Source organism: Mobula birostris, chromosome 31 (genome assembly GCF_030028105.1).
Source record: "Mobula birostris isolate sMobBir1 chromosome 31, sMobBir1.hap1, whole genome shotgun sequence".
NCBI classification, from domain to species: domain Eukaryota; kingdom Metazoa; phylum Chordata; class Chondrichthyes; order Myliobatiformes; family Myliobatidae; genus Mobula; species Mobula birostris.
Genome location: NC_092400.1, coordinates 19,013,149 through 19,501,616, shown reverse-complemented (window position 1 = coordinate 19,501,616; position 488,468 = coordinate 19,013,149). Strand labels below are relative to the sequence as shown.

Genomic DNA, 488,468 nt, shown 5'->3' with positions numbered 1-488,468 from the left:
TATTGTTTGCTGCAAGGGAAGATGAGCACCACATAAGAGCCGGTGATAGCTTCAAAATAAAATACAGTATAGCCACTCCCTTTATATGCATGTACAGCTGCTCTACTTCAGCTCAAGGATGGAATGTATTCTGTTTGTCTACTTGATCAGTGTCCTTGGCATTCTTACGACAACGGAATCCACTGGTCTGCAGTTAAGGACTGTGGTTTCATCAGCATAATATTGCATTAATGCTAGTAGCAAAGCGCTCTGGAAGAATACGGGTTCCATTTTGTTGCAGACAAAAAATGTAATTTTGTTACTACAAGTAAAGAACATTTCCACAAGGAAGATGGGTCTCCTCAGAGATTAAAAAGGAAATGTATTCATGGAGATAGAAGATGTAGCCATGGTAACAAATGAACACTGCAGCATTAGTTACCTCTTTGATGATGATTAATGTAGTCTCAGGAAAAAGTCATTGAGATTCTGAAAGGGTACTTGAGACAAGATAACAGGAAAGCTATCTGCGTCTCATTGATCAGATGGGATGCATTCCATTTTGACAAGAGAGCTGTTGGGTTAAGGGTGGATCTAATACGGTAGATGAGGGACGACCATGCATGTGGTTAATTAGATTCTCAGAAGACCTTTTAAAGCCCCTTACAGGAGGATGGAGAGCAAGGTTAGCTTGTATGGAATTGAAGACAATCTAACAATGGGTGAACAGATGGAAGATGTAGAATGGTAATAAAAGGGTTCTGGTTGACAGGCTGTGATTTGTGAAGTACTGCAGGGATTAGTGTGTGTGTGCCACAACCTTTGACAATCTGTATCAATTTTATGCTAAAGGGGACCAAGTCTGCTGAGGACATGAAGCTATGTGAGTAATGCTGAAGAAGTCGGGTGAGGATATTGTAGCGAGTGAGTTGTATGTCTAATGCAAAGTAAACACCGGAATGCAGCATATTCCTTAACTGAAGAAACTGGGATATGCAGATGCTCAAAGGGATTGGGGATCTCTACGCCAACGTGTAGACAATGAGGAAGGTAAATTGGTTGTTAGACTTTATTATTGATGGTCAGCTTAGTGGTGCACTTAGTATCGCTGCCTCACAACTCCAAGGATCTGGGTTCAGTCATGATGGTTGGATGCTGTCTGTGAAATTTGTACATTCTCCCTGTGACAACATGGCTTCCACTGGGTGTTCTCGTTTTCTCCCACATCTCAATGACAGGCCAGTGCAGAACTGGGTAAGGAAACAAAAGGGGAAACTGAGAATGAGTAGCAGTGTTATAAGGAGGGAAGTGTGTGTGAATGGGGTTCCCTTTCCTCAAAGGCTGTAGAGCTGGGGACAGAATTGGACAATGTTGAATAGATGATAAGCCGTGATCTTTTGTAACTGTGAAGTGTGTCCATGAGGACCGAGCAGCTTACTCTTTCTCCTTGTGTTGTGGGTGGTGCCTGAGTTTTGGTAAAACCCTGCAACTAAAGACCATTCAGTTTATTCTCAGTGATGGGGAAAGTTTTAGAAGCATTACAGTGCCAAATTAGAAATCAAGAGTGAGAAAGTATAGATTAGTTGAAGTCAAATAATCACTTAATTTTGAATTCGTGATGAAGTAACAGAAGGCAGCTGAAGGAATTGCATCTCGTTCATCTGCACTTCCAGAAGGCATTTGATAAGATACCACTTAATAAGCTTATCAAGTTTGAAGGCTATAGAATGAAAGGGACTGTAAGGATAGAAGACTTGGATAAGTACCAGTCGAGTTTCCTATGGGCAGTGTAGGAAAGTGAACAGCTGAGTTCCCCAGGAATTGGTAACAGTATTGGTCTGACAAGATACAATTTCCAAGTTTTCACATGATGTAAAAAATTTTGAGGTGTAGTGAATTGACAGGAGGATAGTAATATTCAAGAAAATATAAACAGGCTGGTAGAAAGGATATAGAAGGAGACAAAACTTTCATTGCTGGAAAAAGTTAAATGTTGCAAGAAGAAATGAAGAGGATGCAATTCTAAAGGGGTATAAGAAGAGATGGGGGTATTTGCACATTGTTGAAGCTGGCAAGGCAGATTTAGAATGAACCTAAGATCCTGCCATTTATCAAGTGCAACAATCGAGAAACCATAGTTTCTTGGGCAAGTCTCCAATGAAAAGCCCTTTGAGATAATACAGAAGAAACTTACTTGCCTTCTGTTACTCCATCATGAATTCAAAATTAGGTGGTTATTTGGCTTCAACTTTCTCACTCTTATTTGGCACTGTAATTGTTTCTAAGACTTTCCCCATCGCTGAGAATCATCCAAACGAGGATCCATGATTGTGTGGAGAAAATGAGATGGTTTTCCTTGGAACTGAGGAGATTGCATGTGAATCAGATAGAGATATTCAATGTAGATGAACCCAAACTGATGAACTTCCTACCTGCAGTAGGATTTCAAAGGAGAATTGTTCTTGCACAGAGCTAGTCCAGCTTTACAGGCCAAATAGTCTTCCTACAGCCTCCAACCATTGTGATTCTGGTGGTTTTGTTAATGACACACTTCATCAGCAGGGATGGCAGAGCAAAGAGAAGAATGATGTAAGAGTAAAGCATTTTGCTTCCTGTTTAAAATATCCAAAATGACCAAACAAAGCACAACAGATGCTGGAAATGTAAAAGGAAACAAAATAATTGGGAACATTCAGATTCTAAAACTTTTTTTAAAAAAGGAAGTCAGTTGACCATTGGGAGAGATCATTGCCCCTCATGCCTGTGCCTTTACCACAACTTAACTATGCTTCCCTCCTGAGGTCTTTCATTGCCACGTGCTTGCCTCAGCCTACCTTCCAAGCTGCTATGGGTTTCCATACACACCTAGTCCAGCAACGTGTACTAACAATTCACAGCTCCAATTCCATTGAGATCAGGGAAAAAGGGTAGCAGTGAAATAGTAAGTAGAACTTCGTAATTTAACTTCAATTCATTACTTTATATTTAATTTTTTGATATGTGAATTTATTTTTGTTTTTTGTTATTTAATATTTTGTAGTGTTTTTGAATGTGGTAGATATTCATAAAGTTTCAAGTTCATTGACCACTTTTACAGTTGATGTGTGTTGGGTGTTGAAGTTGATCATCTAGTCAAGACCATTTTATGAGTGCTGTTGGCTTTTGCTGGGAGAAGCGCTATTCTCACTGTATTGTGCTGATCCACACTGATGCACTGGCATTGAGCATCCAAGCAGAAGGCCACCGTATGAGGAAAAAACACACTTTTCTATGAACATAAAACCAGAGAACTTGCCAAAATTGGTCTGTCCCATAGATTTTGTTTCTCAAGTATACTGCCTTGATTTGAGTATTCCCAACTTTTACTGGAATGTTAACTTGAATTATGGTTCTAACATGATACAATTTTAGCAAAGGGTGAGACAGCAGAGTAGCAGTAACACTGGCTGTAAGATCGGGGAAAAGTTCCCACTGCTGTCTGTAAGGGGTTTGTACATCCTCCCCATGATTGCATGGGTTTCCTCCAGGCGCTCCAGTTTCTTCCAGGGTTAGTGAGTTATGGGCATGCTATGTTGGCGCCGGAATCGTGGCCACATTTTTGGGCTGCCCAGTGTAATACTCGCTGATTTGATCTGATGCACACAATGCCTTTCACTGTTTGTTTCAATATACATGTGACAGAGCTAACCTTATATTTACAGCAAATAAGGGGTACTTTTAAAATTACCCAATCGTTAATGTTCAGATTAAAACACTATAACATAGGTTATCGATATGCTCATTCTTTTATAGTTGTGATGTCCACAGCTCCTTTATGTAATTTGCCAGGTATATAGAGTATATGTAAGCTTAGTATCACACTGTGGTTTGAAACACTCTGCTCCATAGGTCAAGTCCTGTGATCCAGTGTGCTTTGGATCCTGTAGTACAGATCTGTACTAATTAATATTCTAAGGTCTGCTTAAGATCTAAAATTTAATCAAGATTTGTACTAACCTGTAACTATTTAACATTTGCAATCACAGCTGACAGCGTTCCTGATGAGACCTTGCATAATCGGGGGAGTATCTGCACTTAGAACAGTTCCTCTCAGAAGATGATGATTAGGAGCAATTTCCGTGGCCCGGATGTTCTATTGTCTGGTAACAGCTGTATCCCAAGGAGAGTTTTAATCTGTAGTATTTTATCAGATCTGAACGATACTGAGTGCTGCCTCTTGTAAAGGCCCAAGGATCTCTGTGACAAATGAGTCCAATACATTAAGCATGGGGCCCCAGATCCTTGTGGCTTAGTAATGTCAAGGACGTCCGGTGGAACTCCTAAGTATGACACACATAGATTATCAAACTATTCCTTGAGGGAACCCACTCTCTCCTTAATTACCCTTTTGCTCTTAATATAGTTACAGAATCTTTTACGATTGTCCTTTACTGTATTTGCCAGGGATATCTTGTGTTCTCTGTTTGACCTCCTAATTTCCTTTTTAAGTGTACTCTTACATCAAAGGACTTGCTTGATCACTGCTGCCTATACCTGACATGTCTTTTTATCCCTTGCTGATTAGGGTTTCTTCATCTTGGAGGCTTGCTACTCACTCCAGTCTAACGGGGACATGCTGGATCTGAACTCTTCCTATTTTGCTTTAATAAACTTCCCACTTGCCAGACGTACCTCTCCAATGCCATCAGAATTAGCCTTGCCCCAATTTAGGAATTCAACGTGAGAGTCAGTTCAACCTTCTTCATGACTTCATTGAAAAAAAAATATGGTTACCGGTCCCAAAATGTTACCCCACTGACACATCAGCCAGTCACCCAGCCTCCTTTCCTAAGGAGAGGTCAGAAGTAGCTCCTTAACAGGTCTATCTAGAACTAAAATCCTACATCTAATTATCCAAAAATGTTCTGGACACACCTAACAAATTCTGCCCCAACCAATCCCTTAGTATAAAGGGAAAGTAGCTAACACCTTGAAAGATAACAGCCCTAATGTGAAATACAGTGCTTTCTTTTCCAGTCAACCTTCCAATCAAGATGGCAGCTAGCTGTGGTCTCCGTCAAGGTCATGACTCAGACTTGATTGATTTTTTTTAGGTTTGTAGTGCTGATTTTGGGGACAGAGAGGAGAGTTAAGGGTCAGCTTAATGTTTAGGGATGGGGATGTAGGGCAGTTAGACGTCAGGCCTAAGTCTAGGCTTTTCACTCTGTATTTGAAAGCCAGCGACATGGATGTGTGACAAAGGATGTCTGTGCTTCGATGTCGGGCTGGCAGACCAGTGAGGATGAGGCACCCCCTCCCCTCTCCCCAGGTTAGTGAGCTCCAGGGTCAGATAGAAGGTAGGAGGCACAAGGACTGGTCCCCTCGCCCCCCACCCCGGAACGCGAGTCAGTGAGACTGGAGCTCCAGTCCTGGTGTTTGAGGTCCTGTCATCAGTAAGTCCAGAGATCGAGGAATGGAGCTTGGGACCTCATCGACAAAATCTGAAGTTTGAAGCCCAGGCCCAATGTCTCTGAGTATACGAATCTGCTGCAGGCCCAGAGACTGCCCATCCTGGGGCTAGAAGACTGTCCGTATATGTGTGTGCATGGGTGGGTCAGTGTGAGGAGGGAAAGCGGCTTGTTTTGCTGTTGCTGCTTGTGTATTTCAGCAAACATGTTATGTTGGCGTCAGAGTACGTGGTGCACCCAGCACATCCTTGGATTGTGTTGGGTAACAGAAACGAGGCATTCATTTTACTGTTATGTTTGGATATACACGTGATGAACAATAAACACATCTGAATCTGCTATAGCTTGCCATACTGTGTAAAATGTTGAGCTCTGCTTTGCCGTAAAGAGCTTCAGCAGACAAAGAGAGCTACCCCAATGCCCTTCCTTAAAGCTTATTCATCAACCACCCAGGAACAGTCACAGGAAGAATGCCCACCTTTGTGCCAGCACCATTAAGTTCACCAGGATCATCTTCACCTGTGATAAGCCCGCTCCTCCTCTCCCCCCTCCACCTTCTATACGTAAAGCCAACATATGAGGCACAAGAATAGACCACAAGCTTCGAGCTTTCTCCACTATCTAATAAGATCACGGCTGATATTGCTATCTCAATTCTGTATTCCTTCCCACTTGAAATAACCTTGCTGTTAAAGAATGTGCCCCAATAACGATTATGTTTCCACTAGCCTTTTGAGAAATTTTATGACTCACTCGAAAAAAATGTCTCACTTCTGTCTTGGATGTTCTTGATTCTCCAAAAATGGAGAATGTTTATGCTGTCAAGATCCCACTGGATCTTGTATATCATTTGCTGAGTCCCTCAAAAGGATTAAATTGGTATATTTTATCTTCAGATATAATTTATTTCAGATACTTTTGTTAATGTATTCTGCTTTGCTTTAATTTTTGGACCTCTGGAATGCAACCAAATTTTTATATTGAGATTAATTGTAAATGTCTTTTCAGCTTTGAATTTTCATTTAGCAAAACACTTTTCTAAGAATGCAAGCTATTTATAACGAAGGGCTCTATATCAGAAGCCATTCTGCATCAAACAATCCTATGACAAGAAAAGGGAAACCTGCCCTGGATATTAATGCAAAAGCACTAGATACCTCAAAAGTTAATATGTAGCATAATTTGAGACTGTGTGCAAATCAAATCTTTCCCTTATCAATATGCATGTTGCAAACTATGAGAATATTTGACAATATTAAATTCAGTGAATAATTAAGATTATAATTTACAAAGGTAGGATTAATGTTTGGGGAAAATTTTCTTTAAAATTGCTGAATATGATTAGATACCAGATTGACTATATTCTTAGTATTTTTCTACCTTCTAATTCAGTACCTTTTGGGGGAGTGGAACTACACAATAGCTTGTACATTTCATAGTACAGTGGATTCCGGTTAACTGGGCCATTGGTCATCAGGGCAGCTACTTATTTGGGGCAACTCTTGAAGAAAAAAATTAATTGAGCAAATAGCTGGGATTCCCTTTGTTTATTTGGAACATGATGCTGCTTAATTGGGTCAGGAGACTTGCCCGACAGGTTCTAACTGGCGTCGGGCACGTGCACTTGTGTGGCCATTAGACATAACACCATGCCTAGAGCGAGCAATTTTTAAATAGTATCAGTTGGTGTGTTTGTGTTCAAAATGCAGGAATTTTTATCCCTGACAGTTGGCAAGAACTAAGCAGTAAGCCAATTCGGAACTGTTTCGCCCACTGTGGTTTTAAGCATTCAAACTTGGAAATGCCAAAAACAGCTGGGAGGGAAAGTAAAACTATTTCACTACTTCAACAAGTTAGGACCTACAGAGGATTTGAAGGTACTGTATTGGCAATCATCTTGAATGTTACCTTTAGTCCCCAATGGACACTCGGCTCTCAACCTATGACTGCAGGTAGCTGTTTTGCATGCCTCACCACATACACCGTTTCAACAGGCAGGCTGAACCAGGCGAGGTGAGCCGGTGGGTCACATACCCCAGCGAGACGGGGACGTGCTGGTCCTAGTATGCCGAGTCAGCTCTGGTGTACTTACCAGACGAGATCTACAGTGAGATGCAATGGTCAGGAATGTTGTTCTGCAACACTACTTGGAAAGCGAAGGGCATGACGAAGCACAGAAAATGTCAAAAGTCATCCACAACTAAGGAAGACCCCAGTTGTGACGGCTACTTGTACCACTGGACCTAGACCTCTGAGGTCGAGAGAATGGAATTATCCCAGTACAACAGCTTTTCCACTTTAAAAAAATTATCCGGCACGTTTTCTGTTACTGTTGGATACGACGGACAGCCACCAGTAGTATTGATATCATTTTAATTTGTTCTCTATTTCATTTAAATACATAATTTGTTGCTTAGCAGTTTGCATTTTTATACCTTTTTAACTATTTACGTGAAATTTCAGCTAAATGGGACAGGCACTTAATTAGGCCAGAATGGACTAGTCCTGATGTGTTCCAATTAACCGGAATCCACTAATTAATTTGGCATTGACTGATATCAGTGAGTTTTAAACTTTTATACTGGACAAGAAAAGTTTTACTTAAAAAATTGGAACTTTTAAAGTATAGTTAGGATTTATATTACCTTATGTTTTGGCTATAGTTTGCATTTACTTGTCTGACCCTGCAATTCCAATGATACATCCAGTAGTCATTTGTGGGCCTTTGCGATGTGCTTTCTGGACTTGCCCTTTGCACAGATTTTGAGATTCTTAAAAGTAATTCATACTTTCTACAAGTCTGTGGAATTCCACTTGACCAGTCACTGATTTATACCCATTGTCTAATTATAGAGAGCATACACTGGCAAGATAGGCCCCTGCTGGTTCACCCTTCAGACCTATAATTTACTCTGCATCAGTTGTTTTTAAACAGATTCTACCATGCAAGCATAATCTATGCTTCAGAGAGATGGCATCCTTGATGTTTAACAATTCATGCAAGATGGTTTATTTTGCATGGATGTCATGTCCCATGCTGTTTGCAAGTCCAATGAGTTCAACTGCCTTAGTTACTTCGCTTTTTAACTTTCTCAAATGATTATGGCTTTGGCTCTCCTAAGCAAACCATTCTGTTTTATATTTCCGGCAAAATGGTTGGTATCTTGTTTTTTAAACGTCGGCTAGGAGTAGCTAAAAAAAAAATTCCCCCTTCTTTAGCTAACTCCCATCTATATCACCTCAATTGTTATCTATACAAAGCTTTTTGTCCAATGCAGGCAAAAATACAAAATGGGAAAGTCTAAGCTATCTCTAAAACAATTCAACACACAATCAATCAGAAATTGAATAATTTAATATACCAGAATTCAAGTTTATGAAAATAGAAATGGGTTTACAGCAAGACAATCTTCAGTTTACACCTTAAATATCTAAGCTTGGATACATTTTATAACACAAGTACCACAGTGCAGTTTGCATTTGTACTTGTTGAAAGTAACCTATTATTCTTCTCATATTAATAATTAAAAATGAATGTACTCAATTTTTACAGTGCAATTCCATGAAAATGTCTGATCATTAGAATTTGGATTTCCGCCTGTATTTTCAGTTGACGTCTGTTGGCAGAACTCATAAATTTTCCAATTTATATATGCTCTTGATATTTAAAATCTTGTTTTTCGGAAAAAGTCCTGCCTGATGTTCATCATGTGAATTTCGTTTGAGACGCAATGATAATGACTTAGACAAGGGAATTAAATGCAGCATCTCCAAGTTTGCGGATGACACAAAGCTAGGCGGCTGTGTTAGCTGTGAGGGGGATGCTAAGAGAATGCAGGGTGACTTGGATAGGTTAGGTGAGTGGGCAAATTCATGGCAGATGCAAGTTAATGTGGATAAATGTGAGGTTATCCACTTTGGTGGCAAGAACAGGAAAATGGATTATTATCTGAATGGTGGCTGATTAGGAATAGGGGAGGTGCAACGAGACCTGGGTGTCATTGTACACTAGTCATTGAAAGTGGGCATGCAGGTACAGCAGGCGGTGAAAAAGGTGAATGGTATGCTGGCATTTATAGCGAGAGGATTTGAGTACAGGAGCAGGGAGGTACTACTGCAGTTGTACAAGGCCTTGGTGAGACCACATTTGGAGTATTGTGTGCGGTTTTGGTCCCCTAATCTGAGGAAAGACATTCTTGGCATAGAGGGAGTACAAAGAAGGTTCACCAGATTGATTCCTGGGATGGCAGGACTTTCATATGATGAAAGACTGGATCGACTAGGCTTATACTCTCTGAAATTTAGAAGATTGAGGGAGGATCTTATTGAAATGTATAAACTTCTAAAGGGATTGGACAGGCTAGATGTAGGAAGATTGTTCCCGATGTTGGGGAAGTCCAGAACGAGGGGTCACAGTTTGAGGATAAAGGGGAAGCCTTTTAGGACCAAGATGAGGAAAAACTTCTTCACACAGAGAGTGGTGGATCTGTGGAATTCTCTGCCACAAGAAACAGTTGAGGCCAGTTCATTGGCTATATTCAAGAGGGAGTTAGATGAGGCCCTTGTGGCTATGGGGATCAGGGGGTATGGAGAGAAGGCAGGTACAGGGTTCTGAGTTGGATGATCAGCCATAATCGTATTGAATGGCAGTGCAGGCTCGAAGGGCCAAATGGCCTACTCCTGCACCTATTTTCTATGTTTCTATTATAAGCATACATTATGAAGAATGTAAATAAAAACAAAATCTGCAGAACCTGGAAACCTTAAATAGGCACAAAATGCTGAAAACACGGCAGCAACTGCAGGAAGAGAAACAGTGTACATGTTTGAGGTCAAGGTCAAAGTCCCTGACAGGCTTCAGCCACAAATGCTAACTGACCCCAGTATTTCTGACATGCTCTGTAATTTGTGGAGAACACTGCCTTAAATGCTGAAGCTTTATAAGGCACCGGTGAGGCTTCACTTGGAGTATTGTGAGCAGTTTTGGGCCCCTTATCTTAGAAGGATGTGCTGACATTGGAGCGGGTTCAGAGGAGGTTCACGAAAATGATCCCGGGATTGAAAGGCTTATCATATGAGGAGTGTTTAATGGCTCTGGGCCTCGACTCACTGGAGTTCAGAAGAATGAGGGGGAATCTAAGACTGGGGGGACAGCCTCAAGATAGAGGGATGTCCATTTAGAAAAGAGATGAGGAGGAATTTTTTTAGCCAGAGAGTGGTGAATCTCGGGAATTCTTTGCCACATGTAGCTGTGGAGGCAGATGTTGATAGATTCTTGATTAGTCGGGGCATGAAGGGATACGGGGAGAAGGCAGGAGATTGGGGCTGAGAGGAAAAAAGGATCAGCCATGATGAAATAGTGGAGCAGACTTGATGGGCCAAATGGCCCAATTCTGCTCCTGTATCTTATGGTCTTAAATATGGAATGACTCCAAGGAACACTTGTATCTCTATAGCATACATTAACTCAGCTTTAAAATGTGCAGTTTAGCAAATGCTTCAATATAAATAAACAATTAATTCTCAAATCATATTTGTGTTTTGTATAGTGAACTGCCAATAATCCAGCACCTTTGACTCTTTTTGGTGCTGAACTAGTAGATGTTCCAAATCACTGCTTTCAATATGCCAATACATAATTAATTAGTCTAAAGAAAACACTTTCCAAGTATATTAGGTAAGTTTAAACAACATGGAAATAGGGCCCAGTGAGCAAATGCCAAACCATTAAGATTTCCAAACGATGGATTATAGGTTTATCAGAATTTTAAATGGCCTCAATTTTTCTAAAGAATCTTTGATAAAATGTTCGATATTTGTCGTATTTCTGAGGCACTTGTTTGCTTTTTCTAATCAACACTGAGATGTAACTGAATGCAAATGTGCAGTGCAATACAATTGTGAATGACTTTTTTTTCCCTGTGCTGGTCATATCTTTAATCCCAATTATAAACTGGCAAAAATCAGAAAACCTGAAACGCACCTAAAATAATCTTGTAGGTAAATTGTAGGTGCAATAGGTAATGTTAAACACAAGGAAGTCTGCGGATGATGGAAATCCAAAGCAACACACACAAAATGCTGGAGGAACGCAGCAGGTCAGGCAGTATCTATGGAAATAAAATAACAATTGATGTTTCAGGCCGAGATCCTCCTTCAGGACTGGAAAGGAAGGGGAAGATGCCAGAGTAAAAAGGTGACGGTTGGGGGTGGGGAGGGGAAGGAGGATGCATAGAATGTGATAGGTGAGGCCAGGTGGGTACGGAAGATAAAGGGCTGGAGAGGAAGGAATCTGTTGCCTCAAAGGTCTAGCGTCCCAGCTTCAATCCTAACTTCTGAAGTTGTGTGTAAGTTGTTTGCCTGGGTTTTCCTGGGATACTGTGATTTCCTCGCACATCTCAAAGGCATACACAAACACGAGGAAATCTACAGATGCTGGAATTTCAAACAACACACATAAAAAAATGCTGGTGAACACAGCAGGCCAGGCAGCATTTATAGGAAGAGGTACAGTCAACGTTTCGGGCCGGGACCCTTCGTCAGGACTAACTGAAAGAAGAGATAGTAAGAAATTTGAAAGTGGGAGCGGGAAGGGGATATCCAAAATGATAGGAGAAGACAGGAGGGGGAAGGGATGGAGTTAAGAGCTGGAAAGTTGATTGGCAAAAGGGATATAATTGGATCATGGGACGGACAGGAGGAATAGGGCGAAAGAAAGGGGGAGTGGGGAAGCCCAGAGGATGGGCGAGGAGTATAGTGAGAGGGACAAAGGGAGAAAAAGGAGAGGAAAAAAATATTAATAATAAAAGACAAATAAATAATGGATGGGGTACGAGGGGGAGGTGGGGCGTTAGCAGAAGTTTGAGAAGTCAATGTTCATGCCATCAGGTTGGAGGCTACCCAGATGGAATATAAGGTATTGTTCCTCCAACCTGAATGTGGCTTCATCTTTACAGTAGAGGAGGCCGTGGATAGACATATCAGAATGGGAATGGGATGTGGAATTAAAATGTGTGGCTACTGGGAGATCCTGCTTTCTCTGGCGGACAGAGCGTAGGTGTTCAGCGAAACGGCCTCCCAGTCTGCGTCGGGTCTTGCCAATATATAGAAGGCTGCATTGGGAGCACCGGACACAGTATATCACCCCAGCCGACTCACAGGTGAAGTGTTACCTCACCTGGAAGGACTGTCTGGGGCCCTGAATGGTAGTGAGGGAGGAAGTGTAAGGGCATGTGCAGCACTTGTTCCACTTACAAGGATAAGTGCCGGGAGGAACCAAAAGACTAGTGACTCTTGGCAGGCGGCCCCCAGCACCATCTTCAGGCTATGTTGGTCGATGCATTTTGCTCTGTGTTTTGATGTACTGTACATGTGACAAATAAAGCTAATCATCTCCATCTGTATGTTTTTGGTTGTGCTGTTTGAACAGTGGGGTTAAATTCTGTTCTTGAAAGCATTTGCCAGTTATTCTTCTACAGACATTTACTGCTAATTTTATTTCCCCTCGAAACATTTTCTGGATCCTGAAGACTGTTTAAAATTTGTGTATTTGCCTGTGTCCATTTTAATCTACTTAAAGTATTCAGCTGGCCTGAGGTTAATGTTTCTTTTCGTATTGTATCAGTGTTTATCTTCCTCTATACAGTCACACCTGATCCTGCTAATCCTGGCTCACTCAATAGCATCATCCTTCAAAGATTTCTCGACACATGGCCATCATTGTGTCAAGTAACATAACATTTCTCCACAGGTGCCTTCACAAACACCAACTGGATATTGAGGACACACAATGGATCTTTTGTTTCTGTCCCACCCTTCCCTCCGCCCCCCCCAAATTTGCATTTAGCAATTCAAACATAGTTTCCTCTAATGTTGAACTATTAAACTTGCATTTAGCAATTTAAACATAGCTTTCAATACTTAATTAGGTTCTAATTTAGTACTGAAAGCTGTTAAGAATCTATTTGTCGGAATGATGTGCTAAAATACTTTTTAAAAATTGTACACTAGCAAAGCCAAAAAAGAAATTAGAAGAAATCATGAAATCTACCATCTTATTGTCCTAAAGAAATGTTAGTCACATGAATAGCTGATGGACTTTGGTGAAGGTGTTAGAGTAAATAAGGCAAGTAAAATGGAAACGCATAAACAAAAATCTTGCTTTGCAAATAAACTTGTTGAGACTTGGTTATCAATTATGTTCACCAGCCACAATGCAAACCAACCCACCAACACGATGTCAATCCTCAGCACAGCAATAGTGCTTAACCATTAGGTGTTAAAATTTTAGATTATCCCATGTTGCAAAATTAATGCTACAGCAATATTCTGCTAGCATTATTTCAGAAGCTTTTCACAAATTGCAAATGCGCTATTTGTGATTATTTAAAGACTGATTAGACAGAATGTCATTCTTCAACGGCTGGATATATGCCAGGAACATTCCAAAGCTTGACTTGTATGGTCTTTAAGTTGTAGAAGAGATGAAATGTTGATTGGAGGTCTTATTATTTTCATCCAGAAAGTGTGATCTGGCTTCCTTTAATATAGCAGCAGGGTTTCTTAGCTTTACCTGAAGAAATGAAATAAGACTCTTATTGCCATATTATCACATGTGTACTAAAAGAATAATCATTCATGGTTAATCTAAATAGGGAGTGGCTATTAAACTGTATTCATTTAGTTTGAAAATCTTGTATTAGTTGTTGAAAAAGCTGAGTTGCTACATCTTTTGTTCAATGGCTTTAAGAGTATCAAGTATCTGGGAAGTAACCTAACAGTATTTTACAACTAGTCTTTTTTAGATGAGTCAGTACAAGTAGATAAATAGTACAATTAGACGAGTTGGTACAAGAAGAGAAAAAGCTTCGGTTACGGATTTATCCAGTCTAGTGTGAACGTAGCCTCAGACTAATGGAATGCCATATGAAACCCTCCCAATAAGGTCTGATGCACGGCCTTGACATTGCCCATCCCCTCTGCCTCCCCAGATGCTGCCTGTCCCACCAAGTTTCTCCAGCAGTTTGCTTTTTGCTTTATATTACAGTATCTGCAGTATCTTGTCTCTTTACAAAAAAGTTATGAGGTCACCTCACTAGCCAGGATTCTGTTCTGGTGGGGCTAGGGATTTCCCCTGGGGAGCATAGCCAGAGGCAAGCCCTCAGCACCATGGGAGACTTGCCTCTATAGGATGACAACAGAACTTGGTGATGAGTGAGTAAATTAGCAAAAAAAATGTATACAGGAATTACCTGTAGACAGAAAGAATAACATAAGTATAGGTAAACTTTAAACCCTTGGGTGGTAGAGATAGGAATAAATATACTGCAAAAAGAAAATCTAAGCAAGAGACTAAGCACCTTGCACTGCTCTTCATACCAGTAGAGAATAAGAATGCAACAAAAAATGTAAGGACCTAATTGTGGGATCCAATGACAATGTGAATAAAAATCACAAATTTATAGCACAGGAAGCAGCTATTTAACTGACCCAAAGTTATCAACACAAATTCAACATAATGCAGAAACTAAAAACCAACCAAACATCATGAAGTCCTACAGAATGTTGCCTGGAAAGAGACGATATCCTCAATAATAACCTTCTAAAGTTCCTGGATTTTGAAACTTCTCTGGTGCATTAAAGTACAGCAAAAATATACTGAGTACAAAAGTCTGATGATATTAACACTTTGACCGGAATCATGAGCTATGAGGAATAGGTGAAAAAGTGTATGTACGTCAGATAGAAGATCTTGATCAAGATCTGCAAGGTCTTGTTGAAGGGTGAAGCATTGTGTCTCCTGTTCCAGCTCCAATGTTCCTGAATTGAAAAGGAATCCAGTATATTGCATGATAAACCAATATATTGGTGGTATACAATGGTACAAGGAAAAGTTATTTACTACATAATCAGATGATGATGGAGTATTCTCAGGAAGTTTCTCTGGATTCTTTCAGTGGATTTTAAGGTGGCTGATGAAGCCAATATCGGACCTGTAGACTACTTCTGGTGGGCCTGGAGATATACAGTAGGGCAGGCTGGTAGAGGATCTGTGTTTTACAGGCATTAAATGTAAGATCCATTCTCTTTTATATTTCAAGAAGTCACATCTATCTTGGAACTTAGCCTATGAACATCCACAACCACAGGGAATATCTGCATAGAGTACAAATAAACACTTCTCAGACTTCCAGCTGGGTACAAGTACCGATTACGGACGATGTTTTGATGCAAATGCCATTTTCACGAAGATGATGCCCGAGAAAAGTTTATTCATCATATATGCCAGGAAGGCACTAGATGCTTTTTCTCTGCATATTGTAATTTGATTAAACTGGGGTGACCCTTGGCCTGGACATGTACAACAAACAGCAAAAGATTAAAATGTTAAAGTTCTAATTTAGCACTAATGGAACTGGAATGAAGTGTCATAATGGTCTGGTAATAGAATCCATTTAACTGACTCAATTATGAAGATGTTTATGGACTAATTATTTAAACAACATTAAAGATTCTGAAACGTTACTTGCAGCAGCGAAGAACTAGAAGAATGCATGGTAAACATAGCTGTGCCACACATCGTCTGTAAAAGTCAACCAAAAGCACAGGTCAAGTAAGCGAGGAGAGGTCAAGTAAGCTAACTAAAAGATACCTGTGGTATTGGATAGCGAGTAGGATTACTAGCATCTTCTCGGCCAAAATCAATCATTTTACCACACTTTGGGATGTCGTCTACCCACACACCGTCATATAGTTGACCTTTCTCGAAGAAGAAAAACTTTCCTGATCCATGTTTTTTTCCATTTTTCCAGAAACCTTCATAGCGATTTTCATTAGCTAAATAAATACAGGACTTAAGTGGTACATATAAATAAAATACACTTGTAGCATTGCTTGTCATAGGATTATATAACCACTACATATATTGTACCCCACTGTTATTCATTAGGGTATCACATTCTATTAAGTCAATATAAGCAAATTACAGATTTGATTTTGAAGCCTGATTATCCACAATAGGTACATGGAAGTGCTTGGCCAAAAGGAAAAGTAAATCTTACACATCTAATGATACAAACATTTATGCTAGGCATTACAGCAGGAGTTCTGTTTAATCAGGGTGCATCATCACAGCACAAGTATACTGTCATCACATTTAGAGACTATTAATGGCCTGCAAACTCAAAACTAGAATTTTAATTAGTAAATGGCAAATAAGCAAAATTGGCAGATGTTGTCTAGTATTAATTGGGTAATTTGAATTTTTGGGGAATAGTTCTTTAATGTTTATCGTTAGTCTCCTGTAACACACCACATCTACTCAATAAATACATTGCCTATCAGAAATGAGATATGGAGGTGTTTGTAGCAACAAAGAATCTCCAGGAGGGACTAGGCAGGTCGGAATATGTGTGAATAAACGAACTGTCAATGTTTCAGGTTGAAAAGTCGCTACGTCAGGATAGAATGGAGAGATGAGAAATATAAAGAGGAGACTGGTGGTGAGACAGGAGACCCAAGGTCATCGGTTGACCCCAACAGATATATCTAATTCTTTATCCTTAGTTAAATCACCTCGATCGAGAACCATTGATGGTAATGTCACGATCACCTGGTAACGTTTCTGAAATTTGCTTGATGGACAACGGTTGACCAAGTCTTGGGTGAGAGCGCCTTTCATCTACTTTCAACAGTGCTTTGGTGTCTTTTCCACCCTAATGCTACAAAAGGACTTTCTTGCCCTATTTAAAAGATAATTCAGGCAACTGTGCAGCATTCCATCAGTAAGAAATTAGGGTGATGCCAGTGTGTTTTCTCAAAACATTGGTGTTGAACTATGTACCCATAATTTTCAGACTTGGAGGCACAAGTGTAATCATGAATTCCTTACCACCAAGACTACCTTGACCTTGAGTTCTAACTATAAAAACTGCTTGCAATATTTACACTCATTCGTTTAGAAAATTCTGAATTTTAATAGGGCATATCTTTCAATAGAAATATTCCTGACAGAAATAGAGACAGTTGATGATCAGCATTTGCAGTCAATGATGTTTGGCAAAGAATAGATAACCCAGCTGGGATCCTTTTAACAAGGTAATTAAGTCAAAGTGCATAATTAAATAAAGTTGGTTTATCTATTTTTTTCAAAGACACAACAAATTTCCCTTATACAATACAAAAATAAGTGGTATTTGGAATGAAAGGCACTGTCTATATTAAATGAACGGAGAATTTGCTGAACAATAAAAGACAGATTTTAGCATCAGGTTGAATGTGCTTATTGAAGAAAAGTGATCAGCAATCTTCCAAGAAAGAAGCTTTATGAAAACATTCATTCATAGTGTGAAAGGAAAACCCAATCAGTGATAGCATTACTAAATATGTTAATAAAGTTATTTGTGTCAATTATCTAGATAGACTAATATAAGACAAATGGATTTTCTACATTTATTTATATTAATGGTACACGCAGGTATAATTTACAATAAACATTCTCATAAATTGCCAAGGTCTATTTTAAAGCACTGTTGGCAGATGCTACAACCAAATCAGATATAATGTGTGTTTGGGGCTGATCCAAAGAAGGCTATTGAGGTCATTCCTACTCTTGGCTATTAGCCTCTACAATGAATCAGACTATAGCTGGGGAAGTGATGACCCCCCCCTCCTGTTAGACTGTTTGAGGTAACTTTCCTCATTCTTTCTTTCTTACTTCTCTTCTAATATTTGTATATCTGTGCACTTACAATGCTACTGTACCATTGTAATTTCCTTTGGGATCAATACAGTACCTATCTGTCTGATCCAAAGCCTTAGATTTAATCCAAATGATGGCTCTCAACCCAAAACATTGACTGCCCCCATTCCCCTCCACATATGCTGCCTGACCTGCTGAGTTCCTCCAGTACTTTGTTCGTTGCTTTAGTTTATTATTATATACACCAGGGTGCAATGAAATCCCTTGTCTGCAGGAAGCCCACAAAGCAAATGGTATCAAGGTTTATAATAAATACAGCAACGAGCACAAAACAGCAGAATAGCGTGAAGATTGTAGTGCAATCCAAAGTAATGATAAACAAAATAATAAACTGACAATAGCAGAATAGCTGACAGAGATAGGGTGAAGACCTGGCAACATCAGCAAGGATCAGTGAAAGGGTCCTTGCAGTTTGTTATATATGTGCATGATTTGGATGTAGACACAGAAGGCAAAATACATAAGTTCACAAAATGACACAAAATTTGCAGCGTTGTAGATAGTGTGATAGGTATTAGGTTGCAGATATTAGTGAAATGGGAGTTTAATCCAAACATTATGTGAAGTGACCGGTCATGACATTAGGGCATACAACTTGAATGGCAGGGTCTTGGAGCACAAGTCCATGTGTTACCTCCTTGAAGGTAGCAAAACAGATAGATAAAATGGTTAAAAAGGCATGTGGGATACTGGCCTCCTTTGGTCTGCACACTGAATACAAAAGTAGAGAAGTTATACTACAACTTTATAAAACCTTGATCGGATCTCAGCTGGAGTAGTTTGGTTCACCAAAGTATCAAAGTATAGATGTAATAGTGATGGAGGGAATAGTGCCAAATTTGGTTGCATGTTACCCCGGGATGAAACAGTTCAATTATTAGGAGTTTGCAGAAGCTAAGTCTGTTCTCCCTGGAGTTGTTGCTCCCTTCTGTGCCTTGTAACCTTGCCTTTTCATTAGCACTTGTCTGTCTTTTTGTTTTACGAGGCCAAGTCGCCTGCACAACGTTCAACCCAGCACGAATGGAAAGCGTGCAAGGAGCTGGCCGGATTTGAACCTGAGACCATTCACCTCGAAGTCCGGTGCCGATGACACTACTATACAATGGGCCAGCATCTCCCTGGAGTGGAGGAGGTTAAAAGGGGATACGATTGAGATATTATAATTTAGGAGGGGGCAAGAATGGAGTCAATTTCCTCATATCCAAAGTGAATAGAACTAAATGACATAGGTCTAGGGTAAGGCAGTAGAGGAGATTTTCTTCACTCAATTGCAATTCCTGAGATGCATTGCCCAAGAGCATGGTTGTAGCTGGGTCACTGACAGCATTTAAGAGATGTCTAGGTAAGCACTTGAATTGGAGAGAGTTTGCAAGTGAGTGAAGTACAGAGGGATATCAGTGTTTGTGTGCATTAAATGCAAAAAGCGGGTAATTAAAAAGGGAAATATCACTGTCTTTTATTGGTGATGTATTGTTATAATTGTACAGGAAAGGAATGGAGAGTTATGGGCTGAGTGCAGGTCGGTGGGACTAGGTGAGAGTAAGAGTTCGGCACGGACAAGAAGGGTCGAGATGGCCTGTTTCTGTGCTGTAATTGTTATATGGTTAATTGCCGAGGCATAGAAAGCTATGGATCAAGTGCCTGGTGACAGAATTAATGCAGAAGGGTACCCACTGGTTGGCATTGATGAATTGGGCCAAATGGCCTGGTTTTTGTGCTGTACGATTCTAATTTGAGAAAATCTAAATCAAAAAAGATGTTGTAACGTGGAACCAAGGAGTATAAAAATATTAATGTTGTAATGGTTTTATTTTTGGAGGAAGGTTTTAGTAAAAAAACACCTGTTGATTTTGAGGAATACTGTATAAGTGACTAAAAGATAAAGGAGAAGGTAAAAGACATTCACTATGAAACAAACATAGATGAGCTCTAGAAATGAATTTGATTCATTTAATTGTTTTTTTCTTAATGCAAACTTTTTTTTCAAAACTGTATTCAAGTTACCATTGTGCAGTTTAGAAAATTAGTGATCATCTGAAATAATCCTAGTAAGTACCTTGTAAGACACTACTCACCAAGACGGAGCATTCCCTGACCACTGGGCAAGTCATTAGACCATTCACCTTCATAAGTAGAGCAATCTGCATAGTACATTCTACCCCAGCCGTCCCTCTTGTCATAATACCAATGGCCCTCGTAAATATCGTCATCTGAATAAAAGTTGGTTCCCAGGCCCTGCCGATATACAAAAATAATTCAGAGCAAAGTCAAAATGATAATCAACCCTTCATGGCTGACATCCAGGAAAATCATGGCTAATCTTTTTTTATTAATGTCTCCACCCTGCAATAGCCTTTGACTCTTTAACTATACAAAACTATTGGTCTCACTCAGTGACTAAGTCTGCTCAGTTCTTGGGCAGGTAATTCCAAAACTTCACTGTTAATTAGGTGAAAAAAATTATCATCTCCGTCATTAATTGACAACAGCTCATCTTGAGACTGACTCTTGGTTCCAGACTTCAATCCAGGAGAGACATTGTCCCTACAGATCTTCTATTTTTACTAAACTATTGGGAGGCCATTAGGCCCATCAAGACTATGACAGTACATAGAATAATCCCATTCTATATGACATCCTTTCATAAATCCATGTCAATTCTGCTAGATCTTTTATTTTCCAGTGCCTCCCCTTCCTTAATAGATTCTAGCATTTAGATTACCACTGATGTCAGACTAAATTATCCATTATTGTCCATTTTCTCTCTCTCTCTCCTTACTTAAAAAGTGGGGTTATATTTGCCTACTTCTAACCTTTGAGCACAGTTCTAAAATCTATAAAATTTGTAAGGATAACTATTGCATCCACTGCCTTCAAAGTTATTTTAGTTAAAACTAAGGACAATGGTGTCAGATAAGACCATAAGGCATAGCAGCAGAATCAGGCCACTCGGCCCATTGAGTCTGCTCTGCCATTCCATCATGGCTGATTTATCATCCCCCGCCCCCGTAACTCCAGTCTCCTGTCTTTTCCCATAACCAGTGACACCCTGACTAACCAAGAACTTATCAAACTCCATTTTAAATATACTCAATGACTTGGCCTCCACAGCTGTCAATGAATGAATTCCACAGATTCACCAACCCTGCCTAAAGGAATTTCTCCTCATCTCTAAATGGCTGTCCTTCTGTTCTGAGGCTGTGCTCTCTGGTCCTAGACTCAACCACCATAGGAAACAGCCCAGGCCCCATTAAACAGTCTTCATACTTTAACCCTTTCGTTCCTGGAATCATTCTCGTGAACCACCTCTGGACTCTCTCCAATGCCACCACATCTTTTCTTAGATAAGGGCCCAAAACTGCTCATAATACTTTGTGTGGTCTGACCAATGCCTTATAAAGCCTCAGCATCAGCCCTTGCTCCTATATTCTAGACCTGTCTAAATTAATGCATTTGCCTTCCTTACCACGAACTCAATTTGCAAGTTGACCTTTAGGGAATCCTGCACACAATTATAGGATTTATTGGTTTCCGGTCCTACTAATACAAAGCTAATTTCTTTCAGCTCCTTATTTTCTCTACTCCTATTTGAGAGGTTTTCTGTATATTCTCCTGCTGGGATAGCAGCAAAATGCTTGTTTGATTTCTCTATCATTTCCTTATTTCCCAATATAATTTTTCCTGACTATCTCACTGTGAAATGGTCCTATTTTATCTTTTGCTGATATTTTTACTTATCTATAGAAGCTTTTACTGGCTGTTTTTAAATTTCTTGCTTTGATTACTCTACATTCAACTTTCCTTTTCCTTATCAGATATGATGCTACAAACCCCATTTCCAGAAAAGTTGGGATATTTTCCAAAATGCAATAAAAACAAAAATCTGTGATATGTTAATTAACGTGAACCTTTATTTAACTGACAAAAGTACAAAGAAAAGATTTTCAATAGTTTTACTGACCAACTTAATTATATTTTGTAAACATACACAAATTTAGAATTTGATGGCTGCAACACACTCAACAAAAGTTGGGACAGAGGCATGTTTACCATTGTGTTACACCACCTTTCCTTTTAATAACACTTTTTAATCATTTTGGAACTGAGGATACTAATTGTAGTAGATTTGCAATTGGAAGCTGTGTCCATTCTTGCTTGATATAAGACTTCAGCTGCTCAACAGTCCGTGGTCTCCGTTGTCTGATTCTCCTCTTCATGATGCGCCATACATTTTCAATAGGAGATAGATCTGGACTGGCAGCAGGCCAGTCAAGCACACGCACTCTGTGTCTACAAAGCCATGCTGTTGTAGCCCGTGCAGAATGTGGCCTGGCATTGTCCTGCTGAAATAAGCATGGACGTCCCGGGAAGAGACGTCACCCTGATGGCAACATATGTCTCTCTAAAATCCTAATATATGCCTCTGAGTCAATGGTACCTTCATATACCTGCAACTCACCCATGCCGTGGGCACTGATGCACCCCCATACCATCACAGATGCTGGCTTTTGGTCCTTTCGCTGATAGCAATCTGGATGGTCGTTTTCATCTTTGGCACGGAGAATTCGACGCCCGTTTTTTCCGAAAACTAGCTGAAATGTAGACTCATCTGACCACACCACACAGTTCCACAGTCTTTCGGTCCATCTCAGATGAGCTCGGGCTCAGAGAACTTGCCGGCATTTCGCTTAGAATTGATGTATGGCTTCCTCCTTGCGTAATACAGTTTCAAGTTGCATTTCTGGATGCAGTGACGGATTGTGTTGAGTGACAATGGTTTTCCAAAGTACTCCCAAGCCCAGGTGGCTATAATTGTCACAGTAGCATGACTTTTCTGTGCACTTTTCAATCTTATTTTAACTCTGTCCCAACTTTTGTTGAGTGTGTTGCAGCCATCAAATTCTAAATTTGTGTATATTTACAAAATACAATTAAGTTGGTCAGTAAAACTATTGAAAATCTTTTCTTTGTACTTTTGTCAGTTAAATAAAGGTTCACGTGAATTAACATATCACAGATTTTTGTTTTTATTGCATTTTGGGAAATATCCCAACTTTTCAGGAAATGGGGTTTGTATTTTGAACAAATAACTATAGCTTAAATCTGAAAACACTGCTCACATGTCTTTTGTCATTCTTCCATTCGCCTGAATATACTTTTTTATATTCTCCACTGACTGGATCAGGTAAGCTGTAGGTTCCAAAGCCACTTCTTTTTCCATTCTGCCAGTCACCATCGTAAATGGCGCCATTAGATTTCCACTTTTGTGTTCCCTTTCCTGTTTGCATTAAAATATAAATAATGGGAAATGATTTAAAATTTGGGAATTAATGCTATCTTCTTTTATAGCTTTAATATGATTCTTTTAAAATATTCAGCATTTGAGCATTCACCACAATTCTCCACTGAGGCATTATCAGGTGACCCATTGACTCTTAACTCTAAATTTAAAATGATAGTATTAAATACGTAATCATTTGAAAATGCAGAAGTGGTTAAAGTGATCGAAAGATAGAAACAGCAAAAAAAACGTTATTTACTTGGTTGATAATTCCCCCGCCCAAAAAAATTAACAAATTAACATATATATTTACTGGCCAGAGGGCCAACCTCTAAAGTAGGAGTTCCCGAGCTTTTTTATGCCATAGACCCTTAGCAATTAGCCATGGACACCAGGTTGGTTCTGATGATAAAATGATCATCATTAGCTAGGCTTACCCCTCTGCTCTGCTCTCTCCACATTCATGACAGTGTAGCGAAACAAAAAGTTCAAACATCATCTGTGAATTTGCCAATCACACCACTGTTGTTGGTATAATCTCAGATGACGACGAGGAGGAGGAAAATCCTACAAAAGAAAAATAGTGGACATGGCCCAGCCCTTCACAGGTAAAGCCCTCTCCATCACTGAGCAACGTGGTCACAAGAAAGCAACATCCATCATCGGGGAGGACACGCTCTCATCTCACTGCTGCCACCTTCAGGAAGGAGGTACAGGAGCCTTAGGACCCGCACCACCAGGTTCAGGAACAGATATTACCCCGCAACCATCAGGCTCTTACATAGAAACATAGAAAATAGGTGCAGGAGTAGGCCATTCGGCCCTTCGAGCCTGCATCGCCATTCAGTATGATCATGGCTGATCATCCAACTCAGAACCCTGTACCAGCCTTCCCTCCATATGCCCTGATCCCTTTAGCCACAAGGGTCATATCTAACTCCCTCTTAAATATAGCCAATGAACTGGCCTCAACTGTTTCCTGTAGCAGAGAATTCCACAGATTCACCACTCTCTGTGTGAAGAAGTTTTTCCTCATCTCGGTCCTAAAAGGCTTCCCCTTTATCCTCAAACTGTGGCCCCTCGTTCTGGACTTCCCCAACATCGGGAACAATCTTCCTGCATCTAGCCTGTCCAATCCCAATCCAATCTCTTGAACCAGAAAGGATAACTTCACTCAATCCATCACTGGACATCACTATGGACTCACTTTCAAGGACTCTTCATCTCGTGTTCTTGATGTCTATTATTAATCTCTTTCGAATCTGTTGTCATTTGAACATCGGTTGTTTATCCGACCTGCTGGGCACGGTCTCTCAGTGATTCTGTCGTGTTTCTTGGATTTACTGTGTATGTCCGCAAGAAAACTAATCAAACGAAGGGTTGGTACATGGAGACTTGCAAGTACTTTGATAATACATTTACTTTGAACTTTGAACGCTACTAATATAATCCTGTCATGGCTCAACCCTAGTTCAGTGAGGAATACCGAAGAACGTGTCTAATGCAGCACACCATATGCTTAAAAAAGAGGTGCCAACCTTGTGAAATCGCAACACGGAACTACCTCCGTGCCAAACAGTGTGACTAGACAGAACTAACCCAGTCTTACAGCCTTCGGATCGAGTCAAAGTTCTATAGTGTAGTTCCAACACTTCTATTTGTGAATGGTAGGGAACAATTAAACATCTAATAAGGCAATCCAAATACATCCTCGTCCATTGAAGTTGCAGGACCCAGCACACGATCGTTGAAGATGAATCTTAAATCATTAGCGATGATCCATCCACTTTAGAGTCTAACAGCATGAGCCAATTTTAACCCAATATGCTTCAGTCCACTTAATATCAAAAGCAGCTGAGTGCACTGGAGGCTATAGGCTCACCACATCTGAAAACAAAAAAGTATCTGCTTTCCTTTCCAGACCAGTATCTGATCCCAGAGCCACACCGGTGTCGTAAACTGCCCTCTGAAACAGCCTGGCAGTTCACTCATTTTTTTATGGGTACAATATCCTTTCTAATGACACAAGGCTATCTGCAAATGCTGGAAATCTGGGTCAATGTGTGCAGAGCGCCGGAAGAACTCAGCGGGTCGGACAGCATTTCGGCCGAGGCCTTTCATCGGGTTTTCCTCTTGACCCACTGAATTCCTCCTGCATTTTGTGTGTGTTCATGTCCTTTCCAGTATCGCCCAAGTCCCAAGAAATGATAACAAAGAAGTGGAAGATAACATTGCACGGACTCGCTGCAAATTATTTTCATTCTACTTTTAACACCATGCTTATAAGCAAATGCATAGGATGATTATAACTCATACCATGCTTCTTATTGTCCCGCCACTCTCCCGTGTATTCATCCCCGTTCACCGTGTAAACAGTGCTTCTCAATCCGTTTTTCTGCGCGTTTCGATCCCATTCTTTCCAGAGGCTTTCTTTTGGCTTTCGAGGTCTCAGAAACGGCATTTTGTGTGTTGATGGGGCTTTCGGTAAGAATACAGTCTGCACACTCCCGAGGAAGTATGTACGAAACGATTAGTATGTTGCCAAGCGACAAGCTTGGCTAAATAACTTTCAATAATGCTTCCTCGGAAATGGGATTTGAAAGACCTAGCGAACAGTACCAACAATTCATTTCAGCAACGACATAACCTGAAGGATCAAAATAGCAGGATATTTGACAACAATCCCAGTTGTTACTGACGCTCCCGTGGGACTATAATGTGCGCTTCGTTGCTACGGCAACGGAAATAGGCCCCGTAGCCGGTGCTTTACCATTGTTAGTGTCTTTACAATTTGTAAGTAAGAATAAGAGATAAACATAAAACATTGTGAAATCAATGTTGGTTTCATTTTAAAAGGAAATTTTTTAAAAATTAAAAGTGTCGGATGGGCTTCATCGATTTGTCACAATGTTTTATCCTGGGAAGGTAATCTGAAAAAATACCGAGTTAGTCCTGACGAAGGGTCTCGGCCTGAAACGTCGACTGCACCTCTTCCTAGAGATGCTGCCTGGCCTGCTGCGTTCACCAGCAACTTTGATGTGTGTTGCTTGAATTTCCAGCATCTGCAGAATTCCTGTTGTTTGAGTTCACAATATGTAGGGTTTCGAATATTTAACTTCATATTTCATTTTGTTTTACGGTAAAAAAACATTCCAAATAGTGCATTATTTGGACGAGTAGATTAAGAGTTTTTGACAATCAGGTTTACAGAATTGCCTTCTTATTTAATGCTGAGCTTTTTTTGTGGGCAAGAGAATCATGTTACACTTTATCATTCTTAATTAATTTTACTATCATCGAGTCGATGGTCTCTTAACAGGTGGTATAGCATCAGTTTTAAGAAGTCTTTAGGTCTCCCACTGCCAAAGGGAAAAATATGTTCATAATAACATAGTACGTTAATTGTAATATCTCGGCAAAATACATAGATGTGTTTTAGCCGGGTAAATTTCTGCTGTGGATACTTGATAACTCATTAGTGGTATCCATGAATCAATATGTTGTATTTAAACATAATCCATAAACAAATTCTTTTTTTAAAAAAAAGGAAAATGATTCTGTTTCTTATATTCATTACAAGCCTAGATTATAAATGCATGAAGAAAGATCTATAAACAACAACTCCAATTATAAAACACATTTAACGTGGCAAAAGTTTTCTCATACATTTATATAGAAGAGTTTCAAACAAGAAAAGCAACGAGTTTCAGAAGATTATATTAAGATATTTGATGAAATGACTGGTCAAAGAGTTTGGTTTTAGTGAGTTTTTTTCCCCCCAAGGAGTGAAAAAGTGACAGAGAAATGCATAGCTTAAGACCTTGACAATACTTGCCTAGATGAAAGGGGACAAGCTAAACTGAGGTGAGCAAATGGAAGAATTTGAAAAAATATAGGAATTTTCAAAACATTGCTCAGCAAATATGGAGATAATGAGTTAACAGAAATAAACAGATAATAATAATAATATATAACAACACATTCCATTGTGTGTTTCAATGTACATAAAGCTAATTGTTACAATCTTTATCTTTAAATGGGAAGTGTGAGCAGAAGGGCTTGCATAAACTTTAAGATTATGGAGAAGGGACTAAACAGATGCAGTTGGGACATTAATGAAGGTTCTAGCAGCAGATGAGTAAAGATAAGGTGAGATGTCAAAAGTTGCTGTTAGAAATGGTACAAATTTAAAGTTCAAATGACAAAAATGTGGCAGTTTGTTTTCATTTTAGATGGAATGGAATCTGTGACAGGGACCGTTGACTTTGGCTTTGTATTGGAGGAAACCCCTGTTTATACTGTATTGGATGTGGACAATATCATCTAACAGCATAGAGAACAGATAAGGTGGTAAACCTGGACGGCACTGGTGTAACTGTGTAAAGTTGTCTTTTCAGATAATGTTGCTGAGTGTCAGCAGGTAGAATGGGCAACAGAAATGAGGCAAAGATTGACTCTTGGGGACATCAGAAACAAAGTTACAGCCACGGGAAAGGAAGCCATTTTGTATCTCGGATTAGAACCAGGCAAGGGTGAGACCAGATACGTGTGAAGTCCCATTCAGCTGGATAACAATAAAGAGGCTTCAGAAGACTATGGTGCATCTACCTGTTCAAAGGCACTCTATGGACTCAGAAGTATATGGAGAAAAATATACTGCAATCTCAGAACAGTCCAGTACTGTGGCAGGAGTACACCACTGATAAGAGGGATTCACGAAAAAGTCTGATTAAGATAAACATGTCAAGGATTTATTAGAGGTAAACCACCGGGTATTGCCACTGAATATGGGGGAGTGTCGACATTTTGCTGAGGGTGGTGAATATCAGAAGTTCTCTGTCCCAAGGGGTGGTGAAACCAAGATCATTAGAAGTATTTAAAGTGCAAATAGATACATTTTCAAAAGATTGGGGAATTGACACTTCTGGGGAACGAATACAGAACAAGAGTTGTGAACAGTACTGTAAACAAGCATTGAACATATTAAGTGGCAGGGTAGGATTGAGGGGCCAGGTGAATTACTTCTATTTCCTTGCGATATTGCAAAGGGGAGATAGTTCGTAATGTTTTTAAAGCATAGGTTTTTAAAAAAAAATTTGACTTGAAGGAGAGTGAAGCGGTTATTCGAAAACAAACTAAAACCGATGAGAGACTGAGGTAATCTACACTGTCTGATGCGCTTCCGAATAACTAAGTTCCAAATCAACAAAGGTATGTTGAATCCTTTATGATAAAACCAGCAACTCTATAGCGTTAAAAAAAACTAACGAAACTAAATTAATGATGTAGTGATTTTAGGGTTCAAATTAGCGATTATTAAGTGTTCCAACTGGCGATCAAAGAGCGTAATTGGCGGTCGGATTAAATTAATATTCAATTAACGAAGTTGGCATATTTAAGTGTTATCAGAATTAGCGTTCTCTGCGTATTTAAGTGGTCAACAAAAAATACCATTCCCTTGCTTCAGCCTCTCTCCACCAGACTAAATTAAACAACGAAAACAAAGCGAGAATATGTATCTATGCTAATTTGCTTCTACCACGCACCGACCCACGTTATGGATTATCATAATAAACGAGCCACAAGTTGGTTTGTTACCAAAAAACACTCAAAAACTTATACAGATGTAGCGTGGAGAGCATCCTGACTGGCTGCATCATCGTCTGGGGTGGTGGGGGTCATGCCCTCTTCTCGTTGTTACCATCAGGGAGGAGGTACAGAAGCCTGAAGGCACACACACGCCGATTCAGGAACAGCTTGTTCCCCTCTGCCATCCAATTTCTAAATGCACATTAAACCTCACTGCGTTGTACCTCACTATTTTTTTTATTTCTGTGTTTTTGCACTACTTATTTTAATATGTATGTTTAATATACATGTATAGTTACTGTAATTCATTTTTTTCTATATTATGTATTACATTGTACGTACTGCTGCTACAAAGTTAACAACTTACTGTATGCTAGTGATTTAAATCTGATTCAAAGTACAATGCAGACAGAAAGAAAATAGATACATGGCTCCTATATTCCAGTCCCTTCATTATTACACTATAAATACGAAAATACTAAATTACTAAAATAGGATGCATGAAATCTTCAACGACAAACATCTTAACATTTATACAAATGTCCTTTTTTTTCTTCTTCTGGTCAAGTCATGTGTAACAGTCATCTAGGCCAGAGACTGCCAGCACTTAGCCCAGTACTGAGCAATCTTTACCACCACTCTCTGTCAAGTCAAATTCAGGAAGCTTCTGGAGCTGAAGCTACTCAAACCTCCGCCTCCCGTAGTAGACAGATCTTGGTTATAGGCCTGTCTACAACTCGTCTTGGTCTTGACATGCGCCTGTCGCATAAATCCTCTTCTGTCTGGAAATCCATGGTCCTGGAGGAACATTGTTTCATTTTTACTGTGTACTGTACCAGCAGTTTATGGTCGAAATGACAATAAAAAGTGACTTCGCAAACACGACGAAATCTGCAGATGCTGGAAATTCAGGCAACACACATAAAAATTGCTGGTGAGTGCAGCAGGCCAGGCAGCATCTATAGGAAGAGGTAATTCAAGCAACACACATAAAAATTGCTGGTGAATGCAGCAGGCTAGGCAGCATCTATAGGAAGAGGTACAGTCGACGTTTCAGGCGGAGACCCTTCGTCAGGACTAGATGAAGGGTCTCGGCCCGAAACGTTGACTGTACCTCTTCCTGTAGATGCTGCCTGGCCTGTTGCGTTCACCAGCAATTTTTATGTGTGTTGCATAAAAAGTGACTTGACTTGACTTGAATACTTAAATGACTCTTCCCGTGATCCGTAAGTATCAAGGTGTTGTGACATCAACTATAAGTACAATGTCTCCTGGGAAGATATTGCATTAAATACCTAACCATTTCTGATGCTCCTGTATCTGTGGTAAATACTCCTTGACCCACCATTTCCAAAACAAGTTTGACATGTATTGGATCTGCTTCCATCTACAATGAGCATAAATATCTTCCTTTTGGAACTTTCCTGGTGGTAAGGACAGTGAGGTCTTCCAAAGCAACAGATGGTTGGGTATTAGTTCTTCCAAATCATTGATATTGGAGGAGGCACCCGTAATTGGATGACCATTGATAGTGGCTTCTACTTCACAAAGTACTATGTGGAAATGCTCTTCGTCAAGATTCTGTACCTTCATGGTGGAATTGAGGACCTTTTTCACAGACCTGTTGAATCTTTTCCATGTTTCTCCATGATGTGAGCCAGCTGGAGGGTTAAAAATCCACATAATTTCTTGTTGAAGAAGGACATCACTACTTTGTGAATAATTCCACTTCTCAATGGCTTCTTGCAACTCGTGCTCAGCTCCAACAAAGTTTGTCATATTATCAGAGCACAGGTCACAAACGTGTCCTCATCTTGTTGTAAAGCGTCAAAGTGAAAACAAAGGAATTTGTGCCCGAAGAAAATGCCACTTCAATATGAACTGCTCATATAGCTAGACAACCAATTATGACCCTGTACCTCTTCACCGTAGTCCTTCTGCTTGTCACTTCAAAAGTAGTCCACTCCTACACATTTAAGCAGAGGTTCATCTGGAAAGGCCCTATCCAGAGGTAGACCTGCCATGTGCTGGCAACCTGGATCTGTGAGCAAACATCAACAAACAACACACATAGATAGGATCCTTCTTATAGCTGAACAAGCACCGGGAATCCATTATTTTTGGCATAACCTGGATAACGTGGTTACAGCCACCATGTCCCACCTCTTGATGTACATGGCTCAAAATAATGTCTGAGATATGAAAATCCTTTGCCAGTATAACAAGATATTTAGATTCTTCAGGCATAGCTGCCCTACTAAGTCATCCACCTACTCTCAAAACACCATCTTCAAGTACTGGATTACGCTTGAAAATATGGATGTTCCTTTTCACACTCTCTCCCCTTTGCAAACTTGAGAATTCATTTGGAGATCTCTTTCTTTGACAAAACCCAATTATCTCCATTTCAGCCTTTCTGAGTTCCTCCAGTGAGAGACAATCTTGATTGATCTGACTTTTGGCCTTCTCAATCTCTTTCTCTCCAAAGAATACACTTGTTGTTCTTTATCCAAGTCAGATTGAGCAAGAGCAATGCTCACTTGCTTCCTCTTCTGACTAAGAAACAAGAGCGGGTTCTTAAATCTAAGAATCCAGACCACTGTCTTCTTCAACTAGTTTCAAGATGAGAAATAATGGATTATATGTGTTACTGTGTCCACCTCCTCTTCATCCTGCGTGGGATTCATTGTAACACTCCTCTTGACTTCTGGATCATCTAGCAGAAGTTCTCCAGAACAATTGGAATTCACAGATCATTCCCTATTAGGCTGAAGAAGATACTGACGCCCAGACACCGAGATCTCATTCTTCAGGAATGCCTTCACATTCAACCTTCTAAAAGCCACATCTGCTGGGTTGCTTGAGGTGTTTATATGCCTCCATTGAGATGCTTGTGAGACCTTGGGAATTTCTGAAACTCTGCAACAAAGGTTCAGAACCTGAACGTTTCATTCTTGGTATACTACAGCACAGAAGTACTATCAGTCCAAGACACTGAGTCCTGAAGCTGTGTGTACAACTCTTCCTTCACAATATGTCCAATCAGTTTGCCATTGTAGCAGTGGTGAGTTCCATACGAGGGATGGAAACTGACTTCAGTAGGGCTACCCTAGATTTCTCATGATAAAATCACTGTGAACCTGTGAGTGCGTGTTGTGCAACATTAGGTAGATCACTGCTCCATAGCCATTTTCGCTTGCATCTAACTATCTTCGCTTGCGTCTATTGGTTGGAGTAACTGTGCAGCAGTAACTTCTCCAAAATTCAGTGGTTTCAAACATCTAACAATCTTGAAGTCTTCCAACTGGCAGAGTTCTTCCAGCCAGCTTGTCCACTCATTAGCAACTGATATTGGTATAGTGTCATCTCAGCAAAGCTCTTTCTTACACAGGTCTTGTAGGATCTCCTTAGCAGGTAGCACCACTGGACTCAAGATTCCTAAAGGATCATAGATGAAACTAACTGTGGAGAGGATCCCCCTTCAACTGAGTGGTCTATCTTAGATCGTGATCTTAAACTTGAAAGTATCAGACTGAATGTACCATTGCGCACCCAATACTCTCTCTAATGAAGCTATATCATAATCCAAATTCAAATCCTTCATGTCCTTCAGTCTTTGCTCTTCTGGTATCACAGCTAGCACGCTATGCCTGTGGCTTATCCACTTTGAAAAAACAAATGCCACCTTTAGCACAAATAGGTTGAGACAAAGTGACACCATTTCTTCCTCAGTCATTAACATAGAAGCAATGCAAAACCTTATCCACCGTCTCACAGCTGAGCTGTTCTTCATTGTTTTCTGTGCATTTTCTAAGAGCAAAGTCGGCACAGCTTGGTGATAAAGACGCTCCAAAGAGATGTACCACCATTCTGAAGTCCACCATATCTTAGCTGATGTCACTATCGGGCCATCAGAGAAACCTCAGCGAATCTGCATCTTCCACTGGTACTTTAACTTGATGAAACATTGATTCAGTTCTGCCATGGTCACCATTGGTTCTTTTCTGAATCTGGTTATGACTCCGATCACTGAGCTAGTAAGATCTTGTCCCTGTAAAAGCTAAGCATTGTGCGATATTCTCTGAAAAGTCGCTCCATAGTCAAACACAACACAACGTTTCCCTTTTCTGGGGTGATAGTCAATGTGACGTCGAATATACCAGACGTTCCCTTCACTGTGTTTCAGATCCTCTACTGGCACTCTTTCAGCATAATCTTTGGAGATGACATCCTTCATGAAAGCTGTGTAGTCAGTGTGAAATAACAAACTCTTCTCAAACCCCTTCCTTAGATTTAGAGCATACTGTTCAGCAATTTTCATATTATCTTGCATGTTAACCTCTTTCTTTCTCAAAGGTAAACTAATCTGGCAGTGGCCATCCACCAGTTGCGCAAAATTCATAACCAGCTCCACGAACTTGTGATCTTCTCTTGACAAACCAGGTTGTTCATCCTGACTGTACTCAGGGAATTCTACCTTGAACTGCCTCTGCCAAAACTCATCCAAGTTCAAAACTGATATCCTGTTAACTGTCAGCTCTGGCTGTGTACAGTCTCTTCCATCACCAGCATCTCCTTTCAGTAGCCCATTCACAGTCCAACCCAGCATTGTTCTATTTGCATTGGGTCCATCATAAACTGTGAATCACTTGCAATGGCTCTAATGTTTTAGTCACGTTTGTCCCTATCAGTAGCTCAATTTCTAAATCAATCTCTGGCAAATAAACTTGTGCTTTCTTGTTGCCAATTGTCAGGATGTGAGGGTTGGGGTTTGAGGTTCTTCTTGTTGTTTCCCCATGTGGGTGCGAGGGAGGGGTTGGGGAAGTTCGGGGTTTGCAAATTTTTGTTTCTTTTTCTTTTTGAGTTGGGGGGTGCGATTAATATCTTTCTTTCAACTTACTTCTATTCTGCACACATACTTTGATAATATAACGAACTTTGGAACCTTTTATTTCAGGTGAGACAATCCCTGGAAATTCCTCTGTTATGAAATGTTTCATTTGTGGACGGGCAGACTATGTAGTTACTCATGATCTTCCCTTGATGCATGTAAGAAAATGCTTTTCTTTTTTTCTCAAAAAAAAGATTTACAGTCGAGGATTTCAAGTTCCCTGGCCCCCATCATCTTATTTTACTATGGATGTCCGGTTCCTATACACCTCCATCCCCCACCAGGAAGGCCTCAAAGCTCTCCGTTTTTTCTGGACACCAGACCTAATCAGTTCCCCTCCACCACCACTCACCTCTGCCTGGCAGAACTTGTCCTCACTTTAAATAATTCCTCATTTGGCTCCTCCCACTTCCTTCAAACCCAAGGGATAGCCATGGGTACTCACATGGGTCCCAGCTATGCCTGCCTGTTTGTTGGCTATGTGGGAGAGTCTATGTTTCAAGCCTACGCTGGTGACCGTCCTGCACTACATCGATGACTGCATTGGTGCTGATTCCTGCACCCGTGCTGAACTCATCAACTTCATCCACTTTGTCTCCAACTTCCAGCTTTCCCTCAAATTCGCCTGGTCCATTTCTACCACTTCCCTTCCCTTTCTCAATCTCACTGTCTCTGTCTCCTGAGACAGCATATCCACTGATGTCTATTACAAACACACGGACTCTCACAGCTACCTAGACTACACCTTGTCCCACCCTACTACTTGTAAAAATGCCATCCCCTTTTCTCAATTCCTCTGTCTCCACCACATCTGCTCTCAGGATGAGGCTTTTCATTCTAGGATGAAGGAGATGTCCTTATTTTTCAAAGAAAGGGACTTCCCTTCTTCCACCATCAACACTGCCTTCAACCACATCTCTTCCATTTCATGCATGTCTGTTCTTACCCCATCCTCCCACCACCCTACCAGGGATAGGGTTCCTCCTGGCCTCACTGACCATCCCACCAGCCTCCCTGTCCAGCACATAATTCTCCAAAACTTCCACCACCTCCAACAGGATCCCACCACCTAGCACATCTCCCCGCACCCCGCCACTTTCTACTTTCTGCAGGGATCACTCCTTACGTAACTCCTTTAAACCATTTGTCCCTCCCCAATGATCTCCCTCCTGGCATTTATCCTTTCAAGCAGAACAAGTAATACACCTGCCCCTACACCTCCTCCCTCACTACCATCCAGGGCCCTAAACAGTCCTTCCAGGTGAGGCAACAATTCCTCCAGAGAGTCTGTTGGGGTCACTTACTGTGTTCGGTGCTCTCAGTATGGCCTCCTGTATATCAGTGAGACCCAACATAGATTGAAGGACCGCTTCACTGAGCATCAGTGCTCCATCCACCAGAACAAGCAGGATCTCCCTATGGCCACTGATTTTAATTCCACTTCCCATTCCATTCTGATATGTCCATCCATGGTCTCCTCCACTGTTGTGATGAAGCCACACTTAGGTTGGAGGAGCAACACCTTGTATTCTGTTTGGGTAGCCTCCAACCTGATGGCATGAACATCAATTTCTCAAACTTCCAATAATGCCCCCCCAACACCCCACCTCCATTTCCCATCTCCTTTTCCCTCTCTCACCTCATCTCCTTGCCCGCCCATTGCCTCCCTCTGGTGCTCCTACTCCTTTTTCCTTTCTTCCATGGCTTTCTGTCTCTTTCACCAATCAACTTCCCAGCTCTTTTCTTCATCCTTCCCTCTCCAAGTTTCACCTATCATCTTGTGGTTCTCTCTCCCCTCCCCCCACCTCTTAAATCTATTCCTCAGCTTTTTTTTCTCCAGTCCTGCCGAAGGGTTTCAGTTCGATACGTCGACTGTACTTTTTTTCCATATATGCTGCCTGGCCTTCTGAGTTCCTCCAGCATCTTGTGTGTGTGTTGCTCGGATTTCCAGCATCTGCAGATTTTCTCTCGTTTGTCCTTTCTTCTGTCAAGTTGAGCTTGTTCATGAGGCCCATTGTGCAGAAACTGCTGCACTTACTTGATCTAGGAAAGCTTAAGGAACCACTGTCTTGTTACCCTTCTTAAACTTCACTTGTACTGGAACTATGGGAAGTTTAGAATAATGATCACCAGCCCCTATAAGCCCATTAGATACCAAGGCATTACTCACTCCTGTGTCTGATTCTTTCACAGCTTGTTTTGGTTATGCACCCGTTTCATTCAAGTGAATATGAGGGATGCTGGGGTGCTTGCTACTGCATACCTTGCATGAAAGACGTTTCCTGCAATCTTTGCTGATGTGTCCTGTACACAAACAGCCAAAGCAGGTACCAATTTTTTTTTAGGAAGACAATCTTCTCACCATGAGCCCTTGTCTCTAGCTGAGGGCACAAATCCAATGTGTGTTCACCCTCACAGTACAGACAAGTCCTTTTGGCTGATGAGACCATTTCCCTTGCATTAGTTTCAGGTTGAGTTTTAGCTTTACCTCTCAGAGTGGCCACAATAGTGGCAAAGCTCCTTCCTTTAGCCTTATAATGAAATCGTGATTTGTGTTCAGACTTATGCTTATTGCTGGTGATGTATATTCCCAAACATCGGGTGTGCAGCAATCTTTACTTGCCCTTCTATAAATTCAGCAATGTCAGTGAAAATAATCTTATATTTGTGCCTTTCTTGCAGCTTCCCGACCACTGTTCTCCATTTATTCCTAAACATATAGAGCAATTCTTTATGATAATCAACATTTTAGCAAGCACATGCACTGCACTTCTTCCAAGACATTACAACAGCCATGAAGAGAAAGACTGTAGTCTTGAAGAGCTTTCATAATTTCAGATTTGATAGGTACCCAAGAAATAGCCCTTTGGATGTAGGCGGATGCAATTTTCTGTTCATTACCAGAATGTTCTTGTAGTAAAGCCTTAGGTTTTAGATATTCTTTCTTTGGGTCAACATGCTAACAACTTCTGACAAGTTCTATAGGACAACCTCTAGTGGAAATAAAGGCAGTCACTATAACTCTCATTCTTGCCTTCAAAATCCCTCATGAATGCATGATACTGCAATGGATCTCCATAGAAGATTTGAATCTCTCTTTTAGGCAAAGATGAAAGGTGTTGTCAGTGTACCAATAAGGTTGTTATTTCATTTTGCTTCCTCATAATATCAATGGTACTATTTTGACCGCTAACATCTAAAGCGAGAGTGTTTCCATGCTGTGTTAATGTCTACATGAGCACCCTGAGCTGTTGGACAAGACATAAGTTCAGAGTGCCTCATTAGCTCAGGCTGAGAGTAAACATCCTGAATTACCTCTTGGCATGTTATGCATGTTTCACAGACACCTGAGGAATGAATAAATCAGCATATACATTGGATGTTTTTGTTTTTCTTTGTGCCTTTTCAATATAGGATCTCAGACCATAGGACTGTCCTGCTGGAGCACTTTTAGCACTTGCCACGCTTGAAACCCTTAGCACATTAACTTTAGCCATATGTGAAGCAATTTCTTCCTCCAATTTAAGTTGTTCTTTCCTTTTCCATAGCAGCTCCTTCCTTTTCCTTAGATGCTCCCCTTGATCTTCAAACACATTTGTCCTTCAATAATTTGATGTGCAATTAATGCAGCTAAATCAGCCTGTTTTGTTGTGTGCAGAGGAGGTAGTAGATACTTAAAATTTCCTTCTTGCAACAGAACTTTGAGCACTGACATTAAACACACTTTCGTTCAGTTTCACATAATCCTGTGGATCACCTGCTCTATGCATAGTCAAAACATGTCCTGGAATTTAAGAAACATTGTCTGATGGAAGGTAAGACACATATTCACTTGTTGCAGCAACATAAACTTCAATATAACATGTTTGGGTCAACCATTATCTTGTATCCTCTGTGAATACACTGCAATAGCAATGGATGTTTGAAGAACATTGGTGGCATGAACATTGACTTCTCAAACTTTCGCTAATGCCCCACCTCCCCCTCATACCCCATCTGTTCTTTATTTATATACACACACTCTTTTTCTTTCTCTCCTTTTTCTCCCTCTGTCCCTCTGACTATACTCCTTGCCCATCCTCTGTTTCCCCCCTCCCCCTTTTCTTTCTCCCTAGGCCTCCTGTCCCATGATCTTCTCATATCCCTTTTGCCAATCAACTGTCCTGCTCTTGGCTCCATCCCTCGCCCTCCCGTCTTCTCCTATCATTTCGGATCTCCCCCTCCCCCTCCCACTTTCAAATCTCTTACTAGCTCTTCTTTCAGTTAGTCCTGACGAAGGGTCTCGGCCTGAAACATTGACTGTACCTCTTCCTAGAGATGCTGCCTGGCCTGCCGCGTTCATCTATAACTTTTATGTGTGTTGTTTGAAATTCCAGCATCTGCAGATTTCCTTGTGTTTCTGTTTTTCTTGTTTGGACTTGGAAAGTAATGAGATTAGCATGCAATGTTGCTTAGCAACAGCTTCACAGAGATTAGTCAAGTCCTCAAGATGAGATTGCACTTAATTTTCATAAGATCATTAATTGATGGTATTAAACCTTTAATTTTGTTCACATTTGTTTTATACTCCTTTTAAAGACTTTCAATTAGATTAGCCTTGGCCTCAGCTTTAATTTCTGTTTTCCAAGCTCCAACTGCAGGTTCGTTGGTGCCACTTCCATGCTCATGTTACTTTCCCTAGTTTTGTGACCTCTTTGTTCACCCACAGCTCTGGAGATACTCAATTCAATAAATGTAGCAAATAAACAAACTATCTGTGCACCCACAGTACTTAAACCAGACCAAACAAGCAAACTTTAATTCAAACATCGGCAACTGGAATATTTCACCACTTCAATAAAACAAAGTGACGAACCCTCAGGCAAACACCACACAATCAAACAACAGTCCCCAATGGATGAGCAGTGCTGACCATTTAAAAGCGTGTTCAAACCACAAAGACACAACATGAATCAATGAAAGGTCGCAGATAATCTGAGCACAAGCTGCTTCTGTTTCCAACATGTTGTTCTCGGTGTTATAATTCCAATTTCTCCAATGAGTCTCAGGCAATCCTTTGTGGTAGACTGGTGTTCGTTTGGTATAACTTTTTTTTTTGTTGACAAAATGTAGTGGTTACTCAGAAATAAACCAAAACCACTGAGAGACTAAGTCAAGGTAATCGACACTGTACAACACACTTCCAAATAATGAATTTCAAGAATTAACAAAGATATGTTTGATCATTTATTATGAAACCAGCAAAGATGAACAATCCTTATAGTGAAAAAAACTAATGAAACTTAAGTTAGCAATATTACAATCTTAGCATTCAAATAAGTGATATTACTAAGCGTTCTAATTGGCGATCAAATAGCATAGTTTGCAGTTGAACTAAGTTAGCGTTCCAATTAGCGAAGTTAGTGTTTTTAAGCAATATCAGCATTAGCATTTTGTATGTACTTAAGCAGTAAACAATACAAAAAAAATCTTTCCCCTTGGCCCAACCCCTCTCCACTAAACTAAACAACTAACTAAGACAAAGTGTGAATATGTAACTATACTCATTTGCTTCTACCACACCTCTATTCACGTGACAGATTACCATAATAAATGCAACACAGAGTACAATACAAACAGAAAATAGATACATGGCTCCTACAGACAGAAAATAGGTACATGGCTCCTACAGAGAGGAAGACAACACTTCAGAGAAGAATATTGTTAACAATATTAAATAACATAGGGATCAGGTAGGGAAATTGGGTGGTGAATGGTTGAGTAGAAATCGAATCAAAGGAGAAGATGGTAGCTGTCATTGAATGAGATGAATTTGCAGAGAATATGAGGAGAAAAAAGGGGAAAATAGAGAAGGTTGTGAGCTTGGGACTGGGCAACAGGGAACATCAGAAGTTAAGAACAGTTGGCTAAGAATGAATGGAAATGGCAGAGACAGAAAACCAGTTATCTTCAGTCTTGGTGACAATAGAATTCCATGAGCTCCTGCCATGAGTTAGAGGTAAAAGAATTTAAGGAGACAATTTACAGTAAAATAACCAGAGGATACAGAGTCATAGAGCACTTCTTCGGTTATCCATCAAAGTCCGATGACGACATCCATTCCTTTAATGGTGAGATCTTTGATGACTATACAGTCCTATCCTGGACCCACAAGCTCTATTGCTGGTGGGACATGTATATATGGTAGTGGTGGCAACCATGGCTGCATTTCTCCTGGATCTCTTCTGCTGTCTTCTGGTTGTTCTTTCCATCTCCAGAATACGAACCCCGTCCCTACACAGCTGTCGCCAAGTGGTACGGTCAGCAGCAACATCCTCCAGGTCCTCGGGTGTAATCTTGCGCTTCCTTAAAGCATTCTTCATCTGATCCTTATAGCGCTTCTTCGGCCCTCCAGCTGAGCGTCTACAGCACTGAAGAAGGCCCTTAAGTCTAGCTAGTCCATGCCAAACTGTTGTTCTCCCTCGTCCCATAAACTCATACCTGGGACATAGCTCTCCCTCCCCCTCCTACCCATTAACTCATCCAAACTTCTTATAATTGAACCTGCATCCATTACTTCCTCTGGCAGCTCATTCCACACTCGCACCACCCTCTGAATGAAGAAGACCCTCCCTCCCCCGGTTTACTTAAATATATTTCACTTTTCACCCTTAACCTATAACCTCTAGTTCTAGTCTTACCCAACCTCAGAGGAAAAATCCTGCTTGTATTTACCCTATCTATACCCCTCATTATTTTGTATACCTCCTACACTCCAGGGGAAAAAGATCTGACCTATTCAACATTTCCCCAAAATTCAAGTCCAGCAATATTCTTGAAACTTTTTTTCTGTACTATTTCAATCTTATTGATCTCTTTCTTGTAGGTATATGGTCAGAATTGCCCACAATACTCCAAATTTGGCCTCACCAACATCATATACAACTTAAACATAAAATCCCAAATCTTCTACACAATACTCTTACTTATGGAAGCTAATGTACTAAAAGCTCTCTTTTCAAGGAATTACAGATATGTATTCCCAGATCCATCTGTTCTACCACACTCTTCAGTGCCCTACCGTTCACTGTGTATGTTCTACTGTGGTTTGTCCTCCCAAAGTGCAACATCTCACACTTGTCTGCATTAAATTCCATTTGCCATTTGTCAGCTTAGTTTTTCAGCTTGTCCAGATCTCTCTGCAAGCTTCGACAGACTTTCTCACTGTCCACTCTGCCCCAAATCTTAGTGTCATCTGCAAATTTGCAAATCCATTTTACTACATTATCATCAAGATTATTGATGATGAAAAATAACAACGAACCCAGCATCAATCCCTGCGGCACATCACTAGTCAGAAGTCTACAGTCAGAGAGGCAACCATTTACTACCACTCTCAGACTTCTCCCACGAAGGCAATGTTGAATTCAATTTACTACCTCATCTTGAGTGCCAAATTTCTTTACCAGCCTCCCATTCAGGATTTGTCAAAGCCCTTGCTGAAGGATCTTTGCAATTGAAGATGATCCTGCAATGGTGACCAAATTTTGGTAGATAAGAGCAAGAACCAATGCTGCTTAATATGTTCTAGCCAGATCTTAAGGTAAATGGCTAAAATAATTGTTTGTTGTATCGGGGAAAACAGAGATAAGAGCTGTACAGAAAGAATGGTCAGAGTTAGAGATATTAATTGTTTTAATGGATAGTAACACATTAAAATTGGTTGGAAGGATTGAGTTGAACAGATCAGTGGTTGCAGGAGTATCACGATGAACAGCAAGGCAAAGCTGTGAACTTGAATATGCAGATGTAAGTAATTGGGAAAGATGATAGGGAAAATTTCTAGGAAGCATAAAGAAAAAAAAAGTGGAAGTGTAAATTGAAGTGATGGGCTTCAGCCCAGAGTGGCACCAAAACATAAGAAAAAGTTGCATGGGCTAAATTATTTAGGACTTTAGTATAAATAAATTCTAGAAATACAAACGTTGTACATGAAGAATAGATAGGAGAAAACAGTTGATGTGCTGAGTTAGAATCAGAATTCCCATATGGTAATAAAACTGTTGTAGATAGAATTGATTCCACATGGAGCTCTAAGAGCTGGTTATATTCTACAGAGTAATGCAACAGTCAGATGAAGACTAGAAACAGTCTGAACCATAAAGCGTCAAAGAGCACTGTAGTTATTTATTGTAGAATAATAATTAGAGGGCTGGAAGGTAGGAGCCATGCATTTCTGTGTGCTGGGTGTTTATTATGGTAACTAGTCACATTAGTGGGGACATGGTAAAAGCAAAGGGAATAAGTTAACCATAATAAATGCACAGCACAGAATACATGGCTCCTACAAGTGCAATGTTAGATGTCTGTAGATTGTATAAATTGCATAGCAGGAAATAGAAGGTGGGTGAAATGCTATAAAATCTGGAAGTATCAATTACCTTGGCCTTAATAATGAAACTAAAATGGGAACTTGGACTGCGACTGAAGCTGAACAACCATTCCAGTCACAAATATAGCTGTAGAACACAGCAGACAAAATAGAGACTTATTACAAAATAGCATATAACATTGCAAATGTTTTTCCTTTAAGTATTTATGCAATTTCTTTTTGAAAGCCCAAAGTTCAAGGTAGAATTTATTATCAGGGTACATAGATGTCACCACATACAACCCTGAGATTCTTTTTCTGCAGGGATACTTACCAAATCTATAGAACAGTAACTGCAAATAGGATCAATATTCAACCAACTGTGCAAATTCAAATATAAATAAATAGCAATAAATAACGAGCATGAAAAAACAAGATAGAGTCCTTAGAGTGAGACCATCAGTGGTGGGAACACCAGAAGTAGAATGAGTGTAGTTATCCTCTTTTGTTCAAGAGCCTGATGGTTGAGGGGTAGTAACTGTTCTTGAACCTGGTGGTGCGAGTCCTGAGGCACTTGTACCTTCTACTTGATGGCAGCAGCAAGAAAAGAGCATGGTCTGGATGGTGAAAATCTTTGATGATGGATGCTGCTTTTCTACGGCAATGTTTCATGTAGATGTGCTCAATGGTTGGGAGTGTTTTACCCATGATGTACTGGGCCAAATCCACTAACTTTTGTAGGATTTTCTGCTCAAAGTCATTGGTGTTCCCAGGCTGTAATGCAGCCAGTAAGCACACTTTCCATCATTATCCATAGAAGTTTGCCAAAGTCTTTCCGAGATAGGTGTTTATCCCTGTTTCAGAGCAGAAGATACAGGTCATAAAGTAAGCTTTTTATCTATGAAACCTCTGGTTCCTTAGATAATTATCTCAATCTTGCTTGTTTCTGCATCGCCTAATATATTCACTTTGAACCACCGAGTGGGAGGTCATCCCTGTCATTGTGAATAGGATAGATTTTTTGCAAAAGTTCCCATTAGCTCCACTTCCTGTGACTAATGGAAAACGCCTTCCAAGGATATATTTTGTCAGGACTCCACAAACTGAAGATTCAAGATTCAGATTTAATTATCAAAACATACAGTGAAATGCGTTGCTTGCATTAACAGCTGACACACCCAAGGGTATAGAACATAGAACATAGAATAGTACAGCACTGTACAGGCCCTTCAGCCCACAATGTTGTGCCGACCCTCAAACCCTGCCTCCCATATAAGCCCCCACCTTAGATTTTTCCATATACCTAGTAGTCTCTTAAACTTCACTAGTGTATCTGCCTCCACCACTGACTCAGGCAGTGCATTCCACGCACCAACCACTCTCTGAGTAAAAAAACCTTCCTCTAATATCCCCCTTGAACTACCCACCCCTTACCTTAAAGCCATGTCCTCTTGTATTGAGCAGTGGTGCCCTGGGGAAGAGGCGCTGGCTATCCTCTCTATCTATCCCTCTTATTATCTTGTACACCTCTATCATGTCTCCTCTCATCCTCCTTCTCTCCAAGAGTAAAGCCCTAGCTCCCTTAACCTCTGATCATAATGCATACTTTCTAAACCAGGCAGCATCCTGGTAAATCTCCTCTGTACCCTTTCCAATGCTTCCACATCCTTCCTATAGTGAGGTGACCAGAACTGGACACAATACTCCCAAGTGTGGCCTAACCAGAGTTTTATAGAGCTGCATCATTACATCACGACTCTTAATATGCCGGGATATGCCGAATAGTGTCACCACACATCCTGGTGCCAACATAGCTTGCCCACAATGCTCAGTAGAACAATACAGAATACAACAAATGACAAAGCAACAACAGAAAAACAAGGCGTTGGGAACAGAGGTATTCAAACGCATGAAGTGAATGAGACCAACTGCATAATAGTTTCAAAGATACAGCAGAGCAAGATGAGCTGAATAGCTAACATCTACAGTATATTGCAATAATGCTTCTCTGGTTTAAGTTACAGTTGCTAAGTGTCTGCTAATTTGAACAATCAATCCATGTTCTTCTGAAGTCTGCTACAATCCTTTTCATTGTCTACTGGAGTTTTGTGTTTCATGTTTGTATATTTTAAGTCCGGTCATCAAAAAGATTATTGTCCTAAGAGATACTCCCGAGGTATTGTTCATTTTCCTCCAATGTGATAAACAATCAGTTTCCACCACTCTGTGCTTCTCGTTTTTTAGCTACTACTTACTGATCCTTTAATGCCATTGAATGTAATTTTACGAATAATATTACTTTAATAATTCTGTTCTGGTTTCTGATAATTAACCAATACTTCTATTCCAGATTATTTTCCTATTTTAGGCTGATTGGCCTGCATTTGTCAGGTTTATTATTCTCTCGTTTCTTTAATCAGGTCTGCATTATTTGCAACCTTTATGGGCTTTACCACCCAATCACATCTAACAAAGACTGGAAGTCAGAATCTCTTCAATCTTTATCTGTAGTTCCTTCAGAAACCTCAGAAAAGGGAAAGAGAAAATAAGGAACAGTAGTAGGCATTCTGTTGTGCCATTTAACATGATCCTCCATCTTCTCACTTCTCTCCTCATACCTCTTGCTGCTCACTGGATTCAGGAACCTGACTATTTTCTTATAAGTATGTTCATCAACTTGGCCCCTACAGTTCGTTATGAAACCAACTTCAGTTTCACTGCTCTCCGAGTAAACAATTTTCTCTTCCTCTCTGCCCTAAGTCTCTTGTCCTGTAACCTGAAAGAATGATCCCTGATTCCAGGCAGTCCAGCAAGGAGAAACACCCTCACACCCACTCTGTCAGAAGTTTGTAAGTTACATTTCCATCTCATTTTTCTGAACTCTGGTGAACATAAACCTGGGCAACTTAAATCTCTTCTCATACAGCAATCCCGCCAGTGCAGAAGCCTTTGCCACATTCTTCATAAGTGCATCCCTTCTTATGTAAGACCAAAACTTTGTACAGTTCCACGAGTGGTTGAATTTTGAATGAGGATAAATAATTACACTTTAGGAGAGATATTTTTAAAACACTATCAGGAGTTTTGAATCTGGACATACAACCTCACTTGCTTACAGCAATTTTTGGGATTATTTCATCGGAAGCAGGAAATATTCTTGTTTCTGCTCAACGTATGATAGCCTTTTCGACCTTACTGGCTAGAAGAGCCATTTTATGGAAGTGAAAGGATCCTAATCCACCTACAGTCTTTTACTGGCTCTCCTCCATTATATCCTGTTTAAGTTTAGAGAAAATAAGAAGTCGGACATTTGATACATCCTTTAAATTTGAGCAAATATGGCGACCTTTTATCCAACATTTTCATTTAATTTGATTTATTACTCTTTCAATCTTTTTTTCGAAGTTTTAGATTTGATCAGAAAGTCTTTCTTTCTTTTTTTAGTCGTATCCTCAAAATGGACTGCCTAGTCCCTTTTTTTGTTTTATTATAGTGTAGTGGGTTTTTTTCCCCTTTCTTTACATTCAAAACCCAATGTTTTTTCCTTTCTCTTCAGAAACTGGTAAGACTTGTTATTTTCATGTTTATTATAATATATTTTATACTAGTTTAACAATATGATTTTGACATTTGTCTTAATCTTGGTTTATATTGTTACTGAGATATATATATATATTTGAACTAATTCTCCTCTTGACTGTATTTATGCTTTTTAATAAATTAATTAAAAAATTAATAAAGAGAAATAATCACGATTAGAGGGCAGTTATTTTAAAGGTGAGGTGAGCAGGGACTTCTCAGACAGTAGTGAATCTCTGGAATCCTTCACCCAGCAAGGTTGTGACGATTAGATTATTGTTTGTTTTTTTTAAAAAAAAATAGATCAGGACATTGAGAATTATAAGGAACTGGCACAGAAGAGATGAGAGCTGGGGCAGGACAACTATTATCATATTGAATGCCAAGGAAGGCTGGGGCTGGTGGGGTTAGTGGCCCAGTCATGCTCAGGTTGTATGTACCTAAGAATCCAAGTGTGATCTCAATAAGGCTCATTATAATTGCAGTAAGGCATCCTTTTTTTTTGTATTCCTCTCGCTTTTCACAAGTTACAGCCTGCTAAGTATTTCCTGCATGTTCTGTTTTAACCACCTGATTAATTCTGTTGTATGCTGCAATTTCTGTTCAGCTAATTTCGGGGTTTTTTTTGTATGTATGTCTTAATCCACAACCACAAAAAAGCGCAAGGCAAAGATCCTTTTAAACATTAAAGCCCGATTGCAATATGAACGCATTCCCGTGTCTATTGGCATTTAACTACCGGAGTAGAGCAGGAGTAGGCCTTACAGCCATTGGAGTTTGATTTGTTCCTTTCACATGACTAATTTTTGATTGTGGGGATGACTGTTCACCAACGCAGTGGTGGCCAGGGCCCTGCAGGCCGGTTTTGTGGCGGGCGGGCGGCCGGGACGAGGCGGACGGCCCTCCAGCTCGAGCCCGAGGCCGCTCCCCGCGCGGCGGCAGCTGCTGCAGTGGTCTGACTGACGTCATCGCGATTTCCCGGCAGCCCCCGGTTGCTAGCGGACTGGACAATGTCACTGCAGCGCTTCCATGCTGAATGGCAGGATTTGGACAAAGAATTCAAACAACTCCAGGTAAATGTTACTCCCTGCATCAGCTGGAAGGAGGTGGGGGAAAGCGAAAAGTAAAAGTTGGCATCTTGTCCGGTGACATTGTTTCGCCGGAGCAACTGAACGCGACTTGCGATGCTGCTTAGTCTGAAATCACGTTGGCTCTTGGTGCTCCCTATGGCTTTTGTCTCTGTTGGTAGCAAAATTTCAGGAAGCTCGGAGCTGGAAGCCTCTTGTTGACCAGGTACAGTAATCGTGTGGGTTTGAAACAGTGCTTTAATTCATAGATCTGCGTCAGCTTCATTTAGCGCGGCCAGTGAGAACTATATTGTAATTGATTTCTTCCCGGGGTCATTGTATCGCAGATTCATTTATTAGCCAGAATTTCACTAATGCCAAAGTTGCCCGGTGTGAGTGTGAAGCGATAGAATGGTGCTGTCAGTAGCGTTAACTGAATTTTTAAAGCCTTCGTTTTGACTAAGTGCGCTTTTAATCGCTTGCCAGTCGAAAATAGTTAATCTGGTTTGTTAATTCTGAACCACCCATAAAATAATTCAAGTTAAGGTATTAAAAATAGGATATGTTCATAATTAGGGGAAGTTTACTAAAATTGTGACTGTATAAGGTCATACGAAATAGGAATAGGAGTTGATCATTGGAAGTACAGGTTTTAAGATTTGTTACAGAACCTCCGCTCAAGTCCAAAATTGATTTTGAAAATTTGTTCCAGTGTGTTTTTACAAATAATAACTAGAATCATGATGTATGGGACAATGTTTTCTTAATAGAACAATGGTGATGCTGTTATTACCTAGTATAAAACATTCTTCAGTGACTATCAGTAGATCTGGAGAGTGGTAGGGTAAAGAGGGAAGACTAACTGAAACCAGAAAATACATAGTGCTGAACATAGCATGCAGCCTTTGCAAATGGGACTGCAGGAAGGATAAGCAAGCTGACTGTAAAACCATGGTACAGGGGTCATTCAAGTTGCAAGGGAAAGGGGATAGTATAGTCAGGTGAGGAAAGTGCTGTAATGGGAAGAAGAAGCCTGTTCAGCCCAATATCACATGACATTTTATATGCTAAAGATCAAAGGACAATTCTAAATTTACAACCTGTCTACAATGCTTTCTTTGAATTACAAATAACTTTCACACCCCCTTCTTGGAACCCACACTTCAGACACCCAAACCGAATGTTAATCAGCATTGTCTTTTTTTTTACAATTAATGTTGTCCAAGGAATCTATCATCCAGAGCTGCACTTTAAATTTAATCTGCGGTCCACATTCAGGCCTAAAGATTAGTTGCTGAAGTTAATACTTTGCTGTACTGCCAAGTCCAGAATATGCCATGAAGGAAGAATGGATACTGTTCTCTGCAGGCCTGAGCATGAGGTCCAAAGGCTATTTTGTCTGCTGTGAGAGCCATAATTAAGAATGTATTCTTGGATATGAGGAGAAATATGGAGTGGAACTTTCTAGGAGCGGAGCACATTACTTCCAGTGGCATGGGTAGAATTAAGAATGGATTAAAAATGTTGAACCATGAAGGCAGTAATCTCGCTGTCACTGAACTGTATGGAAATTAGCATTGTGTCACCAAGATCAGAGGGCAGAAAGTACGGGTCACAGACTGTGTGGGAGAAATGGGTAACACACACAGAATGCTGGAGGAACTCAGCAGGCCAGGCAACATCTATGGAAACAGTCGATGTTTTGGGCTGAAACCCTTCTTCAGGAGTCTAGCATCTGCAGATTTTCTCTTGTTTGTAGGAGAAATGGGTTTCAATTCATATGTACGGACCTGAGGAAAGAGGGACCTGTTCTATCAGGGCAGACTTCAATTGATTTGGGAATGTTTGTTTATTTAGAGATGAAGTGTGGAATATGCCCTTCTGGTCCTTCAAGCCACGCCGCCCTGTAAGCCTAATTTAACCCTAGCCTAATGGGAAAACTTAGAATGACCTATTAACCTACTAACCAGTATGTCTTTGGACTGTGGGAGGAAATCGGTGGACCTGGAGAAAACCAATGCATTCCACAGAGAAGATGTACAAACTCCTCACAGACGACGTCGGAATTGAGCCCTGAACTCCCAACATCCTGAGCTGTAATAACATCATGCTAACAACTACACATCAAATAGCCAGTGTTGTAGATGGGACTTTTCAATTGGAAGTACCTAAGGTAAGGGTTTGAGTGGGGGAAATATTTTAGTAAGTTAGAGAAAGAACAAGATGATACAGGAGAATAACATAAAATATTATATATAGAAAATAGAAATATTAGGTATAAATATACATTTGCGGGGGGGGTCTTGAGTTAGGAAGTGCACTATATGAGAAGGATTTGGGTGCCCTCGCAGGCTCATCACGATCAACATCTAGACAATGCACAGAAGCAGTTAGGAAGGCTAATAGAATGTTGGGCTATATAATGCGCACAGTGGAGTTCAAGTCTAGAGATGTTCTCCTTAAGCTATATAATGTGCTGTGAGGCCATCCCTTGAGTACTGTGTATGATTTTGGTCTCCGTATTTTGTGAGGGATGTGAAGGCACTGGATAGAGTTCAGAGAAGGGTGATGAGACTCATGCCAGGTCTGTAGGGTGTGAGCTATGAAGAAAGATTGAAAGAATTAAATAATTTTAGCCAAAGTAGATGTAGAATGAGAGGGGGTGTGTGAGAAGTGTTCAAAATCATTAAGGGTATAAGTAAGGTGGATGCCAGCTGCTACTTCAAAATTAATCCATCAGCAAGGACACAGGGCCATTGGTGGAGACTGGTTAAAGGGAGATTGCAGACTAACATCAGGAAGCATTTCTTTACACAGCGCGTGTAGACACATAGAACAAACTACATAGTTGTGTAGTTGAGAGTAGTACCTTAGAGACTTTCAAATCTAAACTTGATAGTCATTTCGACACTCTAAGTGAAGAACTTGGCAAGCTTTGTTGGGCCAGATGGTCTGTTCTTGTCAAAAACTTTCTAATGTTCTGAAGTGCGATAGAAAGAGGCGGAGATACCCCTGAAAACTAGAGCAGAGAAAAAGAATGTAAGAAGACAAAATTCAAGACTCCTCTTTACATTTCTGCACTATTTGCAACAGGACAGATAAATTGATAGCACAATGATTTAAAAAAACACAATAAATATAGATACATAAGATGGCTTATACATTGTACATCGAGTGATGGTGGGTACAGGAGAGTCTGCATGTAAGCTGAATGATAGGAAATGACAGTAGCGGAAGATAGTGGGGGCAAGGAAGGAAAATTCTGAATAATCATTAGTGGTGATAATAATTTTAAATTTGATAAATCAGATTGTCAGAGGTAGCCTTGGGAATGAGAATATTTGAATCTGTTTCTTAGAATAGTGTACTGTGGAACAAACCAGGAAACAAATTGCTTTGGATCTGGCATTGTGCAATGAGGCAGGGGTCAATTATTTATCTTGCAGTCAAAGATTCTCCAGGGAAGAGAGATCATAAACAAAATCTTGCATGTGGTTTAAGAATGTGGACTTTGGGTCTGAAACAAGTGTTTTAAATTAAAATAAAGTGGTCCGTAGGGTCATAACTGTTCCTAAACCTGGTGGTGTGGGACCTAAAGCTTCCTGTACCTCCTGCCCAATGCTGATAGCAAGAAGAGAGCATGGCCTTAAAGGTATGGGGGTCTTTGATGGATGCTGTTCCATGTGCAGCATTTCAAGTAAAAGTACTCAGTGGTGGGGAGGTCTATGTTGGACTGGTGTCTTTTCTATTCTGGGGCATTGGTGTTTCCATACCAAGCATGATCCAGGCAGTTAGGATACTCTCCACTGTGTATCTATAGAAATTGGTTAGAGTTTTGGGTGACATCCTGAATCTCTGCAAACTTCTAAGAAAGTAGAGGTGCTGTTATGTCTTCTTTGTGATGGTACTTACGTGCTGGTCCCAGGACAGATCTTCTAATAGGGTAACACCAAAGAATATAAAGCTATTGACCCTCTCTACCTCCGATCCCTAAAATCCCTAATGATAGTCGGCTCATGGACCTTTAGCTTCTTTCTCCTGTAGTCGACAATCAGCTCTTTGGTTTTGCTAATGTTTTTCGAGAGATTTTAAATCTCTCTCCTGTATGCTGATTCATCACCACTTTGATTCAGCCAACAACAGTGGCGTTGTCAGCGAACTTAAATACGGCATTGGGCATGTACTTAGCCGCACAATCATAGGTATAAAGTGATTAAAGCAGAGGCTCAAATACATAGCCTTGTAATTGCACCTCTGCTGATGGCGAGTATGTCGCCAATCCGTACTGACCATGGTCTGCCAGCTAGGAAATTGAGGATCCAGTTGCACAGGGAGGTAGTGATGCCCAAGTCTTGGAAATGAGTGATGAGTGTTGAATGCTGAGCTGTAGTTAAGATGACAGACAGATATCAACCAAGTAAAATTTCTCTGAATTGCATCTACTACTACATTTAAATATGAAGACAAATACAGTATACAGTAACACACAAGATGCTGGAGGAACTCTGCAGGCCAGGCAGCACCTATGGGGGGAAAAAGTACATTTGACGTTTCGGGCTGAGACCCTTTGGCAGGACTGCAGATGTAGTTTAACCAATGTCTGACAGAACTGAAACAAAACTCACTTTTTTTTGTAATCAATCCCCCTTGCAATAAATGATAACTCTGTTAGCATTTATAATTGTTTACTGTATCTGTAAACTAGTCATTTGTGAATCATATTTAATAAATTATTTAACGATACAGCACGATAAGGGTCCCTCTGCCCCATCGAGCCCATGCCGCCCCATTGCACCCACGTGACCAATTAACCTACTCTGCTGTACGTCTTTTGCAACATGGGAAGAAACTGAAGCAGCCAGAGGCAGCCCTCACCGTCACAGCGAGAACATACAAACTCCTTTTAGAATTGAACCCGGGTTGCCGGCACTGTAATAGTGTTAGGCTAACCTCTATGAGTACAGATCCCTCTGCATGTGAGCTCTGCAATTCCTGAGATAACACGTCTAATCTGAAAGAAAAAGAATAGAAAAACATTTTCACATTTTCCTAATTGTACTTCACTTTTTAGATCTCTGTCCTCCCAATAAACCTGTTTCCCTTTTGTGGTCTATTTGTGTCCTCTTTTCAACCTTTCCTATCTTTCTTCGAGTAAATTTCACTCCCACCTTATATAAGTTACAAAATGCTGTGGCACAAACACTAATCACCGAGGCACATGATTGGTTACATTTTTCCAAAGAGAAAGAGAACCAGTTATGTTTAATCTTTTCCCTGTTAGAGAACTGGCTGGCTCTCTTTCTGATATGTTACTTCCCAAAATATAACCTTTACTGTAGTATCCTCTTGATGAAGCACCTTGTCAAATGCCTTCTTGAAAACTAGGTATAAACATCCACCTTTCAGGACATGCATTATTCCTTCAAAGAGCTCCAAAAAATTACTTAAATGTGGTTTCCTTTCTACAGTTCTCTCTTCCCCCCCCCCCTTTCCCATCAGGTGATACAAGTCTGAAAGCATGTACTACTAGGCTCAAGGACAGCTTCTATAGATAAGATGGACTCTTGACTTCTTAATCTACCTCATTATGATTTTGCACCCAATTGCCTATCTGTGCTGCACTTTCTGTGCAGCAGTTGCACTTTATTCTGCACTCTGTTATTGTTTTACCTTGTACTGCCTCTAAGTACTGTTGTAATGAATTGATCTGTATGAACAATATGCAAGACAAGCTTTTCATTTACCTCGGTACACATGATAATAAACCAATTCCAATTCTAATTCCAAATCAATCTGATTCATTGTTTCCAATTCAGGAGAAGAAATCATCTATGGCCAATCTGAGGTAATAGCAACTTCAGATCTGCAACCATGTTGTTGATTCTAAACTGGCCTCTGAACTGGTCTAGCAAAAATTTAAGTTGCATTAAAATGCTGTAATATAATATAATAGAAAATTGAAAGTGGATAAAAAGTGCTGAAGGGAGTGCGAGGAATAGTGCATATTAATGATGGGTCAGTCTGGTGACTTTCCATGGAACCACATACGTGCTAAATAGCATACAATATATTACCTCAGGCAGCTGTGGAGGCCAAATCGTTGGGTAGATTTAAGGTGAAATTGATATGTTCTTGATTAGTAAGTGCATCAAAGGTCATGGGGAATGGGGTTGAGAAGATAGAATGGTGAAGCAGAATCGATGGGCCAAATGGCTTAATTCAGCTCCTCTGTCTTAAGGTCTTAGTATACAGAACTAAGCAACCTAACAAGTAATAGCTCTGCTGTCTCACTCAATCATGTAAATGATGGATAATTGAGCTACAAAAAAAGGGAAGTTGTTGAACAGAGCATGATCAATGGTTCCCAGTTTCAGTTTTGCTATGTCATATGATTCAAGATCTCATCATGGCCTTGGCCCAAACAAAGATCAAAGGGGTGAGGTGAAAAAGACTGCACTTGACTGCACAATAACAATTGATGGAGTTTGACATCAAACAATCATGGTAAAAGTAAAGACAAGGGGCATTGAAAGGGGTGATGCTGGAGCAGTTAGGATTGTACCTGTACCATGAAGGGTAGCTATGACTATGAACCGTAGTCCTAGCAAATCAATGCAGATGTTCTTCAGATAATGTACAATAAAACTCCCAGCAGTTAGGTATCTAACGTTTGTTGTCTGGTACACTGAGTTCTGTTTTTATCCTCTAAACTCATCACCTTAAGAAGGGTCACAGTCTGAAATGTCGGCTGTTTATTCATTTCCATAGATGTTGCCTGACCTGCTGAATTCTTCCAACATTTTCTGTGTGTTGTCCTGGTCTGTTTTCCCCATTCCTTTTAAACTCACTGGATTCATTGAAAAAGTTATATAGGACTATTAAAATTTTCTTTAAAAATGTATTAATAGAAGACAAATTTAGTGGTTTGGGAAATCTACTAGTCCAGCATTAGCAAAGTCCTGAGGGTGCCATATAATAATTGGACTCTTTCAGTTTTATGTTTTTTTTTAATATTCTGTGGTTTCACACATTCTTGTTGCCGTTTGGCAAGATTTGTTCATTTTTTGGCAGGGGTTGGGGTTTGATGTTCTTGCCCTTTGCACAATTTGTTTTTCTGCATGGGGGGAGTTGATGTTCTTGGTGCTGTTTACATAATTTTTGTTTCACGTGGGGGGTGCTATGATGGTATTGCCATTTGCAAGATTTGTTTCTTTTTGTGCGGGGTGGTGGGGGTGGATGCTTTTCTGTGAATGACTTCCATGGTTTTCTTTGTTTCATGACTATCTGGAGAAGATGAATCTTGAAGTTGTATACTGCATAAATACTTTGATAATAAATGAACTTTTAATAGGCCCAACCATCTTCAGCTGCTTCATTAATTACTTTGCTCCAACTCTGAGGTCCAAATGAGGAATGTTGACTGATTCCCTTTGCAATTCTTCAGAAAATGAAGTGTGCAACAGGACCTGGACAACATTCCTGCATGGGCTGATGAATAACACAAATGCCTCAAAAATACCAGGCAATAAGAGAGAAACTGATCTCTTTTTGACATCCCATAGCATATTCGTTGCTGAGTGTCCTATTAATGTCCTGGGTGTCACTGTTGAGCAGAAGTTCGGCTGGCAGAGCTTCTTTCCTTTAAGAGTTGCTACAAGTTGGAGTCTTGGTATTCTGCAGCAAGTGGCTGCCACCTGAGAGCCTTAATCTTTCCATATTCAATTCAATTCAAGTTTAATTGTCATTCATCCATGCATGAATACAGCCAAAGGAGACAGCGCTACTATAGGGTCAAAGTGCAAAAACTTTACCAACAGTTTCACACAGTATAGCACACACGAGCTCACAATTGCGGAAGAAAAGAGTCCCGGCGCCCCCCTCCCCCATCCCCACAACAACTCAGCTTGATGCCCAGTCCTTGAACATACAAGACAGACTCCTGTAGATTATCAGTAAAATACAGCAAATCAGAACATGCACATATATAGTCCAGAACCCCTCCCCAGCCCACCGAGATCATCTGTCGGACCGACTCCAATGCCTGCTAGGCAACACCATGGCTTGAGGCCCAGTCTTTGCATATGCAAACACGTATAGGATATTAGTAAAAATACCAGGATGCAGAATATGCGTGTATGTAGTCCACATCTATGGTCCACATGATAGAATACTTTCCATTTGGCCAGAGGAGTGTATCTCTGACAGAGAACTCAACACCATTCACCAAGGATGAAACTGTGCTTTGATACCCTAATGCAGCCTTTCTCAATCTTTTTGTCCTGGAAGAACCCTTGAAATAATTTTCATGTCTAGGGGAACCCCAGTGTAAAAAACAAAAAAAATTATATCTACAGCTCACAGTACATTAACGCGATCAGTAAATTGTAGATATAATAATCCAATAATAATTGTCAGTGATCTTTTGAGTAGAGATTAAAATTTTTAGCCAACCTTTCTTGGGGGGGAAAAACAGCTGGTTAAACTTAGCTTAACTATTTTGAAATTAATCTCTTTCTTTCCCTTTCATAAATTTTAAAAACTCATAAGGCAAATATAATAAATTTCTGTTAAATAACTAGCAACATTTACAACAACAACAGCAAAATGGCAGGCCAGCAGCTGAGTCACGGCCCATCAAAATTCTTCTTTAGAATGAAAATTTCCTCCAATTTTCTACTATACTGGTAGTTTGTTTGGTCCCATAAGTCAGTGGACAGTGCGTAAAGAGAAGTTGGGGGAGGTAATTCGGGAGGGAGAGGCTGACGTCACAGCCCAAGTTGGGTGAGTCCATTCAATGCTTGAAAAACGCATTTCACGCTCTTCGTCAGCCTACCGACCTCCCCTCTGTGCAATACCGTGCTCACCAATTATCAATGGCTTCACCTATCTCGCGTCAAAAACCAAGAATGAACTCAACCAAGTAAACACAGTCCTACTGTGCACTGCCATACTGGGCTGAGAGACCTCTAATGAGATTGCCAATGAGGCTGCTCGGTCGCTGCCCACCACTGCCAGTGCTTACATCACGCGTTGGGTGAATTTCAAAAAACGATGCTTATTTTTAAATTCACGACCTCTCGCGGAACCCTAGGGTTCTGCAGAACCCTGGTTGAGAAATCCTGCCCTAATGCAATGCGGACTTCCCTTCCCTCCAACACAGGTGCATGGTGGCCATGGTGTTTACTGTCAACAAAATGCGGTATTTACATAACGACTTCCAAACTTATGATTTTGACCACCAGTTAAAATGGCAGCTTGCAATGATGGCACCACCTGAAGCTACTACTCCAACTTGCCTGTCAATCCAACTGTGTATTGCATCACTCTTCCTTAACCTTTGTTGGATATAAATTGTGTAACTTTGTATCTAAAAGCCTAGTTGGAATATCTGTACCTGTAACACTGCAGCAGTTCTTGAAGGGGTTCAGCAGCACCTCAATTCAATTGCAAGATGGACAATAAATATAGTTTTTGCCAATGATACTTGAAGTGCCAAATATATCATTGCAACAAATTACCCTTTCTCTGGACAATGCTCAAAAGGATCGAAATGATCAAAAGGATCTAGGGCAAGGGCTCCTAACCTTTTTTTAATGCCATGAACCAATACCATTAATCGAGGGGTCTGTGGATCCCACATTGGGAACCCCTGATGTAGCTAATTTAAAACTGTCCTTAATAGTTAATAATTTTTATCCATGTTTTAACTGTGTCTATTACCCTGGCATGCATAAGTTATTAACTAGAAAAGTTTCTTCAGTCAATTGATGCTTTACCGTTTAGATAATGACTTTGTAAATTGTCAGTGGAGTTAAATTTTTGTTTTATTTAATTTTGCTTTATTTTATTGATCCGCATCCACGATTATTAGCATTCGCCTACGTCAGAAAGTCTACATGAGTTAGAAGTATCTACTTTCATTTGAACAGATTGCAGAGTTCATAAGGGCCTCTGTTTTCAGTCACCTCTTTTACCATGAGAGTGTGCCAGTGCAGAGCCTGTTGCAAAATAAAATCAGCTGTCTTTCATTGTTGTAGGAAAGAAAATGAATTTAAAACCATGTGAAATTAGCCTGTCAGTTGATCTATGTTCTTGATAGTTTGTTACAATACTTCTTTTACATTAGTTAAACATTTCTGCAAACTGCAGAATGTTTTTTTATTGCAGCAATATTTCTTCAGAAGTAAAGAATAACCTTCATTGTTATGTATAATAACCGACCTTGAAAAGTGTATAATTTGTTCATATGAATAAGGGTTTTTTCTTAACCTTGAAGAAATCAGAAGGCTCATTTTTGGTGAAATAATTATAAATGAGGAAGGAGGTTGGTTTTGAAGAGGGGGAAAGAGCAGCAAATCTAATGGTTCTGCTAGTCAATTTACATTTAAAAATTTTTAAATTATGTATAGGTGATGGGCTATACCCTAGAGTTGACCAAACAAGCTAAGGATGGTAAAGAGTAGTCAAAATTATTTTGTTCCGTCCAACTTACAAAAACAAGAATCTTTGGCTTACTTGTGTTATTTTCAATGAATACTTGAGTTAGAGATTAGGTAAGGTATATGACTCCTCAAACAGTGGACCATAGACAAAAAGAAGTCAATTTGCCCTCTTCTGTGTTCAAATGATAGCATATTTTAGATGTTATAATCAGCTGGTATGATAGGTTTTCCCCAGATGTGTTTGTTTTTGTTACTATTTTATTATTGCCGTATGCATCCTTATCTTTTGCTTTCTAGATCAATTTGTACAGTGTTTTTTCCCCCCGCCCATATAGGAAACTCACAAAGTGTATCGACACAAACTTGATGAACTTACTAACCTTCAGACTGTTTGTAGCAACTCTATAAGTAAACAAAAACGAAGATTAAAAGACCTTGCCTGCGGTCTCCGAAGGTAAGAAAATTAATGATGAGTGTTTGAACTTCTGTTTCTCGATTAAATACAGATACCAGGATTGAAAACTTCCCTAAATTTTCCTGTTGTCATTTGCTTTACAAGATGATATTTCATCCTGAGACTCCTGTTGTGATTTTTTATTGAACTATACTGGCTTTGCACATTAATGTGGCCATATCAAGTTCAGTTTGGCAATTAAGAGCATAAATATATTTTTAATAGTAGAATGCTGATCAACTTGTACAATGAGTGGTGAAAGATTTTTTAAAGTTCCTTTTGTTTTTTGATTCAATCTTTTTTAAGTTTTTTAATAGATTTGACGTCACGATTCTTCCATCCTTTTAATCTTGTGGTTTCTCCTTGTTCGGAGGCCCAAAATACTGTTTCCCTTGTTCGCTGCTATAGCTCACAATACAAGCATTTTATAACACTTTTTGCACTGCATGTTGAAGGGTTCTGGGGGGTGGGGGGAGGTTTAAATCATATAATTTGCAAAAGCTATCCAGTTATGTAGTATTACTTTGTTTAAATGAAAATCTGAATAAAACTTAACATTTGTGACAACCTGAAAACTAATAATCTTATGATGTTCCCCCCCCCACACAGATGTAAACTTTCAGCCACTGCAGAAGAAGTTGAAGTCATTCAAAGAATTAATAATGACATCAAAGAGCGGCGCAATGTTTTCTTTGATATGGAAGCATTTTTACCTAAGAAAAATGGGTATGTTTTTTTCCTGATCAACAAAAATAACTTGAGGAATATGACTGTAAATGCAGATGACAAAGCAGGTTCAATTCTGGTGCTGTCTCTGAGGCATTTGCACATACAGGTTTCTATCAACATCCTAAATATATACCAGTTGGTGGGTTAATTGGCTACTGTAGATGACCTGATGGATAGGTAGGTGGTAGGAGAATCAAGTATTTTAATGGGGATTTGTGTGAGAATAGCTTGCAGTGAAGTAAATGGGGGAATAACATTGGCCTGAGAGCCACCATAATCATAATGAGCTGAATGGCCTCCAATGTCATAAGGAAGTGTCAAGAATTAGCAGTGTCGATTAGATCAGGGGTTGCCAATTAACACTGAACTCTTTAGTATCTATTGAAGACATCAAAAATACTAGGTAAAACAAGTTCTTTCTTTTAATCATATTGGTGGTAGAAAATGGGATAGTAATGGGGGGGGGGGGAATTGATGGATGGAAAGTTGCTTTTTGACATGATCAAGTGTTATCGGGACTGATGCCCAAGGAAAGGTATCTCTTAATTCCAAGCCAACATTTGATCAAATGTGGCATCTAAGAACCCTTGTGAAACTCACCTCATGACAGCCCATAATCTATAAGTGGTAATTAGGAATATGACAGAATACAAATTTTTCTGAGTGAAGCTCCAACAAGTCTCTTAAAAACTCAGCCTTAAAAGGACAAAGCAGTCTGTTTGATTGATACTCGATTTATCATCAAAGCATTGTGGCTGCCATGTGTGGTGTACTCATAACATAATTAAAAACCCATCCCATCCCATCCCAAACTCTGTCTGTTCAATCTCCTGCCATCTGGTAGGAGATACAGAAACATCATAGCCGAGACAGTAAGACAGAAAAACAGCTTCTTCCCAAGAGCTGTTGTGCAGCTGAATAATGTTACACCCCAGCTTGCCAGTGGCCTTTGAGAGTTATGGACTATCGAAGATTCTTGTTGCATGTAAATATGGGATTTTTTATTATTATTAAGCTGTACCACATGCTTGTAATTATCTGTTTTGTGCGGACTGGAGTAGAAATGCATTGACAATAAAGTTCTATTCTATTCATTGTCACTGGTGCTATCTCCTGGAACTCCCTGCCCAGCAGCTCTGTATAGGTACCTTCGCCAGGACTGCAGTAGTTCAGGAAAGTGGCTCGCCATCACTTCTTCAAGGAAGTTGGGCATGGACATTAAGTACTGTCCTTCCCAGCAATGCTCAGATCCAGAGAAATGTTCCCATTTTTAAAAATAGTAAATGTTATGTATGTTATTTAGCCAGGTACCCTGCAAAGTAGTTTAGTGGGGAGTAATAGAGCTTGAATTATCTTGCAGATAATTTGATGTCTTTCACTTAGTATATTCTATGTCTCTTCTAGTCTGTGCACCTGGATAATGTTGCCAGAGGGAGAACTGTGAGCAATGTTAACTAATGAAACCAATGTAGAAACATCTACTTGGATCACTTTTTTAAAAAAAAGTTGTGTGTAGCTTTACTGCTCTAGTGATACTATGACCAGTTGGAATACTCCATCATCACTGAGAAACACTCACATAGCACTTGAAATTAAATTCTCCCCTTACACAGGGGTTTCCAACCTTTTTTATGCCATGGAGCCTTACCATTAACCGGGACATCCATGGACCCCAGGTTGGGAAACCCTGCCTTAGGATTTTATTAATGTTTTTTGACCATTAGACTGATATGGAATAGTTTTAATACCTGGCTGTCAAATTCACTCTTCAAAAAGTCAAACAGGAAAAAAATTTGAGGCATAATCTTTAATTTGAGCTATATGCGATTACTTGCACTGGTGATCTTGTTTAAAAAAATCTTGAGTATAAATTTCATAAAATCCCTGTTAATTATTGTAATAAAGACTTTTGTTTTTGCTCAAGGTTTTAGCCCAAGATGCATTTTACTTTAAATATTAGTAATGTACCATTTCATTGATTCTTTATCACGTGTAAATTAATCATTATTAATTATGCAGTTGATTTGAGATAACCAAATGTTTTTATTTGTGGAAATACTAACATTCAAAGGCCAGTAAAATCCAACACACTTCACTGTGATTTCTTTTGCTCTTTCAGGCTGTACTTAAACCTGGTGCTTGGAAATGTGAATGTAACTCTTTTCAGCAAGCAGGCTAAGTAATACCAATTTGCAATTTGATCTCAGTTTGGCAACTGCTAGCATGTTTTCCAAAGCTTTTGATTCCTTGCCCCTCTGCCTAGCAAAATATAGCTTGTTTACCTTTAATGTTCTTGTTGCTTTAAGCTTCGTTTCCCAAAATCAAATTCTTATGGGTGCAAAATAGTCAACTTGCATGTATCTTGTGCAAGAAACCAGTTTTTAGTTAGAAGTATGTAAGTGAAATGTTTAAGTTAATTAGAGAGTCCAATCCTACTCCTGAATTTTCTAATTGTTAAGCCGCAGATCCAGATGTCGGGATCCTCCAGCAAGTTATTTCTTGAGCCTAGGGCTATGAAAACTGAAGTTTCCTGCTGACATTCCCAATTACAGTTATGCATGTTTGTAAGGATGAAGTATTTCACAGATATGGGAGGGTTTGAATCTGTGAAGGTATTTGGGTTAAAAGAAGCAGACAAGAGGATGAAGTTTTCCGAGAGGCTAGGCCAAGGGGATATCTTGAGGAATTCTGAGCAAAGGAGAGCAGCTAATTGGGTGGATTCCTTCTGACTTTCAAAGAAGCCCTTGAACTCTTCAGTTGTTTGAGAGTCTTTCATTTACTGTACCAGTGAGATTGGATCACGGCACAGACTGGAAATCAAACCTGGAGCTTTTCGGTGTGTTTTCCACAAATTCTATTATAGATGAAGAATTCCTTTTGTACCAAAACAATATTTAGTTAGTTCTGCACAGGTTACAATGTGCACTTATTAATTTCCCTGTTTTCTGCTGGTCAATATATGATATTGGGGTCCAATGCTATGAATGATACTGGGTCTCATAATTTACAGAATCATTCAACGTAGTTTAATATTTGCTGTTCTTTTACTTCAAATTTCTCTCAGCAAATACTGGCACTGTAGAGAGACAGGAAATGCATCTATTTCTTGACACTTTCCACTTGGTTCCTGTTCTGCAGAAGCCACAAACTAAATTGGCCACAAGAAATTTCGACTTGGTCATAAGTACGCTATTAATAATGTCTGCTGTCTGGACCTGTATGTGAACTACTCCAAATGTGAAGCTTTTATTCCTTCAGGTTTTGATTATTGTAGCTTTCAAATATTTAATTAAAAGGATGTATATTGCAGGGTGCATTGGCAATGCACTCACTGATTCCAGTTTTTATTTCCCATATGTCCTTGTTATTAAAATTCACAACCTTTCAATCTGCTATATTCACGTGGGTTGCAGTTGCTTTGCTTCTGTTACTGCCATGTATTCATTTCCAGAAGCTTGCTTGCAAAAAAAAATTGAGAACCAGAAATTCAAGAGCAAACCTAATTGTCTTATATTGTTTATTTATAATTGATTTATAATTTTTTGCAACTCCTAAAGCATAAAAGCATTGGCATTATCACAGCATTAATATGAGTTTATTTTCAATGATAAATTTATCTCTTTCACATAAGTACGTTTTCTCACAACATAATCAAGTCAATACTGACTCTCAAAGCAAACCCATTAATCACATGTACTCATTTATTTAAACTCACTTCTTAAACTCCGGACCGCACCTGGACCCGACCAACAAGCCGCGGTCTGCTACTGTGCTGGAGCGCTTGGAGACACGGCCCATTCCGACCAGCACCTCTCTGGAGCAGACGACCACACAGAAGTGACGGCGGAGACCTCAAGGTGCCCCGGACGCTTCCCCGGAGCAACCACCATAAAGCCCTGTTGGTGGCCATCCACAGTTGCCGGAAGTGAGGCCTCCGCCGCTGACCTCTGAAATGGAGCCCAAGGCTCGGCTGGAGCGGAGGCCTCCGCAACCGTGACTTGGCTTAAGGCCATCCGGGATTAAGTGTCGGCTTCGGGGCCCGACCCAATCGACAGCCCAGGCCCCCGGCAGCTGGAAGTGGCAGCAGAGCCTCCCCGTTACTCGGCCTGTCCTGGAGCGCACGATGACGCGACCCGCCGATCGATTCCCATGGAATACGTCCACCAACATCAAAGAGTTGATAACAACACACTGCATTGATGGAGACCTGGAAAGATGCACTACTTACTGAGGAAGCGTGGGAAAAGAGCTGGGCTGCTGGTCAGATTGAAGCTGAGGGGCTTCAGGGTCCCTATGCCCACCATTCTAGTAGCTAATGTGCAAGCCATAGAGAACAAGGTGGATGATCTTAAAGGGAGACTCGCCTACTGCAGGGAGATGCAGAACTGCTGTGTATTCTGTTTCACCGAGACCTGGCTCTCCCCTGCCATCCCTGACTGTGCCATCCAACCGGAGGGATTTTCGATCCATCGGATGGACCACACGGCGTCTTCGGGCAAGATGAGGGGAGGTGGTGTCTGCCTACTGATCAACACTGGGTGGTGCTTGGATGCAGTGGCACTGAAAAGCTCCTGCAGCCCAGACCTGGAACACCTGTCGGTGAAGTGTCGTCCCTACTAGCTGCCATGGGAATTCATCTCAGTCATACTGACAGCGGTCTAAGTTCTCCACCCCCCCCCCCCCCCCCCCAGGCGGACATGGAGTGTGCTCTGAACATACTGTATGCCAACATCGGTGAACTTGAGACCAGGTATCCAGAGGTTTTGCTCATTACAGCCGGGGACTTTGACCAGGCTAACCTCAGAAAGGCGCTGCCAAAGTTATACCAACATGTCTCCTGCCCCACTAGAAGCCCGAACATACTTGACCACTGCTACACAGCAGTCAAGGATGGCTACCGTTCCATCCCACGACCTCACTTCGGAAAATCGGACCATCAGGCCTTACTCCTCCTCCCGGCTTACAAACAGAATCTGAAGCTGGAGGTCACGGTGTCATAAGTAGTGTCGCGTTGGACGGAGGAAACGGATGAGGTCCTCCATGGCTGCTTTGAATCGGTGGACTGGTTAGTATTCGAGGACTCGGCAGCTAACCTTGATGAGTATGCCTCAGCTGTCATGGACTTTATTTGGAAATGCACGGAGGACTGTGTGTCTCGCAAGATGATCCAGGCATTCCCTAACCAGAAACCTAAGATGAATTATGAGGTCAAGTCCCTTTTAAAGGCTAAAGCTGCGGCTTTTAGGTCCGGGGATACCAGTCGCTACACGGAATCCAGGCGTGAACTCTGGAAAGCCATTAAGGGCGCCAAGAGGCAATATCGAGCCAAGTTGGAAGCTCAGGCTAACCAAAGGGATGCCAGTAGACTATGGCAGGGTCTAATTGAGATCACTGGGCGCAAAGGCTGGGAATATCAATAACTGTGACGCTTCTCTTCCTGATGAACTTAACGTATTCTACACAAGATTTGAACAGAAGAGGAGTGTCCCACTCCCTCCGGATGAACTGGACCTGGTGGCATCGAGATTCATCGTCACCGAGGAGGACGTTAGAAGGGCCTTCCTGAAGATAAATCCAAGGAAGGTGAAGGGCCCAGATGGCGTCTCTGGACGGGTTCTCCGGCCCTGTGCATGCGAGCTAGCTGGAGTGTTTGCTGATATCTTCAGCTGCCCCTTGCTTCAGTCTAAGATCCCCTCATGTTTTAAGAAGGCAACGATAATCCCAGTGCCGAAGAAGAGCAAGGTGGCATGCCTGAATGACTATCGACCTGTGGCTCTGACATCAATTGCTATGAAGTGCTTCGAGAGATTGGTTATGACACACATCAACCACAACCTACCAGTCAACCTCGATGCTTTGCAATTCGCCTACCAGAGCAACAGGTCGATGGCAGATGCCATCTCTCTGGCCCTACATTCCTCCTTAGAACACCTGGAGAATAAAGACGCATACGTAAGGCTCCTTTTCATTGACTACAGCTCTGCCTTTAATACCATCATTCCAAATAAACTGATTCCTAAGCTCCGGAACCTGGGCCTTAGCATTCAGATCAGCAGCTGGATCTTCAGCTTCCTCACAGACAGGACCCAGGCTGTAAAAATAGGGGACAAGCTCTCTTCTACAGTTACTCTGAGCGCTGGTGCCCCACAAGGCTGTGTACTCAGCCCCCTGCTGTACACCCATGATTGTGTAGCCAAGTTTCCTTCAAACTCAATATATAAGTTTGCTGATGACACAACAATTGTAGGTCGTATCTCGGGTAATGATGAGTTTGAGTACAGAGAGGAAATTAAGAACCTGGTGGCATGGTGCAAAGACAATAACCTATCCCTCAACATCAGCAAGATGAAGGAATTGGTTGTTGACTTCAGAAGGAGTAGTGGACCGCATGACCCAATTTACATCAGTGGTGCGCAAGTTGAACAGGTCAAAAGCTTTAAGTTCCTCGGGGTCAATATTACAAATGACCTGTCTTGGTCCAACCAAGCAGAGTTCACTGCCAAGAAGGCCCACCAGTGCCTTTACTTCCTGAGAAAACTAAAGAAATTTGGCCTGTCCCCTAAAACCCTCACTAATTTTTATAGATGCACCGTAGAAAGCATTCTTCTAGGGTGCATCACAACCTGGTAATGGAAGTTGTCCTGTCCAAGACCGAAAGAAGCTGCAGAAGATTATGAACACGGCGCAGCACATCACACAAACCAATCTTCCGTCCTTGGACTCACTTTACACCGCATGCTGTTGGAGCAGTGCTGCCAGGACAATCAAGGACACGACCCACCCAGCCAACAGATTTTTCGTCCCTCTTCCCTCCGGGAGAAGGTTCAGGAGCTTGAAGACTCGTATGGCCAGGTTTGGGATCTGCTTCTTTCCAACTGTGATAAGACTGCTGAACAGATCCTGACCCGGATGTCAGCCGTACCCTACAAATATCCGGACTTGGCTCGGTTTTTTTGCACTACCTTACTTCCAATTTTCTATTTTCTATTTATGATTTATAATTTAAATTTTTAATATTTTACTAATTTTAACTATTTTTAATATTTTTAATATTTGTAATCCAGGGAGTGTGGTGCAGAATCAAATATTGCTGTGATGATTGTACGTTCTAGTACCAATTGTTTGGCGACAATAAAGTATAAAGTATTTCCCTGTAACCCTTTCTGTCACTTATGACCATTAAGAGATACCCACCCCTCCCCCAACAATTCTCCTGCCATTCACATACACCTGCATCGGGCGCTTCACCTAATAACCAGCATGACTGTCAGATGAGGGAGGAAACTTGAAATCCATGCAGTCATAAAGAGAACATGTGAACTCCCCACAGACCACCAGAGGTCAGAATTGAATGTGGATCATGAAACAATTTATGTGTGATAAATAATTCTTATGTTAGTTTATGCTGCTTCAAGTTAATAGCATGGTTGTTTAGTTTACCCTAGACATCCAAAGTGCAACCAAAACCCTTTCTTACACCCCTCCTCTGTAGGAGGATGGTACAATTTTAATTTCTGATTTTGTCGTACTTACTGAAATACTAAAAATTGGCTGGAAATATATTGTTTTATTATGCAGTTTGAAGAGTGTCCAGTAAAGATTTAAACATAAGATAGGCCTTGCTTTTGTTTGGTAAATTTAGGTGAAAAACAACTTGTCAAAATGTAAAGATATTGGCTTTAAAGATCACCTTAATAACATCATACTGCATCACCCACTCCAAAGATTTTAAATATTACTGACTGGATTCCTATGGTTGAATGAATGCTTATTTTTATTGATGAAAATTTTTCAATTTAATGCAAAACATATATCTAAGACCGTAAATTTGTAACAATGAGTTTGTATCAAAAACTAGATTTGGCTAAGAATATTATTTTTAAACTAGGTACTTTTTAAAATCCATTTGCATCAATGTTTTTGTTTTCATAGATTTGCTTACAAAGATGAATATGAAAAATTCAAACTATATCTGACGATCATCTTATTGCTTGGCGCAATATCTTGCATGTTTCTGTTGAATAGGTAAGGTTTTAGTTTAATCTATCCTTGAATTGGAGAGCAACCACAAAGTTACCTTGTTTAATTTGGATTTGCCCCACCTTTATGCATTGGCCAGATGTGTTCAGAGTTCCTTAGTTTTGAATGCTTTATTTCCAACTGGAAAAATAGAATTCCATATTGATGCAATTAATTTTTCTCAGCCTTTTGAGGTCCCTGGCCATGGAACTGTTTGGTTGCAACTTCCTACACATACAAACCTGAATTATGCCAACTCAAACCTATCTCTGACCTTAGAAACACTAAATGATTCCTTTGCAGCAGTTTGGGTAAAACTCAGTTAAGGATCTTGTATTTAAACGGTTAAGTTTCCAATCTAGTGCATAGAAAAAGACTTTAAACATAACTTTTTTTTGTGTTTGATAGGATTACCAATACAAATAATGTAATTGAATAGTTTTCATTTAGTCAAAATTCCTCTTTGTATAAAAGAAAAGGTCAATGTTCATGTAGAAAAGCAAAATGGACAATATACAATTGGCTCATCTGAACTGATTTCTTCAAAGTAATTTATGAGTTTTTACCCTCAGTCATCCAAGTTGTTTTAGAGTACACTTCCTACTCTTCTGGTAATATTTTCGTATTTTTCTCCAAGGGTAATTGATGAAATATTTAACTTCCTGTTAGTCTGGTATTACTGCACCTTAACAATAAGGGAGAGTGTTCTTATCAGCAATGGATCAAGGTAAGAGGACACTTTTGTTTTTGGTGCTTTATAATTAAAACTAGAACCCTACAGAATGCTACATGTTTCTAAAGGAATATTTGCATTTATTTTAATAGTCATGCTGCATTGGCTAAAAACTATAAATTAAACATTTTCTTATGAGAACCTGCATTTTATACAGTATTTAGAATGTTTATTGACAGCAATGTTACTTCTTTAGCTGCATGTTGCATCAAAAGGTTATTTAATATCTTGTATAGAATTATTGTAGTGCAACATACTTTCCTCTCAATCTATGCTAATACTGTTTTTTTTTCTCCGAATTAATCCTTTCTCACTACCTTGTCACAATATTAATTTAGTTTACTATCCTATATATCTATATTGGCAGATGTGGCGTATCTTCAACCTTTAGCCTCCTATTCACCAATCTGCATCTCCAGTACCAATCCTTGATGTAACTGTGTTAATGAAGTCTAGATATGATTGTATTAATACAACAACCAATTTCCAATGAAAAGATGGATAAACAAAGTTTTGGCGTACAAATTCAAGGATTTGCAAAACCAGGATTCATCAAAGTGCTTTGCACGGGACATTGAAAAGTTCCTTTTGCATCCCAACAAAGCACAGAGTTGACACTTGAGGGGATTTGCCAGCTGCAGTAATTTGGTATAAGATTGTGAAAACACCCAATAACTGGCAACCATTCTCAGAAATTTCTTTTTTTGAAACACTAACACTTTTTCAGCTTTCATTCCAGGAGTTACCATGATCTTGTTTTACTTAGGAAAAGGCAAGATCAGCCTCCATATCTTGTTTACAGCAATCGGCTACATGGAAAACATGCATGACATTGTTTATACCCACTCCTTGTTTTGCAGTGAACTGCCAGGATTTTTGAAATGCTGGAGACATGAGAGACTGCAGAAGGTGGAACCTGGAGCAGCTGGAGGAACTCACTGGGTCAAGCAGCAATCATTTCTCCTCGATCCACTGAGTTCCTCCAACAGATTGTTTGCTATTCTGAAATGCTGACTTGATTTTTGTTTACTTGTTTTTTTTTACTCTGCAGTTTGCTACAAGATGCTGTCTAGTCTTCAGCAAGCTTCTGAAGCATTATTGATTCTACTGCTTCTGCAGTCCACAATGCTCCAAGTTTCCTCTCCTGTTGGTAGTACAATCCTGGTTTAGATTGGCAGACAGCATGGGACCATACTTCATTGCCAACCTGCGCGGAAAATCATCTTCCCACCTACAATTTTCCACCAACAATTTGCCATTTAGTGAAAGAACTACTTGCCCTCAGTTGTCTTGTCCCCATAGACTATGAAGCCATTTCCTTTAATAGTTTTCACTTGTATAAGTTTACCAAGTATGAAATACTTTTAGAAAGTTTTGATGAGATTCTTGAAGATTTGATTCACCATATAGTAAACTACAGAAGCATGGATGAAGAACATTTTGAGATTATTACCTGCTGATCTCAGTTGGAGGTGTTAAAAGCTGGCGCTGTGAATTCACCATCATCATCATCATCATGTGCCATGTTGTATGACGTGGGTGATCATGGCCCTTCCATCACCATGATTGTTCTTGGCAAATTATTTTAGATTATGAAGACACGCAGTGCTCTTTTATTGTCATTTAGTAATGCATGCATTAAGAAATGATACAATATTTCTTCCGGTGTGCTATCACAAAACACAGGATAGACCAAGACTGAAAAAACTAACAAAGCCACATAATTATAACAGTGCAACAATACCATAACTTGATGAAGAAGTCCATGAGCACAGTAAAAAGTTCAAAGTCTCTCAAATGTCCCACATCTCACGCAGACGGGAGAAGGAAAAAGAACTCTCCCTGCCATTCCCAACCACAGTCCGACTCTGAGTCATCTGAAAACTTCGAGCCTCCGATCAGCTCTCCGACACCGCGTACTGAGAGCCATTTCTGTCCGAACGATTCAACCTCAATCTTGGTCGCCAACAGCAGGCAAAGCTGGCAATTTTGAGGCCTTCGCTCCGGAAGATTCCTGACCGCGCAGTAACAACAGCAGCCAACAGGCGTTTCAGAAATTTCTCCAGATGTTCCTTTGTGCTTTCATGTCCGTCTCCATCAAATCAGAATTGTCCACGGCCTCTATTTAACGGATATGATATCATTTTTCACTGGAGGGCTGCGCACGCGCGGCGCGCTGCTCTCTCTCCTCCCTCCTTTACAGAAGTGGTTTGCCATTGATATCTTCTGGCAGTGTCTTTACAAGATGGGTGACCCTCAGCCATCATCAATACTCTTCAGAGACTGTCTGCCTGGCGTCAGTGGTCGCGTAACCAGGTCTTGTGATGTGCACCACCTGCTCGTATGACCATCCACCACCAGCTCCCATGGATTGGAGACTAGCGGGTGCTACACCTTACCCAAGGGTGACCTGCAGGCTAGCAGAGGGAAGGAGCACCTTACACCTCCTTTGGTAGAGAGGTATCACTGTGAATTGAAGTTGGACTAAGCTGTAAACTACTAAACTGATAACCCTGCTCTGTGCTCTCTGCTCAGAGTACTGATTTGTTATGGTGTTCCAAGCCTTGCAGCATTCATACACAGGTACAAACTACCAGTACTGTTGTCTTTTTTTAAAAGACATCTCTTCAGGCTATGGTCTACTATGCTGGAGACCTGGCATGATTTGTCTCTATGACTCATTATGCCGCTGGTGTTTAGGGCAGCAATGAAGGTCCTCCATCTCTGGTGGTATTCAGGGCTTCCTTTGTCATGTCATTACTATCCCTCGGTTTTCACAACTGTCAGTCATACAAGTCCTAGGTGGAGACTCAGGAATACCGTCACACTCAGATGTAGAAGGATTCTCCATTGCTCTTTCCATAACAATTTTGTTTGACCAGTGAGGAATGTTGGCCCTGAGCTGAATCCCTGAACCTGGAGGCCTGGTAGTCTGTCCTCTACCCTTTGACCTGTTTGGCATGCTTGATGCTACCAAGAGCCAAAGCATAAAGTCCTGATTCCAGCCAACATAACTCTCTGGGTTACTGAGGCACGCAAGCCTTCAAACCACAACAAGGTTGTGTTCTAGCCCTCCCCCAAGTGGTTGCCCCATGGATAGCCTCTATCAAATACTGTTAAGTGAGCTGAAACAAGTGATGTGACTGCTTGGTGCTGAGAGGCTAAGCACTGAGGCATCTTGGCTGTCCCTGTGAGTGTAAGCTACTACTGGAGACTGTCAGCACCTTCTCCTCCAGCTGTTGACAGATCACCAGATCCTGGGGCCTCTCATCAAATCCCACTGACTGCGATGGAAACTACTGTCCCTGTCTTTGGCTGCACAGCTCCTTCCCGGTCCAGTGATCTCTTCCTGGTATTAAGCTGAACAAGCAGCTTCCCAGCATCAAGTTGTCGGCTGATTCGAGCTGGATTTTGCCAGGTTCTCAGCAGAGCAAAGTTTAGTAGTGGGAAAGATAGGAATTTGTACTAGGTTGGTGATTACACCAGTGCTGTCAGTAATTTAATGTTCTACTGAGCTGAAAAGCCTAATAAATTTTTCTGTCAAAATGTTCACAAATAATTGCTGTTTGACTCCTATACGATGGTAAAAGGTGCTAAGCAGCTGTGAAATTTTTATTCTTGGCAACGAATCTATGCCTTCACGAGAAGTATCTTCTTTGAGAACATTGTATATTCTGACTTGTTTCTTGTGAGTCTGCTGAATCAAACTGTACGCGTTGAACACGCATTGCCCAGTGCTCAGAGGACCGGGCCTCTAAGCCGTGGTATCGCCTAGCAGGTGTCGGGTGTTGGAACAGGTGGAGGGATGGTCTCAGTGGGCTGTGGGGGGCGGGGTGCGGTCTGGACTATACACATGCATATTCTGCATCGTTGTATTGCACTGATATTCAACATGGGCTTGTTGACTTGTATGTGCGAGGACTAGGCATCAAGCCGCAGTGTTTGATTGGGGGGCTGTGGGTGCGCAGATCCTATTATTCTGTGAATGTGTTCTTATGTGTGTCTGTTGGTAATGTGTTTTAGCACCTTGACCCCATAGTAACACTGTCTCGTTTGGCTGTCTCACAGGAGTATTCATGTATGGTTGAATGATAATTAAACTTGAATTTAAATTGGATTTGTTTTGAGGTCTCCAGATGGCTGCTATAGAAAGCTCAATAATGAGAATGCAAATACTTGTACAGTAGAGGGTGCTGTACTGAAGCTTAACGCACTAAATCATGCTGGGAAGTATTCATTATGCATACAACCTATCTAATGCTTTTTAAATGCTTAATACTAATGGAGAGTGCAGAAAATAAGTTATATTCCTTCTGCACTAATGCCTTTGATCATACTGAGCCCAGTAATTCTCCCACAAGGTTTTCATTTTAGTTTGCAGTTAGTTGTTTTTGTGAAGAGTGTTTAAAAGGCTTTGCTGATGTTTATTAAGTTGGACAGCAATAAGCAGTTGGTCTGTTCTTGATTCAGGAGAAAAATATTTTCTTTGCTTTTTATATTGCATTGTGTTCTACATCTAGATTTTCTATTGTGTTCATTGTTTGTTGCTTTCTACATCCATCTTGACTATTTTCATCTTTTTGACAATTTTTGCATGGCTCATTGTCTTCATAAAAACTCTCATTTTCCTTGCTATGTACATTGAGTTTATCTTGCCTTTTTCCAAATAAAAAGCATAATTCCAAGGTATAATTTGCATCAGCCCTGGACTAATTTTTCTGTATTGGAGCACCACACACAAAATGCTGAAGGAACTTGGCAGGTCAGGCAACATCTATGGAAATGAATTAACAGTCGCCGTTGTGTCCTGTGACCCTTCATCAGGACTGGAAAGGAAGGGGAAAAGTGTCAGTATAAAAAAGTTGGGGAGGGGGTAGGAGGACCAGCTTGACGGTGATGAGTGTAGTTAGGTGGGTGGGAAAGGTAAAGGCTGGAGAAGAAGGAATCTGATAGAAGAGGACAGTGGACCATGGGAGAAAGGGAAGGAGGGGCACAAAGGAGAAGTGATAGGCAGGTGAAGAGGAGAGGTATAAAGTTAAAGTAGGGAATAGAAGGAGAGAAGGGGAAGGGAAACAATTTTTTTTTACCAGAAGGAGAACTCAATGTTCGTACCATCAGGTTAGAGGTTACCGAGGTGGAATATGAAATGTTGCTCCTTCACCCTGAGAGTAGCCTCGCTGTGGCAAAAGAGGAGGCCATGGACCGACATGCTGGATCATGAATGGGGATAGGAATTAACACGTTTGGCCACCAGGAAATTCCGCTTTTGGCAGATGGCGCGGAGTTTCTCGACCGAATGGTCCTCAAAATTGTATTGGAGTCCAAAGTACGAGGTACTTGTCATCCTGTAGGAAAAAATGTCAAAGGAGCAACTGTGAGCTGGAAAATTCAGAATTAAGTGTATGTTACATTTGTTAATGTTTGCCCATATGTCATAATACAGTTCGCCTTGCTTTCATTTTTGTAATGTGTTCGGTGGTTATTTTGCAATGTTAGGTTGAATTGACTGTCTAGTAAGGATATCACCTCTGCTATCTCTGACTGTGAACAGCATATATTGCAGTTTAGATTGTCCACATTTTACGAGCAATACATTTCCAATACATTACAATGATGCAGTGTCCCCACTACTGCTGGCTTTCCCAATCCTGTCAGTTTTTAAGTATTAAGATGGCGATTAAAATGTTTTAAAAAGTTTACAATATAACATTACTGAAGTTATTAATTTTTATAGCACATTAACAATAGGAATATTAAACTAATTAGATTGCTCCATCACGGGTGACTCCTCAATTTGAATCTTGAAGACACTTAGTTCTGTAATGCAAAGAAACTCATCAACATCGTTACTAAGTTGCAAAATATTTTGTAACTTCATTTTAAAGTACAAAGTTGCTGTGTTCCGGTGTTTCATAATTTTCCTTATCACGCTGTTTCATCTGGAAAAATGCATCTGGTTTGATGGCTCTGCAAATCCAGGAGGTCACCTGGCTGATGGAGAATTGGATACAGTATACAGTCGATTCCAGTTAATTGGGGAGGCTGCTTATTTGGGACAGCTCTTAAAGAGCAAAAACTAATTGACAAAATATCTAGGATTCCCTTTGTTTATTTGTGGCACCATGCTACTGAATTGGTGTGGGAGACTGTTGGCCGAACAGTTTCTAACTAGCGTCGGACGTGCACAATTGCGCCGTTGTTAGACACTATACCGCGCTTTGAGCAAGTAGTTTTTAAATGGTGTCTGTTACATGGGCTAGTGTACAAAGAGCAGTTTTTTTATGTTACTGATAGTTGCTGAGAAATAAGCAGAAAGACAATTCAGAGCTGTTTTGCTCACTGTGGTTTCAGACATTCAGGCTTAGAGAAATGACTGAGAGTGAAAATAATATTTTACTACTTCAACAAGTTAGGAACTACAAAGAATTTGAAGGTATTAACAATCATCTTGAATGTTATAATGAAAATCAAGGTCTGTAGGCTGTAATTGTCAATAGCTTTATATGAAGGCAGTTCATTATCTACATTAGGTGTCTGCACTGATATTGTTCATTTACAGCCAGTCAAATGAACACTGTAGTGTATGCTGAGTTCTTCTGTTGATAACTTAGGAACAGAAACAGTTTTATAGTGCTGCAATAATATTGATAGTGTCCTAATTTTATTCTGTATTTCATTTAAATACATAATTCGTTACTCAGTTAAATGGTAGTTTGTCTTTTTTATACCTTTAACTATTTCCATGAAACTTCGGCTAATTGGGGTAGCCGCTTAATTGGACTAATATGTACTGGTCCTGATGTGTCCCAATTAACCAAATCCATTGTATCTGAACAGATTTTAATCTAATTGCCCATGGCTCACCTCAAATATTTTAAAACATTACTAAAGCATCACAGGAACCACTGAACAATGAACAGTGTTCATTGATAATTAGCATTTGCACTGTTCCTTTTGCTTTTTCAAAATGCAATTTGTCCAGTGAACAATGTTGATGCATATACAGTCTTTTAACTTAGCCTGCCATACCCCTAATTTTACCAGTTTTGGTGTATGGGCAGTGAGCATGTCACTTACTCATTACAGGTTTCCCCCGCCATCCGAAGGTAGAGCGTTCCTATGAAACGGTTCGTAAGCGGGAATGTCGTAAAGCGAAGAAGCAATTACCATTTATTTATATGGGAAAATTTTGTGAGCGTTCGCAGACCCAAAAATAACCTACTAAATCATGCCAAATAACACATAAAACCTAAAATAGCAGTAACATATAGTAAAAGCAGGAATGATATGATAAATACATAGCTTATATAAAGTAGAAATACTTTTCCACAATCGTTGCCTGAACTGTTCTCCGTAGCGAAAATCTCACGCAAGCGCCATTGGCAAAAACACGGCGCAAGCGCTCTCCAGTAACCTTTAAGCTATGAAGCTGCCAAATCATACCAAATAACACGTAAAAATACACAGCCGATATAAAGTAGAAATAATGTATGTACAGTGTAGTATCACTTACTGGAATTGGGACAGCGTCGAACACACTGATGATGGTGTGTTAGGCTGAGTCGGAGGTTGGGGTGGTGCAGTGGCCCCCACCCTCTGGGCAGCAACCCGATACATTGCCGCGAAGCATGCAGGGGTCCAGCGGTAGCTGGGAGGCACACAGCACATCTTTAAGAAAAAAGCCGAAGTAAACATGCTAATTAATTACGTGCTGGGCGGCACCTAATTAATTAGCTTGTTTATTTCAGCTTTTCTCTTAAAGATGTGCTGTGTGCCTCCCGGCTACTGCTGCATTCTCCGCGAATTGGTATCTGTCCACGGCCTGGGTGTTGGGGTGGTGGGACACTGGGGTGTCATCTCATTGTCGATCAGGGCAGGCAGGTCATCTTCTCCTATGACTGCCTGCCTCGATGTTGAAGGTCGAGGTTTGTCGTCTGCTGTGGCTGATGTGGAAGGCTTGCTTAACTGCTGAGCCTCGCGTGTTTTTCTGTCATACAGTTCTTTGTAAGCACACAAACCATACTGCAAAAATCCCCTAAACCGACGTACCCTTTCAAAATTAAAGTCGTACTTTATCATTACTCATTTGGTTTCGATTGTTATCGTTTCCTCTTCCAATTGCATCAGCTCTTCATCTATAAGTTCTTGGTCATGGGATGCCAAAACCTCTTCAACATCATCTTCGTCAGCTTCCACAAGCCTTAGGCCTTACTTCGTTCATCACGATCAAAACGCTTAATTATGTCTAGTTTTATGCTAAGTGTAACACCCTTATGGGCTCTTTCAGGCTTTTCTCATCTTGCAAACAGCTGCTCACAGGCACGTATTTGAGCAATGCTGGCGAGAATGCAGTTCCGAATCCGAGGAAGAGTGGCTGCTCGGGGGGCGCGCTGCCTTTTATCACGTGCTGATTTTTTTCGCGCGCTGCTTTTATTGTAACAGTGAAAACACCTTCTGTTAGCGAAAACAAGGCACTAATGTAGGTCTTTCGTATCAGTGAGGTTTTGTAAAGTGAATGTTCGAAAGGCAGGGGACACCTGTATTTCTGTTCAGTATCAGTTCTAGCTGTGTGGTCAGTGCCAGCCAAAGACCTATTGGGAAAATAACAAAGCAGTGAACCTGATTTTCCTTTTCATGAATGTTATAGTCTACCAAATTACTGAATCTTGCTTAATTTTGAAGTCATAGTTGTGAAAGGTAACTGACCTACACATCTGTTCTGAATTTAAGTCCAGGATTTCAAATTGGATGTGCATGTATTACTGTTGTTTAGATTGATTGTTTCAAAAGTGTAATAACATTTAATTAAGAAATAACAAATGTTGTAGTCATGAACAGTTTTAAAAAGAAACTTTTATATTAGATAAAGTGAAATTAAGTTTTCTTTCCTTAATTATAGAATTAATTAAATTGTTGAAACTTTTATCAAGCAGTACCAGAGGACTTCTATCTGTTATGATGCTTTTGTTTTGGAATTGTGCATACTGCATTGTAAAGTAATTTGTTAATTTAAGCATTAATATTTTACCTGTACTTTGTTTTATAATTTGTGATAGAATCAAGGGCTGGTGGGTATCTCATCACTATGTGTCTACATTTCTTTCTGGCGTGATGCTAACGTGGTAAGTGTCAAACTTTTATGGAGCAATGTTGGGGGGCCTGTGTGAAGAGTACATTTAAAATATTTAAATATTTTGGGAGTAAATGGCCATTGATGTGGTCAATTTGCTCCCTTCCCCAGTTATTCTGTGGATTACTACTCATGGTAATTGTTCATAGCATCAGGAGTGGGTTAGTATTCTCTCCTCGGGTCTGCGCAATGTTAACTAGATTTGACTCAAATTATTGGACAATATAATTGGTAGCAGTGCACCTAACTGCCAGATGCAACAGATGCAAAGTAAACCTCTATCACTGATTGTGGAATTGTGCACATGAAAACACAAGGTGAAATTTTAGCACTAATTTCAAGGAGATTAGGATACAAAAGGTTGGTAGTTATAATCACAGTTGTGTAAAGATCTAGCAAAACGACAAATGGAGAACTATATTCTGTTCTGGGACCCCAAAGGATTTTGTCACTGAGGCTGCAGTACAACTTTACTAGTACGATACCAAAATTAAGTAGTTTAGTCCTGAAATTAAAGCTGAATTGTTCAGTAATAACATCAGGGAGAACTTCTCATGTTAAAAAGCCATGGAAATGTAGAGCATAAACACATGAGATTCTGCAGATGCAGGAAATCCAGAGCAACACACACAAAATGCTGGAGGAACTCAGCAGCTCAGGCAGCATCTATGGAAATAAATTAACAGTTCAGGCAGAGTCCTGAAGCAGACAATATGCACAGCAGCTGTGATCAGCCAGTCTATCTGACTTGCAAAGCAGGATTGTGGGACTGAATAGCCTACTCCAGTTTTAATGCCAGAATTACATTGATCGTTGTACCTCTGCAACCTATAGTTATTCATTCACTATAAAAACTCGCGTTCAAGAATGTCTAAAGGGTAATTGTCGTACAAGGCTTCATTACCCAGTCAGAGTATCAAAAATTGAAGAGTAGGTAAATGTGCTGAGGGAAAAGGTGATGTTACCTTCTCCAAAGACCTGATTAGAAGCTATTTGTTAATTTTGTTTGTAGTGTATTCTTTTACTTAAGTATTAAATTGCATATTTATCTGCATACCATTGTAAATAACATTGTTGTTTGATAACAAAATATACATGCTTTCTTCTGAACTATTTACTTTTTTTTTTGTTTTTAAGGCCTAATGGATTAATGTATCAAATGTTTCGGAGTCAATTTCTAGCATTTTCTATTTATCAGAGTAAGTATGACTTTTATCTTTCCATTTGACGTTTCTCTTTGAGCTTTGAAATTTATTACAATGAAATATGTGCCACGTTTTGGAAAGAAGGAAACCAGAGCAGTGAGATGTATCCATGAAGAAACAGGTGCTCATTGACTTTGCATCAAAGTAGGAATTTTATGAATCATCTTGAATTTAATATGAATGGATGGATGAAACTATAAAAATTAAGCTGACTTAAATGATCAGAAAATATTGGAAACTATTATGGGTGGAATCTGTGGATTCTGGAACAGAATTGACCTTTCCATCAGTTGGAAGTGTTTGTCTGCAAATCTTAATTGCAAAGGGGCAAAGAGAACAAATGAGATCCATTGGGTGGCAGCAGAAAGACATAGGAGCAGAAATAGGCTTCATGGCTGATTTATTATCCCTCTCAATCCCATTCTCCTGCCTTCTCCCAGTAACTTTTTGATACCCTGACTAGTCATCAACCTATCATCCTCTGCTTTAGATATACTCAATGACTTTGCCTCTACAGCCATCTATAGCAATGAATTCCAAAGATTCACTGCCCTCTTGCTAAAGGGATTTCTGCTTATCTCTATTCTAAATGGATGTTCCCCTATTCTGAGGCTGTGCCCTCTGGTCCAAGACTCGCCCACTATGTCGAAAAATCCTCTCCACATCCACTGTCTAGGCCTTTCAATATTCAATAGGTTTCAATGAGATTCCGCCCCCCCCCCCATTCTTCTAAGCTTCAGTGAGTACAGGCCCAAAGCCATCAAACACTCTTCACATGTTAACCCTTTCATTCCTGGAATCATTCTTCTGACGCTGTCCAATATCAGCACATCTTTTCTTAGAGAAGGAGCCCAAAATTGCTCACAATATTCCAAGTGCGGTCTGATCAATGCCTTATAAACATTCAACATTACATCCTTGCTCTTGTATTCTGGTCCTCTCAAAATGAATATTAATATTGGAATTGCCTTCCTTACCACCAACTCAACCTGCAAGTTATTTTTTAGGGAATACTGCACAAGAATCTCAAGTCCCTATGCACCTCTGATTTTTGAATTTTCTCCCCATTTAGAAAACAGTCTATGCCTTTATTCTTTCTACCAAAGTGCATGACCATACACTTCCCTACACTATATTCCATCTGCCACTTCTTTGCCCATTCTCCACAAACTAGGCTGCCAAGCCATTAATAGCATCATCCAAATCTTTGACATATACATAAAAGAACCGGTCTCAACACCAACTGCTGCAGAACACCACTAGTCACTGGCAGCCAACCAGAAAAGGCCCCTTTAAAACCCACTCTTTGCCTCCTACCAGCAGTCAATCTTCTATCCATGCTAGTATCTTTCTTGTAATACCATGGGTTCTTATCTTGTTTAGCAGCCTTACTTGCGGCACCTTGTCAAAAGCCTTCTGAAAACGCAAGTAAGCGACATCCACTGACTCTCTTTGTCTATCATACCTGTTATTTCCTCAAAGAATTCCAACACATTTTTCAGGCAAGATTTCCCCTCAAGGAGACTATGCTGACTTTGGCCAATTTATCATGTGCCTCTAAGTACCCTGAAACCTCATCCTTACTAATGGACCCCAACATCTTCTCAACCACTGAAATCAGGCTAACTGGCCTATAATTTCCTTTCTTCTGCCTCTCTCCCTTCTTAAAAAGGTGGAGTGACATTTGCAATTTTCCAGTCCTCCGGAGACACTCAGGACATGCCCTCTTCTGATTGCTACCATCAAGGAGGAAATGCAGGAGCCTGAAGACACACTTTCAGTGTTTCAGGAGCAGCTTCCCTCTGCCATCAGATTTCGAATAGACTATGAACCCATGAACACAACCTCAGTATTTTTTCCCTCTCTTTTTGCACTAATTTAATTTAACTTTCTTTTTTTATTATATACTTATTGTAATTTATGATTTTTAGTATGTATTGCAATGTATTGCCACAAAACAACAAATTTCACAACATATACCAGTGATATTAAACCTGATTTTGATTCCGATTCCATCACCAGGCATTGTTACCCTATCTTTCCCTTTTTAGCATCGAAAGGGACTGTTCTCCTCTGGATGTTTGGTCTGCACTTGCATATTTACCAGCATTCCAGCTGGTAATATGCCAGTTTACCAACTCCCTCCTCTATCCAGAGCCAAACCTTTTCAGGGGAAGTATCAAGTCCCATACTACTTCCAAATTATTGTACTAATTGTTAATTCTGTAGTGCTTATCTTGTAGTCCCCTCTGCAAGAGACATGATTTGTATATTCTGCGCACAGTGAACTTGATAGTTAGCTCTGTACACTTGAGAACAATTCTCATTTTTTTTCAATGTCAGAAGTTCCATATGTGCAGGCAAAGTCTGTGACTTGCCTTGGCTGGAAGTAAAGGATGTAAGGGAAGATGCCTTACTTTCCATTTTGGGTTAGTCATTTTTCATTTCATGTTTAAGTATTACTCAAGCTTTGGAGAATATGCAATCATAGAGTTTTCCACCATCTTAGCCTGTTTGGAAACTGATCAAACTTTTTAATGTATCTTCACTTGATTAGTTTCAGCCAATAACTTAGACATGTGATAATATAAATGATAAGCAGACAGGATTATTGCTTTTGTTTTACTTATTACTAGAATCTTTCATCTAAATTTCACTTGTAGAAATGTTTGAAGTGGAATGTTTGATTGAAAAACTAAGCTTGTTCATAAGTTAGGCTATTTTTAAAAAAATTAAACATCTTAGTTTCTGCTAGAATTATAAATCCCCTCCTTACTGATGGGGTTGACCATTGGTCACAGTTAACACATCATCGCATTATATTCAAAATGCCAGAGTTGCTTAATATAACAACCAAGTAAGTTTATTCTTTAGTGAATTAAGGTCTTTCAACATAACACACAAGTAGAGATTACTGTCAGGTAAAGACAGTTTCCTTAGAAAAAATAAAATTTAAAAATTGTGATGGTAATCTGGAAGCAGTTGTGTGTTTTGGGGTGGCACTGTAGTTTGGATGTTGAAACAGAAGCTTGGGTCAATCGTTATTAACTGGAGAAAGCAGGAAATACAGAACAGAGACTAAAGAAGATTTGTACAAAAACTTAAGTAATATGATATTTTGTTTTTTGTGTGCCATACTCTGCCAGAACTTCGGCGACCACTTTTCAAGTGGTTGTCTTGGAGGAAAGATTCTGTGAGTGGTCCCCCATGTCCTTCTCACAGCGCAGTTTTTTTTTCACGAGGCCGAGTTGCAAGCTCGACACTCAACCCGGCACGGATGGAAAGTGTGCCCGGGAGCAGCCGACTTGATTCAAACTCGGGAACCTTCGCTCCAGAGTCCAGCACTGATGTCACAGCGCCACCAGCTGGCCAATATGGTATATTGTTGGCAAAATAGTAGGAAAAAGTATTAAGACCTGGTAAAAGTAATATAAATATGAGACTATATTAATTTAGGTTTTGCTTCATCTTAAATACATTTTCTTTTAGGCTGTGTGCAGTTCTTACAGTATTATTATCAAAGTGGCTGCCTTTATAGATTGCGGGCATTGGGAGAAAGGGATCACATGGATCTCACAGTAGGTATGTAATGTGACATTAATTTGGTTACCTACAAACTTAAAATGTTTACAATATAACTACACTGTCTTCAGTTGTGAAAAAAATAAATGTTCTCTTTTCACGTTCCTTTGAGAGAAGGGAATATGGACACCATTTGTTTTATACTCCTGTCCATCGCCTAGGTACTAATTTGTTATGGTGTATGATTTGCTTTTTGCATTGAGTTGATTCCAGATACTTTCCTTGGTAAGAGTAATGCGGTCAATGTTTTTAAATTATTATTTATTCTCAAGATGTGGGCCTGGTCTGTACTGCTGATATTTGCTGTCTACTCATAGCTGCCTTAGAATAGTTTAGGTACTACTTTAGTCAGTGTGGTGAGCTGATCCCACAACAATGTTAGGTGTGGAAACTGAGGATTCAGATTTGGTAAGTGCATATGCAGTGTTCTGTATACTGAATTTGTCAGTTATGTAGATTTGATGTATGCACTGAATTTGATTTTATTTATAGTGCTACACCTAATGTAAGTTTCCCTCAGCTCTTATCTTGAATTTGTATGGTGCAGATTGTTATTTGCATTAATCTGATTCTACTGATCACGGTGGCACAAAAAATACACTGAACATCTGCATCCATTATGGCAAGGTCTGTACTAATAAGTTATGATTTCCTAATTTTTAAAAATTGATATATAATGAACAAAATTTGATCTCCAGATTCTGAAGGTTAATTAAAGCATCAATATCTAAATGGTGTACTTAGAAATTTTAGGTTTTACATTTTGTTTTAATTTTTAATTTTGAATCAGTAAATTAGGAAGTGGGAAGCTTTCTTCCCTCTTCACCCCCCCCCCAAAAAAATTGACCACAGATATGTACTTCATTTTGTAACTGTGTATATACTTCCCTAGAATTCAGTGACGCTCATCTTGACTGTTTGGTTTGTCCTAATTTTAAAGTGATTTATAACCATTTAATGCTGAGCAGCTTGCTCCTTTTCTGAAGTTTGTGAGGAAAGGAAAGTTTACCAGGAATGAAAAAGCAAACATAATTCTTAATTTCTGTAAGGAGGAAGGGCAAAGGGAGAAGGGTATCTGATTTTTGAGGTTAAAATGTTGTATTTCTACAGGCAATCCTGGTAAGAGTCACACAAGTAACTTAATTATTACTTATTCTCAAATTGATGGGCATTATCTGTAAAATGATAGTTTATTGTTTATTCATAGCTGTTCTTGAGAATTCTTAGAGAATGTTGACTCGGAAAGCAAATATGCAATGGTTTTATTGGCTTTGTAGATTTGCTGTATGTACTGGATTTGATTTTATCAAGCGTGAACCCTGCCTTCATGAAAGTTTCTCTTGACTCCTGACTTGGATCTGACTTCATTGTGGTTTATTTTTATTCATTGCAGAAGGATTTCAGTCATGGATGTGGAGAGGATTAACTTTTCTCCTTCCATTTCTTTTCTTTGGCCATGTAAGTGAAACTAAATTAATGGTGCCTAATAAATAAATAAATAAATAAATAAATAAAAAAAAATGCTTTTAAATGTTTTAACTGAAAACAAGGTTACTTCCCCCCCCCCCCACACACCAGACAAAACCAAGTTCAGTTTATTGTCATTCAACCATACACACGTATACTGTCAAATGAAACAATGTTCCTCTGGACCAAGATGCGCAACACAGTATATACAACTCACATACACACACAGCGCATAAAGTAATATTATGACAAATAAATTAACAAATAATAAGGTGCATTCAGGGCACAAATTTAAAAATTAAACAGCATAACACTACTGGCGCATCATATATGATGAGACCGGGTGGTGGCAGGGAGTTCAGTAGTCTTACAGTCTGGGGGATGAAGCTATTTGACCTTTTAACCCTGTACCTGCTCTATACAAACGTAATCCAGCTAATTCTTTCACCATATCCCTACAAGTACTATCCTTTTGAATACTTACGTAATGCCCTTTTTAAATGTTAAGATTCAGCTCTGCATTTTATCATTTGCTGTGGAAATTTTTTAGAAACTAAATTTCTTCACATAACTCTTGCAGATAACCATTTTATGTCTCCTAGCTTTTGATGCAATGTCTTTCCTGTCTCTGCCTGATGCCAAACTGCTTGATTCTTCACACCACATATTCCATTCCACAGAGAAACACTATACCTTTAACAGTCTCCCCATGTCATTAGAGTCTCCATGAACTATTTTGGTAAATCTCTTCAACCCAAACTTCCTCCTATACTGACGTATGGTGCCCAGCACTTCTCAAAATGCTCCATTCGGGCAGTACCAATGTTTTACGAAGGTTCATGATGACTGTTTATCCTTTACCTTGCGCTTCTGTTAACAAAGCCAAGATCTGTCTTGTTTGTAACCGCATTCCTAACGCTTTACATTTCGTAGCATTAAATTTCACCTTCTGCAGTTTTGGATGGCAGGAAGAAGCCAAGATGTATAATCTGTTTCTGTCTGAATGTGGTTATGAATACTTCAATCCTGAGCATTGATACTGGTTTTCCCCTGCCCCAGTAAAGGGTGGTGATGTTAGTTGTTCCACCACCATTCAGACCAGAGCACTTGCCTCCTTTTTAATTTTTTGTTATTGACTTGCATCTATCAATCAAATGAAACTGCAACTCCTCATTATTTTTGGTATGCTTTGTGCTCTTCCTAGCATGCCCTTTTCTGCACCACTCAATGAATGAGTGTTGATCCCCTTACCTCATTGGTGATAGTATAATTGGGGTTGTTCTGGGCCACAAGGTTACCAATCTGGATAGTTTCAAGTTTTATGCTGCAACTGATGATCCACTGAGATGCCAAGTGACGCATTTGGACTCTGTCTCCAAAGAATCATGCAGTGGTTACTTCTGTCAGAACTATCCTCGTCGGAAATATCTGCCAAGGACAAGGCTGAGTAGGTTTATCACTCCTGTTGGTTAAATCACTCCCTGCTGCTGACTCAGTCTGACAGCCATCTTTTCAGGACTAGGCCAACTTATTAGTGATAGTACAGCCAGAACCTCAATATACAAATGTAATTACCTTCAGAGAGACTCCAGTAGCAGCACCTTGCTGTTTTTAAAACTTTAAAGTCAGCTTCATGGAAGGTTAATTTCTCCACCTGTCTGCCTCATGGGGATGTACTTGCATTTATGTGGACCCACCTCCACTTTGAAGCAATCCCATTGTTCAATTTCAGTTTTGCCTGCCACGCTTCAATTCCAATTTACTGTTCTCATCCATTCTGTAATTAAATTCTTCATTGGAATGTGATTTTTGTACGAGATGAAGCACTACAGGAGAGCTGGCTGGAATTGGTACCATCTGCTTAAACTTGCCAACATTATTACTGCTGTACTACAGTAAGTTCACATTAAAAGCTGCCTTAAGGTGATTGCAATCTCATGATGGCTTAGAATCTTATCCAACCAATAAATCAGCTTTACACTCTAGCTGGGCTCTGGTTTCTGCAGATCTAGCAGCTAAAACAATGGCCTTACAATTGGATTGAAGGGAAAAGTGATTATCCTTGGTTCCCACTGGTCTCAGCTGGGCTGTCACATGGGTATACACTGGGGGGAGGGCAGCATTGGCTTGGGGAAGAGGTTCCCTGTCACTCAGCTGTTGAAAGCTGCAGGAGACACATGGAGCTGTGCCAGAAGAAAGAGCAAGTATCTTTAGAAGGAATGAGGGTGTTGCAGAAAGAAAAAAGCAGAAAACTCTAGTGTATCTATGTGTAATACATTTTTATCTTGTGTTACTTTTTGCAGTTTTGGCAGTTGTACAATTCGCTCACACTTTTTGGCCTTTCACAACATGAGCGATGCAACGAATGGCAAGTGAGTACATGACAATGAATTTGTCTTTGTGAAATTGTTTCAGGACTGGCCCCCAATAGATTACAGTGACAGTCCATACCTTGCTGTGAATTTTGATACCTTGCTTGTTGCCTTATCGTACATCATCACAAAGTGAACTCTCCCTCATATGAACAGATAAATTGGGAGCAGGATTAGGCCATCCAGTCCCTCAAGCCTGATCCTACTTTAAAATATTAAAAGACTTTGCTTCTACAAGCCCTCAAGGAAAAATAACAAACTCTCAGCAAGTCTCAACTCATCCACTTTAAATTGCTGATCCCTTATTTATAAACAATAACTCCTAGTTCTAGGTCCTCCCAAAATAGAATATCCTTTAAAAAGCAACATTGTCAAGACCCTTCAGCACTTTGTTTCAATCAAATCCCTTGGTTGTTCTTCAAAACAGCAGTAGATACAAGCCTATATATCCAACTTTTCCTCATAGGTTCTCAGTATGACCTGGACATTTCTTTCTTCTAAAGGACATTAATGAACTAATTGGGTTTTTGTTGCAATCCGATATTATTGATTATTAGAGGTTCAAAGGTTCATTTATTATCAAAGTGTACAACTCTGAAATTCTTCTTCTCCAGATAGCTATGAAACCAAGAAAGAAAAGAAAGGCAGCACAATCATGAATCCCCAAATCCCTCCTCCCTGCACTAAAAAAAGTGAACAGGCACATGTTCCCAACCTAACCCAACCCAAATCCCCCTCCCCTTCACACCAACAAAAAAAAATGAGAAGGATCAGGCGAAAAACACAGAATAAAAAATAACCCATAAGACCGAGGCGGAGATTGGGGGGAATTCCACAGTTCAAGTCCACATCCAGAACACAGAAAACATTTAGTTCTATAATTACAGCATTGTTCTGGTTAACTGCGATTAACTTTCCCATCCAGACAGGAGGATTGATCTTGTCCCTAGATAACAAGAAGAGGCTTCCAGATTGTTATACATCTTGCAGCTTCATCACCATGCCTCTGGACCCATGAGCCTATATTATCTCTGCTGCAGATATTCTTCTGGTTTTTGCAACTGAAATATTGGACTATAAGAAAATAAACAAGGAAAATAGGCTCAAAGTCTGCACCATTATCACTAAGATCGCTGGCTTCTAACCATGCCTCTTTCCTGTTCGATCCCTTAGTTCATTGATTCACCTGCAGTCCAAAATCTATCTACTTCTGTGTTAAATATACATAATAATGCAGCAACCCCAGTTCCCAGGGCAGAGATTTCTCTGTGTACCTTTTATCCTGGGATTCTTCCCCCTAATTCTAGACTTTGTCACCCCAGACAGGACACCCTCACAGCTTCGTTTCAGTAACATAATTTCTCATTCTCCTAAACTTAGGAGAGTTGCAGATATGCAGAGCAAAGCATCTTAAAGCAGTTGTTTAACACAAATCTGCCTGAATGTCTTTGGATGTGCTACCAGAGCATTTTTATGGTCAGTTAATCAAAAATCATGCTTCCTTGAAAATGTGCCAATCCTCTGTCTTATTGGAGTGTAGTAAGTTCTGATTTATGGGTTTTGCTTGCCCTTGCCTGCAGCTTTGCATAATCCCAAGTGAGCAATGAAAACTTTACCAAGTTCATTTAATAAACTGTTTCAAAGTGATTTTATTATTTTTCTCAATGGAAAATCTCACCTTCTTATATTTAGAAATTGGTGCTGGGAATCACAGTTGTGAATAATCTTATCTTGAGTTTTCTTGTCACAATCCATAGTTAAAAGTAAATTTATTATCAAAGTACATAAATGTCACCATATACAACCCTGAGATTTATTTTCTTGAGGGCATATTCAGTAAATCCATAATAGAATCAATGAAAGACTGCACCAACAGGGGAGACAGCCAGTTTGAAAAAGATAACACTGTGCAAATACAAAAAGAAAGAATAAAGAAATAACAATAATAAATAAGCAATAAATATTGAGAACATGAGATGAAGAGTCCTTGAAAGTAAGTCCATAGGTTGTGGGAACAGTTCATTGATGGGATAAGTGAAGCTGAGCGAAGTTATCCCCTCTGGTTCATGTGGCTGATGGTTGAGGGCTAATAACTGTTCCTGAACCTGGTGGTGTGAGTCCTTGGGTTCCTGCGGCAGCAGCAAGAAGAGAGGAAGATTGGGGTACCTGATGATGGATGCTGCTTTTCTGCAACAACGCTCCGTGTTACTGTGCTCAGTGGTGGGGCGGGCTTTGCCTATGATGGACTGGTTGTTCTCAGTTGGTTTGACCTATTTACTCTTGTGTCTCAGGTTTTTGTCTTGGCTCTCACATTCCTGGTGCTATTTCTTGGGAACTTCCTTACCACTCTTAAAGTTGTTCATCAAAAGTTTCAGAAGAACAAAGATAAATTGAAAAAGCTGTGAATGTCTGAATCCTACTAATTAAACAACATTGCTGGGGAAGATGGCAATATGTTCCAATACCCTTGCATTTGCTGCTGGATTTGAGTCTGAACACTTGCACATCAGTGAGGCAGGATTTACAACTGTCACACAACTATTTACAAGAATCCTGATGGTAGCTGCATTCTCTATTCATTCTGACAGAAATTGACTAAGTGAAATTATTATACTTTTAAGGTCCATATACCATATTAGCATGGATCATTGTCCCAAACTTGTTATATTTCATTTCGATGTTATAGTTTTTCACTACCATGGGATGTTACTGTTTAAATGTGATTTATATTGCCAGGGAGCACTTGATGGGGCAAAATGTGGTATTGATGTGAAATGAATATCATCTCTGAGATGTTTGGATAAACCTTTATCATGATTTAACTTGGTAGGCAGTTTATTGGCTGTCAGCAACCATTAAAATTTTGATTGAAGTATAACATTAGTCTTAATTGGCCAATATAAATGATTATACCAACGTAAACTTTTGATTCTTCACTGTTTCAATTACTACGTATAATATTCAGATTATTTATGCATGCGTATTCTGTGTTTCACTCTTGTAGATGTGATGTGAACATTAAATGTATATTGCAATTTGTATTACATACCAAATTAATTAATTGTCCTGCTACATAGGTAATATTACTTTTAACAACCATTCCTTCATTTGTTCCTTTTTAGTTTGTCTTTCCCTTGGATTCTGTTTTAAGGATGTTATTTTCCAAACAAACAGGACCACTTCCAAACAAACTACCTCCTCTTTCAGATGTCTTCTAGTGCCACTCTTAATCTAGTTGGAGGTATTTAGAGTGACTCAAGGTAACTCATCTTTTACTTTAAGGAAACTTTCCTCTCCACAATTGGCAAAGTGCCAGCTATTGATGAAGGAACTCTGAATGAATTAATATTTGGAATTGTGGAAGAGCCGAGAGCCCAAATGAATGTTATCACAATCCAAGGGATTTTTTTCCCTTCTTTGCAGAATGAACTATCTGAAATAAGCTCATTTGTTAATGAAAACGAACACAACAGGCACTAAAATAGTGAGGTTTTCTTGAATTAGTTTAAATATTTGATTGCAAGTGATATGACACCAATAATGAATGATCAAGAGAAATCACCTAAATGAGCACAAATGTGGATCATGTAGTAAACAAAAATTAGGGCACACAGGGGAAAATGCTACAAAGACTCAGTAGGTCAAGAACACGAGAAGTAAGTACAGGTCCACCCAGATTTACCCTTCCTGAGAAGTGGTATGTTATTCCTTCAAAATGGAGGCATAGTTAATCTTGCATTGATTTGAGTGTCATACACTGCACTTATGCTGAATTCTAACCATGGTCCAAGGAATTTAGGTTTTGTTTAAAATGTATTGTTTTGGAATCGATACCTTCAGTTGACATCAGAATCTGTAGGTTTTGTGGCCCAACATTTTAGCTGCAGTTTCTGAAACAGGGAACATGTGCATGTCTGTACACTCCATTATTCATCCAAATTGAGAGTAAAATCAGTGCAGGTAATAGTCAAAGCATAAACACTATTTATGAGCAAAAGGGATTTATAATCATGAAGGAAAACCTGTGGCATTGTGAGCAACATGTCCTCTTTAAGACTAGAGGGAGGATCCTTGCTTTGATCTTCCCAGAGCTAAATATAAACTCTGTAATGATTGATTTATGCAGAAGACTTCAGTAAGCCAGTGTCAAACAATGTCATGTCCTGTGGTCACTCTGATATCTACAGACTGAAACCAACCTCCAACTAGTCTTTTTTTTTGCAGATTAATCAGGGTTATTTCTGTTTTTCAATATAATATTAGAAAAATACATTTGCTCATGAGTGAAATTTTGTATTTAACATTTTGTTTTTGCTGAATAGAATAGAATCTTCTCACACAAAATGGGAACAACTGAAGGTCTGCCTTTTATTTGACACCATCAAATGTGATTTAAATTATTTTGTTACCAAAGTGTTATACAGCAGTGATCTACAATATTCAATAGTGTATTTCAGTTGGATTCCAGGAGAATATTTTAAAAACTAAGAGGTACTCACATATAACACGGTGCAAAGCAAATACTAGTAAGAATTATTAGAGAGTGTGATTGCCTCATTATTCAAGAAAAAATGCAAGTAAGTGGTGAATTAACTTTGCTTTGCAGTGAAAATTATACTTTTGGAGGACCTGTGATGGACATTTTATGGAAACGGTATCATGTATTAGTAATGTCAAGAAGTTTAAGCAAGCAATACAATTGCAAAAATGCACAGACATGTTTAATACTCAATCTTGTGTTTACCTGCTAAAAATGTTTTTTTTATACTAAATGCTGATTGTGAATGTGTTAACTGGGTTATTTTATTTGAAGCATTTTCAGTTGCACTTCCCTATAAGGTTTACTGTGAAAAAGAATTGAAAGAAACAATCTAGACTTGTATGATTGTGATCTGTCCATTTCTGTGAGAAAGTTTGAGCTTCCACGCAGGGTGTTAACTTCTGCTACACCATCATTTGTGTAGAAAGACCATTTACAATAAACCACTTCAGAAAACATTTTCTGGCTATGTAGTGATGAATATTAGCATAGGTCTGCTGCTGTGGCTTGAGGGATTCTGCCTCTAAAAGTAGCCATTTGGTATCTTTGTCAGAAATCAAAATTAAAAAGTCATTAATACTTTTTTTAAAAAGCATGCAGATTCATTGACATGCAAAGGAGATAGATGGTGTATTTCACCTTTTTATTAACATGTAAGCTTGGACTGTAAGTAACCAAAAAAAGTCAAAACTCTTTATTTAAAAAAAGCATCATAATTATTTTAATCTTCTGGCAAAATGTGAATTTGCAGCTCAATATCAGCATTAACACTTTAGTGATTTATTTCCATATCTTTTCAACAAGTTTAATTTTATCTCGTGTTTCAGTAATGTAGAGTGGTAATAGAGCCTTTATTTTGATCTATAATTCCAGGTAGTCTCATGTGTTTATAGAAGTATTAACCCTCAGGAGGACCACAGCCTTGTCGTAGGGTTTGGAGGCTTGCGTGCCTCAATGACTCAGAGAGCTATGTTAGTTGGAGTCAGGGCTTTATGCTTTGGCTCTTGGTAGGGTCACCCATGCCAATCAGGTCAAAGGGTAGAGGCCAGAGTCGCACCAGTCCTCCAGGTTGGGAGAGGGGGTTCAGCTCAGGGTTAACAACCCTGACTGGTCAAACAAAATTGTTACAGAAAGTGCAACAAAAAATCCTTCTACATCTGAGTGTGCAGTATTCTTGAGTCTCCACCTGGGACTTGCGTGACTGACAGTAGTGAAAACCAAGAAGAAAGCCCTGAACGTCACCAGAGAGGGAGAACCTTTATTGCTGCCCTAACTGCCAGTGGCATATTCGTCAGTAAGTAAGTGAACTTTCAACATCTATATCCCTTTTTTCCAAACTTAAATAATTTACTACAGGTGGTATTTGAACATGCAAGATAATTTTGTTTCCTCTTCCTGCTTCCAATTTAATGTTAGTTGAAGTACAGTAGAAAAATTTAACATCAACAGATTTCCAGCCTGAATAATTGCTGTTTATGTACTCTATTTCTCACTAAGGAATTCAGCTTGGCTTGTCCTTTTTCAGAATGACATTATGTAAGCAATGATGCATACGGAAATCTTTTAGAAAACAAGGAAACTATCTGTTAGGGTCAGGTACTAATGTAACACAAATTCTTGTCCAAGAATTGATGTTCTATCGTTTTGTTATGCTAGAGGGACCGAAGTATCTTCAGTCTTTTTACCATGTATTTAACAAGAAAATAGAGCATTGATTTTGTATTTGGGCCAAAAAAGCAATAAGGCCTATTTTGGTTTTAAACTGTAATTTTCTCAATAGCCATCATATCAATCTATTTCCCCATTTAATTTGGATGTTAATTTGACACCTGACAAAGTGTTTCCATCATTTAGTAATATCCATGTGGGATGATTTTTGCATGATAGTTTTGTAGGATTTATGATCTTAAAATCTGGTTTGTAGAAAAATTGATCTTTTCATGAATGGATGCGATGTAACCAAATGTTAGTAAGTGGGTCTTGTATTTGACTCTCCACTCAAAAATGATGCTTATAACCACCAGGTGCTTCTCTTTTCTGGAAGCCTACTTTGAATAAGCTAAATAATAGCTCCTTCAAGGGTGATGTCCCACATGGGTGGCAAACGCGGAAGACCCTGAAATGGCATACACTCACTGTTAAATTGCTTTAGTTGATTTCTGGAATTCACCACTAAATTTTCCCATCACTTGCTTTCCCTCCACCCCCTCTCCCCAATTCCAGTACCTTTGGTTGATTTACGAAGTTCACCACTGAATTTTCCCATCACTTGCTTTCCCCCACACCCTCCCCCCAATTCTGGTACCTGTCAGAGTCGTAATGTTGGAACTTACTCCAATTTTCCTCCATCTTTCTTCAAGATGTCTCCCAAGTTCACTTTGCCCATGAGGTCCACCTTCTGCTCTTTTAGCCATGCTATTTAGCCATGAATAGCCACTTAACTATTGTCTGCACAACATCTTTATGTAGTTCCCTAACGCAGCAGAAAAATTGTTTAAAAAAAAATTGCCTTATCCCCTTTTACAAATCAAAATGCCATTTCCATTTTATTGCTTGAGCTTTCGATAAGTGGTTAAACATTAAATAAGTGGTTTAGCAGGAACAGAAATTTCACTGACATTGGAAGGATTAATCCACTGTCCTTAAACTCTCCCCCCACCCCCAGTATTATCCTATCTACAAGCCTGATATATTTGCCCCATGGTGAGATTTTACTGTTCACATCTATGCCTTCATTGGGATGCTTAATTTCCCACCTCTTTGCCACGTTGCTTCTGTCTCTGTATCAACTATTGCTCAAAATTTCACACATATTTTTGTTTCCTCTCAACTTAATTATTTCAAAGGTTTAATCCAGCCCATACTTTAATTCTACACTCATAAAGTTGCACAGACATTAAGTTAGCATTAAATTACTACAATTAGCATTAAAACTGTGCATTAATTAGCATCAGGACCTGTTCACCTATCACCCCATTCTTGCTGACCCACCCTAACTCCTTGGTTCACAGGCTTGATTCTAAAACGCGCACTTTGTTTACAGATCTCTCCATACCCTTTCTTGTTTTATAGTTCTTGCTTTTTCCTGATTCATTGTTTAACATTTTTACTGACTCCTTGAAACAAGTTCTGCCCTGGATGGAAAATGTTGCTTCAGGTGCCAATGCTTAGTGAATCATTAACCCTGTCATCTAATGACATTTGAATTAAAGTCAAAGTTATAAAAAACTTCTCAGAATTTGAAATTTAAAGTCAGTGGGCATTTCATAGTAAGTTCCTCCAAACGTAGCTGCCCCAAGACACCAAATGTCTCTTTCCGCACAAATTAAATGCTTTCCACACTTGCAGGCAAATTTCCTTTATTATTAGGTGTATATTGTTTTGCTGTAAGGAAGTATCTACACTAGCCATCCTTGCCACCATTTGAGTTTACTTATGGGGTGGCCTTGATCAAAAAATGGAAGCAATACAGTATCTCCATCTTTCCTTCCCTCGCCTAGAATTTGATTGTAGAGGTGCTCCTCCTACCACACCAGATAAGATCAGAGAGCTCAGCACAAAGGAATCAAGCCTGACCTTCTGAATGGAAATATGAACTGTATAATTTATGACATTATATCCCTGAAGCATTCTTCACATGGGCACGCCTATTTAAACATTCAACACATGTAAGGCTACATCTCTTTTGTTCTTGCTTTACATTGAGATAAAGTAATGCTGAGGCACAACCCGTTTGAAAGTGAAAGTATGCAAACAATAGAAAAGTTGCAGGTGCCTGAATGTAGTTGAATGCTGGTTTGATATTTCATCCATGTAAATATTACTTATTCACTCAATTATAATTCTTCAATTCAAACTTGTTCATTTTTCATTAAGTTTGATGTTAATGTAATTCTTCATTAAATTTGCTTTTAATATCTCTTCTGAGAGAGAAAACTGAGAGAACAAGACATCATAAAACATTTTCTAGAAGTGCCCACAGATTTTTTGAGTTACATTTTTGAATAAGATTTTGGTGGAGCAGACTCGATGGGCCAAATGGCCTAATTCTGCTCTTATGTCTTATGTCTTAAGATTTTGGAAAACCTTGTGGTTAACTAGCAGAATAGAACTTCACAAAGAATTATCATTAACATCTGCTAACAGAAGATAACTTAACAACTTCCAGGTCAGCCACTGCACTATTTTATGAAAATTGGATCTCTAAATGACTAACTGATACTCCAGGAAAGGAGATAAGACTTTTTTTTACCCCAGCCTTCAGCAACCTTGCCTATTGATTGTGCAAGTAGTCAGTGTTTTAGTTTCTGTGAGTATTTGCTTACCCTGCTGATCTGGTTTTTCTTTCTTTCCCACTTCAGAAACTCGTGTTAATGTGCAGTGTTCTGCTCATTGCTGCATTCCTAAAGTATGTGATTAGATTATGGAATGACTCAGAATGTAATCTGCCTAGTCCAAACCGGGAAGGTGGGGAACACATTGAACCACACTACTCACTGAGCAACATCCAAGTCACTGCTGAATGGGGTGATCATTACCTATAAAAGTTGCTTGCATATTTGCATTTCAGCTATGAGCAGTGACGGAATGGCTCGCTATTCCAATGGGAAAGGATTGTCACAAATTCCTGCAGAGCAAGCAATAACTTTAAATGCCTGGTGTTCGTAATAATTATTGCCAATCATTGTCAAACCTTCTCCTATAACGCCCAATCTTTTTTATGCCATGGACATCTACTGTTAACCAAGGTGTCCATGGACCCCAGGTTGGGAACCCCAGCAGTAGAGAGTTTATTTTGTTACAGACGGCATCTATGGAGAGAGAAGAGCAGAGGAGAAGTTCCAAGTCAAGGACCTTTCATCAGAACTGGAAGAGTTATAGGTAAATAGATTTTAGATATTGAAAGGGGGAGGGTGGGGGAGGGGGAGAGAACAAAAGGAAAGGCCTGTATTTGAGTGATACATCACTCTAATAAAGACCTGTACTACGTCAACAGAGCTGTAGTGGAGCATGTATCAAGCTTCAAATTCCTTAGTGTCCACATTTCCAAGGATCTCACCTGGTCCCTGAACTCTAACATCCTGATCAAAAAGGTGCAACAGCGTCTTTATTTCCTGCGGAGCATCAAGAGAGCTCACCTCTGTCCCAGGATACTGACGGACTTTTACCGCTGTACCATTGAGAACGTACTCACCAACTGCATCTCAGTGTGGTATGGCAATTGTCCCGTATTGGACCGCAAAACTGCCCAGCGGATGTTCGGCACCCAGTTGCACACCATTGAGAACATCTACCATAAACGCTGCCTGGGCAGGGCGAAAAGCATTATCAAGGATGCATCTCACCCTAACCGTGGACTTTTTACTCTCCTCCCATCCGGTAGGCGCTACAGGAGCCTCCGCTCCTGCACCAGCAAGCACAGGAAGAGCTTCTTCCCTGAGGCTGTGACCCTGCTGAACCTCACATCACAGCTTTAAGCAGTATTGCACCCATATTGTACTGTCTTAGTACCTTTATATTTGTGTGCTGTAGCACTTTTTATTCACAGGTATTTTGTAAATACTGTAACCCTATTCTTTGCATTTCTGGTTAGATGCTAACTGCATTTCATTGGCTTTGTATCTGTACTTGGCAAAATGACAATAAAATTGAATCTAATCTAATCTAATCTAAGAGTAGCAGGGATTGAATTACAAAGGACAATGATAGAGCAAGGAGGTAGACAGTGGGAACAAGTCAAAAGATTGGAGTAGAGAAGAGATCAGTAGTAGAGGCAGAAAAAAGGTCCACAGTGTCCTAGTTTTGACTGAGGGTCTTAGACCTGAAACTCTGCTCCACTCTCCAGTGCTGACCTGCGGAATAGTTCCAACATTTTCCTTCTGTCCGTGTTCCCCAGAAGTAACGTCTTCAGATTTAGAAGACTGAGTTCACTGACAGAAGAGATCAAAGAGCAGCTGATGAAGCTTTGAGTGCCTCCGATGATATAACCTCGTCACCTGGACAGACCGAAGTTAGATCGCAAGAGTTAGGCACAGAATTAAGCCATTCTCTTTTTTTTTAATGGATCAGTTATCCATCACTTACATGATTTTGACGAGGCAGCACAGCTATTACTTGTTAGGTTGCTTAGTTCTGTATATTAAGACCGTAAGACATAGGAGCTGAAATAGGCCATTTGGCCCATCAAGTCTTTTCCACCATTCAATCATGGTTGATTTATTATCCCTCTCAACCCTGTTCTCCTGCTTTCTCCCAATAACCTTCGACACCTTGACTAATCAAGAACCTATCAACCACTTTAAATATAGTCAATAACTTGGTCTCCACAGCTGTCCATGGCAATAAATTCCACAGATTCATTACCTTCTGGCTAAAGAAATTCCCCATCTTTGTTCTAAATGGATGACTCTATTCTGAGGCGATAATACCATGGGCTCTTTCCTTGTTAAGCAGCCTCATGTGCGGCATCTTGTCAAAGGCCATCTGAAAATCCAAGTAAGAAAGATCCATTGACTCTGCTTCGTCTATCCTGCCTGTCACTTTCTCAAGGAATCCCAACAGATACGTCAGGCAAGATTTCCCCTTAAGGAAATCATGCTGACATTGGCCTTCTTTCATCAAGTATCCCAAAGCCTCATCCTTCATAATGGACTCCCACGTCTTCCCAACCACTGAGTTCAGGATAACTGGCCTATAATTTCCTTGCTTTTGCCTCCTTCCCTCCTTAATCTGGAATAATATTTGCAATTTTCAGTCCTCCGGAAACATTTCAGAATCTACTGATTCTTTAAAGATCTTTACTTGTGTCTCCACAATCTTTTCAGCTACCTCTTTCAGGACCCTCTAGATGATTTGTCCACCTTTTTAGCTGCCCAGGCACCTTCCCCTTAGTAGTAGCAACAACACTCACTTCTGCCCCCTGACATTCTCAAGTTTCTAACACACTGCTATTGTCTTCCACAGTGAAAACTGATGCAAATACTTACTAGTTCTTCCACCTTTTCTTTGTGCCCCATTACTATCTCTGCATCATTAGCTTAATATTTCATTATCTTAATATTATAAGACCATAAGACAAAGGAGCAGAAGTCGGCCATTCAGTCCATCGAGTCTGCTCCGCCATTTTATCATGAGCTGATCCATTCTCCCATTTAGTCCCACTCCCCCGCCTTCTCGCCATAACCTTTGATGCCCTGGCTACTCAGATACCTATCAATCTCTGCCTTAAATACACCCAATGACTTGGCCTCCACTGCTGCCCGTGGCAACAAATTCCATAGATTCACCACCCTCTGGCCAAAAAAATTTCTTTGCATTTCTGTACTGAATGGGCGGCCTTCAATCCTTAAGTCGTGCCCTCTCATACTAGACTCCCCTATGATGGGAAATAACTTTGCCACATCCACTCTGTCCATGCCTTTCAACATTCGAAATGTTTCTATGAGGTCTCCCCTCATTCTTCTAAACTCCAAGGAATACAGTCCAAGAGCGGACAAATGTTCCTTATATGTTAACCCTCTCATTCCTGGAATCATTCTAGTGAATCTTTTCTGTACCCTGTCCAACGTCAGCACATCCTTTCTTAAATAAGGAGACCAAAACTGCCCAACAGTACTCCAAGTGAGGTCTCACCAGCGCCTTATAGAGCCTCAACATCACATCCCTGCTCCTATACTCTATTCCCCTAGAAATGAATGCCAACGCTGCATTCGCCTTCTTCACCACCAACTCAACCTGGAGGTTAACGTTAAGGGTATCCTGTAGGAGGACTCCCAAGTCCCACTGCATCTCAGAACTTTGAATTCTTTCCCCATTTAAATAATAATCTGCCCGTTTATTTCTTCTGCCGAAGTGCATAACCATACACTTTCCAACATTGTATTTCATTCGCCACTTCTTTGCCCATTCTCCCAATCTATCCAAGTCTCTCTGCAGACTCTCTGTTTCCTCAGCACTACCGGCCCCTCCACCTATCTTTGTATCGTCAACAAACTTAACCACAAAGCCATCTATTCCATAATCCAAATCGTTGATGTACAATGTAAAAAGAAGTGGCCCCAACATGGACCCCTGTGGAACACCACTGGTAACCGGCAGCCAACCAGAATAGGATCCCTTTATTCCCACTCTCTGTTTCCTGCCAATCAGACAACGCTCTATCCACGTATGTAACTTTCCTGTAATTCCATTGGCTCTTATCCTGTTAAGTAGCCTCATGTGTGGCACCTTGTCAGAGGCCTTCTGAAAATCCAGGTATTATCTTAATATTTCATCTTTTCTTACAACTTTTTAATTGCCTTCCTTTGGTTTTTAAAAGCTTCCCAATCCCCTAACTTCCCACTAATTTTTGCTGTATTATTTGCCTTCTCTTTTGCTTTGATGCTGTCTTTAACTTACCTTGTCAGCCACAGTTGCCTCATCCTCCCTTTAGAACACTTCTTCATCTTTGGAATGTATCTACCCTGCACCTTCAGAATTGCCCCCAGAATCTCTAGCCATTTTTGTTTTGCCTTCATACCTGCTAGTGTCTCCTTCCAAACAACTTATGGAAGCTTACCCTCCCCCTTAAGAATGCCGTAGGTCCGATCTGAGACATCCCTGACCCTGGCACCTGGAAGGCAAAATACCATCCAGTGTTATTATTTAAGTTATTGCTTCACACCTCCATGAGGGCCACAACCTTGCCATAGGGTTTGGAGGGTTGCAAGCCTCAATGGCCCAGAGAGTTTTGTTGGCTGGATTCAGGGCTTTGTGCTTTGACCCTCACTAGGGTCACCCATGCCAAACAGGTCAAAGGGTAGAGACCAGCCTAAGAGTGGCCCACCGGTCCTCCAGGTCCGAGGATTCAGCTCAGGGCTAACTACCCAGACCGGTCAAAAAAAATTGTTATGGAATCCTTCTCAATCAGTGTACGACAGTGTGGACAGACACAGATGGTGAACCTCCATTGCTGCCTAAATGCCAATAGCAGAAACGGGCAGTAAGTAAGTATCATTTAACAGGAGGCAAGCCTCTGCTTCCAGCTGGCGTCCAGAAATATTTTTTAAAAACCGCTAAAATGCAATATCTTTCAAAGTTATTATTACATCCATTGTTAAGGACAACATTTTGTGACTTACATCATTATTATTATATCATCGATAATACTATATTCGTGCATTTCTGCCCTGAAGACACGCAATTCCCATTTAAGTGAATAAGTTTATACATTCAATGCCTTGTCTAGCCTGACTTCAAGCATGAGGTCTTGTCCGGTGCATAAAAACTGGAGGCTTCCAGCAATCTTTCCTTTTTTCACTGCATTCAGACCACATACATGAAGTGGACTCTTGAAGCATCCCCTGGAGAGTCACCAGAAGGTTTAGGATTTGCCCCAAAGTACCCAAACATACTGGGCCAATTAAATACAACACCTCAAACAAAGTTGTGAAAAATTCACTGCATTATCTGAAATTACCAAAACAAAAAGCTGCAAATAAATGCCTTCAGCAGCAGTTTTCTTCCAGAAGGTTGTTGAGTCTGGTGTTAAAGGATGCAAGCTCACATGGAAGTGCAGTTTCATTACCAAGGACCAAGTGGCTGAAAATTAAAATGAAAGGCAAATTAAAGTTTGGGGTCAAATTCCACAATGTGGTCTTCAAGCATTTGAAGGATGCAAAACTGGTGGTAGCATATTGTTAATAACTGCTTCACCATGAAACTGTGCCTGAACACCGGGTGATGGGAAGGGGAAAGTTGGTCATCTCTTGTTCTTCTGTGAGAGGTACTGTGGGAATAGTTTTTGGGAGTGTGTCCTGGAGTGACCACAAAGGAGCTTGACTAGATATTTCTATTGCATGGGTATAGTCTCCAACCCCACTCCCTTTCATGTAACACATTCTAAATTTCTAACTAGTAGTACACATAGCACACATATAACACACAATAACTTCGGAAAGTAAGGATAAAATCTACAGATGAATTCCTCTCAGCTATTCTCATAGTCCTTTGTAGGGACTTCTGGTCCAATACTTGGCTGCTCCCATACCAGATGGAGATGCAGCTTGTCAGGACACTCAAATGGTATTCCTATAAAATTCCATTAAGATGGGGAGAGGCAGGAAGCCTCACTTACCTCAATCTCCTTAGGAAGTGGTGACTCTGCTGTGCCTTCTAGTTCAGGGAAATGATATTAAGGGACCAGGCAGGTCACCTGTGATATGAACTCCCAGGAACTTGCCACACTTAACTCTCTCTACAGAGGGGCCTTGTATTCTCAGAGGAAGATGGTTCATCTGCACCTTCCTGAAGTCCACAATGATTTCCTTGGCTTTCTTCATGTTCGGATTTCCATTGTTCTTCTCACACCAATCCACCAGCTGTTCCTCTCCCTCTCTCTACTATGAGTCATCATCACTGCTACACATCGTTAGACTTCTTTGCTAATAGTTTCCTACTATCTATCCTATCTAAGCCCCTCATAACTTTATTTTTCATTATTAAGTTCTTCCTCCGCATCCTCAGCTCCAAACAAAAATAACCCCTATCCTTCCTGGGAACATGTCTTCACCACCATCTTGTGACCCTCGCTCTGACTTCTCATCTTTTTTTTTCCAATCCTGATGAAGCGTCTCAGCCCAAAGTGTTGACTGTTTACTCTTTTCTACAGATGCCCGACTGAGTTCCTCCAGCATTTTGTTTGCGTTGCTTGGATTTCCAGTATCTGCAGTATTCGTCGTCTTTGTGCTTAAAAAAAAACAGGTAGATTCCTCACTATAGTTGAAATGCACCATTCAATGCAACATCTTGGTGAATCTCCTCTGCATCCTCTCCAGTGCAATTAAGATCTTTCTACAGTGTAGTGAAAGGAATTGTATACAGTAATCCAGCCTAGCCAATGTTAAAATAATAGCACAGACTCACTGCTCTTACATTCTATGCCCTGGCTAAGGCTCTGGATAAAGTGAGAATGCATTACTAAATGACAATAAAAGAAGACTGCGTGTCCTCATAATCTAATCTAAAAATCTAATCTAAAATGGCAGGAAGTGAAATGGACATGGTTGAAGACAATGTCAACAGTGGTGGAGAGGAATTGAAAGATGAAGTAAAGAGAGGCAATATCAGAAGCTTTGGGATGAAAGGTGGTATCATCAGAAAGAACATGACAGAGGGAGAAACTAGAGAATTAATTAAAGTCTTTACACAAAACCAGATAGGAGGAGGTAATAGCAAAACCTTTTCTCTGAACGTAGTAGTTAAGAAAAGAAAATTGTCAGGGATGAACCACATGAAGGTGGACATTGGCAACAAGAAAAAATCTAGTACACTTGATTCAATTAATGAGATTGCACACTTTGGACTTGCCTATCAGTTACAATCCTCTGGGGTGATTCATCCACTGATAACTATTCACAAGAATGCACAGTGATATTTAAATATTATCCATGTGCTGACGCTTTGTTAATATAGCAAATGTCAGTGGGTTCTGCCTGAACAATCCTGGGATATAACATTTTAGTGACGTAACAACCTTTACAGACATGAATTGCATGGTGCAGGGTGGGTCAATACTTCTGGTGCAACTGGGGGGGGGGTCGACGCTTCAGCTGCAGCTTGTGCGTGGGAGGGGGGATTTGGGGTTCTGGTGTTTCTATCATTTTTTGGGGTTTGTTATTTTGTGGATGTCTCTGTGAAGAGTAAGAATTTCATGCGTATGCTGTATACGTTCTCTGATATTAAATTGTACCATTTGATTTGAACCATCAATGTGCTGCAATTGCTGGAAGTTTCAGGTCTGGTCCTGATGAGGAACTGTTTCTCTTTCCACAAATGTCCCCTCACCTGCTGAGTACTTCCAACATTTTCTGTTCTTAATTTATATAAAACATCCCAGATGCTAGAAACCTGAAATTGCTGTATCTTCATCTGTGGAAGAAGTAATATTTCTGATCAATGGCTTTCTACCACAAGACTAGCAGAGTGTTTCTGTGTTGGAGAAAACATGACCGAGACACGGCCAGGATAAGTATTATTCAATCTGAGTTCATGAAGCAACTGCACTATGCTCGCAGTTTGATTACATTTACCTGAAAATATGCACTTATGCCTCTATTGTTCAAGATCTTTTAAGCATAAACTCACCATAGCAGCAGGGTTTCAATGACAGTAAAGAAAAATTCTCACATCATTTGCCACTTAATCCTAACCAAACCTCAAGTTTTGTCCTAAAAATGGGATCTGCCTGCTGTATTATAGATCCAGTGACCCAGCTTCAATCCTGACTTTGAGCACTGCCTGCACAGAGTTTGCACGTGCCACTTGTCACTGCATGGCTTCTCATTGCTGCTCTGATTTGCTCCCACATGCCAAAGGCTGGTTGGCTAATCCACCTCTGTAAATTACCCCTAGTGCAAATTGGTGGCAGAAGAGTCAGGAAGAGATGATGGTTTATGAAAAATATATTGCAAGGAAAGTGAGGTTTCACCATTTGACACTTCCAACTCCACTGATTTCAAATAGATGTGAATACTGGGAAAAGCCCATTATTCTGGAGTCATCTCTGCAAACCTTGTTTAAAGTGATGGATTTGCATTACTCTACATGTTCTACCTATAATTAATCACAATGAAGGGTCTCTGCCCTAAATGTCAACCTCTTACTCCCCTCCATGGGTGCTGACTGACCCGCTGTGTATTTTGTGTGCGTCGCTCTACCTATAATTATTTATTTACAAGTTTGTGAAAAGGATCCCATGGAGGATAAATCGACATGATTTAATTGATACACAGTTTCCTGAGATGCAACTTCAAAAGGATGCCTTTAGTTACAGGAGTGATGTACGTAACTCAAATTTAAAAAATCAGAAAATAAAAGGAATACATCTAATAGGTTTAAGTCTTTCATTAAATATATTTTCTTTCTTGTATGAAAATGATCACAAGTTCAAGCTAATATGAGAAACTCCCCTAGATCAAAAGTTATAAAGGGAATTCGGTAAAATAGAGCTGAGGTGATAGATCTGCCATGACGTCGCTGAACGGGTACGAACAACTGAATGTTCCAGTCCTGATAAAAAGTCTAGACCCGAAACATTGATTGTTTATTCATTTCCATAGACGCTGTCTGACCTGCTGAGTTCCTCCAGCATTTTGTGTGTGTGCGTGTTCTTGTTCTTTTGTTCGGATGAACATGGTATACGAGGTAGTTCATGCATGGAACCGGTCTGTGCAGGAACTAAAGCAGCTGTGGATTTTTCCACCGCAGTCAATTTTTAAAATTAACATTATTATTGTTTTTTTACAGATGTGCCTCATTCTGAGTAATAAAGTTTCTCATCAGAGACAAATCAGTTTTTGAGCATTTACTTATTATCAATCAATAAAAAAAACATTGATTCTAGATGACATTGGCGAGCGTTGTCAAATGCAGGATTCAGATGATCAAGCTAAGACTTTCTAAACTATACAGATTTGGATCACAATAAGATCTTAAATAGCAAATGTGTGAGTAGATAAATTTGAACTATTTCTTACAAATATTAGAATCAAATTATAACTTATTTTACGAACAATTCTATAGCAATTGTCAGTTTATTGAATAAACCACATTCCATTCATTGCATTTCCCACATTCCGTATGAAGTAATGAGTTCAGAGTCAGATCTCTAACATTTTATCTTAAAGAATTAATTGATAGTCACCATTCCCTCTATGTGAGAGCACACACCTTTTGCTACAAGTGCACAGAGGAATTTAAACTGCGCATAAAAGGTTGTCACGCTCTACCTCGTTGGCATGGTAAGTATATCTCATGATCGTACACAATCACATCTCCTCTTCCGGTTTCGGGATGCGGACAGTGTTGACAACGTGGAGATTGCAATGAATTGTCTGCAGATTTTAGAACTGACTTTATTTATACAGTTTTTATTGAAGAAATTATTCAGTGTGCACATGTTGTTGTCACTGGGTGAAAAATTGCACAGCACAAGATTTTTGGCACACTGGTCATTACAAATTAGAGGGAACATTGCAGATAGTGCAGTGGAAGTAAGAATGTGTCGAGGTCCACAGCCTGACTGTAATCATAGTAAAATACAAGCTTATCAATTGAGTACGGTTGTGGAAGACATCACAAAAATTTTCTGATGTACCACTTATGATTTTGAGCAAGATTACTTCATCCTGCTGAACATGTAATGACAGAAAATTGCAGTGAATGGTTCCATTTTCCAGATTTCTGGTGTACTGAGGAAGCCAGTAATAACTAACTGCTAATGGAACAGATAGACTGTTGGGTCTCTACACTCCCTGCCAATGCTTCCTTAAATTTCAGATTTTGTAGGGCAATGAGCAGACCCTTTTTATCGTTCATTAATCTGACTTCTTTTGCATTATTGTGTTATTAAAATTTTCCTATAATTTGCATAAATTAATTGTAACATTTTAATGAAAAGCTAAAAACTTAGTCTATTCAAAAGAATGCTATGACTATAAATATTGAACTAATTTTCCCTAAAGATGCTGTATCTGAGATTAGAAAAGCTGCAGTGTAGTTTTCCAACAGAAAGCGGTTTAATCCTGCTTCTGTTTTCTGGAAACAAAAACTGTACATAATCTGTCTCAGTTTGGCTCTCACTGTATTCTTGAATGTGTTATTTCTATTTTACAGGCATCACAGTTAGTTTAAAAAAAATCTCATTGGTCAACAAAATGCACTTAAACCTTTAAATCTTATTCTTTTGCATGTGATGTTTTTGTGGTGTTGTTGAAAAGTTCTTGGGGACCTGGGTCAGTTTTAAAGGCAATGTATATGTAAGCGCACAGCTCAGAAATCCCTGTTGAATTAACTGGCCTCATTAGTGGGCCACCATTGGCATCCACTTCCAAGAGCCTGCAGAGGGAAAAAAAAATACAGATACAGTATTTCCTTCCATGATTGTTCCTGGACAGGAAATATTAAATAATGCATGGATAGTGACTAAGAGTACCCAATCGCTGTATAACTAGCTGTTACTTAAGCCCCAGACTCAATCATAGGATAGCTAACATGAGACAAGTACCAGGGAGGAATTGTTGACTGGTGCTTCTTGGGGGGGGGGGGGTTGGTTTGGGACAAAGCTGAAAAAAATTCTCTTCAAAGTGCTTTTGTGCTGATAAGCAAATGCTCATAATAGCAGGTGTCATTGTTAATCTGAAATCTTTAAGCATGACTGAAATGAAAACTGATTTTGTTACCTTTACATTGAATAATTTTGGAATAAATTTGCATTAATGAGATGGATAAGGCAAATCGGTATTAAATCCAACACTATTAGCAGCAGTGTTTGGTTGAAGTGAAGCTGAGTGACCTCATCAAAAAGACTGTTTCCTTGCATGAAATTAATAATTTCTGGAACAGCACAAGATGTTGGTCAGCACCATTCAACATTTCACTTCACCTTCAAAGCAATGCCCTTTCAAGGTATTTAGTTGTTTTCATTCTCTTTGGATGCTGGTTGACTTCTTATTCTTTCCATTTAACGTTTTTCAACACTTGCAGTTACTTCTGTTTTACTTGCTGTGGTAATTTTTATTTTCTATGTAGAAAACAATGTCTGTTTCTGGACACTGGAGAAGATGATCACGAACTATTTTCCAATGTCTTTCTGATATCGTATGTGACCAAGTTGCAGCTGCAGCCTGCAACCATTGCCACTCCCCTCAGCCCTGAATTGGCTCCATAGCTACAGCCTGCAGCCATAGGCTCCTGAACCAGCCTCATTCACCTCAGCACTGAAGATGCTTTGTGGCTGAGGACTCACTTTCGTGGGCTCCGTGGTTAATGTTCCTGTGTTATTTGTCTACATTTTTTTAAATGATTACATGTCCTGTTCCTTTTTTTGCACATTGGGTGTTAGCTGACATTGTTGTGTGGCATTTTTAATGGGTTCCATTGTGTTTGTTTTGTGACTGCCTGCAAGAAGATGAATCACAAGTTTGTACATAATATACATACTTTGTCAATAAATGTAATTTGTTTGAAATTGTCTTCTTAATGGGGGAAAAATAAATCCCCGATTATAACAACAAAAATGTTTTTAAAAAATATGCATAATTATTGACATCCTCAACAAATTTACAGTGAACTACATGGCCTGTAGTCCTGAGCAATAATGTTACAGGCACAGACTGTCAAAGGAGCAGACATTGCTTCTGCTTTCTCTTCCTTTTGCTCTTCTTCTTCTTCAAGGCACTTAGAGCTGCAGTCGAAGCTTCCTTAAAGATGTCCTCTATATTCTCACGGAATTTGGCCGAGCATTCCAAGTACATCACAGCTTTAATCTGCTGAGCAGTTTCTTCACCCTGGAACAAAAACAAAATGTTGAAAACTTCCACTTTGGTCTTATGTCTCACTAAGGCATAGAACGTAGAACAGTGCAGCAGAAGGGCAGGCCATTCAGCCTGCGATGTAGTGCTGAACCATTCTATCCCACTCTTAGTTTGTGCTTCTGCCTGGTTTGTGGACTTCGGTAGTTTCATTTCATATTGTTCTCCATTTGGAGGTCCTTGCCAACTTCTGCACTGGTACCTGTGTTTTATTTTAATGCAGGTAACTTGCAATCCAGTGTGTGCATTGTTGTTATTCCCCTGTGTGCTTTGTGGCACATTGGGTGGCAACCTTGCCATTTCTTTTGGCACTTTTGTCGTTTTTTTTTCCACACAAGGCCGAGTCGCTAGTTCAACGGATGGGTTTGAACCTGGGACCACTCACCTCAAAGTCCAGTGCTGATACCACTACACCACCGGTTCGCCAGGTGATTATTTGTGGCTTTAAAAGGCTTTCAAAAGAATAAGATTGGGTTCTGCTGAAGGGTCTTGACCTGAAACAATAGACAATAGGTGCAGGAGTAGGCCATTCAGCCCTTCGAGCCAGCACCGCCATTCGCTGTGATCATGGCTGATCGTCCACAACCAGCACCCTTTTCCTGCCTTCTCCCCATATCCCTTCACTCCGCTATCTTTAAGAGCTCTATCTAACTCTCTCTTGAAAGAATCCAGAGAATTGAGCTCCACTGCCCTCTGAGGCAGAGCATTCCACAGATCCACAACTCTCTGTGTGAAAAACTTGTTCCTCAACTCCGTTCTAAATGGTCTACCCCTTATTCTTAAACTGTGGCCTCTGGTTCTGGACTCCCCCAACATCGGGAACATGTTCCCTGCCTCTAGCGTGTGCCATCCCTTAATAACTTTGTATGTTTCAATCAGATCCCCTCTCATCCTTCTAAATTCCAGTGTATACAAGCTCAGTTGCTTCAATCTTTCCACACATGACAGTCCCGCCATCCTGGAAATTAACCTCGTTAACCTACGCTGCACTCCCTCAATAGCAAGAATGTCCTTCCTCAAATTTGGAGACCAAAATTGCAGACAGTACTCCAGGTGTGGTCTCACCAGGGTCCTGTACAGCTACAGAAGGACCTCTTTGCTCTTATACTCAATTCCCCTTGTTATGAAGGCCAACATGGCATTAGCTTTCTTCACTGCCTGCTGTATCTGCATGCTTACTTTCAGTGACTGATGAACAAGGACACTAAGATCTCATTGTACTTCCCCTTTTCCTAACTTCATACCATTCAAATAGTAATCTGCCTTCCTGTTCTTGCCACCAAAGTGGATAACCTCACATTTATCCACATTAAACTGCATCTGCCCACTCACCTAACCTGTCCAAGTCACCCTGCATTCCATAACATCCTCCTCACATTTCACACTGCCACCCAGCTTTGTGCCATCTGCAAATTTGCTAATGTCGACTGTACTTTTTTTCCCCTCAGAGGCTGCTGGGTTCCTCCAGCATTTTGTGCATGTGTTTCAAGATAACTACTTGAATCTATTTCATTATTTAGAGATACTACATGGAACAGGACCTTCTTGCCCAGCGACCCACCTACTTAAGCCTAGTCCAATCGCAGGACAATTTACAATGGCCAATTAATTAACCTACGAACCAGTAAGTCTTTGGTATGTGAGGGGGAAACCCGTGCATTCACTCCTCCCAGACAGCACCGGAACTGAACTCCGAATTCCAGCACGCTGAGCTGCAACAGCGTTGCGCTACCCCACCATGAATTTTGTGCACGCTTGCATGTCTGTCTAAAGGGAGAGACGGTGAAGAGAAGTGGTGATAGCATTCGGTAGCAGTTAGTGCAGTGCTTTACAGCGCCAGCGGTTCAACTGTTGCCTCCGTCTGTAAGGTCTTTGTGTGTTCTCCCCACGACCCTGTGAGTTTCCCCCGGGTGCTCCGGTGTTCTCCTACACTGGGCATGGTGATGGTGTAGCTGTTAGGGCGACAGCCGTGATATCTCGGGGCGTCAGAGTTCAAGGTACAATTTCGGTGCTGCCTGGAAGGAATCTCTGAATGTCCCCCACCGTTGGAATGCGCGGGCTTCAACCCGCAGTCCAAAAACGTACCGGGTCGGTTAACTGGTCATTGTAAATCGTCCTGTGATTAGGTTAGGGTTGATTGGGGTTGTTGGACTGGCTCATGGGGGCGGAAGGGCCGACTCCGCACTGTATCGCTAAATAAATGAATAACTTCCAAAGACACAAGGATTAGGGTTATTAAGTTGTGGACACTTGCAGACTGCCCGTAAGCACACCCTCGGACTGTGTTGGCCATTGATGCAAACGAGGCATTTCACTGTGTGTTTCGATGCACACGGGAGAGATAAAACTACTCTTTAATCCTTTACTCTGTACCACCTGCTGAGCTGGTGCAGGTTAATTAGGATCAAAACTGAATGTCAAGCTCCCTGGTTCAGAGTCCAATGCCCCACCACAATTGGACAGCCACTTTGTTTACTCTAACAGAAATTTTTGATGTTGATATGACTAAAGTTAAACAACTAAGATTATATTTGAGTAAGGAATGATGGGAACAATCTTATTGGCAAATGGACATAATGACGTTTTGCCTTGTATTCTATTATTGTGGTAAATTTTTAAGGAGGTCTGTTGATGTTTTGAGCAATTTTAAGGAATATGAGAAACCAGAACATCAGAAATAGCTTACAATGAAAATACCATCGTAGTAAACATGTATTCTGAGTAATGTGCTCGTCAGGTGTCAGCCTTGGCTCTGTGACAATGCTATAGCTTCTGTGTGAGAAAGACAAGGGTTTTTGTCCCACGCCGTAGACCTGAGTGCATAAAGAGGCAATGTCGGAAGGTGCAGTCTTTTGGGTCTGATCACAATATGACCGAATCAATGCCATTATTTAACCAGGAACAGGGGAGTTCTCCTTGTGCTCAGGATATATCACTCAATCAGCATCACTAAGCTAGACTATATAACTGGCCAAGCGTCTCATGTGTATATTGATTACCAGTACCCACACTTCAAAACCACTCAACTCAGGCACATCCTAAAGCTATGAAAGATGAAGAAATGAATATTCAATTTTTGAAACACTCATCTTTACAAATATTTTAATTAAAAGCCACAAATTAATTTTTAAATTTGGCTTGCTTTTAATGTTTACATGACTTTTAAGGAATCAATTAATTTCTCAATTAATGAAATGATATGGTAACTAATCAAATAATGCAGTATCTACAGAGAAGTGATCAGTTGATGGCTTGGATCAATACCTTTCTGTTAGAACGTAGAAATGTTAGAGAAAAGCATTTGAAAGATGATCACCCCACTCGATGAGGCTTCGAAGAGGATGCTGCCTGGTTTTCAGGACATGTGCTATTTAGAGGCTGGATAAACTCGGGCTGTTTTCTCTGGAGTGTCGGAGGGGAGGGGAGATCTGATGGAGGTTTATAAGATTATGAGAGGCAGAGATAGGGTGGACAGGGAGTATCTGTTTCCCAGGCCCAGGGTTGAAATGTCCAATACCAGAGGGCATGCATTGAAGGTGAGGGGGCTTGGGGTAGGTCATTCAAGGGGGATGTGAGGAGTAAGTATTTTTACTCAGAGTGGTGGATGCCTGGAATGCACTGCCTGGTATGGTGGTAGAGGCAAAAATATCAGAGGCTTTTCAGAGATGTTTGGATAGGCACATTGATGTGAGGAAGATGGAGGAATATGGACATAGTTTAGGTAGGAGGGATTAGTGTTTGGGTGTTTTCGATTTGCTTTTTAGCTGGGACAGCACAGCACCATGGGCCGAAAGGCCTGTTCCTGTGCTGCACTCTTCTATGTTACAGATGCAGAAAAAGGGATAAATGGAAGTGGTCAAAAGGGAAGGAAGGATGACAGAGTGACAAGAGAGATGATAGTAATGAGTCACAAAGATTGATCTATAGAGTTGCTAAAGAAAGAAACTGCAAAAAGGGCTACAATGAGAACGTTGGAAACATGAAATGAAAGCAGTCGATGCTCTGGGTGGTGACGACATGACACTGTTCAACTGATTATCAGGTCCAAAAGGCTGGAAAGTGCCCGGCTGGAAGGTGAGATAACCCTTCAGCTATTTTGGAACAATGTCAGATGTGACAGCCAGACTACTCGGGGGGGGGGGGGGGGGGAGTGGAACACAGAATTAGTGAAGACAACGCTGACTCGTGCAGTGAAAGCCAAGGCAGTCACCCGATAGGTGTCACATCTTTTTGAAGCAGAGGAGATCACACCGTGGGCGACAAACACCAACACACCAGAACCCTGGTTTACACCTGGGCTGCATTCCCAGTCATGAAAGCAGACGTGGAATCACCACGATAAGGGGTTGTTTTGACATCTTATTGAAAGAGATGTGGTCCCGACAGCACTGCACTGCAAACTTCTCTCTTCCCACTTCTGTGCTAGAGTGTGGGTGACAGCGTAACCCTCGGCTGGCTCCCTTCCATAGTTACAGTGATCTCATCGCTTGGCCGGGAGTGAGCCACAGAGGCTAGGCCAATGCAATGTTAGCATTCGTTGGGAATGGACTAGAGTATGAATGCAGCGATGTAGTACTGAGGCTTCATAAGGCATTTGTCAGACCACATTCTGTGTTTGGTGAGCAGTTTTGCATCCCTTATCTATGAAAGGGTATGCTGGCATTGAAGAGGGTCCGGGGGGGTTTATAAGAATGACCCCTGGAACGAAAGGGTTAATGGGCGAGGAGTGTTTGATGAACACGTCCCTTTAGACAGAGATGAGGAATTTCCTTAGCCACTGGGGACTGAATACGTGGAATTCATTGCCACAGACGGCTCTGGAGGCACATGTCATTGAGCATATTTAAACCGGAGGTGTCCGACAGAGTGATCAGCAGCACTGGGGCTCCACAGGGGACTGCCTTGTCTCCCTTTCTCTTCACCATTTACACCTCGGACTTCAACTACTGCACAGAGTCTTGTCATCTTCAGAACTTTTCGGATGACTCTGCCATAGTTGGATGCATCAGCAAGGGAGATGAGGCTGAGTACAGGGCTACGGTAGGAAACTTTGTCACATGGTGTGAGCAAAATTATCTGCAGCTTAATGTGAAAAAGACTAAGGAGCTGGTGGTAGACCTGAGGAGAGCTAAGGTACCGGTGACCCCTGTTTCCATCCAGGGGGTCAGTGTGGACATGGTGGAGGATTACAAATACCTGGGGATACGAACTGACAATAAACTGGACTGGTCAAAGAACACTGAGGCTGTCTACAAGAAGGGTCAGAGCCGTCTCTATTTCCTGAGGAGACTGAGGTCCTTTAACATCTGTCGGACGATGCTGAGGATATTCTACGAGTCTGTGGTGGCCAGTGCTATCATGTTTGCTGTTGTGTGCTGGGGCAGCAGGCTGAGGGGAGCAGACACCAACAGAATCAACAAACTCATTCGTAAGGCCAGTGATGTTGTGGGGATGGAACTGGACTCTCTGACGGTGGTGTCTGAAAAGAGGATGCTGTCCAAGTTGCATGCCATCTTGGTCAATGTCTCCCATCCACTACATAATGTACTGGGTGGGCACAGGAGTACATTCAACCAGAGACTCATTCCACCGAGATGCAACACAGAGTGTCATAGGAAGTCATTCCTGCCTGTGGCCATCAAACTTTACAACTTCTCCCTTGGAGGGTCAGACACCCCGAACCAATAGGCTGGTCCTGGACTTATTTCATGGCATAATTTACATATTACTGTTTAATTATTTATGGTTCTATTACTATTTATTATGTATGGTGCAACTGTAATGAAAACCAATTTCCCCCGGGATCAATAAAGTATGACTATGATAGGTTCTTGATTAGAAAGGGTGTCAAAGGTTGCAGGGAGAAGGCAGGAGAGTATGTTTAAGAGGGAAAATAGATCATCCATAACTGAATATGGAGTGGACTCAATGGGCTAAATGGTCTAATTCTGCTCCTATGTCTTATGGTCTCTTGGACAGTGTTGGGTGGGTGGGAGAGATGGTGAAATCACTCAGTGTTGAGATGGGCTCAGGGATGTATTCCTGGCTAGCACAGTGAGTGTGGGCATTACTGTAGACTTGCAGTAACAATAGCCCAGTGGTCCATCGTGTCCATGATGTATCACCACTGGGTCCAGAATTTTGACCTGACCTGTCAAGGTTAGTATGGGGTGTGATCTGTAGATGGAGATACATGTACCCAACATGCATGAGAAAGTCTCACTGTGTCCATTGTTATTATCAACGCATGCAACACATCCAGAGCTAAAAATCTGTAACACCTTGAGCCAACAGGAAAAAGCTGGCAAAATGGCAACCTGGCAAACTCATATTTCTCCCTTTATTGACTTTAGCTGGAGGGAGTCCGAGGTCCATGAGCCAGTCCTCATCAGAGGATCAGAGTTGGTGAGTGTCAGCAGCTTTAAATTCTTCGGTGTTATTATATTTGAGGACCTGTCCTGGACCCAACACATAATTGCAATTGTGAAGAAAGCACAGTAGTGCCTCTACTTCCTTAGGAGTTTCTGAAGATTTGGCATGGCATCCAAAACTTTGACAAACTTCTAGAGGTGTGTGGTGGAGAGTATGTTGACTGTCTGCATCATAGCCTGGTATGGGAACACCAATGCCGTTGAAGAGAAAATCCTCTGAAATGCAGTGGATACAGCCCAGTCCGTCAGGGGTAAAGCCCTCCCCACCACTGACAACATCTACAGGAAAGCAACATCCATCATCGGGGACCCTCAGGACTCACACAACCAGGTTCAGGAACAGTTATTACCCCATAACCATCAGGCTCTTGAATCTAAGGGGGAAGACTTCACTCAACTTCACTTGCCCCATTGCTGAAATGTTCCCACAAGCTATGGACTCACTTTCAACGATGCTTTATCTTACGTTCTCTATATTTATTTATTATTGCTATTGTTTCTTTATTTTTGTACTTGCACGTGTTGTCTTTTGCACACTTACTGGACGCCCAAGTTGGTGAAGACTTTCATTGATTCTATTATGGACTTACTGAGTACGTCTGCAAAAAAATGAATCTCAGGATTGTACATGGTGACAATTGATAATAAATCTACTTTGAACCTTGAAAGGTTATTTAGGAAGGAAGCTGTATTTTGTTCTGATATTGCATAATCCAGTCATGCGGTCACTATACCTGGTTGTATGTGATTGGTTCCTGCTGGGCAGCTCTCAGTCTTCTCAGGCGCTCTTTGTCCATCCGAAGGTCCGTTTTGCAGCCAATCAGCAGGATGGGAACTTCCTGGCAGAAGTGATTAACTTCTGGAACCCACTACCACAGTTGAGGAAACAAAAGTAAATCTCCAACTTTACATCACTTGCAATTATTGTCAACATTTCATACTTGTCACTCCTCCACAAAATTCTCTGCCAAAGCTTGCCATATTGTCCTATCAGTCTGTTGAGAATGAATGAGATGTGAGTGCACCTGTTATTAGCCTCAGAGAGAAGAGAACTCAAATTTCAGGAAACTGTTACAACTGTGAATCAGCAAATCACTGGACTATGTCGCAGGTATGGAGTCAGGACACACAGCATAGGAACAGGCCCTTCAGCCCATAATGTTCATGCTGACTCTTTTCCCATCTTCACCGATCGTTTTTGCCCATATTAGGATGTGCATTGATAAGCTGTAGAAAATTGATACTTCCCAACAAAATAGCGAACTAAGAGTGGAGACTATATAATTAAACTAACTTTTAAAGTTCTGGAGTTCATTGGGCTGCGGATCTTCTGCAATAACAGAGTTTAAACACGTTTAAACAAGATATCTGCTATTGAGTTCCAAACCCACCTTCATCACCGATAGGAAATGTAGAGCACCTCCCCGTAATGGTTTCCTCTGATACTTGGATAAAAGATGACATGAACAGATGCATTTCTATTTGTTAAAAAATGTGCTGAGCTGGGCTACCAAGAAACAGGAATAAACTAATAGAAGTTTCATTGAAATTAGTGGCAGTTTGAATCCCTGAATAATTTCAGCAAAATTCTAAAACTATGGTTGGAAACGGAGCATGATTCGTGGTCTCACCTTGATGCGGACGTTCTCGAAGCTTGTAGGATTTGTAACGTCATAACAGATTAAGATAACATTTGTGTCTTGATAGGAGAGAGGGCGGAGTCTATCATAGTCCTCTTGACCTAAATCAGACAGAATAGGAAAACAAGCAGAAGGTGATGTTCCTTTTCTTTTAGTGTTTTTTTCATGTTCCTTTTTAGTCCTCTATTTTTAAACCATTAATCAGATACATCACACCATGCAACACAATGTATGATATTCTGCAGCCACACATAACACGGTATTGAACAGGATACAATACAGATCAAGTTAGTCACGCAGTCCTTTTAATATACAAAATAGTTCCTGAAATGTACAAGTTTACAAGAATTCTAGCCAATGTGTCAAAGAGTTATCTGTCTATAATTTTTCTTTAACGTGCACCTTTTTAAAAAAAAAGAACAGCATTTATGTAGCACCTGTAGGAAAGAAAATGGCATTATAAAGATACTGAAAACTAGTACGAAAGGCAGGAAGTGAAGGCTTTTGCGTTTTAAATTGAGATAGAACCTTATTTCAGGAAGTACACTAGCTTGATTGGTATTGTAAGCAATAGACCATTGCAGAGTTATGGACATATTTGATGCATGGCTCACAAAACATGATGCAGCTATTAAAGATGATTATAATATTCGGGTAAGCACAGTGAGTACAGTACTGTGCAAAGTATTAGGCACACGTGTGTGTGTATGTGTATGTATGTATGTGCCTAAGATTTTTGCCCAGTACTGTATTTGTCAACGTGGTGTGGAGAGCAAGTATGTAAGTCTGGCACAAGGCGGAAGCAGATGCTGTTGGGAATGGTGAGGGTGGAGCGCCGTGGAACAGGTGGTACAGAAGGAGTGCCAGAGGGCAGGAAGGGGGTGGGGTGGTAAGTGTGCAGCCCTAAGACAACATGGAGGGTCATTTGATTCCAAACAATTGGTTTGTTGATCATTACTGAATGCCTCTCTGGTGCTTCCCACTCCTTCCCCTTTTCCCAACCATGATTCTCCTCTCCCTGCCCTTTTCCTACTCTCAGTCCACAACAGAGACACATATCACCACTCACATATGTCATGAAATTTGTTTTTTTTGTGTAGTACTACAGTACTTTGCAAAATGTTTAGGCATCCTAGCTCTTTATCTATAATAATAAATGTATTATACTGTATACATAAAATATTTATTAGTATCATTTTAAGACTTGGAGCATGTAATCCACCTCAATTTTTTTCAAAGCTGAGCCTTCCAGAGAGACTGACTACTTTTGTGGAGGAAGCCACCGTAAGAAATTTAGCACTTGACTGGTTAGAAGTAAATTCTACCCTCCAGTAACTTACAGAGGGGTGGAGGAGGGCGAAATGTCAGGATATGTTGCCAGGAATGCTGACTGACGAAGCATGAACGTTGGCTGCCTTGCCCGAAACAAAATACTAAGTGCCAAGCGTGGCCCTTCCCAGCTGAGGAAACAGCTAGGTGTGTGCCAAGAAGCAATGAACTGTCTGATTCATTTGGAAGAATACACAATCAAAAATGAGGGCATGTGCAAAGAGTTCAAAGTAACTTTTATTATCAGTCTATATACATACAACCCTGAGATTCATTTTCCTGCGGGCATACTCGGCAAATCTATAGAAAAGTAACTGTAACAGGACAAATGAAAGATCAACCAGAGTGCAGAAGACAACAAACTGTGCAAATGCAAAATAAAGAGCGATAAATTACAAGAATATAAACTAACTAGATAAATAGTCCTTAAAGTGAGATCATTGGCTATGGAACATCTCAATGGATGGGCAAGTGAGTGTAGTTGTCTCCTTTTGTTCAAGAGTCTGATGGTTGTGGGGGTAGTCACTTGATCTCCAAGCAAGTAACGTATTTACAGAAGATAAAGCCCACACTCCATACCATTGATTCCCAATGGGGGCAGTTATGTGTCTTAATGGGGCATTGAGGGAAATAAAGGTCATCGGGGGGGGAGGGGGCATTCAAGATTGTTGGCGGTAAGCGGACCTGACCGATCGTGTCAACTTGCTGCAGTCGTCAACATCCGATAGATATTCCCAGTTTGTGTTAATTTTTAAAATTTTAAATTTAGTCCCACTGATGATGGATAAGTACATACAGCCGGATCTCTACGAGTCTGAAGGCAATGAAACCTTGGATTCTAATCCCGCTAAGAAACAAACTACAGACAGTGTGTCAAAACAATGCTATATACCTGGAGTACAGTTTTATTCTGTTCCCATTGGATCCACGATGCCCTACATGTCTTATTTATCATACTGTATTGTCTAATGAAGCCACTAAACCATTAAGATTGCAGGAACACTTCCACAAAAGACGCACTGAAAAGGCTACCTATGGGATTAATCAGTTCCAGAAGATGAAAGAAGAATTTGAAAAGTGTTGCGTATTTGAGTCATTTGCCAAGAAAGCTAAAAATTACCTTGATAGTAGTCTCATTGCTTCTTACAACATTTACAAAATGATAGCAAATTGTGGGGTTTCATACAATTGGTGAAAGATTACTCTGTAGCTCATTGTATTGACAAAATGAGTGAATACACTGAGTATCAACTATGCACAGAGCTATAGAAAACAGAATTTGGGGTACAACTGGATGAGTCAACTGTGTGAGAGAATGCAGCATTGCTAATGGCATGTGTATGGTTTAGCAAAAATGGAAAAGTTTATTAACAAAATTCTTTTCTGTAAACAGTTAAAATCATATCAATGGAGAATCAATCTACGACTAGCTCAAAATGTATTTGAGGATAAAAGTATTCTGATTAGGAACATGATTTATTGTGATTTATTATTCACTATGCTGATCTAGTGGCATTTATGAAAAAAAGAAACTCCAAGTCTGTTTGCAATCCGTTGTGTAATTCATCATCAACATCTCACAGCCAAAAATCTCAGCCAGTTACTTTTTTGAAGATTGACTCTTGTAATATCTGTTACCAAAAAACTTAAAGCTCATCCATTAACTAGAATATTTCACCAGTTATGCCAAGATAATGATGAAGAGTTTAAATGCTTGCTTCTTCACACTGAAGAGCACTGGCTGTCAAAAGGCTGCTGTTGAAAATGTTTATTTGACGTTTTTGACACTGTGGTTAAATTTTTGCTCAAAGTTGACAAGAGCTTGGGAAACAAGATTGAACTTCTATGTGGAGATATGGCATAACTAGCTGATCTGTATGACAAAATGAACATTCTAAATATGAAACTGCGGGGTGAGGATTTCAACTTAATCCAGGCAAAAAGTGCAGTGTCCACTTTTATTGGAAAATTGGAAATATACATTGGGTGGGAGAAGAACGTTCTCACAGTTTTCCTGCATGGAAAGTATGGCACTCTCTTTCACAGACAATGATTTACAAGAGTACTGCTTACACCTGCAGTCACTGTAGAAGAATTTTCAGAATTGATTCAAGGTTTTGAATGATCTGGAAATTCTGGACTGGGTAATGGACCCATTTCTTTGCAAGGTGGAAGAACAGGAAGAGAGCTTGCAAGAAGAAATTATTGAAATTCAGAATGATAAAGAAGCAAAAATGCTTAACAAACATTTCGGCTTTTGTGGTATGTGGGTACACTGTCATACGAAGTTTCCTGGTCTTTGGAATAAAGCCAAACTGCTCTTCATTGCATTTGTTGAAAGAGGCTTCAGTGCAGTGAACCACATACTCTCAAAAAACAGAAACTGCTTGGACATTGTTACACATGGTGACTTAAGGCTTTTGCTGTCACAACTTTAACCAGACGTTTCAACTCTTGCTAAAACCATAAAGCTCAAGGATCACGTTAATATCAAAGGTACTGTATAAGCTAGGTTTAAAGACAAATAAAAATTTAAAGCAGAATCATTTTTCTCATGTTAGCATATGGTAGACATTTTTTTGCACTATGGGGGGGGGGTGCCAGAAAGTATATTGTGCCTAAGACAGACGTTAGCAAGTATGAAAATGCTGTGGGGGGCTTTGGGCTAGAAAAAGGTTGAGAAACACTGCTTTATATTGAACTGATGGTGAAACCGAAAGGGTGAAAGAGTTGAAGTATTCTTGCATCTCAGTGGACATGAGAGGAAGGAATTGCACCATACCATTAAGATTACAATAGGTCACCGAGAATACATTGGAACCCCGCCCAGAACTGGAAACTGTCTTCACTCGTCTGGAAGGGCAGGGACATTCGTTAACTAGGTTTAAAGACAAATAGAAATTTAAAGCAGAATCAGAAGCAGTGGTTCAAGCATCAGGTTATCTGTGGAATCCAGGAACTCAGCCCAAGGGAACGGCTGTCATGTGGGACAACACTGCATATTGTCCATGCAGAACCCTGGAGCTTTCCAGAACAAGGCTGGAAAATTGCACCAGGAACAGGGAGCCCCTCTACGTGAGAGTGAAAGTGTAGCCACAGTTGTCCAAGTGTGGGTAATAGTAGGTACAGCTGTGGGAGTGGCTGTGAAAATGCCCAGGATATGGTAATTTTATTTATTTTGATACCGTGCGGAATAAGCCCTACCAGCTCTTTGAGCCCCCCCTCCCATTTAATCTTAGCCTAATCACGGGTCAGTTTACAATGACCAATTAACCTGCGCCTTGAGGCGACTAGAACGGTCTGCAATTTGTTGGTTCAAGGGCATCAAGTGACATTTCAACTTGACTCTGGAGTAACTTGTAACGTCCAGCCGGAAAAAAGTCTTTAGTCTCAAGGCTGTCCAGTTGAAACTGGAGTGATTGGCTATCAATGTACAACACACCTACAGTGAGGACAAAGGAGATTGCAGGTGCTGGTCAGACAGCAACCGGGGAGGCAAACGGTGCAAGTTGACGTCTCGGTTACTGACCCTGCACCAGGACTGAGAGGGAAGAGGAAAGGTTTCCAGTTCCATCCAGCACTGACCAGAGTACTGGTCCCACTAGTCTCTTACACTGTTCTACACCAGAAACCTTCTTCCTCCCTCCCTGTCCTAATGCAGGCTCTCACCCTAAAGCATTGGCAATCACCTTTTGCGTCCACAGATACTGATTGACCCACCGAGTTCTGACGCTGGTTGGCAGATTCTCTCGACATGGTGAATCCAAAAAAAAACTCGTGGGGGATCTAGTCAGAAACAAGAGAAAATCTGCAGACACTGGAAATCCAAGCAACACGCACAAAATGCTGGAGGAACTCAGCAGGCCAGGCAGCATCTATGGAAAAGAGTAAACGGTTGATGTTTCGGGCCGAGATCCTTCATCAGGACCAGAGAAAAAGAGATGAGGAGATGAAGTGTCAAGAGTTGGAGGGTGGGGGGAGGTTAGGGCAAAACACAAGGTGATACGGTGGAACCCGGAGAGGGGGAGGGGTGAAGTAAAGGGTTGGGAAGTCGATTAGTGAAAGAGATATAGGGCTGGAGAAGATGGAATCTAATAAGAGAAGATAAAAGGCCATGGAAGAAAGAAAATGGGGAGGGTCACCAAAGGGAGGTGATGGGCAGGCAAGGAGATAAGGTGAGAGATGGAAAAGGGGATAGGGAATGGTGAAGGGGGGGAGGGTGCCATTAGAAGTCTGAGTAATCAATGAGGCCACACTCAGGTTGGAGGAAAAACACCCTATATTCTGTCTGGGTAGCCTCCAACCAGATGACATGAATATCGATTTCTTGAACTGCTGGTGATGCCCCCTGCCCCCTTTACCATTCCCCATTCTCATTTCCCTCTCTCACCTTATCTCCTTGCCTGCCCGTCACCTCCCTCTGGTGCTCCTTCCTCTTTTTCTCTCCTCCATGGACTTCTGTCCTCTCCTATTAGATACCCCCTTCTCCAGCCCTGTATCTCTTTCACTGATCAACTTCCCAGCTCTTTACTCCATCCCTCCCCACCTCTGGGTTTCACCTATCACCTCGTCTTTCTTCCTCCCGTCCTCCAACCTTCTAACTCTGACTCTTCATCTTTTTTTCCTCGAGTCCTGATGAAGGGTCTCGGCCTGAAATGTTGACAGCACTCTTTTCCATAGATGCTAGCCTGCTGAGTTCCTCCAGCATTTTGCGTGTGTTGTGAGAAATCTGATGTAGATTTAATCTCAGTTGACCAGAAAGATACCACATGCATAGAACAGTACGGCCGATGACCCTGAGTAGTGTAGTTGACAGGCAATTATTTTAGCTGTGTGTATATAGATGTTGCTCGTGGAACAGGAAAATAAGTACGAGTAACAGGAAAAAGTATGGAGACAGATAACAGGTACGCTACCATCCGAAGACTTGCCACTGCTAATGGCTGGAGACCTAGTCTTCATCACTGACACAAGGGTGGACAGAAAGTTGTGGCAACTTAATACACACCACACCCTGGATCATAAGAGGTCGCGGTACAGGATAGCACAAGACAGGGTCCACACAGTCCATTGCGCAAGTTTCTGGTTTCATTAAAAGTGTTTGATCTTTCATTTCTTAAGGAAGGATATTATAGCTGTTGCATTATATAACAGCTGGTGTAACTTTAAGACCTGTGACCATCTGTTGATACAAAGGTTCTGGTGAAGAGCCTTCGAAGAGTCTCTGAGGAAAAGCTGTCTGCTTTCACAAAGGAAAGGTATTGCAAAAGCTGCTGCTCATCACCCTGTCAAAGTAACAGAGACACGCAAACTTCGGAGAAAAAAAGTTATGTTGTCTGACAAAGTCAAGACAGGAAGAGAAGTAAAGCTCCCTATCTCTATCTTCACAGTAACCCCTAACCACATCCCTTTCCTTTTTATCATTTCAGCATTTTAGGTGAACAACATATTGAGAACACAATGTTTTCTCAGATTTTAAATAAGTAGATCTAAATTCCCAATCTTCTCGTCCAAGCATATTTATCTGCACACCTGAACCTGACGAGTAATTGACTTTGAACAGCAATCCATCAGAAAGAACTCCTTTATTATCCCATCCTCATGTTGCCTTAACCGAGTCATATCAAACCCTTTAGAACTGTAGATGAATACAATGCCATACTTATTTGTAACCAGGGCCATAAACAGGAAAAATTAGTAGTTTTTAATGGTGTTGCTTGAAGAAGCATCGTCAATGATTCAAAGGCACAAAGTGCAGCTGCTCTGGGCTTTGTATCTGCGAGCTTTCTGGCGATTTGGCCCGTTGTGTGATGAACTGAGGCTGAGGCTACGGGCCTGCTCCAACTGCTCTGCACTTTGAGGCTATGGACTCACATTCGTTCTGAAAGCTTGTTACTTCATTTTATGGTTTGCATGATTTTGATGAAAACATGATTTTCATCGTTTCCCCCCCCTCCCCCCCCCCCCGTGCATTAGGTGCTGGTCTTTTCTTAAAAACTGGGTTCTTTTCGAGTTTCTTGCTTTGTGGCTGTCTGTCAGCAGATGAATCTCAAGGTTGTACAATTTGTACATACTTTGATAATAAAATGTACTTTGAGTTTCGAACAGAACCATCAGTTTGACGTTAGTTCTCTTACATATAACTCTCTGGCCAAATTGCACTTCAGTTTATCCGCCCCTTCCTCCCCCAAATATCTCCTGCTTGTAATCCCATACCATCACGATCAACTGAAAGATAATGTCTCTAAAAAAAAAGCAGCACCCTTTCAGTGCTAGACTCTCAATCTTTTGATGTGGACAAGACAACAGCAGATTACCAGATTCAAATATCATAAAGATGGTTCGGTGGGGTAGTCACACTAAATGAAACACGCATTTCAAACTCTGACCAACTTTTTACTTATTAAGTAATAAAGGCATAAATGAGTTGTTCACACTGGGAGAAGGCAGGAGAAAGGGGTTGATAGGGACAATAAATTGACCATGATGGAATGGTGGAGCAGACTCGATCAGTTGAATGGCCTAATACTACTCCTACATCTTATGGTCATATGGTCGTTTAAGTCTGAACGTTCTATATTGGATGAAAATCTTACTCATTCTACTAGTAAGTATATATAATCTATGGAAGGCATAAAAAGTCTCCGAAATATTTTTAAAAATACCAAGAGGCAAATTCGGCTGTTTCCTTAAGATTAGGGATTGAATCCATCATTTCCGGAAATCTAAATGATTCTTATTAAATCCAGTTACTAAGTTTAGGAGAGCGCATGCACATTTGTTTTCCAGTAGACCTGAGTAACAGTTGCTATGTTGAATTAACTAAACACAATAGACAGGTTGGAATGTGTTCAGAAAAAAGAATTAAGATGTCTCATTGCACCAATGTGTCATTTGAGAAACTTAGCCAGAAATCCAATTACAATTCTCCATCAGTAAAACAAACATGCCGAAATTTTCTTACCAGCATTTTTTTTCTGATTAAGTTCACCTACTTGCATTGTGTGACTAAAGTTCTACATCCTTCTAAGATTTGCCATAGAGGGAGTACAAAGAAGGTTCACCAGATTGATTCCTGGGATGGCAGGACTTTCATATGAAGAAAGACTGGATGAACTGGGCTTGTATTCGTTGGAATTTAGAAGATTGAGAGGGGATCTGATTGAAACGTATAAAATCCTAAAGGGATTGGACAGGCTAGATGCAGAAAGATTGTTCCCGATGTTGGGGAAGTCCAGAACAAGGGGTCACAGTTTGAGGATAAAGGGGAAGCCTTTTAGGACCGAGATTAGGAAAAACTTCTTCACACAGAGAGTGGTGAATCTGTGGAATTCTCTGCCACAGGAAACAGTTGAGGCCAGTTCATTGGCTATATTTAAGAGGGAGTTAGATATGGCCCTTGTGGCTACAGGGATCAGGGGGTATGGAGGGAAGGCTGGGGCGGGGTTCTGAGTTGGATGATCAGCCATGATCATAATAAATGGCGGTGCAGGCTCGAAGGGCCGAATGGCCTACTCCTGCACCTATTTTCTATGTTTCTATGTTTAAAACAATGCCACAATGTTGGGGAATTTGCCAGAACTAAATTGCAGCACACCATTTTTTGTGGTGGACTTTCTACCAGACATCACTGTCACATACAACCCAGCCCAAAGGAAATCTCACGCGACTGCTGTTAACAAACCTCCATGCAAAAGGAAATAACGCTTTAAAATAAAGAGGCACCACCTATAAAGAAAAAAAAGTGAAATCCTGTTGAGTCCAGAAGCCTATCAATCTATTTTGAAAGAACGTAACTACTGAGTCTGTATAACCACTCAGGATAGACAAGTTCAAAGCTACTCCACCCTCTGAGGGAAGAAATTTCTTCTCATTTCAGTCATAGAGTCATAAAGTGCTACAGCATAGAAACAGGCCCTTCTGCCCATCTATTCTGTACCAAACTGTTATTGTCTAGCCCCATCGACTCCACACCTGGACCATAGTTCTCTATACCCCTTCCACTTGACTTAAATGTTGAAATTGAACATGCATCTAACACTTCTGCTGGCATCTCATTTCATACTCTCACTTCTCTCGTCGTGAAGTTCCTCCTCAGGTTCTCCTCAAATAATTCATCTTTCACCCTTAACTTATGACCTCTAGTTCTAGTCTCAGTGGAAAAAGCCTGCTTACATTTACCCTATCGATACCCCTCAAAATGTTCTATACTTCTATCAAATCTCCCCTCATTCTCCTATGTTTTAGGACAACTTGGATCACCAGTCCATGTAAAACCCATTGATAAGTAGCTTTCGTTGTAAAGACAGACATTTTTTTTTTTGTGTCTGTCACAGCCCAAGTTGAGCTAGTCCAATCAATGCTCGGAAATTGCAGTTCATGGTTCTCAACATCCTACCGTCCTCCCCTCCATGCAATACAGTGCTCACTAGTTATCGAAGGCCTCCCCTATCTCACATCCAAAACCGAGAATGGACTCAACCAAATAAACACTGTCCTATTGCACATGGTCATTCTGGACTGAGATCTCTAACGAGATTGCTAACGAGGCCACTTAGTCACTGCACACCACTGCGAGTGCTAGCATCACGCGACACGCCAAGTTAAAAAACAATGTTTTTTTTTTAACCACAATCTCTCACGGAACCCCGATTGAAAAACCCTGCTTAGGGAATTAGTCGTAATATATTCAGCCTTCCCCTATAGCCAGGCCTAAACAGACTGCCCCTTATTCTGATACTGTGCCTCTGAGTAAGCTGCAGATTTGTAACATTAGTCAGCTCCATCATGGGTACTGGCCTCCACAGTATCCAAGACATCTTCAAGGAGCAGTGCCTCAGAAAAGTGGCATCCATCGTTAAGGACCCCCATCACCCAGGACATGCCCTCTTCTCATTGTTTATCTGATTTCTGAATGGATATTAAACCCATGAACACTACCTCACTACTTTTTAAAAACTTAACTACTTAATATACATATATACACTTACAGTAAATCATTTTTTCTCTACATTTATCAAGTTTTGCATTGTACTGCTGCCACGAAATTAACAAATTTCACAACATATGCTGGGGATATTAAATCTGATTCGGGCTCCTAGATGTCTCAGCCAGAAGAAGCATTTACCCAGGCTAACAAGCTGTTTAATTATTGGTTTGATAACATCTCCTCTCAATTTCTAGACTCTAGAGATTACAATTGCAGTTCACTCACAGGGCAAATCTGACACCGCTTCATTCCCAAATAAAACCAAAACTGTACACTACATTCAAGGTGCAATCTCACCAACAAGTACAACTGGAGTCCAGAGCTCTTGGGAATTAGCACCTATTATTGTGTAGCACGTTAAACTGTGTGCGTTCCGTAGATGTGATTAATGAGGTGTGAGTTGTCTATTTTTGCGAATGACCATTCTGGTTTAAGGTTCTAGATGAAGTACTTACTAAGGGATTATCAGGCTATGTCCAAACTAGACCGGATAAATCCGTAACCGAAGCCTTTTCTCTTCGTTTTGACCCTCCATCCACATTGAGACGGCGTTTTCCACCCCGAAAACGGAGCTTTTCAGAAACGCTCTCCAGAGTGAATAAATCTGGAAACACCTAATATCCAGCGTAGTGTGTACGGGGTAACCGGCTATTTTTAAAACCACTGACATGACGTGCTGGAGCAAATGGTGGTGGCAGCCCGGCATTTGTTTTCTTGAACGCAACCTCCAACACCACAATATCTGACAATTGTATGGAAATACAAGATAACACTGATGCAGACACGAGGAAATCTGCAGATGCTAGAATTGCAAGCAACTGAAATTCCTGACGAAGGGTCTCGGCCCGAAACATTGACTGTACCTCTTCTTATAGATGCTGCCTGGCCTGCTGTGTTCACCAGCAATTTTTATGTGTGTAACACTGATGCAGACATGTTTTATACGTTTTACAAGGAGCTTTATTAATCTGTTGCTTGTGCAAACATTCAATAGTTGCAATTGTCACTTTTGCCAAGTAACTTGTTTTATTGCACATGTTAAATACAGCAAAATAATACAGAAAGACATGGCAAAAGTAAAGGCAAACAAATGAGGTAACAGCAAATTTCACTTTTGGCCAGTAACAAGCCTTATTGCATTTAGTTGTAGCTGTCATCCCTTTCATCGGTGAGGAGGCTATGGCTGTAGGAAATGTTTCCAGGGTGACCCTCTGTGGGAGTGGCGAAGATGTTGGTGGGGCCACCCAGGGGTCTGTGTGCCCGTATGTGTAGCTATTGTAGTGGCTGTGAGGCTGGTATTGTGGCGGTGAAAAGTACTGGGGGGGGAGCCATCATATTCCTCATCATTGCAAATCCCTCTGCAACAGAGTTAGTCAGTTTTTCAATGTTCATTGTCAGCTGGGTCATACTGTCTGTGAACTCCCTGTCGGTTGCCTCCATACGCTCCAGTATTTGTTTTTTAGTTTTAAGTCCTCCTGTCCGTCATTTGGCAATTGCCACCTCCAATGGGATCCCACCACTAAGCACTTCTTTCCCTCCCTCCCTCTCTCTGCTTTCCGCAGGGATCTCTTCCTACGCGACTCCCTTGTCCATTCGTCCCCCCCATCCCTCCCCACTGATCTCCCTCCTGGCACTTATGTGCTACACAAGTGCTACACATGCCCTTACACTTCCTCCCTTACCACTATTCAGGGCCCCAGACAGTCCTTCCAGGTGAGGCGACACTTCACCTGTGAGTCGGCTGGTGTGATATACTGCGTCCGGTGCTCCCGATGTGGCCTTCTATATATTGACGAGACCCGACGCAGACTGAGAGACCGTTTTGCTGAACACCTACGCTCTGTCCACCAGAGAAAGCATGATCTCCTAGTGGCCACACATTTTAATTCCACATCCCATTTCCATTCTGATATGTCTATCCACGGCCTCCTCTACTGTAAAGATATGAAGCCACACTCAGGTTGGAGGAACAACACCTTATATTCCGTCTGGGTAGCCTCCAACCTGATGGCATGAACACTGACTTCTCTAACTTCCGCTAATGCCCCACCTCCCCCTCGTACCCCATCCATTATTTATTTATATACACACATTCTTTCTCTCTCTCTCCTTTTTCTCCCTCTGTCCCTCTGACTATACCCTTTGCCCATCCTCTGGGTTTCCCCCCTCCCCCTTTTCCTTCTCCCTAGGCCTCCTGTCCCATGATCCTCTCATATCTCCTTTGCCAATCACCTGTCCAGCTCTTGGCTCCATCCCTCCCCCTCCTGTCTTCTCCTATCATTTTGGATCTCCCCCTCCCCCTCTCAAATCTCTTACTAGCTCTTCCTTTAGTTAGTACTGACGAAGGGTCTCGGCCCAAAATGTCGACTGTACCTCTTCCTAGAGATGCTGCCTGGCCTGCTGCGTTCACCAGCAACTTTGATGTGTGTTGGCAATTTCCTTTAAGTTTTTCTAGTCTGTAACTGGACAAACACGCACCAAGAATACCGTTTCCTCTTCGCTTGTTTTCTGTAGATGTGTCCTGCGCATGCCCAGTAGGAGGAGATTCGCCCAAATACCCATTTTAATGTGGACAGAGGTATTTTCAAAAACGCTTGGTGTGGACGCCTGTCGTTTTTATGTGAAACCGGCGTTTTCAAAATTATCCGGTCTAGTGTGGACGTAGCCTTAGTGTTAAGTTATCAGTTCCTAAACCACCATTTAAATCGTAATTCTTCTGAAGCTTTGTTTTAACAAAAGATGAAAATAGTTATGTGTTTATCTCACTGTGACATCAGCAGCACTTTATTTTCCATTAACACTGTGACAAGCACTTAATACACCTTAAAAAACAATTTCCCATTGCTGCTGCTGCAAGTACCTAGTTATTGAAAGCCAATTGAGTCATGAAGTACAGGCACAAAAGGTGAATGGTGAATTTATGTACAGCAATAATTAGTCAACACTTGAGACTCATTTCAATTCCATGTCCCATTCCCATTCCAATAAGTCAGTCCATGGCCTCCTCTACTGCCGCGATGAGGCCACGCGCAGGATGGAGGAGCAGCACCTTAAGCCTCCAACCTGTTGCTGTGAATATTGATTACTCAAACTTCTAGTAATGTGCCCCCCCCCCACCATTCCCCATTCCTGTTTCCTTCTTTCTCACCTTTTCTCCTTACCTGACCATCACCTTCTCCACACCCTTCCCTTTCTTCCATGGTCTTCTACCCTCGCCGATCAGATTCCCCCTTCTCCAGCCCTGTATCTCTTTCATCAATCAACTTCCCGGCTCTTTACTTCACCCCCTCCACCACTCCCAGTTTCACCCATCACCTACCACCTTGTACCTCTTCCTCCCCTCCCCCCACCTTCTTGCTCTGACTTCTCATCTTTTTTTTCCCAGTCCTGAGGAAGGGCACTGGGCCCGAAACGTCGACTGTTAACTCCTTCCCATATATCCTGCCTGGCTTGCTCAGTCCTTCCAGCATTTTGTGTGTGTTAGTTGAGACTATTAGTGGATTCGGTGCCTCATTGTAAAAAGACATAGAAGAAGAGCATGATACTTGAGGGTTTCAAGCCACGTAGGGAGACCGGAGATGCTGATGATCCAAATTTCAACATTGCAAAGGTGTACATGTTAAGGTTTGTGCCAGGGGTTGATGCACCTGTTATATTTTTGTTCAATTTTTGTGTAGGGAGGAGTGGGGGGGGGTGATAATCGTGCTACTTTCCTTTTCTTTCTTGGCTTCAAGGCTACCCAGAGAAGAAGAATTTCAAGGTGTATACTTTGATACTAAGTGAATCTTTGAAGGGTAGCAAATTGTGGGCGTGCTATGTTCACACCAGAAGCAATGACATGCTGATGGGCTGCCATAACACAGCACATGTTCAGACTCTGTTGGTTATTGACGCAAATGATGCATTTCCCTGTATGTCTCAACATACATGTGACAAGTAAAAGCTCACCTTTAATTTCCACAACCCAGATAAAACCAAGATAATTATGTCTGACAGAATGTATATCGTCCTGGTGGAAGAGTTTGTCACAGAGGCATCGATTTAAAAGTGTTATTTTGCTGTGAGGAATCCCTGCACTGAAGAATATTGTTGAAGTATCTGTTTCCAGAACAAGGACCAACAAGGAAAACAACCGTCAACCACCCGAGCTACACATTTTCCAAATTATTTAGAGAACAAGGAATCCTTGGGTGATGCCAGGTTGGACAGGAAAGGTGGGTTTGGGTTTGAATTGTTTGTAGCAGAGAGCTGATAGAGTGACAATGGGCCAAAGGATGCCCTTCAGGCTGCAACTGCAATGAGCACAGAAGAAATCATGGTTAATAAGGAAGAGGGGCCCGATAGCTGAAATGAACTGTAGGTCCCAAACATTACAGAAGCTGAGGTTAATTATCTTAAGATGGAAAGAAACTCGGTACTCACAAAGTCATAGAGTCAAAATGTACAGAAACATCGAACGACTATCTATACTGTTCCCAGTTCTTGATCCATTGCTTTGGTGATCCAAGTGCTCATCTAGATGTTTCTCAGATACTGCAAGTGTACCTGTCTTGGAACACCAGTGTGTTCTAGACCCTCCAGGTGGAAAAGGTTACTCTTCGATTTCCAATAAACCTAGGCCTCCAGAGTTAAATGCCTCTGCTACAGGGGAACCTTTTCACTATCGATCCCATCTATGTCATTTATGTATATCTCTTTTCAGTATCTTTCAACTTACTCCACTCCAAGGAAAACAAACCCAGCCTTTTCAGTCTCTCCTAGTAACAGAAATGTTTCCTCCCAAGCAGCATCCTGCTGAATCTCCAGCACCCTCTCTAGTGCAATTACGTCCTTCGCATGGTATGGCAACTAGAACATTGCATGGCCTAACTAATGTTTTATAGAGTTCTACTCAATGCTTTTATTTTCTATGCCCTGGTCACAAGAAAACAGCATCCATCGTCAGGCCACCCCACCACCCAGGACGTACTCTCTTCTCGCCACTGCCATCAGGTACAAGAGCCTCAAAACTCGCACCACCAGGTTCAGGAACAGTTACTACCCCTCAACCATCAGACTCTGGAACCAAAGGGGATAACCTCACTCAACTTCACTTGCCCCATCAATGAAACGGTCCCACAACCTATGGACGCACTTTCAAGGACTCTTAGTCTCATGTTCTTGATATTTATTGCTTATTTATTTATTTTTTATTATTTCTTCTTTTTGTATTGGCACACTGGTTAAACACACAAGTTGGTGTGGTCTTTCATTGATTCTATTCTGGTTATTATTCTATTATAGATTTATTGAGTATGACCAGAAATATATGTACTTTTGATAATAAATTTACTTTGAACTTTGAATAATCAAGTTAATCCTGTCCCTCGGGAACTTTTCAAATAATTATTTCCATAGACCTGTAATTACCTGTTTTAGTTCTTTTGCCTTTCCTGACTAAGAATACCATATTTGCTGTCCTCCAGTCACCTGGCGCCTCAACTGTGGCCGGAGAAAATTTGAGAATCTTGCTTAAGGCCCCAATGGTTTGCTCCCTTGCCTCCAACAGTGGCATGGGAGACATTTCATCAGGCCCTGGGATTTACCTAATTTTGTTCTCACCAAGATATTGAATACTTCCACCTTTTCTTAAAAAATGACACACTCTACAATTTCACTTTCTCTTTGCCTGAATTTTCCAATTAAAATGTCCTTCTAGTAAATTCAGAAGTATTTATTTAAGACACCACCTACATCCTCTGGCTTTATCATTAATCTCTATTTTGGTCCATAAAGAGACCTACAGGTTACCCTCATGTGTTAATAAACATAAAAGACTTTGCAATCTTCCTTAATCCCATCTCCCCATCTTGCCTCTTAATTTCACAAATACACTCAGTGATCACTTTATTAGGTACACCTGTACACCTGCTCATTAATGCAAATATCTAATCAGCTAATTATTCGGCAGCAACTCAGTGCATAAAAGCATACAGCATGGTCATAAAAGCATAAAAGCATGGTCAAGAGGTTCAGTTGTTGTTCAGACCAAATCAGAATGGGGAAGAAATGTGATCAAAGTGACTTTGACAATGGAATGATTGTTGGTGCCAGACAGGGTGGTTTGAGTACCTCAGAAACTGCTGACCTCCTGGGATTTTACAGAGAATGGTGCGAAAAACAGAAAATATCTAATGAGTTGGATTTCTGTGGGCAAAGGTGCTTCCTTCATGAGAGAGGACAGAGGAGAATGACCAGACTGGTTCAAGCTGACAGGGACACGAGAGTAACTCAAATAACCACATGTTACAATGGTGGTGTACAGAAGAGCATCTTTGAATGCACAAAATGTCTAACCTTAAAGTGGATGGGCTACAGCAGCAGAAGACCACAAACATACACTCAGTAGCCTTCATAAATGCTTCTATGTTGTGAAATTGTGAAAAACTTCATATAGGTGAAGATCATCCACCATCGAGGTATTTCTTAAGATATGTGCAATATGTTACAGAATCTATTACTTTTTCCATTAACCACTGACTAGATTCTTCCTTTGAAGAGGAATTACTCTCAGCTGTCAGCAGTACCCTTGTCCTATGCATTCCCATGCATTTCTACTGTAGGCATCTACAGTACAATTCATTACCAGAGGAAATATACTAAATCTCTTCCAGCTAAAATGTTCAGCTAACACATGTTACAGTTAGATAGATTTTTACATAGTAGGGGAATTAAGGGTTATGGAGAAAAGGCAGGTAGATGGAGCTGAGTTTACAGACAAATCAGCCATGATCTTATTGAATAGCAGGACAGGCTCGATGGGCCGGATAGCCTACTCCTGCTCCTATTTTTTATGTTCTTATGAAGCAGCTCTCTCCAGATCCAGTCAGAGGAATCAAGAATTCACAGTGATTCTGTTTGAGGCTGGCATTTCAATTGATCAGTCAAAGTTGTGTTGAAAATGGTGTGATCTCAAACTGACTTCCTGCCTCTATCCAAATTTAGTCCAGTAGGCAGGAAATGGTTTTCTACTGTTATCAAACACACCTAAGTAACAACATCCAACTTGCCCACTTAAGACAATCGGGTAGAAATTTTTCTTCAATCATATATGCAACCTTGTTGAGAATTGGAGGCTTGTGTGCCCCAATGACCCGGAGAGCTATGTTGGCTGGAGTCAGGGCTTTTTGCTTTGTCTCTTGGTAGGGTCACCCAAGCCAAATAGGTCAAAAGGTAGAGGCTTGGCTAAGAGTGGTCCACCGGTCCTCCAGGTTTGGGGGTTCCGCTCAGGGATAACAACCCTGCCCGGTAAAACAAAATTGCTATGGAAACAGCAATGAGAATTCCTTCTACATCTGAGTGTGATGGTTTTCCCGAGTCTGTACCTGGAACTTGCATGACTGTCAGTAGCGAAAACCAGGCTACTGACACGATGAATGAAGCCCTGAACACTGCCAAAGATGAAGGACCTTCAGTGCTGCCCTAAACACCAGCGGCATAACGGGCAGTAGGTAAGTATATATACACAAAACAGTTGAAAGTGAACAGAAACTAAATTCAGAATCATGATGTCTATTGTGTGTCCATCGTACATGATTATGGGTACACGCTTACTCTGACTGTTAGCTTTGTACAATTATAATCTAAGTGCAACATACAACACAGATCCAAATCCGTATCTGTTCTCTCCTATTTCATGATGCTGTTTCTAAAACAGAACAGGGGATGTATCATTGATACTTTGGCCAAAAATAATACTTTGACCAACCATACTTATCACACCTCATAAAACATACTTCATTGGCTGTAAAGTAATTGAAGACATTCTGAAGAGGAAGTGAAATACGCCATTTAATGCCACATCACTTTTTGTAATAACTAAGGTTTAGCTGCGACTTCTCACATCTAGATTCTGAGATAATGAAGCAAGTTTAGATTTCTGCAAGTAGGCTCAGTGCTGGGACCCCAGTTGTTTACAATATATATTAATGACTTGGATGAGGGAATTAAATGCAGCATCTCCAAGTTTGCGGATGACACGAAGCTGGGTGGCAGTGTTAGTTGTGAGGAGGATGCTAAGAGGATGCAGAGTGACTTGGATAGGTTGGGTGAGTGGGCAAATTCATGGCAGATGCAATTTAATGTAGATAAATGTGAAGTTATCCACTTTGGTAGCAAAAATAGGAAAACCGATTATTATCTGAATGGTGGCCGATTAGGAAAAGGGGAGGTGCAACGAGACCTGGGTGTCATTATACACCAGTCATTGAAAGTGGGCATGCAGGTACAGCAGGCGGTGAAAAAGGCGAATGGTATGCTGGCATTCACAGCGAGAGGATTTGAGTACAGGAGCAGGGAGGTACTACTGCAGTTGTACAAGGCCTTGGTGAGACCACACCTGGAGTATTGTGTGCAGTTTTGGTCCCCTAATCTGAGGAAAGACATCCTTGCCATAGAGGGAGTACAAAGAAGGTTCACCAGATTGATTCCTGGGATGGCAGGACTTTCATATGAAGAAAGACTGGATGAACTGGGCTTGTACTCGTTGGAATTTAGAAGATTGAGGGGGGTTCTGATTGAAACGTATAAAATCCTAAAGGGATTGGACAGGCTAGATGCAGGAAGATTGTTCCCGATGTTGGGGAAGTCCAGAACAAGGGGTCACAGCTTGAGGATAAAGGGGAAGCCTTTTAGGACCGAGATTAGGAAAAACTTCTTCACTCAGAGAGTGGTGAATCTGTGGAATTCTCTGCCACAGGAAGCAGTTGAGGCCAGTTCATTGGCTATATTTAAGAGGGAGTTAGATATGGCCCTTGTGGTTACGGGGATCAGGGGGTATGGAGGGAAGGCTGGGGCGGGGTTCTGAGTTGGACGATCAGCCATGATCATAATAAATGGCGGTGCAGGCTCGAAGGGCCGAATGGCCTACTCCTGCACCTATTTTCTATGTTTCTATACACGTGAATTAGCAAAATAGGCACACTAAACCTTTTTTTAATTAAGTTTTCAATATTTAAATGGCTAATTATCCAGAAGAAGCAAACTAAGTTATAGTCATTAAATTAAGGCAAGATTTATAACCAATTCCTCCATCTTTGCCCTTCAGCTACCTCGCTGCAACTGTGTTACACAACTGAAGTAACAGGCGTGCTGTAGGACTCAATGGGAAATGTACCACCAGTGTTTTTACTCCCCAAGTAAAATTATGCAGGTAGAAAATTTGCTTAAATATTATAAATCAGAAATGGAGATCTGGCATCAGGTAGAAGGTACAAGGGTCTCAGGAATCGAACCACCAGATTACTAACCCACAACCATCTGGCTCTTGAACAAAAGAGGATAACTACAGTCACTTGCCCATCCATTGAGATGTTGTCACAACCAATGGTCTCACTTTAAGGACTCTCTAGCTCATTATCTCAGGCTCTCGTTATTTATCGCTATTTATTTATAGTTGCTGTTACACAGTTTGTTGTTTTTTGCACTCTGGTTGATCATTCATTGATCTTGTTATAGTTACTATTTTATAGATTTGCCGAGTATGCCTGCAGGAAAATGAATCTCAGGGTTGTGTATGGTGACATCTCTGTACTTTAATAATAAATTAACTTTGCACTTTGAACTTTGAGAAAGTGTTATGAGCTAAAATAATCAAATGTCCTATGACAACAAAAAATCAGGAGCTGACCAGAAAATGATAAGCAGACAAGGTTACAAAGTTTCAAATAAAATATACTATGTTTTTCAGACACTATAAACATTATACCCATCACTTCATGTACTGGTCAAAGTCAAAGTAATTATCATAGTACGTATGGTGGTTTGAAACATCCTGAGAGTTAACATCTTCAGATTTTCTACCCTGCTTCACCCTTCTCCAGCTAAGAATAACATGCCCAGTTGGGTTGAAGTCAGCTTCTACTTCCTGAATGTTTTAATGAGGAAAGGTGACAAGAGGAAGTCATTGTTTTGTACAAATAGACTTGCAGGTTATTTATTGAGAGACAGCACAGAATATGCTCTTCCGGCCCTTCGAGCCCAGCAATCCCTCGATTTAATCCGAGCATAATCACGGGACAATTTACAATTAATCTACCAACCAGTAGTAGGTCTTTGGGCTGTGGGAGGAAACTGGAGCACCCGGAGGAAACCCACACGGTCACAGGGAAAGCGTACAAACTCCTTACAGGCAGTGGCAGGAATTGAACCCAGGTTGCTGTGCTAACCACTACGCGCTGTGCCATCTTACAGGTCGTGAGCTTGTTTTAAAAAGGATAATTTTTTGTTAGGAAAAGGCACATGCCTTGTTTTCAAGTGTTCTGTCCGGTGCAGGTTCAGGATATCAGCCCACTGTTAAGTCATCTCCCTATTGGCTATGATGGAGTCTAATATAAATGGTTACAGCTTTCTTTCCTGAATGTCCACCCTACATTTCTAGATCATGTCTGATTTTGACTGGTTGTCTACATTATTGACTGGTTGATGTTGGGAATATGTCCTGGATGTTAGAGAAATTTGGAACAATCTCTTTCTCAGCCAATAATAAAACATAAAGAATGAATGACTGTATTTTGGAATTGTAAATGAAGTTGGTTCTTTATGCACCATTTTGTACGATGTGGGCGATCATAGTCTTTCCATTGCCATGATAGTTCTTGGCAAATTTTTCCACAGAAGTGATTTGCCATTGTCTTCTCCTGGGCAGTGCCTTTACAAGACAAGTGATCCCAACCATTATCAATACTCTACAGAGATTGTCTGCCTGGCGTCAGTGGTTACATAATCAGGACTTGTGATATGCACCAGCTGCTCGTACGACTTGCTCCCATTGCTTCATGTGACCCCAAGGTGACTTGCAGGCTAGCGGACAGAAGGAGCGCCTTGCACCTCCTTTGATAGAGACATATCTCCACCCCACCACCCAGTAAATGGAGTAAATAGATTGGTGAAAGCATTACTGCAATCCGCAATCCTCAAATAATTAATAGTCTAATTTCCAAATGAAGCTGTCTACACAGATTTTCTCCTGTTAATTTCAGTGAGGAAACAGATTGTATGATTTCATTTTCAGTTGAATTTTTTGAAAAAATTCACATAAAAAGTCTTAACAGAAAGATATGGTTCATCATGGTTCAGTGAGATTGTACACTGGGCAAATGAATAATGCAGAAAACACAGGAACCAGGTTTTCTTTAGTTTGACGTGTCAGGACTGGACTAACCTTTGTCCAGGCTTTACAAAGAAATTTCATAACCGCTGTGTATGGAATGAAGGGTGGACACCAGCAAGCCTTTGCCTGAGATTAATATGCCTACAATCTTAGAATTTGACCTATAAGTAACAAATTCTAAGATTTAATTTATTTTCCCTTGACTGCACAGCATAAAGCTTTCAAAATTGTGACAAAAATCAGAGGTACCACAAGGCGTGAGGACAGATTCCACCTTGCTGTTTTAGACTATTGAATGTTTGCCTCGTTTGATAAGATGGTCTCTTGACCTGTCAATTTTTTGTGACCTTGCACCTTATCTGTGTTCCAGTGCCTCACTTGGTCAGTACTGTGACACTTTATTCTGCATTCTGTTATTGTTTTCCCTCGATGCACTGTTGTAATGAACTGATCTGTTAGGACAGGAGGCAAGACAAGTTTTTCCACTGTGCCTCAGCACATGTGAAAAAAATAAATTAACTGAGCAGATAAAGGATGAACAAAACTTTGGAACATTGCTGCCATTTCCACTCAAATAATTATGCTGTTCCTTTCTGTGCCTTGTGGCACATCGGGCGGCAACCCTTGCTGTTTCTTCAGCACTTGTCTGGTTTTTTACGAGGCTGAGTTGCCAGCTCGATCCCGGGACCACTCACCTCAAAGTATGGTGTGATTGCCACTATACCACTGGTGGCTGCCCAAATAATCAATGCCATTTGAATCATCAAACAGCACCTTTACTGAACATAATTTTTTTCTCTGCATGTTGTACCAATATAATTTAAAACTATACAGGCAATAAGGAGGGCTGGCTCAACGATGACAATGCTCACTGTAGTCTTGTCAGAGGGATCAGTTAATTTCGCACTTTATAGCACCCACAGTTTCCTCTCCAAAGACTGAAGTCAATGATTGAAATAGTTCTGGCACATCAGCACAGACACTAATCTACTAATGAATGTGAAAGCTTACTTAGCAAAATTATTATTAATCTTATAAACTAATGATACATGTAGTGTTGCATTGTGAAGAAACACTTCATTCTTGCTTATCAAAACCAAATGCCATTGATGGCAAGATTGGGTGAAGAGAAAGAGATAGCAATACTACACTGCTAGATATGGTTGTGTTGTCTCAGCTGGACAAGTTGAGGGTCAAAGATCTCATCTGTGTCATGATCTTACTTAAGATGTTCAACAATTAGAGAGAAAGAATGGGAACTTGGAGAGACTTGGAAAATAAGAGTCCAGACAGACTTAATGGGTAGACTGGACTTGGTATGAACTAGGGTGAGGCAACAGTGTTTTTGGATACAAAGTAGTTTACTGAGAGTAAACCGTAAATGTACTGAAATGATCAAGTCTGGAGACAGTAAAGCCTCAATGAAGGTTTCAGCCTACATGAGCAGAAGTGAGGGGTGGTGTTGATAATGTAATAGAGCTAGAAACAGACAATGTTGAACGAAGTACAGGTATGGGATCTGAAACTAGCCTTGACATCAGATGTGGATCTGAGGACACGGTGGCTCTGAGCATTCTATTTCAGTGTTAGACAACTGACAGTGAGAGAGGTGATGTTAGTGTTCACAGGACACGGGATGTGTGAGTTACCAAACTGATGGCAAGAGTCTTCCCAAACTTTAGGTGGAGGCAATATCTGCTCATTCATTGCACAAGCAATATAACCCATATTTTTAGATACTGTAGAGAGGAGACGGCTGGGGGCTATTAACAGGTACCTGGAAAGTAATACTTTGATTTTGGATGATGTTGACATTCGACAGCATGTCCACAACAAATTGGAGGGGGAGGGAGTGGAGGGAGGGGCAAGGACAGAACGTTGAGAGACACCATAAGTTCATGGTGCAAGAGTGGGAAGGAAGACCCTTGTTAGTGATTGTTTTGGCTATGTTTCAATTGTTGAGAATAGAACAGTTAAGTCCTGTCTCATGATCAACACACACTGAACGCTGCAGGAACTCAGCAGGTCGGGCAGCATCTATGGAGAAGAGTAAACGGTCGATGTTTTGGGTCAAGACCTTCATCGGGACTGAGAAGGAAGGGGCAAGATGCCAGAATAAAAAAGGTGAGGGAGGGGAAGGGGGCTAGCTGGAAGGTGATAGGTGAAGCCAGGTAGGTGGGAAAGGTCAAGGGCTGGAGAAGAAAGAACCTGATAGGAGGGGAGAGTGGACAATCGGAGAAAGGGAAGGAGGAGGGGATCCAGGTGGAAGTAAAGGGTAGGTGAGAAGAAATGGAAGGTCGGGGAGGAGGGGTTGATTTGTTCACCAGAAGGAGAAATTGGTGTTCATGCCATCAGGCTGGAGGGTACCCAGATGGAATATAAGGTGTTGCTCCTCCACCCTGAGGGTGGCCCCATCTTGGTACAAAAGGATGCCATGGACTGACACGCTGGAATGGTAGTGGGAATCAGGATTAATTGTTTGGCAACGGGGAAGTACCACTTGTGGCGATGTCACAGACGGGCTCAAAGAAGTGGTCCCCCAATTTATGACGGGTCTCACCAATGTACAGCAGGACGCATCAGGAGCGCTGGACACAACAGATGACCCCAGCAGACTCGCAGGTGGAGTGTTGCCTCGCCTGGAAGGACTGTTTAGGGCTTTGAATGGGCAGGTGTAGCACGTAGGCCACTTGCAAGAATAAGTGCTGAGAGAGAGATGAGTGGGCAGGGTGAATGGACAAGGGAATTGCAGAAGGAGCAATCCCTGTGGAAAGCGGGGTGGGGGTGGGAGGGAGTTAAAGAAATGTTTAAAGGTAGGATTATTCACTTGATGGTGGAGTTGCCGAAAAGAGATGGTGTGATCAAAATGTCACTGGTTGTACACATATCAAACCGGAAGACGATGGACAGGTAACTTAATTATATCATTTGAAACTTCGATCAGTGCCATTTCACAGAGAAGGTGTTCTAGTTACCAATAACCTTAGCAAGGATGGACAGAGGGGAACGATAACATGTTCAAATACCCTGAAGAGGAAAGCAAGAATGGAAGTTGGCCAGTAGTTTACAAGAATGTCTCTTGAAGAAAATGTTGATGACAATAGCTTTACAAAAAAAAAAAAAAGAGATGGAGCAGTAGATGAGGAGAGAAAATGATCAACAACGTTAACTATCGTGGAGAGTTGGGTATTATCAGTTAGGACAGATTATGATCAAAGCCGCTGGAATTGAACATGCAGTCAAGTTCAAAGAGGGACATGAGGAAATAAAAATGACTAAGATGTGAGCTTGAGCTTATGGCAAGAAACAACCATTGATGTTTGTCCCAGTGGTCTGCTGGGAAGACTTCAGTGACAATAGGCCACATGGTGACAACCTTAGTGACAAAGAAGTCCCTAATCTCCTGGAAGGCACAGGGGGCTGAAGGTGCTGGAATTAGGAGTCACAAACAATCTGCTGGAGGAAATCTGCACAACATATAGCATCGGTCTTCATTTCCAAAGATACTCCAGCAAGACTGTTACCCTGCCAGTCCTTGCTCTTTATAGAGGCAATGGTAGCAAAGAACAGAAGAGAACTGTTTGCAATAGAGAACAGAACCCAACAATAGGAAGCAATTCTGCTGACAAGAATGGAACCTAGTTGCACTCTGGTCTAAAGCGTTCTTACGGTGAGTGGGTGAGGCAGTCATCTACCATGTTCTTTGGACTGGAGGGGAAGTGGAGTTGAGGTTTATACCAATGACCATTATGTATTGGTTTTAGTGTAGATTAGGGGATTAAAACTGCAGTCCAGAATGTGGTTAAACTGTAGGAGTCGGAAGTCTCAGGATAAATTCGTACAAGTATAAGGTAACGAATTGCCAAAGATCCTCTCAGACTATGCCAAAGAGGAAGGGCTAGGATTTAGGAGGAGGATATGGGTGGAGTCTGATACCAAGAAATGATCAGAGGAGGCCCTATACCTGAGAACTGGTTGAAAATATTATCGAACAACAAACACTAACTTATGAATGCTGATATCTTTTTTAATGCTGGAGAAATATTTGAAGATGGCTTCTGTTTCATACCCTCAATAGGCTGTCTTGATACTCCCAAATATGAAGTTCTCTGAGCAGAAAAATAAGAAGTAGCACTTCCCAGTAATGATGTTATGTTTTGTTATTTTAAGCAAACCACTCAGAGTGATGGTGAAATAATTTCTACACAAATGACTAATTGCACAAACTCAAAAACAGATCAGATATTTGATGTTTCTAATGGGCAGGAAGGTTTATGGAAAAATTTACTATATATCTTTAGACAAACTATTAAATCTTACACCTGTACCCAATATACTGGGATTTTTCTAACTTTTAAATTAATATTATATGTCTTACATTAAGCAAATTATGCATATGTCATAACAAAGGTGGATCCTGACTGCAAATTGAAAATTCACAACAATATTTGCTAAAACACTTCCCTTGTAATCCAGTTCAACCATAATTCCTACTTATGTGAATGAGGCATGAGAATGAAGTGGTTGGTGACCTTCTGCTAAATACATTGGTATAGAAAGATGATAAGAAAAACCAGCCTTCTGATGTAAAAGTGCCCCACGGGGCGGGGGGGGCGCGGGAATTACATGTGAAAATATTTTCATGAAAATGGGAAATGTTGAACATGTTCAGAAGATAATGTTACTTTATATAATAACTTTAAATTTAAACTTGGAAGGTTCAAGTTAAATATTTCACTTTTGTTGATTGTCCGTCAACAGTGCTAAATTTGTTTTAAATGCAAATAAAGTGCAAAATCTAAAACTCATCTTTTTATCCTTGAGTAATAAATTGAAGACTTAAAATGAGATTCAGACTTAATATTCAGTTTGTAATCAAATTCAATTTTGATTTAAAATTAGCAATCAGTTATCAAATACTCATTTTCTTTTTTGAACTTGTGTTGGCAATGTGGTCTGGCTGAGCTTTGATTTTCAGAAGTTCATGGAGAATATGCAACTTTCTCTAGTTTCCTTGCCCACTTCCTAAGTTGCAAATTTAATGCATGGCTGGAATTTCGTGACTCAAATGACAAATGGTGAAAGCTGGATGACACCCAGTTGGATGATGGGTGCATTTGTTTGATGGCACCTAATTCTAATCCTTGTTATTGCCAACATATTTTTCAAAATATTTCTTAATAAACAGGTTAATTTTCCACTTTTTCTATCATCCAGATTGATCCATTCCCACCATATCCTACCACTTCCCTTAAAATTTAATCCGGGCCATTGTTATAAAGCCACTTGAGGTTAGATTGGCAGAATCAGCAGAGAGCAGGTCTTAACCTGGAACCTTCATGGACTATCTGGCTTACAACACCTGACATTGCATGTATCCATGGGTTTTACAGTGGAATATGTTATGCTTATTACTTAATGGTGTAAAATTATAAATGGAATATTTTATACTTTATACAGAATTTATATATTTATAAAATTCTGGCATTATACATATTTTAGCTCTGGATGTTCATAAAAATAAATTTTCTAATAACTAAATTTGATCTTAAATCTGATTTGCTGTGTACTTTATTCTAAATATTCATATAATGATTACAAAATCATTACCTGCAGTAATAATTTTAAAAGTAAATTGAAAGAATGTTGTAACATGAGATTGTAATAATACAATCATATATACAGTATTTTTATGAAGCAGTGGTAAGCATTGGGGCACTTTGTTGATGCCCCATAGAACAGGTTGCAATTGAAGAGCACGATTTTGAGAATGAAAGTTGATCATCAGTTTTAATGTGCAATGTGCCTGGTATTATTAAGTCTCTAGTAGATAAATAATAAGTACATTTTATTTGGTTATTTTACACTCAAAAATGTTACTTACAATAATGTAGCTTCTCAATGTTTGTCTGCATGCTTAATTTATTATTGCTGGCTTGAAGCAATTACAGATCAACAACTTATGTTGCAAGTATCCCTGTTGTGATTGCTTTGAGTGTAGTGTATGATGAATATTAAAATAATTTCTGTCATTTTGCATGAAGATCTGTTCTCCATATGCTATCTCTTTACTCTGTCTGCCTTGAAATTAAATGTAGACATGGGCTGCTAGGAGAATTAGAAAAGTATATGATAACTTCATTAATTAACATCCTTGATTTAATGAAGTTAGTGGGAGTGTATTCCCAGTATCCATTATACACTGTTCTCGTGAATTCAATGCAAGTTGTTTGTTCCTGTGGCTTTGGACTAATTGTTGCCAAGTTTTAAACTAGGGAACCTACAAATGGTTATTGAGAAGCTATGTAAGTATTTGTAACATTTGCAATTAGGAAACTTTAATGATGGGAAACTTGCATTCACATGTTGGCTTGTAGAGCACATTGTCCTGATTGTTTATATCTTGCTATAATCTGGAATAGGATAGCAATAGGACTACTACAGTTTTTGTCGAGGATGAAAAAGTTTTGTGTTTTTATTGAGCACTTTCAGGGGATTACTGATGGGGTAAGTGGTGTGATGAGACTTGATCCACAGTCCTGAAGGGTGAGTGAGTTACGTTGCATTGTGGTCCTGAATTGCATTTGTTTTCAGAGATCTCAGCTTTCAATTGGTAAATCTCTATGACCCCAGTAATTATTTTGTAGAGCAGAATAACACTGAGGATAGCCTTTGCTTTGTTTTATAGTTTCACTAACGAATAGTGATCAATACATAGGCATTAGATCGCAGAATCAATGTCAAATCTATGTAGGTATTAGTTGATTTCAAGAAGGGGTTATTTATTAGCATCAGCACTTTATTTAGAAAGGGGAAATTTTATATTGTTCCTGATTACTGCCAAGATTTGATCAATAATGGTGTATCCCAACACCAGATACAGTGATCATGGGGGTTGCAGAAGATTTTGTCTAATAAAACCAACATTACATTGTCACAGAGGAAAAATAGTGTTCTCGGCCTGAAACGTCAACTGTACCTCTTCCTAGAGATGGTGCCTGGCCTGCTGCGTTCACCAGCAACTTTGACGTGTGTTGCTAGAAATTTGACTTGCATTTTCATATGGAATAGTCAAGATTGCCAGTTATATGAAATGATTGTTACTAAGCATCTTTGATGCCAGTGGAACTGAATAGTAAGGAGGTTGAGTACCTTGGGTAAAATATCATTAGCGACGAGTATGTTTAATATTTATCACATTTTAATTGCAGCAAAAGTTTCACATGAGTACTATTCAGCAAAAGTTGACATAAAAATCAAATATTAGACAGCTGATCAAAAGATTTTTTGAAAACGGTAATTTTTAAAGAGTGCTTTGGTGGAAGGAGATAGTAAATGAAGGGGGGGGACTAGGGAGCTAAGGGTCTAGGTATGTGATAATACAGGAAAAGTCGTTGAATGAGCTTGGAAGATGTTGTAATTGGTGCAGTGTTATGCTTACACTGGGATCCGGTATAGGTAGTAAGGTCAAAAACAATAGAGAAAAAAAAGGATAGTGTGCTAATTGGAAAGGAGTTTTTCTTGACCTTGATCTTGTGGACAGCAGAAAACAGGAGATTACTACTGAGTGCGTTGGAATTCTTATCCTAGAGAAGCAAGACAATACAGTAGATGATGGTTTCAACAAGAGATGTGTTGGACAGGGGTGGGGTGAGGTAGTGTTACAAAAGTGATGTTAGTTTCAGTGGAAGTGTTGATACATGATCAAAAGCTCTGAGAATTCCAATCAAATTAGGATCTGCAATTTTGACATTCGTTTATAATCAGTGACTGGAGCTGGAATTTTAACGAGTTAATTTTCCAACGTCAAGTTGGACATTGACACCAAGTGCAGATTTCTCTTGGTGATGCTGTAATTGAAACGAGTAGAAATGAAATCCAATGCTCTCCTTTATGAAGGATGTCAATCCCTCAGCTTTCGGGGTAGCATTTTGAATTAACGTTCACCCAAACGGGAATAATTTGAAGACTCTTACCTGCTGTGTCATATAGAGTCAAGGTGACTTTCTTGTTCCTAATTATGATGTCTGTCACATACTTCTCGAACACTGATGGGGCATATTGCTAATAGCAAGGCATGGAATGAAAAAACAGAAAATAGGTAAGATTTTAACATTACCTAATGAGCTTACTATTGTTGTATTCTATTGTCCTACCTGAATTTCTGAATATAATTTCCTTTTAATGTTTTAAAGAGTGTATATATATATATAAATTCCAATTTAAAATAAGATTCTACAGCTGTGTACTTAATATTTCAATAATATGAGTAATCTTGTATATATTGTCTGATATATTGTTTATTTAAATAATTTATTATGGGTTATATGTAAAAATGTTAATTGCATACATCATGCTATCATGTGTGCGCCTCATGTAAAATAAAATCGTAATTACACCTGCATTCCTGAACTCTCGTGTTTCCTTTGGATTAGTTTAATGTTTTGAAGTTACAGAACATAACAACAGTGCAGCACTTGTTTTTTTTAAAGTTGGACTTGTGCGACACCTGTAAATCAAACTGGGAGGGTCCGTTTGTATTACGTACACAAATTAACGCAGCAACTATCTTGCCCAGGAATGCTGAACTTAAGCTGCACTTAAAAAGTCCATAACACGATGCAGAATGCAACTTTTCAGGCCATCGACTCTGTGTCACAATCCAATCAAGGCTGATTTTCACTACCAGCTCCATTCTCCTGCCTTCTCCCCGTAACCCCTTTACCAATCAAGAGCATATCATTCTCTGCCTTAAATATCCTCATAGTTATACGGCACAGGAACAGACCCTTAGGCCCATTGAGTCTATGCTAAACGTTAAGCAGTGATTTGTACTAATCCTACATGAAGTATTTTATTCCCTCTGTATTCTCATCAGCTTCATCGATTAATCTTCATGTTTATTCCTTTTAAGCATGGAGTTGGCCCTTCCAGCCCTATGAGCTGTACCACACAGCAACCCTAGCCTAATCACGGGACAATTCACAGTTAACCTGCCAACTGGTACGTCTTTGGACTGTGGGAGGAAACAGGAGCACTTGGAGGAAGCCCACTCGGAAATGTGCGAACTCTTTACAGGCAGCGTCGGGAAGTGAGCCCGGACTGCCCGTACTGTAAAGTGTTGCACTATCCACTACAATACTGTGCCCCTTTATGCAGGAACTCACCTGGATAGTGCAGAGAATCATGTTTAGGACGTGGGTGCAAATTGAAACCCATGCAGTAACAATGAGGATGGGCAAACTCCACACAGGAGTGTGAGTCCCCAACAGGATTGAGTCCGGGACATTGTAAGTGTGAGGCAGTGCTTCAAACTGCTGCATAAACCTGTACTTATTAAACTGAAGACACAGAGCTCTCTTAACTTATTAGGTGACAACACCTAATCCAAAAATAAGGTGATGTGAGGGAAGATCAGTTGAGAATATCATTTGAAGCAGAATTTGATTTCTCTAATTTGGATTTGGGAAGGGATATCCTCAGATTCCCACCCATCAGTCCTCTCCATGGTCAGTGGTGGGCACCACTTGGCTCCTAAGCTCTAGAGTAGATAGAGGATCTGGTGTTTTCCCGGTGTATATAAAGAATAAGCTTTTCTCGGGCTTCCAGCCGGGCACAAGTGTCAATTATATTCGACATTTTGATGACAAACTCTGCCATCTTCTTCAGGGATGATACCTGGGCATGTCTAGTCCAATGGTATTTATACCCCCGTCATCTGTCCCTCCTGATTGGTTAGTCCTCATCCAATCTGGTTTCCACTCTCCCACCTTGTGTACAATTGAATTCCAGTTCTTACTTAGAGCAAGACCTTTGTCTTTGTTAAATTTCTTTTCCTCTGGTTTTATTTCAGTGGCTTTCTTCAGTGGCAGTCCCAAAAGCCATTAGTGTGGCACAGTAGTTTTGTGCCATTGAAGTCAATCCTATGGCCATTGCGAAAGCAATGTTCTGCTACCGTTGGTTTTTCCGGGTAACCCCAATGCATACACCTCCTTTCAGCCCTTTTAAGGACCTGGTTGATCTCCACCTTGTAGCCATTCTGTAGGAACATTGGGCGTAATCGTCTTATTTCCTCAGGGTGACTCTCCGGGTTCAAAATAGTCTTTGCCCGGTTATTTAAAGTAGAAAGAACTGCTGAACTTTGGGAGACATAATGGTGGCTGCTATTGTTGAGGTACAAGTCAATGTGAATAAGTTTTCCATAGACGCCATGTCCGGGGCTACCATCCGGTTTGCGTCATATTAGAATGTCCAAGAATGAAGGGCAACTATTTTTCTTCATCTCCATCACAAATTGAATGTTTGGATGTATACTGTTAAGATGGTTGTGGAACTGTTGGAGTGCCTGGAGTCCATGAGGCCACAATACAAAGGCATCATCGATGTATCTGAGGAAGCATTCTAGGGGTAAGGGCGATGAACTCAGAGCCCTCTCCTCAAAGTCCTGCACGTAGAAATTAGCAATAGCCAGCATCGAGGGTGATCCCATGGTCAAAACTACAGTGCCAAGTCAAGTTTTGTTACAATGAGAATGGGAGAAGTGCAAGAGCCTCTGACCTCCGGCTGATCTCTTGGGCATTGAATGAGATTTATAGAATGGGAAGTTTTTAAATAGGAACAATTAACATTGATGCTTATTTGTTTTCGATGTATTTCTGCCAAAACACGTCAGCATTGAACGGGAATAAAAAGTTCAGTTTTAATCGCACCTTTCACTATCGTGAGTTGTAACAGTACTACACTGACTGTGAATGAAGTACTTTTGGAAGTGCTTCTGCATGGAATATAGGAAGTACCTGGTACAGAACATAGAACATAAAACAGTACGGCACAGGAACATACCATTCGGCCCACAATGTTGCGCTGAACCAGCTAAAAAGCAAATGAAAAACACCCAAACACTAATCCCTCCTACCTGCACCATGTCCCTATCCCTCTATCTTCCTTACATCCATGCGCCTATCCAAATGTCTCTTAAGAGTCTTTAATTTATTTCCCACTATCACCTTACCGGGCATCCATGTCTCGGAGTAACTTACCCCTCACGTCCCCCTTGAACCTACCCCTCTCACCTTCAGTGCATGCCCCCTGGTATTGGTCATCTCAGCCCTGTCTGCCCACTCTATCTGTGCCTCTCATAATCTTGTAAACTTATCAGATCTCCCCTTGGCCTCCGACACTCCATAGAAAACAAACCAAGTTTATCCAGCCTCATTATCTGTAATAATTATGATAAATAATTTTGAGGATCACACCTTGATGTAATACTTTTGAGCAATCCACTTTACCAGTGAATTGACTGGTTGGATTTCCAATGTAGCTTTTAAACATGCATGATTAATATATGATATTATTACCAATATATTAGTTTTAAAATATACTCAAACTTGAACCCAATTGAATTACTGTAAAGACTGCACTCTGTCAAAAGTAGGATTGATAAATCAATCAACATTTTGAAGGTTACTATGGTTAATCTTCCTGCAATTATCGTTGCAAGATTACTCCTTTCTAATTTAGATTTCAGAGAATTTCTCTAGAATTTAGTTCTATTGGTCCCAAACACTCTTAGATCACATGTGAGTATTCAGTCCTCCCATGTGGACATTGGCATTAAGCATTGGTAAGTTGTCATAAAATTGACGGGCCAATGGCCAAATCTTCTAAGAGGTTCACAATCTTGTCATTGGGTTTAGAGGCTTGCGTGCCTCAATGACCCAGAGAGCTATGTTGGTTGGAGTCAGGGCTTTATGCTTTGGCTCTTGGTAGGATCACCCATGCCAAATAGGTCAAAAGGGTTGAGTATCCACTACACACTTCCTAGCAAGGTTGGGGTGGTTAGAGTATACGCAATCATCACTCCAGCTCAGCTAACTTGCTACAGATTAGAAACTAAAGTTGTAGTTAGTCCGACTTCTCCAGGTTTCACGATGATTTACCCCACTATGTGAACTGAGACTGAGGTTATGGTCCTGCTCTGGCTGCTTCTGTGGGATCAATTTCATTCGGAATGCTGTTGCTTGCTTTTATTGTTTGCACAATTTGTGTTTTTTTTCCCCCCTCTTTTTCTGCACATTGGGTTCTTTTGGGTTTCTTGCTTTGTAAGCAGATGAATCTCAAGGTTGTATAATTTATACATTCTTTGATACTCAATGTACTTTCGAATCCTTTTGGTGGCAAAAGTTGCTTTATTTTAAGCATTAAGAGAAACTGTTTGCCAATGGTGCTGGTTCACTGTACACTTTCCCTGTTCAAACAGTTTGATGATAATCTTCTGCTGGTACTTTCTAAGACACCATTTTCAAAATAAGCTACTTCATCTTCCAATTGGCATCAAAAGGGAGTTTAAAAACATAACATAGGCAAAATTAAAACACCGAATTAAAAGTACTGAAATTTGCCATCCAGGATTTAGACAAAAAAAAGTACCAACATCAACTCGTGTTTTGAGGAAAACCCAAAATAATTTGCAGCAAGTTTATTGAAAGATTTGTCATCAGCCACAAAACAAAAAGAGGATCTTCCAGTCAATAAAAAAGTGAATGGGAAGAAATTGTTGGATTTCTGCTCCACCTAGGAAAAGAACTTACCAGACAGTTAAAACTCTCTTTCACAATGGGTTTAACCTTATTTTACCGCTCAACTATAGCAAAATAACAATGGGGATTGTGAAGAGGTTTAAAATATAAACCTTGCAGTTTACCCCCTTCCTTCTTTTTCTCACCATTCAGTTCATTGTTTTTATTTTTACTCTTTGGTTCCCTTTCTTTGCCCAAAATGAGTCACGAAGTCCTGCAGCAATTCAGCATGAAAACAGATCTTTCAGTGCAAATTGTCTGTGTTGATGGCGCCGTCCATTTAAACTAATCCCATTTGCCTGAATCTGCCTGACCTTTCCTTACTACGTACCTGTCCAAGTGGCATTTAACTGCTGTTATCGTGCCTGTTACCTCTTCCTCTGGCAGTTTGTTCCATATATGCACCAGCATGAAGAAATTGTCCCTTGCGTCTCTTTTCCCCTCTCACATTAAACCTTTTCCCTCTAGCTTTGGGAAAGACACTGTCTATGCTTTCGTCATTTTATACACTTCCATTAGGTCAACCCTATGCTCCAATGAATCAAGTCCCCAGCTTGCCCAGCCGCTTCCTTTAACACAGGTCCTCGAGTCCTGGCAACATTCTCATAAATCATCTTGTAGCTTAACGCTCACTCTCCCGTAACAGGGTCACTAGCACTGCACACAGAGGTCTAGGTGGAGCTCCACTGCAGCGGTCTTGTACAACATCCTCACCCATTCACTTCGTTCTTCAGCTGCTTCTGATTTCATTAGATAAAGAGGTGGTCTGTTGGTCCTGACCTATACCAAGCCCTGGCTGCCTGAGGAACTACATTCAGGATGATCAACTAGCATTTCCATTACAGACTATGTAACAGTTTCTTCCCCCAAGCCATCAGACTCCTCAATACCCAGAGCCTGGACTGACACCAACCTACTGCCCTCTACTGTGCCTATTGTCTTGTTTATTATTTATTGTAATGCCTGCACTGTTTTGTGCACTTTATGTGGTCCTGGGTAGGTCTGTAGTCTAGTGTAGTTTTTGTGTTGTTTTACGTAGTTCAGTGTAGTTTTTGTATTGTTCATGTATCACCATGGTCCTGAAAAATGCTCTCATTTTTACTGTGTACTGTGCCAGCAGTTATGGTCAAAATGTTAATAAAAAGTGACTTGACTTAACAAGGTCACAAAAACAACTGTGGCTGAAAGGTGAGGAGGGAACATAAAACAAACTATAGGCATGTCCCTCAAGGTGATTTGCTCTGAAAAGTCCTGGGCCTTTATGCTGTCTAGCTAGTAGCACCCGTACCCCCCAGTGAGAATTTCTGAGTTCCCTATCAGGGTTATAAGCACAAGAATTTAGCTTAATGATGCAGTGTGGCATCAGATACATCAACTTACAAGTGTGTTATTACATAGAGGCTTTGTCTCTTTAGTGAGCACAAATCCTATAGCACTATTTTGGACATGAGCTGCAAGATTTCCTGAGCAATATTTATTTCTTACCTATTTTTTAAAAAAAGGATGGTACTGACATTGTCCTATTACTGCTTGCGGCAGCATTCTGTAATACACTACACTACTTGTATCAAACCAATCATTCATGCTTTATTCAAAAGCTATACTTCAAAACTACTTATTGACTGTGATCTCCCAGTGGCCATCCATTTTAATTCCACTATCCATGGCCTCATCTACTGTCGTGATGAGGCCACACAGGGTTGGTGGAGCAATGCCTTATATTCCCTCTGGGTAGCCTCCAACATGATAGCATGAACGTCGATTTCTTGAACTTCCAGTAATGGCCCCATCCCTCTCCTTCATCAGTCTCCATCCTCTTTTCCCTCTCTCACCTTATCTCTGGTGCTCCTCCCCCTCCTTTTCTTTCTTCCTGGGCCTTCTGTCCTCTCCTATTAGATTCCCCTTTCTCCAGCCCTGTATTTCTCTCACCGATCAACTTCCCAGCTCTTCACCTGTCCTCCTCCCGGTTCCGCTATCACCTTGTGTTTCTCCCTCCCCTCCCACGCACCTCTTGACTCTACTCCTCATTATTTTTGTTTTCTCCAGTCATGCTCAAGGGTCTCGACCCGAAAGGTCAACTGTACTCTTTTCCACAGAAGCTGCCTGGCCTGCTGAGTTCCTCCAGCATTCTGAGCGTTAACTGACCATGAAATGCTATGAGGCACCTGGAAAGGGGCCAGTGAAATACCTTAAAACAGGGGTTCCCAGACCATTCAGTAAATGGTAGGTATCCAAGGCATAAAAAAAGTTGGGACCCCCACATTGAAGTATGCCGGAGTAAACACCCTCTACAGCTATTTTATTGTGTACATTCGTTAACAAATGATAATAGACTGGGAATCAAAATAGGAAGAAGAATTAATAATGAGGAATCTAATGAAAAAAATCCTTCCTAGGGAAAACAAAATTATCACTCTAGTCTGTTCCGTGTTCCTGGAACACCTAATTAATTGCACTTTAATGAACACAGGAGATTCTGCAGATGCTGGAAATCCAGAGTAACACACACAAAATGCTGGAGGAACTCGACAGGTCAGGCAGCATCTAGAGAGAGGAATAATCAGTATAACCATGAGCTGTTTATTCCTCTCCATGGAGGTTGCCTGACCTGCTTTGGGTTACTCCAGCATTTTGTGTGTGTTGCTCTAGTTTGACCTATTCAAGCTCTTAAACTAAATCTCCAATCAGGAAAAGATCATTAAAGAGATTGCAACTTGAGAAGGTTACAACTCAACCCGCTACCACACTGACCTCTGAGCGCACGTAACCAGTTTCAATTAATTTGCAACTGGGGCATGACATTTTGATTTCCAGTCCTTCCCAGGAACAAATGTTTCTTTCTTAAAAGAAACGCTTTAGAACTCTTCTGTCCGTTGGCATTTCTTTGTATAAGGGGATAAACTCTTGCAATTAATCCTAATGCTACTTGTTTAGTAAGCAGGTTTAGCAAGAAATAACTGGGCATTGATGGTACTAACATGAACAATAAATATCATAGTGTGTGACGAATGCTCTGCGCGGCTTAGCAATATGAAGCGGTGGGACATGTATCGTAAAACTGGAAAAGACCTGATCGTTTTGTTGCCCACTTCATCCCACTTTTCATTCTCTCCCTCACTCGTCAAATTAGATTCTGCTTTTGGCGCCGCCGCCTTTCCACAGTCCCACCCCTTCAAGACGAGTTGACTCATCTGCAAAATTTCTGTGAAATTCGTCATACCTGACTGACACGAATTCTACAGCTTCAGCCACTTGACTGTGAGATGGTGCGGATTGTGAGCTAAATGTTCTCTGTCCCTTTAGAATGCGGTTTGGCGGAGGAGTGCCCGATATCACAACTAAAATGTTAGAAAGAAATCTGCAACGATGACTTCTACTATATTAATTCCAATACAAAAGTCCAAATCTCTCAAGTTACTTTGTTGTATATGAACAGCATTGTCGCTACTAATATCAAAACCAACCATTCAGCTTCACAGAAATATAACAGGATGCTTGAAATTTCACCGGCATCATAGTACAGTTCTTAACTGGTTATAACCCAACTTACCTCTGGGAAGTCCCCCTTGGCAAATACCATAAGTAAAGATGTTTTCCCGCAGCCACCGTCCCCAACTATCACTATTTTCAGTTCTTTTCCACCGGCGTCTGTAGTGCTCTGATGGCCATTTGCCATGGCCATTTTGGGTATTGTTTTTTGCAAAAGAAAATAATTGGCTTCCCTCCACTAAAAAGCGATCAATTCCTGGAAATTCGGCCGAACTTCAGAGGTGTTCATCCAGGTTATAAATGTGACAACTTTCGGCGCAATCCGCTGAAGATCGGCGCATAACAGTGGCCGCCTTCCCCCAGTGAGTTCAACGAGACGCTGAAGACTTGCCGCGCTAGCCTGATCACCGTTTTCGCATTTTCACCGCTCTGGGGCTGCCTTGTCCCTGGTTATCCGAAACGACTGTGCCGCTGCACGGTGTGTGGGGTAGGTATTCTCATCTCAAGGACACTCCCGCTCCGTGACCCCGCCTCCCGTTAACCGGCCTCGGGCTGAACAGTTCAGTTTCTCGGTCAGGGAGGGACTGTTGCGTTGTTTAATTGATTTCCGCGGTATGCGCTAGTTAACCCTTTCCGTTCCACATGGGCCCCGGAAAGAATAAAAGCTCACCGAAATCACTCGAAAATGTAATTGCAATTTACGAACAACTATAACTCGGTTGGTAGGTAAAAATTATTAGTACCCAACTATGGATAAACAAGATTCTATAAAAGCCAATTTGCTGTTGAGTTTAGACTTCTCCGATTTTACACTTTATAACGGATACTCAGCGATAACTCGTTATTTCAAGTCGCACTGATTGACAGCATTTACATGGTTAGTCCGATTTTATTTATAAAACTCGTACGGAGCACTTCATCGCCATTTAGCATAAGGTCTGAAGACAATGTCGGTATCTGATACAAATACCTACTGACTAGAAACCTGCCATTGAACACACAGAAAACATTATCCCACTTCGAGCCGGCTGGATTCTAACTGGGAAATGCAGGACGCCGATTGTAGTGAGCCCGTGTTCCGCACATGATACAGATAATGCTAGAAATACTTCGCAAGTCAAGCCACATTTGAGCAGAGAAAAGCGGTTTTATTTTTCAGTTCACAATGAACTAAATAGATAAAGCAACACACACAAAATGCTGGCGGAACTCAGCAGGTCAGGCAGCATCTCTGGAAAAGAGCAACCCAGTCGACGCTTTGAGCAAAGACCCTTCGTCCAGCGGATTGAGAGAGAAACGAATCACACGTGTAACTTTTGACAAAGCGCTGTCCAGTGCTACAGGTGACATGAATGCTTTTAATCGCCGTGACCAAGCGAGGCGCCTAACTCTCTTTATGTCCCAGGAAGGAATTTGTGAATGCACCTTAATATGCTGAATATTTCCTGTTTTTTTAAAAAAAGGAATTCAGATTGTCCACGTCTGCATTATTTTTCTTCGGAAAGATTGAAATTTTCATTGTATTGTTGGAGTGAAGAGTCTCATGAGAACAGGGGAACGGCGCCACATCAGGGCGAAGACACGTGATCCACTGCTCCGATGTCCTCCGCGTTTCCTCTGGTATACCTTGTGGGGCAATTGTTGAAACACAAGTTTAATATGGAAATAGGTAGTTTTTTTTGGCGGGGGGGGGGAGAACGAGGCTCTTGTGACTGTTGAGATACCGTCTCCGCCGGTCCTGTATTAGATTTAACTATAAAAACCAGCTTGTGTTTAAAATTTAAATCCCGCATTAAAGCCCTGTGTAGAAACACGCCACCTCCTGTAACAATCAGGCTCCAGCGATATCCATCGTGAACCGTTCCGCTGGATCTTCTCACTGGACACATAATGAAGGTTATGTATAAATGATGTGCCCGCCTCTACATCGGGAAGATCAAGCGCAGAGTCATCCTCATCTCTCAGTTACAAATCATTTTCATTCTAATTTCCCTTCCCCTTTCAACTTGTAGTTCTTTTTTTGCTCTAGATTGCAAGCAACTGCAGTTTTTGGTCTCGATGGGTGGGTTGCCACCGCGTCTTAAAGGGTGTACAAGAGGAATGGCGGAAGAGCATGAAATTGGACATTTATCATAAAGGAAAGCAAGCCATTCGGCCCAACCATTGGCTGCTGGCCTTTGTTGACAGCCCGAATCTCAAGCACTCCCTGCCTCGACAGATTTATCCTACAACGAAGTAGTAAGGAAGACCATTGCTGGAGTGGCGATGTGATAAATCTTAAAAAAAATCAATTCAATTGTTCCACTCCTGCCCCATTGCCTTTCATTTCCTTCTTCACCATGAAGCTGTCCCTAGAGGCGCCATCTCCTACACGCTTGATCCTGCCCTCTGCTGTCGTCCAGATGAAGTTCTCTTCGTGACCCTCGGTTTTATCTGAGTGTTCTAGTTCGCCCCCGCATTCCCAAAATGAGTAGGGTTGGTTGGCTAAATGGCTCCTGGCCATTTCCGCTGTGGTGGAATGTGGGTAGGACAAAATGGTTTAGGGTAAGGTAAATTGATGCTCTGCACTGACTTATTGGGCCAAATATCCTGTTTCCCTACTGTTTATGAGTAATTACTTTTACTTTGGATGTTTGGGAAGTCAAACCAAGGTAGGACTTATACAGTGAAGAATCATTAAGTTGTAGAACATTACAGCACAGAAGTAGACCCTTCAGCCAAACTTTGATGTGTGTTGCTATTAATCTGTCAATTCCTATTGACCTGCATCCAGACCATAGCCCTATCTACCCCTCCCATCGAAATACCTATTCAAGTTTTTCTTAAATTTTGAAATCAAACTTGAATCCACCACTTCTGTGGGCAGCTCATTTCACACTCTCACTGCCCTCTGAGTGAAGTACCTTCATATTCCTCTTAAATATTTCATCTTTCACCCTTTACCCATGATCTCTAGTTCTAGTCTCACCCAACCTCAGTGGAAAAAGCATACATTTACCCTATCTATACCCCTCATAATTTTGTATATCTCTATCAAATCCCCTCATTCTCCTGCGCTCGAGGGAATGAAGTCCAACCTTGTTCAACTTTTCCCCATAACTCAGGTCTTCAAGTCCTGGCAACATCCTTGTAAAGTTTCTTTGCACTCTTTCAATCTTATTGATATCTTTCCTGTAGGTAGATGACCAGAACTGCACACAATACTTCCAATCAGTCCTTTACAACTTCAACATAACATCCCAACTCCTGTAATTTGTCTTTTGGTGTATGAAGGTGAATGAACCAAAAGCTGTCTTTATGATCCCATCTACCTGTGATGTCACTTTCAGGAATTATTGATCTGTATTCCCAGGTCCTTCTGTTCTATCACACTCCTTAGTGCCCTACCACCCATTGTGAAAGTCAAACCTTGGCTTGTCTCTGCGAAGTGCAACACCTCACACTTATCTGCCTTAAATTCCATCTGCATTTTTCAGTCCATTTTTCCAGCTGGTCCAGATCCAAGTGCAAGCTTTGAAAGCATTCCTCACTGTCCACTATGCTCCCAGTTCTACAGTCATCTGCGAATTTGTTAATCCAGTTTACTACACTATCATCTAGAATAGATCATTGATTATAGATGTCAAAAAATTAGGGACCCAGCACCAATCTCTGCAGCACACCATTAGTCACGGACCTCCAGTCATAGAGGCAACCATCTACTACCACTCTCTGGCTTCTTCTGCGAAGCCGATGTCTAGTCCAATTTACTACCTCATCCTGAATGCCAAGCGACTGAACCTTCTTGATCAACCTCCCTTGTGGGACCTTGTCAAAGGCTTTGCTAAAATGGTAGGGCCCTGGGAATTCTGAAAACTATGAGTACAAACGAGTACACAGTTCTCTGAGAGTGGCATCAGAGTTATACAGGGTAAAGGCAGCCTTTGGTATGCTGCCCTCCATCAGTCAGGGCTTTGAGTATAGGAGCTGAGGCGTTATGTTGCAGTTGTACATCACATTGGTGAGGCAACACACATCTAGACTATTGTATTAATGGTAGGGATCTGGTTAACCTAGGATAGGAGTGATGTTATTACGCTGGAAAGAGTGCAAAGATTTACAAGGATGTTGCCAGGACTCTATGGCTTGAGCTATAGGGAGAGGTTGGACAGGCTCGGGCTTGGGGCAGAGGAGTGAACTTATAGAGGCTATTAAATCACAAGGAGCAGAGAAAGGGTGCTAAGGAAAATAAATCAAAAATTCGAAGTTATAGTTCAGTGGAGAAAGATTTAATAGGTGTCTTTGGAACAACTACATCATGCAGAATGTATATGGAATGAGTTGCCAAAGGAAGTGCTTGAGACAGATGCAACAACAGTATTTGGACAGGTACTGCACGGACAAGATTTACACTTTAAGAGGGATATGGACCAAAAGTAGGCAAATGAGACTATTGTCACTATGATTGTGAAACCTGAAGAGCTTTAAGATATGAAATGGGGGCAGTATGAAAATGAGAAACAGGAGAAGCAGAAGTAGCAGTACTATAGTACAAATGAAAAGCTGTTGCACCTGATTGCAACACACAAAATGCCAGAGGAACTGAGTGGGTTAGGCAGCAACTATGGAGAGAACTGGGAAGTCAATGTTTTGGGGTTGAGACCCCTTCATTTGGACAAGTTCGGATGAAGGGTCTCAATCCAAAATATTGACCAGGTAGGAGTGGATACAGATGAGGACCAAACTACTCAGCTAATTGATGAAGGGAAATAGCTGAAAGAGCTGCAATTCTGTTAAAGGCTGCAGATAATCAAAAGAGGAGAAAAATGATTTGCCCATCATCGTACTAGCTTTCATAAGGGCTTTCACAGGATGAATGGGAATGGAAACCTATTTCTGGGAAATTAAAATATACAGAGAAAGGCAATGATTTATTTGGAGACAAAAATACAAAGACTTTGGGAAACAAATTCAATTTGGGCTTAGGTGGTGTTTGGCAAGACCAGATGGATCAGGGAGGGAGGGAGACAGGCTAACCCCTATTGACATCAATGGATCTGGGGTTGAGAGGGTAAACAGCTTTAAGTTCCTCGGCATAAACATCACTGAGGATCCCACGTGGTCTGTACATACTGGCTGTGTGGTGAAAAAAGCACAACAGCGCCTCTTTCACCTCAGAAGGTTGAAGTTTAGTGTGGGTCCCCAAATCCTAAGGACTTTCTACAGGGGCACAACTGAGAGCATCCTGACTGGCTGCATCACTGCCTGGTATGGGAACTGTACTTCCCTCAATCGCAGGGCTCTGCAGAGGGTGGTGTGGACAGCCCAGCGCATCTGTAGATGTGAACTTCCTACTATTCGGGACATTTACAAAGGCAGGTGTGTGAAAAAAGCCCGAAGGATCATTGGGGTCCTGAGCCACGCCAACCACAAACTGTTCCAGCTGCTACCATACGGGAAGTGGTACCGCAGCATATCAGCCAGGGCCAGCAGGCTCCGGAACAGCTTCTTTCACCAGGCCATCAGACTGACTATTTCATGCTGAGACAACTGTATTTCTATGTTACATTGTTGTACATACTATTTAATATAAATTACTCCAAATTGTACATTTAGAGACATAATGTAAAAATTTTTACTCATGTATATGAAGGATGTAAGTAATAAAGTCAATACAATTCAATTCTTTTGAAGAGATGTGTGAGATTGAAGGATAGAGCAAAATTCTTGTGAGCCCATAATGTATGTGTCTTGCATTATCTGCAGTAAATGTTTCAACTCTGTTTTCTGGGTTCAACATTATATCTCACCTTCTATCCTTCTCCCTTACTCTTTGAAAGCTCCAATGTAAAGGAACACAAGGGGCTGCAGAGAATGGTGGACTCAGATTCAGATTCATTTATTTATTGCATGTACATCAAAACATACAGTGTAATACAAGAGAAAACCTGCAGATGCTGGGAATCCAAACCACACACACAAATGCTGGAGGAACTCAGCAAGCCAGGCAGCATCAATGGAAAAGAGTATAGTCTATGTTTTGGGCTGAGACCCTTCAGCAGAACTCACATATTTGCATTAATAATCAACACAACATAAGGACATCCTGGGGTTAGCCTGCAAGTACCACCATTCATTCTGCTGCCAACATGCCCACCATGTCCACAAAACACACCAGCAATAACAGCCAAACAAGCCTCTTACCTCCCTCCCTCCCACCCATCCATATGCAGAGAGAGTCCTCCAATCCCAGGCCATCTCCAAGCCTCCAGTGGACATCATGGGTACAGCTTTCCCCACCATTGAGGGCATCTACAAGAGTGATATCTAAGGAAGGAAGCATCCATCATCAGGGACCCCCAACATCTGGACCATGCCATTTTCACAATGCTGCATGAGTTACAGGAGCCTGAAGACTCACCTAAAGGTTCAAAACCAGCTTCTTCCCCAGTACCATCAGGTTCTTGAACTGACCTGAAGAATACTTCCTTGGGCTACTGTATATATATTTTTTCCTCTGTTTTAAGCTTGCACTAGTGTTATGTTAATTTTGTTGTTTATGTTTACACATGTTGTATGTTTTGTATAATCTATATTAGTTTACATTTGCATTAACTTGTTTGTCCTCATTGTGTAATGTACTATGCTGCTGCAGCAAAAGTCTAACCTTCATACCATTTATATCCTGTGTATGCATGCCCGTGACAATAAACTTGAACTAAACCCTGTTCTCCCCCGAATGCCTTATCAAATCAAATGATACCGTGAAGGACACTTGCCCTATTCCAACTGCTCTGAGAAATTCCAACTCCCCAGACTTGCTCAAAGTGAACAGTGCACCACTTGAGATCCTCCTTTCTGCAATGCACTTTGGCAGTTTTCAGTAACTTTCTTATTCTTAATTAAAGTTTCAAAATAATCCATGATGGATCGGTTTCACTTTTTGAATCTCTTAAGAGTCCAAAATAGTCCTTTGAAGTGCTTATCTTATTCCCTCACAATCCTTGGCTATATCCCTTTTATAGTTCCAATATTTGGTTCCTCATTTGTATAAGGAAATTTTCTTTTTATTTATTATCTCTTATTGGACTACTGACCAATTAAACATTTATTGCCTCTCTTAACATCCTTCCAGTTAATCCATGTACGTAAATTTCATGTTTGTTTATAACCACAGGCATAAACACTCAGTGGCCACTTTATTAGGTACACCTGCTTGTTAATTATCTAATCATCTAATCATGTGGCATCGGAATGAGGAAGAAATGTGATCAAAGTGATTTTGACCATGGAATGGTTGTTGGTGCCAGATGGGGTGGTTTGAGTATCTCAGAAGCTGTTGATCTGTCGGGGTTTTCACACACAAGTCTCTAGAGTTTACAGAGAGTGGTGCAAAAACAAAAAAAAAAATCCAATGAGCAGCAGCCTTGTTAATGAGAGAGGTCAGAGGAGAATGGCCAAACTGGTTCAAGCTGACAGGAAGGTGACAGTAACTCAAGTAACCAAGTGTTACGACAGTGATGCGCAGATGAGCATTTCTGAGAGCACAACACATTGAGTTACAGCAGAACACCACACTGGGTTCCACTCCTGTACCTAATAAACTGACCACTGAGTGTACAAACACAAGGTACAAATGCAACAAAAGCTTGCTCTTTGCAGCAGTAGTACATTACAAACATAAGCTTAACATTATACATAATTTAAATGCCAAAAAATCTAAAATAAACAATGACATTAGCACAAGTTGAGCGAGCAAAGGAATATAGTCTGAAGTAAGAGATAATACTTTATTGATCCCAATGGAAAATACAGTCATAGTAGCATTACAAGTGCATAGATGCATAAATATTAGAAGTAGAAAGAATAAAAAATGTTACCTCAAACAGTCTAACAGCTGGGTTGACTCATTATACAACAAAGTGGCGAGGGTAAGAATGACCTCATATAACACTCTCCAGAGCAGCGCAGTTGTCTTAGTCTATTACTAAAAGTGATCCTCTGTTCAGTCAAGGTGGTATGAACCCGGCCAATTGCTATTTGTTCTGTAACTCACTGCCTCCCCTCTTTATGAAAACTCTTCCTATATGTGTTCCTCCCCGTGCCTACTGGCACATTGGGTGGCAACCTTGCTGTTTCTTTAGCATTTGTTTTACGAGTCCGAGTTGCCAGCTCGACGCTCAACCCAGCACAGATGGAAAACGTGCAAGGAGCCGACCGGATTCGAACTCGGGACCACTTGTCTCATTCTGGTGCGGATGCCACTACACCACCGGCTGACGATTCTAATACATGTAGAATACGTTTTTTGAGAGATTTTCCTCAGTGTCTCCATGTTTCATTACTTTCCTCACAACTATTTGCCCTATGCCCTCAATTTTAATCCATATATTAAATCACATTGTTCTACAATCCAATTTGGCAGTTTCTCTTGTTATTGCACTTCAATCACCTCATTACTTTCCTTTTTGTCTGAGTCCTAAAGTCATTGACTCAGTGCAATACAACACAGAAACAGGCCCTTCAGCCCATCAGATCCATGCTAATTATCAAACATCCATCTATATTAATCTCAATTACAGGCACTTGATCTATGGTATTCTAAGCCTTGGCAATTCAAGTGCTCATCTAGTAACCTAATTGTTTTGGGAGTATCTCCCTTCAACATCCACTGCATATTCCAACCACCCCCTGATTTGGGGGGGGGGGGGGCGGGAGACCCCAGGTTCCCTCAAACTATTTTACTCCATACTCATATCTATCCCCTGTAATTTTATATATCTCTGCTGTGAGGAACAGCTTCCCGCTATCAATCCGATCTGCACCATCACAATATGAATACCTGTATTAAGTTCCCCTCAGCCACCTTCGTTCCAAAGAAAACATCTCACCTTCCCACAATACTCCACCCAAGGCAAAGTCCTGATGAATCTCCTCTGCACCCTGGCCTGTGCAATCCCATACTGTGGTGATTGGAACTGTAGCACGCCAGCAGTGGTCAAAAATTGTATAACACTGCGGTGTCACCTTCTTGCTCTGGGACTGAGTAATGAAGCCAAATATCCCGGATGCCTTCATCATCAGCTCATCCATCTGTGCTGCCACCTTCAGGGATCTTTGGATTTATACACCAAAGTCATACTGTGCCTTAATACTTCACAAGACCCTAAGATTCATTGTGCAAGTACTACAATCGTTAGTCGTTCCCTACAATAGGATGAATTCCTATCTGTCATTGACCTGCCATTTTCCATCTGATCGACCTGTAGATTAAGACAAGCCTCCTCACAATCAACAGCAGTAACAACTTTGTGACATCTGGAAACTTATTAATTTTACCTCCTACATTTGCATCCAAAATTATTAATTACATAACAAACAACAATATTCCCTGCACTCTTCTCTGTAGTCCACCATTGGTCAGAGGCTTCCAATCACAAAAGCAGCCCTCCCCCTATCCCCTTTGCCTTGGGTTTCACAGCACTATAAAATTTGTCAACAGTCATGCTGACTATCTTTGAATTAATGAAACTCCAGCAGTGTAGGTTAGCCCTGCCACTCATAAATTTTCTCAATTAACCTTCCATACCATTGACATTAGATCGCAGGTCTGAAATTACAATTTATCCCTGCTGTCTTTCTTGAACAGGTACATTTTTAAAACTGCTGCTGGTCAGCAAAGAGTAAAGACAAAGTCAGAGCCTCAACAATCTCCTACCTTGCCTCCCATAGAATTCTGAGACATATGCCATCTGGTTCTGTTTTTTTTTAATGCCTCTTTAAGGCATGTAATAATTCTTTTTTAATGACATCTCGAATTTCACTGACTACTTGGTGAATTCTCTAACTGCAATGTCCTTTTCTTTAATGAATGCCAATGAGGAGTATTAATTACACACCTCATCTACATCCTCTGGCCCCCATACCTTGGCACCTTGGTCTCTAATAGCCCTACTCTCTCTCTGGTACCCCCCACCATCCAGGCCATCAGAGGAGGTACAGAAGCTTTAGGCCCCTCACCACTAAGGTCAGGAACATATTAACCTACAACCAGCAGCCTCCTGAAATGACATTGATAACTTCAGTTATCATTACTCTGATCTGACCCTATGGCCTACAGACTCTCTTTCAAGGACTTGTTACAACTTTTATAAGCAAATTGTTTTCTCTTGCAGACTAATTGCTTGTCAGTCTTTGTTTATGTATAGATTTTTGCAAAATTCTATTGTATTTCTTTATTCCTGTGAATGCCTGTAGGAAAATAAATTTCTAAGTAGTATATGGTAACATATATATATATATACTTTGACAATAAATTTACTTTGAATTTTCCTCATGATCCTCATGTACATCTCTTGACATCCAGACTTACTATTCTCATTTTCCACCTTTGTGGGAGTACTCCCACTTGTTGGGTATATATAATTGCTTTCCAGTCTACTTTTGTCAGCTCCCGTCCTGTGACATTGAAATTAGCCTTCCTTCAATTCAGGACCTTAATTTCCACACATTCCTTATCCTATGCTACCTTAAAACCTACAGAGCTATAGTCTGTCTCCAAAATCCCTCCCACTGAAACTTCATTCACTTGCCCAGCTACATTCCCTGAGATTACGCCCAGTGTCGCCCTTTCTCTTGTATGATGAGCTCAATGAGCTCTCCTGAATGAACTTTAAAAATTCAAGCCCCTTTAAGATTTTCACAGTAAAATAATCCCAGTTAATATCAGGTAAATTGAATCAGAATCAGGTTTATCATCACCGGCATGTGACGTCAAATTTGTTAACTTAGCAGCAGCAGTTCAATGCAATACATAATCCATCAGAGAGAAAAAAATAATAAAATAAAAATAATAATAAACAAGTAAAGCAATTATGCATATTGAATAGATTTAAAAAGTGCAAAAACCAGAAATACTGTATATTAAATAAAAGTGAGGTAGTGTCTAAAGATTCAATGTCTATTTAGAAATCTGATGGCAGAGGGGAAGAAGCTGTTCCTGAATCACTGAATATGTGCCTTCAGGCTTCTGCACCTCCTACCTGATGATAATAGTGAGAAAAGGGCATGTACTGGGTGCTGGAGGTCCTTAATAATGGACACTGCCTTTCTGAAACCCCACTCCCTAAAGATGTCCTGGGTGCTTTGTAGGCTAGTACCCAAGATGGAGCTGACTAGATTTACAACCTTCTGCAGCTTCTTCTGGTCCTGTGCAGTAGCCCCTCCATACCAGACAGTGATGCAGCCTGTCAGAATGCTCTCCACAGTACAACTATAGAAGTTTTGAGTGTATTTGTCGACATGCCAAATCTCTTCAAACTCCTAATGAAGTATAGCTGCTGTCTTGCCTTCTTTAAAACTACATCGATATATTGGGACCAGGTTTGATCCTCAGAGATCTTGACACCCAGGAACTTGAAGTGCCCTATAACTATAATGCTATTACACTTACACCTCTCTGATTTGTCTGTATATCTGCCCCTGGAGTATTGTGTGCAGTTTTGGTCTCCAAATTTGAGGAAGAACATTCTTGCTATGGAGAGAGTGCAGCGTAGGTTCACTGGGTTAATTCTAAGGATGGCAGGAATGTCATATGTTGAAAGATCAGAGCGACTGGGCTTGTATACACTGGAATTCAGAAGGATGGGAGGGGATCTGATTGAAACATATAAGATTACAGTATTAAGGGATGGGACACGCTAGAGGCAGGGAACATATTCCCAATGCTGGGGGAGTCCAGAACCAGAAGCCACAGTTTAAGAATAAGGGGTAGACCATTTGGAGCGGACTTGAGGAAAAACTTTTTCCACAGAGGGTTGTGGATATGTGGAATGCTCTGCCTAAGGCGGCAGTGGAGGCCAATTCTCTGGATTCTTTCAAGAAAGGGTAGAGCTCTTAAAGATAGCAGAGTCAAGGGATATAGGGAGAAGGCAGGAACAGGGTACTGATTGTGGATGATCAGCCATGATCACAGTGAATGGCGGTGCTGGCTCAAAGGGCAGAATGGCCTACCCCTGAACCTATTGTCTATTATCTCTTATTAACTGTTAGAGATCTTGTACTCTCAGCAAAGCAAGTGCCTCCTTTTCGTTCCTGTGTTCTACCCATCTGCTCTCTCCTATGAAGTCTTCTAGGCAATTAGTACTGCAACACCACCTCTTATACCCTGCTGTGATGCCCGAACATTCTTTATCCTGCTATGTCGAGTTGCCAGCCCTACCTTCTTTCAACCATGCCCCTGTAATAGCAACAGTATCTGTTGATCAGAGATTGATGTTCTGTCTTACTAGTCAAGATTCCATGCATTAAAATAGATGCAATTTAGCCTTCCATTCTTCCTATATGCCTTGCATCTGCTCTAACTCCTGGACTGATCTAACTTCCAGATTTAACTAATGCAAGGCCTTCATCACTGTTTGATGGCTCTTGGCCTGTACTCACAGGAGTTTAGAATGAGTGGGAGGATCTCATTGAAACCTATTGAATATTGAAAGGCTTGGATAGAGCAGACATGGGGAGGAGAAGACACAAGGATGGTATTGAAAGAAAAAAATCAGCCATGAACAAATAACGAAGCAGACTTGATGGGGTGAATGGTCTAACTCTGCTCCTATATTATCTGGAATACACCCTCTCTTATTACTACCATTGGAGAAGGTACAAGAGTCTGAAGACCCACCTTCAATGATTCAGAAACAGCTTCTTCCTCTCTGCCATCAGATTTCTGATCAGTATTTTATAATTTACAGTAATTTTCTGTCTTTGCACTGTACTGTCATAAATTTCATGTCATTAGTTAGAGACAATAAATCTCATTCTGAACTGTACTTCTCTTCCATCAATCCATCTACTCTGTATCAGGTTCCCCTCCCAAATTAGTTGAAACTCTCCCTATCAGCACAAGCAAACCTCCCTGCAAGGATTTAATTGAGAGAGTTTAAATTCTCAATCTGAAACAGTGGATCTTGAGATTGCATCTTTGGATCAATCTGGTAACTTTACAAACCATTCCGCAAGACCATTCATAATTTTAGTTGTTCCATCACTGACAGAGTGCCTTCAGCTACCAAGGCCTTGTATACTGGAATTCCTTCTCTAAAACCTACACTTCAGCCTTCTTTATTTAAGAGCATTTAATCCTCTCGCCCATTATTTCTTTAAATACCAGTTTAAAAATACTGTCGAACAATACTCCAATGAAATGCTTCTAATTTTACAGAATTTAAGGGTATCACATGTATACATTGTTAGTTACACAGAAATAACATTTTCTGAAATACATTAATTTCATTGTTTTCTGCGCATTAAAGTCAATAAAGCCATCACAATATAAATGAAAAAAGTTGCTGAAATTCTTAAGTGTATAAATATGTAAAGGACATTATTACTGTATATTTCAATTACAGAAAACAATTTAATACTTAATTGACATAAGAAAATGCAGATATTGGAAATCCAATGCCACACGCACAAAATGCTGGAGGAACTCAGCAGGTCAGGCAGCATTTATAGATCTGCTGAGTTCCTCCAGCATTGTGTGTGCGTTGCTTAATACTTCACTGGAAGCTTTAAAAATGTGAAAAGTTGCAAATGCTGTGTTTTACGGCTTATTTTCACTTTTGACTACGGTATTGCCACCTTTAAAGCAAATATGAGGCACTCCCTGCGAAGGGAGTGTAGAGGCTTGGTGCATGACTAATTCAAATGGAAATATTTACCTTTTTATTGTAATATGGGGTTCCAAACAGCCATTTCTGATTACTCAACGAATGGCTGCGCTACTGAGGCCAGGATATTCTCATGCTTAGTCACCAGCTTGACATTGACTTGCTGCCTTTCACTGGGATGGTATTAGGGATACTAAAGTCATCCTCAGAAATCCAGCCATAGTCTCCAATATCAACTATTCAGTTGGAACAAAGCCAAGCTGCCTATTGAATAAAAGGAGCACAAGACTCACATTTCAGCAAACCATCATTGTTGTTTAGTCTACTAATAATTATAGCTTACTCTTGAACGTGTAGCTTATTACAGAAAGTACCAGAAACTCACATAGAGGTATTTTATTATCCAATCTTCAGGACTATCTTTTGACAGGATGTCAGACAACTCCATCATTTAGTTATACATTTAGTCATACTTTATTGATCCTGGGGGAAATTGGTTTTCATTACAGTTGCACTATAAATAGTAATAAAACCATTAATAGTTAAATAGTAATATGTAAATTATGCCAGGAAATACGTCCAGGACCAGCCTATTGGCTCAGGGTGTCTGATCCTCCAAGAGAGGAGTTGATAAATACAATTTGTTATTGTATTTATTCCCCACATACTGCAAATGGCAACAGTGAAAGGCATCTATATAGATTTACAGTAAAAAAAACATGCAATGTTTCTTTTATGACTGCCATATGTTAGTTAATAAATAGTTAACTTTTCACGTGCTTGAGCATGTGAGCGTGAATAATACTGGCCCTCATTTTTCAGAGGCATCGTCCTACCAGAAACTTACTCAAAGTCAAGATTAGCGTTTAACTGATAATATCTAATATTTACAGATGCCCCCTCACTGTTTTCCGTTGCATTCTTAATACATTTCTTCAAAACAAAAAGTCTTTGTATCTCTCAAACACATGCATGTCCCTCTCTTCTCATGCTCGTCTGCGTTTTTTCACTTTCCCATTTTTTTCCAGTTCCGCACCTTTTTTTCCGCTTTCTTCATCACTTACCCGGTGTAGCACTTTGTAAAGAAAGATCTTGAACCATTTCCGAAAAACACCAAATGAGAGAAAGTGGCCATCTGGCTTCAGCTAAATATAGCTTTATCCGAACCATGATGGGGTGGGGGGCGGGAGGGTTGGAGAGATATTTTGGCGAACAACTGGGTGATCATACCACCAACATTCATTCCTTGATCTCTCGCATGAAGGGACTGACTGAAAGAATGCTGGCAGGGTCTGGACTGTCCTCCTCGGATGGATCATTGCATTGTGGTAGAAATTTGGGGTGGGGGAGTGTTGAAAGAGAGCCATCCAACGCTCACCCCTACCTAAAATAAACGTTGCTTTCAACAGATACAAACAAGTGGTAAGAGTGCCAGAGCCTTCGAAAGCAAATTCACCCCTCGTTCAACGATTCAGACCATATCCATCCTAAATCTCCTCAGGAATTGTCTCAAGGAAGTGAGAGTCACTTGACGACTGCACAATACTCAACGTGATATATTTGAGCTTCAGGGCCACATTCAGTAATGACCTTTGGCTGATATTTGCTTGAGTTCAGGCAATGAAATTACTGCAAGATTTAGCGGCTCTAACGATCAAAAGTCGGATTTCCTCAGTCAGATGTACGCCACTGCCGCCAGAACAAATGGCCTCCATTTTCTTCTCCTCACCCGTTGAAGCTCGTCAGCATAATTTAAGAAAGGCTTGTTGAGAGGGCGGGTGAAAAGGGGGGGAAAAAAAGGGCATTTCTAAATTTCTAACCGTGCTGCGTTTAGAATTACTGATGGGAAATATTCTGAGGCCAGTCTAAGACGTGCTTTTACTTTCACAATTTCCACGGTTTGTTTTTTTTAATCGAAACAAACGCATTGCGCAGCTCACACGGAGACCGCGGGCCTACACTTCCTCGCAGCTAATCTAAAGCAGTCGCTACCAAATTAATCAGCAAATCTGTTTACAATTTCTCAGATCGACCGCACCAGACGCCGGCTCCATTTTGTTTCGGCAGCTCCATTTCTCTGCTCGACACCCTGTCTGCACAACAAAAATAGACAATGCCTAAAGGCCGCCTGTAATCCGAAACCGTTTCTGGAAACCACAGGCGCCCACACCCCAAACAATACAAGCACGAAACCTACACCAGCCTAAAAAGGGTTCTTTTTTCTCTATCAGCAGCCTGTGATCTAACAAAATAACATACATTCCACCAGAATGAGTGGTATCTTTTAAATGCATTTAGAACCATAATTAACCCCAGAAATCAATTTTTCTTGTGCGTCGATTTTTAAATCTTTACAAATTTGCTACAGAAAAAGGCCACGCTGGCAGTACTGCATAATCATCCTTTGAAGTCTGGATTCTCGAAATGCTCCAGTAAGGCGTAAAGATCAAGTGGAATGCTGGGCAAAGGCCTGCGACTGAAATTGAAATGCCTCACACCAAAGCAGTCGCAATTTAAACATTGCTGTTTGTATGCGATATAGAACATTAGAAACATTAAAAACTTGTAGCTGAATCATACATTAAAAATGTGTACTACCCATACTAATGGAATTGTTCCAAGCACAGTCAGTACTTTGCTGAATTCAGATTATATAACAAAAGTGGTACAGACCTTAGTTTTAATCCAGGTTTAAAATAATGTCTCACACACACACACACGGCAGTTACGGAGACGCCACCTGCCATAAATATATTTTGAGACAAACATCATGTTTGCTAAAAATATCTTCATACAGAAATAGCTTGCCATATAAGAAAGCATGGAGAGGCCAACGGCAGTCCTGGGTAAAGATCCCACTTTAATTTAAGAACAAAAAGGACGTCGGAAGTCAAACGTTGTATATTTGTTTTCCTTTCAGATGCTGTCTCAGAATCGCACGTCTTTCAAAGCTATATTTACCTGGAGTAAAACGTAAGGAATTAGAATTACAATTTCGAAAATAATTGTTTTAGTCGAAACAAAAAAAAGGATGTTGCTTTCTAATAGGTTGTCTGATATGTGTTCTAAGATACTGTATTGAAACGACCATGTTACAGGCCACAAATACACCAATTAAAAATAAAATTGAGCAGCGAAGTACTAACGTTGTCAAATAAAGAACAACGCCAACCTGCCTCAATAAAAAGATATTAAAGCGGGTCATCCATTGTGTAAAAGTTGAAAATAACAAATAATGTCTATATTGAAAAATAAATACAATCTGAGAAATATGAACATTTAATCTTTTAAAATGAAGACTTACATTACATTTACAAATAAAAATGTACTGCTAAACGACTCCTCTGCCTTTAAAAAACATCCTTTTATAAGAATTATCAAAAAAACACATTTTGCTTCATTTTTCTTTACAAAGGCTTCATTTCAATGTAACTGCAGACGGGTATGCCGTGACCTAGTTTCGACCCCAAGATGAATTCCAAAAAGTTTTTTTTTAAAAAAAGAAATAATAATCTTCAATACTTCGAAAGAGTGCATCCGACTCGTCACCAGCTCTTCAAAGTGTGGCGGAAGATTGAAGAATCTAGATTAGATTCCTTGTTTGGGAAAAAGAGGAGGCAGCCACTGCACTGTGTTGGGGAGTGTGGAGAGAGCCCTAGTCCAGTGTCACTGCTCCAACAGCGCTCCCATTCGCATACAAAGCCTAAAGTGAACCTCTCTGTTCAGGGAGCTGCTTCAAAAGCCACAAGCCCCATGCAAGCCCCCGTCTGATTGGCTGCCTCTGCCAACCACCTTTTAACAAGCAAAATCGGCCAACCATTCAAACCACTCGGAAGTTAACCATTGTGTGACGGACTGGCCGAACCCCCCCGGCCTTTGCAACGGTGCCGGCGTCAAAGCAACGGCCGGGGAGAGCTCGGCCGCGCCAACGGGCGATGGCGAAATGGAAGTTAATGCTCAATTCGAGAGCTCAAACTTGAACCACCTATGCCCATCTTGTTTGGGGACCCAATTTTACGCTACGTAAATATGGTTGGATTCCCAGCCCTGATTCAAAATTACTGTGAGTGGGTCTGAAGCCGGGTAATCACGGGGGTGGCGAAATCTAAGGCGCCTTGAGCCCAGCCGCGTTGTAAAAAAATACACGTTTAAATTGTTGTTTCGACCAGCCGAGTGGGTCAATATTTTTTTTTGAACGGACTGAAGCGTTGAATGTGCGGAGGGAATGGAAAGCTAGTTAATCTCCCCGGAGCAGGCGGGTGGATTGTGGGATACGTAGACTGAGCAGAAGCACACAATATGTGTTGGCTCGCAAAAAGGAGGCAGGGGTTCTACAATGTAATCTAATCAGCGAAATGTAATTGTTTTGCAGATCACGCCGTTCGGTCCCAAACCTTAGAAATCGACGACAATGTCTTTCAAAGAGCTGAGACCTGGCGAGAAACCGAGGCACCACGAAGATCATGGCAAGAAACAGAGTTCAAGTGAGATTGTTTTTCTCCGTCTCTTTTTCTCTAATGGTCCAACGGGCTTAGATTCCCCATTTAATGTGCAACGTATTCGTGGAAGGCAGAGGAAAATATGCAGAACTGAGGCATTAATCAGCTTTGTTTGAAATCTTCTTGTGGTTTTGCCGTTTGCAGGTTTGATCAATGGGATGGAGCACAGCCACGCAGGAGGGAGTTCAGCAGAGAGAAAAAGTCACCATTGGCGAAGTTATAAGTTGATTATTGACCCAGCGTTGAAGAAGGGACAGCACAAACTCTACCGCTATGATGGCCAAAATTTCAGTCTCCCCGTGAGTATTGCTGTGGCAGTGTTTGCCTCGGTGTTTGCTCTGTTTTGCCGAGGATGCTGCCATTGTTAAAATGTTATAAGCGGATAAAGTTACATTATGGTTTGTCCTGTCAGGTGCTGTTAAACTTGTATATTTACTCTGTTAGCACTTTCTGTTTGCTATACATTCTTAACTTCCCCCCCCTCCAAAGCGGTGTTAAACATTCTCGTTACAGAATCCCGGTGTTCCACCGGTTGATACCGTTAGAGACCCTCGACTTGGACGCATGTGGACCAAAAGCAAAGAGATGGTTTTGCCTGTTCCAAAATTTAAGGTAAGTTGAGGAAGTCGGGATGTTTTCTCCACTATTTGAACATTCATTTCTGTCGGTAGCATATCACTCCAACATTTTTACCTTGCAACTCCAGAACGGGAATAAACAAATATAAAACTTCTCTTTTTGATTAGAGATAGAGGGTAAATTTGATTGAATGTACTCCTGGTGCCAACAGATCGACGAGCATTACGTGGGACCCGTACCTCCTAAGCAGGTTACGTTTGCAAAGCTGAACGACAACGTTAGAGAGGCGTTTCTGCTGGACATGTGCAAGAAATACGGCGAGGTGGAAGAAGTGGAGATACTTTACAATCCCAAGAATAAAAAGCACCTGGGAATCGCGAAAGTGGTGTTTGCGACGGTGAAGGGAGCGAAAGATACAGTCCAGCACCTCCACAGCACTTCCGTAATGGGAAACATCATTCATGTGGAACTCGACACCAAAGGTGGATAGAAGTTACTTCAATTTACGTGTGTTCTACCGGACTGGCTGTCGCTAAGGTCATGTTCGTTTTATTATCGGGGTTGTCATTTAAATATGCAATATTGACTCATTTTCACGGCGTTTGCTAGTCACGTGGACATACAAATGCAAGTTGTTTAATGTTGCTAGGAAACAGAGGGACTGCTGCAATTTGTAAAATCTTCCCATCCTATGCATTTCAAGAAACTTGTTAGTTGTTGGTACACGAATGAATGACTGTTGACTATGCAGCCACACTCCTTTGATTTGATAGCATTCGCGACCAGTTTTTGCAAAGTAGAGTCAGTTTTTTAAAAAATACACCAGTCACGTGGAATTGGGATCAATATGTTGATTCCGGTCATGAAGGGTGTCGTTTGTTTCAGCTTTGAGGGGTGCCCGTCTGTTTTCCGTCGGCGACTGGCTCCCGGTTGTGTGTAGATTTAGCCTGGTTTTCTGCCTGAACGCTCCGTAGTGATCACGCTCCTGCTGTCCTCCAGGTGAACATCGGATGAGGTACTACGAGTTGCTGGTCGGTGGCCACTTCACCCCCCAGACGCTTCCTGTCGGTACCGATGCCTTTTTTGACTCCTCTCCCGTAATAAACAATGAGTTTGGACAGGTATGGACGGTTTTATTATACTTGATTATACTGTAACAGCCGCTTGATAACTCGTGCGTTGGAATAATGTGTTTCACTGACCCCCACTATGCAACTTAACGGTTATATTAGTGCAGTCAGTTTAGGGCAGAGAGTCAAATTTTTGAAATGAAACTGGCTTATCAATGATTCTCACCGACGCCAATGTGAATATTTAGAGCCAAGTCCCCCATGTGAATCTCAGTACAGTGAGAGTAGCGACGCAGTCAAAGCTCCTTAGGGGAGGTTTCGCGGTGTTAAAGCTCCTTATCGTGGAGGCAGTAGATTAACAACTAGCAACAGAGCTTGCCGATTCCATCCTGCGTTTTCAGCAGCAATAGAGTGGGTCTGAAAGATTTGAAATATCTGTAACTGAGCAATTAGTTCAATAAATTTCTATTTCTTTTAACATGGGAAAGCTGTCAGGTCCTGATTGAGCACCTGATTTCAAGTTGTTGATGCGTTGATACATAAGAAAAAGAGGATTGCTATTCAAAAACGTTGAGTGATTTCCACTTTAAAAGTCAAGCTCTGTTTCCTTGTTTTGTTGATACGGGAGATCAATTATTGATAGAATTCTACGGACAGTGGGAGGCCGGTTGGTTAGTTATGTTTACGGGGGGGGGGGAAGGGGTGTTAGTTTGAGGGAATTAATCCAACTTTCTAAATCAACAGCCTTGTACATTAAAGCACAAATGCTCATTCGGGTGTTTTTAAGCATGATTGGGGAGGGGATCTTCTGTCCTAAACAACTTTCTTAGACAGTGGGTCTAAAAATGTGTATAATACCATAACTGTACACTGATGGAGACCCTTCATCCACCCCTCCTCTAAACCTCAGACCTCTGCTATCTAATTATGACCTTCATGTTTACTCAGTATAGGATTCTCTTAATTTTATTTTACACTGTGGTGCAAAGTTGTTGCTGATCGTAATGTATCTGGTTATGCATATCTTGCGTATGGTTCAAAGTACATTTATTATCAAAGTATGTGTATATATTATTTGATAACACAAATGCAGTGAGCCCAGACTGTTCCAGTCTTTTAAAAATGGCAATGGGATGACTCATTACTGTTTTTCTGCCGAAATACTGTTTTATAGAAAAAAATCTAAATTAAAACATTTTTCCCAGCTGGTCATAAATAACTAGTTAATTTGGTTAAATCTGATTTGACTTCATAAAGCTGTTAAGTAGTGTTTGCTTGAGGCAATTGCTAAAAAGATATATAGTTAAATGCTTAAATAACCTTAAATTTTCTTACGTTTCATCAATACTTTTGAAATTTTGCCCATACTTAATGAGAAAATATCTTAATTTATTTAAAAAGTAGTTGTGACAAGACTCCTTTCTTCAAATTGATGGTTAAAATGTTTTTTTCAACCTTTGGCTCTAAAATATGGAATACATTAATCACTGACCCAAGTTTAGTTTCCAAATTAGTTCCTTGTTGTGCTTCAGAGCCAATGTATATCTATAATGTCAACCTCGGAAGTGTGGTCAGTGGTAATTTGTTATCTGGTGTTTTCTTTCAACTTTGTGAGGAAGTGTCTGTGTCCAGGGTCCAGGTTTGGAACCTCCTGTCGCTTTTTCTTCCATTGTGGCCAATACATGGGAGCTTACGGTGGGAGAATCCTTTGTGATACCCTGTCAGCTAATAGTGGTGATAATATAGTAATGCATTGGAGCACAAATCCGGCCTTTATTTCATTAAAAGTGAAGGACTGTTTACTGGAGAAATTAACATTATCATTAACTCCATAAGCTCCAATAATCCAGAGTTATTTAATGGGTGTTACTCAACCTAATAATAATCTATCTAACATCTGTAGCGCATCTTGTGCTGATATTTTCCAGCTTAATGCCTAATGGTTAACTAAGGTAGACTATATCTTAGTAGCTGGACTCCTATAACTTGCCCATCAGGATGCCACAATATGCACTTAATGAAGACCTTCAGCATAGGTGCTGGGATTCTTCCGTATTACGTCACAGGCTTTCTGTGTGGGAAGTAAAATAATGCTCAACGCTGGGAAAACATACCTTAGAGTAACACACACAAAATGCTGGAGGAACACTGCAGGTCAGTCAGCATCAATGGAAATGAATAAACAGTCGATGTTTTGGGCTTGGACCCTTCCTCAGGACTCATTTATAGTCATTTAACATTAATTATAACATTAACAGTTTAAGTCTTGATGTTGAACTTTGAATAAAGCTTCAAAGCCATCTTGTCTTGCCATTTTTATTTCTCATTTCTGTATAGACCACACACCTTAATAACTGCACGGATTATTTGAGAGTGTATTTATACTTTCAGAAGCTGCAATCTCCTGAGTTTAAATTTGTATTTTGTTTTATCTATCACAGACAAGTTGACTTTAAGAATGTTATGTTTGGCTTTTATGAGGCTAGAAAGGACAATTGGTCACTGCTCATTCATCATCCTAGAGCATTCACAACAAAATAACTGTGGCTGAGTAGAAACTGCTTCAAAACACATTCTGGCAATTGTTTCAGGATAAACATGGGGACAAAACTTTAGCTGCCCATCAACTCCCCATGCAAACACGAGGAAATCTGCAGATGCTGGAATTTTTTAAAAATTTGTATTTTTTTTCAAATCTCTTACTAGCTCTTCTTTCAGTTAGTCCTGACGAAGGGTCTCGGCCCGAAACGTTGACTGTACCTCTTCCTAGAGATGCTGCCTGGCCTGCTGCGTTCACCAGCAACTTTTACGTGTGTAACTCCCCATGCAATGCAACTAAGCTTAGAGACAGAACTAATGTTTTGTTGCATCATTAAAGTTGAGTTAAGAGCTGTCATGGAGAATTTTACATATATCACAGACAGTGAGCATGTCACACATTTTCCCTTGTATAGATATGTAGTCTGCTAGTTGTCCAGTGATTTCATTTGGCAAAATTAGCATGAGGATGCAGGGTGACCGAAGGGTAGGTTTTTTGTGTGTTCTTCCTTTTGTGTTGCTGGGCTCCTGATAACATTGGTGGTGTATTTATTGTTAATAATTATTGTAATTATGATGCTTCACTGTGGTTTGAGTGTGTTAGCTTTGGGAAACACTAATAGAAAGGAAGAAATTTTAAGGCAAAAGACAAGTTTTTTTGTAATATAGAAACTTAGGCTGTGTAGCTATGAAGTTTTACTGTCTTACGTTATGTATATTGTACTTATATTTGGTTTTATTTCATCAAGGACTGATTTTACATTTAAAAAGAATTGCGGATATATGTGTGCATAGTTTGCATGCTTTACAGTTGAAAGTTGCCTTGAAAGTCTGAGGTGGACACTTTTTTTATGCATACAGCTTGCATTTTCAGGGAGCGCTGTCAAAACTCTTATCAAATTCTAGCTTTTCTTAATAGAAACCTAATGATCAGTACATAATTGTTCGTCACGTGCCCTCTCCACCCTAGTCTAAAGACCACTTATTAGCATGTAGTTTTATATTGTTGCTGACAAAAGATTTACTTTTAAAATATAAATGAGATTATGATTTAATGGGGAAATATTTAAAAATGCATTAATGTTTTATTTTTAAATAAATAAGGTGAAACTAAGATGTAAATAGACAAAATGGTCTACGATATAACTAGAACTCCTATAAATTCATCTTATTAATTTTTGTTTATTCTGATTACCTTCTGTGTTGCTGTTTTTTGTCTGTCACCCATTGATTCTATGCAGACAGTTAACACTTAGCCAGTCAATTCTTTTTACTATGTGTTATGAAGTCTCTGAAAATGATGTGGGTACAAATTAACGTTTCCACTTTGTGTTGAAACATGGCCCTTTTGGTGAAGTCTGTGGTCCCTGTTACAGTAGCATAAATTGACAGTATATAGAGAATCATGGGACAAAATTGTGGTCCTTTTTCTATCTGCAATTATTCTCACTGAGCTGTTGTGCTCTGGTTTCATATTACAGGGTCTGTCCATGTCAAACTTAAATTCTTGCACGTCTCTGCTAATGTGGAAGAGTGCCATTAATGAAGTAATTAATGGAATGGCATTTAAATAGCCTTTTTTGTTAAGGGAAATGTAATCAGAAAGAAATTGTTGTGGAAATTCAACCCACTTGTAGGTTTGTTTGCCTTGGTAAAATGTAGTGTTTGAAAGGTAGCCTTGAACAAAGATCTCTTCATCTTCCCACATGTGAATTAAATTGTGTCACTGCAAATAGCACTCCATAAATAACCTCCCCCCACCCTCCATACTACCAGTCATGTAGCTTTGGATTCTATTTAATTTCTGTATTAATGACCATAATTTGGCATTTACAGTCAGTATAAGTTCTGGTTTTGTGGTTATTCCTGCATTAATCAAGTAGTTAAAACGTTCCCAATGGCCTAATTGCTGTATGTGGAGCCTGGTGTGAAACTAAGTGGTGTAAGATGAATGGATTTATTCTGGGGAAGCAGCAGACTACCTATCATTGCCCACTGGATTAGAGAGGCAAACCATTCCTGTTCTGGAATTGGCAAAGACTTGAACTGTAAAGTATTTGGTTATGGGCTTTGGATGCTCTCAGGATCAAAATTAGACAGAATGCTTCTCAGTATCAAATAGCTTATCAATACTTGCTAACAGAAGATGTGATTTGGACGTGATGGTGGAACTGTATTGTTGCCAAATAGAGAAAGTTAGAAGGTTGGGCAGGGAAGCAAGAGAGGGAAATGACTGATTTAAAAACCTGAAATGAGTCAATAAACTTATACAGTTTCACTGCTGCTAAGTGAATGGGTTGTTCTTTTTGGGAATTTCCAGTTAAAAATGTTCATTTCTGGCTGAATTGTTAATTGCAAAGAGTAGTTCTCAGATATTAATGGTTGTCATAATTTCATAATTAAGTAGTTAAAACTCATCCCATAGAGTTGGTACAGTGGGACAAAGATTAGTATTGTGCCAGATCCAGTGACCTGATCTCATTCGTGACCTTGGGTGCTGAGTGTGGATTTTGCTTGCTACCGCTGTGACTGCATGGGTTCCAGTTTTCTCTCACTTTTGGTTGGTAAATTGACCACTGCAAATGGCAGGAAAGTTAGCTAGAATTGGGAGCTGATGAGTATGCTAGAGGGAGAAAAATATGATTAGCATTGATTGGTGCTGGATGGTTAGTGGGCCAAGAGTTCCTTTTCCTAAAATTCAACATTTTGGAAAAGGTGTTCTACATTATTTAGGTATGTGTCCAAAAACATCAGCTGTTAGAATGAATTTTGCAATGAATAATAAGTTGTGTAGGCAAGCTTTGGATCATTGATAGTAATAAATATGGTCATTAATAGATGATGGAATTGTTAAAATGGAACAGAAGAGATAGATTTGAAGAACAAATTTTTTTTAAAAATGCAGTAAACACTTGACAGCAGTGTCCAGTGATATAATTTCTTTAGTTTCTGAATGGGTTTAGTTTCATTTTTGTGGATCGTGAACATGAAAAAGCTGTTTAAAATGCACCTGTACTTAAGCCAAATACTTCAAAATACAGTCTTTTTCCAGTTGATTTATACTTACAGAAAAAAAACAAGTTCAGGATTTTGGGTTTCTGCAATTCCTATCACACCTCTGAATTAATTTCCCCTTGAAACCATGTAATGCAACTAATTTAAGGATTATTTCATTCGGAAACTGGCTTAGCAAAATAGCAGACTTAATTGTTGATTTTTTTTAATATGGACATTATTTGAGAAGCAATACTTGGAGGTACTCTGTAAAACTGGTTGTAGTTCAATGTAGGTTCATATTGCTGATTCTGCAATACCTGTTTATCTTAGCCAGGCTAGCTGATGGGCTTTAGGGAGGTTCTAAAACCATAGAATATTAAGATTCAGCCCATATGTCCCTACCAGGTATTGGTGAGTTGATCAATTTGTTACCATGTCTGACTTAATGACTGGCTGTGAAGCTGTATCACACTAATGGCATGGCATTCCAACACTCAAATCTATCAGCATTTGTAAGAAGCTGGGGAAAATTAAATAAAGTGGATTCCAGGTAATTGGGACACATCGGGACCAATACATTTTGGCCCAATTAGCCAAAGTTCCATGAAAATAGTTAAAAATGTACAAATGACCAACTATTTATATAATAAATTATGTATTTAAATAAAATACAGAACAAATTTGAACACTATCAATAAAGTACTATAAAACTGTGTTTAGTTCCTAGCAGTTATTGATGGAGGAATTCATCTAGTGTACGCTGCCATGTTCTTTTGATTAACTGTAAACAAACAAAATCGGCGCAGACACCTAGTGCAGATGATGGACAGTCTTCATTCAATTTTCGGCAGTTGCTTCCTCCAAATCTTCATTTTTATTGTGACATTCAAGATGATTGTTGATACCTTCAAAATCTTCGTGTTTCTAACTTGTTGAAGTAGTGAAATTGTTTCATTTACACCCCCTCTTTCCCCTCCCTCCCCCACAGTTTCTGGCATCTACAAGTCAGTTCTGAATAGTCTTGCTGCTTATTTGAACTATTGCTTCTTTTTGAACATAGACAATCACATGCAACTGACGCTATTTAAGAACTGTTCACTCTGAAGCACGGTGTAGCATCTAATGTCCATACAAGTGCACGTGTCTGACACTAACTAGAAACTGTTCAGCAACAGTCTCTTGCCGCAATTAAACGGCATAGTGTCCCAAGTAAACTAAGGGAATCCCAGCTATTTTCTGGATTAGTTTTTGTTCTTTAAGAGGCGTCCCAAGTCAGCGGATGCCCCTGTTAACAGATAGCCCAATTAACTGGAATGCATTGTAATTCAGTCCACTCATAGTAGTACACAGATGTGCCTTCTGCAATATTTCTGCTTGGAAGGATTGTTTTTTGATTCTGCACAATGATTTTAGCCCTGTTCTTTGAAGGTGCATTATAAAAGGCAAAATAGGGTACTCACTTGCCAGAAAGAGGGGATCGGAAGTTGTGTATCTTTAAAGCCAACTGTGGAGTGGCTATAGTTATGGTCCTTGATCTAGTCATCTTTGGAGTAATAAGAATTCAGCTAATTTCACAATAGCTGAATTTCCAATTTAAATCTTTTTCCCCTTTGCTATTTTATTCCACCATAATATGTGTGCAATTGTTAGAATAGCGTTCTCAAATTGTTGAGAGCACTAAGCTGTCAGTGTCAAAACAAGATATTTAAATTTGTTAAGGCTCAAGCAATAATTCTTTTTCTTCTCATTGCTACAGGTCAACGATCTCCAGAAACCTCGAAGCGGTGAAAATTACCTTCCCGTGGGACCGTCTGTAACCCCAAATAGTAGCACCCCTTTCTCCCATGATACTGCTTATTCCAGTTGCCGCCAGGATACTCCAAATTCGTACAGCCAGTATACGCCGCAGTCATCCCAAGGCACACCACATACTCCACGATTGGGAACCCCCTACTCGCAGGATTCCAGCTACTCTAGTCGGCAGAGTACACCAGCTTATTCTTACTCACAGGAGTCTGGGTACAAGTCCAGAAGACCGGAATCTAATTATCAAGATTCCTTCAGGAGATTGGGACACCATTACTCACATAACACAGGAACCTATAGAGGTTCTGAGCTTCCAATTAACACTTACAAGTCAGCTCGCTCCGAGAGTGGATCCTTTTCACATAACCCTGCGGTGAGCCAATCTGGGACAAACTACCAGTCAGCTTTTTCTCCTTACCAAAATGTGCACTCTACTCAACCATTTTACCCCCGTACCTTGGATCAGCAACATGGTCAGTCATCCAGAGATCATGATTACAGAAGACCTGTGCTACCATCTGATGCCTTTGGGCAAAATAATGCCAATTTGGATGTTGGGCCTGCAAAGGAAAAAGTGGAAGATTCAGTTTCTTTGGAGACTAACATCTCAAATGATCAGACACCTGCTTCCTTTACCAAATCTCCTGAAAGGTCTGTGACTCCTGAAGCCCTAATACCTGAAACAGCTAGTAGCTCAACTCAACCAAACAGTTTAGATTCTCGTATTGAAATGCTTTTGAAGGAGCAACGAACGAAGCTTCCCTTCTTTGACCAAGAATCTGATATTGACATCAAAATGGAGCACAGTCCCATATCTTCCTCTTCCTCCCAACTATCGCCATTGCCACTTCCTGGGTCAAACACTCACTTGCTTCATCGAGGTCCTACTCCGTCCTCTCGCCCTTCTAGCACGGGCCTGGAGGATGTAAGTCCAACTCCCCTTCCGGATTCGGATGACGAGGATCCTATTTTTGAAACTGTCCAACAGAACCAAAGCTCAAGGTCTGCGTCAGAGGCCGGTATGACACCTGTTGATCAGTCCAGTCAGATGAGTAGGTTCTCCACATCTTCTGATAGTAGGGCACCTGCGGTTAAAGCAGAGACCTGCGAGGCAAATAACGAAGCTGTAGAACCAACGCCTGCTCCAGATACATTGGAAGAAGTGAGTAAACCAATTTTCTGCCTAAGTTTTGCATTGTACTTTAAACAATATATAGCTTAACACACAGTGTGCTATTCTGTATAAGATTCCTGATCTTTTTGTGAGGTGTTCTTGAACTTGATTCTAATTTGAGAATCAGAATCAAGGTTTAATATCACTGGCATATGAAGTAGTGTTCATGGGTTCAGTGTCCATTCAGAAAATGGACAGCAGAGGGGAAGAAGCTGCTCCTGAATCATTGAGTGTGTGTCTTCACACTTCTGCACCTCCTCTCTGATGGTAGCAACGAGAACAAGGCGTGCCTTGGGTGATGGGGGTCCTTAATGATGGATGTCACCTTTTTGAGGCATCGCTCCTTGAAGATGTCCTGGATACTATGGAGGCTAGTGCTCATGATGTAGCAGACTAAGTTTACAACTCTCTGCAGCTTGTTCTTTATGTTGATTTATGTGCTGAATTGAACCTGTTACCGTAACATTATCATGGATTTGTCTTGTTTTCTAAATATATTTTAGAATTACCTTAACCAAAAAGAAATGGATTTGTTAATCCTTGAAATCCTGGTTGAATGTCATACAGTAGCCATTGGCATTGTTTTTCAATGAGTTTGGTCTGTAGTATAATTTGCCTGGAGTTCCACTAACTTGTTGCCGTTCAGCTTGAAAGTAAGGGACAAAAAGAAATGAACAGTGCCAATGATCAGATCTGTATTTTTGAAAGTTGTTGATGTGAGTACAACTATCATAGTGGCTTAGTACATCTAATTCCATTTTGTAACTAATTGGAATATAGTTCTTTGGAGAGCCTTATACAATTATCGTACCACCTCAGTATAGACGAAGCAATTACGACTATTTTGTCTTGCTGACTTTTTGAAAGAATTAGTCCATTAGTTCCACTCTCTTGCACACTTCTCAGTCACAATGTGCCAAGTTTTCTGTTCCAAAGTTTTCCAAAATTCCTTTTCTGACGATTACTATTACTGTTTTTCATGCCACGTATTCCAAATTATAATTTATTACATAAAATATCCTGTTTCCCCTCTGGTTTCTATGAGTTGCCTCTATTTCCAAATGTAAAATTCCTTCTAGCTTAGGAATGCAAGTCCAAGTTTCAGTTTAATTTCCATCTATTTACCGCTCTGCTATCAATCCTCTCTATGCATTCTTTAGGATAACTACATGTTCCTCTGCATTAAACTCTCCTTTTTAAAAAAATCTCCCAAATTATCCAGATTCCTCGGCAACTGGGCACAATCTTTCGACTCTTTATAATCCATTCCTATTTGTGAATTGACACACTTGAAAAATTGTGTTATTCTGTCTTTCTTCATGTCGTCAATCAAATTAACAAAAGGCCACGGGTAGCAATTTATCCTTGTTCAACTACTCTAAAGGCATCATCTGGTAATAGCTGTCTCTTGTATTGCTTTTGAAATTTTATTGCATCAAAGCCATTGGCTAAAGTTAAAGATTTATAGGTCACTGGGCTATTGTCATCAGATGTATCATGCGCCAGCCCATGACAAAGTTCTTACATTTTGTGACTCTAAGATGCAGCCAATCTTGTATCTCTCCTTTGCTGAGATGTTTGGAAGTCCATCAAGCCTGGAATGGTACTTCCTTGCAAAGTCTTAACATGACACACTTTTGTGGGTAATGTTATCCTTCTCCTTCCTTTCCCTTTTCCGTAATGCAAGGCCATGTCATTTGTGCATGGATCAAGAATCAGCAGATTGAAAAATAAAGTAAAATTCCATGGGAATGAATTTTATTCTCTATCTCAAATTTCTAGGGAGTGATTTATCAATTCTGTAAAGGCAAACAGCCATAACACAATGGTCACTTGTACTCTTGATTTATCAATCATATTATTTGGTGGATACTTCAAAGGCCCCAGAATTTTCTTTCTGTTTTTGATTTCATTATCATGGTTTGAGAAACCAACTTGTCAAAGCAGCACAACTCAATGAAGTGGATGGGTTGTTATTAAATTAAGCCTGCATTTCATTATCTACCTGCTTTGTTTGTGTTTGAATGAGCTGAGTGAGTGGAAATTGGCACTGGTTATCTTCAAAAGGTTTTGTTTAGTGGTTATCTCTGATGACATACTAGGGCTTCTTGACTGCCAGGTAACTTCAGTAGACACAGAGTTGTTTTCCCAGAATACTTCAGCGGAACCCGCACTGTAACTTGCACGTTGTCGCTCTCAAAGTCTTCCCTCATACAAGTCAGGTTTTAAAATATTTATTTCTTCAATTGTGTGAATCAAGAAAAGTACAGATGTTGGAAACTGCAACAAATACATTGAAAATTTGAATCTTAATTTATGTGTTCAATTTAGGGAAGCTGATGTTAAAACTCTTGTAGATTATTTTTATTTGCCTAAAACACCGCATCTAAGTCGTCTTAAGACTCCTGTATTGCTACCCTTTCTGTGACACTTCAGTGATACAATATAGCCAGGGTTTTTTGGACTCTTAAATTCAATGTTTTTAATGAAAAACTGAAAATCTTATCAGATTTTAATATTTCAATCCAGGTTACACATTTAAAAAAATATATATATTTGCTCAGGGATGGATTGCAAATGCAGTTTGTGCACCTGTGTAAACTCACTAGTGTCTTCATCACATGCATGTTAATTTTTAAGGAGCAAGCTAAAATGTTGTCTGTTGTTCAGCACTGTGCATGTGTTCAGTTCTAGAGTTCATGATCTGATCAGTTTTTTGATACTGGAGAGGCACTGGTGAATACAACATGCCTTCCCAGACACAGCATGAGTTTGTTAGCTTGTACCAGTTTATATTTTTCATATCAACTTGATGCAAATCATCTGCTTTTCTTATTAGTTGGATAATTGTCTGAAGGGAGGGTGAGGGCTTTGGACAGTGTGTAGTGTATTATTCAGGCTATGAAATACATCTAAAAATGTGAGGCCTTGTGACCTTGAATGCTGAAGCTAATTGCATAAGGAGTATGGGTGCGAAGGCCAGTTAAGACATTACCTTGAAGTTGCCAGAAATTGTAGAGCTTCTGTTTGAGACAGGATTTGCTTTCTAGGGAGTCTAAGTGAGGAGCAGCTGGTGAAATTTCACTTTGGTGATCGTTTCCTCCTCTGGTGTTGAAGGTGAAAGTAACTGTGAAAGTGGTGGTTTCCACCCCCCCCGCCCACCTTATTTCAATTGGAGATTTTCAAATTGACGTAATAGGGGTAGAGGTCTGAAAGAACTTAATTTTGCTACAAAGTGGGCCCTGTGCCCAGTTTATTTTCTGTTGTCCACCAATGTTGGCATTGGAATGTGTAGTGATACTGTGGGTAGCCCATGGCACATCCTTGTGTTGGTTGTTAACTCAAATGAAGCATTTCACTGTATGTTTCGATAAACATAGAAAACCTACAGCACAATACAGGCCCTTCGGTCCACAACGCTGTGCTGAACATGTACTTACTTTAGAAATTCCTGAGGGTTACCCATAGCCCTCTGTTTTTCTAAGCTCCATGTACCTATCCAAGAGTTTCTTAAGAGACCCCATTGTATCTGCCTCCACCACCATTGCCGGCAGCCCACTCCATGCACTCACCACTCTGTGTATAAAAAAAAAACAAACAAACTTTCCCCTGACATCCCCTCTGTACCTTCTTCCAAGCGCCTTAAAACTGTGCCCTCTCATGATAGCCATTTCAGCCTTGGTGGGGTGGGGGGGAAGCCTCTCACTATCCACACGATCAATGCCTCTCATCGTCTTATACACCTCTATCAGGTCACCTCTCCATCGCTCCAAGGAGAAAAGGCCAAGTTCACTCAACCTATTCTCATAAGGCATGCTCCCCAATCCAGGCAACATCCTAGTAAATCTCCTCTGCACCCTTTCTATAGTTTCGACATCCATCCTGTAGTGAGGTGACCAGAACTGAGCACAGTACTCCAAGTGGGGTCTGACCAGGGTCTTATCCATGTGATAAGTAAATTAATCTGAATCTCAGCTTGGCCTATCAGAACATTTTACAAACTATTTTGGGAGAAGGTTTAAATAAAATGAATGACCAAGTAAACTAGGTCTGTGCATACCTTTAACTTTTTTGTAAAATGTGCACAATTGTCTCCTTCCATTATATTTAACCAGGTAAAAGTATAGTTTGTGTGCTTGAATCCTTGATGGTGCTGATGATTGACCTCAGCTAAGACACTGGATGAATACACCATACAATATTAAAGTCTGTCCCACATTTTTTTAATATATCAACTTTTGGGAGGAGCTCTGTGGAAATTTTGTGGCTGCTTTGTTTGCTGAATAATTATATGAAACAAGAGTATAAAGTTGCTGAGGATGTAGTGCATCATTGGGCTGGGAAATGCACAAAGCACATTAAGTGTGAACAAGTGATTTACATAGGTGTGAAGGAATGAGGCCTCTGATCTGCCCAGAGCCTGAGTTCATTTGCATGAGGGGAATGGCAGACTTTACAGAGCTTGAAGGAAGTGGTACTTTGACCTTGATATTAAAAGGAGAAAAAGAAGACTGTGAGCGGGCCTAAGAACAGGTGCAAATCTCAGCAAGTTGGGACTTGGGAGTACTGTAAATTTTAAGATCCTTTGCAACGCACATAAAATGCTGGTGGAACTCAGCATCTATGGAAATGAGCAAACAGTCGCCGTTGGGGATGAGAACCTTCTTAACAACCGAGAAGGAAGGGAGGAGATACCAGAATAAAAAGATGGGGAGGGGAAGGAGGCTAGCTAGAAGGTAATAGGTGAAGTCAGGTGGGTGGGAAAGGTCAAGGTTAAGAAGGAATCTCATAGGAGAGGAGAGTGAACTGTAGGAGAAAGAGCCTTTAAGTAAATCTTTCCAGATTTCTCCTGATCCCTGCCTAAATTGACTGCCAGGCTGGTGGCAGAGTAGGAATTTAATGGCAGGACAGTCATTTGCTGATGAAACCAGTCTATGGACTGAATGAAATTGACAATTGAGAGTTTCAGTTAATGGAGCAAAAGGGTGCCAGTAAAATGGGCTGGGTGCAATGAAAAATTCCCTTAGGAGCCTGGGGTAAACATTTTGGCTTCCCTGCTCTTCAAGAATTAAAGTATTTAGATTCAACATCACAAGATTCCTTACATTTTTTTAAAAAAAATGCAATTAATGATATATTTGAGTGTTGCTGGAATGTGTGCACTGTGATTGATGGGAAAAGGCAGAATTATTTGTGAGGTCTTCATTGGAAGAAGACTTTTTCTTTAGGACTTGTGGAGATAAAAGTGGAAAGAGAGCAAATATAGGATTAAAGACTTACCAAAGAAATGTCGCTGTTGGAACAGATTGGCTTCCACAGTGGAAGTATTTACTTGGATATTGAATGGAAAGATTCAATTATCACTGATGCACATGATCTGCTCTATCCTATCTCTAATATTTCTAGTTATCATATTGAGGTTGAATATTCATGGCTTAGCTGGCCAAGATTTGTCATGGAAAATGTAATAACAAGCATAATGAACAGAAAATGGTCTTTCGGACACTGGGCTTGCAACCAGTAATATAAACTATGTAGAGAAATTAGGTGTTTTTCTAAGCTGGTTGGGGATTATTGTTGATACTGCATAAGCATATGTCAAGATGTTGAGCCCATATGCACACTTGAACATTAATAGGTAACGTATAAAAGCTCCTTTGCACATCGGATGGTGATAGCAATAATTTCTGAATTGATTTATGTTAATGTGGTCGGGGCATTTTCAAGCAAGATGCATATCTGAATCTTTTTTAAACACACACCAGGTGTACAGTTGACTATGTCATCTGGTGTGCAGTTCCTAGTTTTGCATTTCAATGCCCAATACCTGTCCTTGAAGAAATAACCTATGGTCTGTGATTATACCTTAGAAAAAGAAGCCAAGGAGGGATCTTCGTAACGGGTTGGCAATTGATCCCCAATGCTCTGTGGGTCAATAGTTCTGCGTTTGTCAGCATCAGTTTTGAATGAATGCCATATCACTCACATTGTTGCACAATTGACTGCAGAGATACACGGAGCAATCTCTGCCAGCATGACAAGTCCATAGCTGGCAGTGGCCCAGGGCCAGTAGTATCGGGTTGTTTGATTATGGGGTGGGTCGGAGAGGGGTAGAGTGTATTTTGACCAAGTACCCTGAAGATGCATGTTTTTCCTCACCTCCAGAGCAGCCTTTCCTTTGGTTGATTCACAGTTGCCATGAAGAGAGGTTGTTTAGGCTGTCTCCTTCCCATACCCCATCCCCTCTTGCTGGCATCAGCCAGGCTCAGAAGCCTTTACTCAGAAATCTGGTAAACCATCCCTTTAATTTCTTTTATCTTGCTGATTTCCTAATATTTTTTGTATGCTGCGCAATTGAGTATGTTGTCTCTGTACAGCACCTGTTTGTGCACCAGGGGAATGTGAACTTCACTCCCTAGGCAAAATGTTTGTTCTCAATTATATAGCAAGGCTTGTTAATTTGAAGGTCAATGGGGAAGGTAATAATGTATACTTTTTTTTAGCATGATTCTTTTTTTATATAGTACACCTATGCACTGTTTGCTGTTGAAATATAACGTGAGAAATCTATTGTTTTTTTTTTAATTGGCTATATCTTCCTATGAGTCCCCATTGAATTCATCTGGAGAGGTCCATTGCTTGAGAGCCTTGTACACACAGCAGTCATATGTTTGCAGAATTAATGTTTGATTAATTCTGGTCTTCTGCGAAGTGTCTCCTACCGGTACCCGGACCACATCCAACAAACAACTCTCATCCATGTATCTATCCAAACTTCTTTTAAATGTTACAGTTGAACTGGCATCTTCTGCTTCTGCTGGCAACTTGTTCCACACTTGCACCACCCTCTGAAGAAGTTTCCCTGTTAAATATTTCCCCTTTCTCCCAAAACCTATGACATCTAATTCTGAGGGGAAGAAGCTTGCACTGCAGATTCACCATATCTATACCCCTATAAGATCGCCCTTCATTCTCCTGCACTCCCTCTAACTCAGGGCGTCAAGTCCTCGCAACCACCTTGATTTATGAAGGCCAATCTACCAAAAGCTCTCTTTACAACCCTGTCTACCTGCGATCGACCTTGTCTACCTGCGATGCCTCTTTTCCTGTGTCCTGTTGTCGTACTGCTCACCTCAGAGCTCTGCCGTCCACTGTGTAAGTCTTAGCCTGGTTTGTCCTCGCACCTCAAACTTGTCTGCATTAAGTTCCGTCTGCTATATTTCAGCCCATTTTACTAGCTGGTCAAGATCATACTTTCAAGCTTTGATAACCTTCCTCACTGTCCACTACGCCATCAATCTTGGTGTTGTCTGCAAATTTGCTGATTCAGCTTGTCACATTAATCATGAATATAGATGATAAACAGTAATGGATCCCCATGGTATGCAACTAATCACAAGCCTCCGATCAGAGAGACAACCATCTACTACCACTCTCTGGCTTCTCTTACTAAGCCAATGTTGAATCCAAGTAATACACACGAAATGCTGGAGGAACTCAGCAGGCCAGGCAGCATCTATGGAAAAGAGTAAACAGTTGACGTTTCGGGCTGAGACGCTTCATCAGGATCTCTGCCTGATATTGAATATTGAATCCAATTTGAATGTCGAGTGCCTTAACTTTCAGGACCAGCCTCCGATGTGGATGTACTTTTCACGTTACACTTTATCGTGTTCACCTTGTTCTGAATAACTCTCAATTGTTAAAGTATCTGTACTGTCCATTACTGCAAATATTAAAACTCTGTAAGGCTTTCTGTTTACTGCTTTGACAAGACCAGCACTCTGTAGTGTCACCAATTCTTGCCATTCATTTGTGTCAGAGGTGTACAGAGTTAGCTTTCACTCAAAATTGTTGTGGTTCTGTTTTACAATAGTGCTGGGGATTTCCAGAATTTAACCCAGCTCTGAAGGAGGCTTGGTTGTGTATTTCTAAGTAAGGATTATTATTTGATGTTAATCATGCAAAACTTGCTGTTGTACTTCTTGGGTATAAAAAGCAGATGGGTGTTGTTGAAATAACCTTAGGAAAATGCTGCTCTGCACCATGCAATTTGAAACTGCCACAGTCACCATAATCTGCATTGCTCTGTGAGATGCAGCACAGAAACAGGCCCCTTGGATAGTGTCAAATAGCTGCTACTCTCTATTTGAGAATTTGAGCTCAGAGATTTTGGGTATTAGTAACTGGAAGGTCTAGAGGAGTTGGAGATTAATGACTCATCTCATCTCACTCCACGAAGAACAATTATAAAAAAGATTTAGATCATTTGTTTGGTTGAATTTAGCTGAGGAGTTAACTTTAGCTAAGGCACTGGGAGAATTTCTGGCTCTTCATTGAGTAATTTAGTTTTACGTCTCAATCAATAACTGGCATCTCCAGCATTGTATCAATCACTTGTGACTTGATTGATGCCAGTCTAGATTATGGATCCAATTTACTGAATCAGCTGAGCATGGTATATAGTTAGCATTTACCCTAGGCCTCTGGTTACACCCATGTATCAAGTAATGATTGCTTCCAATGGAAAGGGAAAATATTGTTCCTTAACCTTCACCACCATTTCTATCATCAAGCACTTGGGTCAGCATAATTAACATCTTGCTCTTTCTCATTTTGTGCTTGGTGCATTTACTATTAGCCAAAGATATGATGGTGTTGAATCAGAATCAGATTTAATATCACTGGCTTATGTTGTGAAATTAACTAATATATATATAATAAGTAGTGCAAAAAAGCAGAAATAGAGTAGTGAGGTAGTGTTCATAGGTTCAATGTCCATTTAGAAATCTGATGGCAGAGGGGAAGAAGCTGTTCCTGAATTGCTGAGTGTGTGCCTTCAGGCTTCTGTACCTCTTTCCTGATGGGTAACAGTGAGAAGAGGGTATGTCCTGGGTGAAGGGGATCCTTGATGATGTCTTGGATACTACGGAGGCGAGTACCCATGATGGAGCTGACCAATTTTCTGCAACTGATTTCGATCTTGTGTAGTTGCCTCCCCCTCCCCCCATCCCATACCAGACAGTGATGCAGCCAGCCAGAGTGAACCTCCACTGTACATCTGTTGAAGTTTTTGAGTATTTTTGTTGACAAACCAAATCCCCTCAAGCTCCTAACGAAATAGAGCTGCTGTCTTGCCTTCTTTACAGCTGCATCATATGTTATGTTCAGGTTAGGTTCTCAAAGATAATGACACCCAGGAACTTGAAATTGCTCACTCTCTCCACTTCTAATTGTGGGGGACTTGATGTGAGTGGTGTTGAAATTCAACGGAATAGCTGAGCCTTCTTCAAAGTGGTGATTGGATATTCGTGGGCATATACTCACTGTAAACTGAAAAGTTGTGATTCGAAGTTCATCAGAAATACCTTGCAGAATTACAGAATGGTAACAATGCAGGAGGAGGCCAGTCTATATTCAAGAACAATCGACCTACTCCCCACTGTCCTGCTCTCCGCATAATGATCTGGGCTGGTACTGGCTGGTAGTGTAGTGGCATCAGCACTGGTCTTTGAGGTGAGTGGTCCCGGTTCGAACCCACTGCCTCCTTGCACGCTTTCCATCAGTTCTTGGTTGAACGTCAAGCTCGCAGCTCGGCCTGGTAAAAGCAGGCAAAAAGCTAAAGAAGCAGCATGATTGCTGCCCGATGCGCTACAAGGCGCGGAGAGGAATGACAACAATCTGGGATGGCAGTGATGTAATCAGATGTTGGTTGATTAATCACAGCAGTTTGCTGCTGATTGTGAGAAGGTTGATGAGGCAGTAATTAACTGAATTTGATTTTTCTTGCTGCTTATGAAGAAAGATGCTTGGACACTTAAGTGTTAGAGTTGGTCTGGGACAGTTGAACTGGAGAAGTCCAATGGTTGAGAGCCCTGTTTTGTGTGCACTGCAATCTTATATTCACAGAATTAATTTTAGATTCAGTTTCAAAACAATGACTAAATTGAAATTTATGTTAAATTAATTTACCCTCGTTTGTCCCAAGATGGATGGGTAGGAGTAATATTGGTAAACATCTCCAGGCTAGACTGCTAGCCAAGAGCGTAAGTATGTTTTAAAGACCAAAAAGGTAGTAAGAGTGGGAAGAGCAGGTTTAAAGACACTTTAGCACTTTTTTTCACAATGTTTGTAGAAAAGCTGCTGTGATATTTCATGAATTGGCATTTATTTACAATTGATTATCTCTAAGTAATAGATTTTCTCTTTGGGAACAGGGAGTTAACATTTCTTCTGTAGTAGTGGGATGTGTCCCTTGACACTGGTGACAAATAGGCGTGAATTTCAAATATACATTGTTAGATATAAAAAATAGTAAGTCTCACATCTTCCAAGAAACAACCCATTTGACCCAACATGTCCACACTGGCTATCAGGCACTCAGTTATATTAATCCTGTTGGTCCTTTCAAATTTGTCAATTGCCAATGAATTCTATTTTTGCGAGATTTCTGTTGTAAATCCTTGAAAGATCAGCACATAAACTAATGAAGTACACATTGAAATAACCTTGAAATAAGTGAATTGCTGGCAGCATGTGTAGACTGTATAATCAGCCCATTTGCCTTAGTGAAAGCTTATTTTGTCTACTTCTGCACTGCAGGTTTTGTGTGTCTACCCTTTCCTCCCTTTTTATTCGCTCAAATCTTTGCTCTTGGTTTGATGTATTTTCTAATGGTAACTTTAGCTCACCTAAAATGGCACAATTTCCACTCCTGTCACCATTGTTTTCCAGATCTTTATATGAACTCCACAAAATTGTTTTTTGTTAATTTTCTTATAAGGTAGCAAGTATTTTAATGTAAGGTTGACTTTTTTCAAGATTCATCATTGATGTTTGTTTAACTACTACACTTGTATTTTCCCTCTCTCTTGAATCTTTCCCTTGCCTCTTGTGCTTTTAATATCTTAGGTTGTCTGCTTTGCCCATGGATTTGCTTGCTGGCTTTTATTCTGACTCCCTATTTCCATTCTTGGTTTTCTCTTACCATATACAATTCTCCCTGAATTGTGGAACATATTTGAAAGTCTTTCTTCATGTGTGGAATTCTATGTAAATGCAAAATTGTTTTCCTTATGAGTAAACTTTTCAGTGTTTTGGGTGTATGTTCAGAGAGCATCCTAGTATAGAATTTGTTTTGCAAATCTTGGTGCCAGAAGGCTTTGGGATGAATATTAAAATACTCTTGTATATAAGGCTCTGAATAATCAAGCTGCTCTGTATATTTTAGAGTGTTTATCCCTTTACATCCCTAATTGTGATCTTAGATCCACAAGTAGTGGTTTGCTTAGCGCTTTTGGAGACAAGTGTATAAGGACTGGTGATGCGGCCTTTTGCTTTTATGCACCAACAATCTGGAATACTCTACTGACTGAGATATGCCAGGCTAATAATGTGGAACACCTACTTTTTAAATTTGGCCTACTTATACAATTACTTAATGCCTGTTGATGTGATTATGTTTATATAATTTGGTATATTCTACGCGCTGGTGTGCTGCAGCAATGGTATCAACACAGGTGATGCCAACAGGCTCAATTACACTGGAGGCTGTAGTGGAACAAAGGACCCTACGGAAAATCCTAGCAATTCTGAACAATGTTTCTCACCCTCTGTGTGCCACCTTGGCCAAACAGAGGAGCACTTTTAGTTACAGACGTAGACAACTGCGCTGATCCAAAGGGTGCAATATGACGTCAATTTTATCCTCGGCAATTAGGCTGTATAATGAGTTGACTTGTAGCCGGGGAGGTGATGACCCCTCCTGTTGGACTGAGGTTTTCTCTATTCTTTCTATTTCTCTTCTAATATTTGTATACCTGTGCACTTATGATACTACTGTGACACTGTAATTTCCTTTGGAATCAATAAAGTATCTATATTCGATTACATATTCTATATAATGTTTGCATTATGAATTTTAATTCCGTCTAATTTTTATGACTATATTACTTCATCTTTACAACCTATGCAAAGCATGTTGAGCCTTTATCTTAATGTATGAAAGGAGCTGTATGAATAAAATTATTATTATTATTAGAATTTAACCATCACATTTGCTCACTTTCTTGCAGCTATTTCTGGAATCTGTTGTTGTTACCTTTATTCAAATTAAGTTGGTAGTGTTCTAACTGTAAAAGTGAAAATGCGGTTTCAAGAAGATTTTTTTGTACACTTGCCTCCTTACTTCTCAAAGTTTTCAAAACTCCAAAGTGTGCATGCTGTCCTGCTATGCAGCCCAGAATGATTTGTAAAAAAAAAATCTGTGAAAACATTTATCTCTTCATTCATTAAATCCAAACATACAACTCAGTTGGCCAAGGTCAAACTTTATTTCATGTTAATTAAAAGATGCTCTCTAACCTGACTATTCTGTTGAGGACTGAATTTCTTTCTTTCCATCATGATGGAAGTACTTTAGTTGTAGATAGTCTGTCTACTCTATGTGCACGTTTGGAATCCTAAAGTTTGAGTATAATTTATCATTGTAGTTATTCTTGGGCTCTTAGCTCGAAGTGGAGCATAGGCCATTGATGACCTTCCAACTCCAATACCCAAAGTCGATGGTTTAGTTGGCGTTCATCAATGTTTTTGTACTCTATTGTATCCACTGTACAAGGGGTTAGCCAATACAGCTTCACCGGCCCTTTTGACCGGCCTTGCCCATTTCCACCTCTCACAACGAGGACGTAGGGTTGGACTTTGCGAGTCTGTTGTAGTTATAAAAGCCTTCAAATTAAAAGAGGGTATGTTGCAGTGAGATTGATATCCCAGTTCCTTCATTATAAACATTTTATTCATAGTTTGTATTCGTTGTTCTTTTTCAGTGCAATTTCTGCACATATTCTACCCTAATCACTAATTTTACACTCTACTTTTTCTATGCTAAGCACCTAATTCAAAGATTAAGTCACACACTTAGTCTTTATTGCAGTCTATTTTCAGAGACTGACAAGAATGTGGAATGTGTGTGTAGTTATTTATGTAGTATAGTAAATGTGATGTCTATTTCTGTGTTATTTCAGGAAATTAACACAGAAAGAATACACCAGACCTCTGCAATAAATGACCATATATTAAATATTTTTTAAAGAATCAGTTGCTTAAGCTGTAATTTCTCACTCTTTTTTATCCCCCCTCACAATGATTCACCTGAAAACCTTTATTTGTGAACCTCACTATCTGCCCTATCACCATTTCCATCTCACTGCTGAGCATTGTTTAACATTTGTTTTAAGATAACTATGGAATGGAATCTTGATAGTTTTTCGGAAGCTTTAAGTTCACATACAGTTTTGCTTTTAATTCATAAGATGCTTTCAATTCATAAGATCCTTTTAAAATTGCCTCAATTGTGTTACTTCATTGGCTCAGAAGGAAAGCTTTCAGGTATGTCATTTTTTTTAGTAAGAGGTTCTGACCTTGGATATAAATCAAAATTGATTTCACTGTCATATATATTTTTGAAAGACTTTATTTTCTCAAACCAGCTAATGGAACATTCCTTTCAACTATAGCAGTAAATTAATTTGCCTGGTCAATTTATTAGTTTATAATAGTAAAATTAATATATGTGTGTGTGTGTATGTGCAATATAAAAATTATAGCTGAAAAATGACTCTAATTCCCTGATGTTATGGCCTCAGAATAATTGACTACTACTGATCAGCATTCACAGGCAAATGATGGGGGCTTTTTGTGCAAAAGGCCCCCATTTGACATACATTTGTACAGAGCTTCTCACCACTGAGGGAAACCTAATGACTGCTGTTTTGAATAGGCTCAAGCAGGTGTTTATTTTCTCTCTATCTTTTGAACCTTCCAGCAAAATCTTTCTTGGCCAATTATTTTCTACTGACCTGTAACATCTGCTCTTGCATCTGTTTCCAAACATAGTTTGATATTTACCTTGCTTTGGTAATACCAAAGGTCCGACATATGGACTTGTCAGGGGTGTTTAATATCCTGTAAAATGGAGCTGACCTGATGATCAAGTAATAATCTGCTTTTTAAATTTCTCCAAGCAGCAGTAACTTTCTTCTGTTGGCAGATTTGTGGATTAATTCTGTTTGTTGGAGTTATTAATGTAACTTAAGATTTAAATGACTGGATTTGAAAGATGTGAAAACTAACCGTGAAAGACAAAGCTTTCCTAATTTCTGCAATTTTTAAACTGTCTATAAAAGTTAATGTCTGCAGGAACATTAACTGTGTTAATATCAATGTATTATATTTCTAGCATTAAAACATTTGTGATATTTGGATTCTGATAATTTAAATTCTGTTACGTATTGTTTATATAGATTGTTAAAGACCGAGCAAATACAATAGTAAGATCTTGAAATATACAAACATTTGTACGGTTTAATACTTTTTTTTTGCTGTTAGACACCTTGCTGCAATAAGCTAATGGAACATTTTTCTGTTTTGATTCACTGAGGCTGAGTCATTAGGGTGAAACCATGCTTATAGGTTGCATTTTCATTTAAGATGGAAATTGATGAAATTGTGAGCAACAGTATAAACCTGTGCAACTTGTAACTAAGCATGTAATTAACAAGTCATCTTGGGAATAGATAGCTTGAAATACATTTTTTGTAAACAACATGAGATATCATCAAAAATCAAGGAGGACTGGCTGCTCATTTGGAAATAAGTAATCTATTCTCTACCTTAATATCAGAGAATGTTTACAGTATACAACCTGAAATTCTTGCTCTTCACAAATACCTACGAAACAGAAGAGGAAAAAAAACCCAAAGAATGAATGACAGAAAATGTTATGGATGGAATAAGCTAGTTTGCTGGTTTTAATTATGACTAGCCTTACCAAAGTACCTTGTATCCATCTTAAGCTAAGAGAATATGTGTGGGCTTGTGGCAAAAGTCACTATTCTTGGTACACAATCTTGATGCAATTCATGCCAAATAAATGTTGAGCAGTGAAGTTTACTATTGAATTAATGAGCTACGACAACTAATGAGCAACACGCATCAAAGTTGCTGATGAACGCAGCAGGCCAGGCAGCATCTGTAGGAAGAGGTGCAGTCAGTGTTTCAGGCCGAGACCCTTCGTCAGGACTAACTGAAGGAAGAGTGAGTAAGGGATTTGAAAGTTGGAGGGGGAGGGGGAGATCCAAAATGATAGGAGAAGACAGGAGGGGGAGGGATGGAGCCAAGAGCTGGACAGGTGATTGGCAAAAGGGAATACGAGAGGATCATGGGACAGGAGGTCCGGGAAGAAAAACAAGGGGGGGGACCCAGAGGATGGGCAAGCGGTATATTCAGAGGGATAGAGGGAGAAAAAGGAGAGTGAGAGAAAGAATGTGTGCATAAAAATGAGTAACAGATGGGATACGAAGGGGAGGTGGGGCCTTAGCGGAAGTTAGAGAAGTCGATGTTCATGCCATCAGGTTGGAGGCTACCCAGACGGAATATAAGGTGTTGTTCCTCCAACCTGAGGGTGGCTTCATCTTTACAGTAGAGGAGGCCGTGGATGGACATGTCAGAATGGGAATGGGATGTGGAATTAAAATGTGTGGCCACTGGGAGATCCTGCTTTCTCTGGCGGACAGAGCGTAGATGTTCAGCAAAGCGGTCTCCCAGTCTGCGTCGGGTCTCGCCAATATATAAAAGGCCACATCGGGAGCACCGGACGCAGTATATCACCCCAGTCGACTCACAGGTGAAGTGTTGCCTCACCTGGAAGGACTGCTTGGGGCCCTGAATGGTGGTAAGGGAGGAAGTGTAAGGGCATGTGTAGTACTTGTTCCGCTTACACGGATAAGTGCCAGGAGGGAGATCAGTGGGGAGGGATGGGGGGGACGAATGGACAAGGGAGTCGTGTAGGGAGCGATCCCTGCGGAATGGGGGGGGGGGAGGGAAAGATGTGCTTAGTGGTGGGATCCCGTTGGAGGTGGCGGAAGTTACGGAGAATAATATGTTGGACCCGGAGGCCGGTGGGGTGGTAGGTGAGGACCAGGGGAACCCTATTCCTAGTGGGGTGGTGAGAGGATAGAGTGAGAGCAGATGTATGTGAAATGGGGGAGATGTGTTTAAGAGCAGAGTTGATAGTGGAGGAAGGGAAGCCCCTTTCTTTAAAAAAGGAAGACATCTCCCTCGTCCTAGAATGAAAAGCCTCATCCTGAGAGCAGATGCGGCAGAGACGGAGGAATTGTGAGAAGGGGATGGCGTTTTTGCAAGAGACAGGGTGAGAAGAAGAATAGTCCAGATAGCTGTGAGAGTCAGTAGGCTTATAGTAGACATCAGTGGATAAGCTGTCTCCAGAGACAGAGACAGAAAGATCTAGAAAGGGGAGGGAGGTGTCGGAAATGGACCAGGTAAACTTGAGGGCAGGGTGAAAGTTGGAGGCAAAGTTAATAAAGTCAACGAGTTCTGCATGCGTGCAGGAAGCAGCGCCAATGCAGTCATCGATGTAGCGAAGGAAAAGTGGGGGACAGATACCAGAATAGGCACGGAACATAGATTGTTCCACAAAGCCAACAAAAAGGCAGGCATAGCTAGGACCCATACAGGTGCCCATAGCTACACCTTTAGTTTGGAGGAGCCAAAGGAGAAATTATTAAGAGTAAGGACTAATTCCGCTAGATGGAGCAGAGTGGTGGTAGAGGGGAACTGATTAGGTCTGGAATCCGAAAAGAAGCGTAGAGCTTTAAGACCTTCCTGATGAGGGATGGAAGTATATAAGGACTGGACATCCATGGTGAAAATAAAGCAGTGGGGGCCAGGGAACTTAAAATCATCGAAAAGTTTAAGAGCGTGAGAAGTGTCACGAACATAGGTCGGAAGGGATTGAACAAGGGGTGTAAAACAGTGTCGAGGTATGCAGAGATGAGTTCGGTGGGGCAGGAGCAAGCGGAGACAATAGGTCGGCCAGGACAGGCAGGTTTGTGGATCTTGGGTAGGAGGTAGAAACGGGAAGTGCGGGGTGTGGGAACTATAAGGTTGGTAGCAGTGGATGGGAGATCCCCTGAGCGGATAAAGTCGGTGATGGTGTGGGAGACAATGGCCTGGTGCTCCTGATCGCTCCCTACACAACTTCCTTGTCCATTCGTCCCCCCCCTCCCTCCCCACTGATCTCCCTCCTGGCACTTATCCGTGTAAGCGGAACAAGTGCTACACATGCCCTTACACTTCCTGCCTTACCACCATTCAGGGCCCCAAACAGTCCTTCCAGGTGAGGCAACACTTCACCTGTGAGTCGACTGGGGTGATATACTGCATCCGGTGCTCCTGATGTGGCCTTTTATATATTGGCGAGACCCGACGCAGACTGGGAGACCGCTTTGCTGAACATCTACGCTCTGTCCGCCAGAGAAAGCAGGATCTCCCAGTGGCCACACATTTTAATTCCACATCCCATTCCCATTCTGACATGTCCATCCACGGCCTCCTCTACTGTAAAGATGAAGCCACTCTCAGGTTGGAGGAACAACACCTCATATTCCGTCTGGGTAGCCTCCAACCTGATGGCATGAACATCGACTTCTCTAACTTCCGCTAAGGCCCCACCTCCCCTTCGTATCCCATCTGTTACTCATTTTTATACACACATTCTCTCTCTCACTCTCCTTTTTCTCCCTCTATCCCTCTGAATATACCTCTTGCCCATCCTCTGGGTCCCCCCCCCCTTGTCTTTCTTCCCAGACCTCCTGTCCCATGATCCTCTCGTATCCCCTTTTGCCTATCACCTGTCCAGCTCTTGGCTCCATCCCTCCCCCTCCTGTCTTCTCCTATCATTTTGGATCTCCCCCTCCCCCTCCCACTTTCAAATCCCTTACTCACTCTTCCTTCAGTTAGTCCTGACGAAGGGTCTCGGCCTGAAACGTCGACTGCACCTCTCCCTACAGATGCTGCCTGGCCTGCTGCGTTCACCAGCAACTTTGATGTGTGTTGCTTGAATTTCCAGCATCTGCAGAATTCCTGTTGTTTGACAACTAATGAGGATATCTAGTGGCCCATCCCGCACAGACATGAAATTAGTAACAGTAAACATAATCATAATGTGGAGAAATCCCGGAGTGCTTTTTTTATTGGTCAAGATAATTGGGGATAGTAATTTCTATAAGAATTAAATGTATAATCTTAATTATCCAACTAATTTAGTTTTCCTACATTGATTGTTACTAATGTATCAAACATATTATTCTTTTGAGAATGATACTTAATGTGCTTTGGTCACTGAAAATTTCAAAACTATGTTTAGATTGTGTTTTCAGTTCTATGAAGTCCACAAAAGCAAATTGCTGGATGTTTTGGAAGACTGTAGGATGGCAGTTAAAAATAAAATGCAGATTAGAAGCAAAATTTTAAAAAAAACACTTATCTCCTGGTACTGTAGAAATAAGTAAGAAACCAGAACAGGATTTTATTGCTCTGGGCTGTGCTGATTTTTGCTGTTGTTGAAACTGAGAAGTTCCCAGACTCGCGAGGACGTTGTCCATCCGAGGTCCAAGAATTATGGACAGATGGCTAAAGATGTCAGTTTGTACTGGTGCTGGACTCCACGTAACTCTAATCCCGTGGAGTCTAGCAGTGAACCCCAACTTTGCTGGGATTCTCCAAGGGAATTGCCTTGGGAACTTTGTCCCAAGTTTGACCCAGTGCGGGATCTGAAAGGACATTAATTTCAATGGGGATTGTAGGGCAAAGCGGATATTAAATTATAAGCACGAGAAATTTTGCAAATTTTGGAAATCCAGAGCAACACACACATGATGCTGGAGGAACTCAGCAGGTCGGGGCAGCGTTTATGGAAATGAATAAACAGTCGACATTTCAGGCCGAAACCCTTCTTCAGGATTGAAAAGGAAGGGGGAAGATGCCCAGTATAAAAAGTTGGGGAAGGGGAAGGAGGATAGCTAGAAGGTGATTGGTGAAGCCAGGTGGGTGAGAAAGGTAAAGGGATGGAGAGGAAGGAATCTGATAGGAGAGGAGTGGACCATAAGAGAAAGGGAAGGAGGAGAGAGCCTAGAGGGAGGAAAGGGAAGAAGAGGACCCAGGGGAGATGATGGACTGGTGAGAAGAGGTAAAGGGCCAGAGTGTGAAAATTACTTTTATTTTGCTTAATTGTAATATGCAAATTTTAAAATCTCTGTGATTGCCTGGATCATTTTTTTAGATGAAGTGGAATGACAGCTTATACATAGGACATAGATCAGTACAGCACAGAAACAGGCCATTCGGCCCACAATGTTGTGCCAAAGCAGCTAAGAAGCAAATCAAAAACATGCAAACACTAAGCCCTCCTACCTGCACCATGTCTGTATCCCTCCATTTTCCTCACATTTATGTACGTATCTAAACATGTCTTAAAAGTTTCTAATGTATTTGCCTCCACCACCATTCCAGGTAACACATTCCAGGTATCCACGACTTGAGTAAAAAGAACTTGCCCCTCACAGCCCCCTTGAACCTTTAACGCATGACCTCTGGTATTAGACATTTAAACCCTGGGAAACATACTCTCTGTCTACTCTATCTCTGCCCCTCAGAATCTTATAAACCTCAGTCAGCTCTCCCCTCAGCCTCTGCCGCTCCAGAGAAAACAACCCAAGTTTATTCAGCCTCTCATGATAGCACATGCCCTCTAAACTGGGAGCATCCTGGTTGTCAAGTGTGTTCAGTGCCATTTATGGGGGTTGTTGGGGGACGGGGGGTTCTTGTCAATGCTGTCAGGGCCATGTTGCCTTTGAGATTATGTTGCTGGACTGTAGCCCGGTCAGATGTACCCAACTAAGTGCAGCCTACAGGTGATAGTACCAGGCTGGCATGGTCCAGCCCATTATCTTTTCAAGTTAGTTACAGCCCTCATGCCTGTGATAAGATTACAACTATGATTTTGACCTCATTGCCTTTTGCATGTAGCATAGTGAATAAATGCTTTGTAGTTAAATAGCTGAACTGACTGTTTAAAGATTACAACCTTCAGTCAGTGAGTAAAATCCAGAGTGAACACCATTTCCTCTTTCTGGAAAAGTAGCTGATCACTAGTTTGGATTTTCCACTGAGAAAAATGTTTGGGACCAGGCTTATGCATGCCCCTCCCCAGGTTAATGTAGGGTTCAGTTCCTGCTGTAATCCAGATGGTTTGCTGATCAGAAATGTGGCTGCAGAACAGGTTGCTGCAAGGCAGAAGATGCATCCCACCCATCCCTAAATGCTCGTCTGAATATACGGGCCATAAACTAGTCAGGTTTTCTTCGCCAAGCTGGGAAGGACTTGTCATTATTTAGGAAAACTTCAGATTGCCTTTGTGCATTAAATGAAGGTGAAACTCAGGCACCAGATAGTCCAGATTACCTCAGAAGTTTTGAATCAGTTCATACAATAAACCATCTTGGAGTATGGTGACTGGTTACAAAAGGAAATGTTATGTAAGCTACACACATAAAAGTTGCTGGTGAACGCAGCAGGCCAGGCAGCATCTCTAGTCGACTGCACCTCTTCCTAGAGATGCTGCCTGGCCTGCTGCGTTCACCAGCAACTTTTATGTGTGTTGCTTGAATTTCCAGCATCTGCAGAATTCCTGTTGTTTGTGTTATGTAAGCTTATTAGTTGGGGAAGAAATGAGACTTGCATTTACTTAATGCAGGGGTTTCTAACCTTTTTTTTAATGCCATGGGCTCCTACTATTAACCGACGGTTCCGTGGATTCCTGGTTGGAAACCCCTGAAATGACTTTCATAGCCATGAAACCTTTTACAGGAGCTTAGTTAATGGAATACTCCTGAAATATCGTATTGTGGGTTAAAGGGCAAAAAGTGCCTAGCGAGCCCCAAGAAGCAGCAGTGGCGTCTCTGATGGTTTGATATAGTCAGTGGTGTACCAGCCCAGACTTTGTACATTAATGTACAGCATGCTGTTAGAAAAGCCATAGTATGTTGGCCTTTGCTTTGATAGGATTTGAGAACAATAGTAAAGGTGTCTCCCTACAGTTACATAGTGCCTTGGAGAGACTGCAGCCTGAAAACTGTGCACAATTTTGGTTTGCTTAACTAAAGAGGAGACTGGACGTAAGATTCATCAACCTAGTTCCTGGGATTCACTGTCTGTCATAAGTGTGATTAGTGGATCAAGCCTCTGTTCTCTAGAGTTTTGAAGAATTGAAAGACGACTTTATTGAAATGTGTAAAACTTTTACAGGCCTGGATAGAATATATGTGGGAATAATGTTAAAATAAAGTTTTAAAATTAGGGGTAATTCACTTTGGACTGAAGTGAGGAGAATTGCTCAATAGGTTGTGGATCTTTAGAAATCCATACCAGGGAAGGCTATGGAAGCTGATTGCAATAAATTGCTGGATTTTTAAAGCAGTTTAGGATAGTGTGGTAAAATAGTGTCTGAGGTATCAGCTATTACATTGTTTGTTGGTGAAGCTGCGTCAAAGGACCAAATAGCCAGTTCCCATTCCCATTTCTTGTTGTGGTGGTAAATTGGCTTATAGTTCTCCGATTCAGATAAAAGAATGTGGGCACTTTCTGTAATCTCTCGGCAAAAAGGCGATTTTTATTTCTGGAACTTTATATTCTTAGTGATGTCTGTAACCATTTAGAAACTCTGCTTTCTTCAAATTTCAGCCCCTAACGCCCTTTGCTCCATTACACTCCTTCAAAATGCCTTGACAAGTTTGATTATGTTACAACATGTTATACATCATTGTGTTTGTATGAAAAGGATGGTGGCAGCCTTTTGAGTCCCATTAGCTGTGATGAAAATCAAAGTACTCTTGAAAAGTTGGAAAGCATAGAATAAATTCCTTGTTGGTTCTTTATGTAACTTCACTTGGGGAAGTTGGTTATTAGGGCAAAAATGTAACCATTTGATTCAACAAATTATGATGTCTCCTTACAGAACAATTCAGTCAGTCCCACTGACCCCAGTTCCTTAACATAACTCTTGAATTTATTTTTGCTGTTTCAACATCTTTCTAACTCCTTTTTGAAAGTCCCACCTAGTGTTTCCACTGCTCTTAGAGCATATTTTGCTTTGCGTTATGCTTGAATCTTTTGCTCATCGCTTCAAGCGTGGTTTCATCTGTTCCTTGAGCCACTGCAAATGAAAACAGCCTCTCTCCATGTAGTGTATTATACCTCTAATGCTTCCAGATTTGAATAATCACCTCTGCTTCAAGGAGAACAACCTCCACCTCATCCAGTTTAATCGTGAGGTTTAAAATTCCTCATCCCTGGGAGGATTCCAGTATAATCTTTCCTGCACCCTTTCCAGGATGTTTATTTCCTTCTTTAAATGGTGGTGACCAGAATTAGATGCATGACTCCAGCGAGAGAGCAAGAAATTGGATTGACTAGCAAATTGCACGCAGAAGCAGGTTAGATGGTCATTTCTAGGTGCCGTTTTGATTGACTTCATTTGGTGTTAATGATAGAGCGTCTAACATCTTTAAGAACTGACACCGTCTCAGATTCTTGTGCAGCACATTCAGTCAGAATTGGAATAAGGTTTATTAGCACTGTGTTATATGACGTGAACTTTGTTCTTTTATGGCAGCAGTACAAAGCAAAATATAAAATAACTATACATTACAAAATAAACAAATAGAACAAAAAATGGAACGATGACATGGTGTTCATGAACCATTTAGGAATCTGATGGTGGAGGGGAAGAAGCTGTTTCTGAATTGTCGAGTGTGGGTCTTCAGGCTCCTGTACCTCCTTGCTGACCATAGTATTAAGGGGAAAAAGGCATGTCCCGAATGGTGAAGCTCTTTAAAAATGAATGCTACCTTCCTGAGGCACCACCTCTTGGTGTGCTTGTCGGTGAGGGGCGTTGTATGTTTTGATGGAACTGGCTGAATCTACAACTCTCTGCAGCAGAGTCTTCACACCAGGTTGTGATGCATGTACCATACATCTATCAATACTTGCAAGAGTCTGTAACATATCAAATCTCCTCAAACGTCTAACAAGGTAGAGTGGCCGGCATTTCTTCTTGATTGCATCAATGTGTTGGCCCAGGACAGATCCTCTAAGATAGGGGTTCCCAACCTGGGGTCTGTGGACCCCTCAGTTAATAGTGGGGGTCCATGGCACAAAAAAGCTTGGGAAAACTTGCTCTAAGATGTTGACACCCAGGAACTTGTAGCTGCTCATCCTTACCACTGCTGATCCTTTCAATGAGGAGTGGTGCATGATCTCCTGACTTCCCCTTCTTTAAATTCACAATCATTTCTTTGGTCTTGCTGATGTTAATTGCGAGGTTGTTATGCCATCACCCAACCAGCTGATATATCCACTTGTGTACGTCTCCTCTTCGCCATCTGAGATTTCACCAACAACTTCAATTGTAAACAGTATGTTAAAATGAGTCTGAACCTGCTTTGGCATATTTCTGGTTATAAGGTGCTGAAGCACTGTTTCAGACATCTTTTAGGTTAATTTCATATTTATTTCTACCAGGATTGTGCATTGGTACTTTGCATAGTTCAGCAGATGAAAAAAAGAAGTGAAATCCATTTCTTGGCACAGGAATGGGAATTTTGGCCAAGTTTTCTTTCTGCTTCAGATAATAGGCAATTGCTTTTCTACAGGCACTGACCAAGCTATTCTGGAGCAGGAAATGCCTGACTGAAACCACAATGATTTTTAGTTAATTATAGAGTTAGTTACATATATTCTATAGAAGTAAAAATGCAGAAAATAATTAGGGTAGTCATTAAGTTGTTTAAAAAAAATAACATGTGCAGTCTGATTCTTGGGGTGGCACATTCCTGTGTTACAATTACTTTTGTTTTCAACGCAATTTGGAATTGCTTTTATTTCCGGTGTACCTCTCGTCTGCACAAACTCCAAAATAACTCTATTACCTAGAGAAGATCTGCTGGAGTTGCTAAAATAAACTGTAGACATAATTCCCAGTGTATCATGCTGTTTCCTTTTGCTATTTGCTGACTCCTCTTGTCATCAGATTTAGCTTTTGTGTTCCTATTTTATTACTAAATTGCGCTCAGACCTGGCAGTTGCCATAATTATCTCAGCTCACAGAGCAGTATGTTGTCTGTTTTGCAAAATGTATTTGGTACCTGTTTTTTTAAAAAAATATATAGCTATTGTTTGGTGAGTGCTTGGGTGGCAGGCTGGAGTGTAGTATTTGCTTTTGATGTTTCACTTGCCTGTATCATTGGTATTAATTGAGCTTTAAGAGACTACCATTCAACAATTCCATTTATTGCTAACTACTTGATTATTAAGCATCTCATCAGTTTGCTACTTTTGAGTGGGGGTTGTATTGTTATGACTTTTATTGCTGGTGTTAGTTTTAACTTAAAGTGTGTGGATAATATTGTAGTGGACAGGTTGGCAGATTTGGAGTTATAAGATTCAGTGAATGGGATGAGGATGTTTCACTGATGCTACCTTTTCATTGAGTTCAAGTATTTTAGTAAGTTTGTGACTGTTTTGACTGTCGTGTGGTGGGACTCAAATTTGTCACTTGATTCATTTCACGTTTGATGAAATTATTCAAAAATGATTTGATTAGCAAGAGTTGGAGGCTGCATATAACACTCCCATGGTAAGATGGTTTGAAAAGGCCAGGTGTCAGGACTAGAGGCAAAGGTCAGGCTGGTTCTACTTCATGCTCTGCGACGTTTACTCGGCTCTGCACTGAACTGAGGCTGAGACTGTGGTCTGCTCCCGCTTCTCCGGGCTTCGTGTTTGTGGAATCTGCGACATTCACTCAGCTATGTGCTGAACTGAGGTTGCGGCTATAGCCTGTTCTGGGCTTTGTGTCTATGGATGCATTTTAGTTCTAAACGCTATTTGCTTACTTTGATTATTTATACAATTTGGCTTTTTTAGCTCTCTCTGCACATTGGGTGTTTGACAGTCTTTCCTTGTTTTGTGGCTGCTTGTAAAGAGACAAATCTCAAGGTTATGTAATGTATACATACATTGATTGTAAATGTACTTTGGAGAAATGGGACACTTCCCTGTAATTCCTAAAATTCAATTGATTATCTGATACAAGCCAGTTTAATGGTGATTGATGAGGGAGTTTAAGATGGGGGGGTGTGGTCCAGATTCTCCTTTGATCTGTTATAGATATTGTATTAGTCCCAGGTGCTTTAGTTATCAGTCATCATATTTATGCATCTGATCCTTAATTTACGAGCTGGCAAGAAGTTAATGGCTTTGAGTGTTGCATTAGTAGAGCTGTCTGTGCTGTCCAGCTAAGCAGCTAAAGTCCTTTCTGCCCATTGCCTCACCAAAGGCTGCATGCTAGCAAAATGCTTTACAATACAATTGGGGTACCATTTTCACTGCTATCTTGGAAGACGGTTGTATGTTCTCCCTTTAATGGTGTGGGTTTCCTTCATGTGCTCCAGTTTCCATTCATATTCCAAAGATGTATGGGTTAGTAAGGGTTCATGAGTTGTGGGTATGTTATTTTGGCATCAAAAGCATGGCGACCCTTGCAGGCTGCCCAGCACATATTTGGGATTATGTTGTTTCTTGATATAAATGATGCATTTCATTGCAACACATGCACTGCTGAGGAACACAGCAGGTCAGGCAGCATCTATGGAAAAGAGTCCAGTCCTGTACTCATCAGTCCTGATGAAGGGTCTCAGCCTGAAACATCAACTGTATTCTTTTCCATAGATGCTGCCTGACCTGCTGAGTTCCTTCAGCATTTTGTGTGTGTGTGTGTGCGTGTGTGTCTTCGATTTCCAGCATCTGCAGATTTTCTCGTTTGTGATACATTTCATTGTATGTTTTGATGTACAGTATTTGTGACAAATAAAGCTGATCTTTAATTTATTTTCCTAAATCCTTTCTCTTCCTTTGAAATTGAACTTCAGGTTACTTGTTTTAACAGTAGTCTGGAGATGTTGCTTCCTTCCTCTCCTGCCTTGTGAGCTTACGTGGTAATTTTCTGTCTGTGGATGCAAGTAAAGCATAGGGTGTCCTCAGAATGTTTTGGTCGTTGATGCAAACAACATGTTTCACTGAATGTTTTGATGTAAATGTGACAAATGAAGATAATCTTCAAAACCTTTTTCAGCAATTCTGGATCTTCTATCATCCAAAGCAAGCTTCAATGGCCCTAAAGTTCATCTTCAATCAACCAACATGACAAGGGGACGATTGAAAATACAGAAGCAGATACTTTGTTCTTTCCTTGTTCTACAAGTGAGGATACCTGAGAAATTTTCGCTTTCGTGTTATAGCCATACTGGTACAGCTTGACCGTTGGTAGTTCTGGAACATATCTCAAGTGGTAGTATACTGGTGAACGTTGTGGGTGGGAACCAACTCCACTATAGTCATGACCATTATAGTTGAGAAAGATCATGAGAACTGGTAACTTATAATAACCATGTTCTTTACCATCTGTCAGCTTATAACCTTTATTTCTTTTTGTGTCCTCATTGCATGTATGGTGATTTGAGAATATATGTATTCGTGCCTTAATTTTGTATGTGTACCATTTTTCCATATGCTGATTGGTTATACATATTTGAATGCTTTTTTTTCCTTTGCCATTGTACTCTTGTTACTTGCTATTGTTCCTTGTTTTACTACTTTCCTATGGTGCTTTGTGCTTTCTCTATCTTGCTACAATTCCGTTCATCTGAACTAGTGCCAGAGTAATAATCACTTTCCCCTATACTGCTGCCAGAACCCCATGTATTGACATCCATTTCTTCTACCTTGGTATCAAATCTGCAATCTCATTGACCTCCAGGCAGTGTGCCGGTAGCTTGGGTATTTATTCAGAAACTTTTGCTATTGTGACTCTGTTTAAGTTGGAGCCGCTGCTGCTCTTGCTCCTTCAGTGGGAACACTTTCCTATTCCTGTCTTGTTGGCACTGATGGGATCAAGGTAACTGAGTTTTGTCATTCTATTCAAAGTTTCTGAGATGTGCTTAACCTTGGTACTGGGTAGGCAATGCCATACCCTGGCAGCTGCAGGAAGCAATATCTGTTCTTTCAGCTATACTGTCCACTGTCATCATTGTATTCCTTTTCATTCCCTCAGTTAGAATAGTCTTTGTGCCAGTGCTGTGCTCGGGTTTTACCTTCTCTCTACAGTTTCTGCTCTTGTCCACAGAAGTTGTAAGAACCTCATGCATGTGGGATACGTGAAAGGACTGAAGCTCTTCTAGTGAGGTTCTTTGGATCCCCAAGCCGATACTGTTCTCTTGTTCCTGTCCGCTAAAATTTCTTTCTTCACCCAAATCCTTCACACACCAGGTCCCATGTATAGTACTCCACAGAAGCTGTCTCTAGTGGTGGAACATTTTTGTGGTAATAGTAGTAATTCAGTTCAATTTAGCATACTCAGTGATAAAATTAGACTAAAGATACTAACAAAGTAAACTGGAGATACAAAGTAGGTTCAGCTGTATCAGTGGATCTTTTATCTAATATTGCCCGACTTCTGAGTAATACCAGCACCTTTTACTCAGATTTACATGCTTTTCATGTAAAGAAAATCTAATAGGTGAAGAAGTGATTGGAAACTAGATTAGAGTAAGGCCAATGGGACATATTCAGTGGGGTTCAGGGTAAGCATTTTCTCACAAAACGTGTGGGAGCGGCTAAAGGTCCCTGAATGCTGAGCGCAGATGGTAGGATAGGGCAAAAGAGAGAAGGCTTGAATGGTTCTTCTTATTGTTTATTTACTGACATACAGTGCAGAATAGACCTTTCCAGCCCTTCAAACCACACCGCCCAGTAACCCCTGATTTAATCCAAGTCTATTCACAGGACAATTTTACAGTGGCCATTTAACCTACCAATCAGTACGTCTTTGGACTGTGGGAGGAAACTAGAGCAACCGGAGGAATCCCACTTGGTCATGGTGAAAATGTACAAACTCCTTACAGGCAGCTGCGAGAATTGAACCTGGGTCGCTGGGACTGCAAAGTGTTGTGCTAACCACTATGCTACCGTGCCGCCTCCATTAGTATAGAAGGTGAAATTGTACTTAGGAAAGCAAAGGGAGGCATGAGAAATATTAGCATGAAACACCAAATAAAATCCAAAGTATGTAATTAATTAAGAAGGGTAAAAAATACAGGCTATTAGGGGCCAAAAGAAAACTTTCTGTGGAGGTTGAGGATTAGGGAATCGATCTTAAATGAGCATTTTCTGGGTGTCTTCACAATTTGGGTGATGTTGAAACTGGAATTAAGGAGAAAGAGAGTGAAATTTTGGATGGAATAAGTGTAGTTAGGAAAGTGCTTGCCAGCTTGTATGTAAATGAAGCAAGGGAGTGGATTACAGAGGTTGTGACCATCATTTTTTTCAATCCTTCCTGCCTACAGGACTGATTCCTGTGAGTGAATTGCTGACTGCCAACATTTGTTTAAAAAGGAAGAGATAACATGAATAATGTAGAGGCAGAGCTGAATTGAGTAAACAACCACATTTGCTATATATTAACTTTTGAGAAAATTAGGATTACAAAAACATGGTACACAAATCCTAGAACACTTTTTTTCTGGCTTTGATTTCCCAGAGTTCAATGAATCATCATTCAGTAGTGGAAAATATTAATAGTATTTTGTCTTGGGTAAGACAGGTTTTACTTTTTTAAAGAACTATTCACATATAGATATCTGCAGGATACCCCAACATGAGATAATAAACGGAAGCCTTTCACAACTGGAATGAATGCAATAAATCCAGTATTGGTGCCTTAGCTGCTAGAACACTGGATCGCTTGCTTGCTAAATAGAAGCAGCATGATGCAGTCTGAATCAAGCAGTCCCACCATAGATGAAAGCAATGTAGTGCTGCCATGTTCAGTTGTGATGGTGGTGACAATCAAACACCTAGCAGGTAGGGACAGCTTCAAATTCCTCAGCAGAAGTGGCAAAGAAAAATATGAAACATTTGCAACCATCTTAAGTCAGAAGTGCCAAATAACTCAATCTGTTTTAGCTACCACCATAGAAGCCAGTGTTCAGCCAATTCGATTTACTTCAAGAGATATAATCAAGAAGTGACTAAGAGGACTGGGTAGAGCAAAGAATAGGTGGCTACCAATCTCATAAAACCATAAAATCATACAAAATTTGTGACACTGGAGGCCAGTCAGCTCCTCATGTCAGTGATATTTGAAAAGGAGCCCCAAAGGCTAATCCCATCTTTTAGCAGTAGGCCCCACAGTCTTGCAGGGCACAGACCTTCAAATCACATCCTGATGAAGATTTATTCCCATTTAGGCGATGAGTAAAAGATCTCTACCAATCCCTAGATCAAAAAAATCCCCTCATCTAGTCTTTCTACTAATTACTATGCCCCTGGCTGTTACTATATCTCTGTCTGACAAGAGAAAGAATATACATTATTCAAGCCATAGTCTAGCTTGTGTTGCAAACAGTTCTAACATTATCTCCCTATTATAAAGGAAAGTGTATGCCTTTTTAACCATCCTAACCAGTCCTGCAATCTGGTAGGATCTTGGAATATATATGCTTTGAATGTGGTGGCCAGATGTGCCCTGCAAGACAAGTATATTTACCACTGTCTGCAACCTCTCTTAATTCTAAACCACAATGTTGACATATCTAATCCTAGTTTCTATCTCCATTAACGATCTGAATTTTGAAACTGGTATGTTTCAAATCTCATGCTAGGTGGGGGATAATGTGCAATGAGGTTTAAAGAGAAATGCTGTTATCTTTGCCATTGGGCAGACAAATGCCAAAATAACAAATTGCACATTAGTTTTAAAAATGCAGCTTGTGTATCCGGTGACTGTACAAATGATTTTGTAGAGAAGAATATACCCTAAAGCAACTCGGGCTAGTTCATCTCCAGTAGTTGTATCCCATTGTATAGAGCTGATCTTTTCTAGGAAAGGTCTGACAAACGAATGCATTTGATTAAAACTTGTGCTGTTCATGCATAGGACTTTTTCCCACCTTGCTGCTTCACAACATGATAATCAGAAGAGCTGCCCAAGCAAGTCATGTCCTGGAAGTAGAGAAAAGTAAATGTGTTGGTGAGAATTGACCTTGTGGTAATGTGAGACTCATTATTTTCAAGCCTTGGGTAACTGAGGGCTAGCAAGTGTATTGTTCATATCACCCAAGGAATAATGTGTTTCCTTTCCTACAATATCCAGATTTTTGAAGATTTGGGTCATGAGCACAAATTTTGAGAAATATCTTGGAGGTAGAATGCTCAAGGTGTTTTTGAACCATTTCAAAACCTACTTTTGCACTAAACTATTATCCAACATTTCAATTTGGATTAAGTCTTTGCAATCACACCTGAAAGCTTAGAACATAGGCCCTTCAGTCCACTATGTCTGTACTGACTATGTGGCCAATATAAACTACTCCCATCTGCTTGCACAACATCCATATCTTTCTATTCTCTACCTGATCATGTACCTGTCTATTTTCTTCTTAAATGTTGCAGTCATTTGCTTCAACCACTTCCTTTGGGTGCATGCCCTAGGCACTTACTATCCTCTGTGTAAAGGAAACCTCTTGGACTTTCTCCTCGCAAACACGAGGAAATCTGCAGGTGCTGGAAATTCAAGCAACATACATCAAAGTTCACTGCTGCATTCACCAGGCCAGGCAGGACTGACGAAGGGTCTTGGCCCGAAACGTCGACTGTACCTCTTCCTAGAGATGCTGCCTGGCCTGCTGCGTTCACCAGCAACTTTGATATGTGTTGCTGGACTTTCTCCTCTCGCCTATAATCTATGCCCTCAAATCCTTGACATTTCTATCTTGAAGGGGGCTGCAGGGTGGGGAAATCTGACCATATAGCCTATTTATGCCTCTCATAATTTGATATACTACCAGGTTCCTCCTCCACCTCCATTCCGGAGAAAACAGTTCAAGTTTGTCCCTTCTCTCCTTGTAGCTAATACTAATAACGATAGTTCAGGCAACATCATGGTGAACCTCTCCAAAGCCTCCACGTCTTTCCTGGAAATGACAGAACTGGATTTATTCAGCACCAAACATGACTTGCCGGCCTTTACTCAATGTGCCCCTATTGATGAAAGCAAGCATGCTGGACAATGTCTTTATCTTATCCACTTGTAATTACTACTTTCAGGGAACTATGGACTTGCACAGGAACATCCCTTTGTACTCAGCGCTCCTAAGAGTTTTGCCATTGACAGTGTACTTTCTTCTTGTATTTCACCTCCCAAGATGATCTGTCTCCTATGAATAAGCCAGTTTTGACTCCAACTTGCAACTAACTCACTGTGGATTCCATGTGTCTTGGTCTTCTGGATCTGCCTACCATAAGGGGCTTTGTCAACTGCTTTACTAAATTACTGAATTTTAACCGTCTGATTTTTAAAAGGCTCCCACATGTCACACTTGGATTTGCTCAAAATCAGATGTTCCCAATCTACTCTCCCCAGTTCCTACCTAATATAGTTACATAAAGTTAAATTAGAAGAAAATTTGAATGAAATGGTTTTGATTTAAGAGACAAAATCTGTAAAAATGCAGCTGGTCAAGTGGCATCCATGGAGAGAGAAACATGGTTAATGTTTGAGATCATTGAGTAGCTGTATGCGGGGAAAAATGAAAATCAAGATTCTTTGGGATTCAGAAGATGGGGAATGGTAGAGGGAGCATAGAGAACTATGTGATAAGATGGAGAGCAAGAAAGATGGTATGAAATGAGTGGTGATGTTGAGAGAGAGTGTTGAAGTCACTGCAGTGATGCTGAGGGTGTTACTGCTGCCCAACAGGTCCATCCACTTAGGGGTTCAATCCTGCAGGATCCATGTGTTCTCCATGTCACCATGTGGGGCTTTCCTCTGGGGGTTCCATTGCTTCATCTCACATCTCAAAAGATGCATTGGTAGGTGAAATGGCTACTGCAAGCTGAATTCGTGCAGCAAGTGGTTTGTTGCTCCATATTCCAGCATCTGCAATCAGTCCTGTCTCCTGGGGAAGTTCAGCGGTGAGCAAGAGTAACTAGATTGTACTGGAACAAGAGGGAGAAGGAGATTGTTCTGATAACCAGCATATATGGGTTTTTTTAAGGAAATATGAATATGAAAGGTTTGTAAGTTGCAGCATCTTCAAAGGTTTCAAATCTACATTTAATGTCAGAGAAATGTATACAATATGTCCTGAAATGCTTTTTTTCTTTGCAACCATCCACAAAAACAGAGGAGTGCCCTGAAAGAATGAATGACAGTTAAATGTTAGAACCCCAAATTTCCCCCCCTACCACCCAGCTCCCCTCCCTCACGCAAGCGACAGCAAGCAACGATCCTCCCTCCCCCTCCCTGGCAAAAAAAGCATTGGCACCCACCACTGAGCACTCAAGCGTGAGCAAGGCAACAGCACAGACACAGACTTGCAGAACTCCAAAGACTACATTGTTCACCCGGCATTCAACTTACCACAGGCTCTCTCTCTCCCTAATAAGTGAGAAAGTGGTGTCTCTGTTTGCACAGCGAGAAGGGAGACATAACAAACAACTCGCTAGTTCACAATGTTAAAAGTCCATTGCGTCGCTTTTTCTGAGCTGTGTGCCCAAAGATCTCGGGTCTCTGGGCACACAGCCCTAGATCTTCCATCTCCCACGACAAACGGTCTTCTGCTTGGACACCGACCTCTGATCCCCCCCCCCCCCCCCCCCCATCTCCAGAGCCACAAAAACTCGGTCCTCTGAAGGTGTGCGGAGGTCTTTAGCTGAGCCCTTGGTGTACCGAACAACGGCCAGTTGTGAAACCCTGAGGGCAGGTCCCATTCCCACAAAGAACCGTAGTCAGCATGTAACGCAAACACGAGGAAATCTGCAGATGCTGGAATTTCAAGCAACACACATAAAAGTTGGTGCTGAACGCAGCAGGCCAGGCAGCATCTATTGGGAGAGGTACAGTTGACGTTTCGGGCCAAGACCCTTTGTCAGGACTAACTGAAAGAAGACCTAGTAAGAGATTTGAAAGTGGGAGGGGGAGGGGGAGATCCGAAATGATAGGAGAAGACAGGAGGGGGAGGGATGGAGCCAAGAGCTGGACAGTTGATTGGCAAAGGGGACATGAGAGGATCATGGGACAGAGAGCCTAGGGAGAAAGAAAAGGGGGAGGGGGGAAGCCCAGAGGATAGGCAAGGGGTATAGTGAGAGGGACAGAGGGAGAAAAAAAGAATGAGTGTATATGAATAAATAACGGATGGGGTACAAGGGGGAAGTGGGGCATTAGCAGAAGTTTGAGAAGTCAATGTTCATGCCATCAGGTTGGAGGCTACCCAGACGGAATATAAGGTGTTGTTCCTCCAACCGGAGTGTGGCTTCATCTTTACAGTAGAGGAGGCCATGGATAGACATGTCAGAATGGGAATGGGACGTGGAATTAAAATGTGTGGCCACTAGGAGATCCTGCTTTCTCTGGCGGACAGAGTGTAGGTATTCAGCGAAACAATCTCTCAGTCTGCGTCGGGTCTCGCCAATATACAGAAGGCCACATCGGGAGTACAGGACGCAGTATATCACCCCAGCCGACTCACAGGTGAAGTGTTGTGTAACTCCAGGTTAGGGTCTTGAAAAGATGGAAAGAGAGCTGTTTCCGAAGATGCAAGCAGAGGAGTCACCGTTAGGTGCCTTTAACCCTCCTAAGCTTCACCTTCACCATTCTCTGAATATTGAAAACAGTCAAACTATAATTGGGGCTGGCCAGTTCTCATACTAACAAGAAAGGCTAGTTCCGTGACAATGTTGAATTCACTGTAACCTGTAACATAGACCTGTAACATACCTATTCAGAAGATAAGATGCCTTGCCTTGAAGTTGTGGTAGACAACACTGGAACCAGGTAAGAGTTCTGACTGTGAATGGAATGGAAAACTAAAGTGACTGGAACTCAGCCACCCTTGGTGACTGAATGGAAGAACTCTGAAAAGCATTCATCCAAAATGTAAAACACAAATAAGAGATGCTGGAAGTCAAAGTAGTACAATATGCTGGAGGAACTCAGCAGATCAGGAGACAGCTATGGAAAAGAGTAAACAGTCCTAGTGAAAGGCTTGGGACCAATACATTGACTGTTCACCTTTCTCCATAGATGCTGAGTTTCTCCAGCATTTTATGTGTATTACCCAAAATGTTTCTGGTTTGTGCACTGTTGATTGAGACCATGTGAGTGCCGATGCAGTAGGTCAATTTGATAGAAATATAAGTGAATTGTTGTGTCACCTGGAGTTTGGGAAGGGGAAAAAGAGATGTTGTATCTCCTTTGGTTGCTTATTTTTTAAAAAGTGCTATTAAAGAGGGTGGAAATGCAAGAATGATTCTGGGAATTCTGGAAGGCACAGGCCATTGGAATGAAAGTGAAGGGAAGATATGTCAAGTCAAGTCAAGTCACTTTTTATTGTCATTTCGACCATAACTGCTGGTACATTACACAGTAAAAATGAGACAGTGTTTTTCAGGACCATGGTGCCACATGAAACAATACAAAACCTACACTGAACTATGTAAAACAACACAAAAACTACACTAGACTACAGATCTACCCAAGACTGCATAAAGTGCACAAAACAGTGCAGGCATTACAGTAAATAATAAACAAGACAATAGGCACAGTAGAGGGCAGTAGGTTGGTGTCAGTCCAGGCTCTGGGTATTGAGGAGTCTGATGGCTTGGGGGAAGTAACTGTTACATAGTCTGGTTGTGAAAGCCCGAATGCTTTGGTGCCTTTTGCCAGATTGGGAGGGAGAAGAGTTTGTATGAGGGATGCATGGGGTCCTTCATAATGCTGTTTGCTTTGCGGATGCATCACATTAAAGGCGGTGAAATTTTGGAGCATGATCTATTGAATGTGGATGCTGTTAATAGGGAAGGTAAAGAATGCTATTCTTGACCTGGGTTAAAGAAAAGAAGTGAGAGCTGAAGTAAAGGAATGGAATGGGTATGATTGAAAGACTGTGCAAGAACTGTCCATGCAGCTAGGAAATCATTCATTATCTTTCCAGACAAATTAAGTTACTAGTTACAGATCATTCAGGGGCTTGGGCATCACTGGCAAGGGTGTCATTTGCTACCCGTCACAAATTGAATTGTTTATTGGGCTATTTAAGGAACAGTGAATGATCAACTGAGCCTGGAGACAGCAGACTGGGTTAGAACAGTAGGAATCTTTCCATCAAGCTCTTCACTGCAGTAGCATGATGAGATTATTAGTCATGAATGTTTCCAGTGGTCTAATCAGTGGTGGTGATGGGACATTTAAAATATTTTGTAAGTATAAGTTGTAGAAGTTTCAGATGCAGCTGGTTGATTTAGAGGATCATTAAGATATTTGAGGTATCTTGAAGGTGGACAGTCTCTTTCTTATAATCTTTGGTTGAACTACATAAGAAATGTTTTCATGGGATCAGAATCAGGTTTAAAATCAGCAGCGTATGTTGTGAAATTTGTTGCAGTGAGGTAGTGTTCATGGGTTCAATGTCCATTCGGAAATCTGATGGCAGAGGGGAAGAAGCTGTTCCTGAATCATTTAGGCTCCTGGATATCCTCCTGATGGTAGCAATGAAAAGAGGGCGTGTCCTGGGTGATGGGGGATCCTTAATGATGGACGTTGCCTTTTTGAAGCTTCACTCTTTGAAGATATCCTGGATGCTGGGGAGGTTAGTGCACCTGATGGAGCTGACTGAGTTTATTTTGATCTTGTGCAATGTCCGCTCACCCCCAACCCCATACCAAATGGTGATGCCGCTAGTTAGAATGCTCTCCACGGTGCACTTGTAGAAATTTGCTCATGTTTTTGGTGACATACCAGTTCTCCTCAAATTCCTAATGAAATATAGCCGCTGGCTTGCCTTCCTTGTAGCTGCATCGATATGTTGGATCCTGGATAGGGCCTCTGAGATATTGACACCCAGGAACTTGAAACTGCTCACTCTTTCCACTTCTGATCCCTCTATGAAGACTGGTGTGTGTTCCCTCATGTTACCCTTTTTGAAGTCCACAATGAGGGCTTTGGACTCACTGACACTGAGTGCAAGGTTGTAGCTGCAACACCACTCAACTAGTAATACTGCTAATAGTGGCATTTCTTCTCCATACCTGTTTGCCCTGAAACTAAGAAGGCTGCTGAGGATCAATGTGGACACATGAACTAGACAGCCTGGGCAAGGATGGCAGATTTCCTTCCCAGAAGTACAATAGTATCTAAGTGATTTTTGCAACATTCTGGTAGTTTCATGGCTACTTGTTGCTGAAGCTGTATACTTATTTTAAATTTAAAATTTTATTGAACTATTGGATAAAAATTGCATAGTTGCCATAGTGAGATTTGAACTTTTGCCTCTTTATCAATGGGCCTGGACTTTAACTACTAGTCCTTGGCTAACATAATAATGCCCCAACTCTCTTGTACTTTTGTCTCAGCTTTGCATCAATGTAATCAGGTTCAGCAGACACCCTAATTGTATGCAACACACAGCAAAGTTGCTGGTGAACGCAGCAGGCCAGGCAGCATCTGTAGGAAGAGGTACAGTCGATGTTTCGGGCCGGGACCCTTCGTCAGGACTAACTGAAGTAAGAGCTAGTAAGAAATTTGAAAGTGGGAGGGGGAGGGATGGAGCCAAGAGCTGGACAGAGGGAGAAAAAGGAGAGAGAGAGAGAGGAAGAATGTGTGTATATAAATAAATAATGGATGGGGTACGAGGGGGAGGTGGGGCATTAGCAGAAGTTAGAGAAGTCAATGTTCATGCCATCAGGTTGGAGGCCACCCAGACGGACTATAAGGTGTTGTTCCTCCAACCTGAGTGTGGCTTCATCTTTACAGTAGAGGAGGCCGTGGATAGACATATCAGAATGGGAGTGGGAGTTGCGTAGGGAGCGATCCCTGCGGAAAGCAGAGAAGGGGGGAGGGAAAGATGTGCTTAGTGGTGGGATCCCGTTGGAGGTGGTGGAAGTTACGGAGAATAATATGTTGGACCCGGAGGCTGGTGGGGTGGCAGGTGAGGACCAGGGGAACCCTATTCCTAGAGGGGTGGCAGGAGGATGGAGTGAGAGCAGATGTGCGTGAAATGGGGGAGATGCGTTTGAGAGCAGAGTTGATGGTGGAGGAAGGGAAGCCCCTTTCTTTAAAAAAGGAGGACATCTCCCTTGTCCTGGAATGAAAAGCCTCATCCTGAGAGCAGATGCGGCGGAGACGGAGGAATTGCAAGAAGGGGATGGCATTTTTGCAAGAGACAGGGTGAGAAGAGGAATAGTCCAGATAGCTGTGAGAGTCAGTAGGCTTATAGTAGACATCAGTGGATAAGCTGTCTCCAGAGAAAGAGACAGAAAGATCTAGAAAGGGGAGGGAGGTGTTGGAAATGGACCAGGTAAACTTGAGGGCAGGGTGAAAGTTGGAGGCAAAGTTAATGAAGTTAACGAGCTCAACATGCGTGCAGGAAGCAGCGCCAATGCAGTCGTCGATGTAGCAAAGGAAAAGTGGGGGACAGATACCAGAATAGGTTTGGAACATAGATTGTTCCACAAAGCCAACAAAAAAGCAGGCATAGCTAGGACCCTTACGGGTGCCCATAGCTACACCTTTAGTTTGGAGGAAGTGGGAGGGGCCAAAGGAGAAATTATTAAGAGTAAGGACTAATTCTGCTAGACGGAGCAGAGTGGTGGTAGAGGGGAACTGATTAGGTCTGGAATCCAAAAAGAAGCGGAGAGCTTTGAGACCTTCCCGATGGGGGATGGAAGTATATAGGGACTGGACATCCATGGTGAAAATAAAGCGGTGGGGGCCAGGGAACTTAAAATCATCGAAAAGTTTTCAAAATTTTCGAAATCATCGAAAACCCTAATTGTATGTATTTGTGTATTCAAATAATTCAGGTATACTCTTACCTAGGTCAAAAATGGTACCCTGGATGCCAAATAATAGAAATGCAATATTATTGCACAAATACTCTAGAGAGAGTGGGATAAAATACCATCTTTGGGGAAAGTGAAGGAGGCTTTACTTTAATTCTGGTTCCTGCTACAATGAATCTGGCTCTGTTTGATGTTTACAGTTCAGTGTTAAGAATTGTACTTGAGAAATTAAGTGTGGTTTAGAACCACTCAATAGTTGAAATAAACAAAAAGGGCCTGGGATTTGTTCAGGAGGTTAGGCAGCTTGTTTGAAGAGCCTTGAGAAGATTATCTGCCATTAGAAATGAAGTTGGGTGAATGGCTGGAAGTATTCGTGTTCAAGTAACAATATGATGCTGTAAGGTCAAAACAGGATGGAAAGGAAGTAAAGAGCAAATCAACAGTAATTGTAAATAACTTCAGTGAAATCATTTTCTGTTGTTCTAATCTGAATTACGGTAACATATCTGAATATGTTACTGTAATCTCTGAGGACCTGACCTGGCCCTGGCATGTCGATACAGCTATAAGGAAGGCAGGTCAGCAACTATATTTCATTAGGAGTTTGAGGAGATTTGGAATGTCACTTAAAACATTCAAATTTCTGCAGATGTGTACAATGGAGAGCATTCATCTGGTATGGGGTGGGGGCAGGGTTGCTAACCTCCGTAGTATCCAGGACTGAATAGCCTCGTTCTGCTGTAACAATGCTATATGATTCTGCCCTGTGATTGTCACTGTCTTTGTATGCTATAGTAATTCCTGCAAAAGTGCTGCCGGTGCTGGTAATTTCTTCAGTCCATTTCTTTTTTATCTGCTCAATTGTGACAACAATTAGCAATAAAGCAGCTACCTTAGTATCACTTAACCCCTGACCATAAATCTTTTAGAAAAATATTGCACTATGCTTTTCTACTTTATGCTTTTCTACTTGGTAGAAGAGCAATCTACCATTTCTAACATTAGTTGGAGTTCAGTCCAAATTGTTTGTTTAATGTGTTTTATGCTTATAATTAACAAATACTAATTTTTAAATCGTATATTTGAAGTCAGTTTTGGCACATTGCATATCAGCTTTCAAAATATGTGGAAATTGGCTTGCTGAGTTGACAAAAGAACTACGTTTACATTGCGAGGTCAATTAAACATAGAGAAGCAAAGCTGGAAATTATTATTGAGGGTGAATCCATCATCACACGTTTCATATCTGTATAAACCCCTGCTTTTTGTGAAGATGCTCACTTCAGTTCCTCCAGTGTCATTTATTCTCCAATATCTTGCTCAGGCACCTGTAATTAATATGCAGGTCCCATTTGGGAACATTGGCAGACTATTCAGTTTCAGACACAACACACATCCAAGTCCTGACCTGCCGTTCACAATAGATTTGCAGGCCCAACATACCTAGTCCAGGAGTTTTAGTTTGGTCTTCCTTGCTCAGGATCAACGATTATGAGATTCTGCAGATTTTTGTGTTGTGTACTGGGTTAACTTAATAAGCCATTGAGAAAGGGCTTAAAAAAGAAGGGCATTTCCTAGCTATATTGAATAGATTGTGTAGTGTTATTGAGCTAATACAGTGCATTTGTTTACATTATTCTGTTTCAATTCTAATGACGATCTAGACAACTTTACAAGCAGTACTCATTTAGCGATACAGTGCGGAGTAGGCCCTTGCACCCTTCAAGGCACGCCACCCCAGACAACCCCGATTTAACCCTAACCTAATCACGGGATCGTTTACAATGACCAGTTAACCTACCCTGTACGCCTTTGGACTGTGGGAGGAAACTGGAGCCCCTGGGAAAACCCACGCATTGCACAGAGAGGGCATACAAGAGATTAATTCTGATTCCTGCATTGAACACTTTTGGTCGCCCCACTATAAGAAGGATGTTGAGGTTTTGGAGAGGGTGCAGAAGAGGTTTACCAGGATGCTGCCTGGTTTAGAGGGCATGAGCTATCACGAGAGGCTGGGTGAACTTGGCTTGTTTTCTCTGGAGGGTCAGAGGCTGAGGGGAGAACCAGTTCGGAGTTACAAGATTATGAGAGACTCAGGTAGAGGGGACAGAGAGCATCTCTTTGGTGTGAGTAGAATTATCTGCAGCTTAATGTGAAAAAGACTAAGGAGCTGGTGGTGGACCTGAGGAGAGCTAAGGTACCGGTGACCCCTGTTTCCATCCAGGGGGTCAGTGTGGACATGGTGGAGGATTACAAATACCTAGGGATATGAATTGACAATAAACTGGTCTGGTCAAAGAACACTGAGGCTGTCTACAAGAAGGGTCAGAGCTGTCTCTATTTCCTGAGGAGACTGAGGTCCTTTAACATCTGCCGGATGATGCTGAGGATGTTCTACGAGTCTGTGGTGGCCGGTGTGATCATGTTTGCTGTTGTGTGCTGGGGCAGCAGGCTGAGGGTAGCAGACACCAACAGAATCAACAAACTCATTCGTCAGGCCAGTGATGTCATGGGGATGGAACTGGACTCTCTGACGGTGGTGTCTGAAAAGAGGATGCTGTCCAAGTTGCATGCCATCTTGGACAATGTCTCCCATCCACTACATAATGTGCTGTTTGGGCACAGGAGTACATGCAGCCAGAGACTCATTCCTGCCTATGGCCATCAAACTTTACAACTCCTCCTTTGGAGGGTCAGACGCCAATAGGCTGGTCCTGGACTTATTTCCTGGCATAATTTACATATTACTATTTAACTATTTATGGTTTTATTACTATTTAATTATTTATGGTGCAACTGTAATGGGGATCAATAAAGTATGACTATGACTATCTCTTTCCCGGGGTTGAAATGTCTGATACCAGAGAGCATGCATTGAAGGTGGGAGGGGGTAGGTTCCAAGGGGGTATGAGGGGTAAGTTTTTTACTCAAGTTGTGGATGCCTGCAGCACGCTGCCTGGTATGGTGGTAGAAGCAAACACATTAGAAGCTTTTAAGAGACATTTGGATAGACGCATGGATGTAAGGATGATGGAGGCATATAGACATGGTGTAGATAGGAGGGATTAGTGTTTGGGTGTTTTTGATTTGATTTTTTGACACAACATTGTGGGCTGAAGGGCCTGAGATGTTCCTGCGCTGTACTCCATATTCGAGGGTGGGTCGTAAACCATGTCTGACCTTATTTATGATGGAAGGCAGATTGTTAATGAAGTAACTGAAGGTGGTTGAGCCTGGGTGACAATGCAGGAAAAAGAGGGAATGTAATTTCTAGTATGTTTCTCTCTTTTTATTCTGTTGGTTGGAATATACTATTTTCTACTGTGTAGAGGTGGGACTTGCTTAACATATATAAATTTGGGCTTTCACGGTGACTGTGGAAAACATGAATTGATGATGACTGGAAACTTGGCTGTGAATGGGAACTAGGAGCTAAAACGCTGTACGAGCTAGATGCTGCTTATTCTTTCAGGACTCTTTGTGGGACAGGAGGCTTCCTACTGGTTCCCTATGGATTTGTTTGGCTCTGCTAGTCCTGATCAACACCCTGATTCCTTTATCTGCACACTTTCTCCATCTCTCTCCCACAGACCTTCCAGTTTCAGACTAGTCCTGCAGGGTTCATCAGCTACAACACGAAACAGGGGCAATAAAGTTAGCGGCTCTACACTACTTTTGTCAGAATGATTCCATTGCTGACTTTGGTCTATTTTCCATCTCCTTTCTGCTTACTCACACTTCCTATTTTCCCATTAATATCAAGTCTTTGAATCTTACTTCAGTAAACAAATAACATTATGAGTTAATAGATGATCATACTTCTTTGGTGGTATACTAAACTTCAAATCCTTCATGATTGTTTGAGTTAACACCTATCCATATTGTCGATGAATCTTGCTGTCATATATTAATATGTTATTCTCATCATTAGTCATGGAGAAACCCCTTCATGCTTCTAGCTCTGATGGTGCAACAATCCCTGTTTCTTTAAGTAGGTTAAATATACAAAGTTAAAATTTTATGTACATTGCACACAGGCAGGCCCTAGGTTATGTAAGGGTTCTGTTCTGTGAACTCTTTGTAAACCAGTTGTTCCATTAGTAAGAAATGAACAATATAGTGAAGGTTGATTTCCACGAAGGTTTCGGTTATTGCCTCCCCCTCTGGAGTTACAATATTACAGAATCAGAATGTTCCACATTTAGTGGCAAGAATCAATTGCTGGATTAAATATGTAATAGTTGTCAATAGAAGTGATTTGCCTTGTCACTTTCTGAAGCAGATCTCTTAAGTGGCCTCCCACTGTGAACTGGCAGCTAGTTTTTAAAAACAATGTGGGAGGTTATGTATAAACAGTCTTTGAAGATTGGTTGCCTTTTGTATTAACAAGTTACTAGACCTTTTCCATACTCCTGAAGATGTTTACGTTCCAGTCTTCAAGAGTGTTTAATGTCATTTCCAGTACACAAATGTAAGGGAGAACGAAACAATTGTTACTTCAGATCCCATGCAGCATAATAAAACATAATAAGACAAAGAACACAGTGATAAAAAATACAATACAGATAAATACATAAGGTAGCTTATATATACGTTGATTGTGTGTACCTAAAATAATACAAGGTGTAGAGTGTCTGTACATGCAGTGACTTTGATAGAAAGTGATAAAGTAGTAATGGTGGGGTGGGTTAGTGGCTGGAGATGTCGATCAGCTTTGCTGCTTGGGAAAATTAACTTTTTTTAGATTGGAGCTCCAGGCATGGATACTATGTGAAAAGATATTTTAAAAATTTCTGGGAGAAGTTATATTCCCTTGGACTCTGGATTCCATTGTCCTTTCATCCCTCCCCACTAGTCTCCCTCCTAGCACATATTGCTGCAAGTGACAGAAATGCTACACCTGCCATTGACCCCCTCCCTCACCTCCATTCAGGGCCCCAAACAGTCTTTCCGGTTGAGGCAACTCTTCACTTTTGAATCTTTTGGGGTCGTCTAGTGTATCCAATGCTGGCGGATGTGGCCTTTTCTACATTGGTGATACCCGACGTAAATTGGGGGAGCACTTTGTCGAGCAACTCCTCTCTATCTGCAAAAAGCGGTATTTCCTGGTGGCCAACCATTTTAATTCCTAACTCTATTCTTGTTCCAATATATCGGTCCACGGCCTCCTCTTGTGCAACGAAGAGGCCAACCTCGGGGTGGGGGAGGGGCAACCCCTCATTTTCCATCCAACTAGCCTTCAGCCTGATGGCATGATCATCAATTTCTACTACTGGTAATTTTTCCCCTCCCCTTTCCTTATTCTATACCCCAAACTGGCCTTTAACCTCTTCTCCTCATCTGCCCATGGTGTCCTTCCTCCTTCCCTTTCTCCCATAATTTACTCTCATCTCCTATCAGATTCTTTCTTTTCTAGTCCTTTGCTTTTTCCACTTATCACCTCCCAGCTCCTTACTTCATCTTCTCCCCACCCCTTCCCTCACCCACCTGGCATTACCTGTCACTTAGCTTGTCCTTCTTCCCTTCTCCTTACCTTTTTATTCTGCCATCTTCTGCCTTCCTTTCTAGTCCTGAAGAAGGGTCTTGATCTGAAAAGTTACCTGTTTTATTTATTTCCATAGATGCCATCTGATCTGCTCTGTTCCTCCAGCATTTTGTGTGTTGCTCTGGATCTCCGCAAGTCTGGTCTTCCGTAACCTAGTGAGCCCTTGTGTTGGAATAACAGATGATGCAAGGATTACTGACAATCTTGTTAATTATTACTAGTAGATGGTCTTTGCTGGCTCTTGATTGCTAGTTCATCTGTTACAGTTTGAAGTGTTGAGCAGAAGGATTAGCTTTGACAGATAGGATGCAGGTTTTGATTACAAGGCGGCTATTCAAGTTAAAACATTTGTCTACATGTAACTGGAAAAATGATCTGTCACCAGACATGTCAGCTGTAGTGCGTTTGTAGATTATCTTGGAATTAGTTGCAACTGGTGTAGTGCCAGACGGGGCTGTCTGCATTGAAATTTATTTTGTACCTCTGCCACATTTACAGCACATCATTATTAATTGTGTTTCATCTCAACACTGTTTTTCCCATTGCACAATTAAGGAAATGTTTTGCTGGCGGCTGGCAGAGGTATGGTGCAATATCTAGTGCAATTTTTGTAAGGAAATTTGAGGACCTGGCTGCCTCCAAACGGTGCCAAGATTAGGCAGATTCTTGGCCGGCAGATGCTATTCCACTGATAAGTTTAAAACAAAACGCACAAAACATTGAAGGAAAGGGATTATAATGATGATCTTAAGTTGAAATGTTTGTTTGGCTCAGAGAAATGGTAGTTTGTAAAAATTTGCACATGACAGTTGTGTAGTTGTTGTTAATAAAAAGGATATTTGAATGAACAACACACACACAAAATGTTGGAGGAACTCGGCAGACCAGGCAGCATCTAATGAAAAGAGTACAGTCGATGTTTTGGTCTGAGACCTTTCATCAGGACTGGAGGAAAAAAGATGAGTCGGAGTTAGAAGGTGGGAGGGAGGGGGAGGAAGAAACACAAGGTGATAGGTAAAACTGGGAGGGAGAGGGGTATGAAATAAAGAGCTTGGAAGTTGACTGGTGAAAGAGATACAGGGGGAGGAGCATCAGAGGGAGGTGATGGGCAGGTAAGGAGGTGAGGTGAGAATGGGAATGGGGAATGGTAAAGGGCTGGGGGTGTGTGGTTGGGGGGGGTGCTCTACGTTGGATCTCACCAATGTACAGATTCCCCCACCCCCCACCCCACCTTCTTACTTCTGATTCCTCATTTTTTTTTCTCTCCTGTCCTGATGAAGGATTTTGGCCTGAAACATCAACTGTACTCTTTTCCATAGACGCTGCCTGGCCTGCTGAATTCCTCCAGCATTTTGTGTGTGTTGGTTGGATTTCCAGCATCTGCAGATACTTTCTTGTTTGTCATTTCAATGAACATCCAGTTTTTGTAAACAAGCAAAATGATAAGAGTGATGTAGTATTGTTATAAAGAGTGTTGATGAAACTCTGCAGCATCCGGTTAAAAAGCAACCGTCCTGAATAGCAATCTCACTAGAACAGGGGTCCCCAACCTTTTTTGCATCGCGGACTGGTTTAATATGGACAATATTCTTGCAGACCGGCCGACGGGGGTGGGGGGATGTGGTGTTAATCACGACCGGAACATAGGTGATAAGTCACTTATAAGTGGCTAATACACTCAATTTTGTTTCTAAGGGGGTTTATCTAACAAATTTAATATTAAAAACACAGCGCATATTTTCCTCGTATGAATATAGTGATGTCGCCTCTGATCTGGGCAGATAATTACGTGCTGAGCGGCACCTAATTAATTAGCTTGTTTATTTTGGTGTTTTTCTTAAAGGTGTGCCGGGTGCGTTCTGGCCACCGCTGCATTCTTCGCAGCCCGGAAGTTGGGGACCACTGAATTATAAGTCACTTATAAGTCAATAGCATCATAACATTTTAAGTAATGTTTGGATATTAAACACAGCGCATATTTTCCCTGTATGAACATATAAAATCATTGCAACACACCAGTATCGCTGAATCAGTGGGAGCCCTGGGCTTATTTTCCTGCAACAACACGGTCCTATCGAGGGGTGTTGGGAGACAGCGATACCCGAAGTGGGTTCCTTATGTCCAGTCTATTCCGCAATTTAGTTTTCATTGAATTCATTGCAGAAAACTTCGCTTCACAGCGATACGATGTTGGAAATGGAAGCAACGTTTTCAGTGCTTGTGTGGCTATCTCAGGATATTCAGCCTTGACTTTGATCCAGAATACTGGCAGAGATGTTATGTCAAACATAGTTTTCAGCCCGCCGTCATTTGCAAGCTGGAGGAGTTGATCTTTTTCCCATGCTGACATGGAATATTCACCGGAAACATTCACAAATGGGTTTGCACGTTCGTTTGCACGTCTTCGGTCACTGATGACCTCGCGTGCGTTAAAGTTCAACAGTGGGCGTGACAGGGAATGAGGAAAGGTGCAGCTGACTCATATCGTTTCATATTGCCAAATCATGTCATTTCCTCGCGGCCCGGTGGTTGGGGACAGCTGCACTAGAAATACAAACATGAGTGTTGGTAAATTTAGCTTAATGGCAATATGCGGGTTCAGTCTGGCTGCTGTCTGTAGGGAGGTTCTGCGTTCTCCCCGTTAGTGCATTGATTTCATCCGGGTGCTCTGGTTTCCTCAAACGTTCCAGAGATGTAAGGGTGAGGAGGTTAATTTGTCACATCGGTGTAATTGGGCGGCGAGGGCTTGTTGGGCCAGAAGGGTCTGCTAATGTGCTGTAATTCTAAATAAAAAATAAATAAGCTCTAAAAGGTTTCGGACTTAAATGTATCCTATCCAGCAAAATGAGGGCAAATTTATTGTTTATTGTATGTTATGTAATTTGAGATTCTGCCTAAAATGTCCTCCCATATGGATTTATTATGTAATCTAGCAGAGCTTTTTAGAGTAATTAATTTTGACTTTATTTACTTTAGTTTAAAATTGGAAAACCCATCAAAATACCTGAAGCATTGCCAAATGAAACTTGTACTTTAGGGTGGGATGCTTTATTCCCTTGTTCCACTGGTGTCCTATCATTTCTATTGATCAAATTGCATGGAAATTTTAGAGAATCAATTGTTACCCAAACAAATATTCCCATTGTTCTCTCCAAGTTGGAATAGGCCCCTTGAGCTGGTTTAGCCATTCACCATGATCGTGGCTAATCCTCTTTGTCTTGCTCTATCTGGTGATACTTTTTATATTTAGAGTTTCTCAACTTTTAGCTTGCTGGCTGATGAAGTTCAATAGCTGATTATAATTGTTCTTGCATTTATATTTCGTAGCTTGTTGATTCTCCTTTGTGTATTACTGATCTGGAGGTCTGGAAAATCCATATTGGCATTACTCACACATCAAAGATAAATCAAAATCTCAAAATCTGTTTGCAGCAGCTCCCCTGATATCTGGATGTTATTAATGAATTGCATTATGAATTTTCCATAGGCTCGAAAGCAAAACAAAGCTTTAGTTAATAAATTTGTTTCTATTAATGGTCCCACTGGAAATGAAAATTTGGAAGATGTAAAACAGGGTATTAATTCACTTTTATCCAATTTATACTATTTATGTCGCTATCGCATCCTGAGATTACAACATTACAACATGCCTATGTGTAAGAGCAGAAATTAGTGTGAGAAACAAACTTTTAAAAAATATATTTACATCAGCTAAATTGGATATATTCCATTCATTGTGCTGCTGATGAATACTTAGTACTGAATTTGAATTACTGCTTCAATGTCTGTTATTAAATCTATTTCGTTTTGATCAGTGGTTCCTAATTTTTTTTGGGTTACAGTCCCCTTGGCTCCCAGACTACATTCCCAGCACACCCCTCTCCCTTTCCAGCGATTGCATAAAAACTGAGGAATTTTGAATTACAATGCACAGTGAAAGAAAATTCATTGCAAATTCAAAGCAGTGACAAATAATTGCAAAAATTATTCAAATCTATTTAAAGCTACAAACAAAATTATTTCCTTAGTTACTGTAAAACAATTTTCATCAACAATTTTAGAGTGTAGTAGTCCAACTATTCACTACTTCAAACAACAGGAATTCTGCAGATGCTGGAAATTCAAACAACACACGTCAAAGTTGCTGGTGAACGCAGCAGGCCAGGCAGCATCTGTAGGAAGAGGTGCAGTTGATGTTTCAGGCCGGGACCCTTCGTCAGGACTAACTACTTCATTGCTTTTTCACCTTTCAATGAGATGGGTGGGCTTGGTGCAGTGATATCAGCTTCTCAACATCAGGCTGAATGTCAATCAGGAGTCTCAGATCTCTACGTTCAGTAGTTTGCAGTTTATTTAGTTGCTTTGAGAGTAGTTGGGTGACTGCACTGAAATCGTGCTCTACTAAATATGATGTTGGGAAGGCAAAGAACATTTTGGACCTTTTTTCAATAGTGCAGGACAGCGTTTGTAGATTTCTTTCTGCCTCCAAAAGTCGTGGTATAATCTTTTGAACTTCACCTTCAGCTCAGTCATGTTTTAGTCAGATCAGTTCTTCCTCCATCCTTCCTGTTAATTCCTCATTACAAGTGTACAGGAATGGATTTAATCTCCAATCTGGAACTTGGATCAAGAGATATCCTGAAATCTGTCAACATACCTTTATGAAGTTCACCCAGTTGAGCACAGAGTACTTGAAGATCATCATCTGGTACCCTTTCTGTTTCTTTTCCCACTCATAGTGGCTCAGAAATTGGAAAAAGGTCATGATGACCACTGTTGCACTCAAATAGGGTTAACTTGGACAGAAATTTCTAGATGACTGATTTGACTTTGATATGATTCACATAATTTCCTTGCAAATGAAGATTGCTTTTATTAAGCTTTGCGAATATTTCTGACAAATAAGCAACGTCATGCCTGATATTCTTGAGTTGATTACTAAATGGAGAATTCGAATCTGGTAAGGAAACACCAATGTCCTTAAACAGAAAGTCCTACAAAAAATAATAGATACAGCCCAGTCCATCATGGATAATACCCCTCTACCACTGAGCACATCTACGGGGAGTGCTGTCGTAGGAAAGCAACATCCATCAGCATGGACCTCCACCAACCAGGCCATGCTGTCATCTTGCTGCTGCCATCGGGAAGAAGGTACAGGAGCCTCAGGACCATACCACCAGGTCAGGAACAGTTAATGCACCTCAACCATCAGGCTCTTGGACCAGAAGGGATAACTTAACTTCACACCCTGCCCATCACTGAACTGTTCCCACCACCTGTAGCTCACTTTCAAGGACTCTTCATCTCACGTTCCTTATTTGTTGCTTGCTTATTTATTAGTTTGTTTTGTATTTGTACAATTTGTTGTCTTTTGCTCATTGGTTATTTGTCCATACTGTTGGGTGTAACCTTTCATTGATTCTATTATGTTTCTTGGATTTTCTGATATGCTGCAAGAAAGCAAATCTCAGGATTGTATATGGTGACATATGTGTAGTTGGATAAACAAACTTTGAATACTTAGTTTTTTTGTGACAAGATGTTATCTGTGATATACATAATTAATGGTATGTATGTAAGGGACATCTTTTTTCAAGAAAGTAATAACCCCATGGGGGGGGGGTGTCCATCATTGGTGTTGCCCCTGCTGTTGTATAAGCAAGAATGTTGGTAAGCAGAATGTTCTGCTCCTTGAAAGATTGTTCAACAACCTGAAATATTGACTCCCACTTCATATCTTTTTTGCAGTCCCCTTGCAAATAACAGACTTGACCCTTGCTTTCATCTTTATGAAGCGAACATAACCAAAAAGCAAAGATTCATTGCCTGGCAAAGTTGATTCATCCAACTGCAGAGCACATTCTGTTGTCCCATGTATGTTGCACAATCTGTCTTCCACATTCTCAGACATTTCATCTATTCGCCTTTGAACAGAGTTGTCGCTGAGTGGAATCATTTTAATTATTTGGCTGGTGACTTATGCAAATCCATACTCAGAACCTCCCTTACTGCTGGCAGAATCAGTTCTTCTCCAATTGTATGACACTTTCTAGACTTAGCAAAGAGCAATAAAATGTGATATAAAGCATGCGCATAAACCACCACTGTTTTGTTGTGAAGTACTGTCAAACAAGATTTGATGTACTTTCTGTTTCTGAAAGTTTTCACGGAATGCCTGGAAATAAGCCAAGTTCTTGTTTGCTTTGTCAGAGTATATTCTCTTCAAATGTTCAAAGAGCCTGGATGGTTTAATTCCCTCATTTGGGAAAAAAAATCTTTTTCACACTACAGACACATAGGCGACTCCTGGTTGCTTGATGCTAGCATAAATCCTTATTTCAAATGCTGCACACTGTAGTGTCTACAATACTTTTTTATTTGGTCTGCTTCTGACATTCTTCATTAATGACCACAGCCAATCACCTATTGTTTAGGTTCAACCTCATGCGCTGCGATCAATAAAGGGGAAAGTTATGATGTCATCATAGCTCAGGCAAAAACCTGACTCTGCCTGAAGATATTTAAAGTGGGGCAGCGATATCTCAATTGGGCCGTGGTCTAGGCAGATTCAGTCAGGTCCATTCTAAATGGCAGATTCTGAATTTTACCCCATTGAATGTCATAACCTAATTCACAGGAATTGCATCACTGTGTGAATAGATCATGGGAATTGTACTAGCTAATTGTATTACAGTGGTGAACGGCAATAATATGCGGGCTGGGGCCAGAAATGGTACAGTTTTTTACAGTCCAGGTTTCTCATGATATGTCAAATAGCAAAGTGTCACAGTACTTTTCAACACGCTCCGAGCAAAGTCCAAGAGAATGCTGGGTCAGCAAGAGATAAGGTGATCATTGTAATCAATTATGAGGTGCTGAGGATCAAATGCTTATGATAAGTATTTTATTTCTTAAATTAGACCTGTAATCCCTCAGGTGCCCCCCCCCCCCGTCCCCTTTATCTTTATCATTCCCTCAGAAACTTCCACCACTCGGGGGGGGGGGGGAGAAGGGGGTTGATATTGCCCACTTTAGTAACCATTGTTCTAGGGCATTAGAATAATGCAGAAGAAAACAAGGACACGGACATTTACTATCTGTAACTACAAAACATTAAGCTAATTCAAGACACGGGAGTCCGAAATTACTTCGTTCTTTATTTTAAGTGAGGTGCACACACATCACTTGGTAGTGTGATGACAAATTTATTTATACAGTTAACCTGTAATGAATTATTTAAATGAACAAGAATGCTTAATCAAAAAAATATACATCTACACAAGATTATTCAAATATTACTGAAATATTAAATGCACAACACTAGCTAATAAAAAAAAGTCCTTAGTCATTGGTTTTTCAACAGTCTGTTGTAGTGGAGCCAAGATTATGACGGGCTACAAGGTGTTATCTTTATGCTTCTTTCTTCTCCAAATTTGTTGTTCCCTTTAACATTGATGCAGCTTTCCCTGGCAAGTTTTGTCATTCTAAATGCTGCCAAGTTCCTAGAAGTGTTCGGAAGGAAGGATAACTCTTCTTTATTAAGTAATCTGCAATAAATATTACAAAATATAAATCAAAGAAATAACAAGGAATAAAATGACGATTGCAGAGTTTGTAAAATAAATTATATTTTCAGGAATCAATAAGTAATACTATGATAAAAATATAAGTTTTCATTTCTAAGCTCTCAGATCTTTTCAAGTTAAAGGATGCAATCACTGTGCGTATCAAAGAAAAAATGATTTAAAAAGATGTATATATTTACGTGTATTTTCCTTGTTAAATAGTTTCTCTAAAAGGGTTTTTAAATTTGTTTTTGTTTCTATCTTGTTTTGGCAGGCTCACCAGTCATCGGGGGAGGACATGGAGATATCAGATGATGAAACGAATGCGAGTCCAATAGCCAGTGCAGAACGTTCAGAAACTATAGTGGTCAGCTCTTCGGCTTCGGCGATACCTATACCACCACCCGGATTCCATCCGCTACCCCCACCTCCACAAGCAGGATTTCCATTGCCACCACCTCTTCCTCCCCCTCCCCCGCCTCCAACGCATCCCACTGTTTCTGTTCCACCCCCTCCACTTCCAGCTCGGCCAGACCTGTGCCCTCCTGGAGTGCCCCCTCCTCCCCCACCCCCACCCCCACCACCTCCGCCTCCTCCACCACCTCCCCCTCCCCTGCTTCCTCACCTGCATCCTTTCCCTCCCAACATGTATCCGATGATGTCCATGGACCTGATGAACTGCATAGGCAACCAGTGGGGAAGCATGCAAATGTCTTTTCAGATGCAGACTCAGATGTTGAGCCGTATGATGCAAGGCCAAGGGCCGTCCCCTTACCCGCCTTTCATGGCTGGCGGTATGACTCTGCAGTTTGGCAATGTGCAACCATACCGTCCATATCTGATCAACTCAAGTCTTGCTCATGGTCTGCCGTGGACTCCATTGCCAAAGTTTGATCCCACAGTCCCACCTCCTGGATATGAAATCAAGAAAGAAGATCCTCACAAAGCCACCATTGATGGAGTCTTGCTGGTGGTCATGAAGGAACTTAAGAACATAATGAAGCGAGACTTGAACCGCAAAATGGTTGAGATGGTGGCTTTTAGGACTTTTGATGAATGGTGGGAGAGGAAAGAACGCAAAGCAAAGGTAAATGTTTATTTACATGTGCCTTTTGGTATTAAAACTTACTGCATTTTGTGGCAATGTTGAGTATTTTTATTGCCTTTAATTTTAATTCTGGCTCTGATCAATTGCCCTCCTTTATTTGCTTAAAGCTTTGGTACTTGTAAACTATTTAAAGTGAATGTTTTAGAGAATACACAATGATACTGCAGGATTGCTCCCTTGCTGATCTTCAGAGGATACATTTAATATGGGAATTTTAGACACAGAGTTATTGCTTCATGTGCTGCGATCTTTGCAGATAATTGTCCAATAAACCATTCTTACAATGGTTGGATACCGCTATTGAAAATGTCAGTGCAGTTACTTGCTCATATCAATCAGTAAATATATTAGAGGCTAGACTTTCTAATTGGTGTTATCATAATTATGTAATAATTAATTTCTTCTATATCATTTGATATTTTATAATTGCAGAGCTATTTCTTAGCACTGACTGTGATCATTCAGTCAGCAATTGTGTAGTATTGCTGCAGTAGTTTGGACTAGGAAATTACTTCACAGTACAACTCTGCAGCAGGCTAGTATGTCATCAGCACAGACCAACGGAGAGAGGAAATCAAAAATATAGCCAGAATGGAAGGAACAAATTGCTGGGCAGGATATGTATAATTAATTAAATAGCTGTGTCATTTTAGGATTGTTACATTGTTCTTGAATATGTCGGTTGTTTGTAAGGGCATCTGGCAAGACCCTCCCCCCCCCCGGTTTATTTTAATATTGTTTTATTAGTTGAATTTGATCGTTTCTATGTGTCCTGCTTGACAGCCAATATGCTACTGCTGTGAAATGCATGTTAATATCAGGCTACTGTGTGAGGTATTTATTAGTCAGAGAAATTAAGATGTGAGGAACTGAAATGAACCAAACTGCGAGCTACAAGTAAGTTGAGCTAGATTCCAATTGGCCAAATCCAATGGATTGCGGTCAGCTTTGAGTTTAAAATCCCTCTAAGTATTAAAATAAAGGTTCATTAGAAAGATTGTAGTGATAATTAATTGTAATGACAAGTAATGTACAACACCGCACATTAAAGAGCTTACACGCAGGTATCTTTCACTCCTTCGAAATGGTTCGGAAACAGATATACTGAGGGATTACCTAAAAGAATAATGAGATGTCGATGTATTAAAGCAAATGGAAATGTTTCCTTGCTGTTCTCCTGGCAGCTGTTTTCTCGCATTGACTTCAGTGAGGCCAGAACACATGGCACCTGCTCAGCAGACAGATTTCTCGGTCGTGAGCTGAGATAGCAGTGAAGGTCTGTGCTGCCCCACTGGACTCCACGGAGAGTCCACGTGCAGATTGTGGGGGCAGGCAGGCGCGCGGTCGCTCGCATGCAGTTCAAAGTAAATATACAACTCTGAGATTCGGTTTCTTGCAGGCATACTCAGAAAATCAAAGAAACAGAATAGAATCAATGAAAGACTGCACCCAACAGGTTGGACAAACAACCAGTGTGCAAAAGTTGACAAACTGTGCAAGTACAAAAAGAAAAAAAATAAATAATAATAAATAAATAAGCACTAAGTATCCGGAACGTGAGACGAAGAGTCCTTGAAAGTGAGTCCATGAGTGATGGGGCAAGTGAAGTTCAGTGAAGCTATTCACACTGGTTCAAGGCCTGATGGTTGAGGGGTAATAATTATTCCTGAACCTGGTGGTGTAGATCCTGAGGCTCCTGTGCCACCTTCCTAATGGCGGCAGTAAGAAGAGACCATGGCCAGGGTGGTGGGGCTCCTAGATGATGGATGCTGCTTTCCTGCGACAGCGCTCCATGTAGATGTCCTCAATAGTGGGGAGGGTTTTACCCATGATGGACCAGTCCATATCCACTACTATTTGTAGAATTTTCCATTAAAGGGCATTGGCATTTCCATATCAGGGAGTGATGCAATCAGTCAATATACTCCCCACTATAAAGTATGTCAACGTTTTAGGTGATGGAAGATGGAAAGTATAAAGCAAGATGCTGTTTCAAATTTGAGCCAGTGTAGTGTATAAATTTGGGACTTCTATGAAGAAAGAGGTCAAATTTAACAGGTTGACACTCCAGAGGAAAGATCTGACTCCAAGTAAGTGTAAGGCCTAATACACCCAGTGGCTACTTTATTAGGTACATCAGTGCACCTGCCCATTAATGCAAATATCCAATCAGCCAATCATGTGCAATAACTCAATGCATAAAAACATGCAGGCATAGTCGAGAGGTTCATTTGTAGCTCAGGCCAAACACTGGAGTGGGGAAGAGACGTGATCCAAGTGACTTTGATCATGGAATGATTGTTGGTGGCAGACAGGGTGACTTGAATAACTCAGAAACGACAGATCTCCTGGGAGTTGCATGCATACCAGCCTCTACAGCAGGGTTTCTCAACTGGGGTTCCGCAAGAAGTTGCTGGAGATCATTATTCAAAAATATAAACTGGGGTTCTGCGAGAGATTGTCATTTAAAAAAAAAATCATTTTAGCACTGGCAGTGGTGAACAGAGATGGAGCAGCCTTGTTAACAATCTCATTAGAGGTCTCAGGCCAGTATGGCTGTGCACAATAGGACCATGTTTATTTGGTTGACTCCATTCTCAGTTTTTGACGAGGGATAGGGGAGGCCATTGATGATTGGTGAGCGTTGTATTGCAGGGGAGGGAGGATGGTCGGCTGATAATTGATGAGTGCTGTATTGCGTGGAGGGAAGGACAGTAGGCTGATGAGTGTGAATTGCACTTTCCAAGCATTGAGTGGACTTGCCCAATTTGGCTGTGACCATCTTCAGAGTCATTTCACTGCTCTAGACCAACGACAGATGTAAAAATAATCCATCTTCACAATGAAAGCTACTAATCAATGGGTTTTACCAAGTTGTCCCATTCCATTGTGCCTAGTCTGTGGCAAACAACAAGCACAGGTTTCACATGCTAGGCCTATATTTGAGCCTGATCATGTTACTTAGTAAGAAAAAGTTTTTTCAAAGTCATGTACAGAATTTTGTCTTAGGCTATGTTTTTATTCATATTGCTTCGGCTTTTGGTTTTTGATAACTACTATTCAACATTGTCAATAAATCTTCAAGTTGCAAATAGCTTTAATTAAAATCAATTTACAACCTTAATTTAAATTAAATCTACTCAGCCTACCTTTTGCAAAGTTAAATCCCAGTTTGGCTTAAGCCAGTTATTTAACAGAAATTTGTTAAGTTTGCCTTATGAGTTTTTAAAATTAATGGAAGAGAAAGAAAGCGATTACTTTCAAGAAAAGTAAGCTGAGCTTAACTACCTGTTTTTTTCAAGAAAGGTTGGCTAAAAATTCATTCTCTACTCATAAGAGCAATGACAATTATTTTTGGATGATTATATCTACAATTTACTGAAGACACTAACGCACTGTGAGCTGTAGATATAATAATTCTTATGTAGGGGTACCCTGAGACGTAAAAATTATTTCAAGGGTTTCTCCGTGGCAAAAGGGTTGAGAAAGGCTACTCTAGAGCGCAAAAAGCTGTAGATATCCAGTGAGCAGCAGTTCTGTGTGTGAAAACACCTTACTAATGAGAGAGGTCAGAGGAGAGTATCCAGATGGATTCAAGCTGACAGGAAGGCAACAGTAACTCAAGTAACCATGCATCATAGCAGTGGTGGGCAGAAGAGTATCTCTGAATGTGTAGCATGTCAAACTTTTAAGTGGATAGGTTAAGGCGGCAGAAGACCTTCACTAGTGGCCGCTGTATTAGGTACAGGACGTACCTAATACAGTAGCCACTGAGTGTAGAACGTACGCTGAATGATGATGGAAGATGTTTCATATCCCTCGCCTTGTTCTGAAGTCCCTGATCAACAGAAATTGCTTCTCCTTACCTATCTTAGTGAATTTCTTTATCTTAAACTCCACTCGAATCTTCCACCTATACTTAGGATAATCTTATCAATATTTTATTCAGTCCTTTTTTTGCTCGCAGATGTATCACCATATGTTGAACTATGTGGCTCATACCTACCTTCTCAAGGACTGTTAGGGATGAAAGGTTTCCCATAAGTGAATTAAAAACATAGTGCCTTGCTGTTTTTCCATTTTAGCATGAGATGATGGAGTCCATCCAGGTGTGATTTTGTTCTCCCTCTGTTTTCATACTTTATCTCTGGTTATCTTACATATCTTCGACTTTTCATTTTATCATGTCTGCCTTTTCCACACCATTCAATAACTAGAACAAAATAACAAATCAATATTTTTCTTATTTCACTATTGTGAGCATCCTTTTGTGGCTGTGCCTCAAGCCTGATGTGTGTGGGATCCAACATGTTTTTATCTTCGAATATAATTTTAATTCTGTAGTGCTTCTTTACTTATCTAATTGTGCTTTTAACTTTAAAATATTTTATTATTCCATAGTGCGTTCCTCCCTTATCCATTCTGGGTTCCTTTTCTCTGTTTATCCAAGGTGTTTATTCTTCATTGATTATCTTGGTTTACAACTGAGCATATTTCCCTTGAAATCTAAAGACAATCTTTTGTTTACTTGCCACTGCAGTTCTACCTTTATACTTAATCTATTTCTTAGTTACTTGTCATCTTTCAAAATGAGTTTTTTTATTTCTGTTGTTATCTTTGCTTTATTTGTGCTTTTTTCAATGCCATGTTATGATCTCTGCTGCCAAAATATTCTGTTATGCTTAGCTGTTGTGCTGTTTCCCAGAGCCAGCAGTGATTTCTCGTGAGTTTGACATCTCTCATCTGCCTAAGAAAGGACTTGCCCGTCATATAAGATGTCCAACACAAGTGGAAACATGTTCTTTCTCATTAGTGGTGTGATTGTGACTCACTGCAGGAACTGGTGGATATGAGAAACTTTATTCATCACAATAAGTTTGTTTTTATTTCAAGCGCAAGTTTTATTCATAATATTAAGAAGTACAAAAAAGAGAAACAATGCAAATCATGGTCAATACATTTAGTAGTGCTAAATTAAATTTTTTAGACTATGGCACATCAAGGACAGATATACATGCTGTTGACATCATGAAGGATCCCACCTTTCTTCCTCATGGACAGTTTGTCCCACTCCCATCAGTGAGGAGGCTATATAGCACCCACACCAGGAGCACCAGATTCAAATGCAAGCAGTAGGCAGTAAGGCTGATCAACACCTCCACCTGCTAACCTACCTCTCCATGCCCCCAGCAATCACTTCTTTATCATTTTCTGCCAGTCAACTTGCGTACAGACACTCCTGTGCTTAGCATCGCTCTATGCACCTGCATTCTATCTATGTATATAACTAGCTTATATATTTAAGCATTTTTAAAATTGTCATTTGTTTTTTTTGTGTGGTGCATCGAATCCGTAGTAACAATTATTTCATTCTCCTTTGCACTTGTGTACTGGAAACGTCATTAAACGATCTTGAACCATTGCCACTCATGTGGCCCCCGGGATGAACCACTATATCAATGTTTAAACGGGCTTGACCTCCCGACTCGGCCCCTCCAAGTGCAGTAGCAGAAGGAACCTAGACGGTGGTCTTTCCCCACAGATCCTAAGCTTCAGTGCATCCCTCAGCATGTTTTCCTGCAGAATGGACTGTGCTAGTCAGCAGCATTCCATTACTTACATCTCACTGTGCTGGAAGTCAACAAGTTTTGGGCAGACCAAAGAGCAAACGTTGTCTTGGAGCTCCTCACAGCAGAGTCTCCCAAACTCAAAAACCCATCATGTTCTTATTCTCTCAAAAACAATGCTGACAACTGCTGATTCAATACAATTTCAACAAGCACAATGGCATTGTTTACTTCAATATCATGTGTCTGACAAATGGTTCCTTTGAAGTACATGTTTATAGTGGAAGCACATTGTAACTGACAAGACACCTCTGAAAGTGCAGACACCTTGGCTGGAACTTGTGTATTTACACGGATGGTCGAAGAGCTTCTGAGGACGGAGTACCAGATACCCAAAATTACTGTTGTGAGGGCTGACTCTCTCAGTACACAAATATTTCTGTCACCATGTTTGATGTGCTGAGTGACAAAATTTAGGCTGGTCTAGCAGCCCTCTTTGATTTCTGGAAGAAGAGCCAAACTATCGAAACAAAGGTGTGTTTGTTTGATGTAGGCTCATTAATGTAACCCCATTGTATTATGGTTGGTTTATGCAAAAGCAGCGTCTGCAGATTTTCTCTTGCTTGTGATTTTCGGGTCATAGCAGTTTACAAACCTTATATCTTGAGCAGCCAGCCCCCTCCTGTGGGCCAGCAGCCTGTTCTCTATAGGTGCCTTTTAATTTTAAAAGTTGATTTACTGCTTTTACTTTGCATTTCAACAGGTTTAGTTTTGAAGACTGGTTGAGTTTTGTTTATACTGATACTTGCTAACCCTATTCTATAACCACTGAAAGATAACCAGTGAATGACAAATCCCTAACACTCAGCACTTATTTTTATTCGCTTATGGGATATACCATTGCTAGCAAGGCAAGCACCTATTAATCTTCTCAGGGAGCTCTTGGCAAAGTGGCTATAAACTGCTGCCTTAAATTACTCCTTTCCCCATAGTGGACATGGAGCTGTGCAGTAGAGGCAATCCAGGATTTTGACCTAATGGTATAAAGAAACAGCAGTATATTTTTGAGTTAGAAGGATACATGAACTAGCAATAGTGATTTGTCCCACATTCATGCTTGTCTCGTTCCAACTTGTAATCTTGCCATTATTAGGATACATTTAAAACTAGCCTTGACTATTATATTGTTTAATGGTTTATTATGGTCAGTGATGTTTTATAGTTACATAGTACATTCTACGCAGTTTAGTGCTGCCAAATGGGATTAAATGTCTAGGCAAATATATTTTCCAACTTCAGTTTTGTCCTCTTGCACTTCCTTACTGTAGTTAACTGGTCTTGAAAATTCACCCGTGTCATTTCATTATCCGTTATGTCGAACTATATTACATCATCTCTGATCATCTTTGAGTTTTACAAACTGTACTTATCCCAACTCTTAGTACCACGGATTGAGGACAGAGGCCAATATTTGGTTTAAGCAAGACTACAGAGTGAACAGGAAACAAAGATCCAAGATTGAAGATTGTTTAGTGTCATTTCCAGTGCACAAGTGTAAAGGAGGAACAAAGTAATTTTTACTTTTGATCCAATGCAGCACACAAAAAAATAAAGAACACAATATTTTTTTAAAAAATACACAATAAATATAAATACATAAGATAACTTGTATACATTGATTGTATGTCCATAAAGTGATGCTAGGCACAGGAGTGTCCGTACTAAAGGTGATTGACAGGAAAAGAGAAAGTAGTGGTGGTGGGGGTTGTGCAGGGTTGGCTTAGTGGGCGAAGGTGTTGATCAGCCTTACTTTCTGGGAAGGTAGTTGGTTTTGAATCTGGTGGTCCTGGCATGGATGCTCCCAGATGGGAGTGGGACAAACAGTCTGCGAGCAGGGTGGGTGGGATCCTTTATGATGCTGGCCTTTTTCCAACACCTTTCTGTATAGATGCCCTTAATGGGGAGTTTGGCTGGTGCTGGTGATGCGTTGGGCAGCTTTGTCTACTGGTTGTAGAGCCTTCCTGTCCACCGTGTGCAGTTTCCATACCATGTGAGGATGCACTCTACTGCGCATCTGTAGAAATTTGTGAGTATAGATGTGCATAGTCCAGCTCTCTTCAGCCTCCTCAGAAAGTAGAGATGTTGGCGAGTTTTCCTGATTGTGCAGAATGTGCTCTGGGACCATGAGAGGTGGTAGAGCTATGCACTGCCAGGAATTTGAAACTGCCTTTAGTTTTCACTACTGTGCTGTCAATGTAAAGAGAGGTGTATGTGGTGTGAGTTTTCCTGAAGTTGATGACCGTCTCCTTTGTCTTCTTGTTATTGAGGAAGATGTTATTTACCTTGCAGCAGGCCTCAACCTCTTCCACCACCGCTGTGGTTGATGAGCCCCACCACTGTCATGTCATCAGCAAACTTTGCAGTGGGTATTTGGCCGTGCAGTCATGTGTGAGCTGTGTACAGCAATGGGCTCGGCCGTGTTGAGAATGGGAGGGAGGAGTGGTTGTGCGTCCTGACTGTCTGAGGTCTGTAGGTAAATCCAACACCTATATGCACAGTGCAGGGATTTAGTCTGAGCAGTTTGTTCACCAAGGTCTGTGGGACAATAGTGTTGAAATTCGAACTAAAATCCAAAAACGTCATTCTGACATAAGTCTCCTTGTTTTCTAGGCGTGTCAGGGCCAGGTGCATGACAGATGCTATGGGATCAGTGCTACTGGGTGATAGTCGCTTAGTTCTGAAGATGTAGGCGTAACTGATAAACCAATTCTGTATAAAAATAGCAGTTTTCTATCCTGGCTTCAGAACAGTGTAGGTGACAGGGGCCATGCTGTTTTCCTTGTGCACGAGTAAAATAAAATGTTTGAGTCAGAAGAGTGCATGTGTTCTGGGCCCAGTTTTTTAAGTTATTTTATTTTCAGCAACAATAGTGGCACCAGGCTGGGTGGTAGTCAGTTAGTTCTGAGGCGTTGAGATCTTTGGTACAGGAATGATGGTGACTGATTTGAAGCCTGTGGGGACAGCAGCCTGGATGAGTGAAGTGTTGAAGAAGTCCATGATGTACATGCTCCCTGAATACTCGGCCTGGGATGTTTTCTGGCCTGGCCACCTTGAGGGGGTTGATCCCCTGCAGAGTTCTTCTCACGTCTGGTGCTTTTATAGACAATGGGTGGTGGCTGGTGGCTCGCATTGTGTTGCATGCCTCGAGGTGTACATAAAAATTGTTTGGTGCGTCTAGGAGGGAGGAGTCAGTAGTACAGTCAACATTGTTTTTCCTGGTAATCCCCTTGACGCCCAGCCACATATGTTGGATAGAATGGATGACATCTAGGAAAAAGTTTAGAGCAGGAAAACTGAGGGACAAAGATGAATTGATGATAGAGTGGTCTCAGTCCACCTGAAGGCATCTAAAAGCAGTTTATACTTAACAAAGGCTGAAAATAGTTCAGTGGGCATTGGCTGGAAGGATGTAAAGCAAGTTCAACAGTGAACCAAAGGGAAATGAATGTCACTGAAAAGGAATAATTTTTAGGGCTAAGGATGTGGAACTATGTCAATGGCTCTTTTTAGGGAGACAACACAAGAATGATGAGCTGAATGGTTTCTTGGGCAGTGTAGTTCTAAGATTTAGGAAAACAACAAGTTTCACAACATATGTCAGTGGTAATAAACTTGTGCTGAATCTGATTCTGATTGGGTTTGCTTAATGAAAACAGGTACAACTGAGACCTAAATCTGGAGAATGATTTGATCAGTTTAATTTTGTGGCCCCTGGGATTCATAACGTCAAAATGAAGTATTATATATTTAATGTAATCTGGCTACTGTTTTCGAAACTGTAAAACTGGATTTTGGGGTGGAAAGCTACTTGGAAAAAGATTTCTAATTATTTTAATAATCAATTTATAATTAACAGTGGAAGCAAGTTATTTTAATGCCATAAATTGTTTCAGTTTGGATCTCGGGGAAAAGTAAAAATGTGCTTGCTTCAAAGTGAGCTGTTTGCAATGGAAGGTAAATGCTGCAGCACAAAATATCTACATGGAGAATTATAATTAAAAAATAATTGCTTCTGCCAGGCTAGTTTATCTGGCTGTATTTGATTTTTGTTCTGGATATGTCTGTAAATTGGACAACCCTAAATAGTGACATCAGTTCGATGGAATGATGCTTGCTTGATCCTCCAAGTCTTTCAAACTGGATAGTTTCCAATAGGAGATCTTAAATCAGTTTATTTTGCGTAATCCCTTAAGTGGTTAATATGATGTTCGGTACTTTCTATGGCCAGTGAATCATGTTTTGTTGGCTGTGCGGTGAACAGCTGGTGTTTCATTCAATATTATGCTCGGCAGCTCTGGACATCGAACAACTGAGTGGCGGCAAAATTGCAAAGGGGCTGACCAGTTACATCTGTGTGTCATCTTGTTCCATTTAATTTCTATCATATTGTGTTGTTTATCAGATGGGTACTTAAGATATTGAGTTGAATAATTTTCCTTGTAGTCATTGCCTGTATTTCCTTCTCAGAAAGAGTTGCTCTATCGGTCTAATCAAATTTTGAACAATGTTATAATCAAAGATTGAGACTGATTGTGTACTTTAACTGGTTTTGCCAAAATTGTAGCTTAATGAGGTGCAGAAATGGAAATGTCATGTTCAGCTAAGTTTTACCTCCTTCATAAATCTTACTATTCTACTGTTTTCCCTATTGCAAGTATATACCATATGCACTTCGGTGACTTGCTATTTCCATAATACAGAAACAAACAGAGCAATAGGGGAACGCACAGGATAGGCCAGTCAGCTGTTTGAAACTGCTCTGCCGTTCAATATGATCATGGCTGACCCTTTAGCTCAAAACTATGTTCAGGTTTTTTCCCATATCCTCAGATACCTTTTGTATCCAGAAATTTGCCTGGTTGTGTTGAGTTGTTCTCTGATCCTGGCAATCCATTTGCAAACGTTTTGTCGCCATACGAGGAGACATCATCAGGGTGCTGTTCACTTGTGTGTCCTCTGAATGCTTGGCCTTCATATAGCTATCAATTAGTTGATTGGTTGTCATTACGGAAACTCGTTTGTGACATAGGGAGTAGGGAGGGGGTCTCGTTGCTGAATGGTTGCGTGGTGAGCTCCATAGGTTGTTTGGAACTTTGCACACATTGGCTTGTAAATGGGATCAAAGTCTACATGTATATAAAGACCTTGCATTCGGAGAACACACCATAAGTGAAGAGCGCGCTGAAGATGCCCCCTCACATGGTGGTAAAACATTTGCAAATAGATTGCCAACATTGGAGAACAACTCAACCCAACAGCTGACTGGCCTACTCCTGTGCATTCCCCTATTGCTCTATTTGTTTCAATATAATGGAAACAGCAAGTCACCTGAGCTATACATTTTCTGAGTTATTTCCAGAAGTTTGTCTCTCTCCTTAAATTTATTAAGTAACTTGACTTCCTCAATCATCTGCAGTAGAGAATACTACATGTTCACCATACCTGAGCCTCCTCATCCCAGTCCTAAATATTGCACCACTGTTTCCCCAGCATAAGCTAAGGATGTTGAAAGGTGTTGGTTTGCACCTCGGCTGTCTTGGTGCTGAGTTCTTCTGGCTCCACATGACGTAGCAGATGTAATTAATGCATATGATCGACCATGAGGAAATTGGTTATTGTGCACATCTCCTCAAGGATAATTTGGCATAAACCTGCTCTGGGGAATTCACAATAGGATAATGATGTAAAGTGTTCAGGGACCAAATAAATATTGACAGGAAATAGAGACAGCACAGAAAAGTGTCCTATGGCTCCAGCAAGTCTGTGCTGACCATCACCACCCCCCCCCCCCCATCTATGTGAATCCTACCCTCAAAGTCCGTAAATGTCACCAAATACTATCCGGAGATTCACTTTCTTGCATGCATTCAAAGTGGAACAACATACAATAGAATTAGTGAAAAACCACACACAAAAGCTAACCAATAGTGCAAATTCAGAAAGAAACACGTAATAATAATATATGAATAAGTAAATAATACTAAGAATATGAGTTGTGGAGTCCTTGAAAGTGAGTCAATAGCTTGAGTTCATTGATCATTGTTGAAGTAAGTGAAGATATGAGATCAAAGTAAATTTATTATCAAAGAACATATAAATTATACAACCTTGAGATTTGTCTATTTTCAGGCAGCCGCAGAGCACAAAACCTGAAAAACCCCAATTTAAAAAAAAGACCACCACCCAATGAGCAGAGGGAAGAAAAAACACAAATCTTGGAAACAATAAAAGCAAGCAACAACATTCACAGCCAGACTGTGTCCATAGACCCAAGCCCCAGAGCAGCTAGGATAGGTCCATAACCTCTGACTGAATTCATCATATAACGGGTAAAATCGCCTCAAAGCACATAGCAGCCAGAGCAGCCTCAGCACTGAAGAGAGCGAAGTAAGACGTTGCGAGGAAGAACCAGCGCAATCCTTACCCCTAGTCCTGACACCCTACCTTTTCAGCCGTTTAAATTGTCCAAGCACTGGGTTGTCCCCTACATTCATGGTGGTTCAAGAGTCATATGGTTAAGGGGTAATAACTGCTCCTGAACCTGGTGGTGTGGGATTTGAGACTCTTCTACTTCCTTCCTGATGGCAGAAGCGAGAATGGATAATGGCCTGGATGGCGGGGGTTCTTGATGGATGCTGCTCTCAGGTAGCGGTGCTCTTTGTCGATGTGCTTAACGGTGGGAAGGGCTTTGCCACGACAAACTGGATTTATTCTCCCTATATTCCTGTGAACTTCCTTTCAGATTCTCCCATCCACCCACACGCTAGGAGCAATTTATAGTGGCTAATTGACCTACCAACCCACACTCCTTTAGGGATTTTGAAGGAAAAAAGTAGAGTACCCGGAGTCAAAGGGAGAGCATGCAAACTCGGGACTGAACTCTGGTTATTGGAGCTGAGAATTAGCTGCCAGTGGTGCAGAGTCTTCAAAGAGCCTGCGGCTTGCAGATTCCCTTCTTTGCCACTTCCCTTGATCACTATTCTTCGCCAACCAGTCATGGTCCTTCTCTTCTTCCACCTTCTGCTGGAGCACCCTGCGCACTCTTGTCTGGAGTGTACAGTTCAGAGCAGACAGCCTGATTTAACACTAGAATTCCGGTGATAGTGATGTTTTCATTGTGGCTTCACACGCTGAACCACAGACAAGATTGGGAAACCAAGGAAGAAAGATGTTGCATTACATTATGTTTTGATCTACATGTGATAAAGAAATGCATCTGACATTCAGGCTTTGAGACAGTGCAGCTTCTGAACTGTTGCAATAGATCATAGACTGTCCAAAAATGAGAGTCGTGTGTGCTCCCTAAAAACAGGCAGTGATCAAGAAAATCTTCCTGTGCTTACTTTTGCCTTTAGTGTTTGGAGAGTACCAATTCATGAAGCACCCTGGTTTCCAAAAAGGGGCCTTACTTGCCACACGGGTGTAGTTACTGGAAGATGGTAATGCTGATGAACATCTGTGCCCAAAGACAAACTGCTGGTGGAACTCGGGGTCAGGCAACATCTGTGGAGAGAAATAGACAGTTGACATTTTTGATCAAGACTCTTCATCTGATCTGCTGAGTTCCTCCAGCAGTATTTGCTCCAGATTCCAGCATCAGTCTCTATTTTATTTCCAAAACAGAACTTATTCATAGTGAATCGTAGTAAGATCTTATTCATTGTACTATGCACAGTACAAAAGGAAGAAACAAAGCATTTACATTCTTTGTCAGTACATTATGTGGTGTAAACTTTAAAGTGAGCTGGGAAAAAATAACACAAACTTGGCATCATTACCAAACATGGTTCTTTGTGATGATACATCTTTCATTGTTTGATCAGCTTTCCCACCCAAGTCCCGCAAAAGCATAAAAAACCTATACTGTGGGCCATCCTGCCAGAGCCTTACTATTGGCTTCACCGAGCTTCTGTGCTGTCTCAAAATAGCTGTGTGCTTTCAGTACTATGGTCTTTCTGAAAGGAATGTTGACTAGCAGTTGAGGCTTCTTCACTAAATATATTTAAGAAACAGTTGGATAGGTTTTTACATAGTAAAGGAATTAAGGGTTATGGGGTAAAGGCAGGTAGATGGAGCTGAGTTTACGGACAGATCAGCCATGATCTTATTGAATAGCGGGGCAGGCTGGATGGCCTACTCCTTCTCCTGTTTCTTATGTTCTTATGTACTATCTCTATTTCCTTCACTATCCTCCTCAAAGTGACGATGTGCAGCAAGCAGCAATTTGTGAGATATGTTAAATCAAAACTGAGGTACAAAAACTTAAAAACGTAACTGAATATGAAATGAGAAAATGTTTCATTTGTAGAATAAGGTGTTTCTTATTTCAATAGTACCAGTGTAGGTTTAAATTGCCGATACAATGTCTGTTTGAAATGCTGTTATTGAATCTCCCTCTGTTGAGGGTGTGGTTTACTCTAGAGGCCAGGTTTTGTCATCTATCTTGAATTATAAACGGAAGAAAGGAAAACAGGCTCTCTTGGCCTGTTCATGTATTATAATATGTAAACACGTTCTCTGGTGGGTTGAACAGGTTGGATTAAGTGTCTACTGGAGCTGTTGTTTTCCTCCGTTAACATCTGACTAATAAGAAATAATTGGAATTTAAAATACAGCTTTTCAAGACACACAATTAGCTATTTTGGAAATGTCACTAAATAATCTCTAACGTCACTGAATACTTAATTAGGATTTTCTATTGAAGCACCTTATTTTTATGAAAATGTGTCTTTGGTTAAATGGTTAATGAAACCCAGAATGAACTGCATTATTTCTGGCATTGAGACTTTTAATCTACTAAGTTTAAAAAACATTGTTTTTCTTAAGATTGAAATGTCTGAAATGTAGTTCCTTTCAATAATCTTCCTACGATCTTCTACCATTGTAAAGATGGAAAAAATACCAGAATTTTAAATGATAAATACAAACAATTGAAATGTATTTTTTTTGCATTTTAAAGAAATGTGAAAAACTAAATGTAAAAAACTTAATGTTCAAACCAAAGACCCTTCCCATGGACTTGCAGAATCTATGCATGGGGGATATTTTCAATTTCTTTTCTTGGGAATGCAAAGAAATTGTGATGATACATGGATCTTCCTTGCTTCTAAGATCATTGTTCACTTGAGTTCATTTGTAGTGAATGTACTGTTTTAAAATGTTTAAATTTCTGTTGAGATATTATACATGATTTACATGTGAGGTGTCACATGTTCTAACTACTGGTCGATTAGACTAGTTCACTTCTTTGCTGTACTTCCTGAGATGTTTTCTTTGGCGTGCTGCTGGATAAACATCTGTCAGTTATAAATCTATAAATCCCATTTTTCAATATACAGGATTAGACTTTTGTCCTACATTTCCAAATCTTAATTTGATTACAGTTCGTAACTTCTACTTGTCAGCAGATTGATGCAAGCCTTTAATGAATTCACTCTATGTACGCTACATAATATTTAATGTGACATTGTGCATTGGTTTAGAAATGTTTTAAGTTCCCTAAAAAGGGCTTGTGATATAATTAGCACTTTGGAACTCGTCAGAGACTGCTGTGTTCACCGGTTCCTTAGCAACTTCTCGTATCACAAAGCTGTTTTGCCAAAACTTTCTATTTTGGCTCTTTTGTTTTCAGTGCCTTAAATATTGATATTGTGCTGTGCTTTCATTCCAATTTATAGTTGTTTGTGTTCATATCTTCAATGTGTGTGTTTATTGGGAAAATCATCCCAAAGCACTCTAGACACGAGGTACTGCAGATGCTGGAAACCTAGAGCAAAACACTCAATGTGCTGGAGGAGCTCAGCAGGTCAGGCAGCATCTGTGGATGGGAATAAATAGTCAGTGTCTCGGCCTGAAATGTTGACTGTTTATTCCCATCCATAGATGCTGCCTGACCTGCTGAGCTCCAGGGCATCTTACACCAGGATTTTGTCACACAACTGAACTGGAGCCAGTGATCTGTTCAACATGATTTCAGGTTGCCACCATGAAAGTTCAATAACTTGAATTTAGTTTAAAAATTGTAAAAATGAAAACATACCTTGTAACTGTTCAGCTTGACAGTAAAAGCCAGACCAAGCAGAGGAGACTTGTCAAATTTACCCTTGTGCTACAGTCCCATACCATTGGAGTGCACTCTGAAATGGTTTAACAGGTCATTCGATTGGAACAGTCCCTAAAGATTGAAGAAAGTATACAGTCACACTCATAGAGTAACTGGATTTGGGCAATAATGCCAGCTGTGTCTGTGATATTTACAGCCAATGTATTGTTTTTGGGATCAATGGTCAAAGGAGGATATTTGATGCAGCATGCCTAAAAGTTCAAGAAAATGTATTTTGAAGGAGGAGGATGGGGAGGTGAAGAGGCAGAGGAGATCAGAGATAGAATTTTCAGCATGAGGCTTAACTAGATGAAAGAATGGTCACTAAATGTGGTGGAGGGAGTCAAGGGCATTGAACTAGGTTTGAATGCATTTCATTTTGCATCACTATATATTGCATTGTCTTCCTTTTTAAATGTCAGGCACTGTACTGCTGCTGCAAAACAACACATTTCACAACTTATGCCAGCGATAACAATACTGCTGATTCTGATGATGAACACACATTTTTTTGCTGCTTTCAATTCTCAGGACAATCCCCAAGAATATAATTTCTGAAAATTGCTGTTGTAACATAGTACAGAAACAAATCCGTGAAGTAGCTTACTTTCATGTTTAAATTTGCTCTTAGCCAAGTGTGTTGCATCTTGGAAGAGGTGGCCCACTCTGTACTAAGTGTCAGTTGGATCACTGAGAGGAACACCTGCTAGAAAATACTGAAATATCTAGACCACAAATAACCTTGTGACTTGTTTCGCACTTAAACCAGGAAAGTTTAAGAAGGATACATCAAACCCACAAAAAAGCAGTCAGATTTGCAGTAGCAGATGGAGGATCTGAGAGAAGGGGATATGGTCCTTACAGGAATCAGGGTGGGAGGAAGAGTAATCAAGGTAGCTGTGAAAGTCCATTGGTTCATGGTGGATATTGGTGGATGGTTTGTCTCCTGAGATGGGGTCACAGATCCAGAATCTGAAATTGTTAATGAATCTAATGGCAGGGTGAAAGTTAGTAGCAAAGGTGATAAAATTGAAGAGTTCCACATGAGTGTAGGAAGCAGTAGTCTTTATTGTAGGGGAGAAAGAATAGGCTTGGAGCAAGGACTGTTCCATGTAGCCTACAAAAATATAGACAAACTGGAACCCATGCAAGTGCCCATGGCTACACCTTTGATTTGTAGAACGTGGGAGGAATCAAAAGAGAGGTTGTTGCTGGTAAGTACAAGTTCTACCAGGCAGACAAGAATGTAGGTAGAAGGAAACTGGTTGGTTTGTTTCAGAAAGAAACCAGTTTTTAAGACCTTCCCGATGAGGTATTGTAGTGTCTTTGCACTGCCCCATTCTCTTCCCATGCCTGGTTCCATCTGCCCATCTCATACTGCCCCCACCCATCTCATACACCCCACTCCACTCCCTCCCCACCTCACCTTGTTCTTCTATCTGCCATAGTTGGATGCATCAACAAGGGAGATGAAGCTGAGTACAGGGCTACGGTAGGAAACTTTGTCACATGGTGTGAGCAGAATTATCTGCAGCTTAATGTGAAAAAGACTAAGGAGCTGGTGGTAGACCTGAGGAGAGCTAAGGTACCGGTGACCCCTGTTTCCATCCAGGGGGTCAGTGTGGACATGGTGGAGGATTACAAGTACCTAGGGATACAAGTTGACAATAAACTGGACTGGTCAAAGAACACTGAGGCTGTCTACAAGAAGGGTCACAGCCGTCTCTATTTCCTGAGGAGACTGAGGTCCTTTAACATCTGCCAGACAATGCCGAGGATGTTCTACGAGTCTGTGGTGGCCAGTGCTATCATGTTTGCTGTTGTGTGCTGGGGCAGCAGGCTGAGGGTAGCAGACACCAACAGAATCAACAAACTCATTCGTAAGGCCAGTGATATTGTGGGGGTGGAACTGGACTCTCTGACGGTGGTGTCTGAAAAGAGGATGCTGTCCAAGTTGCATGCCATCTTGGGCAATGTCTCCCATCCACTACATAATGTACTGGGTGGGCACAGGAGTACATTCAACCAGAGACTCATTCCTCCGAGATGCAGCACAGAGCGTCATAGGAAGTCATTCCTGCCTGTGGCCATCAAACTTTACAGCTCCTCCCTTGAAGGGTCAGACACCCTGAGCCAATAGGCTGGTCCTGGACTTATTTCCTGGCATAATTTACTTATTACTATTTAACTACTTATAGTTTTATTACTATTTATTATTTATGGTGCAACTGTAACGAAACCCAATTTCCCTCGGGATCAATAAAGTATGACTATGACTATGATTATCACCTACCAGCTTCTGTCTCACCATTCTCTCACTTCTGTGTGCTGGCCATCTTCCCTTGATGGTCTCAGTCGTAATGCAAGGTCTCAATCCAAAACATCAAACATCTCTTTACCTTCACAGATGCTGTTTGACTCAGTTCCAATTGAGATTCCAATTCGGGTTATTTCTGTATGCTGGCTATCTTAGTCCCAATGCAAGGTCTTATCCTAAAGCACCGAGCAGCCATTTGCCCTCACAGATCCTGCTTGACCTACTTACAATTTTTCCAAGTTTGCTTTTTTTTGGTGTAGATACCAGCATCTGCAGTTTCTTGTGCCTCTGATGATCTTATTAAATGATAGAATAGATTTGACAGACTGAAAGGTCATTTGATCTTCCTTTTTTACTAAATGGAAACCGTATTAATATGGGGAAGGAGTGGGCTTGATGATGAATAACGATCTTTTAAAAAATCGAAGAAAGTGCGTCTTAAAGTGAAGTGATAATTGCCAGAATGCAAATATAAATGTGCTGGACATTTCTTGGGGCGTCAACTGTTTTTGATCTAAATAGACTTAATTAAATTTTCAGTTTAATTTTTAATGAATGGCTATCTCATTCCTGTCTTCTGTGATTTTAACATCTTCAATTATTTTGTAAAAGAATGTGTTTGTGAGCAAGACAGCAGAATTTTCCCAGCCCTGTTATACACCAGCAGTCCCCAGATATCTAAAGCTTCTATTCCTGACAACTGTCTCTTAACCACTTACTTTGTAAGTCTGTTTTCTATAGCTACACATATTGTATTCTGCCAGTATTTGCTATAATTCTTTCATATCATTAGTCACCCAACAGTACCCATAATTAAATTAATGCAATATGAAATATACGTTCTGCATCTAGTCATTAATAAGCACCAAGAATAGTTTATTATTTTATTTTAACTATCTTGAAAAATACTTTAAAAATGTGTAGGAGAATTTCCAGTGTAACCAGATTTCTGGTGTAACTATTGACAACTTGGTCTTTAATTTCAGTGGCTAGAAGGAAAAGAGAACTGTTGTGGCACAACCTGAAAGTATGAATTAAAAATTGGTGATGAATCTATGTTAGGCCAAAAGAGTAAATTGAAACTTCTCTGGAAATTTTTCTATGCATTTAACTTTGTTTTCTGACAGTTATCACTTTATTTGCTTCTTGATATACAAGTTGATCCACCACAGACTGGGCATGGGCGGCATGGTAGCGTAGTGGTTAGCAAAATGCTTTACAGTACAGGTGATCCAGGTTCAATTCCCACCACTTCCTGTAAGGAATTTGTACGTTCTTCCCGTGACAGCATGGATTTCCTCCCACAGTCCAAAGATTTACTGGTTGGTAGGTTAATTGATCATGGTAAATTGTCCCATACTTAAGCAAGAATTAAATCGGGGGATTGCCGGAAAGGCCTATTCAACCCTGTATTTTAAGACTCTATTTCAGAGTAGGTTGGGTTCTCTGCAATTAGGCACCAGTCCTCTTTTCAATCTTCCTTCCTGCAAACTCCTCACTGGAATGGAATTAATTTACAAGATGAGGAGGAAGTTTCAATATTCATCATCTCTATTTCAGAATCAAGCATATCAAGTTAATTTTTTGATTCTGTTCATAGGCTAAACCATCTATTGTTGATTTCCTTGCACTGACCATACAAAAGGTCCTCCACCAACCTTCCCCCAATTGCATAATGCTACACAAGCTCCTCCCTCCTTTCTTCTGCCATCCAGCAGTTAAGACCTATGTTGAAATACCCACTTGGTACAGTCACTTCCCATGTCTTGGGACGCATCACACGATGAAGGGCTGATGTCGATGTTGAAATCCACTTCCACCTCCAGTGTGCCGAAACACCATTTCCGCATCTGTCTTTTTAAAAAGTGCTCAAAGACAAAGATCTTAGACTTGGCAGAAAACTCAAGGTCCATTAAACACTTGTGACTTGAGGCTTGGACAACGCACTAGAGAGACACCACCTGTCCTTCCACTTCTCTTTGAGTTAAATTGCTAATTCCTACTTTGGGGAAAAAATAGAATTTTGAACTTTTTATGGCTCATTTTAGGTGTTTTTTCTTTTAATCAAAGCACACTACAATTAGGTAGAACTATTGTTTGCCCTTGGTTTTATTTGTTAACTTTGTTAGGAAAATAGCAATGAGTTCTTTCACTTTCTGGCTAGAACCCCAGAAAGTGCCAGCCATTATTGGTGGTACAAAAAATAAAGAGTGGGATGAGCATATGCAATCTCAATATTGTTTTCATAATCAGAAAGGGTTTCAACTTTGTGTTGTAGAACTGATAGAATTTTTAAAATTTACAACTAATGTAGTTTTTTAAAAATAAAGCGTTCATAACAGCAATTTTGCAGCTTTCTTTTCCAAGACATCAGAGATTACTCCTCCTTCAAAGAACAGGGTTTTCCTTCCTCCACCATTGAAGCTGCCCTCATGGGCATCTCTCCTATTCCCAAACATCTGTGCTCACCCCATCTTCCTGCTGCCTTAACAGTGATAGAGTTCCTCTTGTCCTGGCCAACCACCCCATGAGCCCCAGTATCCAACACATCATTCTGCAACTACTGTTATCTCCAAAGATCCTACCCCCCCCCCCCCCCCCGGCTCTCCGCAGCAATTCCTTATCCATTCGTCCCTTCCCACTAATCTCCCTCCGGTACTTATCCCTGCAAGTGGCCAAAGTACTACACCTGCCCATTTACCTCATCTCCTGTTTAATCCTTTTTCGTGATCTGATCTGCAGGAGTTAAGTACAAATGGCAGACTTGGAATTTTAACTCTTGCAGATCAGATTCAACATTTTTTTGTTTTTAGTTAATTTATAATCGTGTGCAGCTAATTTTCTGGTCAAGGACAAGAGAGAATATACCTGAAGCTGAAGGCAAGTTGCAGCTGGTGGAAGAGGGAGCACCAACTGTTTGTCTGCCCAGCGCTATGGGAATTTATCACAAAAGAAACATTTACTTAACTGCATTGAAAATTGAAAGAGCATCAGTCATTCCATGTCGTCTATCCTCTGGAAGAAGTGAAGGCATAATTACTCCCTTGTCTTTGTTATGCCTTTTAACTATTTCTGTGAAATCAACTAATTGGGGCAGCCACTTAATTGGGCCAAAATGTACTGGTTTTGATGTGTCCCAATTATCTGGTATCCACTGTATTTACATGGAGCGCTGCCACAAGAAAGCAGCATCCATCATCAAAGACCCCCACCATCTAGGGCATGCTCTCTTCTTCTTGCTGCCATCAGAAAGCAAGTACAGGAGCCTTGGGTCCCACACTACCAGGTTCAAAAATAGTTATGAACTGGAGTGCACCTCTACCCTGAACTGACACCACTACCTACAGACTCACTTTCAAGGACTTTTTACGCATTGGTTGTCAGTCTTTGTGTAAATTCTATTGTATTATTATTCTCTTTCTGTATATGCCTGCAAGAAAATGAATCTCAAGGTAGTATATGGTAACATATATGTACTTTGATAATAAATTTACTTTCAACTTTGCTTCACTCGTACTCTCCAAAAGTCTATGAGTAATGGTTTTAAAGTTGCCAATTTGAAATGCATGCTTGACAGTTATGGTAGATTAGACACAACACCTTTGCTGTTTAATGCTTTGAAAGACACCAAAGGTGTGGCCTATTGCTACTTTTTGCTTCCCAAGCTTCTTAGAAGTCCAGTAAAGTGATAGACCTCAAGACAGTGTTTGCAGAGGGTTTGGGTAGGCAGGTGGCAGCTGTGAACGTAACAGCAGTAAAGAAAGCATGGTTGTAACTCAAAACACTGAACTGCAGATTCAACCACATGAATATTTTCATTTTCTTTTGAAGAAGGGCGGCTCTGATAGGGAGACCGAGTGACAGAGGAAATGTTCTCCACTGCAAGGATTATAGTCAACAGCTACTGGATTATGCAGATACTTTTTTTTAAGAATATAAAAAAAGTTTTTGAAGAAGTTTATAGAATATTTGTTTATGGATTAAGTTTAAGTAAAGGAATATGTAGAAAAGTGACTGAACTTTTCTGCTTAAGCTAACTGATCCATTTCAAAGTACATTTATCATCAAAGTATTTACTTCCTGCGGAGAATCAAGAAAGCTCACCTCTGTCTCAGGATACTGACGGACTTTTACCGCTGTACCATTGAGAGCATACTCACCAACTGTGTCTCAGTGTGGTATGGCAATTGTCCCCTATCAGACCGCAAAGCACTCCAGCGGGTGGTGAAAACTGCCCAGCGGATTATCGGCACCCAATTGCCCACCATTAAGAATATCTACCATAAACGCTGCCTGAGCAGGGCGAAAAGCATTATCAGGGATGCATCTCACCTTAATCATGAACTTTTTACTCTCCTCCCATCCAGTAGGCGCTACAGGAGCCTCCGCTCCGCACCAGCAGGCACAGGAAGAGCTTCTTCCCTGAGGCTGTGACCCTGCTGAACCTCACATCACAGCGCTAAGCAGTATTGCACCCATATTGGACTGTCTCAGTACTTTTATATTTGTGTGCTGTAGCACTTACTTTTTATTTGCAGTTATTCTGTAAATAACACTATTCTTTGCATTTCTGGTCAGATACTAACTGCATTCCATTGGCTTTGTATCTGTACTTGGCACAATGACAATAAAGCTAAATCTAATCTAATCTAATCTATATACATCCTTGAGATTCATTCTCCATGCAGGCAGCCACAAAAACAAGAAATCCAATGGAACCCAATATATATAAATAAAAAAGACCGCCAAACACCTAATGTCTAGGGGAAAAAAAACAAATCATGCAAAGAGCTGAAGTTCATGAAAGTGAGTCCACAGCCTCGAAGCCAGTCATCACTGCAGCCGATCCAGTAGCCCATTAGTTGCAGGATACTGGATCTTCAGGAGCTGGTTGTGGATTACAGGAGGAATGGAGACAGGTTAACCCCTATTGACATCAATGAATCTGGGGTTGAGAGGGTAAACAGCTTCAAGTTCCTCGGCATCCACATCGCCGAAGACCTCACATGGTCTGTACACACGAGCTGTGTGGTGAAAAAGGCACATCAGTGCCTCTTTCACCTCAGATGGTTGAGGATGTTTGGTATGGGCCCCTAGATCATAAGAACTTTCTACGGGGGCACAGTTGAGAGCATCCTGACTGGCTGCATCACTGCCTGGTATGGGAACTGTACCTCCCTTAATCACAGGACTCTGCAGAGAGTGGTGCGGACAGCCCAGCGCATCTGTAGTTGTCAACTTCCCATGATTCAGGACATTTACAAAGACAGGTGTGTAAAAAGGGCCTGTAGGATCACTGGGGGCCCAAGTTATCCCAACCACAATCTATTCCAGCTGCTACCATCTGGGAGCGGTACCACAGCATAAAAGCCAGGACCAACAAGCTCTGGGACAGCTTCTTCCATCAGGCCATCAGACTGATGAACTCGCACTGATTTGAGTGGCACATTGCACATTTAGATGGAGACGTAATGTAAAGATTTTTACTCCTGTATGTGAAGGATGTAAGAAATAAAGTCAGTTCAATTCAGTTCAGAGCAGAGGTGGGTAAACCTCATTGGTATTTGATCAGTATTTGGCTAGTTCAGAAATACTATGGTAATATGTTTCACCTGCAAACTGTGTACCGGAGCGCTGCAAATGTTTTATTGTCCAGCAGTGAATCATTTGAAATTCCCAATCCAATTAGGTTGCTACTGCATGCCATCAGCAGCTTTTAGAGATGAATAAAACTAAATTAGCTTCTTATGTTGGTTTTTGATGAATCTTAATGAAAGGAAATGGTCCAAGCTATATCTCAAAAAACTGTAACAAAAGGTGATAACATTTAAAACTTTGATTTTGTTTTTAAATGTGGAGAGAAATGCTATTGAAAGCTTCATGGAGAAAATTTCTGAGTTGGTTTGAGATAATTGAAGGATAGCTCTCAAGTTGAGTTTTTTTTTTGCACCAGACCTGAAGTTCCAAACTTCCTATAGTTTCGTTTTCATTTCAGGCTACACCCTAACAGAAAGAGAAAAAAAAAACATGCCTAGAATAACTGACAATGTCTTTAGCATTTCCTACAGCAACTTACAACAAATGAATTGGTTTGTTTGTCCAGATGTCAGAACAATTGAGTAATGTAATTTCTATTTGTGTTCCTTGCATAAAATATATTTTATAAATACACTTGCCAATAATGAGGAATTTGGTACTTTGATGATGAGCAGGGCCTATTAGGTTAGAAAGTCTGCAAGTGCTGGAAATCCAAAACAACACACACAGAGAATGCTGGAGGAACTCAGCAGGCCAGGCAGCATCTATGGAATCAATGGTTTCCCAATTGATAGCAGAAGCAGAGAGATGAAAAAATAAGTGTGGCGTATAGTCTTTGATAATAAAACAGAGGGGATTGGAAACTGGTGTCAAAGAAACAGGCTGAATGAGACAGTGCACAACTGAGTGGATTTGGATAGATAGGATGAAGATGGAGGAGGAGAAGTTGACAGCGCGACGCAGCTTGCAGCGGCCACTCCGGTGAATGATATCTGTTATCTGTCAAGTAGGATGTCGTGCACAATCTTGATTTGATGGAGAGAGACGTGAGGGCACGGAGGAACATCTGGTGAAACTTCTGAAATGCCTGCTTTGTTGGCGCTGCTGTTGTGTGATCCAGAATCTCCGGAGGAGAAGGCCCCAAGTCCTCGGCTTTGCTTGTTGCTCGGTGGCTGGGGCAGGGTCAAAGCGCTCGGCAGAGATGGTGCTCGGTGTTGGAGGGCTGGTCGGAGGCTTGAAGTTTTTGGACGGACTCAGAGTCGGCTGCAGTCCGGTGCTTTCAATGCACCGGCAAGTTTGCGGCGCTTGGAGGTTCATGGCAGCAAGAGTTTCTCCCTTCTACCGTCTGCGTGAGATGATGGGGCTATTGGGACTTGAGACTTTTTTTTTACCGTGCCCATGGTCTGCTCTTTATCAAATTATGGTATTGCTTTGCACTGTTGTAACTGTATGTTATAATTATGTGGTTTTGTCAGTTTTAGTCTTGGTTTGTCCTGTGTTTCTGTGATATCTTTCTGGAAAAACATTGTATCATTTTTTAATGCATGCATTTCTAAATGACAATTAACAAGGACTGAGTGTCCTCATAATCTAAATAAGACCATGGAAGGATTTTGGAGCAAACATTTAATAGAAACTCAAAAGCAAACCCCATACATATGAAAGAAGACACCCAATGAAACAGTAACCTGCAAGCAAATAGTGTTTCTGAACTGAAGTCCGCAAGAGAGTCCCATAATAGTTCAGCACAGAGCCGAGTAAACGTTGTGGAACTGCAATCTTAATCAGCCTGTACCTCACCTCAGGCCCCGACACCTTGACCTTTTCAATCTGGCCGGTGTTTAACTCTCCGCCTGAACAATGGGTTCTGCTGCTTTGAACAGCGATTCAAACTGGCCCGTACCTTGCCTCGGACCTCGACACCCCGACATTTTCAATCTGGCCCTGGCCCCGGCGCTTAACTCTCCATCCGAACAACAACAGGTTCTGCCGCTTGGATACGCCAGACTTCGCTGCTTCGATTCGGTCGGTAAATCTCTGTCTGCACATCATGCTCAGTCGTATCTGCAGGGTTTTCCGAATATTTGTGGAAGGAGGAAAGTTCTCAAGGAGAACTACTTAAGACATCAAATGTTGAAGGAAAGAATGGATAGTCACGGGCAGATGTGCAATAGGAGGAAGTGGGACTTAAGCGGAAATTATTTTGGAGTAAGTAAGCGGCTTGTCTCAGGACATCCAGAGAAAATATTTGCCCTCTCTTTCTCAGTATCTAATGTTCATATGGTACATTAAAAAGAATTTGATCAGGAATACTAATAATCCATATAATGTGCAATCTTTTGTGAATGCCCTGTTTAATCCACAAATTAATTTTCCTGAGTGTGGGCACAAAATTCCTGTGCAACATAATGAAATTATAGCAAGCGTTTTAATTTGGAGAAGAACTGAAATTATCTTTTCAATTGAAGCATTGAAATTGCCACGGATTGATGATGCAATTCTTTCCTGTCACATTATCAGAACTGAGCCAAGGCCCTGAAACAGCAGCTTCCCTTTGAGTATCCTTAACACTGTACTATACGCATGTGACAATATAGGAGGAAGTGGTTGTGCAGCAATTTATAAAAGAGAGCTTGCAACGAAGGAAGAAGGAACCACTCTGTCACATAAACACTATTTTGTTTGCTTGTGGAATTGTTGTTTCGTGTGGCAGGTGTTTCTCTCTTCACATTTCTAATTGGTTTTTGTCAGGCCACTCCTCAAGTTAGTGGCCACATCACCACGGCAAAGCTGTCTCGGATTTTGGTGAGGGGGCATGTCTGGACCATGTGGAGGGTGTCCTGGCTTGATTCATGATGAAGCGTGGCCCGGGAAGGGCAGATTTGAGTCTTGTCAGTTCGGGAGCTGGGGTTCGCCTAGCATCTTGTGGAATGTAGCGTATTGAAATTTAGCCCTCCTCAGCTTGAGCTTTGGCTATTAAAAACAATTACTATATGTCACTGAACCTTAGAGTTGTACAGCGTAGAAATAAGACTTTCCATCCTGGGTTAGTCACATTTGCCTCAATTTGGCCTAAACTAGTGGTTCCCAATCTTTATAATGTCATGGACCCCTGCCATTAACTGGGAGGTCCATGGACCCAGGTTGAGAACCTCTTCTAAACCTTTCCTATCCACAAAGCTGGCCAAATGTCTCTTAACCTTTTAATTGTACCCACCTCTACCAATTACTTTGGCTAGTAACTTCATAATTGCGGTTAATGAGATCGTATTTCTTGTTTACATTTCAAGTTCAGTTACTTATTTTAAACTTCCTTTTGCTGTGCTTGGTTGTGAACTTGTGTCACTAGATCACTTCTTCAGAGTTTGCCTGCTACTGCAAATTAGTGTTACTCGTGAGAAATAACTTTTATGTTCAGTAAAGGAGAGTTGTGAGCTTAGCTCCATCATGGGCATTAACCTTCATAGCATCCAAGGCATATTCAAGGAGCGATGCCTCAAAGAGGCTGCATCCAACATTAAGGACACCCCCCCCCCCCCCCCAATGCCTTGTCTTCATTGCTAACATCAGGATGGAGGTACAGAAGCCTGAAGACACACACTCAACTATTCAGGAACAGCCATTTCAGGATAAGCTCGTAATTGACCTACCTGTGAGATTCTACAGAAACAATCCTGGTCACCTCTTGGTATCAGGCTTCTAAATTTGGTTCAAACTGAGTAGGTACATCTCCAATGCTCCTGTAGTGTTTTGGATGGCTTGAGGATTGCCACCCTGGTTGTGTGGGAGAGTTATTATCCCTTGTCAAAATCACATGAGGCAGCGTTTCCTTTTAAGTACAGGAAATCCTGCACATACTATCAACTGTATCCTTCAGTTTCCACACACTGTAGCTACTACACACCACCACATCCCCTCAGACCACGAGCAAGTCTTATGTTTCCATTCACACAGTATCTTGATTTGTTTTTTAAAAACAGAATTAGTTTATCTGCTTTTGGTTATTTAATAAAATGTGTTGTATGAGTGTTTAAGGTACTTCCCTAACTTAAAAACAGAAAAGCAAAAAGTTACCAATCTACCACTTAACTGCAATTTGTACCATCTCTTCACTGGTATTCAAGATTCAAGGAAAGTTCAGCTTTTGCCACTTATACTCGCGTTCTCTTTTGGGTCAGCCCTCAGTTTCCCATGCCATTTCTTGAGCCTCCCTTTTTCTGTGTCTTTCTGTGACTCTGAATGGTGTCTGATGACAGGAAACCTGTGTGGAAGGGTATTTAAAGTGAAAAAGGCTTCGCATCGAGGCAGTTCCACTCTCTCAACCCCAGGAGTCTGGGTCCAGTGGTACCGACAGTTGTCATAAACCGGGGTCTTCCTTGGTTACAGTGGGTGACCATGATGTCTTCTGTGCCTTGTCAAGCCCTTTACTCTCCACTGAGCGTTACAGTGCCACCTTCCTGGCTGTCGGATCTCACTGTAGATCTCATCCGCCCAAATGCCGGAGCTGACCGCACATCGTAGTACAGGCATGTCCCTGTAACAACGGGGTATGCGGCCAGCGGCTGGTTTAGTCAGCCTGTCGAAACGGTGGCCACTGTGGCATGTGAACAGCTACTTGGAGCCACAAGTAAGAGCTGAGTGTCCGGTGGGGACCAAAGGTGAATGGACACAACAAGCCCTTTCGTCAGTGGTGCTACCCCTCCTGGGACACCCTTCCAATATCCCCACACGTCACCAAATCTGGCCACATGTGCATTCCCAGGTTTTGTTAGCCCAGCAGCAGTGATCATGACTGGCGCTGTTGTGCAGGAGAGAAGGAGGGAGAAGAGAAATGCGGTAGTCATAGGGGATTCCATAGTCAGGGGAATAGACAGGAGATTCTGTGAGCCTGACAGAGATACCCGCATGGTGTGTTGCCTCCCAGGTGCCAGGGTACGGGATGTCTCGGATCGGGTCCTGAATATTCTAAAGGGGGAGGGTGAGCAGCCAGTTGTCTTGATACATGTTGGTACCAATGACATAGATAGGACAAAGGAGGAGGTCCTGAAGAGAGATTTCCAGGAGTTAGGAAGGAAGCTGAGAAGCAGGACCTCCAGGGTAGTAATCTCGGGATTGCTACCTGTGCCACGTGCTAGCGAGGGCAAGAGTCATCAGATCAGGCAGATGAGTGCCTGGCTGAGAGACTGGTGTAGGGGGCAGGGCTTCAGATTCTTGGATAATTGGGATCTCTTCTGGGGGAAGTATGACCTGTTCAAAAAGGACAGGTTACACCTGAACCCGAAGGGGACCAATATCCTGGCGGGAAAGTTTAATAGAGTTGTTAGGGAGGGTTTAAACTAATTTGGCAGGGGGATGGGAACCGGAATGATAGAGCAGAGGAAGGAGATAACAGAAATAAATCTAAGATAGTGAGCAGTAAAGATGTCAGGAAAGACAGGCAGGTGATGGGGCAAATGTGTAGCCATTGGGATGAGCTGAAGTGCAATAAAGTTGCAGTGAAATCAAAGCAAAAAGTATCAAATACTGGTCTTAAGGTGTTGTACTTAAATGCACGCAGCATAAGGAATAAGGTGGATGATCTTGTACAGCTACAGATTGGCAGGTATGATATTGTGGCTATCACTGAGACCTGGCTAAAGGATGCATGTCTCTGGGAGCTGAACGTCCAAGGATACACGGTGTATCGGAAGGATAGGAAGGTAGGCAGAGGGGGAGGCGTGGCTTTATTGGTAAGAAATGATATTAAATCGTTAGAAAGAGGTGATATAGGATCGGAAGGTGCAGAATCTTTATGGGTTGAGCTAAGGAATAGCAGGGGTAAAAAGACCCTGATGGCAGTTATTTATAGGCCTCCAAACAGCTGCAGGGATGTGGACTACAAATTATAACTGGAAATAGAAAAGGCTTGTCAGAAGGGCAGTGTTATGATAATTGTGGGGGATTTTAACATGCGAGTAGATTGGAAAAATCAGGTCGGCACTGGATCTCAAGAGAGAGAATTTGTAGAATGTCTGCGAGATGGCTTTTTAGAACAGCTTGTTGTTGAGCCCACTAGGGGATCGGCTGTACTGGATTGGGTATCGTGTAATGAACCAGAGGTGATTGGAGAGATTGAGGTGAAGGAACCCTTAGGAGACAGTGATCATAACATGATTGAGTTCACTGTGAAATTAGAAAAAGAGAAGCCGAAATCTGATGTGTCGGTGTTTCAGTGGAGTAAAGGAAATTACAGTGGCATGAGAGAGGAACTGGCCAAAGTTGACTGGAAAGAGACACTGGCGGGAAAGACGGTAGAGCAGCAGTGGCTGGAGTTTATGCGAAAAATGAGGAATGTGCAAGACAGGTATATTCCAAAAAAGAAGGAATTTTCGAGTGGAAAAAGGATGCAACCGTGGTTGACAAGAGAAGTCAAAGCCAAAGTTAAAGCAAAGGAGAGGGCATATAAGGAAGCAAAAATTAGTGGGAAGACAGAGGATTGGGAAGTTTTTAAAACCTTACAAAAGGAAACCAAGAAGATCATTAAGAGAGAAAAGATTAACTATGAAAGGAAACTAGCAAATAATATCAAAGAGGATACTAAAAGCTTTCTCAAGTATATAAAGAGTAAAAGACAGGTGAGAGTAGATATAGGACCGATAGAAAATGATACTGGAGAAATTGTAATGGGAGATGAGGAGATGGCAGAGGAACTGAACAAGTATTTTGCATCAGTCTTCACTGAGGAAGACAGCAGGATACCGGACACTCAAGGGTGGCAGGGAAGAGAAGTGTGCGCAGTCACAATTACGACAGAGAAAGTACTCAGGAAGCTGAATAAGCTAAAGATCGATAAATCTCCTGGACCCAATGGAATGCACCCTCGTGTTCTGAAGGAAGTAGCTGTGGAGATTGCGGAGGCATTAGCGATGATCTTTCAAAAGTCGATAGATTTTGGCATGGTTCCGGAAGACTGGAAGATTGCAAATGTCACTCCGCTATTTAAGAAGGGGGCAAGGAAGCAAAAAGGAAATTATAGACCTGTTAGCTTGACGTCGGTGGTTGGGAAGTTGTTGGAGTCGATTGTCAAGGATGAGGTTACAGAGTACCTGGAGGCATATGACAAGATAGGCAGAACTCAGCATGGATTCCTTAAAGGAAAATCCTGCCTGACAAACCTATTACAATTTTTTGAGGAAATTACCACTAGGCTAGACAAGGGAGATGCAGTGGATGTTGTATATTTGGATTTTCAGAAGGCGTTTGACAAGGTGCCACACATGAAGCTACTTAACAAGATAAGAGCCTATGGAATTACGGGAAAGTTACATACGTGGATAGAGCGTTGGCTGATTGGCAGGAAACAGAGTGGGAATAAAGGGATCCTATTCTGGTTGGCTGCCGGTTACCAGTGGTGTTCCACAGGGATCAGTGTTGGGGCCGCTTCTTTTTACATTGTGCATCAACGATCTGGATTATGGAATAGATGGCTTTGTGGCTAAGTTTGCTGACGATACGAAGATGGGTGGAGGGGCCGGTAGTGCTGAGGAAACAGAGAGTCTGCAGAGAGACTTGGATAGATTGGAAGAATGGGCAGAGAAATGGCAAATGAAGTACAATGTTGGAAAGTGTATGGTTATGCACTTTGGCAGAAAAAATAAACGGGCAGACTATTATTTAAATGGGGAAAGAATTCAAAGTTCTGAGATGCAACGGGACTTGGGAGTCCTCGTACAGGATTCCCTTAAAGTTAACCTCCAGGTTGAGTCAGTAGTGAAGAAGGCGAATGCAATGTTGGCATTCATTTCTAGAGGAATAGAGTATAGGAGCAGGGATGTGATGTTGAGGCTCTATAAGGCGCTGGTGAGACCTCACTTGGAGTACTGTGGGCAGCTTTGGTCTCCTTATTTAAGAAAGGATGTGCTGACGTTGGAGAGGGTACAGAGAAGATTCACGAGAATTGATTCCGGGAATGAGAGGGTTAACATATGAGGAACGTTTGTCCACTCTTGGACTGTATTCCTTGGAGTTTAGAAGAATGAGGAGAGACTTCATAGGAACATTTCGAATGTTAAAAGGCATGGACAGAGTGGATGTGGCAAAGTTGTTTCCCATGATGGGGGAGTCTAGTACGAGAGGGCATGACTTCAGGATTGAAGGGCGCCCTTTCAGAACAGAAATGCGAAGAAATTTTTTTAGTCAGAGGGTGGTGAATCTATGGAATTTGTTGCCACGGGCAGCAGTGGAGGCCAAGTCATTGGACGTATTTAAGGCAGAGATTGATAGGTATCTGAGTAGCCAGGGCATCAAAGGTTATGGTGAGAAGGCGGAGCAGTGGGACTAAATGGGATAAAATGGATCAGCTCATGATAAAATGGCGGAGCAGACTCGATGGGCCGAATGGCCTACTTCCGCTCTTTTGTTTTATGGTCTTATGGTCTTATGGACTTCTGCTACCTAGACATTAAGCTCTGAAATTCTCTTCTTAAATTTCTTTACCTCCTCCATCTGTACTCCTTCAAAAATTTTTGGTCACTTGTCCTTGAATGGCATAATGTCAATGTTCATGTAATAGAACTTGTGTGAAGTACACCCTGGGATGGTTTAGTGTATTAAAGGTCCTGTTGATGTATGGTGGTGCTTCTTTGTTGCGGCTATATATTTCTATTCAGTCAGATTGTTCATATGCATCTGAGACCAGAGATGGCAAAGAAACTATTAAATACTTAAGGGAACACTCACAATGCGCTGGAGGAGCTTAGCAGGTCAGTCAGCATCAATTGAAAAGATTAGTCGACATTTCGGCCGGGAATGTCTACTAATCTTTTCAACTGATGCTGGCTGACCTGCTGAGTTCCTCCAGCGCATTGTGAGTGTTCCTTTGACAACAGCATCTGCAGATTATTTTGTATTAAATACTTAACATCTGCAGCCCAACATACAGTATATTCAGAATGATACTAAACGTAGTACTTTGAAAAAATTTTGTTAATGAACACCATATGAATTTGTTTAATATGAGCATTTGCCTGGAGCTACTTAATTTTACACTGTATGCTCAGTAAATACCTGTCTTGGCACAGGGATGCTCTCACTTAAAAGCTTTTGTATGGTGAAATGCACTTAAAGAACAATTCATCCTGTATACCACAGTGTTTCATAACTTACATTCAGTAGAAGCATACTTGAAATGAATTTTACCAGTGGAGGTCCCTGACAAATATAAAGCAGTCAATCATAAACCACCTAAAGTAAAAAAAATCTCCTTTTACTGTTGTTTGCACTGTTCACTCTGAAGTATGTTCAGAATATTTTGTTCCCATCAATGCTAATTGTGAAATTTTATGACAGTAAGATGAAAGAGCATTGTATAAATATAGAAATGGAGAAGCTTTAGAGAGGGAGGGAGAAGCACATGAGGAACAGTCACAGTTCGTATTTGCCACAAATCAGAGCTTTTGTGAAGTACAATTAGCTGGGAGCCTATCTTTCTGGGTAATTGGAATGAGATACAGCCTTTTGCAAGCACTCAAACCAAGTTTGTTTTTATTAAAAAGAGCTGCATCTAATTGCTCTAGCATTGGCATTTGGGGCGGTACGGTACTGTAGTGGTTAGCGTAACGCTTCACAGTACAGGCTACACGAGTTCATTTCCCACTGCTGCCTGTAAAGGGTTTGTACGCTGTCCCCGTGACCGCATGGGTTTCCTCCAGGTGCTCCAGTTTCCTCCAAACACTTACTGGTTTGTGGGTTAATAGGCCATTGTAGATTGTCCCATGATTAGGCTCAGATTAAACTGGCTTCTTAGTTGATATTATCTGTCAATGTCGATCAATACTTTTGCAGGAGTGCTAAGCTTTGTTCATCCCTTTTCAAAGTTTGTTTTGTTTGCCTTCTTATGTTTGACTGTTATAAATGTGGCTTGCTACTGCTTGATCAGGAAGGAGGAGCCCTGCGTGGCAGCAAAAAAAGACTTGTTTTATGTTGCAATTACTTTACAAACGAACAGCCGGTATGTAGCACCCCATCTAGTGTGTGACTGAGAAACAACTACTGATCATCACCAAGGAAAACGAGTCAAATTGCAAGTAACTTCAGCTAATGTTTCCATGTTACTGCCTGGCTTCCCTTTTAACTGTTTAGCTCTTTCTGCAAAAGGCAATTTCAGATTAAATTTGAAGCGTTTACACATATGTCGGTGTCTGCAGTAAACATTAGCTATTATGTGGATTGGACCTTGTTCACACAAACATCCCTGATGTGTACCGGGCAGAGCCCCGCCCCCACCTCGGTTACTCAGACCGCATCCTAGCATACAGACCACTCGTCAGACACTCCAGACCAGTTCAGAAGCAGGTGAAAACCTGGCCAGCAGGAGCCATCTCTGCTCTTCAAGACTACTTTGAGCACACTGACTGGCACATGTTCAGGGAGGCTGCAACCGATGGCGACTCCGCCAACTTAGAGGAGTACACGGCATCAGTGACTAGCTACATCAGTAAGTGCATTGGTGATGTCACTGTGGCCAAGACCATCACTACACGCGCTATCCAGAAGCCATGGATGACCGCGGAGATGCGTGCGCTGCTGAGGACCCGTGACTCTGCCTTCAGAGCAGGCGACAAAGCAGTCCTAACAACAGTGAGGGCCAAACTGTCCCGGGCCATCAGAGAGGCAAAGCATGCGCACTCCCAGCGAATCCACAGCCACTTCCAGGACAGCAGCGACACAAGGTGCATGTGGAAGGGCATTCAGGACATCACCAATTACAAGACAACACCACCTGCCTGTTGCTGGTGATGCCCCCCTCCCAGATGCGTTGAACAACTTCTACGCTCGGTTTGAGGCAGAAAATGTCTTACCGATGAGGAAGACCACCCCTCCTCCAAACGACCAGGTGCTATGTCTTACTGTGGCCAATGTGAGGAGAACCCTGTGCAGGGTCAACCCACGGAAGGCTGCTGGACCAGACAATATTCCAGGCAGAGTGTTTAGAGGATGTGCAGACCAGCTAGCTGAGATTCTCACTGACATCTTCAACATCTCCCTGAGCAGCGCCATCATTCCTACGTGCTTCAAGGCTGCCACCATTGTCCCCGTGCCGAAGTCTTCAGTGTCCTGCCTCAACGACTACCGTCCCGTCGCACTCACATCCATCATTATGAAGTGTTTCGAGAGGCTCATCATGAGGCACATCAAGACCCTGCTGCCCCCCTCACTGGACCCCTGCAGTTCACGTACCGTCCCAACCGTTCAACAGACAACGCCATCACCACCACCCTCCACCTGGCCCTAACCCACCTGGACAAGAAAGACACGTACATTCGAATGCTGTTCATAGACTTCAGTTCAGCATTCAACAGAATCATTCCTCAGAAACTGATTGGAAAGCTGAGCCTAATGGGCCTGAACACCTCCCTCTGCAACTGGATCCTAGACTTCCTGACTAGGAGACCTCAGTCAGTCCGGATTGGAAGCAACATCTCCAACACCACCATACTGAGCACACGGTCCCCCCAGGGCTGTGTGCTCAGTCCACTGCTGTTCACTCTGCTGACCCACGACTGTGCTGCAACACACAGTTCGAACCACATCATCAAGTTCGCCAACGACGTGGCCATGGTGGTTCTCATCAGCAAGAACAATGAGTCAGCGTACAGAGAGGAGGTGCAGCGGCTAACGGACTGGTGCAGAGCCAACAACCTGTCTCTTGAATGTAAACAAAACGAAAGAGATGGTTGTTGACTTCAGGAGGACACAGAACAACCACTCTCCGCTGAACATCGACAACTCCTCTGTAGAGATCGTTAAGAGCACCAAATTTCTTGGTGTTCACCTGGCGGAGAATCTCACCTGGTCCCTCAACACCAGCTCCATAGTAAAGAAAGCCCAGCAGCGTCCCTACTTTCTGCGAAGGCGGAGGAAAATCTATCTCACACCCCCCCCATCCCCACCACATTCTATAGAGGTTGTATTGAGAGCATCCTGAGCAGCTGCATCACTGTCTTGTTCGGAAATAACACCATCTCGGATCTCAAGACCCTACAGTGGATAGTGAGATCAGCTGAGAAGATCATCGGGCTCTCTCTTTCCGCCATTAGAGACATGTACACCACACGCTGCATCCGTAAAGCAAACAGCATTATAAAGGACCCCATGCACCCCTCATACAAACTCTTCTCTCTCCTGCCATCTGGCAAAAGGCACCGAAGTATTTGGGCTCTTATGACCAGAGTATGTAATAATTCCTTCCCCCAAGTCATCAGACTCCTCAATACCCAGACCCTGGACTGACACCAACCTACTGCTCTCTACTGTGCATATTGTCCTGTTTATTATTTATTGTAATGTCTGCACTGTTTTGTGCACTTTATGCAGTCCTGGGTAGGTCTGTAGTCTAGTATAGTTTTGTGTTTTTTTTACGTAGTTCAGTGTAGTTTTTGTATTGTTCATGTAGCACCATGGTCTTGAAAAACATTGTCTCGTTTTTACTGTGTACTGTACCAGCAGTTATGGTCGAAATGACAATAAAAAGTGACTTGACTTGACTTGGATTGATCCCGACACTGTTTGCAAGGTGGAGAGAGTTGCAAATATAATTCAAAGTGGTTATTAGTGCTTCTGTTGTTCATCATGGCTGTGGTTTTAAAAACCTGTGACTATTAATGTTGAATATTTGTACTTATTATGTTGGGGAGTCTACCATCATCACCTGTTTCAGAGGAGTTCCATTGAATTTTAATATAGAGGCAATCCATAAAACCCATCCCCAACTCCAGTTATTGTTTCAGTAGACTAAGCCACAGGAGCCCTGAAACTTAAGTTAAGGTGTTATAGTTGGGAAATGAATATCCATACAGCCCAGCCACAGGATAAAAATCCTTTTCTTGACTGTTACTTTTTTTACAGCTGTCTCAAACCCTTGCATTAAAATATAACAAAAGTACACACCTCCTAACCACAGCTTGTCAGATGTCCAACACACAAGGTCTAATATAAACTAAGTGCTGGAAATACTTGGCAAGGCAAGCACCATCCACGGAGACAAGAACAGTGTGAGTTACCCCTGAAAAGAACTGAGTATTTTTTGCATTTCTAATTTTATTTCAGATTTTCAGTGTCTGCATTTTTTTTTACATTTTTCTATTTCTTTACATTTTTTTTAAGTATAACAAAACAAGGATAAACTCTTAAAGTGGGAAGTTACACACGGAAAGAATAGGGAACTATAGTGAATATGGTGAACTGATTGTGCTGATGGCAGAGGACAGCAAGCTAACAGCATCAGCTCTTGGTAGACTCTTGCACCACAGGTACAGAATAAACTTAAATTCACAAAAAAATGTAAATTTAGCTGTTTTTGCTTAATTTGCAAATAGGCGAACATTTCTATTTAGAGCAGGGTAGGCCCACAACCCCCTCAATCAAGTGTGCTCCGCCATTTAACATATAGCTGATTTGATTGTTAGCTCAATTCTGTATTCCTGCCCAGCATTTTCCCTTAACCTTTTACCAGTGTGTTTTCAAATATCTACGATCTCTATGTTAAAATGATTCAAAAGCTGTGCATACCATCTTCCCTTGTAAGGCAATCTGCTATTCCATGTATCAATGGAGTAAGCATTTTCTTGGCTGCATTATTGTCTTTCCTTAAATAAGGTGGCCAAAATCACATATTGTTGTTAAAATGTGGTCTCATCAGAGCCCTACATTATCTTGTTGCTTTTCCCCTCACAATAAACAATAACAATCTGTCAGCTTCCCTGATACTTGCAGTACCTCCTTATAAGCTGTCAGTGAATTATGCACTAGGTGTCTCTGTGCCTCAGTTCTCACCTATTTCGATAATATGCTTTTTCACTTGCCAGAATTTACAGTTTCCCATGTTCTCAAATTCACTATTTACCCAATCTTTGCTTCGTTTCTTCATTTATCCATATCTTCTTGTGACTTCTTTAAGCCCTCCTTGCAACTTATTGTCCTACCTGTTAATGTGACATCAGCAAATCGCCTTGCTAACCAGAAAAAAACATTTATGCCTACTGTTTCCTGTTAGCTGGCCAATCATGTCTGTGCCACAATGTTACCTCACACGCCACGATCTTTTAATTTTACAAAATAACCCTTGAATTCACTATATCCTTGTGTTTTTATTAATTAACAATAGTTTAACATAAACTCTTCTCGGCTGGTAGCCCAAGAAGAGTTTATTTGTCATCCATGCCGGGAAAGCACTAGATCCTTTATCAATAGTCTGACATGTTTTACGTCTTAAATTTTTATTTTTTAAGTTACTTAAGAGATTTCAATAATTTAAAAATGTCTCTTATCTTTATTGCTGAGGTCTGTTCACCAGTTGTGGTTGGCTCTGCTTGCACTCATTAGGAACTGTATGTCTGATTGATATGGCTGCTGGAGCTTACATAGGGCATTGAGCTGGTCCAACTAGTGATCTGTATTGAGCAAAATCCAGCCTGATATCTGCTTCTTGTTTCACCCAGTGCTTATTTAACATGCATGAAAGTTTATAAAAAGAAAATAAATTCTTTGGCTGTCATGTCTTTCACAACCTGAAAACATTCCAAAACTTAGTTGCATCCCAAGATGATGTGACCAAGAAAGCAAAGTTGTGTATGTAAAGGAACATTTCTTCTACAGCCTAGACCTCATCCTAGGAATCAGCCTAATGAATGTTATCTGCATTGTTTCCAGAGCAAATATTCCATGTAAGATAAAACTGTATCAGTTCTCTTAGGGTGAAGTGTAGACATACCAAGTTCAGAGAACTTTGGCTAATAGGAATATCAAGATTTTGGTAAGGAAGAAGAAGGAAGTGTACATTGCATTTAGGCAGCTGGGTATGATTGAATCCCTTGATGAATATAAACGGTTTATGACCAGACTTCAAGGAAAGGTCTGGAGGGCAAGAAGAGGGCATGAGAATGGATTTGGCAGCCAGGGTTAAAAAAATAATCTCAAGAAGTTCTTCAATAAGTTAACAGTTAAAAGGTGATTGAGTACAGACAACATCCTTTGAAATACCTTCCGGGTCCCCTATGAGTACAGCCACGGGAGGTGGGTGAGGTTTTTAATGTCCATTTCTCTTCGATGTTCACTAAAGAGAATATCATAGACACCAAAGAAGTGAGGGCAATCAGTAGTGAAGTCTTGGAGCATATGTAAATTAGGAGGAAAGTGGTATTTGTAGCCTTGAATAGCATTAAGATGGGCAAATTCCTACGGCCTGACCAAGTGCATCCCTGGTCCTCATGGGAGGCTAGGGAAGAAATTGTGAAGGTACTTGTAGAGATATTTGCTTCACTGTTAGCCACTGGTGAAGTTCCAGTAGACTGGAGAGTGGCTAATATTGTTCTGTTGTTGAAGAAGGGTAGCAAGGACAGGCCAGGGAACTACAGATTATGGAGCCTGACCAGTTGTAGAGAAGTTACAGGAAGGAATTCTGAGGGACAAGGTCTACTAGCACTTGGATGATCAAAGCTTGATCAGGAACAGTCAGCATGGTTTTATACATAGGAGGTCATGTCTGACAAATCTTTTGGAGGTTTTTGAAGAGGTAATGAAGGGAATAGATGGAGGTAGGACAGTAAATGTTGTCTGTATGGATTTTAGTAGGGCCTTTGACAAGGCCCCTCATAGCAGGCTGATCAGGGAGGTTGTGTTGTATGGGATTCAGGGGGAGCTGGCGAGGTGGATTCAGAATTGGCTCAACAATAGGAAGTAGAGGGTGATGGTTGAAGGTTGGTCTCTGACCGAAGCCTTCTGACTAGTGAAGTGACCCAGTGGTCAGTGTTGGGACCTCTGTTATTTGTTATTTATGTAAATGATTAGGTTAAAAATGCAAATGGCACAATTAGTAAGTTCTCTGATGATACTCAGTTAGGGGCATTGTTGATACTGAAGCCGGTTACAATGAATTTCAAAGCGATCTTAATCAATTAGAGAGGTGGGCTAAGGAATGGGAAATTGATTTGAAGTTTAAGTGTGAGCTGATGAATCTAGACAGTCAAACTAGAGTAAGGCTTGTATAGTGAATGGCAGGGCACCGAAACAAAGCGACCTGAGAATACAAGTGCATAGTTAGCTGAAAGCAGGGAGGAGGAGAAGGCATTTAGCATGCTGGCCTTCAGTCAGCATCAAATTTAGGAGTGGGCTGTTACATAAATCATTGGCGAGGCTGCACAGAATATTGTGTACAGTTTTGGTAACCCTGGTAGAGGAAAGACATTGTCAATCTGAGAGGGTACAGAAGAGATGTATGAGGATAATACCTGGTCTAAAAGACCTGAGTTATAGGGAGAGGTTGGCCACGCTGGATCTTTATTCCCTGCTGCACAGGAGAATGAGGAGAGACCTCACTGAGGTTTATAAAATCACAAGGGGAATGAATAAGGTGGACTGTCATAGTCTCTTTCCCAGGGTCGGGGAGTCCAAATTAGAGAGCAGAGATACAAAAGGGAAAAGATTTAATAGAGACCTGAGAGATAATTTCTTTAGCCAGAAAATAGTGAGTACGTGGAATGAGCTGCCAGACTAAGTGGTCAAGGCAGATAAGATTACAACATTTAAGAGGCATTTGAATATGCAGGGGAATGGCTTAGAACAGGGGTCCCCAACCTTTTTTGCACTGCGGACCGGTTTAATATTGACAATATTCTTGAGGACCGGCTGACCGGGTGGTTGGGGGGGGGGGGGGTGTAGGGTCGCCAACGGACAAGGGTAGCAGTCAAATATGTTGTGTTTACCCCGAAAAGACTACAATGACCATGAAGCCTCCCACCAGTGCGCATGCGTCACTTACGCATGTGTGTATGTGCTGATTTTTTTCCCACAAATCATTTTTGGCGATTCTGTTCGGGGGCAGGGGGAGGTGGCGGTGTTAATCACGACCAGAATACAGTATAGGTGATAAGTGGCTAATACACTCAGTTTTGTTTCTAAAAGGGTTTATCTAACAAATTTAATATTAAACACACAGCGCATATTTTCCTCGCATGAATGTAGTGATAAGTCAATTATCAGGGGAGGACAGGGGAGTTTGAAGTAAGTGTTGAACGAACTTCCAGTAAAAGTGGTAGAGGCAGGTTCGATATTATCACTTAAAGATAAAATTGGATATGTATATGGACAGGAAAGGAATGAAGGGTTGTGAGCTGAGTGCAGGTCGGTGGGGCTAGGTGAGAGTAGCGTTCAGCATGGACTAGAAGGGTAGAGATTGCCTGTTTCCGTGCTGTAATTGTTATATGGTTATATAAGTCAATAGCATCATAACATTTTAAGTAACGTTTGGATATTAAACACACAGCACATATTTTCCCTGTGTGAACATATAAAATCATTGCAACACACCAATATCGCTGAATCAGTGGGACCCCTGGGCTTGTTTTCCTTCAACAAGACAGTGCCATCGAGGGGTGATGGGAGACGGGGTTCCTTATGTCCAGTTTATTCCGCAATTTAGTTTTCATGGCATTCGTTGCAGAGATATGTTGGAAATGGAAGCAACGTTTTCAGTGCTTTCGTGGCTATCTCAGGATATTCAGCCTTGACTTTGATCCAGAATGCCAGCAGAGATGTTGTGTCAAACATACTTTTCAGCCTACTGTCATTTGCAAGCTCGAGGAGTTGATCTCCTTCCCACGCTGACATAGATGATACGTGCGTAATGACTTTGCGTTGTTACGTACCCCGTAACTGGGTTGCCAAACCAGCAGAAATGGACCACTTAGTTGGAGTCTGGATTACTGGAACTAAGAAAGTTTTATTAAAGAATTAAGTAACACAGTACTCTAATCGTAAGGATATAAATGCAACAGGTTAGCAATGATGAAACACACATGTACACAGAACTAGGATAATAGGAATCAATCAAGCTCTATCGTAGTCTGGGGTAAAATGATCAGTCTCAAGTGACGCAGAGTTTAGTTCAGCTGAATACAGTTCGCAGTAATTGCTGTTGTGCCGTTGGAGCGAGAGAGAGAGGGATATTATGCAAATTTCTGATTCACACAGACCTTCGTTCTTCGCAGTTAGCTTTTGGGCAAGCCCTTTTATTGTCTTCAGAGGTCACTCCGGATACGATCGTTCTTCCGTGGTGAACCCGGCACCCAGGCAAGGGCGGACACACACACCAGGTTCCCGCCTATCGTACCTTTTCACCCTGTTCGTCTATGGTCAGTCCCGCGATCAGACCTCCAAACTCTCACCAACTTGTGGGGGCACACCGCTTTTCCAGGGTCTCGTTATCTTGTGATCTCGTGGTGCCTGTCTTGCCTTAGCGAACCTGTTCCTTTTATCCCCCTGCTGGGATAGCGCCTGTCCATCAAACTTCAAACAGTTCAGGTTCAAAGCAACTGGTCTGTCAATACTCGGAACTGTGTCTCATTAATCTCTCTCATCAGCATCAATCTTCTGATAGCTTGGTTTTTCGTCACAGTGTGCATTCAAGCTCAACAGTGCGCGTGACAGGGAATGAGGAAAAGTGCAGCTGACTCATATCGCCAAATCATATCGTTCCTTCGTGGCCCGGTAGCACATGCTTTGCGGCCCGGTGGTTGGGGACTGCTGGCTTAGAAGGTCATGGGCTGAACATGGGCAATTTTGACTACAGGGAATAAGCTGTGGTCAGCATGGACTTGTTTGGTCATAGGGCTTGTGTCTATGCTGTATTACTCATTTGTGTTCTCAATTGCACCTTACAAAAATTGCATCAAAACTTCCATATTTTTAATGTTCTTAATTCTTTGTAAGAAAGATCAATATTCCATTAGCTTTCCAAATCACCTGCTGTCAGTGACGTTAACTTCTCAGCTTGTCAAGCTTCCTTACAATCTTTTACGTTTCGTCTCTCATTGTTCTAAATCCCAAAGAGTAAGGGCTTAGCATTCTCAACCTTTCCCCATGTCATCCCAGAAATCAATCTAACATGCCTTCTCTGAACTAACTCAAAAGCAAAAAAATGCCCATTCTTAAATTCATACATTCTTTATGTGCCGTGTCGTACGGCGTGGGTGATCATGGACCATGATTGTTCTAGGGGAATTTTTGTTCAGAACTGGTTTTCAATTACCTTCTTCTTTGGGCAGTGTCTTTACAAGCTGGGTGACCCCAGCCATTATCAATATTCTTCAGAGATTGTCAGTCTGGGGATGGTGGTTGCCTAATCAGGACTTGTGATATGCATCAGCTGCTCATACGACCATCTACCATCTGCTCCCAAGGCTTCACATGATCCTGATCGGGGGGCTATGCAGGCGCTATGCCTTGCCCAAGGGTGACCTGCACTATAGCAGTAGGACAGAGTGCCTTACACCTCCTTTGTTAGAGACGTATCTCCACCCTGCTATCCTCACTCTTAAATAAGGAGATCAAAACTGTTCTCAGTACCATGCCAAATGCCCAGTATCATCACTTACCAATGCCCTGTATAATTGTAACAAATCTACTCCTCTTTTTCATATTCCTCTTCCTTTGTAATACAGCCCAATATCCCATTTGCTTTCCTAATGCCGTACTGTACCTGAAAACTCTTTCTGTACTTGATGAACCAAGACTCCTTGTCCTGCTTAATTTTATAGTCTCTCTATTTAAACAAGATTCTTCCTTCCCACTTTGGATATCCTTGCATTTCCCCATGTTATACCCCATCTGCTATATTTTAAAAAGTGCCTGTATGCATTTCATATTTAGATGGAAACTACTTACTGATCATCGTGTAGTGACACAACTGGTATGAAAGTGTAGTTAGAGCTCAAAGTAAATTCTATTATCAAATTACATATATGTCACCATACACATCTCTGAGATTCATTTTCTTGTGGGCATACTTAATAAATCTATAGAATAATAGCCATAACAGAATCAATGAAAGACAGCAAAAGTGAAAATATTCGGCAGGCCAGGCAGCATCTGTGGAGAGTGAAAGGAGGCCTGAGGTGGGGTGCAAAGCAGGAGAGTTCTCAGAGCTTCTCTTCTCTCTGTCCTTCCACCATCGTGAAGTGAAGCAGCTGAGTTTTCCTTGATATTTTGGCCTATATATATCCCTCATTCAACATCATCAAAAACAACAGATTGTTTCATCATTATCACTTTGCTGTTCTTGTTTTTAAATGGTCTACACCTTTTTACTTTCAGCAGTAACTATTACTGTAAAGTCCTTAATGTTTGACGTGAAAGAAAACGTAAGTTTTTCTGTATACCCTCTGCACAGTTAAATCAATTTCATAATTCTATTTTCCAAACACTTAAATGCGTATGTTTGTATATTGGGTCTCTATCACCCAAAATTACTTTGTTTTCTTTATTAATGTATGTTTAGTCTATAAATTATTCATTATAAATCTGTTGATGGAGGAAAAATACTTTTCTTAATTAAATAAGCTAGCTGTGGTGCTATATTGTACATGTTCTGTAGATATAAGAATAGAATTTTCATATGAGCAAAGCATAAATGACACATGCTGATAGTTAGTGAAGAAAATGCCCGAAAGTGCAGATTTATGCACATCAGGGGAATAATAGTATTTGAGATATATAACTTCATCTAAAACAGTTGATCCATTTTCTTGGTTTTTCCAATTGATAAATAACTTCCAACATTTAGCAGACCAAGAATGGGTAATGCCATATGCAGTACGATCTATTTAGTGGCTTTTAATTCAGTTACATATTGACAAAATAATTGAATGAAATCTTGAGTTATTGCTGATACAGTACATTAGCTGGTAAGTGCTTGTTCAGAAACAAAACTTGACTGATAGGAAATTCCTTTTGCATTATTCATGGGCAATATTGCATAATATTGCCTGCTGTACTTTAACCAAATGAAAACAGAACTAATGTTTGGAAGATATAAATACGTCATCCACATTTCTACCTCTTTAAAAATAGGGTCATTGAATATTGATTTATCCTTTAAATTTGAATGATTTGAACCTTTACTCACGAGTACTTTGACAAACATCCAACCTCAACAATGGAAAACATTTTGTTTGGTAATGACAGGGATTAATTAAATTAGGGGAAACAAAGGAATTACTGAGATATTATTGATTGAATTCTTAATGTATAAATTGACCACCAGCCAGAAGAAAGTTTTTTTTTCCCATCTAGTAATTACTATGTTACAACTTTACTTGGAACATCCAGGACTCATAAAAGTTTTGAGAATGAGTTTACTTACATACTTAGTTGCTGCTGGTGTTTAGGGCAGCAATGAAGATCCCCCATCTCTGTCTGTATAGAAGGATTCTTCGTTGCTGTTAGCTCAAAGATCATTTTTTGACCAGTCAGGGTTGTTAGCCCTGAGCTGAACCCCCGAACCTGGAGGGCTGGTTGACCATTGTTAGTCTGCTCCCTACACTTTGACCTGTTTGGCATATGTGAATCAGCCAAGAGTCAAAGCACAAGGCCCTGACTCCAGTCAGCCTGGGTCTCTGGATCATTGTGGCACACAAGCCTCCAAACCCTATGACAAGGCTGTGGGTCCTCTTGGAGGAATGAGTTTGAAACTGATCAAATTAAGAAAATTTGAGAATTTTAGGAAGGAAATTTTTAAAATAGGGTCAAATCCAATATAAGAATAGAGAAAAGTGAAATGAAGTAGTGAAGATTTGAGGCTAGGAAAGATTGTATATGTACGGTACTTAAGTAAAGTTGAAACTCAACTCACTGTTTCACACCACTCTCCTTACATCTAATGGCAAACCTATAAATGCTACTAGATCACCTCAGTGTCATACAAATTTCACAATCCAAGAAAGGTAAAATCTATGTTTGCGCTGCTGAGTGATCTCCACACATCAAATGGACATAACAGAACTTCCTAAGAACACGCTGGTGGCTGGGAGCCTCTCCTGGCAGCAGTTTGTAGTTCAATAAAATGGCACCTTAGAGTCCACTGTTAATTAGAATCAGGTTTAATATCACCAGCATATGTCGTGAAATTTGTCATCTTTGTGGCAGCAGTATGTGTGTGTGTGTGTGTGTGTATGTATGTGTGTATCTATATTTATGTATATGTGTATCTATATTATGTATATATGTGTGTGTGTGTGTGTGTATATATGAAATGTGGCATAAAAGTATAAAAAAGTAGTGAGATTCAATGTCCATTCAGAAATCGGATGGCAGATAGGAAGGGGCTGTCCTGAATTGTTGAATTGTTCAGTGGGTGGCTTCAGGCTTCTGTACCTCTTCCCTGATGGTAGCAGTAAGATCAGGGCATGTCCTGGGTGATGGGGGATCCTTAATGATGGACTCCATTTTTTGAGGCATTGCTCTTTGAAGATGTCCTGGATGCTGGGGAGGCCGGTGCCCATGATGGAGCTAGCCACATCTACAACTCTCTGCAGCTTATTTCAATCCCGTGCAGTAGGATCACTCACCACCACCCCCCCGCCCCCGCCAACCGCCCATACCAGACCAGATGGTGATGCAGCCAGTCAGAATGCTCTCCAGGGTATATCTGTAGAAATTTGCGAGTGTCTTTGGTCACATACTAAATCTCCTCAAACTCCTAATGAAATATAGCTGCTGTTGTGACTTCTTTGTAGCTCCACCAATATGTTGGGCTCAGGTTAGGTCCTCAGAGATATTGACACCCAGGAACTTGAAATTGCTCACTCTTTCCACTTCTGATCCCTTAATGAGGACTGGTGTGTGTTCTGTCATCTTACCCTTTCTGAAGTCCACAATTGGTTCTTTGGTCTTACTAACATTGACTGCAAGATTGTTGCTACGACACCACTCAACTAGCTGATATATCTCTTTCCTGTACGCCCTGAGAATATCATTAGTTCATTATCTGGTTTACAGAATTTCTCATGAAGGAACAGCCTGCCATTATTGTTCCTTCTACCACTTATTATGAAAAACCTTACTTTAGAATTTTAGGCTTCATTTACATATGGAACATTCTGGAATCTGGTTCAAACTAAAACATTCTGTGATTAAACAGTTTTAGAAACAGGTATTATGATGGAGTCTGCAAATCAGACAAAAGAAGTAAGTGTGACAGGCCATTTTGTCCTCTGGTCACATTTGAATTAGGTTGTAATGTAACACACACACAGTGCTAGAGGACCTCAGCCAGTCAGGCAGCATAGTAAGCAGTTCACATTTCAGGCGAGACCCTTCATCAAGACTGAATCTTGTGATGTAGTTTACACTTACATGTTCCTTGATTTATAATTGGGAAGGGCTAAATTAGTGTCAACAGGGTTGTAGCTGGGTGCAGACATCTTGGGTTTTGTACTAATTGTTGCAGCAATATTTTCTGTAAGGGAAAGATTCAAGAAGAATGCTTCACCATTTTGTAATTTTAATGCAGTACTAAATTTTTTGTTGGAATTATTTCTGTGTTTCTTTACATCTGCTGGTCTCACTTGTAGCCCAGCTTTTGTGTGTTATCCCTCTGTGGGTGAGCCGATTCGCTGGTTTGCTTGCTTCTAATGTTAGAATGAGACCTTGCTACAGCACAATCAATCTTGATGACATCAGAAAACAAGCGAAACTGACTCTTCAATTGAATCTGTCAAGGAAAAAGTTCCACCAAGTTTATTTATGTTTAGGGTTAGTACGGTGTTGAATAGTCACCAGAAATTGTGAAAAAGCATAAGCTTTGTACACAGTAAAGTTGATTTTGTTTTAAACCGTATGCTGTCTCTCCAGTCAGGAATGTGTGCAGAGTAATTTCTTGAGTTTTCCTCACAATATGAAGGAACCCATTTGGTTCCTTACTGGTTCCAATCTTCTATCTATTATTTTATAGCCTATTTTTCCCCATATTCACCAACAGTCCCCCACGTCCTTTATTCTCCTGCCTTTCTTACAGTTGCTGCTGTTCCCTTTCACGCCGTGTGGTACATCGGGTGGCAGCCGTGCCGTTTCTTGAGCATTTGTCTGTTTTTACGAGGTGGAGTTGCTAGTTCGGTGCTCAACCCAGCACGGATGGAAAGTGTGCAAGGAGCTGGCCAGCGTTCCTTACAGTAGGGGCAGTTTATAATAGCCAGATAACCTACAAACAAATCTCTGGGATCTAGGTGGAAAGCAGAGCACCCACCCAGGGGAAAAACAGCACAGTTCAAAAGGAGCACCTACAACTCTCTAGAGCCGCCGGCTGAGGTCAGAACTGAACTCTGGTCACTGATGCTGCATTGTGCTGTAACCACATCGTCTGCTGTACCACTCTGCCACCCACTGGTGTGCTGTTTCAACCTGACCCATTAATTTATTTCATGGAATTATCAGAGTGTGACATGTGCCGAAATATCTCTGAAGGAATATTACAGAGCAGTGTTTGATGTTCAGTAGACCTTGAACCTTCCAATAAATCTGCAGCTTTCAAGCAACTTATCTACTACAAGTAGTGATGGACTCCATCATTTGTGTTATTTCTAGCTCTAGGCAGATGAATTTTATCAGTGCGTGACAAAGTGGATTGATTCCACTTTTTGTCCTGGAAAAATGTTTTTAACCATTAAAATTGTACATTGGTTGTACTGATATGAATTTTACAAATGGTTGCTTTTGTTATTTGCAATTTGCTATGAGCAACTGTTCAGTTTACAAATTGGTTTCTGTTTAACATTAAAACCAATTGCCGTAATTTGTAACTAGGAGAGAAGACTTTCAATCTGATTTGTTGAATAGATATGTACCCAATTTTCAGAATTGAATCTGAATGCTTCTTTTCTAACACTGGTGTAGATCACTCTAGTGTGCCACTGTACAAAGTCTTTTATGTCTTATTTAAATACAGATGCATCTTTTTCAGCCATCAATAATAGCTGAATAAACTCATTTCATTTAATCCAGTGGCCTGGTTTTATAATCAAAAGAACACAAATCCAAATCACACACGACAGTTTCAACGATTTAAATTGCCTGCAAGAAAATTAATTTCAGGGTAGTATATGGTGACATTACGTACTTTGATAATTGAGCTTTTGAACTTCAGAGATCAGGAAGTAAATCACTGGAACAGTGCCCGTGGAAAAAAAAATCCAGCTTGTTCACTCAGTATTTTTACACAGTCTGGCCTTTATATGCTTGTAGTTCACACCTCACACTAATGAATACCTCAGCTCATTCCTGTGAAAATATTGGAAAGAATAGTCAGAATTATGTGTGCTGGGGCACTAACCCTCAATTCTGAACACAATAAAGGCTCACCAACTCTGGTTAATACAGTAAGCTTATTCTCCTGAATGCACAGACTAGTGATTTAGTTGTGAAAGATTTCTCATGGGTTATTTAGCCTGGTGTAATAATTCTCACCAGGCACAATTAGATCAATTAACTAATGCTCTGGACTAACTGTTCTATCCTCCACAAAAATAATGAAAGCAACACCAGGTTTAAATTAATTCAAACATCAGTTTTTGCTCAACGTTCACTTTGTTCAAACTAGATAGTACAACAATATCTGTATTAATTGGTAATACTCATGGTGGTTGCTTATTTGGATCAGAATTTTCATTTGGATTTTCTATTTTCTTGTAACAAAATCATTATTCCCTTCCACAGGCTTCACAGACACCAGTAAAATCAGCAGATCAAAGTAAAGATGAGGAAAGACCAAAGCCGAAAGAAGCAGCTCCAGCTTCAACATGTCTGCTGGAGACCTGGCCCAAAGGAGAAGGGCTTGGCTATGAAGGCATGGGGCTGGGTATGGGTCTGAGGGGTGCAATCAGATTACCATCCTTTAAGGTAAGTGAAACCTAGAGCACTAAAAGACAAAAGTCATTTTATGAAATACCATATGAAAATAAAATATTTGAAGAATTTAAGTATAGATCGAAGAATATGCTTTCAAGGAACTTTGGAAAATAAATGAAAACTTTTCCATTAAATGAAGAGAGAAAATAAATCTAGAGAAATTGCAGACTGTTGCAAAAAATATAAGGTTGTGATAGGAGGTGATTTTTAACTTTCCACATATTGACTAGGATCTCCATACTGTAAAAGGGCTAGATGGGAAATAGTTTGTCAAATGTGTCAAGTAAGTTCCCTTAGATCAGTACATAGAAATCCCAATTAGAGGGAGTGTGATACCAGATCTCCAAGGGATTGAGATAGGGCAGGTGTCAGCAGTTTGTGTTGGGCAATATTTTGCACCTGGTCATCATATTGCTTTTAGCATCAAGGTAATTATGGAAAAGGATAGGCCTGGTCCTCAGTTTGAGATTCTAAATTGGAAAAAGATCAATTTTGATGCCATCAGAAAGGATCTGGCAAGTGTGGATTGGGACAGGTTGTTTTCTGGGAAAGGTGTATTTGATACTTGGTTTTCGAGAGATATTGAGGCACTGGTAAAGAAAAAGAAGGAGGTGCTTAGCAGATTTAGCCAGGCAGGAACAAATGAGGTACTTGAGAAGTGTAAGAAATGCAAGAGAACACTCTAAAAGGAAATCGTGGGCTGAAAGAAGGCATGAGGTTGCTCTAGCTGATAAGGTGGAGATTCCTAAGCTAAAAAGATAGCAAGGGACAAAATTTGTCCTCTCAATGATCAGAATGGTATTTATCATGAAGCTAAAAGAGATGGGGGAGATTTTAAATTGTTTTTTTTGCATATGTATTTACAGTACTTGGGAGATGGACACAGTCTATAGAAGTCAGTCAACACAGCAGCAAGGTCATGGACTTATACAGATTACAGAGGAGGAGGTGTTTGTCTTGAGGCAAATTTGGGTGGATAAATCCCCAGGGCTTGACAAGTTGCTCCCTCGGACCCTGTGGGAGGCTAATGCCGAAATTGCAGGGGCCTAGCAAAGGTATTTGAAACACACCATAAGTGAGATGCTGGAGAATTGGGGGATAACTAATGTTGTTCTATTGTTTATGAAAAGCTTTAAGAATAGGGCAGGAAACTGTACGCTGGTGAGCCTGACATCAGCAGTGGGAAAGTTGTTGAAATATATTCCAAGGGACCAGATATATAAGTATTTGGATAGACGAGGACTTATTAGGATAGTCAACGTGGCTTTATGCACAGTAGTTCATGTATAACCAAACCTGTAGAGTTTTTTGAGGAAGTTACGATGAAAGTTGCTGATGGCAAGGTAGTGGATGTTGACTTTAGCAAGAGCTTTGACAAGGTCCCACATGGGAAGTTGGTCAAGAAGGTTCAGTCGCTTGGCATACATAATTAGGTAGTAAATAGGATTAGACATTGGTTTCAAGGGAGAAGCCAGGGAGTGATAGTAGATGGATGCCTCTCTGACTGGAGGCCTGTGATTTGTGAATCTGCGCTGGGTCCATTGTTGTTTGTCATCTATATCAATGTTCTGGATGATAATGTGGTAAACTGGATCAGCAAATTTGCGGATGACATCAAGATTGGGGATGTTATGGACAACGGGGAAGACCATCAAAGCTTGCAGAAGGATCTGGACCAGCTGGAAAAATTGGGCTGAAAAATGTCAGATGGAATTTAATGCAGACAAGTGTGAGGTGTTGCACTTTGGGAGGACCTACCAGGGTAGGTCTTACACAGTGAACAGCAGGGTACTGAGGAGTGTGGTAGAACAGGGATCTGGGAATACAGATCCATAATTCCTTGAAAATGGCCTCTCAGGTAGATAGGATCATAAAGAAAGCTTTTGGCACAAGCAGATAGTGTTGTAAACAGAGTTTTGGTAATTTAGCCTTCATAAATCAATGTATTGAGTACATGGGTTGGAATGTTATGTTGAAATTGTGTAAGACATTGGTGAGGCCTAATTTGGAGTATTGTATGCACTTTTGGTCACCTACCTACAGATGTAATTAAGATTGAAAGAGTGCAGAGAAAATTTACAAGGATGTTGCTAGGGCATGAACTGAGTTGACGGATTGAGGGAAGATTTGATAGAGGTACACAAAATTATGAGGGTATAGATAGGAAGGCTTTTTCCACTGAGATTAGGTGAGACTACAACTAGAGGTCATGGGTTAAGGGTGTAAGGTGAAATATTTAAGTGGAACATGAGGGGGACCTTCCTCACTCAGAGGTTGTTGAGATTGTGGATCAAGCTGCCAGCAGAAGTGATGGATACAGGTTCAATTGCAACATTCAAGACAAATTTGGTTAGATACATGGCAGGGATGGGTTTGGAGGGTTATGGTCTGGGTGCAAGTCAATGGGACTAGGCAGATTAATGGAATGATGCAGGAAAGATTCATTAAGAGGCTGTCAGGACTGTATGGTTTAAGATATAAGGAGAGACTGGATGGACTGGACTGTTTCACTTGAAGCTGAGAGGTGACCTTATAGAGGTTTAGAAAATTGTGAGAGGCATAGATAATATGAATGTCACAGTCTTTTTCCCAGGATAGGAAAGTCTAAAGCTAGAGGGTATAGGTTTAAGGTGCAAGGACAAAGATTTAAAGAAAGCATAATGGACAAGCTTTTTACACAAATGGTAGTAGATTCACGGAACAAGCTGCTAGAGGGAAAAAGTGGTGATGTTAGATATTTGGACAGATATATGGATTAGAGAGGCTTAGAGCAGGGGTTCCCAACTTGGGGTCCATGGCATAAAAAGGTTGGACCCCTCCCTTAGACCAAACACAGGTAAATGATTAGAGCTTGATTTGTGTGGATGAATTGGGCTAAACCACCTGTTTCCATGCTGTGTAACTCTACAGCCCTGTGTCTCAATGAATAACAATTGCTAACATTGAGCTTTACAGCCAGGGTTCTGAAAGAAAGCAATTTTCTCTAAAATTTTAAGAATTTGCAAGATCGCATTCTCTATGTGTATAACTGCTTAACATAGCAGTAATGAAATCTCTCTCTCAGTTGAAAATACCAAGATAATCCATTCATCTAAAGCCATAGTTGTTATCAAAAATAGGTATCTTTTGTTTTTGCCTAATCAGATACTTAGTTTGGGTACACATTGTTGTAAACTTTTACATTATGCTCTAGAGTTAAATTATTCTCATGGCTACTCCAACTAGATTGATAGCTTGATTAAAAGCTTCCTGCAAAGGCAGGACTTTATAGAATGTTTAAGGCTGCCTTTCATCATATATTTTTGACTATCATACTTCCCCCAAGATGTCATCATCCCAGTCGTTTAATCTGGCTGCCACAAACCCAATGAACGTAAGTGCCTGTCAGACAGATCAATTGAACTTAGCAGTTTTCCAACAGAATTTCCATTGGCTACCTGAGCCTTCTGTTATGAGAACCAACAATGGTGCCTTTCATTATATTGAAAGGGTGCCATTGTAGCATAGAGGTTAGCGCCACGACATTACAGCTCAGGGCATCTAGAGTTTGAAGTTCAAACCCTTCGCCATCTGTAAGAAGTCTGTATACCCTCCCCGTAGAATGTGTCGGTTTTCCCTGAGTGCTCCAGTGTCCTCCCACAGTCCAAAGATGTACCAGATAGGTTAACTGGTCATTGTAAACTGTCCCGTGATTAGGTTAGGGTTAATCGAGTTTGTCGGGTGTTGCTGGGGCGACGTGGCTTAAAGGCCCGAAAGGGCCTATTCCACGCTGTATCGCTAAAATAAAATAAATATTGTGATACCCTCTTCAGTAGAGAACTTTTAAGACTTATAATCCTCCAAGTCAATAAGTTACTCCACATCTCCGCCTAAAGCAGCCCTGACCCCTTGTGCCTCCTAACTTAGTACCTCAATATCAAGCCTGTATTTCCCTGCCAGAATGTGGTATTGACTCTCATTCTTCTGAAATAAATCAAGATAATCTCTCATCACCTAAGATGTCAAAAGAACTGTAGATTTGCTCTGAGTTCAGCATTTAAATGGGAAACATTTTGTGCTTCTACTATTGGCAATTCCAGTTGCACCATGTAATCAATGAAGCAAGTTTAAATGACATTCCTGCTTCTGTAGTAAATCCTCAAAAGGAACCAGTCCTTCCAAAGATGGTGTTAGCAGTGAGGCAGAATTCAACCCAGGATTTTTCCTGCATGTCAGTGAAGTAGCCCAGTGGTCCAGATACTGATAGGTTGAGCAGCTCCAACACCCTGCACAGTCCATCAATGTGATCATTTTTCACAGGCACAAGACAATGTGGAAGAGCAGAACCACATCATGGTATCTATCTTGACTTGCCAAAAATAGCCATCTTCCATGATCCAGAGAAGTTGCTTGCTATTACTCGAAGAAATTTTGCCAAAGTCTTTTAAAAAGACAATAGCAATTACAGGGCGACACACACAAGATGCTGGAGGAACTCAGCAGGCCAGGCAGCATCTATGGAAAGAGTAAAATTAATGTTTTGGGCTGAGACCCTTCATCAGGACCTCTAGCATTTTCTGTGTGTTGCTTTGGATTTCCAGCATTGGCAGATTCTCTTCTGTTTGTGAATAGCAATTACAATTGTTTATTTAAGGGTATTCGTATTCAATAGGTCAGTGAGATTTAATAAGAAACAAGTATAACCAAGGTCAATCAGTATTGATTCAGACACAGCAATTGTACAAAATGAACAGTCAGCCTTTATTTTGACCTTTTGTATGTACCAGCATTGTCTACTTTCCATCCCAATGTTTTCAAGTTCCTGGTTTTAAAATAAATACCTATTTTTTTTTCTAGTGAGGTTCATACAAGTCGCAGTTTTTCTCCTTGAAGGGTTCCAATGTCAGCTGCTATTGTTATTGTAAACTAACATTATGTATTGATGAAGAATTAAAATCTTAATTGCCAAATTGAAGGCGTGGCAGAACAATTAATCATCCATATGAAATATGATCTGGATATGAGCCATACAGGAAGTCTTGGTAAAAGATTTGCTATAATCAGAGAATTAAAGGGCTTAGTGGAACCGAAGGAAGGTATTTGATCTCTAGTTGTGGTCATTAGTGCATTATTAGATCTTTGCTCGAATGAATTTAAACACAGTTTACTGATGAAAATCTTATTCTTAACTCCTTAACTCAAAGAGGATATTCACATTATATTTACTGAAAGAACTTCCAGTATTAAATGTTAGATAATTTCCAGGTGCAGGGTAATTGTTCCTCTCTTGGCATGTTCTGGGCTTGTTCATTTGCCTAGAAATCCTGATGTTGCTGACGGTTGCACAAGGAGGTGTTGGTAATCACAGAGGGTAAAATAGACATTTCTGCATAAAGGGCTATGCCAATGTTTCTTAAAAATCGCTTGATTGCAAATGATTGACTAAAAATAAAGTTTGTAAGTAAATATAAGTAAGTAAATATAATTTTGATTTAGAGTTGAATATGTTTCACTCGGATTATACTTGTTGATTTCCCTTTTTCTTGAACCTAACATCTTGTTCCCCACCATGTCTCTATTACGTTATCCTTTTATTCTCCACAAAAGGGCCATGTTAAATTTATCATCATATCTTTCCATTTCTGCTATTGTTGTGGAGATTGTGGGGATTAAGAATATTGCTTTGATGGCAATCAATCAAAAGCTGAGGTTATGTTTTTGTAGATGGAACTGAGGTAAAATACAACAAATGCAAAGGTGATGCTGCTCTACCACTGTGTTGGTTTGCATTTGGTGGTCTTGGAAGAAGCTTTCTTTCCTCTTATAGTGCTCCTGGATTCAGCAGCTTGATTCATTGATATCATGCTTCATGAAGCTGTCTATTAAAGTCAACATACTTGTTTGATATTGGATCAATTTTTTGATGTTTTTTGATATTGGATCAATTTGAGTCAATAGGTGAGCTATGGTTCTATGATGTTGTTCCTGCACAAATTAAATGTTGACTAATATTGAAGAATTTTCACCTCCTCCTGGAACTTTATTTCATGGAATCATTTCAGAATCTCTGGAAAATTAGTGTCTGTTTCTGTTAATGGTGTACTTGTGGCTCCTACTGCATTGCTACATTGACCAAAGCATTCCATTAGAAAAGTTCTGAGACCTTCTCGTGGTCTTATTACATAGAGCTTCTGAAGTGCCATGTCTTTGGAGCCTTTATCATGCAGGTACTGTGACAGCAGCAGTCCCGTTTTCTCAGTACATTGTCATTAGTTAGAATACTGGCACAAGCTGACTAAACCTGAGATGCTCAGAACCGTTGGTTGGTTTGCTCATATTAGCTTGTCTTAACACTTTGTATGAAACTTGAAGCATTCAATGTATTTTCTTCCACAGCAGCAGCTCATAAATATGTAAATTATAGTTATTTTTTGAAGCTGCAACACTTCTATTTACATAGATTGCTTCTTCAAAACTAATCACTAAGTGGGATTTTCAAGAAAGTTGTTGCATTATTTGTCTGTAATAATTTACAGGTAAAAAGGAAAGAGCCTCCTGAAGCAGCCTCCTTGGGTGATCAGAAGAGAATTAGACCATCCACACCCCTGGATGATGATGATGAAGGTTGGCGTAGATTTAATGCATTTATTTACAGTGCTGTCTGAATTTGATATTTATAATTTTACAAGCAGAAATTAAGCTGCTTTCTTACAATTTTCTAAACAATTTTTATGTTACCCATGCTCCCAGTTTCACTTATGAATTTGGAATTCCATTTTTGACTTTTCTTTCCCCTCTTTCTAAAACAGTCCAGTCCTGCCTGCTTTTGCTTTCACATCTTATCCACTTGTTGCTCACTTGTTATTGCACTGTCTTTATAACCCTTGGGTTAGCTTGTTACGTAAAGAGTCCTTTTTGACTTTGGGCAAGTTACCTGTTATGTACTTCATGCACTTTGTGAATAAAATATTCTGTATAATATATGGTTCAATTTCTGGCTAATCTACTGTTAAAAATGTGCCTACATAAAATTGTGGGAATGATGTTAATATAGAAAATGTTGTATGAACAAGATAATAAAAGGGTTTTTTTTTGAAAAAGATGATGACCTAATGGTAGGGTGGGCAGTGGCTGTTTGGTTTTATCACTAGAAGTTTACTCTTTTCTTTATTTGTAACAGAGTCTGAGCGAGACCGCGAGATGTCAGATGTTGCCAGTCATTCTTCTGAATTATCTAAGAGGGACTTGGAGTCTGTAACTGAGAGGAGAAAACCAGCAAAGCCATTAAAGCTAGACAGTGAGGGAGAGGAGGAAGAGGAAACTTCTGGAAAAGAAGAAGAGGAATCGTCATCAGAGAAAGAGGATGAAGAGGAACAGGATGAAGAGGTTTCGGAAAAGGCTTCATCGGAGAAGGTTATTTTGTTCTTCAATATTTTATGATGAAAGTTAAGGTGGGAAACTTGTTTTAAAAGCCCTTCCAATGCATTGTGCCACCAATTTCAATTCTGATGATCAACTTTTGTCGAATTGAAATCACCTACTTAATAAGGGTGTCCAGGAACAGAACAGATTTCAGCACTGACTGTTAGTTTGTACCACTGTAAAATTAACAATAGGTTGGTAAGTGGTTTGAAATAGAAGTCATGGACTTAAATGTTGATTTATTTGTAAACAAATATTTGATCTTTTGACTGCAAGACGGGTAAATAAAATTGGAATACAAAAGAAAATGACAGGAAGATTTTGCAGGATCTGTGGAAAGGGAAAGAGATTTAGTGCTTTCAAGTTAGAGTAACTTAATGAAAACTAGAAACGTTAATTTAAGTTGCTGAGAAATGAGGGAGGGATGAAGAGGAGAGGGAAGCCAGGATTTCCAGGGAAATAAGTTGTAGAAATTGGGTTAATGGGAGCATTTAAAGAGAGAGACAAAATGGAACTGAAGTACGAGCAGCAGCCAATTAAAGTGTAAAAATACTGATTAAGGAATATGAAGATGTGTGAAATGTACTCTAGGTTTGTTGGATATGTGTAGCAAGTGAGGCTGTGCTAATAGAAATAGAACAACTGAGGCAATGTCACAGCTGGAGAAGCTACAGCAGAAATAGCTATTTCTGACACTGACAGCAAAAAGTAGCTGGCATTCTAGAATTCAATGGTCGGTCAGGCAGGCTGCAATGCGCCCAGATGGAAGATATGGTGCTGGTCCTCAAGCATCTCTTGTGCGTTATTATGACAAGGCAGAAGTCAAATAGGTCAGAATGGGATGGGGAATGAAAGAAGCAGGGAACATGGAGCCTTGAATTGCCCCTGCAGCTTGAATGTAGGTGCTCCGAGAAGCGGCCGTCCGCTCTTGTTTGGTTTCTCCAATGAATAAGGGACCTCATTGTGAATGCGAGACATGGATTGAAAGATGTACTTGAATGCATCTTTTGTGAAGCCATGCTGCCTCTGGTTCATTAGATCATGATTTTTCCATATGTTCTATTATTACATCCTTCACAAATGCTTCCAGCATTTTTCTAAAAATAAATTGTGTTTAACTTGCCTAACGTTACCTATTTTTTTTTGTTTCCAAATCATTTTCAATAACTTTGGATAACACAAGGCTGGTTTTCCAATTCAACATTATGACTATGCTGATATAATGCCATTGTGATATTAAATAGATGTTTGATCTGGACATAAGTAATTGTAAATTATGCAACCATCTTTGTCCCAGAGCTCTGTTTTTGTTCCCAGTGTATTACTGTAGATTTTTTTTAAGCTACTGGTTATTGAAATGAAGCAAAAGTAAATTTTACTGAACATTTTCAGGAGGAAGATGGTGAAGATGAAGAAGCAGATGCTGAGACCAGTGAAAAGGAGGGGCTAGATTCTGAAGAAGGTGAGATCTTGTTGATGAGTGAACCAGAGCTGATGAAAGATGACATTGGATGGCAGTAGACCAGCAGTTTAACTTCATGTGATCTTTAGACATTGGGAAAATCAGGAGAAAGCGATGCAAAATAGACCTTGGCAACCTGTAGTTCCTAAAATATGTACAGGATTAAAAAGCTTGACTACTGTTGGATTCTGAAGTCAGGAAGGTAGCACAAAACTTGTTTCACAATTGTTTTATTAAGCATTGATAGAACAAAGAGAAATTGAAACAAACAGTAATAGAGGTCTACTAAGTTAAGGGAAAGACAAAAAGCAAAGATGGCGCTGCCTTATGGCTAGCTATTTTTATACCGATATATAAAGAGATAAATTCAAATTTGTAGATAAGAGTCAACCAATGAGATGCACTCTAATTCAAAAATACAGTACTAAGAGAAGTTTCCAGAATCATCCCAATATAGTCACTAGGGGACACAATAAACAACTGCATATACATACTATGACCACAAGGAAGCACACTAGGCAGTTACTTGTATACAAACTGAAAAGAAAATAACAATTAAACATCTAATCTAAGAATTAAACAATTGGATCCAACACTATATTGCAGAATTCAATAATTATTTTCTTTGAGTGTCTGTAGTCAGTTAGTGGTTAGTCAGAATATTCATGTTTGACATCTTGTATAACCAGCCTGGAGGTATGTCTAGATAGTTTAGATTAATACTATACAATTATTGGGCTGGATCTCACTAGAGCTAGCTTTTACCTGGCATCAGTGTCTGCAATCCCTTTGCACCTCTCGTATTACATGCCCACCATTGCCTGGACCACTTCTGGAGAACCAGTGCTGCCGGCCCAAATCAATTACTGAGGCCTAAGCAGCATCTTGCCCTCAGATGTTATGGTGTCGTTACCTCATGCCAGTAATGCTTGACTGGTATCAACAAAAGGCAAAGCTACCATTCTGAGAATGCAAATCTGCATCTAGCTTCAATGCAAGTCACCAAATGCTGTTGGTTGCAAAGATTCAGCCTATTAATTTTCTCTCTTTGTCAAAGTTGCAATGTATTAGAGTCCTTTCTTTTGCCCATTACACCGCTGGCGTTTAGAGCAGCAATGAAGGTCCACCACCTCTGGTGGTGTCCAGGGTTTCCTTCGTTGTGTTAGCAGCTTCCTCTCGGTTTTCACTACTGTCAGTCATGCAAGTCCTGAGTGGAGACTCAGGAATACCATTGCACTCAGATTTAAAAGGATTCTTCATTGCTGTTTCCATAACAATTTTGTTTTACCAGTCAGGGTTGTTAGCCCTGAGCTGAATCTCCAAACTTGGTGGACCATTCTTAGTCTGGCTCTTTGACCTGTCTGGCATGGGTGACCCTACCAAAAGTCAAACATAAAGCCTTGACTCCAGCTAATGGAGCTCTCTGGGTCATTGAGGCAAGCAAGCCTCCAAACCACAACAAGGTTGTGGTCCTCTTGGAGGGTTTAGATGTCCTTACTGTTGCTCAAAAGATTGTATGTTGTAGTTCTTGTACCATTGATAGCCTTTTCATTCCCTGCAAATCTAATGTATTGGATATTGCAAATAACGTAACAATTTCTACATTTGCAGATGAAGTGATCAGTGTTGCATCATCAAAAGTGGAGGTGGAATATTCCGATGACAGTGATGAGTCCTCAGAATATGAATCCAGTTCGGAAGAGGAAGAAGAGGAGGAGGAGGAAGAAAAGGAAAAAGCACCACTATTAGAAGAGACTGCAGTAGAAACAGAAATAGCAGCACAACAATTGGAAAAGGTAGTTGATATCTTGAGTGAGAGTATCACAGAGGAAGCTCCTCCAGATACAGAGCTAGTTGTAAAACCTGCTCCATCACCGGAGAGAGTTCCAGGTAAGATAACTGTATTTAATTACAAATAGAAATCAGACTGTGATTCCTTTTTACAAATCCTACTACAAACCTCTAGATCGTGGGTTCCCAACGTGGGTTCCATGCACCCCTCGGTTAATGGTAGGGGTCGACAGCATAAAAAATGGTTGGGAACCCCTGCTCGAAATCTACATACTCCGATTTCATGAGGTAGAAATTCTTTACAAACTAAAGAGAGAGGCATGTAGTTGGGTAGCTGGGGGTTGGTGGAGGGTGGTGGTGCCCATGCCAGCTTAATGCTAGGCCCTAAAGCTCTGTTATTCTACTGGCCGTGAGTACAGTTGAAAGTGTGGTGAAACAGGCCTTCAAAAGCAGAGGTTTCTGAGTGGGGGATGCTTGGGACGTGAGGGAGATGAACAGACGCGTATAATGGAACTTGAGATAGTTGAAGGGCCCAGGAGTGATCAGGGCGATTTGAGAGATGATGAGGATGGTGATTTCGTGATGATTTAATAGAATAGCAGAATCAGGTTTAATATCACCGGCATATGTTGTGAAATTTGTCAACTTTGCAGCAGCAGTACTATGCAATATATAATAAATATAGAAAAAAACTGAATTACAGTTAGTATATATATGAAATAGTTAAATTAAAATAAAAACACAGTAGGCTCTCTGTTGAGGATATTTTGCAGGGGAGTCTTGGAAAGAAGATTTGGGGCTGCTGGGAGAAAATGAGGATGCTGAGATATTCTGGAGGGGTCGGAAGAAGGCATCAGTGTGTGGTTGGGGAGAAATCTGGAAGCCAAGAAGTTGTAGGTTGGGAGGTGGGCAGGTTGGATCATAAATAATCAAAAGAAGAATTAAGAAAGATTCCTCAGGTTCACTGGTAGTAACCTGGGCAGAGTTGGCTCTTTCATACCAGGTGAGACCTTGACTTGCCATTGCTTGAGGCCCACAGCCCCATGCTGCACACAAGCCTTGTGCCTGTGGTAGAATTTTATGTGAGTCATGTCAGCCATGTAGTGTATTTAACAAGCTATTAATCTCTGTGGTTCCATTTCTCACATGCTCCCGAGTATTCAATACATTAAATATTGCTTCGGGTTTAACAAAATTTATTAGACTGGTTACAGTTACAGAAGAAAATTAATTTTGGCCTTCATTATATGGTTAATAATGCTGCCATTCTTATTAGAGATACAATGCTACAGTTAAAATTAGATTCTCCTTTGTCAATGTTTGGGGTGCAATACAGATTTGAACCCGAAATATTAATTTCCCTTTCCCTACTTTTGTTTTCAATCATTGACAATTTATCAGATTGACATTAAGGTACACCTGTCAACTCTTCTTGAAAGCAGCTTGCATACCTGAACTCTAAAATCCTTAACTGGTACTGCCATTCCTTAAGAGCTTTGGATAAGAATCAAAAAGCAAGTTTTGAAATATAGCAAAACATCACATCTTTAAGATTATAGCACGACAACCAAACTGATCTCTTCTTTCCCCAGGCCCCAGACTCTTTCTCCCCAGGCTACACTGCCTTTCTCTTCCACAACCCTACCCCCTCACCATTCTTGCATTTCAGTCAGTCTCAGTCTCAGTCTCAGTCTCAGTCTCTCTCTCTCTCTCTCTCTCTCTCTCTCTCTCTCTCTCTCTCTCTCTCTCTCTCTCTCTCTCTCTCTCTCTCTCTCTTTTTTTCTCCTTCCCCCCCCCCCCCCCCTCCTGTTCTGCATTCCATGAAGCAAGGATTGCTGAAACAGCCAACCGGAAATCACGAAGATGTGTTCCGATTTAAGAGGATTTTGACAGGTTACTTGGGACAAAAAAGTGTTTCCACAGGCAGTATGGTCAACAGTTACAGAACACATTTTAAAGTGATTGGCAAAAAAGTCAGCAATGAGATTTTTTTTTGTCTAGATGAGTTGCTATAATCTGGAAAACACTTGGCTGAAAGGGCAAGCACATTCAACAGTAATTTTAAAGTTGAACGATATCCAAATCAAAAAGAAATGTATTAACATTTTAAAAGAATAAGAATGCTGGGCTGAATGTGCTGTATGATTTTTAAGAGAGAGAAATAATGATGGATAATATTTCATAGAACAGCCCATGATGTTGTGCCGACATTTTAACCTATCTAAGATTAACCTAACCCTTCCTTCCCACATAGCCCTCCATTTTTTTCTCATCTTTGTGCCCATGTTTTCTTAGAAGTGTCTCTGGTTCATAGATCATTCTGATTGTATAGGCACTACAGCGCCTCTTTCACCTCAGACGGTTGAAGTTTGGTATGGGCCCCCAAATCCTAAGAACTTTCTACGGGGGCACAATTGAGAGCATCCTGACTGGCTGCATCACTGCCTAGAATGGGAACTGTACCTTCCTTAATCGCAGGTCTCTGCAGAGAGTGGTGCAGACAGCCCAGCACATCTGTAGTTGTGAACTTTCCATGATTCAAGACATATACAAGCACAGGTGTGTAAAAAGGGCTCGTAGGATCATTGGGGACTCAAGTCACCCCAACCACAATCTATTTCAGCTGCTACCATCTGGGAAGTGGTACTGCAGCATAAAAGCCAGGACCAACAGGCTCCGGGACAGCTTCTTCCACTGGGTCATCAGACTGATGAACTCACGCTGACTTGAGTGTACTCTATATTACATTGACAGTTCTATTTATTATAAATTACTATGATTGCACATTGCACATTTAGATGGATTTTTACTCATGTATGTGAAGGATGTAAGAAATGAAGTCAATTCAATTCAATTTTAATATTGTAATGATGTTCTTTGTAGGAGAGGAACTGGATCCAGATATTGAATTAACTGAGCTTCCAAAGGTCGACACAGCCGATGATGTTGGAATTCCCAGGCCATCTACTCCAACGGGAGCCTTTGCTGCCCTGTCAGTTATTAAAAGCAGTGTTCTCAACAAGTCTGATGATAGCGACTCCGAAGTGCGTAACAAATTGAAGTTCACCTCGTCGACGACAGATGAGGATGACGGTCTTCCACACACACCTGGCAGAGAAATTTCAATTCACTTTGATTCCGATACTTCAATTTCATCCTTCGCAAAGCCACCGATGTCCATCCCAGCAGTTCCTCCGACACCTGGCAAGCAGGAGGTACTTGCCGTCACTCGATCTCCAGTACCTGAACACGCAGCCTTGGTGAAAACTGCTTCTGAAGATGGCCCGCCAAGAACTCCTGGGCGCGATTTTGTGGCTGACCCTGTAAAAGGTCTTACAACATCTCTGAGCACTGAGACAGTTCCACAGACTCCGGGCAGTGAAGGGCCATTAACAGGAAACAGTTTGACTCTGAGTTCTCCTCATATTCCTGGCAGTCCATTTACATATCCGTCTCAGTCACCTGGTGTAAATTCTGGAGTTCCCCGTACTCCAGGAAGGGATTTCAACTTCGCTGCTTTTCCTGAAGCGAATACTGTTGCTGGATCTCCATTATTAGCATCCAAAAAGTCTTCACTGGATGGAGAAAAGGAAAATCTAACACATAAGGAACCATCCAACACCTCCCCATTGTTAAGTGTGAATAAGTTGCTATCGCCTTCTCTTCCTCTGCCTGTCAAGTTCATTTCTCCTCCTAATTTGCCAGTAGAGTTGGGATTATTGCCTGACTCTGCCTTGAGTCCATTAATAAAATCTGCAACGGTGCCAAATAAGGAAAAAATGGAAGAGGGAGACAAGTCTGAAGCTGAGAGAGTATTAATTTTGCCAGAACCTGTACCACCATTGCCTCCTGGCAGTATTCCAAACCAAAAGGTCCCTCAACACAAAATCACCTATGCAAAAGAAAGGCATGCATCTCAAGCACCAGTCCCTACTTTTGAGTCCCAGTTAAAAGAGGAACCAGTAGATAAAGTGGTCGGTAAGGTATGGCCTCCTTTGCAGGCTAGCACAATTGAAGCTGATACTAAAGACCTCAGTTGTCCACGGGTTGATGATCACTTTGGTCTGAAAGACCCGGCGGCTGTTACATTAGACTTCAGGGAGGAAAGCGTTGCGACTTTCACTGAGATGTTTGGGGACTGTAGAAGCAAAAAGCAGCTAAAAGAATCTGACAGGTTGATTTCGAAAGAACTGCAGACAAAGATCAAGGTTGAAGCTGAGGACGACGAAGATGAAGAATATGAAGACGAGAAACAGAAAGCTAAGTTTAAGGAACGATGGACTCGAAGACATAGGAAAAAATATGATGAGTGGTATGATGATATACCATCATCTGATTCCTCTCCACCAAGATCACTATTTAAACCCCGCTCTGAATTTGAGGAGATGACCATTTTGTATGACATATGGAATGAAGGAATAGATGAGGAAGATATTAAATTCATGAAAATTACTTATGATAGAATGCTTCTGCAGGACAATTGCATGGACTGTCTAAATGACACACTGTGGGTCCATCATCCTTATATCCTTTCAGATTATTATGCCTACCTGAAACGGTTTAACTTGTATATCATTCTTTTGTCTTTGAGATGAGAGTTATAAATACATTGCAAATCACTTAAGTAATACTTGCATCTCTTTGGGTGATAATTGGAAAAGTGAATTAATGCAAAATAATTGATCATTCACATTCTCACCGTTCAGATTCTAAAACTAGCAATGGGGTTATTGCATGACTCTATCATACGCGATGCAAATACAAATAATGTGATTACCTACTCAAAAAGATGATATCTATCACAGATTTTTTATTTCACTAATTATAAATCTCCAGGCATTCAATACTGCTGGTTTTGGTCGCCTACGCTGCTAAACCTTGGGGTTGCTCACTTTAAGTTCTATATCCAGTTCCTGAGATTCCCATACCAGCTTCCTATAATTGCAGCAGTATTTCAACAACTCCTCTCTGATGCTACCGGGAATCAAATCCACTCTTGCTCAGTTGAAGAGCCTCTCTAAATAACGCTAAATCTTCAATCTGTTCTAGGGTCAGGCATCAATTCCTAACCCCACCATGCCCTATCTGTGCTAATAAAACAGTATTTCTATTTCTAGTGGACTGAACAAAACATCTTAAACCTATGCTTCTGAAGCCCTGAGTAACCGTGAGCAATGCCACAGGCAATCTACTAATGCAACCAAAAATTATGCAAAATCTTTAGGCGTCATTAATATTTAGTTAGATATTTTATATCGATGTTTACAACCAAAGCTTTTGCAATGGGGTTACCTGTTTCTTAGTACATTAATAATTATAATAAGGAAAGTCAACAATTTGTAAGGAAAGTCATATTAGCACCTGATTAATTCCAACGATTTAGATGGAGCAGAGTTTGTTAAGTGTGTCCAGGACAGATTCCTGTCACAGTATGTTGACAGGCCGACTGGGGGAATGCCATACTAGATCTAGTATTAGGTAACGAACCGGGTCAGGTCACAGATCTCTCAGTGGGTGAGCATCTGGGGGACAGTGACCTCCGCTCCCTGGCCTTTAGCATTATCATGGAAAAGGATAGAATCGGAGAGGACAGGAAAATTTTTAATTGGGGAAGGGCAAATTATGAGGTTATAAGGCAAGAACTTGCGGGTGTGAATTGGGATGATGTTTTTGCAGGGAAATGTACTATGGGACATGTGGTCGATGTTTAGAGATCTCTTGCAGGATGTTAGGGATAAGTTTGTCCCGGTGAGGAAGATAGAGAATGGTAGGGTGAAGGAACCATGGGTGACAAGTGAGGTGGAAAATCTAGTCAGGTGGAAGAAGGCAGCATACATGAGGTTTAGGAAGCAAGGATCAGGTGGGTCTATTAAGGAATATAGGGAAGCAAGAAAGGAGCTTAAGAAGGGGCTGAGAAGAGCAAGAAAGGGGCATGAGAAGGCCTTGGCGAGTAGGGTAAAGGAAAACCCCAAGGCATTCTTCAATTATGTGAAGAACAGAAGGATGACAGGAGTGAAGGTAGGAACAATTAGAGATAAAGGTGGGAAGATGTGCCTGGAGGCTGTGGAAGTGAGTGAGGTCCTCAATGAATACTTCTCTTCGGTATTCACCAATGAGAAGGAACTTGATGACGGTGAGGACAATATGGGTGAGTTTGATGTTCTGGAGCATGTAGATATTAAGGGAGAGGAGGTGTTGGAGTTGTTAAAATACATTAGGACAGATAAGTCCCCGGGGCCTGATGGAATATTCCCCAGGCTGCTCCACGAGGCAAGGGAAGAGATTGCTGAGCCTCTGGCTAGGATCTTTATGTCCTCGTTGTCCACGGGAATGGTACTGGAATGTGTCCTTGATTATCCTGGCAGCACTGCTCTGACAGCGTGCAGTGTAAAGTGAGTCTACGGACGGAAGATTGGTTTGTGTGATGTGCTGCGCCGTGTTCATGATCTTCTGCAGCTTCTTTCGGTCTTGGACAGGACAACCTCCATACCAGGTTGTAATACACCCTAGAAGAATGCTTTCTACGGTGCATCTATAAAAATTAGTGAGGGTTCTAGGGGACAGGCCAATCTTCTTTAGTTTTCTCAGGAAGTAAAGGCGCTGGTGGGCCTTCTTGGCAGTGAACTCTGCTTGGTTGGACCAAGTCAGGTGATTTGTGATATTGACCCCAAGGAACTTAAAGCTTTTGACCTGTTCCACTTACGCACCACCGATGTAAATTGGGTCGTGCGGTCCGCTACTCCTTCTAAAGTCAACAACCAATTCCTTCATCTTGCTGACGTTGAGGGATAGGTTATTGTCTTTGCACCATGCCACCAGGTTCTTAATTTCCTCTCTGTACTCAAACTCATCATTACCTGAGATACGGCCTACAATTGTTGTGTCATCAGCAAACTTATTTATTGAGTTTGATGGAAACTTGGCTACACAGTCATGGGTGTACAGTGAGTACAGCAGGGGGCTGAGTACACAGCCTTGTGGAGCACTGGTGCTCAGGGTGATTGTAGAGGAGAGCTTGTCCCCTATATTTAAAGCCTGGATCCTGTCTGTGAGGAAGTTGAAGATCCAGCTGCAGATCTGAGTGCTAAGGCCCAGGTTCCAGAGCTTAGGAATCAGTTTATTTGGAATGATGGTATTAAAGGCAGAGCTGTAGTCAATGAAAAGGAGCCTTACGTATACGTCTTTATTCTCCAGGAGTTCTAAGGAGGAATGTAGGGCCAGAGAGATGGCATCTGCCGTTGACCTGTTGCTCCGGTAGGCGAATTGCAGAGCGTCAAGGTTGACCGGTATAGATGAGGGTAGTGCAGTGGACGTGATCTACATGGATTTTAGTAAGGCAGTTGACAAGGTTCCACACAGTAGGCTTATTTAGAAAGTCAGAAGGCATGGGATCCAGGGAAGTTTGGCCAAGTGGATTCAGAATTGGCTTGCCTGCAGAAAGGAGGGAGTACATTCGGATTGGGGGGTTGTGACTAGTGGTGTCCCACAAGGATCGGTTCTGGGACCTCTACTTCTCATGATTTTTATTAACGACCTGGATGTGGGGGTAGAAGGGTGGGTTGGCAAGTTTGCGGACAACATAAAGGTTGGTGGTGTTGTGGATTGTGTAGAGGATTGTCGAAGATTACAGAGAGACACTGATAGGATGCAGAAGTGGGCTGAGAAGTGGCAGATGGAGTTCAACGCAGAGAAGTGTGAGGTGGTACACTTTGGAAGGACAAACTCCAAGGCAGAGTACAAAGTAAATGGTAGGATACTAGGTAGTGTGGAGGAGCAGAGGGATCTGGGGGTACATGTCCACAGATCCCTGAAAGTTGCCTCACAGATAGATAGGGTAGTGAAGAAAGCTTATGGAGTATTAACTTTCATAAGTCGAGGGATAGTGTTTAAGAGTCACGAGGTAATGATGCAGCTCTATAAAACTCTGGTTAGGCCGCACTTGGAGTACTGTGACCAGTTCTGGCCTCCTCACTATAGGAAGGATGTGGAAGCATTGGAAAGGGTACAGAGATTTACCAGGATATTGCCTGGTTTAGAGAGTATGCATTATGATCAGAGATTAAGGGAGCTAGGGCTTTACTCTTTGGAGAGAAGGAGGATGAGAGGAGACATGATAGAGGTATACAAGATATTAAGAGGAATAGATAGAGTGGACAGCCAGCGCCTCTTCCCCGGGGCACCACTGCTCAATACAAGAGGACATGGCTTTAAGGTAAGGGGTGGGAAGTTCAAGGGGGATATTAGAGGAAGGTTTTTTTACTCAGAGAATGGTTGGTGCGTGGAATACACTGCCTGAGTCAGTGGTGGTGGCAGATACACTGGTGAAATTTAAGAGACTACTAGACAGGTATATGGAGGAATTTAAGGTGGGAGGTTATATGGGAGGCAGGGTTTAAGGGTCGGCACAACATTGTGGGCTGAAGGGCCTGTACTGTGCTGTACTATTCCATGTTATATATATTGGCATTTGATCTCATTATTCATCAATATTCTAATCAAATTATTCAAATTGTTCATAAATGTTTGAATTTTATTTATTACATATAATCAAAATATGTTTTAAACAAATGATGCATTTAATGTTTTGCAATTGTTCAGTTGTCTACAAATTGTCATCTGTGTCATTTGGCCTTTTGTTATTGGTCTTACTTGAAGTTGGCCACTTCTGAATACCCCAAGCTGGAATCCTCTGTCTAATATTTGTGCAATACTTTTCAGAATCAATTCAAAGCCAACCAAATAAAAAATAACTGTCACTGACAAAATCAATTAAACGTGCAACAAAGAATTGTAGGAAGTGAAAATTATATTTTAAAATACTACTAATGAATATTAGAGAGGAAAGTACTATTTTTTTAATACTTGATATTACAGTCCATATTGATAATGATAAAAATTAGAAATATATGAAATGACACATCTCACACACTTTGTACTTTCTCAATCTAAGTTGAATTGGTTTGAAATTAAATTTTGAAAGCAAACAAAAATAATTGTAATTATCACCTGTTTTCTAGCAATTTTATATGAAATGGGAGGTAGGAACAGAAAAGAGAAGGAAAGGCTGATTCAGAAGAGAAATAGTGAACTTCTCAGAATACCACATTTCATTTCCAGTGATGAATCAATAAACACAAAATATAATGTTTGCAGAGACCTTTAGGGAAGTTACAAGTCATTGAAGTTTGTCTTTGAACACATCCCTTAATTACATGCTGTTGCAGCCAAAATACCCACCCACCCTCCACCAATGACTTAGTTTACATTCTACCCATTCTGCTCTGATCTACAATGGTTGTTGATGCCAGACCAAAGATTCCAATGCCAATCACTTAAAAAAAAATCTAATGACAAATGTTTTAGTGCTTCTTAAGTCAATGATGGTCAGTTAACAGTCGGATTCCTGGCATTACCTAAATCCAACATCAGACCAAGTACTGGTAAACCCCACTCACCAGTGCACAGCAATTCAATTTCAGATATTTAGCAAAAAATTAATTCATAAATATGAATTGCACAGGTTTAAACATAATGTAATGTACAGTACAAATGTAATACCCGAGTGAAACATTCCTAATGATGTTTATTTTAAGCTAGATACTTTATTGATCCCAAAGGAGATTGCAGTATCACAGTAGTTTTAATAATTTTCAAAGGACATTACTTGTTTAAATATTTTGTCTTACTTTGAGATTATTTGATCCTTGCTTTCATATTGAAAGAAGATTGTGGATAAAGCTCACTGTTCTAACTGCATTACTTTGGGTTATAAAGTTACATTCATTTGATTATCTAGAAACATTTCCTTAACACTTTGTACATACCAATACTTACACTGTTAAGAAGAAGAAAAGGGAAGATGGAATGAGGGAGCACATTACTGGCTGTGCCCGGAGTGAAGGTTATTACAAAATCAGTAAGAAGGACAAGGCAAAATACCTCAACATCAGTGGCACGTTAGCTGATGAGCCACCAGCTGACACACAAGTAAGATTACTGTATAGAGAAGACATTGTGGGGTAAATTTGAAATAGGATTTCTGGTTACTAAATATTCATTAATAGTTTGTTTGAGACATGAGTGATATGATGCAGCCATATAATGTTGAAATCTGAATCCACTTTGAAGCTCGTGTCACTATATTTCTTCCTTTATGTGGAGAGAAAGTAGTTTTCTACCATACTTTGCTTTTACTTGGATCTTTAATATATCCTAGCTAAACTGACTGGAAGAACTTCGTACAAATAGGACTATATAAATATACAATCTTTAAGTTAATTTTAATTGTTCTGCAGTCATTTGGATGAAGGAGAAAAGATATCTTTACACTTTTTTTCCTGGCCATATTTGTACATATTGTGTGGTTTTAAACATCATGTCTTTAGAGATTTTCAGTTTCTTGTTTACATATGCTTTTTGAGGCACATTCTTCAGTTTTCCAGGTCTTTAAAAGAAAGACTTAATGGAATCAGTACTTAGAATCTTACAGGATTTCTAAGTAACATCTTCACAGTCCATTCATAATGAACAACTTGCTCGACATGTTCTTTACAATTGTGCTGTTTATTAGATGTAATTAATTGGACAAAAGAAACTTCTGGAACCCATTACATGCCTTGGATTTTTCCAAAGTGTAATTTAGACTTAATTCCAAACTAAAGCTGTCTAGTGGTCAAAAAAAAAATCCATTTAATTGAGCTGTGTATTGTCTTGGTTGAATGTTGAGCAGTTCTGTTTCAAATTGCCTCTTAATCGTGTGTTGTAACCAAGGAAATGGAAATGTTACAGCAAAAAATGTGTAGTTACTTAGAGATGTTGCAGACATGCAGTGCTGATCTGCTGAATCTGAGGGGCTTTTCTCGCTCACTAGTAATTAGTCATGTTCCTCCCTGTGTACTTCATAGAACCATGTGTTCCCACATTTCTGTTCTTTGCCAGTGCTCTGTGGAATCCTAACTGCTCCTCAGGTTTTGTGTGGAAATTCTTAACATAGCTGAACATTCAAGGTTTTAAACTTGTTGCATTGAATAGTGATCAGTTCCTTAGACCAGGGGTTCCCAGGCTTTTTTATGCCATGGACCAACACCATTAAGCAAGGGGTCTGTGGACCCCAGGGTGGGAACCCGTGGCTTAGATCATTAGGATTAGAGAAGTGCTATAAAAAAGTTTTGCATGTCACCTGCTTATTCTGGTGACGTACATGCCTATTAAGTATTGCAAGTCAATGAACACTGATGATTTGTACAATGACCAGCAACACAAAATTTAATGACTAAACATCAAACCTTTTCTTATTTGACGTGGGGGGTGGGGGAGAAGAATTGTACATGATAATTCCAGCAGCATCAATATCACTAAGACATCCTGTTCCACACAGGGAATGAGTATTCCAGCTCAGCCTCATGCTTCCACTCGAGCAGGGTCAGAGAGGCGGTCGGAACAGCGGAGACTGTTGTCATCCTTCATGGGTGGCTTACCTGCAGACAGCGATCTCCTTAAATTTAATCAGCTGAAGGTTTGTGGTTTCACTACCATTCACTTTGATTGCAGTTTCCTTATCCAGGACTTTAAATACAACAGTAATTTCTCCATTACTGGATATGCTCATTCTTGGTAAAGCAGTACCCACTTTTTCTTGCCTTGCCATTTGGATTGATTGCCGATTTATTTTTTTGAACTACAGTGTATGATCATTTGCTAAAGATTATGGGTAGCTAACTGTATAAAAAATCAACACTAAAGTTTGAAGGATTTAAAAGTAATCAACATGCATTCGCTTTACTTTATATCTTTCTGTTGAAGGGCCTCAATTGTTTTGCTCGGGAATGGTTTCAGTGGAACTGTGTGTGCACTGTTTAAGCAAAGAATTCTATTTTCACCTTTAAGTGGTGATTGGATAGCAATCTTTTCCCTCATCTCATCACAAATGCTTCCCTCACTAATACCTGCCACCGTCCTGTCTGAGATCCCCTAATTTTAGATAAAATGAGCAATAATTTGGAAACTCCCAAATCTTTTTGTTTTTAACCACCCACTGTTTTATCAGCTTTACTTACTGCCTGTTACACCATTGGCGTTTAGGGCAGCAATGGAGGTCCTCCATCTCTGTCTGTTCATACTGTTGCACACAGATATAGAAGGGTTCTTCATTCCGGTTTCCATAACCATTTTATTTTTGGACCAGTCAGGGATGTTAGCCGTGAGCTGAATCCCCCGAACCTGGAGGACCAGTGGACCACTCTTAGTCTGGCCTCTACCCTTTGGCCAGTTTGGCATGGGTGACCCTACCAAGAGCTAAAGCACAAGACCCTGACTCCAGCCAACATAGCTCTCTGGATCATTGAGGCACACAAGCCTCCAAAACCCTATGACAAAATTGTGGTCCTCTTGGATGTTTTCAGTTTTGCAAGACATGAATTTTTCCAGTTCCTATCTCTCAGGACATGTATTTGCATAGTGTAAAAGGAAAGAGACAAATAGTTAAGGACTGTGTTCATTCATTTAACTTTCAATATCTGTATTTTAAAAGCCTAATTCATAAGTATTGCCACAGTCTATAAACATCTGTGCTTTAATCATTTATCCTCATAGAATACCCATTGATTTTATGTTGAGACGCCTGTTTTCATTTCGACTTTTGTTTCTGTGCAGTTCCGTAGGAAGAAGCTGAAGTTCTGTAAGAGTCATATCCATGAATGGGGACTTTTTGCTATGGAGCCCATTGCGGCGGATGAGATGGTCATTGAATATGTTGGACAAAACATCCGACAGGTATTTGCTGCTTATTGTTCACCTTTCTTTTTGTGCCTTTGTTGATGGGGCAAATTCAAGAGCTGAGGACACAGGCAGCTAAAGACTCTATCAACAGCGATGGGGTGATTACAGTCAGATATGTGCAAAGACCAGATTTAAAGAAGCACAGAGATATTGGGTTTTTAGCACTGGGGGAGATTGTAGATTGTAGCCGTGGAGGGTTTTTGAGGAAAAAGTACAAGAATTTAACAGCAGTGAGACTAGGCGATAAAGGTGAAGAGTGATCAGGGTTCAAGGAAGATTGTTTTGAATGAATTCAGATGAACTGAAGAAGGCAGGAGCCTAGTTGGGCGAGCACCAGAATGCCTGAGTCTAGAAGTGCCGGTGAGATCCAGCAGTAGCTGATGAGAGGCAGGCAGGGGCGGGGTGGCAGCCAGAAGCTTACTTCAGGGTCATATAGGATAGTAAGAGTGTCAGTAAGTTAGCTCAAGTTCACAAAGGGGCTGGTTAGAGGGATAGGCCTGGTTTTTAGGGGACAGAGCTTATGGTGAGAACTAAAGATAGTGGCCTAGAAATATTTCTGTGAATCGATGAGAAGCCACTGGACTTTGATATTCGACCTTGCATTTCCCCTGTGCAAGGGGCTTTAGATGTCGTGCGTTTTATGGTAGAGTTTAAAGGCATAAACTAAAACAAAGATAGTTCCTTTTAACACTTCCATTACGCTGTAAGATTTAGATTGCGGAAGAACCGAGTTGCATACTAGTTTCAGGGGTTAGCAGTGAGTAATATTACTTGTGGACAAGGAACAGTATTGAGGGGCTTAATGGAATACTGATGAGAGAGATACTGTTGAAACAATTGGGGACATCAGGGAGACAGTTAATGGTGGAATGGGGTGGAAGGCTAAGTGATGTTGACATTGCAGATTAGGGAATAGTAAGAATTTTATCTCTTAGGTGCATCAGAAACAAGAGGGCATAACTTCTAAGGTGGGAGGAATAATTTTTAGAGGGAAGCTGAGAGGTGATCTTGTATACACAATTGGATGATATCTGGAACTTGCTATCTATTATGACTGACTGAACTGAGCCATACTGAAACTGTATGGGAGATAGAACAATGTTCAACACAGCAGATCTCAGAGTTCAAAGTAAATTTATTATTGAAATATGTACATATATGTCACCATATACTATACAACCCTGCGATTCATTTCCATGCAGGTATTCACAGTAGATCTGAAAAGAATCAGGTTTAATATTATTAGCATATGTCAGGAAATTTGTTGTTTTGCAGTAGCAGTACATCACAATACATCATAATTTTAAAAAAATAAATTGCAATAAGAAATATATTAAATTAAATTTGAATTAAGTTAAATAAATTGTGTAAAAAGAGGTTTAAAAAAAGAAGTGGTGAGGTGGAGTACTTGGATTATTGTCCATTCAGAAATCTGATGGTGGAGGGGAAGGAGCTCTTCAGTAAGTATCTTCAGGCTCCTGTACTACCTCCTCGATGGTAGCAATAAGAAGAGGGCATGTCCTGGGTGATGGGGGTCCTTAATGACAGGAGATGCCTTTTTGAGACACTGCCTTTTGAAGGTGTCCGGGATGCCGGGGAGGCTATTTTCCATGATGGAGAAGGCTGCAACTCTCTGCAGCTTTTTCCAATCCTGTCCAGTGGCCCCTCCATTCCAAATGGTGGTGCAGCCAGTTAGAATGCTCTCCATGGTACATCTGTAGAAATTTGCTCGAGTCTTTGTGGCATTTCATCCTCAAACGTCTAATGAAATATAGTCGCTGTCATGCCTTCTTTGTAATTACATCAATATATTGGGTCCAGGATAGATCACCAGAGATGCTGACACACAGAAACTTGAAACTGCCCATCCTTTTCACTGTTGAACCCTCAATGAAAACTGGTATGTGTTCCCTCGACTTCCCTTTCCTGAAGTCCACAATCAATTCCTTAGTCTTACTAATCTTGAGTACAAGGATGTTGTTGCAACAACACTCAACCAGCTGATCTTTATGCCTCTTCATCACCATCAGATACACCACCACCAATAGTTGTGTCATCAGCATAGTTATAGATGGTGTTTGAGCTGTGCCTAGACACACAGTCGTGTGTGTAGAAAGAGTAAAGCTGTGGGCTAAGCACACATCCTTGAGATACGCCGGTATTAATTGTAAGTGAGGAGGAGCTGTTGTTTCTGATCCGCCTGACTGTGGTCTGTCAGTGAGGAAGTCAAGAATCCAGTTGCAGAGGGAGGTACAGAGGCCCAGGTTTTGGAGCTTGTTGATTAGAGCTGAGGGTACGATTGTGTTGAACATTATGGTGTAAACAACAAACAGCAGCCTGATGTAGGCATTGCTGTTGTCCAGGTGGTTCAAGGCCAAGAGTAGAGCCAGTGAGATTGCATGTGCTGTAGATCTGGTAAATTGCAGTGAGTCCAGGTTCTTGCTTAGGTAGGAGTTGATTCTGGTCATAATCAACCTCTCAAAGCATTCCATCTCCATAGATGTGAGTACCATTCGATGATGGTCATTGAGGCAACTCAAACTGCTCTTCTTGGGCATTGGTGCGATTGTTGCCCTTTTAAGCAGGTGGGAACTTCCGACTGCAGCAGTACGGGATTGAAGATGTCCTTGAATACTGCCACCAGTAGGCACAGGTTTTCAGTGGTCTACCAGGTACACCATCAAGGCCTGGTGCCTTCCAAGGGTTCACCCTCTTGAAAGATGTTCTGATGTCAGCCTTCGAGACAGAGATCACAGGGTCACTGGGTGCTGCCAGGGATTTGCACAGGTGTCGTTTTATTCTCCCTTTCAAAGTGTACGTCAAAAGTGTTGAGCTCATCTGGGAGTGAAGCATCATAGCCGTTCATGATGTTAGGTTTCCCTCTGTAGGAAGAGATAGCCTGCAAGCCCTGCCAAAGCTGATGTGCATCCAATTCCATCTCTAACCTCAATCGGAATTGATTTTTTACTCTTAAAATAGCCTTTGGTAGATCATAGCTAAAAGTCTTTATAGTTATGGATCAGTGGTCTTGAATGCCACAGATCTAGACCTCAGCAGACTCTGAATCTCATTTTCAAAATTATCTGGCATAGTGTGGACGTAGCCTAAGATAGGTGGTGTTGTGGATAATGAAGCAGGTTTTCAAAGCTTGCAGAGAGATTTAGGCCAATTAGAAGAGTGGGCTGAAAGATGGCAGATGGAGTTTAATGTTGATAAGTGTGAGGTGCTACATTTTGGTAGGACTAATCAAAATAGGACATACATGGTAAATGATAGGGCATTGAAGAATGCAGTAGAGCAGAGTGATCTAGGAATAATGGTGCATAGTTCCCTGAAGGTGGAATCTCATGTGGACAGGGTGGTGAAGAAAGCTTTTGGTATGCTGGCCTTTATAAATCAGAGCATTGAGTATAGGAGTTGGGATGTAATGTTAAAATTGTACAAGGCATTGGTAAGGCCAAATTTGGAGTGTTGTGTACAGTTCTGGTCACCGAATTATAGGAAAGGTGTCAACAAAATAGAGAGAGTACAGAGAAGATTTACTAGAATGTTACTTGGGTTTCAGCACTTGAGTTACAGAGAAAGGTTGAACAAGTTAGGTCTTTATTCTTTGGAGTGTAGAAGGTAGAGGGGGGACTTGATAGAGGTATTTAAAATTATGAGGGGGATAGATAGAGTTGATGTGGTTAGGCTTTTTCCATTGAGAGAGGGGGAGATTCAAACAAGAGGACATGAGTTGAGAGTTAGGGGGCAAAAGTTTAGGGGTAACACAAGGGGGAACTTCTTTATTCAGAGAGTCATGGCTGTGTGGAACGAGCTTCCAGTAGAAGAATTGAGGCAGGTTCGATGTCATTTAAAGTAAAATTGGACAGCTATATGGACAGGAAAGGAATGGAGGGTTATGGGCTGAGTGCAGGTCGGTGGGACTAGGTGAGAGTAAGCGTTCAGCACGGACTAGAAGGGCTGAGATGGCCTGTCTCTGTGCTGTAATTATTATATGGTTAATCTCCTGGTTCACCCACGACTCCTGGTTTGAGTATGTTCTTGAAGGCACACAGTCATCCACCCGCGTCTTGATGAAGTTGGTGACAAATATAGGTGTGTTCATTCACATTCAAAGGCTCCGTGTGGTGTATTCATTCACATTCAAAGATGAATCCCTAAACATTGTCCAGTCCACCAACTCAAAGCAAGTCCTGTAAATGCTCCCCCACCTCCCTTGACCTTACCTTCTTATTCCTCACCACTGGTGCTGCGGCCGTTAGTCTCCATCTCTATGCTGGGAGTAGAAATATAGCCAGGTGATCGGACTTTCCAAAGTGTGGGTGTGGGATGGCACAGTAAGAGTTCTTGATACAGGTATAACAATGCTTGTGTGTTTTGGCTGCTCCGGTTCCACAGAATATGTTGGTGGTAGTTGTTCAGAGACATCTTCAAGCTGGCCTGGTTAAAATCCCCTGCAATAATAGGGTGTACTGTCCATGATGGCTGACCATGGTGTTCAGCTCCTCCAGTGCCTGCCTGACATTGGCCTGAGGTAGAATGTACACCACCACCAGGATGACGATGGGAAATTCCCTCAGCAGAGAAAATGGACAACATTTGACCCTCAGACGTTCCTGCTCGAATAAGCAGGATAGAGACAAAACCGCCATGTCTGTGCACCACGACAAGTTAATCATAAAGCATACTCCACCTCCTCTACCTTTTAGAAGACTCAGCAACCCTGTCTTTTCTGTGGATGGCGAAGCCCTCGGGCTGCACCGCTGCGTCCGAGATGGTGGGGGTGAACCATGTTTCCCTGAAGCGTGGTCCCTGATGTCCCGCTGGTACTGCAGTCTAGCTCAGAGATCTTCACCTCTATTTTCCAGAGACCGTATATTCACCAGCAGGATAGTCAGGAGTGGGGGTCTAAGGGCTCTGCCTTTCAATCGTACTTGCAACCTGGCGCGCCATCCCAGTTTCCCTCTTTTTAAAGGGGAACTGCACTCATGTCCTGAGTCTGCTGTCTGGAGGTCCACCAGTTTTGGGGATTGATAGTTTTTTAAAAATGTCAAATACCTGTGGCTAACCTGAAATCTCTGAGCACAAATTTCAGACACCTAAGATGTACCTTTGCTACAGTGGGGGATGGCTCCCTGAATACACAACTAACCAGAATATTAAGTGGCAAACAGACCTGTTGTGAACTGCTCATTAACTGGCAGGATAACAATGTGTTAATACAGGAGATGGTCATTTAGGGTACATCCACACTATGCCGGATAATTTTGAAAACGAAGCTTTTTCTATTTGCTTTGACCTTCTGTCCACACTGAAACGCCGTTTTCACCCCCGAAAACGGAGATTTTCAGAAACAGTCTCCAGAGTGAATAAATCTGAAAATGCTGAATATCCGTTGTAGTCTGTATGGGGTAACCGGAGAGATTTAAAAACGCTGTCATGACAACACCACAACAACAACGCTTTTTCTGCTTCTGCTTGGTACTGCGCAAGCACTGCCGTACGGCTGTTATAAAGCGCAGTTGGTGTGAACGGCGTGAGAGTTAAATTGTAAAGTGAGCTTTTTTGACTATTTAAAAACACTGTCAAAACGTGCCAGAAAAGACAGCCGCAGCGCGGCATTTCGTTGTTTTCTTGAACGCAACCCCCCCACATAACCTAACAATTTCAGAACAGACGGCAACAAGACTGAAGCCAGAAGAGTTAGAAATGTACTCACCAAATACTTTGACCCATAGCTTACTGAATAAATAAGTATACTCACCTTTCCCTGTTTTCTGTCCTTGCTTGTGTGAAGGTGCGTTACCTATTTATGCAAGTACTTTGCCAATAGATGTGTAACATTGTATGGAAATACAAGATAACACTGATGCAGACATGTTTTATACATTTAACAAGGTGCTTTATTAATGCAACAGAGTTAGTCAGTTTTTCAATGTTCGTCATCAGCCGGGTCGTACTGTCCGTGAGCTCCCTGTCGGCTGCCTCCAATACACTCCAGTATTTGTTTTTTTTAGTTTTAAATCCTCCTGCGCGAGAGCCAAGAGCAATTCCTTTTAAGTCTTTCTTCTCTGTAACTGGACAAACGCGCACTAAGTATACCGTTTCCTCTTCGCTTGTTTTCTGTGTGTCCTGCGCGTGCCCAGTAGGGGAGATTCGCCCAAATATCCGTGTTAGTGTGGACAGAGGCATTTTGAAAAACGCCTAGTGTGTACGCCTGTCGTTTTCACTCGAAACTGGCGTTTTTAAAATTATCCGGCGTAGTGTGGACGTAGCCTTAATGCCTTTCTTGGTCTCATTCTGAAGGTTTCAATGGCTACCAAGTAACATAAACATTCCTCTTTTGTCATCCCCTGCGTAGTTTCAATGGTGCAGAATCAGAATGTCCCACACCTAATCATTGGTTTCAATGGTCTTGAAAGTAACAGTGTAAGTTAAATTGTAAGTAGGTTTTATTTCCTGAAGACTGGTTTTCATTTAATTGATAACTGCTATCTATAATTTCATAACTCCAGAATAGTCCTTGACACTGCCTATGAGTTATGAGCAAATGGAGACTTTGTAAAGCACTAGTGAGGCCTCAGTTGCAGTATTATGTGCAGTTCTGGGCCCCTTTTCTTAGAAAGGATGTGCTGAAACTGGAGAGGGTTCAAAGGTGGTTCATAGAAATGATTCCAGGATTGAACAGCTTGTCGTATAAAGAGCATTTGATGGCTCAGGGCCTGTATTCACTAGAATTCAGAAGAATGAGGGGTGATCTAATTGAAACCCATCGAATGGTGAAAGGCCGTGGTAGAGTGGATGTGATGTTTCCTATGGTGAGAAAGTCTAAGACCAGAGGACACATCCTCAGAGTAGAGGGGCATCTTTTTAGAATGGAGATGAAGAGGAATTTCTTTAGCCAGAGAGTGGTGAATCTGTAGAATTCTTTGGCAACTGTGGAGGCCAAGTCTTTATGTACTGTATATTTAAGGCAGAGGTTGATAGATTCTTGATTGGTTGGGCCATGAAGGGATACAGGGAGAAGGCAGGAGATTGGGGCTGAGAGGGAAAATAGATCAGCCATGATGAAAAGGCAGAGCAGATTCGATGGGCCAAATGGCCTATTTTTGCTCCTATATCTTATGGAATTTGATAACAATTAATGTTTTAGAAGCATTCAAATAGAGAAGGCATAGAAAGATGGGACCTAAAGTGGGGAAATGGGATTAGTGTGGATGAGCAAAAAGATCTGCATGGGCATGAGATGGCCTGAAGGACCCATTCCTGAGCTGAATGACTCTTTGTCCCAACTATGTCAGTTAGCGGGTTGAGGCGTAAACCTGCTTAAGAGTTTCGTCATGCTGTCAGGATGAGGCTTTTCATTCCAGGATGAAGGAGATGTCCTCCTTCCCTTCCTCCACCATCAACCCTGCTCTCAAACGCATCTCCCCCATTTCATGCACATCTGCTCTCACTCCATCCTCCCGCCACCCCACTAGGAATAGGGTTTCCCTTGTCCTCACCTCCCACCCCACCAGCCTCCGACTACAACATATAATTCTCTGTAACTTCTGCCACCTCCAACAGGATCACACCACTAAGCACATCTTTCCCTTCCCCCCTTCTGCTTTCCGTAGGGATCGCTTCCTACGCGACTCCCTTGTCCATTCGTTCCCCCCATCCCTCCCCACAGATCTCCCTCCTGGCACTTATCCCTGTAAGCGGAACAAGTGCTACACATGCCCTTACACTTCCTCCCTTACCCACCATTCAGGGCCCCAGACAGTCCTTCCAGGTGAGGCGACACTTCACCTGTGAGTCGGCTGGGGTGATATACTGCGTCCGGGGCTCCCGATGTGGCCTTCTATACATTGGTGAGACCCGACGCGGACTGGAAGATCGTTTCACTGAACAGCTACGCTCTGTCCGCCAGAGAAAGCAGGATCTCCCAGTGGCCACACATTTTAATTCCACGTCCCATTCCCATTCTGATATGTCTATCCACGGCCTCCTCTAATGTAAAGATGAAGCCACACTCAGGTTGGACGAACAACACCTTACATTCTGTCTGGATAGCCTCCAACCTGATGGCATGAACATTGACTTCTCAAACTTCTGCTAATGCCCCACCTCCCCCTCGTACCTCGTCCGTTATTTATTTATTTATATACACACTTTCTTTTTCTCTCTCTCCTTTTTCTCCCTCTGTCCCTCTCACTATACCACTTGCCCATCCTCTGGGCTTCCCCCCTCCCCCTTTCTTTTTCCCTGGGCCTTCTGTCCCATGATCCTCTCATATACCTTTTGCCAATCACCTGTCCAGCTCTTGGCTCCATCCCTCCCCCTCCACTCTTCTCCCATCATTTCGGATCTCCCCCTTCCCCTCCCACTTCCAAATCTCTTACCAGCTCTTCCTTCAGTTAGTCCTGACAAAGGGTCTCGGCCTGAAAAATGTCGACTGTACCTCTTCCTAGAGATGCTGCCTGGCCTGCTGCGTTCACCAGCAACTTTTATGTGTGTTGCTTGAAATTCCAGCATCTGCAGATTTCCTCGTGTAGGAGTTTAAATCCTTGGGCCACTCCAGACAGCAGAAATGATGGTGCAGAGACCAGGAAGATGCAAGGTTATTGGTGTTGAATGAACTGAAGGAATAGAATAGGACAAGTGGACAGGACTTCCCGCATGGACAATGAAATTGCTACTGAACCCCATGACTTTGCTGGAAGATCCGTTCCTTTCTTCACTGGTTCCTTCTCTGTCGTTGGGTTAAAATCCTGTGGCTCTGTCCCTAACAGCTTTACTGATGACCCAAGGACTGCAGTGGATCAAGAAGGCCGCTTGCCCCCACCACCTCAAATGCAGTCACCTTGTAAAGGGTTTTGTTGAATTTTTATAGGATCTGTTTGATTTGTTATTTTTAAAATGAAAAACATCCAAATTGGGTTGATTATTGCAGTCGATAACTGCATTATCCCAGTCTTGACCACTAGATGGCTCATTTCAGTTATTAAATAATTTAGACATAGATAACATCCATTAGCTTTGCAGGTTATAATACTATAAGGTATAGGCTATTTGGCCCATCGAGTCTGTTCCGCCATTTCATCATGGCTGATCCATTTTTCTTCTAAGCCCCAATCTCCTGCCTACCCTCCGTATCCCTTCATGCCCTGACCATTCAAGAATCCATCAACCTCTGCCCTAAATATACATAAAGGCTTGGCCTTCACAGCTGCCTGTGGCAATGAATTCCACAGAGTCACTACTCTCTGGCTAAAGAAATTCCTCCTTATGTCAGTTCAAAAAGGATGTCCCTCTGTTCTGAGGCTGTGTCCTCTGGTCTTAGACACTCCTACCATAGGAAACGTCATCTCCACATCCACTCTATCAAGGCCTTTCACCATTCGATAGCTTTCAATGAGGTTGCCCCTCATTCTTCTGAATTCCAGTGAATATAGCCCCAGAGCCATCAAATGCTCTTCATGTGTCAGACCATTCAATGCTAGAATCATTTTCATGAACCTCCTTTGAACCCTCTCTGGTTTGTGCACATCCTTTCTAAGATAAGGGGCCCAAAACTGTTCACAGTACTCCAGGAGAGGCCTCACCAGTGCTTTACAAAGTCTCAACATTACATCCTTGCTTTTATAGCCTAGTCCTCTTGAAATGAATGCTAACATTACATTTGCCTTCCTCACCACAGACTCAGCCTGCAAATCAACCTTTGGGGAATCCTGCACAAGAACTCTCAAATCTCCTTGTGCATCAGATTTTTGCATTTTCTCTCCATTTAGAAAATAGTCAACCCTTTCATTACTTCTATCGAAGTGCATGACCATACACATCCTGATACTGTATTCCATCTGCCACTTCTTTGCCCATGCTCCTAATCTGTCCAAGTCCTCCTATAGTTTCTCTGCTTCTTCAAAACTACATGCCCTTCTACCTATCTTCGTATTGTCTGCAAACTTTGCAACAAAGCCATCAATTCCAACATCCAAATCATTGACATATAACATAAAAAGAATTGGTCCCAACACAGACTCCTGTAGAACATCACTACTCACTGGCAGCCAACCAGAAAAAGCTCCCTTTATTCTCACTCTTTGCCTCCTGCTAATCAGACACAGCTTTATCCACACTAGAATATTTCCTGTAATACCATGGGTTCATAGCCTGTTACACAGCTTCATGCGTGGCACCTTGTCAAATGCCTTCTGAAAATCCAAGTACACAACATCAACCAATTCTCCTTTGTCTATCCTGCTTGTTATTTTTTTCAAAAAATTCCAACAGATTTGTCAGACAAGATTTTCCCTTGAGGAAACCATGCTGACTGTGGTTTATTTTGAGCCTTCAAGTACTTCGAAACCACATCCTTAACAATGGACTCCAATATCTTCCCAACCACTGTCAGACTAACTGGCCTATAATTTCCTTTCTTCTGCCTCTCTCCCTTTTTGAAGAGTGGAGTGACATTTGCTTTTTTCCAGTCTTCCGGAACCATTCCAGAATCTAGTGATTCTTGAAAGATCATTACTAATGCCTCCACAATGTCATCAGCCACCTCTTTCAGAACCCCCGGGTGTACACCGTCTGGCCCAGGTGACTTATCTCGGAAATCTGGTTGATGTCTTTGTACTTTGAATATGAGATGGAATTTCCATTAATTTATCTGACCTTATCTCCCTGCAGGTTATTGCAGACATGCGAGAAAAGCGGTATGAAGATGAGGGAATTGGAAGTAGCTATATGTTCAGGGTGGACCATGATTCCATTATAGATGCCACAAAATGTGGCAATTTTGCCAGATTTATCAACCATAGCTGCAATGTAAGTATTTATATTGGATCGATTTATTTTACATTTTAAGTTTGAACTGAGTATCTAAGGTAAGGCAGAAACTGCATCAGTAACTTATTAGTTGTAATTTCTGGCAAACTTTTTGAAATCTAAGCAAAAGTACCAGGAATATTCATCATGCTGGAATTTGCTGAGGTGGCAATGGTCCCAATATTGCTGGAGCTGGCAAGCCAGCTGTGTTACTCCCTTGGATTTTCAGCCCACTTTTACATGGGCCAGATATAGAGATAAACGGGTAGGAGGGTCGCAGTGCTGACTTGGCCTCAGGCAGTGGACCATCTGGAACATCCCACATTGATTTTGACAGAAAAGCAAAATTAATGACAGAGCTTGTAATGTGTCAAAGGCTGTTAATTGGGTTTAACAACTTTAAAATGTTTTGGGCATCAGAGACAATTAAGAAGTATTAAAGCTGATGAACATTTTCTGAGGACCTTATTCATGATATCTTTGGGAGTGGAACCACTAACAGTGCGTTTCAACCTCCCCACAATGTTGTGAATAAAGCTCTCTTTACTTCAAGGTCCGAATTGTCGGAGCGGTGTATTTGAGTAATTTCTGTAACAGAACTCAAATTATAACTGAACAACAGGAATATACAACAATTCAAAAGTCTGTCTGATTCATTGTCATACATGAATGCTCAATACAACAATGACTTACACAAGTTTTAGTGGATATTCTTCACACATTCAGAGAATATTGAGTTAACTTTCAAGGAAATACAAATGCTAGCACTAAAGATGTCAGGCTTACAATCTTGGCACAGAAGAAAAGTAAACAAACTCTGTTACCAAGGGACTGGACTGATCTGTCTAATTATGACTTTCTGCTCTCTGTTATCAGCCTAATTGCTACGCTAAAGTCATCACAGTGGAATCGCAAAAGAAGATAGTAATTTATTCCAAGCAACAAATAAATGTGAACGAGGAGATAACATACGACTACAAATTCCCCATTGAAGATGTGAAAATCCCATGTCTGTGTGGTGCAGAACACTGTAGAGGAACCCTCAATTAATGGGGTCTAAGACGGAGATGCTCCATTTGCGAGCAGTAACCTAGATGTGGTTGCACTTGCCAAACCAACAATTCGCACTTCTGCTGAACCTAAGGCTAAAAATGCACAATAAGTGTTGGGACTGCATTTAGGATTCAGGTGCTCTTCCTCTGGAAAGAAAGGTGTTTACCACTTTGTGTCACGGTTAACTAGTATAATACTAGTTCCTCTTCCCCAGGTCCATGCAGTAGAGCAAAGGACCTCACTCTTCCTTCTGCCTAAGTGAATGCTGCTACTATTTTTTTTTCTTTTAAGTTTTTTTCTTTACGTTAAAATAAACAATATGGGAAGAAGTGGCCATTGAATACTTGAAAAGGTTTATGGTTTGCAGCTCAAATTACATTTCTACGAAGGTTCTTAAAGTAGTTGATGGGAATTTGTGGCCTCAACAGTAGCATCACGTGCATCTAGTCTCAGTTTGGTGCTTTTACTTTTGAAATGCTTTATTCCCCTTTCCTCTACAAATTTTGATTATAATAATTTTACAAATTGTAGATACGCTAGCTTAGCAATTTTTTTTTTATTTTTGTGCTAATGCACTAGGGTTTGGCCTATGGAGGCTTTGTGCACTATTCGCTTTTAGACTTGCACGTGACTTTTGGTATTCACTTTCTCTGTACAAAATTCCAGGGTTTTTTTGTGCTGTAGTGGGTATCCCTAACCAGGAGAGTGTTCTTCCTGTTGTTTATATTGTACAAAGTAATTTCTATCTACAAGGGGAAAAAAAAAATCAAAAAAAAAATCTTTCTAACCTCTGACAGAATTTTCACAAATTTCATTTATAATTTTTTTGTGAAGTTTTCAGGGATCATTTCGAACATGTAAACATTTTAAAAACAAACAAACAAAAAAAAAATTTTTGAGATCAATTTGCATCTTGTACATAGTGCACCCAGGTTTCTCCTCTCTGAACATTGTTTCTTGTAGAAACATATCCTTTCAAATAAAAAGAATTTTGCTGGTTCCTTTGTACTTCAAAAGCTTGTAAATAATTTATTAAGAAAGTGAATATTGTAATTTGAGTTGTTAAAATACAGCTCTAACTAGAGGAGGCAAATTTAAAAAAAATGTTTAACAATGAGCTGGTAGCAATTTTTTCAGCTTGTGTCAAGCTTTGTATCATGTAAATTCTGTATAAATATTACCTCTATCAATTACTTAGATTTATTGGAAGCATTAAGGAATACAGTGAAAATGCTAAAAGGTCAGGCTTTTTCATCTCTGATACCTACTGTGCAAATTGTATTTATTTGGAGGAAGAAAGGAGTGTACAGAATTTAGGAAAAATGGCATCTCTTGTATGTGTGTTAGCCAAGCATAAACTGGATATAAAAAGTTTTTTTTCCTCAATATCCATTATAATATTTTCTCAAACACTGTAAGGGACATGGTACCTAATAAAGGGTTATTATTTAAAAACTAGCTCATTTGCTTGTTTTTTCCTAAAATATTATAAATGCTATTATTTTAACCCTTTCACTCATGGATACCAGGTTGCCAGATTTCATTCAGTTGCTTTCTAGACCATATATCCTTGTTAACCCATGTATGTAGAAAAGCTGTCTGATCATCACTATTGAATCACAAGCTATAATTTCTGATTGAAGTCATTACCAGCAAAAGAGATATATATTTATTCATACACCTTTGATATTTCTGTCGCTCTCTTATCTCTTTTTTTTAAATCAATCTTTGACACTTGACCTAATGCAATTTGTTTATAACTTTGCTGAGAACAACATGTCCAGTGACTGGTTGTAACTAGGAAGAGGTGTGTGAAAGGGTTAAACCTGCTAAGGTTTTTTTTTCCTCTCCAGGAAAATAAGAGTGGGGGAAACCTGGTGAATTTCAGAAGGTCTATGTGTGAAAAGGTTTGAAAAAGCAAGAAATATACTTGTTAGGTCTAGGGTTTTGTTTCATTATACAGTTTCTGCTTTGGTGATGTAGGGATTACTTTTGTGCTTGCAACTTTCCAGGTGGAATCAAATGAATCTGAGTGTTTTGTTTTGTGCAAATAGAAACTGCGTTAAGTGTTTCATTTCGCGAAAGTGAAACTGTTCTGTGGTTGTGTTTTACTTGTAAATATTTCTTCATATTTTTGTGAATTCATTACTATGTAACAATGTATGATAGTACCTTTTATAAAGCAATCCATAAATATACTGACCTTTTCTTACAGATAAACTGGATGTTGTCATTTATTTTGTAAAAAGAAATCATTTTCCATCCTTTGGGATTTGAGTATTATTTTAATTGGACTTTCATGCTTAATTGCTACTAGAATGAGATTTATTAGAGTGACTTGTGTATTTGAGCTGTTTCTCTATTCCCTGTTAATGATAATCAATGCAAGCTGCTTTATCTGGCATCAGTTAGAAGGGCTGTTTTGAACAATGCTGCAAAATCAAATAATGAGGAATTTCTTAAATCAGTTCTGTAAACAGAGCAAGAAAAGCAACAAATTCAGCCTACATCAGATTTAAGGTGGGCTTCATGTGATACCAGTTATGAAAATCCCAGGGGGAAAAAAACATATTTCTTTAACGTGATTTTAAGCAATTGCTACCTCACCAGTAGGCAGAAACAGAAAAGGCGGAGAGATGCATTTTGTAAAATGATTCTTGAAATGGGAAGCAAGTGAGAGGATCAATTTGTGACTTGATTCCAATATGATGGTTCAGATTTCACCACTGAATCTTATTGGTAATATTGCACATAGAGGTTAAATTGAATACTATGTGATTTTTTTTCTTCCAATATTTCAGTGGCTTTATCCTTACAACTGCAGCACTGGAGCTTTCCTCTACAAGATAGAATAGAATAGAACTTCATTGTCATTGCTCAAGACAATGAGATTGCAGTGTCACTCCATGCAAAACAGATATTTATAATGTATGCAGTATGGTTTAATTTTTTAAAATCCCATATTTGCATGCAACAAGTGACTTTGATAGTTCTTAACACCCAAAGGCCACTGGCAAGCTGGGGTGTAGCATTATTCAGCTGCACAACAGTCGTCAGGAAGAAGCTGTTTTTCAGTCTTACTGTCTTGTCCAAGGTGTTTCTGTATCTCCTACCAGATGGCAGGAGATTGAACAGACAGTGCCCGGGATGGGATGGGTCTTTAATAATGTTATGAGCGTGCCGGCAGGCAGCGAGAGTTGTAGATTGTCTCCAGGTCCAGTAGTTGAGTCCCAGTGATGTGCTGAGCCATCTTAATCACTTGTTGGAGTGCTTTGTGATCTGTCTTGCTGCACCTAGAGTACCACACTGCCATTCTGTATGTCAGTATGTTCTCTATTACACATCAATAAAAGTTGGCCAGCAATTAGCTCTGTTGTAACTACCCTACTATCAAGATTGTGTTGAGGGACCAAGAGAGCTCCTTGGTGATGTTCCTCCCCAAAATCCTGAAACTGGAGGCCCTTTCCACTGTCGTTCCATTTATGAATAGTGGGGCTTGTTCAGGACCTCTTGCCTTCCTGAAGTCAATTGTTATTCCTTTTGTTATCTTGACCTACCTGGTCTCTCACTCGAGTCCATCCTCCCTTGCATACCAGGAGAGCACAGAACTCCAATCAGGGCTTCAAATCAGGCATTTGGAAACTAAGGTACATATTAGGCAATGATATCCTTACGGGCTTAATGATAACAGAGGACAGTTTGCCCCTGTGGAACAGGCTGCCATTCACTGGGGAGCCCCATGCACCCTCAGAACCCAATGTCTCGCAGTTTATCTTCATGGTGTAATTCACATACTGAGATTGATAACCCTCGACTCTTCTTGGAGACTTGCACAAACCTTCTCCCCATTTTGATAGTAGTCTGTACTATTGTTCCTTTTACCAAAATGCATTATTATACATTTCCCAACACTGTATTCCATATGCCACCTTTTTTGCCCATTCTTACAATTTGTCCAAGTCCTGCTGCAATCTGCACTACCTACCCCTCCACCTATCTTCATATCATCCACAAACTTTGCTACAAAGCCATCAATTCCATTACCCAAATCATTGACAAACAATGTGAAAAGCAGTAGTCCCAATCCTGACCCGAGGAACACCACGAGCCACTGGCAGCCAACTAGAAAAGGCGAAAGTTGATCATTTCCTGATCAGGGCATCATAGGATATGGCGAGAAGGCAGATGTATGGGTTTGAGTGGGATCCAGGATCAGCCATGATGGAGTGGTGGAGCAGACCTGATGGACTGAATGGCCTAATTCTGCTCCTAGGTATTATGGTTTTATATAAAATTAAATGAGTAGTACAAAAATTAAAAATTTAAAAATACTTTGATAGTGTTCATGTGTTCAATGTCCATTCAGAAATCTGATGACAGAGGGGAAGGGCTGTTCCTGAATTGTTGAGTGTGGGTCTTCAGGCTCCTGAACCTCCTCCCTGATGGTATCAATGAGAGCAGAGCATGTGTTGGATGATGGGGGTCCTTAATGTTGGACACCACCTTTTTGAGGCATCACTCCTTGAAGATGTCCTGGGTGCTACGGAGGCTCGTACCCATGATAGAGCTCCGTTCATTCATTCTTTAGCCGCCTGGCCTCTCACTCGAATCCATCCTCCCCTGCAAACCAGGAGAGCACAGAACTCCAACCAGGGCTTCAAATCAGGCATTTGGAAACTAAGGTACGTATTAGGCAATGATATCCTTACGGGTTTAATGATAACGGAGGACAGTTTGCCCCTGCGGAGCAGGCCGCCGTTCACTGGGGACCCCCATGCACCCTCAGAACCCAATGTCTCGCAGTTTATTTTCATGGTGTAATTCGCATACTGAGATCGATAACCCTCGACTCTTGAGGTGGTAGCTCCATCGCTTCATGCGTCTGGGGTTTACACATCGGGAACCAAGTTCCAAAACTTGGTTACTTTAAATACATTTTTTTAAAAATCCCACTGGGCCTGGGCGGAAAATCGGCCGTGAGAGGATCGTCCAGTTTTACAAATCGGGATTATCCCCACCCAGATTTACATAACGCCACGAAGGGGAGCCAGGTCAGGGTGGGTGGTGGATCCGGAGCGGCGATGGTGGCGGTGGGGACGCAGCGAGCGGCGCTGGCAACCAGAGCGAGTCACCGGCGGGATGCACCAGCTGAGTCCGGGGGTTAGTGATTGACTTCGGCTAATTACATTTGTTCAGTGAGGCACTTCTCCGGTTACTATGTAAATTCCTGTGGCTGTAAAAAGCATAATCTAAGTACCGAGAAAGATTACAAATTATATAATACAGAGGCTGCAGTTAGTATACCAGCACCTTTTCAGGTATCATTTCGAGTCATTGGCAGGTGACCAAGGTACCTGCTCTAACAGACTGAGCGCTGCTCTGCTATAGACAATAATAGACAACAGGTGCAGGAGTAGGCCATTCGGCCCTTCGAGCCAGCACCGCCATTCACTGTGATCATGGCTGATCATCCACAACCAGTCAACACACACCAAAGTTGCTGGTGAGCACAGCAGGCCAAGCAGCATCTGTAGGAAGAGGTGCAGTCGACGTTTCAGGCCGAGACCCTTCGTCAGTCCTGCACCTCTTCCTACAGATGCTGCTTGGCCTGCTGCGCTCACCAGCAACTTTGATGTGTGTTGCTTGAATTTCCAGCATCTGCAGAATTCCTGTTGTTTGCGTTTAAATCCACAATCAGTATCCAGTTCCTGCCTTATCCCCATAACCTTTGATTCTGCTACCTTTAAGAGTTCTATCCATCTCTTTTTTGAAAGCATCCAGAGATTTGGCCTGCACAGCCTTCTGGGGCAGAGCATTCCATATATCCACCACTCTCTGGGTGAAAAAGTTTTTCCTCAACTCCGTTCTAAATGGCCTACCCCTAATTCTTAAACTGTGGCCTCCGGTTCTGGACTCACCCATCAGCGGGAACATGCTTCTTGCCTCCAGCATGTCCAATCCCTTAATAATCTTATATGTTTCAATAAGATCCCCTTCAGCCTTCTAAATTCCAGAGTATACAAGCCCATTCGCTCCAATCTTTCGACATATGATAGTCCCGCCATCCCGGGAATTAACCTTGTGAACCTACGCTGCACTCCCTCAATAGCAAGAATGTCTTTCCTCAAATTTGGAGACTAAAACTGCACACAGTACTCCAGGTGCGGTCTCACCAGGGCCCTGTACAGCTGCAGAAGGACCTCTTTGCTCTTGTACTCAATTCCCCTTGTCATGAAGGCCAGCATGCCATTAGCTTTCTTCACTGCCTGCTGTACTTGCATGCTTGCTTTCAGTGACCAATGTACAAGAACACCTAGATCTTGTTGAACTTCCCCTTTTCCTAACGACTCCATTATCCACCGAAGTGGATAACCTCACATTTATCCACATTAAACTGCATTAAACTACTATCATAGCTCAGGAACTCGCCCGTATCAAAGGAAAGGAGAATGTTAATCAAAGAATAAAACAGTGGCTACATCTTTCTAAAGTGAGAAAGAACTATATTTTTATTGAGCGGCTCTGCCATTAAGAATGAACTAGTTTGGCACCTCAGTAACCCCCGCTCCCCCAATCGGATGGCTGAGTATCTCAAGGATTGCCAGCTCACTGGAACCAACACGTTTTGGGCTTTAATTAGTTCATGTACCCCATTTTTGGAAGCCATGGGTTAAACTAACGTGAACTTCTACTCCACCTCGGAATAAATATATCCTCATCTGCATTCCAGGGGTAAAATAATTGAGCCTAGGTGAGAAAAGACCCAACTAATTGGCACAGTTGGAGTAGTGGAGGCTAACTCCGATGAGGTCCTCTTGGCAAAAAAGACTGGGAGCATCTTGTCATAACCAATAGCCATTTCAATAGAAGCACCAAGACAAGATCTCATACCAATTCCTTGTGTTTAGTTGTTGGCATTGGTTAGATTACTTTAATTTGAATTAAGCATTCGTTCGATGTACATAAATTATGGTTTTAATCCTGAAGCCTGACGCGGTCATTCTGTCAGAAACCTTGAAGCGGGTGGCCCTGGTAGAACTGACAGGTCCTGCGGAAGGCCAGGTAGAGGAGGCATTCGAACGTAAGAAAGCCAGATACCAGAGACAGGGCTGGAGGGCATGATGCCAGTACATAGAGGTTTTCCTGGCTGCTCGATGTGCAGAACCCGCTCTCTCCTTGGCATTATGGGGGCTGCAAAGAAACGAGCCACCAGAACCGTCACAGAGGCTGCCGGGCGAGCAGGGCCGTCACAGATGGCTATGTAACAAGAGCTTTGACCTGAGAACCAGTGCTGCTGGGACGCAAGCTGGGGCCTGATCTACCCTGGCTAGGTCACCTGGGCAAGAGTACCTGATGTTCAAAGACCCAAAACACCCAATGGCCAGGTTACATCACTGATGATGTATCCCCAGGGCATCCTAGGATATATCTCAGCATCATAATGATCAAACATAACTGTTGGCTCAATAAAATTATAATGAAATGGAGATTTTTAACAGAGACTTTCTTAAATTCTATCTTTTGCATTTAATTAGTGATGGAACTGCAGTGGCACGGCTCACATCTGTGGTGAAAGGTTGAGTGGTCAGCAGAGAAGTGGAGGCTGCAATAATGGAATAGGACAATAGATATTTACATACAAACACCATTCAGGAACAAAATTTAGAGACTCATTGGCAGAATTGTGACTACAGCAGCTACTAAAGAAAGTGCCATTTAACGTAGGGGCGCCAACTTAAAAAATGAGATGTTAATTCTATGCATTATTAAAAATAATTGTCACTAGATACAATTATATTTATCATTTTAATGGTGGGAACTGTATACACTTTTCACCGAAAATATTCCTAACCGTTCAGAATATTACTTGATGCCATAATTTCAGACAGGTATAATGATATAATGAGATAAAATTTCGTTGTATAGATGGACTGGAGGGCAGGAATTTAGAGAATTTTGCCATCAGAGGGAAGGGGTCCGTGGCACCGGGGGTGGGGGCGGGAGGGTCAAATTGGACCGGCTTTCACTGGCGGACGGGGCCCGGCAGGAAGTTTGTAAGCGGGGTGGGGCCGTCACCTGACTCAGACCTTACATAAGTTAATGTTCAAGGGGCGGGCCCGCCCAGACCTTGTGACGGGAGAGCCGGGGCCAGAGCGGCGGCGGCAGGGATGCAGAAAGCGGTGCTGGTGACGGGAGCGAATCGCGGGCTGGGCCTGGAGTTGATCCGCCAGCTCAGCCAGGCTGAGCAGCCGCCGCGTTACCTGTTCGCCGCCTGCAGAGAGCCCGAGGGAGCCCGGGGGAGGGTGAGTGACTTCAGCCTTGAAAGGCAGTTTATTGCTTGAGGCAATGGTCGAGCGGGCTTTTACCTAACGGTTAATAGCCCCTTGACGGGGTGGGATCGTCCTGCAGAGGTGACCCACTCGATACGAGGCCAAGTCAAATAGTTTCTCCCTTAGCCGCTCCATAGAACACTACAGCACAGAAAATAGGCCATTCGGCCCTTCTAGTCTGTGCCAAAACTTTATTCCGCTAGTCCATAACCCTCCAGACCTCTCCCATCCATGTATCTATCCAATTTATTCTTAAGACTTACGAGTGAGCCCGCATTTACCACGTCAGATGGCAGCTCGTTCCACACTCCCACCACTCTCTGAGTGAAGAAGTTCCCCCTAAACCTTTCCCCTTTCACCCTAAAGCCACGTCCTCTCGTATTTATCTCTCCTAATCTAAGTGGAAAGAGCCTACTCGCATTTACTCTGCCTATACCCCTCATAATTTTGTAAACCTCTATCAAATCCCCCCTCATTCTTCTACGCTCCAAGGAATAAAGTCCTAACCTGTTCAATCTTTCCCTGTAACTCAACTCCTGAAGACCTGGAAACATCCTAGTAAATCTTCTCTGCGCTCTTTCAATCTTACGGATATCCTATAGTTAGGTGACCGGAACTGCACACAATACTCGAAATTTGGCCTCACCAATGTCTTATACAACCTCACCATAACATCCCAACTCCTATACTGTATTCAATACTTTGATTTATGAATGCCAGGATGCCAAAAGCATCTGAATGTGTATCTGAATTCCCAGATCCCTTTGTTCCTCCACACTCCTCAGTGCCCAACCATTTACTGTGTATGTGCTACCTTGATTTGTCCTTCCAAAACACAACACCTCACATTTGTCTGCATTAAATTCCATCTGCCATTTTCTGCCCCATTTTTCCAGTTGGTCCGGATCCCTCTGCAAGCTTTGAAAGCCTTCCTCGCTATCCACAACACCTCCAATCTTGCTGTCATCAGCAAACTTGCTGATCCAATTTACCACATTGTCATCTATATCATTGATATAGACAACAAACAGCAACGGTCCCAGTACAGATCCCTGAGGCACACCACTAGTCACAGGTCTCCAGTCTGAGAAGCAATCATCCACTACCACTCTCTGTTTTCTCCCACACAGCCAATTTTGAATCTAGTTTACAACCTCTCCATGGATACCTAGTGTCTGAACCTTCTGAACTAACCTCCCTTGTGGGACCTTGTCAAAGGCCTTACTAAAGTCCATGCTCCTGTGCTTTGTTTCTATTTAAACTTTATCACAAAGTCCAGCTCCCGTTGCAACTCTCCACCCCCAACACTGGAGCGAGAAGAGCAGTTGAAATTGGTGGTTAATATTTACAGGGACACTGACAGGTTATACAGATATGTTGTGGTCCGATTGAAAAAGCCGAACAGGCACAGGGCGAGGGGCTGAATGGCCTACATATGTTTCTGTGCATCAGGTAAAATGACCGTCATTTGGCCATTGAGTCCGTTTGTTTTCATTTTTTTAAAATCCCACTTTTCTTCGGATTCTGTGGTCATCGTTTGCACTTTTAGAGCATGAGGTAGGGTAAAACATTAGTTTAAAATATTTTTCCACCTTTGAAAAGATTCCCTTTGCTTTTGTGTTGATATACGTCAACATTGTTCAAATTTTTTTCTCTGCCACTTGTTAAAATGTCATCACTAATTTTCCTGTTTTGTATTACCCGTGCGTATGATTTCCATTTCATAAAGTCGCTAGAACATTGTGTATTGTAACATAAGTGAATGGGCTGAAACCAGCCTAAGCCAGATGTTTTGTATTCCTGTTTTGAAACCACAGATAATGTATTTAGTACAATTTTCTTCTATTTGTCCAACACGTGCAACTTCGCTGTCCTTTCATTGTAGATATACTGCTAAAAGCATCAGATCATTTGAAAATGTACTCTAGTGGGTTTATTGTTAATGCCTCTCTGGACTCCAGCCATATTTTTCATGCAACAAAAAAGGTCCAAAGAGCCTGCTGTAGAGATTTTTACTGCTCAGATGCTGTTGGATAATATTGCAGTTCCTTTTCTGTATGGTATTAATGTCTCTATGCTCTATAGGATCTTAAGAACTTCGCAAAATGTTTCTCAAACATAAAAATAGTTAAGATGGGTAAGTGTTTATTAATACCATAGTGACTTCTGTTAAGACTGTGAATTTTCCTGCATGCTCTGAGTTAATTTCTATATTAATTGTCTTCCTATTAAATTAATTTGATTATATCAGAAAACTATATAAATGCAACTTATTTAAATAAGATGATCTCCTCTCACATTCGACAAATAGATATATTTGTTTCTGTATCTCGTTCAGCTGAATTTGTAAAATTGGATTTTCGGTTTGTACATCAAATTCCTTTTCATAAGGCGTAGGAGCAGAATTAGGCCATTCGGTCCATCAATACTGCTCCACCATTCCATCATAGCTGATTATTACTCCTTTCAACCCCATTCTCTTGCCCTCTCTCCCCAACTACTTTGACACCCTTACTACCTTCTGTGTTATTGAAAAAAATGCAGAAAAAGTATTAAGATGAAGTAGGTAAGCGATTTTAAATATTATAGTTGAGAAGACAAATTACCTGAGTAAACACTGAATCTCATTTTAACAATTTAAAATATCAAAGTTTCATTCTGTGAGTTTATCACATCACAAAAAGTAAATGTAATAAAGATAGAATTTCATCTCCTTTAGGAAAGCTCCTCTAAATATTATTAATTTCTTGGAACATGTACTTCCAGTCTGAAAAATATTGGGCCTAAATTCTTTCATATGCCAAACTGTTCCTCACCATTCCCGCCATTACTTTTCCTGTGGGATATGGGTGACTTTGACTTTGCATGTCAGTCTTCATTCTGCATGCAAAACAATTTTATCAAGAAAGCATATGCCCAAAGCTTGGCATTCTGATTCGGAATCTTGTGCCAAATGATCCCTTGAACAAATTAAGGTGTGAGTAACTGAGTTTATTAAACAACATTTAAAGAGTCAGAATCGGGTTTAATACCACTGGCATATGTTGTGAAACTTGCTTTGCAGAATAACGTTGAGCAATGGAGGAGCTAGAACTGTTTGAGATGATCACTGCCACATTGCCAGTCTGCTGATGCACCCATTGACATTTGGTTTGTTTGAAAAGGTGATTTTATTAGAATTCCTACTTGACTAGTAGATATCAGTACTACTTCTTCCATGATTTCCATCAGTTCTTCTTCCATAATTTTCTACCCACTTGCTCCTTCCATCCCCCAGCTCTACATCTAACTTTTCCAGATCATTGGTGTCAAATTCCTTCACTTTATCATTTCCAAGGACCTGTCCTGGGACCTGAGTGTAAGTGTCATTACAAAGAAGGCACATGCGATATGCTGGAGGAACTCAGCAGGCCAGGCAGCATCTGTGGGGGGAGAAAAGTGCAATGGACGTTTCGAGCCGGGACCTTTCAGCAACACGGGGGGAAGGAAAGCGGAGGAGTAGATTTAAAAGGGGGGGGGGAGGGGAGAGGGGAACACAATGGTTTTTGGCCCGAAACGTCGACTGCACTTTTTTCCATAGATGCTGCCTGGCCTGCTGAGTTCCTCCAGCATTTTGTGTGTATCGCTGGGATTTCCAGCATCTGCAGGTTTTCTCTTGTTTGTGACAAAGAAGGTCACGGCAGCAGCTCTGCCTTAGAAGTTTGTGCAGATTTGACCTTTCATCTACAACTTTGACAACTTTGATAGATGCACAGTGGAGAGTATCCTGACTAGTCGCATTACGGGCTGGAATGGAAACACCGAAGCCCGCCAGTGGAAAAGACTACAAAAAGTAGTGGATCCAGCCCAGTCCAATACAAGAAAAGCCCTCCCCAACATTGAGCACCTCTACAAGGAGCGCTACCTCAAGAAGACAGCATCCATCATCGATTACCCCCACCAACTAGGCCATGCTCTCTTCTTGCTGCTGCCATCGAGAAGGAAGTACTGGAGTCTTGGATCCCACACCACAAACGAGCACGGACCAACTTAACTCGCCTCAACACTGAACTGATTCCACAACCTATTGACTAACTTTCAAGTATTCTGCAACTCGTGGTCTCAATATTATTTGGGGTTTTTTTTGTACAGGTGTCCCCCGCTTTTCGAACGTTCGCTTTACGAAACCTCACTGTTACGAAAGACCTATGTTAGTACCCTGTTTTCGCTTTCAGAAGGTGTTTTCACTGTTATGAAAAAAAGCAGCGCATGATAAAAGGCAGCGCGCGCCCCGAGCAGCCGCTCCTCCCCCGGATTTGGAACGGCATTCTCGCCGGCATTTCTTAAACACATCCCTGTGAGCAGCCGTTTGCAAGATGAGTTCTAAGGTATCGGAAAAGCCTAAAAGAGCTTGTAAGGGTGTTACATTTAGCGTAAAACTAGACATAATTAAGCGTTTCGATTGTGGCAAACGAAGTAAGGACAAAGTGAGTTTGGCTTGTAGAAGTTGACGAAGATGATGTTGAAGAGGTTTTGGCATCGCATGACCAAGAACTGATAGATGAAGAGCTGATGCAATTGGAAGAGGAAAGGATAATAATCAAAACCGAATGCAGTAGCGAACTGAACGTGAAGCAACTGCGTGAGATTTTCGCTGCAATGATAAAGTACGACTTTAATTTTGAAAGGGTGCGTCGGTTTAGGGGATGTTTGCAAGATGGTTTGAATCCTTACAAAGAGCTGTATGATAGAAAAATGCGCGAGGCTCAGCAGTCAAGCAAGCCTTCCACATCAGCCACAGCAGATGACAAACCTCCACCTTCGACATCGAGGCGGGCAGTCATAGGAGAAGATGAGCTGCCTGCCCTAATGGAAATAGACGACGATGAGATGACACCCCAGTGTCCCACCACCCCAACCCCCAGGCCGTGGACAGATACCGATTCACGGAGAATGCAGCAGTAGCCGGGAGGCACACGGCACATCTTTAAGAAAAAAGCCGAAATAAACATCCTAATTAATTAGGTGCCGCCGGACACGTAATTGTCGACCCAGCTCAGAGGCGACTCAATCAGCAATCGGCACTGATCTGTGCCGACACTTACGTGTCGGGTGGCACCTAATTAATTAGCATGTTTATTTCGGCTTTTTTCTTAAAGATGTGCTGGGTGCCTCCCGGCTACCGCTGTACCCCTGCATGCTTCGCGGCAATGTATTGGTCAGCAGCCTAGAGGGTGGGGGCCACTGCACCACCCAAATTCCGACTCAGCCTAACACACCATCATCAGCGTACTCTGCGCTTTCCTAATTCTGGTAAGTGATACTACACTGTACATACATTATTTCTACTTTATATCGGCTGTGTATTTTTATGTGTTATTTGGTATGATTTGGCAGCTTCATAGCTTAAAGGTTACCGGAGAGAGCACTTTTGCCATGTTTTTGCCAACGGCTCTTGCATGAGATTTTCGCTACGGAGAACAGTGCAGCAATAATAGTGGAAAAGTACTTCTACTTTATATAGGCTGTGTATTTATCATATCATTCCTGCTTTTACTATGTGTTACTGTTATTTTAGGTTTTATATGTTATTTGGCATGATTTGGTAGGTTATTTTTGGGTCTGCGAACGCTCCAAAATTTTCCCATATAAATAAATGGTAATTGCTTCTTCGCTTTATGACATTCCGGCTTACGAACCATTTCATAGGAACGCTGTACCTTCAGATGGCGGGGGAAACCTGTATTTGCACAGTTGATTGTCTTTTGCACATTAGTTTTTTGTCTTTATGTGGGTGTAGTTTTTTCAATGATTGGAATGTGTTTCTTTGTATCCACTGAAAATACCCATAAGAAAACGAAAATGAGTCAAAGTAAATTTATTAACAAAGTACATATACGTCACCATATACAGCCCTGAGATTCATTTTCTTGCGGGCATACTCAACAAATCCATAGAATAATAACAGTTACAGAATCAATGAAAGACCACCCCAACTTGGGCATTCAAGTGTGTAAGAGACAACAAACTGCAAATACAAAAAGAAATAGTAATAATAAATAAATAATAAATATTGCAAACATGAGATGAAGGGTCCTTAAAAATGAGTCCATTGGTTTTGGGAACATTTCAATGACGGAGCAAGTGAAGTTGAGTGAAGTTACCCCCTTTGGTTGAAGAGCCTGATGGAGACTTCCGGTGGTGTTCATGGAGTGAGATCTTGTTTTAGATCTGCTCCATCACCTCGGATCCTTATCCTATGATCAGCTACATTTAAGCTAACTTTCAAGGCACCGACCAAGGGAAGCACAATGAGATCTAGGTGTTCTTGTATATCAGTCACTGAAAGCAAGCATGCAAGTACAGCAGGCAGTGAAGAAAGCTAATGGCATGCTGGCCTTCATAACAAGGGGAATTGAGTACAAGAGCAAAGAGGTCCTTCTGCAGCTGTACAGGGCCCTGGTGAGACCACACCTGGAGTACTGTGTGCAGTTTTGGTCTCCAAATTTGAGGAAGGACATTCTTGCTATTGAGGGAGTGCAGCGTAGGTTCACAAGGTTAATTCCTGGGATGGCGGGACTGTCATATGTCGAAAGATTGGAGCGACTGGGCTTGTATACTCTGGAATTTAGAAGGCTGAGAGGGGATCTTATTGAAACATTTAAGATTATTAAGGGATTGGACACGCTGGAGGCAGGAAGCATGTTCCCGCTCATGGGTGAGTCCAGAAGCGGAGGCCACAATTTAAGAATAAGGGGTAGGCTATTTAGAACGGAGTTGAGGAAAAACTTTTTCACCCAGTGAGTGGTGGATACGTGGAATGCTCTGCCCCAGAAGGCTGTGGAGGCCAAGTCTCTGGATGCTTTCAAGAAAGAGATGGATAGAGCTCTTAAAAATAGCAGAATCAAGGGTTATGGGGATAAGGCAGGAACTGGATACTGATTGTGGATGATCAGCCATGATCACAGTGAATGGCGGTGCTGGCTAGAAGGGCTGAATGGCCTACTCCTGCATCTATTGTCTATTGACCTTTACAATACTTTGCAGTTGTTTGTCATTATATATCTGGATGTTCTTAAGGTCCGGTATGTCTAAGAACAGGGAAAACGACAAACCTCCTGTCAGATCGAAAGGTACCGACTCCCCTCCTGTTGAATCGATGGTAACTATGCAAGCTATGTCAGATTTGATTCGTGCGGAGATTTCATCTAAACTGGAGAGAATCATCGATGATATTGATAAGATGAAAACAACTATCACGCAACATCAGATTGCTATATCTAATCTCCAAGTTTTTACGCAACAGAATGAACTCAAAATGGGAAAAATTGAAGAAACAATTAGTACAATGAAGAAAAAACTTGAATTCCTTACCTTTAAAAATTCCGATTTAGAATGTAGAATGTGTTGTCAGAATATAAGAATTATCGGTCTCAAAGAAGGCGTGGAATCTGAAGACCCTATTAAGTTTTTCTCTCAACTTTTAAAAGATCCATTTCCCACCTTGTTTCCTGATCAACCACCACTATTGGACAGGGCTCACAGAGTCTCATCGTATCCGGCTAAGTCAGACAAGCCTCGGCATATTATTTTACGATTTCATTATTTTCAAGGCAAGGAAAAGTTGCTTCGTTTTGCTCGACCTAAAGGTTACATTGATTTCTTGGATCTCTGCTTTCGATTGGTGGAGGATTTTAACAAACAGGTTCGCGACCAACGTGTTCGTTACAGATCTGTGATGGTGGAATTCTACAAGATGGATTTAAAACCAGTTCTGCTATATCCCGCACTTTTGAGGATCCGATTGTCTGATAGGTCTTCCCGTTTTTTTGACTCTCCGTCAGATGCCCAGAGTTACCTGGATCAACTTTTGCCTTCAACATCCTAATCGCACTATTAAATTATCAGTGCCTGATTGGAGGGTGTTAGTCTGTTTGGTTTTATTTTCTTTTTCTTTTTTTCGCTCTATTTGAGGGCAGAAATTTTTTTTTTGTTTAATCAATAATGTTGCCAACTCTTTTTTAACTGCGTCATTCCTCCTTCTTCCCTGGGGATTCTGGGTGGCCACTCCCACAGCATCATTTTTCACACTTACCTGGAGTCCTTAAACTTCGTAATTTTTTTGCTAGTCTATGCAGATATTTCATCTTTTTTAATTATACGGTTTGGTGTTTGTCAACGGTGTTTTTATATATATCTATTTTTTCTTTGTATTATATCTTTTCCGTTTTAGTCGGTGTACTTTTTGATTTTTTCATTCTACTGTTTTACAACTTTAGTTGATCTTTTTTATATATACATTTTTTAATTGAGCGTCTATCGGAAGTCATGGGGGTAGATTTACTGCTTGCTTCTATCTGGCTAGTCTGTTTAGATTTAGCTTCGGGGTTACGGGGTGGGGGTGGGGGGGCTTCACTTTTTAGTTTTTTCTTCCTGGTCTACTCATATATTATTGAAGTTTTTTTCACGTCCTCTTTCTCGATATCTCATATTTACTCTGTTCCCTTTCCAGGTCCATGGGTTGAACCTATTGTCAATCCTCCCTTTATTTGAGGGTTGACTTTAGGGGTTATGGATTCTACTATTAATTTTGTCTCTTGGAATACTAACAGTCTTAATCATCCAATTAAAAGGAAAAAAATCTTCAAAGTATTCCGGAGACTTAAAGCATATATTCTATTTGTACAAGAGACCCATGTGCGGAGGGGGGACAGATTACGCTTTTTTAAGTTCTGGAAGGATCATCAACATCATTCGAATTCTAATGCCAAAGTTGGAGGAGTTTCTATTTTCATAGATCCCTCCATTACATTTGTGCAACAGGATATTATCTCTGATCCAAATGGTAGATTTTTACTGGTTAGTGGTTTACTCTTTTTAATAAAAAGGTAGTTCTGGTCAACATTTATGTTCCAAACTCGGACTGTCCGGAAATTTATAAATCGTTATTTAATATGTTTCCAAATTTGAATGACTTTTCACTAATCTGGAGCGGACATCTTAATACTTGTTTATCTCCATTATTGGACCATTCGGCCCCTATAAGGACTGCACCCAATAAATCCACAACCTTGATTAATTCATTTCTCTCGGATTCTGTGTCGACGGACATTTGGCAATTTTTACATCCCCAGGAAAAAGACTTCTCTTTTTTTTCACATGTTCATCACTCTTACTCAAGAATTGATTATTTTTTTTATTGACTCTCATCTTTTTTCTTCAGTAGTTAAATGTGAATATGACTCTATTACCATTTTGGACCATGCTCCACTTAAGCTTTCTATTAAATTATTGGCCAGTGCTCATAATAATAGACAATGGTGTTTTAATTCGCTGTTGCTTCAGGACTTGGATTTTGTTAATTTCATGAATGAACAGATTGATTTTTTTTTTTACAATTAACAGTACAGAGGATGTATCCATGAATATCCTTTGGGATTCTTTTAAAGCTTATATTCGTGGCCAGATCATTTCGTACTCTGCTGCTTTGAGGAAAAGGTTCCTGATGAAGGGTCTCGGCCTGAAACGTCGACTGTACCTCTTCCTAGAGATACTGCCTGGCCTGCTGCGTTCACCAGCAACTTTGATGTGTGTTGCTTTTTTTTCTCGTTCTACTGATATATATGGAAAATTAGTATACAACTATATTACCTTGTTATTTTATAACTAACTTACATTGTTTGCATTTTTTTGTATTAATATTACTTGCATATTTATATCTTAAAAATGTATTGGTTGCTATATGATTTACCTCTTGTGTACTAATTCAATAAAAAGATTTAAAAAGAAAAGGAGAGCCTGATGTTTGAGGGGTAGCAACTGTCTGTACCTGAACCTGGTGGGGCGAGTCATGAGGCTCCTGTACCACCTTCCTGATGGCAACAGAAAGAAGAGAGTATGACCTGGGTACTGGGGGTCCCTGATGATAGACACTGAAGAAATACTGTCGCGGGAAAGTCATGTGGATGTGCTCAATGAGGGAGAGATTTTCTCGTGATGGACTGGGCCGTATCCACTACTTTTTGTAGGAGTTTCTGTTCAAGGGCATTGATGTTTTCAGCGTGATGCAACCACTCAATATGCTCTCCACTACACACCTATAGAAGTTCATCAGAGGTTTAGGTGTCACGCTGAATTTTCACAAACTGCTAAGGAAGTAGAGGAGCTGCTGTGCTTTCTTCATGATTCCACTTGCGTGCTGTGCCCAGGACACATCCTCCAAAATAATAACACGAGGAACTTAAAGTTGCTGACCCCCTTGACCTCTGATGAGGACTGGCTCACGAGCCTCTGTTTCCCTGTGCTAAAGTCAATAGTTAGCTCCCTGGTCTTGCTGACATGGAGTAAGAGGTTGTTTGTTGTGGCAGATTTTCAACTTCTCTCCTAAATGCTGATTCATCGCCACCTTTGCTCCAGCCTACAACTGTGGTTCCACCAGCAAACTTGAACATGGCATTGGAGCTGTGCTTAGTCGCACGGTTATAAGTGTAGAGCAGAGCAGGGGACCAACACACAGACTTGTAGTTCACCCGTGCTGACGAAAATCATGGAGATGTCGTTGCCAATCCGAACCGACTGAGGTCTGCAAAATGAGGAAGTCAAGGTATTGAGGCCAAGGGCTAGGAGCATATTGATCAGTTTTGAGGGGATGATGGTATTGGATGCTGAGTGAGCTGTATTCAATAAATGTGTGCATCTTTGCTGTACAGATGTTCCAGGATTGAGTGAAGACCCAATGAGGTGGCACCTTTAGTGGACTTATTGAGATACAGCACAGAATTGGTCCTTCCAGCCCATCTTTATGCTAGCCTAATCATGAGACAATTTACAATGACTAATTAACCTACCAACCAGTATGCATTTGGACTGTGGGAGGAAACCAGAGCAACCGGAGGAAACTCATGAGGTTAGATTAGATTAGATTCAACTTTATTGTCATTGTGCCAAGTACAGATACAAAGCCAATGAAATGCAGTTAGCATCTGACCAGAAATGCAAAGAATAGTGTTATTTACAAAATAACTGCAAGCAAAAAGTAAGTGCTACAGCACACAAATATAAAAGTACTGAGACAGTACAATATGTAGTGCTGTGATGTGAGGTTCAGCAGTGTCACAGCCTCAGGGAAGAAGCTCTTCCTGTGCCTGCTGGTGCGGGAGTGAAGGCTTCTGTAGCGCCTACTGCAGGGGTCCCCAACCTTTTTTGTAACACGGACTGGTTTATTATTGACAATATTCTTGCGGACCAGTCGACCCGGGGGCGGGGGGGGGGGGCGCGGGATAGGGTTGCCAACGGACAAGAGGAGCAGTCAAATACGTTGTGTTTACCCCGAGAAAGACTACCATGACCATGAAGCCTTGTGCGGGCACCAGTACGCATGCGTGTACGTGTCGATTTTTTTCTCCACAAATCGGCTTTGGCGATTCTGTGCCGGGGGGGGGGGGAAGGTGTTAATCACGACCGGAATATAGGTGATAAGTGGCTAATACACTCAATTTTGTTTCTAAAAGGGTTTATCTAATGAATTTAATATTAAACACAGCGCATATTTTCCTCACATGAATATCATGATAAGTCAATTATCGGGAGCTTGAAGCAAGTGTTGAACAAACTTCCAGTAGAGTAGTAGAGGCAGGTTCGATATTATTTAAAGAAAAATTGGATAGGTATATGGACAGGAAAGGAATGGAGGGTTATGGGCTGAGTGCAGTTCGGTGAGACTAGGTGAGAGTAGCTTTCGGCACGAACTAGAGGTGCAGAGATGGCCTGTTTCCGTGCTGTAATTGTGATATGGTTATATAAGTCAATAGCATCATAACATTTTAAGTAACATTTTGATATTAAACACACAGCACATATTTTCCCCGTATGAACATATAAAATCATTGCAACACACCAATATTGCTGAATCAATGGGATCCCTGGGCTTGTTTCCCTGCAACGAGACAGTCCCATCGAGGGGTGATGGGAGACAGCGATACTCGAAGGGGGTTCCTTATGTCCAGTCTATTCTACAGTTTAGTTTTCGTTGCATTCATTGCAGAGATATGTTGGAAATGGAAGCAACATTTTCAGTGCTTTTGTTGGTATCTCAGGATATTTAGCCTTGACTTTGATTCAGAATGGCGGCAGAGATGTTATGTCAAACATACTTTTCAGCCCGCCGTCATTTGCAAGTTCGAGGAGTTGATCTCCTTCCCGTGCTGACATGGATGACCTCGCGTGCATTCAAGCTCAACAGTGGGAATGAGGAAAGGTGCAGCTGACTCATATCGCCAAATCATTTTGTTTCCTCGTGGCCTGTAGCACATGCTTTGTGGCCCGGTATCAGTCTGCGGCCCGGTGGTTGGGGACTGCTGGCCTACTGGATGGGAGGAGAGTAAAAAGTCCATGGTTAGGGTGAGATGCATCCCTGATAATGCTTTTCGCCCTGCCCAGGCAGCGTTTATGGTAGATGTTTTCAATGGTGGGCAATTGGTTGCCAATAATCCGCTGGGCAGTTTTCACCACCCGCTGGAGTGCTTTGCAGTCCGATACAGGACAATTGCCATACCACACTGAGATGCAGTTGCTGAGTATGCTCTCAATGGTACAGTGGTAAAAGTCCGTCAGTATCCTGGGACAGAGGTGAGCTTTCTTGATGCTCCGCAGGAAATAAAGGCGCTGTTGCGCCATTTTGATCAGGATGGAGGAGTTCAGGGACCAGGTGAGATCCTCGGAAATGTGGATACCAAGGAACTTGAAGCTTCATACACGCTCCACTACAGCTCTGTTGATGTAGATGGGGATGTGAGTGTGGCTCCTAGCATGCCTGAAGTCCACAATGATCTCCTTGGCCTTCTGGGTGTTGAGGGCCGGGTTGTTGTCGGCACATCATGCGGCCAGGTGCTGGACCTCATCCCTGTAGGCCGTCTCGTCATCCCCTCTGATCAGTCCAACCACCGTGGTGTCGTCTGCGAACTTGATTATGGAGTTAGAACCATGTACAGGAACGCAGTCATCGGTGAAAAGGGAGTACAGAAGAGGGCTCAGCACACAGCCTTGAGGCACGCTGGTGTTCAGGCTGAGAGTTACGGGGACAACGCAAAACTCTTTACAGGCAATAGTGGGAATTAAATCTGGGTCACTGGTACTCTAAATCATTGAGCTAACCATGACAGTACTGTTTCACCCTCTTGTATGTGTACAACCTCTTAAATCCGATTCTATGCTTTTTGATGGATCTGCTTTGCACATCTTTAGACTTTCCCCCCTCTTACTGCAGAGTTACGCCTTTTAGTATTTGGTATTTGTGCCCTGGGGGAAAGAGACTCTGACCATCTATACTATTTATTCCACTCATAATTTTATATACCTCTATCGGGTCTTGAGCATTCCAGAGAAAACAGTCCAAGTTTATCCACTCTCTCCGTAAAGCTATTATGTTTCACGACATATGCCGGTGATGTTAAACCTAATTCTAACATTTCATCCAATTTGCCATGACCAATGCCACAAGAGATTTACTCATGTGGTAAGTATAGTTAAGAGTTGTTTTCTTTTGTAAGTGTATGGTACTTTTTATGAATTTGCATCTAATAATGTGCTGCAAATACTTTTTTTGTTTGAACTCGAATGTTACCAGTGTTTAAACAAATCTTAGGCTGCCTTTGTTGTATGAGGATAGTTTTGCCCCCACGGCTATCTTGATTCCTCTAGGTGTGGCTTTTTGAAAGATCAGAACTACTGCAGTTTACCCGTGGTGATGTTTGGTGATCAGCCAATTTGTTAAATGTACATATACCTGCAAGAATAATCTTTTAGCTGCTCAACTTAACTTACCAAAACTAAATTTTGAACTGATTTATTTCTCCCTTTTATTTATCAGTGTTTTAACTAACATGTTAAAATACTTTATACTTTATTGTCACCAAACAATTGGTACTAGAATGTACAATCATCACAGCGATATTTGATTCACACTTCACACTCCCTGGATTACAAATATTAAATTTTTTAAATATTAAGAATAGTTAAAATTAGTAAATATTAAAAATTTAAATTATAAATTGTAAATAGAAAATAGAAAAATGGGAAGTAAGGTAGTGCAAAAAAACTGAGAGGCAGGTCCGGATCCGGGTCAGGATCCGTTCAGCAGTCTTACCACAGTTGGAAACAAGCTGTTCCCAAATCTGGCTGTACGAGTCTTCAAGCTCCTGAACCTTCTCCCGGAGGGAAGAGGGAGGAAAAGTGTGTTGGCTGGGTGCGTCGTGTCCTTGATTATCCTGGCAGCTCTGCTCCGACAGCGTGCAGTGTAAAGTGAGTCCACGGACGGAAGATTGGTTTGTGTGATGTGCTGGGCTGTGTTCACGATCTTCTGCAGCTTCTTTCGGTCTTGGACAGGACAGCTTCCATACCAGGTTGTGATGCACCCTAGAAGAATGCTTTCTACGGTGCATCTATAAAAAATAGTGAGGGTTTTAGGGGACAGGCAAAATTTCTTTAGTTTTCTCAGGAAGTAAAGGCGCTGGTGGGCCTTCTTGGCAGTGAACTCTGCTTGGTTGGACCAAGTCAGGTCATTTGTGATATTGACCCCGAGGAACTTAAAGCTTTTGACCTGTTCCACTTGACTTGCGCACCACCGATGTAAATTGGGTCGTGCGGTCCGCTACTCCTTCTGAAGTCAATAACCAATTCCTTCGTCTTGCTGACGTTGAGGGATGGGTTATTGTCTTCACACCATGCCACCAGGTTCTTAATTTCCTCTCTGTACTCAAACTCATCATTACCCGAGATACGGCCTACAATTGTTGTGTCATCAGCAAACTTATATATTGAGTTCGATGGAAACTTGGCTACACAGTCGTGGGTGTACAGTGAGTACAGCAGGGGGCTGAGTACACAGCCTTGTGGGGTCCAGGTGTTCAGAGTGATTGTAGAGGAGAGCTTGACCCCTATTTTTACAGCCTGGGTCCTGTCTGTGAGGAAGTTGAAGATCCAGCTGCAGATCTGAGTGCTAAGGCCCAGGTTCCAGAGCTTAGGAATCAGTTTATTTGGAATGATGGTATTAAAGGCAGAGCTGTAGTCAATGAAAAGGAGCCTTACGTATACGTCTTTATTCTCCAGGTGTTCTAAGGAGGAATGTAGAGCCAGAGAGATGGCATCTGCCGTTGACCTGTTGCTCCGGTAGGCGAACTGCAAAGCATCGAAGTTGACCGGTAGACTGTGATTGATGTGTGCCATAACCAATCTCTCGAAGCACTTCATAGCAATTGATGTCAGAGCCACAGGTCGATAGTCATGCAGGCATGCCACCTTGCTCTTCTTCGGCACTAGGATTATTGTTGCCTTCTTAAAACACGAGGGGATCTTAGACTGAAGCAAGGAGCATTGAAGATGTCAGCAAACACTCCAGCTCACTCGTTTGCACAGGCCCGGAGAACCCGTCCCGGGACGCCATCTGGGCCCTTCACCTTCCTTGGATTTATCTTCAGGAAGGCCCTTCTAATGTCCTCCTCGGTGACGATGAATCTTGATGCCACCAGGTCCAGTTCATCCGGAGGGAGCGGGACGCTCCTCTTCTGTTCGAATCTTACGTAGAATACGTTAAGTTCATCAGGAAGAGAAGCACCACAGTTATTAATATTCCCAGCCTTTTCTTTGCGCCCAGTGATCTCATTTAGATCCTGCCATAGTCTACTAGCATCGCTTTGGTTAGCCTGGGCTTCCAACTTGGCTCGATACTGCCTCTTGGCACCCTTAATGGCTTTCTGGAGTTCACACCCGGATTCCGTGTATCGACTGGTATCCCCGGACCTAAAAGCTGCAGCTCTAGCCTTCAAAAGGGACTTGACCTCATAATTCATCCAAGGTTTCCGGTTAGGGAATACCCGGATCGTTCCCCCCCCCCCAAAAAAAATACTGAAGTATATAAACTAGAAAAAAATTCTAAGAGTTATTGTCAATCATGTTTTGGTATTTGTACATTTATAAAGAATACTCTATTAGCATATCAGAGCTCTGAGAGTGAGAGGTGTAGACTTTATGTAGGCATACAAGTGGCTAAGGTACCTGTAGCTGTAAGCATTCAACAATCCAGAAAATTGAGAAAAAAAAGGTAGTTTAAGAGTTAAAGAATGAGCATAACATTTTACTCCAACTTTAGATGCTCTGCATTGTGTTTTACAATCTTTTTGGTAAATATCATCAGTGTTGGATATAATGTGCATCTATGTGCTGTAATATGACATGAGCAGCTTTTAAGTTAGAAAAAGGCAGTACAAATGAATAACCAAGATTTAATTTCTTTATGTATATTTTTAAAGATGTGGATGACCTTGACAGCATTCAAGCGAGTGCTGAAGCGATTCAAAAGGTGTTGAAAAACGATGGCCTGAATCTGGTAATAAATAATGCTGGGATCAATATTAATGGAGGTCTGAATGAAGTTACCCCAGAAATAATGATGAAGACTCACAAGACCAATGTCGTTGGCCCAATGATGGTTACCAAGGTAACTTGCAATTTAGGTTTGGTTTTGAGGTATCATTGGTTCTGTTCTATTTCTTTGGCTGGGCAGAGGGTACAGAGAAGAGAGTGAGGACTAAATCCTCCTCGTACTATCTTTCAGAATAGATGCAAGGGATAGTGTGTACAAACGCTGTATTTTGTACCCTACTTATTGAGGTTGCTTTTCTTCCAAGAAAACTTTTCAGTTTACATTGTGGACAATGTTTTGATTCACTTGAATTATGAACTCAAATAACGAATACAGGTGATTTCAAAATAATGGTTCACGATAGGGAAATTTCATGAAGGTTATCATGAACAGCAGCCCAAAATCCATAAGATACACCCAAAAGTATTCAGGAAACAAAATTGTGGTTGTCCAGTGTAATCTGTTTTCTTAGTTATCATTATCATTTAACATTCCTCTCCATATAGCTGTACTTCAAATATTATTTTTAAAATCTTTAAAAAGGTAATTAAGTTCTCAATAAGATATTAGAGATGTTCAAGTTGTTTATTTTTCTTGTTTTAATCAATTTTGTTAAGTTCAATGAGATTGTCTCATTGCCCGCCCCCCAAAAAAAGAATGCGCCAAGTGTTATTCCTGTTTGAAATGCTTGTTTGTGCTTCTTTTCTCAGTACCTCTTCCTTACATTGTAGGCTTTTCTGCCAGCTTTATTGAAAGCAGCTCATCAGAGTGATGAACCTGGCCTTAGCAGTAAGAAAGCTGCAGTTATCAACATGTCCTCTGTCATGGGCTCCATGGAGTCTTTCAACATCGAGGATGGGAAGGCATATGCCTACAGGATCAGCAAGGTCTGTGCATGCACAAAGGGTAACAATGATGAAGCAACTCCAATTGCATTCGATAAGTTGTGTTTGTTGGTGTGTGTGTGCATCCTCCAGGCTCTTTACAGAACTTTTACTTTGCCGTTTGGAGGCGGTGGATGTGTTGGCTGGTTGTACTTATCAAAATGAAGCCATAGTTAGCATTAGTTACTTCTTGCCATGACACCAGTGAATCCTATTGCAGGTAAAATATTGGGGCGGCATGGTATCGTAGTGGCTAGCTCAGTGTTTTGCAGTACCGGTGACCCAGGTTCAGTTCCCATTGCTGTTTGCAAGACATTTCGTACGTTCTCCTTGTGACCATGTGGTGTTCTCCCATATTCCACATACTGATTGACCATTGTAAAGTGATTAGGCTCGTGTTAAATCGGCAGCACAGCCGGAAGGGCTCTTTCTACGCTGTGCCTCAATAAATTAAAAAAAAAAACATAGCTAGAAGCAGAGTAAATCTTTTAACTTCCCCAATTGCATTCTTTCTGCCCCGGTATCCCACAGCATCTTGTGTGAAATTACCATTTGTAGAGACTTTGATAATGTCAGCTGGGCGCCAGCCCTCGGAAGAGGTTTCACCCATTGGTCTAAGCTGCAATGAAAGGTTAGTACTTTTGTATAGAACCATTCTTCTAAAGTGCCTTAATGACACAACTGGCTACAGACAAATCGTAACAAGAATGGCACAATGCAGAATGGTCTAGTCATTAATAAAATCTGACTCGATGCATTCAGACTAAAGCTGAACAATGCATGATTAATTGGAACTGTGTGTGGATAGAAAAGACTGCAAAAGCACAAATAATGCTGAAATTTCTGAATAAGAACATAAAGTGCATGAAAGATGATGCATGTCTACAAGTGGGCAGAGCTCAAATTCTATGAGCAGATTGGCCATTCTGTTATTAATTTTTGTTTTGTTCCTTTCCACACCTTGTGGCCCATCGGCTGGAAGCCTTGCTATTTCTTCAGCATTTTTGTCTTTTTTATGAGGCAGAGTTGCCATCTCGACGCCCAACCCAGCACGGATGGAAAGCGTGCAAGTTGCTGGCCGGATTCGAACCCAGGACCACTTGCCTCAAAGTCAGGTGTGGGTGCCATAACATCAACTGGCTATTCTAATATGGAAAGCGCAATAAAGCTTCAGGCTGTGTACGCCACAAATCACCAGGATTACCACAGTAGATAAATTACAGTGACTTAGATAAATTAGAGTGACACTCACATTTTTCCAAAAATGCATAAAACTGAATAAACCCTTGCCCATTAAAAACCCATTTTAGAAGTGAAAAGTTACAATACTTAATGTTTGTGACAAGGAGTTTGGGCTGAATCCATTGCGGTTTTTAATTAGAGGGGCAAATGAGCATCTGAAGAAGAGTAAGTATTCTGGGAAAGAACAACAAGGAGGTGGGATTGACACTTCTATGAGTTAGTCATCCGATGCCTTAAAGAAAACTTGTGAACTGCAATTTTTGCCAGATAATAATGCAGTCACATAACTATATTGGTCTTTTAAACAGGCTGCGCTGAATATGGTCACCAAGTGCTTAACTAATGAGCTGACACCCCATGGAATCCTTTGTGCTTCAGTGCACCCTGGCTGGGTCAAAACAGACATGGGTGGTGAAAAAGTAAGAGAAAAATGTAGTGAATAGTCTGGAATTGTATCTGCCATCAATATTACTAGTTTTTTTTAAAGTAAGACCTTTTAATTATATCTCAATAGTTAATTTGTTATTAATCTTGATTAATGCCCATCCATTTTATTGTTTGCTTATACTATTTACCTCATTTTCCTCTGTAATCATTTTAACATTTGCCAAGCTTGAGTTTTAATGAAAGTTGTTACATCGGAAAATGAACATTTTGTTTTTGGGTTATGAAGCATTTTGTCCTTTTAACTCCCCCCACCCCCCATTTCACCATCAGTGAGTTATGTTGCCATATTCAAAGTAGTTTATTGCAGTTCATCAATTTAATTATGCTTTTGCCTTTGGCAAACATCATATTTGTCCTCATACTGTCTCCTGCTGTCCAGGCTCCTTCACTGAGGCCACTGATACAGGGAGTCTCCAAGTTCATTCCAATGCAGATTTTTCCCAAGGCCTGGCAACTAGTTTGGACATTGATTCGGAGCTGCCCTTGCCAAGCAAAATATGTTCCTGACTGGGGAACTTAGTCTTCTTTTCTTTTTCTTTTCTTTCTTTTTCAATCTTTTTATTAATTTCAAAATATAGAAACAAAACATAACAATAATACAGATAATATGAGATGTATTGTTACAATTAAAAGAAGAGTAATTGCAAAACCAAGTAGTGGAAATTACCAAAACTCCCATACATGTAGAACTGATCACGGATAATATAAAGCAAAAAAAAAGAAAAAAGACAAAAAAAAGAGAAAAAAAAACCCATCCCAAAAGGAAAAAAAACAACTAAACTAAACTAAAAGACTTGGGCAAAACTAACAACTTAAAAATGGAAAAGAAGAAAACCTCAGTGTCGACGATTCCATTCCCCTCCAACAACAGTACAGAGAAATAAAACAAGTTTGGAAATGATCAAATTACATCAAATGAAAATGCTGAATAAATGGCCTCCAAATTTTTTCAAACTTAATAGAAGGGTCATAAACTGCACTTCTAATTTTCTCCAGATTCAGACACACCATAGTTTGTGAAAACCAATGAAATACTGTAGGAGGGTTGATCTCTTTCCAATTTAACAAAATGGACCTTCTAGCTGTTAAAGTAAGAAATGCAATCATCCTTCGTGATGAAGAGGTTAAATTATTTGAGTCTATCATTGGTAGTCCAAAGATAGCAGTAATTGGATGAGGTTGTAAGTCTATATTTAGGACCGTTGAAATAATATCAAAAATATCTTTCCAATATTTCTCCAACAAGGGACATGACCAAAACATGTGAGTTAGAGAAGCAATCTCAGACTGGCATCTGTCACATATTGGATTAATATAAGAGTAATAACGAGATAGTTTATCTTTGGACATATGAGCCCTGTGAACTACTTTAAACTGTATCAACCTATGCTTAGCACATACAGAGGATGAATTCACCAACTGAAGAATTTTTTCCCATTTTTCAGTCGGTATATTAATCTCAAGTTCTCTTTCCCAATCAGCTTTAATTTTATTAGAGGCATCAGGACATAAATTCATAATTATATTATATACAATTGCTATTACACCTTTCTGAGAAAGATTTAAGTCTAAGATTTTTTCCAAAGTGTCCATTGGATATGGGTGTGGAAAATTGGGAGAGACAGTAATTAAAAAGTTTCTAATCTGTAAATATCTAAAAAAATGAGATCTGGGTAAGTTATATTTATTAGAGAGTTGATCAAAAGACATAAAACCATTATCCAAGAATAAATCGCGAAAAGATATTATACCTTTGGTTTTCCAATCAAAGTAAGCTTGATCCATCATGGAAGGTTGAAAAAGAAAATTTGATATTATGGGACTTGCTAGAATGAATTGATTAAACCCAAAAAATCTTCGGAATTGAAACCATATACGTAAAGTATGTTTAACTATTGGGTTATTCATTTGTTTATATGATTTAAAAGAAGTAAAAGAAAGTAAAGTTCCTAAAACCGAACCCAAGGAAAACCCTTGTAATGAATTAGATTCAAGATTTACCCAATGAGGGTTTAAAGATGCGTCCAAATCTTGTAGCCAAAATTTTAAATATCGAATATTAATTGCCCAATAATAGAATCTAAAATTTGGGAGGGCAAGTCCCCCCTCCTTCTTGGATTTCTGTAAATATCTTTTACCTAACCTAGGATTTTTATTCTGCCAAATATATGAGGAAATTTTTGAATCCACGTTATCAAAAAAAGATTTTGGGATAAAAATTGGAACCGATTGAAATATATACAAAAATTTAGGCAAAATGATCATCTTAATAGCATTAATCCGACCAATCAAAGACAAAGAGATTGGGGACCATTTGGTAAATAAAAGTTTAATCTGATCAATTAAAGGTAAAAAATTAGCTTTAAATAAATCTTTATATTTTTTGGTAATTGTTATCCCTAAGTATATAAATGAATCAGTAACCAATTTAAATGGTAAGTGTCCATAGATAGGTACATGCTTATTTAAAGGGAATAATTCACTCTTACTAAGATTCAATTTGTAACCAGAAAAGTTACTAAATTGAGCTAACAGATCTAAGATAGCAGGAATTGACTTCTCCGGGTTAGAGATATATAACAACAAATCATTTGCATATAATGATAGTTTATGTATTTCATTTCCACGGGTAATACCAACAATATTTGGCGAGTCACGGATAGCAATTGCTAAAGGTTCAAGGAGTACTTTATTTCTGTCTAATCTTGTATTTTGTTTGCTTTCACCAGGCACCATTAACCAAAGAGGAAAGTATACAAGGTCTAATCAGGGTGCTTTCGAAGCTTTCAGACAACGACAATGGATCATTTTTAGACTGGAGAGGTGAACGTTTACCTTGGTGAAGACTAACTTGCATGAATTAATATGAAATAGAAATGGAAATTATTACGACTGTGGAATTCCTGCTTCTAAGAATTGAAAACTGATGAAATAAGAAATATATTTTTGAATTTATAAATTTAGTATTGCATAATGGAAGTAATTGACAGTACTCTTGATGTATCTAACACATCTTAATAAATTTATTAAGAAATATATTAAGAAATAAGAAATATATTTTTGAATTTATAAATTTAGTATTGCATAATGGAAGTAATTGACAGTACTCTTGATGTATCTAACACATCTTAAGAAATTTGTTAAGAAATAATAAGAAATATATTTTTGAATTTATAAATTTAGTATTGCATAATGGAAGTAATTGACAGTACTCTTGATGTATCTAACACATCTTAAGAAATTTATTAAGAAATAATAAGAAATATATTTTTGAATTTATAAATTTAGTATTGCATAATGGAAGTAATTGACAGTACTCTTGATGTATCTAACACATCTTAATAAATATAAATTTGGCCACTGAGTATATGATCATGGTCTTCTGCTGCTACAGCCCATCCACTTCAAGGTTTGATATGTTGTGCCTTCAGAGATGCTCTTCTGCACGTCACTTCTATTGCATCATTATTAGTTACTGTTGCCTTCATGTGAGCTTGAGCCAGTCTGGCTATTCTCCCCTGATCTCTCTGTTCCAGCTGCTACCATCCAGGAAATGGCACCACAGCATAAAAGCCAGGACCAACAGGCTCCAGGACAGCTTCTTCCACCAGGCCATCAGACTGATTAATTCATGCTGATACAATTGTATTTCTATGCTATATTGTTATATATGATATTTATTACAAATTACTATAAATTGCGCATTCAGATGGAGATGTCAAGGTTTTTATTCATGTATGTGAAGGATGTAAGAAATAAAGTCAAATATTCAATTCATTGACAAGGCATTTTTGCCCATGGAAATGCCTCTCATTGGATGTTTTTTGTTTTTCTCACTATTCTCTGTAAACTTGAGAGACTGTGTGTGAAAATCCCAGGAGGTCTGCGATTTCTGAGGTACTCAAACCACCCCACCTGGCACCAACAATCATTCCACGGTCAAAGTCACTGAGATCACATTTCTTCCTCATTCTGATGCTTGGTCTGGAAAAAAAACAACTGAACCCCTTGACCATGTCTGCATGCTTCTAAGTACTTGAGTTGCTGCCACACGATTGGCTGATTAAATATATGCATTAATGAGCTGGTGTACCTAATAAAATGGCCGCTGAGTGTAATCTTCAGTGGCATTGGCAATGTAGTGAAATCAGATTTTTTTTGGTATTGATTTGGTCATGTGCCCAGACAGAGTGAAAAGCTTGTCTTGTATACAGTTGATAGGGATCAAATGATTTGAATGATCATCAGGAAATTGGGGGCGACTGCAAGTTGTGAGCAGAGGTCCCGATTGGAGAGTAATAGCCAGTAAGGATCAATAACAAACTAATATTCAGAGGGCAGTCAGGAACTCAGTAAGAAGAACATGGGTAAAGCAGATGCAATATATTGGGACACTTGTCTGGGGGAGTCAGCAAGCGATGAGAACAAATTTGATAGTTGGCCTCTTTAGTAGCATGAATCAATAAACTGTTAACGTGAAAACATTTCTCCAGCAGATAGCCCATCAGTCAGGTGGGAAACTGCCCAGAGGCTGCTCGATGCAAGATATCAATCTGTGGCGGAATTCTGTGGGGTTTATAATCCAAATATGCAAGGACTCTCGTGCCTGAAGGTTGTTTAATGTATAAGCTAGCCAGTCTCCTTCCACCTCCTGCCACCCTTTTATTCTGGCATCTTTCCCTCTTTTTTCAGTCCTGAAGAAATGTCTCAGCCCAAAACATTGGCTGTTCATTTATTTCCATAGATCCGCCCGACCGGCTAGGTTCCTCCGGCGTTTTGTGTGTGTTGTCCTGGATTTCCAGCATCGGCAGAATCTCTTGTGTTAGTGTATAATGTGGCATGATGAATCATCACCTCGATATCAATGTTGTAACTTCTGTGCGCGGATGCACAATGAACAACAGCACTTGTTTTTTTTTATTTTGAACGCTGGAAACCAGTCTTGACACTGCTGAACACCATTAGTGAAAGGGATTGAATTGTTCAATCACTACGTTAATCCAACCATGGCATGCAGACTAGCAATACCAAATGAAGTTCGGTGCCTCAGTGATCTTCCTTTCGCATTATATTGAGGAATTATTTGGTATTCGATCATGGTTTCCACCTTCAATTACGGTGACACAGCTGTTATCGTTTTGGTAGTGAAATATAGACACTAGTCCCCAGTACTGTATGTTAATTTTGGTTTCGGGTTGAATATGTCTCCTATTTCATCTCCTTTTCATTTTTAGCTGTGTTTGCTCTTCTGCCTCCTGCAGCCAGGCTGCTCTGAAAAATAAAACTGTGTTACCTCTTACTTCAACGAGATAGTTGTAAGTTAAGGTTCCCCTTCCAGAGCCAAGGTTTTGACCCAAAACAATGATGGGTCCTTTCCTCCTACGGACGCTGCTGGACTTGCGGAGTTCTTCTAACAGAAGGATCCTGAAGGAGAGTCTCGGCCCGAAATGTCGACTGTGAAGCACATCAAAGTTGCTGGTGAATGCAGCAGGCCAGGCAGCATCTCTAGGAAGAGGTACAGTCGACGTTTCGGGCCGAGATCCTTCGTCAGGACTAACTGAAAGAAGAGCTAGTAAGAGATTTGGAAGTGAGAGGGGGAGGGGGAGATCCAAAATGATAGGAGAAGACAGGAGGGGGAGGGATGGAGCCAAGAGCTGGACAGGTGATTGGCAAAAGGGATATGAGAGGATCATGGGACAGGAGGCCTAGGGAGAAAGAAAAGGGGGAGGGCAAGGGGTATAGAAAACCTAGAGGATGGGCAAGGGGTATAGTGAGAGGGACAGAGGGAGAAAAAAGAGAGTGAGAGAAAAAGAATGTGTGTATATAAATAAATAACGGATGGGCTACGAGGGGGAGGTGGGGCATTAGCGGAAGTTGGAGAAGTCGATGTTCATGCCATCAGGTTGGAGGCTACCCAGACGGAATATAAGGTGTTGTTCCTCCAACCTGAGTGTGGCTTCATCTTTACAGTAGAGGAGGCCGTGGATAGACATGTCAGAATGGGAATGGGATGTGGAATTGCAGCTTTGATGTGTGTTGCTTGAATTCCTCATGTTTACGTTGACTGTGTACACTTTTCCATAGAAGCTGCCTGGCCTGCTGAGTTCCTCCAGCATTTTGTGTCTGCTGCGTCCTGAAGAAGGGTCTCGGCCCGAAACATCGACTGTACACTCTCTTCCACAGATCCTGCCTGGCCTGCTGAGCTTCTCCACCATTTTGTGTGTGTCGCTTGGATTTCCAGCATCTTCCAGCAGATTCCAGTGTCTGCAGCCTTTTGTGTTTCACTTGATTACACACTCTTGCTGCAATTCCAGTGCAGTACTGTTGCTTTCTGAGTGAAATGTTTCATAGGCTCTGTTATAAGGATGTAAAGATTCAAAGGCCCTATTTTGAAGGCCAAGCAGCATCTCTAGGAAGAGGTACAGTTGTCTCTTCCCGAAATGTCGACTGTACCTCTTTCTAGAGATGCTGCCTGGCCTACTGCATTTACCAGCAACTTTGTGTTGCTTGAATTTCCATCATCTGCAGAATTCCTCGAGTTTGCACTATTTTGAAGAGTAGGTAACTTATTCCTTATGCCCCTCAAGTAATTTTATTGAAACTGATTATTACAGTGCTGTTTGTGGGAATTTACAGTTTGATTAGCTGTTATGATTCCAGCATTACAATAGTTAATAAATATTTAACTGTAAAATGTCCTGGAACAACCAAGGTTAAAAAGTGTTGTAAAGAACAAAGGTCTTTTGTAAACATTTGTAAACATTTCATAATACAGTGGTCACATTATATTTTGAGGTTATCTGTTAAGTCAGTTGTCATAATGGAAAAAAATACTTTCTGCAGCCTTATTTGGGAAGCAGTGGATCTTTTAAGCTGGAAATAACAATGTGCAAAAATACAAGATGGAAAAATAATTCGACAACCCTTAAGTTTACGTGAAAATTGACCAGGAATTATGGTTGAAATATTGAGACGCTGTTCCGAAGAGTTTTGCTTCGGTTTAAGATGCACGGGTCAGTAGAACACTAAAATTAGGTGAAAAAGGATTCACGATCCTGTGGCGATGGAATCTTGTGTGGTTGAGTGAAGGCTAGCTGGGTTTGTGTGAATAATCAAGTAAAAAGTGTGTTGAGCAAATTCACAGCCTACTATTGGAATTTCTCCATATCTGGGGAGAAAGCTAGTTCTTTGCTGTTTGAACCATCGATTGGTGGACTAAAGGATCTTTAAATTCAAGACCCACTAGATTTTCAGATTATGATTTACAATTCGATTAAAAAAAAATGAAGCTAGCGAGTAACGGCAAGGTTATTGAACTGGAGCCAGCCAGTCGTGATCGGGTCTGGCGCTCGCATTTTGAATTACGCGGTTGTGTGTTTTGAGGCGTTGGAACGAGGGGTAGTTTGACAGCTGCTGAGAGCCGTAGCCGATCTAGCGGCGGGGAAGATGTCGGACGGGCCGTCGCCGAGCATTACAATAGAAGAAGTGCAGCAGCTGGTGAAAAAGAAAGATGCCATCGAGGCGCAGATCAAAGCTTACTATGACATCCTGGAGGGGGTGAGTGGTTTAAGGGATGCCTTGGTGCTATCGAGCCATGGGGGACGGACCGTAGCTCAGCGGGCTAAAATCCTGTTGATATACAGTAACTCTGACTACAGTTCCTTGGTTCGTTCAAACACCGTAACGTTATTTCACTCTCTTTCTGGACCGTAATCCAGCTGTGGTTTTGTGAGGACTCTGAATAACTTTGCATCTACCTGCGACGTAGTGTAGGTGACACATTCCACTTTTAGTGAGAAGGAGATAAAGATAGTGGCATTTTTCACCTTTAAATTTCTGCCTTTCTCATTTACAGGATGCTGTCATCTCAATTCCTGACACAGTAAGTTTGCAGATGATACAAAAAATTGCTGGCGTTATGGATTGTGTAGACGATTGCCAAAGGATAAGGCAGGATGTAGATCAGTTGCTGAGTGTGAATTCATTTACTATTTTGTCAGGTACAGGAGGTACTGAGTGTATGTTTGTGGTCTTCTGCTGCCTGCTGTAGCACATCCACTTCAAGGTTTGATGTGCATTCAGAGATGGTCTTCTGCACACTACTGTTTGCTTACATCAGATTGAACCAGTCAGGCCATTCTCTGACCTCTCTCATTAACAAGGCGTTTTTGCTAACAGGACTGCCCCTCACTAGGTGTTCTTCTCTCACTATCCTCTGTAAACTTGAGAGACTGTTGAGTGTGAAAATCCCAGGAGATCAGCAGTTTCTGAGGTACTCAAACCACCCCCCAACAATCATTCCACGGGTCAAAGTCACTTGGATCACATTTCATCCCCATCCTGATGTTTGGTCTGAACAAGAAATGAACCCTTTGACCATGTCTGTATGTTTTCATACATTTGAGTCGCTAACACAAGATTGGCTGATTAGATATTTGCACTAATGAGCAGGTATACCTGTAAATGTAACTTTGCTAGATCAAATAACGACAGCACAAAAAGATCGTTACTTATCTTTTCACCCATTTATTTCTTTGAGCTCAGCCGGTGAGTGAACTTCGACCCAACATCAGGGGGAGACCCTTTCTTATCTCCCCGGTGGTTCTACAAGTTCACTGCCCGATGTCAGAATTGACAGGAGTTATAAGGCCACCGATACAAAAGAACAATGAGTTTGATAACCATTCTGGTCAAGTCAATGGACTATTGATACAAAAGTACAATCAATTTGTTGGACACTCCAGCCACCTTAATTAAAGAAAAGAATGTCCTACCTGGTTTGCTGGAGCCACAACTTAATGACAAAGATAAGAACATCCGTCAAATTTATGCTTTAATTAAGAAAGGAATATTCTGTCTAATTTCCATCAGGTACAGCTTTTTGTCAAAATCAAAAGGTGTGAAAAGCCCAGAGACATCTTATGTGGATCTGGGCGAACTTTAGTCATCTTGCTCCAAAGAAGGCAGCTGTGAGACATTATTCAAACACACTGCAGTCACAGCCATAGTCAGTACTGAATCCATTGTTTACAGGGATCTGAGAATCCCCCATTCCCTTAAACTTAATCATACCTACTAAAGTGACCACCGAGTGTAGGTGGAGAAATAGCAGACGTGTGAGGTGTTGAGCTTTGAGAGATCATATGTAAAGGTGCAGTATTCTGTTAATGCCAGGACTCTTTAACAGTATTGATGTACAGAGGGATCTTGGGATCCAAGTCCATAGCTCTCAGAAAGCAGCTGCACAGGTTGCTCGGGTGGTAAAGAAGGCATGTGGCGTGTGCTTGCCTTTATCAGCTGGGGAATTGAGTTCAAGGGTTAGGAAGTCACGTTGAAGCTTATCAACCTCTGGTTAGGCCACATGTGGAGTATTGGTTGCCCCATTGTAGGATGGATGTGGAGGCTTTGGAGGGTGCCGGAGAGTTTATTGGGATGCTGCATGGATAAGAGAGCAAGTACAATGAGGAGCGGTTGGACAAACTTTCGTTGTTTTCTCCAAAGGTGGAAGCTGAGGAGAGATGAAATGCACAGACATAATATCTTTATTTCCAGGGTCCAGATGTCTAACACCAGAGACCATGAGAGGGGGTAAATGCACAGGAGATGAGTGGGTCATTTATTTTTTTTTACACAGAGTGGTGGATATCCAGAATGTGCTGCCTGAGAGAGGTGGAAGGAGGCACATGTGATAGAGGTGTTTAAGAGGCATTTTGATTGGTAAATGAATATGCAGCGAATGGAGGGATATGGATGTGCAGGGAGAGGCACTAGTTTGACCGTGTTTTCATGACTAGTTTAAATAGTTCAGCTTACAACATCATGGCATGTAGTATGTTCCATGTTCGTTTGTTATGTGTTGCGTCACATGACATGGGCAATCACGGTCCGTGATGTTCTTGGCATATTTTTGTACAGAAGTGGTTTGCCATTGCCTTCTTCTAGGCAGTGTCTTTACAAGACAGGTGACCCCAGCCATTATCAATACTCTTCAGAGATTATCTGCCTGGCATCAGTGGTTGCATAACCAGGACTTGGGATATGCACCAGCGCCCACACCACTGACCACCACCTGCTCCCATGTCTTCACGTGACCCTGATCAGGGGGCTAAGCAGGTGCTACTCCTTGCCCAAGGGTGATCTATAGGCTAGTGGTGGGAAGGACCGCCTTACATCTTCTTTGGTAGAGACGTATCTCCACCCTGCCACCTGTCAGTGCTGTTCAGAAGCATGTAAGTATAATCTAGCAATCCAGTTATCAACAGAATTACAGACCGGGCTAAAGTTTAAAAAAAATGAACAGAGGGAATGTGGGCTTTATACAAGGAGCCCATCGAAATAGAAAACATCAATGAAGTGCAACTAATTGAATATCTGAGAATTTTAATCAGAATCAGGTTTATTATCATCGGCATGTGTCGTGAAATTTATTAACTTAGCAGAAGTTCAATGCAATACATGATTATAGAAGAAGAAAACAATAAAATGAATCAACCAAGCAATCAATTATAGTGTATGTATATTGGAGATTAAAAATCGTGCAAAAACAGAAATAATACATATTGAAAAAGTGGGGTAGTGTTCACGGGTTCAATGTCCATTTAGGAATCAAATGGCAGAGGGGAAGAACCTGTTCCTGAATCGCTGAGTGTGTGCCTCCGGGCTTCTGTACCTCCTTCCTGATAGTAACAGTGAGAAAAGGGCATGCCCTGGGTGCTGGGGGTCCTTAATAATGGAAGTTGCCTTTCTGAGACACCACTCGTTGAAGATGTCAAGATGGAGCTGACTAAATTTACGACCCTCTGCAGCTGCTTTCAATCCCATACCAGGCAGTGATGCAGCCTGTCAGAATGTTCCCCACAGTACATTTACAGAAGTTTTTGAGTGTTTTTGTTAACATACCAAACCTCTTCAAACTCCTAATGAAGTAGTCACTGTCTTGCCTTCTTTATAGCTGCATCGATATGTTGGGACCAGGTTAGGTCCTGCGAGATGTTGACACCCAGTAACTTGAAACTGCCCACCCTCTCTGCTTCTGATCCCTCTATGAGGATTGGTATGTGTTCCTTCGTCTTACCCTTCCTGAAGTCGACAATCAGCTCTTTTGTCTTACCGATGTTGAGTGCCAGGTTGTTGCTGCAATACCACTCCACTAGTTGGTATATCTCGCTCCTGTACGCCCTCTTGTCTCCATCTGAGATTCTACCAACAATGGTTGTATGATCAGCAAAGCTATAGATGTTACTTGAGCTATGCCTAGCCACACAGTCATGGGTATGGAGAGAGCAGAGCAATGGGCTAAGCACACATCCCTGAGGTGCACCAGTGTTGACAATCAGCGAAGAGGAGATGTTATCACCAATCCGCACAGATTGTGGTCTTCTAGTTAGGAAGTCGAGGATCCAATTGCAGAGGGAGGTACAGAGGCCCAGATTCTGTAACTTCTCAATTAGGATTGTGGGAATGATGGTGTTAAATGCTGAGCTGTAAATAGCATCCTGAGCTGTTTGTATTGTCCAGGTGGTCTAAGACCGTGTGAAGAGCCATTGAGATTGTGTCTGCCATTGACCTATTGTAGCCATAGGCAAATTGCAGTGGTCCAGGTCCTTGCTGAGGCAGGAGTTCAACCTAGTCATGACCAACCTCTCAAAGCATTTCATCGCTGCAGGTGTGATTGCTACTTGGGCGATAGTCATTAAGGCAGCTCAGGCACTGGTATAATTGTTGTCTTTTTGAAGCAAGTGGGAACTTCCGCCTCTTAGCAGTGAGAGGTTGAAAATGTCCTTGAATACTCCTGCCAATTGGTTGGCACAAGTTTTCAGAACCTTACCAGGTACTCTATTGGGACCTCCTGCCTTACAAGGGTTCACTCTCTTTAAAGACAGCCTAACGTCGGCCTACGAGACAGAGATCACGGTCACTGGGTGCAGCAGGGATCTTCACATCTGTAGTTACATTCTTCCTTTCAAAGCGGGCATCTGGTAGTGAAACGTGGCTGTCATTCATGCTATTGGGTTTCACTTTGCAGGAAGCAATGTCTTGCAGACCCTGCCAGAGTTGTTGTACATCCGATGTTGCCTCTAACTTTGTTCGAAATTGTCTCTTCGCCCTTGAAATAGCCTCCGCAAATCATACAAGAGGTGCCAGAATCATTTACTTTCATCAATGCTGCACAAATACTGAAAACGTGATTGCCCTTTGAAAAGAGAATGATTAAAATACTGAATATCAATAACATCTTCTCGCGACCTGTTTAGGGTTTTGGAAAGTTAAATTCATTATGTCTCATGTATTGAAGCACATTCTCTTTGATGACTGCCAGAAAGCATTTGAGCCCATTGCTGTTCAATTCATCGATGAATTAGAGGTAATTTTAGTTCTAGTCACAGACAAAGAGATTATAGCACACTTGTATTTGGCATTTACATTGATCTGCTGTACCGATGCAGTCATACAGGGACAAAGGGAATGTGTCCAACTTTGTGTCTATAAATTATATGGATTTCTAATCCCTGCACAAGGATTATAGATATGGGGTTTTGATCTATGCTTTGATGGTGTGTTTATGTATCTTCTGTTACTCAAAGTACTTGTTGATTATTCTGAAAAAGGATCTAGTGCTTTCCCAGTGTTTACGATGAATAAACTCTTCTTGGGTTTCCAGACTGGTACAGATTTCAATTTTAAAATTGATACCTATACCCGTCTGGAAGCCCAAGAGGAGTTTATTCGAATTGATTTGATTAATCTGTCTGGTGCTGTAATATGTTTGATAATGATGAAAAATATTAATGTTGACACAGCAAATTGCTTTATCAATGGAAGCATTGCAGTTAGTGCATTGCTTTACAATGCTAACATGGGTTTCCTCTGGGTACTCTGGTTTCCTCCCACGTTCTAAAGACGTATGGTTAGGGTTAGTAAGTTGTGGGTATGCGATGTTGGAAGCAGGGTGATACTTGCAGGCTGCCCAGCACGATCCTCACTGATTTGATTTGATGCAGATTATGCATTTCACACTGTGTTTTGATGTACAGGTGACGTATAAAGCTGATCTCTCTAATCCCTCTTTAGATCTTGTTGCACAAGTTAGATCTGCATGATAAAGATTAGTACAGATTTACCCTTAATGGGTTTTCATTCCATTTTCATACGTGATTCTGAAAGATATTCAATGTCTCATTTGCATTCTAACTAATTGTACTTGTTGCTGTTTTAGCAAAGCCACGCCGGAATGGATGAACCACTGGTTGATGTTGAGGGATACCCACGATCAGATATTGATATTTACCAAGTTCGAACAGCTCGACATAATATCATTTGTAAGTATTGTTGACAGTGTTTCTTCTAGCTTCTAATACATCGCACTGTCATTTTACTGGTTGTATGAACATTCTGGGTGCATAATTATTGGATAAACAAGTTCTGAATATTAATTCTATGGTTAGACTGATAGATTCTTTTAACGTAAGTTGGCGTGATTGTAATAAAGACTTTTCTTCTTGGTACTGTGATTTTTCTTATCGCTGTTTTTTTGACTGGGACTTGCAGGATGTTGATATAGTCAAGACCTTCAGTCCTTCTTCACAAGTGAAACACTTCCTCCAACGGCACCATCCTGGTGAATCTCCTTTGCAGCTTTATGAAATCCATGCTTCATCTTGAATTAAAATTAAATGACTGATCCTTGTCAAAAGATTTCTTTTCAGTTTGACTGTGGGTGTGGAAAAGCCATTGTTAATGACCGTATTTGAAGATGAGGTTTAGAAGGTAGCAAAGGGGGTACATTTAAAAATGTTCACAATGTGCCCTTTTTTTTTGTCTATTGAAGGTTAGAGAAAATTAGGCTTAGGTTTCCATCTTCTGTGGCAGTCTTTTATTTTGCCTTAGGTTGATGAGAAGCCTGAAAGTTATGTTGAAAATGTCTTCACACCTTTTACAATGGGTTGGGTATGGCAGTTATTGTTCTGACCAGTGCTCCTCTAGTTTTGTAAAAATGTGATGCGGATTTTTTTTTCTTTAAAAAGGTCTACAAAATGATCATAAAGCTTTGATGAAACAGATTGAAGAAGGGCTGCATCAGTTGCATGCACGTGACAGGGAAAAACGCAGACTCGATGAGGCAGAGGCTCATCAAGAAAGACTGCAACAGGAAAGTCGAATATTGCCTGCTTTTGCCAAAGTAGGCACTGTTAGTCCAGGTTCACCAGCCAGTATGTCAGTAAGTATGTAAAAGTAATCAAGCTTATTTTTCGATGTTTGATAAATCCCTTATGTTATTTTCTATGCTGCATTTCTCAGTGCAGATGGTTGCTTGAATGGGGCGAGAGATACTGTAGTGTCTGGCTCTTGTCAGTGCACTGAGAGTGATTATTTCAGAGAAGGTTGCACCCAGGATTACCATAGAGTAAATGGCTTGGTCCAGGGTGCACATGTGTCTGATCTCGACAGATTAGAACTTCTCTGCCAATGACTTTGGTCTACACTGTTTAATGCATGGAAATTATTACTCAAGACTAGCTGTTGGAAAGCAGGATAATGGCAGTGGAGTGCTTGAGGTTGGATATTGAAAGTTACACCTGGGTTTCACCAACTTGTATATGGAAGTTGATCCCTTTTCTTTGGATAATTTAGGTAAGGGAGAATATGTAGATGAGAAATAACAGGAGCCAGATCAAATTAATTAGGTAGCTCCAGAAGTCAAGTTGGAAGGAGGATGAGAAGCCCTTGTTGAACATCCTCTGGCTATGGACCATAAAAAGTGAATCATGGAACTTTTGTAATGTGAAAGGAGGCATTAGTCCTACCATACCTGTGCTGGTCAAAAAGAGATACCTGATCTTATACACTAGATAACTAATGTCCTGAAGAAGGGTCCCTGCCTGAAACATCGACCGTTCACTCTTTTCCATAGATGCTGCTTGACCTGCTGAGTTCTTCCACCATTTTGTGTGCGTTGCCTAATTTTATTCCACCTTCCAGTACTAGGTCCGTAGTTCTGTTGAGCACAGTTTCTTAAGTATGAACCTAAATCCATTTTAAATGTGAATAAGGTTTTCTGCTGCCACCATTCTTTCAGGCAGTGAGTTCCAGACCCCAGCCTTCTGGTGAAAACTTTTTCCTCATCTTCCCTCTGCTCCTTATATTGATAATTTTATAATTATACTTAATTATAAAGTTATCGGTATAAGGATCAGACTTTTATGTAAAAAGAAAGGCCCTATTTTGATTCCTCTTATTCAGCTTAATTAGGTCTCACTTAGGTCTAACCAATCCAAGGCAATTCCGTTGATCTGAACAGTCATGGAGAGATTAAAATAATCTGGAGAATGTTAAATGGAATATTGCATCCCAGGGATTGTCATGGGTTTGTCAGTGTAAATATGTTTTGAGAGATTTAGATAGGTCGTTGGCTGAATGACCTATGAGAGGCAGTAATAAATATGACAAAGGAGTGACTAGAGATAGAGAGGAAAAAATGGTAGTATGTAATGATATGGTTTTCAATCACTTTATATGACTGGAACAGAACGTAAGGTTTGGTCTTAAAGCAAAATGTGATTGAGAATGAGATGAGGTCTTTGTAGTTGAACGTCATTACTTTGTCAATTATTTTTTTTAATTGTTTTTGGAAAACTGCACTAGCCATCCAATAATTACATTGACATTTGTAATGGGAGGCACTTTATTAATGCATAATATTTTCTCTTCTAGGGTTTGCAGGTTGGAGACGAAATTGTGGAATTTGGTTCTGTAAATACACAGAATTTCCAAAACTTGCAGAATATTGTCAAGGTTGTCCAGCATAGTGAAGGGGTGAGTGGCTGCATCCTTTGATGACAAATACTGATTTTATTATAATTTTTGAATATATTCTGCAAATGTATTTCAAGCGGTCTCTCCTTGTGTGCTTCTTTGAAGGTTATTTGTTTTTCATGTGTTGTATTGAGCCTGAATCATTATCTGGATGGGAAGGATGAAAAGGAATCATAAACACCTGACATAGTTTTCTTATATTTTGCCCAAACATCTCTGCAGCCAGCTTAAAGAAATTATTTAATTGCATCTTTTAACCTCTTGTCTAATGAAAAACCTTCAGAATCGTCCCCTGCCTTTCCTGTCCCATCCTGATATCACTCCCCTCCTATATAGCTAGACAAGATTATAAAGTAGAATGTGAAGTGGGAGTTTATTTTTGCACATAAGATCATGAAGCTGTCTGTTACAATACAGCGGTTGAATGTAGGATGGAGGTGTAAAGAGATTGTACGTCTATGGTGTAGGTGAGCCTGTGAGGTCAGGGAATTGAAAAAATGGTCATTGTGGTGGAGGCCATCAGAGATGTCACGGATGTAAATGGGAAGGGACAGGACCAGAGAAGAAAAGTTAGACTAAGGGTAGGAAGAAAAAGTTTGTGGCAATGACATTCTGCCAGGGGTCTTTGTGGACTTTGGGCTGGAGATAGAAGCGTATTTTCTCTGCTGGAACACCATAAGGCTGAAATCTGCGGAGAGATCTCCTGAGGATTCAAATGTTTGCTCAGACTGAAGACTAGAGTTATCAGTGTATTCTCAGGGCATGGATCAGGATCACTATTTATTTTCCTAAACTCCAAGCTGAATAGGTCAGTCTTACTCAATCTGGTCTCATAGGACAACACAGTCGTCCCAAAAATCAATCAAATTAATTGTCACTATACCCCATCTAAAGTAAGTATAACTCCCCTGGCTAGTAAGTCCATTCTAGCATGTTTTGATTTTAACTATGGTTTCTAGCATTTAGTAACATCTGCTTTTCTAATTAATTTATTTTCAGATACGGGAACTTGAATTATAAAATTGTTGCCTGATATGCTGAATCAATGTCCAAAATAATTGAAATACTTTGAAATATTTCTAGGGAAATCAGTAAAGCGTTATGTAAATGCAGATATATCAGGAGTTTATACTTTCTCGCCATGCCAGTGTGGGTTTCCTCCGGGTGCTCCGGTTTCCTCCCACAATCCAGTTGGTAGCGTAATTGATCGTTGTAAATAGTCCCGGGATTAGGCTAATGTTAAATTGGGGTTTTCTGGCCGGTGTGCTAGAACAGCCAAAAGGGGCTGTTCTGCGCTGTCCCAATAGGTAAATAAATTAAACAAGTTATCCGCATGTTTTCAAAGTTTAAGACTAAAAAAGATAGAAACTATTTCAAGTTGTATTGATGACATTTTTTTAATTGAATTCAATCTATAAGTTAAAAAATAAAACAGTTACCTAGTAGGTCTGGAGTCTGATTTGTTCTTGCATTAACGGGTAACTTAAATTCATGTATTTCTTTGGTTTACTACAGTAGTATTTTCTTACAGAAACCCATAAGCATTACAGTTATTCGAAACGGACAGAATGTTCATCTCAGCCTTACGCCTCAGCGATGGAGTGGAAGGGGATTGTTGGGGTAAGTTTTTTATTACATTAAGATAACTAATTGAAAATTTATAATATTAAATGAATAAATACGTATGTCTTTCATGCACGCATTTTTTTGGTCTTAATGGCAGGACTGAAAGAGCGATGATTCTTTTTGGGTTACCTGATTTTTACTGCTTAGGAGCAAAGACACCAATAGTCAGTTCAATGTGTCTTTATATATTATAAAAAAATAATGTATACACTAAAATTCTTCAGCTGACTTGGCTCTCACTTAAAATGATTCCTAATCACTAATTTGGATTTTTAATTCTTTACTTAATGTGTAGTTTACTAAGAAATGACATGAAACTGAATTTAAGAGTATTTCAATTGCCTATTGTCTTTGTTCCATTTTAAAACTAATTTTAAAAGAGGCATATTTTATAAGGAACTCTTTGCTGATGATATTTACCATGTGATGACAGATGGGAGAGGATTGAGAGGATTTGTCCCCATCATTCCTTCCAATTTTTTTAGTGATTAATATTGGGGTGAGCAATGACAAGAATTAATTCTTAAATATGGCTCCTTAAATCTTACCATGTGTGGGTTTCCCAGAGTTGAGAAACTTAGCAATGGAAAAAAATAGCTGAAACGTTTAGCTGCACAGATTAAGGCTCTTGAGACCTAAAAGACAGCTGTGATTCAGCTGGAAGCACCCTTGTCCCTGAGTCAAAGTGTTATTGATTTAAGATGCACTCCAGAGACGAGAGCACTGCAGCAGCCTGTCAAGAATATTTTCCTTCAGACACTAATACCAGCTGATTGTTTAGTAATCCCAAAGCATTGTTTCAAAGCGGATCTGAGGATTTACTCCCATCAGAGGTCCCCAGCCTATTTTATGCCTTTGACTTCTACTACCATTAGGAACCCCTGTACTAGAAATGTATATATTGCTCAACCGACACCTTTGAAAAATATTTATTTGTTTCTGCGTTGCAATTTGTAAGGGTTTTCAATATACAAATCTGTTGCTGAGGTTCATTCATTATAACATGGACCACACTTCAAACCTGTTTCAGTCGCTGTAACATACTTTGGTATGTCCCAGGAATGTGTAAGTTTGTATTTCTCTCTTGCAGACCAAGAGGATTGGGAGTATATTCCACAACCTCTCCATGAAGTGTCTGCCTTCCCTTTGCCAGTTCCAATCATTGTCTCTCCCTAGTGGTGGCCTTATCTTTGCTGCAATCTTTTGCCAACATCTACTGGCCAAAATCAGTGGGTTCCTTCCCCATTTGCTAAGGTCCATCCTATGGGTTCTTAAGTGTGGCTTCCTGCAGAATTTGTACAGTTGGTCAAAAGCTACATTGGGTTTTTGGCTTTGTGCAATATATTTAAAACTGGTTACTTTATCTTTAACCCATTAATACAGCATAGTTGCAATTCTGATAGCAGAGGGCAAATTTTCAAATATTTTAATTTGTATGTAAAAATATAGGCTAAGGCACAGAAGTGTATTTAAAATTTGAGCAAAAAAATTCACAATCAATTTCTCTTTTTCCAGATGCAATATTGTTCCTTTGCAGAACTGAATATCTTTGATTCCCATTGAAAACTTATTCAACCACAAATTGTATGCTGTTATGAAAACAGGAGCAAAGTTGGATCTTGAAACATTAGAATAGTTATTTCTGTTACGGGTTTTGAAATATATCCAAATTGAATTTGAATAAGAATTTTTTTTGAAACTGCTATATCTTTAATTGGTTGTATAAGGATTTTTTCATGTGTTTTTATTTTTCAGATTTAATTATAAATTCTTTCATTATTTTTTGTTATCATTTCATTCTTTAGCTAAGCTGGTATTGAGGATGTGTTTTGTTATAATTAAACACTTGGCATGAAGTGATTGAAAAGTTAAGTTTGACTTCTGCTTATTACTACTTTTCTTCCACTCCAATATGAAGAAAAGGCAACATCTAATTCCGGTCAAGGATGATTTTTAAGCTCACATAATGGGATGTTGAGTTCAAGTGTTTTGGTAATTTATGGATGATGATGATGATGATCTATTCTTGTTATGATAAATTAAAATTTAATGCATGCACTTACTACACACGTTGAAAATGAAATTGTAATTTTTAAAAAAGAAATTGGTAATATTTAGTTTTTGGACTTTGAAATGTGTTAAGCATCACAAGAGTTTGATATGACTACGTTTTGTTATTCTGTTTAAATGTATTGGATCTTTACACTTTAAAGTTCTGAATATTCAAATGAATATGTGGTGTTGAGGAATCAAATACTAAACAATTTAAGAGTAAAAATAAATATTTATGTTAATTTGTTAGCATTAATGTCTACCTTAACTTCTTATTTGAAATTACGGTTTTTTTGATCAGCCATAAGGTTGTGCTGCTAAATCATTATTTATCCAGTTATATACTGCTTCTTTCTTTCCTTTCAATAAGAATAATATAGTTTTTAGTTTTTGCATATGTTTATAGATTCTAATCTTGTTCCCCAAACTCTAGTTAATCTAACACATTGTGGATCATTTTTAGATTATGAAGACACGCAGTCCTCTTTTATTGTCATTTAGTGATGCATGCATTAAGAAATGATACAATATTTCCTCTGGTGTGATATCACAAAACACAGGACAGACCAAGACTGAAAAAACTAACAAAACCACATAATTATAACATATAGTTACAACAGCCAATACCATAACTTGATGAAGAAGTCCATGAGCACAGTAAAAAGTTCAAAGTCTCTCAAATGTCCCACATCTCACGCAGATGGGAGAAGGAAGAAAAACTCTCCCTGCCATGCCCGACCACAATCCGACTCTGAGTCATCCGAAAACTTTGAGCCTCCGATCAGCTCTCGGATACCGAGTACTGAGCGCCATCTCTGTCCGAACAATTCGACCTCAATCTCGGTCGCCAACAGCAGGCAAAGCCGGGGATTTTGAGGCCTTCTCTCCGGAAGATTCCTGACCACGCAGTATACAACAGCAGCAAACTGGCGTTTCAGAAATTTCTCCAGATGTTCCTCTGTGCTTTCACGTCCGTCTCCATCAAATCAGAATTGTCCATGGCCCCTATTTAATGGATACAATATCATTTTCACTGGAGGGCTGTGCACATTAATATCACTAATGTATTTTCTAGATCTTATGCACAATAATTTTTCAAATTTTTTGCGAAAGCTTAAGTGTATTTGCGCATCTAGTGTTTATTCACAGGATGAAACTATTCAGATCAAGGGCAATACGGATAAGAAATAAATAGACCCAAGAGATTCTGCAGATGCTGGAAATCTTGAGAAACACACATTGAGTGCTGGGGTTACACAGCAAGCCAGGCAGCATGTATGGAGGGGAATAAACTCGATGTTTTGGGCAAAGACGCTTCATGAGTACTGAAAAGAAAGATGGCAGAAATGAGAACAAGAAGATGGGGGCAGGGGAGGAGTACAAGCTGGCAGGATAGGTGAGATCAGGTGAGGGGAAAGTGGGTGGTGGGAGGGGGAACAAAGTAAGAAGCTGGGAGGCAGAAGAGGTAAAGGTCTGAAGAAGAAGGAATCTGATAGGAGAGGACAATGAGGAGGAGGACTAGAGGGAGGTGAGGGTAACCAAAATGGGGAATAGGAAAAGAGAGAAGTGGGAGGGTGAAGTAATTACCAGAGGTTAGAGAAATCGATGTTCATGCCATCAGGATGGAGGCTATTCAGATGAAAACTGAGGTGTTGCTCTCAAGATGATTTTTGGCCTCATCATGTCAATAGAGGCGGCCATGGGCAGATGTGTCAGAGTGGGAATGGAAAGTCAAATTGAAATGGGTAGCTATTGGGAGGACCTGTCTTTTTCAGCGGGCAAAGTGGAGGTGCTTGATGAAGCAGTCCCCCAGTCTGCGTCTGGTCTCATCACCGTAGAGGGGTCTGCACCGGGGGCACCAGATACAGAAGGTGACCCTGACATCCTCACAGATGAAGTGTCACCTCACTTGGAAGGACTGTTTAGGGCCCTGAATTGTGGTGTGGGGAGAGTTGTAGGGGCAGTGCAGCAATCTTATTTGTGGGGATAATTTCAATATTAGATTTTATACAATCCTTGCATTCATTGTAGAGAGTAAATTAGAAATAAGCATAGTTAAATTCATACCTAGGTCCCAAACATTCATTTGGGCCTACTGTTACCCATTCCTTTAACTGTCTCATGAATCATATTTTTCCTAAAACCTTCCTTCCCAACTTTCCTTAAGGTGATGTTCTCAACCAGAAGTTTGTTTAGTGATGAGATCATGATAAGCTAGTTACTAGATTGTTAGAATTTTGTTATGATTGCCAGTTCAGAGGTGTGTTTTTTGTTTCGGAAGAGGAAGAGCAAGTTGTTTAAAACACAGGCAAATGCTGGTGCATTTAACTGAAGATTTCAGTTTAATTTAAATGTTTCCATTCAGTGTTGATATTGCTTAGAACTGTCACATTACTGATAACACAGAAGGAAGCCATGTGTCAACTCCTGTCTGTGGTAGCTCTTTGAAAAAGTAATCCGGTGTAATCCCACAGCCAAGCCTTTTTCCAGTGTGGATGGATGGATGGTGAATGGTGATATTATTGTTTCTCATCCAGCTGTTTGCCACTTATTTTAAAAATGGATTTCATTTTGAGTCTTCTTTCAGAGGGAAATAGTTATTACTTTTTGGTTTATTAAAACTATTTAATTTTGATTAAATGCATCCTGATGAAGGGCCTTAGCCTAAAATGCTGACTGCTTATTCACTTCCATTGATGCTGCCTGACCTGCTGCGTTCCTCCAGCATTTTGTGTGTGTTACTTTGGATTTCCGGCATCTGCAGCGTCTCTTGTGATTTTAATTTTGATTGTGTCAGATTTCTAAAAATGCAGCACTCCTTAGTTCAACTTTATAATTTCAGTCTAGATTAATAATGAAAAAAACCCAGGTTTTTCTGATTGAAGCAAGGTTATGCCAACTTGTGGTATAATGACTTATTTAAATATTTTATGGGTTATTATGACATTTGTTTCTGTTAGAAATCCCCAAACTGGAAATGGTGCCAGATTTTCATCCATTTGAATTTGTGTACATTATGTTTGAAGATAATATTCTGAAGTCCCTTGAAAGATATATAAATTTATCAATTTTGACTGAAATAAGTTAAAAATTGAATGTTAATTTTAACCAGACTTGGTTACCTCTGGTAATGGTTGTTTACAGTGTTTTAATAGCCAGAGTTTAATCCTAAATTTCCATGTTGCCACTGTTAATGAAAAATATATTCAGAATGAAAGTACTAAAACTTACAAAAACAGAATAAATAACCTTGTAGTTTGGCAGATGTTTTATTGAAGGACATTTGGTGTACATACTGTATATCCAATTACTGGATTAATTTATGTACAAATTGTTTGGTTATTTGTATATGGTGTCTCATGTGGGTAAATCATTAACTGTTGATCAATTATATACTGTTTCAAAGTTGCCCTATTTTTTTTTCGAAGGCATCCTTTGCACATCATGCAAATATAATCAAATTATTTGCTTTAATTTGCAAACGGACAATCCATTTTCATAAAAGCAGCTAGAAGTGAAGCCATATAAATGTATGTTATATTTAAACATTTAAAAAATATATAATCCACCCAGGAACTTGCACTGAAACATTCTTACATCTGGTAATAAAACAGTGAAAGTCCCTTTTAGCCGCTGTTGTTATAATTGATGGAGTACAACTGTATAAATTGAGTCCTGTGTGACCTGTTTAGTGTTTCCAGGATTTTATCTGCATATTGTTCAGTTCACTGCAGTCCTCAGGCAAAGAATTCCAACAACAGAACCCAACAATAGAAGACTTGAGGAATACACTACATTTACCAACATTCCCAGACTTACCCCGCCAAGCTCTAGTATGTGGATCCCCACTCAGTGGGTTAGGGGAGTGATACAGCTCAGTCAAGCCAATATTTTATCAGAATCAGGTTTATTATCAAGGGCATGTGACGTGAAATTTGTTATTCCAATTAATATTAGCATGACATTAGTTATTAATATACAATCCTTAGGCAAACAGTTCATTGTGTTTAAACCCATTTCATCTACCTGCTACACACTGGCTTGAGATTTTAAACTCTAGTCCTTATCCATAAAGCCTTCGCGGTGCTTGCATCCAAGTTCAGTGTGTCCCAGACATCTTTCATTAAGTTCCCCAGCAGCAATTGATCCCTAGATTTGTCTCAGTGGCAATAAGCCTATATGGCACAGAGTTCTGTGTTAAGCAGTTGCATCGGACAGACTTCTTTCCAGATCTTGCAAAGTCATATTCTACGAGAGGTGGACAAAGGTTTTCTTAAATTTCTTCAGGTTTTCTTGGAATATGGCTGTTAAATGAAAGTTGGCTGTTGTCAACATTAGGAAAGCAAAGTCTTGGTGCTTGTTTAAAAGTTTTGCTGATGACGCGTTCTGTCAAATGAATCGAATATCCAACTTTATTATTGTGTTTGGTGAAGTTTAAAGCGATGATTCACCCATGCCTCTATTATATAGCGGTGGGAGTAGTGAAAAAGCCACCAGGGGTTGAGTGTAATGCACCCTGTTAACCCTGCACGTTATATTACTGCGGTTCAGTGATGTAGGAAATTAACTGTTAAGGTAGCAGGAAAGTTGCCCATTTGGGATATTCCGCGAAGAGAAAACCACTTGTTTCTTAACGTCTCCAGTTCTGAAGAAGTCATTGACCCCTCTCTACGCACGCCGAGTTTTTCCACCACTTTTGTGTATTTATTTTAGATTTCTGCCGTATATTTGTTTAAAACGAATCAATCCCTTTAACTGCTAACTGTCGTTTACCCGGTTTCTTTTACTGTACCTCAGAATCAGATTTAACATCACCGGAATATGTCGTGAAATGTGTTAACTTTGCGGCAGCAGTACAATGCAATACATGATATGAAAAACGAATTACTGTAAGTATATATGTTTATTAAATAGTTGTTAAAATAAGTAGTACAAGAACAGAAATAAGTAAAAAAAAAGTAGTGAGGTAGTGTTCATGGGTTCAAAGTTCGTTCAGAAATCTGACGGCAGAAGGGAAGAAGCTGTTCCTGAATCGCTGAGTGTGTGCCTTCAAGCTTCTGTACCTCCTTCCTGATGGGTAACAGTGAGAAGAGGGCATGCCCCGGGTGATGAGGGTCCTCAATGATGGACGCCGCTCCTTGAAGATGTCATGGATACCACGAAGGCCAGTACCCATGATGGAGCTGACTAACTTCACAACTTTCTGGAGCTCCTTTCGACCCTGTGCAGTAGTTCCCCCCCACTCCCTCCCACCCACCCACCCACCCAATACCAGACGGCGATGCAGCCAGTCAGAATGCTCTCCACAGTACAGCTGTGGAAGTTTTCGAGTGTTTTAGGTGACAAATCAAAACTCCGAGTGAAACATAGCCGCTGTCTTGCCTTTTCTATAGCTGCATTGTGACGTTGCTACCAGGTTAGGTCCCCAGAGATCTTGACACCCGGGAACTTGAAATTGCCCACCTTGCCAAATTCGCAAGGACCTCTGACTATAACCATCGTTGGAACAATGGATTGTCCGAGTGTGACAGACCAGCTGGTTCAGTCCAATCAGCTCCACTGATGTTGCGAAGCTGCTCTTCGACGAGCCTCTGGCAACCAGTTCGTTGTTATCCGTATCCTAGTAACAGGGGTGAGCCTGGAAACTGACTGAGACTTTGTGTGAGATTATAAACAATTTGCTCCTCCTCTGCCAAAATAAGAACAGCCTTTTTTTCGGGGGGAACCCCAGAAATTTTGGGTAAGTAACGTTTATTCTAACGCGGGAAACGGTTTGGCAGTATTATTGAAAACTGTTCATCTGATATTGAGATGTGAAGCAAAAACCTGGCGAACTGAAGTATGGAAGGGAGACCTCAGTATACTCGGGGGCTGGAGACTCGCTGCGCCGCCATGAATACGAACAGGCGGGAAATGATAAGGTGCCCTCGACCTGTAGTGTTTCTCTTTGCACAGTGCTGGGCCCACATTTGTTTTCACTCTACATTAATGACATCCACGAAAAAGTCACAAGTACCACCAGACTTTTTGCTGATGATTGTTTGATATACCGGCCAATTAAGTCAGCTGATGATGGAGATGCTCTCCAAAAAGATCTTGATAGTATGGTTGAGTGGTCACAACAATGGGGCATGCAGTTCAATCCTTCTAAATGTGAAACCACGCGTGTCACCAGGAAGAGAAAAGCAGATAAAACATCATATAAAATCCTGGGTGTTACCCTTGAAGAAACCAAACAGATAGAGTATCTTGGTATCAAAATCTAGAATGATCTACGCTGGAATAGTCAGATGCATCATGCAACAAGAGCCCTGAATCTTTTGAGACGCAATTTTCATCATTGTTCAGCTTCAGTTAAGGAGAAGTTGCACCTCACCCTTGTTAGGCCACATTTGGAATATGCAGTCGCTGCATGGGACCCATACACAAAGAAAAACACTACTTCCATCGAGCGAGTCCAAAGACAGGCAGCCCGATTTATGAGAGAGAAGCGAGTGTTACTCAACTTTTAAATTCATTAAAGTGGAACTCTCTCCAAGATAGACGTGAAGTACACCGCCTGACCTGTTTTTACAAAATGGTTAGCTCGGCATAGACTACCAATCCCACATCAAACCCAAACCTATCAGGAACAGACGAGGACACTCAACTCAATTTAAAATACTAACTACCAAGTCAGATGTGTACAGCAATTCATCCCCCCCCGCACAATTAAAGCATGGAATAAAGCATCCTACCATAGTCACACAACCAAACCCAACTGAATTCAAGGCAGCTTTTCTTCTTCAAAAATCTCCTTCTTAAATCCACCCTCCACCACCTCCAGTTTAAATTCCATGCGGAATATTCTGGAGGATCGAGAACCAAGAACAGATGCAGTCTAGCATGCTTTTTCTCCTTTCTCTCCCCCCTCCCCGTACCGTTTCTATTTCAGATCCCCAGGGTTTTTATAAAAAAAAATCTATTTTCGTGTGCTGGATGATTGCAATTCAAACAACTCAAGAAACTCCACGTCACCCGGGATAAAGCTGGCCTCTTGGCTTGCAGCTTAACTCCCATTAGCTTAAGGTTCTCTCCCTCGAGACTGACGACAGTTTGTTGCGGCTGCATTATGCTTAAACTGCCAAAGTTTATTTACCACTTCTACCAGCTGAGGGGTATATGGGAACTACTCCAAAGCTCTCCACCAATCCCCTGATGCAGGACATCCTTTGCTTTTCCTTTGCCACTGGGACAAATTCTCGAAACTGGGTGGAGTTCATCGTTTCTCCGTGTAGACAATTAGTACCGGGGGGGGTTACTCTCATTACCATAAAATGACCACGTTCTGTACATGATTTAAAAAAATCGTCAGCATTGTGATCTCAGAATAATCAAAAAAATTGGTTATCTTTTTTCATGGCTATTCCTTTTGAGAATTTTTTTTTCTCAATCTATATATAGTAAATTCCTAAATGAATTTTAATTAGGAATTACAAATATGGAAAATCATCAGCTTAAAATGTTAACGCCCAGTAAAGCTTTGGTTTACATTGTTTAGCGATTTGACGATCGTCTGATGAATGCCAAGAGATAGTATATAGTTCCCTTAATCATGGTTAATGGATTTTCTTGAACATGGCACGACTTCATCTATACCCATTGCCTTCAGTTTCATCAAGGCCGCTCAATGTTACACTTAGTTAAGAGCAGTGACTCTCGTCTCATCTCCAGAATTCATCTCTCTTTATGTTTGTTCATGTTCAGTTCTGGTCGCCCTACTACAGGAAGGATGAAGAAACTATAGAAAGGGTGCAGAGGAGATTTACGAGGATGTTGCCTGGATTGGGGAGCACGCCTTACGAGAATAGGTTGAGTAAACTCGGCAGTTTCTCCTTGGAGCGACGGAGGATGAGAGGTGACCTGATAGAGGTGTATAAGATGATGAGAGGAATTGATCGTGTGGATAGTCAGAGACTTTTTCCCAGGGCTGAAGTAGCTAACACGAGAGGGCACAGTTTTAAGGTGCTTGGAAATAGATACAGAGGAGATGTCGGGGTAAGTTTTTTACGCAGAGAGTGGTGACTTGCGGGCGACGGTGGTGGAAGCGGGTACAATCGGGTCTTTCAAGAGACTCTTAGATAGGTACATGGAGCTTAGAAAAATAGAGGGCTATGAGTAAGCCTAGTAATTTCTAAGGTAGGGACATGCTCGGCACAGCATTGTGGGCCGAAGGTTTCTATGTTCTAGACGGAGGTCTTGCGAAACCCTAACAGTATTAGTGAGCAGATTATTGGCGGTTTTGAATGTTACTTTATAGTATTTCGATGACACTTTCCATCACTTTGCTGATGATTGACAGCCAACAGTTTGGGTAGTAATTTGTTGCTTTTGACAGAGTAATTCTCCACATTGTCCGGTAGGCGTCAGTGTTGTAACTGTCAGTATTGGAACAAATTGGGAGCGTCTAGTTCTGCTTTGTGCCGTTGGTACAACAGCTAGGGTGCTGATGACGCCATAATCTTTGCTGTATTCTGTGTCCTCGGTCACTTCTTGATATTTCTTGGCATATCTAGTTAGGTGAAGAATGGATTTAGTGGTGGTTTGGATCTGAGGAAGTAATCATTTTGGAGTATCTGGTTGACACTGGTGAACATGGTTGTAAATGTTTCAGCCTTGTCTCTCGCATTCACATGCTGGGCTCCACCATTGCTGTAGACCGAGATTTTCAGGGGCCTCCTTCCATCGTGTTATTGCCTGCCACCAATTCTAGTCACTAGATTTTGATCTTATTGATTAGCTTTCTCCGTTGTTTTGTCACATTGGGATCTGATGTCAGAATTACTTCTTACACTTCCCGCAAATCATTTACACCTCACATTGAATCAGTGTTGATTCTTTTGCTTAATTATTCATAGCATAATAAATAGGAGTTGTGGTAAACCATTCAGCCCCTTGTTCCTGCTGCACCATTCAATAAGATCCATTGTTCATCTTTTATATCTGTGCATCATCTCCAGATGTCCTCAATATCTAAATACCTGTATCTTGATTTCTGATTTAATTGTACTGAGTTACTGAGCCTCTGTGATCTATTATGGGATCTAAAGGTTGGCTATCAACTGTGTCAAGAAATTTCTTCTGTCCTGAATGGCTGACTACTTACCTTGGGATTTCCATCTGAATATAGCAAGCAGGAGAAACATCAGTTCTGTATCTACCCTCTCAAACCCTGTAAGTGTTTTGCGTGTTTCCATTAGGTCACCTCTGATTTTTAAAAACCCAAGACAATGTCTGCATTATTTCTCCCCATATGACAAACACATCATCCCTGGAGTCAATCTTGTAAATTGGGAGAGTGGAGTTCGTATACTTTTAAATTAAAGGGATACACATAACTTGTGAATGATATATTAATTATTTAAATCTTAGTTATTGTGTGTTTACTGCCACAACTTGTGTTGCAGTTTTCTAATCAGCCATGGCCATCTCACACATCACACGCCATTATTTTCTGCTGCATTAAAATGGTTTGTTAGGAATTAAAATGGTTGGCCACCAGGAAATTCTGCTTTAGGTGGCTGGAGCGGAAGTGCTCGACAAAGCGGTTCCCCAACTTACATCAGAATTACCAGCGTAGAGGAGACTGGTTCTGGAGCACTGAATGCCATAAATGACCCCAACAGATTCACAGGTGAAGTGTTGCCTCACTTGGAAGGGCGGTTTGGGGCCCTGAATGAAGGTGATGGACGAGGCACTTTGTCGAACACCTCTATCCCATCCACCAAAAGCGGAATTTCCCGAAGGCCAAAGATTTTAATTCCGGTTCCCATTCCTGTCCCAACATGTGGGTCCATGGCCTCTTTTTGTGGCACAATGAGACCACCTTCAGGGTGGAGGAGCAACACCTTATATTTCGTCAAGTTAGCCTCCAACCTGATGACATTAACGTCAATTTCTCTTAATTTTTTTTCCCTTCCCTCTTCTATTCCCCACTCTGGCCTGTTAACTCTTCTCCTCACCTGCCTATCACTATCCCTGGTGCCCCTTCACCTTCCCTTTCTCCTGTGGTCCTCTCTCATCTCCTACCAGCCCTTTTAATTTTCCCAACCACTTGGCTCCATCTATCACTTTCTAGCTAGTCTAGCTTCCCGTCCCCCCACCTTTTTATTCTGGTGTTTTCCCCCTTCCTTTCCAGTCCTGAAGGAGGGTCTCAACCTGAAACATCGACTGTTTATTAATTTCCATAGATGCTGTCTGACCTGCCGAGTTCCTCCAGCGTTTTGTGTGTGCTATTCTGCTGAATATATCTACCACTTCTTGTTTATAACTTCTAATTTTATAATTCCTTCCATCAAGCATGGTGATCTTGACTGTTATATCCTTGTAATATTATTCAATGAGGCCTGGAGGTGTAGGGAAGGAACTCAATGTACTTGGAACATTGTGATCCAAGGCTGTAGGATCAAGTCAACCAGTGAAACACAGGAGGAGTTGTACCCACTTAATATAATTGGTTACTTCATAGTGATTTTAAAAAAAAAGTCCTTGTTTCACTCCTAGTTCTGGAAAATCACCAATATTCATTTAAATGAAAGTCAAATAAATGCAAATTGTCGTTGTTATCATACGTTTTATTAACTTTCCCCAATGAATTAAGATTTTTTCATAATTATTTTGTTTAATCATGGAAGTTACACAGTAAGCCAATCAGTTGTTTCATCCATATTCACAGTTAATGTAAGAAATGTGCTCCTGTCGGTGTGAAAATATCTTCCAAAATGCTGAATGTTCAGCCTTTATAATGCAACGTATTTGCCTTTTATCATTCTCATTTCACACCACCTTTTCACTTCCTTGCATGCCATTATTTCCTAATTGTGTTCAAGCTTTGTAACTTCTAGTTAGTAATCCCTGTTGTCCTCCCTTTGTTTTCAAATATTTCTCAATAGAAGTATTTTCCTTCCCCATCTTTGCTTTACCTCATTCTCTTGACGGCTACAGATCCAGGCAAGTGACCTGACCTTGTAACCAAGTATACAAACTATCCACCATTTTCCCTGTCATTTCTTTCTGCCTTGTATCTCTAGTCAGCTACAGATGACGAAGGAGATCTGCTATATGGGGAACTATTAATTTATGACATTTTCTTTTAGTATTAGATATGGATGAAAGTGAGCAAGATCCAGCCATAAGTGCATCAGAAGAAGAAGTAAACATAATGTCTGAAGGTACTCAAGAACTAATGAAGAATGTTGAAGGACAGTGGGACCAGGAAGAACTGATGAAGCCAGAGAGTTTAACTCAACTTTCCTCTGAAACTGCCAATGCTCCTGAGAGCGAAAGCAATCCAACTCCTAAAGGGACAGGGCAGCTCAGTAGTGACGACGTGAATGGAAATGAAAGCACTGTAAAAGTAAATGACAGTACTGATCAGCAGAATGAAATGGTGTCTGAAGATGTAGCTGACGAACAACGCTCATCTTCTCCAAAACCAGACACTGAAACATATTCAGTTGAATATAAGGAAAATGCACAAGGCATTGAACTTGAAGACCACATGAAGAATGATGATCAATCTGATAAGGTTAACCCAGAAAATGAAGGGCCAGCTCCAACCCCAGTAGCTGATCAACCTCAATCTTTTCCTGAAAATCTTCCAGAAGCAGAGGGAGGTACAATTCCCGTGAACACAGAGCAGGTAGATGCAGATGCTGTTATCTCATGTTTATTGCAGGGTTGGCTTGTTGGGAGCTCAGGGGAAAGGAAACAGTGTGGGTGAGGAGAGAAAATAGTTGGAGAGGATCATGAATGGGCAAGGAAAATTGGGGAGAAAAGATAAAAGGGGAATTACAGATTACAAAGAGGATCACTTGGTGGGTGAAAGAGGATTGAAAAAGGGGAAAGAAGATTGATAGAAGATTAAAAGGCTCAAAGGTTCATTTTGTTATCAAAGTACATTTGCAGAATATATCCCTGAGATTCATCTTCTCCGGATAGCCATGAAACAAAGAAAAACCATGGAAGTCACTGACAGAAAAGACATCGATCCCCCCCCCCGCACAAAAAAGAAAAAGAAGCAAAAACTCACAGACCCCAAACACCCAACCTCCTCCCTTGCACAAAAAACTAGCAGGTCACCCACAGGAAAGACGGCAGCTAGAACATCAAACCCCAAACCCTCAACCTCCTCCCTTGCACAAAAAACTAGTGGGTCACCCACAGGAAAAACGGCAGCAAGAACATCAAAACCCAAACCCCAAACCTACTCCCTTGCACAAAAAACTAACAGGTCACCCACATGAGAAATGGCAGCTGGAACATCAAAACCCAAACCCCAAACCTCCTCTCTTGCACAAAAAACTAACACCTCACCCACATGAAAAACGGCAGCTAGAACATCAAACCCCAAATCCCCAACCACCTTCCTCACACAAAAAACTAATGTATCACCAACTGGAAAATGGCAACAAGACATCAAACTCCAACCACCACCCCAACATGCCAGTTGGTAACTAGAACAAAAACGCAGAAAACTGAAGGAGACCCATATAAACTACAGTCCACACAAATAATCACAGAAATCTCAGAATTCTGATAACGTCTTCTGTCAGCATCGAGGAGATGGCTAAAAGAACTTGGAAGAGGAGTATTGCAGGAGGATGGTATCATGAAAGAGCAACGTGTTGGTGGGTAGAACAGTGGGGAAGCTGATCAGGAGGGTATGAGAGGGATCAGAGTGAGGTTCATAAAGGAGCCAAGATAACTAGAGAAGGGAATTGCAGAGGTATGAGAGTGTATGGGAGAAAAACATCATGAGGAAAGTTTGATGGGGGCATCCTCGGGTGGAGCATAGAGGAAACTCCCCAGTGAGTGCCAATTTAGATATGGGTGGAGTGCTGGGGGAATTCAGGCATAGAGAACATAAATCATAATTAACTGTTTTTAAGTTTGCATTCAAGAGGTGGATAACTGTGATGTACATTGCATTTTTCATTATTGCACAAGTCCCATTCATACAGTGAGAATGATTTTATTACGTCCTTAGTTGATGCATTATTTTCACTGAGAGAGTCATAGAACACTACAGACCAGAAACAGGCCCTTCAGCCCATCTAGTCTTTAATCTGCCTAGTCCAGTTGATAAATTGTTAAATCAAAATAAAATATTGCAAACTAGTCAAAAATAATTTCAGATATTATTTTGATGAAAATTATTTTTAATATTGGGGTAATTCAAATTGAAGATAATGTGTCTGCCTCATCATTGCTTCCCAATGGTTTATAACACTAGTTACTGTGCAGAAAAAAATGAATGGTTGGGACAGATTGAAATTATCTGTACACGTTTGGAATTCAGATCAATAATTTTAATTTTATTTTGCAGTTAACAAAGGATGATTTAGGATTGCTTAGTCTTACAACAGAGGGACAAAGGCGGATTGTTCCAGCTTCTGATCTATTTTGCCAAGATGAAGTAATACACGAGGATATATGCTGCCATGCAGTGTCAGTTGGAGCGAATGATACTATGGCAGTATGTCTGCCAGAGCCCTCTTTGGTTGATACTGCAGTTTGTGACACTGTGTTCGAAGAACACTCCTATATTAAACAAAACTCTTTGGTAAGAACTGCCTTTGAAATTGATCTGATCATTTAAAAAAACATTATTTCTTCCCTCCTTCACTAATTTAATTCTTTTCCCTCTTTTACGTTCTCCCTCCCATGCTACGCCATATCTCCTTCAAGAAAGCAAACAAATCTTAATAATACTTTATCGATGCAGCTTTTTAAGATGTCATTGGGGGATGCAGTATTTGAGGTAATTGTAGATGAATGTCCTCATAACCATAACTGGATAAGATAACAAACTTGTTGAACAAGCAAGTCATGTTTGAAAAGTTGATATTCCAATACTCTGTGCCAGCTGCAACCACCTTCTATCATTTTTACCTTGTTTCTTTAGTGTGATTAATTATTAATTACATTTTTAAAATATTTCAGCCTCAATTTTCTTTTGCTAGATCTGTTCTTGATAAGTACTTCACAGCAAAAAAAACAATTGAAAATTGTTTACATGCAGTTCACACAAACACAGGCAATATTAGTCCTGAAGAAGGGTCTTGGCCTGAAACGTCGACTGTACCTCTTCCTAGAGATGCTGCCTGGCCTGCTGCATTCACCAGCAACTTTGATGTGTGTTGCTTGAATTTCCAGCATCTGCAGAATTCCTCGTGTTCACAGGCAATATTTATTTTCTTGCAGTTAATATGTGTCCATACTACAGTCATATCCAGAACAATAACTGTTGAATTATCACACCCAATGCATTATATTACACTAGATACACTAGTGAAGTTTAAGAGACTACTAGACAGGTATATGGAGGAATTTAAGGTGGGGGTGGTTATATGGGAGGCAGGGTTTGAGGGTCGGCACAACATTGTGGGCCGAAGGGCCTGTAATGTGCTGTACTATTCTATGTTCTATATTAATTATCATTGTGTGCAAATGAGATTGGCAGGTCTGCATTACAGAGGAGCCATCTCACTGGGATCTTTTATGTAGGTTGCACCTCTGAGTGACCACACAGAACATTCTCCTGAAATTGATGTGTGCTACTCTGCAACAGTCAGACCTGGATGATTGCATCCACAGGGATGTAGTAGGTTTTAATACAGAACCTTTTCCCATGGTTGATGGTCTAATGTAGTACAGGTTGACAACCACAAATCTGGAATGGTTGGGACCTGTGCAGTGCTGGGTTAGTGACTTTGCCAAATCACAGGCAGTTAGGTTAGGAGTAAATAAATAAGTACCTTTATCTCATTTGATGATCACCTCACCCTACCCTTAAAGTGCCCATAAATAGTCCAAGTTGGATAATAAAGAAAAAAAAGAAACGACAAGTGGAAAACAAGTGACTATTGTTGAATTACAGGACAGGTTAAATACCTTACAAGGTGTCTGTATTTACTTGCGTCAGGATGGTTATTGCCACCTCCAAAGTAAGAGTTACATGTCTGAAAGTGGGGGGGGGGGGGGGGAGAGTCATCAGGATTGTCTTGTGTTTCATCATAAAAGATGATTGAACCTTCATGACCTGCCACTAGCGATGAAGTTGGTGGCGATGTATTTGAAGTATGAATCTATACACTATACGTACCTTCAAAATTATGTTATCTTGCAGAATAGTTTAATATCTGGAAGGAATGGCAACTGAAAGAACAAGTTTATTTTCTTTTAACAGAACTTAATATGGTCATTTGGAATTAATTCCAATACTCCAGTACATGCTCTGCATATTGACAACAGGAGGATGATACTTTATGCTTCTTCGCATACTGCAGTTATGAATAACTTTTCAATTACCCAGCAACATCTCTTGCAGGCAAGTAACTTTAGATATAATTTTGTGTCTTTAGTTCATAAAATCATAGAATATTGACCCTTCAACCCAAGTCATCCATGTCAAACTAGTCCCATTTGCTGGAGTTTGGGCCATACCTTTCTTATCCTTTCCTCTCCATGTACCTGTCCTTGTGTCTTGTAAATGTTATTGTACCTGCCTCAGCCATTTCCTCTGGCAGCTTGTTTGATATACAACCCCCGCCCTCTGCAAGGAGTTGCCCCTTAGGTTCCTTTTAAATCTTGCTTCTCTCATCTTAAATCTACGCTCTCTGTTTTTGATTTTATAGTCCTCTATTAAGCCCACCCCCCCACCCCCAGTCTCCTACGCATCAATGAATAAAGTCCCGGCTGCCCAGTATTTCCTTATGACCAAGCCTTCAAGCCCTGGCAACATTCCCACGAATCTGTCTTAAAGCAGGATAATCAAAATTGTTCATAATACACCAGGTGTGATCTCACCAGGGTTTTGTACAAGTTCAACATAATGTCCCATCTCCCATACCTTGTTTGACGAAGGCTACCACCCTATCTATGTGTGATGGCACTTTCAGGGGGAACTATGTACTTATCGCTCTGTTCTACAACACTCCCCAGGGCACTACTAATCCCTGTGAAAGATGTACTTTAGTTTCACCTCTCACTTATTTGAGTCGTGTGTCCTTTACCATTCTTCAACCTACTTACCTAGTTGATCAAGATTCCCCTGTTTTATTGATAACCTTTTTCATTATCTATGATACCAACTATTTTAGCGCCATCTCCATACTTGTAACCATTTAATAATACAAATGATCATCGACTCAAACTTACCCTGAGAAAGTGTCTCACACAATGACTAAACACTCTCGTTGTAGCTCCCCATCTCCTGCATTCTCAACCAAATTGTTTATATAAATGATACAGAATGATAGGACCAGCACTGACCCTTGTGGAGCACCACAAGTTACAGACTTCCAGTCAAAAAAATATCCACTGTCACCTTCTGATTACACTATGAGCAGGGTAATTATGGAACGATTTTGCTAGCTCTCACTGGAACCTTTGCAATCCAACCTTAAATTCTTAAAACAAAAGTTAGTGATATCTCTGCTACTTTTGCTCACATTTTTTCAACAGATAAGATGTAAATTTAATGGAGGAAATGAATTAAAGTACTGCTAACAATTTCATTAAGATCCCGTTCTAAAGGCATTCATTTGTTTCTCCTCAAGTTGCCCCATATTTTCAATCAATATTCTGCAAAAGTCCATACACTATTTATTTAATATGGATACCCTTTCTATTTTACGTATTTAGATTTTTTTTGTATTCTTGAGTGATCCTACTACCCTCTATTTAAAAATCTTTTAAAATTAATAGTTAAGCAAGGGAATTCTTTAACTCATATGTTTTGGTCCTGTCCTCTTTTGGAAAAATATTGGAAAGATATTTTTGATATTATCTCAACAGTTCTTTGCTTTGATTTACAACTCCATCCTATTACAGCAATTTTTGGATTGCCAATGGTAGAACATAGATCTTTGTCTTCTTCAGCATGTCAGATGATAGTTTTTGTTACTTTAACGGCCAGAAGATCTATTTTATTGAACTGGAAGGAGACCAATCCTACCACTACATTCCAATGGTTTTCCCAAACTATATTAAGTTTAAATTTAGAAAAAAATTAGAAGTGATATTTTTGACCCTTCGGTTAAATTTGAAGAAACTTGGAAACCTTTTATGCAACATTTTCATATGATGTAATTTGACCTTTCTGAATCTTCTTTATTAACTTAAAATATACGAATAGAGGAGCGGAGTTGACGACATTACTGAACGTGTTCAATTTAAGATATTGGTCTAGCCCTTTTTTCTTCCGTTTGCTTTTTTTTGGGTTTAGTATTTAGTTCTTTTTTTTTCCTTTTTGGGGAGGGGTGGTTTTCTTTGTGTGTGTGTGTGTGTGTGTATATATTTTTTTTATTTCTTTTTCTTTTTTTATGATCAATTTCATCATGAGTTTGGAAGTATTATACCTATGTTATTTGAAATCTTTTTTTGTATATGTTTATTAATAACAGGATTGTTCCAATCTATTTGTATCCACATTGTTCTTTTGTTTATAATTTTGAAAGTTAATAAAGAGATTTTTAAAAAAAGCAAGGAAATTTCCACTGAATATTCGAGTAACTTCAACTACAGGATTGCTAATAAGAAGTAGTAATGAGTTGGTTAGTAAGTCTAAAATGCTTTATTCTGTGTATCAACTCCAGTTTTTGTCTCATTGTACTGCTTGTAATTTGTTCCCCAGGGTCATTCTAAGCCCATTACATGTATAGCTGTGTGTGGCAACAGGAGATGGGTAGCAACAGCAGACCAAAGCCCAGAGAGTTTAGTCATTGTATGGGACACTTTCTCAGGGTAAGTTTGAGTCTATGATAAATTGTATTATTAAATGAACCCTGTCTCCATTCTACTGTACATCTAACTTGCTGCTCTAAATTGTTTTATTTAAATATTTCAAATAACTTGGGTTTTCATCCTTTCCTATTTTACTTGGCTTCCACATGGTTTCTGTAGAATAGTAGAAGTCCTTGCCAGACTGTTAGATAACTGGGCTGTTAGATAATGTATGGGAATCCTTTTGGTAGTGCTATTTCCATCCTATCCACTACGGGGACTCTCACGGCCTTCATTTCGCTGCTATTGCCTGTTTAAAAAGAATGTACTCCATCACCTTGTGGTTTGACACACTGAGGGTTTGGAGGCTAAAAGGTTTCTATTTAGGAGAAAGCAAGAAATAAAAATGATCTTGAAAATGTCGTAAGACCATAAGATATTGAAGCAGAATGAGGGCAATTGGCCCATTGAGTCTGCTCCGCCATTTCATCATGGCTGATCCATTTTCTCTCTTGGTCCCAATCTCCTGCCTTCTCTCCATATCTCTTCATGCCCCGACTAATCACATTTGGCATAATCCTTCTGGTAACAAAAGTTGTATGAATTAGAAATGCAAACTGACATTATTGGACCAAACAATTTCGAAGTCAAATTGTTACTTTGCAGTTTTAGTAGCATTTACAAAATGTATTGTCCATTAGAAGAGAACTTTACATTGTTGTTGATTACTTGCTTGGTTTCTACATTAACTACTTGTTTACCTTTACCAAAGCTTCAGTGTAGTGTTTTCAAACTAGGTTAATGTATAGTAGTTTCATCCAAAGAATATAAGGCAATAATAAAGATAGCTTTGCTTGGTTTCTACATTAATTATTTGTTTATCTTCTCCAAAGCTTCAGTGTAGTGCCTTCAAACTAGGTTCATGTAGAGTAGTTTCATCCAAAGAGTATAGGGCAGTAATAAAGAAAGTTTTTTCCTGAGGTCCTCCTATCACAAAAGCCAGACTTTAGCCAATTCTATTCACTTCACGTGATATTGATAAATTGGTAAATTGATCTATTATTCTCACATGAACCAAGATCTAGGGGTGGCACGATAGTGTAGTGGTTAGCACAACCCACAACAGGGTTCCGTTCCTGTTGCTGCCTGTAAAGGAGTTTGTACATTCTCCCCATGACCGCATGGGTTTCCTCCGGGTGCTCTAGTTTCCTCCCACATTCCAAAGACCTACCGGTTGGTAGGTTAATTGGTCATTGTAATTTGTCCCGTGATTAAACAGGAGGATTACTGGACGGCGCAGCTTGGAGGGCTGGAAGAGCCTACTCCACGCTGTATGTCAATAAATAAATAAATAAATAGATAAAGTACAGTGAAAAACTTTGTTTTGCATGCCATTCATAAATTATGACATTATTTCTTTATAGCAAATTATTTCATTATAACAGTGCATTGAGAAAACAATAACAGGATGCAGGATTAAGTGTTACATTCACGTGCAGCGTTCGTGAGGACGTTCTCTGAAGGGGAAGGTTGCGTCCATGCTGGAACTTGCTGTCTCTGCAACCTTCTGCAGCCCCTTGCAATCCTGTGCATTGGAGGCTTCATACCAGGCGGTGATGCCACTAAGTCAGAATGCTCTCCACTGTACATCCATTGAAATTTACAAGGCTCTTTGGTGACACACCAAATCACCTCAATCTCCCGAGAAGTCGAGACACAGGAGTGCATTGTTCGAGATTGCATCCATGTGTTGGCCCAGGATAGACGTTGACACCCAGAAACATAAAGCTCCTCTCTCTTTCTACTGCTGACCCCTCAATGAGGACTAGTGTGTGTTCTCCCTTTCCCGAAGTCCACAGTCAATTCCTGGGCCTTGCTGACAATGGGCCCAAGGTTACTGTTGCGACATCACTCAAACAGCCAATATATCTCACTCCTGTATCGCCATCTGAGTGATGGCATCTGCAAAGTTGTAAATAACATTTAAACTATGCTTAGCCATGCAGTCATGAATGCGGAGAGTAGAGCAGTGGGCTAAGCATGCATCCTTGAAGTGCACCTGTGTTGATTGTCAGCGAGGAGGAGATATTATCACTGATCTGTACTGACTGTGTCAAAGTTGACATTGCAGTTGGGGGGGGGAGGGGGAGGGGGGAGGGAGAGACACACTCAGGCTTAGAAACTTGGTCACTGATACTGAGGGGATGACAGTATTAAATGCTGAGCAGCAATTAATAACACTGGCCCTGATTAAGCTCCTATATCTTATGGCCTAAAACATACACTAGGCCATTCAGCCCATCGAGGCTGCTCTTCCATTCAATCATGGCTGATTTATTTTCCCTCTTGACGCCATTCTCCAGCCCTCTCGCTGCAACCTTTGACGCCCTGACTAATCAAAAACCTATCAACGTCCACTTTAAATATACATACTGACTTGGCCTCCACAGCCATCTGTGGCAATGAATTCCACAGATCCAATAGCCTCTGGCTAAAGGCTTTCCTTCTCATCCCGAAACCCACACAGTTATTTGCCAAACCACAGGAGTTCTCCAGGGTCATTTTGGTGGCAGTATACTTTCCACCTCAGGCCAATGTCAATCAGGCTTTAGATGATCTGAGCAATGGGATCAACATGCATGAAACAGCACACCCTAACGCCTTCACCTTCGTTTAGGGAGATTTTAACCAGGCCAGTCTGAAAAAATCACTAAGCAATTGCCATCAGCAGATCACTTGCAACACCAGAGGAAACAACACACTGGACCATTGCTACCCCACCATTAAGAATGCCTACTGTGCTATTCCACACTCGCACTTCAGGAAGTCTGATCACCTGGCTGTACTTCTACTTTTTGAGTATAAGCAGAGACTGAAGACTGCAGCACCAGTCGCAAGGACCAGAAAGGTTTGGACAAGGGAAGCACAGGAGCGCCTACAGGACTGCTTTGAATCAATGGACTGGACTGTATTCTGGGATTCATCTTTGAACCTGGATGAGTTTGCTGCAGTTGTTACTGACTTCATTAAAACCTGTGTGGATGAGAGTGTGCCTACAAAGACTTACTGCACATTCCCCAACCAAAAGCCGTGGATGAACCAGGAGGTACGTTGTCTGCTGAAGGCTAGATCTGTGGCATTCAAGTCTGGCAACCCAGGTCTGTATCAGAAAACTAGGTATGATCTGCGGAGGGCTGTTTCAAGGGCGAAGAAACAATTTCGAACGAGGTTGGAGGCAACATCGGATGCACAACAATTCTGGCAGGGCCTGCAAGACATTACTTCCAACAAGCGAAACCCAGTAGAATGAATGGCAGTGATGTTTCACTATTAGATGAGCTCAACGCCTTCTATGCACGCTTTGAAAGGGAGAACACAACTATAGCTGTGAAGATCCCTGCTGCACCTGATGACTCTGTGATCTCCGTCTCAGAGGCCGATAGGAGGCTGTCTTTAAAGAGAGTGAACCCTCGCAAGGCGTAAAGTTCTGATGGAGTACTTGGTAAGGCTCTGAAAATCTGTGCCAACCAACTGGTGGGAGAATACATAGGCATTTTCAACCTCTCACTGCTATAGGCAGAAGTTCCCAATTGCTTCAAAAAGGCAACAATTATACCAGTGCCTAACAAGAATAATATGAGCTGCCTTAATGACTATCGCCCAGTAGCACTCACAGCTACAATGATGAAATGCTTTGAGAGGTTGGTCATGACTAGACTGAACACCTACCTCAGCAAGGACCTGGACCCATTGCAATTTGCCTATCGCCACGATAGGTCAATGGCAGATGCAATCTCAATGGCTCTCCACACGGCTTTAGTCCACATGGACAACACAAACACCTACACCAGGATGCTGTTCATCGACTATAGCTCAGCATTTAATACCATAATTCCCACAATCCCAATCTGACAGGCTGCATCACTGTCTGGTATGGAGGGGCTACTGCACAGGACCGAAAGAAGCTGCAGAAGGTTGTAAATCTAGTCAACTCCATCTTGGGTACTAGCCTACAAAGTACCCAAGACATCTTCAAGGAGCATTGTCTCAGAAAGACAGCGTCCATTGTTAAGGACCCCCAGCACCCAGAGCATGTCCTTTTCTCACTGTTACCATCAGGTAGGAGGTACAGAAGCCTGAAGGCACACACTCAGCGATTCAGGAACAGCTTCTTCCCCTCAGCCATCCAATTCCTAAATGGACATTGAACCCTTGGACACTGCCTCACTTTTTAAGACATATATAGTATTTCTGTTTTTTGCACGGTTTTTAATCAATTCAATATATGTATACTGTATACTGAATAAGTTTTATTTATTAGTTATTATTATTACTCTTATTTTATTTTTCTCTTCTATATTATGTATTGCATTGAACTGCTGTTACTAAGTTAACAAATTTCACGTCACATGCTGGTGATAATAAATCAGATTCAGACCTCCCTCCTGTTGTAATGTGCAAATTAAACAGCAGGAAAACTACTTGCTCCTGGACTGTATCATCCTTTGGAGCATTTCACACAACAGGGAGCTAATTAGAATGCCTTTCAAGTTGGAGACATTTTAAAACAAAAACATGCTCCCTGCCCATAGCGTGCAAACTTATGGTGTTCCAGCTTGGAAATCCCGTCCCAACAGCTTTCAACAACAAATCACACCCAATACCAGTACTCCCACTCCGCTGTTTTCCTTTCTTTCTTTCTTTCTCCAACTCTGTTTTTGAAGTCTACTTGCATTGGCCTAGAGTTAGTGGATAGTCTTTTACATTATACCAGTAAAATTCTGATAAGCCAGTACACCTGAGACTTTGGAGGTACAAGATCTGCAGATTCTTTTGGACTGTTGTATATTATTCTTATTAGTATCCAAACAATATTTTAAATGTTGTACTGTAATACATTTTGCAGTGAACCTTGTTTAAAGAGTGCATAGGAATCTGCCCCCTGTAAACTTAATGGGAGTGTGGGAAGAGGGCTGTTCTGCTGTTGTCTTGGTGCTGCAAAGCAGAGCAGATTGCCAGTCAGATTGCGTCCACTGCAGAGCTGTTGTGATGGGAGGTGTTTTGAAGCAGTTCCAGGTCCTTGTTCAAGCAGAAATTAATTCTAGCCATAAGCAATCTCTCAAAGCACTTTATTACAGCAGGTGTGAGTGTTACCGAGCAATAGTCATTGAGGCAGCTCACCCTGTTCTTGGGCGCTGGTATAATTACTGCCCTTTTAAAGCAGGTGGGAACCTCGGACCACAGCAGCAGTGAAAGTCATAGTCATAGTCATACTTTATTGATCCCGGGGGAAACTGGTTTTCGTTACGGTTGCACCATAAATAATAAATAGTAATAGAACCATAAATAGTTAAATAGTAATATGTAAATTATGCCAGTAAATTATGAAATAAGTCCGGGACCAGCCTATTGGCTCAGGGTGTCTGACCCTCCAAGGGAGGAGTTGTAAAGTTTGATGGCCACAGGCAGGAAGGACTTCCTATGATGCTCTGTGCTGCATCTCGGTGGAATGAGTCTCTGGCTGAATGTACTCCTGTGCCCACGCAGTACATTATGTAGTGGATGGGAGACATTGACCAAGATGGCATGCAACTTGGACGGCATCCTTTTTTCAGACACCACCGTCAGAGAGTCCAGTTCCATCCCCACAACATCACTGGCCTTACGAATGAGTTTGTTGATTCTGTTGGTGTCTGCTACCCTCAGCCTGCTGCCCCAGCACACAACAGCAAACATGATAGCACTGGCTACCACAGACTCGTAGAACATCCTCAGCATCGCCCAGCAGATGTGATAGGGAGAAGGTGTCCTTTAACAGGTTGATTGGCACAGGTTTTCAGTTTCCAGCCAGGTACACTGTCGGGGCCTGATGCCTTGTGAGAGTCGGCCCTCTTAAAGGATCATCTGACATTGGCCTCCAAAAGGACGTCCTTTTAGAACTGAGATGCAGAGAAATTACTTTAGTCAGAGGGTGGTAAATCTGTGGAATTCATTGCCACAAGCGGCTGTGGAGGCCAAGTCATTGGGTGTATTTAAGGCAGAGATAGATACGTTCTTGATTAGCCAGGGCATCAGAGGGTATGGGGTGAAAGCAGGGAAGTGCGGATGACTGGATGAAGTGGATCAGCCCATGATTGAATGGCAGAGCAGACTCGATGGGCTGAATGGCCTACTACTGCTCCTATATCTTATGCTCCTATGGTCCTATGGTCTTATGACTAATGGTATGCTTAGTTATCCCTGTTATCTTAGCCAATATTTATCCTTCAGGCAACCTCACCAAAACTATAAATTCATTACAGTTCTACAGTTCTGTTTGGGTGAGCTTGCTGTATACAGATTGGCAGTCATATTTCCTACGTTATAGCGACAACTAAAATTCAGTAGAACTTAATTTGGTTTTTAACACGGTGGGGGTGGGGGGCATGACAAGTGCTTTGTGAGTTCAAATTTCTTTTCTCAGTAAGAGAATCTGAAAAACAGCTTTCATGTGAGAATTAGGGAAAGTGGATATGACTGGCATCAATGTCTTTATCAATATTTGCTTCTAAAGTATACATTTTTGCATCTTCAAAAAGATGGATTATTCCTTTCAAGTAACTTGCAGTAATTAACTCAATTCTCAATGTTAACTGTTCTTTTGTAAATAGTGATATTGAACTTAGTTTATAACCACTAAATATTTACTTCTTGGCTTGCAGTATACCTGTACAAACACTCTTTGCCTGTCACCCGGAGGGTGGAATTAAAGCCTTAGCTATGTCTCACGATGCCAAGTACCTTGCAACAGTTGGGACAGGCCTGGTTCAGGTACACAACCAATAATTGTTTTTCAATCCATTTTATCCCCTTTGAATATTTTTTAAATATAATAATTTTAACATAATACATAAAGGAGTATTTTAACCTGGTAAGCACAGATAATTTTTTTTAGTGAGGAACTCATTTTTAATCACTTTGCTAATGTTCCTTAATATTGTCATAATTTTCAAGGTGTCAAGTAAACTATAAAATTATGCCATTAATTGGAGTCATGCATTTGTACTCCAGTAGAAGGGGAAAGTAGAACCTCATACTTTAGGAAGGGAAAACACAAGGTCATGAGCCACTGAGGGGGATGATAGTACAGCTAATGTTTGTTATCTTGTAATCTCTGCCAGAAAGTACAAGCACTGAATGTTTGGATGAATACTGCTTGCACCTGGATTATCGCTGAGTTTGACTAGTCAGTTAATCCTTGATGATTAGCCATGTTTAACAAGATTTGTCTACATAGATGTGTAGTTGCTGATGTGCAGATCTGGAGCCCACAGCTTCTCAAAACTCTCAAGAAAACAATGTAAAGTGGACAATTAAAAGATTCAAAGTACACTTATTATCGAAGTATGTATACAGAGTACAATTCTGGGATTCGTCATCCCTCAGGCAGCCACGGAACAAAGAAACACTATGGAACCCTTTCAAGAAAACACTAAGCACCCAACGCGCAAAAAAAGAACAAGTAGCGCGAATGGCAAAAAGCCAGCGAACAGCGCTAGAACATCAAACATCAAACCAGGAGTGTTCGGTTTAGTTCAGTTCTGCACTGCGCTGCTAGCTGGAGCCTTTCTTTGCTGAAACGCCCCCAGTCCGCATTGATCAAACCGCTCAAAAGCTGGAAAAAAAAGAGTAACCTGATTCCAGAAGCACATGCAACATGAAGCTCAAAGTCCCCCAAAACAAGTCCACAGCCTCTCCAATCAATCATTGCAATGTGAATTCCAAGATTCCTGCACTTTCCTCCACTAGAAGCTAGAGAGAGAGAGAGAGAGAGAGAGAGAGAGAGAGAGAGAGAGAGAGACAGAGAGACAGAGAGACAGAGAGACAGGCAGACAGACACAGACACAGACACACACTGGTCAAATGCAGGCAGACAGCGCCAAGCACTCGCCCATCCCCAGCTCTTGTCCTTGTCGACTTCACCCTTTCTTGACGCCCCAAGCAGAGAGAACCCATGGAATCGATCATGCGTTTCCAGGCTTCCAGACCTCACCAAACTCTCCTGGAGACAGTAAAGTGCAAGATCGCTCGACTGGCCCTAAAACACAGCATCAAAATGCAAATCACAGGTTCCAATCGCGTGCAGATTAATCGTGGAATCATATTTGAAAGAAGTAAACAACAGGAATTCTGCAGATGCTGGAAATTCAAGCAACACACATCAAAGTTGCTGGTGAATGCAGCAGGCCAGGCAGCACCTCTTCCTAGATTTGAAAGAAGTAGTAGTTTTGTGAACTGTCTGTAGGGCGTCACCATTGACCATGTTGTTTGCTGGTGCAATCTCGTTCTGCATTAAAAGACAAAGAATAGAATAAGTGAGCTCATTATTCTACCTCATCTCTGTTCAATATTAGATAGATACTTTATTGATCCCAAAGGAAATTACTGTGTCACAGTAGCCTTATAAGTGCACAGATATACAAGTATTAGAATAGAAGTAAGAAAGAATAAAAAATAAAGTTACCTCAAAGTATAACAGGAGGAGGGGGGTCATCACTTCCCGGACTATAGGGTTGACTCATTATAGAGCCTAGTGGCTGAGGGTAAGAATGACCTCATATGGTGCTCTTTGAAGCAGTGCAGTTGCCTTAGTCTGTTACTGAAGGTGCTCCTCTGTTCAGTCAAGGTGGCATGCTGAGGGTGAGAAACACTGTCCAGAATTACCAGGATTTTCCATAGGGTCCTTTGTTCTACCACAGCCTCCAGTGAGTCCAGTTTGGCTCCTATAACAGAGCCAGTCTTTCTAATCAGTTTATTGAGCCTGTTGGCATCATCCGTGCTGATGCTATTGCCCCAGCAGACCACCGCATAGAAGACTGTACTGGCAACAACTGACAGAATATGTGAAGTGAAGCCTGCATACTCCAAAGGACCTCAGTCACCTCAGCAAATAGAGGCAACTCTGGCCCTCCTTGTACACAGCCTCTTTGTTGGTGCTCCACTCAAGTCTGTCATCCAGGTACACCCCCAGGTGCTTGTATTAGCCAGAAGATAGGTACTCTCACAGCATTTCTGATACTTACACAATTTTTAAATAGTATCTGGATGAGCACCTATGGGCTATTGACCACATGCTGGTAATAGTGATTTGTATAGATCGATACTTTGGCATGGACATGCTGCACCGAAAAGCCTTTGATGTGCTGTGTGATTCTATGACTCTGTATCCAGTATATCCCGGGGATTTCTCGGTCTACAGGTGACTAAAGTGTGTCAGAGGGTTTTAGTGGCAGATAAACTGAGATGGGGATGGAACTGGTTGATGCTATGCATGTGAAAAGAAGGAGATTTTGTGCTGAGGTTTTGAGGGTGAGGTAATTTGTCAGGGTTCATGTCAGTCTCAGTTTGATGCAGAGTAAGGTTAGAAGGATGAAATTGCAGATGAGGATCCAAAGTTTGTAGCAATTGATTTAATCTTTCCCATATTAAGCTGCAGGTAACTGCAACTGATCCAAGACTAAATCCTGGCAAACTCGCTGATGATATAGGTAGTGGAGGAGGTGAATATAATATCGGGAGATAGTGGTGGTTTTCATTGTTATGTGTGGCTTCGTGACTTTGTGCAATGTTGCCAAAGGGCAACATGTGTATAATCAAGGGGAGGGGAAAGAAAAGTCATTTTGAGTTGAAAAGCTAAAATCAAAAGGACGAGAAAAGAACTTGCTGCTGGGGATGCTCTCACGATGATTTCATTTTATGAGTAGGATCAAATGCAAATTATCCACGAAACTGGATAACGTGGTCAAGCATATATTGGGTTAAGAGAAGGTGAGGAAGTATAAAGCATTCTTTGTAGAACCTTATGCACTGTTAGCATTATGCACCATAGTCACAATCGCAAGTAATCATTTGCACACACAATAGATTTATAATTTGTGACTTTGGTTTGAGATGTTTTAATGCTTGGAGAGGGGTCTGAACAGAGAAATAGAAATTATAAATTCAGAGCTGTGAAATTTGTTAGAAATATTTGCATCTCCTTCAGTGCTTCTTTCATTGTGATTATGCTTTTCTTTTAAGCGAGTAGCTATATGGGACTGGAGTTCAGAAAGTAAAGAGCCACTTTGTTCTGTGGACCTGAGTCCTGCCTTTGGCCCTCAGGTATGCTTTACATTATACGCTTTTTGCATCTGTTCATACAGTCATAGAGTTCTTCAGCATAAAAACAGGCCATGATGACCACGATGTCCATAATAGTGTTCTACACCAATCCCATTTCTCCCCATAAGATCCATATCCTTCAACACCTTGCCTAACCTCTTAAATCTGATTCACCGCCTTCTCTCGTAGCAAGTTCCAGACAAAGACCATCCTTTGTGTTAAAAAAAACGTTCCATAGAATCCCCTTTAAAACTCTTTCCTCTGACTTTAAACCTACACCATCTTGTTTTTGAAACCTCTTACCATTAGAAAAAGTCTTTGACTATCTACCTTATCTGAGCCTCTAATAATTTTGTGTACCGCTGTGGGGTTCCCCCCCCCCGCCACCTTAGCCTTCCGCACTCCAAGCAAAATAAGCTCACCCTGTCCACCCAATTGTCATAACTAAAGTCCACCAGTCCAGGCAACATCCTGGTGAATCTCTTATACACTGTCTCAAGCTCAATCTTATCCATCCTATGGTGTGTCAAACCTGAACTGCACATAATATTCCAAGTTTGACCTAACTAGTGTTTTGTAAAATTGCGACATAATATCTCAACTTTTATACTCTGCCTATGAAGGCAAGCATGCCTTATGCGACCTTCAACACCCTGTCTACTTATGTTGTAGATTTCAGGAAACAATCGCCTCAAAGGTCAAGGTCCGTTGTAAATTAGAGTCATAGAACACTACAGCACAAAAGCAGGCCACTCGGCCCATCTAGTCGGTGCTGAACCACCAATCTGCCTAGTCCCTTCATCCTACACCCAGACCATAGTTGTCCATACCCCTCTCATCCAAATTTCTCTTAAAGGCTGAAATCAAACCCACATCTGTCACTTCCACAGGCAGCTCATTCAATACTCTCATGACCCTCTTGAATGAAGTTTTCCCTCATGTTTTAATTAAACATTTCACCTCTCACCCTTAACCCATGACCTCTGGTTGTAGTCTCACCCAACCTCAGTGGAAAAAAGAATGGGCTTGCATTTACCTTATCTAAATCCCTCATAATTTTGTACACCTCTGTCAAATCTCCCCTCAATCTTCTACATTCTAGAGAATAAAGTTCTAACCTGTTCAACCTTTCCCTGTAACTCGTGTCCTCAAATCCTGTCAACAACTTTGTAAATTTTCTCTGCACTGTTTCAATCTTACTTATATCTTTCCTGTAGGTACACAATACTCCAAATTAGGCCTCACCAAAGTCTTATACAATTTCAATGTAACATCCCAATCCTTGTACCCAATACATTTATTTATGAAGGCCAATGTGCCAAAAGCTTTCTTTATGACTCTATATAGCTGTGATGCCACTTTCAAGGAATTATGGATCTGTATTCCCAGATCCCTCTGTTCTACTGCACTCCTCAGTGCCCTACCACTCACTGTCTTAGACCTCCCCTGGTTGGTCCTTCTGAAGTGCAGCACCTCATACTTGTCTGCATTAAATTCCATCTCAAACAACAGGAATTCTGCAGATGCTGGAAGTTCAAGCAACACACATAAAAGTTGCTGGTGAACGCAGCAGGCCAGGCAGCATCTCTAGGAAGAGGTGCAGTCGACGTTTCGGGCCAAGACCCTTCGTCAGGACACTCCATCTGCCGTTTCTCAGCTCATTTTCCCAGCTGGTCCAGATTTCACTGCAAGCTCTGATAGTCCTTCTTGCTGTCCACCACACTCCCAATCTTGGTGTCATCCACAAATTCGCTGATCCAGTTTCCCACATTATCATGCAGATTGTTGATTATAGATGCTATACAACAACGGACCCAGCACCAATCCCTGCATCACAGGCCTCCAGTCAGAGAGGCAACTATCTACAACCACTCTCTGGCTTCTTCTGTGAAGCCAATGTCTAAAATAATTTACCACCTCATCTTGAATGCCCAGTGACTGAACCTTCTTGACCAACCGCCCATGATGTATCTTGTGAAAAGCTTTCCTAAAATCCATGTAGACAACATCTACTGCCTTGCCTTCTTCAACTTTTCTGGAAACTTCCTCGAGAAACTCTGTCAGATTGGTTGGACATGACTTACCATGCAGAAAGCTATGTTAACTGTCCTTAATTAGTCCTGTCTATCCAAAGAATTGCATATCTAGTTCCTTAGAATACCTTCCAGTAACTTTCCCATTACTGATGTCAGACTCACCGGCTTATAATTTCCTGGTTTATTCTTAGAGCCTTTCTTGAACAACAGAACAACATTAGCTATCCTCTTACACTCCAGCACCTTGCCCGTGGCGAAGGACGTTTTAAGTATTGCTGTTTGGGTCCCTGCAGTTTCTGCGCTAACCCCCCACTGCATCAGAGGGAACACCTTGTCAGGCCCTGGGGATTTATCCACCCTAATTTGCCTCAAGACACCAAACACCTCTGCCTCTTGTAATCTGTATGGAGTCTATGACCGCACTGCTGCATTCCTCACATCTATAAACTCTGTGTCCATTTCCTGAGTAAATACACATGCAAAAAATCTGCTTAAGATGTCCCCCATCTCTTTCAGCTCCACACGTAGATTACCACTCTATTCTTCCAGAGGACCAATTTTGTCCCTTGATATCTTTTGGATCTTAATATATCTGTAAAGGTCCTTAGAATTCTCTTTCACCTTGTCTGCTAGAGCAATCTCATGTCTTCCTTTAGCCCTCCTGATTTTCTTAAGTGTACTCTTGCATTTCTTATACTCCTCAAGCATTCTTGCCTGCTATGTGCCTTCTTTCTTTTTCTTAACCAGGGCCTCAATAGTTCTGAACAACTAAGGTTCCCTAACACGAGGAAATTTGCAGATGCTGGAAATTCAACCAACACACACAAAAAATGCTGGTGAACGCAGCAGGCCAGGCTGCATCTATAGGAAGAGGTACAGTTGACGTTCCTTACTATCTCTTCTTTCAGTTAGTCCTGATGAAGGGTCTTGGCCCGAAACGTCGACTGTACCTCTTCCTATAGATGCTGCCTGGCCTGCTGCGTTCACCAGCACTTTTTGTGTGTGTTGGTTAAGGTTCCCTAAACCTGTTATCCTTGCCTTTTATTCCAATGGGTATATATAAACTCTGTACTGTCAAAATTTCTCTTTTGAAGGCTCCCACTTACCAAGTCGATCTTTGCCAGAGAACAATCCACACTTACCAGATCCTTTCTGATACCATCAAAATTGGCCTTTCTTCAATTTAGCATCTCAACCTGAGGACCAGACCCATCCTTTTCCATAATTGCCTTGAAACTTACGGCATTATAATCACTAGATGCAAAATGTTCCCCAACACAAACCTTTGTCATCTGCCCTGTCTAATTCCCTAATAGGATGTTATGTTTTGTAACTCCAAAACATAAAACTTATGAAAGCAAAAAGACAGGAACCCAGGAAAACTTCTCTTAATTTCATTTTTACTTTAAGCAAGGCACGCACGTACCACATGATGGCATAATGAGGTACGCCATTTACAAATGGTACTTTTACATATAACCCACAAAGCATTATGTAAACAATAAAGAATGCTCAATCAAACAAAATATCTATAATATTACTCAGATATTAAATACACAACAAGGAGGTCTAGTATTGTACTCTATCTTGTTGGGACTTCTACGTACTGATTAAGGAAACTTTCCTGAACATATTTGACAAATTCTTACCTATCCAGCCCTTTTATAGAATGGGAGTCCCACCCAGTCAATATATGGAAAGTTAAAATTACCTATTATCACAACCTTATGTTTCTTGCAACTGTCTGCAATCTCTCTACAAATTTGCTCCTCTAAATGCTGTTGGGTGGTCTATAATATAATCCCCTTAACATGGTCGTACCTTTCTTATTCCTCAGTTCTACCTATAAAGCTTCACTAGAGGAGCTCTACCGTGACATTTACCCTCACTTGTAATGCCAACCCTCCCCCTTTAATCCCTCCCACATCTAAAATAACAGAATATTCAGCTGCCAGTCCTGCCCCTCCTACAACCAAGTCTCACTGATGGCTCAATGTCATAATTTCACATGCTGATCCATGCCTTCAGCTCATCCGCCTTTCCTACAATACTCCTTGTATTGAAATATATGAAGAACAGAACATTAGTCCCACTGTATTCAACCTTTTGATTTCTGACCTTGTATGTAGGCTTAACAACATCTTTCTCCACAACCATGCCACTCTCTGTTCTGGCACTGCGGTTCCCATCCCCCATAACTCTAGTTTAACCCCCCCACCCCCATGTAGCACTAGCAAACCTTCCCGCTATGATATTAGTCCCCCTCCAGTTCAGGTGCAAATGATCCCTTATGTACAGGTCCCAGCTTCTCTGGAAGAGACCTCAGTGATCCAAAAACCTGAAGCCCTTCCTGCTGCACCAACTCCTAAGCCATATGTTAAACTGTATGATCATCTTATTTCTGGCCTCACAGGTAGCAATCCTGAGATCACAAACCTGGAGGTCCTGTCCTTTAACCTAGCATCTAACTCTCACAACTCGCTTTGCAAGACCTCATCACCCATCCTACCTATGCTATTGGTACCGACATGGACCATGGCCTCTGGCTGCTCACTCACCCACTTAAGAATGCCGTGGAATTGACCCAAACGTCCCTGACCCTGGCACCGGGGGGGGGGGGCAACAAACCATCCAGGAATCTTGTTCTCATCCTCAGAATCTCCTTGCTGTTCCCTTAACCAACGAATACTCTATCACCACAGTTCGCCTCTCCTATCCCCTTCCCTTCTGAGCCACAGAGCCAGACTCAGTGCCAGAGATCAGCTCGCTGTGGCTTCCTCCAGGAAGGATGTTCCCCCCCCCCCCCCACCCCAGCACTATCCAGAATGGAATACTTATTATTGAGGGGAACAGCCACAGGGGCATTCTGCACTGGCTGCCTATTCCTTTCCCCTTTCCTGACAGTCACCCAGGTACCTGACTCCTGCCACTTGGGGAGTGACTGTTCTATCTATCACCTCCTTGTTCTCCCATATGAGCTGAAGGTCATTGGGCTGCAGGATCCATTTCCTTAACACGGTCTCTACGGAGCCGCAGCTCGGTGTGCTTCGTGCAGATGTAGTTATCAGGGAGACTGGAGGTCTCTCAAAGTTCCCACATCTCGCACAAGGGACATACTGTACCACTAACTCTGGACCCATTCTCAGTGCACTAGTTATGTATTAACAAAATAAAACTTACTGGAAACTTACTTAGCGCCTGTGTCTATGCTTGTCCAAGCCTGTTAAGCCAAAGTCAGATCACTCTAAAACTGGCCCACTCCAACAATGGCCACTCCACTTACACTTCCTTTTTCTTATTGGTTCAAACAACGAATCACTCCAGACAGGACTTGCTGTTCTCAAATGGTTCCTGCCCTGCAAGATGTTGCTCTCTCACTCACTACTTCAAACAATGACACACTCCGGACAGGACTTGCAGTTTTCAAATGCCTTCTGCCCTGCTGTTCATCGGTAGTCCTTTGTCATTCGCCCTGTCATTTACTGAAAGAGTCCTACCTCTTAATTTCCCAAAGTCAGTGGTCCCCAACCTCCAGGCCACAGACCGATACATTGCCGCAAAGAATGTAGCAGTGCAGCAGTGGACGGAACGCATCCAGCACATCTTTAAGAAAAAAGCTGAAATAAACAAGCTAATTAATTTGGTGCCACCTAGCACATAAATGTCGGCCCAGATCTGAGGCAATTGCCAATTGCGTCGCCTCTGATCTGGGCCAACATTTACGTGCTGGGCAGCACCTAATTAATTAGCTTGTTTATTTCGGTTTTTTTCTTAAAGATGTGCTGGGTGCGTCCCGGCTACCGCTGCAACCCTGCGTGCTTTGCGGATCGGTATCGGTCGGCGGCCTGGAGGTTGGGAACCACTGCCCAAAGTTCATCACTTTTCAGTGGTTGAGATTAAATTCCAATTGCTCAAACTTCCATCTGACCTGAGTCTTGCTGTAGCGTTCGACAACCTTCCCTCCATCCGCAACATCACCAACGTCCATGTCATCCACAAGCTAATTAGTTAAGTTAATTCCAAATAATATAAACCAGATCACTGTCTATACAATACAGAATACGTGATGTTCTCAAGCCACATTTTTTGGCCATTTTCTACCAGCCCACTACTGCCATTACATAAGAAATCAGACATCTTCCAAAAAGCTTTACTTTTAATTGTGATATCTAATCTCAATAATTAGAAATATTTACATTTCTATTGTATCTTTCATGGCTTCAGGACAATCTAAAGCACTTGACATCCAATTAAGTACTGAGAAAGTTTTGTTATTTTGGTCATGTAACATATAACAGCCAAATTGTGCAAGAGTTCCCTCATAAACATTTATAATAAATAGTACATATTTTGTTTTTGTGATTTTTTTGAAGGAAACTGTTGTCATAGGACTCCAGGGAGAACTTTTTTTTCATTGATGTTTATCACGTAGGCCTTTCTTCCATATTTACATTTCTGTATCTTAGCTATACTTTTGATTATCCTAAGGTTTATTTCCCCTGGATTAAAAATCATTCCAATGCTACATTTAAAATATACTTCATTTATCTTGAATAAGAGGCCAGTTGGTCAAAAGTTATCAATTTTTTAAATTCCTATGTTAATTTTCTTTATGTTATCTATTTTCTCATCTAAAATCACTGAAAGAGATTGTTTTTGAAACTGCAAAATCTTGCTTGATCTTGCAACCATGTTTACCTTTTGTAATTGTTCTTTGGAAAGCGATTATATAACAGCACAATCTAAACATGCCTCCAAGAGGACCACACCCTGTCGAGGGGTTTGGAGGCTTGCGTGCCTCAGTGACCTGGAGTCAGGGCCTTGTGCTTTGGCTCTTGGTAAGGTCACCCATGCCGAGCAGGTCAAAGGGTTTAGGTCAGACTAAGAGTGGTCCACCGGTCCTCCTCGTTCGGAGGTTCAGCTCAGGGCTAACAATCCTGAATGGCCAATAAAAAATCGTTACAGGAACAGCAATGAAGATTCCTTCTATGTGGCCGAGGACAGACAGAGGTGGAGGACCTTAATTGCCGCCCTAAATGCCAGCGCTGTAATGAGCAATTAATTAACAATAACTTAAACATGACAGAAACTAGTTTACATTTGCAACTGTTCAGTTGTTCAGTTATAGGGAATGAATCCGCATTGGTATTGACTTTAAGATTTTTAATTTATTTTACTTTAAATCACACTGTGCAATTAGCATATTGGCACTTTTAAAGTTACTGTTTTGTTCTTTCTAGACATTTATAATATTTAATCCTGAAGATAATACTGAGTTGCTCAGCAATAATAAAACTGAAGTTGTATTCTATCGTTGGGTGAGTATTATAGAATATTAGTGGAGCATGATCTGTCCAGTTTCTTCAAGCATTTTTATTTTGTTTGATACACAGCAGGCCACACTCAGGTTGGAGGAGTCTGGGTAGCCCCCAGACTGATCGCATGAACATCAATTTCTTGAACTTCTGGTATTTGCAACCCCACCCCCTTTGCCATCCCCCATTCCCGTTTCCCTCTCTCACCTTATCTCCTTACCTCCCCTTCACTTCCCTCTGGTGCTCCTTCCCCTTCCTCTTCTTCCATGGTCTCCTACCCTCTCCTATCAGATTCCCCCTTCTTCAGCCCTTTATCTCTTTCACCAATCAACTTCCCAGCTCGTTACTTCACCCCCTCCCCTACTACCTTGTACTTCTTCCTCCCCTCCCCCCATCTCCCTACTCTGATTCTTCACCTTGATGAAGGGTCTCGGCCAAAATCGTCGACTGTTCACTCTTTTCCATAGATGCTGCCTGGCCTGTTGAGTTCCTCCAGCATTTTGTGTGTGTTTCATGGTTAATCTGCTGACTACTTTATATGGAAAAACACAGTATAATAATTTAAATTATTTTAAAGTTTATTTCTTTATTAAAAGTTTTACCTCTATTTGTATTGGTGCATGGCCAAGTGGTTAAGGTGTTCGCCTAGTGACCTGAAGGTCGCTAGTTCGAGCCTTGGCTGAGGCAGCGTGTTGTGTCCTTGAGCAAGGCACTTAACCACACATTGCTCTGCGACAATACCGGTGCCAAGCTGTATGGGTCCTAATGCCCTTCCCTTGGACAACATCAGTGATGTGGAGAGGGGAGACTTGCAGCATGGGCAACTGCTGGTCTTCCATACAACCTTGCTCAGGCTGCGCCCTGGAAACCTTCCAAGGCGCAAATCCATGGTCTCACGAGACTAACAGATGCCCATATAATTTGTATTTGTAGGTTGATTTTATTTCATATATTCAAATTCATAGAATCCTACAAATGTACAACAGAGAAATTGATCTTTATGCTCCATTTCATTCATGCTGACCGTGATGCTTAGTCATAGTCATAGTCATACTTCATTGATCCCAAGGGAAATTGGGTTTCGGTACAGTTGCACCAACCAAGAATAGAGTATAAATATAGCAATAGAAAACCATAAATAATTAAATAATAATATGTAAATTATGCCAGATGGAAATAAGTCCAGGACCAGCCTATTGGCTCAGGTTGTCTGACCTACGCTATCTACACTAATCCCATTTGCTCGCATTAGGCCCTTGTCTCCCTACTCCTTTCCTGTCCTCTCCAGTTTACAGTTGTTCAACATCCCATACAGGTAAGCATTTGGGAGACCAGTGGTATGCTTTTGGAGCTGCAGCAGGGCTGTGGGCATGGTCTGCTGCATGGGAACTCAGTGTACAGCCACGATTCTGAATTGTGGACTGTTCAGGTTATGAACAGTTCATAAGAATGGAGCCCCTGCTGTAACTGGGGAACGATCTACCAGTCCAAATGCCTCTCAAGCCCTGTGATGGAATCTGCCTGCTCTGCTTCCTTTGGCGGCTTGTTCCACATTTTCACCACACTCTGTTGAAAAACAGACCACCCAGTTCTATTTTAAAATTTCTCTCTTCTCACCTTAAGCCTGAGCCTCCTAGCTTTAGGCTCCCCTGTCCTGACAGAAAACTTGTGGTGATTTATCTATGCCCCTCTTAATTTTGTAAATCTCAGTAAGATTTCCAGTCCAGTGAGAATAAACTCAGTCTTTTCAATCTCTTCTTACAATTACAGCCCTGGGGAACATCCTGGGGAATCTCTTTCTGCATTCTATCTATTGCTACCACTACATTCCTTTATTAATACCACAAATGATCCTATTTGTAATTGCGTACACATAATCAGATGTATGGTGCAAATGTACCACTAATGTTGCTGCATTTTTGAGATCATTACTTTGAGCTCTATAACAACCTACTGATGCTCTCCACTAAAATCGAGGCAAGAAGACTGCAACTAGCGGGGCACTGACTACGCCACCCCGAGCTACCTGCCAGCCTAGTCATCATATGGGAGCCCAAGCACGGGAGGATGAACCCTGGGCGCCCTCCCAAGACTGTAGTCAACACGCTCCTAGAAGACAGCAGCGCGGCTAATGTAGATGAACTGAACACACTGATGAGGGAGAGGGAGAAGTGGAGAGTCCGTCATCATGCCTGATGTCAGCCCCCTAGGCCTGGCTGGACGTAGTAGTAGTACTTAAGCTGCCCTCATGGGCAAAAGCTCTAAATTGGAAGAGCCAGATTACTCCAGCCACTTATTATTTCTTGAGGCCAAAAGGGACATCTGTAACCTTTTATAAATTACATTTCCAGTTCGCATACTAACGTCCTGAACGGTGTGGTTAGCACGCTCTACAGTTGTAAGCTGTACCGGGTTCAATTCCCGGTAAGGAGTTTGCACCTTCTCCCCGCGACCGCGTGGGTTTCCTCCGGGTGCTCTGGTTTCCTCCCACAGTCCAAAGACATACCGGTTGGTAGGTTAATTGGTCATTGTGAATTGTCCCGTGATTAGGCTAGGGTGAAATCAGGGGATTGCTGGGTGTCGTGGTGAAGGGCTGGAAGGGCCTATTCTACATTATATACAAAAAAACCTGATATATATTACTGTTGAAAGTAAGGGATAAATGGAACATAACTTAGTCTCCATTTAAAGGCATACATTCTGTCCATAACATATGCTCTATGTTAATGTTTAAAATAGTATCTGTGTTTTGTACAAACAACCCTTCTCGTGGGAAGATAAAAACTGTAAGGAGAAAGATATACTCGCAGCCCTGATTGAATGACTCTCCTACTAAAATGTGTAATAAACAGCAATCAAAGACAGATCATTGGCACAAAGAGAACTTGCCTCATTGCATAAGGAAACAAATTTAGTTGTCACATTTTTTGCTGGTAATTTATACATATTTGAATGTGTAACTTGCATTTTAAAAATGTCAACATTTTATTAATCTATATCTGCATTGAATGTCTTTAGGAAAAGGACCAGCTGGAGTTTGCATCCCCAGTTCTTACAGATGAAGTAAGTATTGATAATATTTTAAATATTATCACTTTATTAATCTATGTCTGCACTGAATGATTTTAGAAAAAGAACCAGCTGGAATTTGCATCCCCAGTTCTTACAGATGAAGTAAGTATTGATAATATTTTGAAACAAGCTATACATAAGAAAGATACATCAAAAATGAACCCAGGCTAGAATTACCAAAAAAAATACTCCCTGTAGTTTCAGCATTTTTAGTTTCTGTTCTCTTTCAAAAATGTTCTGAATTTTAAAATAAACGTAGCTCAAATGAAACAAGAGTTTAAGAGATTTTGGTTGGTGCAGGAATACGATAATGAACTAAAAGATCTGTCATTTTATTGGATGGCCGAGAAGGCATGAGAGGCTGAAGGTCTCCTTAAGCTTCTATTTCCAAAGTTCGATTCTAACTGCCCAGAACTGAGTGAAAACTTTTAATGATGTGTCAGTTAACTCACTTACAGCCCACATTGATTTAGAAGAGGGTTGTAAGTTGGTGCAGAGGTGCCGAATGTCAGCAGATGACTGTGATTTGGTGGGAACAGGGATTGGCTTGCATCTTGCTTTGATCGGTCTCTGATCTGAGAAAATTAGAAGACAAAGAGTCTGACCTTTCCTTGAAATGGAAATGAGAGTCAAAAGAGACAGCCAACAAATGGTCTCTAATGCACCCTGAGAAGCTGCTGAAGCTGCTTTGTGCGAGGCATTCAGCCAAAAGATAAGAGTTTTGTGTATATAAAACAAACATAATGTAAGCTACATGAATTGCTATTAATCAGTGATATTGACATTTTGCACAGTAATGTACCAATGACTTGCTGAGAATAAATGATGCCTGTTCAGTTCCCACGATTGGAGGAAGGATAGCATTTTCCTGTTTGTATTCATTTGTTAACTTTCCAAACTTTACCACTGTGACCTTTTTATTCACAGACATTTGACAAGGTTGTGGGACTCTACAGTCAGTCAGTTTTCCATCTTGTCCCTTCACAAGTACTCACTGCTACTTCAGCAGGGAATTTAGTTATCTGGGCCACTATGGGTGCAACTCAATTTGATACTGTGAAATCATATAAAAAGAGACCTTTTAAACTGATGAACCTACAAAACGATAGTATTACAGTGGTCACTGTAACTGACAGGTAAGAAGGGGGTGAATTTCCTGGAGAATGCAGAAGTAAACTTAACTTTTATTGTAATCACATAAAATTGCATTCATAAATAGTAAAAAAGTTTGCTTACTGTTCTCACACACAAATTTTGAGAAAACACATATTTTGAGGCTGAACAATCCAAATATTTTGATAGTGTTATTAGTGGTGGAGAGCAGCCAATACTTACCTTTTTTACTATTTTGGATTGTAATAATAAATTTTATTCCTTGTAGGAGCCCTAATGCATTATGAAATCTCTGATCCAAATTTTAAAAAAACTACAATATATTTAGAATTTTGCTTCAGTAAACCAGAAAATGATGTGCCTATATATTTTTTTCAGGGTTTATGTAAAAGACAAAATATAATTATGGGATATGTATTCCTCGAATGTCAAATTTTTTAGACACATTTGAAAATAAAGTGAATTGTAGTAACAGTGATTCCACATTCTGTTATGAGTTTGTTTGGAAATCCCAATGGATCAAAGTTCAAAGTAAAATTTATTTTCAGAGTACATACCTGTCACCACATACAACCCTGAGATTCTTTTTCTGCGGGCACACTTAGCAAATCTATAGAACAGTAACTGTAAACAACAGGAATTGTTAACTGTAAACAGACTGTGCAAATGGGGATAATAAATAGCAGTAAATAACGAGCATGAAATAACAGTATAACAGAGTCCTTAAATGAGTGTAGCTCTCCCTTTTTGTTCAAGAGCCTGATGATTGAGGGGTAGTAACTGTTCTTGAACCTGGTGGTGCAAGTCCTGAGGCTCCTGTACCTTCTTCCTGATAGCAGCAGTGAGAAAAGAGCACGGCCTGGGTGGTGAGGATCTTTGATGATGGATGCTGCTTTTCTACAGCTACGTTTCATATAGATATGCTTAGTGGTTGGCCCCGTGATGTACTGGGCCGAATCCACTACCATTTGTCGGATTTTCTGCTCAAAGGCATTGGTATTCTCATACTTAGCTTCACAGGTGTAAAGTGAGTAGAGCAGCGGGCTATGTACACATCCCTGCGGTGTTCCTGTGCTGATGGAGATTGTGGAGGAGGTGTTTTTGCCAATCCGAACTTTTACCAATTTTACCAATTACTGATCCATTGAGATTTCAAAACTATCTCATAACAGATTGTGGAATTATTATTACTGCAATCCACTTTATTTTCAAACATATCTAAAAAATTGTACAAGAGCTGGAGTTCACATGCCCCCTAAAATGTACTGGAGCTCTGTCTCCCGTGATCTCTTTAACACACTGGAATCCCGTTTTCCTTCCCCCCTTGGCCTTCGTCAGAGCCCCGTTTGAAACTTGCTCAGTTTTATTCCTTTCCCTCCCTTTAAACTTTCTTCTCTGGAATAACCAAAAGAAAAGAAATTAAAAGCGTGTTAGGTTATTAGTTTCGAATATCATCTATTTGTCTGGGTATGTGTTTACAGCTGCACATTTAAAAACTATAATTATATCAATTTACAAGATTATTGCAAAATATTTTCTAAGAAAATATAAGATTAAATTACAGACTAATGAATAACAAGAGACATTCTCCTAATGAGAAACTGAGATGTCATCATGAAGTATAACTCAACATGTATGCTAGAAGCATAAAACCATTCCCTGGTATCTGATGCGAACACGGGGAATTCTGCAGATGCCGGAAATACACGTTCCAAGAAAGGATATATGGCTGTGATAGCGGGTCTGAGTCACCTCCTCCCCACCTCCCCCTCGTACCCCATCCGTTATTTATTTATATACACACATTCTTATTCTCTCTCACCTTTTTCTTCCTCTGTCTCTCTCACTATACCCGTTGTCCATCCTCTGGGTTTTTCCCCCCTCCCCCTTTTCTTTCTCCCTAGGCCTCCTGTCCCATGATCCTCTCGTATCCCCTTTGTCAATCACCTGTCCAGCTCTTGGCTCCATCCCTCCCCCTCCTGTCTTCTCCGATCATTTTGGATCTCCCCCTCCCCCTCCCACTTTTAAATCTCTTACTAGCTCTTCCTTCAGTTAGTCCTGACGAAGGGTCTCAGCCCGAAACGTCGACTGTACCTCTTCCTAGAGATGCTGCCTGGCCTGCTGCGTTCACCAGCAACTTTGATGTGTGTTCCCTGGTATCTGATACTGTTTCGTACTGTACAGTGTCTGAAACTCTGAGCATTTTATGTTGTTCTAGATTAGTTCTTTACTGGCAATGTTAGCATCAGCTGTTCAAAAGTATCACAAATAGTAGGATACGTTTCATAATACTTACCACTGTGACAATTATTGGATAACTTAACCAGTTTACAAATTTCATGTTATTTTTAAATTTCTGGTTTACTAAAGGAAGTTGCAAAATGGCAGAGAAAGTTGCGAAATTATCCTAAGTATCATAACATTTTTTGTAGATGTAGTTCTATAAGAGGAATTTGAAGCATAATTCAGCTCTGCCAATTACACCTTAAAGGAATTGACACCAAATTTATTAATTGCTAGTAACCTGTGCACAAGGTTTCAGGGAATTGAAAATGGCAGGATAAAATGGGCCAATGTTCTTGTCCCAGGATTATATCAGAAATTTTAATTTCAGCTTATTTTTATGACATCAAAGTACTGGGAACACCAGTTGCCTGTGGTATCAGGAATCTCAGGACAAGTAAGGTAGTTAACCTTGTTTGTAACCTCCGACTCAGGCTCTGTCATTGCTGCAGGTGCATGATCTGAGTGAAATATATGAGAATAAATTTTGGCCAATGAGAGAGCAATTCATAAACACTAATTCTTGCCACCATCTTCAGTCGAATTAAAGGACTCTTCTTTTGGAAGGAGGCTGTGGAAGGAGTGATATCTCTCCCTTCCTTGTTAGTGAGACAGAGGGATGACAGACTGTTGGGATGAATAGTAGTTTCTGATGGACTGTAGATCATGGTCTCTCTTTGGACCTTTGCTGTTGCTTGCATGGTGGGTGGGTAGGCATACTGATGCTTTCTTCTAGAATAAGTAGGGGGAGAGTTGATGCTGCTTGCTGCCACTTGTGCATGAGAGGGTGGCGGGGGAGCTTTGGGGTTCTTGAATCTTTTCTGTCATTCATTTTTTTGGGGGGGGGTTTTCTTCTGTTAGGAGGATGTCTGTGGAGAGTAAGAATTTCAGTTTGTATATTGAACACATTCTCTGATATTTAAGTGGAACCACTGTGCCTACAAATGGAGTGCACAATGACTTACCGGCTCCTTTGTCTGAAAGTTGAAATGTCATGGTGCAATTGTTCGTAGCTTTACATTTATTATTGGGTTGTTTTTAACTATTATTTAAGGCAAATCTAAGCTAGTGATGATACCATATAAATTGTATATGGACAGTAATTGTACTTTTAATGTTTATTACAGGTACATAGTGACCTGTGATGTCAAAGGTTGCATCAGATTTTATGATGAACAGCTTTGCTTACTTAATTGGTACAGCAACTTTAACCTGGGGCCCATCCATTCAATTTCCTTCTCCAGTCAACCAGCTCCCAAAGTCAGTGAGAAAACATCTTACCCATCAGAGTCTACCATCAATGCTCAACAATTTGTTGTCAGGTTGGTAATGGTAATATTTTATTTAGTTGCTATCTGTTTTAAAAATATGACTTAGAATTCTCTATGTAATCATTTCTAAATTATAGGGTCCATTGAAAATTTCTAATTCATGGTAATATTTTGCATAAGACATATTAGCACCACATGTTAGTTTGTTTGGATGGCGGGGTGGAGATACATCTCTACTGCAGGAGGTGAAAGGTGCCTCCTCCCTCCGCTAGCGTGCAGGTCGCCCTTGGGCAAGGTACAGCACCTGCTTAGACCCCTCCCACCCCCGATCAGGGTCACGTGAAGCCGTGAGAGCAGGTGGTGGATGGTCGTACGAGCAGCTGCTGCACATCTCAAGTCCTGGTTATGTGACCACAGACGCCAGGCAGACAATCTCTGGAGGGTATTGATAATGGCTGTGGTCACCCATCTTGTCAAGACACTGCCCAGACGAAGGGAGTGGCAAACCACTTCAGCAGAAAAATTTGCCAAGAACAATCATGGTCGTGGAAAGTCCATGACTGCCAACATCATATGACTTGGCACGTAACGAACGAGTAAATAGTTAGTAGGTTAAAAAAGGTGAAGTCCAGCCTATAATGTAAATTGGTTTATTATCAATCATCACATGCACTGAGCTACGGTGAAAAACACTATCTCATTACAATAGTGCATTGACTTAGTACAAGGAACAGCAATAACAGAATAAAGTGGTACACTTACAGAATAAATGCAGTACAGGCCATTAATAAGGTGCAAGCCCAAAATGAGTTGGATTACGAAGTCAATAGTCCATCTTACTGTACGGGAGGGAATCATTCAATAGATATCAATTGGATAGAAGCTGGCCTTGAGTCTGGTGGTATGTGCTTTCAGGCTTTTGTACCTCCTGCCTGATGGGAGGTAGGAGATGAGAACATACCTAGGAGTGGAGTGTTTGATTACGTTGGCTGAGGTGGCAAGAAGTGCAGACAGAGCCCAAAGAAGGGAGGCTAGTTTATGTGATGTGCTGAGCTGTGTTCATAACTCTCCGCAGTTTCTTGCAGCCTCAAGTAGAGCAGTTGCTGTCCCAAGCTGTGATGCATGTTACAGAGACAGAAGGATTTTTTTATTTTTTGAGGTTTCGGGACTGTTTTTCTTCCTTTTTCTGCCTCTTTGCCCTCTGTCTTCTGTCCCGTTCTGAAGGTGATGCGTTCCTTTTTCACATGGTCCATCTCTAGTTTCTTGGCACTAGTGTTCACCAACATCATGACCTAGTGGCTATTCTTATTCTCATCTAAAACAAGAGGTTCCTTTGCCATCACTGGCAAACGCGTGGCAGTATCTAAAAAGAGTTTGTAAAATTATAAAATTCATTGCTTGAACTAGCTGATGTGGAATGTGTCATGTACACTCCAACCTTTAAACTAAACCCTTTATGGTAATTAGCAAAGTTACTTGTAAAAAATCCCGGCTTTTCAGTGGCCTCTCAATAATACAAGATGAATTGGAAAGCCAACTAAAGTAATGCAGATGGGTAAGCCAATTGAAAAATAAATATTTACAAGGCTTATTGATATAGTGTGGAAATAAAGTAAAAGCAACAGTTTTAAACTATTGCTTGTTCTATGTTCTATTAAGGTGGGGGGGTTATATGGGAGGCAGGGTTTGAGGGTCGGCACAACATTGTGGGCCGAAGGGTCTGTACTGTGCTGTACTATTCTGTGTTCTAAACATATCTTCTCAATCCTTTGCTTGTTCCCTTGGCCTCAGCTATGCATCAAAGTTAGCATTTAGGTCTCCAGGAGGCAGGGTCTCCCTGATTGATCTATATCCTGTTGTATCTGTAGACTACCTTCTTTGCCATATGCAATTATATCAGTTTTTATGTCATCTGCAGACTTGCTAATCATCCCTCCACATGCACATCCAAGTCATTAATAAACAGCACTGAGGCCTGTGGTACACTAGTTGTCACAGACTGCCAATCAGATCTACCACATTCTGTCATTATTTTCTAGGTATTGTATATTTTCATGCAGGCAATGCAATTTTATAACAAAATAAAAGAAAAATTGCTATGAATAAATGAATAACTGCAAGAAGTATTACTGAAAACTAATACATTCACTTTGAAAGTTAAATATCCAACCATTTCAAGATAGGAGAAGATACTTTTATTACTTGTAATTATCTGGCTTCTCCAAACCTTTCGCATTTTGCCAGAGCCCAACACACTACAAGGTTTCTTGACTTACAAAAGGGTGGTGTTAAAAATGTTTCCCAAGGCAAAAATGTGTAAATCAAAAATTCCAGGCAAAGGACATGATTGGAATTTTATTTTTATACAGAGAGACACACTATTTATTTTGGTAAAAAATAGTTTTTCTAACTTGAGGGCATACACCCTAAATATAATTATGGTGCAATTTTGTAAATTGAATGTTTGTAAATTAAGCAATCCCTTTATTATAGTAATAGCATAAGAGACTGGCTTAGAAGGTTCATTATCACTTCCTTGCACTCAGTGCCTCTATTTATAAAGCCCTGGAACATGAATGCTTTTTTAAAAAAAAATTCCATTTTTCAATCCATCTTGTCCCTTTCAACTTTTGGGTCTTGCATGGGCAGCTTCTATTGCTATTTCCTTGAGTTGCAAATTTATCATGTAAGCCGGGAGATGATCATTGCTTCAAGAGGTTTAAGGAAGTTTCCAAACTTTTGATCTCTTCAAGATGTTTACATTTAAACAGCAAAATTTCACCTGATTGCAAAAGTATTAAAATATGTTTTTATGTCTCTTTATTCTGTGAAGAAACTTTGTCATAGCTACAATTGATGGTACAGTGGCTCATGTAACCGGAGATGGGTGCAAACTTGAAGTGTTATTGCAGGAGCAATGTGCAGCAGTGCAAGCCATAGCATGTCATCCCTCACAGCCTCTCATCTGTATAGGAAGCTATTGTGGACTTCTGAAGGTCTGGGACTATGAGAAGAAGAAACCCATTTGCAGCAGGCTGTTTGGAACTGGAAACTATATTCAGTGTGCGACTTACAATAAAACGGGTATGAACATTCATTTTAAAATGTAGATATTTTGATTTTTATGATTTCAAACTTTCACAGTCAGCATCAAACTCTTTGATGTCACCCAAAGGCATAAAAGCAATGCTTCCACAATACCATCCAAGCAAAAAAAATCTTTTGTATAGTAATGTGATATCTTTCAAGGCCAGCCACCTTCAGTGAGACTTCTTATTCAGTTTTAATAGAGCTTGAATTAGGGGCAAGTGTTCATGTTTATTAAGTAATGGATTGAACTCGTCAGTTAACAAATACATCAGCCTGGTTACATTTGCATCTAGGTCTTGGTTGTTAAAGAACAATGTACTATCCAGGCACTTATATCATTGGTAAAGTTGGGTATGGTAAAGATTGATTTCCATAATACTGTACATAGGTGCAGAATTAGGCCATTTGGCCCATCGAGTCTGCTCTGCCATTCAATCATGGCTGATGCTTTTTACCCCTCCTCAGCCCCACTCCCCAGCCTTCTCCCTGTAACTTTTAAATCCATGTCCAAAAAGAACCAATCAAGTTCTGCCTTAAATACACCCAGCGACCTGGCCTCCACAGCTGCCTGTAGTAATAAATTGCACAAATTCACCACCCTCTGGCTAAAGAAATATCTCCACATCTGTTTTGAAAGGGTGCCCGTCTATCCTGAGGCTGTGCCCTCTTGTCCTAGACTCCCCCACCATGGGAAACATCCTTTCAACATTCAAGAGATTTCTATGAGATCCCCCTCATTCTTCTGAATTCCAGTGAGTACAGACCCAGAGCTATAGAAACAGATGTTCCTTGTATGATAGCTCTTTCATTCTCTGAAACTATCCTTGTGAACCTCCTCTGAACCCTCTCCAATGCCAGAACATCTTTTCTTAGATAAAGAACCCAAGACTGTTCACAATACTCAAGGTGAGGCCTCACCAGTGCCTTATAAAGCCTCAACATTACATCCCTGCTCTTGTATTCCAGACCTCTTGAAATGAATGCTAATATTGGCATTTGTCTTCCTCAACTTGCAAGTTAAACTTTAGAGTGTTCTGCACAAGGACTCCCAAGTCCCTTTGCATCTCAGATTTTTGGATTTTCTCCCCATTTAGAAAATAGTCTGCACATTTATTTCAATGTTGGAAAACGACCATGAATTTTCCAACGTTGTATTTCATTTGCCACTCTCTTGCCCATTCTCCTAATCTGTCTTGAGTCTTCTGCAGCCTACCTGTTTCTTCAACACTACCTGCCCCTCCACTAGTCTTCATATCACTGCAAACTTGTCAACAAATCCATCCATTCCATCATCTAAATCATTGATATACAGCATAAAAATAAGCAGTCCCAACACTGACCCCTGCGGAGCACCACTAGTCACTGGCAGCCAACCAGACAAGAATCTTTTTATTCCCACTCGCTGCTTCCTACCAATCAGCCAAGGCTCTAACCATGCCAGTAACTTTCCTGTAATACCATGGGCTCTTCACTTGGTAAGAAGCAGCCTTATGTTTGGCACCTTGTCAAAGGCCTTCAGAAAGTCCAAATATACAGCATCCACTGCATCTCCTTTATCTATCTTACTTGTAATCTCCTCAAAGAATTCCAATAGATTTGTCAGGCAGGACTTTCCCTGTAGGAAACCATGCTGACTTTGTCCTGTCTTGTCCTGTGTCACCAAGTACTCCATGACTGCATCCTTAACAATTGACTCCAACATCTTCCCAGTCACTGAGGTCAGGCTGTTTTATAATTTCTTTTCTGCTGCCTTCCTCCTTTCTTAAAGAACGGAGTGACATTTGCAATTTTCCAATCCTCTGATACCATGCCAGAGTCCAATGATTTTTGAAAGATCATTACTAATACCTGCACAATCTCTACCGCTACCTCTTTCAGAACCCTAGGGTGCATTTCATCTGGCCCAGGTGACTTATGTACCCTTAGGTCTCACTTCTTTCCCTCACACCTTTCAACGTCTGGCACGCTGCTAGTATCTTCCATAATGAAGGCCGATGCAAAATACTGATTTAGTTCATCTTCTAGCTCCTTGACTCCCATAATTATTTCTCTGGCCTCATTTTCTAGCAGGCCTATATCCACTCTCATCTCTCTTTGATTTTTAAAAAATTTAAAAAAAATTATTTTTATTGAAGGAATGACACAATACAGAAAATATAATGGATTACATTTTCCTCCATTTTGCTTTAGTATCGTACCCCCAAAACAAACCTCCCCCCACCCGCCCTCCCCGAACATATCATGGCAGCTAATATATTTACAGCACAACAATTCACAAATACAAGTACGGACATTTCACAACCATACCCCCACACTACTTCAAGATGATGGCTCAATCACATCTGCAACATGTCAGATGATCCAAAATACACTCATATTTACATTTCATCAACCACCTGTGAAGTAAATTATAAGCGTGTTAAATGAGAGGCAACTTCCCAAGTACAATCAAATGCCCTCAACTAGTAGGTAATTCCTTAAGACTCCCAAAATATGATAAGAAAGGTCCCCATTTCGAATAGAACTTTTTCACAGACCCCCTCAAAGTGAATTTAATCTTTTCTAATTTTCGAAAAAACATTACATTTTCTAACCAAGCAGCAGCAGTTGGGGGAGTGGCAGATTTCCAAACCAGCAAAGTTCTCCTACGGGCCAATAGCGATGTAAATGCAATGATATCCGACTGGCTTGCATTTAAACCCAAATCATCATCTGCTACACCAAATACAGCTATAAGCAGGCAAGGTCTCAGTGTCACCCCCAAAACCTCACTGATAATTTTAAAAACCAGTGCCCAATAGTCATCAAGTCGAGGGCATGACCAAAATGCATGTACTAAACCAGCCGGAGAGAAGGAACACCTGTCACAGCCAGCGTCTGTCCCAGGGTATATGTCTGCAAGTCTGGCTATACTTAAATGTATCCTGTGTAAAACTTTAAATTGTATGAGCCCCAGTCTAGCACACGATGATGAGAAATGAACCCTTTTCAATACTTTTGCCCAATATTCCTCAGCCAGATCCATACCGAGGTCATCCTCCCACCTACTCTTAGTTTTGTTTAGTTCTTGAACTCCCAAAGACATCAACTGAGAGTATAGTTCAGAGATCAGCCCCTTATTGTTAAGGCTAAGAGTGAATTTTTCCCATAACATAGCAGGTGGTAGAACAGGAAAAGAGGGAAAATTTTCCTTGACAAAGTGGCAAATCTGCAGATATTTTAAAAAATGATTATGCGGAAGGCCATACTTACCGCGCAGGTTATCAAAACTATCAAATGTGTTATCAGTGTACAAATCCTTAATGCACATAAGACCGTTCAAACCCCATTGTCTGAAAGCTGAATCGAATGTGGAGGGAGGAAATAAATGGTTTTTATGAATGGGGCCCAAAACTGAAGCTGATATGAACTTATAGTGGCAGTGAAATTGATTAAAAATTTTGAGGGTGGAGAGCACGACCGGGTTAGATGTGAATTGAGAGGATTTCAATGGTAAGGAAGAATACACCAAAGCTGGGAGAGACGAGGGGTGGCAAGACCGTGACTCAAGCAGGCACCAGATTATATCTGGCCGGTGAAGCCAAAATAATACTTTTTGAATGTTCGATGCCCAGTAATAATGAATAAAGCTGGGAAGACCCATTCCACCTACGTCACGACCTCTTTGGAGAGTGTGCTTATTAACCCTTGGGACCTTATTTTCCAAAAAAAAGGAGGTTATAGCTTGGTCGACTGATTTAAAAAATAACTTAGATAAGAAAACTGGCAACCACTGAAACAAATATAGGAAGTATAGTCATTTTCACTGACTGAATTCCCCCAGCTATAGTAAGGGGTAAACTGCGTCATCTCTCAAAATCAACCTTCATTTGGCTAACCTGAGGCCTGTAGTTAGCTTCAAACAGAGATGTAAAAGAGCGAGTAATATGTATTCCTAGGTATACAAAACCATTTTGAGATAAAGGAAAAGGCAAGGATTCCTGTCGGATCTGTAGGGCCAAGTTATTAATGGGAAAGCATTTGCTTTTTTGCAAGTTCAGTTTATAGCCAGAGAAGGCTCCAAATTGACCTAATAATGACACAATAGCAGGACTACTACCTACAGGGTCGCTAACATAAAGTAAGAGGTCATCAGCATATAGGGAAACACGGTGTTCCATGTTCCCTCTTCTAACACCTTGAAATAATGTAGTTGACTTAAGTGCAAGAGAAAGAGGCTCAATTTCAATTGCAATTGCAAAAAGAAGAGAGGACAATGGGCAGCCTTGGCGAGTGCCACGTGTTAATGGGAAATAGTCAGATTGAAAATAATTTGTCTGTATACATGCTAAAGGCGAGTGGTATAATAGCTTAAACCAAGCTATAAATATTCTGCCCTTTCCAAATTTCTCCAAAACACTAAACAAGTATACCCACTCCACTCTATCAAACGCCTTCTCCACGTCCAAGGAGATAACAACCTCTGGACTTGGAGAATCACTGGGTGAATAAACCACATCGGATATTAAAAAAAGAATAGCGATTTTTAATAAAACCTGTTTGATCATCTGAAATTATCTTGGGAAGGGGACGTTCTAAACAACATGCAAGCACTTTAGCCAAAATTTTCACATCTACATTCAAAAGTGAGATGGGGTGATATGATCCACATTGAGTTGGGTCCTTGTCCTCTTTAAGAAGTAGTGAAATAGCTGCCTGTGAAAGAGAAGGGGGTAAGGAGCCATTCTCCAAAGATTCCTGAAACACTTCTAGAAGGACCAGTATGAGCTTATCCTTAAATTTCTTATAAAATTCTATTGGATAACCATCAGGACCTGGGGACTTACCACTCTGCATAGCCATAATGGCATTATTAATCTCTTCCTGCCCAAGAGCCCGATCTAGGTTCTCCACCTCTGGTTCAAGAGTTGGTATTTCCAAATTATCAAAAAAAGTTCCATATTTGTTTTATCTGAGGGGATATACAGTGAGGAATAAAAAGTTGCAAAGATGTTATTAATCTCTTTTGGATTGCTTGTCAAGTTCTGGTGCGTGTCTCTTATCTGGGGAATAAGTCGTGATGCAGCTTGACGTTTCAACTGATGAGCCATAAGCCGGCTCGCCTTGTCACCATATCCATAATAGAGGCCACGTGTCTTAAGAATTAATTGTTCTGATAGGTTTGTAGATAGAAGATTAAACTTTGCTTGCAAATCAACCCAGCTTTTATATAATTCCACAATGGGTGCCTCAGAGTATTTTCTATCCAGGTCCAAAATAGATTGCAATAACACTTGCATTTCCTTCCTACGCTCTTTATTGGCATGTGAAGTATAAGATATTATTTGACCCCTCAAGTAAGCTTTTAAAGTTTCCCAAAGTAAAGAGTACGATACCGACTCAGTTTTGTTAGTCTCGAAGAATGTGTCAATGTTAGCCGATATATAACTACAAAATTTCTCATTAGAAAGCAAAAGGGGGTTAAGTCTCCACAGAGGCCGCCCTCTAACGTTTAAAGGAAAACATAGGTCCAGTTTCACGGGCGAGTGATCAGTTATAACTATAGCAGTGTATTCAATTTGTCTAATCATTGGTATCAAGGAGTTATCTATAAAGAAATAGTCTAGCCTGGAATAGGAGTGGTGAACATGAGAAAAGAAAGAGAATTGCCTAACTGATGGATTCAAAAATCTCCAAGGATCCATATAACCATTTTGTTGCATAAACATCGAGAAGGCCTTTGCCATACCAGAAAATGTTCCCCTAGGGCAAGACCTATCAAGCAGTGGGTCAATAGCACAGTCCAAATCTCCGAAAAAGATTAGCTTATGTGTATTCAGGTTAGGTATTAATGACAAAACCTTACTTGCAAATTGGACATCGTCCCAATTAGGAGCATAAACATTTACCAAAATAACAGGTATCTGAAAGAGAGAACCAGAGACTATAATAAAGCGACCATTGGGGTCACTGATTATATCAGATGGTGTGAACTGCATTCTTTTGGTGATTAATATTGCCACCCCTCTGGACCTATTATTAAATCTGGAATGAAAAACCTGACTAATCCATGCTTTACGAAGTCTATTATGGTCCTCCACTCTTAAATGTGTCTCTTGTAGAAATAGTATATCTGCTTTTAATTGTTTCAGATGAGAGAAAACTTTAGCTCTTTTAACCGGGCCATTGAGCCCCTTTACATTCCAAGAAATAAACCTCACAGGGTGGCCTCCATCAGCAGCACTCACGTTAACCATATCAAAAGGCACACAGGGCCTACAATCCAAAACAGTGCGAGGGCATAAGTTGCACATAATAATGCACAATGAAAAGAAAGTCTGATCAATCTGTAACACACAAAAGAATAAACTGCCATGGTAATCCCCCAAAACACTCCCCCCACCCCTTTATGCAAACAAAAAAACCCAATTAACCCCCGAAACCTAGATCTACCTCCCCAATTGAGGATGATCGCAGGCAGTACCCAACAAAAAACTTCCAAGGTGTTCCCCATACAACCCAACTTTCAATCTAATCTAGGGTGGCTCCCCTCCTTAACATTTATCCTATCACTTATACTACTTTTAATATAACATATAGGCTAAAGATGACACAGGTCAAGCTAAGCATTAAAAACAAAAAAAAAACACTAGGCAACTTAAATGCCCGAGATACAAATCCCAAATATTTACATTTTGCTGGTTGAAAGTTTTTGTTAATCAGTTTCGGCAGCATAGCAGTTCGACCTGATCGCGTTCCACAAATTAAACTGGAAAAAATGAACAAAGAAGTGGATTGTGAAAATTAGCAGTTTGCCTCAGCATGAGGCCCCTTCCATGCTGCATAAATAACCTAAAAAAAAAGTCATTGCTCTTCTCGTTCTTCCTCTCCCCAGTGCGAATGGTAAAACTCTTTGGCCGCCTCTGGTGTATGGAAATAATGCTTTTTACCTTGAGCTGGGCAGGATACAAGAGGCCAAACCTGACCCCTTTCCCGTAAAGCAGGGATTTCACCTCCTTGAAAGCTGCTCGTTTTCTCCCCAGCTCCGCACTAAAATCTTCATAAAAAAACACGCGGTGTCCGCAGAAATACAGCTCCTGCTTCCATCTATTGATGATGCGTTGCTTATCTTGAAAGGAGTGAAAGCAAACCAGGAACGTTCTTGGTCTCGTTTGCTTGGCTCCAGAGACACCGGATGGTTTACGTCTGACTCGGTGAGCATGCGAAAGCACGAGGGGACTTGGGGAAAAAATTTGTCCCCAGCACTTCATCAAAAAACTCGGTCATAAATTTAACAGGGTCCGAACCTTCCAAATTTTCAGGAATGCCGACCACTCTCAAATTGGATCTCCGCGACCGATTTTCGAGGTCATCTAGCTTTCCCTTCAGAAATGCGTTTTCGCTCTGCAACGCTGCAATGGCGGCTTTGGCGCTCACCAGTCGGTCACTGTAATCATTCAGGCCGTCTTCAACCTCACGAATGCCTTCGTCGTGTGTCTCGTAAGCAGACATAATTTGTTCCATGGTAGCAGTCACTGGTGATAAAGCATCTTCAAGTTCTCTTTTTAGGGCAGAATGCACTGCTTGCGTCATGTCAGAAATAAGTACTAAATGGAGCCTCTCCAAGTCATCGGGTAGCGCAGGTCCGGGTCCAGGTCCAGCAGCGTGCACCGGTGCCATTACTGTAACATCCGCCTTCTTGCTCGAGGCTTTGCTATCTTTTTCCCCAGTTTTACTTCGAAGGTACATTCTACTTGCCATTTCAATGTCCAGCTATGTCCCGCGTTGTTCACAATGGTAAATATTCAGTTATCTCGAGCATACGGCAAAGATAAACAGGTAGGTTTTCAATAAAAATCGGGAGCCACACTCACACACACCGACTCACTCCATACTCGACCCCGGAAGTCCTCTCTTTTATTTTTTACATACTTGAAAAAGCTTTTGCTATCCACTTTAATATTGTTTGCTAGCTTGTTTTCATAATCATCTTTTCCCTCCTAATGATCTTTTTAGTTGCTCTCTGTAGGGCTTTAAAAGCTTTCCAAACCTCTATCTTCCCACTAATTTTTGCTTTGTTGTATACCCTCTCTTTTGCTTTTACATTAGCTTTGACATCCCTAGTCAGCCACAGTATTCTGCCATTTGAGTATTTCTTTGTTTTTGGAATACATCTATCCTGCACCTTTCTCATTTTTCCTGGAAACGCACACCATTGCTGCTCTGTTGTCACGCCTCCCAGCATCTCCTTCCAATTTACTTTGGCCAATCCCTGTCTCGTACTACAGTAATTTTCTTTACGCCACTGAAAAAACTGCTATATCAGACTTCACTTTCTCCCTACCGAATTTCAAGTTGAACTCAGTCATATTGTGATCACTGGTTCCTAAGGGTTCGTTTACCTTAAGCTCCCTAATCACCTCCAGTTCATTACAGAACACCCAATCCAGTATAGCTGATCCCCTAGTAGGGTCCACGACAAACTGCTCTAAAAAGCCATTTCAATAGGATCATACATATGGTTGTACAGTAGAGAGCAAAGGGAAAGGTAAATTATTTTTAATATATACATTTTAGGAGGTATTTAGACAGACATATAAGCAGGCAGGGAATTGGGGAAGATAGACTGCTTGCAGGCAGTTGCGTAGTTTAAATTGGCATCACGGTTGGCACAGATGTTGTAGACAGAAGGACTTGTTCCTTAGTGCTTTACTAGTCCATGTTCTAAATATGTAAATGAGAAGGTTTTGTCTAAAGCAGGGTCTCCTGACCTTTATTATACCATTAGATCCCTGCCATTAACCGAGGGGGTCTCCGGACCCTAGGCTGGGAACTCCTGCTCTACAGGGAGCTTTAGGATCAGTGTTCTGTCGGAGAACCTGCTCTCTCTCAGAGCATACTGCTGCCATTCAGGATGATTCTAACAGAAGTTTAGCCCTTAGAACTTGCACCATATAATTTGGGCCTGAGCACACTGTGTGCAGCATTAGTGAGTGTCAGACTCATTCTGGTAAGGTCCGGCTTCTGTCAATTGTAACTTGTCAAATGGTTTTACACTGTACCCTATTTCCTCTCCACACCCTTAAAAATACATGGATCTTTAAATGAGAATGAAAATTAGTTTTATAATTTCATTCCAGACTTTTTTTCATTGGCTAAATATTCTTCCTTACTTCCAAAGGTTCACTACTGGGAGTTGGACTTACTGATGGATGCCTTTACATCCTCGATGCAATTACTCTGATTGATGAGCGTTCAGAACCTTTCCACTATGCCAAAGATGCTATTACTGACATTGCCTTCTCGCAAGACTCAAGCTACCTAGCAACGATTGTGAGTTGAAAAATCCATTGAAGTAGTGGATGCTACTTCTAAATTTTATTGATCATGCTAGATATAAGATAGGCTTTGTACAATTAAATAAATATCTTAGACTATTTAGTTTTATTTTTCTCTTTCAAATATCTTGATAAAGAAACAGGTAATATTTCTGAGCCTGCTCCCCTGAATTATTCCAGTATCGTCTGCGCCACCGAATATGAAGAAGGGTGTGATTGGTACTGAGGTCAATGACCACCTCAAAGGTTCAAAGATCCCGTTTCATGTCAGAGAAATGTATACAATGTACATCCTGAAATGCTTTTTCTACGCAACCGTCCGTGAAAACAGAGAAGCGCCCCAAAGAATGGACGGCAGTTAAATGTTAGAACCCCAAAGTCCCTCCCAGCTCCCCTCCCTCCCACACATAAGTGGCAACAAGCAACACTCCCCTCTCCCCCTACCGGCAAAAGAAAGCATTGGCACCGTGAGTAAAACAATAGCAAAGGCACAGACTTGCAGTTACCCCAAAGACTTGGCGTTTCACCTGGTATACGACATACCACAGGCTCTCTCTCTCTCCCTAATAAGGGAGAAGGAGGTGTCCCTGTTTTTCCGTTGAGTGGGGAGACATAACAACCAACTCACTGGTTTAGGATGTTGAAAGTCCATTACGTCGCTTTTATCGAGCTCTGTGCCAGAAGATCTTAAAGATCTCAGGTCTTTGGGCACACAACAAGCAGATATCTCAACTCCCCCGACGACACAGGGGTCTCCTGCCGTGACACCGGCCCTCGATCCGCCCGTCTCCAGAGCCCCGAGATCCTAGGCTTCCAAACCCAAGCCGGACTCTTAGGCCGAGCCCTTGGCGTGCCAAACAACAACGGTCGGTTATGAAACCCCGCGAGCAGGTCCCATTCCCGCAAAGAACCGATTTAGCGTGTAACTCCAGGTCAGGGTCTTCCAGAGAACCCTGAAAGGGAAAAATAAAGATATTAAAGATGGAAATAGAGCTGTTTCCGAAGATGCAAGCAGAGGAGTTGCCATCATTACTTATTTGTCTTGTTGGCATTGAGGAAGAGAAATGTGTTGATTTGCGGCAGAACTACTGTGCAATACATAAAGAATTATATAAATTGCATTAAGAAATTTATATAAAATTAAATAAGTAGTGGAAAAATGGAGCAAAAATAGTGAGGTAGTGCCCATGGTTAGTTCATTGTCTGATGCCAGAGGGGAAGAAGCAGTTCGTAAAGCTCTGAGTATATGCCTTCAGTCTCCTGTTCCTTTTCTCTGATGGTAGTAGTAAGAAGGGAGCACGTTCTGGGTGACGGGGGTCCTTAATGATGGAGCTGCCTTTCTGAGGCATCGTCTTTTGAAGGGGTCCTCGTGGCTCGGGGGGGGGGGGCGGGTGCCCATGATGGAGGTGGCTGAGCTTGTAATCCTCCGCAGCTTTACTGATCCTGTACACGGGCCCCTCCATACCAGATAGTGATGCTCTCCACAGTCATCTGCAGAAACTTGTTAGCGTTTTTGGTGACAAACCAAATCTTCTCAAGCTCCCAATGAAATATAACTGCTGATGTGCCCTCGTCAGTTATGATAGATCTCCAGAGATGAGGACAACCAGGAACTTGAAACTGCTCACCTTTCCCACTGTTTATCCCTCAATGAGGACTGATATGTGTTCCCTCCTAAAGCCCACAGTCAGCTCCTGGGCCTTAACTGATGTTGAGTGCAAGATTGTTGTTGCATCGCCACTTAACCAGCCAATTTATCTCACTCCTGTACGTCTTCTCATCACCATCTGAGATTCTACCACAATAGTTGTGTGATCAGCAAATATTTAGATAGCGTGTAGAGAGAGTAAAGCAGCGGGCTAAGAGTGCATCATTGAGAAGTAATGTTGTTGATTGTCAGCGACGAGGAGATGCTGTTTCTAATGGGGAAGTCAAGGATGCAGTTGCACAATCTGGCATTATAAAGGCAACTCGCATCATCTTTCTTGTAACTAAAGTATTGGAGAAGAGCAAAGTCTACTATCTGAAAATTTTCAATGAGACACCACAAGTTGTGCTTAACAGGGGAACAGCAAATTTGAAGTTGTTTCATAGTCTAGTTGATGGAAGTAAGATAGCTAGTTGGGAGAAGTTATAGTTTAACATGGTTAACCATTTAAATAAAGAGCTTTATTGAGATGACTATTGGTAGCTTTACCTGGTTACAGTATTAACATTTAATTTCCAATTTCTAATACTGCTACATTCAGATTAGATTAGATTCAACTTTATTGTCATTCTGCCGAGTACAGATACAAAGCCAATGAAATGCATTTAGCATCTGACCAGAAATGCAAAGAATAGTGTTATTTTACAAAATAACTGTGAATAAAAAAAGTGCTACAGCACAGAATTATAAAAGTACCGAGACAGTACAATACGGATGCAATTCAAAGATTTCGAGATAAATTGTCTAATAATTTATTTTGTCCAATGAACAATTAATTCCCGATAAATAAAAGATCTTGGATAACTCAACAGCTCTTGCATTTTTGTTGCAGGATAGTAAAACCACAGTGACAGTGTTTCATTTTGTCAAGAATTCATGGATGTATCTAGGAAGGCAAAATGCACACTTTAAACCAATCAAATCTCTCATGTTTGGGATGTATTTGGATAGTAACCAACCCAGACTACTATCTATTGGAGAGGACAGAGTACTGGTAGGTGAATGTTTGATGCTTCAACTTGGATAGAATCTTTTATGAGTTTAAAAAAAAAGCACACACTTTCAGATATAATCTAGGATGTTAAAGGAAATGCTAATGTGTGCAATAAAACTGTAAATATCATTTGGCTAGGAATAATTGTCTCTTGATGGCTAGCAAATTAGAAACCAAGTAAGAAATACACAGTTGTGCTGCTACAATCATAAATCTGATCGCCTGGATCCCTATTTAATGAAATTAGCTTGTTTAGACTATTTAAGCAAAGTATAAAAATAAGCAGAGAAATAAAATCTTTGCAAATGTTTCATCTTTTTAAAAATGATGCTGGTAGTGATATGTTTCCAATATCGATTCATTTAGTAGATAATGCAAATCTGGAGTCTTCTCAGAATTTACGTAATCCTGAGCACTGTCCAAAGATTTCGTAATTAATAGCATGGATCTGACAATTTCTTCTGCAACTATTCAGTTTCTAAAATTTTTTAATCATCCTTCATCATGTTTTCTACTCTATTCTTGATAGTTCGCTTTGCACTTGTTGTTACCATTCTATGTCATCCATTTGTTTTATGTTTACCATTATTTTTGTTTCTGCCATAGTTTTTAAGATAAAAACACAGTGATACAAATAGTAGCTGTAGACCTCATACAATAAATTCTGTATTTTCACTCCTCAGGTAGAGTATGATCTGGCTAATAGTACTGAGGGTGATCTGCAGATCTTGTGCAGTGACAGAATAGAACAGAGTGCCGTACCTACATGCATGGCCTGGTATCCGCCCATTGATAAAGAGAGCTTCATTATCACAGCCAACAACCAGTATAAGCTAAAACTCTACAATTCCACCACCAAAATGTGCAGGTTTGTTAAACCCATTTATTCAGACATAGCAGAATGAATCCTTTACTTAAACATGAATCCTTTCAAGGTTACTGCCCTGACAACTGGATTTTGCTGATGGTTTGCTTCCAAACAACCAACAAAAGATAGATTATGTTTTGATTCAAAAGCATTTGGAATTCTCTACTGCAACAGTCATTCAAGGCTAAGATAATTTTTTTTGAATTGAGAAACAAAGAATGTAAATTGGGTGGAAAAATGCATTTGAGGCACTGGAAGACTCATTATTTTTTTTGAATGACAAAGGAAGCTCAAAGAGTATTGAGCTTACTGCTGGTACTTTCTATGTTCCTAATATTATTTTATTTTACACTTTTTGTTTTGCCATGTTAATTTTACCTAAAAAGAATCGATGCCCATTCATATATAATTTCAAATGGGCTTCATTTCCTTTGTCCTTGCATTACATGAGGAAGCCAAATTTTATCTTCCTTTGTGAGTTACTTGTTAATCAATATAAATTCCCACTTATTTGCTATGAGGTTAAAAAAATAAAATCTGATGGCTTTTTTTTGAACACTTAAACACACGATACACATTGGCATCTTGCTGTTCATTTATTGTGATGCGTTTAAGTTGTTTCTTTCTCCACAGGAAGACAGTATTGAGTCCAATCTATGGATCTCCTTTGACGAAGATGGAAATCCTCCCTTTCTCAAGCAGCAGTGAACCCAACGTTGGTTACTTAGCCTACATCACAGATGACAAGGTATACAGTTATCCACTATAATAACTGCCTCCTGTGATGCAATTCTCAGTTTTCACTTCAGAAGATAATATTTATGATATTCTTTTTAGGTAACTGCAAGGTTCTGAAAATAATTCTTCATGAACATTATAGTTCAATGCCTAATTATGTTCATTTGAAATGCAGTCGTTAGATCATATTCCAGATTTTTCTTGTTGTTATTTGTGCTGAGCGATCTTCAGTGCAGCAAAACTATCACTAGGCAGGGGAGCTGCTAACAATAATAACAGACGCCACTCTGACTTTTGACCACTTCTCCTTACCTGCCTATCACCTCCCTGGTGCCTCTCCTCCTTCCTTTTATCCCATGTTCCGCTCTCCTATTGGATTCCTTCCTCTCCAGCCCTTTGACTTTTCCACCTATCACCTGCCAGCTTCTTACTTCATCAACCCCCCCGCCCCACCAGCCACCAACCTGTCTCCACCAGCTTCTTATTGTGACATCTTCCTGCTTCCTTTTGAGTCCTGATGAAGGGCCGTGGAGCAAAATGTCGTCTGTTTTTTCATTTACAGAGATGCTGCCTGGCCTGCTGAGTTCCTCCAGTATCTTGTGTGTGTTGCAACAACAATTCCCCTCCTTGTTACCATACCAGGTGACTTCTCCCAAACAAATCTGCTTTGAAAACATGAAGGGAAATAAACCTACTAATGAAAAGCTGTTGTAAGCAAAATAATTGAAATAATTTATCATTTAGCTTATGTATTTAATTAAGATATTAGTGAATCAGTTTGTTTGGACTTGGATGTATTAGCATTGTTTGACAATGACTGGTATGACTAATTTAATAATTTTACTCTTTTTAAAAAAAGCTACCAGACATTTTTATTTAGCTTTTCTAGTGAAAATCCCTTGATAAAAGGCTTAAGCATCATCCATTTACTCTAGTCTCACAGGAATTTCAGAGCTTTGATTTTGATTCATAAGTGATATCGTCAAAGCCAGAATTTATTGCCTTATATAAGATGATAGTACCTTGGGAAACTTGGGGAATAAATGTGTTTTTTTTTTGGAGAATGATTGAGGGATTTATTTTGAGAACCTAAGCTCTTGGAGGAGCTGACATACCAGTGTATTGATCTGCTGATTGCTAATATAAAGATATACATTTCAAAGCCGTACAGGTTAGGGTTAGTAAGTTGTAGGCATGCTATATTGGGCACTGGAAGCATGTGAGCATGTAACCTGTGAGCTGCCCAGTATAATCCCCATGATTATATTTGACAGAAGTGATGCATCCCAATGTATGTTCTGATGTACAGTATATATGACAAATAAAGCTAAATCTTGTAACTTTTAAAAATATACATAAGAAATCTGAAGTTGTACTTTCTTGCCTTGTGTTATCTAGGTGGGTTTACAAACCCTACCACTGGACGGAAACCCCCACAAATCCTGTGCTCTCATCTGTCACGGAAATACGGTGTCCAATGTTGCTTGCTCCTATGATGGTTGTTATATTTTCACAGCAGGAGGAGATGATTGTACTGTGCATATGTGGAAAGTTGACCTGGCGTAAGTACATTAAGTGTGTCGCTTCTAAGGAAAAATTGTTCTTGACTATAGCGTCGCGGTATCATTGCGGTTTGTGCGATGCTGTTTCAGCTCGGGAAGTTCCAGAGTTCAGAGTTCAATTCCGGCGCGATCTGTAAGGAGTTTGTGCGTTTTTCCCATGAATCCCGCCTGCATTTCCTCCGTGTGCTCGGGTTTCCTCCCACAGTCCAAACATCTACCAGTTAGACTATAAAACGTAGGAGCAGAATTCAGCCATTTGAACCACCAAGTCTGCTCCACCATTACTTATTATCTCTCTCAATCCCGTTCTCCTGCCTTCTCCCCATAACCTTTGACACCCTGTCTCATCAAGAACCTATCAACCTCTGATTTTAATACACTCAGTTACTTGGCCTTCACAGCCGTCTGTGGCAATGATTAACCACCCTCTGGCTACAGAAATTCCTTCTCATCTCTATTCTAAATGGACGTCCCTCTATTCTGAGACTGTGCCCTCTGGTCCTTGATTCACTTACTATAGGGAACACCCTCTCAACCTCCACTCTGTCTAGGCTTTCCAATATTCTCCAGGTTTCAATAAGATTTCCCCTCATTCTTCTGAACTCCAGTGAGTACAGGCCCACAGCCATCAAACACTCCTCATATGATAACATTTCCATTTCCAGAATCACTCTCGCGAATCTCCTCTAATGCCAGCAAATCTTCTCTTAGGCAAGGGGACCAAAACTGCTCCCAATAAATCAAAGTGAAGTCTGACCAATGCCTTATAAAGGCTCAGTATGACATCCTTGCTCTTGTATTCTAGTCCTCTCAAAATGAATGCTAACAATGCATATACCTTCCTTACCACCATCTCAACCTGCAAGCTAACCTTTAGGGAATTATGCACACGGGCTCCCAAGTCCCTTTGCATCTCTGATTTCTGAAATTTCTCCCCATTTAGAAAACAGTCTAATATTTATTTCTTCTACCGAAGTGCATGACCATTCACTTCCATGAACTATATTCCATCTGTCACTTCTTTGCCCATTCTTCCAATCTGTCTATGTCCTTCTCCAGACTCCCTACTTCCTCAACTCCACCAGCCCCTCCACTTATCTTCATATCGTCTGCAAATTTGGCCACAGAGCTATCAATTCCATCATGCAAATCCTTGACATAAAACACGAAAAGTAGTGGTCTCAACATCAATCCCTGCAGTACCCCACTAGTCACCAGCAACCAATCAGAAAAGGCCCTTCTATTCCCTCTCCTTGTCTCCTGTCAGTCAGCCAATCTTCTATCCACGCTAGTATCTTTCCTGTAATACCATGGATTCTTATCTTCTTAAGCAGCTTCATGTGTGGCACCTTATCAAAGGCCTTCTGAAAATCCAAGTAAGTAGTATCCACTGACTCTCCTTTGACTATCCTGCCTGTTATTTCCTCAAAGAATTCCAACAGGTTTGTCAAACAAGATTTCCACTGAAGGAAACCATGCTAACTTTGGTCTATTTTATCATGTGTCTCTTAGTACCCCAAAACCTTATCCCTAATAATGTACACCAACACCTTTGCAACCACTGAAGTCAGGCTAACTGGCCTATAATTTCCTTTCTTCTGCCTCCCTCCCTTCTTAAAGAATGGAGTGACATTTGCAATTTTCCGGTCCTCCTGAACCATTCCAGAATCTAGTGATTCTTGAAAGATCACTACTAATGGCTCCACAATCTCTCCAGCTACATATTTCAGAACCCTGGAGAGTGGTCCAGCTGGTCCAGGTGACTTATCCACCTTCAGACCTTTCAGCTTGCCATGTGCCTTCTCTTTGGTAATAGTAATTACACTCACTTCTACCCTCTGACACTTCCACACTGTTAGTGTCTTCTACAGCGAAGAATGATGCAAGATGCTTATCAAGTTCATCTGCCATTTCTTTGTCCCCCATTGATATTTTCTAACCTCATTTTCCAGTGGACCGATATCCACCCTCACCTCTCTTTTACCCTTTATATCTGACAAAGACTTTTGGCATTCTCTTTAACTTTTTTGGCTATTTTTCCTTCCTATTTCACCTTTTCTCTCCTTGTGGCTTTTTTAGTTGCCTTCTGTTGGTTTTTAAAAGCTTCCCAATCCTCTAACTCCCCGCCAATTTTTGCTATATTGTATGTCCTCTCTTTTGCTTTTATGCTGTCTTTGACTTCCCTTGTCAGCCAGAGCTGCCTTACCCTCCCTTAAGATAACTTCTTTGCCTTTGGGATGTATCTATTCTAAGTAGCCTCCAGAAACTCCAAGTAATGCTGTTCTGCTGTCATCCCTGATAGTATCCACTTCCAATCAATTTTAGCCAATTCCTCTCTCATGCTTCTGAAATTCCCTTTACTCCACTGTAATACTGATACATCTGATGTTATCTTCTCCTTTTGTCTGTCTGTCTGTCTGTATCTTGTTTTACGGCAGTTGGCATCCAGCTTAATGGTGCATTACCGCCACCCTCTGCTCCGGAATGTGCACTAGACATATATTCTAAATCCCTTCACCCAATCACACGCGCACGCACGCGCGCGCACACACACACACACACACACACACACACACACACACACACACACACACACCTACACTTTACCCTCCTATCTTTGACCATCCTAGTACCCTATTCCTGTTTATCCGTCATATCCTATAAAAGTCTTATCTTCTCCTTCTCAAATTGCAGGGAGAATTTAATCATATTATGATCATGGTTCCTTTACCTTAAACTCCCTAATTTGATTGCATCATACACCGGGCTGCTCTCTTCAATTACCTGATGAGGTAACTGTAGACTTTGGCCAGGAACAGAATGTCGTCAGGTGGTGCCCAACCTTTACAGTGTTTCAACCCTTAACCACTACACTCTCCGGTTGGCGGGTCAGCAGTGGTGGCCACGCTCCTGACTTCCACCTCAACTCCTCTCGCCTGCTCCAGATCCAGCAGGAGCCTCTTTCTGTTTCCTCCCCCAATCTGGTTCAGCACCCTGTCCAGAATTCTCTTCCCCCCTGTTGGGCTCAACCACAAGTGGCTCTAAAAGGTAATCTCATAGATACCTTGCAAAGGGAGATTCCTTTTTTGAGATCAAGAAGTTGTGTTGGTTACTGTGGTTCTCTCAGCTCTTGTTTCTGACCCAGCCTGACAGCTGTGCCCTTCGGGGTTTGTCCAGCTGCATTAGTTGTGGTCTCTTAGAACTGTTCTTAGAAATGGATTTTGAAGTTTCCCAACCAAGAGCACAAACTGTACTCCTCTCATTGATTCCTTGAAACAATATTCTGTACAGACCACCAGGTGGTAATGAACAGATTTCCTTGCCGTCTCTACGCTAAAGCCTCGAAGTTTGGCAGGGTTAGGAGTCAATGCCGAGGATTCCCAAGGCCACATTCTGACCATGTAATGTTATGGCAACATGTATTCAGTGGTGATATCATTCATGTCCAAGGATGGAAGAATTTGGATGTTGGCTATAGTGTGAGCTGACTATGTAGGTCAAACCATCTTACTGCATTGTGGGACAGCTCCTTGTACTTGTGAGGAGATGTTTACCTATGAGTGTACCTTCATGAAAGTCATCGGAAATTTCTGGCACAGGGAGCCATTTGGCCTGTCTTGTATGTACTAGTTGAAAATGAGGTACCTGTCTAATACCACCTTTAAACACTAGGTCCACAGCCCTGAACAACACAGCTCCACAGCTCCACAAATACAAATGGAACTACTTTTTCAAATGTAATATGGTTTTCTGCCTCAACCCTTTCAGGTTGTGAGTTTGAATTTTGAATTTTTATTTGCCTTCTCTCTTTTAATCTTTCTACCAATTACTTTATGTCTATACCCCTGGTATCTGGCTCCCCTGCTGAACGAATAACACTTCCTATTTACTCCATCTTGGGTGCTCATAGTTTTATTCTCAATTAATTTTCCCCTCTACCTCCTTTGTTCCATCAAATTTCCCAGGTTATTCAATCTTTCCTCATTGTTGCTTTATTTTGCATTTTGGCACAAATCCTTGTTATTCTCCTCTGCATCCTCTTCATTGCAATCACATTTTCCCCAAGTTATGCTCAGTGCTCAAAGTGTAGCCTAACTAGCATTGTACAGTATTCTTTGTCTTGGCCGATGAAGGAAAGCATCCCTTAAGCTCATTGTCTCTATTTAGGATCTGTGACACTTTAAGGTCTTTTTATTCCTTTATTTCACTCGTAGTTTCCACTCCTGTTTGCTAGCCAATATCCCATGTTAGGTTGTGCACAATATGTGAACAGTGATCTAGGTCCAACAGTACCATGCGCTCCGACCCCCTTTTCCTCAATGCCCTCCTTGACAGGTGTGAGTACTTCAATGCATGTCTCAATAATTCACGAGAAATTTATTTTCCCTATAAGGAAATGAAAGATCTTAGGAATATTTTAAGTCAGCAATTACCTTTACTCTAACTATATGCCTTCTGTCTAATCAGGAGAATAAAGGTAGAATCAACTCAGAATAACTCCTGTTTATTTAAAGGGCTCATGAAGCAGTGACTGCACTTGGAGGTGAGGACTTGATGCCATTTTATAGTTTATTGGAAGGTGGAAGAGATGGAGAATTGTTTAGGGTAATAACTTTTTTGGATTTTCCTTGTTTTTTTTTCTGTTGAATTTTTAAATAACAACGAAAGTGACAGGAAGAATTATATAATCTGCCCATCACTTTCCTTGTTACATAAAGTAAGATTTATGCAGTTTGTTGTGATAATTATCAATGCTGTATTCTGAAAAGTAATTTGTAGTATTCATCCTCTGCTCAAATCTTCACATGCATACACACGGGTACACATGTTTAAATGCATGCACACAAAGGTGCTGGAGTAACACACACAAATGTACCAGTAAAAAATGCAACTCATGAATCCTGGCGAAGCATTTTGGCCCAAAGCATTGACTCTCTATTCCTTTCCATAGATGCTGCCTGACCTGCATTTCCAATCCTCCAGCATTTTGTGTGTGCTACTTTATAACTGTAGATATTATTGTTTTATCCTATTTTAGTTATATTTTTCTAAAAATCCAGTCCTTCTTTAACAAGATCTGTCAATATGGTTCTGTACTGCTGTGTCCTTCAGATATATAATTCATTAAATGTGTTTGGAACTTAATGGGTATTTCCAAAGATCTGTCTTCATAACTGATGAACAGTTCTGCCTCTCTCATCGCATGCTTACAAATGAACATGAAAGCTGGTCACTTCACTAATGCTATCCGTTTGGAATTAATCCAGAGGCTTATTGCATGCAGAACGTCACACTGATTGAAATAGAAATGATAACAAGTTAGAAGCTGTGTCAAAGTTAGTGTGTTTCACCACTCATCACCCTTCTGTAGAACCCCTTCCCAGACAAAATAATGAACATTTTAATTGAGTTCAGGGAAGTACATCTTGTATTCAAACACTTATTGCATTTACATCAGATTTTACCTAAGTAACATGAAAATGCAGTTGAGAATATTTTTGTGAATTCAGCTTCACTAGTTTCTGTATTGATTGTATTTTGCATTTATTAGGAATTTCTTAAGAATAGCCATAGAACAGTGGGGCATAAAGCTGTGTACTAACTTCTGTAAGGTATTTTTTTCTACCTCGACCTATGTCATACCAATTTTCTTGAGAGACCAGGGAGATGAACTGGTCGCTTAGCCAGGGAAGGCAGAGAGTGGTTGTAGATGCCGGTCTGTCCGACTGGGAACCTGTGACTAGTGGAATGCCTCAAGGATTGGTGTTGTCCATTTCTGTTTATCATCTATATCAGCGGTTCCCAACCCTTGGGTCTACAGACCCCCTCAGTTAGTGGTAGGGATCCATGGCACAAAAAAAGTTTGGGATCCCCTGAATATGAATTACTTAGATAATAATATGATAAAACTAGATCAGCAAGCTTGCAGATGACACCAAGATTGGGGATGTAGCGGACAGCAAGAAAGTCTACCAGAGCTTGCAACGTGAGCTGGACCAGCTGGGACAGTGGGCTGAACAATAGTAAATAGAATTTAATGAAGGTAAGGTGAAGTGCTGCACTTTGGCTGGATAACCAGGGTAAGACTTGCATAGTGAATGGCAGGGCACTGACGTGTATGGTACAACAGAGGGATCTGTGAATGCAGACTCATAATCCCTTGAGAGTGGCGTCACAGGTAGAGACCATTGTACAGAGATATTTTGGCACATTGGCCTTCATATATCGCGGCACCGAGGACAGGAACTGCGATGTTATGTTGAAGTTGCATAAGACGTTGCTGAGACCGAATTTGAGAATACTGTGCACAGCTCTGGTCATCTACCTACAGGGAAGATACCAATGAGCTTGAGAGTGTGCAGAGAAAATTTACAAGGACATTGCTGGGAATTAAGGACTGGAGTTCAAGAGATAGGTTGGGAAGGTACTCGCTGAAACGCAGGAGAATGAGGAGAGATCTTATAGCGTTATGCAAAATTATGAGGGGTGTACATGGAGTGAATGCATGCAGGCTTTTCCCCCTCAGGTTGGGTGAGATCTCGCAGCTAGATAGTGACTAAAGAACAGACTGGATACAGTGCTTAGGGAATAGGGTTACTGACAGCAACGAATGATGATAGTTTTGCTCTACCTGATACAGGAAATTCTTGCTCATCCTCCACTCGATATCTGGCAGCGTAAACAATCGAGAGGTCTCGGAGATAGCAGGGAGGTAAAGATGAGCTTCAGCTGCACAGAATAATGCTGAGTTTTTGAACGATATTGCCGCTGATACCCTGTGCTCTTATAGATCGGCCTACTGTAATATTGCCCTTTCAGAATATGTTAAAGAGACTTGGTTTTAGAACTGTAAATGCAGAAAACTATTAAAGAAACCTTTGATGTAAATAGCAGAATCGGTAAATGTTAAAAAAAATACTTTTAAAGCCCAGTTTAAATGTTGGCACAGGAACAAACTTCTGCACCCAGCTCTGCAGTGCTGTAGGTTCAATGAAAAATGACCACCTCCAAGTTGAGAATTTGGAGACTGTAACACTTACAGCATGTATCATAACAATAATGAAGGATGTAAGCAGGCTTGCAACATTGAGAACGGGAAAGAAAATGTGCGGTTGGGATGTTGGAAATCTATGTAAAGTTTTATTCAGCAGTGAGTGATAAAATGCAATTCTGCAGACTTTCAGGTTAACAGGTATAAAACAACTGTCTACATTTAGAGGATTTGGTGTTAATAATATTTCCCTTAATTCTGATCAATTAATATTTGTGTTTTTAATGTTCTATAAAGGAAATGGAGAACTATTTTTATTACTCACAATTGCGTTATCAGCATCTCTCCACAATGGAGACCAGGGTGGTCTCAACTCATATTCCACTGCAGGAAGTTCCATTTGTGATGAGGGCACTGGGATTCTATCCAACAGAGAAAGAGGTAATTTATATATGGTCACATACATAAATATTGCATACAGTTCTAACATGATCATGTTAAGCTCCTTGACAATGAAGGTTAAATCAAAGACCAGGCTGTCTTTTGTGGCAGCATTTGAATAGGATTAAGGCTGTGAAACTCTCGTGCGAAGGAGTGATGAAAAATGAAATCTGGATTGGTTCCGCCCTGACGAAGGTTCTTGGCCCAAAACATCGACCGTTTATTCTTTTCCACTCTTTGGCCTGCTGAGCTCTCCCAGCATTTTGTGTGTGTTGCTTTGGTTCAACAAAGACCACTGATGTTTATGTCAGGGAAAAGTAGAAAGTTAGAATGAAGTTAGAGGGGATTCAGCAGAATTGCACACGATGGTTATAGCTTGTGAACAGAAGTTGACAATACAAGAAAAGGTAGACCAGTTTATGGAAAGAGCAGAGCAGAACTAAGGGAGACAAGAACAGCTGATAAAAGACCTCAGCACTCCCAAAGATGGCATTGTTAAAAATGACCCCTTACTTGAGATATTTCATTCATGAAAGATCCTGACTCCCAGTTACGCTTGGACCAGATCCTGTATCTTTTCAGCAGAGAAACTCCAGTACGTCAATAATAACTTTTATTTTTTATGTGCAGATAGAGGACATGCTGAATGAGGTGAAGTTCAGTAAGTACGTGGATACAGGAAAATATGTTACAGATATCAATTTAGGTGAATTTATTAAACTATATCTAAACCATCGACCAGCTTTTGGTATATCAGCTTCTGAGCTGCAGCATACGTTGGATGTTCTTGGTTATGAAAATAAGAATGGAGAAAAATCAATTGCCTTAGGAGAATTACTACAGCTTTTGCAAACTAGAGGTGAGTCAAGCCTGAAAGAATAATTGAAATGTTCTTGAAATTCAAATTAAAATACGTAAATATGGATGTATACAGAAATAAATCTGTAGACTACAGGTAGCATGTAAACCCATATGGTAATGTCATTATTCTCACTTCCCTTCTTACTTGCTTCCAACCTCTTCGAGGGCTTAAACAAAGATTCATTTAGTTACTTGATAGAAGCCTATAGCTCATCTGAGTAGCCATTTGTTTATGTACAAATTTTAAAGATATGTTTTGGGGGATATTCACAGAATCACAGAAAATACAACTGTGCGAAACTTTACATAGCTGGCTGCCGGTGTAGTGGTATCTGCACCGGACTTGTAGGTGAGTGGACCCGGGTTCGAATCCAGCCGGCTCCTTGCATGCTTTCCATCCGTGCTGGGTTGAGCATTGAGCTGGCAACTTGGCTTCATAAAAAACAGACAGAAATGCTTAAGAAACAGCAAGGTTGCCACCCGATGGGCCACATGGCACGAAAAGGAACAACGACAACTTCATAGTGGAATATAATCTTGTCCTTACAAAACATCCACCCAATTTTATGGGTAGGAAATTTGCATTGATGCAGATATCGAGCACTACATCAAACCCAGCTTTAAATTGAGTAATCCTGAAAGTATGAGGGAAGTTAATTATCTTACCAAATGTTTTCTCACCAGTGAATTAACAACAATTTGTGTGGATAATTAATGCTAGTCCATTAGGTTATGCCATTTATGAGCAGAATTTTCCTTACTGAGGCTACAGCAAATTACTTCTTTCTCCATAATGATGGAAGGGAAAGAGTTTGCTGGCTTTGTGCAGAACTGACGGAAATGAGAATAGGTGTCTTCATATAAAAGGAGCAAAAATAACTTGCAAAAAAAAAGACTAAAATATCGGCAAAACATAATTATTTTTAGTCTTTGTTTAGATGTGTAATGTAAGCCATTGTCTCTTACATTATGTTTTATAGATTCAACTCATTTCTAAATGCTTGACACCAAGAAAATGAATAGAAATGATCTAATCATTTAAAAGTCAACAATAATTATAATTGTCAAGAACCCAGCAAATTGAGTCCTAATTCCTCATATTAACTGTTTAATTCGTTCAAAAAGCAGAGCTGGAAATTTTCTTGCTTTGACTTGCTTTGCTTCTGGCAAAAAAATAACATATGCAACCCAAGAATAAAATTTGATGGGATAAGGGAAGGAACTTATTTCTGGTGGCAGAGGATGTGGGCAAGTTACTAATCAAATACTTTGCATTGGTTTTCACCAAGGAGAAGGGCATGGAGAATAGTGAGGTTGGTGTGGGCCCTGCTAATAATCTGGGATTCATTGAGGTCAACAAGAAGCTGGTGTTTGTTAGGTCTCTTGAAGAACATTAAGGTTTATAAATCCTCAGGCCGACTCTGGGTTATTCCAGATGAAACAGAGCAGATTGTTGGGCCTTGACAAGATCTTTCCAGTCACAGCCAGTGTCCCAGAGGTCTGGAGAGGAACCAGTGTCGTTCCTTTGTTTCCAGGAAATTATAGGCTGGTGAGCCTCACATCAATCAGATGACGCTATTGGAAAGGATTCAAAATTTGTTTAACCATAGAAGACAGAGGGCATTGGTGGACAGGTATAATCCTGGCTGGAGGTTTGTGACGAGTGGTGTTCCACTGGGGTCTGCTGTTCATGATATAAAGAAATGACTTGGACAGAAATATAGATGGGCTGATTAGTAAGTTTGCAACTAACACAAAAGTTGTAGATAGTGAAGAAGGCTGTCAAAGAGACAGCAGGATACAGATTATTTTGCAGATATGAGTGGAGAAATGGCAGATGGAGTTTAATCTGGACAAGTATGAGGCATTGCACTTTGAGAGTTCAAACGTAAGGGGAAAGTTTACAAAAGCACTGCAGGACCCTTAGGAACACTGATGTATGGAGTGGTCTTGAGATCCAACTCCACTGGTCCCTGAAAATAGAAAGGCAGATAGGTAGGATAGTAGAGAAAGCCAATGGTCTTCAAGGCATTGAGCAGAAGAGTCAGGAAGCCATAATGCAGCTGTCCAGTTGCCCCAGTACGGGAAGGAGAACAGATTCACTCCACATACTGTCTGGATCGAGTATTAACTATAAGGAGAGTTTGGATTAACTTGGAATGTTTTCTCTGGAGTCTCGGAGTCCAAGGGAAGACCTAAGTAAAGTTTGTAAGCTTATGAGAGACATAAACAGGGTAGGCAGTCAGAATCTTTTTCTCAGGCTAGAAATGTCAAATACTAGGAGGCATTGCTTTAATATAAGAGGGGTAATGTTTGAAGGAGATGGGTTTTTCTTTACACAGAGTGTGGTGAGTTTCATGAAATTTCTGTCAGGGATGACGATGGAAGAAGACACATTCAAGGCACCTCAACTGGAGTGGAGCGATCTGGATCATGCGCCAGCAGATGGTTTAGTCTAGTATGGCACTGAGATCAGCACAGACATGATGGGCTGAAGGGCCTGACCCTGCCTTTTCCTGTTTTAGGTTCTATAGTGAGTCTGGTTTTTTTTTTGCCTTGCTTTCTAGGTGAATGCATGTCTGAGGATGAAGTTGCAGAAACTCTCTCCATACTATTGGGTTTGAATCCAGAGGGAGGAAGTTCTGAATTCGAAGATTTTGATGCCAAAGGTACCAATTGTTTAGATTTTTTTTACATTTCTTTTCCCTAAATTCCCCAAAATTGAACTTCAAAGTTCAAAGGTTCATATGCAAGTTTACTATCAAGTACATATATGACACCGAATACTGCCCTGAAATTCATTTTCTAGCTGGCATTCACAGTGAATATAAAAAATCACTATAGAGTCAATAAAAAAACACACATGACAGCAATGACAAGCAACCAATGTGCAAAAGACAACAGACTGTGCAAATACAAAAAGCAGGAAACAAAAGTAATAATAAATAAATAAGCAATAAATATCAAGACCATAAGTTGTAGACTCTTTAAAAGTGAGTCATAAATCAGTTCAGTGCCGGAGTGAGTGAGATTATCCCCTCTGGTTCAAGATACTGATGGCTGAGGGATAATAACTGTTCCTGAACCTGGTGATACAGGACATGGGGCTCCTGTACCACTTTCCTGATAGCAGCAATGAGAAGAGAGCATGACCTAGATGATGGGGGTCTTTGATGATCTGCTTTTGAGCCACAGTGCTCTTGTAAATGTGTTTAAGTTTTGTCATTTTCCTCGTAAATTAAAATCTGCTGCAAAACAACCAATTTACCAATTTCGTATATTCTAAGACAATAATAATGAATCCTTTTCTGATTCTAATTGAGAGAAGTCAGTTGCAATATGCTGTGGATTTTTAATTCAATAAAATTTTAAATAGTAATGCAGTGGATGTTATCAGACGAGGAACTTAAAACAAAAAATAAACTGTTGGAAGAGCTCAGTGAGTGAGGGAGCCTCTGTTTCAGGTTGAGACCTTGCATCAGGTCTGATTGAAAATGTCAACCATCCCTTTCCTCTATAGATGTTACTTGACCACTGAGATTCTGCTGCAGTTTATTTTTGTTTCATATTTCACGATCTGCAGTTTCTTTTACCTCTCAGGAATTTAAGATGTTTCAATTCCTAATCTGGACACCTTGAATCCTGATTCTAAGACCTTTCAAGGATCCTTTACAACTCATGTTCTCAGTATTATTTTTTTTATTTGCACGGTTTGTCTCCTTTTGCACGTTGGTTGCTTGTCAGTCCTCGCCTGTTTATGTATAGCTTTTTGTAAAATTCTGTTGTATTTCTTTTTCCCCGGTAAATGCCTGCACGAAAATGAATGTCAAACTAGTACGCTGCCTTGAAAACGTATTCAGCCCCCATCTCTTTGTCCAAGTAAATGAGTATTACAACCAGGGATTTTGATCAATTTAACTGAGAATTTGTATTTGTGAATTACATGCTCCTTTTATCACAGTAGAGCTCCAAAAAACATTAAAAACAAAAAAAGCATTAAAAACTAAATATTCAAAAACTGAAATGTCAGCAGTTCAAAAATATTCATCCCCCTTCGCTCAGCACTTAAATGAATCAGCTTTGGCAGCTATTACAGACAGTAGTCTTTTTTGGATAAGTCTCTATTTGCTTTGCAGAACATGATGGAGCCTCTTTGTCCATTCCTCCTTGCAAAGTTACTCAAGCTATGCCAGATTAGTTGGGGAGCAGCGGCGGACAGTAATCTTGCAGTCTTGCCAGGGGTGTTCGATCAGGTTAAGGTCAGGAGTCTGACATCAGTTTTCTTCATTTGAAGCCACCCCGTGGTTGCTCTGGCAGTGTGCTTTGGGTCATTGTCCTGTCGAGAGATGAAATTCCTCCTCAGTTTAAGTTTTCAGGTAGAGGCTAGCAGGTTTTTAGCTAGGATCCCTCTGTATTTAGCAGCATTCATCTTCCCATCAGTCCTGATCAGATTTCCAGTGCCTGTAGCTGGAAAGAATCCCCACAGCATGATGCTGCCTCCACCATACTTTACAGTAGGGGTGGTGTTACCTGGCTGACTTGCAATGTTAGATTTATGCCACACGTACCATTAATATTGAGGCCAAAAAGTTCCACTTTAGTCTCATCTGATCACAAGACCCTCTTCCGTATCCTTACAGTATCTTCTGTGATGCTTTGCAAAGTCTTTACGAGCAAGAATATGCTTTTTTAAGACAGGGCTTCTTCCTTGCCACTCTTCCACAAATACTCTTTTTGTGCAAGGCCTTAGAGATTGTGGAGCCATGAACTTCATCTCCAGTTGTAGCCACTGATTTCTGCAGCTCACTCAGAGTGACTATTGGTTTCACAACAGCCTCTGTTACAAGTGCTATTCTTCTCCAGCGACCAAGGTTAGAGGAGTGGCCTGACCGAGGCAGTGTGGCTGTAGTTTCATAGGTTTTCCACTTTGTCATGATGGACTACATTGAGCTCCAAGGTATGTTCAGTGCCTTTGAGATGGATTTGTACCCTTCCCCAGATTTGAGCTTCTCTATTATCATTTCCTGACTTATCTTGAATGCTCTTTTGTTTTCATTTTGGTTTTATCTGTTTAAAATCTACCATACAGTTGGACCTTGTAGAGAGAGGAGCTATTTACAGTATTCTTGTGAATTCATTGAAAACTGGTGATCCTCCATTTTTCTACATCAACAAATTGAGAGGGTGAGTTGGTAAGGTAATATATTGCTACCGAGGAAAGTTAGTGCAAAGGGAATGAAAACACTATCAGCCTTACAATTTTGGTTCTTAAAGCTTCGTAAATTGTTGACAGGTTTTTGAATTTTTCTTTTGATTTGACATGATGCATAATGTTTGTAGATTAGCTCAAAATCCCACTTCAATATAATTTAAAATTAGAAAATGAGACAGTAAAATGTGAAAATAGTCGTGGGAGCTGAATATTTTTTCAAGGCTCTGTAAATAGAATTTTAAGGAGCTTTATTGAATTAGTTAAATTCATTTTTCTTCTATTTGTTTGGATTTGACAGATACATCAAAATTGCTTGAACAGCAACTTCCCCAAGAGATCACAAGTGAGCTTTTCATACATGATATGCTGGGGTTTCCCCGCAATTCACCTACATCCCCTTGTGATGAGATGATAACCACACCAGAGCCTCCATTAACATCAATACAGAAAGAAATGTGGGAAGGAAAATAGAGTTAACATTTTCCTCTATCAGAAGCATTCCCAATATTTTCTGTTTTTACTTCAGATTTTTAAGATCTGCTGTTTTCTAATGTTCACCAAGTGATATTTATTGTCTTTTTGTCTAAATTATTTTTGTATTTCTTCTTTCATTTTAACTTTCAAGTATTTAAAAAAATGTTAACTAACTCCAGAACTTCTTTGGGTATTTGTTAATCTACTGCTTCAATCTATGTAAATATATTGGATAGTTTTGTAGACATATATACTTCTTGGGCCTTGTAATTTTTTTGCATGTCAAGATTTTAGAAGTGAGATTATCTAAAAACTCTGAGTATTAAGTGGTGAAAAAGACCCAAATGAATGACTGTAAAAGTACATACGTTACCAATTTCACTGGTGTCTCCTTTGGAAATTAAATAAGTAACATAATACTTATTTCTGAAAAATGTTGTTTTTCTTGTTCTATATGTAGGAGGTTTGGCTTGAGAAAAAGAGAATAAATCTTTGAATACTTTCTTATCTTATGAAAACTTGCATTCTAATTAATTATTTGTTCATTTAAAACTTGGAAATTGCACAAAACTATTTTCAACACTGTTATAAATGCCTGAGGCTGAATTCCATCATCCACTACATCAGCTGAAGACTAGGGACATGATTTGGAACAATCATTCATGTAAAAGGTTAACTCTGTTTCTCTCTCCACAGGTACCAAGACCTCGCCTGGCTGGCGGTGAGAGGGGCCCTCCCAGTCAGAGCCCTCCTGTACGCCCGGAATGTCGTCTCCGCACCCCACTGCCCACGGGAGGACTGCAGTGAGGAGGAGTCTGTGACCCAACTCTTTGCACACTGCCAGTTCGCAAAGAGGGTGTGGAGGAGGATGGACGGGCTAGTGTCACGTTTTATCCCCAGCAGCTGCGTAACAGAGGACTCTCTGATCTACGGGCTGTTCCCGGGGACGCACACGGAGACCAACATCCGGTGCTGCTGGCAGATCATCAACTTGGTGAAAGACGCTCTTTGGTCGGCCCAAAACTTGATGATCTACCAGCACATGGAGATGTCCGTGGGAGAATGCTGCCGACTGGCACATTCTCGGCTGCAGGAGTACGTGCTGAGGGACGCACTGAAACTCGGTGCAGCCACCGCAAGGGCCCGGTGGGGAAGGACCGCAGTATAGGTTTCTCCACCCGTGGGAGTGGGAGGGGTCGGTGGGCGGGGAGTAGACCCCTCAACAATGATATGCTAAGCTGAACTACTGGAGTGCCATGTGGGTGGCTATAAATACGGATATGTACTGAGTATAATGGAAACGTATGTAAAGGATGAAAAGTTATTGAATGGTTTATTGTATATATTTATTTTTGAATAAAGTATATTTTGAAATAAAAAAAAATTACTTCTGCTGTTCGTTCACAGTGCTTTACATCTTTGTTTGGGCTTTAAAGGGCCATCAACTGATAAAGAGACATCCAACAAGCCTCCTCAATATGCTGTTCAGTTTCTCTGCACAATCACTCACCAAGCACTGGTCCTCACTCACTTGAGCATTTTCATTTGATTCTGTACTATCTGTATGGTATTTGCATGCTCTCCTTGTGACCACGTGGGTTTCTTCCAGGCGCTCTACTCTCCTCCCACAACCCAAAGGCATGTGAATTAATTGTCTGATATAAATTGCCTCTTGTTTGCTGGGGGGGGGGTGCGGGGGCAGAGTTAATAGGGAGAGTAAAATGGGATTGGAATTAGTGTTAATTGCTGTAAAATGACTGGCAGTGACTCGATGTCCCAAAGCATCCTTTCCTATTACTCTCTAACAGGGGTGGCCAACCTTTTACTACATACCATGTGTCAATTTTTTCATGCACGAGTTCAGATGCGATTTTTTTTTATGCATGAGTTCTATATTAACATTTTTACAAGAATTGAATGGGGGTACAAGAGTTGTATGGCGCATCTGAACTTGTGAGTGAAAAAATTGATGCATGGAATGTAAAAGGTTAGCCACCCCTGCTCTATAACTATACAGAATCGGAATCTCCAATTTAAGGGGCATATGGGCACATTGCAGACAGCTTCCTTATCACCAGTAGTGCGCCATTAATCTCTGTCTCAGAGTCAGCCGTGTGGACTCAGGAGTAACATCACACGGAACAAAATTACCTTCCACTGGAGATCGAATGCAATTAATGCCAGAAATGTAGATGTGTGTGTACACTCGGAGTCCTACGGACACGGTCACAATCTTCGGGGAGAAGGGGAGGAGGTAGGCGTCATGCAAATGAAGAATAGCCTGGAGCTACATTCACAAGGCATGTAATATAGTATCAAGCTTTCTGACTGAGGCATAGTAGATGCCTTTGCAGTGATGTCAGTAGATTCAAGATCATTTAATATAATTTCCGGTTCATAATGGAGACAAATAATTGTTACTGTGGATCCAATGTAATACACAAAACACTATAAGACAAAGAACACAATTATTAAAAAAAAATAAATATATAAGATAACTTATTTACATTGATTATATGTATATAAAGTAACACCTTTACAGGAGTACCTCTGCCTAGTTCCTTAAGGTAGTTATAGCTGGGGGTGGTAATGGGGACAAGCTCCAACACCTATTAAATGCCCCAATGGTGTGCGTCTCAAATGGCCTCTGACAGCCAAATCCAACTCCTGGCCTTCACATGTGACTTAGCTACTAAGCCTGGTGAAACCATTTCTACTGACAAGAGGGGCAAAAGAGTGTACTGGTGTCCATAAGACATAGAGCAGAATTACGCCATTCAGCCCATCGAGTCTGCTCCGCCATTCTATCATGGCTGAGCCCGGATCCCACTCAATCGTATACACCTGACTTATCCTTTGATGCCCTGACCAATCAGGAAACTATCAAATTCCTCTTTAAATATACTCACGGACTTGGCCTCCACTGCAATCTGAGGCAAAGCATTCCTCAAATTCACTACTCTCTGACTAAAAAAAATTCCTCCTTACCTCTGTTCTAAAAGGTCGCCCCTCAATTTTGAGGCTGTCCCCTCTATTTCTGGATACCCCCACCATCCTCTCCGTATACATCTTACCTAGTTCTTTCAACATTCGGTAGGTTTCAATGAGATCCCCCTGCATTATTCTAAATTGCAATGAGTACAGGCCCAAAGCCGCCAAATGCTCCTCGTATGTTAACCGCTTCATTCCCGGATCATCCTTATGACAACAATGACAACACATCCTTTCTGAGATAAGGGGTCCAGAACTGTTGACAATACTCCAAGTGCAGCCTGACTAGTGTCTTGTAGAGGCTCAGCATTATCTCCTTAGTTTTATATTTGGGCGGATGGGACTCATCAGCCGTGGTTGGCAGCTTGTCTGGGGGAAGGAAAACTAACCTCAAACCTCTGCTGCCTTGCGGCTACACCCACTCAAGGGGGAAGGATTTGGGAGTAAACCCCGAGGAAAAGTCTGGAGCTGGAGCCCCTCAAGCAGTGTTATGTTGAATTCAACACTGACTGGAGACTCCTGCAATGCCTCTGGTGCCAACTGTATCGGTCTATGTCGTTCCTTTGGATTCATCAGCTGCATGGAGAGGGGGAGCCTGCTACATGGCCAACGTCTTGCCCTCCATATCGTACGACCCTGGCTTGCTTATTACATAGACAGCCGGGGTGCGACATCCATGATCGACCCTGAAAAACGGAAGAGCCTCAAGGTACAGCAGTGTCCGTACGTAAGCTGAGCCTGACAGGAAGTGGTAAAGTAGTGCTGGTGGGTTAGTGGGTGGGGGTGTCGACCAGCCTTACCGCTTGGGGAAAGTACATGTTCTTGAGTCTGGTGGTCCTGCCGTGGATGCTTCATAGCCTCCTCCTTCACACGAGTGGGACAAACAGTCCACGAGCAGATCGGTAAGATCCTTCATGATATTGCTGTCCTTTTTTCCGGCACCTTTCTGCATATACAGTGTCTTGAAAATGTACTCAACCCCCCCACAGCTATTTTCACATTTTACTCTCTCATTTTCTAAATTTAAAATATATTGAAGCAGGATTTTTTGAGCTAATCTACAGAGTATTGTGCATCATCGTCAATTCAAAAGAAAAATTCCAAGACCTGTTAATAATTTACTAAAAATTAAAAACTAATTTGTGAGGCTGAGAAAGTATTCATCCCCTTTGTAATTACTATGCTAACTTTCCTCATGTGTGTTACAGTATATTACCTTATCAACTTACCCAATTTGTTGATGTAGAAAACTGGATGATCACCTATTTTCAATGAACTCAATGGAATAAATACCACCTCTCTCTGTAAGGACCAACAGTATGGTAGATCTTTAGTAACACTCACAACAAGCTGGAGGAACTCAGCAGGTCGGGCAGCATCGGTGGAAACGATGAGTCGACGTTTCGGGCTGGAACCCTTCATCAGGACTGTAGGGGGAAGGGGCAGAGGTCCTATAAAGAAGGTGGGGGGAGGGTGGGAAGGAGAAGGCTGGTAGGTTCCAGGTGAAAAACCAGTAAGGGGAAAGATAAAGGGGTGGGGAAGGGGAAGTAGGGAGGTGATAGGCAGGAAAGGTGAAGAAGGAACAGGGGAAAACACAATGGGTAGTAGAAGGAGGCAGAACCATGAGGGAGGTGATAGGCAGCTGGGGGAGGGGGCAGAGTGAAATAGGGATAGGGGAAGGGAGGGGGAGGGAATTACCAGAAGTTGGAGAATTCTATGTTCATACCAAGGAGCTGGAGACTACCTAGACGGTATGTAAACACACAATAATCTGCAGATGCTGTGATCAAAGCAACACTTTCAGTACGCGGGATGAACTCAGCAGGTCGGGCAGCATCAGTTAGTAACGATGAGTCGACATTTCGGGCCGAAACCCTTCGTCAGGACTGAAGAATGAAAGATGGGGAAGGTTTTGAAGAATGCTTGTAGCTTCAGTTGAAAGACCAGTAATTTGAAAGACAAAGGGATGGGGAGCGGAAGCACTGATGTCATAGCCCTGAAAACAATGGGTAGTAGAAGAAGAAGGCGGAACCATGAGGGAGCTGGGGGAGGAGGTAGAGTTGAGCACTTCCACTCCGTCCGCCACAACAGACAGAAATCCCGGTAGCCACCCACTTCAACTCTGCTTCCCATTCCCATTCAGATATGTCCATACATGGCCTCCTCTACTACCATGATGAGGCTAAACTCAGGTTGGAGGAGCAACACCTCATATACCGTCTAGGTAGTTTCCAGCCCCTTGGTATGAACATAGAATTCTCCAACTTCCGGTAATTCCCTCCCCCTCCCTTCCGCTATCCCTATTTCACTCTACCCCCTCCCCCAGCTCCCTCATGGTTCCGCCTCCTTCTTCTACTACCCATTGTTTTCAGGGCTATGACGTCAATACTTCCCCTCCCCCACCCCTGTCTTTCAAATTACTGGTCCTTCAACTGAAGCTACAAACATTCTTCAAATCCTTCCCCATCTTTCATTCTTCAGTCCTGACGAAGAGTTCCAGCCTGAAACGTCGACTCATTGTCTCTAACTGATGCTGCCCGATCTGCTGAGTTCATCCAGCGTACTGAAAGCGTTACCTAGACGGTATATGAGGTGTTGCTCCTCCAACCTCCAAGATGAGGTGTTGCTCCTCCAAGATGGTCGATCTTTAACTGAACAAACCAAATGAGGTCAAAAGAGCATTCAAGAGAAGTCAGGGAAATGATAGTAGAGAAGCACAGATCTGGGGAAGGGTAGAAAATCGTCTCAAAGGCGTTGGACTTATCTCGGAACTCAGTGCAGCCCACTGTGAAAAAGTGGAAAAAATATGAAACCACAGCCACACTGCTTAGGTCGGACCATCCCTCTAAACTTTGTCACCTGAGAAGAGTGGCACTTGCTAAGAGAGGCTACTGAGATGCCAACAGCAGAAGTCAGTGGCTGCAATTGGAGATGAAGTTCATGGTCCCACAACCTCTAATGCCTTACACAAAAAGTGGTATTGATTGAAAAGTGGCGAGGAGGAACTGAACCCCCGGCTTTGCAAAGCATCACTTCAAAGATACTGTAAAGATTCAGAAGAAGGTCTTGTGGTCGGATGAGACGAAAGTGGAACATTTTGGCCTCAACACTAAGCGGTAAGTTTGGAGTAAATCTAAAACTGCACATCAGCAGGTAACACCATCCCTACTGTAAAGCATGGGGGAGATAGCAACATACTATGGGGATGTTCTTCAGCAGCAGGGACTGGAAATCTGGTCAAGATTGATGGGAAGATAAAAACTGGTAGATACAGAGAGATCCTGGATAAAAACCAGCTAGCCTCTGCCAGAAAGCTTAAACATCTGCAGGACAACTACCCAGAGCAACTATGGTGTGGCTTCAAATGAAGAAAATTGATGTATTTTAGCAGCTCAGTCAGAGCTCTGGCCTTAACCTGATTGAACATTCCTGGCAAAACCTCAAGATTGTTGTCCATTGTTGCTCCCCAACTGACCTGGCACAGTTTGAGCGCTTTAGCAAGGAGGAGTGGGCAAATATTGCCCCATCATCCTGTGCAAAGCTAATAGAGACTTATCCAAAAAGACTACTGGCTGTAATAGCTGTGAGAGGTGGTTCAATTAAGTACTGAGCAAAGGGGGTGAATACTTTTTAATGGCTAACATTTCAGTTTTTGGATTTGTAGTTTTTTTATGCTTTACAATTTTACCCATTTGCACAGTGAGGACTAGGAGTTTGTTCACCAGGATTAGTATTGAATGCTGAAATGAAGTCCAGAAACAGCACTCTGACATAAGCGTCCCTGTTTTCTAGTTGTGTCAGGGCCAGGTGCATGGCAGATGCTATGACATCTGTCGTCGAGCAGTTCTGTCGGTAAGCATATTGGTGAGTGTCTACTGTGGCGGGACTGAAGTTTTGATGTGTGCCATTACCAGCCATTCAAAATACTTCATAACGATTGGCATCAGTGCCATCGGACGGGGTAGACCTTTAGTTTGGAAAGTGTACCGTTCTTTGATACTGGGATGATGGTGATTGATTGGAAGCACGCGGAGACAGCAACCTGAATGAGTGAAGTGTTGATGATGCCCGTGGTTGGTGTGCAGCTCCCTGAGTACTTGGGGAAGTGAAAGTGCCACAATGTTTTCAGTTACTTCCGCGCAATAAATCAGCAATCAGAGATCAGTCTACTGTACACAGCAGGATGCAATTAAATTCCTCAGTCAGGAAGCTCAGACGGTAAGCATGTATAAGTACCGTAATGAGCACAACGGCCAAAGGTTATAGTGCATTCTGAGGTAGTGCAGAAACAAAAGCCAAAGTGGCAGGAATGGAATTAATGACGGAGATAGAATTGAGAGTCTGAGAATGTGACGGCACCATTGGGAAGAGGATGTGAAAGAGGTAGAGATACAAGAGAGGGCAGCTGTTGGAAACTAGAAGAATAAACAACCTGCTCGAAGAACTCGGCAGGTCAAGCAGCATCTGTGGGAGGAAAAGAGCAGTCATTGTTTCAGAGCCCAAGTGATTTCTCTGTTTATTTCTTACTCACCGAGCCATTAATCAGGAGGAAGGAGAGTGATGGTCTCTCTCTCTCTCCTTGCTCCCTTCTCTCTCTATCTTACTCTCCCTCTCTCTCTCTCTCTCCCCACTTCTCTCCCTTTCGCTCACTCCTTGCATTCGAGTGATCTCTCCCTCCCTCGATGCTGTTGGAGGATGGTGCAGGAGCAAGCTTTAATTGATACCGTTTGTAGATTTGGACTCTAATTCATGTTTCTGGTGTGTTCAAGTTCTGGTCACTCCTTTTGGATGATATCTGAATCGGGGCAGCCTGCAGATAATGAGCTCTGAGCTCAAATAAAATATGCCTTTTGATTTTGTGTTTTATATTCTGTGTGTTTCACTCATTTTTTTTGTCGCTGGGTGGTTTTTTTTGCGTTGGGTTTGATATTTTTCTTTGAATGGGTTGGTTCAATGGTTCTTTGTTTCATGTCTATACAGTATCCAGGGAATACAAATTTCGGGGTTGTGTGCTTCATATGTACTTAGATAATAAATATACTTTGAATCTACAAATCTTTGGAGGAGGTGCCACATTTGGAGGTTGCCTCCAGTGTGATAAGTCATTTTTAATGATTAGGATATGTTGTGAGTGAGGTGTAAAAGTTACTGGTAACTATTTTTGAGTCAGTTAGTGTTTTGCATTATATCTACTTTAAATATTGAAATTCTTATCTGGTATCTACACCATATATTGAAACTTTCATTTTGGTTATTGGAATCATTGATGTGAGTTCTTGTGCTCCATCTGGTAACTGTTACATGTTGCAATACAGTTATATGCTGCAGATTTTTATATTGAACAAGATGTATATGTTAATGTTGAATGAGCAAAATAATTTGTAATAATTGCCTGTCACACCGTTAGGTCGCCAGTTTGTAGTAGTCTAATTCTTTATGTACATTATAGACAAAAGCTTTAATGTTGTCATTGTTAGAGAAGTATAGCATTAACTTTGTTTCACTTTCCACAAATACTGCTCAGTAGTTCCAGCATTTTCTTAACATTTCAGGTCAAGTAAAGAAGTGAAGGAAGACAGGAGATTTGTCACAAATGAATAATTCAGGACTCACTATAATACAAAGGAATATCAAAAAACTCTGGAAGTCTGAAGTAAAAACAGAAAATGCTGATAAACTATAAGCAGATCAAACAATGCCTATGGAGTGAATGTTTTGGCTGAAGACCATTCAAAGCAACTGGAAATGGGTTGTGGAGAAGATGGACAGGGAATGGATAGGATAAAGTAAACTCCAATAGGGCGGGACTACAGTAACCATGTGATAAAATGTTGTTGAGGCTATCTGCCAACATATTGATAAGAGAAGTCAAAAGAGTGGAAACAATAAACAGATGATTGCTGTGAAATACAGATCAGGGAAAGATACAGCAGATGAGGCAATATTACACGAAAGACCAGATTAACCCACATCAGAACCAGCCCATTCTGATATAAATAAGAGAAAGTGAGATACCTGAAATTCTCGAATTTGCTGTTTTATCTGGAAGTCTGCAATGTGACCAGACAGAACATATCACTACAGCCTCACCCTTCTGTAGATATTCTCTTTGCCATTGTAAACTAACTTGTTTGCTTGCTCTCCCAGTTGAAAAGAAAGGTCTTCGACCTGAGGAAGATTCACCGTTTCTCTTTTCACAGATGCTGCCTAAACTACTGTGTGATTTTAGCACCTTCTGCTTTTATCTCATTGTCATACAGTGGGGCTGAATGTTGGTATGGTCGATGAAGTGAGGGTAGTCAGTATCTTGTCTCATGGGATGCAGAGACAAGGTGCAGGCTATACCAAATGAATAACAAAGGCTTCCTTATATTGTCAGTTTGCCGCTTGATGCTCGTCGATTTTCTGGTTGTGCAGGAAGAACTGGTTGTCCTCTGAAAATTAAATGCCCTCCAATTGACCCTGCAAACTTTAAAAGCGTTTGTGCTGATTGTGAGAGCTCATGGCTCTTAATTTGTTTTAATTAAAATATTTTAAAATCGTAACTTTATTGAGATTTATATTTAGTTGATTTCTCAACACACGTTCCTCCTTAGCAAAACCAAATACTTCGATTGGTCTGCGCTTGACACTACCTGAACCACGCTGCGGATTGATTGCTTAAATAAACCTGCAAGCGTACGAAACATCCTTTGCATTTAATGATCACGATCCTGCGGTCAGTGCAGTGCAACTACCAACCGCCCAAAGTTAAAAAGTTTCAAAATAAGTTTTTCTCTCTCTCCCCCCCACCTCCCCCGTCTGAGACGGGGCTTCGGAAAGCTGATCTCGCGATAGGTGCTGCCTTTGTTCACGCGGCTCGCTCCTTCCTCAAGCGCTGACAAAGAGGGCAGTGCGCAGGCGCGTTGCGCTCTCGAGCGGGGAGAGGTTCGTTCGCTCGCTGCTTTGTGCCGGCGCCTCTTTGCAGTTCAGCATGTCGGGCAGGTCGGTGCGGGCCGAGACCAGGAGTAGGGCGAAGGATGACATCAAACGGGTCATGGCAGCTATCGAAAAAGTACGGAAATGGTAAGGGGGAAACAACCAAAAAAAACGGATTTAAAAGGCTGGCGTGTCCCTTGCTCTCTCCGTGTCGGCGGAGAAGGATGGGGGGGGAGGGAGATGTGAGAGAATGGCTTGGGTTGGAGCGCAAGTCCGGTTGTAAAGGGGCATACTCCGTCCCGCGTCCCGGCTTCGTGGCTTTCCAGGCGCCCCGGAACCGGACGGCGGCGCTCGCCGAGTTTTAAATTCCTTGGCGCAAGGGACTGTGAAGCCCCCACGGCGATGGAGAGCGGCGGAACCCAGAATCCATTTCGCTGCAGTCACATGAAGCCGCGCTCGCTGCTTTGTGTGCGGGTCGGTGCCGGCCGGCCGGCGGGCGGTGGGCGGACGGCGTCCTTTGTACGGCTGCCGGGCCCCCCGAGCCGGCTCAACTCGACCGACGGCGCTCTCCTGTCCTCTTATTGCTCTATTATTGTTATTGTTGCTGTCAGGGTTTTTAAATTTAGCGCTTTGGAGCGCACTTCAGTGGCGGGCGAGGGCAGGAAAGTAGGAGGAAGTGTGGGGGATGGCAATTGCGGCCAGATCACAATCTTCCGAATGCAAAACCAAATATATTTTGCAATCTTAGGAATGACTGGAAAATCATATACATTAAATATCTTGGGTTCCCATGATCTGAAGAATATAAATAATTGCATTAATTGGGAAATATATTTTAATGGATTGAATAATCACGAATAAAAATGTTTTTCTTGTATGACTTTGTCCTGTGTATTCTTTTCTTTTAACTTTGAACAAAATTAGACATGACACAGACTTAATAAGTTTAATATTTAAAACCCCTTGCGGACTCTGAATGCAGATAATTCGTTGTAGTATTTTCAGTAACTTGTAAATAATAAACATAAATTCACGTGTTCCACTCACATTGCTAATCTTAATGTCCTGGAGTGACCTCTTACACAGATTATCCACTTCATTGTTCAGTTTGTCGGTCTCCCTTAATTTTGATAGGCATTTTATACTTCGAAGTTAATTGCAGAAATGTTTGACAGTTTTAAGAGACAGATGCTTGTGTAATAAAGACTTCATTTGTTTATTCCTTTCACAACGTTATACTTAATGTATATTTTAGCTTTTTAAGTATTTCTGATATAGCTACTGTGGAATTTGCCTTTAGCAAACTCCCCACTGACTGTAGCATTATAGTACTTTTTAAAGGTAGTTTCATAAATATTGGGCAAAATTCTTGGGATAACTTCCATCTTTAAAACAGTTCTGTGGAAACTATCTACCCAGAACTAGATTTCCTTCCTTGTTATGATTGAGACATCTTCTAAAGTGTAGCAATTGGGCTAAGGCTGACACAGCATAGAGTTCTATATTAAATATTCCCATAATCTAAATTGGTATGACATTTTAAAAAGCCTTAAGTTATCTTTTCAAATACCCCTCAAGATTTTATTGAAGGTATTGTTTTAATTGTTTAAAAGTAAACTCCGTGTTGTCAGTGTATTTATGGAAGAAATGCATAATGCCAAGTATGATACTACTCAACATATTTCCATCATGCTTTTTTTAGTATTGGATACTGAATGGCCTTTGCCAATGGCAGCAGTAGTTCTTTTTATCCTCTCCCTGGGTGGACCAAACAGCTAATCCCTGTCTGAGATTAGACAGTACACAGACTAAATGTGATGTTTCAAGTCTGTGGTTCAGTGCCATTTTTGGCCAGAGGATTGATCCATTGTAGTATTTTCCTATTAACTTGAAAAATTGTGCAACTTGAAATAGATTTCAGCTCGGATTGTAGCTAACTTCAGTGCAAAATTGCTGTTTGTTAGAAAGTGGAAAGGACAATGTGCTGTTAGTCGGTAACATTTTTTTACAGTGTTAGAAACAAACACCATGTTGGTTAAACTTTAGTAGGTGCATTGGTGTGGGGTGTCCATCTCTCTCGATTTGTTTGTAGTGTTCATTTTCTTGAAGTTAATGATTTATGAGCCTATAGCAATTGAGTTCCATAAAACTCACATAGATACCTTTTTGTAAGGGAGTTTCTTGATTCTTTGATTTCAGTGAAGGCTAATTTGGACTTTCAGTGTAGTATGTTTCCTGTTAAGATTTTTACTTTTCTATTACAAATGTTATAAAACTTAGTGATTATGTTGTGCTGACAATTTTCTGTCAGGGGTAATGCAGTATCATGGTTTTGCATTTCCTTTACAGCTAAGGAACACCTATGTTGCAAACAATTATTGTAATTTGGTTGTACTTGAGTTAGAATACAATGCAAATTAATTTGCGTGCTTTTTGAAAATCAATAAAACCTGCAGTTTCTGGGTTAAATTATTCTTTCACTTCACTTCATCTCTGCACCTTCTAATGGTAGTGGAGATGAATTTACAGAATTTTCAGAAGTCAAAGATTTTTCACATTTAAAAAAACATGCAAACAAGCTTGGCTTTTTAAATGTTACTGCATTAATTTAACTACTATATTAATATCATGTGAATTCCCTATTGGTCCTAAAGTGAGCTCCATTAAGTTATTATATGGATTGAATGCATTTAGGAACATTATGCCCTGTTGTTCTCAAGTTTATTCAACTCTCTTTCTGACTGACTTCAGTAAGCTTATCACCCAAAATTAATATCATCTTAAAAGTCTCATTTCTGTTGGTTCATGCCACTATGGTGTAGTTTTCATTGTTTTTCTTTTTTTCATTCCTGGGACCTCAAACCTAGAAACTGTTTATCATTATTCTTATAAATATTTTTGGATTTTAAAACCCAGAGATGTCCTTTTTCCTCTACGTTGTATGGTTTAAAGTCTACTTTGGCCCTTCTATCCTATACTTTGTTAGCCTATCAGCAGTATAGGATTTAAAATGGCTTGAATATCAGCTGTAGTCTTGAGCAAATAGAATTATTTACAATTTTGAAATAATATCTTAAATACAAGAAATGTGAATAGCGGTATCCATATAAAGCATTGTATCTGCTCTGCTGTTCAGTAAGATCATAGCTAATCTAATCTTGGCTTCAACTCCACTTTTCTGCCATTTATCCATAACCTTTTTCTTCCAAGTAGTTCAAAAATATATCTCTTAGCCTTGAATCTAGTCAGAGATTTAGCCTCCATAGCTGTATGTGCTAGAGAATTCTAAATAATTGCAAGCCCTTTGAGAGAATATATTCCTCCTTGGTCTTGAATGACTGATTCTACTTACTCTGAAACTATACCCCTTGGCACTATGATTAACCCACAAAGGAAAATATGATGGAGGAATGTTAATGTTCTTGACATAAACATTAGGCAGAGCAAGCTCTGTTCTGTTTTCCTCCCTGGAATATCTGCAACCTAGCGGTTCCTCTCATCTTGGTATTGTATTTGAGTCCAAGATACGGCTGCATTTCTACATAGTTACTAAGACTACCTCCTGCTATTTCCCTGTCTTCCTCCAGTTGTATGTTGGTGAAATCTTCATTCATATCTTTTTGGCTTCTATCTTTAGTCAATTTCAAGGCATATCTAGGTTATATTCCTTCTGCCACCTGAGAATTGTCATTCAGAACCATTGCATGTGACCTTGCTTACTGAACAGACTTTGTATATGTGCAAAGCCTTAAGGGAAGCAGGCATGAGCTTGTCTTTGAGTTCCTCCATAAGTTTACTTCCTCCTCATTGTTTCAATGAGTCTATGCACCTCTTAATTTTTGGTCTGAACACGCTTTTCCATTGGCTGTTGTCAGTTTGTTCTAGCATATCAAAGTGCACAGGGTACACTTATGTAGTCTATTGCATCGAGTTTGTGAAATAAGTGATGAATTCCTCGAAGCTCTTTCTTAACTGATCAAGTTTACTAATCTAAACTGAGTGAAACCTTCCCTAGCATGGTTTCACTTTATGTGGTCACGCTGCATTTGTGATTGATTATAGTGAACTATTCCGCATTTAATTGTAAATGAACTTTTCAGAACAGTATTAAATTCATTTCAGTTATTATTTCTAAACTATTTCTCGAGCTCAAACTGGCATTTTTAAGGATTGGGGAAAAACATCTAAATGTTGAGCTGATATTCCTAATTACAAGGCTAACTGGATACATAATTTGATTTTTTTCAGCTAAGAAATGGTTAATGTTCTTTGTGTTGTGATCTTTTGTCAGAGCAGAGATGCATTAAGAATTGTTTGGTTGTTGCTGGTTGGTATTTTTATGCTAGAAGGCAGCAGTACTGAATTTGAAAGCAGGATAATTTGCTAGACATGAGTAGCAGAGTAGGAAAATGGCAAAATTAAGCAAGTAGATGTAACATTTTCAAAAATGTAAGTTTGTGTATTCTGGATCAGCACGGTATTTGCATTCTCTTTAGCCCGGAAAGTACCAATGTTTCCCATATTTCCCTGCGTTGTCATTATTTATACCTTCATGGGCTACATCAAGATGCTGGTTCAGGCAGCATCTCTGGAGGGAAATGGACAGTCGACATTTTGGCTTGAAACCATTTGTGGCTTCCCTGTCTGAAAAATGCTTAGCTTAATTGACATGAAATCACTTGGAGTGAATTTGGGGTTTTTACAAATTAGTAAAAAGCAAATGGACAGGGATCTGAATCTCCCAAGGCTTTGTTAAATTGGTGCCAATTAATAGTAGAAGGGACTATAAGCTCTAATAATAACTTAAGCAACACACACAAACTGCTGGAGTAACTCAGCAGGCCAGGCAGCCTCTACGGAAAAGTGTAAACAGTCAATGTTCCGGGCCGAGACCCTTCATCGGGACTGTTATAATGAAGGGTCTCGGCTTGAAATGTCAACTGTTTACTCTTTTCCATTAGATGGTACCTGGCCTGCTGAGTTCTCCAGCATAGTATATGTATTGCTTTAGTTTACAGCACCTGCAGATTTTCTCTTGTTAATAATTTAATGCCTAACACTTGGCAGTAAGCTGCCTGTTGTTGCATGCACGGGTTCAAATCTTTTTTTTTAAAGTATTGCTATATGTAGTATGGTATAACAGTATCCTTGAAGTTGTACTTGGAATGAATGTACTGGTTATTAGGAACATATGACAATAGTCCTTTTTGTGTTTTGTGTTATCGAGGGTCTATCATGGTGCTGATACATTTAATGCCTTAAAGGCAGAATTAATTGTACTTTTAAATCATATGCAGTGGTTGAGTTTGAATTAATTAATTTTACTGTTGGATTTTGAGGTCTAGTGTATTTATCTGGGTTTGCTTTTAAATAACATGCATAGATATACTGCTGCAAAAGCTTTAATTTCTGCAGCTTTATTTAGGACCGGCACATAGATTTTCAAGGCAAAGAGACAAGGTGCATTGACTAAAGTAATATGGGACAAGGGAATAGAAATAAAGGGAAAATGTACTATGGGATGTTTGAAAATGAAATTGCCATGACAAGTGATAATGAAACTAAATATGTGACAGAGTTTTAGTCAGAACTTGAGGACAATGGAAGGTTATCCAAGATATCATTGAATATATTAAGAAACTAATGGGATGGCAAATTTACCTGTGTGGAAAGGTTGAGCAGAGTGCTTTACTCTTGCATAGAAGAATGAGGGTAATCTTATCGATGTACAGTTTTTTTAGTGGCTTGATTAGATAAACAGAAGGATAAGTCCTGATGAAGGGTCTTAGCGCAAAACGTCGACTATCTATTTCCTTCCTTAGATGCTGCCTGACCTGCTGAGTTCCTCCAGCATTTTGTGTTGTTCAAGATTCCCAGCATCTGCAGAATCTCTTGTCTGATTCCTTTGGTTGATGTCTAAACCAGGATTGGCCTAAAAAATTAGGGGACAGATTTGAGAAGACCCCCCAGAGGTTAGTGGATCTTTGAAACTCTGTCCAAGGGGGCTGAAAGGCTTGGTCATTAATCTTATTGAATAGTCGTGCAGGTAAAACGGTCTGAATGCCCTATTTTTTTTGTGTTATATGGAGTAGAGAAAAATGTACTCATCTTTAAGTAAAACAATGATCCAAAGATGAAAGTAAATGATGGATGTGTAGTTAGATGTTAAAAATAAAACGCAGAGAATATTTAGCAGATCAGGTGTCCTATGTCATTAAAGAGAAACAGTTAATGTTTCCAGTTATTGTCTCTTCCTCAGAACTGAGAAAATGCCATAATTCTCTCACAAGGAGAGATCGTGAAAACTAAAAGAATGGAAACAAAGACTGTCCACATGTTGTCATTGCTTTTTGTACAGTCTGAGATGCAAGTTAATCATAACTAGTATGCCTTGAATTTAAAGAAAAATGAAGGACGACAGTTGGAGAAAGATAAAATACTGGAACTGAGATGCAAGGCATAGCTGTTGCAGAAGATCTTCTGCCAAAGGGAGTGCTTGTAATATTTGGTGGATCGGCTAACATCTCTGTAGAGTCAAACTTAGCATTTATAGGTGAATCACCTTGAATTAGAACTGGCCATTGCTGCCAAGCAGTTCTGTTCACTTTCTTTTTGACCTCATTCCTAGTTGAGTGGTATTTCCAATTGCAGCTGCTACAGTAAAAGGAAAGTAGTAAGATAGTCATGGGCAATTGACTTCTAAATGTAAAAGTTTTTATTTTAGAAGTGATTTAAACCAATTTTACCTTGGACAGTCTGGAGTGCTTTGGAGATGTTCAGACATTTGACATGTAATTATAGTCACTTTTTTCAAACCAGACGATGACAGGGTTCATCAAATGTCAGTGAGACTGCCAACCTCATTTGGATTGGTTTTATCTGTTATTAATGGGTTGGATAAGGACCACATTGCTGATGTACCTTAATTTAAAGTCTAATATAAAATTTTCTGGATTCTTTCATTGTTTTGATTCTGTTAATCTTTCTTGAAGTTTAAAGCATCTGTTGCATCAGCAGTTCTGTATATATTATCAAAACTATTTTCATTTTTAAAGGCAACTTGGATTGAATAGCTGCAATTCTTATAATTTTGTAAAATCAGCACAAAAGTGAAAATGTTTCCTATTTGTATTTTCAATCTGTTAATTTCCTGAAACAGGGAGAAGAAGTGGGTGACTGTTGGGGACACATCACTACGGATCTACAAATGGGTACCCGTAACAGAACCCAAAGTTGACGATGTAAGTCCAAGACAAAGTTGACTTTGTCCAAGACAAAGGGATTGGAGAGTAGAGGAGCATTTAATTTTAAATTGTTAATAATAAATTGAATTGCCATGACAGCTTTGTGTGTCTATTCACAAAGGTGCTGCTTTGTGTAACAGTAGTTGAAAATGTAATTCTGATAAAAGAGTTTTCATATATATGATGAGGAAGAATCCAGAAAATTTGGGAAAATGCATTTTTTCATTAAGATTTATGGAACTCCTGGGTGACTGAATGCTAGCATGTTATCATAATTTTCAGTATTCCCACCCCATGTGCTAAAACAAAATTGAGAATTTCGTGACTGTGGGAAGGTGAAGTTTTGTAATGAAATCTGAAATGTTCAGAACATACTTCGAGCAAAATGTATGAATCTTAATACAAGACTGACATTACATGTGTTTGTTCCTGCCAAATCCCATTTAGAAATTTGGATACTTGCACTTGTACTGTGGGGTTCTTGAGGAAAGAATAATCAGTGAGATGTTCAGCAAAGAAGCGGGAGTATATTCAAAATTATTGTCTATAGTTTAATGAATATGATGTATCAATTAATTGATAAAGTCACATGTGTGGAAGTTGACTCGAAGGAAAGCTATCAAAGTGAAATTGGGATGGTGAGTTTGAGAGTCCAGCTATTGAAGGAGTATGAGTAAAGAGAATTAAGTAAATTGTAGCTCAGGTTGCAAATTAATATGGGAGATTTGCAGGTTGTCACTTTTGGATTGAAAGACAGCATTCGATTAAATAATGATGGTTGAGTAATGGGATCACTTTCTGGCTAATGAATGTTCTTATCTTCACCTTTTTCAGCACTTAGGCCCAGTCATATTTGTGTTTCATAATGTTGATACAAAATCACTCAAAATTAGAGGAGATTTGTCAATAGCCAGTGCATTATAATCAAAGTTTAATTTAGAAATGTTATAAAATTGGATACAAAATTCAAAATATTTACTTTGGTCTAGAAAAACAAAAATAAAAAGAAGGGGAAAGATGACAAATGTGGGTCTGAAGTGACGACTCCAGAAAATAGCTCCTCACCAGGCATGATGGATATTCAAGGTACGTATATTTATGATTTTGGTAAATTTAAAATGATAAAAATGATGACTTGAGAAACAGAAGTAGCCGTTTGTCCTTTGTATTATTCTGCCACCCAATAAGCTTTTGACTAATCTTAGTTCAGAGCCTTCCTACAGCAGCACCATCTCCCTTGATTCTTTTAATATTCCCTAATTGCTTTCTGTACATGCATGATAACTTGCAGTGATTAATGCGAATGGACACCTGGAACTCTCACAACATCAACATCTTTCATATTTTCATCAGTTTGAAATGTCCTGCATTTCCATTTTATGAATGCCTTCATGCTTTCCATGTTGTTTCCATCTCCCATGTGCTTGACTATTTACCTGGCCAATGTGCATCATCCTGAAATATTTTGCATCCTTGCAGCCCATTGAGTCACTATTGCTCATAGACACCCCATAGATATCATTGATATAAACTGTAAGCTTCATTGATTCTACAATGTCTCCTAAACTTCCTGTTAACTCCTGCTTGAAGGGTCTCGGCCCGAAACATCGACTGTTCTCTTTTCCATAGATGCTGCTTGGCCTGCTGAGTTCCTCCAGCATTTTATGTGTGTGGCTTGGATTTCCAGCATCTGCAGATTTTCTCTTGTTTGTTTACCCCTAAAGTTGTTTGTTGGCTGGCCTTAAGGCTGATTTATACTTGTGCGTCAAATGTACGCCTTAGGTACGGCATAGCAGCGTACTCTATGCTGTACTGTATGCCAACCCTACGCCGTAGCCTACGTGCGCCTCTCCCAAAATGTAACTACGTGTTGCAGCGTCGCAGACTGCAACAACTGTGATTGGTCTGCTTGGTAGCGTCGCATTTCCTCATGCTGCAGTAGCTTGCCATTGGGCGACTGAAGGGCAGGGAAGGAACTCTGGCTGCAATGTTTTCCATAAAGCTTTACAGACCTCCGAAATTATGGAGGACCCTGTGCTTGACGCCAGTTTGTAGCTAGCTGCTACAGCCTGTTGACTTCCACCTGAAGCTAAAACTCGAATGGTAATTGCCAGTCTCTGCGTATACTGTGTGTACACTGATGCAAAATAAATGGTTGGAGATGATGAACCAAATCGTCAAATCTACCTGCAGACATCTGAAAATATTTGAAATGCATTTCCTGGTCCATGTCTCTCAGTAGCCGGACAAGCACAGAAAATTCACCCTCCTTCAGTTTCAGTCGCCATTGTTTGAAGAAACCCCACCGCCAACTAGCGTTTTGGTGGTGAATTGCAGAGCGACGCAGGCACACCAACACACAAGTATAAGTGCTCACAGTGGCGTAGCCCACTTGTGTTGGCTGCGGCGTAAGCTAGTACGCACAAGTATGAATCAGCCTTTAATCTGCACCAGCGTATTATCCAAATTTTAGTGACCTAATAATTCTTTATAACTTACTGAAGGACTTCTGAAAATTCAAATACTTCCATTGGTTTCCTTTTAATCCATTTTGCTGGTTATCATGTAAAAAAAAACAGCATTGTCAAATGTGATTTCCCTGCCCCCTCCCCATTCATGTTGTCTCTACCAAACATACTTATTTTCCAAATATCCTGATACCATTTCTTTAATAAGATGTTTCAAGTTTTCTGTCTGCTAATCTTGGACTAATGGATTTATACTTGCTTGTTTTCTCTGCCCCCTCATATAATGGGGTAATATTTATTGCCTTGTTATCTGAGAGAGCTGCTCTGTAATGGAATTTTGAATGATGACATGGGCAGCTGCTGCCTCTAAAATGTGGGATTCAGATCATCAGATCCAGAGATTTATTGACTTTCGTTAATACACTTCATACATTTTCTTTAAACTATTGTTAATTTCTCTGAAGACCTTATTCTGGATTGTTGTCCTTTATTATATTCAGTAGGTTTTTTTTATGAAGGAAGACACAATGTTTTAACTTGCTGCCATTTGCTTTGTTTTGACTTAAATATCTGGTTTCATAAAGGAAAAAATATCACTTCCAAAAGCTATATGTCATGCTTCTATTGCTCAAAGTAAATCACTGATACAGACATAGAAAACAGCTGGAAACATAGTGCTGTCCCTTGTTGATTCTTTAACAAACTGTAATAAAATGTCTCTTGTACTCAATTTGTCCTCGTCATTATTACTCACAACTTAGTTTGCCCAGTCTACTTAAAGATCCTGCATATATGTTGTTTTGTACTTGTAACTTGTGACTCTAAGCCCTGCATTACTGTTTGGAGCCTAAAAATCTCCCAGGTTTTTCTGCCCATTGCTGTTTCACTCCATTGGATTATCCATTTTTTATTATTAGGCCCCCCCCCCATCATTTTTATTTTACTAACCTCTCTTGAATTATTCTGGAATATCCAACTATTTTATTGTAGCCACGTCTTTTGTTTTCATATCATACACTTCTGTTTATGCCATTTAATTCCTTTTTTTAAAAATCAATATTGTATGCTTTTAGATAATGAGCCTCATTTAGTTGTCTCTCTTATGCTACTCTGGTTGTAATTAGAGGTAAACTCTTGTATTTGTATTCTCTGTCTTTTCCTACATAATCCAGATACAGTTACCCATTTTCCCCACTTTGCACTACAATCCTTTAACTTTTTTCTATATTTCCTCTCATTAGAGCCTGGTTGCTTCCCTACCAGTTAACTAGAGCCCTAGTTATTTGACTCATTGAGGCACTAGTCCTGGGTTCACTCAATTTAGTCCAACTTGGAGGAAAAGTCCCACATTATCCAGTTCTTGTCTTAGAACACTATGATTTTCATAGTTTTCCTACTGATTTTCATCATGGTATGTTTTATTTAGCTAGCGTAGCCATTTTGTTAAGGTGTGTCATCAAACTGGTGATCTCATAGAATTTTTATTATTTCTGAAAATGATCAGAATTTTGATGTTTCAGGGAAATTAATTGAAACAGCAAGGAGCTATTTCTGAACATTTGTCTGTAATTTAAATGCTTAACAAATTTCATTGTGAGTTTTGCACTGAAGAAAATTGACACTTCTGCCAATCTTAATGAGTTAGTCCTGACGAAGGGTCTCGGCCTGAAACGTCGACTGCACCTCTTCCTAGAGATGCTGCCTGGCCTGCTGCGTTCACCAGCAACTTTGATGTGTGTTGCTTGAATTTCCAGCATCTGCAGAATTCCTGTTGTTTTTGTTCTTCTGCCAATCTAATGCTTTCTCCTGTTAGGATAATATTGCTAATCATAAAGAAAGGTCTTCTGCAACCATCCAGTAAATCTTGACCTATAGAAATGATCTTGGTCTGTGAGAGCACTTATTATGTATGAAGCAGGCATCATAGAATGGGTAATAGCACAGGAACCTCCCGTTCAACTTTTTGTAATGTCTCTATATAAGAAAGTATTTGTAGAAAATACAAGTCCATGATGTTGGAGGTGGTATATTGGGGGTAGATAGAAAACTCCCTGGTTAACAGAAAACTCTTGTTTGGCATTTTTCAGTTTGTAAATGAATTTGATGAAGGGATGAAAGGCATGCTTGCTGAATATGTGAAGTGGACATAATGATGTAACAGATTTCGACTGAGTGGGCAAAGATCTGGTAAATGAAGTATGATGTAGGAAGTAGTGAAATTGTGCGTTTTGGCAGAAGTAATAGAAGCATTTATGGAGACATCTGCCTCTTCTAATGCATGATTTGCAGGTGCAGAGAGGATGAAATGCAGTTGCAGAAAGTAATTAGGAAAGCTAATATCATCATTTATTTCAAGGGAAATGGAATGTGGAAGCAGGATGGTTATTCTTAGAAAAAACAAGGAGTGATTACGTGTATCATAGTAAGTACATTATTGATCTTAAGGAAGCCATTCAGAGATTTACAAAAGTAATAATGCTGGAACATGTCGATGTTAAGAAAGGTGTGTTGGAAATTTTGAAATACATTAAGATAGAAAAGGTCCTGGGGCAGAACAGAATATATCTTGGGTTACTATGGGAAGTGAAGAAAGAGATTGCTGTTCCTTTGGCTGAGATGTTTGCGTCCTCACTGGCCACAGGGATAGTACCAGGAGATTGGAGGATGGCAAATGGCATTGCTTTATTCAAGAAAGGTAATAGGGATAATCCTGGGTATAGACCAGTGAGTCTTGCATCACTATTGGGAAAACTACTGGTGAGGATTCTTGGAGACAGGATTTATGAGCATTTGAAGAAGCATAGTCTGATTAGGGATAGTCAGCATGGCTTTGTGAGGGACAGGTCATGCCTCCCTTGAGTTAATTATTTCGGGAAGTGACAGAACATATTGAAGGCACAGCAGTGGATGGGGTGTATATGATTTTTAGTAAAGCATTTGACAAGGTTCCCCATCAACATCAGACTACTTGGCTGCCTTAGGTTGCCATGGTAGCCTAGCGGTTAGTGCAACACTATTACATCTCGGGGTGTTCTGGAGTACATATGGTGGTTGAGGGATAATAACTGATCCTGAACCTGGTGGTGTGAGTCCTGAGGCTTCTGTACTACCTTCCTGATGGCAGCAGTGAGAAGAGAGCTTGACTTGGGTTGTGGGGGTCCCTGATGATGGATGCTGCTTTCCTGCGACAGTGCTTCCATGTAGATGTGCTCAAAGGTGGGGAGGGCCGTATCCACTACTTTCTGTAGGATTTTCTGTTCAAGGGGATTGGTATTTCATTACCAGGCTGTGATGCAGCCAGTCAATATACTCCACCACATTACCTATAGAAGTTTGTTAAAGTTTTAGATGTCATGCCAAATCTTTGCAAACTCATAAGGAAAGGGAGGGACTGCTGTGCTTTTTTCTGAATTGCACTTGTGTGTGGGACCCAGGATAGATCCTCTGAAATGATCAAACTGCAGAATTTAAATTTGCTGACCCTCTCCACCTTTGATCTCCTGATGAGGACTGGCTCATGGTCTTCTGGTTTCTTCCTCATGAAGTCAATAAGCAGCTCCTTGGTCTTGTTGACATGAGGAAGAGGTTGTTGTGGCACTACTCAGCCATATTTTCAATCTCCCTCCTATATGCTGATTCATCACCATCTGTAAGGAGTTGTAATTTCTCCCCATGAACTACGTGGGCTTCCTCCAGGTGCTCCGGTTTCCACCCACAGTACAAAGATTTACCTATTAGTAGGTTAATTGGCCATTGTAAATTGTCCTATGATTAGGCTAGTGTTAAATGCATGGGTTGCAACACGGTGAGGCTCGTTAGGCCGGTAGGGCCTGTTCTATGCTGTATCTCTAAATAAATTAAAAAACAGTCATCCTTTCCAGTGCAAGTACCCACATTAGATTTTTCACAGTTCAAAGTAAATTTATTAAGGTACATATTTGTCACCATATACAGCCCTGAGATTCATTTTCTTGCGGACAACCAGTGTACGAAAGACAACAAACTGTGCAAATACAGAGGAAAAAGTAGTAATAAGGATAAATGAGCAATAAATATTGAGAGCATAAGATGAAGAGTCCTTGAAAGTGAATCCATAGGATGTGGGAACAGTTCAGTGATGGGCGAGTGAAGTTATCCCTTCTGGTTCAAGAGCCTGATGGTTGAAGGGTAATAACTGTTCCTGAACCTGCTGGTGAGTTCTTAGCCTCCTGTACCAACTTCCTGATGGTAGCAGTGAGAAGCAAGCATTCCATCCACCAACTCATCTACCTCTACTTTAACTGGTAGTTATCTGCATTCTCCTCCTGGTTGAGCACTCACACTTACTGATGCCAAATAGTCTTGAGTATTCTAATTTTGTCCTTTATTTCTTAAGTATGTTTAACCAGGAGTTTGCATTCTGCAAATGTACTGGTCTGATTTTAAGTTTCTGGTCAAAGAAAAATCAAAGGGAAAAACATCAGATGCTGGAAATCTGAAAGAAAACGTCAGGATGTTGGCTGGTCTGAAACATTAACTGTTTCTCTTTCCACAGAAGCTGCCTGACAAAATGAGTGTTTCCAGTATTTTTTTCTATAGTTTGCTAGTTTAGCAGTAAAAATAACTGCTGTTATCATATCCCTTAAGAGAGATTGCTGTAGGAAATTGTTAAATAAGATCCACATTGGATGTTACAAATTTAGATGATGTATCGCACGTCTCTTGTCCTTCTTTCAATTTAATTAATTTGAGTATTCTATTTTCGTGGAGTTAGTCTCTCTACCAAAATTTCTCACAACTTTGACTTTTAACATTAAATAAAATACATTGTTTGAATTCCCGTAGAGGTGGTCAAATAGGTGTTTTATTATCTCAATGTTATATTTAGCTTGGATCTGCAGGTTGTTTAGCTGCTAACTAGACTATTCCTGCCTGTAGGAACACTGCAGCATAGAATTCTGCTCAGTAGTATATGAAAAATTTGTACTGCATTTGACTGCTCATGATATACAAGGCATTACTGGCTTCTACAGATTTTCCAGCTGTGGGCTTATTTTAGTTTTACTGTGTACCAGAGGTACTTTATAATAATGCCTTGTTTTACTCTTGCCCATACCCAAGTGCGCATGCGCCGGTCGTGCATGCAGCCTGGTACAGCCGTTCCGATCTATTCTTACTTTCTACTTACTTTTTAATTTATTTTTTTTTTGTATTTTTTTTCTCATGGTAACACGTTGAAGCTGCACCCTCTCTAACATGCTGGTAGAGAGAGTTTTATTTGGGTTTTCTTTAGCGCTGGAAATGGTTACATCCCGACACGCGGGGCAGAAGCAAGGTCGCATTGTGTATTCCACGGACCAGCAAATACCGGCCGGCTTAGCGAACAGAGCGGCGGACACCCCTGCAGAAATCCGGAGGAAAACACACAGAGGATGCAGAGGGGGATTACAAAGCCGAGGAAAGAGGAGTTCGGTGGGTAATACCGTTCCGGCTGACCAGAAGTGCACTGAGAGCGGTAAGCGTAAAGGAGTTGGGTGCTTACTGATCTGGTTAACAACGGATGGTGCAATCCGGGGTATATTATGATCGAGGAACGTGTTTGCAGACTGGATATTGAACTTTTTACTGTTGGACTTCGGCCACATTCCACCATGATACAGCACTTGGCGGCATGGGAGGTCATTCCTGCCTGTGGCCATCGAACGTGCAGCTCCTCCCGTGGAGGGTCAGATACCCTGAGCCAATAGACTGGTCCTGGACTTATTTTCCATCTGGCATAGTTTGCATTTTGCTGTTTTATTGTTGGGGTTTTTTGTATTGCTATGTTTACGCTGTATTCTTGATTGGTGCGGCTGCAACAAAACCAAATTTCCCTCGGGATTAATAAAGAATATCTATCTATCTATCTATCTATCAGTTGCAAAGACTATAATGGTATAGGGATAAAGATGCTTATCTGTGTTAATGTTAGGTCAATCATAGAAATATGTGGATAGGTGTGGGGAAAGGTCAGTTTTAGAAGTGTGTATCAATATCTAGTAACCTGAAAATACCAGATTATAGAGCATTAATATATAGGAAATAAATTGTTTTTCTGCAGTAACTATTTGCAACCCACATCTTTACAAAGCCAACCATGAATTATCTATGTCTTAGTGTTTTATAAATTTGTAACGTGAAGCACTTTCACTTGTACTTCATGCAGCCAAAGAAACTATGTGTGAGCATACCAAGTACTCATCTCAATGTGCATGTATATTTTGTCATCAAAACTTACACATTTGTTCCAGTGATTACACATCTAAAAAATGTGAAGCTGCTGTCCTTTGATAAATTATCAGAATTTCATACTATTTGAATGTGTCTGTTCAGACCGTTCAGCAAAGTGATAGACTTAATCTTTTACAAGCACCATATTAGCCCAGCTTTTCTTTCCCCGCATTCTTTTTAGACTGTTAAAGGTAATTTTGGAACATGTCATTTGCAATAAGTGGATTCTGGTTATTTGGGCTATCAGTTAATCGGGTTAGCCACTTGTATTGGCCAACTCTTAGAGCAAAATCTAATTGAGAAAATGGGTGGGATTCCCTATGTTTATTTGGGACAGTATGCAGCTTAATTGGGACAGGGGACTGTTGCTGAATAATTTCTAACTAGTGGCTGATGTGTGCACTTGTGTGGCAGTCAGATTCTGCACCGTGCTTGTAGTGAACTTTTTAAATGGTGTTAGTTGCGTGTGCTTGTGTTCAAAAAGCTATAAATTTTGTCACGATATCTGGTGAGAAATAAGCAGTAAGACAATTTAGAACAGTTTTGCTTACTGTGGTTTCAAGCATTCAGATGTGGAGATGCCAGAAATGGCCAGGGGTGAAAATGAAACAATTTCCCTACCTCAAGTTAGAAACTATGAAGAATCTGAAGGTATCGACAATTATCTTTAATGTTACAATGAAAGTGAAGATTAGGAGGATATAACCATCAATAGCATCAAAAGGCAGTATATTATATATACTAGGTATCTACCCTGATTTTGTTCTTTTACAGCCAGTCAAAAGTGTAAACTGAATTCTGTCAATAACTTTACGAACTAATACTTAGTTTTATAGTAATATTATTGATAGTGTTCTAATTTGTTCTGTATTTTATTTAAATATTTATTTGTTAGTTAAATAGCAGTATATAGTTTTTATTACACTTTTTTAACTATGTCATGAAACTTTGGCTAATTGGGGCAGCAGCATAACTGGGCACAAATGTACTGATCCCAATTAACCAGAATCCACAAGCCAGCAAAATAAATGTAACAGTAGTTGTAACACTAAAAGATAATTGAATTTATTTCTGGTATTTATCAACAAACCTGTATAAATTCAAGTGATTTTTCTGAATCTAGAAATAAATGTAAATTTTTAAGCCCACAACTGCACTTTGCCCTCGACTGATTTCCTTCTCTTCTCTCCCTCTTTCAATGTGCAGTAATTTGCCAGTTATGTAAAATAGTTTATTTGAATTTTTTTTAATAATTAGATGAGAACAGTAATCAGAGTTCCATAGCAGATGCCTCTCCAATGAAGCAAGAGAACAGCAGCAACCCAAGTCCTGCACCAGAGCAGATCTTAGTAACTCAAGCAGATGGCTCTGACACCCGGACGGAGGAAATTCATCCCCCAGTCAAAGAACAACCCAGCTCTGATGGTAAGCATGCAGTATGATTGGTGAATGGGTCTAGACCTCAAGTAACAATCACATGCATTTGAAATATTTCATCTACAGTGGAATAAGTGCTCATAATTACCTTGACTGAATCCATTGATGCCTGGGTGGAAAATCAAAATATGTTGATAATATAAACTTCTGTGTATGACATCTTGCTCATTCTTGTTTATAAGATAATGGATTGCATTGTTTTTTTTATATAAATTTATCTTGGAGTGGAAGGTTTACAAAATTACATTATGCCAAAAAAGTTAGAGATTTGGGAAGTGATGATAAATTTAAGTTGGGTTGTGATTTTTGGAAAAAATAAGTGTAATGGTGTAATGTAAAGTGTAGTTAAATGACTGTTAATAAGATGAATTTGCAACAGATTTTTACAGTGCAGCTTGTCAAGACTGGAGGATAGTAAAGAGTTGCACGTTTTGGGTCCATGTAAAATATTTGACACAATACTTCAGAGCCACTTAGTTGCATGATTCTAGTATTGTTCTGTTTAAACAACATGGAGGAGCATTTGATAAAATCATCCATCCAAAATATTTGACTAGATCATTGTTACTACATTGTTTGACATCTATAACATGTATAGCACCCTTCAACTTTGGTATGGATTTTATATATGAATTAGACAATAACAGTAATCAGGCATTTTTATACTGATTTATTCTTCAATTTTTTTCCCCTTCTTTTGGAATGACTGACAATTGCTATTTATTTGCATGTGAACTCCTTAGTTCTCCACTTCCTTTGTGTAGCGAAGTGGCCATGTTGTGGAAATGTGGGTAATGATTAAACCCTGGACATTGCCACCGGGCTCACTTGTTAGTCATATGCATTTTCACCCACTGGATTCACAAGCAGGAACACTCATTTACATTCTGGTTTTCTAACGTGCTGAATCTAATTGCAGCAATGTTGCTGCTCAGTGAAAATGTTAATTTAAATCCAATGGGCATTGAACCTGGAATTTTGGCTTATTGGAACATTAAAAGTTTTTGAGAATATTCTTTTGACTTTAAATTGAGTACCAAAACTAGATGTGGGATAATTAGTTCCCATGAGAAATTGCCAGTTAGTGAATTTGGGAACTGTTTGGGTTATTCATATTCAGTAATGTGTACTTGGACAATTAATTATTTACACAGCAGGTGTTGGGACACATGCTTGTGTGTCTGCTGTGTTGCTGATATGTGGTGTTCCAGTGGAAGATAAACAGTTGTAAAACAAGTTTATTAAACTGTAGTCTAGATGGTCAAATTGAAATGGTGTTTAACTAGAAGCAAGTAATATGCATATGTAAAAGTTAAGATCAAAGGAGTGAGTAAAGAAAACCTTTCCTCTGTTTATCTTCAGAAGCCTTTGTTATTACTGCTGCTGGAGATCTTTTTATGTCCCTTTTGTACAGTTCATTTCCTGTCTTGTCAGTGGAGTGATCTCTAGAAGGCGATCAGGATGGATTTTGAATTGATAATACACAAAAGGAACCCAGGTGACCTGTTCTCTAGGGAGGTCAGCAGTCTACTCTCTAATTGGCAGTAATGGAGTTTGCAAAGTGACCTCTCTGGGAAAAGTCCAAACCTCAGTCTCACTATCACGTGGCCTTGCAGGTGATCATTCTTCTTTTCAACTATTCAGCCTTGCATTAAACTATTATGCTGCTCTCCTGACTTTTATTTCTTTTAATCCCATTACTGAGGCTCAAACAAAAACTAACCTGCCTCTAGTATCATTAATTGCCACATAATTTGGTGTATGTATATTTGTCCCTCTCAGTACTATACCTCTAATAGACAGAGTGCAAGGGGATAAAAAGGGCATTTATTCTGCTGGTTAGACTTGTAATGCTATCACAACCTTATGAGCGACATAAAATGTACTTGAGAATTGACTTAACTCATCAGTTTCTAACTAGTCTGTGTAGACACTTTGTAGTTTCCAGGGTTACTCTGTTAACTTTGCTTTTTCAGAGTGTGTGCAGTGGGATGAAAGATATTATCTTCCAGATGAATTTCTTTTATTTGAAACACTCAGATGGCTATTTAATGCAAATCGGTGGAAACATTTAGACCCAGAACTGCCATTTACTGCTTTAGCGTGTTACTTAAAAATAAATGTAAAGTCTTGTCTGCTCATGGGTTATGACTAGCTTGCCTTCGTAGGCTGTTGGTAATAGTTTTTGCCCTGAGGTAGATCACTTGAATGGAGGTTGGGGAGGGGTGGGAAGCAGAATTTGCACACCTTTCAGTGGATGGCATTCTCATTTTATTTAAATTAAATTTTGATTTGAATTCTTTAAGCCATGACCAACAGAAACTTGTGTATTAATTTAAACTAGATAGGTGAACATAACTTTCTCCTGTAATTGTTTTAATTTGAAATCTCCTTTTCTATGCCTTCCTGCCTCCAAGCTGTCCTTCATCTGGGAGGACGGGACCGTCTGGGTAGCAGACTTCTTCAGAGGCACCATGGAAGCTCCTCCATGTCTACCAATAAGAGGTGTGCTTTGTGGGATGGGATAGGTTTCTATGTATGTACGTGTACATGTATGTGTACTTGTGTGTTTCTTTCTTTACCACAAAGGCTAGCTAACTGCAAAGCTGAGAATTGGAAAAACTCAACTTTAGCAGTATTGAATGATTGGTATGTTATTTTAAACTCATTTCCTTTGTTTAACCCACATGAAAGTTTCAAGCCACCTTTTGGGATTAGCTTTGAAAGTTTTTTAAAAATGGCCCTTAATTTTTGGGATTATGGAAGTAAACACTCTAATTTTAATTTTGGTACCTTTCCAAAAGTTCAGCAGTGTGATCTTGTTTGGTGTGGCCCTAGCTACTTCAATATTTTACCGTTTTGTCAATTAAAATGAAGCCAGCAATCTGAGTTCTTTGATTTGCCATACTTGAGAATGTTGATTAGAGTTGAATATTTACTTTCAGTCAATCTTCTCTCCTTTCTGCCGTGCTGTTGTACAGTCAGTAATGTCAAGTGTCCAAATGTTCATTATTCAAATGTGAACTTGGTCTGTGTGAGCAAACAATAGAGTAGCGTTGTAGGGTTTGCCTTTCCTAAGACGTGGAAGCCAGGAGGAGCTTTCCTCACACTTAGGGTTGCTAATGCAAAATGTACAGTTGCAAGAAAAAGTTGTGAACACTTTGCAATAACTTGGTTTTCTACATTGATTCTTCAAAATGTGGTCTGATCTTCATCTGAGTCACAATAAGACAAACACAGTCTGCCTAAACTAGTAACACAAACTATTGTACTTTTCATGACTTTATTGAACATATTTTTAATTGTTCACAGTCCAGGCTGGAGAAAGTATGTGAACCCTTGTATTTAATTGGGAACATCTCCTTTAGCAGCAATAACCTCTACCAAAAGTTTCCTTTAGCTGCTGATCAGACTTGCACAATGGCAAGGAGGAATTTTAGACCATTCCTCCATAGAAAACTGTTTCAATTCATCGATATTTCTGGGATACCTTGCATGAATGGCCCTCCAGGTCATGTCACAGCATCTTAATTGGGATTAAGATCTGAACTCTGACTTAGCCATTCCAAAACACATTTTCTTCTTTTTAAACCATTCTGTTGTTGATTTACTCTTGTGTTTTGGATCTTTGTCTTGTTGCATCATCCAATTGTTAGCTTCAGGTGACAGACCACTGCTCTGACATTCTCCTGTAAAACGCCTTGATACAATTTTGAATTCATTGTTTCCTCTTCGATTATAAGCTGTCCAGGCTCTGAGGCAGCAATGCAGCCCCAAACCATGATTGGGATGACATTTTGGTGTTGGTGTGCAGTGCCCTTTTCCCTGCAAACATAGCAACATGCATTTATGCCAAAAAAAATGTTCAACTTTTGTCTCATCTGTCCGCAGGACATTGTCCCAGAAGGGATGTGGAACATCCAGATGGTCTTTTGCAAATTTGAGATTGCCACAATAATTTTTTTTGGAGAGCAGTGGTTTCCTCCATGGTGTACTTCCATGAACACCATTCTTATTCAGTGTTTTTGTTATAGTGGGCACACGAACAGAGACTTCAGCAGGTTCTAGAGGTTTTTGATCTTTTTCCTGTTACCCTTGGGTTCCTTTTCACCTTCAGCATTGCAAGTTGTGCTCTTGGTGTGACCTTTGCAGTATGTCCACTCCTAGGGAGAGCAGCAACAGTACTGAATTTCCTCCATTTGTAGACAATTTCTCTTACTGTGGACTGATGAACACTCAGGTCTTTAGAAATGCGTTCGTAGCCTTTTTCAGCTTCATGCATCTCTACAATTCTAAGGTCCCTTTAAAGTAGTTTTGATCGATGCATAAGGCACATCTTTCTTGAGAAGGGCAGGTTCTGTTACTAACCTGACTCTGTGTCTGTGTTTTCTATAGGGTAGGGCACCTCTACAACCCACATCTCCAATCTCATCTCATTGATTGGAACGCCTGACTCCAAATGACTTTTGTAGAGTGCATGGCCCCAGAAGTTCACATACATATTTGAACATAGACTGTGATTGTTTTAAGTTGTGTACTCGGTATTGATACAATTGGTACAATTGTTTGTGCATTATTAGTTCAAGCAGATTGTGTTCCTTTATTATTGTGACTTAGATGAAAATAAGACCACATTTTATGAGTAATGCTGAAAACCTGCATAGGGTTTGCAAACCTTTTTTGGCAACTGCAGTTCTGCTGGAGCAGTAAATGCAGAGTGAAGCAGGGATTAAGTTGGTTTACTCTGGCCTCCATAATTCATTAACTTTTGGGGAGGGTTAAACTGGTATTTTTAATAGCTGTTTAAAAACACTGTATAAACCCTACCCTGAAGAGTATAAAATCAAATTTTCCTAAAATTGTTTGAACCTTACATGTCACCAATTCCTATTTTGTGCTTCAATAAAGTTCATTTTGTTTTGAGATTAGTTTACAGAGTTGGTAATTGCATTCTTTACAGGATGTCAAAGACAATTAGGTTTAATTTTTCATAAGAACGGTAACATTTTTCCACTTTGTTTTATAATCTGCACTCAATATTGTGCAAGTTAATTTTTTACTCTTGGCGGATTTGTTAAATTGATCCATCCTGTTTGAAGGACTGGAAAGTGTGGAAAGGTCTCTTAAAAACTGTTCCTGGAAGCCAAATTCGACTGCAAAACTTTAATTAAAAATATAATTTTCATTACATTAGCAAATGTAGGAATTAGTTTGTGTTGCCGTTTAAGGGTGAATCTTCAAGTATATTAAAGTGATCTGTTATGATCTTGTCCATTCAGTATCCTTTTGGTGCTATTTTTGTTAAATGAGGCTTGCAACAGGCACTTGTCAGTATTGCAGTAGGATTTTCTAAATTCTAATTGGTTCCAGTCTTTTGTAGCAATATTGATTTCATTTTGGTTCATTTTCAGAGTTTTATAATACTGAAATTACAATAATATATCCAATTTGTTCTTTTTATATGCAGTAGTTGGATATTTTTGATGGATGAATTTCATATTTATAATTTTAGCATGTTTTGAACATCAGTTGTACTATATAAACTATCCATAGTTATAATTTTAAAAAAATCTCCGTTTACTAATCTAAAACATTTGTTCTTGAATGGTTATTTTTTGATGTATCTTGAATAGTGTCTAGATCAGTGTTTGGATTAATTAATAAGCTAATTGGCAATAGTTTCATTCTGTAACATGATCTTTTGATCTTTTTCAGTTTAGGCAGGTTGTAGTAATATTGCATTTGGTTTTGTAATCAAATTCTAGATTTCCTTAAGGTTGCCTTCATATGCAAGATAACTTTGATATTAGTTATTGTACAACAAACAATGATAACTCGTGCATTAGTTTTGTTGGTACTATGCCAGTGGTTTCAATCTTGTAATAAATTGACGTATGAGAAACAATTGGTTCAGTAAAGTGTCTAATACTCCATTTTCAGTGCAGCCTCTATTTTAAATTCACCAAAGTGCACAATACTCTACAAGATGGGCCCAACTGATTTAATTCTAATGTTTAAAATGTTTTAATTAAAGCTTGGTTCTTCTATAACTTAAGAATTTATGAACCTGTGGTTTAGTCAGACTGATAAAATATTTTATGTCGCAAAGTTTGGTTTCAGCTAATATTGGTAATTTTTTTAAAGTTACTGACTAGTCTCAGTTTAATTTGCATTGTCCCAGAATTTCCTGTAATTTAAAAATGTTAAATTAAATTATAAATGTAGTCAAACACTAATTTTCTACTTTCATTGCTTAATCAGCCAATCAAAACAATTCTGTAAGGCAAAACTTTAAATGTGCACTTCACTTCATTTTGTAGATTTCAGATTTGGAAAGGATGAAAATGATGAAGGGAAAATGATGTAATTATAGGAAATGTAATTCTGTACCTAACTGATATAAATACCTTGTTTAATTTTTATATAAAGGTGTATATATAGTGGGTTCCAGTTAATTAGAACATTGGTGCCACTTGATTGGGATAGAATTCAGTCAGTCACGTGCACTTCGTGTGGCCATTAGAGTAAACAATTGCGTCAGTTGTGTGTGCTTGTGTTAATGTTGTCTATTTGGGCTGGTGGATGCTGAATCAAAATACAGTGATTTTTGATAATTTTATTATACTTATTTTGACTTTAAAGTATTTTTGATAACCCTTGCCAAGATGGCATGAAAAGATTTGACACTAGCCTAGAAAAATTACCCTACTGTACCAAATAAAAAGCTATCTGCCTAACACCACTTATCGTCAGCTGGCAGAGATAACTGGAGAGCTGAAATCTACAATTGCACGCTTGACACATCAACAAGATAAACTGTGAGAAGGATGGGCAGTACATGAGAGACAACAGGGAACATCCCAAAAATGAAAATGTGAAGGTAAGGATCCAGATGTCGAAGAGGCCCTCAATCAATAGTTTTCCATTGTAATTGGACGAGGTGTGCGTGTCAGTGAACCAGTGTTTTAAAAACAAGTCAGAGGAGCTGGCTAAGAAACTTGGTCATGACTGGTTGATTTTCTCAATGGCAATATAGGCACCACATTAAATTCAAGAAAATACACTGTAAGAAAGGTAGTGCTAATGTAAGTGCAGAAACATGGAAACCTACAGGACTTCCCAACTTGGTTCAAAAATTTTGTGTAGAAGATGTCTACAATGCCAGTGAAACAGACCTTTTTTTTGTCGCGCTATGCTGGATGGTTCCCTTTGTCACAAACACGAACACTATCAGGTTCAAAGAAAGCAAAGAATGGCATAATTGTGTTGTACAATATGTCAGGATCTGATTAAAAAGAAATTCTTGGTTATTGGGAAAAGCGTAAAACATCGATGCTTTAAGGAGCTAAGAATGGATAGTTTTACCGAAAACAAATCTCAAGGTTGTATAATTTATACATTCTTCGATATTAAATACACTGAGTACTATGCTAATAAGAATGTATGGATGATTTCTGAAAATTTTAAGAAATGGTGAGTTGGGATATGGAGCTACAGTGGAAATCGAGCAAAGTTCTTTTGTTTGTTTTCAATTCTGCAACACGCCCTAATGTAGAATGTTTGAGAAACATCTGCTGGAATTTCTGCCTGCCAATATAACATCCTTGGTGCAGCCAGTGGATATGGGAATCATAAAAAAAATAAAGACTTTTCACGGAAAGTTGGTCAACCACATTCTTGAAGCAATTGAAGAAAATCTATTGACATCTCCTTCAAAAGCTAAGCAAGTGAGTTCAAGCATTAACCTTTTACAGGCAGTACAGTTTGTCAGTGATAGTTGGCAAGAAATAAGCAGCAATACAATTCAGAACTGTGGTTTGAAGCATTCAGGATTGGAGGTGCCAGAAACGGCCAGGAGTGAAAATGAAACTATTTCACTACATCAACAAGTTAGGAACTACTAAGAATTTGAAGGTGTTGACTATCATCTTGAATGTTACTTTGAAAATGAAGATTTGGAAGATGTAATTGTTTAAAATTATATGAATGCAATCCATTATCCGCACTGTGCCTGAACTGATTTTGTTCACGTTCAGTCAACCAAAAGAATGCGGCAGTATACTCCAGATGAATTCCTCCTTTAAATTATTTACAGCTTTATGGTATTGTAGTAATATTGGTAGTGTTCTAATTTGTTCAGTATTTCATTTAAGTACAGAATTACTCAGTTAAACAGTAGTTTTTCTTTGTTAATACCTTTTTAAACTATTTCCATGAAACTTTAGCTAATTGATGTATCTCATTTAACTGGAATCCACTGTATTTAATTTTCACTTGTATTCCCATCCTCTCCCCCCCCCCCCCAAGAATAATGTTGCATTTCTTTATTAAAATTGAGTGTGGACTGCACTGAAAATATTGTTGGATTCTATTACTGCATTTATAAATGCTGACTTTTTCAAAATAGTTTCAGATTTATCGTGTTGTCAGATTTGACAGAGCTCTTGTTCTGGATTGGTTACAATATCTCAACTTTGAATACTATCATGCTGAATTGGAGAACGAATCAAGATGACAAGGAAGAATAGAAGATATATTTTAAAATTTAATTGTTTATTTTTTTTTGGAAGAGATCAAGAAATCACTACATTTTCAAAAGTTCAGTATAGAAAATCGTGAACTTTGTATTTTACCCTTGCAAAAAAATCAGCAATAATTTTCCGTGCTGTAGGTTTAGTTTACTAGGAGATTCCACTAGAATGTGAAGATTTTAATCGTTATTTTAAACCCTATTTCTCCTTTTAGGTCATCTTTATTTCATTTAACAGCAGAGAGGACAAGTAACCTGCTGTGTACCTATTTATCTGCTACTTTGTAAATCCTTCCTGGGATGTGCGTGTGTGACTTATTCCACTGGTTAAGATCATCCGAAATCATGAATGTGCTCATGTCACTGCCAAACTATGGCACGCATTGACTGGAAGGGTTATTGGGGAGGGTAACACATTCTCTCCAGTCTTTGGTTTTATTTGCAGAATGATAGCATTATAATTTATTTCAAGAAATTTGTTTTTGAAACTTTCCAAATTGTATCTAACTCCAAACTGTATCCATTAAGACCAACTTATGAATTTGCTGGTAACATTTTGAAGCACCAAATTTCCAGAAAAGATCTATGACCAGTTTTTTTGTAGAGGGAAGGATTCAGCTGTGTTCTCTTGTGCCAGGTTTCTAGGAAACTTGAGAGTTTTATTAAATTGGTTACCACTTTTTCATAATCTCTGAAGTATTTCATTCAGAAATCCATTCCTCTGTAAGTACTAGTAATAGTGTTACCTAGGTAAAAAGAAAATGGATCTGATAAATTTCATTCACTTTTTTTAAATATTGTAGACACATCGCCACCAGCAGAGTCAAATTCCCAAACTCCTCCAGAATCATCCCTAACTGAAGTAGAGAAATCAGATGAGCAACCATCAGGAGTGAAAGAGAACATGGAGACAACCAAAGATACTCAGGTGCATATTATAATATAATACACGAAAAATCTAAATTAATCATTACAATTCCACGGTGAGAGCTAAAATATCTAAGATACTGATTTCAATCAAAGATATTTTGACTACCCAACAGACTTTAAGTGTATTTGAATTTGCAGTCCTTATTGAGGAAAAATAATTAGTAAAGATCATTCATGAGTAGTTAATAGATTTGCAAATGTTTTCTCTCTCAATATGGCTCCAAGGGCCAACTAATCATATGAAATGTTGAAATATGGCCATTGAAGTCTGTTCTGGTTCAGTTACTTATGATAGTAAAGTAGGCCAGATTGAGTACAGCAGAGGATTTAGAGGATTCAAGGAGAGTATGGACCATATGAGTGTGTAGGAAAGGATAGGACAGATTAAATCATAATGTCCTGGCAGGGAGATTAGCGGGGGCTACTGAGGTGACTTTAAACTAGAATGGTTGGGGGGTGGGAATCAAATTAAAGAGGCTAGGCGTGAGGAGGTTAGTTCACTACAGGGGGATGGGAACCAGTGCAGAGAGACAGAGGGGTGTAAAGTGAGGGTAGAAACAAAAAGTACTATGGAGAAAAGTAAAAGTGGCAGGCTGACAAATCCAGGGCAAGCATTAAAGAGGGCCACTTTTCAGCATAATTGTAAAAGGACTAAGAGAGTTGTAAAAGAGCGCCTGAAGGCTTTGTGTGTCAATGCAAGGAACATTCGTAATAAGGTGGATGAATTGAAAGTGCAGATTGTTATTAATGATTATGATATAGTTGGGATCACAGAGACATGGCTACAGGGTGACCAGGGATGGGAGCTCAACGTTCAGGGATATTCAATATTCAGGAGGGATAGACATGAAGGAAGGGGAGGTGGGGTGGTGTTGCTGGTTAAAGAAGAGATTAACGCAATAGAAAGGAAGGACATAAGCCGGGAAGATGTGGAATCGATATGGGTAGAGCTGCGTAACACTAAGGGGCAGAAGACGCTGGTGGGAGTTGTGTACAGGCCACCTAACAGTAGTAGTGAGGTCGGAGATGGTATTAAACAGGAAATTAGAAATGTGTGCAATAAAGGAACAGCAGTTATAATGGGTGACTTCAATCTACATGTAGATTGGGTGAACCAAATTGGCAAAGGTGCTGAGGAAGAGGATTTCTTGGAATGTATGCGGGATGGTTTTTTGAACCAACATGTCGAGGAACCAACTAGAGAGCAGGCTATTCTGGACTGGGTTTTGAGCAATGAGGAAGGGTTAATTAGCGATCTTGTCGTGAGAGGCCCCTTGGGTAAGAGTGACCATAATATGGTGGAATTCTTCATTAAGATGGAGAGTGACATAGTTAATTCAGAAACAAAGGTTCTGAACTTAAAGAGGGGTAACTTTGAAGGTATGAGACGTGAATTAGCTAAGATAGACTGGCAAATGACACTTAAAGGATTGACGGTGGATATGCAATGGCAAGCATTTAAAGGTTGCATGGATGAACTACAACAATTGTTCATCCCAGTTTGGCAAAAGAATAAATCAAGGAAGGTAGTGCACCAGTGGCTGACAAGAGAAATTAGGGATAGTATCAATTCCAAAGAAGAAGCATACAAATTAGCCAGAGAAAGTGGATCACCTGAGGAGTGGGAGAAATTCAGAGTTCAGCAGAGGAGGACAAAGGGCTTAATTAGGAAGGGAAAAAAAGATTATGAGAGAAAACTGGCAGGAAACATAAAAACTGACTGTAAAAGCTTTTATAGATATGTGAAAAGGAAAAGACTGGTAAAGACAAATGTAGGTCCCCTGCAGACAGAAACAGGTGAATTGATTATGGGGAGCAAGGACATGGCAGACCAATTGAATAATTACTTTGGTTCTGTCTTCACTAAGGAGGACATAAATAATCTTCCAGAAATAGTAGGGGACAGAGGATCCAGTGAGATGGAGGAACTGAGCGAAATACATGTTAGTAGGGAAGTGGTGTTAGGTAAATTGAAGGGATTGAAGGCAGATAAATCCCCAGGGCCAGATGGTCTGCATCCCAGGGTGCTTAAGGAAGTAGCCCAAGAAATAGTGGATGCATTAGTGATAATTTTTCAAAACTCGTTAGATTCTGGACTAGTTCCTGAGGATTGGAGGGTGGCTAATGTAACTCCACTTTTTTAAAAAAAGAGGGAGAGAGAAACCGGGGAATTATAGACCGGTTAGCCTAACGTCGGTGGTGGGGAAACTGCTGGAGTCAGTTATCAAGGATGTGATAACAGCACATTTGGAAAGCGGTGAAATGATCGGACAAAGTCAGCATGGATTTGTGAAAGGAAAATCATGTCTGACGAATCTCATAGAAATTTTTGAGGATGTAACTAGTAGAGTGGATGGGGAGAACCAGTGGATGTGGTATATTTGGATTTTCAGAAGGCTTTTGACAAGGTCCCACACAGGAGATTAGTGTGCAAACTTAAAGCACACGGTATTGGGGGTAAGGTATTGGTGTGGGTGGAGAGTTGGTTAGCAGACAGGAAGCAAAGAGTGGGAATAAACGGGACCTTTTCAGAATGGCAGGCGGTGACTAGTGGGGTACCGCAAGGCTCAGTGCTGGGACCTCAGTTGTTTACAATATATATTAATGACTTGGATGAGGGAATTAAATGCAGCATCTCCAAGTTTGTGGATGACACGAAGCTGGGTGGCAGTGTTAGCTGTGAGGAGGATGCTAAGAGGATGCAGGGTGACTTGGATAGGTTGGGTGAGTGCGCAAATTCATGGCAGATGCAATTTAATGTGGATAAATGTGAAGTTATCCACTTTGGTGGCAAAAATAGGAAAACAGATTATTATCTGAATGGTGGCCGATTAGGAAAAGGGGAGGTGCAACGAGACCTGGGTGTCATTATACACCAGTCATTGAAAGTGGGCATGCAGGTACAGCAGGCGGTGAAAAAGGCGAATGGTATGCTGGCATTTATAGCGAGAGGATTTGAGTACAGGAGTAGGGAGGTACTACTGCAGTTGTACAAGGCCTTGGTGAGACCACACCTGGAGTATTATGTGCAGTTTTGGTCCCCTAATCTGAGGAAAGACATCCTTGCCATAGAGGGAGTACAAAGAAGGTTCACCAGATTGATTCCTGGGATGGCAGGGCAGGACTTTCATATGAAGAAAGACTGGATGAACTGGGCTTGTACTCATTGGAATTTAGAAGATTGAGGGGGGATCTGATTGAAACGTATAAGATCCTAAAGGGATTGGACAGGCTAGGTGCAGGAAGATTGTTCCCGATGTTGGGGGAGTCCAGAACGAGGGGCCACAGTTTGAGGATAGAGGGGAAGCCTTTTAGGACCGAGATTAGGAAAAACTCCTTCACACAGAGAGTGGTGAATCTGTGGAATTCTCTGCCACAGGAAATAGTTGAGGCCAGTTCATTGGCTATATTTAAGAGGGAGTTAGATATGGCCCTTGTGGCTACGGGGGTCAGGGGGTATGGAGGGAAGGCTGGGGCGGGGTTCTGAGTTGGATGATCAGCCATGATCATAATAAATGGCGGTGCAGGCTCGAAGGGCCGAATGGCCTACTCCTGCACCTATTTTCTATGTATGTTTCTATGTATAATTGGGGAAATTAATATTGGAGTGTTTTTTTATAAATAGCAATTGGCATGTGCCAGAGGAGGAGTGCCGCAAAGATTCATTAGACTGAGATTAGATTAAGTAGATTTGGGAGGGTGTGTGTGTTTCAGGTTCATTGTCACAGGCACAGGGTATAAATGCCATGAAAATTGGCTTTTTATAGCCGAATAAATAGTACATTGTAAATCTGATCAACATAAATGAATATAAATTATACTAACTCAACAAAATTGACATAATACTTGTACAAATTTTAGAGAGAAAAAGAAATGTAGTCTGAGGTAGTTCTGTTCAAGAGCATGATGGCGGTGGGGAAGAAGCCTTTGAATCTTAACATGTGGATCTTTCAGCCTTTGCATCTCTATCTCCCACCTGAAGGCTGCTTGTAGAAGAGGGCATGGCCCAGATGATGGGTGTCACTGATGATGGATTCTACCTCCCAGAGATATTGCCTCTTGTAAATGCCCTTTATAGTGGGGAGACCTGTACCATGATGGAACTGACTGACTCCACTACTTTCTGTAAGCGTTCGCGTTTCTGTGCATTGGAGTTTCCACAACAGGCCACAGGCCGTTCTCTGAATAAGGCACAGTATTACCGCACAGAAACAGGCCCCCCCCCCCCCCCCGCCCAACTTGATTGTGCTGACTGTTTGGCCCAGTGAGTTAGTCTCTTCTACCCCCATTTTGCCCATAATTGTATACTTATCTAGACAGCTTTTAAATGTTGCTAATGTTTCCACCTTAACTACCGTTTCTGGCAACTCATTCAAAATTCACACCACCCTTTGTGTGAGGAAGCTGTTTCCGATGTTCCTTACAAACCTCTCGCCTTGGATCTTAAACGTTTGTCCTCCTGGGAAGAGGACTATGTGCTTTCACCCTCCCTGTGCTCCTCATGGTGTTGTATACCACTATCAGGTCATCCCTCAATTTCCTATGTTCCAGGGAATGGAGTACTAGTATATGCATCATCTTGTAACTTAGGCCCCCCAAGTCCAGGCAGCTTTGTGGATGGTGCCAGAGCTATGCCAGACATCCCACCTCTCCCGGAAGTTCCGGGAGTCTCCCGCATATTGATAGCGGCTCCCTGATGCCCGGAAATCGATTATTTTTTTTTTGAGAGGGAGAGCGAGCATCCTGATTGATCTCTCTTCGTGCTAAGTACACCTATCTAGTTTTCTCTGTGGGCGGGCTTTACAGCCGACCTCAAAAATAATGACAGTGTTGCTCACTGCAGTGTTTGCAACAGTGACTTTTTTATTACCCGTGGTGGGTTAAAATGTAAAAGACATGTTGAGGTGAGTTTAGCAGGTGTCATTCGTTCATTAGCATAACTAACGTTATTTAAACTAGCTGGCTAGCTGCTAAGGAGCTACCCTATTGATGTCCTACATGATGAGGCCAAACTCCCTGTAGACTTGCTTAAAATTGTAATAGAATAAATATAAATACATATTTTAATGTCACATTTTCTGCATATACCCAACTTGGTTTACAGATTAGACAAAATCACTAAACAAAGTATTACATACACCCTTGGAGGTTGACCGGTGGGGGGGGATATGGGGTTGCGGGGGACGGTGGTGCTACCTCCCTGAAATGAGTTTTTGCAGGGTGGGATGTCTGCTATGCATAGTTGTAGCGAGACTAGAACAAGCAGTGTAGCTCTGAAGTGCTCTTTGTTGGTGAGGAGAGGAGATTTCCCAATGATAACCTCTAGTTGCAGAGAGAAGTAGAGGCCCGGGCCTTTGAGCTAGACAATGTTTTGAAGGATGATGGTGTTGAATGCCAACCTATAGCCAGTGAATAGCATCCTAATGTACATGTTCCATTTGTCCAGGTGGTTCAGAGCAGAGTTGAGAGCTAATGCAGATGATGTAGATGCTATGTATTATTCTATGCTTTAGAGATTGAGAAGCAGTCTACCAAAACTACAAAATTATAGGATTTGACAGGCTAGATACTGGAATGGTTTCCCCTTTCTGGGCAGTCTAGGATCAACTGCCACAATTTTAAAATAAGGACAGTCTGAAAGAGGTTAGAAATTTCTTCGTTCCAAGGGAGGTGAACTTTTAGAGTTCTCTGTCTTGGAGAGCTGTGGAATCTGAGAGATGTAGGAATTTAGTATGGAGAATTATTGATTTCTGGGCATTAAGAGAATAAAGGAATAGTGTTGAAAATTATACTTCAGTAGAAGTCAGCCGTGATGATGAGTTGTGTTTAAAATGTTGGAAGACCTAATTTTTCATGTTGGTTGAATGACACTTGCGATGATGAAAGCTTAAGAATCGTTTATTTTAAATTCAAAGCAGAATATTTACAATGTCTCTTGCTATGTGCTAATGATTTTGTGCAATTCAATTTTTATGCCTCACTTGAAGTAAAGATGGTCCTTTCTGTGTAAATTTTGTGATTTTGATTGAACGTTGTGCAACTTTTTAATTAAAATTCCACCATGAGTCTTGGTAACAAAAACCTAGGTCAAATGATAGCTTAATTTTTGCTTGTAATTTTTCTTTCAGGAATCTGAAGATGGGGAGCCTCTTTCAAAAAAGATCAGAACAGAGACCTCTCAGCAGAGTGCTGAGGAGAGTTAGGCTGTTCAGAAAACTGTGGGGTTATCTTCCACATAAAGGTACATCAATGGGCCTCATTTCAGACCAACCTTCTAGAAACTTTCACATATTACTAAACATGGAGGAACCACTGACCACGAAGGAATGTTGAGTCGTAATCCAAGTAAAAATTTGAGAAGACTGGACAGATATGAAGCTGACTAATTTTTCTTGTGAAATAACATTCTAGTGATTTATATATTTAAATTACTTTTGCTGTTAAAGTTGGGTGGGGTGGGTGGAAGAAGTGGACTCAGGAGGGTTAACGCACTGGTAGTTTATAAAACTTGTCAAGATCACATGTTTTTGCTGCTGTATTTTCATTCTTATTTATGTTGTGAAATATTTAATGATGGTACAGGTCAGAATTAGTGTACGTATGAAATCCATTATTCATGCCATTTAATTCCATTTTGTGCCTCAAGAAGTAACCACTATCTTGTAGAAAATGCCCTATGTTTGCATAATGCCTTGAAAGTAGAAAGATTCTATTTGTGATCATGTTAATTGATGTAACACAGTCTAAATTGTTTGGTCCATCTCACTTTTAGCTTTGTAATTTAAATATAGTGCAGGTATCTATAAATGAGAACTATTTCCTTGAATACATCCATATATAACAGTTGTATTTATTTATCAAGGGATGAACATAAGACTTTCTAGGTGAGCAGTTTAAGGGTATTTTTAAAGTAAAAATATCTACAGTAGTAAGTATTTGAATTGATAGGTAAATCAAAAATTTGAACATTATGAAATTTTCAAATAATGACTTTTATGGAATATCCACAATTATGGGCAAGTGGTTCGAGCCATGTATCTGATGGCAACTTTGTCCATGATTTGGAATACCTAATAAAATCTGTACTAATGTAGACGTTCCTTTTAATATTTGTTACATAGTATATGCGCAGACCTATCAATTGGATGGCCTTTATTGATGTTGCATACTGTGAAGAGGCCAGTCAAAGTGAAAGAAAATACTGAACCTTGAATCTTCTCTTTCAAAAAATTGACTTATCCAGTTTGTCATTTGTCATGTGCTAGCTAATGATAGCTAAATTCCCACTTTAGATATTGTAACTTTATTTCAGCTTCAGTACAGAAGATGCATTTTAAACTATTATGACATGGAAATTATAAACTTTGTTAACGGTAGATGTTCTAAACTTCAGAAAAAAACAAACTTTGCAAGTGGGCATTTTCTTAAATGATATCACTCTGTACAGTGAAGTACATGTGAAATTCCATGGATTAAATCCTTGTAACCTCAATGTAAAGCTAACATTGCAAAATATGGATTTATATGAACTATGGAATCCATAGAGCATGATGTCCATAATTAATTTTTAAACATTATTTCTTTATAAAATATTGCCATCAGGTGCACTTAATTCTAGTCCTGAAATATTGGTATACATCCATACCTCAATCATTCCTCTTTAAATGATAACATATATTTAAAAATGATTACGTTTCCCTGTAAAAATGTGTATACGTTTTGGACTAAATAACTGATGAAAATAGTAAAGATGTTACAGCTTTATTTTATTGGAGTCTCTTGGATCACTTTGTTTCATTTGAAACCCATTGTTTCAAACACTAATAACAATGGACAATTTTTTAGTGTTGCTCCTCAGATGTTTTGTTCATGATAGACTGATTGAAGCTGTACTCAATTATAATTTCAGACTACTTATAAGACGTAGGAATTTGGAGAAACAAAAAATTATTTTTTATTGAATATAATGCATTTAATTGCATAATAGTGCTGATGCTTTGCAATAGCTTACTTAACTAAGTTAAAAATGTCGACTATTTTCATTTGTACTGTGAGGCTTCTCAGTTAGGTGTCCAAAAATCAACCAGCATTGATGGATTCCAGTTGCCCTCATACCGTTTCTCCATGACTGCAATGTTCTGGTGAAATTTTTCACCAGGCTTGTCACTGACAGTGCCAAGATTTGCAGGGGAGAAGTCAAAATGGGAATGCAGAAAATGAATCTTTAGTGACATGTTGTATTTCATGGGTTTGTATGCTCGAAGCATATTGTCAACCAGCTGCACAGAGTTTGGTGCTCTGTAGTTGCCAAGAAACTGTTCAACGTCATCCTTGAATGCCTTCCATGTGATTTTTTTTTCTCCAGTCCCACTATAAGTTCTTTGAATTGCCTGTCATTGATGACCTGTTTAATTTGTAGACCAACAAAAATGCCTTCCTTAATGTTGGCATCAATTCTGACTTGAATTATGAATTGAAATACCAAATATAGGTATTTTTTTAAAATGGTGTGTGATAGGAAAATTTCATGGTGATTTTCATGATCAGCAGCCCAAAATCCATTATATACCCAGAAGTATTCAGGAAGCAAAATCTTTGTTGTCCAGTGTAATGGAACTTGCAATTAAATTTGGAATTCAGGCTGTATTCAAGGAAGTAAATTTAGAGTATTTTCCTGCTCTGATCACAGTTGCACTATGCATATTTTATAAGTGCTTATGTTTATAAAATAGAATGCATACAATTCTGGAAATTGTTTTGCTCAAGATTATCACACTTTATTACTGTTACGCCTAATAATCTCCATCTTAGGTGAAGAACTATGTGATCACTATAAGAATTTAAGCTCCAATGATTCACCATTGCCATGTATAAATAATCAGATTTCAATAATTCATACCATTTTAATTCTCTGAAATGTTTTAAAATTTTATAATTTGTCACCATTTTGCCCAACATTAAATTGATACTAAATCAGATTTTTCATAGTGTTCGGTTATACTTGAACTGCAGTGGTTTCCCACATGATATTTGGCTTGTTTTACTTGGACTTTAGTTTCAATGTATAATTTGGGACATGTAAATCACACAGTATAGAATTTGGGTACTAATGAGTACATAATGTGCACACCAGTACCAAAGGCTTTTGGCTCATCCTTAAAGGAAATTATCCTTTAAATTTAAAGCTCTCGAGAAATTTAAGTTGTGCTAGAACAGAAATGCTGCTCTTCACACACAGTTAAAATCTATTATGTTCCTAGATTCTTAACCTGTTGGGATAGATTAATTTCCTCTGCAAAGCATAAGTGATCTTCAGCTCACTAGCGACATTTTAAAAAAAAAAGTGCAAAGCTTCTTGATGAGGACTGATCTGTCTCATTTACTTTTTGAGTACAAATTATTTTTCTCAGTTATTTGGCCCTCACCAAATCATAAGAAGTAAATTTGGTCTTCAATTGATAATACATTTGGATTTTTTTTTTGTAGGAATTGGTTTCAAATTTGTTGTTTGGCTATTTTGGTGTTGCAAGAAATGTAGAAAGGGGATCAACATTGTATGTGGTGATAATATTTGTTATGGAGTAGAACATTCTGTAATGTACTATTTTTTGAAGTGAATCATTAACTTTCTGCTTTCATTGTCAAAATCAGAAATAATACTGTCAAAATGCATCCAGTGGATTTTTTGGAGATCAGCAGTTTTATAAGCATCCCAATTGATTTACAATTCAATTTTCATGAACAGTTGGGTACATTTCACTTTGAAAGGATTTTTTTTGTGATGGAAACGTGTCTGTAATTGAAGTGCCTCCTAAAGCAAATGAAACTTGTTTGAATGAATAAGTCAAACAGTGGCTAAGTAGAAAGGGGTAAGGTTTTAAAAAATTTCATTCAATTGAACCGCAAACAAATTAACAAGTGGCTGGCAGTTCCTTAAAATTGAGTACCACGTGCTTCTTAACAGTGAATACTATATGAAAATTCCTGTACGGGGATCGCAAGGATTTTTTTGAGTCATTAGTTTGTTACCTGGTTCAGCATGTTTTTCTCCCACTGTTTCAGCTACCTGTTCCATAAGGGAAGGTCTGTTCGTTAAGAAAATCCATGCAGAACTCTCAAAAGTAATTCTAGATTGATATAAGACTAATACACGTTTACCTTTTAACTAGTTCATTGAATTGGGGTTCAGTTCCATTTTTTCTGGGAGCCTTGTTATAAACTACTGGGGACTGACAAAACTCAAGCTAGGTTCAACAGTGTTAATATTTTACTTGCATTTTGATTTGGTTACATAGACCAAAATATTCTAACAGTGGATTTATTAAATATGTGGTGTATGACACCCCAAATGGAAAAACCAAGTGATTTTTGTGTAGATATTTGTCAGTTTCATGTTGCTGCAGTGAAAGCTAGTTGTATACCTCGTGTCATGAAGGGGCTTAACAGTATAATTTTTAAAACAATTAGCAACACTAATGAATTTTGTAGATGTGGTATGAGTTTTTTTTATATAAAGTTGGGTGTAATCTTGCCTTTCCATAATTAAATTTGGCTTTTGCTAATAGAATTTCTGTACAATGTAATTTTGGTACTGTCTGTTTTTCCATTTGAAACTTGTAAACTTGTATGTTCAAGAAAGCTTCTGGCAAAAGGTATATGAAATGATTTCCATTCTGTTGTGAAGGCACTGTCATAGCTATAGAAAGAAAATCTTGTAATTTTAAAAGCTGGATGGTGCCAGTTTTCCTTTTGTACTAAGTAAATAATGGAGCTTCTGTTACACATTTCCTATTACAATTTTGATCTATTAATTCTTTAAACAGATATATTGTTGGACTGCAACATTGCTATGACCAGAATGAGAGCTTAACTTTATAAACTAGAAAAACATTGACTTTTGAATTTGTGTCCTTGCAATCTTTTAAGAAATTGAAGCACCACATTCCAAATTCTTTTTTGTAGAAGTGCTGGCGCTTATTTATTAATAAATAGACAGCAGCTTGTACTGCTGCACTATTAACTGCAGAAAACTATGCGGATCCTGTCCAGATATCAACATAAATTTATCTAATTGTCCATATTTTAACCTATTATATTTAGAGATCACAGCTATCATGAAAAACTTAAGTTTCCAATTGAAATGCAATGTGTTGTACAGCAGTGTTTTCTTTTTTATTTATTCCCTTAAGTATGGTTTGTACCATGTACAATGACTGTTTTCATGAATAAAAAATTGTATAATATGGAAACTGTTTTAATTTCAATGTTTTTTATTTCTTGTACTTTGATTAAAAGGCTATAAATGTAGAAGGGCTTTTATAAAACAATTGTCTCACTCAGTGTATTAGATTGCCAGTTACTTAGCTTTCATGTGTCACTAAACAACTTGGTGATGACAAATAATAAATCTAGCAAAATTCATTGTAAAACACCGTTTTCCTTTCCTAACCTTGCACTATCTTTGATTTGTTCCTGTGTGATTTTTAGACTTGGATATTTAAAAGATAGAATATATTTCAGATGCCTCTGTCTCTTCCCATTTTTCCTAACACCAACCTTCCTGAGCCATTGTGGGGGGGAAATACATATGCAATAACTTGCCACTTTTAGGTGAAAAATGAATAACTGAAAAATCCAGCTGGTACAGATTGATAAGCACCCGTGCTGGGGAAATGCACAGTAGTTGCAAGTGAATTCCTTTATAAACTCTGAACCACTACATTTTTGAGTTAAACTTTGAGATCAATGTAATACTTGTACCCATGCTGATTCTCTGGAAAAGCTATTCATTTTGCCAATCAACCACAGGTGAGATGCCAGAGGATTGGTGGATAACTAACATTTTGTTGTTTAAGAAAACCTTTTAATTGGGGAAATTATAGGCCAATGTGCCAGAGCTCAGTAGTGGGTGAGTTATTGGAAGGCATTCTAAAGGACTGGAGATATAAGAATTTGGATAGACATGGACTGATTAGGGATAGTCAATATGGCTCTGTGCATAGTAGTTCGTGTCTAATCTTAATTGCTTTTGAAGAGGTTACCTGGAAAGCTGATTAAGGAAAGGCAGTGGCTGTTGTCTACATTGACTTTAACAATATCCTGTATGTGAGGTTGGTCAAGAGGGTTCAATTGCTTGGCATTCAGGTTGCCAAATTGGATTTGATATGGGCTTGGAGAAGCTAGAGTGGTCGTAAATGGTTACCCCTCTGACTGCAGGCCTGTGATTAGTGGTGTGCTTCAGGAATTGGTGCAGGGCCTGTTGTTGTTTGTCATCTATCAACAATCTGGATGATAATGTAGTAAACTGAATCAGATGACGTCAAGATTGGATGCATAGTAGGTAGCGAGGAAGACAAAGCTTTCAGTAAGATCTGGACCAGCTGGGAAAATAGGCTGATAAATGGCAGAGATGGAATTTGATGCAGACAAGTATGGGGTTTTGCATTTTGGGAGGACAAACCAGCCTAACATTTGCCCAGTTGTAGGGTACTGAGCAGTCTGGTAGAAACAGGTTTCATTCCTTGAAAGTAGCATCACAGGTAAATAGGGGTCATAAAAGAGCTTTTTGCACACTGGCCTTCATAAATCGAAGTACTGAGTACATGAATTAGGATGTTATGCTGAAGTTGTATAAGATGTTGATGAAACTTAATTTGGAGCATTGTGTGTGATTCTGGTCACCTACCTACAGGAAAGATTAATAAGATTGAAAGAGTACAGAGAAGATTTACAATGATGTTGCCAGGACATGAGAAGGTCAGTTATAGGAAAGGATATTCCTTGGAGCAAAGGAGAAATAGGGGAGATTCGAGAGAGGTATACAAAATTGAGGGGTATCGACCATATATATGCAAGCAGGTTATTTCCACTGAGGTTGAGTGAGACTATTGATTATGGGTTAAGGGTGAAAGGTGAAACACACAAGGAATGAGTGTCTTCCCTCCCAGCAGAAATGGTGGATGTGGAGCTGATCTCAACATTTGAGAGATTTGAATAAGTACCCAGAAGTGAGGGGTATGGAGTGCAATGGTCCAAATGCAGGTCGATGGGACTAGGCAGAATAATAGTTTGACATGGACTAAATAAGCTGAAGGGCCTGTTACTATGATGTAGAAATTCTACAACTACTTGCAGTTTTTCTAAGAGGTTGT

General features: G+C 40.6%; 8 protein-coding genes and 2 long non-coding RNA genes across 26 annotated transcripts; 6 read left to right on the top strand and 4 right to left on the bottom strand.

Annotated features, from left to right (window-relative positions):
• Positions 1-13,385: 13,385 nt before the first annotated feature.
• morn3 (MORN repeat containing 3) lies at positions 13,386-26,155 on the bottom strand. The gene is made up of 5 exons (XM_072247699.1): positions 25,784-26,155; positions 23,307-23,464; positions 20,262-20,421; positions 16,078-16,262; positions 13,386-13,998 (listed from the first exon to the last, which is right to left on the bottom strand). The coding sequence occupies exons 1-5, from the start codon at positions 25,926-25,928 to the stop codon at positions 13,894-13,896; spliced, it is 753 nt and encodes a 250-aa protein (XP_072103800.1). The 5' UTR covers positions 25,929-26,155; the 3' UTR covers positions 13,386-13,893.
• A 20,649-nt stretch (positions 26,156-46,804) lies between these two features.
• On the top strand, positions 46,805-87,954 carry tmem120b (transmembrane protein 120B). 3 transcript variants are annotated; one of them, XM_072247638.1, is made up of 12 exons: positions 46,805-46,949; positions 57,721-57,839; positions 58,449-58,565; positions 60,688-60,747; positions 66,501-66,593; positions 67,225-67,314; positions 76,377-76,442; positions 77,588-77,649; positions 81,145-81,237; positions 82,631-82,695; positions 85,008-85,076; positions 87,368-87,954. In XM_072247638.1, exons 1-12 carry the CDS (start codon positions 46,887-46,889, stop codon positions 87,479-87,481), a joined length of 1,011 nt encoding a protein of 336 aa, XP_072103739.1. In that variant the 5' UTR covers positions 46,805-46,886; the 3' UTR covers positions 87,482-87,954. The 3 variants fall into 3 exon arrangements, with proteins under 3 accessions (XP_072103739.1, XP_072103741.1, XP_072103740.1); XM_072247640.1 differs by lacking the exon at positions 46,805-46,949 and adding an exon at positions 47,102-47,169; XM_072247639.1 differs by lacking the exon at positions 46,805-46,949 and adding an exon at positions 50,519-50,595.
• A 14,591-nt stretch (positions 87,955-102,545) lies between these two features.
• rhof (ras homolog family member F) lies at positions 102,546-152,136 on the bottom strand. The gene is made up of 5 exons (XM_072247768.1): positions 151,632-152,136; positions 143,480-143,567; positions 114,028-114,137; positions 113,131-113,265; positions 102,546-105,941 (listed from the first exon to the last, which is right to left on the bottom strand). The coding sequence occupies exons 1-5, from the start codon at positions 151,761-151,763 to the stop codon at positions 105,771-105,773; spliced, it is 636 nt and encodes a 211-aa protein (XP_072103869.1). The 5' UTR covers positions 151,764-152,136; the 3' UTR covers positions 102,546-105,770.
• A 786-nt stretch (positions 152,137-152,922) lies between these two features.
• Positions 152,923-169,244, bottom strand: LOC140190868 (uncharacterized). Its single transcript, XR_011883707.1, has 4 exons — positions 168,521-169,244; positions 167,890-168,177; positions 165,268-165,480; positions 152,923-153,196 (listed from the first exon to the last, which is right to left on the bottom strand). It is a non-coding gene; the product is annotated as an uncharacterized lncRNA (long non-coding RNA).
• Positions 169,064-318,718, top strand: setd1ba (SET domain containing 1B, histone lysine methyltransferase a). 3 transcript variants are annotated; one of them, XM_072247764.1, is made up of 19 exons: positions 169,064-169,239; positions 169,589-169,700; positions 169,860-170,014; positions 170,229-170,327; positions 170,506-170,776; positions 171,294-171,415; positions 178,656-179,867; positions 231,076-231,888; positions 281,015-281,197; positions 287,722-287,809; positions 288,366-288,598; positions 290,000-290,069; positions 291,681-291,959; positions 294,744-296,387; positions 301,684-301,847; positions 303,238-303,375; positions 304,512-304,631; positions 315,318-315,455; positions 316,332-318,718. In XM_072247764.1, the coding sequence occupies exons 2-19, from the start codon at positions 169,628-169,630 to the stop codon at positions 316,503-316,505; spliced, it is 5,976 nt and encodes a 1,991-aa protein (XP_072103865.1). In that variant the 5' UTR covers positions 169,064-169,239; positions 169,589-169,627; the 3' UTR covers positions 316,506-318,718. The 3 variants fall into 3 exon arrangements, with proteins under 3 accessions (XP_072103865.1, XP_072103864.1, XP_072103863.1); XM_072247763.1 differs by having other exon boundaries at positions 169,064-169,279; XM_072247762.1 differs by lacking the exon at positions 169,064-169,239 and having other exon boundaries at positions 169,496-169,700.
• On the bottom strand, positions 230,463-259,293 carry LOC140190867 (uncharacterized). Of its 8 annotated transcripts, none has more exons than XR_011883700.1 (4): positions 259,144-259,293; positions 247,576-247,710; positions 244,880-245,039; positions 230,463-230,783 (listed from the first exon to the last, which is right to left on the bottom strand). It is a non-coding gene; the product is annotated as an uncharacterized lncRNA (long non-coding RNA). The 8 variants fall into 8 exon arrangements; XR_011883704.1 differs by lacking the exon at positions 230,463-230,783 and adding an exon at positions 235,942-236,122; XR_011883706.1 differs by lacking the exon at positions 230,463-230,783 and adding an exon at positions 237,135-240,710.
• Positions 318,719-324,628: 5,910 nt separating the features above from the next.
• LOC140190865 (C-signal-like) lies at positions 324,629-347,584 on the top strand. Of its 2 annotated transcripts, XM_072247766.1 has the most exons (6): positions 324,629-324,811; positions 326,924-326,975; positions 341,122-341,309; positions 341,966-342,121; positions 343,669-343,779; positions 346,537-347,584. In XM_072247766.1, exons 1-6 carry the CDS (start codon positions 324,677-324,679, stop codon positions 346,648-346,650), a joined length of 756 nt encoding a protein of 251 aa, XP_072103867.1. In that variant the 5' UTR covers positions 324,629-324,676; the 3' UTR covers positions 346,651-347,584. The 2 variants fall into 2 exon arrangements, with proteins under 2 accessions (XP_072103867.1, XP_072103868.1); XM_072247767.1 differs by lacking the exon at positions 343,669-343,779.
• A 3,648-nt stretch (positions 347,585-351,232) lies between these two features.
• On the top strand, positions 351,233-363,536 carry psmd9 (proteasome 26S subunit, non-ATPase 9). Its single transcript, XM_072247510.1, has 6 exons — positions 351,233-351,364; positions 357,024-357,126; positions 357,832-358,025; positions 359,519-359,620; positions 361,152-361,240; positions 362,762-363,536. The coding sequence occupies exons 1-6, from the start codon at positions 351,254-351,256 to the stop codon at positions 362,787-362,789; spliced, it is 627 nt and encodes a 208-aa protein (XP_072103611.1). The 5' UTR covers positions 351,233-351,253; the 3' UTR covers positions 362,790-363,536.
• A 4,575-nt stretch (positions 363,537-368,111) lies between these two features.
• On the top strand, positions 368,112-439,861 carry cfap251 (cilia and flagella associated protein 251). 3 transcript variants are annotated; one of them, XM_072247508.1, is made up of 22 exons: positions 368,112-368,187; positions 374,434-374,978; positions 376,665-376,901; positions 378,528-378,668; positions 380,976-381,085; positions 387,766-387,874; positions 391,124-391,204; positions 398,481-398,558; positions 401,574-401,618; positions 402,555-402,763; positions 406,151-406,345; positions 409,128-409,378; positions 418,545-418,696; positions 421,242-421,407; positions 422,091-422,271; positions 422,905-423,019; positions 424,408-424,571; positions 429,086-429,176; positions 431,860-432,003; positions 432,634-432,862; positions 435,432-435,533; positions 438,375-439,861. In XM_072247508.1, exons 2-22 carry the CDS (start codon positions 374,442-374,444, stop codon positions 438,545-438,547), a joined length of 3,510 nt encoding a protein of 1,169 aa, XP_072103609.1. In that variant the 5' UTR covers positions 368,112-368,187; positions 374,434-374,441; the 3' UTR covers positions 438,548-439,861. The 3 variants fall into 3 exon arrangements, with proteins under 3 accessions (XP_072103609.1, XP_072103607.1, XP_072103610.1); XM_072247506.1 differs by lacking the exon at positions 368,112-368,187 and adding an exon at positions 368,943-369,038; XM_072247509.1 differs by lacking the exons at positions 368,112-368,187; positions 391,124-391,204 and adding an exon at positions 368,943-369,038.
• Positions 439,862-448,446: 8,585 nt separating this feature from the next.
• On the top strand, positions 448,447-486,644 carry bcl7a (BAF chromatin remodeling complex subunit BCL7A). 3 transcript variants are annotated; one of them, XM_072247539.1, is made up of 6 exons: positions 448,447-448,606; positions 455,619-455,700; positions 456,693-456,789; positions 465,678-465,845; positions 475,191-475,315; positions 481,446-486,643. In XM_072247539.1, exons 1-6 carry the CDS (start codon positions 448,515-448,517, stop codon positions 481,518-481,520), a joined length of 639 nt encoding a protein of 212 aa, XP_072103640.1. In that variant the 5' UTR covers positions 448,447-448,514; the 3' UTR covers positions 481,521-486,643. The 3 variants fall into 3 exon arrangements, with proteins under 3 accessions (XP_072103640.1, XP_072103642.1, XP_072103641.1); XM_072247540.1 differs by having other exon boundaries at positions 448,451-448,595; positions 481,446-486,644; XM_072247541.1 differs by lacking the exons at positions 465,678-465,845; positions 475,191-475,315; positions 481,446-486,643 and adding an exon at positions 463,444-465,671.
• The last annotated feature ends 1,824 nt before the right edge of the window (positions 486,645-488,468 follow it).

Excerpts from the sequence above, each read along its gene's own strand:
- morn3 (XM_072247699.1), bottom strand. The coding sequence starts at position 25,928 with ATGCCGTTTCTGAGACCTCGAAAGCCAAAAGAAAGCCTCTGGAAAGAA. Across the intron at positions 20,422-23,306 it reads GGAAGAATGACAAAAGACAT|GGCCTGGGAACCAACTTTTA; the intron begins GTGAGCAGTGTT and ends GTATATCGGCAG. Across the intron at positions 16,263-20,261 it reads TCAGGGAATGCTCCGTCTTG|CTAATGAAAATCGCTATGAA; the intron begins GTGAGTAGTGTC and ends GTATTTATTTAG.
- tmem120b (XM_072247638.1), top strand. The coding sequence starts at position 46,887 with ATGTCACTGCAGCGCTTCCATGCTGAATGGCAGGATTTGGACAAAGAA. Across the intron at positions 66,594-67,224 it reads TGCATGTTTCTGTTGAATAG|GGTAATTGATGAAATATTTA; the intron begins GTAAGGTTTTAG and ends TTTTTCTCCAAG. Across the intron at positions 77,650-81,144 it reads AGCATTTTCTATTTATCAGA|GCTGTGTGCAGTTCTTACAG; the intron begins GTAAGTATGACT and ends ATTTTCTTTTAG.
- rhof (XM_072247768.1), bottom strand. The coding sequence starts at position 151,763 with ATGGCCATGGCAAATGGCCATCAGAGCACTACAGACGCCGGTGGAAAA. Across the intron at positions 114,138-143,479 it reads GACTCTATATGACACAGCAG|GTCAAGAGGACTATGATAGA; the intron begins GTAAGAGTCTTC and ends TGTCTGATTTAG. Across the intron at positions 105,942-113,130 it reads AACCAATCACATACAACCAG|GGTGAAGAAACTGCTCAGCA; the intron begins GTATAGTGACCG and ends TTTTTGTTCCAG.
- setd1ba (XM_072247764.1), top strand. The coding sequence starts at position 169,628 with ATGTCTTTCAAAGAGCTGAGACCTGGCGAGAAACCGAGGCACCACGAA. Across the intron at positions 169,701-169,859 it reads TGGCAAGAAACAGAGTTCAA|GTTTGATCAATGGGATGGAG; the intron begins GTGAGATTGTTT and ends TGCCGTTTGCAG. Across the intron at positions 296,388-301,683 it reads GTGGGTCCATCATCCTTATA|CCAATACTTACACTGTTAAG; the intron begins TCCTTTCAGATT and ends ACTTTGTACATA.
- LOC140190865 (XM_072247766.1), top strand. The coding sequence starts at position 324,677 with ATGCAGAAAGCGGTGCTGGTGACGGGAGCGAATCGCGGGCTGGGCCTG. Across the intron at positions 326,976-341,121 it reads CATAAAAATAGTTAAGATGG|ATGTGGATGACCTTGACAGC; the intron begins GTAAGTGTTTAT and ends ATATTTTTAAAG. Across the intron at positions 343,780-346,536 it reads CAGACATGGGTGGTGAAAAA|GCACCATTAACCAAAGAGGA; the intron begins GTAAGAGAAAAA and ends TGCTTTCACCAG.
- psmd9 (XM_072247510.1), top strand. The coding sequence starts at position 351,254 with ATGTCGGACGGGCCGTCGCCGAGCATTACAATAGAAGAAGTGCAGCAG. Across the intron at positions 351,365-357,023 it reads ACTATGACATCCTGGAGGGG|CAAAGCCACGCCGGAATGGA; the intron begins GTGAGTGGTTTA and ends TTGCTGTTTTAG. Across the intron at positions 357,127-357,831 it reads AGCTCGACATAATATCATTT|GTCTACAAAATGATCATAAA; the intron begins GTAAGTATTGTT and ends TTCTTTAAAAAG.
- cfap251 (XM_072247508.1), top strand. The coding sequence starts at position 374,442 with ATGGATGAAAGTGAGCAAGATCCAGCCATAAGTGCATCAGAAGAAGAA. Across the intron at positions 387,875-391,123 it reads TTGGGACAGGCCTGGTTCAG|CGAGTAGCTATATGGGACTG; the intron begins GTACACAACCAA and ends TTTTCTTTTAAG. Across the intron at positions 401,619-402,554 it reads CCCCAGTTCTTACAGATGAA|ACATTTGACAAGGTTGTGGG; the intron begins GTAAGTATTGAT and ends TTTTATTCACAG.
- bcl7a (XM_072247539.1), top strand. The coding sequence starts at position 448,515 with ATGTCGGGCAGGTCGGTGCGGGCCGAGACCAGGAGTAGGGCGAAGGAT. Across the intron at positions 456,790-465,677 it reads AGGCATGATGGATATTCAAG|ATGAGAACAGTAATCAGAGT; the intron begins GTACGTATATTT and ends TTTAATAATTAG. Across the intron at positions 465,846-475,190 it reads AGAACAACCCAGCTCTGATG|ACACATCGCCACCAGCAGAG; the intron begins GTAAGCATGCAG and ends TAAATATTGTAG.